Source organism: Tetrao urogallus (genome assembly GCF_951394365.1).
Source record: "Tetrao urogallus genome assembly, chromosome: 2".
NCBI lineage: Eukaryota > Metazoa > Chordata > Aves > Galliformes > Phasianidae > Tetrao > Tetrao urogallus.
The window spans coordinates 33,318,171-33,894,886 of record NC_136814.1 but is presented as its reverse complement, the minus strand read 5'-3'; the positions used below and the strand labels follow the sequence as shown (position 1 = coordinate 33,894,886).

Here is a 576,716-nt window from a genome sequence, read left to right as displayed (position 1 = left end):
CTGGTCAGCTGGAGTGTGAGAATAGCAGTAGTGATGTAAGTGGACATAGAATTTTGTACTCCAAGCAGTCTTGGCTTCCCTTTGTGCTGGTGGATGGACAGGCTTTTTTCTTCCACATGCCTTTGATCTATCCCTAAGTTGAAGAGTCTGTTGGAATTGCTCTCTTGACAAATGAAAGCTGATCACACAGCAACTTTGTATAATGCTATTCAGTGGAGAGCAAGGAAAGATTGCATCCATACGGGGGTGAGGAAAAAAAATGCTCTCACCTAATGAACCCATCTTTTTAAAAATTCTGCAATGTCTTCTGAGGAGATATGAAATTTCACTTCACCTTTCACACCCAACTAACCCTTCTAACTGACTTAGAACTGCTCCAAAGATCGAAGGGAAGGGAAAGTAATGAGTGTTCATCTTCCAAGACATTGGTCTGTGCTCACTTTGTCACTAGGAAATCTCAGTAGAACCATCTGTAGTTCTGCTTTCATGGGAGCACAGCAGTCACCATCACTCATTTCATTAAGGTACTTGAGGACTTTGGTTTTATACGTAAAAAAAAGATAACCTGACTGGTAAACAGGAACATCCAAAGACTGTTCTGCAACAATTGCAAGCTATTAGTAGCGTAGGTAGGGGTGCAAATGAGGTGTTCCTATTGTGATAGCTCTTTGAATCAAGTAAACGTCTGTCACAAGTGGGTTTCAAATTACTTGATTCTTTTTAAATTAGTGAAAATGGCATATAAGTGTGTTTGCTACATAGCTGGATAAATTTATGCACAGGCTTTTGACTAATTCGAAAGATGGAAAAAGAATTATGGGTTAGAACTATACTCAAGGACATTGCTTTTGTTCCTCTAGCTTCATGGTAGCTGCATTGATCTCCAGTGAGCGTGATTTGGTGTCTCACTGGATAGTTGTAATGCAGTCCTGTAATGTGAATTCTGCAATTCGTTGCATCTTTTACTGCTCTACCTACTGCTTTTTAAGAAGATCTATTGGCTATTAAAAATCAGCCTAAACTCTGCTTTTATTGAAAAAGGTTTTTTTTGTAATTGTGTACTGTGATATTTTCTTCCCTCTAAGGAAGATATGGCTAATAATTAAATATAAGCCAATTTGAGAATTAGATTTCTGTCACTGATTTATTTCATTCAGAATAAGAGAAAGAAAAGATTTTTAGTGAATGTTCTATTTTCATAAGATAACTGTTTTGCTTTTTGGCCTGAGATACTTTTGGTCGGGTCAGAATGTCCAGTTGTCAATACCTATGCAAACAGTTTGAAGGACTGAAGATAATATTCTCATGGAGTCAGAGGGAAATATAATGCCAGTAGAAGTACAGGAAAGGAATGATAATCACTATGAATTTTGCAGGTGGATTTATTTAAATCTTCCATCTTTGTAGTAGTTTCTAAAGATGTAAATAGTGTCAGGAAGAAAAATTGCAAGGCTTTATTACTTTTTTTTTTTCTTTTCCAATCCCGGCAAACTTTAGGCCACTGGAGATTGCTGTGTTTTAAATGTAATCTGTGCACACAATCATCTCTGTGCTTTGTTTCTGTGTATTTTCTCAATTGTGGTGAAATATAGAGAACAGAAAATAGTTCAGTCATTATTAAAGAAATTATACAGAACACATCTGAAGAAAATGTGAAGTAGTGAGATTTCATCAATTTTAAATTGATCAGTTTCTCTGATCCCTGTAGTTCACTGCCAACACACAGGAAGTAAGAAATGGAAACAACACAATTCTCAATTGTACCATGAAAATATATTGTGGCAGGTTACGTAGATTAGGAGATTTTCCAGGCTTAGAGATGTGGGTTTCTTTGCTTCCTCTTCCAACTGCATCATTTATTATGCTTTAATTATATATTAGGAGTGTTTGTCTCTTGCTGCCTCCTCAGTGGTTTGTTCCACTGGGATGATCTGCACTAGGACAAGGAGGCTGCTGGTTCTAGGGCCTCTAAAGATGACAAAGATTTCTAAATGTTTAGAAATGAGAGTGGCCAAAAATATCACAGTGCTGAGAAACTGGGGTTGATTGGTTTCAATCTTCAAATAAAACCTGGGTGGATTTTTTTATCATCTGTGCAGAGTTTGTGCGCTTCAGCATTTACATCAAGGTGTTCCTTTGTTTTCTGAAAAGGAAAGGGGAAAAAAAAAAAGGAAAGAAAGGCTTTGTTTTATAAAGAATTCACTTGAATGTATACTCTTGGGAAGATCAAGGTTTTGGAAGTTTTAAATTGACCTATGAAATGTTTAGATTTCAGCATTATTGAAACATTATTTCAACAAGCTTCTGAGTCCAGTGTATATCTCTCCCACTGTTTACTTAATTTAGCTCCTTATAAAAGGTTTTTTTTTGTTTTTGTTTTTGTTTTTTTTTTTTAGCTCACAACTCCTAATAAAAGTAGTTCCAGCAAATGCTACAATCCTGTCACCTTCAAATGATGCTCTGATTTCTCCTAGGGAGCATTCCGTAATGATAATCTGCTGAAAAAATCAAGAGCTGAAACTGTAAGCTTTTTTTCCCCTAACCTTTCATAATCACCTGTTGGGTAGGATTGGATGCTGTATGCATGAAATCCATTGTAGGTAGGGGTGATATGCAGGAGTGAGTATTTCAGTTCATACCATCTGGGTTAGTGAAAGGGTTACACTGCCTGTTTTCTACAGCTGCAAAGGCAGTGGTGAGCAGAGCAACTTAGTGGTGGAAAGTCTTCTAGAACTCTGTGATTAATTTTATTTAATGTATACATATATTGATTCTGCCTCTCATCTTTTGGGCATCCTTGGTTTGTTTTCTTTGTGTACGCACGTATTTCTGCTTATACAGACACAAGTATATCTTTTCTCTGAATTTCTTCTTAGTGAGACTCCTTTTCTGCTTCCAAAGGAAAAGAGAAACTTCAGGATAGATTCTGTTGTAAAATCAATGTGAAATCAAGTTTGCTTCTGCGTATTATAGAACAGCAATTATGCTTTTATGCTTTTAGTAATATTATGCCATCCTGCTGATGTTAAGAAGATCAAAGAGTCAGAGAGCAGTGAGATTTAAAAGTTAATATTATGTAATGGGGAATATTTCAGCCCCTCTTAAGAATACTTATTAAGCAGTGGTTCTAGAAAGTTTTTCAAGAGTGGTTCTTTATTATCCTGTGCATTGAATGGTCTTCTCCTGTATGGAGCTGATTCATGTCCGTCCTATATTCCCTTTGTCCTGGTGTCAAAATATAATTTGTCAAAATAATAATTGTGCAAAATAATTTACTGTTAAATATGTCTGCAGAATATTTTACAAAATGACAGAGACCTTTTTCCTCATGTATACAGATTACATCACTGCACTCCCACTGACCTTGAGTTGGTGATCTTGAGTGGCATGTCACTGTGGAGCAGAAAATCAGTTCATGATGGTCTATTAAAATTTAATTAAAAGAAAGGCTTCCTTTCAAAAACTGATTTTAAAGTAACTTCTGAAACTTTCATGTTACAAATTGAGTAAACAAGTTGAAGAGGAAAAATTCAGAACATTTCATGAGCAAATACAAATTCTCTGTGGGGTGCTGAAAGCCAAAATGAAAATGGAAGATAACCATAAGGCATTTATTACAGTTCAGCATGGTTTCCTATATTTCAGATGATTAGCTTGTTTGTTGTTGTTATATTTGGACTTCATTAAATGCATTTAATTAAATCTATTGTAAATCTGTTTTATTCCTAGTGGGCCAGTTAATGTAATCTCAGTGTTTGCTTATAAAAAATATCAACCAACATTTCCTGCACTAATTTTAATCAGTGTTTATCTTTAGGCCCTAGTGGAGTGTGCTTTGTCACTTTAGGTTATTGTGCAAGCTCCTTGGGGCCGTGACTTTTTGCTATGTAGAAGAAAGATACTCATTGCTGCTGTGAGTAAAAGGTAGAGAAATAACTTGTTGAAGATTATTTAGAGTGACTTTTATGAGGAAGAAATAAATGTAGCTATAAGACATGACTATACACTTTCAGATAATTTTCGTAAGCTGATATTTACTCTTAAGCTTCTGGGTTTTTATTGTTAAGTTTTCCATTAAATTTATTTGTTTAATTGTTTAAATGTTATTGTGTACTCCTGTCTCTTAGGCTGGCAATGGAAAAAGTGACCAGGGTATGTAAAGTATAAAGAATAAATGTTAGCAGATGTTAATGGTAAAAGTTAGGGAATGATAAGGCTGCAGTGAGGCAATAATTAATATCAAGAACTGGAAAAACAAGCTGTCTATGTACTGTGAGCTGCTTTAGCTATGAAAATGCACACCAACTGTGCCTATGAAAGAAAGAGTAAATAATTGGCAGTGAGTGTGAGCACTGCATTCTGAAGTTAAACACACTAACTAGGAAGATGCATAAGACTTTGCACATGAAAGTAATTTATTTGTCTTTTGTCCTTCTTCTAGATAGCAAGTGGCTGATATGAGATCAGCTTCATTCAAGCTGTATGGAAGCTACCCTTAGGTTGATCTGAATTCTGTTTTACTGAAAAATGATCCAGTAGGAATTAAGTGGTTATTATTTGTTCATCCAAGTTCTCATAACAGTTTATACTGACTGAATTTGAAAGAATATCTTCTTTGAGGGATTTTCAGTTTTAGTGTTGCAAGTTAAGAATGTTAAACTGTTTCTCCTCCTGCCTTTTCAGAAAGTGCTGCAGAGCACGGCCAAACTACAGCCAGTGGCCCCTTTCCTTCTATCATTTGCTTTTCAGGACCATGCAAGTTTGAAAATGTCTGTAGTTTGTATTTTCAAATTGATTACTGATTTTCTGAATGCTGTCTGAGGAAAGTAAAGGAGTTGCAACCTAAATCTTAAGTCTGTGGTGAGAAGAAAATTTTGTTAATCTGATATTATTTAACTAGTCAGGAGAGATGAAGAATGGTATCAATTGCCCAGTCTGCAAGTGAATGTGCACTAAATTCCACTTGAGAACCGATAGCATGCTTAAAGTTCTCAGATTAACAGGGACCTACAGGGAAAAGTGGGAGTGTGGTTTCCTTACTGTAAAGCTATCACAGTGAAGATAGATTATGATGGTTCCTGCAGACCAAAATGTACTGGGAAAAATATCATTGCATGGATTTGAATTAAATGTTAGGCCAGCTTTGGCTTATGTGATGTCCAGGTTGGTTCCCTTAAAAAAAAAAAAAAAAAAAAAAAAAGACTTGTGAATTGAAAATGGCTAACTGAAACAAACATGTTTGAAATTGTGACAGAAGTTGCATGCAACAACAGGTTGCAAAAACACAAGTAGCTTGGAACACAGAAGTAAACTAGAAGTGCATGTAAAAGCCTGACAATGCATTTGGTGTTGTGTAGGGAATATCCATTCTATTTGGTGGAATATCACTGCAAGTGCATAGCCTGAAGCTCACAAGTTGACCTCTCCAGAGCTGCTGAAAGGAGACCGGGACAGAAGGAGGCGCAGTCCCTGGCAGTTTACAGCACACACAGAGAGCTTAATTTGGTGTTGAGGATGTGTTCCTTCTTTTTGCTTTCATTAGCTGAGACAGCAGTAAATCTAGAGTAAACAGAAGAGAGTGACATAACTCAGCACCTAGTCATGCCTATAGAATTCACTGCAGGAAGAGGCCTCTAAGTCAAATACTTAGTTGAGTGATTTTTATGATAGCTAATAATAGCTGTAGTACTATGCAAACGAAGGTAATAAGGCAATCAAACCTATGCCTTAAGGCATTCATCTTCACGGCCAGGAAGGAGCTGTTTCTGTCTGGCTAGTGGTTTTGTTTGAAGGCTCTTCTGACACCTTTTGAATCCTTTTCATGTATTCCTGTTAAAACTGTTGGCTGCTGCTGTCATAAAATGATTTTAAGACCTCAGCAGGACATTTTTATTATTAACATGAAAGTAAGACAGGTGTTCAGGTATTGTGACAAAGATTAGAAGAACGAACCTTGTTAAATTGAGAGGTCACTCCTGCTGATGCATAGCTTTGTAGAGTTGACTTTTTAAATATCAACTGCATACTGACTCCTTCAGAAATGAGATAATTTCATGGCAGCTCCTATTAGCACCAATAACTGTGAAATTAACTATTGCTTCAACTCAGTTTTGACAACACAGAAGGGTGAGGTAGCTACACAAAGCCAAAGGGCAATGCGATTCAGCATGACTTATGCTTTGAGACAGTAGATTAGTCTGTGGTTTGTGCATCTACCAGAAAGTGGAATTTTTCAGCATGGAAGTTGAAGCTAAGTGCTATTTCCCTGTGGAGACAGAGGAACACAATATTGTTATGCTTTTTGACTTGAGAGGTTGGCTGGGATCAAGATCTTGCAAGGCAATTTGTACTGAAAGGATATGCTCTTGACTTCGAAAGATTGTATCAGCATCTCTGCATTTGGGAAGGAAATATAAATGTTTCCTAGGCAAACGCAAGCCTTTTCCAGATGGAATCTAGCCCCTAAGAGTGCCTCTCCTGCAACACCAGACTGTTGGTGCTTCTTGTTTCCACTTCTACACAATGTCTGTGCATTTTTTTTGACTAAGTAATACCCAGTTCCCTGTATTTACATTTTGACCCACTGAACCCTTCTGTACATAGGGTATAATTTTTGATCAGCTCTGTATGCAACCTCGAATAATGGCTCCTATTTGGGTGTCCAAGACTACATCAGAAAATAACAATTTTGAATGAAAAGTATATGTCACAACATCAGCTTCAAGTTAGTTCCATCCCAATGCCATTGTAATATTACTTTAATCCAGTTTTAGGGTTCTGACACACAAGTAGCTTAGTTTCTAGCAAGTTTGCTAATATGTAATAGATGTGAATGCCTGGTTTTAGCAAATTCAAGATGAGTAGACTTTGTTTCTTAACTCTAAAAAAAATGATTGCAAAATAAACCAGACTACCTTGCACTTGCCACAGGCTGTGTACAGCATGTGGGCAGCTGTCATGATGCAGTAAAAAAAAATTCCATGTTATAACCTTTTGATGAGATGGGAGGCTCTCAGAAAGCCAACTGGCTCCTTGGACAATATTACAAATGATAAGCTGAATGGGTCATGTGAATATGTGCAACTTCAGTGATGCTGATTTTATTTTGAGTACTTAGATGGATATAGAAGCATTTCAACAACTAAATCTCATGCAGGAGAGTGGCTGTCTTTCCTTTACAAATGCTTCATGTGGAACTGAGCTCAAACAAAAACAGTAAAATTGCTTTCTCCTTCAGGAATGAGACAAATTTCTCTTTTTAAGATGAGAGATCTTACTCCAATGCAGGTGCGCACTGGAAGACATGTTGCAGTATTGATCAAGCTAAATTGAAATGCTGAGAAGGAATATGTCAACATAATGGCCAGACAGCAAGGTTTCAACACAATATTTCAGTTTTTTATCCTCCTGTAGGTTTCAGTGTAGTTTTCTAAAAGAACTGAGAACATTCGGAACCTTAGATCTGTCCTGAAGTAAACATAGCATTGAAATATGCATTTTAATTTTTATTTTACTAAGTGCTGGAATAGAACATACAAGACTCTCCTTGGAATCCTTTCAAACAATGAGTGGTTAATTTTTCATAGCAGCAGTGAAAGAGAGAGCTGCATGAACAGTATTGATAATCAGTAGTGTCAGAGGTTAACTTTTATATAATCAGCTTTTAAAAATGTACTTCTACATAGAGATGATTTAGGAAAGTGCATGGAAAATGATACTACAAAGTGTATCTTCCAACTTAAAATCTTTGAATTGAGAAGGATTTTCAGTCTCTCAGCTTAGACTTCCTAAACACCTGTATTACTTTGTCCAAAATATACCTGGCTTCCAAGTGAGTTGACTCTTTACTTAAAAAAAATATTTACAAACTTGCTGCATTCTATGTCTTGGGCTGAAGTTTCTACAGACTTTGGGAGATAGGAGTCTCCTGGAAGGGTTTGAGTCTTCATAATACACTTCCCAAAATGATTTTTTTTTTTCATTTCTACAGAAATCCAGTCTGAACTTAGCATGCTCTTTTGTAGGGATAAGGTCTCTGCTGTTGAAATAAGGCAAAATACCTTTTAGGGCTGTAGCTTTCCATGGTAAGGGCAGTTTGATTTTTAAACTTTTCAGAGATTAATTAGTGAATTTATGGGAGTTGTATCTCTAAATTATTAACTACACAGGTTGCTCCAAAAGTAATGCCTCCTACTTACCTCCATAAAAACGACAACAAATACAAAGAGTGTAACAACACTATTTGATAAGGCAAAATCTCATCTATGAGATGCTGTTTTTCAAAACCGCTACCATCAGTAGCTATGCATTTTGGCCAGCAATGAACAAGAGCCTACATGACATGCTTGTAAGAATCTGTTCTAGTGGAAGTGACATGCTGTTTCACAGCTGCTATGACAATGTTGTTGCTGAAAAGCATCACCCACTGCCTCATTTTGCTTGTGTCCACTGTTTGGTCTTTATTAACATTCAGCAAGCATTGATGAATGTCAGCTGGTGCCACTTTTCTGCATGGAGGAATTCAGTCCCACATCTTTGCTTTATACACACTTCCATGCCAGATGCCATTTTGTCAGACTGCCCCTCTGCTGCCATCTGTCACACAGCAACAACACATAACTAAATACTGTTGGGAAGGTTCAACCTCTTCTGCCATACCACCAATATGATGGTATGTGTGATGTCATAGGCCAACATAATAAAAAAGGATACAAAATTCATATGAGCTGGGGAAAAATAGTAACTAAGGAAATTAATGTCACTGAGAAATTAGTTTATTTTTTGCTTGTGCAAAAGTATATGCCTTAGATGCAAGATTCAAGTCCTCTGGTTACTGTAAAGTACTTTATGAATAATCATATTAGTTAATGCACAGAGACATTGCGTATTACTGTGCTACTATCTGTAAGTACTGCTTTAGTTAAACCTTTGGCTGCAGTTTACAGAAAAACTGACATTTGTAATTCTTTGCAGTGGAGAATCCAAGTTTCAAACAAATTTAAGACATTTGCTAGAGCTAGGTCAAACTCGCTCAGTCTTCTGTGAGTAGCTGGATAAGAGGTGTGTCAGGCTTTCACTGATCCTATTCCCCCAAAATGTGAGCTTCTGTGGTGACTGTGTGTGTTGCCTTACTTTGCAATGCCACATTTTTATGAAGCAATCAGTATGGGAATCTCTGTGCCTGTCAGATTTTTTCTTTCCACATTGGAAATGAAGTATTTTTTTTCCCCACATTTTAATGGTAGAATTTATTATATATCTTTTAAATAAAGACTGATGATCTGATTCCCACATCTATCTGTGGGAAAAGTAATGGTGTTTTTTATTGCTTACTTCCTTGTTAGCTATAGAAAGAGGTTGCTTTCTGGGTCAATAATGCCATTTAAGTTAGGCCTGCATGCTGACGCACTCTGATAGCTTCTAGAGCTGCTCTTGTCAACTGATAGTGAAAGGTCAGTGTCTTACAGATTGCTGTTTGTGATAGAGAAACTTCTATGGTAAGATTTGAACTCCTTATAATGCGTTGACATTGCTGTCATGATAGTAACTGATCAGAGAAATGAAAGTTTGTTTTCGTAACAAATGTATTGCTCTTGCACACTGTGAACTTGAAAGGATTCTGCCTCAGCTGTGAGGGTACAGCCAGTTCACTTGACTGCTGTGTTATGTGTACAGGTGGAAGTCAGGTGTGGTCACTGTCCACACACGTGCTTCTGCCCTGGTTATTTTAGCACAATTAGACTGGCCACTGATGCCTTGAAAGGTAGCTGATGCAGAAAAGGTTTACAGTGTGACTGTGTGACCGCTCTATCTACATGTATGCATCAACTTTAAATGAGCCACACAAAGAGAGTCCTTTTATTATGTAAGATGCTTTCTTTTATGATATATTAGAAATCTGATAGCAAATAAAAGTCACAGTAGAAAAAAATCCAATTAATTTCCAGGTGTACATAAGGCAGCAGCCATATTAAAAAATTCTGAAAGCTAGGGGCAGCCTTTGCTTTCTCACAGATTGCCATGTTATCTCCTTGATGGGAAAGCAAGCAGATTTTATTGTGTATGTGCACAGTATTATTTTTTGCATTGCTGAAATGCCTAGCCACCCAAAACTGGGACTAGAACTCTCTTTATTAGTCTCTTGCTCCAATTTTTTTGTTGTTGTTTGCAGAGTGATTATGGGAATATGCTAGCTTGGAAGCCTTGTGTTGCTGTTCTGTTCACAGAGGCTTGACCTGTGGAGCTTAATGAATGAGGGGGATGTTTGGATATAGCTGTTAGTACTTTACTGCCTTACTTGTAAGGGACAGTTTGCAGTTTCCAAGTGTCTGTCCATGGGTAGTCTGCTTCTCTGCAGTTTAAAGAGTGAGAAGATCTGCACCTTGGGGCAGCTGTCCTTCCAATGGCTTCCTTTGAGGGTAACAATAGAGGCTGATGCAATCCTAAATGGATGTCATACAATGTAGAATACAGAGGAAGGTAAACTATGGTAACTGTTGTTAGTTTTTTTTTTTTTTTTTTTGTAACATGGTGGAGGCCTTACCTTTAACAAAAAATGTTGACAAGTAGGAACCAATACCAAGAAGTTCCTACCAAGAAGTAGGAACCAATAAATAAAATGTGCAGGATATGGCATGCATATTGTGCTATAGGAGTACTATAGGCTGGAGTCTGCAACTTCCATACAAGGATATATTCACTGTAGGTGGACATTTACTGTTCTGAATACTTAAAACCACACAATTTGCCTCCTATGATATTTTTACATTTTTGTTTTCCTTTTTACTCAATAAATGTATCAGTAAAAAATGAGAGAGCAAGAAGCAAGCTTGGCCAATATATTTTCATTTTCCGTACAGAGATTCCTTTTAACGTAGGTAGAATTCTAACCATTCTTTCCATGGTATAGTTAGCTTTGGAGAGCACTGGCAATCTGGGAGCACTGAGTTCATTGCTAAGCCAAATCAATTTAGTACCTCATGCCTCAGTGCTGGAGGTTGGTTGGGAATGTGCACTGATTTATATTTGCAGGGTTAAGTTCTGTATGGAAATTTGCTGATCAAGCAAACGAACTATTGCCATAGACTTAATAGAGCACTTGTTTTCAGAAAACAAAAACCCCCAAAACTTACCAGTAATGTTTACTAGGTATTGTTTTTGAAGAGACTGCACCACTGCTTTGTATGTTCTTGATTTTTTTTTTATCGTTTTACTTTTTTTCTTCTTTTTTCAGTACAAAAGTTAGGGCAAGAAAGTACACTGAAGGAGTAAGTGGAAATAAGGAGAGTACCAGGTGCTGTCATTATTTATTATGGAAAAAACAGGGTATAAATAAAACTTGAGAAATACTATTTCATGAGGCAGAACTCTTGGGGTGAGGAGTCAGAGGAATATGTCTTTCAGGAGGGATAAACCCAGGATTAGTGAGATCAGCTGGTAAGTAATTAACCTTAAGACATTCAGCGATTTGCTGCAATATACTTAATGTTATGGGCTCCTGAGTGTGAGATATAACTATATCATAAAAGTTTTGATGGGAGGATGTTTCGATGTCTGCAGAAACTGTGATTTTATCAGTGCTGAGGAGTGTATTAGATCTGTGTTAAATAGCAATGTTGTTTATAGAAGGACCTAAGAAGTGTCTGCCACAGTCAAAGGTCACCTTTCTTCTGGACAGTGGGAAGCTGGAGACTGCAGTTAAGCTCTAGGTGCTGTCATGGTTACTAAGTAGTAATATTTTAGTGAAAATAGTTTATGCTAGATGCAGTCTGACTCTTCTTTAGAAGCGAAGCAGAATAAAATCATAGAATCTTAGAATTGCTCAGATTGGAAAAGACCTTAAAGACTGAGTCCAACCACAACCTAACCATACCACCCTAACTCTTACAACCCTCTGCTAGATCATGTGCCTGAGCACCACATCCAAACAGTTTTTAAACGCATCCAGAGACGGTGACTCAACCACCTCCCTGAGGAGCCTATTCCAGTGCTTAATAACCCTTTCTGTAAAGAAGCGTTTCCTGATATCCAACCTAAATTTACCCTGGCAACTTGAGTCCATTTCCCCTTGTCCTGACACCTGTCTCCAGTGAGAAGAAATGAACCCCGCTCTCACTGTAAGCACCTTTCAGGTACTGGAAGAGAGCAATAAGGTCTCGCCTCAGCCTCCTCTTCCTCAGACTAAACAGCCCCAGTTTCTTCAGTCTCTCCTTGTAGGGCATATTCTCCAAGCCTTGTTGCCCTTCTTTGGACCTGCTCCACACCTCAGTTTTCTTTCTGTATTGAGGTGACCAAAACAGAACACAGTACGTGAGGATGGGCCTCACCAGTTCCATAATTAGCATTCTTGCTATCCCAGTGATTCCTAAAACTTTATTCTAAGTGTGCACTGTTTTGTCTTTCAATACAAAATATTGACATATTCAAAAATATTTCAGATCTTGTGTGAAAGTATTAATAAAGCAGGAGCAAAGCATGCCTGAGGACCTTCTCAGTTTCAGTTTTCACAGTGCCTTTGATAAGCAACATTTGGTATGTCTACATCACATACTGCAACTAAGATCATGAATGTAGCAGATATTGTGCGTGTCTTTTTTCGGTCTTTTTCTTATTCTTTTGATAGGAAAGGACTATCAAGAATTGCTATCTTGCTCTTGTTCTCTCAGTCTCTGTATCAGCAGTTAGTGATCTCCCACTGTAGCAGCTTAGTATTCTGCCATTTGAGAAAAAGGTCATAATAAAATGACAAGATGCTATGAGGCTGCATCAGTGCCCTTAGCTACAGGAATTTGTTGCTGTTCAAAAATGATTTCTTTTATAGGTGGATTTTGTCCTGAATGTTATCTGTTGTAGTGAGTGGTTTGTGGTAGATACAGAGCACGTCCCTCCTACTCCATAGTATGTTAAAGATGACTGACTTTGCAAATCACTGCAGCTTTCAGGTTGTTTTGATTGAATTATGCCATTGTTCCTTTTTGCCTTGTGTCAGATGTGTAAAAATTAATTTGTGAGTTGTGTAGGCAGTAAAAGATTGCTCTATTTCCCCACTCCCAAAGCTCCATTTCAGTTTCAGTAAACTATCAGATTTACCTCAGAGTGTTTGGATCTCTGTTCACTGGCGATCTGTAAAGCTGACTGATGCTAAAGTCAGCTATTTTCACATGATAACGTCCCAGTAACACACTAGAGTTAGAAAAATGAAATATATAAAATGTCAAATTATCCACTTTTCTCTTTGTGGCACTGAGCACAGTTGAACCTAGCTGTTACCTTCTTCCTTGAATACTATGATAAAGAACAAAAGAATGCAGCTGAAAATTATCATGCAGAACTTACTGTGTCTTTGTATGCAAACTTACGTGTTTGGTAAAACGTCAATATTTCAAGAAGGGCTCAGATAAAAAAAAAACATATTGTAGGAAGAGTACACACTGTTAATTTATTATTCTCTTGTTGAGAGATGTCTTTCTGCATTTACTTGATTTTTCTTGGACAAGTGAATGAGGTACTGTGAGATGCCTCTCCTATTGCCTGCTTTGTCGCTCCCACAGACCATCATCTAGAGTATTTGGGCCAAACAAGAATAAAAACTATATCTTGTTATGACTCAAAATTCTGATGAGCCAAATGGACTTGGACAGATAGTAAAAGCTGGACAGAAAAAGAGCTAGAATACTTGGTTGTGCATAATGGAAGACTTACAATTAAGCTAGTAAATTTGTGTTCTAAGCAGACATATAAGAATTGATGATGGTTTTGGAGTGTTGAAGCTTTTGGAGAGGTATTTTTTTTATAGCTTCCCTTCCATCTTATTAAGGGGAATCTTTCACAAGAATCTGTTTCTTGACATTTAGACATCCAGACATTTTCTTTCTAAAATAAATCTGGAAGTTATTTCTTCAAGATTTATCATGTGAAAAAATCAGAGTGCTGCTCTGAATCAAGAGCGGGCTGCCAAAGAAGTAATTCATGAGCCTGCTTTTTTATGAAAGTTGTCAGTTTCTTCTTGCTAATGGGCTTCTCTTCTGGGAGCACGATCTTCTACACGGTCTCCAATGTCACTGTGAAACACCTCTCAGATGTTTATCTTGAATTTGGCTTCAGATATGGATACGTTTCATACATTTCTGTACATTTAGTTCATTCAGCAATCACTGAAGTGTACTAGATTTCAAGAATGTTCAGGGTACTTCACATTCTCCAAAGCAAAGAATGTTTCACTTCTTTCATAAATGTTCAATTTCAATGGCACTTCCAGTTGGAGTCTTCAGTAAGGAGCTTTAGAAACATTAATGAGCTTGGCTGTTAAATGCCCTTAGATAAATATAATTAACCTCATACTGCAGATGGCAAGTTTTATTCACAGAATATCTCCTTAATTGGAATAGGAAGAGACTCTAGCCTGGCTAACCCCTGTCATTTAACTTTATTTCCTATGAAATTGAGAATTTAAATTGTGACTTATCTCCAGCTCTTGCTGTATGCTGTCAGAAAGCAGAGATAGAAGAGGTTAATGGCTGCCTCACTTTTATGAGACAGGAGAAAAAATGAGGCCTGAGGAGGGACATCTGTCTTGTTCCATGTGCACTTAAAAGGTTTTTATTAAGGCATGAAAGGTTGCGTTGTTCTGTGCTTTGTCCTTTTGTTGCTTATCTGTTCACTGATGTGCTGCCAATAATTCAATAAACGAATTTCTTAAAATATATCCTATTAATTTATCTTAAACCTCATGTATGTGGTATGTGGGTAATCAAAAAGCATGAAAAAGAGAGTTAAGGAATCTGTTTTTCTTTTCCCCCTTAAATCCAGAAACCGTATCTAGTGAGAGAGGCAGCGATGCTTAAGGGTCAGATTTGGGAAGCGTCCTCGCCAGGCGTGCGTTATTTACTCTTCACCACACCCCCCGCCTCAAGAATCAAGTAAACAGCTCCCGAAGAATTGTGTTTGCTAACAATCAAAACATGATTTTCAACTATGTCTTTTGAAGTAGGATAGAGAAAAAGAAATTTTCTGAGATCTAAAAAATTTTACTATTTTATTTTAGTCACATCTGTATATGCATGAACTTCTGCAAAGTGTCAGAGGAGAAAGGGATTTTTTGATACTACAGCTGGAGGACAAAAGAAGTGAGATGGAGAGACTCTTCACAAGCCCGCTCTTCAGTTTGGTACAACAGTTTAAATTACTTCCATACTCCCTGGCATATGAAGTAAAAGAAAGAAATGTAGTAGAATTAGTTGGTAGTCTCTGGATACTTGGGTATGAATGATCTGAACTTATTTCTGTCCACTGTCTTGTGTATATATATTGAATTCTTGGAAGATTTTACAGACATTGTGTATGTCTAGGTTTCAGGTGTAGTACTTAGTCTGTGTATTGACCCAGAGGTTGAAACTCCTGCAGTATAAGCAGTGCTGTAATGAGCACTGGACATCAAAAAGGCTCCCATTCTGGCCAAGGTTTGGCATCACACTTTGTGTTTCATCTCCACTGGCTGAGTTTCCAAAGGGACAATTCCTTAATAAGATGTCATAGTCTGTTCTCCTGTACTTGTCTTCATATAAGTAAAAGATAGCAACATGGTAACTTGAGAAGCTTATTCAAACAAAACCACTGTTCCATTTGAGGCTGGGTATTACTGTTTCACTAAGTACTTTCGGGTGTTTTGACTTGTATAGAAGAGAGTAGTGTTGCACACTTCCTAGATGAGAAGCAGTAAAATTTTTGAAATTTAGGGAAATATTTCAACTTTCATCACTTCTGGAGACTGTTGAAAATTCAGCTTTGGCAGGTAAAGGAAACTGGAAACCATTCTTAGTTTAGGAGATCCTGGACTATAGCTTACTCAAATTCTGTTGTCTTAATTTATCTACACCTTGTTTTAAGCAAAATAAAATACAGTTCCATTTTGGTATCTTTTAGTGTATACGTTTGGGAGTTTGCTTCTGTGAAAGCTCACACTGAGAAGTAGAGTTTTGCCCAGAAAGTATGTCACTGTGGGTAAGAAAGTCACACAATGGTGCCAGACCCCCAGGACCTAAGAAGTATTTAAGACCAATTTGCCCCATTGTGAATGTCCATCTAGTGCAGTTCTGGGAGGGCTCTCTATGCATAATTGTTTACACTGGAATGCTGTTTTTCATGATTGATGCATCACTGTCAACATCAACAATAGCTTTCTGCACCAAAGAAAGTTGTGCAAATGAAAAAGAGGGAGAGCTCCAAGGAATTGCTGCCTTTCCAATAGACTCTTGTGGTCAGTACCATACAGATGTTTCATAGCCTACAGTTTGAGCAACTTTGCCATCCTTGTATTTAGACTATTGTGTGATAAAAAATAGTAATACTACTAAAAATAGTAGTACTACTGACAGATCATAGAAACATCCCCACACGTGTTGAGAAATATGTTATTTCTCAAATGAGTATTATTCATACATTTTCTGTCCTACAGGTTGCATGGTACTCCACAAAAGCAGAATCTGTAAAGATATTTCCTGTTTCTTGTTCAGTTCTTTTGCATTTTTCAATATAAGAAAGTATGGCCTAAGTACAGTCTTTTTTTAAGACACTCAACCCCATTTATTAAAAGGCATAAGTGTATGTTTTCCTGGATAATATCTATTCCTGTTTGAGTGCATAGGTGAGAAGGAATGGTCTATGTATGTATTTTTCTGAAATAATCTCATGTCTCCTAGGTAAGACAATATTTGATTTTGGACTGTGTTAATGCATCTAATCAGCTTTTGAAGAAACTTGAGTATAGTAGTCTTCAGGAAATGTTCACACTCAGTTAGTGGCTCTTTATTTTTCATGTTTGTTCTGTGGTGTTCTTGGTAATAGCATTTGTGGATATGAGTTTGGATCATCTAAAATTCTCCAAAGCTATTTAATTATTCCTTTTATGACCATGGCATGGTATGTCTTGGATATCTCAAGTCCTTTCCTGTTATACAGTTGGCTGAAGTACCTCTTCCAAGCTTTGCCATCTTGCACTTTCAGGGAATCTGCTGACAGCAATAGAAATATGCTGCAGTGGCTGTGGAAATTTATATTTGGCAATAGATGGGGAAGTTATGATTGCAATTGAGACTGTCTATGACTGAACTATGACTGCAATTGAGATAAGACACCTCGTTAGCTTAATTGCTATCAGGTTCCTTTGGAGTGAGTGTCACTTCCTGTTAACGCTCAGCACTGTCTGAATTGAATAATGATCACAGAACGATAGAAGGATTCAGGTTGGAAGGGACCTTTAAACGTTTTCTAATTCCAGTGCCTCTGCCATGGCCCATATAATCATAGAATTGCTCCGGTTGGAAAAAACCTTAACGATCATCAAGTCCAACCACGACCATCCCTAGTTAATTCCCTGCAAATACAAATAATTGAGTTAACAAAAATTATGCAGGCTTTGGCAATTCATTGCTTAGTGAATTCAAGTGTATTGGATGCCTCAAGTGGGCTTACATAGGTTAGTATAGCATTGAAGAGTCTGGTTACCTGTGTGCTAGAAATAAGGGGAGGTATTGGCAGGTAGCCTAAATTCCTGAGTTTTGCCAGTAGTATGAGATGATTTTAAGTCCGCTGTCTTGGTAGCTTCTGAGAGCACTGCTCAATCATTATAGTGAACCTGTGAATCAGAAAGGGGCAGTGGGAAAGAAGCGTGATTAGGGCACTTTTAGCAATTTTACTGGTTCCTCATAAAATACAGTATCAAGTGTAGTACTCCATGAGGCATCACAGTTAATTGACCTCAAATATGTAAAATATGAATGAACTTTTAGACTATCTTCTGGCTGTAGTAAAATGGATAACAGCTAAACTAAAGCAAGCTTAACTGGAAAATGAGTTAACTACAGGGTGATCTCAAATAATTTTCTTGATGTGCCTCACAGAGATATCTTCTTGTTATTGTGGTGATATCACCTCCTTATTGTGGTGATAAAGATAGGCACAAGAAATGAAATAGAATGCAGAAGACTGGTTCTAGCAAACTCTTTGCTGGTGGAAGGAAGCTATATGCCTTGGAGTATTGCTAGCATTATCTGTTTTTCCCAGTCAGAGAAAGGCTGAGATGAGTTTTCGTAACAGAGACAAAACGCTGACTGGCCATCAGAAGTATGAAATCATGGGGTGTTTAAAACCTTTCAGGGAAGCCAATGAAAATGAATGCTAATGATAAATAATCTAGGTTCCCAAGGGACTCCTTCCTGTGCTATGCTGGCTTTCCTGAAGAAAGGTCAACAAAAATAGTTATGTGCTAGCACTGTTATTTTACAAAGGCAAATAAATTTGTGTTTTCTATTTCCTGAAGTCAAATATAAATATCTTACACATTTCAAGGCTCTTTTCGTTACCTTAACGTGAAACCTAAAAAAGATTATGGTTTACTCTTTCCATATGGATGGAAATCCATTGACATTATTGACATTTGTAATGATGGGATTAATTTATCCCATTAAAATTAATGCAAACAAGGTTAGGTCTGAGACAAAGTAATGTAGATTAGCATGACAGATGCAATAAACTTGTTCACAGAGATGCAGAGATTTAGTGAATGGAATTCCTTTCCCACTCCATCTGCAACCCAGAGGCACTTCTGGATGAGGAGGGGGTCAGCTAGTGAGCTTTAGCTGGTTACACTCACTGCTTTTTTTTCTGTCTTCAGATATCTCAGCTTATGACAGAGACTAGTCGAGAGGGCCTGACTGAAGCAGCATTGAACCGCTACAATGCAGATAAACCCTCCTTGTACAGCTTCCCTGCTTCCCAGAGCACATATGTTGCTGCTGATGTATCCACAGGCACCTCGGTGGCAGCATCTTTTTTTGCCAGGTAAGAAAGACCTCTCAGATTTTACTTCTCTGGAAATATGATTTATTTCAAAGAAAATTCTGTAGTGAAGACATGGGGTTGACTAACTACAGCACGTGTCAAGAGATGACAACTCTATCACAATCTTGCTGAATTACCATGAAAATATTTAATGCACTTGTGTGCATTTGTCTCTAAGATGGGGATGATGCTTCTACCCTTTTCTTTAAAATCACACTTAAACTCTTGATTTGGGTAAAAATGTGATTGCATTTGCAGAATACCAGATTTAGTGCGATTTTTTTTGGTGGGGATTCTCTGATAGAGAAGGGTGCATCAGAGTTAGTTTTTGAGACAGGCAATAAATTATATTGCTGTCTGGAGGGGGGTAGTTCTCTTTGGTAGACAGTCTTCTGATTTCTGTAGTGAATTTTATTTCCGTCTAGGCAAATTATCATGACTTATACTTACAGATGGATCATTTAATGTTTTTGTTTCAGTTTCTGTTTCTGCCATGCTTTTGAATTGACCTGACAGACTAAAACTCAGCCTCAGAATACCCTTTCTGTTGAGTACTGAGTCAGTGTTTCCAATTGAGGAATATTATGGTTATCTCTATTAATTTGTTGGTAAAATAATTTGTTAAATAGGCATAACAGGTGATAAGTGAAAAATTCACTTTCAGCAGTGGAAATATTTTTTTTCTGTGCAGAAATATGCTTTCTAAATAGCAATCTTTTCAGCCCACTTGAATTCTGATGTAACTGATGAAGTTGAAATAATCTTTGTCTTCTAATACTCTTCAATAATTAGAAGATTGACTTGGGAAGAGTTGTGGAAATAATGAAATAACAAGAAAATAAACTATTTTCAAATAATGAATTTCAAAACACTGAGTGAATTTATGAGTAACTGCCCCAGGCATATTCAAGTTAGCCTCTTTCCCTTTACAAGGCTAACTATTAGTAATTTCACACAATTCTATTTCATTATCAAGCTAAATGGAAAAATTACAAAGTTGCTGAATTTTGAAGATTGTAAGTCTGGAATGAAGGTATTCCTCTTCTTTTTTTTTTTTTTCTCATGTGAGGACTGCATGCATTCAACCAGTGTAGCGTGATAAATGTATCGTGTAAAAGGGTTAAGAGATGAATTTTCAGAGGAGCCAGTGAATGTTGTTCGGGACAGCTGTGATGTTTTTCTGTACAGGTGTGATGCTGCAGTAGCAAATATGAATGAGGACAGTAGTCATGATTTGCTATCATTTTCTGTTCAACTTCAGGCAGTTTAAATAAAAAGTGTTGAATATAATGTCTAGCTCACATGGTAATATCTAACTTGAGTGCAGTGTGGGATTAATGCAAATATTAGCATGAATTGGTTATGAAGATTGCTTAACTCATTTGCTCTTCATTGTTGCATTGTTTATGCTGATAGAATTCATTTTCTCTAAATATACACAGCCGGAATGCAGGAAACTAAACGTACTCAAAACCCATCATGAGAATCCCATCATTTTCAGTACTCTTAGTTTCTAGCTGATGATGTGAATTCTTGGCTATCATTGTCTCAGAAGTGAGATCTCACATTTAGGCTGTTTATTTTTTAACTGTACCTAGCAAGATGGAAGGGACTAATTTAGTTTGGATTATTATATTTAATTAGTATCATTTATATAAGTCTGTTTAGCTCTGGACTTCATATTATTCCATCTGCTGATAGTTCAAGAAGAAAATCTAAAGAAAATCTTTAGTGCATAACATTTTAACAAGAAAGTCCACAACTTGCTTTCAAAATGTGACCCCTCATGTTAATTTTTCTTTTTATCTCATGTGCCTGGCATTTTGGTGAAGTTTTGGTAGAAAGGATAAGAATCTGCATGTTATATGTGTTATAAAATATGAAGTAGAAGGCAATGATTAGGAGACTCTTTACAATGGTGCTGTGTTATAATAAAAAAAATGTCATTCATTCCAGATTATGAATCCTAAGCTTTTTTGGATGTGCCAAATGGAGTAGTGACTTCCTGTTTGTATGCATGTTGTATGTGACGTTATGGTCAATAAGTAAGAATTGATTACATACAAAGTTTGCTAATTTGTAGTTGAGGCTGGAAGTGGAAAAATGGAAAATATTCTTTTGGAATTTGAATCATGTAACACAGCATTTCATTCTGGTCCTTAACAGCAAAATGAACTTCAAATGAGCCTCAGATATAAGTCATCTATCATCTTGGAAAAAAAATCCAATTAACTAAAATGTTATAGTATGAAGGAAATGCCAAGGCATTCATGAGAACTTCTCATTGTAATTACTTGAGAAACATCAGGAGTGAAATAGACTGAGAACTAGGAGCTTACTGTTTTTCTGTTCTCAGGTACTGCTGGTCCAATAGTGCTACACACTGGCTAGTCTACAGCTGGCAATGAGCTATGGAAAAATTTCTGAAGGCCTTGGGAGACTTCTCATTTATCTCAATACTTAATTGCCATGTATCATGATTGATACCTAACAGATTGCCCAACCATTTAAAAAGATGGCAACTTCTGTAAATTGTCATTTGTTGGGATATTGCTGCAAAATAATCTATATATACACACACACGTATACTGTCCCATGGGAATTCTATGTTTTAACGGAACAGTGAGAACTGTCCAAAGTACTGTGCTGGCAGGTTTATGAATATTAGATGATACTGATATGAATAATTAACTTCTAATGGTGATTTGGGTGCAGATACTGAATCCAATCAACGGTCCTTTCAATGACAAGCGATAAATATACCTTCCTTTTAAGGGCTGTAGTTTATTTTAGTCTCAATTTAGTATTGTCTTCTAATAAGTACTATATTTGTGATAAAGATTAATTTAATGAGTGTGGTATATGTTAAGATTATTTACAATAAAAGAATAATTTAGGATATAGAGCATTTAGGATTGGTACATGAGTTAACTTTTGCTTCCGTTTTGAATCTTTGTTGTAAGAAGCACTGCATCTTTGAACAATTGCAGCTTGAAGTAAAGTAGCCTTGTATCTTCTGAGCAAATTGTAAGAGTGTGTCACCACCTGCTAAGGAAGAAGTGTGTTCTATTGTTAATGTTACTTTAGAAAGGACATTCTATTGCTGGTCTCTGTGGAGATCTAGCAGGACAAGGAGTTTTGTATGAAATCTTGCTCTTATCTCTGCTAGTTTCTGCATGGGGAAGACTTCTGGGACACGGACTTCAGCTTTGACCTGGCTATCCTGTAAATAAACTTGCCTTTCTGAATTAAAATTTCCTGTTGATCTAACCTGTGGAGTCTCTCAAAGCATGGTAACACAAAGCAGGACCTAGAAGTCATGTACATGATGCTACTCTTGCAGATGCCCCAAGGCATGTACGTGTTTTTGAAATCCAGTACAGAAGTATCTGGAATTTTGAGTTATGTCTTATTTTGAGAAGGAATAAGAATATAAATCTTTAACTTTGTATCTAGCTGACATGTAGCTGCTCAGCATGAGATAATCTACACTGAGATGACCCTCCATTCCTGAAAGAATGCTGGTGACCCTTTTTACACTCAATTCCCATCACTGTTAGTTTGGCAGCTGGGGGAGGTGAGGCAGTGCTGTATTAGAAAGGGATATTATGAGTGTTCCGTTCAAAATGCTGCTAATTGCTTCATGAATTTCCTTTCCATTCATGCAAATGCTTTTTAAATTAATTAATTGATTTATTACATTCTTTGACCTACCACTCCAGACACCCCAAAACATTGAGACTCATGCATACTGGATTTTTCACACATGTGAAAAGTTATCAGCTGGTCACATACCTTTTGATTTTCACTATATTTTTCTTATAGATGCAGTATTACAAGGCTTCTGTTGAAGTCTGAACGATCTTTCTTCCTATGGGGAAAAAAAAGCCTTTGAAGCCTGAAGGCTCTGAATTGAGGAACATCTGGGTTTACTCTTTTCATTGAAGGTTAGGAAGTGCTTTAAACAAATTCTTCCATTTGAAGTCCAGGCTTGAATTTTTCAGAGTCTAGTGAATATTCACAGAAATGACAGCATGGGCTTATATATATGCAGCAAAGTGTATGTAAGAAACAGAGACAGTGGCTATGCTGCTTTTCTGTATCTTTTCTGTAGAAAGCTCAGATAAGATTTTGAATATTTTAGAATGGTGTGACTGCAGATAACCCCAAAGAGTGGTGGACACAGCTGCTTTTTCAAGCCATGCAGCAAGCTAGGCAGTAATTCACTGGCTTAAACACTGCTTGAGAAGTTTTAGAGGTCAGCTAGTGCTGCCCTCAGTCTTCTTGAGAGAGTACTATTTTCTGAGACTTATGTGAAAACTTATTTTGGTTTCTTGCTGTTTAGACTCTTTCATTAACACAACAAGCAGGTTAAATGATTAAATTATGGTCACGCTCTCAGATATTTTTAAGGAGTATGTATTTGTCATGGTTTTAATAAATCTGATCAGAATTTCTATTCTTTTCTCTTATCCTCATAACATACTTGATAATAAATGAGTAAAGAGCATGTTGTTAAGGTTAAAGGTCCATGAGCTGTCAGCAGGAATTCTGGCAACAATTTTTAAAACATCAGTAAATAATTTTTACAAATATTGCTGCCTTTGAAGACTGTATTGGGCCTGACTAGTCAGGAAAATTTCAGTGTCAGTGATCTCAGTCAACCTGAAAGACCATGAAAAAATATTTTAAATAGGCATCTAAGTTAGGGCGTACCATTTTGGGGGCTGGTTTTTCACACTTGCTTGGTATTTATTAGTAATGTAGGATATCTATGTTTGTAAGCACTACTTTGCTGTGTTCCCCATTGGTGTAAGAGCCTTAACACATGCTGTTTCTTCCTTTTATTGGTGTTATTTCATGTGTATTAAGTAACTGCCAATCAGAAGGGAAACTTGACTCCTCCAAAGCCAAAGAAAGCTAGTAGTTGGGGCCTAAAGAATACACTGCCTCTTTTTCTCTGACTTGATGTAAACAAAAATGCCCCAGCAGAGAAGACTGTGCTGCCTGCAACAGTAGCCTAGTAGTTGAATCAGTGATCTCATATGTTGAAAAAAAAGAGTTAATTGTCACATCTGGATGAGGGAAAGCAGAGATATTTGAATAATGTCTGGTTTTGCATGGCTGCTTTATCTTACTGAAACAAAGATTTAAGAATCTATATTCATTTTAGCCTTGGGTTGGAGATCTGTTTGTGATATGTTTAATTTGGCATTGGCTATAAACAGAAATGGTTTGAAACTTCATGCTAATTAGACGTACTTTTTATTGGTGGCAGGTTAATAGATGTTATTCAGAGCTTAAAATTCAGCTAATGGACCTTGGATTTTAAACAGGATTTTGGGAATAACCCACGGAACCATGAAAAGAAATTAGCTGAAGTTACTCTTAAATTATCAGAACCCTATACTTGTGGAGTTACGTTCTCTCTTTGGCCTCAAAGCACATAACTGATAAAAGGACCTAATTCCTCCTTGTATTCTAGTATCGAAAGAAGACACTTCAGATTTACAGGGAGGTTTACTGTAACTTAACAAGTATAATTTTCTAGACTGTTTTATTAATAATTATTTAGAACTTGTACATAACGTAAAGTAAAAGATAACTATACAGAGAAATTGGAATTCCAATCCATGAAAGCTCTCTTACTTTGATGTTATGCCTGTATCAAAATATGCTGCACCTGCTTCTGTGCACTGCATGAGATGAGTGTTTTCTCATCCATACTTGCGCCAGATCTAGAATGCATTGTATTGATGGTGATGGCAATGAAGTCATCACTGAATAATGTTATTTACTGAATAATATTATTGAAGTGTCCATCAAGATTTGGAGTTTCTTATGTAACATGTCTTTCACAGTTTTTAGAAATCTTGATAATGTACTCAATAAAGCTCCCAATTCCCATCTTTTTCTTTTGAGACTGCTTCTCTGTGATGCAATCCCATTTCATTTAATGAATTTCTGGTTCTGCAAAGGAAAGAGCAAGTACCATGAAACTTTTTCTTGTTCTGAGATTGTTTTAAAACACTCTCTTAAGTGTACTTCGTTATATTCATTGATTCTGATATATATTGCCTGAAAACGAGAATATTAACATTTTTTCAGATCCCTGTAAGTATATGTGGTGCTTAGTAACATCTCTTTTTCCCTGTAAATGTGTGAGTGCCTTGCATTATTTTTTACATTTTTATGTATATAAGTTTGTGGATGCTTGTTCAGTATTCATTTGCCCTATTAACTTTATATGATCAATTTTGTTCATTTTAAAATTAAAACAAGCAAAAAAATAACTTGGGGAGACCAATATAATACATTTTTATATTTTCACTATATATATATATAGTGAAAATGCTAAGTCATGGCTTGAACCAGTGATTGAGCACCTGGTAGGAAGGCAGGGCCAACCCCGGGCGGCTCAGGTGCATGCAATGCACTTGAGTGACCAGAAGGAATGGAGCAACCCCTTCCCAGACCTCATTTAAAGTTTAGCAGTAGTGGAGGCGAGGGCATCTTGCTGGAGATCCCTGCCTACATGAGGCCTTTCAAGGGTAAGCAGATTCTTTCTTTTATTTCTCTGCCCTCATCTGCCACATTTGAGCATATCCTCACTTGTTGCAGCCTAGGACTTTCTACTACGCTGTCGGTGCTATGCTTTCCACCGTGTTACAGCATTAGAGTATGTACATAAATTTTGCCTCAATTTTATCTAAGTGTTTTGTAGCCCTTGTCAAAGCAGAAGACAACCAATACTTTCTCTCCTTGGTAGTTGGCAGTGGCCTTTGACTAATGTTTCTGTTATGGTGGCTTTCTCTGTTAGTGCTTCACTGAGTACTGCTGTTACAGATAAGAAGCTTCAGATCTGCAAATCACAGTGTGGGGCCACGTTCTTGTTTCAAGCCAAGTCTTATGTGATGTGAACTGATAAATGCTTTGTATTAGAGAGGAGAATTTTGGATACCATGATATGTCACTGAGGCACTGATTATCTTTGTGGCTTGATGAGGAAGGAAGCTGTTTTCATAGACTTGCATTCTTAATTCTCACGTGTGATTTTGAGCATTCAGTACTCAAGTGTATGAAGGCTAAATTAACTCTGCTTTCCATACCTTATGTTGGAACAGTGGTAATTCCTTTAGTTTAGTGATAACCAGTGTGAGTTCCTGCTGATTTCAATAAATTTCAAAGGGGGAGGATGACTAAAGATGGTTTGGCCTTCTAATTTCTAAGAGCTTTTGAGTACTAGGCTATTTGCAGTGTGAACATCTGTTCCCTGTTGATTTTAGGAAAACTTAGAAGAAAATGAAGCTATTTCCTTCTCTCACAACTCCTCAGCACTGCCTTTCGCTTCACCTGACATGAACATGGAGAATAATTGCTTTTAGCATATGCAGTAATCCTGCAGCACCTGTTACCAAAGACTCCTGGTGTTTAATCTTGGCTTTTTGCTTTTAGGGCATTGGAAATAAAAATGGACATCATTAATCTTCTGACTTCTACTGTAGCTGTGACTGCCAACTGTAGTAGATGCAGCTTCATTTTGATTTACTGTTTTGCATATTTCTTGCTAAATCAGGAGATCTGATTTATGGTGTCTCTGTCTTGGTTTGCAGAGAGAGAAAGATGAATGAATGTAGTTGCACTGTCTATAGAAGAAAATTATGGGTATTGCCAGTTATTTTCTCTCTGTTTTTTAACACACGAGACTAACCTTCTCTCAAAGAGATCATAAATCCTTAGTAACAAGACTTTTTCCTAAACACCTGGAAGTTCAGATCAGCAAACTTTTTATTCTACTTACTGATTTCCCGTTTCAAGAAGTACTGTTACAGTTCTGTCTGAGTAGCCTTGAAACTCCAGCTGTGATATACCCTGTCTGCAGAGTTCTCCACTCAGCTGCTCAAAGATTCAGTTGAAATGTTGATGTAATCTGCCTCTTCTATTCAGTTGCCTATTTTAAGGAGATGAGTAAATATTCAGTTTATTTAAAATCTCTGTTTTTCTGGTTAAATTTCTTCCATGGATATAAATGTCCATTTAGGGTATAGACAAAGAAATTCACTTAGACTGTGTATTAATCATCCTCATTTGAGTAACCAGACTAAAAACTGGTACTAGTAACTGGTAAGACAATTGTTTTTTTACTATCTCAGCAGTTATGAGAGAAAGAGACCAAGTTACTCTATTGTGCTAGTTACATCAATAGTCTCTTTGAATTTAATGAAGAATGATGATTAAGTGAAATCTGTAGAAATCTAGACAAAGAGAGAAAAAAAATAGTAGAAGTTACTTCCATTTCCTGTCAGAATATCTCTTCGTATGCAAATACAGGGTAAAATCAGACATAATTTCATTTCTTTCATCTTCCTTTCAGAAAGAAAAAAGTACATAGAAATTGAACAGCATTGTGTCTTTTGTTCAGGCTATCTGTAAGCAAGCTGAGTTGCTAATCTGTCCAGGACAGAGCATATCAACACTGTACAAAATTTCGAAGTTGCCTACTTCTGTGGTTTTTTTTTGTTTTTTGTTTTTTTTTTTTGTTTTTGTTTTGTTTTTTTTTTTTGTTTTTTTTTTTTTATTACTGAAGTGGAAACTATAAATCTAATCTTTTTCATTTCAAGAGCTGTTTCATTTCCAGTTCTTCTCTATTACCATGCTTTTGCCTTTCTGTGGTGATATTGTCATTTTATTATGACAAAACTACTTCAGTTCATCGATGTGATCTTGCTTGAGTTATGTCCAACTATGTGTAGGACAGCACTGTCAGGAGATTCCTAAGAGCACAATGACCTTTGGTTTAGAACAGTTAATTAGCTTTGGACTTAAGATTTGAATCTTGCTTATTTTGAGTCATCTTGGGTGTCTCCACAAGATACTGCATAGTAGAGAATGCAAGTAGGTGAGAATACTTGTAACAGGATACAATAACAAAAATAAATGAATAAATAAATGACAATGAGTTTAGGATTATGGAAAGTACATGTTGGTCATACTGTTTGGAAATGTTTCTCTTGAGGTTACTATGATGTTAGTTAAGCACAACAGGTACAATGCATGTGGATTTCACTGAGCTATTTGGATTAATACTCTATGGTCTCTTAATTAGAGTAAGCAAATGAAATTTGGAATGCATTTAATAGAAAAAGAATAGATGAAACTAAGTACTATGTTAAATTACTCATGTTGGAATTTTCTAGAGATAGAGGATGTTGCAGGATGTTAAATGGATAAATATTACACCTTTCAGGTGATGCTCAAAATGTGGTGTTGGGAAGATTGTTATCCGGGCCAGTGTTATATACCACTGTCAAATGTAATACCATAAACTCAGGAATAAAGAATATAGACTATATTTACAGATTAGGAGTCTGTGTACTGAGAAGCACTTACTGGAAAGGATTTGAACATTGTGGTTAATTAGTTGCATTATGAGTGCACAAAGGGCCACTGTGGCCAAGAAGGCTAATGTATCTTTTCAATATCTGCAAGAATAAGAAGATATGAAAAGAGATTGGGATGTTACTTTAACTCTGCTTTTTGAATAGATATTCTAGCACTGCTAGGATATTCTCTTTAATTCTGATGTGTGCAGCTCAAGAAAGATGCTGAAAAAATGAAGAGGTTGTAGAAAAGACACTGAAATTGTTTGAAATTTGGAAAACATGCCTTCCAGCAGCTTGACTTCTTTAGATTATCAAACAGACTTAGGGAGAGATGTTGGCAGTGCACAGGAAACCCCAGCATGGAACAGAAATATGATACTAAAGGACTTGAGTCCAGCAGACAAAAGCTTGTCAAGATGTAATAGCAGGAAGTTGAATCTAGACAAACTCAGTGTTGTAATGAGATGTGCTTAGTTAAGAAAGGGCAATGACCCATTGAAATGAACAAGAGTAGCAGTGCATTTGCTTTTAGTGTGTGTTTTTTCAATTAAAAAAGATATTTGAACAAGAAAAAAAAAAAAGACTGTTGTTAACCACAGTTTGTGGTTTTTAAGAGATTCAATGTTGGGAAGATCCATTGCTTTTTCTATGCAGGAAGTTACATTAAAGAATCATAATAACCTCATTTAACGATCTGGGAAGACGTATTCATCAGTGTTCAAGATACAGCACCAAAGAGTACTATTTCTGTTCCTCTATCAGCCAAAAATGCTGTAATGAAACTAAAGATATAATTGCCATGAAGAACGAGGTATTCTTTTTTTTTTCTTTTCAATTTAGCTAGGAGTGATTGGCAAATAGGTTATGGCAGATTTTTTTCTTTTTTGCAATTGAACTTCAGAGGGCTTGTTATGTTATTAGATATCAGTGTGTAGAATTTTAATTTTCACCTTATATGCAAGAAGATGTGGGAATCTGTTTTCTTTCAAATCTTCCTGGGCAAACATCTGACTTAGTAATGCATTGTTTTCCTCATCCTGCCATCTCTTGTCTGTTTCAGAAAGTGTATCAGTGTGTATCTTAAAATAAAAAACCTCAAAAACAAAATGAAAAAACTCTAAAAAATTATTAATTCTTTGCTTCTTTCTTTGCATTTGGATTAAGGATACAAGTCAGCAAAGATAAGCATATTAATCTAAATCATGTGAGTGAGAAAAGAACATCTTAATATTTTCTCATCAAAATTAAGATGAGGAGTTAGCAGACAAAGCTGAAATAAAAAATGTACTGTCTCTGAAGTCAAAGACTTTGGGTTGAATGTATGCACTTGAAAATTACTGGGATGAAATCAGTGTTTAAAAAAAAAAAGCAACACAAATCCAGCTGTTTTAGTTGATGGATCATAAAATCTGAATAAAGTCCTTCAAGGGCTTTTTTTTTTTTTTTTTTTTTTTTTTTTTTTTTTTTTTTAATAGTAAGAGACTTTTTTTGTGTATAGTTACAGCAGCATCTGTTTCCCATCTCTGGGAATTCAGAGAATCCACAGGCACCGACATGCTGTCTGCTGCAGAGGAGCTCTACAACATAGACAAGTGCTCGATATGTAATATAATTGTCTGCAAGCTGGAAAGATGTCATTGTTTGCTGGGAAGAGGTGAAATCTAAATCAGTGACATAAGCAATAAGAGCGGACCTTGCATAAAACTTCTTTTGTTCATCTGTAAGGAGGGGACTGATAAGCTAGCAACACCTGAGTCAGTAAGATTAATCAGCTGGAGAAGGTAGCAAGAGTTTGTTACATGTTATTGACATCTGGTGTCACATAAAGCAAAATCTTCAGGATGCCATGAATATGAGTATGGATACAGCACTCATTTTCTTGTCCATATTCGGTGTGTTTAGTGTGCTGTTGCTTAATTACTAATATGCTACAGGTAATGGAGAGACTGAATGTGTACAAGTCTATGGGGCCGGATGGCATGCATCCCAGGGCTCTGAAGTAGCTGGCTGAGGTGGCTGCTGAGCAGCTCTCCATCGTGTTTGAAAAGTGGCTGTCAGGTAAGGTCACGGAAGGAGGAAGGGTCACGTCCTTCCCATTTACAAGAAGGGGAGCAAGGAGGACCCTGGGAACTACAGGCTGGTGAGTCTCACCTCTGTGCGTGCGAAGATCATGGAACAGATCATTGTGGATGACATGCTTGATCACATGAGGAATGAGAGTGTGATCTGAGACAGCCAGCACAGCTTCACCAGGGGAAGGTCATGCTTGATCAATCTGGTGGCCTTCTATGATGGAGTGATGGCATTGGTGGACAAGGGAAAGGTGACTGATGTCATTTACCTGGACTTGAGCAAGGCCTTTGACATGGTCCCCCACCACATCCTTATCTCCAAATTGGAGGGATGTGATTTGATGGGTGGACCACTCGATGGATAAGGAACTGGTTGAAAGGCTGCAGGCAGAGGGTGGTCATCAATGGCTCTATGTCCAGGTGGAGGCCGGTAATGAGCAGCGTCCCCCAGGGGTCTCTCTTTGGACCAGTGCTCTTTAACATCTCTATCAATGACATCGATGAAGGAATCGAGTGCACCTTCAGCAGGTTTGCTGACGACACCAAGCTGAGTGGAGCGTTAATATGGTTGAAGGAAGGGATGAAATTCAGAGGGACCTCAACAGGCTGGAAAGGTGGGCCTGGGTGAACCTGATGAGGTTCAACATGGGAAAGTGCAGAGTTTTGCACTTCGGCCGGAGGAATCCAAAGCATCCATACATACTGGAAGGAGCGGTCCCTGAGGGCAGCCCTGCAGAGAAGGACCTGGGCATCCTGATCGATGAAAAGCTTAACATGACCCAGCAGTGTGCTCTCGTCGCTCGAAAGGCAAATGGTATCCTGGGCTCCATCAAAAGAGGGGTGGCCAACAGGGACAGGCAGGTGATTGTCCCCCTCCACTCTGCTCTTGTGAGGCCCAATCTGGAGTACTGTGTCCAGGTCTGGAGCCCCCAGTACAGGAAAGACAGAGAGCTGTTGGAGAGGGTCCAGAAAAGAGCCACAAGGATTATCAGGAGGCTGGAGCACCTCCCCTATGAAGACAGGCTGAGGGAGCTGGGCTTGTTCAGACTGCAGAAAAGAAGGTTGCGGGGCGACCTCATTGCAGCCTTTCAGTACCTAAAGGGAGCCTACAAACAGGAGGGGAATCAACTCTTTGAATGGGTAGATAACAGCAGGACAAGGGGAAATGGTTTGAAGTTGAGGAAGGAAAGATTTAGGTTGGATGTCAGGGGAATTCTTTACTGTGAGAATGGTGAGGTGCTGGAACAGGCTGCTCAGAGAGCTTGTGGATGCCCCATCCCTGGAAGTGTTCAAGGCCAGGTTGGATGGGGCCCTGGGCAGCCTGGTCTAGTATTAAAGGGGAGGTTGGTGGCCCTTCCAGTGGCAGAGGGGTTGAAGATTCATGATCCTTGAGGACCCTTCCAACCCTGGCTATTCTGTGAGAGGCCATGTAGATGTTATGCTTCGCTTATGGGTAGAGATGAACTCAACCCCAGTAAAAGTCAAATATGAATTGCATTTAAAAATACCTAAGTACTTGAACGAAGCACTACATTCATTCTAGGGCACCTGTTTATGCACATATATTAAGAAGAGATGATGGAAAATACCTTGTAATCCCCAGAGGGCCGCCATTGTGCTGTGTGAGCATTCTTTATTTTGTATAGTAACCTAGAGTTTTGTGCATTTGTCCAGGGAACTGCAGAACTGGATTCTAGTCTCCTTTGAACCTGAAATGTGTTGTTTTTCGTTTTTTGTTCTTTTAAAAGAAAACTCATGCTACCCAAAGGAATGCCTTACCATTGCTCCAGTAATGTAGAAAGGAGTGGCAGGATCTACAGGTCTGCTGACAAGGAGGGAGAGTCCTTTCACTAGGCTCAGAGAGCAAGATCAGGCAGGCTGTAGCTGCTGTTTGCCTCCTTCAGCTGTCACCTTTAAAAGAAAGAAGTGCCAGCCACTGTGTGTGAATTGTAACTCAGTCCCAAGAAGAAAGCTGGGGCTGTGACTCTATATTTCACGCAGGTCCCTAGCTGTGCTACAAAAATGCTGTGGTCAAGGAAAGAGGTGCTATTTCAGAAATGTCTTTCTTCAGTGTTAGTTATGGATCAGCTTGCGAAGCTGGACTGTTGCTGAGTGAAGTTCTTGACTCTTCCTATATCCTGTATGTAAAATTAGGTTCCTCAAATGAGTTCACGACTTTATCATTGTCTGAGCTGCTAGGAAATCCCTGTAATTAAGGCTTTTTATGGACTGAGGCTGAAGTTTAAATTTGAAGAATATGTTCAAACTAAAAGTTTCAGCTTTAATTTGTGTTACAAAAAACTACAGTATGAATACAAGAACTGCAAATTACTAGAGTAAAATGTTCAAAATTGCTGAAGAGATCAAGTTTACAAGAATACTGAAGTGAGAATGATTTGAAAATTTAGGTCTCAGCTTTAAAAATAGAGTGCTTGTGTGCTTAAGTAACAGTGACTATCACTAAAATCCAGACTCCTGAAATTATAGGTACCCTCTGAAAACTGTACCTGTGATGATTACAACTTTTTCATTCCTTCCACGAGACAGATTTTATAGTTGTGCTCTGATTCAGATCTATCTCTGGTTCTGTCATAAAATACCATTCCTGTATTTGAAAATTATTTTTAATTCCTAACAAATAAATACAGTAAAAAATATAGTAAAACTCCAAACACATTATAGAATATGTTCGCTCCAAAGGACAATATCTTAAATGGAAACAGATCCTTTTCTTTTTCTTCATGCCAACTCTTTGTTTAGTAGTATGGCAATTGCACACACTAATTCCAGATGTTCCTGGGAACAAAATTCCTCCTTAATTTACAGCAGAATCTGGTTTTATCCCTTGCTGGCTTTGCATTTGTCAAACATACAAATGTTTAAAGCCTTATACACAACTATGCTACAGTAGTCTTTTGTATGCCCCTTAAAAACTGATGTTTATAAAATTACAAAATAATTCAGGTTGGAAGAAACCCCTCCAGGTTTTCTAGTCCTACTCCCTGTTCAAAGCAGGCCCAGTTGCATCACATTGCTTACAGTTGTGTCTCATGAAGCTTTGAATGTGTCTGGATGAAGATTGGACAAATTCCCAGGGTCCCTATTCTGTTGGTTGCCCGTACATTTATGGTGAAAACAAGATCTTTATGTATGAGTGGCATTTCCCACATTGCAACTTGTCTTTTGCCTCTTCTTTTGTCTTGAGGCATCTTCAGGAATGCATCTGGCGTGATTTTCTTTAAATCCTTTCATCAGCTGTAGACAACTCTAAGATCTCCTATTTACCTGTTCAGGACTGAGTAAACCCAGATGTCTCAACATATTCTTGTACTTCACATGCTGCAGCCCACTAGATGTTTGTCTCTGTGGACAAAGAAATAATTTGCATTGGAGAGAAGGTAATGGAAATATACCTTCAGTTGAGATAATGTTCTAGAGATAGAAACTTATGTAGGAAACCTGTGGTACAACTCAATCAGTTTTTTCTGAGACTTGGCAAGATGTAAGATTTCAGATGTAGTCATTTCTACAGCTAGTATTTTCTCTGCTGTTCATGGCAGTTCGTTCATATTTGCAGAGTCTTTGGCTGAGAATCAAACAGCATTGACAGCCCCAGCCTCTGTTTCATAACCTCAGGAATCATTAAACATTGACATTCATGGAAAAAGCCATCAGCACAGATTGTGCTGATTTGGACATCAGATGACTTGTAGGCCACAACAGGATTTCTCCGCGGAAAGCTTATGCATGCTTGCTGGTGCTCTTGCTGCAGATTGGAGGGGTTAAAAGGCTCAGGCAGTGCTGGGGTCTTGTCAGGACATGGCAAGGGTGGGGGACTGTGGGGAGCTGGCCTTGGTGCGACCTTGCTAGCATAGAGTCCCAGAGGCTTAAATGGGCTCCTGAGCCTGGGCAGGTTTGGAGTCAGGTCCAGGAGACCAGAGAAGGATATGTAAGGTCTGTGAGAGCCTTCGAGGACTTTGTAGACTTGGAACCAGAACTAGGAGGAGCAGGGGCGAACCCTGGACTAGCAGTGGGTGTGAGGCTGGGAAAAGGGGTGCAGTGCAACAGTGCAAGCTGTGAAAAGATTTATTCTTTGACAGCTTGTTCATGCCGGGCATGGCTGTGGTGCTGAGGTGCTAATGTTTGGCTAAGGCCTAGGGTTAGGATGAGATGGGAAGAACACTGAGCTGCTTCTGGCATGAGGCTGACAAGAGATTGGAAAATGACAGAATAGGCTGCAAAACATTTCTTCCTCTGAATTTTTCCCTTGATGACCTACAAAGTAATTTGACTGAGTCAGTTAATACACTAGAGGGTGGAATTGCTGTGTTGTCTGCAAAATTGCTAGTGTAAGCATCTATCAATTTCTCAGTGCTGGTGTCAATCCTATGTCTGTAGCCTATGAAAGACTAATAACAAGACATGCATGCACTGTGATTTTCATTGGACTATTTAGTTTGCTTAGAAATCTTTATTTGTGCACTACAACCAGTGTGATTTCTTACTTATTTTGACTCCCACTGTGGAGAGTCATCAAAGATGTGTATAGTATTGGCATTTGTTTCCGTGAACCTTATTGTGTTAGTAGTAACTACTACAGAAGTAACTACTACAGCCCTCATTTTCTCATTGCTTCAGCTATTAGCAAAATAGGGGGTGGAGAAATTCAGCCCAGGTACTATTCATTTTTCACACAAGTCACAGAAAAAGAGCAGCAAGTGCTAACTACAGATTTCAAGTTGGAAAGTTTCTTCTTTGTGTCTGTTTCCAAACAGCAAATTCCCTCCACACCCACATGTTGGAGAGACAGAGAAGATACTGGAGCATGAAAATACATTTTTTTTCTATAAGCTTGTTTTCTCCTTTATATGACCATCAAAACAGGAGATTGTCTAGCTTGGTCAGGCGATCTGTCTTGACAAGGAGGATCTACCTAGATTTAACGAACACTTTCTGACCTGGCAAGCATAGGAATATAAATCTGAAGTGGTCAAGTGCTATATCCAACTTCTTCCCATGTGCTTTAATATGAAAATGATTTCTTTTTCCCTTGATGCTTCTGCACCACTTTAAGTTCATTGGCCTGAAGTTCGGTGTTTGTAATGATGTTGCCAACAGCACTTCATTGCAATGCAGTACAACTGTCTAATGATTTGATAATTTCAGATTTGAATGATACTCCCATTATATACATCTTCATCCTCTGAAAGTCTTTCTCACCTTTGAAGACTTCCTATGGCCTGCTGAGATTCTTTAGCCTTTTGTGGTTCCCAGTTCTCTCTCCTAAATTTTCTTACTACATCTTACTACATATTCCAAGCACTCTTATTGCCTTCTCTTGCCTCTTTCTCATATTGCATTTGATTTCCTGCTGCTCTTTGTTCATGAATGTTTGAACATTGTTGTTGTTGTTTAACCCTGGAAGTTAAGTACCACAGAGCTGTTTGCTCACTCTCCTGAGGTGGGATGGGAGAGAGAATCAGAAAGGTAAAAGTGTGAAAACTCATGGCTTGAGGTAAAAACAATAATTGGGTAAAGCAAAAGCAGCGCACGCAAGGAAAGCAAAACAAGAAATTCATTCGCTACTTTCCGTTGGAAGACATATTCTGACACTTACAGGAGGGAAAGCAGGGTTCATCTCACATAATGGTTTCTTGGAAAGACAAATGCTATCACTTATGAACATCCCCCTTCGTCCAGCTTTACCTCTGTCAATGGTTTACGGGTGGGTTTGGCCCAGTTCCGTGAACAGCAGGACGGAGGGGTCCATGGATCTGCGCCTCCAGAAAAGGGAAACAGGGGACCCCAAAATAATTGAAAACAGCGGCAACGATCTGAGGTGAAACAAACTAATATACTTAATATAGTATCAGCAAAAAAATAATGAGAGAGAGTGTGTCTGAAAGGTGGATAGGCCTCGCCACAATGCTGAGGTGAGAAGTGCAGGCCAGATAAAGAAAACCAGACGGAGAAGTGCAGGTGAAGAAGAGAGCATCAGGTGACCTTGCCAGGAGTTATATCTCCTCACTGATTGCAAAGCCCCCTGGGGAAATGTAGTTGTTCTCCTCTGGGCAGGCTCTTGGAACTTGTGCATCAGTAGTCAAACTCCCAGTGCATTACATGATGTTATGATGTGGAAGACTGATAACCAAAAATTATAAAACCATGACAACCTCAACTTTTATTGCTGGGCATGATGACATATGATATGGAATATATCCCTTCAGTCAGCCGTGCTCAGCTCTATTGGTGTATCCCCTCCAAAGCTTTACTGCTCCTCCGGCCTCTTGGCTGGCAGGGCAGCACGAGATGTAGAAAAGTCTTTCACACTATGTAAGTACTGCTCTACAATGAATAAAAATATCAGTGGATTAGCACCACTATTTTCACTGAATATTCAAAACACAGTATGATACAAGCTTTTATGAAGGAAACTGACTGTATCCCAGCCAAAACCATAGCTGACACTAAAAAGCAATATTGTGGGTGAAATAAAGTTAAAATATTCCTCTTCGTCTTCCACCAGATACCTCTTCTTTCCCTGGTTTGACTACATCTTCCTTTTGGTTGTGTTGATTCTGTTCCTGAAATGGGGCAACCTTGGATATATGTTCAGAGTGGGGGACAAGAGGCTGAATAGCTGCCCTATAAGAAAGGGACCAGGGTTTCTGGTTCATGGGAAGTTGAACTTGCCACCAAGTAGGGGGAGGGATTGTCCTACTCTGTGCTGTGCCACCTCACCTTGATTACAGGGTGCAGGTTTGGATGCCACAATAGAAAACTATGAGAGAGTGGCCAAAGGAGTGCAACAAAGATGTTGAAGGAGTATAAGGAACATCTCAGGTCATTTGGTGACCACAGTAATAGCAAAGCCTCATTATAAGGTGACGGAGACCATGTATATGGCAGCAGAATTCTTAGTATAAATTGTGAGTGCACAGTGGGATGATGGAGTTTCTTGCTGCAGGGTTACGACCAGGGGAACAGCAATTTAGGCTGGTGTCTCAAAGATTTTGGGGATGTCAGTGCACATCAGGTATTCTGCAGTGAGGCAGGTATTCATTCCTTTGTCCTGGTAATAGACATTCACCTGTTCCTTGTGTGTGAGGATTCCCAGTTTTCTACTGTGTCTTCCCTCAGCTCTGGCCATCCAGTAGCTTTTTCTGCAAGAAACTATCTGCTCTGCACTTTGCATTTCAGTTGCTTTTTTTAGGACTGAACTATGAACTTAAAGATACATTATATTTGGTTTTGAGCAGCTACCTAGCTGCTGTGATGTGATTAATTCTTTGCTGTTTTTTTCAACCTCCTTCAGCATTTTGAAAGCACCCTGTTGCTCATGCCAATCCAGATATGTACCCTGCAAAACAGAGCACCATATTCAAATTAATAAAGATTAATTAGTAAAGAATTAAAAGAATGAAAGATAATTAATGCCAATCAACATGAACTTACAGAAAATAGCTCTTGTCAAAATGACTTGTAATCTCATCAGAAAGAAATATCAAGTGGAGTTGATTAAATATAATTGCATTGATGTGAAATTTGGAAGTTGAGGACTCTTAAGTCTACTCGGTGTGTAAAAGGAGGGAATGGCTAAGAGATGAAGGAAGAAAAGCTCAGAGTTAAAGTAACATCTATGCTATAAGACAGTTTTAACTATTTCAGTTGAAAGAATAGTAACTCTTTTTGAGGATGATTTCTAAAAATTTAAAGCAGAGTTCTGTGGCCTGTAATGTAAGAAGGGAAACATGGTGATGGTGTAACTCTTTTCTTGTTGTATAAACCAACATATTTCAAAATGGAAGAGCTCTTAGAAGAGTGTGGCAGGTGTAGCTTTGAAAAAAGAAGTGGCAAGGAAATTGTAACCATGGCAGGGATAGGGATGAAAGAGACAAGCTCAGAAACAGTGTACTTCAAGGAATAGTGTGAAACATGGGAAGCAGCATGTGTGCTTTTTAAAGAATAAGTAATTATGTTACAGTTAATGAAATATTTAGTCTGCAAAAGTGTTTTCCTAAACGTCTATTAGTCAAGCAAATTCCCTGTTACTAAATTTTGAGTCTCTTCCACCTTTTGTTATGATGCACTGTGATTGGTATCTAATTTTTTTTCTTTTGTATAAAATTTTCTGTTGACATGAAGGTCATACAAGTTGCTGAAAAATAGAAAAATCTAAATGATTGGTTATTGCCACTTATTATTTACAGTAAGTAATACTGTGAAGGTACTATTTAAGTCTGTGGAAAGATATCCGTCTGAGCAGGATATGGGTATTTGAGAAGAGCCACAAGGAGTGTTTTACCTGAGGATTGAAACTTGAGTGAAATTGAGCTTAAAAGAGCTATGGAGCTCTTTTGTGCTTCAGGGCACAATTTCTTCTTTTCTATGTCTTTATTGTAGGTTAGATTTAAAAGCTTGTAATTTATTTCTAACTAACCTCTGTCATCATCGTGTTTTAATGTTCATTAAGCATTTCAATTGCACCTGCAAACACAAAAGGGATAAAAATTCAGGGAAACGGTCCCTTTCTTTCACCTTTCTGTCCAGTCCTAACCTTCTTGGTCTGGCACAAAATGGTCAATTCTGATTGAAATATTATTGTTAATTTTTTTATTGAAAGCTTTGCTAACAAAGTTCTCCTGCACAGAATTTTTTTGCACCAATCTACTATGATTGCCTGCCAAGAAGAAACTGGATTTGTAATGGTTGGAAACCAAGCATTGCAGACTGACTCATTTTCTTGAGACACAAAACTGCAATGAGTAAAAGTGCAAATGGATAGACTTGCTGTGGTTTTTGCTCGATGTGATTGCCTTTATGAAAGGTTCTGAGGGAGGAATGACAGCTAGGTGTGCCCTTTGCTTTCAGCAAGCTCAGCATCTCAGAGATGCATCTCTCAGGGTGATGGGGGGGAAGCTTTTGCTTGTGTTTTTTTCCTCTACTGTGATAGCAAATCTCTCTTCTAGCCAAGTGTAATGCTAACCTCATTCAAAGGTTCAGAGATAGAAGTGTATTTTTCTGTGGTTCTGTCAAGCAGCTTAAATAATTTAAAGCTATTTACAGTGCACAACTTTTTAAATTTTCTGGTTTTAATCTACGGGGTAAAGTATCTGGAAAGTATCAAGCCCACCTTTAGCAAGGCTCTCATACTCCTGCCATGTTCCCACATGTTGTCCCTCGCTTGCCCTGCCTCCGTTGCAGCTTCCATTACCCAGTTGTTAGAGTGCCTTCTACAAGAACCTCATCAGATAAGTGACAGCATCATAATGAGCTGTGTCAGACTATCGAAGCTATCCTCATTTCTTACTGAGAGTTGTAGTTAGAGTAGAGGCTGACGAAGATGCCGACTATGCATAATTAGGAATAATAATTATCAGTTAAAATGTTCCCCATTTTTAAATCAGTGGGAGTTTTTCCTATTAGCTTTGCTCATCAAGCTTTATCCTAATAAGGGGCCAGCCCTGCTTGCCTTCTCTTTCTTAAGCAGCAGCTCACAGTGGAAAGGTATAGTAAAATGCAGTTTATTGTTATGGCTCATTCACCATGTCATGGTCTCTTCTACTGGGATCAGTGAAAAGTTGGTGAAATGAGGAGTCCTTCCTTGGCACTACCTTAATTCACATGCCAAGTTACATGTCTCTCTTGCTGCTGAGCTTATATTAATCTTGCGTTGTTACCATTATTTCTTTATTTAGAGTTGTTCACGGTTCATAAGACCTCCTATAGATACGGGTTTTGTGAATTTAAAAATATGTGAGATACAGTAGTTGGTCAAAACAGTTCTGAGATGTTTTTGATTATTTTGCCAGCTCCTGGTTACCAGTATGGTATCTGTCTCTTCAACCGAATGGGTTAAAATATCTGTATTTGGCTCAAACTTTGAAATTAGTTGTACTGAAATCTTTAATCATCGTAAGTCTTCCTTAGTTTCCTAAGTAAAATCAGGAAGACAGGTATATGTGGTAAACAGATTTCTTTCTTTCAAATACAGAAATGGACAAAATCAAACTTCTGTAATAAATATACAGTTTGTCCAATAGTATTTTGTAGTTGTTTCCAAAAGAAAGGAGCAGAGATGTTGTATCTGGATTCTGCTCTATACTGTAAGAGTTGTAATTAAAAATTATTTTGAACTCAACCTGAAGAAAGAAATGTACCCTGTAGCCATTCTAAATATATTCCTTTAAACCTTTTAGTAGTATATACATATAGAGATAAACCTGACAGCTGATTTAGCTACACTGTACTAAAATATAAGAAAATGCTGAATGTTGTGTTTTTTTAAACGCACACTCTAGTTAGTATTCATAAACAATTGTTTAGCATAGGAATGTGTTTTATATTTTTCTATGGAAGAAAAAGGTATCACTGTGTTTTGTATTTTTTTTTATTTGAAAGTTTCTGAGTCACTCCACAAGTGTGGCTCTAGACGTCTGATGTTAGGATAATTAAATAACTAGGATTTCAGCCAACCCCTTGAGTCCTGTCACTGATGACATTGTTTTTATCATCAGCTTTACTACCACTTCATGTTCACGTATATCTGCATAATGTGTTTGTGCAAATGCAAGTATTAGATCTGAATCATCATCCTTGAGTTTCGGTCATCAGGATGAAGAGGCTGATTCAGTGTGGAAGTCCGCAAGTGTTTTCTGTGTTCAAGTATTTCTTCTGCTCTTTGGCCTGGATGAACATCACCTCATAAGCCTTTTATGTTAAACTTATGGCAATAAAATCTATTTGGGCATACGTGTTTATGTATGTGCATACACAGTGAGTGTAAACAAATGCGTTTTGCTTCTTTGGAAATTAATTGTTTCATTTAATAGAAGAAATTCAGAGCTTTTAATTGAACAAATATCACAAAATATTTTAGGCAGTACAGGTTGTAGAGACTGATCTAGTTCCCATTGATCAAACTAAAACTCTTTTATATTAAGGAAATTGGGTTCACGTTCTTCATAAGATATCATAAATCTGTTTGGTGGTATTTATTACGTTTAAAATAACACTAATAATAGATACTGCATTATTTTGGATTAAAATTTTATATATAATTTTTTCTTTTTTTAAATTCTAGTGGAAACAACTTTGATTTCCATAAATATTTATACAAACAGATCTTGTCAGAAAAACTTGAAGAAACAAGTGTCTGCTGATGTGTGTTTGCAACTGAAGTGGGTATTCTGAAAATATTCCTTGCTTGTCTGAGAGTCAGACAGGAGGCAAAATTTACATTATGTAATTTGTTTTGCCAATCGATTCCTTTTTTCTTGTTGAGAAAGAGCAATGATAAATTTTCAATTATCTATGTGTCTGCAAAAGCATGTTTTTAAGTAGGCTCAATTAAGGAAGATATTTGTAATAACCTAGTTATTTCAGAGGTTTGGCAAGTTTGGGTCATAGGATGAACTTTATATATAAACGTAACATTCAGATCTCCCTATCAAAACAACCCGGATCTGCACTAACAAGCTAGGTATGAAGAAATTCCCATTCCATCTTTGGGTTTTCTTGTAAGAGTCTTTCCAGTGTGATCAGCAAGAAGGGAAAGATGGAATTCCCATTCCATCTTTGGGTTTTCTTATAAGAGTCTTTCCAGTGTGATGAGCAAGAAGGAGTAGTTAACAAGTTCAAGGAATGAACCAAGGGAACAATCTGATCAGAAATAATGCAGCCATTGAGATTTGGTGTAAGTCTATGCTGAGTAGTTTTTGTCTACTGGATTTGTTTACTGTAGCTGGGATTGAAAGAGTGGAGTTTTTCTTATGCCAAGGGAGACTGAGATTGCAGTCTGTATGTATCACTTTTTGTGAGGTGAAGGCACAGACTAAGTCTACAGTGCTCTAGAGGAAAGTCTGTCTGGCTTTTAGCAGTGACAAACTGTTCCATAAACAGACAGTTTTCTATCATCTATCTATCATATATCTAAACTGTCTTTAAAGTTTTTGTTGATAAATTACAACCCCTGCATACACAACTTTGATCATGTCTTCCCATTTGCTGTCATCTGACTGCTTTATATAGCACTGCCAAATGGATCTGACCTCAAAGTCAGCGTATCTGGCTGGCCTCCAATTCAGGGGTGCTGCCGTGTCCCTTTCTGTCTCTGTCCCAGAGATAATTACACAAAGGGATCTTGACATGGCTCTCTTCTGCTTCTTCATTTCTCAGCCTTTCAGAACTTCTGTAACTTGGCATAAAAGGGCTGATTCTTCCATTCATATCAGAAAAAAGACAGTTTATGCTAGAAATTGTATGATTTTAATTAGTGTACCACAAATTCTCTAAACCGCTCGGTGTGAAGATCTTGTGGCCGTTTTAATCTCAGAGGTAACCTCTTAGTTGAGTGTTTTGTCTTCTTTCATTTTATATTCTAATCTACATGGAATAAGGTGGGTTTTTTTGTTTGTTTTTCATTTTTCTTTCTCTCTCTCTTTTTTTTTTTTTTTCCAGAGGAAAAAAGCTTTAACTTTTCAGAAACTTTGTACAGAAACTCTGTTTGAAGCTATAGCTGATAATTAACTGGGTGCCAGTCAAGGTAGTTTAGATAGTAACATAAGAAGAATGCATACTCATTAACTTCATATTCCTATTAAAATCAAATTTATTTTCTCTCTCTTTTCTTTTTGGCATTTGGATTATAAATTGTACACTGTGTCATGGGCCACTGGACAGTCATCTGAGTGTGGCTTGCTCTGAATAAATGATACTGAACAGTCCTAAGCAAGCCTCATTCCTTTACAGAGATAATTTTAATTAAATTTCAATTGACCCAAAAAAAGGAAGAAACTAATTAAAATTATAAAGAGGTATTTCAGTTGACGTAATCTGTCAGTAAGAAAAAGAGAAAATCAATCTGCCATGGAGTTTTCTGGCACCACTTGTACACAAAGCCGTTGCGTTACCTAAGATCACTGCTTCTGCACATGAAGCAGTTCTGAATAGCATCAGCGGAGAGGCTTTTCTCCATTAAATAAATGTTAGCTCAATGTTTTCTTAATGTGTGATTTTCATCACGTATATTTGCTTTCAGCACAATTCCCTTTACTGTTCTTATGTGTCTCCTAAATGTCCCTGAACCAGTGGCCATGGTAACCCTTGCTCACTGTATGTTAAGTTGCCTCCAAGATTGCTGGTTGTTAATGAGCATCATTTGCCCATTCATTTGTACAAGGACGTTCTTAATTTTCTTCTGGATTTGGCATTAGCTCAGCATTGAAGAATCTCAGCCCTAACATCTCTTAGATGTTTTACCTTTTAAAAAATAAACTAAAATATGTATTTATGTGTGTGTGTATTTACATATAATAGTGCTTTGGTTAGTATTGTTCTGATCTGGTGTGACTTTTTATCTATCTGCTATTGATTTACTCATCTTTTTATTGTTGAAATAAGGATTTTTACTAATTCATGTTTCTATCTTTTCACTATAAATTTTGGGGTCTTCCTGTGTGCTTTCTAGTTATGTGGATAAGATCTGAAAAATTCTGAGTATATTTATTGCCATGTGTCTGCCTATGGGCTCAGTGTGTGGTAAACGTGGAGTGATATTTGTATGCAATTATATAGTTGTACTCTTGTTGCTAATATATTAATTGTGCATCATTGCTCTACTAACTGACAGACTTCTACTTGACTTCTATGATGCACTCTGGAGACTTAGCTAGATAGCCCTATGTGTATCAGCTTTAGTGGAGCTTCCCTTGCACCGGGGACATGACTAACTGAGAGCAGCATGGCCAGAATAGTTGGACATGACTTGCTTTTTAAACAAGAGGTATCTTGGAATTAAGGCTAAAACTATTTGCATTTTTCTGCTGCATTGGAAATTCAGTTCCAGTTCCATGGGCCAGGCTTGTTTAGTAAGCTGAAACAGAAATAAAAGTGAAGCATGAGAACTTGGACCAGTACCTTGTTATTTTAAGTCATTTTTCTTCTCAGAATCAACAGGTTCACAGGTGGCCAAATAGGAGATCACTGCTGAAAAAGGCTTTTTGGCTCCTGTATCAACTTATAAATGCACAGAAAATTTTTGTAATTGTGAACCTTGAAGTTTATGATGCTCTTAAAAGATTGTAGCTTACACCAAATGTCAAATTTTAAACACAGGTTGAGACAGAGTACAATTGTTATATGTGATTATCACTTCTTTTTGGCTACCTTATAAATAAAGTCAACTGTGCTTTACATTTAAGTAACTTTATTCTTGTGGGTTTTTCCCCCTCTTCTTCAGTTTGCCCTTCACATTCCAAATTAGAATCCTTAGCTATAAAGATAAGTTTTAAAATTAGCAAAAGAATATAACTATTAGCATTACAGAACCCATAAAACCATGAGAAAAGAGGGTTTCTTTGCCTCATCCATTATTTTCCTTCAGGAGGCATGGGGTTGTATGTGCCTCCTCTGAGGCATGAAGGCAGGCAACCCAAGGCAACTCACCTATACCAGAGCTCCCATTGGAAGTGAACATGTGAACCAGAAATGGCACAATTTTCTTTTGATTTGAGTGTTTTGGGCTGGCAGTAGGAGAAGAAACATCTTGTGAATTTAAAGCCAGAGTTAATTTGCTGAGGATAATTGAAAGACAGTGGAAAAGGAACCTCATGCTGCCTCTTAGCAACATTTCGGAGTGGAAACAGCTGGAAGGTTCAGGGCTTACCAACCTGAATAATATGCTAAGAAAATTAAATGGTGCTTGAGACACTATGGTTAGCTTCTCTTTTTACTGTGCAGGATATTTGTTTGGAGGTTATTACTGAGCTTCCTTCTCCAGCTGTTTCAGTCCTCACTCAAAAATTACTTACATTAGTATTTCTTGAAGGGAACAAGAAATCCCTTTTGGAAATTAAATTCCTAAGCAGTGTTGCAGATGGTTGGGTAAAATTTACTGGATTCTCTAGTTCTGGCAAGGCTATTAAACTAATTAATAATTCTAGTGCAAATTACGTATCAGCTGGAAAGAAACAGCATCGAGAAGCTATTGGCAAATTAAACATTCCTTATCTCTAAACATGACAAAGCTTAACATGAAATAATCAGACTAGGGTGTTGCTACTTTGTGAGAAATAGAAATGTGGTTTCTGGAGAAGAGAAAAAGTTAGACGGAGGGTTACGTTAAGACCTATTCTATTGCATCTGAAGAGAATGCTGTACTTATAACAGAAACTGTGCAGTATCCTGGACTGCATCAAAAGAGAGGTGGCCAGCAGGGCAATGGAGGTGATTTTCCCCCTTACTCTGCCCTTGTGAGGCTCTGTGTGGAGTAATGTGTACAAGAATGGGGTGCCAGCACAGGAAAGGTATGGAACAGTTGAAGAGGGTTCAGAGAAGGGCCGCAAAGATGATCAAGAGTTATGAACACAGGTTGAGTAACTGGACTTATTTAGCTTGGAGATGAGAAGGTTCTGGGAAGACCTCATTGCAGCCTTCCTGTACTTGAAGGGAACTTACAGACAGGATGGGGACTGACTTTTTACACAACTTAATGGTGACAGGACAAAGGGGAGTGGCTTTAAAATAGAAGAAGGAATAGTTAGATGTTAGGAGGAAATTCTTTACTATGAAAGTGTTGAGGCACTGCCACTACTGCCCAGAGAAGCTGTGGGTGCCCCATCCCTGGACGTGTTCAATGGGGCCCTGGGCAGCCTGAGCTGGTGGGTGGCAGCCCTTATCAAGGCAGGGTGTTGGAACTGGGTGGATTTTAAGGTCCCATCCAAGACAAAACACTCTATGATTCTCCAGGGTCTTCACTGAATGTAATGCCTCCTGTTTGGTGGTATGGATGTTGGTGGTATGGCAGTAGTGGTTAAACTTTCCCACCAATGATCCATTACGTGTTGTTGCCATGTGACAGATGACCAGAAGTGCAGTCTGTCATGGCAGCACATGTAAAGCAAAGGAATGGGAGCGAGTTTTCCCATGTGGAAAAAAATGGTGCCAGTTGACATTCATCAGTACTTGCTGAATGTTGATGGAGACCAACGAGTGGATGTGAGCACAGTGAGGTGATGTGGAGTGTTTCAGCAGTGATGAAAGTGATGTGAAAGGCAAGCCACATTCCAAACAGACATCCATTCAGGCTGTGCAAAAATGCACAGCTAATGATGGTGATGATTTGGAAAATCATCAGTATTTTGTAATTGACATTTTGCTATATCAATGTTGTTGTACTTCTTGTGTCTAATGTTGTTTCCATGGAAATAAACAGGCGTTACTTTCAGAGCTAGATATGGTTTCGTTTCTAGCATCTTTCTTAATGCCAACTGTGTGTAAGATTCCCAAGACAGTTCAGCAGAAGCAATAAGTGATTGTCTTGATTATCTTGCCTGATGCAAAGTGGTACCTTTACACGTTTTGGTGGAATTGTATTCAAACTAAAGCACTTGCATTTCTGCATATGTGAGTGTGAGTTCATATTTTTAGTTTCCATTGAATAAATGAAACCACAGATATGTATGGACTGTATTTAGAATTTTCCTATTTTGGATCTCCTTATCAGTTTCATTCTGAAGCATCTGTGTTCCTGGTGTTCCCATTCTCTACTTAACATAAGCATGTATGAGAAATATAGGAATAAAACCCAGTTGCTTTTATAGTATTTTCTTACTGACGTAGTCTCTGCATGTCTGAGTAAGGCACCTTAGCCTACTAAGGCATTGTAGTGGAAATGCTGTCACGGCCTGAACCAGTGATTGAGCAACTGGTGGGAAGGCAGGGCTCAAGTACAAGCAGTGCGCTTGAGTGACTAGAAGGGGATGGAGCCAGGATCCTTCCCTTCCCGGACCTCGTTTAAGGGTTGGCAGTGGAGGTGAGAGCATCTTTTGCTGGAGATCCCTGCATATTTGAGGCCTTCCAAAGGTAAGCAGCTCTTTTTCTTCATTTCTGCATCCATGACTGCAGTATTTGAGCTTGTTCTCATTTGATGTAGCCAAAGACTTTGCCACCCTGTTGTTATCATCCCATTGTAGCATTACAGGCATGTACTTATTTTCACCACCTGTTGGAGTTTGTAGTGAAACTGCAAAATGTTGAGGATGTACGTCAGTGATTTTTAAACTGAGGTATTTCAATATCGTGGTGTTTCTTTCAAGGGGGAGTATTAACTAATAAAGATAGCCAGGTACTGATTTCATGAATGGGTAAATTCATCTTGAGGCCATCTGGAAATACATGAAAACTACACCAAAGTGGTACAAATCACTAAAACAGCAGTAAGATGCCCTACAAGTTGATGCTTATTTAAGGTATGTAAAAGGTTTATTTGCCCTTGCAAGCTTTTTTGGCTAGATAACATAATATCTATTCTCCTTCCATTCTCAGAAAACACAGCATGGAATGCTCCTTCTAATGATTTAGCTGGATCAAGAGAAATGTGATCGCATGTTTTTCTCCTAATCAGAGCAAGTTGTACTGCCAGGTAAATTGAGATTAAGCAGATGTGGAATTAACAGTTGTATAACCATGATGGTAATTTTTGAGGATTAGCGTAAGAAAGCATGGAGGCTCAATTATGACAGAAGTCATAAACAACATTAAATTGATGAGTTGATTCGAATGTGTCTGTTACTTATCATTTCCTAGCAGGGTCTGCATGCTGTTCTGGCAAAACCCACCCACATGGAGATGATAGGTATGTAGTGAAGTCCAGGCTGATAAATCAGCTGGTTGCATTAGTTGGGCTTTACATGGCACTGCAGGAAGCAGCAGGAAGGATGCAGGGGTAAAAGGATGCTGATGAATCAGTGGCATGACTCTTGTGGGATGAGGAAGTATCTGTAAAGCTTTTCTAGGGGAAAAAAAAAAGTGAGAAAACCAAGACTGTCATGGATATTTGCTGGTGTGATGAACTTTCATGTATTGTTTTGCTTTTCTCTGGTGTGGGTCATGGTCTGCTGCTATCACAGTAGGGGTGTTTAACAAGTCCCAGTAAAAGAGAAGTGTGTATGTATGTGGAGGCAGCTGTGCAGATTTGAATGGATGTTAGAACAGAGTAGCAGAACAGTCAATACACTGAAACGTACATTAAGTGAGACAAAAACTAACTTGCAGCTTACTTCCAGGATAATGTCTACTTTCAATCGTAATGGTTTCAGAACAATCTCCCCAACATGCTGTAACTGACAGTGACTACAAACACAGTATTAAGGAATTGTTAATCCTCTCTGAATTGTAGCCCTACTGTGTTGGTGGTTAGGGCCCTGCTCTTGGTTTACATTTTTTCCATTGTAACGTAACGCTTCACTGGATTTTGAACAACACAGCAAAACCTTTTGAAGATGGATAACAATTCTTTTTTTTTTTTTTTTTCTTCACAACTATACAACCCCGTATTGTGGATGCAAAGGGCAATGAAGTGTTCAGGCAGAAAAGACGTTTAGTGGATAAATGGACGAGATCTGTTCAAATGCATTTCTGAGAGTTGTCTAGAAGAATGAGAATAATACGATAGTACTAAGATTTGTATTGCCATCAGACCCATTTTACACAGTCCTCTACTTCTGGTGATTCACAGTGGCTGTTTGACTGGGGAGCCTCTTAATAAGTAAATTAATTCTGAATATGACCATGAGAAAGTGCCTGTACTGGCAGGTGGATTTTCTGGTACTCAGCACTGATGGTTTGTGTGGGCTAGGTCAGAAACTGACAAAGGTGGTTGAGTGTTATGTTAGCAGTGTTTTAAGCATCAGAACCAAAAGCACAAGATGATGCATTTTTTTCTTTTAAAGCTATTGTAAATAATTTTATTCACAGATTATTTAAAACATAAATAAAGAAGGCTGCAGCTTGAATTCCAAAGTCAAACTTGAATGAGAATGCTTAATAATTTTGTCAATTTACCTGAGCATGTCAATTATTAATATACATGGAACAGAGATTTAGACATAGGGAAATATACTTGTACGCTAACTGAACTATTTCCTTCTGAGTTCTTTTTGGTGGGAAATTATACAAGATATTATGAAATTTTAGAGTGGAAATCAGAGAAATGTCACCCTGTGTGATTGGGTGTAATGGCACCAAGGGAGCCTGAAAATATTGTCTCAATTTATCATTTCCAAGAGAAGCGACTTGCATTTTAAATGAAGCAAGAAAGCCTTCAGAAATGTTTGTTCAGAAAGCTCCACTTCTACATTTTTTTTTTTTTAGTATGTTTGAATTCTTGGCTTTTAAAATATCCTTTCAGTGTTGTTGACTTACTGCTGGTTTGTCATATATTTCTAGCTAAAAAAGGAAACTAAAAATTTCATTTCCTACTCCCTTCCACTGTCTGTCCAAAAAAAAAAAAAAGGAAAAAACAACCAACTAAGCATAACTGCTGATTTTTTTTTTTTTTGAAAGTTGTCTGACTGAGCCCATAGAATAAGAACCAGCATGCCTCTTGTTTTTGTTTGTTCTTGTTTTTCCCAGTTTAGTATTTTCTTATGCTAATATGCCTCATCTCTTATTGAGTCCTTTTCACTGATAGCTTTCCATCCTGTGCTCTATTATAACATTTTAAATTATTCTTTAATTTGCTTTGCATTTCACCATTTCCTGTCAGCTACTAAGATGTAAGAAGTGAGCTTTTGTGATTGTCTTTTCCTGTGTGCTGCCCTCCTGCCTTTACTTGCACTGCTGCTAATAGCAACATGCAATAGTAAGAAGCTTACTTGGAGGAAAGTGTAGAGGAAAGTTTTCAGACATTTTCCTTTTAGATTGCTCCTGATGAGAGCTAAGGTGTTTGTTTTATTAATTAAAAAGTCCAGAAGAACTTGGTAGAGGGCTATCTCCTACTGATAGACTTCTTAAAGCAGCTTATAGGATTTGAAAGAGTAATGCCACTGTGCTGTAGAACTCGATTAGTTACAAAAATATCTCTCTGAACTCTCCTATGACCCATATGTAGTTTGGAGTAATTTCTATAGAGTTTAATTTATTTCAGACTTTTATTGGTTTCTTCCTTATTATATTTGATAGGAATTTCCCATGAGACGAGGGTAAAAATCCAATGAAGTATGACTTGAAAAAAAAAATACCCTCTAGTTGTATACATTCTTTGTAGAAGAAATGTAGAACTGTGTTTTTAATTGTTAACATAATAAATTGATTTATCTGCCTGCATTCTCAATTTTCATTTGGGGAAAATATGTGAAATTACAAGCACTTTTGAATTATAAAAAGCTTACTATAAGGTTGAGTAAAACGTAAAAAAAAAATAAAAATCATAATGTAGCACAGATGTGCTTCACTAATTTCCTCTACCTCCTGAATGTCAAATTTACATTATGATATAAAATATGCAGTATTACATACAATATGTACTTTGTAAGGTAAAACATAGTGTCAGAGTAAATGAGAGGGAGAATAACAATACAGACTCTATCACTGGGACCTTAGTGAATCTTACTACTTCCTGTGCTTTTCAATATATATTGAAATATATACAACATAATTCGCAACTTGAAAAAAACACCACTGTTGTTATATATATATTTAGAAGAGTTGCTCTGTAAGTACTATCTTCTGTTTATTTCCATGGAAACTACAACAGATACAAAGAGCAGTCACACTATTTGATAGAGCAAATTCTTCACTACGTATAACTATTTTTTTTACGTAGTCAATGCCACTCACTACGCATTTTCCCTAGTGATTAACAAGAGCCTACATACTATGCTTGTACAAATCTATATGTCCATTCAGAATATGATTTATCACCACTGTTGAAATATACCTCCCACTGCATCACTGTGCTCATATCTGTTTGGGCTCCAGAAACATTCAGCAAGTGTCAGTGAATGTCAATGGGTGCTATTTTTGCCACCAAAATTCTATGACATATGCTTCATACATATTTCCATGTCAGACACCATTGTCAGAGTGTCTCTCTGCTGCTGTCTGTCTTGCAGCAAGAAAATGTAATGGAATATCGGTGGGAAGGTTCAGCCTCTACTTCCAAGCTGCCAACATCCGCCTTTGATGTCATGGGCCAACAAAATAAAATAGGAGGCATTACTTTTGGAACAGCCCTTGTAAATATAGTCAGTATGTGTTTTACAGGATTTGAATTTTGTTTTCTGTTGTACTTTATTCCAAAATTCTAAAAGGATAGCATGTGGTTTTCCATTCAGTTTTAAGCTATTATGTCTTTTTGCTGTCTTGTTAAGAGTACAATCTAGGGTTGCTGTAACTTCATTTGTGATCCGGACCTTTCCAGAGTCAGCTATCCAACTGTGCATAGGAGATGAATTAGCGATGAATATGCAGATACGATTTTAGCTCTAGGTCTCGCATTCCCATACAGGTTGAGAATTTCCAAGGTATTCTTGAGCTCTGCACTCCAGTGACTCAAGACAAAGTTTTTGATGCTGTATGGAAATGTACATGGACTACTTGATGATAAGAAAATTGGCTAGATGCTCACACTCAAAGAGTTGCTGTCAATGGCTTGATGTCCAAATGAAGAACAATGATGAATTGTGTTCCTGGGGGTTAATATTGGGGCTATCACTATTTAATTTCTTTGGTAACATGGACAGTGAGATTGAGTGCACCCTCATTAGTTTTGAAGGTGATACCAAGGTCTGTGGTCATGTCAATACACTGAAGGGAACCGGTGTCATCCAGAGGGACCTTGATGGGCTGGATTGGTGGGACAGTGCAAACCTTGTAAAGCTGTACAAGGCCAAAGTCCTGCACTTGGGCTGGAGCAATCTCAAGCACAAATACAAACTTGGTGGAGAATGGGCTGAGAGCACCCCTGGGGCTTAGAGCTTGGGAATGTTGGTCAATGAAAAAGTCAACGTGAGTTGATAATGTTCCCTTGCAGCCAGAAAGCCAGCCATATCCGCGGTTGCATCAGAAGAAGAGTGGCCAGTAAGTCAAGGAAAGTGATTGTCCAACTCTACTCTACTTTCGTGAGACCACACCTGCTGTACTGCATTCTGCTCTGGGGCCTGTTTTAAGAAAGACATGGATCTGTTGGAGTCCAGAGGGCAGTCATGGGGTGCTCCGGCCCTCTGATTATTCTCTCCTCAGAAGGCAGACTGAGGGAGTTGAAGTTGTTCAGCCTGGGAAGGAGGCACTGGGGGAGATCTCGTTGCAGCCTTTCAATACTAGAAGGGAGCTTATACAAAAGATGAAGAGAGACTTTTTACAAGGAATTATAGTGGCAGGAAAAGAGTTGATGTTTTTAAATTGTGTGCCAGTTAATTGAGATCAGATATAATAAATTCTTTACTCAGAAGGTGGTGAAGCAGTAAAAACAGGTTGCCTGGAAAAAACTGTGGATGCCCCATCCTTGGAAGTGTTCAAGACCACATTGGATGGCACTTTGGGCAGTTTGGTCTGTTGGAAGATGCATGTAGGTTGGAACTATGTGATCTTTGAGGCATCTTACAACTCAAATTGTTCTATTATTCTGTAGACAGAAAGGACACCAACTTTGTTTCTTCCTTGTGTTTTCTATTTATGTTGAGACTCCAAATCCTACCCTTCTGAATATACTTTTTGTATGATGTATAGATGCTATTTTCACATAATTTACGCTCCCATCAAATAACACTCTTGTACTTTATATCCAGTTAACCTGTAAGGGAAATGAACAAAATTAGAGAATATTTAACATGATTAAACTTCACAAAATCTACAGTTACAGGAGAATGTTTATATTTCTAAACATGTTGGATGCTAATTCAGTAAATATGTGGCAGTTTTGTTTAGATCCTACATGGATCAACCAAACAAAAATTAGCAGCTAAATTTAAACCACGTCTTTAATGGGAAACAAGGCCTCTAAACAAAGAGAAAGCAGTGATTGCAAGTCTACTCATACTTTGTCATGGGTTAAATAGAAAACTGAAATGAAAATTCATCTTTATTCTGTTGGTTGAAGTTCTGTGTTTCAGATTTTCTTACTCACAGGGATTTTGTTTCTGCCATCTAAGGCTTACAATCAGTATTACAGTACAACTCAGGGCGTTGGCCATATTGCACTACTTGCGCTTTCAACCTAATTATTTCTGTATGATTGAAGAAGCTAGAAATTGAATTGGAAACCTCAAGGGTCTCTAAAGTGAAAAGTCAGCCAGAGATACAAAGGTTATCACTATCAGCTTGGTATGCTTAATTAGAAGTTGAGTAGCAGATTATCATTTACTTTACTGGTGTCAAAACCTTCATTAGAAATGAAACTGTGATGAAGAGGAGTATGTGCTGAACAGAATCTATGAACCATAACTAAGGTCTGTTTATCTGGGCAATGACTGGAAAGAATGAGAAGAAAGAAATGCTGAGGCAGGCGTACTCTGGGTGAATAAAATAGTAAATTTAAGTTCATACTTCTGGGGAGCTGTTGAAACAACACTTTTATGGTGTGGGGGCTGGGAGAAGGGAGAGTTTGCAAGTCTTTATACCTATTGATTGCTGCCTTTTCCTTCATACTTAAACCAAATGATTTAAGGACAAACAAGAAGAGCCCAATGTAGACCAGTACCCAGATAAAAGTAGTGAGGTTAAGGGGAATAATGTTCTGGGTCTGTGAACCAACAGTGGATTTAGGTGTCTTTCCTCACTACAGCGATGCTATGTCATTTCTGAGCCCTTATTCAAAACTCCAGCTGCCAGTAACTCCCTGTATCTTATTCATACCTGGTAGATAGTGAGCTACAAATACCTGCTCAGGTAATTTCGAATTAGTTTAAAAAAAAAAAAAAGCACTTTAATTGCACACTTCACTGTTGTGTGAATGTTGGTGGGGTGTGTATTGGGCTTACCATGATGGAGCCTTTCCAAGCCTCAGTGAGCAAAGTCATTCCTATGTGCATGTGAAGTCTTGTACACAGGCTGGTTATGTTAACTCTGACAACCACTGCATTTGCATTTTCACCCTCAGCTGCTGATTTTCTCTAGTACTTTCACATCAGATAGCCTACTTAAACAGAGCTAACAGGCAGATGAGGAGCAGTCACTAAGAAATCTGCAATAGCTTAGGTGAGCAGAGTGAGATTTGTGGGTAAAGAAGTTCAACATTTCAGTTAAAATCATTAACCATTGGATGCAAAAGAGGTGTAATGCAAGAACAGTTTTCTCTGTGTTTTCTAGTGTTTCTTTATCTATGGTAGATAAGTGGTGTATCTACCTGTTGCTGGTGGCTGGTGTAGCAACAGCAAAAAGTTGTCATTTACCTTTAATGCAGACTATGCAATAGTGAAACAATTCTAAACAATGAGAGATGTCCTTTCAAATACTAAGAGGCAAGAGTTACATATCTGATTTGGATTTCTATTCTGCTCTTAACACTATTGCTGCTACCAGCTTCGGTGGGAACATCTTAGTATAAACTGAAATAGAGGTGCTAAGGTGTTTCTTCTGAATGGAGCAGTACAGGTGAACAAAGTCTTGCTGCAGTGTTCTTTGAGCAAATGCTGGATAGTTTTATTAGGCAGCAAGAAATAATGGCCTTACTCATTGTTGCTTGTTCTCAGAAGTCAGCCTTTCACCTGAGTACTACTGGGGTTACAATTAACAAAGGTTACCCCAAAGAGACAAATATATGTTGTCCAGCCCTATTTGGGGATTGCCTTTATTTATTCCCAAAACAGGAAAGTATTATCCTTGGCACTGCGGAGATCCAAGCTTCAACTTTTTCTTCCCATAACTAATTTGAGCAAGTAGACTTGATAGTTGTATGAAGAAGTCCTTCTTTGCCGTTTTCTGTTCCTAGGGAGAGCCATGATTACAAATGTATCGAGATAGCTTTGAACCAAGTAGTTCCTAAAGGCCTTTAGAAGAAAGCTAAAGTATCATATCACATTTTGCTCAATATGTTTATACCCCCTCCAAATCAGCCTGTAGGTTACACCTATCACTTCCCAGTGCTGACCTGTGTCTTGTTTGTGTAATGGATGTGCTTCGGGCCATGAATCAAGGAGAGGTAGCAAAGCAGCCAGGAGCTAGCTGATGATGCTAGAACAATTTGTCTTCCTACAGCTTGCTCCCAGCCCCTGGACAAAGACCAGACAGGAAGGTAAGAGTGTTGGGTAATCATTTGTAGGTGGATGAATTGCCTTGACAGAGGGTCTTCTCTGTGCTCTGTGAGTCAAGCATATGCTGATGCCTGGGGATCGTTCCCTTCTTAGGCTTTTTGAGCTTTCTGGATTGGTGGCAGTGATGTATTGCTGACAGTGATTATGATGCCAGTGAGTGGAGAGTATTTCTTGCTGGACTCCTAATGAAGTTAAACATAAGTTCAACAAAAACAATGTGTGTGGCACCTGGTCTGCTGCCTGCCAAGATCTTGAATGCCTCGGGCGTCTTGGTCGTACTTATAGGTACTATTGCCAGCAACTTGTCAAAACTGGCTTCATTTTCTTTTAGAACCCCTAGAAAAATCTCAAAGGGAATCTGGTGATCCTCTAAGCCTATCTAATAGAGACAGGCTCCTGTCCAGCCCTGAGACTATACTGAATGAGAAAAGCTAAGATGGAATATTCTCTGAGAGCTAGGAACAAGCATAAAGATGCTCTAGCTCCACGTGACAGTGAAGGCAATTCATGCTTTGTAAGAATCTCTCCAGTGGATGCCAGAGACATTAACTTTGCTTGCATACCTCTCCCTTTTTTTATTTGTTTACTTCTAATTTTATAGTTGTTACTGCACGCTGCCTAATATGTATACAGCAGCTGGGACTAATAGCCATTTACCTTTGACTTAGCCATGAAGGCAAGTTCTGGAATTAGACTTTGAATTGAAGTCTTCTCTGCCCATTGGCAAGTTTTTTCCAGTTTTTCCACTTAATGAAAAAGACTTCACGTAGAGAAAGAAAAACATTCCCTAGGTGAACATATTCAGTATGCTTTATTATGGACCATACATAGATGTCACAAATGGATTTTTGTTTGTTAGTACAATTATGATCTTTTGTCATGCAAACCATCTTAAGAAAGTGTTTGAATATGCTTAAATGAATGCATAGTGCATTTTATGGTTCATGCACAGTAGAATGGTTTTCCACAGTCATCTTCTGTATTGGACTATACAGTACCTGTGTTTGTTGGCAGTGTCATATTGTTACTGATTTGGTTTACATACTTAATGGTTAACTGCTTGGCCACAAATGTACCCCATCAGAATTTGCAGTAATGTATAGAGGAAAAAAAAAAAAAAAGCTTAAAACTGTTAGCCTGTGAAAACTGGAAGAGATTTATACAGTGAATGTTATTTCACTGTGTTGTTTATTTAATGTACTTAAACGATATGCAATACCTAAACAGAAGGTATAAGCTCCGTGCAGTACTTGCTAAGTGAGTTTCTGTGGCTTGTGTTATGTAGGTCAGGAAGGATTGTAGGACAATACTTATGACTTTAATACCAAAAAGTGTCTTCTATAATATAGCTTATCAGAAACTTGCTCTACTCTTCCCTTGTGCAGAATTTCACAAATTAAGCTGGTATTGTTGCATCCTGCTGTCTTCATAGAAGCTTTAAAAAGGCAGATTCACACAGAGGTTGTACACTGAAGAGTGTTTGTATGCATTTTATACGCTTGACTATTGCCATGGTAATTATTATCACTATTGTTCAGTTTATAACTTAATTAACTATTTTTGAGAAACTTCACTTGCTGCAGCACATGAGTAGGTGCATACAAGCTAATACACACACATGCATGCCAACACAATCATTTATACCTGTCCTTCTGTTCCAAATATCCAATTTCAAACATAAATTCAGTTAATTTGTCTGCTACTTTGTGCATGTGTAGTTTTAAAGGAATAAATTTTCTTGCATTTGGAAACTATCCCCATATTATGTCAAAAGTTATTGCCTGGCTCATGAAAACTTTTACCGGTATTTACCATAATTCCACATTACAGTTGATTGTCCCTTTTCAAGACAAGTGGGGAGCTGAAATAAGCTGAAAAACCCAGCTAATGCACTACTGAGGAGAGACAGCTGAGTGGCCACTATACAAAGCCAACATTTTGACAGTTTGGCTAGCAATGTGCTGGAGCTACTAATCTAATGCTGACTTCTGCTGATCAGACAGGAGTCCAGGATTATTTGCTCACCCAGTGCATCCATCTGTGCTGCTCTTCATTGCAGCTGATTTCCAAAAACCTACAGACTGAGGAAATGTTGCCTGAGTTGCTCGTGTTGGGGGGATGTCGGTTTGGGTCTGGCTTGTCTTGTTAGCTGCAGATGGATACTGCCCATGCAAAACCCAGCCTGGCCCCATGCAGAGCTATTCAAATGCATTTGCAGCACACATCAATGTGTCCCTCTGTGACTGGATTCAGCAGGAACTAATTTCTTGGCCTCTGCTTCAAGGGCTCTCGTGGTTGGTGTTGTGTGTTTAGTGGAGCACCAGGGCTTGTAGCTCTGGCAGGTCCTGGAGAGGCAGGACAGAGAAGGCTGAATTGTTTTGAAGTACAGGAAGACTGACTAAACTTATGAGAATTTGGTCTCAGCCTGTTTTGTTACTTGAGCTGAAGGAATCAGTTCTGTAACTGCATATAAGTAGCTTTTAATACTTTAATACTTTGTCAGTTCAGCCATAGGAAGAAGATAATCTGCATTAACGCAATGATTGCATGTAAAAGATCTCACTTTAAACTTTTGTAGCGTGTTTTTACTTACAAAGCAGTTGTGAATAGGGTTTATCTGGAATACAAAGTGTGTAGATACTTTTTATGGCAATTTAAAGTATTTTGTTGTTGTCTACATTTTATATTGCATTTTACGTTAAGCTTTTTATGGAAGAAGTAACCCTTCTCCTCTCCCTTAAAAAAAGCTGTTTGTGATTTTATGTGAGCTAAGTTTTCTATAAGACAAGGTGTTGCTGATGGCACAAAGCTGTGTGCGCCTTCTGTGAAGGAAAGATTGTCCAGTAAATACCCCAACTATTTCTATATTCTTAAATCAAAACTTTCTGTTATATCCCTTCTACAGTAATTGGTTTTAACCAGTCATGCTGCTAAGACACAGGAAGAAAAAATAAGTACTCTTGGGAAGAATTTCTCAAGCAGTCCCTGACTGCAAGGAGAGCTGAAAGCATCATATCAAGCAGCGCACAATTGCAGGGAAGGAGTAAAGAGCCTTATCTATGGATAGAGCCTCTTGAACACTTCAGAGGCTTGTAGATGTGGTGCCCTTGACAGTCCTTGACCCTATAGACATTCTCAGCACGCATGGCCTGTTCTGGAGAGCCTCTACTCTGTGATAACTGATAAGAATCCTGCCAGTGTTGCTCAGAGGAACAGGATCTGTAATGAGGAAGTTTGAGATCATTTTTCCATATGCCTGTTATGGATCATTCAACTGTATTGGTTAACTGTGGTCTAGTGATGTAATTGGAATTCTGGAAACATGAATTAGTGTCATCCTTAAAATGAATCAGAGCAGAATGACATTTTTAATTGGTTATTCCATTTAGATATAATGTAATTTCAGATACTTGTAGGATTATAACATTGAGTCCTGATATGATAGATTCTCTAAGTGACTAGATTGGCTGCTTGATAAAAATTAATAGTGAAGCAGGTCGGTCTTATTATATTCTGAAGCAGAAAAGATCTTCTCAGTTTTATGTCTGAAGATTCTCCCAAAAATCACTTCACCAATCATTTCAACATAAATCAGGATATTTTAAAATCTGAAAAATTAAGTAAAACAGATTAAATAAATGTTTAGTTGATTTTTTTTTTTTCCAGTCTTTCTGGTTTTATTATGGCATGTACTCTATGAGCTCTGAGTGTCTACTACAGTGGACTCCTTGTACTGAGTATAAGAAATAGAAGCTGTTGATCCTGCTTCAGAGATTCCAGCTCAAGTTAACAAAACAGATATTTGAAGAAAAAGATCAGAAGTGATCAAGTAGATGATGAGGTGCATTCCTCCAGTTGGTTCCCTTAGTTTTCTGTCTAAAATACATTTGGTTGTGCTGTTCATCAAGCACAATATGAGAAGAATAATTGGAAATGAAAGAAGAGGGAACCAGAGAGTACTACATGAGAAGATGACTGGGAAAGCCAAGGCTGGGGAGATGAGTACAGTATTTTCTTTGTGTGTGGTCTCTATCAAGTGGAGTTCTGCTTTGCACAGCCATACTAGTGGCAGCTCTCAGGATTCTGATCATTCTCATCCTAAATTGGTTTCTACAGTTACAAGTCCAGGAGGAAAAGTAAAGCTACAAACTGAATGTAAAGGCTTTCTGATTTGGCTCGCAACTTGCTTGAGGGCTGCTGAGTGTCTGCTTACAGGTCATAAGTAGGAATGAGTTTTCTGTTTACAAACAATGCATTTGACATGGCTGAGTCTGCCCATTTAAAGAAAAAAGTAGAAAATGTAGCATAACAACTTATTTGAAACATATATATGTATATATGTATATATATATATATATATATATATAAGTTATTTGAAACAAAATAGTTTGTAATCCAAGGAAGTTACACTGAGATTTTAATACTATAGGTCATGATACAGAATAAACTCACTAAGCATCATAGGCACATTTTCAAGGGAAAAGATGCAGATTTTTTTTTAGTTTTTTGAGGAGAAGATGTGTTCAGCTTCTATGATTCACTGCTTTAAAGCTCGGGATAGTGCAGGTAGTATTTACAGAGTGAAAGCTTCCAGACTGAAAGACTATAAGAGCATTTCAGAAGAGGGAATAAGAAGAAAAACAAAGGGGGAAAAAAAAAAAAGCACTGAAGAAAGACTTCAGAACTTTGCTTAGTTGCATGTGAAACGTAAGGGCTGATTATAGTCTTATGATTTCTCCTTCCTTCACTGAGTCTCCTTTGACAGTCCTTGCCTACGAGGACAGGGAGCAGGTGGGTGCTAGTGGTGAGGGACTGCGCCTGTCTTCTTCCTTCTTGTCCTTTCCAATTCCTTCCAGCAGGCGCAGCTTTCCTATTTCTGTCCCAAAAGCAGCAGCCTTCAGTGATTGTTTCAATACCCCAAGCTGAATTTTCTCTCTGAGTGACCAGCTGAGGCCATGCTGAACTGATATGAATAGATGAAAGTGGTATTTCCATGTGCTTACCCACTTGTCGGTCTTTCTATTTTTATGCATACCTTACCAAATCCTTAAAACCCGTTCTTGTCTCCATCTCTCACAGTCTGTTGGTCACTTATGGACTTGACTGTAATGTGGATGGGCATGAAATAAGCAATTGCTTGTGCTTTTTAAGAGTTATCATGGCTCTTTGAGACTCTGAGAAAAGATCAACAGATATAACATGGAGCAGAGGTTGTCCCCAGGAGCTGTGTTCACTTACAGAGACCCTGTTTTGAGGGCTAAGAGTTTATCTAAATTCCATACCAGCTGGTTTTCCTTGCCCATTTTGGGTGTGAGCATAGGTATAGCAATGGATTCAGTTAATACTGGTGGCACTGTAAGACTTATCCTGGTGCACCTTCCTCACACATGTTGCAGGAGGAAGCTTTTGCTCAGAACTAGCACCCTTGTCTGTTATGCTTATTACTAGAAGAGGGTTTTTTTTTGTTTTGTTTTGTTTTTTTTTTTTAAGTTCTAAAGGAGGGTTCTTCAGTAGTCACGTGCAGGAAACACATCTGAGTGTTGGTGGATGCTGTTGATCAGCAAAATGTCATTTGGCTGAGAGAATGCTTCACTTAATACTGAAAGAATGGATTTCTAAAGACCTGTTTTTAGGTACTTAAAGAAGCAAATTAAAGGTGCATACGAGTGTGCCTTGCCTGCTTAAACATTTCTTAAAAAACAAAAACAAAAACCATCTAGCCATGCAGCTTACCACTTCTTTTTAGTGCCAGGAACTTATCTCTTTTTAATTTAGTGATGAGGGTTGTGTTTCCTTTCTGTGTGTCTAGAGTGCCGTAAAGGAACAGAAACAAATAATAGTTACAATCAAACTTTTGGCTGTGGTGAGAAAGATTTTGTATCTAGGCCTTTTACTTCACATACAGGAAACACAATCTCAAAAGGTATGCTGAAAGAATCAGGGCTGTTTAAAATGAAGACTGGGAAGGTGAAAAAAGAAGAGAACATTTCCTGTGTTTGTGAAGGATGGGACAAATTACATAGCAAGGATGTTTCAGATTGGACATTTAGAAAAATTCTTAATAGGAGAACTGTAGTGAATTACTTAGGAAGATTGTGAAGCTGACACCATTAGATGTCTTTAAAATGGGAGTGGACAAACATCTTCCACAAATGGCACGGGCGTAGTCAGCTGTGATGAGAAGATTTGGGTCTATCAGAACGGTTCAAAATTTTTGAGACAAGTTTTCATGATACAGAGTAAATCAATTGTTTCTGTCCACAGAAACTGAAACTGTTATTTCTGTACAGAAATGAGTGGAATAGGAAGATATAGCTGGGGGAAACTTGTTTAAAAATAATATCACTGCAGTTTTTATTTGGCTTTGAGTGGTTTTACACTGTGGCTGTCGACAAAGAATGATTTAGATGGTGCAGATAATTGCAAATGGAATTTTCTGCGAACTTTGGGCAAATCTGTTCATTCACTGTGACTGAGTTCTGCTGCTGAATGGTTTTTCTGTGTGCAAAGGGAGTTTGTGATGAAAGATTTCTCTGTGAAGGACTTTATACAGAGGGGCTGCTCTATTTTTTCTGTTTTGGGACAACTCTGTACAGAAAGTATCTTCTGACAGTGCACTGACTGTGTTGACTGTGAATGCAAATATGCATTAGAATTGCAGCAGAGAAATCATTCTGGATCAGGCTGGTAACACCAGCTCCATTGGATTGCAGGGTGCTCAACTATATATTGCATTCTGACACATTTTCAGTGCTCCTTCGTGATTTCCAGTTGCTTCTGTTTGCCTGTACTGTGATTTATAATTCACAAAATTCTCTTCATGCATTGTTCTCTCCTTGCATTTATTTCTTTTCCTTGTCCCCTGTGTAGTAATCACTGACATACCAGGTGCCATGATGTCCCTTCTCTCCCCATGTTTTCTCTGAATACCGCTTGATTGATACTGCTTAAAGGAAGCATATAAACAGGAGGGGAAATGACTGTTTACGTGGGTTTTTAGCAATAGAACAAGGGAGAATGGTTATAAACTAAGACAGAGGAAGTTTAGATTAGATATTAGGAGGAAGTTTTCATGCAGAGGGTGGTGACACACTGGAACAGGTTGCCCAAGGAGGTTGTGGATGCCCCATCCCTGGAGGCGTTCAAGGCCAGCCTGGATGTGGCTCTGAGCAGCCTGGTCTGGTGGTTGGTGGGCCTGCACAGAGCAGGGGGGTTGAAACTAGATGATCATTGTGGTCCTTTTCAACCCAGGCCATTCTGTGATTCTATGATTGCAGTGCTAGCACCCACAGTTCTAACAGGATCAGGCTGCTGAAAACCATACCATGTGAAGACTACCTCTTGTTTTTTCTGACATTTTGAAATTATAGAGAGCTCTCAGTCAGGAATAGAAAGTAGTGATTGTATATGTTCCTGGTGGATACACTAATGTACTGCTTGTCTTATCGTGAAAACTGAGTAGTTTACTTCTTGAGATGTGGGCAGATGTTTGACTAAAGGAGCCGGTATGGAAGAAAAATTCATTCTGAGTCAGGAAAAGAAAACTGATTTCTTGGAAGACATATTTATGGAATATGATTATAAAGAACAGCAGACACATGGAGGTGCTTCTGAAGTTGAAGACATGAACACAAATTGCATGTGCAACTCAGGAAGGAAGGAATAGTTTTGTATTTTCTGCAACTCTCCTGAGAAGGCAGTATTAATTGCGTGTTGAAGTATTAAATTATACGTAATGGAGGATTAACCAGCTGATAAAAATCTCAATGTCTGGAGAAGTTGAATTCTGACAGGTTTTAACTTAGCATAAGAATCTCATAAAGGTGCTCTCAGTTGTCTTTTGGAGGAGTTGATCTCTCTCTGTAGACTGCATAGAGGTTAGAGGTACTACGTGAGAAGTTAAATAAGGTTCACATGCTTCAGCATTATGTATACACTCACTTCTTTTCTATGCTCTTTGTCTCAGTGGAGATGACATAAATGTGAATTTAAGTGCAGATCTAGGAAGAGGGAAGAAAGTTACTGATTCAGCGTTTGGCACTCCAATTATTTGTTACTGCTGTCAGAAAAACCTTTCTGAGAGGATCTTAGCTGTGACTTCTGCTCTTGGACACCTTTCTAATGTAGTCTGTACATAAGTACTGTCTGAGGGACACCCTAGCACTCTTCTAGTAATACGCAGGGCTCTTGCCAGAGAAGAACTTTCATGCTTTTAAGCTCTGACACTGTCGTAAACTTAATGGGTCTGGTGAATTCACTAGCGATGGGCTAACCAACAAGTAGTTGCTAAGCCCCATCTAGTCATACAGTATAGCTGCTGTTTTAAATCATAGACACTCCCAAATATTATCAATTTTAATGAAAGCTCTTAAATAATCTCTACAGTTGTAGTTAGACTAGTTGCCTCTAAACAGTGTTTTCACTGATTGCTGCTACATGGCTTACTGTAAGATTGCTTTCTTTTCCTGCATTCTATTCATAGTGTAAATTAATCTAGGTTATTATCATTTGCCTCAGATTTTGCCAATTAAAATGAGGAAAGGTGGAATAGTATTATTGCTTTGAAAGTGACAATTAGATATCTTGTACTGCCTTAGGTTGCATTTCTGTTTGTTTTCCTAATTTCCTTTGAATACTGCTTTGCATTTTTCTGTCTTTTTGCCTCTTTTATCTTTCATAGGGATTGTCAGCAGAAAATTCTAATGTAATTATTCGTGGATCCTGTTCTTGCCATGAAATTCCTTTCTTGCCACAAACCCCTGTGATAGATTCCCTGTGGTATTTCTCATTGACATCCTCCTAGCTCTGCAGTTTTCCTACCTGTGTCCTGGTCATGTCATTGAGGAGAAGGAATATAAAAACCTCTTTCTGTAAAAGATAAATATCCCTGCATGTTAACTTTAACTGACCTGACTGTTGAACATGAAATGCTGTCTGTTTCCCCATGCAACAACACCAGTGTCGTAGCTCCGCTATGAACTGTGGTTTAGAGCAGCAGGTCTGAGGAGTCAGGTGGTGGTGTCACTGTCATTGAGCAGATATTTCTGTGGCCGTGCCTGCCAAATAAGACTACACTCTTAAGAAACAAAAATGACATGTGCTAATGAAGCAAAGGCCAACCCATTGCAGTAGGCAGAGAGAAAGCAATATCAATTGTGTTCCCTTTCAAGTGGAAGACTGTGTAAGTCGGCACGTAACCGGGTGTTGAACTGGTGCATTAAGCAGCAGTTGTTGCAGTACAGAAATTACACAGAGAATATTCTCTAACAGGAGAAGTAAAGAAAAGAAATATCCTGGAGAAATGAGGGAAATACTGTGTATCCAAGTCCTCAGCTGGGTTACGGTGGCATTTACTCAGTGGTAGGGATTTGGTACAAAGGTCTGCTAGTTCAGTTGCTCAGCATTAGAGAACATATTAACAGGATCTAAAAGCCTTTCTTCTTGTTGTTTTTCTTTCATTTAGTTTTTTTTATGTCTTAGCCTTCATTATCCAAGATTCCAGTCTACATTAGATTTTCAGAAAAAAAAAAAAAAAAGAAACGTTTGGAGAAAAATAAGAGTAAACATTAGGTGGAATGAAGATTTTCCTTTTGGAAAAAGGAATTTCTTTTAGCAACAAAGAAGCCCAAGTCCTTTTGTCAGAAGGACTTCTGCAGCTGCATGCAGTTACAATAGAACAGCCTTCCTAATGAATGCTGGAATTTATCAGTGTTATATATTACAGTCTGACACCTCATACTTGTACAAAGCATTTGTAGACACAGCGAGAAGAATCTAAAAAAAGCCCTAGATTTATTTATTTTTTCTTTTTTTTTTTGCAGTAACAGACTAGTGTGAGCATGAAAGAAAGACATGAAAGACAAAGTGTGGCATAAATCTCAAGCGAAGTTTAGAGGTTTTTGACAGCGAGCACAGACACAGCATATGTAGCTAACATTTGGACTTTGTGGTCAGAACAGTCAGGTTTCTGCTAGAGAATTACATGTTATATCAGTAGATAATATTTGGTTAATATTTTGACCTCTTATTAAATAGTAATGAAAATATTACAAATGTCAGTAAAAAAGGTCCTTTGCTGGTGTAGTAATTAAGGCTTTTCCAAATTTTTTCATGTCTTTGGCATACTCTGACATGTGGCTGCACCTGAAAATCTCTTGATTTGACATTTGAATTTGGACTCGGTGAAGTTTATCCTTAGACACTGCTTCATAATGTCATCTTTGTCAGAGACTGTTATTTTAGTATCTGTGGACACCGGTGAACAAGGTACAACTCCTATACTCAAAGCTGCTCAGTAGGATTGGCAAATTGTTTTAGTGATAAATGTTTTCCATTAATCATTAGTGCTGTGTAGCTGTGCTGTGGTCATCTCGTCTTGCCAGGCTTGTACCTTTTCTTGTTACTTAAATTGTGTAGTAGTCTGCTCAGGCCTTATTTATGTAGGTGTGTTTAGAGGCTGTGAGAGTAATGAGACAGAGCATCCTTTGCCTCCATGCATTGGAAAGACAGAAGTTAGCTTGCCTTCCTCTCCTCTCTCTTTGCCTCTTCAAGGGGTACAAATTATCCAAGAGGTGGAAAAAGGGATAAAGGTAAGTTCTTTCACTCTCTTGACATATGCTGTCATTCACTGAGGAGAATTGATTCCGTGTGAGGTAAGATGTAACGCATAGGGATGTGCCGTACCTGCTCCTCAGTCTTGGTTTCTCTACCCAGCTCCCAAGAGGTTGAGAACTATCTCCTTAGTATTTCAGAGCTCTTAATGAACGTGCCCAATCTATGATACTGGCAGTGAATCCCCTTGTTTCACTGAGGCAGTGCCTCTGTAATTATATAATGCTTAAAATCACTATTTTTATTATTATCCTTGATGATTATTAGGATTATTACTTGCAGAAGCATATTGCTGCTGTTTTTCAGAAGTCAGTTTATTTTTACAACCAACATTTAAGGAAAGCATCTGTGGTGACAGAATAGTTGAATTGCTAAAAATAAAGTAGGATGGTAGTGGGAGATAATTACGCCTATCTTCATGTTAGAGCAGCACTGAAAATACAGTAATGGAAAGGAAATTGATTCGTAAATCACAATATGTGGTTAATAGTACGTAAGTCAGGTACTGTGTATTTGGACATTTAATATTCAGGCATTTTAGATGTTACTGAAATCGTGTAGAAAATCTTCAACATTTGGCCTTTTTATTATTGCAAACATTGTATTACATCTTGAAAGAGAGAGCAATGCATTTTTTTAAAAAAAAGGACTATGAGAAATGAACACAGTTTCAGATGATGGAGAAAGCCAACTCTTAATCCTGTTTGTGGGCTTGGCTCCAGTTGGGCTAGCCATGTGGGTAAGGGAAGCAGGATTTGGAAGCAACAATGCTGAGAAGGCATAGGCACAGAGAGATGGAGGATGCAACAGCTAAGCTCTGCATTTCTAGAAACACTGGGATGTAGAAAGGAGAGTTCCTCTCTCCAGTGGTGTGATACAGGAACATGGGGAATACTGACTGCATTGTTTTGAGAGCAACTGAAGAATTTGGGGAGTTCAGAGGAGGGGATTAAAAGTAATTAATGAGATCTAATAAAAAGAACTAAATATGTATAGTTGGGTTAAATGGTGACTAATGTGGCCTGAGGGGAAAGAACAGCCCACAGATACTTGAGGGATGGAACTCCTCTCGAAGAGGGAGAGAAGAATTATTATTTAGCATAAAGGATGAGTTCTAGTTATAAGTAAAATGAAGAAATAAAAAAAAACTTAATCTGAATATTGAGAACAATTTCCTGAATGAGAGCCCTGTTGTTGCTCCCTGGAACAATAAGCCCAAAGAAGCGTGGGAACCTGGCTTCTCCCTGTATTAAACACTTGGCTGAAAAATAACACAAATATTCAGTGGGAACTGTCTTAACTCTTGCAAGTGGGAAGAGAGAGGCTGGTATCACCATGGGCTTACTGCCCCTTGATTCTCTGAAGGAATGAAACATTCCTGGGCATATTTTTCTTCCAGATTTTTTTTTTTCTCCTGAGAAATCATTTCAAATTTCACAGTACATCAGCAGCTATAAATGTGAGCAGACATGGGTCACAGTGTGACCTGGCAGCAATGGAGAACACCCGCACCCTGGGCTGTGCTGACAGCTGTGGGTCAAGGGGAGCAGTTATCCCTTATGACTGTGTTTGGGCACTGTGTCCAACTTTGAGGCACACAGTACAAGATGCATGGAGAAGGTGGAGAAAGCTCAGTGGGGCACCACTGGGTTGAGCAGGGGGATAGACAGAGACCACCCTTCCTACTGAATTGTCCTGAGGTCTTACGCAGCATTAGTTTGGTTTTGCTGGGTGCCAGTAGTGTACATCAGAAAATCTTCAGAAGTTTTTCTTAGGATGATTCATTCCAGTTTGTCTTACGGTAAAGTATGAATTATTGTACGAGCTTAGGAAGAGAGTGAAGAAATTTACTGGTATAAGGCCCGCTCTGATGTTTTTTTTTCTTGTTAATGAGGTCTTCATGTTTTTACTTTGTACAGAACCCGTGCCATTGGGCTATACGATGATAAATGATTTTTCCTGGGAAAGAAAGAAAACTGATGCAGAAATAGTGTAAACAGCATCGAATCCTTGAGGCAGTTCTGTTTGTCTAAGCCATGCATGTGTCACTGGTGTGTGGTGTCCCCACTGTTCTGGTGTTCCCTTGATGACATATTCCTTCTTCTGTTCTCACTCACATCCCCTCTGTGCTGGGGATGCTGCTGGCAGTGCCTTTCTTCCAGGCGAGTTGCTGTGTGCTGGCTGTGCAGGCTGTATGAGATGCCATTCTGCTGGCAGCTTATGCAAATGCTGTCTCTCTGGGCTTCTGCACACATGTAGAGAGATGGTGCAGTGCTGCACAGAGCATCTCTTTGCTAGTAGGAGATTGTGCTTCGCTTGCTCTGACATTCTGCCTCTTGTGCTACCATTATACCCAGACCAGCTGAGGATAAATTGCTTTAACATCTGAATTTTACGCAGGTATAAACAATTAATGAGTTTGCAAGGCAGTGAAAAATCAGGCCTCAGATCCTCAGCCCTGCATGGTGTGTCATCAGCCCTGAGCAGACGCTGCTGGTATGTGAATGAGGAGACATGCAACAGTGATTTTTAAACTCTCAGTGGATTTTTTTTTTTTTTTTTTTTTTTTTTTGTGAACACTCTTAAATCAAACTGCATTTTGAAGACTGAAATTGAAAGATATGTCATGGCAACAGCTGGGAGCAAAGTAACAGGCTGGAGGGGGGTGGGTAGAGACAAAAGAAAGAGCCCCAGTGGCACAGAAGGAGCACAGGAACTCATCTCTCATGCTGCTTCTGGCTGCCCCTTGAGTTCATGCCACAGTGTGCTGACCCATCTCCCTTTTTCTTTCCCCTGCTGTACGGACATAACTCTGTGCAGGTCTGTGATGTGTGTGGGACGAACGGCAGCTGTCTGTGCTGTGCTCACTGCTCCTCTGCCCCACAGGGGTGTCCTGTCTGTGCTGCCAGCAGGGCAGCTGGGCACCTGTGGCTCAGTTTCACTGGGACCTGGGAGCGTTGGCTTTTGCACCCAAATGATTGGATTTGCCCTTCATAGCCACCTTTCTGACAGCCCAGATTTGAAAGCATATAAGATAAATATGTGCTGCAGCCAAGTATATTATGTATTCTTTGCTATGTAAATTATGCTTAGCTCATTTAGCTGCAGAGGTAGAAATTACATTATGCGTATGTGTGTATCAGAATCGTGTATATTTTAAAAATGTAACCTCTTGAGCTGTCTGCAAAGGAATTCTCGAGTTACAAGTTAAATGGAGTTCCAGCATGCCTTTCTTTCCCTGCTTCTCCAGTCACATGTTTTGTGCGCCTCGGTACTTCACATCCATGTTCACACATTAGATAGGTGGGAAGAGAGAAACAGATGCAGCTTCTTTTAAGAAGCTGAAGGGAGAAGTTTGCAAAGTGCTGTTCAAAACCTGCTTCCACATGAGAAATGTATAGCAGGAGCAGGTATCGGGTGAGTGATGGGAAGTTACTGTGAAATTCAGTGGGGCTGTGTTCTTGGATGAAGTCTTTTCATCACTGGCAGCGTGTGCCAAGGGAGTTTAAGCTCTTCCATTCCTTCTGGCTTTGCACCATCCCTGTGGATTTGGAGATCTATGCGGCTGTCTTTTGTTATCTCGGTACTATTGCCTTTGAGGAAAGCTGCAGGTCCAGCCAGGAACATCTGAACAAAATGTTTTATTATCACACATGAAGAAAAGTTACTTGCATTTGATTATCTAGCCATAATGTAGTAATGATAATGATGGATTGGAAAGCAATGTCAGTAATGCATTATAGTTATTTGGATGGTGAATCAAAGAAGTTCCAGTATGTTCTTTGCTATTTTTTTAATAACTTCCAGTAGGCCCATTTTAAAGTGTAATCAAAACAGCCTGCTTTCTTGGTTTATGCGTTAGTTATTATGAGAAGTTGCTAGCATGCAGCTATGCAGAAGTTTTTTGTGTGTAAAAGATGTGCCTACGTGAGTCATTCTCTTTTTGGTTCAGCATAGCAAGAACTGATTGGATCAAAATAGTTAAACATTACATTAGCCATTAATAATACTCATGGATATTTTAACTTGCTGTTTTTATTTTTATTAGTTGACCTAACTTTCATCCTTTGTTTTTTTCCCTCCTACTTTAACAGTCATTTATGAATTAGAAGGGTTTTAGTTTCACATCAGAAGAGGCAATTTCATAGTAATTCAGGATAAAGATTGGGACAAATTTTAAGGACACCATGAACCAGCTGCTATGAAATCATACAGAAGTATGCGAAGTGACAGCAACTTAGATTTCCTCAAAATTTGCCCCAGATGTACTGTGTATAGTTATGTTAGTGCATAAAATATTTGTTTCTTTTTTCCTGAGTTTTGTAAAGTTTCTTGGTGGCACTGCCTTTCTGTGTAAGTTAGTACTTCTGAGCTGTACACCTGAGCAGTCTGGGGAGAAGCAGCAGTGGTTTGCAGGAGGGAAGCTCCACAACCCTAGGTAGTATCCACAGAATGGGTTATTTTGTTTCACTTTTCATGTATGCTGAAGCTTAAAAGGTTATGCATATGTAGCTTTAAGGCACTGAGACGTTTCACAGAACTTTGCAAAGTTCCAGTACATCTCTTTTTCCTTCACATTTAATGGCCATAGTGGTGATGAGTTGATAGTTGCACTAGATGATCTTAGAGGTCTTTTCCAACCTTAATGAGTCTCTTCTTGTGACCAAAGCCATGTGCCAAATTGTGTTTTGCTTGGCTATTTGTCCAAAATATGAAGATATTTCAGCTTCTTTGGTAAATGCTAAAAGATGCCTTGTGCTCAAAAATGTCAGGTTTTAAGCTGTTGACTGAGTGTAAAAGAACCCCTAACCTAGAAGCTTAGGAAACTGAGCACCATATCCTGCCCTGTGTTGCTCCTCTGTATCAGTAGAGAGGGAGCATTAAGTCTCTCCACCAGCAACACTGGGCAGAACTGTAGCACTCACAGGCTAAGGTGATTCTTTACTTGTTAGCTTTTGGATGCGAAGGTCCTCCTTCACCAAGAATCAGCCACATACCTCATACCTCATTGAAAATGTTGTCTTTCTGTCCTAAGGAATTCAGACCAGTGTGTACAACACACTGACTGTTGCCCCTCTCCTGGCTTGTCATTTGAAGCACAGACCTGTCTGTCCCTCAGCTTTGGAATAATTCAGATATTGTGGAGGCTTAATCTCCTTGACTCTTTCCACTAATTCAGCCTACGAGGATTTATGTAACCAATATTATTACAGACTAATTAAAACTAACAATCTTCAAGTGGCCGCACGTAGTTATTTATTCTTCCTTAGCTTGTGGCAATGTGACAGACGGTGTTCAAGCATCCAGAATAACTGTGCCTGCTTCCTGTTACATAAGATGAATCCTTAAAATAGACTACTGAGACAATTTCTGTTTGAGCTTTTTTTACTACTCAGCGAGCTTCAGAATATCAGAAAATTGTCCTTATTTAATAAGCCATTGTGACTGCCCTTCTGCTGAAATCTTATTTAATCTTGATGAAAAAAACCATGAAAATAAGCTTTTTCTTTTTTGTAATTTGACTTTTTCTTGCATTATCAGAGAGAGAGATGGTGTAGTCATATGCCCTTCATACACCCTTGGTTCCCAAATCTGTTCAGCTAGCCTGTGTGTGCTTGCAAGCCACTTTTACTCCCATCCAGGTACTTAGGAGTTGATGTAATTCATTGCCCCGTTGTCTTCTCTTCTAGTCTTAGGGTTACTGTAATCTCCCCCTTCAGGCTACTGAGTGTTTTCTACTTCCTTCAGTAGCATCAGGGGTACACATCAGTGTGCGGGATGGGGCCCACAAAAAGGAATTTCGTAACTCAGAAAATGCCTGTTCCTGAAATGTGTTGCTCCTGAAATGTTGATCCCATTAGTCTCAGTGGGAGCTAAGCACATCGCAAGAGTTGAGGTCCTTGCAAAACTGAACTTGTGCAGCAGATTTATTGTACGTTCAGAAACAAGAGAATCTAAGATTGGCCTCAGTGAGCTTCAAAGCACACTGCTGTCTCCCAAGATTCATTGAAACTGCCCCTATTGGTATTGATTTGCATTTAACATGATGTGCACCTCCATGCAGCAGTAAAGATGTGAAATATAAAGGTACAAAAAGCCCCTGTGGATATACCGTTTCTCCTGGTACAACATGCTGTTTAATTATGTGTCACACAGTCCATAGTTTTTCTTTCTGTATCTTCATTTTCAGAGACTGTTATCTAGAACAATATTCAAATAAATCCAGAGGGGAGTATAAATGAGCTCTAGCCTGATGAAAATGGCAAATGAAAGTCTGACTTTATGTAGTAAGCAGAATCTGATAATAGAGTAAAGGACTGCAGCATCACTCTTGAGTGGCCACAGGTGTGTGTTAGTGATGGGCCAAGTGCATTTTATCCACCTGCCGAGTTTCCAGTATTATTTGATTAAATGACTTGATAGGACAATAATGGAAAAAGTAAAACAAAACAAAAAACAAACAACAACAAAAAAACCCCAAAAAACAAACAAAAACCTCCTAGCTTTTCAACAGAAAAGATCATCTAATCAAATGACAGAAAAAAGAAGCCACTGATATTGATGAGTCAGAATGATCTGTGGACTGTTAGCTTTGTCTGACATGGTGCTGTTCTATCCCAGCTTAAGTGTGAAGCAGGGAGGTGATGTTTGTACAAGCTAACAAGACCCATTGCCTGTACCGTGTTCTTCTGTGTTATTGCTCTTCAGTCTCTGCAAGCAGGACTGGCTTGGATGGAGATGTGTTCAGGGAAAAGTAAGATGGTTTCCATTGTGTTTGTGTGTTCAGACATAACCTAGTAAGGACATTTTTGTTGGGAGGTGTATTTCTTCCTGCCAAAGCAATTGTGTCAGTACAACATCCTCTTGCATAACTGCAATTTTATCATTAGTTGGTACTTTACATTATATTCTGCTATTCCACTTGCTGAATGAGAATAAACTGTGTGCCAGAATAAATACCTTCACACTAAGAGGCTTGTTTGCTATAACCATACTGCTGAAAGTGGTGTAACTTAAGTTTAGTTTTTAAACTCTGTGGCTTGTTGAGAGTGCTTTTTTTAGGTCGTGAGAAGGGAAAGTGTTGTAATATTCTGGTATCTGCTAATAGTTTTGGAAAGGGTTGATTGTAATCTCTGTTTGCTGGGTCTGAGGACATGGAAGAATCAAGGAGGGAGGATGAAGCGGGAGCCTGCCTGGAGCTCCTCAGGGTTCTGCGCTATTTTGTTCTGAGCCCAGGAAGCCTAAACTGATAAAGCTAGGCAGCCTAAATAAGTCTCAAATGGATACCTTACAGATGTAATGACTTTTTCATTTTGATCTTAAACTTCAACAGGAGAATGTTTTACTACAGAGGAGATGGAGAGTTTAATGCAAAGAGGAGACCCCAGATGTGTCAGATCACCACTGGGTTACATCATTTTAACTACACTGCCCATTCAATAAGGTTGCTGTCCTCTCTTGTTCAAATCGGATAAAAAAAATCAGTTGAGAGCAGAGTCTCATGACATTGGAAACTGAATTCTCTGTTTTAAATTCTGGCTAGCTATTGTGTATAGGGGTTTACATTTAGTTAAAATGACCAATATGCCAAGTGTAACAGGGATGATCAGATTTTCAGAATGGAAAAAAGGGGGTAAACACAGAGTGGAGAAGCATTTGGATTGCTTGTGCCTTGCTGTAGCTACAGTAGAACAAAAAGGAAGAATGTGACTCTCTGTTATCTTTTTGTTTGGAAATCAAAGAATACTCAGATCTTTCTGCATGCAGGATTTGATCTTCCAGCTTACCAATAACACAAGCTGCAAGGTATCAGTGTAAACAATCAATTTTTTCAAAAAGATGGGAAAAAAATCCACTGCATATATTTATCATCCAACATGTTTAATTTGCCATTATGAAGTGGGTTATCAAACAACTCTAATTCCAGCTGATGGATTTCAGGGTCCTTCCCCAGGACCAAACTGATACCTTGTAGTTCTCTGCGCACTGTATACTCTAGTCCTTCTTCCACAGAGCCCATATCCTGGAAAAACATACAAAGAAAATGAATCAGAATTCTTGTGAGAATTTGTGATAACAAGAAAGCCCTGTCTGTGGAAAGATGAGGCAACCAGCTTAGGAGATAGACAATTCTGGAAGATGATTGTATCCATATGCCTGTTGAAAATAGGAAGAGAATGCTTCAGTTTTAAAAATCAACAGTAAAACAAATTGTGCAAAAGTGTTTTTTTGGTGGTTTTTTTTTTTTTTTTTTTTTTTTTTTTTTTGGTAGCTGCATAAAATCATTTAAAATGTTTGAATAATCACCTCCTTGGTAGTGGATTTCTCATGCGTTCATGGTTGGAGAACGGGCTTTCATTCTGACTGTACTGCATGAAACATTCACACCTAGTTCTCATTAGAGCAAAATGCAACACTCCAGCATGTGGATGACAAAAATGTACCACAAAAGATTTGTCACAGAAGAAAGTAAATTTTTAGTTTTCATCTTGAGAGAAAAGATTTTTCTGGTGTGCGTTTGCCATGGGCCTATGGGACTTAGAGGCTGCAGTCCTTTAACAGTCTAGAAGAGCCAACAAGACCCTGGCTTAATTTGTCTGATTCCCTACCTCCAGAATCAGTTTTAGCTGTATTTTATAAATATTTAACATGACCTAGTGACAATAAATTCATGTAGAACAGAGGATTGCATGTGGGTATGAATTGATCAGTAGAGGCTGATGTTCAAATGAAATCAAACAAATTCTTCTTTATCTATGATAGGATGCATTTAGAAGATACCTTTTTTTGCCTAAAATTCTGAACCATTATAAATAATGTTTAAAAAGAGGTATTTTTATAAATACTTTTGCTAAGAAACAAAACAAAACAAAATGCCAAATGCTTGTTTGTGTAGCAGTTTGCATGAGAAGTACCTTCAGAACTGAAAATAAATTGGCTTTCACTGATATTTGTAAAGGTAATAAAAAGCTGCAGATGAAAGTCTTTCTCTTACTGGTCTAGTGGTTGGTGACCCTGCCTGTAGCAGGGGATTTGAAACTAGATGATTATGGTTCTTTTCAACCCAGGCCATTCTATGATTCTATGTCAGTACCACACCTCTCTACTGTTCACTTCTTCCTGGCAATGACTTACTACTTTGTGTTTAATTCCATGTTTTTCATTTCACTTGACTGGAAGTAGGAAAAGAGAAGTACAAAAGTGTTGCTTAAGTAGTAACAATAATTGCCAACTATTACTAGTGTTTTCCAGTTTCATAATTTTTTTTCATTCTGGAGCATGATTAAGGCTAAATGTTAAGGTCAGCTCACAGAGGAGCCAGCAGAATGCAGAGCAAGAGGCTGGGCATGGGTGCGTTGTAAGATGAGAACATTTGTTTCCTTGTAGTAATGATTTCTGAGGCTTCAGTAGTTAAAGAGCGAAGGTCTTAAAGCACTGGAAGTGGTGTGGGTGAACTTTTTACCAAACTTTTCCCCTCAGAAATGTAGATTTCAGTCAAATTATTTCATTGTCTTCTGATGATTTAGTTTACTTTTTTCCCCAGATCAAGAATCGAGACTTTTAAAAACATATTTTGGTTATACATTTGCGATTTTTTTTTCCATTTGTAGCTGGAAATCTGTTTCAGTTATATTTGAATTAATATTCTGAAAACAAAACCTTTCATTTTAGATTGAAAAAATTGCTGAGACTGATGCTGAATGATTTAATTGAAAACTTTCAGAAATAAGATATTTTGTAAGACAAAAGAGGCATAGTATTTTTATTATTCTGATCTCAGAAATGTGCTAATTTGTTTTAGAGTTCTGCTGGATGAAGTAAACTGGAAGGGACTTCAGGGTCTTTCAAGTCCCACTCCTTCAGAGTCTGCTCAGAGCAAGCTCATCTCTGAGATCAGATGGTTGCCTAGGGCTTGATTTGTTTGAGTTTTAACCCACCCCCTAGGACGGAGAATGGACAGCTTTGCTTGTCTGTCCACAAAATATAGCACCTTTTTCTTAAACCCCATCTTACTCTAATTTTTCAGCATATTCTTATTACCTTCTGTCCTCCCACAGTGCACCACTCTGAAGTGCCTGACTCCATCATCTTTATGCCCTTCTTGTAGGTACTTTGGGCATGCTCTCAGCCTCCCCAAAGGCAGAGCAAGCAGTTGTGTGATTCTGCTGAGGAGATCTAGATTAAATTACTATTTGCCATAGTTCATGAATTACGTTTCAGCAGAGTAAAGGTGGGGTCATAATATTTTGTTTTCTCTGCTTTGTGTATAAGTTACTGACAAGTGTGCAGCCTGTTAATAGCAGAACCTCAGTCTTGGACCTTAATGTATTATATATGGGCTCCAGTAGCTAAAGAACTAAATTACTTTAGGAAAAGATGAACAAGGTGACTTATTTAATAAGCTAGAGCTTCTTCAAAACATGCACAAAACAAATTATACATTGCAAAACCCATGTTGTGCTTTAAGCTCATGCCTTCTCAAATTGTGTGCTGTATGTGTCTTTCCAGTGTGCTTCTGTTGGGCTCGGTAGAAGAAAGGTGAATTTGGAAGGGCCAAGAGAAAGCTGAGAAGAAATGCAAGTCTTGGCTACATGCTAGAGATGGAAAAAAATATCACTCAGTAATTGAAATATGGATGTATTTCAAAACACTTCATTATAGTGGTGCTTGTTTTATGCCACTGCTGAGGAAGAAGAAAAAAAGCCTCTCTTGAAGAATTATTATTTCTAGGTAGTGACCTAAGTAAAAGACAGGACTTTAAGGAACTCTCAAACGAAATATTTCTGACTATAACAGAAGATTGATTGCTTGTCAGAGCTGGGCTTAAGTGTATTGAATTTCAGTGCATCAACATTGTCAGGATATTTTATCATTTGTATTCAGGTGTTACTTTAAATATACTGGCCTTGGAAATATTAACGAGGCAAAGAAAATGATAAAGCTTACCTGCCGTTTGGCCTTTTCATGTATCTCTTTAATTGTTCTGCCAACCAGAAAGTTAAACAATGACAAATTGGGCTGTGAATCTGTGTGCTGGCTGCTTTACTTCCTGGTATCATGAAAGGGTTTTGCTGGATGGGCCAGAAATAAAGCAGAATAGTTTCCCTCACAGTGTGTGTCCAGGTTTTAGCAATGAAGGTAATAAAATAACCTCAATCTTATAAGGCTCATAAAACTTAAAATTAAAAGAATGGCTTTATGTGATTTTAAGGACTGTTATTAAATGGCCAATGGTTTGTCGGCCTCTTGTTGCAAAGCCGCTCTTAGTCACGTTTCTGAGTTGCGGCAATAACTGTAATTATTTCTTGATGGTGAGGAGAGTCAGCTGGGGACTGGCTAACCAGAAGTTCTGTCCCAGGGGTTGAGGTTTGGTGGGTGATCTCAGACATGAGGGACAGCTGTTTGCCAGCCAACCCTGGTGGTACTTCCAGCAGAGAACAGTGTAACAGTACATCTGTGCCCCTAATATTTTCCAGCTAATGCTTGAAGACTGACAGATCTGCGTATGTTTCTCGTTTTACAAAATAACAGTGCAAATATAAAACAGTGCACATCAGTTTTAATACTTAGGGGCAATGGTAACATTTATTATCTAAATCTTACGTGTATACAGGCAAGAATGCTTAACACCCAAAACGTGAGCTGGAATAGAGCTTGTTTAGGGCCTTTCCTTGCAAGATACTACTGCCCTCTTCTTCAGCGATGTGGGATAGAAATTAGGGCTACTCTGGTCCGTGGCTATCAGCTCCTGCTTGTGCAGTTTTCCCATGCGGCTTGATAATGCATTGCCAACTAACCGTGACAGTAATTGATAACTACTTATATTTTAATTTCTTTGAGTTACAGTATATGTAGCTGTTTTTCTTCCTGTATTAAACTAGGGCTAAACATCTGATTTTATTTTATCTGAGTATAATGATCTGCCTCATGCATTAAGCGTGCAGTGGACACTTATTCAACTCATCCTTACGGTTTTCCAGGAATGGGATAATGCTGTGATTAGTTGTTTGTGTGACTACTATTTTTTATAAAAGTAGTTTTCAGATTAAAAAAAAATTAGATTAATCATAAAAACATCCTCTGTGTAGCCTTTAGAATAAATTAAGCAACTTGTGATTTTTTTCCTGTGTTTTGGTGCTGAGCATTTTCTTAAGAGTTGTTTCTTTCATTTGGTGTTTTTTTGGATCAAACAGTAATGGCATGACAAACAGTTTTAGTATCTTGTTGTGTCCTTGTATAAATGTGAGTTTCACCCAAATAATAGTAGTATTGAACAGAGTCCTCTGTCCAGCAGTATGTATTTGTGTAAGACTTGAGGTTCCTATTAAGCTATAGATCTTCAAGCATATTGATTTTTCTTCATCTTGTAGGAACTAAGAGCAGTTCTGATTTACACACATTTGAGCTTAATATAAGAGCAAGGCTGAGCTGTTAATTCCACTGAGATTACCTATGTACAACAAGCCTCACATTTTATAAGGCATGTTCTGAATAAGCCCTATTTTGAGTGAATTAAATAATAAGTTAAAAATAATGAATTTCTGGACAGTTTTAATACAGTTCTGGGGGAGAGCACAGTTGCTAAGGCATTCTGGTCAAAACATCTGAATTAACCACCCAAGAAGTAAAAGACAGCAGCCTGGGATAGCTTTATTGTTGCTATGAAATTGAAGGCATGCATACAAATAATGAGAACAATAAGGGGCAAGTGTTTACTGGGCATTAGAGAGATGTTTATTATACCTTCTACAGCATAAGCAGAAAGTGCGAATTATCTCCAGATTTTAAAGGCATTGTAAAATAATTAAACACAAATACTAAGGATCTTCCTGGAACTACAAATCTAGAAAATGTTCCTCTGAGGATTCTTATTTCATTCTTTACATTGCTCACTAAGCTGCAATGCCACAGCCCTGGATTTAGCCACACAGAGAATTACAGTGGTGTGAAGTTGCCCTGATTTTCATTCTTAGCTTATAATTCCTGTTGGAGGGCAGGGTCTGTGGGCTGGGACATGGCAAGTTGACTGCAAGTTTTGTAGCTCTGTCATTTTCCTTTCAGTTTGGATGAAAAAAACTCATGGAGGGATAGGAAAAAAGCCTTTGAGATCATTCTTTCTCTGCTCCTGTAGCAAGCTTCTCAGGCGATAACATCTGTTTGCAGCAGATGATGAATAGGCACCCTGCACCAAAACACCATTCACTTGTTAGTTAAACATCCTGTGAAGCATCTCCTGAAGAAGCTAGTACTGCCGGGTACAGGCTTGGATGGGTACAGTCTTTGCTGGATAAAGAACTGGCTGGATGGCCAGGCCCAGAGAGGGGTGGTGAATGGAGTTAAATCCAACTGGCGACCAGTCATGAATGGTGTGTTCCCCAAGGGTCGGTACTGGGGCCTATCCTGTTCAATATCTTTATTGATGACCTGGATGAAGGCATTGAGTGTACCCTCAGTAAGTTTGCAGATGACACCAAGTTTGCAGGAAGTGTTGATCTGATCCGCCTAGGGGTAGCAAGGCCCTACAGAGCAATCTGGACAGGCTGGATCACTGGGTTGAAGCCAGTGGGATGAAGTTCTGCAAGAACAAGTGCTGAATCCTGCACTTTGGCCACAACAACCCCAGGCAAAGTTACAGACTTGGGGTAGAGTGACTGGAAGACTGCGTAGAGAAAATGGACCTAGGGGCATTGGTTAACGCTTGGCTGAATGAGATGAGATTTTGCATGAGACCATATTTAGTATCACATGCCTTAGATTTTAAGGTTGGCAAAGTGCTTGCCATAGTAATTCAGATATATTAGCCAAGTCAAGTAGATATGATTTAGAGCACTCAGTAGCGTGAAGTAGTTCAGTAAGTTAAGTCAGTAGCAGCCAGCCTTAAATAAGTTTGAGGAAAGAAGAAAAGGAGGGGAAAGTATGATACAGACAGGACAGTGGAGCATATGGAACCTCCCATTTTCGCGATAGTACCTAGGTCATCTCAGCTGTAATGTCACCTCAGTGAGCCTGTATGTTCTATATAGATGACTGGGAGAACCAGAATCTCTTTGGGGTAGATTATGTCTCTGTAATTGGAAAATGTGCATATCACTATCAGTATCCAGTTTGTAAAGGCCATACGTAACTGATAAAATTAAGTATCTAAAGATCCTCAAGAGGCAGCTGTAGATTGACCCCGTGTAGCCAAAAATCAAGACTGTCATTTTTCATAGAAAAAGGCTTTGTATGATTGTAATTTTGCTATATCACGTTGGTTCTGATGATATAGCTACATGAGGACCTATATGATATGATGACTCATTTAAATAAATCTGTTTACTAGAAACAGAAAATACACCATGAACCCATGTTTGTAAACATGTCAGTTGGAAGTAGTAAAAAATACTGGCAGAGTTCCAGAATGTTCTTGTTTTACATTCCATCGGTTAGTTAGGATTCTAAGCAGACTACAATTTACTTAGTAGGTGGCAGTCAACAATTTCTACTTTTTCTCCAGGAAGAATTATGGCCAGGTTTTTTTGTTTACATGTCATCAGCAGGGCTTATGTGTTGAGGATGAGGTTGAGCAATGTTTTCTTTCACTGGTAGGTGACCAATCAGAGACCATAGAAATTGATATATATGAACATTTCACTCTGTGTAACCAGCAGCGTTGGTCACAGATTTGTTACCTCTAGTGGTGTATTCATACATATATGCCTAGGGACTTCATTCAGGAGACTGATTTCCAAAGTAAACTTATGTCTGTTTTTCAACTCAGCGGAAAGATACATAAGGAAAAATAGTTTTCCATTATTAAAGGGAAGGTTTTAATTATACTAGAGCAGACAATTAATCTCCTTTGAGGTTATAAAACCAGATCATCTTGAAGTAAGACATCCTTCCATATATGAAGTTCATGCCTTGCTTCTTCAGAACTGCACCTAGCAGAGAGTGTTCTGCTTATGAAATGAAATGCATGCCTCCAAACAAAAACAGAGAGAGAGAGAGAGAGAAAGAGACAGCTATAGTGCAAATGTTGAAATCAAAGTTAGCTAGTGCATGATTATTTAGCCTCCCTCAAGTGCCTTTTTCTCTGTGGAAAATAAAATATATAAGTGAACATAATTTCAATTTTTGTTTTGTCATAGAAAAACTGATATATCAGCTCACTGGACTCTGTTATCTCAAATTCTGTTTCCAAGAATAATAAATACTGGATGCAACATAGTATAATATAAAACTCCACTAATGAATAATTATACAGAGATATGCACCTAAGGAAATTTCACATGTCAGTGGTAAAGGGTTTGTCAGGCACTGAAGTATGAGTCAGTTTTACTTGTCTGTGATGATCTCCGCTGACACAAATGTGAATAGTATTTTAATTATTCACCTAGGTGTCTAATCTCCTCTGAATCTAACAAATCTGTTGGCCTGACTGACCTCCACTTTGACAGCGAGTTCCAGAGTTTTAATTTTGCCTTGGATGATGTGTAACTGAAAACTTGAAAAGTGTCTCTTGAATTTTATTAGCAGTACCTTCTTTCTTATTAAATGAGAGGAAACAAATATGCTATGAGCTGTCACAGCCAAGTCCCACAAAGTTCATATCTTACATGCAATTATGCCTGCAGTACTCTGTTCAAGCTGAATGTATGTGAGCATTATGTATTGCAGGGAGGCATTATTTTCTTTAAGCAGTGTAACAGAAATTTTTGTTCTCACTTTTTTTTTTCTCCCATGACTATTGCTTAGCAAAAAAATGGTATACGGAGTTGTCCTCAGCTTCTTGAAACTGCTTTTTGAGAGCAGCCAAAGTTAATTTAGAAACCATGAATGTTCAAGCTGCTACTTCCACCCTGTTTCCTTGTAAATGCTGTAGTGTATTACCCAGATGCCTTTCCAAACAATGTATTTACAATTTTCCACAATGCCTTTTATTTTGTCTGAAGAGTTTCATCATCTTCATAGTTCATTCATTTATTACTACAAGCAGTATGAATAATTTTCTTAGTAGAAATGCTTGAGTCTTCCATAGCAGTGCCTTTCTTCTATGTTAAAAATTGATTATTTAATGAATTTCTGTTAATTTATCTCTCTGTACTTGCTGAAAGGTATCTGAGAGCTTAGAGATAAAGTGTACTCTTTGGAAACTTATCTAGAGTACTTCCATTTCTTCTATAAATACCACAGATGATCTTCAGTTTTCAGAAAGTTTTCATCAATCTTGAATTGGCTTCCACCCTAAGGGAGATAGCTCTACAGTGTGTGTCTGACAATCCCAACACACCCGTGGAATTTTGAGAGAAAAAAATACGTCCCCATTTCTACATAGGTGGGAGGTGCAAAGAATTTTAACTGCCTCAAGGTATACCCTATTAAACTTGTATTTTGCAAGAAAAAAAAAGCAAAGAATGTTCCTTTGAGAAATAAACTCAGTCTTTTCAGTGAACCAGATGAACGTTGGAACCACTTCCCCTTACCTGTCAATTTGATTTGGAGTGAACTTTAATCAGGTTTCTAACATCCTCCTGCAATCTTAAATCTTGATCTTGTGATTTATTTTTATTTTTCCACAAATCTTCTAAGCTTTCAAAAAGTCTCCATCTGCTTGTTTATACAGAGACTTTCAGAAAAAACATTACAACTTAACTGAAGTAGTGACTACTTCAGTGACGCTGAAGGGCTTTAAATCAGTCTTCCTTTGGAAGACAGCTCAGTTAAATACATTAAAGACACTTCTGTTGTGAATGAGTGTGTCCACACCATGGTTGAATACTGTTTAAATTACCCACTTAAGAAGTTTAATTTGGATCAAGTTTCCTTGGTGTTTCTGCCGGCACTGTCCCTCTCCCTGTTGTACCCCACGTAGTATATCAGCCCACATCATACAAGAGCCCACTGTGCACCCCTGTGTAGTTCACAGCTGATATTTCTTGGCTCAAGTGAGATGTAAAGTAACTAAGAGTATAACCAGTTATTGCCAGTACATGAAGCCAGGCTGCCATCATCGCCATTACTGCAGCAGTATGCATAGTCTCAAGCAGAAATCAGAGTCCTATTATAATAGAGACTAAATGAAAACAAATTAGCTGGCTCTTGTACAGTGAGCAGAGTATTAACAGCTGCTAGCTAGGCTGGGCTGGCAGTGAGCTGCAGGAATATTGGCGCTCCCATGGTCCAGAGTGGGAGAGCCAGGCTTCTGACTTGCCTGGAAGAAAAAAATGTGACAATTTCTAATCTATGCTAGATCAAGTGGCCAAATCAGCTGCAGCTTGTGTGACCAGCAGCATTCAGAGTAATGCTAGCTGCCCAATCTGAATGCTTTTATTCATGGAAATATGCTTACAAGAAAGCCACACTGTGCTGCTTTGCAGTCTACATCTGGTTAAGTTATACTTTCCTTCCTAGTTAAATGCTCTGGGAATTACCTGAGGCTTATTGCCTTTTTGATCTCTTTCAAAATTCAGTGAAGTCTAATATGGCTTATAAATGATTTTCTTGCCCTCCATTCATTGATTTTTCTCTCCTTGGGGAAAAACAGAAAACCCTACAAAGTGGAGAGAGATAGTTCATTGCTTTTTTTCTCGTATGTTTTACCAGTTGAAGACCAAAAATATGAAGTAAAATGCAGGTTCTTCTATTTGAATGCAATCTCAAAGGTTGTAGATGTCAAACTAGAGCATAGCTTCAAGGTTTTGAATAGACTGGTATCTTTTCTTTAAGAAAAATGCTACCTATGGGCTTGATTGGTTCAATAAGTAGTTTGTATTAAACTATCAGCCTTGTAAAAGGAGCAGCATAATGTACAGAAGCATTTAGTGATGAAATAGAGGTAAGGCTCAGGCAACCTAGAAAATATTTTCTAGGAAATGCATATTCACCTGGGGTGAATCAGCAAGACCATAGTGGGTAGAGCCCTTATTCACACCTGAATTAATGAGCTTGACAATGTAAAAAACCATAGTAAATTTTTCACTGTGTTTTTTTAATACTTGTATGTTCAGTTGTTGCACATAGTAAAAGATTTTGCTTTAAATATTATAATGGAACCAAGGCACACGAAAGATCTTTATTCAGCATGGGCAGCTTTATAAATATGTGGAAGCTGAAATCACTGAACCCTTTCCAGTTATTTAAATATTACTAGGAAGAGGAACATTTTTTTTTTTCCATTTGGTTTTGACCTACTCATTCTGATTATACTTTAAAAAACAAAAAAAAAAACAAAACAAACAAAAAAAAAAAACAGGCAATCTTAACAGAGAATACCAAGTTATGAATACCAGTGTCTTAATAAAGCAGAAAGGGACAAGGGCAAAGACAAGGAGATAATAGAGAAAGTTCTGAGTTGTAATTCTTTGTCAAGTAAATTAAAATCCCCTACTTTTATTAAAACCTAATCTGTCTGGAACTGCTTTGCATTTGCCATTGGCTAAAAGAGTACACACTGGGAATGCATGCAGTGCACTCACGATCAGCTGACGTATGGCAGCTTCATGCCCAGAAGTAATTTGTTCATGTGTTTGAGACATCTGATACAAACACGAGGTATTTATGTACCAGAATGAAAGAAAAATTATATACACATACACACACATATGCACACACACACACACACACACATATATATATATATATACACACATATATTCAGTCTTTTTTCCCTATCTTCTTGAGACAAAATAATCACTTTTGGAAGTTCAGAGTTGGGTAACATATACTGGATATCACCATAATGAAGCAAAAGTTTCTTAAAACCTAGTAGGGTTTTATATTACTGGTCTTGACTGTCACACTTTAGCAGGGTAAGGAGAGCTACTGTCAATATAGACTTCTTTTATACCTGTCTCAAGTCATGATCTGTCTGCCAAAACAAGGCATGAAAGTAGCCTCATGAATTATTATATCCAGCTTTCCTTGGAAATTATGCTTTAGTTGATCTGCACTGTTTAAAGTGTCCATTTTGCAAAAGGGAAAACCTGGGGCAGCATTGTTAATATCAACACTATCTCTGGGTAATGCAGAATGAATTTGTGTTGGGACAAAACAGCTGCAACAAAGGCTGTGTTGAATTGTACTGAATGTTTCTGTTCCAGAAAATCTTAGCTTCTTAATCAAACAAACCTGTAATCTATACAAACTTCGGTTTTCCTATCTAATATTGTAGTTTAAAAACAGTCTTTGTTGTTTTCCCTATTTAGTGGTTAATGCAGTTGGTATGATTGCCTCAATCAATCTCAATCTCAATCTCATTGCAAAGAGTAATATTTTCATTGGTCACCATTTGTTCAGTGTTTAGATTGTCTTGTATTTTAAGAATTGCTATAAATTTAAAATTGTGTGCTTGTGCACTTCTTATGCCTCAGAAATCTACCTGAGCATTTAATACTAATTAGCATTAACAATGACTGCTTATATCCAAACACTGCACAGGTATTCAATTTTCAACTGGAGATTTATGAATGACAAACAGTTCTGTCTCAACCACTTGGTGACTGAAATGAATTTTATAATAGAAATTGACATATAGCTCATTGATTTAATTGGAGGTTCAGGAGCTTTCTTGCAGGCTGACTTATTTAAACAGACGAGACAGTGACAGAGGCCTGGTCCAGACCCTACTTAATGCAAATTATACCAGAATATAATCAGAATAATAAAAGTGTTGGAATCAGAGTGGTCAACATTGAGATATATCCTAAGTGGGTGGTAACCTGGTAATAACCTTTGTTTATTCTTGACTGCTTGTGTTGATGAGTTTTGGAATGATTTATCTTACTCTTGTCATTTTTCCCACAGAGCCGCTCAGAAATTGAACCTGTCCTCCAAAAAGAAGAAGCACAGGCCTTCTGCATCATCTGTTCCTGAGTCTCCTCTCTTCACTACCAGCTTCAGCAGTATCCTTCAGGCTTCCCCACCCCCTGCACCACCTTGTTTGTTGAGAGCAGTCAGCAAAGTGAAAGACACCCCTGGTGTGGGCAAGGTAGGCATCTCAAAACTCTTATTATCTATGGGAGATAATTTTCCTTTCTTCGGGTAAAACATCCAGTGAATTAGAGGAGCGTGTCCTTTCTTGCATGAAGTATACGATTGGTCCCTGCACATGGACAAAGAACTGGCAATATTAATTACTTAAATGTGTGAGCTAGTGATTGGGTTGAAGTTGGTCTTGAACACAGGCAGCCCTAATTGTGCAGCAGTAAATTTTGAGCTCCTAGTTACACAAAGTGCAGTTGCACTGGAGCCTCTATGTTACCTAGTGGTGATGATGTCCATTCTGTTAGCGTTTGTGGTGTGGGCTGGTCCCTGTGGCTGTGTTTTAACTGTGTAGAAGGTGCTTGCCATGGCATATTCCAGGTTGCTGATGCCCTTGTTGTTCAGGCTGGTATCTTCACTGAACAACTGTAATTTACTTCTGACTCATGTTTGACTCATCACTGGCTTTCTTCCAATACAGTCAGGACAAGGCTTGGTCACATACCTGAACAAAGCCTATGCTAATAATGATTAATTACTCCTTTTTTCCTTCTGTCATTTTACTTCCTTCCATTGTCTAGGGTTGTGTCCTCTTAAGATACTGTTTAGGTGCATACTTGTGATGGAAAATGGTTGAAACAATGGAGAAGGTGCCTATATATTTTGCTATTACTATCTAATTTGTCTGAATGGCCTTTATTCCCTGTCACAAATGGAGAGCTTGGTGCATTACATCTGGGAATGAGTGCGTATAGTTGCTGAGGACAGCAGTTTTTTTAATCAAGGGATTTTCTTATGCAAGCATCTGTGTACATGGCTTTTCCATATTCATTGGATACAAAGCAGAGACAATGAGTTTGTTGCGAATCTTTTTGTTTAGAAGAGAAACTGTAATGCATAATTTAGGAGTACTGAGCATAGGATGTGCTTCAGCATTTCTGTTGCTGATTCTGGACGTGAAATTGCACAGTTCTCATTTTTCATAGAACAGTGGTATTACTTTTATAGCTGCTCTGTTCCCATTTGAAAAGAGTATATAGGGTTCCCTTTCTGCAGGTTCCCTTTCTTTCCTCTGGCCTGCACAAAAGTACATATCTGTCACAATGTGATAAAAATAGTGATGGCTACTCTGATTTCAGCAGGAAGAGGGATAAGCTTGGACCTGTTGGTGTAAGAACCTGCAAAGGAAAATAGTTACAACAGAACATCTCCTCTGAGAATTCTTAAATTTCTGTGCTTGAGTCTTGCAATATCTGAATACAAATAAAATTTCGATTGAACAATCATGGAGGATATATTCAGCAAAACAAGGGACTAATTTTCCTTGTTGAAAAGCATGGATACGTTTCCAGTTGGTTTTCACCCTTCCTGAGAAAAGGGTTTATATTCCTGCACATATGGAAATTTGTGGAAGGACTATAAGCTTATCCTGGACTTTTCTTGCTCCTCTTATCTTTGATTTCTAGCAAACAAGTCTTAGAAACCAGTTTTACAGTATGCCCAATTTGTTCCTCCACCAATACCATATGCCAGAACAGGGTCCAGGCTTTTCAGATGTATAAGTAAAACAGAAATTTTGCATTCCAGCAAAATAAAGAGCTAAAAAAGTATTTAAGAAATAGTTAAGAGTTTAAAAAAATGTTTTAACATGACCTTATCCAAAGTAGGAAACCAAATTGGATTAGTTCATGTAACCATAATAGAGGAAGTTCCTTCTTTCACAGAATCACAGAATTGTAGGGGTTGGAAGGGACCTCTAGAGATCAGCAAGTCCAACTCCAAAATTTCCCCACAGTGTTCTCATTAGCAATAGTATGTCTAGCCTGCAGTGTAAGTTCTGTTCCATTTTTTACCTCTATGATTTCTTCTAGTAATTCTGTATTTATGTAATTCTGTAAGTATGATCTAAAGTTCATATAGTTTCATCAGTTCCCCATCATATGTAGCATAATTTACATTTTAATATGTCTGAGTTAGGTGTGAGACTTAGTAAGTGAGTAACTGCTGGATAGCAATGTAACATAACTGTCTGAATGGGAAAGCTTCAGATGAAGCAGCGGAATTCTTGGCTTGTTTGCTTTTAATTGCTTTAAATTTTTGTTGTTTGTTATGTATCTTATGTTCAACTTGGGCATATGTTTTGATATGAACGTGCAAAAATCTGTTAATTTTCTCAGCAATTCCTTTCATATAATGTTTTCTCTAAGTTTATAAGTCTGTCATTTGTGGACCCATGAGGAAGAACTGGGTTTAGGAAAGCTAATATTTATTTTCATTAACTTTTTTTTTTTTTTTTTTTTTTTAATTTCTATTGAAATAGCATGTTACCAACAGTCCCAGTGTGATAAAATTCTGGTTCACTTTGGGTTTGAACGGACTGGGAATTCTCTAGCAGGAAAGTTCGTTACTGGAAATCCTGGCTCAACAGAGTTGGAAGGCTAGGACTTGCCAAAGTCCTATGTTTCCAGTTCCCAGGAATGCCAGCATACAAAGAACCCCTGAACTGGCTTCCAGGAAGGCAGGGTCTTAGCTGTGGGACAGGGACCCCAGCACAGAAGTGATATGTTACTGACTTGCCTTCAGCTTGAGACCTCTCTGTTTGCCAGGGTTGGTGGATACCAAAGAAGCTGCACAACAGAAAGTTGGGAACTTTGAAGCATAGATCTTCAATTAGTAGAATTTACAAAGATTCTACTCTTGTTTCAAAATTGATGACAAAGATTCACATAAAGTTCTAAAGTTGCTTAGGAATGGATCAACTGTCTTGTACAGACATTTTTTTGAGCGGGAAGATTCTACTATCAACAAAATTTTTAAAAGTTAATTAGCCAGCTCAGTTAGTATGGATATGGATAAAACTGAAAAGTCTGAAGTGGCAAAGAGAATACAAGGGCTGCTCTGAAAGTAATGTCTACTGTTTTATTATGTTGGTACATGATGTCAGAGGCAGATGTTGGTGGTATGACAGTAGGTTTTGAACCTTTTACCAGTATTCCATTACGTGTTGTTGCTGTGTGACAAAGGGCAGTCTGACAGAATGGCGTCTGACATAGAAGTGCAAATGACGCAAAGGTGTGTCATTGAATTCCTCCATGGGGGAAAAAATGGTACCCAGTGACATTTATCAACACTTGCTGAATGTTTCTGGAGCTCAAACAGTGGATGTGAGCACAATGAGGTGGAAGGTTGTGCATTTCAGCAGTGGTGACTGCGGTCAGTTCTGCGAGTGCAGGTTTTTACAAGTATAGTATACGGACTTTTGTTATTTGCTGGCGGAAATGCATAGGGAATGCTAGCATTCAGCTTTGCAAGAGGAGGAGGAGGATGAAATAATGAAAATCGGCATCTCACTTTGATGTTAGATACACCTTTGACCCTAGTGGAAATACAGCATTGTCAAAGCAAAGTAGTAAAGGATCTAATTTCCAGAATCTCTCCCCAAAGTAAACATTTGTGACCATATTGCAAATAAATTAGCAGTGGTGCTTGTACAAGTTGTGACATACACATTTGCTTTGGCTTTGCATTTCCTGGCAAAGGGAGCTGATCCCCAGGGAAACAGTCTGTTGTTCCTTACAGGTTTTTTTTTCATAGCTCTGTTTTCTTTTGGGCTGAATGACGCTCCTGCTCTGTAAGCTACCACAGCCTAAGCATCACTTTTTCTTCTCTCTATGCTGCCTTTGAGTTATTGAATTCTGAGCTATTGTGTAAAGGAGAGTGGCAGATTTCTTTTGCTGGACTTAGACAGAGTGGCACTATTCTGGATGACTGTACATGCTATTTCCCCAAGTCCCCTCATTTTCTAGAACATACTCAAGCCTGTTTTGTTCTTTCTGACAATGGGCCAAGAAATAGAGGGGAGAAAAAGCAGGCTTTCCATGCAGGAAAAACAAATTATTCCATGACTCAAGTTTCCTTGGATTTGCTCCCCAAGCTGCTTCCCTCTTTCTCCCAACCCCCATGTTATGTTAAACAAAAAGTAAACTAAACCAGATTTTTTTTTTAATGAAAACCTGAAATGTTCTTTCTGTCTGAAACCATGTTTTGCTGACTCTCCCATTCCCTGTAAAAAACAGCTCAAATGAAGAATTTTGCTGCCAGCCTTAGTAAATGGGTTGTTTTCAGGTGGCACAGAGTTTAGGATGAATGGATGTGGTCTCTGTGCTTTCTTTCATTTATTATTTTCCTATGCATACTATTACGGAACTCTGCCACTGAAAGGTATTTGATATGTTTGGGCAGAGAATAACTGAACTTCAGTTACATATTATTCTTCTCTGTGAATTATTTGTTGGTGCTTGTTAATCAGAAAATAAAACAGCAGTGTTTGCCCATAAAAATCACCCCTCTGCAATGGACGTTAGGGGGAGAAGCAAGTCATCACTGAGGTTTCTTTGGCAAGTCACTTCCAACCTATTAGCAAAATGGACTGAAATTTGCAATACTGTGTTTACTTCTTATTTTTCTGTAGCAATGGGATTCATTTTTAAAGAGCCTAGTCCCATTGTGCTAGGTAATGTATAAATTCAGACAGGAAAAAACAAACAAACAAAGCCAACTGTGAAAAAAGAGTTTCTGCAGGGAGGAAGACCAGACAGACAGAGACGGAAGGCAAGAAGAAACAAAGAGATATTATTGTTCATCTTCATAGTGGTGTCCTCAACCCGTCAACAGTCTAATATTAGATACCTCTTGCTGAGTTTTGGTTGGCATTGTAGAAGAGAGATGATTAAAACCTTTGAAAGGGGGTAATAGGTTACACTGCAGATACTTCTGAGGAGCTCTTTCTGAGTGTGTAGGGCAGGGTTAGGAGGCAGCACAGACAGAGCTGTTTTGATAATCTACTGAGTGAGAGATGCAGGAGCCATTGTTCTGGCAGGGACTGAGCATGGAGACCGTCCTATCTAGGAAGGGCCGTGAGTGAGAGGTGAACAGCAACTGTGGCCAAATGCCAGGGATGCTTGCAAGATGCTGGCAGGTGAGCTGGCAATGTGATAGACACTCCTGAACTGTTCTTCTTTCTCTGATGTCTATTGATGACATACTAAAGAAGATCTAATTAAAAAAATATATATTTTTAGTGCTTGGCCTGTAAGAATTTAATCTTCCATTAAGTAGTATTGTGTTAAAAATCAAAAGATGGTCTTATGTCATACCATCCCACTTTGCATATTGAATAACATACTATTATTCTTTTGATCCAAGTGGCTAATGAAGAAGCAGTGCTTTGCAGTTACTCCATTTAAGGAAAGTGATTATAAAAGGAATGGATCAAGTATTTTTAATACTATTCAACTCCTTTACAAAGTAGTACAAATTCTTGCATGCAGATGGACAGAACCAACCAACGTTAGTTTTCTCTTTTACACCACCATGATCTTTCAGGCAGGACTTTGAATCCTTCATCTGTTTTAGGGCTTTTCTTGATTCTACAGTACCAAGCTTGCCCAGGTTTTTCTTTCTGCTTCTCCACTTGAATTTCTGTGCCTTTCTTTTGTCAGTGCCAAAGGTAACAGTGAACAAAGCTTCACTGCTCAAGCCATCCTGGTTTCTGAGTAGGTTCAGAACTGTCTTTGGAGGAACAGAAGTAAATGCCAATTCTCTGACTTTGCAAACTCTTTTTTTCTCAGCTAGCAACTGCTTTAAAATAATTTATTGGACTTTTCACTAAATAGGGCAACAATTATTGCACTGGCCTTGACATGCTTTAATCCAAGTTTTAACAGTACAGTACGTATGTTAATAGTAATTATTCTGTTGGCCATAGTCTGTATGAATCATAATTTGAACAATATTTGTCAAAATATGTTTTCATAGCTGTGTTCAATCTTTGTATCAGTTCAGTGAATCATGATTGCAAAGATGACTTGAAGGGAGCAAAATTGGTGCGTGTTTTGACTAAGCTCACAAGAGACAGGAGACATCCCTTTTTATTCTGAGAGTTTGCATTTTGACCATCTGATGCAGATGTTAGGATTATTTTTGCAACATTACTGTATACATTAAATAGATGTCTATGAAAACCTGTGTTGTGATCAGCAAAAAAGCCAATGCAACTTACTGCAAGATGCGTTCTGCAGCTCATTTTACTGCCATCCATCTTGAAGCTTTTTCAGAGAGAAGCAGTTCTCTTCCCTTTGCAAAGTAGTGGTTCTCTCTCCTTTATCACTCAGGTGTATAGGAAGAAAAAGTTAACTGTTACATGATAAACCCTTTATTACAAAAAGCAATTTCTGAGGTGGAAGCTGTTTTTGTCCAAAGTTACCATGGTTACTGAAAGGGGGAAAAAAAGAATGATCCCTTGAGGCGTTTAAAGGAGACATATGTGTTCATCATTCTTGTCAACATGATTGTTGTATAAATTAGTTAGTTAGTTCCACTTGGAATTAAATCCAGATAGCCTTTTGCCATTCAGACAGAGTTGCTCAGAACTGGGAATTTTCCTCTTCAAATGTTTCAGCAGATCCAGGCAGAGGCCTTTTTGCACTTCAATTAGATTTCCGCTAGGTATCCTTTTTTTCAAAGGAGTTTTAACACCTCAGGCTGCTGTAAAAGAAAGATGAGATTAATAGAACCTGCAGGAATTACTATAAAAAATAATTGTTTACCTCATATTTTTAATGCAGTTATTTTGTCTTTCTCTAATGTAAAGTCAGTTGTGGTTGTGCATGTGCCATTGCAGGAGTCTGTCAGATTACATTTAGGTTGGCTGCGAGGTTGAAAGAAAGGTTTTTTGAAGAAATTTCCACCCAGTCACGTTTTCACACTTTAGAGAGTAAATGCTGTTCCTTCTCTTTGCAAAGCATAGAAGCTGCTGCTTCATGGGAAACAAGGAGTACATATCAACCAAGCTTGGTATGGGAAAACCCATCCCTCTGTCCACAACAGACAGAAATCTTGTGTGGAAAAGCAGGGCTGCATTTCTGCCACATAGTCTGTCCTGTTTGGGAGGGGATTAGGTCTCAGCCCATTAATGAGCCAGCCTGTGGACAAGCAATTCATTTTGGCCCACCTACATGCAAGCTGTTGAAAGCTTGAGAAGTGGCCTGGCAACTTGTCACTCCAGGTAGCAGGACTGCCGAGGTTAGTTGGTGAGGAGCAGATCCTGTAAAGATGGAAGTGGTTTTCTAGAGCATTGCATGTGCATGGAAGGGAATGGAGCTGACACCAAGGAATATGCTTATATCTGCATTGGGGAAGTTGGAGGCAGGATCCACATGCTGTCCTTACATGTCAGTCCACAAGTGGAGCAGTTCTGTTATATGGTGGTATGGTTATACGCTCAACCAATTCAAGTACTGTACTTAGATTCTGCTATCTATTTCTTTCTTTGTTTCTTATCTTCCATAAAATAAACATTTCTCTTTTCGCTGGGAGAATTAAATGAGCAAGAAAGAAAGTTTTTTTCTTGAGAGAAACCTACAGCCCTTAAATGAAGCTCCTTATTGAAAAAAGCGTATCTATTTCCATATGTTATTGTAGCAGAACTAGTACTCTTATTTGAGCATCAACTGTCAGAGATAATGAATATGGGTAACAGTGTTGCTCAGTAAACTTATTTTTGCCTCAAAAAGTAATTAAAAAAATGTTATTTTTAGTGACAGCTTTCTATATCTGTTTAGAAATTGTAGTTATAGGTGAGCTTGTGAGCACAAGAGATGGCGGATGTTGCCAGATGGAATTGAAAGAGAAAATAATAGCAAAATGGGGTACAGCTTTTCTCTGATTTTATCTGCCTGTTAGAAGAATCAATCCTTTCTGTGGTTGCTTTATAGTACTTCACTATAGTACGCTTCACATGGGGAAAGAGCTGTAAAAACTTAATTGTGTAATGTTTGCATTGGCGTGTTTTGCTGAATTTTTTTGTAAACATTGAGTATCAAAAGAAAAAGAGATTGCTTAAATCAATTCAGGCTGGTGGCACAAAGTTTTGCACATTCCTGAGTGACTGTATGTATACAGTGCCCCCTGCATTGTCATGGATGTATGATTTTATGCACAACAGTACTTGACTTTTTGGCAACTTTGTTCTTATATCAAAGTCACTTGTTATGAATGATCACAATTTATTAGGAGCTTTGAAGCACGTTCAGATGGCTCAATTAGTTTTGGCTTTTCCATTGTTGTGAACCTTCATTAGCTGCAAAAATCTTTAACATTGATCACATGCTAAGTTGAAAAGTATCACAGCACAGTGGCCACACTTTAAAATCTCATAAACATTAGTGTTTATGCAATTGGAGTGAAAACTACTGGAATTTCTCTGGAATAAAAACTTTTTTTTTAAAGACTGATTTCTTCAATTGTTTTCGGAGGTATTGTATTTCCGTTTCCTCTGCTTTTCAATTTCACTTATACTGCTTGTTGATAATTTTGGGCTTCATTTCAAAGACTCAGTAATGCTTTCTGAAATGTCCTCTGCCCTTCCCCCCTCCAAAATATCTCACCCCATTAAATTGCTGTTTAAATCCATGAAGAAGAGGTTAATATAAATCAGGAAAGTCAAGGTGAAAGAAATTTAAAATTACAAAGGTGTTTCTCAGTCAGTGCTGAGCAGGGAAGCTAAGTGCTGAACAAATTGCTTAAATCTGGATCCCAGTTAAGTTTTCTTAGATCTTATGCAAACTGCAGGCAGTGTACTCTAAATTCTCAACTGTAGACCTTACTACATTTTTTTTTTTCTCTTAAAATTTCCTAAAACTCTTCTCCTCCCCACTTTTCCTTTTGTATTTGTCTCCTCTCAGCATGTGTCCAAAAGTAGAGCTCAGTGGGGACACTGCAGAGGCTCTGCTGCAGCACTGATGTAGCATCATGGATTAATGATTGGGCTGAGCCTCCTGATTCAGCTGCAAGGTTGTTCTGCTTTCCATTATCCTAAAAGGCTGGGTTTTATCTCATTTATCAGATAAGACATTGACTTAAATAGATAACCAGCCCAAGTGAGAAAGAGTCTAGTGTGAACTCTATTGTAATACTGGAAATACCATTAGATAGAGCTCTTTTAATTTACTGTCTTTTTCACCTCTTTGTTTAAGAATCAAACCAATTTGGGGAAATATCTCATTGGATACATTTACCTTATTTACCTCTTTATTATTATTATTTTTATTTTTTTATAGAAAGCTCTTTCTTCACGCTCTAAGTCATTATCTCTCTTTTTCCTCACTGTTTAGAGCCTCAATTATTCCACTTTCTTAGGCTGGGATTCATGGTGCTAGGTTAAGTAAATTGATTACTGCATTTCTGATCGAAGCCAGTCGTATAAACTCCTCCTATGGATGAATGGAGAAAAATGCTGCCTCTGTTAGGATGGGCAGACTTGCCTACAGGATGCTTGCTTTATTTTGCAATTGATTGCAAGGGTGACTTTAGACTAACTTTAGAATAACTATTTTTACTCCCTTAAATAAGGTGAAAAGAGTCACTATTATGAACGTGTCTTGTGTTCTGCTCTCAAGCTGTAACTTCAACATGAAAACAGATACCAGGAGAAGTAATAGGAAGGTACTTGCAGAAATTTATTTCTGCCAGGATGGACCTGTAAAACTGGTTGTCTGATTTTTGATATGTAACAGTATTTCAGTTATACATAATAAAGGCAAAACACAATTTGACCTAATCAAAAGGAGATTAGAACAATTTTTAAGGTCTCTGTCCCTTAAAACATCTGTGGATCTCAGAAGTGATAAATTGAGCAAGAGGGATGGACGGGGATGTTATGCGTGCAATACACACTATAGACACGGTGTGTATAGATGCATCTTCTAACATACATAAGTGTGCATATATGCATGTAGATATTCATCTCTACCTTCCCTCAGCACAATGGGAAAGCATTGCAAAGATCTCTGTGTGGTTAACAAGTTACCTTAAAAGTTGAGAGAATAACTAGCTATAGATTTGCATTTGTTTATTAGCTAGTGGATTGTTTTAAAAGGAAGAGTTTGGTGTTCTCTTTTAAGATATTCCCAGTAACTTCTCATGCATTTTAACCAAGAATGTTACCCTTCTTGCTTAGGTCAGTCCTCCTCTACATTGCATGATTTTTCTCTTATGTGGTGATTGAAAATTCTCATACAAATGGCAGCATTTTATATTACATTCTCTAGGTATCTGTGAGGCTCTATTACCCTTCTGTAGATTTCAGTTGGCCTCATCCATATTAATAGCTGCTGGATTTTTTCACAGATCAGCTCAATTTATAATATTTGTTCTGAAGGGCAGATGCTTAGTTAGAAAAAGATGTGGTGTTGAAATGCCGTGTGTATTAAAAGGCCAGGAGAAATTCTGTACATTCATAGCAGCACATATTCTGTTACAGAAACAGAGATGTGGGAAAACTTGAAAATTTTTGATCCTTTCTTTCTTATCTCCTTTTTTTCCCACAGAAAATATAACACAGGTATTTCCAACTGTACAATGTAAGCCTAACTATCTTTGCTGTAATTAACGTCTTGCCCCCTTCTTCGACCATTTTGTATTGCTGGGGGATTAGCCAAATACAGATCTTGATTTGCAGCAGAATTTTTTTTTTACTAGCTCAGCACCCCAGCCCAGATTCTAGAAGCAGCACGGCTAAAGTAGCTGCCTCCTTCTCTCTCTCCCCAGGAAAATACCTCAAAGATTGCATTTTTGTCTTTAAAATTCTGTCAGCTCTGAGGAGCAGTGCTAAGGTATGTGCTGGCAAGAGATCTGACAGAGGCACCGAGGCTGTGGGTTGCTTGGCCACACACAGAAGGAGAAGGCATGCACCCTGATTGATAACAGCATGTGCAGATGTGATAAATGTGAGGAGACCCAGACTGCTTTTTGGGAAGCTGAACAGCAACACAGACGAGGACGTGGGACTCCCCCAGGGCTCGTGCTCGGTGAGCAGTGGAAGTCATGAATCTCTTTGGATGGAAAGGCGTTATTCATCATAACGACTATTATGCCATGTGGGGCATTGCTGAAATGGAACACCATCGTGCGATTTCCTATCTTATCAGGGTGTATTAATAATGCAGCAGTAATAATAGAAGCACAAATTAAAAATAACTGGATGGGCAGATAAGCAGAATTCTTGTGATTAAGGGGATCGGGAATTGCTTCAAACAGTTAATTGCAGATCAACACAGAGGGAATTTGCATTAGCTATTTTGCCTTTATTTTTTTTCTTACTCTTCATTTTATCTCTGCAAGCATTATTTCAGGGGCTTTTACAAAGAGACAAATAGGCGCACTATTTCCTCCCAATTTTAGACTATCCTTTTTTTATCTCCAAAGAAATGAAGTATCTTTTGCTGATCCATCTAATTCAGCAGAGACTAATAATGCTGAATAAGAAGAGTATTCTGATTATTAGCCTTCCTCTACATAAACCGCTTATCATTTTCTCCTCCCACTTCCAGCCCACAACATAAAGGCAGACAAGACGTTACAAATGTGAAATATTCAGGCTTTGGAATGAATTGACTGTTCCCTGGAGGTCTGTAAGCTCCTTTTTAATCACAGCAGCATGAAATCCCTGGTGTCCTCAACTCTCTTGGGTTAGAATACTTGGGCTGAGAAGAGAGAAATGTGAGCAATCGGTTATCCAGCACCTGGTGACTGTGGTCTCCCTCTTTCCTTTCTTGTGCAGTGCATGTCTGTCTGCTGCTGGCCTGGTAGGGTTTTACCTGATTTTAGGACTCTGCAGCATACCTTTCAATATTATTAAAATAATGACTAGTAACCTTCCTTTGGTCACCTGCTGGGTACCAAAATGTGCTTTTTCTTAAGGCTTGAAACTACCATTGCTTTGATTTCAAGTCCTGTTTTCAATATACTCTAATTTTGCTTTACAATAGGATAGGTGATGGAGCAAGTGCAATGTACAGCTGCTTTGCACAGCTTCGTGCAAGCAATGCTGACCCAATGAGATAAGGCTAACAAGCCCATTTGATTAAGTGCCTGATGTGGTGATGGAGCAGAAGCTTAGCAAAGGACTGCAGCGCAAATGTTACTCCACCATTTTTCTGGAAATTTGTGAAACTAGCAATATTGAAGCTCAGTGTCAAAGAGTATACATCTTTTGTTGTCTTGCTTTTACCATGATTCTAGTGGTCCAAATCTTAAGGTGATGCAGTGCAAGGAGGTAAACTATACTGGCCAAATGAGAAGTGGGCAGACTCCATTCACCTGTGCTTACTCTTGAAAAAACGTGTGGAATGCTTTCTTATTGTTAACTAGATGACTGAAACACTGAGCATATGAATTAAGGTGGGTGGTAAAATTTTTAGGGATCATAGCCTACAAATAAGCTGAGTGTCTGTGTGAAGATAGCTGCTGACACAGTCCACCAATCCAAATCCAGACTCTCTTCCTTTCATTTCCTCCCCAGGAAGGGGGAATGATTCACAAATGTTTTCCATCTAGCTGTCCACTTGTCTGATGCACATCTTATTGCCACTAACTGCCTCTGATGTCGCTTGCTGATCTCAGTTTGGCTGTTGCAGCTCTACTGATGGACATTGTTCTGGCCATCACTGCATCCTCAGTGCTCTTTCTACCTGTGTCTGTTCCAGTCTGAGGAATGCATCTTAAATATTGATGCTCCTTATCATTTCAGCCTCTTCCCCTCCTTATTCCCCCTATGTGATTTACATATGCATCAATAAAAGTTTTCTTTTTTTCATGCATCTGGAGGGTGGAAAATGGAAATGCATAGTCAGTCACCAAAAACTGGAGATAAAGCATGCAAATTGAATCTGCTTTTCTCATATGCTCGGTCTGTAAATTCTCAGACAATCATCCCAAAACAACAGTTAATCAAACATTCCTTGTTGCAAGGTATTGACATCCTCTGCTGTCTCTTGAGGACAGACTGTGGAGATTCGGTCAGACCTGCAGACTGTACCAAAGAATGAGGTCATTAATATTTCTTTTTAAAAAATTTCCAGTTACTGTCTAGACAGCTAATGTGGGTGGGTGCCTAGCCTGCAGATATGTATATAGAAATATATATTGTTTTCTCATGCTGTTTTCTCTCAGTGAAGCTTTTGTCTCTCAGTGGGTTGTGGGTGGTTTCTGTTTGTTTGTTTGTTTGTTTTTGTTTTTGTGATTTTCCAGTTTTGCATGCCTGTTACACAATGATGTATATCAAATTGTCCTAGAGCATATGGCTAGAGAGGCTATGTCCTGTCTAAAAGATGAGGTACAAAGCTCAGATTTCCTTTCTCTGCAAGTTACACTTACATTTATCTCTCTCAAGCATCTTTCCACTTATGTTTAACTTTTTCCCTCATGGTCCAATTATTTTTTTTCCACTTTTATTTTCAGTTTACTACTGTAAGATAGAATATTCAACAAATTCCCTGCCCCCTGTTGGAAAACTTCTAAAAATATGCAACTAAGTAAACACGTCCGTTACTTAGTCCAGGATCAAATGACCTCAAAAGACAGATAAAGCTGAGATAACACGCTCTCTCCCTCCCTTCTCCCTCTGCCTTAATCCTAAAACACTGCTGCCCATCCATACCCTTCATTCATCTCCTTGGAGGAAGGTTAGCATTCTTCCTTAAACAGCAGGGTCAAAGTGCACACCTTACACTGCAGTGCACTTCCTTGTTTTGAAGCAAGTGAATCAAGTCCAACTGATAAGAAAATCAAGCCATGAATAGTTAAAAGCTGGCAACTGATTTTCATACTTTCAGGATACTAACCTTTCATACTTCATAGCAAGCAGTATTTTCAATAAATTGTGGAAATGCAACAAGTTTTGTTTCTGAACTGGAAGCTAAATTGAGTATTTGTCATGCAAGTGTTATCATTTGAAGTCACTTTCTTTTAAGATCAGATGTCAAAACAGTCTTCTGAGTGGAATATAAAGGCTTTTATACCTGTGTAAGGCTTTCTGAACCAATATGAACCCAATTCAACTGCAATTCTCACAAGTAGAAAGCAAATGTTGCAATGAGTGCTTCCTGATCACAGTGTGCTCCAGCTACTGAGACTTGAAGAATGGAAAGGTAAAATGTAGCTTGCTTTGCCTGGCTATGCAAGCCTTGCAGATTGCTGGCAGATCTGCTGCCCTCCACTCACGGTAGCATTGTGTGTGGTAACTGAATTTCAAGGAGTACATGGGACAGCAGTCACCCCATAGTGATCAAGGGACCCTCAATCAGCTGCCCTTTCCTGTGTGGCATTGTGCAGGAATTCTGTTCTTTGGATCCTCAGAGAGATGTTATGCTGGAAACAAATTTTTCAGGGAGACCATGGGAGCATTTTATTTCAATATTTTTTTTTCACATCCCCAGATGGAAACAGAATGGAAAGATACTTTCTCAAAAGAAAATGGTAGAGGAGAGTTTTAGACTCTGATATTTTTCAAAATTCTGGCAGCTCAAGATTGAGAGCAGTGGAGGGAAGGCTGTTGGTGGTCTTTCTCTGAATTGACAAATAGATCAGAAAAACCATAATATGAATAAGCAGTCTTGACTGAGAGCCTAAGATTAAACAGGCAGAGACACTAAACAATCCTCTTGCCCCTTGAAATGGCCCCGGCTAAATAGAGCTGAGGTATGTTAATCGGTAAATTGATCTTAATACAGATTATGCTCGGTACCTGGTCTGTTTAGAGAAACATTTTGGCCTCCAAAACTGTCAGCATGGCATCTTCTGTAGCATTTAATTTACTTCATTAAAAAATATTATAAAAATAAATCTTGCTTAGTGCATGTTGGGTGGGGTGTCCCAGCAATTGTGCCTTCAGCTCAAATCCTAACCTGTGCTTGCAGAAGTCGAACAAAAACACCTCTGTCATACTGTCGTACAGAGCTACCTTTTAATTTACATAACCCGAACAGCTGCCAGAGACCACATCAAGTTCAAGAGTAACAGGGAGGAGGAGGAAGGATGAAGGGATTATAGTCTGGCAGGAAGAGCTTCATGTTAATTGAGATGTTAATTTGCATTTGCTGATATTTAGTTGAGTTTGGAAATAAAGGCTTTTGTAACTCCATAATATACTTAGTTTTTACTTTTGCTTCTGCTTTTTTTCCCCCCTACTAGGAATCCAATTTGTCTTTGTTTTACTGATCTTAGGGGTAAGACAGATAGGGAAAGAATCAAACCTTCCTCTCAATTCAAACTGAAAAAAAGAACAGCCTTACCCTTAGCTCCAGTTAGACATGCCTTTGTCGTTGTGATTCAGACCTGATTCCTTTGAAGAATTTCTTTGAGTCACCATTAAAAATGTCACAATAGAAAGAAGGTAAAGAATGAACGGAAAATTCTTAGACCTTGCCTGGCTTAGTACTTTGCCTTAGCAGAAAGTATACAAGGTGACAGTTAAATCATTATCAGAGACTAAGGAATACTTTTTATGTTGTTGAGTAAATTGCTTCATTTCACTGCTGATGTTCATCAGACCTTTAATTTGTGGATTTTAACTTACAGTTCTTGGGTTTACTGTCATCTAAATTATCAGGGAGCAGAAGCAGATGAGACAATACAAAAAAAAAAAATCACAGATAATAGAAGGTAGTGTAATTGAATCTGAATTAGATACAGAGTACAGGTCAGAGATGAAAGCAGCAAAGTGTAATCATGAAGTGTTCCTTGGAAATAATTCTTCCTTTTGCCTGTCTGCTTTTTGTCTTTAAAAATAGTTGTAATTAGTGCAGATGATGAGATGCAGAAAAAAAGATGTCACGAGCAAAGGAGACAGACAACTAAAGTATCAAAAGTGTAAATGGAGGTGTCTTAAGGACTAAGGTCCTGTGCTCAAATGCTTTCTTCTGTTGTTGTTTTCAGCTGCTCCATATCACAAATATCCAAGGTTTTTTTTTGTTTGGTCCAACAGAAGTTACAAGGATATTTCTGATATATTTGCATTGATTCTGCTTTAAGCCCCTGAATATTGTTCTCAGAGGACATTCATTGCTCTGTGCCTTTGACAGACAAAGAAAAATAATTTTCAGCTGAGAAATTAGGTGCTTCTGTGGACAAGCCTTTTAGAATAGTGTCTGCCGTCAGAAAGGCTAATCGTCTAAATGATAGACATGCATGGTTGACTTTCCTCTTTATGCTGACTTGATTGAGACACGATGAGCATTCTGCTGGCCTTTACAGTGGATAATTTTGTTAGAACAATAACCTTCAGGAAAGGCTTTTATACAGCAAGGATGACAAGTGTGGCAAATTGCTTACAAACCCCAGACCTAGAGGCTTCTCTTTCTGAAAGCTGCCAGCCCACAGTGCAGCAATGCTCCAAAGCTGCTGTAGAAAGTGCTGTAGAAAGTATCCTCCCCCCCCCCCTTTTTATTTTCCCCTCAACTCTTTGTTTATTTTCTCAGAAGGCTTGTTTTCAGAGGGCCAAGAAGTTTGGGAGGCCCAGAGTACATGAAAACTGAACAGAACCAAGTGTTCCTGATGAGAAATGCTTGTTATTATACCAGCAGGGGCAGAAGTGATCAACTCTTGATTTACTAAAGTAGGGCACTATTGTCTCCCTTCCATTCAATTTCTGTTACAGAAATGTTGTCTGTGCAGCCTCCCGCCCTCTAGTTTGCTTGCTTTTTATATTTCTCGCTTTTGATGAAAGCAGAGTGCAGCTGCTGAAACCATCATATTTCATGGCATTTCTCATAGACTTTGTAGTAGCTGCAACAGAAGTATATAGCTTGTGGTGAGCTGTTCTTCTGATAATGGTTAGGGCTCTTGTTCTAATTGCTTATGGTATCATAAGCAGAATGGTCTCTGCAATAAAATGGAGAGACAGGGCAGCATGTCATTACCACAGTAGGTGACAGATCCCAAAGGATTTATAATCTAATTTCACTTCCTTAATGACTGTGATATTTAGGTCTTCCACCCTGCCCTTTTGCTGTCTGTGCCTAGTTTTCAGGATGCAGTATCGCTCTCTCTGTACATAACACATCCCCTGACCACATCTTGTTTTGTGCCTTATGCCTTGGCTTCCAGAAATACGGTCCATCCACAATATTTTTCTCAATGCCACTTTTTCCCTCTCCCCCATTCCCCTCAGAACTTCCATCTGTGTTGTCTTCCTTTTTTTTTTTTTTTTTTTTTTTAATCTGCCATTTCCTCTTACACCAATCAGTGTCTTTACTCCCATCCAGCTTTCCCAGTGCAACCTGCTGACATTACTCTGTTATGAGAGGAAGGTGTCTGAGCCATAGCTGAAAACTGTGATTGAGTAGATCAGGGTAGAGCTCTGTGAGAACGACTGCTCATCAATACCTACTTAGGTCTGGTAAAGATCTGGTACTAATATCTTAGATGCTTGAGTCTGGTTCACCATGTCTCATTTTCTTTATTGACTAGATAGGACAAACAAACAAATATTTGGTTTCACCCTTGTTATGTGAAAAGAGATATACAGAAGAATTGTAATTGGCTCAGATGCCATTGATGCAGTAACAAATGTCTGTATTATCTCCTACTTGAGATATGACTTGCTAGAAACAGTGTATTAATGGACTTATCAGAGACAGAAACTTCCCACCTGCTCAGCTAATGCTGCTGTTCTTTCTATGCAACCAGGGTGATGCTACCAGCTTCTCATTACCTCCCTTCCTGACCTCTCTATTGTCATCTTATGTGAGGATGGGCTACCATTTCTCCCATAACACTTTTTATTTCGGCTGGTGCCATGATCTTTACTGTACCTTTAGGATGATATTTATATGTTACAAATTACATTTAACTCCCACACTGGTTTCTCTTTTCATAAACAAGCCTTACAAAAATCTCTGTGTTAGGCAGCTACATATAAATTTAAACCTTTTGTTTTGTTCATTGAGGATTGGGTAAATGATGGATTGCAATAATAAAGTATACCAGTATATTGCTGTATATAAACTGGTCCCTTATGGTATAATATACCTCTTTTCAGCCTTATATCAACAAACTGTTCAACAAGGCATTCATTTAGAAAAAGGAAAAAATATCACCTAGTCTGAAAGTTAAAGCCTAGAATTAGTACACTGTCAGGGTTAGCGAAGTATACGGACACTTCTTTGTCTAAACAGTGTGCCAAGGAGAAAAAGGCCAGAAATAACCCACCTGGAATGTGGAGACTTTGAGACTACAAATGGAGAACCTCATTTTCACTTCTACAGAGAGTGTGCTGGTTTTTTCAGAAAGCAACAAAAGCTGAATAGGCTCTTCTGGCTTATATACACAGTGGGACACAGCAGAGTTCTCATGCTTTTCCAGTTGTACATAACTGTAGATGTTGTGTCAGGCTGTACGATAATAATTCTAGAGAATAATTCAGGCAAATCTTGACTTTTCCCAGCCTACCCTTCCACATCAAGAGAACTGTTGTCATGCAGAATTGAAGTAAATCATGGCTTCTATTGCAACTCTCCAGAGGTTATCAGCACAGTTAATTCATGTGTTGTGGATATTGTTGGAGTTGATATCACATCACAGACCAGAATTTATTTATAATATTGGTTTGGAAGTCAGATAGAAATTTATACATATTTGAAACAAAACCAGAAAACAACAACAAAAAAACAATCTTCATCGTTCCAAAGCCAAAAGAGTAGTAGTGGATTTTCTGTCATTAAACTGACAGGATGTTACAGCTACTGTAAGTAACAATACTGCTAAACTCTTTAGGTCTCTCTGATGTACGAACCAAACAAATATGGATTAACTATTTTCCTGTGATGTGGCTTGAACTAACCCAGTGTCCTCTGACAACAGGAGAAGGCCTTAATTAGAATATTTTGGTTTCTCCTCTGAATGTTCTTTGGTTTCTCAGAAATCACTTCTCAGCTTTATGGAGTTCAAAGTAATATTTAAATCTGTTACCTGAATAATGCCTGGGAACATCTGTGCAGAGTTTATGTTGGGATGTTGGAGTTGGATGCCTGTCCTTAGGGACAAGATTTGGACTGGAAGAATTTGGAAGGTACTAGGAACAATATTACTCCTTAGACTTGAAAGTCTGCAGACTTGAAAGTCTACTGTGCCACGATCTTAGGCCCTCATGTGCTTCACTTTATACAGGAATGATGTGAGGGATAACAGGGGCTCTAGGTGGATCCTGACCTTCCTCTTGCACGTGGTTTGTTCACAGTTGCAAGAGCAGTACAGATGTAGGACTGCTCTGGTGTTCTTTCAGTGCCCCTTCCTGCAGCCTTTGCTTTTTGCCTGAGAGAGCGGCACGTACTTTTTCAGCATTTTCTTTTCTCATGACATGCCTTTAACACAGTGATCCCATCTGGGGCTGGGCGTTCAGAACAGATTTCTCAGATATGCTGCTGTACCTTGGGAGACCCATACTTTGTGGCTATTATGTGAAGATTAGATTCAGCAGCTCAATGACTTTGTCAGGCTGCTGCAGTGAAATGGAGAAACTGAACTACTTTCTGAGGTTGACAGGCAGACAGACTGCTAGCAGCCATCTGAATTGAAAGGTTTCATCTTCACATTTTAACAAAAAAACTGGAAAGAAAGTATTAAAAGTGACAGTCTTGGAAGTCAGGCTTTCTCGTACTCTGTGCAATCATTCTTCCCCAGATATCATTATAATTTTCAACAACTAACCACTCCTCTGTCTGGTAATGTCACCTTTGCAATCTTCTGCCCCTTTTGGTCTTCAAATTTATAGCAAAATTGTTAGTGATTGGTGGGAAGAAGAGGGAGAGGAAGAAGAGATTGAACAGAAGAAGCAGTAGTAAGCTACTTTCATAGAATATAGGCAGGTTGGTAGCTGAATAACTTCACTGAAATCATCTTGTAACAAAGCAAAGGACTGCCTCTGAACTTAGATGCCTGAAAAGCCTCTATTCTAGCTGGGGCTGGGGTTAGCTAATGAGTTCTCAAGACCGTCTAGAGGTGTCTCCTAAGTACTAGGTGTTTGAACTTGTTAGGATTTTCAATGTGTATTTGAAAATTTGCAATGCTTTTAATCTTGGTGCTCTTCCCAGAAATCCATGTTTACAGTTCCAGAGACTTTCCACACTTTGGAAGAATCTACATCTGGTCACATAGCACCTAAATGTGGTTGCACTGCCAGAGATGTGCCAAACAATTTTAACACGGCTTAAGATCTAAGGAAGCTTGTCAAGTCTCAAAGAGTGTGTGAGACCAACTGCAGCTGAACCTCTTCTCAAGCTCCCCTGTGGCCAGGGCTTTATCTCCTGGTTCTGAAGCCTAGTGAAGCCTCCTTCCAGCTTTCTGTCCTGTAGACTGGAGTGCTAATTTGCAGTTCCCAGTGTGGTGGGCCAAGGTGTGAGAGATGGGGCTGAGACGTACACATTTCATGGTCTGACTCCGGGCTCTCGTATGAGTAGATGTTCATCCATGCTGTTCTGTGTGCACAGAGTGCCGGTATGTGACTTGAGATGTAGAACTACATGCATTGAGATGGAAGAAAGCAGAATTAACCAGACATCTGTTTTTTGACTCCCTCAACAGACATTTTATTCCTCCTGGATAGACCCATGTAGATTTTCTCTTAACTCTTTCAGCACTTATTTACTTTACAGTCTTTCACCAGTCTTCCATAGAATTTGTGAATTTGGCTCCGTCACAGAGCTGTGAGGTTTGGGCAGCACAGACTCAGAGGAAGGAAGAATAGAGAAGAGGGAAAAGGAAGTTACATATGTCTGTATGGAAATTCAAAAACTCTTTATTGGGTGAAGGGCAATATTTAATTGATGCACAGTAATTTCATAGTGTAAATGGTCATTTCAAATGAACTCACACTAGAAAACAAACTCCCCATTTCTTTTCCCCCTTTTTCATACATTTGAAACCATCTGAGAAGGGGCTGTATGTAAAAGTTTTGAAGATTCACAGCTTGGTAGAGTTAAGATTGATTTTATATTTTATGTAGACGTATACATCCACAGACAGAAGCTAACTCACTGTAACAGTCTATAATAAATGATTTTGATCCAGAGATTCAGTGTAATTAAATTAGCCTTTTGCCTCGCAAGCACTTCATAAAAGTTCTGTTAATACAATGTGAAAGACCTGGTATAATAAAAAGAGGAATTTATTGTGGACTGAAATTGTTAAAAAAAAAAAGAAAATCTATTATTTTTTAAAGTTCATGGCAATAAATCCACTCAATAAATTTATTTTCCAGCTGGTCACAATAAGAGTGGTAAACAAGAAGCACTCAACCAGTGGTCAGTCTCCATGTTTTTAGAGCAGTACTTCTCTACAGCTCTCAGATGAGACAGATTTCTGTTCCATTATGCACTGAAAAACTGATATTCAGTAGCAGTTATTGTTGTCATTTTTATCTTTGCCATCAATGTGTTCAGTGCTGATTCAATGATCCTGTTTTCTAAATCAGTCTAAGAAAACAGATTACATGTAGGACCAAGATATGGACGAGGTTCAAATAGAGGAAAAGAGTCTGAACTGTGGCATAACATATGGGTGAGAGAACAGAAGAGCATGGCAAGGGTCTACTTCTGCACCCATACTTGGCTTTAATATCAGCCTAATTTGTTCTCTGAAGACATTTGGAAAATCCTCCTTGATGTCTGATGACTGTTCCCTGTGGTTGATGTCTGATGACGTTCAGTCGTTCCCTGTGGTATCAGTGGAAGGTATGTTGTGCAAAAGACAGCCCAATGCGGAATGTTTATTTTGTTTTAAGTGTAATTTACTATTACAACGCTGCTTTTTTCACTGAAATGAAGTGCAGCCTAGTTGATACAGCATGAGTTTGTCTTGAAAGCAGACAAATAGCACAGTAAGTTAATGCCATAGTCTATCTCTAGACATCTGGGTTCACTACACGTGCTCAGACCTTGTGTAAAAATGAATCTGGGTTCCCAGCCGATGCTTTAGCACACCTCATTCACAGTACTCCTGTGTGTTTTGGCAGGTTTCCATCTCTGGCCAGAAGAGGCTAGGGATTGGAATAGCTATAGAGCTTTTTCAGGTGAGAAATGAAGAGTGCTGATAGAGAATTTCAAGAAAATTGTTCAGACTCTGGCAAATGTATAGCTATTCCACACATTAGGTGCAGCATTTCTGGTAATTGTACGGATACTTCATGCCATTTGGTCCAGACAGTTACAGTCCGTATTTTTATGTTTTCCTTGTGAACATGAATGAATCTGTAAAGAAGGTTCTGCAAGTTTATGAACTATCTAGCACTTATGCTCTTGGTAATTTAGATGCAGTTTTTGAAATTTCAGGCTGTGTATACTGCCTTACTTTTAAAAATTTCATTCTGCAGAATTAATCAGGAGAGAGTAGCACTTGGTCTGACTGAGAGTTGGATTTGTTGACTGCTAAATGTTCAAAGCAAAGAGCTGATCTTTCATCCTCAAAATATTAGTGTATCTTGTAAAGTAATTAAGAGCGTACAGCTAGTGAGTCATAGTAGTAAGGCCTGAACAATTGTTTTGTATATGACTATATAATGGAGTAGAGGGAATGAGGAGAACACCTATTCTAGAAGACAGCAGTGCTGAAGATGCAAGGACAGATTCTTTACTAACACCTGTGGACAATTAGGTGACATGATGTGGCAGGATGCTTGATTCTTCCTAACACCCTCTTGGAACCATAACTGAAGAGCAAATTCTGTTAAGGTCATACTATCATAACTGGATACTAAATCCAGTTACAGTGTTTATGTTATTAGCCTTATGCAGTAGGGAATACTGCACGCTGAAGAGAAATGCTTGGCATTATCACTCTTGGAGTTGCTTAAGAATTCAAAGTGAATTTCTTATTCCACCATTTATCCATGGGATATTAGGGGAAAAAAAAAAAAAAAAAAAAAAAAGACATCTTCATCACTGTCACTTGCAAAAACCTTTCCCTTACTGTAGTCCTCAGTCATGCAGAAGCAGAGTTCCCAATGAATGGAAACTAGCTGAGCTTAGGCATGGGGATTATTTCCCATTTTGGCGATTCATACTGGCCATACTGATGCAGAGGATGTTCCAAGTGTTTAGCAATGCATAGGCTTTCATCCTTGCTTTCTCCTAGGTCATCAGCAGGCTTACAGCAATTGGCTGTATTCAAGCCTTGGGGCATGATGATCTCTAGCTTACCTTCCTCTTTTTTTGTGAGGAAGAAAAGTGGTGGATGAGATGGAGGAGACTCAGGCCAAGTCCAGCCTTCAGTCCCCATCTCCAGATACTCTTTCTGAAGAGTTTGATTGGTCTTATATGCTTTTCTTCCATTGAGAGGAACCCATTTTTGAGGGAATATTCTGACCGTAATCTTCCTTTTTTTTTTTTTTTAATCATTATTTGTAGCGGAATCTCTTCTTCCTGGTCTGAAAAGATCCTGCTAGTCTTCAAGAGTTACATTAATGAGATCCAGTGATTATCTATCTTGCCTGTAGTTAAAATCAGTGTGGCAAGGATTTCATCTTGTGTATTTTGGCTTGTCTGTGCATAAATACTAACTGGTATTTTTAAAAGATTGTAAGTATCTATCTGTCATTTTTGTTTATAACAGTTCTGTATGCTCCTACATTTTTATTCTTATCATAGCATCATAGAATGGCTTGGGTTGGAAGAGACCTCAAGGACCATCAGGTTCCAAACCCCTGCCACAGGCAGGACTGCCAGCTGCTGGATCAAGTACTAGGTCAGACTGCCCAGTGCCCCCTTCAACCTGGCCTTAAACACCCCCAGGGATGGAGCATCTACAACCTTTCTGGGCAGCCTTTTCCAGCACCTCACCACTGTCTCAGTAAAGAATTTCCCCTGCCATCTAATTTAAATCTCCCTTCCTTTAATTAATCCTCCTTTCTACTTTGTCCTGTAAGTATTTACCCATGCAAAAAGTTGATTTCCCTCATGTTTATACTGGAAGGCTGCAAGGTGTTCTCCCCACAGTCTTTTCTTTTCCAGGCTGAACAACCTCAGTTCCTTTTTGTGCAGTCTTTGGAAAGGCTATATGATACAGATTTCAATATGCTTTTCTAGGTTTACATATGAAAAACATGCCTGTTTTCAGACCCCCTGGAAAATGTAGGTTTGGATTAATGTATCACGAATGCCAGTTCCTATTCAAAGTTTTCTGCACAAAAAAATATATTGGCTTTTAGACTGGATTTTGAGGATAGTTTTTATTTAGCTCATGTTGTTTCATCCAAAGATGATAAATTGGTTTTCTGAACGGGGAAATGTGTTAGATATATGTGCAGTTTGAATATGCATCTCCAGAGAGTGACAAAGTATAGATTAGCTCTACAAAACACGTGTAATATTACTTCAAAAAGACATAATTATGTGCGTAGTACTCTCTTTATGAACTTGCTCAGTCTTATTTTCCTCAATTTTTATTAAGTTTAATATAAAGTTTTAAAAACTAGTATTTTTTTTTTCCTGAGTTTTGCTTTACACTTCTGGTATTTATGTTTTTAATACATGTCCAGTTAATAGATCTAGTTCTACTAATTATTCTGCATCATCTTTTACATTAGTTGCAATATTTCTGAATAGCTCTTCACTGTCATTTCATGCTAGTCCTCAGTTATCATTAAATCAGATTATTTAAAAATGGATTGGATTGATTGAAATTTGGAGTAATGATTGAGCTAGGAATAGCAGATTAGTTTGTTGGTTTTTTTTAAACACATTTACAGGATTCTAAAGGTAAAGAGTACTTTTATTTCAAAATTATGCTTTATTTATGAAGATATATTCTGCATTATGATTTATAATGGAATATTAAATTCAGTAAGAGAAAAGTAATTTGTTTTATCATACCATTCATTTTAAATTTGTCCAAAATAATTTTAGCATTTCTCAAAAAATTTCAGTCATGGAGGCTTTTATTTCTGTGCAAAATAAAGCTGTATTTTGGTCAAAGCCTCTGCTCTGAAAAGAAAAGAAACAACAACAAAAAAGCCCAGAAGATCTGAGTTTCAGGAAAATAAATGCCACGTTGCAGAGGTTTGGCAAGATAGGCTTTGAGATCCATCCCTCCTACTAGGAGACAGCATACTGCATTTTAATGCCCTTTGTAATTATTTGCTACCAGGTCAGATGGCAGAGCTGAGTAGATTGAGTTTCATCTGTACTGGCAATAGGGGCTGAGCACCATGGAATCTGAAATACGTTTTCCCCTGCAGTGTTTCCTACATGATAAGCAGAGGTTTAATCCTTTCTACAGAGGCATTTTAAAGGTGATTAAAATATGTCTAGATATAAGAAGTTTGTGGACTCCAGTGTTTTTTTGAGATCTATGTTAATATAACATTTTAAATGTAATCTGCTAGGTACTTCTCCTGTATGAGGTCTATAGAATGTAATGACTTACTGAAATAGCAAATCATAGAATGATTTGGGTTGGAGGTTCTCACTGGAGAACCAAGGTAGTAGATGTGTAGAACAAATTCCATGTGTCATATTCTGGTGTTGGTATATCTTGTTAATGTTAGAAACCTTTCTGCCAGGTGAGCTATCGGGAGTGATACTGAGTTATCCTTATTTGGAATTTGTTGTAGATAAATGACTTCTTTCTCATGCTTTTGTCTCTTTGGTCACTTGCGATATTTTAGAATATATTCTAAAGTATATTATGGTCTATGGATGTTCATGCAGTAAGAGACATAGTAAATTAGACTTACTGTGTGTCAGTGAGCTGTGCAGAAAAGATTTGAACCAGAGACCAAAACAGTTTGGAGAGTTATTACAATTTGTCAAGTCAATAACTCACATTTTAGAAAAGCCCTCAGTATAAATTTACAGTTTGGCTTCATTTTACAACCTATCAGACCATTAATCAGGGCTTTGTGAGGTTTCCTAATGTAGTTTTATATAATCTCTATTTTTATGTTTTGACATGACAGACTATAACAGCTTAATTAAAATAATATTGAGAGGTTTACTGAATCCTACACTACACGGACATCCAGAATTAGTCAGTCCACTGAAATTTACCCTGTATTATACAGTGAATGGATGTCCTCCAGCATCTTGATGGAGAACACATTTCTTGCAACATCTAGGAAAACTGGTGAGAATTAATGACAGCGAGCTTCCTTTGGTTTGATGATGTTGCATGAGATATTCTTATCATAAATTGTACTCAATATTAGCTAATGAACAATCACATGCAGTCAAGTAAGACATGTAGCATTTAACAGAAATACAGTAAGAATAGTGGTATACACAAGATTGTATCAACCATGATAGATTACCATTTATTAGGATCTGTGTTAGTGAGCATCTGAATCCAATGCAGATATAATTATATCAAGAGTAGAGATGCCCTCTTTCCAAAATAAGATCTGCATGTGTCCTTATTTTACCTTGTATAGCAAAAATACTACATAAGAATAAAAAAGCATGGGACTATTAAAGAAAAAAGTACAGTGATGCATAGTTTGCCTCCCAGGTGAGTGCTGTGATGACAGTCTTTAAAAAAAAAAAAAGGACTGATGTACTGCTATAATGCTGTACATCAGCATTACAAGTGATACAGACAAGAGGCTCCAATTAAAAATTCAGATTGTTAATTTTTCATTATAACACTTGCCCTTGTGTCTGCGACAGTATCTCAGGCTTTCCAGCTGGACAAATATTTTGTCCATTCAGTCTAAATGTGGTATTGCCAATTCCAGGAACTATTTGGAAGGATTTTATGTAGTGAAAGAAATGAGGAAAATCTAAGTTGATCCAAGTTTTGGCTTTGGCACCACCAGTGAAAAATCTGAATATTGTTGTGGTTGGCATGACTCTCATTTGGATCTTGTCCCAAACCTGGCCATGCTCTCTTTCTGTGTTTCTCACACTCGATGCTGATGTATACGACCAGTCTGTATTCAGGCAATGTCACTTACTTCAAGACAGACCTTGTTCTGGCTTTGTGGTATAAAACTATCCTTCACCAGATGTGCGGGCAGTAGAGCTGTCTCACTGCCTACCATACAGAGCTGACTGAGGATCACATTTACATTTGGTGTGTGAATATTTCATCAAGATTCATTTTATGCTGTGCATTAGAAATCACTGTGTGATGTTACAATGTCTTCTCCCTTTTATCTTTCTGACGTATTTCACCTTGCTTGTTTGTTCTGTCTATCCCCTAATCTATTGTGGGAAGATGGCTCTTAAAAAAAAAAAAAAAAAAGCAAAAAAAAAAAAAAGCAACCTTTTTTTGTCTTCATTAATCTCTCTACTTTGTGCCGAATGACAAAATGTTACAAGGCATCAAAGATCATTTCTTCCTTGATACTAAGCTACAACAGTGACAGGCATGGAAGATGAATTATCTTAAAATGAAAGATCCTTTTATTGCTTGAGAGAAGACTAGTTGCTTCCATCATTTGTGAAACCTGTGCACTGACTGTTACTTTCATAGCCATTGTCTGGCATGCGGTGCCACCCATGACAAATAGCTGTGTTACCATAGAAGTTTTTATAGCTGGTGAAAAAGGGCTTTTTAAAGAGATGGATTTAGGAACAAATTCTTCTGTGTAATAGCTGGGATATCTCCACTACTATCAGTAGAGATGAGGTGTCTCTGCAGGAATTGTTACCCACCAAAGGCACCAAGGTCTCTAAATCAAGGGAACTCAATTCTGAGAATTGTGCGGCCTCATTGTTGTCTCATGGTGACATCACTGTGACTAGACTGGAATTGATAAGAGCACAGAGGAGATTAAGTAGCCAGCTCTGTCTCCCATCTCCAAGAAGGAGGAGGGAGTCATAGAAGTGCTGCCTGCCCAGTTTCACTGAGTTCTTGTACTTGTACCACCAGATAATTCTTTCTGTTTGCATCAGGAAGAAATAAATCGTAAGTGTAGTTCAGGCTAGCTAAAGATAAAGGCTTCCTGAGCGATTCCTAAGTGATCTTTAGAAACTATCCTTGGGTGATGCAGTCCCCATGCAGGCAATAGTTGCAATGTGGGGGACCTTGCTTGGGTTCGGTGAGTCCAGAGTGAGATTACAGTCTTAGCTATTCAAGTCAGTAAGATATCTAGGAAACTGATCAGACTAGTCTTAGGATTTGACAAGACAGAATCGCTTTGGCACCTATGACTACATTCTTTATGCTCTGCAGGACTGAAGCAAACTTCAGTGAACCTCTGCGTTCATCATCTTGCTCATGTTTATCAATGGTGGCTATGACCCTTAACTGTTGCTATTGCTGGATGTACATTATCAAAGAAAGTGAAGCTGCCATGTGCTTCTCTGTTAGATCATTTATTAGAAAAAACATAAGCTTTTCATAACAGTCAAAACTACTTACTCCATTGAGACACGTTTCACCTAGATATCAGGAAGAGGAAGCATTTTTACCATTCTCTTGGTTTGAAATGTTTGTCCAATTGCCTTATTAATCCAAGGTTTTGAAACCTGAATATGAGTGTGTTTTTGCATTTTTATTAAGCAGCTCAGTCTGTTGGCTACAGTGAGGACTGTTTTGAAGCTGCACCTGGAAACCAGGACAGATTGATCCTTTACGACTAGCAACTTAAGAGACAGAGTAGTGGTATGGCAAAGTTTTGCTTTAAAACCCTCTGATAATGACCACAGTGTTCACACTCAGTAAGTCCTTATTTTGTGTTTTGGTTATGGAAAAAGCTAATTATGCTCAATATAAAAAAAAACAAAAACATTTGCAGGTCTCAGCAAAATTATTTTTTTTACAGTTCTTGTGAACAGCAGCTGCAGGCTATCAGTCTGGGCCCTTGACAAATGGTTTTGACATTTTGTACAGACACCCCTCATGAAAAAGGGTTTTTATTTATTCTCAAATGTTGAATTCTGCATTATTGATCAAGTGCCATTCATTAAGAGCTGCTACTTGCTAGGAAGAATTACACAGTCCTTAACCTACACATAACAATGAATTACTCTGTTGGTGAACGTCAGCATTAAAGCAATGTTAAGGTTGCATGGTTAAGTGTGCGAGCATCAGGAAATAGCATTTAAGTTGAAAACAATGGAAGTTTTGCTTGAATTAAGGTTGCAGAATGTCTTCTAAGGGCACGTACAAAGACTGCAAACAAGCACTAGATATTCATAGTAGGGCAAGTGGTTATAGTTATCCAGTTCATTCACAAACACTACCATTATTTATTTGGCAATACATTTAACAAGGCAGAAAGCAGTGGATGAGATCATTAGTGGCAAGAGTCATCAGGCACACTGGTGCTTTGTTGGCTGTTTCTTGCTAGCCCTAATACCTTGGCTGTGTAATCAGATGGACTGGAATCAATGATGGGCATACTCCTTGACTCTGTACCTGGATTTCTTTTCTTGCACCTACCTGACTGTAGTCAGGTGCATGCCCAGGAACTGCATGCCAGGATCATTTGCACTGGCAGTGTAGACCTAGCTAACATGTCCTTGGATTTTTGTACCACCAGAAGATGTGTTTACTGATTCTCAGGTATTAGAAACTAATTTTCTCAGGCATTATTTTTCTGCTTTACTTCCCTTTAGGGATAAGAGTCAGGTTGTTGTGCCTTGTAGTGGCATGGAGAATTTCAACTCTTGTGTTTTCTACTGATCAGAAAGCAATTAAATGGTAGGACTAGTTAAAAAGGAATAAAGAACAAAGTAAAAAGGCTCTGTGTGCTGCTTTGTTATTAACAAATCTATTGAACATTTGTACCACAGAAGTTGTGTGCCATGCCAAAAAGAACAGAGTGGAGCTGAAAGAGATACAGAGCAGTAGAAATAATAACATATATGGAGGACTTTTTCATGAGAGCCTTTGATTACATCACAGATAGGTGAAGGGAAACATTATGGAGTGCTGTGCAGCTCATAGTGATCCAGACAGCCAAAGGCAGTTCTATTTCCCAATTGAAAGAACTGGGCAACATCAGAAAAAGTAAGCAGGTAGTAGACTAAACAAAAAGAGAGAGAGAAAGATGTAGATAAAGCATAGGAATCCTTGGCAGAAGATGCTGAGAGTGCTAGAAGCTGATGCAGACTCAAAAAAATAACAAGGAATTCAGGGAAGCGGAAGTCATTGAGAGTCACTAAAGGTGACGATTCCTGCTCACAAACTGCTGATGGCTAGGAGAGTTCTCTAACCCTAATATCAATTCAAGGTAGCTGTCTCTTTCATTATTTTCCTGAAATTTATCACTGGCTGCTGTTCTTATTGTTGTTCCCAATGCTTAAAGCTTCAAATGTGGATGGTGCTAGGCAAGAGGGAAAAGCAGTGATTATGAGGGCACCAAGTGGAAGAAGGGAGAGTGGGAAATTAAAGAGAAAAAACATGGAACAAAGAGAAACACTAAAAATAGAAGTCTGATGTTTTTCTGTTACTTCCTGAAGGTGTGAATGCTGCCTAAGGATGCACACTCATGGGTGTGATAAGATGAGGGACCACAAATAATCTCTCAGTCACTAGAATCTCTCCCTCAGACTTCCTCTTTCATATTCATGGCTAGCTTATCTAGCTGCAGACAGAAGGAAGATCATGGAGAAATCCCATGTCTGAGTGAGGCTTCAGCTGGTGAAGGTTTTTAAGAAAAATAGTTGAGGAAGAGAGCATCAAAAAGGGAATCTGGAGGAGCTGAGGAAAGCACCTTGATAAGTTGTATGTGCCCAGTGGAGACTTTTGGGGAGTATTCCTCGCTCCAGGCCTAAAAGAAATTGCAGCATCCCACAAATCACAGTAATGTCCCCAACAGACTGTAGATTTGGTGCAGAGCACAAGATCCACAGGGTGGGTCATCATGGCCTGTGGCTTTCCCCTGAAAGCATGAGTTCCCCCCAGTTTGTGTCTTCGTGTGGCACAGAATGAAGGAAGTGGAACAAGTAACATGGTGCTCCATGGGAGTATTGGCCTGGCACAGCCAGCAGAGGACCAGTGGGATGTCAACGCAGTCTGCAGCAGTGGGAGGCTCACAGAATTTATCCCTTTTGGAGATGGTATGTTACAAATTTACATAAGCCTTTAGCCTCAGCTTGTAGAGTCTTGTCTTTTGTTCTCTTGTCCCAGGCGCAGTAAATAATCCTTTTCATTTTGGAGGCATGCAGAATCAAGCCCAGCATAAAAATCTGTTCCACAGATTTCTTATAAGGTTCAATAAATGTATTTCTAATTATAGGTAATATATAATGTTACAAATGGATCTCATTAATTCTAAGTGCCTGGCTGTTTAGGCTCTGTAGCTATTGTGACTTCCTTTACCACTGCCAAAATGGAAGCAACGCAGGCAGAATTAAACAGGATATAATGTGGAAGAGAAGTTATATTTAATGTAATATTTACACCCTGGGAAACATTATAGCCTATGATTATGGCATAGGAAGAGGAAGAAATAGAGTTCATATAGTCATATAGGATGGGATCTTGGATGATTCCTTTATTCTTAAGCTTTATTTCTATAGTTGGAAAATGAGTGCAATTGTAAATAGGTCATAATTCTGTCAAAAGCCTTTGCAAAGCCCTGCAGGGTCTTCAGGTGGAAGGTTTACTAATAAGATAAATAATTTTCATTGCTTGATGTCAGAAATGTGGTTTTATTGTTTCCTCCTTTTTTGAGTTTTCCTTTTTTTTCATGCTTTTTCCTAACAAAGTTCAAATTCAGATCACATATAATTCCAGGTAAGTAAGGAATTATTGTTGAAATAAATGATGTTATACTGTAGTAATTCTTGCTAAAGTATCTAGTTCTAATCCTTGAAGTCTTGACTGGATGTTTCATGCCACAGGGCACTGCTGTATGGTTATACTCCCCTTCTAGAAACAAGGTTTCTACTTTGAATACTTAAGTGTATATTAGATATCTCATCTAATATGATAACTGTATCCATTTATGTGGACTCTCTTCAGTAATGTCAGCCCCTTGCTTTCCTTAGGTTTTTTTTTTTTTCTCCCCATGAATTCCCAAATATTTTTCCTAGTCAGTACCATAAACCATCCCTTCTGTATACTGGCTGTCAATACCAACTGCCACTCCCAAGCTCTCCACATCTTTTTCCACATTTATCTGCATTAAAGTCCAATTTGTCACCTCCTTCAGCTTGGCTTAAATAATGTAAATCCTTATTTGATTGCACTGTGACTCATTATTTATGGTGCTATGCCATATAGCATTATGCGCAGACTGGCAAATCTTTTGTATGCAGTCATGGGGATCATCTTTATAAATAATGAAAAAGCCTACAATTGTGGTTGTACATCTTCTGTGCAATACCTGTATATACTTTGTCCCTGTAGCACTGAAAAGACGTCTCAAAGGCATGTGGAAGAGAAACTTTGTCTTTTATCTGAGTTCTCACCACAGAAATTCTTGTTTCCTGAGACAAAAAACAGAGAGCCTTGTTCACCTGGGAGTTCTTATTCTCGTGAGAAAGCATATAATGTGAAGCCCTCAGTGCCACCCTCTCTCTAATTAGACATGAGATAGCCTACATGCTTAAAATTGCTGAGCCACATTCTTTCACCTTTTCCATAGCTTCACAGAAAGGAGAACTGGGTCTCTTAGAAGTAATGTAGCAAACCTAATTATCAGTGAGAATGGATGAGGTATGCTACTGTTGATGTTGCTGCTGTATTCTGTCCACACCAGTTGTTGTGGCAATGGAGTCAGCATAGTTCTAGTATGTTGGTAGATTTCTTACAGGAAACTCTGAGTGGTTGAAGCAAAAATCCCTATAGTCTTTCTGTACTGCAGCAGGATATGAACATTGCCTATAAGAAAAAGCCGAGTGACTTGCACTGCCTGCTCCTGTGTGCTCTGGGGGCCAATCATAGCCCTGTGTAGGCAGCAAGAACAATGCAGCCTTGTTTCTGATCAGGAGACAGAGGAAAGAAGTTGCTTTAGGAAGGTTTGTCTCACTGGTGCCATAGATGTGCTTTCTGGTTTTATTGATCATCTTGTAGAATCTGCAGATGCCAAACCAGGCTGGAATATGAACAGAACAACACTTGACAAATCACTTGCTTAGGAAATCAGTACTGTACCACCTGAGTTTCTTGTATTTAACTTAAAAGAAAGTATGGACAAGCTGGGCAGTGTGCTGGGAGTGTAATGTAAATTAAAAAGGAGCAGGAAGCATTCCTGTGCAACTGCATTCAGTCATCTTCAGTCATCTTTGTGCATTGATAACAAGGTCCCCGGCCACCAGATTGCTTTTTCAAGATCATCTTAATAGACCATTTGATATATTTTTACCATATCCGAGAATGAGAGTTACAGGAAAAGGTATTAGCCATTTTGTGCCAGAGAACACAAAATGCCTAAGGACAGTTATTGTCATGTTTAATTTGCTAGATAGGTACTCTGTACCTGAAGAGTCTTGTGAAATGGTTGTATTAAGTAGAGAGAAGGAGGCAGGAAGTTCTACTGTAAAAGGTTACTGAAGTAAAGCAAAATATCTGTTTGATTTTAATCTGTCTGATGCCAAGCACTTGAAATTCATGGCAGCCAGCTGTACTTGCTACTCAACTCACAAAAATAAATTCTTACCAGAGTGAGAGAAGCAGAGCAAATTTTTTTTCAGTAGTAGTATGTTAGAGGCGTAGGTAAAGCATTTGCTATCTTTACCGGGATGTTTATACTTACATATCTGCAGATCCACAGCAGAGAAGACAAGATTTGCCAGCAGATCCTGTGTTTTCATTTGGGATTGTTGAAAACTCTTTGGTGTTGTGTGTTTTGGTGGTAGACTTTTTTTTTTTTTTTTTTTTTTTTTTTTTTGGTTTGTTGTTGTTGTTCCTAAGAATGTACCAGTAACAGTGCCACTTAAGGATATTCTCCAAAAAAAGGTGACATTTACCCCCGTATATCATCTGAGTTAGGCTGTTGTTGACCCCATTGTAGTTGCAGATACAGTTCTCTGAATGCATGTGGAGAGCATTGGAAGCTGGGAAAACTCCTCCTGCTTGAGGCAAAACCTGAGGCAAAAAAGTCCTGATTGATGCACCATCCCTGGAGGCCTTCAAGGCCAGGCTGGATGTGGCTCTGGGCAGCCTGGTCTGGTGGTTGAAACTAGGTGATCATTGTGGTTCTTTTCAACCCAGCCTATTCTATGATTCTATGAAAACACAGATTGTTCCAGTTGTGCAGGTCTGAGGTGCAGACTTTCCTCAAATATATCAGAAACAAGGTAAAGGAAAACAAGGAACACACAGTGTCTGTGGCACATGGGGAAATTTAGGGAGATGTTGCTTCTGTGACAGGATGCTTCTTATGACTTCTTTTCAGGAACAGAACAAAATTGCAGTGCCTTATGGTAATTTGGTAATCTAACAAATGCTGAAGTAGCAATGTGACAGCTGAGCGACTGGGCTGATGGGACATAGACACTGGTTTCAGGCAGGGCACATAACTACATCGAATTACGGGATGAAAACTCAAAGCTACTGCTGACATAAACAAGACAGAGGTCACTGAGCCATGCCCTGTGACCTGAACATATTTCACACCAGATTTTACTGAGTTTATTAATAAAGATGCATCATGCATTTGATAAGGTTAAGTTCTCAAGATAAGAACAATATTATTGGTGTTTGGTTACAATACACTTAAACTACGTTCCATTATTGCTGGAAGTGCAAATCAGTTTTACTGCCATGCAGGATGGGGTTAATGAGCTAGTAAAGGAAATGTTTAATTGCTAGTTTCAGCAATCATGAGAAAAAAACAGAGGCACAATTGTTTAAAAAAAAAAAAGAAGAAAGAGAGAGACCTGTGAGCCTTAATGAATTTTTTTTTCAGTTGCTTCCACTGCTTTTCCAAGGCAATATTTTGCTGCTCACAGTAACAGTAACAGCCTTTCCATGCCAATTCCATGCCGAATGTAGCACTGAGAATGAGCCTTATGCACGTACATTTCTGATCAATTTACATTAGCATAATCTACCCTAAGCTTTTTTTTTTTTTTTTTGCCAGATGTGTCCAGAGGACTTTCATTAATACTGTGTCCACTCATGTAATCTATTTGTCTCATTCTTGCTTAGTCTTTTTTATCTCAAAGGTCCACATTTCATTTTAGCACAATCAGTTAATTGTCTCATGATCAGTAAGGCACACCCTTTAAAATACTTAACAGACCGTTTCTATATTCTCTGGACACTGTAGACAGATTTCTAGCTTTACATCCATCACACTAAAAATGTATGTGCTTAACCACTTGGGATGACATAGATTTTCTTGTGCTGTAGTATTTTGTGGCTGCTAAGACAAAAATGCATGCCTGCCACCATTATTTACAACTGTAACAGTGAGAAATTACAAAACCCACTCTTCATTAACCTCCAATAAGGCTGTTTTTGCAGCTAGTGATTGCTATTACATTGATGGAGTGCTAATAGAGCTCAATAGCCCCGGTTGGCCTGTCTCACCCGTGACTGTATCGCAGCTCCTGCCTCCCACCACTACCCAGCACACATCCAGCAGAAGTGGCTCAAATGATTGATGAGAAAAACAGCTCATAAAGGCAAGCACAGTGCCCAAAGCAACAGCTGTCTAGCCCTATCCCTGCAGTAATTAGATAAATGAACCCCAAATGAAATCTTACAGGCAAGAGTAGAAGGAAATGATAATATCCCCATTGCTTCTGTTGCCTCATTCCAGCCTCTGTTTGTAGTTATCCGTCTTTGGTACAGATTTGACACCTCTTACCTCTCCCCTCTTCCACATTCGCTTCACTGCTGGTCCTGCAGACAGACCCCTGCAGGCACTGGAGACACAGGAGTGTCAGTTGCTGAGGCTGGGCTCTGTTTCCTTCCTTCCTTCCTTCCTTCCTTCCTTCCTTCCTTCCTTCCTTCCTTCCTTCCTTCCTTCCTTCCTTCCTTCCTTCCTTCCTTCCTTCCTTCCTTCCTTCCTTCCTTCCTTCCTTCCTTCCTTCCTTCCTTCCTTCCTTCCTTCCTTCCTTCCTTCCTTCCTTCCTTCCTTCCTTCCTTCCTTCCTTCCTTCCTTCCTTCCTTCCTTCCTTCCTTCCTTCCTTCCTTCCTCCCTTCCTCCCTTCCTCCCTTCCTCCCTTCCTCCCTTCCTCCCTTCCTCCCTTCCTCCCTTCCTCCCTTCCTCCCTTCCTCCCTTCCTCCCTTCCTCCCTTCCTCCCTTCCTCCCTTCCTCCCTTCCTCCCTTCCTCCCTTCCTCCCTTCCTCCCTTCCTCCCTTCCTCCCTTCCTCCCTTCCCTCCCTTCCCTCCCTTCCCTCCCTCCCTCCCCCCCCACTTGTTCAAATTTGCAGAGCCTGCTGAACCTTTGTTCTCCTCAGAGAAGGAACATAGCAAAATGTACACGGTAGGTCACAAATTGTGTTTACCAAGAAAAAGTTTTGCAATTAGCAAATACCATCTTCAAGAAATAGTTGATGTGTTCATAGAGATGTGTGAGATATAAAAGGAGGAAGCAAACAAATACAGTTAATGCGTCAGAAATTGCAATAGAAGCAATTAAAAGCTCTGCATTTATTTTTATGGTAGAGAAGCACTGTGGTATCACGTCAGTGCTCCCTTGATGCTACTGAGGGATAGCCAGGAAGAAACAGTAATTTTGAATGCTAACAATTACCATATACAAAATAAAAGTGTGTATATAAACTTCCTTATACAGATACAGAAATTATCTGTGCATTTTTTGAAAAACAGTTTATGTAATTTAAATATGTACGTTATATATATATATGTTAATATGAAAAAACTCAGCTCAGGAGTAACACTGTGGAGTAAATGACTACAGATTTCAAGAACAGGACCATTCTTTGCAGGTAGAACCTGGTAGTCCACTGGAGGAAATGCAGGTACTGCTGGATTGAATAGCTGTCAAATCAGTCCCTGTGAACTCACAGGAGAAAATACAGTAATTTTTCAGCGTGAGCAGAATTAAGAAGTGAATTTATGTCCTAGAAGAGGCACAATAATGATGCAGAACAAGTGACCTTCTCTTTTATTCTCTCTCCACTCTTAAGCGAGGTTAATTCTAGCTGAGTTCAGCTAGATTTACAAGATTGTAAGCTTATATCAAAATTAGGCCCAGGTTGTTTGTTTTATCTTCAGCACATGTCTTGAGAGAGTGCTTTCATCTTTCCCTGCAGAAACAGTCAGAGGTGCATCTAAGGCTGGGCGCTGCCAAGGCCTGATCACTGGGATTCAAGTAAGAATTTCTGGCAGACAGAGTGGTCCCGTTAATCACAAGTGGTATCTCTTAAACCCTTCAATTACAAGAGATTAGTGGAGAACTGTAGCATTAGGCTAAAACAGTAATGACACATAGGAAGTGAAGCAGAAAACCTGCTTTCTTCTTAAGAAGAAGTTCAATTTACGGTTTATTTAAATATAAATTGCAAGCATAAAGTATTAGAGTTCTTAAACTTCACTGTTCAGTTAGCTTCAAATTAACCGTACTGTACTTCTGCCTTCCCCAGAGCAGCACTGTGATCTTCAACCTGCCTATTCCTTTAATTGAAGTCTTTTATAAAGTCCATTAGGTTCCTGTGCTATCTCCATACCTGACTGAACTCACATGCTCCCACACTTGCACTGCCTTCCCTATGGCAGGGATTGTGGTGGCCAGCATGGACTTCAAACCCCTCACCCCGCTACCCCCAGTCATAAATTGCATGAAAGACTATGTAATGGCTGAGCAGGAGCCTATCTTTTTCCATTGTTTCTAATGCTGTTGTTTAGTTGATTTACTGTCATCCTAGCCATTATTGGGAAATGTTTGCGTGAATCCTTGGGTGTAGGTAATGTGCATATTGGTATTTAATAATGAAGTGTCTAATTGCAACTGCATCTTCTTTGAGCCTGGGTGCACACCTCTTTGTACCAGCTGCATACAACTAGCTTCAGAACAAGTGATCCAGTGGTCAGGATACCCACGGATAGTCATTGTAGTATTCCTCTGCCATAGCAAACAGGAAAAATTAGATCTGAAAACAAAAATCCCCAATGCACAGGAAATAGAAAGGTTCATGCTAACAGAATATTTTTCTTCAGAAATGTCTCTATTTGCCAGAGTTGAAAAGCTGACTGGTCAGTTTATGCTGTTAGACATCTCCTGGGGCTTCTGAGATGAGTTCCTTTTTTTTATAGCGATTCATTCAGTTTATCTGATGCTAGTAAATTTTTAGGATTTCAGTTAAGTTGGTCTTTTACTCCAGGGAAAGTCAACTGTGATGCCTGAGCTTCTGTCACTATAGCTGCTGGAAGTTAGGAGGATTTTCAGTAATACAGGAGTTGTATGTGACAGCTATTACTCTGGTTTTGTGTGAAGAGGCTTAATTAGGACCTGAGTTGGTGATGCTATTGTGGTACAAGACTGATAGCTGAAGTTGAAATGAAACGCCTGTGCAGTTGGAGGCTAGGACTCTTAGACTGCCTCTGTATGAAATGTTGGTAAATTTTGCCTACTTTTCGTTGTATGAAGCCTGAAGAAACTTATCCTCAGTGTGTTCACTTATCTTTCTAATGCTGGTTTAGCATTAAACGTGGAGGTTTGTGGCCCTGCATGTGGCAGGGGGGTTGGAGATTCATGATCCTTGAGGTCCCTTCCAACCCTGGCCATTCTGTGATTCTGTGATTCTTTCACATAATGATCAAGGATCTGGAGGGCATGGATTCGTAGCAGCCAAAATGCATGTAAACTTATAAGTAAATGGATTTCTAAAGCAGAACAAGAATTTTATTTAAAGTAATTGGAGAATGACAGTTATTTTGGTTTTCAGCAGATCAGTGTAGTACTCTTAATAAGTGACATCTGTTTAAAAAAAGTAGTATATAGTAGGAAAATCCAGCTCATCAAAAATTGAAAATAGGAAATTCACATTCAAGGAGTATTCTTCTTTCCCCTCAAATAATCCTGTAAAACTGGAGTCACGTACACAGACTGTTCTTAACCATTTCACCATCTGATGACATCTTGTGACATCTTGTTTTTGTGGTTTAAAATAGGATTCAAATTATCACTGACTCATAGACATGTAAGGATGACGTCACAAAAGTACTGAACAAGATAGATTATTTTCTAGTCTCATTCCATTGTCTTCAGACGACTTGTGTAAAAAATACATGCTCAGATTTGACCTCTCCACATCGATGCTTTATTTAAATGTGGAATGAGCTCAGACAAGCAGTAAATGAGGTCTACATACAGAAAACATGAGGCCATCGGGAACTTCAGCTTTCTGTCTAGCTTTCAGAGCTATAGCCTCCTCCCAGTGTGCTTCTGCCATCTCAACAGTGGCTTTGTACCAAGTCTGTGTTGAAGTGTCTCTTTGTGGTCACTTGCATGCTGGCTGTTTGTGGATGTGATACAATTGACAGTTAAAGAACATTTATGTAAAAGTTCTGTCTGGCTTATGTGACAGTCTGCTATAGAGCAAAATAAATGCAGGTGTGAATAGAAGGCAAGGCCTGGCAGAGAGGTGATGTTTGCCTTGTAAAGTTCAGAAGCAGATTTGTCTGCAGGTAGTGAATTTATGAGAAGAACTAAAGCCAGACTGATAATCATCGATATTATTTACATCTAAATTGCTTACTAACTGGGCTAAGAATGCAGTATAATCTCATTAAATCCATGAAGAACTATTTTTGTCATAGAAATATCTTATTAGGTAGTCATTTAATGTTTTGTGAGCTAACATGTTTTAACAAATCTTTTATTGCGTATTACTTTCCACTCTCTTGACAATGATTTCAAAATCTGGCCATTAAAACAGGACTCTTTTCACAACTCTTTGATAATGACACTTAAAACTGATCAGTTCATCCTTTTTGAATTTGGGTAGAATTTGAAAGGTGTAAATTACAAATCTGGCTTTTATGTGCTTGTTTTATTAATCAAACTCCTTCAGAGCAATTCCAGTAGCTTAACAGTCTAGATTACTTTTCAGCCTTCTTAATTGGCCCATTAGGGTACAGTTACTTTTCAATTTATATTGAGAGTAAGACAAGGTGATGTAATACTTCTTCATTGTTCTTGAGTAATATGAGCACTAAAGCACCATGAGATTCCTCATAAATTCTGTATGCACAGGCTGCTTGTTGATTTAGATAGAGACAAGTTCTGGCTTTATGGAGTAGGCATTTTATACCAAATTCTGTGTGTAATCACTCTTGTGTCTTACACTGACTTCCATGGGGATACAGTAAAGTTAGTAAGATTTGGTTGAGTGTTATGGTAAATTCATTCAACACGTCAAGAGTCTAGCTCATCAAATGAGGTCATCTTCTTGTGTTTGCTAACAGGTCAAAGTCATGGTGCGCATTTCTTCCACGCTTGCCAGAGACACATCTGAGTCCAGCTCTTTCCTAAAAGTTGACCCCCGTAAGAAGCAAATCACGCTCTATGACCCAGTAACCTGTGGAGGTCAGAATGCTTTCCAGAAAAGGGGCAACCAGGTTCCACCCAAGATGTTTGCTTTTGATGCAGTTTTTCCCCAAGATGCATCACAGGTAGGCAAAATATGATCAAAAAAGTTATCTAAACAATAATGTGCACCAGAGCCAAACTGATTGCAGCTGTGATAGCCATACTTTCATTGGAGCTAGCTAGAGTTGAATTTTGTCAATGTCATTAATAATGAAATAAATTTATTAGATTATATCTAAATAATTGTTCGCTTTATTTCTTGCTATAAACAATTGCTCCTAAAAGCATATGTGCAATGAAAGTGCTAATTGTTGCCTAGAATGCAAATCCTGAATATTAGTAACTTGCATATTTTAAATTGATTATTTGGTGTATCCAGCAATCTGATCAGAACTGTGGTTCTTTGATGCAATGCTCTATTCATTATGAAGTCAAGGATTACCTGAACAGTTCACAGTAGAAGGATTGGAATTTTAGTCCACAAATCTCTAATCATGTATATATTGATTTCTTGTTTTTTATTAGACCTTGATTTGATGAACCATGTTACCCAAATGCCACAAGGAAGACAGTAAAAGAATAAAGTAACATTTCAGAGTATAATTAGAAAACAATATTGCAATGCTGCTTCTGTACCCATGAACTAAACAGAACTAGGACATAGGGCCAGCAGAAGAACCAGAGATGATCAGATCAGTAGTTCCATCCCAACCAAATGCTTCCCAGAGAACCCTAAACCACTATTTCTGATTTTGTTCAACCCTGTAATGATAGCTAGTTGCTGCAGAAGACTTTAGAGAGTACCTGAACCTTAAATCTAAGAATGCACAGTGTAAATTTATGTTTTACTTCTTAAAATACTGCTATAGTCTTTGGGATGGAATCTACTCCTGCTAAAGGCAACGAAGACTCATAAAAATGTAGAAAAAAACTAAGAAATGTCACCTAGCTAGTACCAGAGGCTGTTTTTTTCCCCTTATATTCCCTAACTACCTGCTAGTGAAAATGAAATCCATAACTGGGAAAGTAACAGAGCCTATTAATATTTCTCAGTATTTCCCTTTGAATTAAAAAAAAGAAAGCCTCTTAATAGGCAGTTCTAACAAACCAATTGCATCCCTCTGTCTCGTTACAGGATGTGTTTTTTGTTTAACTCCAGAAAGGATGTTGATGAAATGAAACTTCCTTGACAGAACAAAAGTCCTGTTTCATGTACTTACATAAGTAATGTCACTACATCAGAGCGTTGATCACATAAATGAAATTATCAGGATTAGACCTTTTGATACTTCAGAATGGTATCTGGGGCACGGATAAAATTATGATCATTTATATTGAAAACACTCTTGAATTTTCTTATTATTGTTGATAGTTTTCTTTCTTTCTCTCTCTTTTCTTTCTTTTTTTTTTTTTTGTTTTTGTTTTTGTTTTTTTCCTTTGTACCTATGACAGGCTGAAGTATGTGCTGGGACTGTGGCTGAGGTGATCCAGTCAGTGGTCAACGGTGCAGATGGCTGCGTGTTCTGCTTTGGCCATGCCAAACTTGGTTGGTATTGTTAAATGTCTCTATCTGAGCAGCAAAGTGAATATTTGTAACCCAAGATTGTTAATACTTTAGATTAGGGAAAGCAAACCTTCATTTATCTTTGCATTCCTGATAAATTGTATGCATGACCTTACACCACACCTTTGCTTCTCATTTACACGTCTATCAATTTGGCATAAATGTTGAACAACATGCTCTTTGAAGCAGAGATTGTCTTGAGTTGTTGCTTCATTCAGTCCTCTTAGTACTATAGCAATTCTTAGTATTCTAGTATCTTCTTAATTAAGTATCCAGCAGGGACCTATAATTTTACAGGTGTGCCTAGATTCAAGACCACTTATACAGCTATCCCCAGGATGCCTCTGGACCAAGCAAAAGTAGCAGTAGAATGAGCACTTGGATGTTTAATGTTTTTGACTTCCCAAAGTCTAGGTGGCAGGTGAGATGGAAAATAAGGCCACCAGATAGTGGTATCTCACAAGTGCTATGTGTCCAGAGAGGTGACCCAGCTAGGACTTTGCTGGAGCTTGAGTTGAGTCTCTGCAGTTGTTTTGTTGTCCTCACCAGTCCACCAACCTTGAACACACCCAGCTGTTGCCAGAAATGCATATATAAAATATCCTTTTCACTGGTCTTTTTCCACTTAGATTCAACGCATGAAATAAAACAAATCAAAGAAACCACAAATACTTGCCCAAAATTATGTATATCTTTATTATTTGTATTACAAATTTAGGACTGTTTTTGAACTTGTCTGTGTATACTGATATGTAGACAGCACAAGATAGAACTGTTTTTGTTCTCAGTGAACAAACATGTACAGCTGAGAAGCCAGAGCTAAGCTATACTTACAGAGTCAAATAATAATGAAACAGCGGAAACTTTACACCCTGACACAGTATTTCTTGTTGTGCACCCACTTGTGCACCAAATGATCACATGTGCCTGTAATTTTTGTGGTTTTTCTTCTTCTATATAAAGTTACATCTTCGTGTTGCTGGGACCAAGGTTTTATCAATCCCAGACGCAGTGTATAAAGGATAATGTAGAGCTCTGCAGTAAATTGGAGCAGGTTGCCTAGTGATGTGGTTGATGCCCCATTCCTGGAGACTTAAGGCGAGGGTGGATCAGGTCCTGGGCAACCTGATCTAGCTGTGGATGTCTCTGTTCATTGCAGAGAGGTTTGACTAGATGATCTTCAAAGGTCCCTTCCAACTCTAAGGATTCTATGATTTTAAAATGGAATTCAGGATACAGTGCACTCACAGTGTTGAAAACAGGGCATTTTAGAGACCATGGCATTCCTGCTCTGCTCAGTTTACATCACTGTTCAGCCACGGTAGTAGCTGCTGTGCTGAGTGGTAGGGACCTGCTGTACCCTGCGTAGGACATAGGGCATGTCATAGGAATATGTGAGATAACAGTTTGTTGAAAGAAACTCAAGGTTTCATCTGTCAGTTTGAAACGTTCTCCATTTTCCACAAATTATTTGTCTGTCTATTTCCCTTTTCTGAATGTCCTTTTTGTAATGAAGAAGTTGTTTTCATGAGGCTGTGTATGATAAGATCACTTTGCAGAAGGCTATGAAAGACTTTCTCTGACTTCCCATTCCTGACAGGGAAGTCGTACACCATGATTGGCAAGGATGATTCCATGCAAAACCTCGGCATAATCCCTTGTGCCATCTCCTGGCTCTTCAAGTTGATTAATGAACGCAAAGAGAAGACAGGAGCGCGCTTCTCAGTCCGAATTTCCGCAGTGGAAGTGTGGGGGAAAGAAGAAAATCTTAGAGACCTGTTATCTGAAGTGGCTACAGGAAGCCTGCAGGATGGCCAGTCCCCAGGTGTCTACCTTTGTGAGGACCCCATCTGTGGCATGCAGGTGAATCCAGTCTTCAATTTACATGAAAACAAGCATTATGATTTTTATTTTCATCTATTGAGATGGTTCAAATTCAAGAACTACCCAGAATGTAAAGTTTATAGAGTTGAAAGTGTTTACTTTAAAGCATGCAAGAACTTTATGACCTGCAGCTGCATGGCCATCTGCTCTCCTGGCCTAAATATTTGTACCTCTGGTATAACTGATGTTGAGCAGGGCCTTGTGTTTGCAATAAAATGTGAAAGCATTAGTGCAAGCAAAAATTCACCTCATTCTTAAAAAAAAAAAAGAAAAAGAAAAAGAAAAAAAAAAGAAAAAGTGTGATCTTTCTTTTGTAAAACAACAAGATAAAATATTTACAGAACTGCACAAATAGCTGGAGGCCATTAATATGGCTGTTTATCTCTTTATAAACATTATTTATAGCACTTGCATTAGCAGTGTTGTAGGAAGCATTAATCGCTACTTATTAATTGCTGCCAAGACATAAATTCCTGAGTTGGGCAAGCCAAGAATAACTCCAACTCTTCTCAGGTTTGGAGGTTTATCAGGAATGAGTAACTGGCTCGTGTATTTCCCGGGTAACCATAAGACAGGCTTAGCAGCCCTTTATGTTTAATTTTGATTTGGAAGACAAAAAAGTCCTGTGCTTTCAACTTGTTGTCTGTGATGGAGTGAATCTGATTTTTGTATGACCAGATGGACAGAAGGCAAAATAGCAGGATGGAACATGAGTGCATTATTTTAGCCTTAAATGTAATGGCTGCTTCCATCCAGAAACTGCAAAGCAATTCTCTCCAAGTATGGGAAAATCAAGGGAGGAAGGAACAGATTCTGTCTGCACCCTGTTTCTAGCAGCAGTCGTGATTCACATCCCTTAAGTTGTAGATTATGAGATTTTAAACATCAAGTAATAAAGTTTGTGTTTTATCTCTTTGTGGTGAAGCCACAGCAAAACTTCCCATTTTACTCAAGGACTGGAAAGTTTTTTGTCATTTTAAATGACAATTAGAATTCTCATCCTCACTTGACTCCTGGTTTTAGTGTGTTATGAAATGCTTACATTGTCACAAGAGATCTCTCACTCCCTGGTATCCCGTAATGGGTGCAGTACAGAGAGTATACAGAGGAATACTCAAGTTCTTCACATTTCCCATTGGGGTGACAGATGACTAATTTAGGTCTGAATTAGCATAGAATACTAATATGTTTCATAACTGTGTGACCCTTTCTTACAGCTAAATTCTTCACAAAGGTATTTAAGCACAATAACATTATTAATGAGAAATATTCCATTATATATAATTATATGATATTAGTAGCCTATTTTTGCATAGATATTTACAGAGGAGCCATAGACTAAGTTAATTATTTTACATCACTGGAGAAAAGGTAGCTTCATGAGAGGTCTTTGTTTCTCTGCAGCATAAAATACTGCATTAAAATAGGACCTATCTTTGTGTGTGTTTGTAAGACAAGTGATGTTCTGTAGTCATGTCCTACACCTGAATTTTCAAAATCCTGCAACAAAGGGAAGACGTTATAACCATACAGATATGCAAAATCAGCAGTGTGTATAGCAAATGAATAATCACCATATGTCATACTGTTTGTCATTGGGCCTTTCCAAGTATGCACATTCTCTTGTTGCGTACATAAGTGAGATCCATCCACAGAATGGCCTACCTTCTGCTTGCTATGTTAACTCCTTCTTGCCCTTCAGCCTGCAGCTGTGTTACTTCATCCTGTGCGAAGCTTTGGTATTATCCTGCCCCAGGTTGATTAATGACCACAAAGGGAGACAGAAGCACTGTCTTCCTTAGGGAGAACTTTTAGCACTATTAGCCAGTAGGGGGAAGAAAACCATGAGAATGGGAATTCATCACTGTATTTATGCCAGACAAAACATGTCTATCCTGTGGGCTGAGGGCCAATTCTGCGTACTGTTAAAAGTGATGCCATCAGTTTGCACTGTTACATGTGCCTTCCATAGGCAGGCAAATCTTAGTTGATGTGAAACACACACGCATTCCTTAACATCATGGTGGGTTAATTATATCTGCCATCCTATGCTGTCTATTGCTTCGGAGAGATACGAGCAGACTGGTGGCAGTGACTGAGGTCCAGCAAATGGGAACGTATGCACACTACTTGTCTTGCTCTGGTTAATGGTTTGTCCTGTCTTTTGTGCAGGTGCATAGGTGTGTGGTGTGAAGGGACATAAAAGTAGCCTCTCTTCACTTGCTGTGGGACTGAGCACGTGATTCAATCCTGTTATCTCACAGTTTTAGCTGCAGATTGCTCCCTTCTAGCACCTTCTGATGGGTAACATGCAGGCTGCCCCTGCTAATCTTCACCAACTCTTGGGTTTGATGTGTCATCCACAATAGCTTATTTTTCTTTTAACTGTCAGGAAGACACAGTGATTGCCAGTGCAGGAAAAAGGATGTAGCAAAAATAATAAACTTTAATAAATGGCCTAAAATTCAGGGAAAGTGATGGAACAAATTTATGTATCTATCCAGCCCATAGGACTGTTTCCTGCCAGTGCTGGGAGGGTCTCATTCAACAAGCCACTTCCTCCTTCCCAGTCCCATCAGAACGTGGCTTTTCTACAGTATGAGTTGACTGCACTGGGTGTCTGATAGCACTGACTCCTGTGGGAGCCTCTGGGTAATTTCTTCCCTGTGTTAACTCTTAGCTCCAGAACCAGAGCGAGCTCCGTGCCCCTACAGCAGAGAAGGCCGCCTTCTTCCTGGATGCCGCTATCGCCTCGCGGCGTGGCAGCCAGCGGGACTGCGACGAGGAGGATCACCGCAACTCCCACATGCTCTTCACCCTGCACATCTACCAGTACCGCATGGAGAAGAGCGGCAAAGGCGGAAGTAAGCTGCTCCCTCACTCCCTTCTCTTTCCTCCAAAATTGCCTACAGATGGGCTTTGAGTCGGCTTTTAAGCAGTGTTCTCTAGTGGTAAGGATTAGCAGTGGTCTGCAGCGGGGTGGGTCCAGCAGACTGCTTGCCCGCCTGGTGAAGATCTAGCAAAGGCTGTGAAAGGCCACTAGGGATCATTGCCATCAGTTGTCAGTTGTGCTGTCTTTCTGGAGATATTAAAAGTTAGTTTTCAGCACTGTGTTTACATGCAAAAGTGTTCTTCGGGTTAGCTCTTAGAATTATCTTTACTGATAGCTCCAGGGTTGAGATCACTGATAAAACATTGTAGCCATGGGGATTCCCTGCCACCCTCATATTGGCTATTCCAGTCCAGCACCTCAGTACAGAAGCATGTGGGAGCTGATTTAGGCAATACATGAACTGCAGCTTTTCCTTGAGATACAGCAGTATAGCAGAGAAGTAGTATTTGTTTGAAAGACACCTTTGCTTTTTGAATTGATGGGCTTAGGCAGTTCTGCAGATATGCATATTTCAGCTTCTGTCTCTGCATTGGTTATTTGTATTAAGGAGTAGATTGCATGCAATTATGTGTAACGGGTGAACATTGCTGAAGCATTAATGTCTAATGTATGAATGCAGAAAATTTATATTTACTGTACTTAAAATGTGAGAGCGAAAACCAGAAAGTTGCTCTAAATGGAAATACAGTTTGCATGAGTTTAAGTAATAACCCCAGTGGAACTGGCTGGCAGAAAACTCAATTAACTAAAGGTTTATTAATTAACCACCCTGCGGTGGAAAGGAAAACTGTGAATGCTCTAACGGACTGGTGTGCAGGAATAAAGATGGCTGATTTTAAGGGAATTATTATTAAAGTTATTTAATACTCCCTGCTTTTTACTACAGGCAAATACACCTACATGCAGTCCTTTGCTACTATTTTCAAATGCGATTAATAAAACGGGAAAGAATATTTTCCTGTGGCTATAATGACTCATTAAGAAAAAAAAAAAAAAGACAACACTATCCTTTAAAATTCCAATATAACATGTTTTGCCCACTGTCTGCACTTACATTTTCATCTTCTGGCCATACCAACTCCTGTCTTCAGGTTTCCATATCTGACTGGCCTCTCAAGCCAGGCAGGGTCAGATCTGGCTGATAATTGAATGAAGGGGAATTCCAGCTGCTCATAAACGGCACCTAGTGATTAGCAGTGTCTCCTGCTGTAATGAAGTACTTCTCAGAAAACAGCATGCAGACAGTGGAGATATACAGATTCCAGTAACAGGATTAAAAAGGCTAGGAGAAAAAGAAAAAGAAACATTGCATCTAAAGGATGAGATTAAAAAGCTGGCTGATGCTTGATTTTGACAAAACAATGACAGCTAGATTAATGCATAAGTACTGTACTTACCTCCTGGTTGGATTAATTACCAGGAATGTCATCAGCAGGCGTAGGCGTAGCACCATTGAAAGAATTGGAACTGTGGCAAAACTGGCCATCATTTTTCAGTTTCAGCTCTCCAAAGTCTCTATGGTCACGGATGAAAGCAAGTGCTAGGATGTTACACTTCTCTCTATAGTGCCAGGCACATTAGTGGAGAACTTGCCTAATAAATAACTTCATTTTCAGCAAGTGGACTGACTGTCCTAAACACAGGTCTTATTTTGATTTGTAAACTAAATAAGAGCAAAAGATCCTGTCGTTTCTCTTGTTCTGGGTTTCCTCAGCCTGTGCAGTAGGACTATGAGTGCAATCAGAGTAACTGAAGTTTAAAAGGCAGTGATTGCTTTCATTTATTTTTGTTTCCTCAATGCCTGGTAATCCTAGCAATGGAAGTATTTATTAAATATAATTCAGTAAAGTCATCTGCAGTCATTTTCATTTGCAACTGAACTTGTATTTCTAAGTAAAATCATTGGAGGTTTCTCACAAAAAGTAACATCAGCCTTCTGAAGGTAGTGGTCTTAGAGGAAGACACTTAAAGGAGAGACAAAGATTCAGAAGCAGTGAAGGTGCAGCTGCCTGCATGGCGGGGAAGCCTGACTTTCTTCAGTGAACTCAGGCATTTGGTGCATAAGTAGGTTAGGGTTACTTCCCCGTGAGAACCTTGGATAGCATGGTGATGAAATGCCAGCAGGCATCTTTAATAGATGCTAATGTGGTCTAGGGACAGCATTTCTAATGTTTGGCCACTAGTATTTGTTATAATCAGATACTTATTTGTCTCTTCTTTTTCATGATACTCTGCATGACTTTACCATTATTGCAGTCTGACGTATGGAGTCAGAAGTAAAAAAAAGTACTTTATTATGTCAGCTGTTGACAGATGCTGGCTACACTGTTGGAATATAATTCTCAAATTCCCCTGCATAAACCACCCTCACAGAAAAAAATCTTTCTTCCTTTTTCTTCTCTTCTCTTTCTTTTTTTCGCTCTTTTTTCATTACGTATCTCTTCTTTATTTTTTTCTCTTATTCTTCTGTTTTTCTTTTTTTTCCCTAGTTTATTTGTACTTCCCTCTCCTTGTTCATATTTCTTTTCATAAAACTCCACTTCTATTTGTTTATCTTAATTAGCTGTCACCTACAACTGAATGAGAATTATAGAATTTTGTAGAACACATTCCACAGAAAGGCTTTGTGTTTTTAAAGAGAGTACAAGGTAGTGCTAATAAGCAGTGAGCTTTGTGTTTTGCAGTATTTGTAAAACAAAATCTCTTTCTGTCCTCATTTTTTGGATGTAGGTTAACATCTTTGTTACAGCTAGTTGTTTCATATACTTTTAGGAGCAAATCTGCAAAATAATATTTTTTGTCAATAAAAACATATTTCTGATTGTTAAGGGATTACCAATGCAAAGAAATGTATCTGGAAACTTCTAAGGTCTCCATCATGGAGCATATAGTTGCTCCCAGTGTTGTATTTTCTTGATAACAGATCTCCCCCAATTCTAATTTATTTATTTATCTGGGGGCAAGGTGCATAAGTTAAGGTGCAGTGTTGAAATGGCTGAGAATTTATTTGTCTACAGATGTGAAAATATTTCTGCTTCTGTTTATATTCAGAATCTCAAACAGTGCTCTTATCATTTAAGTTTTTCCTATAGTTTGCTTCTGAATTAATTCTTGAGAATAGGGAGAACTGGTCATAGATCAGATTTGAAAAAAAAAAAAAAATTAAAAAACATCTAGGACATTTTCTTGAGAAAATAGGGAATTAGAAATGCTTCTGTAAAGTCTGCGTAGTCCCCATCCCTGAGTTCATAAAGTAACCATAGGTTTCTCACGAGAGCAAATCTCTGTTAAGCTTGCTGTTTCAAATTTAACATCCTTTCATTTTAAGTGTAGTGGTATTCATACAGAGTAAACAAGAGGGAAAACCAGGATTTGCTCCCAGTTTTATAGAAACTACTTTCAGATCAGAACAACTTTTTAACACTACACTGTGCATTAAAACAGCTTAAAGGAAAGTTAAATATCCTGCAGGTCTCATGGTTCCTCTGAATCTCTGTTACTCAAGTTGTGAAAGATAAGGGAAAAGCTGCTACAAAACCACTACTCGCCAAGCAATTCCCAACCTCTAGTTTTCCTGTCAGTACAGTAATCACAGAGATGGAAAGAGAGCCACCTCAGGTATAGGCGAATACAGCTAAGAATAAAGAATAAAAAAATAGAGAATAAAAAAAACAACAGTGGTGACTGCCTGTCCCAGAGTTAAACTTGCATGAGTTGTGAAAACCTCAGCAATTTTCAAATGAGTCAGCAGTGGACAGCAATACAGTCTGAAGGTGAACTAACAGGATCCTTATGGTTTGTTACTGCTGACATGAATTAAGAGGAGTTTCTGGGTTGTCTCCTCTTTGCGAGTCATGGCGAGTCTTTTGCTTTCCTGGGAAACTGCTGTTGGAGGCACATGCTAACCATCCACTTTCTTTGCTTATGGCAGTGTCTGGAGGTCGCAGCCGTTTGCACCTTATTGACCTGGGGAGCTGTGTGAAAGTGCTCAGCAAAAACCGGGAGGGAAGCTCTGGCCTCTGTCTCTCGTTGTCAGCTCTGGGCAATGTCATCCTTGCCCTCGTCAATGGAAGCAAACATATCCCATACAAGTAAGTGATATTCTGTGCACTTAATGAGTGAATGTTTGCAAGCAGTTGCTTGTCTGGCCCTGAGGCAAATCCGTGGTAAGCAGTGAGACTCCTGGGGTCAGCGCAGTCTTCTTGAGGCAGTTGACAAAACCTCCCGAAGGTTCAGTGAACCCTGATCTAACCTTAATCTGGTATCTACACTGTATTTCATGTTAGGGTTGTCTTAAAGATCTCAAGGATCAAAGTTCAACATATGAGAGTTTTGTTTTATAGGATTGTTCAAAAGCATTTTAATCATGGAATCACAGAATCGCTCAGGTTGGAAAAGACCTTAAAGATCATCAAGTCCAATCGTGACCTAACTATACCATCCTAACTCTTACAACCCTCTACTAAATCATGTCCCTGAGCACCAAATCCAAACAGTTTTTAAACACATCCAGGGATGGTGACTCAATCACCTCCCTGGGGAGCCTATTCCAGAGCTTAATAACCCCTTCTGTAAAGAAGTGTTTCCTGATATCCTAAACTTACCCAGGCACAACTTAAGGCCATTTCCCCTCGTCCTTCAAATGCTTCAAAGCATTTGAGATCCAGTTTTGTACTAGCTCTATGAAGACAAAATTTGCTCCTATGAAGGAGAGAAATAATTATAGGGGACATTATTTTACTGCTCCTGATGCAGATTTTAGTATCTCAAAAATATCACAATAAACATGCATCTTTGTGATGCAAAGATACTTTACACTTTACTTGTATGTGCTTTGAATCTATTAGCCTTTCACTTGAAAAAAAAGAATTAGGCCCTATATGTCACATTAGACAAGTGTCCTTTGCCACTATTGCAGATATTGCAGATATCTTCTGGGAAATCAGAAATACTCACTTGGTAGATAAATTTTGTACTCATTTCTCTCTATTGTTGTCTCGAACCATTTGTCATGTATATAGGACTGAAAGCAAGTTTGGACTACATTACCCAGTCTAGACAGTCACAGAGCTTTTCTTTCAGAGAGATGTCTGATATTGTGGAAGGTACTGCTCTTCTCTAGCCTAAATCTGAGGGAGTAACAGCCAGCCTTACAGGAATGGCTTGCAGTAGCCTCTTCTAATCAAACTGTCATTTAATGTCACCATTCATGGAAGATGTGTATCAGACCTGGAATTGGGAACAGTAGGATGACATGGAGAGTGAACCAAGAAAATCATTCACAGAATATATTTTTTCGTCAAATTTACCCTTTTTAACCATATTGAAGGCTGTAAATATGGTTATTTCTCAAATTCATTCAAAATCTTAAGATATTGACTAGTTTTACTTCTTTGGTTTTGTCTTTATTTTGGAAAACAAAGATGAAATGAGTTTGTTTGTAATTTTAATGTTTATTTTCCAAAATTATTTGGCAGTTTGGTCTCAAAACATGCTCTTCAGAAATATTCCTGTTTCTGGAATTTAGTCAGACTGAAATTTAGGGTCAACCAAATTTGTGCATATAAACATTCATAAAGTGTGTTGTGGTTCATTCACCTGTTTGTAGTGTGCAAATTGAGCTTGAACTCTACAATTCACAAAATGCAGTTCAGCCTATGCTTATCAAAAGTCTTCTTCTTGGTAGTTTGTATGGATAGAAGGGCAGGTGCAGGTGGAGAAGTGAGGAAGGAGGGGTGTGTGTGCTGCATTGTAGAAGCTGATCCCTTAGACTGGTGCAGTGCATGTTAAGTAGCACCCCTTGTTTACAGCAACAACTTGCCTATCTAGTTGAGATAATTTCCCTTCCTGTAGGAGCGTTCTCTTTCGTCACTGAGAATAAAATCAAAACTGTGTTGAATATTTGTGAATAATGCTGAAGGAAAACAAGGAAAGTGTTTCCTTATGTGAATGCACTGTGCATTGTGTGTGTGGTCTCAGCTAATTTCCACAGAATAGCTGAGAAAATGAAGCATCTTTTCTCTATTACAGCTATTAAACAGCCATTAAGAATTTTGTGGCAGCCTCTCAGTAGGCAGTGTATGGCTTCCTGGGAGCCCAGAAACAACATCTGAAAATACAGATAGTTTTTTTTTTTTTGTTTTTTTTTTTTTTCCCCTGGAGAAATGTGGTTTCCCGAGCTGCGTTCTCTTAAACTCTATTCTTTGCTGTATCTGGCCTTTCTCCACAGGTATCAGTTGTAGGGAAAAGCTTCTTCAGATTTATTGTTGGTATAAGCAGATGCTGCTACATTGCCTTCAGTGGGCAGTGTGTTTATACCAGGGATTAATTTGCCTCTTTGTTTGTAATCTCTCTGGAAAACATATGGTCTATATTTTGCACTTTTTTTTTTTCTTTTTTTTTTTTTTTCTTTTTTTTTCCCCGATTTGTTTCGAGGCTAGGGAGCCTGGAAAGCCACAGAGTTGGAATCTTTCTCCTTTCTCTTTTTCTCCCTTGGGAAAACATTTGGGAACATTGATACAGATTGACTCTAACTTGTCATTAAAGCTGCAAGAAAGTAACATAGAAATTCTCAAACATCAAATAATACAGGTTGAGATCTTGTCCTGCAATCAAGTTAAGTTCCACTTAGGTCCAAGGAATGGGCAAGAAGCCCTGTAACAGGCAACCACTAGTAAGTGACTGCCGTAGTTTATGGGAGATTGTATCTTTCATTTATGTAATTATAAGCCCTCTCTAATATATCAGTGGGCTACCTATTTGTCACTAATAATGTCAAGACCAGTTTTGAACCTTCCAAAGCACATCATTCTGTTGTAGTATGAGCCAGTGAGTTCTACTAGCGCAAGATACATCTTATAAAAATAGAATTATTTATTTGACCTACTACAACACCATTTCATGTCACCAGTTTCTATTGCTCTTGAGTTAGGAGCGAGTCTGTCAGGAGGCTGGGCAAAAATGATTTCCTCCACAGGAAATTAAAATAACTTCCCAATTTTTATAAAAATATTTGCAATCCCAAGGAAGAGCAAGGAACTTGGCCCTGAGCACTAGTCTGCTAAAGGAGATTTTGCTAAGCTGTAGTAATTACTGATGCCATTTTGTATTTTTTTTAATGTTTCTGCTTTATGTTAGTGCTGAATTTTCTGCCTCTGATTTCTAAGAAGAATGTGTTTTAAACCCTCAAATGAATACACATTTGCACAAACTCCAACTACTGGTTTATACAGCTCACTATTCAAAAATTACTCCAGTTGCTAGGCAACAGGAGTGGTGATAATTCATGGTAATGCTGTTTTGGAAATAATCATTTTTATACATTTTAATGGCTATGAGAATGAAAGAAAACTGTTTAGAAAACTGCAAGGTGTATGAATTCCTTTTTCAGAAATTGTTGCTTGTTCTACCTAATAGACTTTCCTCTTAATGTGCATTCACAATGTGTTTGTGTTTCTGGAGGCATCCTGTATTTTGAGGATGCTCAAGCTTATCCAGAGAGGAAGTCTTCTTCGTAAGGTAAATAGGAGTGAGCTGGAAGCATGATTTTTTATTCTGTATTTCTGCTTCTCTCTCAGATGTTTGCAGGTCCTCACATATCTAACATGGTGTGCCATGGTATTGGCGTGCTTTGCTTTTGCTTTTTTTTCTTTTCCTTCCCCTCATTCTGTCTGTAGAGAATGAAAGATATTAAGTGACTGATACAAGGTTACACAAGAGGCAGAACCACCAGTTTTAAAATCTAATGTGTTTCTTAAACAGTGGGCAAAGTTTGTTTTTTTGTTTGTTTTTCTGCCTAGCCTTTGGAAAACCATCTACTTATGCATTTATTTATTTATCCCCATTTATAACACAGAAAAAAAAAAAGTCAATCAGAACTTTGTAAAGAACCTTCAAATTCAGTGAAAAACACAGTTGACATTTTAAATGTTAGAACTCTGGATGTTTTGAGTTAAGGGCTCACACAGGTGGTTCTGATGGCATGGGAAATGGCTTTTTTATGCTCAAAGGAGGAGTGGTAGACTATTACTACTTTTAAGAGGAGAGGAGAAAGGGGAAAGTGCAGTATTTTTGAATAAAAAATGAGCTTAAAGAATATGCTTTATGTCAGGTATTTTCTTTAAATTGTTAGTTGATTACTGGGATAAAAACAAAATTGAAGTTTGGATGAATCTGAATCCAGAAAGATTACCTTATTGGTTAAATGTGTATTATCTACCTATCTGACATTGTTAAATCTTTCTGAAGAATTGCATGGAAAAAGAACTGAGGTATCTTTTGTTTACACATCTTGCTTTTACATGGATAGCATGAACTAAAATATTTTTCTCAGACAGAATGTCAGTGAAAACTTTTTCAGGAAGAGATAAGAAAAGCTAAAAACCTCTTCAAAATAAATTTGAAGAAAACTGAATGCAACACCTGGAATTAACTGATAATAGCACGTATGCTGTGCTTTTCAAACCCTACTTGCAGCTTTGACATTGTTTCCTCTGTTATACTAAAAAAAAGTGTGAACTAGGGTTTCTTTCATGGATGTGATGTCTACTGGGGAAAAGTGAAGTTGTAAAAATAGACCAAGTATTAAGCTGACGTGTAGAAAATGTTTGAAGAAGAGAGTCCATTACAGCAAGCAAACTCATACAGTAGTGGTAATTTTCTTATGCTTTCTTTCATCCCTGTGTGAATCAGGAATGGTTTCATTGGCATCAATGGAATTGAAGCACAAAAAAAAAAAAAAATGATGCTGGTGGGACATGACAATCAGACAGTATGCAGTGTACAGCAGTGGAAGATTCTGACAGTACTTCCAGTATGCCTGCTTCTAAGCATACTGTAGCGTCATGAGTTGCTCTCTGGGATTACCCTTGCCAGTAGTTGCTCCTACTAAAGCAATTCTTGAATAATTTCTCTGCAGAGCAAATTGAGCAGCTGCTGATGAAAGAACTGGCCGTAACAATATATGGAAGAGTATTCTGTGTATGTGAAATGATTTTTAGTGGCTAGCATTGCTGCCTATTGGAGTTCCTATTTCCGGGAAAACTCCTGGACAATTATTGGTATTAGTACTGAAGGTTTTATCCTTAGTTACAAGTTTATACTAGCTCTTAGTTTTATGGGATTCATACAACTGAGTCTGCTTACTGGCTGCAAGAAGTTAATGGCAAAATTGAACTATATGCTCAATGGAAAATCTATTTATTGGTTACTTCACCTGAGTTTACATCAAAAATTACATATGTTTCTATTTGAGTGATTCCGGTTACTTAAGCTTTCTACTGCTGCATTACTATTTTCTATTGCTTGTTTTTGCTTTTCCCAATAAGAACACGGCACAAAAGTCACAGAAAGCCTCAGAAAGAAAGAAAAAAAAAAAAAAGTTATTCTGTCTTTGGAATCTGCAATCTTTCTGTTTTAATAGTTAATGTATTAGAAGCAGGGGAAGAACATTTTTGCTGCTTTACTTCAAAAAAATGTGAAAGCAGACAAATGGAGGAATAAAAAGGGAAAATGAGGACATGAGTGACAACTGAAACAGAACCCCAGGGCTGGGAATTAGTCCAAAATAGATGGAAGAGCTCAAGAGGCACTGGGAGATAAGGCATAGAGGAGGCACCAATTTTCAGAGGAGAACTGGGGAGCAAAGGAGAAAATGAAATGAGCCCATTCAAAAAGAGGAATAAGCCTAAGAAGTACCCTCAAGTGATCCAGTTGTAGGAGAGCTGTCAATAGAGATTTTGTTTAATGTGAAATAGTTCCTAATTAGCTACCAAAACCGTGAGCTGCTCAGAAACAAAAGAAGTTTTCTGTGATGCTGGCAGCCAGATCATATGGGCCAGAGCCTTGGCTAAAAGGCAATGAAGCCACTGGAGCATTGCCATGTTACACCAGCTGAGGACCTAGCCTTAGGTGCATGCTCTTTGACACTAGCCAGAGTACCTTGGCAACTTGCAATAGCAATGCAGTTGCTAGTAAGAGGTGTGTGCTGAAACACTGTCAACACAGAGATAATGAGTATTTGGAGCATCTGGCAATTATTTTCACCTTAGGGGATTTTCTGTAGTTGATAGTTTTACTAGGCTGAATATCTGTCAGTTTTCTTCTATATTCTAGGGACCTGTGTAAAATAGATGGAATCAGAGATGTGCAGTCTGTGAATGTAGGAAAACTTTTTACATTTTATTAGACCAATTTAATCTACAGCTCTGGAGTAGGAGGGTAAAGGATTTTGCACGCTCCAGCAATCACTGTTGTAGTGTTGATCAGCAATGTACTTTACTGTAGGACAGTTTGTACAGCCAATAGTGTAGATTTGAGCTTCATCTGCACATGTCTTACAGTACTGTGATTCATCAACAGGTTAATGAGAGGCAAGAGACAAAATTCTCAAGGAAAGCTTCAGTGGATCACAAAGTCACAACATTCCATTCCCCAGCTTCATATTTTCAACTCAGTTCTCTCAGACTGGCAATGTGATAATTATTGGAGTAGAAGCATCTGTATGCGTGCGTGGAGGATGCAAGTGAGTGTGTAGCTTTCACTGATCCCCTGTTACACCAGTTTCACAGCAGACCTCAGTTAACATGGCTCCATTTTGCAGAAGTGTTCATGTGGGAAGAATCAGGCCTTACGAGTTAGCTCTTGTAATTCTCTTTCTGCTACTCTGTAAATTACTTCTTTACAAATACTGTAATAAGAAAATAATGATGGACTGCACAATGAAATGGAAAGGGAAGTGCTTTGGTTTATAGCAAGATTTAATAGCATTTACTAATTGTGTTAAATAGCCATTCCTATCAGCAGCAAATAGCTGTATCAGTGAAGGACACCATGTTGGTCCAGGGCCAGCAAAGCCCTGACTGGTAGTGAACAAGCAATCCAGGAGCACACAGTTATTGCTGAAATATAACTTGATTAGGACCCAAATAGGCAGTTGTGATGATTTCAGATACAAATGAATCTATACTTAATTCATTAAAATGCCATTTTGAACCTTGATATTGCTTCACTAAGGGTATCCAGCAGTTTATTCCCACCTGATCCATGACCGGTATAGGCTCAATTGAACACTAATACATTTTCTCCCATGGCAATGTGGTGCTAATTAATTTCATGTATAATTGAACAATTTTTAAATAGCCATATTCTTGGAATAACTAGATCCTTTGCAGTGTAGCAAATTATTAAAAAGCATGTAGTAGTAATTCTAATTAGTCCTAGTTCCCATTTTTTGTTTTGGTTATATCTGGTTCCATGAACAGTTACATACAAATATGATCTGTGAAATTAACTTTCATTTCCCTACTGATCCTTTCCCTACACAAAACTGGTATGACTTCTGGCAAGAAAGCATAGACATCTTCTACAGACAACCAAAGATAATATTTTTTCCCCTACAATGTCTTGTTCAGATTTGGGCAGCTCACCTATATAAAGAGGTTACAGGCCGGAGAGAATTTAAAGGAGAAGCAAGAAGGATTATGAAAGGCCTGAGAGTTGCTTACCTGGAAGAAACTGTAACAGAAATAAAGCTTAAGAGCTTGCAAGGGGAAGATTTCTGAGAGAGGAGATGACAATTGCCCTGTAGTATTTCAAGGGTATAAATAGACACAGGAGAAGAAAGCGGCTTCGTATGAGACAAAGTGGAAGAATCATTTCTTATCCTTAAATAATAGGACAGTAGGATATAAACTTGAATGCATGTTAATAGTGGTATCTGTGAGTCAATGGAATAAATTCCCAGAATTCCCAAGTGAATACTTCAATGGCAGAATGAACCTGCTTGCACATGGTGGGCAGTTATACAAATAATAGATATTAAAGCATTTTTGAGTCTGTCCTCCTGCTTGTAGGAGTCAAAAACTAGCAGTTGGCTGTTATGTGTGCATGACATCTAGAAATTTTCAGTGATTTCTTTCTCAAGACTTGTGCTCTACTGACATGAAATATCTAGATCATTTCTGTACTAGGTGATTTAACTCAACTGTTGTTTTTTTTTTTTCCCCTCAGTTGTTTAGTTATACTGTTATACTTTTATTAAGGTCTCTTTCTCTTTGACACTCTTGATCAAGTTCTCACAGCACTTAATCCAAAACAGGGTAAGTCAATGGAAGTCTTTCTACTGGGCTTTGACTTAAACCAGGAGATTAGAAAACATGCTTATATCTAATTAGATGAGATAATCCTCAAATCCTTGCTAGGGGATATTGTAGACAGTATTTCATGTTCAGTATTTTATGACTAATGGCTTACTTTTTGAGTGAGGTAGAGTGTAGACAAGTGTTGCCTAGTGATGAGATTGTTTGGGATTGCAAGGAATGAGTCCCACAGAGTGAATGGGTAAATATGAAGACTGGAAATGTAGTCATCTGATGACTTGTTGCAAATGAGCCTGCAACCGTGAATTTGGAACTCAAGCAGGTTATACAGGAACTTACCACATAAATTGGGAAAGTCAGAAATACATATAAATGGTATTTGTGACCTTAACTTACAAAATAAATAAAATGCCACTTGCATTCTCTAGGCAAATAGTTGAACAATGTTTCTTCAGACTGTTTTTTTTTTCCTCTGATACTTATTTCTCCATTATAAAGCTTAACTGAACCCCCTCAGTGGAGTGGCAGGCCTTAGAAGCTTTCAGAAGAATAATATAATGGCAAATGCTGAATACATCAACCAGTTTGTCAGATTGCTTCAGAAGCATTGGAACAGCATTGCACTCAAGTTTTTTTTTTTTCCCCTCCATACAAACTTATACTGATGTTCTTATTTTTGTAACATGTTTTAGAGGAAAGCATTGACAACAATCCCCTCACTGCCCTTCAGATACCAACCAGCTTCTGCTGGATGATCAAAGTTTTCTGGATAGTGGTTGCCTCTGGGCCTGTACACAGTGAACAGATGTGAAGTGAGTTTTTTAAAATATGCATTGACTTTTCAGAGTTAAGCAGGCTGGTTAGTTCTAACTTCTGAAATATTAAAATTAGTTCCCTCTCCTGCTGCAGAATCAAACTTGTTAGATTATTTTAATTTTTAATTTTTTGTTTGTTTGTACAGGCTATCAAACATGTTTTCCAGCAATGTGATGAGATTTGCTAGAATTAATTTCAGACAGCAGGTTTAACTATTTGAGATGCATTTTGTCTCATCCCGTTTTATACTACCAACAAAACAACTACCTGCTGTATTTATAATCATGGATTATTTCTAAGGAGACTGGAGATACTGAATGGTTTCTCTCCCTATTCCTTAGTTTGTTCTATCGTGCAGAAAAAGAGCTTTTCTCATTTTGCAAATCAGTGATAAAATGTATACCAGTACTGGCACAATTATCAGCTTTTCTGCCTCTCTTTGGTTTCTTGCTCTGCAGATCAGAGAGCTGGGCTAGTAGGACCATGTCAGCAGCTGTTTTGGATGTCGTTACAATCTGGGACCTATAGAGACACAGACTCCAATCTCTGTAATCAGAACAAAAGGAGAAATTGGGAGCTGTAGGAGATACAAAGGGATTCCAGGGCTCAGGAGAGAAAGTATGATGTATTCTATTCTCTGCAGCAGCAGGGGCTCTCCCTGATTGAGATTGTCCTACTGCCTGCACCACAGGCATATGTCACAGCTTATAGCACTCCCAGGTATCCCACCTGCCTAAAGCAGCAGCAGTACCAGAGGACAGGGATCTCTCACAGCTCCTTGTGCTGAGGGCAGTTCAGGCTGCAGTCGGCTCCTGTGCCTGGACAGCAAACAAGGACCACCACTTACAGCAGAAGCTACTAAAAGCACCTGATCATTTCTCTACCTGGGACCTCTAGCTCCCAGAACAGTCTTTTAAGGACAAAACACAATTTTCATGTCTGCCTCCAGATATAAACACAGTAGAAGAATCTTTTCTGTTCCTAGACCACATTTTCTCTCTATTGCAAACAAGGATTTTCATGGTTCCTTGTGATATGCTTTGAAGTTATACACCTGCACAAGAGGAATTAGATGCAGTGTCCAGGTCTGCTACCTAGGTAGTGTTACTACATGGGAAAAAAACAGGTTTTCTAAGGTATGGTGTTACAGAAATAACTGTACTTCTGCAGAAAGACAGTATGCTAGAAGCTCTTTGTATTTGCTCAGACCACACCAATATGCATCTCCTGAGTCCTGCTCACTCTCATGTGTGGGCATTTCTGGAGCAGTGGAAGATGGTTATTCCTGTGCCAAAGGGAACCCAGGGCAACTGTGCTATAGTTGCCACACACAGAATACCTTCACATAGTGTTTATTTTATTTATAGCATGTATTTTTCACTCAGGTGAAAGAGGGGCTGGTGGAGTACCAAAGCTGAACAGGATTTGACTCCAAAAATGCATGTCTCTGAAAGAGAGCCAGGCAATGGTGTTTTTTTTTTTGCTCCAGTGAGATTTGTGAAACGCTGCCCTGTTTTTTTAACCAAGAGTTGAGGTTGCTTACTGTGTGTTGCATTGCCTCCTACGCTACTAACCCTAACCAGGTCAGGACCAAATAACTGCACATATACACCAATATGATGAACAGCAAAATGGCGTTCATTACATGTGAACTCTAGCTTATATACCTTATGTGCCTCATCTACACCCCTAAGGGCACGTGCCACACATCAATCATAGAGCTGGGAGAAGGCCTATCGCATAACATCCCGTGGGGGGGTCCGGCATTTGCCTACAACATCTCCCCCTCTCCAAGCTCAATAAAGTCTACCCATACATCGCGATCTGCAAAATAATCCTACCCTAACAACTTAAGCTTCCTTACCAAGTTCCTTCCTTGGTAAGCCAAAGCGAGATTCATTCCCATTGGAGCAGGTGATAGGTCTTTAATCAGTGTGTAATTAGCCTGCAATAACTGATGTGATGTCACCAATGCTTAATAATTAAAGCCACATCCTACAATACTGGTAAAGTTATAGACAGAGAGATTAGAGATTACTGATTAGAGTGATTGCTGATAGCTCTAGTGGCACTATCTATGAGTATGAAGCTACAAAGGAATTACAAAGGATCCTTATACAAACGCATCCTTTCCCAATATATACCAACATTGTCTCAGGTACCTGTTGGAGTGTACCTCAAAAATGACAAACATTTTAATCAGTATCAAGGCAGATGTCTCGAGCTTTGAGAGCATTGCTCTCACAAACAAATCCTTGTTGCTTGTTCTCCAGGCCTCAATCTGGCCACCTGTCCCTGAAGGGAACCCATTCTGATGCCCACAATATATACTGCACTGGCTTAAGCACCGTGCACATCAGATTTGTTACATCATGAGGAAAGAGAAGACCTGATGCTGTCAGGGCTTCTAATGCATTTAAAGTGAGGAGTGATTTCAACCCCTGTTTCTCTGCACAATCTGTCAGGCATGTGATGTCTTTCAGATCAAGTGGTACCCTCACAACTGGGTTCCTCTCTGGTTCCTCACACGTGTAGGCTCTTCTCACACGTCTAGGTTCCTCACACGGGACACCATTTGTTGCATTGCCTCCTACACTACTAACCCTAACCAGGTCAGGACCAAATAACTGCACATATACACCAATATGATGAACAGCAAAATGGCGGTTTTTTTTTTTAAAACACGAGAACTCTAGCTTATATACCTTATATGCCTCATCTACGCCCTTAAGGGCACGTGCCACACATCAATCATAGAGCTGGGAGAGGGCCTATCACATAACATCCTGTGGGGGGGAGGGGGGGTGTCCCGCATTTGCCTACAACTGTGGAGTGTGTTTTACATACAAAGCGAAGATGTGCTTTGGTAACCCTTAAGATTTTTTCATCATACAGAATATAAAATGATAAGCTATCAGCTTAACAGGCTTTTCTTTTTTCTTGTTGGCTGACTGTTGCCATATTAGATGCCTAAATGTTGTGTAGCAACATTTGATGGTCTTAAGATGCATGTGGTTGCACTCCTTTATGAGTTCCTTCACCCAATATTATTTCTGTGTGCATCAGAATGTCCTAATGTCCTAAACATGAGTTCTACATAAAGCTATATATTGCATTCTTAGATGATTCAAGCAGGTTACACACAACTAGTCCTCAGTGGCTGTTTGTAGGTGCTATGTCAGGTCCTCTAACATACCTCTCAGCATAGCAAGCCCCATAGCATTGAAGGTGCTGCCTGGGGAAAGGCTGTTGCTTCTGTGGCTCTGAATGTGATGCTTTGGATCCTGGATACACTACCAGGGACTGTCACTTGTGTTCCCAGTAGGGTCACAACTTGTCCAGTTAGGGCCATGATGCTTCTGCAGCATAGCAGAACTTCCTTAGCCTCTTGACTGGCATCAAACACACTTGCTAGGCATACTGTAAAAAATTGAAATGGATTTTTTTCATCTTCCCAAGAAAATTCATACTTCAGCTCATACTATCTAACAAATGTCTTTTTTTTTTTCTTAAAGCAAAAAGAAAATGAAGACAAATTATAAGCACGACACTGTGTTTCTTTGACAATGCTTGCTACTGGAAACAGATATCACAATAAGGCTTTCTTTACAAACTGGCTCTTTTGATTAAAGAGGCTACATTGTTTGATAAGTAAGATTTTGAATTTTCTTTTATGATGTTATTATCTCACACCCATCTAAAACATAGTATAAGCCTTGAAAATATATTTTTAATTCCACTGTCCATGTTCTGTCCATTAGTGTTGCTCTTATGTAAAGTGATACCTGATTGTTTTAGGAACCTCAGCTACACACTAATAACCATCTAGATGCCTAATCAGAGAGCCACTGTCCTGTTGCTAAATATATCCCTCTAGCTAAAGACCAGAGAACAGCAGGTAACTAAGAGAACAAAAAAACTGCACATCCTTTTGATGTTTACTTGAGTGTTAGGAATGTTTCAGGCTGTGTCTGATGTTATAGTAAGGTAATCAATCTAACAGTAATGGCATGGATATGTGAGAATCGTTCTGACTGGCAATTATACATCTCTTTTAAGCATTGAACAGTTTTTTTAATTATCATATTTTATATTATTTTCTATATTGAAGCCTGCTCTAAGTTCAGAGCATAAAACTTTTTGTCATAGTTTTATGTTCCTAACCGTACAGATATAAAAATCAGTAACTGCACGTTTCATAATTATTACCAGTGTAGTTTTCTTTTACCTTAACGCATCTCCCAGAAATATAAAAATCAAAGTTCTTCATATTAAAATATAATTCTGTAATCTAATGAATTCTGTATTCTTCTCTGCATATTATTTATGCCACTAACTGGAGTGTCAGATCAGTTAGTTCCCTTCACAATTTGGAAGTAGAGTTCTGTTCTGCCAGAAGCTAACTAGTAGTGTTACTTTTTAATTTTATTTTATTATTTACTTATCAATAAAATATTGTAAATAGTACAATAAAAAGGGACTGAGTTTATGTCCTGTGCAGACATTATAGATGATATGCTGCAGATATCACATTTCATTGAATTTTGCAATACCTGACTGCAGGAATAAGTTCTTCTCATCTTCTGTTATTCCTCTTGCCTATTGTGAGATATGTACAGTGCTTTTTTCTTCCAGCTCCTCTTTTTATAGTAAATGAATATCTGTCTGCCCTGTGGTCTGATTATGTTCATATTGAGAAAATTTCTCGCTGTATAGAGACATTCTTTTCAGAAGTCTAGAAAAAAAATGGGAAGTGAACTGGAAGTTGTCATTCCTCTTACTGTGCAGAATCCATTAAATGAAGCCTTGAGAAGTGTTTTCTCTTTTAACCACAGTATGAAGAAAAGGTCTCTATTCAGAACCTAAAAGGATCACTATTCAGGAAAAAGGTCTGGCTTCTTCCAGATCAACTATTATGCTCTTATAATCTTGAAGTCAGGCCTAGATGAGTGTTGCCAGCTTCAAAAACTTGCTTACTGGCTGTCAGCCATTACCAAAGTTATGAATTGCACAAGTAGATATCTGCAGTGGAAGACTCTGAATGGTTGAATTAGACTTTTTTTCCAAGTATGTTGTGCATTACTATGCATTTTGACCATCTCTATATTTAACTTGTTTAGAATCCTATAAACACCGTCACAATATTGGTGTTGTTGGGTGAATCTCATTCTCTTTAGAAAATAAACTCCAACACAGCTAGAGTGGAATGAGATGCCTCTGAATGTAATCTTATGCTACTTCTCATTTTTCCTATCACTGCTCTCATCTATTTATATTATTAGATATAGAACATTTATATCCCATCATACCCTTAATTTACATAGGCTTTAGAGAATATGGATCAGACACTTTCTCCTACCCACATCTTACCATCCTTAAACTTTTGCACTCATTAAAAGTGGTAAGAATTACGAATAAGCCTGACTTATTTCCTTCTTTATCTCAAATATATTTCAGAAGTAATTCTAATTTATCATATAGTTTTTAAATAATTCTGGAATATAATTCTAGAAAATAACAATGAAGGATCACTGTCACTGCTGCAGCATCTGTAATCCATAGTTGTCCAGAATCCAAGTTCTAGATCCAGTTTCTCAAATACTTTTATAACCTCAAGAAGTATTGAGAGAGAAGGAAGCAGACAACCATGTTCCTGATTCAGGGCCATTCCAGAGGCCCAGTATCCCAATTAAAGCCTTCTGGAGGTTTAACTAGGAGCAGCAGATACTCCAGCATGTTTGTTGGGCCTCCCTCCCATCTGGTGTCTCTGTGGGACACAGTGCCACAAACTTATCTGACACGTTCCATCTGCTATCTGCAGTCATATCCTTGGCAATCTCCTATGCTAGACTTGCATGAGCATAGCAATTGGACAGATCAATACAATAGGAAAGGCATTACAACAAAGGTGCGATGATGAAAGAACTGGCACAATAGAGAGGTGCTATAAAGAAAGGGAAGAAGATTGCTCACCTGTACCAGAAGATTCCAGGTTCACAGAGAAAAGCTTCACCAAGGAGGAACCTCCAGGAAGATATCCATTCCCAGCAACAGTCAGCCCTTAAATGAGGTCTAACAGAGGTGCAGCTATGCTCCACCCATTCTAGTCACACAGCTGAATTGCCTTCACCTGTGCTCCCAGGGCTGACCGGGTCCTTTCCCCAGGTGCTCAATCAGTGGTTCAGGCCGTGACTCAGCAGTTACCATACAAGGAGACCTAATGTAAATAGTGTCTTGACTGCTGCCTCAGAGATTACACTCCTAAACATTCCCCGTTATATATGATGCTCTTTTACATGGTGGAGAAAGTCTAGAGATGTGTAAAGCTCTCATCCTTTTATGTTTTCTTTTACGTTTGCTAGGTTTGAAATGGGATGATGTGTACTGCTGTGCTAATTGATTAAATGGCATCTATCATAACGTAAGAGATCAAACAGAATTCTTTTTTCTCCTCTGTTACAGTGTAAAGCTCTCAATTCTTCTCAGATCATTAGCGTATAATTTTCAGATGAGCTAGTCAGAAGGTCCCTAAATAAAAATTAGTAGAAAAGATTAGCTCAGAAAGCTATACTGGTAATGAGCTGTTGCACTATAGTGCTAGGTTTATGGTTCATATCTAGCCCTAATCAGTGATAAGTGCAAGTTGTCAGCATTTGATAGCTAATTGGTGTTCCTTGGAATTACATTGCAACAAAAATATTGAAATTAAAATAAGGCTTCTCTTTATGTATGACAAGAGTTAATTATAAACACTTAGGTTAAATACACCTCTTAGCTAAACTGTATGCAAATCTGTTGCTCTAAGGAAGTATTCGTGGGTCATCAAAACATCTTTGGTCCCTTTTGTATCATAATTTACTTTTCTTTGAAAGTGATACAGTGTCATCTTTGCAAAAAACAGAATAGGACCTTTAAACCATTTACTGTTTTTAATGTGTCATAAATCACATGCACGCAAACCCTGAATCTGGGCTACTGGAAAATATTAACAAGGCAATAATGACTTAAACTCTTATAACAGCCCATTTGTTATTGACTGTATTTATTCCATGTTCATTTGAGAACTGCTATCCTCCCACAGAATTAATTGGACATAAAATCATAATATGGATCTGAAAAAATATAAAGCAGGAATAATTTAAGCCACAGGGCATGATGGACTTAAAAGCTTGGCTAACTTGACATCTGTGAGTTGAGATTTTTGTCACTGCACATCTATAATTAGGTGGCTCTAATCACTCCCATAATGCTAATATGGGAAATGTCCTGTCTGTCCTCAGTAGCTGGCGCTGGAAATTACTTCTCTGCACAATGCAATCTTTTAAAACTGTGGAGTCTGAGAAGCTCCAAGAGTGGGGCTGGCTCTGAAATACATGCTGCAGGGATTTTTATCCACTTTTTAAGTGACTGAAGCATAACATCATCGCACCATCTCTTTTCCAGTCATCCCAATAGATTTTTTAATTGGCTGTTTAATTGACCATTTCCAATCAAATTTAACATGGGGATAGACCTTCAGATCTTTGAAGCCTATGCTCCTGGGACTGGGCAAGGAACACTGCAGAAGCAGGTGCCCGCTCAGGCTGGGCCTTGAAGGCATGAGGCAGCATTTATGTGATGCATTGTGTGCAAGATCACACAAGGAGTTGAAATTGGAGGAGATGAGTCAGGCTGGAATGCAACAAGGAGAGGTCATAGGGAGTATGGAGAAAAGGGAACAGCGGAAGTGTAGGAAATGAAGAAACATAAGTCACAAACCCAGAAGAAACCATTCTTCTTTAATTCCTCTATTCACAGTATGACTTGTTCATTTATTCAGAGCCTCGCCATTGAAGTGCAATTAGATGAATGTATTTTCCTGCCGAAAATCCATACAGCCAGCAGACAAACCCCTCTCTAAATGATTTGCTCATCAGTGTGTATAGGAGGATAGAGAGAAGAGAGATGCTGAAATGAGTTCACTCTAGAATTGTCTGAATTAAATGATTGATTTTTGCTATTGCAATAGCTGCAAAAGTTAGCACTGAAACTTAAGAAAGTCCTGCTACCATACAAATTCAATATTAGCATTCACATGTTGGAGGAAGAAGTCCCGAAGGCCTGAATGAGTTGAAACTCACTGTGGAGTAAATACAGACGCCAGATATTGTCTTCTTGGAGAAGGAGCCTTGAAAAGACTGTTCCCAAGATACGGAAATATAGAATAGCCATTTATGCATTTGCATTCAGCACTCCTTTGTGACAACCCTGGATATGACTCTCACTCTCTTTTACGCATAATGATACCTAACGTTTGTTTTTCTAGGTGAAAGAGAGGTGGTAAATGTCATCTGTCTAGATCTGAGTAAATAACTGAATTGGTGTCCCATGAGAAATTATTTGTTAAGCTGAAGAAGACGGGGAGCTGTAAAATGTATCTGATAGTAAAGACTGATGAGACAGCAGTAGCTTGCATTGAAGTGGGAGCTATCAGTGGACTGCCAAGGAAGATCCACAAGGATCAGTTTTGGGAGAGATTTTATTTAGTGCTATTATCAGCAGCCTCAATGCATAAAGCAGAAGCATGCTAATCACCCTGGCTGGTTGCACAAAGCTAAAGCCATCCTCTGTACAAAAGAAGAGCATCAGATGGGAGCAGCTGTGGGACTTTAGGGTTGGAGAAGAGGCAATAATGGTCTGAGCAAGGGCTTGCCTTGACAGACTACTAACAATTTCTACTGAGATCTGGGAGCTCATCAGCTACTCACAAGAGTGGGATGTGCATGCCAATTTAAGTGTATTGGTTAAGAATGACAGATGTTCACAGGTGATGTAGCAGTGAGAATGTTGCAATGAAGTCTGCAGAGGCATTAGGAATGACAATATAAAAATATTAATTATTAAAGTATGAATTCAGTCTGAAACAAGTACAAGACAGACTAGCAAAGGAAGCAAGATAACTCTTCTTGTGAGAGAAGATTAAATGAATTTGTCTTGCATACTCAAATAGAATGAGGGAATAGAGAGTGAGCAGCAGCATGTCTGTAATTGCAGCAGGAACATTCCCATCCCTGGGGAGGGAGAGCACTGGAAAACAGTGACAGGAATCCATGCTCACAGAAACAAGCGATGCATTCCTCTTCCCTTCTTCTTCTTCTGTGGTTGTTGTCCATATGTTCTCTTTTAACAGAACGATTACAATTCCTCTTGGCTTCTTATGTCTCCAAATGCACTGACCAGGAATTGATGGGATTCTGAGGAACGCATTTGCTCATCCTTAGGAGAGCACAGCAGGCATGCAGAGAGGATGCAGAAGGGAGGCTGTAGAGCTATGCTGTAAACCACAATGGCACAGCACTAAGAATAAAATAAAGGCCATACTGATTCAGACCAAATGTCCCCTAGTATCCTGTCTGACTAAATTCAATAGCAGATGCCAAGGAGAGAGTGTAAAATTAGAAATTTGCCAAAATATTCTTGCAACATCAACTAGTTTCAGCTGCAGGAATTACTGAGCTTCAACAGCAGTTCTGTAAACAGGAGAGGGACCTTCCAGGCACAACGTAAATGAGTCCAGTTTGAGGCTTTCTGAAGAGCGTTGAAGGTTAAAAGGAGCTTTTTATGAAAGATTGATTTAGCTTGTGTTTGAAATTTTATTTTAATGCTTCTGGGGTTTTGAACTGCTAACTCTTCAATAGGTATCTTTTTCTTACCATTTAAAGCTAAATACATACAAACAGTAGTAGTTGAAATTTGCTGTCTGGCACTCACAACCCTGCTCTGACTGCCAATCTTGTTGAGAGGTAGCTATTAGCATGGAAATACTTGAATTCACAGTTGATTTTTTGGGTGTAATAGATGCCTATTGAATGCCAAAGCATGCTCTGGTTACCTCAAGTAAAACTGCAAGGTATTTAGCAGTTGCTACAAGGCAAGTTTAAAAGAATTCCTTTTCTGTCACAGGCTACTAAGAGATCTCTGAAGTGTTAGAGATATGAGAGTCTATGGAAGAGCTTGTCTAATTAATGGTATTATAGTGGGCAAAATAAATCCCACTAAAATAAAGAATTCATTTTAAAGGGGAGGAAAAAACTCTGTGATATGAAAAATGTATGTGCATCATTAATATTTTAAATTGTTGCATAGATGAAGATAAATGTGTTTGGTACAGATGATCTCCAAATGGTTTACATGATAAATCTATATACATTTAAAATCATTACATATTGATTTGTCCACTTTTAGAATAGGAAGTATTTGCATGGAGGCTGGGGCCCCTTGGGTTTTATTTGGAGTCCTCTCTGAATGAAGTATGATGAAGTATTAGGAGGCGTCTAAGAACCAAACACGTACTTTTCTTGTGCCCATGTTTATAGATGAGAAAATTCCCACTGCCTGCAGCAGCTGCTAGATTTTGCCCCATCCTGCCAAAACTTTCTAAACACATCATAAAACTGCCTGTGGTTCCATGGTTTAACTTCATTCTCATGTGTTTGACTTCAAGAAGGGATTACTCTATTAATCATCTCATGCATCCTGTCACTAAATCTGTAGAAGCCTGGTTTAAATCCTGCTGAAGCTTATGGGAGCCTTTCTGTTGACTTCAGTGACAGCTGGGTTTGGACCACACTGCCCGTGGCTTTCAGCTCATAAAATCTCAAAATTGGAGCTTGTTTTCAGACATCACCAAAACCAGGCAAGGGTAGAGATTTTTTTAAAAATCTGTGATCATTAGTTGAAGTTCATGATACCATCCTCACTGGTTGTTACACAGTCTGTTTCATCACATCTCTAAATCAGCCAATTATGAGAGTAGCTCAACCCATCTTGGGCAGAAGTTGCTGACTGACAGCCATTAATTTTTTTTTTAAATGAGTTTTTGGTCTCTCTCCAGTTCCTAAGAAGCTCACTCCATCCCAACTGGCTGTTGGCAGTACAAATATGGAAGTTGCAGGTTTCTAGGCCAGAGAAAGAATGTAAAGTAGACAACCAAGTCCACAGAATCACAGAATAGCCAGGGTTGGAAGGGACCTCAAGGATCATGAATCTTCAACCCCTCTGCCACAGGCAGGGCCAGCAACCTCCGTATTTAATACTGGACCAGGCTGCCCAGGGCCCCATCCAACCTGGCCTTGAACACTTCCAGGGATGGAGCTTTCACAACCTATGGGCAGCCTGTTCCAGCACCTCACCATTCTCACAGTAAAGAACTTTCCCCTGGCATCCAACCTAAATCTTTCCTTCCTCAACTTCAAACCATTTCCCCTTGTCCTGCTGTTATCTACCATTTCAAAGAGTTGATCCCCTTCCTGTTTGTAGGCTCCCTTTAGGTACTGAAAGGCTGCAATGAGGTCACCCCGCAGCCTTCTTTTCTCCAGTTTGAACAAGCCCAGCTCCCTCAGCCTGTCTTCATAGGGGAGGTGCTCCAGCCTCCTGATAATCCTTGTGGCTCTTTTCTGGACCCTCTCCAACAGCTCTCTGTCTTTCCTGTACTGGGGGCTCCAGACCTGGACACAATACTCCAGATCGGGCCTCACAAGAGCAGAGTAGAGGGGGACAATCACCTTCCTGTCCCTGCTGGCCACCCCTCTTCTGATGGAGCCCAGGATACCATTTGCTTTCTGAGCTGCAAGAGCACACTGCTGGCTCATGTTATGTTTTTCATCCATCAGGACGCCCAGGTCCTTCTTTGCAGGGCTGCTCTCAAGGACTGCTTCGTCCAGTCTGTATAGATTCCTGGGATTCCTCCGGCCCAAGTTCAAAACCTTGCACTTTGCTGAGTTGAACTTCATTAGGCTCACTTGGGCCCACCTTTCAATTCTGTTGAGGTCCCTAAGTCCAGACTTAGTCACCTTGTTATTTACCCAGATTTTTGGAAAATGGCACGCACAGACTGCTACCTTTGGTAGAATTTTGCAGGTGTCTAGTATCTGCACTTACTACTTGTACATGCCAATACAGTATTCCAAATTATCAATCCTGAACTCCTAGATGATTTGGAGTTGAGCAACTTGCATGCATTTTTCCCCAACTGAGAAATGGAAAATGGCACATAAAATTTCCTGTTTTGGAACTTGTTTCACCTTCTTTATTCCTATCCTAAGAGCGTCATTTGGCTGTAACAAAGTCCATCTTCCCTGCTAATGAAGACAGACTGCTTCTTTTAGCAGCGCTTAAAAGTTTCAGCCTTCTCTGTGGAATGTTTAGAGTTGTAGGTGAAGTGGAACTTTAAAGAGCTAATAAATTGATTACCAGGGATGATAGTAAGCCTTGAGGCCTCCGACTGTATATTTTGCTAATGTTGTTAATTCAATATTTTTACTACATTCTGCATTATTTCATGTTTTGAAAGTTTATAGCTAGGACCCGCTTTCACGAGAGTGCATATTTTCTAGTCTGTTGATCTAAATGAATGATTTTGAGATCATCAGCATCAAGTAAATCACATTTCTAACAATTTCTCTCTTAATTTTGAAATTCAAAAAGTTATAAATACTGGCTGAGTGGCCCTGTAGTTAGAAATTTTAGAAATTTATCTTACGTGTGTGCCCTCTCTGGTATGTTCAAGGCTAGATTTAAAGAGTCTCAGTCTTGTCACTGTGGAAGCACACGTAAGTTTACCCATCCACACAACCACCAATTCTTGCAGAGCTTACAGAGATGTAGTATCTTTGAAGCTTTTAAACTGCTTTCTCAGAGTTTCTTGAAATTGGCCAACAGGCTTAACATTTATTGCTATGAGGTAAGCTTATGTACAGAAACGTGGGCAGAATTAACTTTGCATTTAACTTTCTTCTGGAATATCTCTAGTGAGTAGCATAGGTGGATTGTGTAAATTTTATAGTATTAGTGACAGGTGAAACCTGCTGTTTGTTTTCTTTCTATTCTGTGCAGGAATGTGCACACTCTACAATAATGCTGTGGGTTGAAGGCTGCAGGAGGCTGGCATATAAAATCTTCCTAATCAAAATGAGAGATATTTTGGTAGGTGACCTTCCAGTTTCCTGGAGATGTCATCTGTTTATGCTATCAGTAGCTCCAAGTGGAATGGTTTCTAAAACTGAACAACAGTCAGTTTATTTTCAGGTACAACTCCATTTGGGATTGCAATTAAGATAACTAGAGCTGCTCTCCAGCACAGGAAACCAGGAAGCTTATGCTGCCAAATGGTGGCATCTTGATGAAGGAGTGTAAACTACTGCTGTCACTGCTGCAGATCAAATGAGCCTAACCAGAATGAAGTAATTATGAAATCCTCCTTAAAAGATCATGAATATTCATGGCTCAAGTACAAACATTTGAAGTTCGTTTTAGTGTGAGGAAATAACTCTGGTATTCCACTCACTACATATGAAATCATAATGCTTCTTGAAAGAAAAGGGCACAGTGCTGTAGCTTGCTCCTCAGGCTAACAGGTAGCGCTGTATGCAGCAGCAAGCAGCCTTTCTGACCCCTTTCAAATGGTCATGCTGTGTTGGCCAAAATGTTTCCCTAGCTGTGTGGGGCATGCATAACACAGGGTCGTGTCGGTTGGATGGGCACGTGCTTGTTGCTTGCACTGAGATGAGAGCTGAGGTGGCTGCTGCCCTGCCCTCTCTGCAGGGGCTGTCACCACTGGTAGCTCTTCAGCATATGTCACGTCTGCTGATGGCAGTGGCAGCAGCTGAGCTGCAGGATCTGAGGCTTTCTAAAAAACACCCCCCTTGTTTAGCCTCTTGAATACAGAGAGGAGAGCCTTGCATTAATTGGCCATGCATGAAAATTGCAGCCTTTGGCAAGGGCACATACTGCAAACCACTGCTCAATCCTGCAGGGCTGTGGGTGCTGGGAGGAAGCAGTGCTGATAGCAAAGATGCTGAGTGGTGGGAAGAGATCCCAGTGCACTTCCTGGATGTCTCCTTGCTGTGCTCAGGCCATCATCTGCCCAGTTGGTCCCCACTGGGACTGGTGTGAAGGTGGCTTCTGGATCCTGTCCTCAGAGGATGGAAATGAGGCAAGTCCTCACTATATTTTCTTGCTGTGGAAGAAAGGATCCCTATTCCTCTGTCACTTTCCTATACCACCAGATATTGGCCAGCCACACTCCATGCTGTCTGTACCCAGGACAAGCAGCCCAGGAGAGGCAGGCAGGCTCCTCAGCTCCCCCAGGGGCTATTCAGCAGTGGCTATGACTGTTGTTTTCTCATTGAAAGCAAACAAATGTCTTGGCTTATGACTTATCTCATTGGCTTCAATGAGATAAGTCAAGGCAAACTTGTACTTGCAATGCTTCCAGATAGGAGAGGCAAACAAGAAAGGGCACAGAAGAAGAAAGGCTTTTTCTTTCCCTTTGTGAGTGTACCTCGGTGCAGGTTAGAGCAGAGCCTTGTCACATGCAAAATCTTTAAATTATTTAAAATCTGTATCAATGCTGGTTTTTAACTGTGTGGATCTTTTTTTCTCCTGTAAATAACAGTCTGTTTACTGTTCAGGTTTTCCTAACCACTGGCATTGATGGTTTGGGGGGAATCTGGCTTTAACTTCAGCATAGAGTTGCAGAGCCTAATTAGCTCCCTAGATTAATTGAGCTTCGTTTTTCAGCTGAGAATTTATGAGGAGCTGGCACTGTAATGAGACAGAGCAGTAGGATCCTTTTTATCTTCGTGCTTTGTTTGCACGTTTTTAATGGTTCCTCGTGAATGAAGTTTGGCTCTGTGCTCGGAGTTGGAGATGGAGTCCATTTTAAGTGCTGTCCTCTCTCTGACACCGCCAGTGGTCTCTGCAGAGCTGCCTTGCAGGCCTTCCCCTACTGCCCACCCCTTAGATGTGCTCTGGTTGTGGTGTCAAAGACATTCGCATCTCTACGCTCTCATCTAATCTAAGAAGCGTGTTGACCTGTAAATAAGGGGTTATGTCTTTGTTCAGTATTCCCAAAGTGAGAAGTTCTTCTGTACCAAACCACAGACATTCATGTAGCTGTGGTGAAGACTGTGAGGAACTTCTTTCTCACATTGGATTAATTATTTAATTGAAGCCCGTGCTGGTTCAGCGCTACTGCTGGCACAAGGCAGAAATGAGAAGGCGGTGGGGCCATCTTTCTCTGTGCTTTCCTGGGGCTGATATAGAGATGTGCAGCTCAGACCTGGGCTGAAAGTATCAGAAACTGAGAGTTCTTTAATTCACACAGGTAAAAGAGGAGAAACTTTTGTGATAGTAACTGCTTTATTGTGAGATAGGTCTAGTGTAGGAGTAAAGTTGAACTGCTGAGAGTAGTCAGCAGAACCTCTAGACTGGGGCACTTCTATGTCATTTTTGGGTAACAAGCTAATCCTTGCCTGTTTCATGAAGCTCTGGGAGCAACTTCTATACAAGTCCATTTATGGTCAGAGGGACAGTCAGTTTAAGATGTTAGAGCAGCTGGAGCTGTTTGGATGATCTTTCTATTTTTCAGTTTTTGGTGAAAGGAACGAAAAGATGCTGTCTTGTGCATCTATCACATGCACAAAGATTGTTCTGCAACATGAAATTTCCACTGTGAGCTTTATTAGTCCCCTTGGCCTCACTCTGCTTGTGCCTACACACACTGCTCTAATTTCCTCATTCCTACTATCAAAATTATTAACAGAAAGGAAGGATTTAGCTAAGCAAACAATACTGGTTCTTCCTGAATTCAGCCATTAGTAACATACCGTTTTGGTTTTGTACCTTTTAAGCTGTGAACTGTCCTCTGTAGAGATTATTTCTGTGCAATAAGAGCCAAAACCAAATGGAGTATTTATGTGGTTCTCTCATTATGCAAGCATTTATTACTATGAACAAAGCACTGCATTAGCACAAGGGAGCAGAGTTAAGACATTATGATCAAAACTAACTGCCATACTTCCAGAGATTTTTCCTTTGACATACCTCTATAAATAATTAGATTACAAGACACCTGAGGGCATACATCGTCTTATTCTGTAACAATAACACCTTGAGAGAGTTGACAACATTTTTCTTTTGGCCAAGTGCCTAGGAAGACACCAAGGTGTATGATTAATAGAGAGCTCAAGCACACACCTTTGTATGTCCCAATGCTTATTTATAATATTGCATTCTACCTCTTGAGAGTGTTATTTTTATTCCTGATAGTTCTGCTTTTGTCATTAAATATCCAAAATCCTTATATAGTGGGGTGAGATGAAGGGGAAGATGAAGAAAATATTTTCTTTAAGGCAGTTGAAAAAGGAAAAAAAAAAAAAAGAAACTTGTGAAGTGTATAATAGGATTGGTTAAATAACTCCACAGCAAAATTGGGATTCCAAGACTTGAGCTGGATCTTCCTTTCCAGCAATCCCTCCATTTGTGGAAAAGCCCTGTACTTGTCACTCCCATGCTAAGAAAGAGATGCTGGGCAATGCAAATTCCTTCAAATTTGCTGAGCATAAAATTTTCTTCCTGATTCATTTCCATTCACGAATTCAATTTTGAAGCCTTAAACAAAAGCAATTATTGTTTGCCTCTGCTCTTTGTAACACATTTGGAACACGTTACCAGCACGGATTCTTCATGTCATTCAGTGGAAGTATGTCAGAAGGCTCTGTCCAAACTGTACCCCCTCATCCAGCCTGAACACATGCAGAGTAGTGCAGTGAGCATACCAAATTATGTGGGGGTTATAGGGTGCCTTCGATAGGTATCAGTGAGAAGCTAAGGGGATGTAAGTGGAGATAAAGGCCCTGATGGTTATACAGTACCAGTGAAGGACATTAATAGGAGCAAGAGTTGAGGAAAGAGAAGATCAGTACTGGGAGATGAGCTAGGAATGATGCTGGACACTGGCAAAGACAGGTGCAGGTAGTTAGGTCAAAGTAAGATAAAATGGAGCAGTGCTGGGCTACTTCAGTAGGGAGCTCATGGTGAGAATCATATTGTGGGACTTAGACTGAAGAAGAATGAATCAGGGAAGCTGCAAGAAAATGCTGATAGGAGGGAAAAGGATTGTCTGATAACAAAAAGGCAAAAAGGATGTGAGTACGTGAGAGCAAAATTCTGTAGCGCAGGAAAGGATTGCAGTACTCTGGAACTTCACCATCCCTCACCAGCAGCAAATGCTAGCAGTACCTCAAGGTAAATTGTGAGCCACTTCCTCCTGCTCTATTGCTTGTCTGTACAAAAGTGGCAGCTGGCTGCTGCTGCCAGCTGGTTGGCTAGTTCAGCACTTAAGGCTTTTTAATACACATAAAGGCTCTGAGCCTGTTGATATCTTAGTGAAGTGTAAACATAAATCCCCATAAAATTACATAAAATATATAAGAACATTGAGATTGTGAAATTAAGTACCTAAGACCTACTTTGGCCTCATGAGCTATGCGTATGGGTGTTTTTTTTTGCAGGACACTTATTCCTTGTAAAATTAGCATCTTATAAAGGCAAATGAAGGACCTGCTTTGGAGATGAATCAGGACCATACTGAGATGTGGTTGTCATCAATAAACTCCACCCTGACTTGTAACAGGAGCTGAAAGGCGTATGGAAGTGTGGAAGGAGGCATGGAAGAGAAGGGAGCGATATTACAATGGGAGCTGGTACTGCCATCAGAACTGGTTCTGCCAATGCATTCCTAGTGTTTGCAGGTGGACTGTTAACTGTGTTTTTGGTTTGCTAAGTGACCAGACTGAGAAACAGCTTTCCCATTTTCTCTGCACCAGAAGTCAAAGGAAGATGTACCTTGAATATGAAAGACTGTATAATGCTTAATACTCTGAAAGATCAGTGCTTCAAACCGAACACCTATACTTAGCGCAGCAGGTGTTAACAGGGGATTATATACCTCACCTCAGAGGCATTCATCAAAAACTGCATTGATGAGCTCCAAAAGAAAGAAAAAGGAAAGGCCTTTGAAGAAATAAGTCATTCTGGATGCAGAGCTGCGTTTGTTTAGTCCTAACAGTAGGCAGAGCACAAGTCCACACATTAAAAGAGAGAGATTAAATGAAAGACTGAATGACTTCTTGTTCAGTGAGCACTGTTTATCCTGTGCAGGGATTGAGGCAGGAGTCTAGTGGAAGATTGGTATCCAGTTGTGAAATTAAAAGACATAGTCTTAATGCACACAGTCAAGTGGGATTTAGGCATTGTCCACACAAACTTATCATGATCTTGAGTATTTCATTCTTCTGATATACAATTCTATTTTGTTTGAATCTGAGTATAATTAACCAATTGTGAAGAAGGAAAATACGAATATACTTATGAGGAGCATTGAGGTATATGTTTCTTTTTTCCCTCTTGCTGAGCAGATGAAAATACTAATTTACATTGATCCCAGTTTGCATGATTGTCTCAGAAGACAAGAAATAGAAAACACTGTGCATACTGCAGCGCATATCTCTTTTTAGGAGATTTAATATATTTTAGGGATCCTTAATAGTAGCTACTAAAAGACGCAGAAGACAGTAATATAGGTCTTCTAGGGTCAGCTGTAATGTGAGAGGCTGAGGATAAGAGAGTAGCCTGGAAAAGAGACAACTTTCCCTCTTGTCCTTTCAGCACAGACAGCTGCTACTTCATGGGATGAAGTGAACCTTTCTGCCTGGCATCTGCACAGTTCTTCCTTTCTTTCTTCTTTGTACCATAACTACTGACACTCTTTTTAGAGATGTGAGTTTAGCTTTCTTTCCCCAGGGTTCCTGGCTCTGGATTTTTCCAAAGATAGAGCTTTGTGTAGTTTATTTTGGAGTTTAGTCTGTGTGGAATATAGGAAATAGCAGTGTTTTAGTGTAGCCATGGTGATATAAGGACCATGGCTAGGAAGGGTTTACAAGTAGGGGCAATGTATTTTGTTTGGCCAAATGCTTCAGGTAGAAAAATCAAATAACCTTTAAGTACTGAAAAGGCTGCAGAATGGGTTTGCGGATATAAAGGCTTTGGCATCTGAAGTGTGGTACTTTTCTGTCCTCACCTTCATGCGCTGTTCTCTGTGTTTTTTATTCCTGAATTCACAAGGAGTTACAATAAATTTCCTAAACTATAAAAACATTAGTGGATGGGATAGAACTACATTTAAGAAGAAGAAAGATGTATAAAATGGGGTCGGTGTGCTGCTCTGACATACCACTTCATTTCTCTTAGAGCAGAACACAAATGGATCATTTCTATTTGTAATGCATCCCTGAAGATCTCCTATTTGCTATGAAGAAATTGGTGCATGAGCAACATGCACCCAGGAACAGCAGCTCTTCTGTTTCCTATGCCTAAGTTTGTTTTGCATGGGCAGAAGATACAAAAATGTTCTTTCCTCTCAAAGCTCTTTTTGTCCAGACCTTCCCTTTGTAAAGCTTGTGGCTCCACAGGAAATTCTGCTTTTTGCAAGTACCAGCTCACGAATCACCTAATGAAATAATTTTCTTTTTTCATGCAGAAATGCCATGTCAGCACTCACACAAGAGCAAGGCATTTAACTTCATGTCTCACACTGTATGACAAGCTAATTTCAGTGAGATATCCAAAATACCAATAATTTTATTTGCTGAGGCTAGCATGAGTTAAAAATTAATAGTTACTAAGCCGCACATCTGTGTTATTATGTTCCCTTTGATTTTCAGTCTTTCCTTAGGAGTCAGGAGGGGCTTTAGTGAGACATCAGTGAACCATGAGCAGGTGAATGTTTTAAGACAATGTCTAAAATTGTCAAAAATATATGATCATTAATTTTTTTCATCTTTGTTTTATTCCTCAATGTATAATACTGACAGGAGGCAAGTTATTTTGTCTATGTCCAAAGTTACATTGATAGTCCAGATACAGGCAGTATTGGAGGAAACTCTGACATTAGAAATCAGCATTGGCTGGACTTTTTTGCTGCTAATTTTCTTGCTTTAATTCTTAAAAAAAAAAATCCATCCTTTACTTTCTTTCTAATAGATGTCACAGCATTTGAATTACAGAATAAGAATTTTCTCGGTATCATCATTCTTCTTGCACGCATGTATTTCAGTGCAAGGCAGATGGGACAGATTATTTCATATTCATAATGCATATAGCTTTAGGAGAGCTGCACCGCAGTGTGTTGATGGGTTATGGCTGCATGGGTTATGTATTCTCAGGAGATCTACATGTTCGGAATGCATTCTTTTGCCCTTTCCCCCATCGACTCCTGTTTTGCTGTGATAGAAGCACTAGCAAATGAAAGGCTTGTTATTGATTTCTGTACAGATGTTTATAATTTCCATGTAACTCTGCATCGGAGTGTCAGTAACTGATGTACAAAATTTGACATCTTAATTATTCCTTGATGGAAAGGAGGGCCACTAACCTAAGGTACAGCAGCCTGTTAACTCGGGATCTGTGGATTCAAAGCAGCCTTAGGTCACAAGAGAAATGAGTGAGACTGTCTCACTGTAGTCTTTGTGGATGTTTGCTTGCTTCTCAAAGCTGCCAGATTGTCTTCAGTGTGTCTGGAGCAGAAGGAAGCAGAAATCGTGGAAGAGAAAATATTTTCCATCTAGTATTGCTAGCCTAGCTGAAATCACAAGTACTATAAAGCTCAGGATAGCACATTTTATGAGCCAGCATCAGCTCACTGTGGTGTGGCTTTCCTAGAGCTATATGCCCCACCTAAACGGTAAATGCAATAAAATATGCAATCCCGACTTCTGTGATTTACCCAATTAAAAAGAGAAATTCAAGAATTCTGATGTTTGTCTAGCAGTCCTATCCAGTGGATATAGTTTAATTTCCCACAGGTTGCAGCTTTATTCCCATGAGCTGGGAATGTTAAATGCAAGACTAAGGGCACATATGCACCATAAGTATTAGCAGAGATTGAACAGTGACCCACAAAAAAATAATCCCAAGCCATTGATAGTATTACTGACAGGAAACAATTGCTGTATGCAGTTTATCAAGCACAAGTAAATATCAGAATGTTGTCTTTGCTTTGAGCCATGTGTAACTATTATCCACAACCTATAGTACAGGAGACCTATAGTACAGGAGAGGCTCTCTTCAAGAAGATTTCCCAGCTGGTCAGCTATTTTGTGCTCCTCATGGTTAAAGATCCCTTAAAAGTATATATTGTGCATTTTTGACTGCAGGATTAGATGAATACCATACAAAAGTTACACATGCATCATCATGCTGTTAGAATTGTTGTGCTTGAGGATTCCAATTCTTAGTCTAGTCACAGACAGCCCCACAGTAAGGCATCTGCATTTCAAAAACTATCCTGTTCCAAACAATAGAGTAAACTGCAAGAACAGAAAATTTGATTCCCACTTCAGCAGAAAAAAAGCTCTAATATGAAAGAACAGTTGTGAGAAGTCTTAAGGCTTGACTGGCTTGTATTTCACCAATATCATCCAAAGTTACTTTAGTGATTTAAGTAGCAGCGTTATTGAATTACACAGTGCCCCAGCAGGCAAGAGAAACTTTGGGTCCTCTAATCTAATCCACTACACTCTTGTCTACTGGAGCTCGTTCAGAGTCTGCTTGTACACTGGAAAAAGGCAGCACTTTGCCATCTGCTGCAGTGACTCTTTAGTCTGCAACGCTGGTCTGCTGTTCTGTATTCACCAGTGGTAACAGTGCTGAAGGAATGAGACCAGATGAAGACGTAGAACGGGAACTGGGAACATAAAAGAAGTTTAAGTTGTAGTCCAGAGTCTTTCAGCATGCTCAGCTGCAGATACAGGATAGTGCAAACCTGAGGAACAGAACTAATTAGAATTCCATTAAAAAGAGGAGAAAAAATTTCGCCGAGACCCAAGTCACATCACAGTGGTCGAAGTGAAACCTCGCTGGCTAATGCAGCCTTAATTCATTTTATTTTGCAGAGACAGCAAGCTCACCATGTTGCTTCGAGAGTCCCTGGGGAATATGAACTGCCGCACCACAATGATAGCTCACATTTCAGCCACTGCGGGGAACTACGCTGAGACGCTGTCCACCATCCAGATTGCATCCAGAGTCCTCAGGATGAAGAAAAAGAAAACTAAGGTAAGACACATATAACTTCTTTCTTGTAGTGCTGGAAGAGGGAGCAGGAAGGACCCCAAAAGATCCTTGATGGGGCAGCGAGGCATATAGCAAAATCAGTAACCAATTCCAAAGTGCAAAGATTGTATGTTCCTTGTCCTAGGCGAGTGGCTCAGAGCACATAGCAGAGACAGGGGAATGTAAACGCTTCAGCATCAAATAGAGGAGCGCTTTCAAACATATCTGTCTCAACAGGTTTTTAAGCTGGCCTCATTTAATGATATAGCTGAGAGTGTAAATCTTCAGTTATGTTCTTAGTGCTAATGAAATAATAAGGAATGAAGCCACTGTACAGTAAATTGGGTTTAATGAAGAGTTAGATTCTCTTTGCTTCTCACAGAGTAGGAGCAAAATGAATGCAAAGCATTGTGTCCAATGCCTGCACTGATGCCTCGTTTATTCTGACTGCCTGTAAATATGAGTGATAGATTTTCCAAGAAGTAAAGTGATGGTGGGCTATATCTAATTCCATGCTTATGGAGTCCTGGTTCCTTCTGTATAGCTTGCAATGTGAACTGCGTACAACCAGTGAATGTTTGATTTAAACTGACAGTCTACGGATTGAAAAAAACTTTGGAGAGAGACAACTGAAGGGATTAATTCCACACACCATTACAGCAATGTGTCCCCGTGAAGGGATTCATTTCACACACCGTCCCTGCAGTGTGTACCCAAGGACTCCCTTAAACATATTATACAACTTCACACATTGGCATTACGACCAAAAGGGACCGTCTTTATTTTCTGCGCCTTATTTCTGTAATGAGTTTTCTTGTTCCTGTTCACACACAAAAATAGGAATGCCTTTGGCAAATAACCAGTTTATTTGGTTGGTCTAAATTAGGTGAGGGCTCCTGATCTATTTATTCAGTACATTATTTTTTTGGAAGCCTCATGACTGAGTGTGGAACATTTAGATTTGGGGCATTGGGTACTCTGTTGAACACTGCTGTATGTTTGCTGTAAGACTGGATATAAGGATCTTCAGAGTTCTGTGCCTTTGTTGAGAGATTTCCCAGTTTAGATATATCATTTTTTGTGTATGCATACGGTTTGTGCAAGGAGCTGTTTGCAATTCTGAAATGTCATGATCTCTGTCTCTCTGATGTTGCAGTACACATCGAGTTCTTCTGGAGGAGAGAGCTCTTGTGAGGAGGGTAGGATGCGTCGGCCGACCCAGCTGAGGCCCTTCCATTCTAGAAACACCGTTGACCCAGACTTCCCTATTTTGCATTTATCAAGTGATCCTGATTATTCATCCAGCAGTGAGCAGTCCTGTGACACAGTGATTTATGTTGGCCCCAATGGCACTGCACTTTCTGATAAGGAGCTGACAGATAATGAAGGTCCTCCTGACTTTGTTCCTATAGTTCCTGCACTGCAGAAGACCAAAAATGAGGGCAGGATGGAGGAAGGTAGTGAATCGGGGCCCAGCACATCTGAAAGAGATTGCCTGAAGTGCAACACCTTTGCAGAGCTCCAGGAGAGGCTGGATTGTATAGATGGCAGTGAAGAGACTAACAAATTCCCCTTTGAAGAGATGCCTGCTCAGTTTAGCTCAGACCAGATGTCTAAGTGCTCTGTCTCAAGCCAACTCGCAGAGCTTAGTCACTTACCAGAGTCAGATAAGGAAGATACGATGCCAGAATATCAGCATCTTGATAGAGAAGCCAAGGAAAATATAAATGCTACCCCCAGCAAAACTAAGAGAAATCACTCCCCCATTCCTTCTGGAGCTCTTACTAATATTTCTACCCCTCCTTCTCCCAGGAGCGTGACAGGCAGCTCTAGTAAAGAGCTTAGCTCTTGCCAGTTAGCACACAGCACCAGCTTGCAGAGCAGCAGAGAAGGTCTCAACACCTGTGGCTTTGTGGAAGGGAAACCAAGGCCAATGGGTTCACCCCGGCTTGGCATTGCGAGCCTCTCCAAGACATCTGAGTACAAGCCACCAACTTCTCCTTCCCAGAGGTGCAAAGTCTATACACAGAAAGGAGTTCTTCCCAGCACCACACCCCCACCAGCTTCCCTGAGTAAGGACAATGAGATGACATCTACTGAATCTTTGTTACAGCCAGAAATACGGACTCCACCTGCAGGAATGAGCCCTCAGATCATGAAGAAGTCAGTGTCTTCCAGCAATGGGGATTTTGAAGAGACCATTCTCAATGAAGACCAGCAACAAAACCATTCTCCTGAATCCAAGAAGGAGATTCTAAGCACTACTATGGTGACTGTGCAGCAGCCACTGGAACTGAATGGGGAGGACGAGCTGGTGTTCACCCTTGTAGAAGAGCTAACCATTAGTGGGGTCCTTGACAATGGGCGCCCAACCAGTATCATCAGTTTTAACAGTGACTGCTCTGTGCAGGCTTTGGCCTCTGGGTCTAGGCCAGTCAGTATTATCAGCAGCATATCTGAAGATCTTGAATGTTACTCCAGTGCAGCTCCTGTGTCTGAGGTCAGCATCACACAGTTCCTTCCACTTCCAAAGCTGGGCCTGGATGACAAGTCCCAGGATGATGGCAGCAGACGCTCATCTATCAGCTCATGGTTGAGTGAAATGAGCACAGGGAGTGACGGTGAGCAGTCATGCCACAGTTTCATTGCCCAGGCATGCTATGGGCATGGAGAAGCAATGGCAGAACCTCCTGTCTCTGACTTTGCAAGCACCATACAAAGCGCCAGCATGATTTGTGTAGGTGACAAACAGAAGCCAGTAACCGACAACATGCTTATATTGTCAGAAATGGGGGAACAAGCTTTCAGCAAAGTGCCACCCATCAAAGGCTGTAAAATATCAGCTTTAGGGAAAACTACTGTCACAATTAAAAACACTGCTAGCCTCAACAGCTGTGAGGGCTACTTCCCAATGAAGACAAACATTACTGTTTATCCATGTATTGCTGTTAATTCCTTCAAAGCACAAGACACTGATGATGCTGTATCGGTAAATGCAGACCCAAAGGTTGCTCATCCCCATGAAGGGAAAGAACCCAATGCTAAAAAAGATATCAAATTTGAAGATCCTTGGCTGAAGAGACAAGACGATGTAAAAAATGACAGCTCTGGGAGCAGTGATGGGTTGAGTTCTGACATGACCACGATTTCAGCCAAATCTGAGCAGAGCACAAAGCAGTCTCCAGCAGACAGGTTTAGCAGCAGCAGCAGCAGTGGGGATGCCTCTGTCTCCCCAGGATGTGATAGTCTGAAGAGAATTGTGGATGGGTGTGAGATGGCAGCATCTGGCTCTTCAACCCAGAGTCCCATTCATTCCAGTGATGGCTTGAAGGGTGGCAGCCTCCCTCGAGGGCTGCCTCCAAAGGCAAGCAAGCCAGAGGAGTCCGATAGTCACTTCCATTCTGCTGCCACTGACAGCAATGGAGTTGTTTCTCCTGCCCACACCCAATTTTTGAAGGCCAGCCTAGACAAAAAAGTGGCCTCTCCCAAACATTGTGTCCTCACTCGCCCCAAAGGGACACCTCCTCTGCCTCCAGTGAGAAAGTCAAGTTTGGATCAGAAGAACAGAGCCAGCCCCCAGCACAGTGCTACCAGCAGCACCACCAGCAGTCCCTCTGGCCAGCCTGTGCCTTTCCAGGCCAGCTTCCCCGAGGAGCTGAATGCCAAACCAAAAGGCTCTGGCATTGACAACAGCAGCAACAACAGCAGCAGCAAGCTGTTCAGTGCCAAGCTGGAGCAGCTTGCCAGCAGGACCAACTCCCTTGGAAGATCCACAGGAAGTCACTATGAGTGTCTGTCACTGGAGAGAGCAGAAAGCCTGTCCTCCGTGAACTCCAAAATGAACCCTAGCAAAGACACCACCATGCCTAGGACTGGAAGGAGCGTCAGCCGCAGTGTCATGTCCTCACCAACCAACTCAGCTCTCTCCCAGTCTGCAGGAGCATCACCAAAAGCTGGACAGTCAAAGATCTCAGCGGTCAGCAAGCTCCTGTTGGCAAGTCCCAAGGCCCGAAGCCTGTCTGCCTCTGCTACCAAAACACTCAGCTTTTCGACCAAGTCTCTGCCTCAGTCTGTTGGGCAGAGTTCCAGTCTGCCTCCAAGTGGGAAGAATATGTCCTGGTCAACACAGTCCCTCAGCAGAAACCGAGGCTCTAGCCTTGCTTCTAAATTGCCTCTTCGGGCTGTCAATGGACGGATTTCAGAGCTGCTCCAAGGCAGTGCCAGCTCCAGAGGCTTGCAGCTCCGAGGAAACGTGGAAGCAGATGAGCGTGGTGGCCTTCATGGAGAGGAGAAGCCAGCAGTTCATGTGCTGCCATCTCCTTACAGCAAGATCACTCCTCCTCGGAAGCCTCATCGCTGCAGCAGTGGTCATGGGAGCGACAACAGCAGTGTCCTGAGTGGGGAGCTGCCCCCCGCCATGGGGAAGACTGCCCTGTTCTACCACAGCGGAGGCAGCAGCGGCTATGAGAGCATGATGAGGGACAGCGAGGCAACAGGGAGCGCCTCTTCTGCACAAGATTCCATGAGCGAGAACAGCAGCTCAGCCAGCGGCAGGTGCCGGAGTCTCAAAACACCGAAGAAACGATCAACCACAGGTAAGCTTGAAGGGATGTGAAAGGAGAAAACAGACCAAAGCAGCTAACTTCTTCATGGTGGAGAGGCCTTTCCTGAAGATAGGCTAGTAGATCAGAGCCAGCTGTGTTTGCAGCAGAGATGAGAGGCCAGGGTAAGTGTCCCAGGCCCCAGGCTTCTTCCGAGCAACATGCACAAATGTCTGTGTTTGCACTGCATATGCAGTGGAGTCTCTCTCCCACCCATTTCACTTAGGTTTATTTCACATTAACAGAACGCTTATCTCTACAGTTATTTCATGTTGCTAGTTGCAATTAAGTATTTATTTATACAAATATTCTTCTGATTTGATTCCAAAAAGATGCCTTTATGAGGTGGTGAAATGTAATTTCAAGCACTTTGGACAAAGACTCCTCTCTTGGTACATGTGTGGTTCAGCAGCACAAGGCCAGAGTCCTGCTCAACAGCAGTAACTGCTGGGAGCTCCCTTTTGCTCCTTGCGCACTCTGAATGCCCAAAAGGTGCAAGATGCCTTGCTACTGGATCTGTCACTTCTTTCTTCCCACCTGTTTTAGAAGATGGAACAAAGTTATGCCCATGCTGTTGAAAGATCATATCCTGCCACTGAGTCTGTTGGATTTTAACTTTTGAGTTACAGTCCTTCCTCCCCAAGTAATTTTATTATTAATAAGGTATACTATTAATATTATAAATATGGGCACTGTTGCTTTAAAGTACTTGCAAGTCTGAGAGCAGTTAGTCATCACAGAGAGGATCAGAACGCCCAGTAGCTTTCTTACTACATTTTTTAATCAGATAGAAAGAGCCTGCTGGTCCATGCCAGGAGTCCATGGTGTTGCAGCTCGTACTTCTCACCAGGACAATAGTGCAGGAAAGGGATGAGGAACATCCATCAGCTGGTCACCTCACTTTTTTTCTGGGTTCTGTTTTCCCAACAAGAAGTGTAAGTCCTGCCCTAACCAACTTCCTTTTTTAAAAAATGTATATAGATACTGGGACTGGTATACACCAGTATTTAAAATATCAGTGGCTGCATATTCTGCAGTAGTTCTGGCTGCAGAAATGTGTAATTCTCATAGAGTTCCTAATTCACAAGCCATTCTCACTTGCTGGGTTACTTACCTCTGGGATTTGTTTAGAATGAATGAAATGAGTGAGGCATTACCCTCTCTTTTCTCAAGCTTTTGCTGCAGTAGCAGGAAGAACATGTGCAACACAGATGTGAACACAACGAATACCACAATTAAAACCATATTCAAAAGTACACATCTGATAATACCTGTTCTGAGGATATATCTGAAAGTCACTCTACATTGTGCAAGCAAAGGCCAAGTGATGAAATAATCTTCCTGATGTTAACTCTGCATCCTATGAGAAAGACTCTGTTCTATCCTTTCTGCATATGTGGCAGTAACTTAATTTTCCTCTTTCTAATGAGCTGCTCTTCTGATGGCTCTTTTCAAATATAAACTTCTTAGTGGTAACTTGCAAGAAAAAGAAGGATGATTTTGTATATTGTGGAAAAGGAATCCAAAGCTGACCACACAGAACGCTGGGAGTGTACTGTCAACTGACTGTGTGCTGTGGAGAAGCTGCCCATATGATATGCACTTTTTCCATAGGACATTTCCTTTTCTTTGGATTCTCTAGCAAAAATTGAATCTTTTGCTTTCCCATTGCTTTGATAGTGAGACAGTTAAAGGCATCCAGTAACCATTCTTGAGAGAAATCCATCTGCAATAGTCTCTGTCAGGGTGGGTCACTTTCCCTTTCTTTAGCTTATGCCACACATGGTGATTTTCAACAAAATTTGAACTAGGAATAGATGCAAAAAAGCAGAGCAGCTGTGCAGGTGAGGGAAAGCATAGAAAACTGAAGTGTAGATTCATCCGCATCAAAAACAAGAGATTATCCCCCCTCCCTTGGATCTAGCCAGCTTTGAACCTGGCCGAGCAGTGGTGGTGATTTGTCATGCAGTGCAGATATGCAAAGGTAGTCAAGCAGGAAGCTTTCCTTAGCAAGGAATGTGGACAGTCTCAGCTTTGCCATTGTTTTACTGCTAACTAAAATCTGACTTTTTTCATAATACAACTTTTTTCTCTTTTACTTTTTCAAAGTACAGCTTTCTCTCTAACTGACAAATGTATGCGTTCAGCCTAATTTCTATTGTGGCTTAGTTCCTCTCTCCCTTGTCAGCAATGTTGCAGGTGTTTACCACAGCTAGATTTTAACCTCTGTGATGGAGCATTTTCTGTGCATAGGCATCCCTGCAAGATGCCTGTTCTGTTAGGCACAGCAAAATGTGGCATGTTGACATCCCTCAAAGTATGTGCAAAGCTTCTCTCTTAATTAAGTCTGTCACCTGATTTGGAGAGTTTGTAAGCGTGTTTGTTTTTTTTTGTTATTTTGCTTTTGAGAGTGATTCCCTACATCTGCAATTAATTCCTATATTGAGAGAGTTGTGTTTCTAAGAGGAACCAGTTCTTTTAATGCAAATGAAAAAAAAAATATATCTTTATTACTTTCTATATCTGTAGCAGCAACCACTGCCCAGAAATTCATAATTCTTCACTTTCTTGTAACCCAGCTCCAGTTTGAATTTCATCCTGCAGCAGTAATATCATAATTCTGTTTTGATGTGTTTGATAATAGTATAATTTTTCACATGTCAGCAGATTTATGATGGCATAAAATTGGGATTATTACCTCAATGCAGGAGAACATGAAGGAGGATCTGAGATATACGGAAGAATAGAGTTGTTCGCAAACATATTTTTATTGCATAATAAACAAAAAAATATGCAAAGGTTTGCAATCTTTTATCCTCCGTAATTTCTCCTTCGTAATTTTTTTCTGTAAGTCTGTTCTCATCTGAATGAACTCTCACAAGGAACACTTTTTTAATGAAAACAATAGCATACAAAGGTTCTGAGGCTCTTGAAAGATGGATATTATTTTAATACATAGTGTCAAGAGCATTGGACCTTTCCTGATTTGCAGTCAGAGATCCACTGTGCTGTAATGGATATGGCACTATAGATATGCTCATTTCAGGTCAGGCAACCTTGTCCACTTTATTTATGATTATTATTAGCAGAAATGCTAGCTGTCAGACACGATCATCATGAATCAGCCCAAGGCCCCTTTAAGAGGAGCTATAAAGAGTCTTTAGCAGAATCACCAGCAGCCCTGTCAGATCTCACAATTACTTTTGAAGTTCTGACACATTGGGGAGACATCATTTTTTTCTTGAGATTAAGATCTTGTCTTTCAATGCTTTTAAGTGCATTATTTTTATGTGTAGGTGCTTCTGTGCTGATTGTCATACATGACGCATCAGACCTACATTGACAGCTTTTGAAAGATAAAGCTAGATTATATCCTTCAGTGTAGCCCTAGGTTAAATTTTGGGCTCTACGTGGGTATGCGTACAACTCACAGACAGCGCAGTGCTGTGTAAACAAAAGTAAAAAAACAAACAACAACAACAAAACAAAAAACAAAAAAACCCACCCCGATTATTAGCCCAATATATTCTGATATTTACTGAAAATCATATGTATATATCATGAACCACTTAAGCCTTCCCCCTGAAGTAACCTTTTATTTTCATAAACATTTCTGTCTTTGTAGCTTTTAACATTGGTCCTATAATGCAGCATCAGCATATACTGCCCTAAGTGACCACTTATAGTGAAAACAGAGCTATTTAGCCCTGATAGATCACTGTATATTTCAAAGATTTGTGTGGCCACCCTTTAATCCACCTTGTGTTGCACATATTACTCTAGACTCCATTTTACAGGTGCAGAAATCAAGGCAGAGGGCTTCACTGACTCACGCAATGCCTCCACTAAGTGACAACCAGATACAGGATTAAATTGCAGGCACCCTTGACTCCTAACCTCAACCCTGACTGACTTGGCTGCACATCCTCCCTTGCCCTTGCTGAACATCAGAGAGGAGGGCTTTATCTGTTATTTTTTGCGGCAGTCCCTCCCCCCTCTCCATTCACATGCATCTGTGCAACCGTGTTTGCTCCCATTTATTTGCTCACTCTGTTAGTGCTTTTTCTGTAGGAAACAATCCGCATTTCAGCCATTTTCTTGGCTCTGAGTCTCTCTCTCAGGGAGGCAGTGCTGTCTTGAGCAGAGCACTGAGGTATTACAGCACAGTCATCACTAGCACCAATTATGTATTATTTTTTAATACCTCAGAAATTTCAAGTGCAATGGCCTCATGCTGCTCCATGGAAAGGCAAATGACAAGGATGCTTTTATAGCACAGACTCTCTCGTGTCATCAGGAAGTGCATTCAGGCTTAACTCCATTTTAACCAAGCTGTATTTGTACCCTGGGAACACAACAGGGATGAGCAGGAGGCAGGCAGGGAGGCAGGGAAGGACTTGCAAGATCTGTACTGTGTTCCCAATGGTGCTGCTGGTTCGCTCTGTCACCTTGAGCAGCCTGTGTAATGTCTATTGTCTGTAACCAGCTCACAGAACTAGATCATGGCCTTGTGGAAAAGCTCTCAATGCAAAACAGGACTGGATGCTTTCAGCCATACAGCTTTGCTGCTGCTTCCAGGTGTGTGATCCCATCAGCTCTAAGCTAGCAGCTGTGCAAGAGCCCAGGCTTTAATTAGATTTACTCAGCATAGCCAGGCCATTTGCGTTCCCATGCAATGTGCTCAAATGCCTTGCTTGTGCTTTTTGCCCTGTCTTGCAGAGGATTCGGGACTGCCAGATCTGCCGGGAGGCATCCCCTGGGGATGACAGAAGGGGGGGGGGGGGCTCTGAGACAAGGTGGTAGAAAATAAAGCTTTCAGAGGAAAATATAGGGATGTTCCCGAGGTTGTTTGCTTTGTTGTTCCTTTTGGGAGCAGGCTCAGGTGCCTGAGAGAGCCCCAGTACATGTGACATGTGGTGAGGCACAGGGGCTCTTGTGTGTCATTGCCTGCAGCACTCTGCTGAGCCCAGAGCCTACTCTGCCTGGGAGATTCTCTCCTTTAATTTCTATGCCCTTCAGTTGAGGTTTGTCAGAGCTGAACCTGAGTCTGACTGATGGCAGCAGGGTAAAGCAGGGCTGTGCTCTGTGTCCAGGGAGGCTGGGGGAGCAGCCGACATGCAGTGCAACGTGGCAGTGAAGGTCAAAGACATGGGAGGAAGAGGTGGCTCACACAGGCATTGCCAAAAAAAGTCAAGGCCCAGAGGAGAGAGTTCTTGTAAAGGGCTTCTGTGTAGCATTGCTCTGGGCCACTTTAGCCTTCCTGAACACTGGAAGCAGAGCATTGGGAAACAAAAAATTAAGGGATGCTGTTGTTGGTAAGGCCAAGTCTGAACAAGACTGGGGAAAGCTAAGGGCTCCAAATGCTGGCTTCCTGATGTTTGAATGTGTGTCCTGAGCTGCAGTTGTATTTCCTGGCATCTGCAGGACCGTGCTCCTACCTGTCCTGGATAGGATTTGCCTCTGTGTGTGCGTGTGCGTCTGTGCTTTAATCTTCTTTGCACAGGTAACCTGTCTGCCTGTAGATAATTAAAGTTTCTTGCTGCAGCATTTTATTGCTTTTGCAGTAAAGTTTCATGACTCCTTGCGGCTCTTTTGCAGTTCTGAGTTTTGCTACCAAAGTAGAACAAATTGCTACATGATTTTAAACACTTTCATAAAAAGACAAACTGTTAAGACATGCCAATAATTATCTGCAATTAGAATGCCTGTTTTGGTCTTGCCTCTGTGCTCTGGATTTCTCTGCTGGATTGGTTTTAAAGATGGAGATTTCAGATTTCCTGGAAAGCCCTGATAACTCCATATTCACACATATTACCTCTCTGGTAGCACTTAACCCAGTCCATGAAAGCAGCAGAAAAAGCCAGAGGCTGAATCTGGGGACTGTACATTATGAAAGTCCATCTCCAACCAATATTACAAAGCAGTGTATTTTGAAAAACGGCCAAAATGATAATGCTGAAAGAAAACGCCACAAAAAGAATCTGAGCTTTTTTTTGCTGAATCCAAGTGAAAAGGAGTTTGGTTCATGTTTAGACTGCCGAAGGCACTGTGGGAAGCTGAAAATTGCTCTTTGTATCAAAAAGCTGTAGGGCTTCTCTAGCATTTCCACTTTAACTTGCTTACAATTGACGATAGCTAATTGATATCCTGCATTATTCCCTTACCAAGACAAAGGATGTTAGAGCCATACAGCAAGACGTTGTTTGCTTGCAGGTGACCCCTTTATGCATATGACTGCTGGCTGGGAGAGCAGAAGGAGGGGCACTGTGGGCTTCAGCTCCACTTTTTTTTTGTTCATTAAAACAACAGCATTGATTTTCCCAGGTCAATGCGAGGCCATTTCATGCAGCAAATCTGTGTTGAAAGGGATCAGAGTAATCATTTTTTACACGCTTGACTACTGCATGCCAGCACTGAGCTTTCAGCCACATGAACATAGGAGTGATTTAATAGAGGAAATGGCAGCAGGCTATTGTGCACAGTGAAGGCTCCATGTAACATGCATGACTGAGTCGCACGCCATTAGGCCGAGTGTAAATAAAACCTGCCCCTTATGCTGCCACAGAATTAGCTCATTGGAATGCCTCTACCGCTGTCTCACCATGATCTAACGCTGGGGCTGCAGAGCCCCTTCCTTCTCCATCCTCTGTCTTTGCTGGCCAAGCCACTAGCAGCACAGACATTTAGCACAGTATTGCAGTAATAGTAACCAGCTTCTTAAGTGACACCCCAACGCTGAGAAATGCATGACAAACCAAAATCCAGACCAAGGAGAGATAAAGATGTAGAAGAGACTCTAGTTGTTTTTTTTTCTCGCTAGGGATTGCAGGCACTGAAAGCGCAGCCCCTGTGATGTACATCTTCCCTGAAGCGTCTCCCAGATTACTTGTCAACCTGCCATGCTGCAGGAGGGCTGCTTCCTCATCTGGTTTCAGCAGTGCTCATTCACCAGCTCTAAACTGCCCTGAAAGGCTCCTTTTAAAGTGAGATGGTAATTCAAGAAATATGATTAAAAATGAACAGGATGGGTAGAAATAAAATTGACGTAGGCTGTACCTCGGTATGTTTATTATACATATAGAATTATACATATAGAGGTTCCTTAGATATATAGAAGCAACATGTCTAGTATAGCTATGAATGGAAAATTATAAATAAGGGTTGCTTTATTCCTGCATACAGCAAGCAGTTCTTTCGAGCCCCAAGTGTCCTTGTACTCCTTACTGATTTGCAATGGCAGGATTGCATACAAGCCAACTCAGAATAAGGGCTGAATTGTTTTACAGGGAGGTGGTCATAGAAGACTCTATTCTTAATGACAAGTCCCATTGGCGTTTCTTTCTCCAGCTCTTCAGGTGCAATCTGAGTTGCCAGGATGAGCAAATGCAGTTTAGATTTTCTGGCAATAAATGCCAGGATTCTTTATTGATTGTAGTACTAACCTCAAGCTGGGCACCCTAAATATTTCTGATGAAGCCTCCATGCTATCACAGCAACTTTCCACTGGAAGGCACTGGCATTGACTTGAGGAACCAGGAGAGGATCTTGGCATTGCACATATTGTGTGAAAATCCAAGCAATTGTGTGAAAATGAGTAGCTGTTCTCTTCTCTGAGGAAAGGGCACTGTAAAATAAACTAGGAGGAGGGAGGTCAAAGGAAATGGGAGGACTTGGTTCAGTCATGGATAATTGCCCATGAGGGCAGACCCTGTAGGAAATGGGAAAGAGAGAAGTCAGCATAGCATCTTCAGCTCAAACAAAGCAGCAGCCCCATTGTTGGACAGGGAAGAGCAGCAGGGGGAACAGACAAACAATCTTTGCCAGTCAGCAAACAATTTGATTGGAGGCTGGTGCTATTGTTCCTTGGAAATGAAGCCACAGAAGGAGTGATGTTGGCTTAGAGGTACTGCTCTCCTTAGCCAAGATTAGGTTTTTGTAATCACCTTCAGTTTGTATGGAGTTTCTGGTGAGAAAAAAAAAAAAACAACAACAAAAAAAACAACAACACAACAAAATGCTTACCAAGATCTGCACACAAAGGCAATTTTACCTCCAAAAGCTTTTAGTGCAGTGAGAATAGCTTTGGCTGTGCATCCTGCTTTTAAGATCACACTATACTCCTGGAATTATATGATATCAAATTATATTTTCATCTTCAACAACTTGAAATTCCAGGGGCAGCAATTGTTTTGCATCCAATGCAGATGCACTCTGCTTTGAAGAGATATACATCATGCTCCTTTTTGTGGGTATTTTGCATTTAGTGATTTAGCGGAGTGTTGTTAGGATAATGTGGTTAGGTTGCAGTTGGACCTGATGATCTTTAAGGTCAACCTGAGCAATTCTTAGATTCTATATACTTTTTGCTTTTACCTTTTCCACAGAAAAGATGCTCCAACTGGAATGCGTTCTTAGAAAGTAATAGAAAGGGAACACCACAAAATATACAGCAGGTAAACAAAACCAGCTTGCTTAGGGGTTCTGCCATGGTTAACAGATGCTTTTATGAGCACATACCCTTATGGAGTTGGGAGTTTTGCTGAGGTCAGTGAGTCATCTTATCCTTGAAGTTCTGTGTTTCTAATACTTTAAAGATGAAGGCTTCTCTGGACATATATGCGCTGCTGTGTCTTGTAGCTTCAGTGCCGCTCTTCAGCCAGATCCACTTTCACACTGTACACATTCACTCCACTGTTGCTCCTTTTATCTTAATTAAACCCTGTCTGGTCTTTGGCAGAGCTGAACCTGCCAGACCTTAACCAATTGCTCAAAGTAGAAAACCGATCTGCTGTATTCTATGCATTTTCAGGGCTGTTTCACAGTGTGGTTATTTGTGCTGAAGCTAAGCTTGAGACTTGGAAAACTGCATTCATTTTAGCAGTTGGTTGTCTCTGTGTGTTGATATGGATGAGGAAGCTGTCAGCTGCTTTGTGGCATTGCTTAGGTTGTATCTCCTGGCTGATCCCAAGTAATGCAAAGTCAGAAAAAGCAGGGACTGAATGGAGAAGTCAGTGGCAGGAGTCTCCTGTCAGACACTGTCAGTTACTGTACCTGGGCTAAAAAGCAGCCTATTGATCAGTGCATATTTCAAATAACTAGATTCAGTTTTGACTCCCAGCAAACACACAATGCTGTGCCTGATGGCTCAGCCCTGTCATACTGCCTGGCTGCAATGGGGGTGTAACCCACAGGCTGTGCAGACACAAAAAGCACAGTGAGTTTATGTTAGCATACGTCTTGCCACAGCTGTGGTCTCTGCCTCTTCACTGAAGGATATGGCCTATTAGACAGAGCCTTGTGCTGGAGTTCTCCTAGACCCCAGGCTTCTGTTTGTCGTTCAGCTAAATGGGTATGAATAGAAATGCAATGCAAAAATATTTACTGTAATTAATATTCCAGTGACATCTGTTTAGCTTTGCTCCAAGTAAGAGCCTGGTGGTGTCCTCGTGGCAAGGTGAATCAGATTCATTTGCATCTCCAGGGGAACTGCTGCCTCTAAAAGCTGAGGAGCAGCAAAGGTAGGAAGGAGATTGCTTTCACACTCAGACTACTCCTGTGAGAGGTCAAGACCAAAACCCTGAAAAAAAGTGCTTTTAGAAGTAGTTAGTGCCTAAATCCTTTTGGTCTCATCTCAGCTTGAGAATTCAGTGACATTTGCTGCAAAGCAGGCAGAGGGCTCATTTCCCAGGTGGGCTGAGCCCTTTGCAGGATCTCTTGCATGCAGCAAATAGTAATGGTCTGCCAGCCCATCTCATCTCCCTTCACATACACAGCTGCTCTTGCCCTTCAGTTGCCTCTCTCTGGCATCACTGATGACAGTCACCCTCAGTACAGCACTTTGTTGGTGCCTTCCCAAACTGCCTCTCTGTTGTTGCCAATTGTTAGCTATGCTGACATTGACTTCCAGTGGTGTTTCAAAAGGCCTAAAAAAACTTGTGCTTGCTAGTATTTGTAAGGCTTCATTTGTTCTGGCATGGGCTCATTTGCTGGGCTGCAGTTTGATTAGAAGCATGAGTATGATGGATGTGATGGGATGGGCAGGTTAGGGCTGAGGCCATTTGGTACAAAAGGTCTGCCTGTTTGCATGACTTGGCTTTGCCCTCCTTTTCTTGCAGGGAATTATTTTGGATGCACTGGAATAAAAGCTCTGTAGACTAAGTTTTTTGCAAATAGGCAAGACAGACCATTCTCCTTCATGTTAAAGTTAGCATTTACAGGTTAATTGCCGATTACTAGATGTTGGTTTCTAGCACAGACTGCTGCACTCGCAAAACAATGATAGCTCACAGAGTTGTCAGCTGAGAAAATGTCAGCTGACACCCAGGAATGAAACTGATGCTGGATAGTTGCAAATCCAAAAACTAAGCAACCAATGGATTATTATTTTTTTTAAGTTTTCATTGACGCGTGAAATTGGCAGACTTTTTGAAGCTATTTACATTCAAGTTTCAATGAATACAGTGCTAAGAATTCCTTTAGATGATTTTATCTTGTTTTTAAAATAAAATCTGCATGATCATTCTCATCTCCTCCCTTTTGGCATCAGTATTGTTCTTGCAGCTAAGAGAGTCAATCGATAGTCTCATTTGGACTTGCTGGCTTTGGCTTTTGTTTTTGTTTCTCCCATCCCCTGTATCCCTGGTGTCTCCTAGGAAAGGTGGTGCAGAACTTGTCAGCTACAAACCCTTTTATTTTGTCTGTAATCCAGCCACTGCTCTGATTTAACTAAACTGAGTAGGGAAATGTAACCAGTTGTTTTTCTTTTTTTGCACGTGTCTGTTCTTTCTCCCAACAAACCATATGCTCAACTTCCCTACTGCTGCCATCAGGCCAGTGGCGTGCTTTTCCTCCCTTGCTTTACCTGAGGCCCAGACTTGGCAACTCACATGGCAGATGCATTCCATATGGCTGGGCTTTATCAACCATGGTAAATATTCTGCTATTGCAGTGCTCCCATCCGCTGTGCTGGTATCATAAAGCAGAGCTATTGATGCAGACACAGTGACTAACCCTTCTGCCAGTCAGTTGTTACTGCTGCTGTCTTGCTCTTCACCATTGCTAGGCTATGCATGTAAGTGAGGAATGTTTTAGAAAAATACCGTACTGAGCAGGAACAAAGCTAATTCAATTCTGTGCAATTGCTGAGATTGGAAATACATACCACAGGCATTTTGTCCTTGCTAGTGATTTTATTGCCCTAGCCACTCCAGACTGGCGTTGTGCCAAGGACGAAGTGTTGCCATAGTAGTTCCTATGCAGTAGAGGAACTTGGGCATCAAAGTGTTTTTTCATGCTACTATAAAAACAACAACAACAACAACAACAACAACAAGGAAAGCAACACAACCATACCTCCCCCAGAATGGGCTGTGGAGAGGCTGGCTGATCCTTATTCATAGGCTGTAAAAGCCAGCACCAGTGAAGAGAGAGGATAGCAAAGCCAGACCAGATACCACCTGATGCTTTGCCCCTTCATCACTATGCCTGTACACACTGAGACCTGAGATCACGGAAGCAGATCCAACCTCCAGAAGTTGTAGGGTGCATGTGCCCTCTGAGGATCAAATCTTAACTGTGCTAACACAACATGGTGATTTCTGCAATTACAGGCTCCCAGAGACGGAGGCTGATTCCAGCTTTATCACTTGACACCGCTTCCCCAGCAAGGAAGCCTGCCAACAGCCCTGGGGTCCGCTGGGTGGATGGGCCCCTGCGAAGTGCACAGAGGGGGCTGGGGGAGCCCTTTGAGATCAAAGTCTATGAGATAGATGATGTGGAGAGACTCCAGCGGCGACGAGGTGGAGACAGCAAGGTGAGTGAGATCCTCGTGTGCTGTCTGTCTCCTCTTGGAGAGAGGAATCCAGGTTGGAAGCGCAGATTCATAGGAAAGCGGTCAGAACTGTGTAGTATTGTACATGGTCAATTCAACTGGCAGCAACACTTGTATCTCGTTTAAGACCAGTTATAACTCAAGTTATGCCTTCTTCAGGAACAGCTCACAGACATTGGTCTCTTGTATTTTGGTCCTTGCTAATAGTCTTGGTGACTCCTGTTCTCCAGCAGCACTTCACATCTATCTATCTTTCTACACAGCATTGGTACCTCAAGTGCTTTGATGACATTGTTTCCAGAATAGCGAAGCTTCTCCTGCCAACCTCACCCCTCAAAACTTAAAAATAAGTTGGAGAATTGTAAAGATCAGCTCTTGAGAAGTACAATCATGAAGAGTATCTGAAGTTAGTGTTTTTACAATAACTGTGTATATAAGCTTTATTATTATTTTAAGACATTTTTCCTTTCTAGGCTCCTGTCACTCAGGTTGTTCATGGTGGTGTCATCTGATACAGTTTTACATGGAGAAAAACATCACTTCTTGAGGTGGTGTTTTCTACCACACTTGATTAACGCAGCAGATTTGCCTACAGAACAGAAGATAGATCAGTGCTGAGCCTCTAGTACAGGCTTGTAGGAGTTAAATTTCAGTAGTGGGGCTGCCCCTAGAGTGCTAATGGTAGCCAGCCATCATCATGGCTTCACCTACTGCACATCTTGATGACTGTCACTCAGAAGTCACGTGAAGCCACGAGGAGTGCATCCAGACAGCATTGCAGCCTGTGCTGTTACTGTGCCCCTTGTCTTTAAAGAAGATGCATTTTCATTTTTAATGATTATGAATTGATAGAACTTTTCACACCAACATCATCCTTTTGTTTAAGAACGTTCAGAATTCGATATTGCTACCGGTTTTCTTATTTAATGATGTGACTGCTGAATTTCTTACACACCAAGGAGAGATATACTTAGCATTTTAATGCACCAAGCACTGGATTTTCTTTTTCCAAGAGTTTAGTTTTTTCTTAGCCAAACTTTTGTTGACAAAAAACAGAAATGTTTTGCTACAGTTAATCTCATTTCAAAATGCTGTGTGGTGCTAACTATTACTGTTTATTATTAAATATCATTGCAAAGACTCCAAAGCTCACTGATCAAAAGCATCAAAATTATCATAATAATTAAAGAAAAAAAATACAATAAAAATAAAACAGATGATAGATTATTTTGTGCAGTAATTCATATGCTTCTAGAGTAAGTTAGTAATATTGATTGGAAGATCATTTCGCTGAATGGATCTGGGTATTTCTTCTCCTCTTCACTTGTTCCTTCCCTGCTCATTTTTCCTGGTTGGCAGGAAGTGATATGTTTTAATGCCAAGCTGAAAATCCTGGAGCATCGCCAGCAGAGAATTGCTGAGGTCAAGGCCAAGTACGAGTGGTTAATGAGAGAACTGGAGGTGACCAAACAGTACCTGATGCTGGATCCTAACAAATGGCTCAGTGAATGTAAGAACATTTATTGCTTGAACTTATAGGTTTCCTTTGCTTTATTTCACTGTGAGGAAGAAGAAAGGTTTGCTAAGGGTGAGATGTGTGCTACTGTGTCTGTAAACTGAAATGAGCTGACATATGACCTAAGGACAAAATTTAGGTTGACTATATTTCTAGAACTAGTCCCAATAATTCTTACTAAATCTTGATGATAGAACTGAACAATCCTTTTTGCCTGAGAGCTTAAAATGGTACAGCATTGTAATAGTGAATATTGCCATTGGTAGATTATCATTCACACATTTCAGTCCACAGATTATAAAAATGAGATATTTATATTTTGTCCCCAGATCACTAAGACATATGAGCAATATTATAAATCTACTCTTATACCACAAAATAACACTGCAGATCAAACTTGTCCCTTGGCACCAGCAGGCTTACATGAAGAATGAATTTGGCCCATTTTTCATAACTGTCGATGTGTAAAGTTCAGACCTTAAAGGACATTCACATTGAGATGCTGAAGAACCTCAACACCTCAAAGGAAAAAGATTAAAAGCATACTGCAGTAACTGTACAGCATTTTTTAGTGTTAGTGAACAAATGAACTAATGTTAAAGAGTTCTCCAAAAAATATATTTGTAGTTTTTTCTCATGATAATTGCATGGGGTATAAGGAGGTTGGGTGCTGTGTCCTAACTCTTCCCTCAACAACTGTCATAAGTTAATACTAGATTTGTACAGCCTACAAAACAACCATAATATAAGGCAAAAGAGAAGGATTTAAAGACCAGTATGCCATCTGCATACTGATGTGTGATGCCTTTGCTTCTGATTCCAGTGTGATACATGCAGGAAGCCTCAAGGATAGCACAGACCACAGGGCTTAGATGAGATGTGAAGTGTTGGCTAAGATCATATAGTTCCCACACAACTTCCGTGGAAGCAGCTGCCAGCTGTCTCTGGCAGCAAAAGGGAACCTATGGTAGTGTGATGTACACACCTTCCGTTAGCACTCCTGAACAAGCTAGTGACAATTGCCCAGAACAGGGAGAGGTGTGACAAGCAAGGAAGTTGGAGGATGGTTTCTGAGTCTGAGTTATGAATTCAGAAGAGAACTTACATCAATCTCTTTTTTGGTCAGAAGAATGCGTGAGAGAGTCAATATATATCATATAAATGCATGATCTTGAAACAAAACCAGTGGAAATAATTAAAATCAACTCGGCCAGTTTTACACTTCACTGATGAATTTCTCCATCGCGTTCAACTTGCGGGTTCCCTGTTAACCTTAAACCCACAGGTGTTTTGTGCCCACCTGGTTTCCTTACAGTGAGCTGTGCGGTTGCTGGAGGAGCAGTTCTGTTGACTTTGCTTAGGGAAAGATGGAGTGTGGCAAAACTTATCTGCTGCTCTAGAGAGGATGGCAGAGCATATCACTCAAGAAAGTATTCCGTGCAATCTTAACAGTATTTTCACTGACAAGCCATTTTAATAGCCATTAAATAATAGACACAACTTTCAGTGACAGTGGGAAGCTAAAGATAACATTGTATACAGTACAGATGTTTTTGAAGGCTTGAATTGGATCTATATCCCTCAGCAACTAGTGCTGGGTTTTGTATGCTTTTTCTATCTGTGTATTTTCTTCTCTACAGTTGATCTGGAGCAGGTATTTGAGCTGGATTCTCTGGAGTACCTGGAAGCCCTGGAGTGTGTGACTGAACGTTTGGAAAACCGTGTCAACTTCTGCAAGGCTCATCTCATGATGATCACCTGTTTTGACATCACCTCCAGACGCAGATAAAGAGCGAATCTCAAGAGAATTTCAATGCACATCTCTGCCATCCTCCTTTTCCCTTCTGAATAGCATCCCAAAGACAGCAGAATGAGGATGAAGGTTGGAGTCAAGTCTCAACTGTGTGTATGAGAGATTTGCTTTACTATAGAAGAGTAATATTAAAAAATAACAGGACACGCATGAAAAAATGGAGATAGAAGGATGTTGATTCTCTTAGCCTAAAAGAGCACTTTGAGGAACCCTTAAGGACATGTCTGTAAATAAGAACTGCTGGCAGAAGAGACTTCTTTCCCTGCATTAGCTGAGGGAGGAGGGAAGGTGGTTGTAGGACTTCCACTTGAGAGGTTCATTAGAAGAAATCCTATCTAGAAAGACTGTTCAAGTGCCTTGCAAATCTTTATTATCCAAACATTTATGTTCATACTTTCTTGTGTACAGATGGTGCTAGTCAAAAGAAGAAAAAGGAAAAAAACAAAACACTTTTGAAATGTACTTACAGCTTGTTTTTCTCTTGGTGTTTTCTCCTGTTTCAGACTTGCTGTTTCTAAGTAACTTGTGTTTGTAGAGATATTTCCTAATCAGTACAACATATGAATAAATGTTAACTGTCTTTTATTGTTAACAGAGTAAGGCCACTCAAAGAGAAATTTAGCTTCCCAGATGACACATAAATATTTCTAACAATGAGCAAGGTTTGCTTATATGTTCTTCTGTACAATCTTAAGCGTTAGAGGGCACAGTAATTTTCCCAACTTACAGGTTCTGCAGTATGTGAGGGAGGATAGGTGACATTACGGTGAAGTAAGTATCTTTTCCATTTGAATTAACCTCCCCCTTTATTTTTCATGTCCTTTTAGCTTTTTACTGGCTAGAGCTATGGATGAGGAGGTATTTTTATCCCAATCCCTATTCCTGGGACTAATAACTCAATGGACAACTACTTTTCAGGGGAGGGCTCTCATACTTATCAGTCCAAAAATGAATGATTTCTTTTGTCCTTTCTTGATTCCATGACTGATAAAAATTTAACTTTGCCTTCTTCATGTCCCTGGTCCAGACATACCTGAAAAGTGCTGCAGTGTGCAGTCTCTGTTCAGCTCAGCTAGTCCACAAATAAGCAGGAGTCATGAGTAAGCAGATCTAGTAAGTAATTCAGGCATACTGATTATGATGTTTTCCTAATCAGCACTCCCTTATTTCAACTATGACTAAAGTCACATAGACATCAATGGATGACATCATCTAGTGGGTGGCAATCCTGCTCATGGCAGGGGGTTGGAATTGCATGATCTTTAAGGTCCTTTCCAACCCAAACCATTCTGTGATTCTGTGATTAAAAGGATGAGGGCCTGGGCCTCACTGCATAACCGGATATTCTACTTGTTTGCATCTTTATCTATAAAACAGTATGTGGGGAAGAACATCCTTTGTGTTACTTAAAAAAGTGTGTGAAATTTGCATGTTAATTATGTATGAGCATAAAGAATTTTTTCTTGTATAGGTTTCTTCTTCTTTTATATTGAAATAATTCCTTTCACAAAACAATCCTCTCACATACCCTTGTCTGACCTTCCTGTTGGTTATCAGAAAGTAAGATCAGCATTTGACATATACTCAGTATGCATCACTTCATCAGTTTACTGTTCCTACATGTAGCTCTTTCTTTACCTGCTTCATCATACTAATGCCATTTTACAGTATGCCAAGCACCATTTCCTGGTGGACAAAAAAAATCCACTAAAATACTGATAGCTTTTACTACTGATTACTTTAAAAAACAAACAAACAAACAAACAAACAAAAAACATTTATATATTTTCTTCAAATTCTCTATAATGTATATTAACAAACCTTATTCATTCTATGAGCTTTATCACTGTGTTTTGTAGAAAATCCTTCTTACATTTCATAGGCTTATTTGGGAGTGAAAAAAGGTCATACACGAAAGTTCTTTCCTGTTCTATTCCACAGCATATTCTTATTTGGTCTGATCTCTCTCCTTTTCTCAATAGAAAAAAAAAAAAAAAAAAGAAAAAAGTGCAATTTTCTCTGGTTTGTTTCTCTTTGTAATGATTTTAGTGGCGCTTGTTATGGGGGGTTCTGTTGGGGCATCTCTACTGCATAGATCTCCATGATTTCAGTACAGTTCTACCAAGCAATGGCAATTGCCTCTGCAGTTCTGTGCTGGGTGAAGATCTACTACCTTTGGGATATGGAGTATGTCTTCTTTTGTGGATTCAGTCTTGCAGAGTCCCAGAATTATGCTGTCAGGCTACATACACAGGAAATAGGCTTTCCCAGCTGCTCCCATCTCTCACTCACCTGTGTCCACAAATAGCCCTATAGACTTCCCAGGTGGTCACTTGTGTCTGTTTTACTTCAATTTCCCTCCCTAGTCACTCCTCCACATTAGATTCCTTACCTCAGTCATGCAGAAGGAAATTACGTGGGTGTTGCGTGCACTGGGGTGCTCCTGTGAGATGATAAATGGCAAGTGGTACAGGTAAAGTGAACAGATACTTGACAAAGAAGCATAATAGAAATGGTGTCTACCTAGCCATTATTTTAAATATTAATAGTACACGTTTGCCCTTATTATCAGGATGGATCAAAATTTCTCCCTGAAACCAATTGGAGTACACCAAGGATGAATTTGGCATACTGAAAATTATGTAGTTACTGAGCAGAATCACACTACTCACAAATATTTCATTTCTGAGGACTTAATTATAATGGCCATTAACACTTCTGTCACATTTGTATCCTAAAATCAATAGTCATCTCTTCTTTTTTGACTTTCTGTCACTGCATTTCAAAATTTATGACTATATTTTTGAGAATTGTGGTGGCTTTAGAATTTCTTTTATTGTGCTTAAAATACCTGCAAAACAGATAATTGAAAATATCATGACCTTACTAAAATTGCTGTTATTCTATAGTAGCCAGCATTTTACAGAAGACCCATACACTCCTACAAGTCACCCGGGAAGTCCCATTCTTTTAGCAATTGCCAGTATAATGCTGCTTTTTTCCTGATTTCTTTAAAAGTCATCTCAAGTTACCCAAAATATACAAGAGCAATGTGAACAGAGTCCTTAATTGTTTGCATATTCAGAAATCAATCTTATTTCTCGGGAACAGCTTTAGTGGGAAACAGCAATGTTAATGCAATTAGAAGTGAAGGTTAAATCTTTGTTCCCTCGTGTAACAGAGGACCACGTATCCTTATTATCATGTTCTGTAATGGCTGTAGAGCAGCAGCCATTAGTCTGCATTACCATAGCTATGTTCAGACCTACTGCTTGAGTAGTCTGGGCCTGACTGTGAAAGCTTTTCATCTTAATGTGCTTGAATGTTATTTCTAAAAGGGGCAGAACTTGTTCTATGACAACAGATTCAGTTGAGACCCTAGATTTGGGAGTTTGGCTGCAATCTGAATTCACCCATTCCACTGGTCCCCACAAATGCTGGGAGTAGGCAGAAAGCCTGGGTCATTCACCAGTTCTGCTTTCCTTCAGGGTGTAGAAGAACCCTAATTCCTATTGTCATAGTTATCTGTGGCTTTTCTCCCACCATCCATGCCTTGTATTTGCTACAGAATGCCTTATTGTCAATTCATTCAGACCTCAGCAATCAGAAGTATTATTTCACAGAAAGACAGGCACCAAACTGATACCCAAGCTGTCCTTCCTTTGCTCTTTATTAGAGCTGAATGCTCACAGGATAGACTTAGTCCTTTTTAAAAAAAAATAATTCTTTTTCATTTATCTCAATAATGTGGTTTATCTTAACATAGCATTATTATCCATAGCACAAGATTCAGATTTTATGACAGCTGAAGGAAATAGACTTTCTGACAAACACTGCCTTTTACAAACATTTGTGGCTTTTTTTTTTTTTTTTCCGTGATCTAAAACTAATGATAAAACCAAAGGGCAGGGCAGTATATACATACAAAGAAATGCATATGAGCATAGCCTGAGGGAGAAACCCTACACACATTACTGCGAGGAGATTGCTTAACTGTTCACAAATGGTAACAACACTGCTCCTCCGCTCCTCCAAGGTTTACCTTTAAAACCTTTCTCCTATCACTCACCAAGATGAAGTTGACTTATTCCACACTACAGGGAAAACTTATGCTTGAAACGCTTTTAAAGGCTTCCTTCAAACGGCCTTTATTCTTGCTGTTCTTCAGCCTATAAAGCTAGGTTACTGCAGTTCCCACACAGAGGCTGTCATTGACATGTTAAGGCCTGTCAAAGTAATCCAAAAGAATCGCTCTGTATTTCAGAGCGTCACAAGTTGAAGGCAAGATATCTCACAATCACCGCTGCTAAATACAACAATTTGTGCTTTACCATGGTGCATATACCCTGGTCACGTCAACTGAAAGCCAGGCCTCTTAGCCCCATATGAGATAAAGCTGCTGTCAAGTCCTCATTGTTCTAAAAATTTTAATGTGTAAGTTTCTGTGTTGCAGATGACTGCCTATAGCAAATACTCTCATAAACCAGAGGTGGAGCAACCCCCTGCTGCCCAGTCCTATGGGAGAATGGTCACACAGTATCAGGGATGCATCAACTCACATCAGAGATGAAAGAATTTATACCACTGCATAACGATAGGAGTAAGAGATTTCTCAAAACCATGGATAGATGACATACTTTGCCTAATCCTGATGTCCTTCTAGCCTTATTTATCTGTCCTTATTTTGTTACTCCATAGCCTTTTGTGTTGGCAACACCCAGCACTTTTTGGAGACACAAGGTTGGATGTTGCTAGCTATTACAAGATTTGAAATAGGTTTCCAAATAACTATGGCAAACAAAACTGTGAATGATTTGTCAATGCAGAGGTAATAATCTCTAGCTCTTGCATTTATTATGTGCTCATCACAGGGTTATCTAAACCTCCATACCTGCTCTTGGAAGTTATAAACCATTTTATTATTGGCTTTATCTTTTCTCCTTTTCAAGCAACTTTAAAAAAAAAGAAAAAGAAAAAGAAAAAAGAAAAATAATCATTTTCCCTTGAAAATGTAGCACTCTTATCTTGACCCTACTGAAGTCAATATGGATTTTACCAACAGCCTCACTAACAGCAGACTCAATCTCACTTATGCAACATTTTGAAGCTCATAAAAGGAGTGATTATTCTACAAAGAACAGAGGTGCTGAAAGTGAAATAGTAACATCCATGATATTTCAAACCACCTTCAAAACTCTCTCAGACAGGAAAAAAAAATCCCCAACCCAATCCATCTTACTTTGAGTGGTCCTACTTGAGTATTGAGCAAACTTTATAATAATGGTAATAAAATGGTGCTTGAGGCAGTTTCAGCTATATTACATATCTCTATATACTATCGATATGGATATGGATGTATTCACCCTCTATTGTATATGTATGTGTGAAAATTTACATATAGCACACATACATATATATATTTTATGTATGCATAGATGCTAACTTTTTTAAGTTTTACTTTTTTCCCCTCCCATAGCTGAAACTGCTGGTTACTAACAACCACATCATATTCTATGTATGAAGGATATAATTTATTTGTAAACTCAGGATGTTCTTGTTTTATAGAGTTGCTTGTATTTTATAATTTATTTACACATCATGGTTGGAAATGCTGATCTAAGTGCTATGCATTGAAGTGTATGTTTGCTGAATTCATTTCACTCTGTCTGTGGCTATGTTCTTTCTCATTATAACAATGGTATAAAATGGAGCTAAGGAAGAGACAAAATGATGGATACAGAACATATGCTGGCCTCACCAATGGGTGATTCCAGAAGAGGATGTATCAGTAGAAAATATATATATATATATATTTTATCAACTAAATTTTATGGGGAAAAAAAGAAAAAGAAAGAACAGCATGAGGACAGGTTTAAAATGTTGAACGTCACAGCCATTTCCAAGTTGGTCAACAAATGCATTGAGCCTTTTGCCATTAAAATTGTAAAGTTTATTGTTTGCTGGCTAAAAAAAAATATCCCTTTTGTGGTATCTGAGGTGTGAAACATTGTCAAAAAAATGATGTCTGGAAAAAAAAAAAAAAAATCAAACTATAGTGGCATTAAATGTTTACTTTTATCTTACCGATATATCTGCCTCCCCCTCCTATTTCGCTTTGGATAAGAACATTTACGAAATGGCAGAGAAGGTGCTTTTGACCTAACACAAGGTGATGTCTTGTTAGTAAAAGTGAATTAGATCAATCTTGAAACTGAAATACCCAAAAGGGTTCTACCAAACAGGTATTGCTGAGAAGCAGATTTGCCAGAAAATAACTAATAATAATAATAAATAAGGAATTGCAGAGTATGATAGCAATGACAGAAACACTGCAACCAAGCATAGCACCATTAGCTTCTCCCCTGCTGCTGTCTGGAAATAAAAAGAAAACACAGTCAGCAGGCCTGAACCGGTTATCTTTGTATATAAGGTGGTTGTGGATATGTGCTTTCTCATATTAGCAGGCATTGCTCAACCATTATCTATGAGCAAGGAAACAAAATTGAGACAAAAAATTATAAAAATGTGTTTATAATTATTTATCCACTTTCACATCTATGTCAGACTTCCCTTGGCCACTATGCAGGCATACTATACAAGGTGAATGTAATAAGGAGTTTGTGTCTGTTACTTCAGACGTGTTAGTCCCTCAGAGGGGCAATAGTATATTCAGGTTCAGCCCTTCCCTGAGCTTCCAGTAAGGTGTCTGCAATTTCTGCTTGCCTTGTATATGGTACTCCCTACTGATAATCAAGAGCGCCTCACTTGCGAGACAAGATGTGAATTAGCTCTTTGGGCAAACCTAAAATGCCTGTTAACCACTGGGTAAGTTCCAATAAGAAAATTCTCCTCTTCACATTATAAGAAAACAAGTCATACTTCTTGTGGGGAGGAGAAAAAAGGAAGCAACTAAACATCTCCTTTAAGACCTGTCAAATGCTGACAGATGATTCCCTCATATGCCCTGTGCTAGGAGGGACAAGTTAGCACTATATCAGCTCAGTGACAGAGATTACAGCCTCAGTGGCAGGGGATGTCATCACCTAGGGTGACTGCCACTTCTTAACTAAAAATCTCAAGGTGGCCACAGACGCAATGCCTGGCACATAACATGGGTTGGCAGAGGGGAGGAGGGGGTTTCTCCTCTCCTAGTGGCAAATCCTATGACTCTAGCACAACTTCAGCTGTTGCCCCTCGGCCAATGAATTTACATGCTGGTGCCTCTCCATGGTAGCTGTAAATGAAGATAAACAGCCATTCTTTCATCTGTGGGCTGTTCAGAGTAGCTTTGATTTGCTCTAAAGAGCTAAAAGGCTTATTGCCTATTTTTGAGGTAATTTATCTTCATTGCTGCTATCATGCAGCCATATCAGTATTAAAGAGCCCAACGTGCCTTACAGTGACAAAACCAGAGAAAAATGGGTTAGCACAAGTCCTAGACTTTGTCTAAGAGAACTGATGGTGATCTCTATACAAGCTGAAAAGAAAATCAATTCACTGCTAGCCAATTCTGAAGCGTTGGAGAGCTTGTTGCTACACAGCTCTGGTCTGAAGCAAGACTGTCAGGAAAGGTTTGGGACATGGAACAAGAGCAGAGGCATATGCCTGACAAAACATGGTGCCCTAATGAGGCATGGTTGAAATGGTTGGTACCTCTTGTAAAGTAACATCTCAGCCACAACCAAGTCTTTGAAGCCAACAACTTTCCAATCTGAAGATAAAAGCAGAAGAAGGTTTAGCAAGGAAACCTGACAGGACTCTGTCTCCTGATGGTGGTCGTGAGCGAACTTCCTCACTCCTGGAAAACCAGGGTGAGAACCAGAAGCTAAAGCTGGTTCCTCTCTCACACTGGCCCGTAACGCACCAGGGCCATGGAATCTCACCTCATTTTGGTTGGTAGCACTGACTGTCTTTAAGCCACTGAAATTGGAAGGAAAAAATTAATCTCACTGATTCTCATATGAACACGAAATTAGTGTTTATCTCCTCTAGAACAAGACCATCTGTGAGTGGATTTCATGTTTTATGATATCTGTTAGCATTCATGACAGTTGCCAATTTGGCAGTTTTGGAGGCTGACATCTGCTATTTAACTGAGCAACGCTATGCATGGCATGACCCGGCAAATGCTCTACAGAGCCCAAAGACCAAAAAACAAAAAAAACCGTGTAGGTAGCTTGGGGGTCCCATCTGCTTTCCCTTCAGGAGCAACTCTGGCAAATGGCAACCTTGTTGCAGTCCTAAATGGCCAAAAATAGTCGGTCCCCAATTGAACGCTTGTCAAGGGAAAAGATTTGCATTCACCTTCATGCAGGTTTATGTGTGCTTCTTTCATGGAACTTATTGCATGGGTTTGGCATCCATACTTTGCATTAGATTTCAGATTCCACGCCAGCCAACTGGCAACCAAAAGTATACAGCTGTGTGCATTTGGCACACATCCATATTCCCATTTCTAGCTCCAAGCAGCCCAAGTACAGCTGGATGCGTGAGTGAGGTGTGCGGGACTCCCGAGCTTGCTTTGGAGAGAAGGTCTCACACCTCCAAATTTGGAGGTCCTTTGTCATGTGTTTGAAAGGGACCAGGAAATGTCCTTGTCTCATCCCCGCCCCACTTCATTCTCTGCGTGACTGCAAACCAAGACAATGGGGAGAAAAGCAACATTTCTCTATATTTAGTTTTTCAAAAGATAAATTCCTCATCGCAGTTACAATAACGCAGAGAATGAAAGCATAAGTGCGGAAGCCAGGCTGCTCATGGCTGTGCTCCTTCACAGCAGTGCCTTCAGCAGCTCTGTGCTATCCACCCAGCACGCTGTTTTGCTAGCTTCCCTGGTGCTTGCTTGAAACAAGAGCACTAAGTCACTCACTTCTGTCTCTTAGCTGCGTGCCCAGGGATACAACTATGGAGAGTGGGGGCAGCTGCAGAAGATTCACAACCCTGTTTTTATTAAAGAGCAAGCTGCCTCCTCCTAGACTGGATGTTATGGCAACCCCACAATGCCCAGCAAGCTTCACCTCAGGAGCCAAGCAAAACACTGTAAACATAATTCTCTCCTAATTTCCAAGGACAATGGAAGGCAATGCAATTAGGCAAATAATTGAAAAATAACAGTTCATCTTCTCACCCTGCAGTTAGTGACTCGTGCTGCCCCAGGGGGCAATAGTTTGGACTCCTGCCTGCCATGAGTTTCCAAAGGCTTGGAGAACATTTCTGAAGGTTATATATAAAGCCACTAAGATGCTGTGAAATCCATAGAAAAGCTTCTGGAAAGCATCTAAGCTTGCACTTCACAGTCATCGGACTCTTTCTGCTGATCAGGATGAAACAATGGAAGCACCAGTTCTATCTAGTGTTTTTATGTGACAATTAGCATTGCAGTGCCATAAAGTGATCTGCAGAGCAGGAACAAATATGCATGATAAATAAAAACCCAGCTTAGCAAGAGGGCTTCTCACCTCTACTCTCTCTTAGGACTGCAGTTAATGCTAGAGTAATATAGTGTACTAAAATAGTTCAGCACAACAACTGTTCTAGGACTGACTCATTCTGTGAAATATTTATTTATTGCCATTATGAACAGTTCCTACCTTGCTTGTACATCTTGTTACTAGCTTCCTATCCAACTTTTTTCCCACATTTTTGCACAGACTGGTCCAAAAGGCAGGCTTCCCACGTGACATTAGCCAAAAAATCATCTGAGTTGGAAGGGAACTTAAAAGGCCATCTCGTCCAACTCTTCTGTAATAAACAGGGACACCTACAGCTAGATCAGATTGCTCAGACCCTGGTCCAACCTGACCTTGAATGTCTCCAGGGACAGGACAGCCACCACCTCTCTGGGCAGCCTCCTCCTGAAGGCTGGGCTTTGCAAAAGCCTCAGATACCCCATGGCACTGAACTGCCAAGGGCCTGCAGTGGGGACATCATCTCATTTTGGAATTAATCTCATCACACTGAGAGCAGAAAATTCACTGGGACTAAGAGCAGGGGAGAAACAAACAAACCAACCCTCTATCATCCAAAAGCAATGTCAAAACTAGCTACAAAGATTCACTGATTTATCTTTTTCCCTGCTCAAACAGGATCTTTGTGTAAGATTGACCCATGCACTAAGCCATGTTGATCTCTCCATAAGCTCCCACCATAAATCGTGGAGGCCATCACACTGCCTTATCTCGCTGGGCTTGTAAACCTTTGAGCTTCAAATTGCCTCCATGACCCCAGAAATTCTTCCCTGAGCAAGGCAGAGGATGCCTTGGGGGTTGTTTTTTGTTTTTTGTTTTTGTTTTTTTGTTTTTTGTTTTTCTGAGCACACCGATGTAACTTAACCCAAAATAACCAAAGTGTTTCAGATGGTCAAGCCACAAATCGATTTTTCTAAGAAACACAAACATGCACATCCTGATTTTACTCAGATGTGAGGCCAAATAGGTTGCTGAGGAGCTGGTCCAGATGCAGAGGGTTACCTCCTGCACAAGCTTCTGCTACAAGAAAATTCAGATGGCTCTGGTGTTGGGTGAGGAGTGGGCACGGGCATAGCTCAGCTGGTGCTATGTTCTGCCAGCTGATGGAGGAATCTCTTCCAGGGCAAGGGTGAGATTGTGGATCTCTTCTTGTCCCGAGCTGCTGCTCTGGAGGGGGCACTCACAATGGCTGCTTTGAGATGAGAGTGTTTATGGTGCCTAGCAGGACATGGAGACTGATTTCTGAGGAAGAATAAGCATCACTTGCCATCTCCTTCCCCTGCCAACAAATCTGTGCCTGGGATCATCTGCAGGCCCAAAGCAATCTGGGGTTTCCACCATTTCAGTTTGGCAGGGTGATTGAGGTTTTTCAAAGGAGCTGCAGATGGCATGTGGAATTTAAACCTAATGGCAGATGGCACTGCAGAACCATGGGTGCAGAGAAACAGCTGTGGTGCAAAGCCGGTACAGTTGCTGTGGCCTTCTGCCTTTTTCTCCTACACTTGCCAAGAGCAGATCAGCAAGCAAAACATTTCTGTGTCACCTCAAAAATGGTTACTGGCATGATGGCCCCAGTCAGTGTTTGCATGTCAGCCAGCACGCAGTCAGCAAGGCACCAGTTTCTTGCAGAAGCAGAGGCGGGAAGTTTCAGATAGCTCTCAAAACACTGGGTACAGCATCTATGAAAGGCTTGGGGCACCTTTCCTCTGGACTATGAGAAACACAGTATGTTCTGAAGCTGTCTTTGGTATGTTACTGCATTACCAAAAGTAAGGAAACATATTAGCAAAAGGCACCACATCAAGCAGGAGTAACAATATCCCCTCCTTTGCCCCTTTGGCTGCTCATCTGACTGGTCTGAAGGGAAGTAACTGCTCAGATGAAGGTTTGTCTGAGCTGTGGGCCAGGCTCAGCTAAGTCTGTACATCACCAGAGGCCTATGCCTACACTGTTTCTGCAGCTCTGCAAACATTAGCCAGGAGCTTGTTGGCAAACAGCCTTTTTCTGACACGCAGGACAAGTTCAGTGGTGTAACTGAGTCGGTGGACAAGGGAAGAGACACTAATGTCATCTATTTGGACTTCAGTAAGGACCTCATACATCCTTCTCTCCAAATTGGAAAGGTATGGATTTGATGTGTGGACCGTTTGGCGGATGTGATCATACCCAGAGAATGGAGATCAATGACTCCATGTCCAGATGAAGAATGGTAACAAGCAGCATCCCTCCGGGATCAGTACTGGAACTGGTGCTCTTTAACATCTTCACTAATGACATGGACAGTGGGATTGAGTGCACCCTCAAGTTTTAGGATGACACCAAGTTGAGTGGTGCAGTTGACACATCTGAGGGACAGGATGCCACTCAGAGAGACTAGGCAGGCTGAGCAGTGGGCACAAGTGAATCTCATGTGGTTCAACAAATCTAATTAAGTCTTGCACCTGTGTCATGGCAACTCCTGCTATCAGAACAAGCTGGGGGATGTAAGGATGGAGCACATCCCTGCCAAAGAGAACTCGGGTGTAATGGTGGATAGGAAGCTGGACATGAGCCAGCAACGTGCCCTTGCAGCACACAAAGTCAACATTATCCTAGGCTGCATCAAAAGAAGCATGGCCAGCTGATAGAGGGAGGTGATCCTGCTCCTCTGCTCTGCACTCATAAGACCTCCCCTGGAGTAATGTGTCCAGATCTGGCATCTTCAGTACAGGACAGATGTGGACCTGCTGGGATGCATCCAGAGGAGGGCCACAAAAGCAATCCAAGAAAAGGAGCACTTCTTCTGCAAGGACAGGCTGAGAAAGCTGGGGCTGAAGAAGAAAAGGCTCCAGGGAGAACTGATAGCAGCCTTTCAATACCTAAAGGGGGCTACAGGAAGGAAGAGGACAGACTCTTTAGCAGAGTCTGCTGTGACAAGACAAAGAAAATGGTTTCAAAATAAAGGAGGGGAGATTTAGGTTAAACAAAAGGGAAGATGGTTTTTTTACAATAAAAGTGCTGAGGCACAGGAACAGGCTGCCCAGAGAGGTGGTTGATACCCCTTCCCTAGAAACATTCAAGGTCAGGCCCATCTTCCATCTGCCAGCCATAAAGTAAGGCAGTATCCTTGTCTGGTGGCTGGCAGGCAGCCCTGTCCCAGATCTAGAACCAGCATTCCTCTTGTCTTTTTGATTTGCAGAGGCTTTCTACTGACAGATTAGTGTACCTTTCCCAGTTCACAAATTTTCTTGTTGCACTATGGGTTGCCATAACAAATAAACAAAAACCAGAAAGGCCAGCAATCAAGCACAGACCTACTTGCAGAAAATACAAAATCAGATTTGTTTTTTACAAGTTATGTCACAGTCTCCATTGAAAACACTTGGCAAGGGAAAATAATTATTTGTATACCCACATCACATTGACCTTTTAAAATATCAGTATTTACTGGTGCCTTCCACTGCAGATGTTAAATTAACATTCCTAGTTTGTAATAGGGAATCACCTTCAGTCAGCATTCCTGTCAGCATGATAAGAAGCATCACTCCACAGTAACAGGCACCTTGATTACCGTTCTATGTAGGGTTTAAGCTGGGTACAAGAGTTTTTTTTCAGAGCTGGAAGTGATTTTGAAAAAAAGACTAGGCAGGGAACCAAGTGAAAGAAACTGGATTGCCAAAGAGAAACCAAAGGCAAATTCCAATGGCCCATGGTCACTCACCTTTAGTCCCGATATCTCCAGGAACTCAGCTCACAGGCTGCCAGCAGCCTCTCAGTATCACAAAGGCTGGTTCATCCTCATGTGATCTGGTGACCACAGAAGCCCCTTCCATCCTCTGCGTGGCTGCTCTGTTGCTCAGCAAGTACTTTGCACGCACCACTGGGGTAATCTGCCGTAGTGCAAGGGACAACACCAAGCAGGAACAGGCCAGACCTCAGCCTATTCCATCATCTCAACACCACACTTAGCCCCTCCTACAGCAGGAAGGCAGTGCTCTAATAGCTTCATTAGAAACAGCTTCATTAGAAACAGCTTCATTAAATGTCAACAGGCAAGCACAGAAAAGAGCAGAGCAAAGACCCCGGGGGAGGGGAAGAGTGGAGATCTGCTAATTTTCTCATCAGACACCCTTCTCCATAACTGCCTTCTGGCTTCTGCTCTGAAAGTCAAGTGGAATTGTCAAGAGGAATCACCTGTGATTTAAAGAGAAGCTTTCCTCCAAGAGCTATGTAAAACTGCCACCTTCCTATTCACAGCCTCTGGGGACAGGGAATCAGAGGTACTGAATTGAAGGGATAGAGGCAGAAAACATTGCTCTTCTCTAAATCCTTATCAGCCCTTATCTGAAACACGGATGGGAAGCAGGCTCCTTAGCTGTGAACGAAGGAGACCACTGTGTGCTGCCTATCCAAGCTCAGGAGATGGAGGAGAAATTTAAGGAATGAAGTCATATAGCTATCCCCTTCCTCCTCCTCCAGAGGCAGGAGATACTATGGTTTTTTTTAGGTGTTGGCATCTATGGAGTTTAAAGGACTTGAGCAGGTTGCTTCAGCCTTGGCTTCTTGCTGGAAGCCCCATCAGAATTTGGTTAACAAGGAGCTGCAGCATCTGAGACTACTGGAAAGCTTGTGTATATGTGTGTTCCTCTGTGTGTGTGTGTCTGCAGCTATATAGACATATATTTAAAAGAAGGTTAATTGGTCTCCTGGGAGCAATAAAGAACTTGTTAGGTTCCTCTGTGTGAGCTGTGACTGTATGAAGCCTAATTACTGAGCCTAAGTTATTCTTTTTGGAGGGGGAGGGAATCTCTAAGGTCCTTATTAAAACCTACAAAAGTCTAAAGAATGATGGAATTAGAATTGATTGTCCATGTTGATCACAAGTGCAGAGCAAATAAAAATGTTGAACTCACCCCATGAAACACTAATGGGGGTCATATAGGTATGGTTTACACATCACTGTTATTGGAAAAAACAGAAATCACTGTGCTGAATGACAGGACTGGGAAATAGAGGATGGCAGATTTTCAGGTAACGTGTATTCATTATGCTTGTGGCAAGAAAAATACACTCAGTTGTTCTTGTAGGGACCATTTTGCAAAGCATTCATCTCAAGCGTATTTTCAGCACGATTAACCTTGTAAAATAAGAAATGAAAAGGCCAACGGGAAAGAGAAAAGAGGCTCTCTAACTTGAGTTTGGTCTGAAATGCCCAAAAGCATTTGGGATGTTTTTGCACCACTCTCTTGAAGCAGCAGAGGCACAAATTAGGCAAGGGCAGCTCACAGAGTGCTCCCTGTGTGCAGCAGCTTGGTTTTGGAGAAACTGTAATTGCAATGAGAAAAGCTGATGGTGCCTTTCCATGTTTCTTACTAGATTCTTTCCTTCCTACCATCTCCGCAATGCACTGCAAATTCTGTTCACTAAGGACCCAGAATTTTTTTTTTTTTTTACTTCTAACATCACTAGCACACCTTAAGGGCATATAAATACAAAGAATTGCACCATGCTTGAAGAGCACAGTTTAGGGAACTGATTTCATTTCTGACAGAAGTCTTTGTTTCACTGCTATCAATTATTCTCAGAAAAACTGTAACATTTCCTCTGTCTTTTCTGTTCTGTTGGTACCCTTTCTTCTAAACGCAAAATACAATGTAGTGCAGTTCCTTTAAGGGCAATCTGACATTGTTGCTCCTAGACTAGTTTAAGGGAAAGCGGCGAATCAAAAGTAACTCAAAATGTATTTCTGAACCTTCAGGCAAAACCAAATCACCATTGCTTTCCAAAAGTGCTGGAAAAGCCTCTGACCTGACCTGCTGGAAGCAAGCAGCAACCCTGCCAGCATTACTGATAATTTAGCCTCTTTCTGACTTTAGCATCTTTATCTTAGCAAGCTGATTCCACCTGAAAAATTTCCCAGATATTCTTGGGGGCCAAAACATGATGTCTGTATAAAGATAACTCAAACTACTTTGAGCTTGAGTTAAAAACCTTGTTTAGAAATGTCTGCTTGCTTAGCCAACATGCCTTCATCCCTGGCACACTTGCTTTCTACTGCACTTTCAATATCTTCCTGCACTCACAGGCCAGCTTTATCTGCAGAAGACAAGCTGGAGTGGGGAAGCTGTGAGAGAAAACCTGCTAGCAACATCTCCCCACAGCACTAGCAGCCCTGGTGGCAGTGCTGGGAGGCTCCAAATGAAACCACTCAATAATCAATTGAAACCAACCAGAACACCTGATTCTTTCCTTGACCAAGCTGAAAGAAATGAAAGTTTTGTATCAACAATAATGAAAGTGAAGCATTAATTACACCCCTGCACTAAGGAATCTGCAGAGCAGCCCAGAGAAGCAAGGCAGGCAACAAGACAGTGCTCTCAGGACCCTGACTCAAAATCATGAGCCTTGTACCAGCCTAAGGCCAACCAAGCTGCTTGCATTGTTGGGGCAATGCTGACTGATCAGACCTCATTGCGGCCGTCCAGTACTTGGAGGGAGCATATAAACTGGAAGGGGAATGGCTGTTTACAAGGGTGGGTAGTGATAGGACAAGGGGAATGGTCTTAAACTGAGACAGAGGAGGTTTAGGTTAGATATTAGGAGGAAGTTTTTCACCCAAAGGGTGGTGACACACTGGAACAGGTTGCCCAAGGATGTTGTGGATGCCCCATCTCTGGAGGCATTCAAGGCCAGGCTGGATGTGGCTCTGGGCAGCCTGGTCTGGCGTTTGGGACCTTACACATAGAAGGGGGTTGAAAACAGATGATCATTGTGGTCCTTTTCAACTCAGGCCATTCTACGATTCTGTCCCCTACAGTTCTACTCATAGTAGTACACATACCTTCAGGATCCTCTGTAGCCTTTCTCATCCGATGCCAGGTAAATCTGACCCTCTCCTAGTACCTGTCACTCCCCGCTGCTGTACTTGCACCGTTGTGGTGTCCTGTACCAAAAGATGGTGCTGCAATTCATATATACAGACTTGTCTGCATCCGTGAGCGCTAGTGGGTATCTCCTGCTGTATAAATCAATGCACCATCTTAGCTCACACACTGAAGTTCTTTTCATTTACAAGTCTTAGTAGTAAATATAGAATCGTAAGATAATGCAGGTATCATCTTTACACTAAGACATACATTTTCAAATATAATGTGTCCCTTTAAAATCAGAAAACAGCTCTTAAAGACTGAGCACCTCTCACATTTCCTCACTGTCCATCAATGATGCCATAGCTTTGTCAGAAATCCCAATAAATGCAAAGGTCTGAACTCTCTCCCAGACAATTTCCTTTTCATAATAGCAAGAAGACCCAACCAAGCAGTGAATTCCTGTCAGGATTATTGCACTTCTTGAGTGGCTGATATGACTCGGCCTCTGGCCTCAAGCCATGCTACACACTCCAGAAGTGCACTGCATTTCATACGTTATTGCTTGCATATTACTGCTGGGCAAGTGAACACTCCATACGCTGGAACAAATTCAAATGCCTTGAAAAGAGATATCTTCCTCAGTGTTGGCATTCTTGTGCTGGGGCTGTAAATTATGCCCAGAGTGTTCATTTTCTTTTTAAATGTGTTCCCGTCTCATAATAATTAATGGTGTCAAGTGACTGGTGTGAAGAAAGCCTGACTTTATAACAACTACAGATTAATGAAATAACAGTCATGGCTGGAGTAGCAGCAATAAATTGTTGAGAGGAGAGACACACCTGGAGCGATATTTCCAGGGGCCTTAAATTATCTAGGTTTCAATGTTCCTCATAAATATTTGGCTTTTGTTAACATTTGTTTCAGTGTTAAAAGTGGAAGTCAGCAGCTCTGGTAACAGCAACTCCCTTGTGAATGAGTGTGGACAAATGGAGCACATATGCTTTCCATGAAATGCTCCTCTTCCTCAGGGCTGATCTCCTGGTTCAACAGATGTCTGTAGGTCTTACAGCTTCAACACAAGGTCATGTGTGCTTGGTGAGAGGTAGAAGAAAGGAGATGGCAAAGAGAGAAAAAGACATATAGTTGGCCTGACAGAAACATGGAAGTGAATTTTCTTAGAAGTACAGTTAACCAGTATCATAGAATCATAGAATCCTTCGAGTTGAAAGGTACCTTTAAAAGTCATCTAGTCCAAACTCCTCTGCACTAAACAGGGACATGCACAGCTAGATCAGGTTGCTTTGAGCCTGGTCTGGTATGCTGGACTGTTCATATGCTTGAGCCCCAGTCTTCAGCCCGCTGCCTGTTCTGGATGGGGAAGAGGTGACCACACCTGGCTGCATCAATCAGTGTGAGCATTTCCCTGCTTGAGAAGAAAATCCTACTTAGAGTGTACTACAGTGTCTATAATCTTGAATTTGAAGTACAATTTGGGGAAAGTGGGCACAGTAAAACCAAACTCTGAAGGCTCAGAAAGGTCTACAAACCACATTATGAGCTTCCTGAGCATGTGCTCAGTGCACCTGTCTGCTACGCAGAAGCAAATGTGATGCCATACTTTTCTTTAGGTACGTGACTGAGTGTGTAGATGATGGAGGTTCAGAGGCAAGCAGCATTTCTGTGCACTAGCAAAAGGTTTGGCTTCAGCCCAAGAACTTCACAGTGACACAAGGATCCTTTCACAACCTAGTCACCCTAGAAACTAAGTCATCCTCATTGTTTATTGAATGCAGATACATACTGCATATATAAATTCACCTCTAAAAATTCAAGATGCAACTTAGAATATTGGGAATCTTTTAAAGAGAAGTGGATCTGGCTTTTGGAAACCACATCTAATGGGAAGTCAAAGGGAAAAACATGATCTCTCTACTTATTTCTATGACTACATCTTGAAGTGCTGGCATAAACTGGCACAAAGAATTGACTGGTCATCTCAATGAAATTATATCATTTTGTAGCAAATGAAGATGGTATGTGTTTCTCAGTATTTATTATCAATTAAATTACGTGTTGTAAATGGATAATCAAGTGTTACCATCTAAATAAGGTGTCTGATACAAAAAAATGTATAGCTGTGTTCTAGTCAACAAGCATAAGTTGTACCGTTAGACATTGTGATCATTCAGAGATAACAGAAAAGATACAGATATCAATACCTAGAAAGCACGTGGGAGAAGCTCAGCAGGAAGTTGTGGTGTGTATCACTGGGATTCCAATTTGATTCTCAATTCTTCCTACATTCACTGCTACTTGGATTTGAGGTTCTGGTTATTAAATAAAAACAAATTAAATTTATCCTTGCTTTATGTTTAAGTTTGTAGTTTTATCAGCATGTCTAAGAGCAAATATTAAGACTTACTCACTACCATTTTGACTTGTAGTCATGTTAATGTTAAAAACTTTCTGAAAACATCACATATTCCTCCAAACCTTAACTCAATCCAGAAGATAATAGAGAAAAACTAATAAACAATAAACATTTTCATAAAGAAAGTAGGACCTGATGAAAATATACCAAAACCACTTAGGAACACATTAGGAAGCTTCCTAATAACAAAAAGATTTCCGTATCCTTTCTCCTTGAATGTCTCATTTTCCAGATTGGGGTTTTATTCAGTGTACTTTCATGATGGCCTCACACTGTTCCTTTAAGTCCATCAAGGCTTGCATCAGGCTGTGATCTGTCCCATGGGTCACCTTCATAATATCATAGGCCTGGAGAAGAAAACAAGAAGGGGACAAGTTAGACATTGTGCAGACCACGTTCAGGGGTTGGTAACTGCAGTGGGGCATGGATGTAAGTGCCAGCTCTCAAGGTGCGGGCTTTAGTGCATGGCAGAGTATCTTAAGTATCTCAAAACCCATAGCAATTTGTCTCTGACAGAGAAGGAAGTACTGACACATTATTCTTAGATGTTAAATCTTCGCTAATGTATTGCACAGAAGGATGTACAGCATAGCAGAAGAAGGTGCTTTTGCACTGAGGCATGAAGGGAATTTTAAGATTGATCACCTATGGCTCCCAAAGTTTTGATACATTATTTCAAAAAAGACTGTGATATTTATGTGATATTTAGTAGCCGCAAAGACCTATAAGTGGAAATGAATTAGTGCTTAACAACTAGAATTAAGTGCTCAGACTATAAATGAAAAAATGATGCACAGCTTCAAACAAAAAGAGTCTTTGGAGGAACGAATGAAATTCAAACTTCTAGAGATGGGCAAGCACATGGAAATTCTGTCATCACTTATTTTTGTTTCCATTTAGCCACTTTTTTAGAAGAAGAGGTAGGTGGCAAAATGTTGAAAGAACTAGTTGAAATAGCAGTCAAAACAAATCAATGTGCAAAGAGCTCTACAGAGTTAACTTCTGAGCAGCACAATGCCTTACTACTACATGGTAAAACACTGTTAAATAGAACAAAAGAAATTCTCCACATTCACTTTCTTTAGAAATGCCTGAGAAATGTGAAACAAAATCTGAAATCCTCAATTTTTGCAAATTTTTGTTTTAGGAGAAATAAAAAACCCTTCATGTTTTGCAAAACATTTTCAAGACATAATTATATTCCCTGAAGATTTGCTGAAATGTTTTTAGTGTTTGTTTTCCCTAATTTAACATGTTAAGAAAATGCTGTAAACAGTAGGCCCTTATATATATTATAGTTGAGCATAAGGTATTAGGCTGCACAAGAACTTTATAAATATAAATAATGGAAGAAGTAGCATAAAAAGCAGTAGGAGCCAGTCCTTACCTGGTAGAGACAGTTTGCATAGAGAAAGATGAATGCTGGTATGGTGTAGGAATGTAGGATGGTGCAGAGCAGAATAGCTGAAGGTTGGAGCCTGTGCATGCTGCTATGCAGCACAATGTAGCCACACTCAGGCAAAGTATGGACTGGAGAACTCCAGCATAAAATGGCAAGGTGTATTGGCCACAGGTCCAGACACATTTGGTATTTGGATGGCCTGGTCAAGAAAGTTGATGGACCTATTGTGAATGGCCTGTGTTAACAAGCTGTGCATTTGGACATGTCTGGATACCAGGACAGGCATGCCAGGTCCCAGGGCAGCTGACCTTGATCTTCATCCCACTTACAAGACAAAAGCCTGGCAAGTAGTTATGGTCCTGAGCAGCCTGATGCACAGCTGGAGATGTCCATGATGATACGTCTCTATTGTAAGGCAAAATTCCCTAACTTCTGCCTAACCTTGAGATAACACTGCCATGGCTGACTTCTCTCTCATCCGCAACTGTTTGTTTCCATTTCCTTTCTTTCTTCAGTATGGCAGATAAATGTACCCAATCTTTGTTGTTCTGTCTCCTTCAGAGAGAAAATCATACTCATACAATATTCTATCTTATACACTGAACTACAAGTAAGAACCAGGCTGTACTGAAGTCAGAATAACAATGACTTCTGTAATCCCGAAGGTACACTGGCATGAAGTTATGTAGCTATTTTTTTGAAAAAATCAGCACAAAATTTAGAATAATTTCATCTCCAAAACAAAGATTTTGTTACTGAGAGTGTATAAAAAGTATGGAGAAATAAGCCAACTCTCTGACACCCCTTTACTCTTCTAAATCTTACAGCTAACCAGCAGAGCCAAGGCTGAGCAGAGTCTTGTTCTTGCATCTGAGAGGAAGACCACACACACCACAATTCTAATTATGAAAAACTATAGTGATTGCAAGGCAGCCACAGAGGCCGCGGCATCATCAACTATACAGTCTCCCTGAAGAATATAAAACCCATTAGAGTAGTGGTACGACTGTTGCTCCATGAATGCAAATGAAATGCAGCACAGTCATTTGCTCCTGATTTGCATTGGGATGGGATGGGATGCCCATTGTCACAGCTCCCTGCAGATGCAGGATGGCTCCACTCCATCACAGTGAAAGCAGAAAGCAAATGGCCATGAGCTGAGATGGCATAAAGTGAAGGCTGACACGTAAGAGGGAATGTTTCTCCTCGTCTCCCTGTTGAGGGGGGCCCTTATGAATGCAGGCAGAGCTACAACAAAGCCAATCAGTACTGGGCTGGTAAACATTTCAGCATTTGAAGCAAACATCTAGAAGAAGGAAATTTCCTTGCTGTGAAACCTGGGAGTGATTTTCCTCCTCTTCCTACGCTTCTTGCCCTCATGCCAGGAATTACAAGAAAGGGAACAATGTCATACCTCCTGCAGGCCTTCACAAGGCAAAAAAGCCATGCCCATCAGCTCACAGAAGGATAGAGACACTTGCTGCAAGGAGGCAGGGGTCAGAAATCAGATCCAAGCCTTCCCCTCTACCCTACTTGTCCCCACAAAGTCCAGCTGCACTCAGGTTATGGGCAATCAAAGTAGGGAGTTTGCAGTTCTATTATGGTATACAAAGACACATACCGAACGTTGGTGTTACTGAGCACACTTTGGGACAAAACCAAAGGGCTCTGCAATTATAGTGGCTGTACTAGTGCTTCACTTCCAGGCAGCAGAGAGAAGAGCAGTACAGGCTAGGCTGTACAGCCATGTGTGAAGGTGCATGGGTCCTGCGCATTTGCACATCTGATGCAGAGGGGCTGTCAAACCACAGTAGCTCTGCGGCTGTGCCTGATTAAACAGGATTTATATGAGTGAGGTGAATTTCACTCAGATCTCGATTCCTCTGCAACTTCCACATCCTTCTCCTTAATGCCACACTGAAATTAGTCTGACGAGGGCTCCAACAGGGTGCTATTCAATGTCAGAGTGTATTAAGAAGAGTAATGAAGCAGAGAAGGCAATCGAGTTTCTGCTCTGAGCGTGTGGCATGCTCTGTTGACACATCTAATCACAAAAGACCAAACTGTGTTGCGATATAACCCCAGGACATTATCTGAGTTGTATTAGGAATCACATCCTTTACTCACAACAAACTGGGAATTATATTTTGCTCTAATTTGTTTCAGTGTAGACAGCAATGAAGGGAATCAGTTTCAGATCCCACTCAAAGAAGCACTGTTACCCACGTGTACAGGTTGCACAGGGATGCAGGGTGACAGGGACCTTTCCCTTCTGCTCAGCTGTGGGAGTGGGAGGTAAGGCTCTCCCTGACTTACATGTAGGGGTGGAAAGGGGGAGATGGAAAGGGCAGCAGATGGAGATGCAATAGAATTAGTTTGTAAGTGGCTCTGCATCCCAGCTGCAAAGCCCTTACTGTATCCTTTTGGCTCGGAGACCAAGATTAGAGATGCACCAACCATGGCAAGAACAGTAAACAACATGTTCCTTTCCTTTTTTTTAGATAGAGGATATCAAAGCTTGAAAAAAGGTTTCTGTGTTAAATATCGCTCTGCACTTGAAGAATAATGCAGTAACAATCTGGATTGCAGTGGGCAACTTAGTAGATACATACAAAAAGCTATCACAACTTCTGCCTTCATTGACAGCAGCAAAGATGTAGATGTAGACAGAGATGGCTCTAGGAGACTTAATTCCATTTTCATTTAATGCTGTATCATATTAGAAAAGCTACTAGAAGTACATCTGTTGATGTATTGCAGAAATCTCTATGAAGATCTCTCCTCTGTCTGGGAGCCCACTGCTTGCTAAAAAGGAAGGTCTGAATGTTTGGAAATTATAAATATGACAGGGGAAATAGCACAGCAGATTACCTGGCACATGACAGATATATAGCTTATTGCTGAATAATGAATGGGAAATATAATTGATTACTGTCACTTCAGCTTCTTAATCATCAGAATTGGCCACAATTTAAGCTAAATATCTATCAAGTGAAGATTTAAGTTACTGGGATTTAGTAAAAAAAAAATCAAATTTATTATTTAAATAAGTGAAAATTATCAGTTATCCAGTTTGTATAAATGATCAGATGTTAAAACCTAATAGATATGGGGCTTAAAAAAGGCAAGCACAAAATACGAAGTTATCTATAAAGTCATGAATGTTATCTAAAGGAGATCCAGACAAGAGCAAAACATCAACTTAAAGCAAGGCACCAGCTTCATCCAACTGTCAGCCCTGGGGCCTGCTCCTGTCTGCAGCACTGAGCTAAAGCATTAGAGAGCCTCAATCAGGCACCAGAGGTGGGCAGGAAGATGAGCTGGAGAACCTCATAGAACTGGTATTGCCTTCAGGCTAACTTCAGCAAAAGGGAGTTGGTAACACACATGAATGAGCCTGGCACTTCTTGAAGCAGCATATTGTCCAGGAGGAGAAAAATACCCCAGCAGTGATGTAGGGTTTGAGATGGGAAGTGAATGAGCCCATGTTCTGACGACACATCACTCCTGAAAGGGGATTCTTCAATGTATTTAAGATGATAGTAACAGCAATATAATGGCAGGACAAATAGTCTAGGGTAGGAGGAGATGAATACAAAATCAGTTTAGGTCCAGCAGGGATAGCTTAAAACCAAAAAGCAACTTGTAAAACGACTGCAAAAACAGACTGAAGATGTGAATGATACAGAAATTGAAGGGATCGAGAAGCATGCCTGTTGATGGTGTTGCTCACGATAAAATACAAGCACTAAAAGGCAAAGTTCTTCTATCCAAAATCACAGATACCTATAGGGAAGAAAGAGGGTGGAAACCACAGCTCTGCTCCTGCTCTTTACTTTCATTGGTCCCGGATTCTCTACTCTATGGTAAGGAGAGCAGAAGGCACTGAGATATTTTTATCTCTCAGATCTAATAGTCATTTTTCACTCAGCCACCTCTGAGCTATCAAACTGTAATTAGCAGTGACTGATACCAAAGAAAAGCAGTCCCTGAAACACTGCAACAGTGACCCATCACTGCATTCAGCTGCAGCTTGAGGAAGCAGCACCAATGATAGAAAAAGTGGTGAGAAATATTCAAAGGCACAAATTACAATCAGGACAGGAGGGAAGGGAATCCACGGTGGGTTTGGGGTTAGCAAAGGAGTGGGGAAAGAAGAAGCAGTCCAAAGTACTGACCTGTTTCAAGGTCTCCAGTGCCTGAGGTAACATGCCTTTACTGTACTGCAGTTTGCCCACTCGCATCAGTTGCACAGCCCTCAGTGGATGGAAATCAGGATAATACAGCCTGCGGAGAAAAGGGAGGGAAATGCGTCACTGGGTCGGCTCTCACCTTCACAGTCACTGCCTCTGTGGAGAGTTATTAGGGTGGGACTGCAAGGTCCTTGTGAATGTTAATAAGGTACTCAGAGAAAATTAGCTGCTCTACCAAGAAGCATGAAATACTGAGGGGAATTAGAAAATTATTACTCTCTATCTCAAAGGAATGCCTTTAACATTATCCTGTTAGAAAGTGACTGGAGTGGGATTATTTCATTTGCTACTGTTGGATAGCACAATAGCATTTACTGTACTTAGTGTTGCAAACAGAGGTCGTTCACAATCCTACATCCCTGAAGAGGTATAATTTTTCCAAGGATGCTTCAGTAGGAAAACCTGTCCTAGATCCTATAAGATGAAGGAAAAGGACTGCACACGACACCAAGTGTGTCATCATTTCTGAAGGTTTGCTCCCTATTGCAGAAAGAACTGGCAATGCATGTACAAGGAAATATTTTGGACTCAGCTCGTGAATATAGGCAAGGTGTTTGCTAGCATGAGGAAAAACTCCTTTTCTCAATTTCACAGAAGCAGAAGTTTTCCATCAACCTCACTGGAGTTACTTTCAGAACAACATATGTTGAGATGAAAGCAGAACTGTGTTCTCTTTTCCTGAGGACGTAGATGGAGGGCAATGTCATCATTAATTCCCCTCAAGACACTCATGAAATGTCGTAAGTCTAAAATGTGAATAAGTAAGAATCATGGAAAATGCTTGCACACCCCAAATCCCTTTTTCTGCTGATTTCACACAACTTTGGTGAAGACACAGAAACACATGGGAAGCACGCCCAGTAGGATCTCTGTACCCTGATCTATGAAGGCCTCTCCAGAGGCAGCAGAAACCAGCTTCATGTGAAGAATTCATCCTAAATTCCCATGTGCACCCCCTGTTCAGACCGCAAAACTACAAGCAGTGCACAGCGGTGTTCTCAGCCCTCTTGGGGGTTGCATCCCAAAAAGGAGAGTCAGTAGGCTAAAGAAAAATGGCAGTACTTGTCTCAGTCCTAACTGGTCACTAAGGAATTTCAGTGATTCAGATGAATAGGCACTAGAAATTTATCAGAAGGGTTATTTTTAGATCTTTTTTTTTCTGATTACTGTATCAATTAACATGGTGCTATCTGCTACTAAAGAAAAAAATGCAACTAAGTCTGAGATTTTGATGTGGATTAGCAAAGAGTAAATGGGAATTGCAGAGACAGCATGTCACAAATGGGAATAGTGATGATGTGTGCAACTTTCTAAAACTTGCAAAACAATGATACCAATATGGGTGCATATTTCTGCCCTCACCTGTGACTGTGGCTATGAATGGAGTAAAAAGGTAATTCCCCCTTTAGTTCAGGGCTACTGAAATATTGGGAAGCCTTGGGCAACGATCATGGCCATAGAAGCAGCAGCAAAGAGTTTTGCGTGGATAACTTTCTGCAGTCCTTGGCAGACTTTGCTGCACCCTGCTCTGATTCTTTTCTGTCTGGTCCTTCATGAGATCACATGGACAAATCCAGGCTGCGCTTCAGTCTGGCAAGACGTGGCTTGCTGAACTTCACAAGGATCCACCAGAGTGCAGAATCCATCCCTGCATGCAGACGGGTCTCTCTTTATAGCTCGCACATTCACTTGCAGTCAGTAAAGATTTACCACTGTGGTATGGGCAATGCCCAGAGAAAACAGGAGGCTATTTAACAATGTCAGGTACTCTGTCCAGATTACCAACCATAAACTAAAGCAAGTGAAAATTTAAGATGAGGACATGGGAGGGCTAAGTGTGGAACAACGAGCTCTGAGTTCATAAATATTTACAAAGCTATTTTACTGCACTGATTTATGTGCAGATCTTATGCATGTATATAGTTACATTTGCAAGTCTTAAAACTGACATTTGAAACTACTATTTATTATCATATTCTGGAATAAATCTGTTAAACTACTGGAACACCTTTCATGAAAACATCTACATTAAGTGAGTTTATAAGAGAAATTTGGGCAGCTTGCGGCTCTTCTGGAAGACATGTAAGTGGGCAGAAAGTCATTCGCTTCTTCCAGGCATCCCCAGGATTCAATATTGTGTAAAGATGGCATGGCAAAAAGAGTTAAGAAGCAGTGTCAGGTACTTGAGAGCAAATCTGTTACCCTTGTATGTTGCTCTGAACAAAACAAATGGATATGTTTAATACTAAGGAAGACATTTACCAGCCAGAGAAACTGGTACCTAAAGACACCTAAAGACTGTCAGCAAGAAAATAACACAACTATAGAGGAATACATCCTGCAAAACATGGTGCAGCTTGGGAAGAGTAGGATTTCAATCTGAAAAGGATTTTATGAGATTTACCAAGGCTTGAGGGATGGGAAGGGAACAGCATCAAATTGAAAGACAAAATAAAGGAAGACAGTTCTGTGGTGTGATGTTTCCTGCCCCTTGGCACTGGTCAATGCACAGCAATTCACTTGCAAAGAAAGATTAAACAGACTGCAATAACTATCAAGTAAAGCTGCATTGTAAACAAGAGGACTAGAGGAGGCTTGGAGAAATCTTTAAATTTTAAAACCCAGACTTAATCTAAGACAGTACAACTTTGTTTCAGCCTCTGGCTAACAGCACCCAAGCCAGTCTGTCCCTTGCCTGTCTGCTGGTCGCCAGCTTGGTGTCACCTGCAAACAACAGCAAAGCAACTTCCAGTGCCTCCTCCAGGTTATTGGTGGAGGTGTTAGGACCAGTCCTGAACAAGTCCCATGCAGCACCAACTGGTACTGGCTGGCATTCAGTCAGCAACATGCTGGCCATAACCCTCTGACTTCCACCATCCAACCCTTTTGTTACCTATCAAGCAGTCTGCTCATCTGCACTGTAATATTCTAACCTGGATGACAACTCCTTGACCCTCATGGCCTTTCATATATAATAGTCAGTAACGTGGCCAGCTCTCTTAGTGCTTTTGCTGGAGGCAGCCATCAAGTCCCATGGGTTTGTATGGTTTATACTCTCTCAGAAAGTCCCTAGAGCAACTCTCTTTCTGGGTTGCGCCAGACAGACTGCACAGGCAAAGAAAGCACAGTCTAGCTGACTATTCAAAACCTCAAATGAAAACTATTTCTTAGTCTCCAGGTAGCTTACTTCAGTGTTTCACTATTCCAGGAACCATCAATTTCTGCATTTCATTCACTTAATAGAAAGATATCAATTTTCAGTAGACAAAGATAAGGCCAACACTCTGTAAAGCCATAGTAGTTTCTAATACACCACAAATTTGATAGCACCTATTTGCAGTTCAGCCCTGACATTTGCCTTGATTAACCTCCAGAGCAGTCACTGTTCATACACTTCATAAAGAAAAATTTTCTTCATTCTATATCTCTATTTCAGCTCTGAATCCCTTCAAGCAATCATCTGCATTCTTTTACATACAACAATGTAAAAAAAAAAAAAAAGTAACAGAAACAAACTTGACAAATTTTAGTCAACTCCTTCTACTTCTTAATACTATGATTCCTCTAATTTTACTCAAATTATCTCCCATTAGAGCATGAATAATCAGAAATTTTGTGATCTCCCAGAAGCTAAAGCCTACTATTAAAAAAAAAAGAATATGCAAAATCACTGTCATTTCTGATACCTCATATTTTAAAATAAATTCCTACCCTTTCCTCTGTCTCTGTAAATCTGTCTGCAAGGTTAACATTTGCACCTTTGTCTTTAGCCTGACGTAATTAGAAGCAGGCAGGATTTGTAAAACCTGAAATGAGGGTTTAAAATGGAAATGTTACAAGGCTCTTTAATATGGTGATACGTGAAAAGTGATGCCATACATGACTGCAAATTGCTTTGTAGTACCTTTTAGTGCAAGTAAATATGACAGCATAAAAGACATAAAGCAGTTTTAGGAGGCACAGCAACAGAGAAGGAATTAAGAACAGGCTTCTGGGCTTCAGGAAAGGTATGAGCCGAATGTAAAGAGGAAAGCATCAGCCTCCAGACAGAAATACACTAGCTATGCTGGATGGAAATGTTCACACAAATACATCACCTGATAAGTGTGACCCTCTTTTCTTCTTCTTCTTCCTCTTTTTTTTTTTTTTTTTTTTTTTTTACTTATTCTTTATTTCAGATTGAATCAATATTTGAGTACATTCATTAAAGCTGTTCACATGACTGCAGTCTAATAATTATTTTTATGGTGTCCAGCTATTTGCTTTTTTCATTATTTATTGATGCGACACTGGTCATTTAATTCACATGATAATTTTTCCACACAGTGACTGGGACGATTTTTAGGACAAATTTAAGACAAATTGTTAATTATGCTAAAAAGTACAAAATCTTTGGTATCTATCGACATTTCCAAGAATGATCCAGTTGCTTTATGAACAGTCAAAGAAATCATATTCCTCGGGAATACAGAACAGGTAAACTACCTGTGCTCATCTGGGAGCCCATAGATCTTAATACTTAAAAAAAGGGACTGTGCTACAGCTGCTCATTCTGATCTCTAAATTTCACCTATCCATTCCTATACCAAAAACAGGAATCTGAAGCTGAAATAGTGCTTCAGTGAAATATTATAGAAAATATCCTTTTTTATAAATAATTAGTTTAGTATTATAACAATCACTGGCCCTGCACAAGAGTTTCGTCTGAAATAAAACAAGGCTATAGGGTTACTTCTGGAGGAAATGAGAAGATGTTTTTGACACTGGAATAAATGACTTTGTTTTCCATGCGAAGTATTAGAAGTCAAATTGTAATTGTATAATTTCTCAGGGCAGTATACCTATATTAACTGATGTATAATCTTTAGAGTTCCCCCATGGAAGTCTGGCCCTGTTCTCATGTTATCACATGTTTTTTTCTTGGAATAAAAGCAGTTTAAACAGACATTCATTTTTCTATTTTTTTTCTATTTTTTTCCCCCTGATATTACCTCTGTCACTTGTGTGATCAATCCCTCAGCACTAGCATGGAGGATTTCCTGGAGGTAACTGCTAGTGCACATCCCTAGCTAACAACAGAAAGTCAGCCTTGTTCTTTGAGTCAGCCATGGTCAGCTATCAGTAGAGATACGTAGACATTGCACCTCTGTTCAAACCTCCTTTGGAAGTCTCTATACTCTTGACTATAATACATCTTGGCTGTAGATTTTTACACTTTAATTTACATGTGCTCTCTATCTGTATTACTGCTTTATCAACAAAATCCTCTGTTATCTTAAATATTGAAAGTTTCATCAAAGACCACAACTCATTTAAGTGTGCCATCATACTGAAAAGAATAGCATGACTGTACTTGCACTGCACAATTGAGAAACTGAGGCATGGGTCAGTGAAATGATTTCTTGAACATTACAAAAGAAAAACCCCTGGGAAAGCCAAGAATTGAACCTGGATCTCAAGAACTGTGTGCAGGTTCAGGCAATATGATCTTTTTCATAGTTCATGCAGGGCCTGGTTCTCAGAGTCATGCTGTCTTGTCTGTCTTTCTGTTTCTGCCAAGCCAAATGAAAGTAAATACAGTTTTTTAGGCTTAAAAGGCATGCTGTATTTCACAAACAAAATGTAGAAACAGTAGTATTAGTTTAGAAATTCTTGTGACAGACAGCCAATTTCTTGTTAATTTTTTTTTTTATTCTGTCCTCACTCCAGACATGTCCCTTTATCTCCGTGAAATAACTGCCTCTAAAAACAATTCAGAATTTAGATCTGTGAAATCATGGTTCAAAATCTTTTTCATCACATCTATGTCTTATGGTCTTCTACTAGTATTTGTTTCAATAATTTAACTGATGTGATCAAATAAGCAATCACACTTCTTACCTGACTGAATTCACAAGAAATGTTAGCTATCCATCTAAGAAATCATTTCTCTCTGGCTGCTGATCATTCTGCTGTATTCCTTATGGTGACAATCTATGCCACATCAAAATGGATTTCGTTCCAGATGTTGGCTTGTTGAATGATAACTTTAATAAAATGATGGAGTGGTATAAACCACTATTTTCTTCTTGGCTCTGGATCAAACTACTCAATTTAAAATGCTGATGCTGTCTGAGTGGTCCATGTGAAGTGTTCTGTCTTCTGATGTTAGGAAATGTTAGGTTAAGAAATAGTGTTTAGTTTGGAATGGAAGAAGGAAAGGACTTTACAAAAATTGTCCCTTTGTCCTGGCTGATCTCCAGAGTATCTTGAAGCTCTTGCTATTTTTGTCATGAGGTCACCATCTAAAGATAGTAGGATGTACTGTTACTTCAGAGAGAAATACACTGCCTAAGTCCTTGCATAGCCAGAGGAAGAAGAGGACAGGGTCAACAGTTTAGTTCAAATAACTTATTCAAAAAACAACTAGAAAGTGAAAGAGAGTATGTTTAAAGCCAGAAAACTCATGAAGTCTAAGAAAGACAGCAAAGGAAGAGTGGGAGAACAATAATTACTAAGAACATGCATGGGAAGAGATGTAAAATATGGAAGGGAAACGTGTACTAGAGAAATATTAATCTGTGACAAAGACCTTGGTGTTCACACTCTACTCTGAGCAATTAATCTACTGCAAGTCACTGATGTTAAGAAAAGTGGCCTACCCTTGGTATCTCATATGGCTAGAATACAGCTGCAAGACTGGATGCAGATACAAGCAATGCAAGTTTAAACTCCAGTGTTCTGCAAGATCATGAATCTACACGTCTGTGTGACATTTCCTTTTCAGCCACAGAATGAGAGCTCAACCTGGGAAAGAATGAGAAGCACTACCATAATTCCTATGCTCACTGCAGAAAACTTAACTCTAATTGGTTCCCTGTCCCCTTGTTATGAAAGGAGTCCCCCCAGTATTAGTGCAACCCACATCTAATTGTAACTACAATTAGTAAACCTCAGAGAGGTGATGTGAGTGTGCATGAGCATGTGCAGGTGCAAACTGCACACCAAAGGATGCAGCTGGCAGTGTCACCAGCATCAGTGCAAAAGGCCTTTTCTCCACTCATCAGTATCTCAGATCACCTCAGATGTGTGTTGTAATAGAGAAGGCTGATAATGTGAGTTAGATCAGTGGTTTAAGCAACAATTATCTTTTTTTTTTTTTTTTTTTTCTATCATACCTCCAGATAATTCTGTGGAGAAACTATCAGGTGTGGTGCAATAACTCCAGATAAAGGATTACAAACACTAATGTCAGACAGGATGGCTGGGGTTCGGAGAGACATTGTTCTCATGACAGCTGTGGGTCAGGAAAGAATTACAAGTCCTTTCACTGAGTTCCTGTTACTTTCCAATTCTGGAGATGAGAGAATTATTGTTGTTTTTATTATTATTATTATTTTTACCCATAAAGGTGTTCTTGTAAGCATTTACATACACAATTGTGGTTCTGAAGTAATGTCTATTACTTGAGGAAGAGATTTTGGAGTTAAAATATATACTTCTACAAAAGCATTTGTTCTGTGAATGTTGCGGTCAAAAAAATTCAAGCCAAACAGAACATTAAGATATTTTTTAGGAAAACATAAAAGTGTTGTAAAAATACACCATACCCCTACATCTTGAGTATTGCATGCAATTCTGATCCTGTCACTTCAAATGAGCTCAACAGATAGGTATTCATATATCTGGCTTTACTTCTTTTATGTCAAATTTTCCATCTTTAAGGTGGGAAAACAGTCTACTCATTGGGGGTTAAATTCAATGACTTTTGTGAAGAGCTTTGAGAGTTCAACAGGAAGCTACACGGTTAAAATGTGACAGCTAAACGAGATCATCTGTCTGTACTGGAGAACACTAACCTCTGTCTAGTCACTCAGCTGGCTAGAAAATTTCTTGCCCAAAAAAGCATGTAAATTGCTCTAGAGTTTCTTAGAAAATAAAACAATCTGCAAGAAAATGGAGGGGGAAAACAGCATTCTTTACAGGAATTAAAAAAAAAAAAAAAGAGAGACTGGCTATGAACTTTATGAATAGCAATCATGAGCAACAATCTCCAAGGCTCTAAAGGGCTGCCTGAAATCTAGTTGAATTTAAAGAACAGGTTTTTTCAAACAATGCCACATCACCTCTTCATAGGTGGAAAAAGTTGCAATCCTTCCAAGGCAGGAGCTTCCAAGTTTGGAAGCCTCCAGCTTCCAAGGCTAGACCAAGGATGCTTGAACTCTCTATTTGTAATAGAAAGCAGCATGTTCACTGAGCAAGTATTTTTCAAGTGAAGTCATGTTTGCTATACAACTTGATTAATGAGTACATTTGTATCTTGGAAGAACAGGCAGGGGGCAAGAAAATTTAAGAGAAGTTTGCTTGAGGAAGAAAAGGACCCATGAAACAAATATTTCAGTTCACAGAAATTTAAGCAATTTTCAAGCTTTCATGCTTTACATTGTATCTCATGTCAGTACCTGGTTTACTTTATGAGCTACTGTCTCCAATGACTAAATCCAACCTGTATGTTACAGATAGCAGAACATCTCAAGGAACCTTCCACTGATGTAAATTGGTATAATATCACTGATTTTAATGCTTGGTGCATTCACTGATGTGGTGACATCAGCTTTTGCTAGCACATGGAACACCATGCATGTAAGAGCTATAAAACAACATTAATGTCAGCATCGCAGAATCAAAATCAAATTTCCAAAACATTGCCCAAAATGTGTAGTATTTTGGATTAAAAGATGTTTGTTTCACTTTTTGTTCAAACGTTGCTTTCTTTCTTCAATGCTCACTGGGACAACCACTCTGTAATCATATATAATCATAGTTGTTCAAAGAGATTCTGAGGTTTTGCAACATTATACTGAGTTGCAGCTATGCAGCCTAGTAACCCAGAGCTTGTTTAGAGATGTGTGAGACAAGAGGATAAAATATACTTTCCAACAGAATAGAGTTTTGCAAAGAATTTCCTCACTACAAGGCTCTAGATTGTACATGCAGACTAGGGCATTAGTGTTTGCATCTTAACATGACAAAGTTACTTCAATAGGCAAGACAAGGCATGAACAATTCATTTAAGTGCAATGCATTTGGGTACACACTGAGTAAATCTCTCAACTTTAAACAGAAACAAATAGTTTGCAGGCTGCAAATATGGGGTACAATATGCCCAAAGTCAGCTCCCAAAGAATTAACTGTTTTATCTCTCACTTACTGGCTCCTACATAAACATCCATAATGGGTCTATTGAGAGAATAACATTTTCTCAAATTATGGGAACTCTAGTCAGTGAGAGGAGAGCCATAGAACACCAGCTGCCCCCTTGGGCCAGACCACAATTGCAGTGACCAAACATGACATGGAAGAAAATGGCCATGAGCCCATTAGACTTACAAAAACAACAAATATAATCAAAGAAAAAAGCTTTGATCTGCACAGGAAATTATGAGAAGATATATGACTGGGACAGGATCAACCCAGGCCCTATGACGGTACTTTCACAGGCCCAATTCTGACAAGAATCATCTGGAACAATCTGGTAAACATTAACCTTGCATTCCATTCACTGAGGGCAGCAGACACAAATAAAGAGCTTCAGTTGCAATACAGGCACATGAATAAGATGCTTATAACAGCCTAAAATTACGAAATGTTGAGCAACCACATTCTCTCTTCGTCAATTCTGTAGATGCAATTAACACACTGACATGGCATAGGAGAGGAAATGAGCAAAAGAAACAGATGTAGACTTTATCGAGTATATTCTTTCTATCAAATGTCAGTCGTGTCCCACTGAGCTAAAGACTGTGATACTTGGCCCATGGTTCCCTGACAATTTCTGCATTCCAAAACAAGGTTCATAGATCTAGCTCTGAACTAACAGCTAGCACATAGGGAAATGCTCCAGCAAGCTGTTGTGCAAGTGCAGCAAAGCTGCTAGGGTAACCTATCTAGATTAGACAGGTTATGGCCTACTACATCAACCTGCGCCACAGGTCATACTCCCTTGCCAGCAAAAACCTTTTAACACACAGTATTTACAATTGCCATTACACATCCCAGTCTTTCCTTAGGTAAGACCTCCAGTTTATCTCACAAATCATGCCTAACATTTCTAATTTCTGAATGACCTTTTCCCTCTTTTCCCAAATACTGTCTCCCATTTTCTTCTCAGTTTTCCTCCTGTATTTGCTGTATCATTCTTTCCTTGGCTATTTACCCTCTTCCTTACATTTCCTTCTTTCTCTATTCTTTATACCACCAGGTTGCTTTTTCCCCTCTTACCTCCTCTGTCATTTTTTCTTTCTTACAATTTTTCTTCCATTCCTAGGCCCTGTCCACCTACACATAACCAAAGTGACAGAAGGTGATTGCTCACTTGGCTGGGTTACATGCAAAATACGTACCTCTGAAGCAAGAGCAAACAGCTGTTTCAAACTCTCTGTATGCAATAAAAACTATAGCATGTTAAGACATGCAACAGTGCATAAGCCTCAGGAAACTACCCATTGATCTATGACATGTCCATAAATTTCTGTAGCCTAAAGGGCATCTTTCTAAAATGGTACAGGAGGCAGACATGAAAAAAATCTGTGAATACTCTTTTGTGACATATAGGAAAACCATATACTTAGTCTTCACTTTTAACTATGAATCCATGAGGGATGAAGCAGGCATCAAAAAAAAAATGGCATTTACTTGCCTCAAGCAAAACCAAAATGTTACAGGCTCAGCTTGTAGCACAATGGCATTTCACCATTTCATTGTCAATTTGTGATTTCTCTGAAATGTGACTTAGATATCTCTTGGCTTTCATGGCACCCAATCTCAAGACTTCTGTAGTGGTTTGTATCTTGTGCTGAACCAGATGCATCTCAACTGAGTGCAGCAAAAGACCTGCCTAGCGAAATGATGCTCTCCTGTCAGATGACAGTTTATTTCCTAGAAACACGGAGATCTTTCCTGAGGTCACCTTGCACCCATATATTAATGCCACTACATACTTTTTGAATACAGATTTATTGCTCTTCTTCTGAGATATGTTATTTCTTTTTCTGCTCATGGTGTTACACCAAGCAATGTTCTTGATCCATCCCCTCCCTGTTTCAACAAGACTCTGTGAAAGCAACTTTGATTGACAGGAAAGACTAGTACTTCAAAGGTTTCTGCTAATTATTTTCTGGCTTCCTGCAGGTTTTTGTGGATAAAACCTATGATTTATTCTATCATTGTTTTTGATATTTAGGGCAGTTCTTTACATTTCCCCTTATCAGATTAACAGCTGATGAGTTGTACCTTCATATGATAAGGTATATGTCTCAGTTCTAGCCTTTACTTAGCTGGTGCTATCATCAGCTGCTGTCCTTAGTCTTGAATAATCAGATCTGCTTTCACCCAGCTCTACTATGGATATGCAGCAAGATGAATATATAGTTGTGCTCCTGGTTTGATTTTTCTTGGCAGCTTTGCCACATGTCCAGTCCACCTTTTTCAGTCATGTTTAAGAGGCCGTCCTAAAGCTGAATGACCACTGCTTTGATGATTAGGTCACATTTTTGAGATTTAACTTCCAGTCTCCTCAGAAAGCACCTAGATTACTATGGTAATTTTCATACAAATCAAATTTTAAGTTAAAATATAAGTCCATGAAAAAAAACCCACCAAAACTATGCATTCCTAGATGTTACCGTTCTCTTTACCAGTGCATGTCCAGAACAGCAGTATGAATGATATCTACTTCCAAACACACAGTTTCTAAATCACAATTCAGTAGAAGGCTTGGATAATTTACCCATGTAATAAGACTTTATATGTTGCTATAAAGTACAAATAATGCTAACCATGCAAGTAAGTTATGCAAAATATGAATCTTTCCTTTTGTTGCTAGTTTGAGACATTATACAGTAGATGCTTAAAAAAACTGCGGAGTCTAATTTTTTGTGACACTTGTTTATGAATAGAGATGAGTCAAAAATGAAATTTTGCTGTGCAAGGAAGTACACTGATAGCACGAACACTACTGGATAGCAAAAGTATTTCCCCCGTGACATAAGTAGATTTAAAATGAAGGCATTCAGATATGCAGATTGCTTTGGCATTTTAAAATATGAGAAAAAGGATTAAATATAAACACACTACAGTTTTTTGATTCCTACATTATATAACATAGATTAAGTCATCTCATACAGTATGTCATACAATGTTATACAACATTTAAGACATAACATTTTAAGCCAGTTTCATGTGGACAAATATTTATACAAGAAAAAAACACAATGAAAATGGTTATCTGCTTCTCCTCTTAACAGAGAAGCACTAACTGGAGAGATTATTGGCTTAAAGAGTACAGGAATGTCTTGTTTTGTCTATACTCCAGGGGACTTACACTCATCTCATCCATTCCTTTTATCTCCTCTTCTAGCAGTTTTGTCTTTCTATTTCAACCCTCTTCCTCAGTCAGCCCTCCTCGAAACCCTTCACCAGCAAATCTTTAGCTTTCACTATGGCTTGACCACCTCCAAGGCTTCTTTCTCTGAATATCATTCTTCCATCTTTACCTGGAAAGTGCTCCTGACAAGATTACCAACCTCCACAGTCATCAGACCTGCCATCCACATCACAAGCCCTATGTACAGAGTAGGGTATCAAAATATCAGATGCTTTCATTGTCAGCACATCTGTAGCATGACCCTACAAGTAACAGTTTTATTTTTAAAAGCAGTGAATACCCATCTATGTGAAGAATATGTTCTGTAAATCAAAACAGTGAACAAACTGACAGCAGTGCAGACCTTCCATACTTGTAGAGCACTTTACGCAGTATCTTTGTCGCCCAGTAACCATTTTATGAGTACAACATTATTAATGACTACCCACCTTATGTGTTCTACTGTATCACATTTACTACTTTATTCAAAACTCAATGAGCTCTAACAAATAGCTAAATGAGTTAATAGGCTGAATAGACTGAAAGAGGATTTTACAAACACTTTTTAGGGTATTTGATCAAAAGTCAGTTCCACACTTGCCATCGTACAGTGCCTATCTGAATGTACCCTGAGTTGACTTGATTTGAAATTATGACTACATAGTGTGTGAATTTAAGGTGGAGTCTTTCTGCCATGGTGTAAATGCTCCCAGGGAAAACAAACATAAAGCTATTTCACATCTAATTTGAACCATTTCCAAAGTGAATTGGGCCATGCTGCATTAAATCAAGAGAAACATAAGTATCTGAAAAGATTTAATTAAAGTACTTTGAAGTCTATTTGGGTTATTTACCACTGAGGTGAAAGTACTGGACAAAAAAAAAAAAAAAAAGCACACATCTCAAGAAAAGCAAGTAAAGATAAAATCCAATGATAAAGATCACATATTGTCTCCCTCTTCAGAGTAATAATTGATGATTTCTTTCTCTAAGTGGATAGAAGGTAGCTAGAAAATTGGTTTGTGGGATCAGAAAAAAAGCTTTGCCTTTCAGATGCTACATAAAATGGAGTAAGGCACAAACCAGATACAAGAATATATTTTGTGTTATTGGGTTAATGCTCCTCTTGTGCTACCTTTTGATTCAAAATTCATGTTACAATAAGTGTAAATTATGAACTATTAATTAGAAGTGGAGATTATGCTCAATGTACAAGCAAATGCTAACCAGCAAGCACACAGTCAGTTGCTATAGTAATTCTGTACTCCTCCGAGGTCTTAAGAATCATTAAGGGCTATGACGAATTTAGTCCTTTACAAAATATGCTTTCTCATCACCTCATTTAGTGGATTTTCTGCACAATTCCCATGTGCACACTGCACACATCACACGGTGTCTAATCAAATTCAACTATATTTGAATTTTTATTAAATGCTGACCTTTCCAATATACGTTTCATTTCTGCTCATATCTAATATATACGTCGTGATCTCAAATATTCCTCAATGCTTATGTTAAAGTGAAGAAAGTGTTGAAAGCAGCTTACTAGGAAAAATGGAATCATGTCAAAAAAGAATAGAAGATTTTTAAAGAAAAGTACATTCGTTAATTATTGCAAACCTAAAATCTGAGAGAAATTGTCCCATGTATGGGGCCAGCACAGGTCCTATGCATCAATTAGGCTCTCTTAAAAGACATTTTAAAGGTTTAGATGGGATTTATGTGGTGCATAAGCTGTCTGCCTGCATGTGAATTTCATCCTCCATATTCACACCTGTAAAAATAGCTGAAATCTGAACATTAAGGAGGTTGTTAGCAAATCAAAATCTAAATTCTCAGACACTGTCCCCAGTATTCTATTTGTCATTTTCCCTTTCTTATAGCAAAACAAAATGCTTATAACACAAAGAAAGTGCCAGCAACTGCAGCTTCAGTACTAAACTTTCTCACTTAAGTTGCTTTAAACAGGAAGATGGATGGTACTCTCTGAAGAAAAAGACTGTTTCTCTCTTTTTCTCTTAAAGGAACAGGTTTTGGTGTTACTCAACTTACGCAAGGAAATGAAGCGCAAGACAAACAATGTACTGAGCTCCTGATATATACAAGGTTTCAATCATCTATTTTATTCCTGTAAATATGACGTTAAATGCATGATTAAATTGCACCTAAGGATCTAAGGAGCTCAAGTTTGAACCCTGATGAACAATTATTTAGGATTCATGAAAGGAAAAATTCTAAAATCCGAAATCTCTACTAAGTTCAACAACTGAACAGAAAGCAAACTTTCTATTCAAGACATGAAGCATTTTGACAAGTTGTCGATTTCTTGGACTCATATGAAATTGCAAACAAACAAAATCTACTGAAATAATTTTCCTTGTAATTTCTAGTGAAAAAAAAAAAAAAGATACTTTAGGCATGGAAGTTGTACTGACAGTGCTACAGAAATCACTTGGCATTCCACTAGGCTTTTCCCTGTTGGATCCTACCTGATCATCCGATGGTAACAGACCTGAGACACCTTTGAGACACCTTTTCCATTTATTTTAAACTTTATTTCTGTGCATTTTTCTTTGTATCTCTTTTTTTTCCTCTAATGCCAAATTGCCAAAATATCACTGTCGCCTCATTTAAATCCCTCTTCAGAATTCACATATTATGCAGTGCCTGAAGAAAGCATAGTCTGAAACTCCTCCAAGCTCCTACAACTTAGGCATCCTCTAGTCACTCTTGCCTCTTGAGTTTTTTGGGAGACAGTCTTCTGGCATCTATTTTCCAATCTGAGCTCTGCAGTCATTTCATGCCATTCTAGTATACATTACATTGCATCATCTAAACATTCGAGCTCTAACTCCACCTCTATTCAAGAAAGCATTTCAAAGAATTACTGAAATAACTCTTTAGTTTACCTATGCGAGCCTTATCCTCCTGTCTAAACCCTTCCTAGAATTACCTGCTGTTGGTTCTCCACAGTTACAAAATAATCAGTTCTGCTATTATACTTGAACATGACTTCAGAAAAATTTCACATGACAGTACGATTTATCCAATAGGATATTCACACAAACAGGTATCAAACTTTTGATATCCAAATGGGTAGCTTAATATTCACAGGTTCACAGGTCAAAGCAGAATCAAAGACTTCTTGAAAAGGAAATTCTGAAAATCTAACTCACTCTGCTGAATATTTAGAATAATGAATAGCATTAATAATTCAAGATGAGATTGAGAGCTGAGTTATCTGTCATGTCGACTCAGACTTCTCACTGTGGGGGTAATTTGCACCACAAACTGACTCTCCAACTTGAAATGGAGACAAAATGATTAATTTTGCTTGTAATTTACTGATCTTTGACACAGAAGCATGAGGACAGTGCCTTCATATAGGAACATCACACCTCCAAAAAGAGAAGCCAACTAGCCGCAAAATTCCTCCTTTAGTTATGCTGGGTGTTCCAACTTTGTAAGTGATTGCATTTAGTAAATGTTGTAGTAATAAATGCCTACAGACAATTCTCAGAGGGCTACAGCTTCTAATTTCTTTGAAACAGAGACACAATCTACACCATGAAAAATATAATTGCACTTTAATTATCAGTTAGCTGAATAGCATGAGATATGTATGCCTTCATTTTTTAATAGCTTCTGCCTTCTTCCAGGAAATTGTGGAAAGAAATGATAGAGTTTTATTTCTGTCTGATTCCACCAAAATTAAAAAAATAAAAAATAAAAAATCAAATGAAGATTCAAATTCTTCTGGATCAGTCATTACACAGAGGAACACTAGCAATAATGAATACTGATACATGAGCACAGCTGCAGTGTTCACATCAGTGGCAAGCGAAAACAAAAATTTGCCCTTTTGGTTGAGTTCTGCTACATTAAACTGATAAAAAGCCCTTGTCTGGCTGACTCAAGGTTACTTCTTTGTTTTGTAAGGTCAGAGTTTTAGCATTTGAAAAATATTTTGTATACTGCTGTAGATAGATACTACATATCCTTCTACAGAGAAGTTGTAATCATTCAGGAATAACACAGAATACGCCTTACATAAGGAAACCCTTAGTAATAAAAACATATCAGCATTTAGTAGGATTTTTTAAAACAGATTTATAGCCAGTGAAAAACCTTAAGCTGAATACATTGCAATCTAGCCTGGCTTTTTTAAAATACATCACATAGAGTGTCAATGGAACAGCATGCAAGATGGCAATATGTTGACAAAGTCTCTGTAGCATTTAAATTTTCCCACAACTAATTAAAAAAATACATTAAAAAGGGTTTCACTTTAGATTTAATGGAGAAATTGAGACAAGACAACAGGTCTTCATTTTGGCCCCAATGTCTTTTGTTCATGCTGACCTCAAGCACAGGAGAGCTTCTTAACTATAAGAGTATTGTTGAATTATTTAATCCAATGCACACTATGTCACATCTTTGGGGAATTTGAAAGAATAGAAAGTGTGTGATAGGGAGAAATAATTTCTCCATCCATTCTCAGGGAATGAGGATGGAAGGAAAGTGTATGTTTGAAGCTTTGTGCTTCTTACCATAATAGATTAGTTTGACCACAGGATACATGTATTTGTTACAAATGAACATTGCTTACAAATGTAAAAAGTGCACTCTGGGGATGGAGATATTTTAGAAAATACTTTAGAAAATATGTATCATTTTATATATTGAGTTTTCTCATTTTTAAAACAGAAGTTAACCAGTGAAATAGTCACACAGTAGCCATTATAAATTATTTGGAGATGAAGAAACAGTGGTGCTCATTGTGATAAATCTTCATCACTCCTTTGCTGAAAAGATACCTCCCACAGGAAAACATTTGGCCTCTGAAGACAGAGAACTGTCAAAGCTGAAATATTAAAGTGCTCCCACTTTAATATCACATCAGGAATCAATATTATACTGAAAGTGTAAATGAGACAGAACTAAATATTTTCATTTGAAAATTAAAGAAGAAAGATCTTGAAAGAAGACCGTATTTTCTCCATATTGCTTTTGCTATATTATCCTATGTAACACTTGAATGTCCTGTGGTTATTAAGATTAATAATAAAAACCAGGCAAAAGGCATATGCTTACCTATGTATAAAGCACCTATTAAAACACCATTATTGAGCTTGATCATTCAGTAGACAAGGGTCATTCACCAGAGGCAAGTAACTTTGAGCTGCATCTTACATATATAGGTATGTTTAAAGTCCCCAAGTTTCTGCTGTAATTATTCAATGAAAACAAATACATCAATGAAAGACAAGGCAAAATGAAAAAAATAACCAAAACTGCTATGTATCTCCTTTTTCTTCAGTTTTATTTTTACAGAATAACAGAATGGCTTGGGTTGGAAGGGACCTCAGGGATCATCAAGTTCCAACCTCCTTGTTTGCTTTCCTTTCTTTTTTTGAGAGGTATGAAATGTGGATTTCTTAATAGCAGAATATTATTGTTTAAAATGAGAACCTGGAAAGCTTCAATGTTTCTGTGGCATTTTAAAGACTAACTAGAGGTTACAGGGAGGTTAGTATTAGTCATCTTTTTCTTATTGTTGTGCTCCCTTATTCCCACAGGTTTTCTGTGCATAACATGAATTTGCATAGGCAATACAGCACAGAAATATGAGATTAAAACATGGATAACAGAAGAACAGTTACAAGAGAAATCAGAAACATTAGTTGCTTTAACACAAGTGTTTCTTAAAGGATTTGCATTAGAGAATAATACTCTTCCTGAGCACTTGCTCTATTTCCCCAGTCCAAGATGACTAATCACAAAAGCTGGTATTAAATCAGTTAGCAGAGCTGAAGCCTGGTGAAATGTGTCAAAAGTAGATGAATTTAACCTTGCAGTATTCAAGGAATGGATACAATACCCTGAGGCATATTAGAGAAGTACATGATAGTAATTATCTAAAGGGAGATAACCAATGTGGATTTAGAAAGGCAAGGACCTCCCTAACTAATCTACTTGACCTTTATCATGAGGCTAAAGACAAAGCTGATAATGGGCTTTGCAAATAGAAGACTGTGTTTGTATTTTCAGGAGGTCATGTAGACATACACAACAAATAGATGAAAGAAGTAAAAGGAAAACATCTTCATAAAAAAACCTCTGAAAACTCATAAGAAAGCACATGCCCCATGGGAACACCTTTAACACTCCACTGTCCGCTGAAGCACACAGAAAAGTGCTGTAATCCAACAGCAGCACTATGGCATGAGCATTTGTTACATCATCTACAGCCTAAGATTGCTTTGTAATATAGACCCAGAATTTGTAGCTCCATGAGAACTAATGGCTTGTTCGAACCTAAGTAAAAGGGAAAAATGCATACAATCTGCAGAGATTTCAACACAGGCCAAAACTTGATTTAACGGACTAGCAGTTATAGCATAAGAAACCTTTTTGCATGCTAAACTTCTCTTGCCTCCTGCCCCACCCCCCATTGAGACAGCAGTTGAGATGTGGATGCAGATAAGGGTACCTACTCTCCAAAACAGTGTCTTTCTTGAAACTGTTCTTCTAGCTTATGATAATCTGCAAACAATTTGGGTGTGGAATGCACAGGCCATAGTGAAGTTCAACTGTCTGTCAGCCATATTCAATGCCCACAGAAATTAATGAGTTTGGACCATGGATCACATCTTCACACAGTTTCATTTCACTGTAATGAAATTCCAAGATGCTCATCTGCCCATGTGGAATGAAGCAGACATACTCTAGCACAATTATTATTTTCCTCATTCCTACATTGTCTGGGCAGGGAAAGGAAGGAAGAATGCAGTAAAAGGAGAAGCAACTAGTGATGACAGATATGTATACACTCAGGTTGTGAGGTGACGGGGGATAAGGGATAGAAATTACAAAAATACAACCCATCCCTCTCCAGAATCTTCCTTTATCATGTTAAAGGAGTAAAAAAAAATGAAGATGGCTGGGGTCAGACAAGAAGGAGTGTAAGAATTTGAGAGAAGAAGGAGGCTAGTCCAAATGACCTCGCTGATGTGAGTTGCTGAGACAAAGAGAAAATGAAGAACTTTCACTGTGGAACTGTAGAAAAATCACACTGCCTTTACCAATAGCTTAAAAGTTTCTTAGTTAGGTCAGGGAAGTCAGTAATTCATGAATTGTAAAACTACAGAAGAAACATAAACCATCTCTGCAAATCAGACCATATAGTAAGCCAGAGCACAGTGACAAGAAAAAAAAATTATTCTACAGATAATGTGCACTTGTAGTCACAAAGTCTTGTACTAAACATTGAGAGTACTGGATCCAAAAAGCCATCTGGAGATGTACACATTGTTTCTTTTTTTTCCCCTAATTTCAGAAATGCGCTAGAAACAGCAAGAAATATTTTGTCCTTCATAATATTTTTGTCCTCCACAAGTGGAACATATTTCCCTGCATTTTTAATTGAATTATCAGATCTCTGATTTTGTTTCACAGTCCACAACAACTTGAATTCTTCTGGAATAAATATTCATAGCACGCATATTCCAGTCATATGTGTGAACTGCTTAAGCTTGGTTCTCATAATTAAAGCCATTAGCAGGGACTTCAAGATGGGTTTGTGCTTGCACAGAAACTTGCTGAAGTCTTATCTCCATTTTTTAATGCCAGCATTTGGCTGGCACTGCCTCAGTGTTAAGCTAGTATGGAAGGAAGCAGTTTATTCAAGAGAGAAAACCTGAGCTAAGGATTAAAAATGTTCACAAAACAGTCACAAAGTAAAATATTTTGAGATACATTTCCTTAAAGAATCCCAATAGAAATAAATCTGAGAAGTCTGTTTGGATATTCTGAGGGCAAAGCAGAAATGAAATATGGGAAACAAATTCATTGTTATTCCTTGCTTACTCAGCTCTAGTCATAATTTGCTTTGTTATGGCGCAGTTCTGGCATCAGTGATGGAGGCCCTTGACTTACTTAGGCTTAGTGCGGTCATGTTGTGAGGAGCTGGTGCACACTAAACTTCTGAAAAATGGTTACAGGGAACTACAAAATACAAGATGGTGATATATGCTAATGTAGAAAGTCCCAGGATGTGGTCCCTTGGGGGTGGTTTTGGGTTATGAAAGAGTCTTTCTCTTGAATCAAATACCTCAATTTTAAGAGTTGGGAAAGCAGATGAATATTGTCTGTAAAAAGGGCATAAGTTGGACTCGGGAAGTGGAGTCAGTATTTTTGAGTAAATTCAGAGGCTAGAAACTTGTCATTTGTAGCCTAACTTTTAAGAGAAAAGGCTCATATTTGAAAAAGAAAATGCAGGGAAGGAATGAGAAGTGTCTGAAAGACAGTGGGAAAATAGAAAGATTTCAGTTGGTACATGAGATAGAGAAATGAGTGTCCAAAGGTGGCAGAGTAAGTAACTGCTGGAGGTTTTTTCAGCAGCAAAACAATCTTTGCAAAAAAGAAGTTGATGCTACACTGCCATCAGTATACTGATAATCAGTATACTGATTAGCTAAAGCTATCTAAAGAGCACCAGGACACCTAACAAACTGTGACATCCAATAGTCATTGCCTGCCTACACTAATAGGAGAAGCAACCCTCCTGAGATTAAACTTTCCATTTTGACCTGCTATATTTCCTAATACTTGTGAAAAGCTTCCTATGAGAAGCCATAAAACTACTTCATTAGCTTTCAGCAAATCTCTCATTAAAACTCTTCCTTGTCACAGCTCCTGGATAAAATCTAGATCATATAGAAACTACTAAGAGATCACTCATGCCCACAACAGTCAGGCTGCCCAAGGCTGGAAGGGTCTGGTCATATTCCATCTTATTTTTGGCAGCTCCTTTCCTGACATGCTAATTTTATATTCTCCCATGACAGCTTAGGAAAAAAAAAGAACAAAAACTTTTTCAGCCTGATAACATGATTTATGGGGACATCACCTGTCTGTCAGTACTTCTCTAGTAAGTTCTGAGTTCACTGTCCATTTTCAACTAAATTTGGGAGTGCAGTACAATTCTCAAAAAAAGACACAGATACCAATACCACTTTCCTCAAGGTAAGGAATGTGGTGCAAGATTGCCTCAAGTTAGATTTGAGGGAATGAATGCAGGAAAAAAATGCTATAAATTCTCCAACCATATGAAACTTTAATTTGTGCATGATAAAAGTCACTATGTTTTCTCTGTGGTGTGAATTCTCTGACGTGTAATAAACAGTGCATGAAACACTGAAGCACAGATATCCTTCAGTCAATCAGCATAAAAAGTCAGTCAGAAACAAAAGTCTAATGGAAAAATAGCTCCCTTAGTTCCAGAGGCCAGGGAAAGACTTGCATAACATTTGTGCCTAGAGCTCTTTAGGGCTATGAATATACAAATGATGAACTCATAACAAGTCACTGGAGTTATTCTATAGTGACGTCAACATGTAGTAAAGTAGAATAAAGCTCATTTTCTATAGGAATTTGCTCAGAGAGTGAGTCTGCTAAGCACATCTGAATTTTTAGAGCATGTTGGTGATACTTTTCCTTTAGAGCTGGCAGGCCACTGCCCTAAGCTTCTATGGGCAGAACCTGTCCCGGTATTGCCTACAGCTAGTAAGAAAGACTGCTGCGTGTAGCAATGATAGGCTATGAAGAACGCAGTGGGCTACCCTAAGCTCTGGACTCTGATACCCTGTGATTTGAAGAGACCACAGACAGCAAGTTGCAATATGTGCACTGCATATGCCTGAAGCCAACTTTTCCATATGCTTGTACATTTATGGATAGCACTTCAGGGAAATCTGTTGCTTACAAAAGGCAAACATTTAAATGTAAAGAAGAAAAACAGATCTCCTGAGGGACAGTTGTTAGCAAGCTGTCTTCAAGAGAATAAACCAGACAACATTCTATGATGTCTATATAATTTTTTTTTTTCCCCGAGATAAGGTATTATTCTTATTAGACACTTAAAGGACTAAGTACATCTTATATAGGTATCATGTGACTGTGGTTGTGGTATGATTTATGTCAGTGGAGAGTTGAAGGTCAGTGATAGTTTGGCCAAAGGGCACGTGTAAAGTGTTGTCAGGAATGAAACAGGGCAACACAGAGTGATACAGAAGATAGATCATGTACAAAATTAGTGATATTTTCACACTAGAGAAGGAACAATGGTGGCAGCTATTAAAAACAAAGTAGTACATAAATCAAGTCTTGCTTCTTCAGACTGTGATGAGCCATTCTCAACCCTTTCATTACCAAATCCATCGCCCAGTGTCAGCCAGAGGTAGGATTTATTTTCACTATTTAGACCTATACTTAGAATACACACACACTTCACTTTTCTATCACAATGTTAGATGCCATCATTAACTCTAGTCTCTCTGATCCACCAGCATCTCTTCAGCTTCTCTTTTAAAATACTGTGAAAGCAATAGTCACTGCACTAAAGTCAGTGAAAGCTAAAAGCTAGAAAACAGTGAAGAAGAAGGCAAAAGTCACATAAGAACTATTCTTAACCAATTTTGACACACAACTTTATGATGGTTTTAGCCACATATAATCTCCCTGTAAAAAAGTTTCTGAAAAACGTTACTCAAGTATATATACAGATCATTTAATTAAAACAGCCATTTCAGTAAAGTCCAAAACCTAGGATAAACTCCTATACTGCACAGTATGCTCTTTAATATAGTCAGGCAGTTTCAAAATTGTTTATTGTAAGTTTTCTTTTTATTTCCCTGAGCTCTTCCTTAGTATTTTCTTCATGGTTACTAACTTAACGAGATAAATAAAACAGACTTGATAATGCATTTTTCTTTATCAAAAACTCTTTTACTTAACAGAAGAGAAGAGTGTGTAATACAGTGAAGAATACCGATACCCATGAAATCTTATCTTTGCATTCTAAATCCTAGCTTTGCCTGGGTTATATGATAAAATAATCTGTAACCTCTATGAAACTATGAAAAGTGGTTCTTTTCAACTATTGAGAACAAAGTAAAATTGCAAAACATGGACACACTAAAATTAAATAGCAGATGATGCTTCACGGAACTCAGGCAGAATTAGAAACATGTGTCAACATATCATAACAAAAACCTATACAGTGAACAAAAGTCAGATCCACAACGATCTCACTTCCAGAGAAGTTTGCTAGTTTAAAAATGATGAAAGAGAATCATAAAAGAGAACCAGGTCTTGATTTTATGTGAGCATCCTTAGCCTTAAAAGAAATCAGAGAAACACTACAGAATCCGCAGACACTAGAATCACGCAACAGATGATATAGGTACAAGTGTGTGATTGTGCTTTCAGGAGCATGAGAAGAGAGGGTCTATCACTGCATTACTGCTGTGCAGTGCATAATCTAGCAACAAATTCTTTCAGCTAACTTTTCCCAGGATTCTGACTGTTGAATGAGACAACCATGGAGTTGGAGACAAGCAATAGCCACTGCACCAGGGATAGAGAGCATGAGGGGGAAGTTAGATGAACGAGTTTTCTATCCACTTTATGAGACTTGACAGTTCTGAAGATACTGGGGGAACTTCCATATGACTCATCCACAAACTCTCCAGTTGACTGATCTAAGACCAACCAAATAGATCAAACTCTAGCTCTAATGAAGCCAAGAGAATTTTATCAATGAATACACCAGTGCCAAGGATTCTTCCTCATGACTTTGATTTTTTCCAAACACATAAACCAAAGAGTGCATTTACTTTGACATATAAAGGAATACAGACTTGACAAATTCTTTCAACTCCGTCCAAAAAGTGCAGTAAGGACTCCAGTGTAAGCAAGGACTCTTTTTCTCCTTATGTTCATGTTGCTTGGAAAAAAAATTGTCTGAAGACAGGATTCAAGATTTTCGTTACTTTTAAAATTTCCCCATTAGTTTTATCATAGTTATTTTTTTACTCCAGACATTAAAAATGAAACAAAACAAAGGAACAAAATCAACAGCAGTTCTGTAGCACAAAGCAGAAGGAAAAACAAACGTTTCCCACTGACACTGCAACTTCTGTTAATCTAAAGCATTCACTGAGATGTAAAATCATGAAGTACCATTGTAAAATGTAGATGTTAAACTCTGATGAAATCATTTCTAAGAGAAACATAGGCTTCAGATATAAACAGATCATTGGGAAAAATGGAGAACTCGGGGCATAGTTGTTGGTATTTGTTATTTGTTACATCTATACAGTTTTTGCATAGTCAAGATTCACTTATGTTTATAGAGAGATGGCATTTTTGAGCCTTTCAGAAGCATGCTGATGTGTCACTCTACAAACACACACAAACTAGCATGATCAGAATTAGATACTATACTCTCAATTATACATAAAACGTAGTTCTAAAAACAACTAAAGGCTATGGCACATACAATTCACATGAGTAAAATTCTATTTCCAGGGACACATTTTTATATTATTTCTTACTCCACTCACCACATGCAAAGTTCTTGAAATCAGCTGAAGGAAGATCTATGTTACGGGTACAGGAATACTATGCTACACAGACTTCAGAAATCCACAATTTTTTTTAATTGTTCATTTGTCTTGGAGACATATTGATTTGATAGCTTCCAAACAAACAAGATTAAAAATTTGAAAATCTAATCTTTTTTTAAAAATTCAGTTAATATATTGATTCAGTTCATTATAAAATAGAGAGATAAACATCAGTGCAGGCTTTATGCAAATTCCACCCCAAGGTTCAACTTGGTTCAGATTTTGGAACACCAATACTGAAACACTGCAATGACAACAATGGCATGTAACTCAAAATTCATAACGTGGTGACTTTGGTAGTGCTTAGTACAAATATAGGGGTCTTCCCTGATCTTGATATGATGCTCGTTATTTCTTTGGATTAGCAAGAGATGTTGCTCAGAAAGTGTCCTTTAGGGACACTAATGTTACGTTTTACACACATGCACATTTGCAGCTATATCCAGTGTCTGCAGAATTTTAGTGTGCTTCAGCAGATTGGAAGGATGCTTAATCTTTTTCTATTAAATGCTGAAGACTTGTATGGTCATCTCTGTAGAGTCCTACCTCATTTTTAGAGATGCTCATGAATGCTAGAATTTTAAGAGATGTCTGCTATAGAGTTAATTTTTCATTAAGCTGGAGTGAGATTCTAGCATCTTTTTCCTTTATGATATTGTAGAACCCTTAATCTTTTTTTCAATTTCTCTGGATAATTCCACAAAGATACCATACTGTTTACTCATCTCACTATTCTAGGAAATAAACATGCCTTTTCAGTAAAACTCCCTCCCTGATGAATTTCTGTGCATCCATTAATACTGGGTACCTCAATGTACTCTACAACTTCCTGAAGGGAGGTTGTGGTGAAGAGGGGTTTGGCCACTTCTCCCAGGTAACGAGCAGAACACAGCGAAATGGCGGCAAATTGTATCAGAGGAGGTTCAGGTTAGACATGAGGAAAAAATTTTTCTCTCAGGCACTGGAATGGCTGTCCAGGGAGGTGGTGGAGTCGCCATCCCTGGCAGTGTTCATGAGGCATCTGGATGAGGAGCTGTGAGATCTGGTTTACTTTGTGATAGCAATGGTAATGAGAAGATGGTTGGACTAGATGATCTTACAGATCGTTTCCAAACCTTGTGATTCTATGATTCTATGATTCTATATGCAGCTACAGGCACCTTACTGATAACACAAGCATATGGGAACTGTGTTTATTTAGGTTAAATCAAGGAAGCATCCAACAAATCTGATAGGAGCTGTACACTTTCATGAATCAGTCTATTTTACAGGTTCCATCTGCTCTTAAATGCTTCCCAGAGAACAACACCATGTCATTATACTGCATACTTCCATTGCACTATCCCAAACACACTTAAGCCGCTGATAGATTAATGCTTAGTTCACTTGTGGCATACATTCTTGGGTTCTTACACATGTTCTTATAAGGAAATGGAACTCACTAAGCACTTAATCACAAGTTGGGGCACTGTTATTGTATTAAATACAGTGTGCTAACTTTGTTTCAGAAACAGTCTAAGGTATTTCTCTGTAGCACTGCCAAGGACCCTGCAAATCAGATCACTTCTATAAACCTCAGTTAAACAAAAACAAGCAAAAATTTGCCAAAAGGTAGCCCTGTCAGCTAGGGATGAGCCACCTGAGACACATTCTGAAGTTGTCAAAGGCTTTTGCTAGAATGCACACTGTATAGCTTAAGTGCGCATATATTTGTTTGAAGTAAACCATTACAAAGAGTTTTTGATAAAACTGCTGTGAAAACAGGCAGATATAAAAATCGACTCCAATAAAATTGAAGTAAAATACCATTAATCTTGCTAAAGTCATCAGCAATCCTGTGAATTTACCTAGCTAGGTAGTAACAACAGTACGGAAAACTGACATATGGAAGGAGTATATGCAAACATGAATGTACATTCTGAGTACTCAGATCTGTGTCTGGGAGAAAGGCAGAATTTCACGCAAAATCCTTTACATCCTTACCTGGTAGAACAAGTTAGATCAGATCAGAACAGCCAAGAACCTGACCATGTTTTATTTTAAATGTAGGGGGGAAAAAAAGAAAGATTCACAATGAATATCAATAAAAATTTTAAGTATATTTTCTTCCACATTCAGATGGTTTTTCATCTGCTTGAAATCTGGCAAATATTAAACCCAGTTCTGACTTATGAAATACGTGGAACAGAAGAAAAAATAGTGTTTGATTCTCTTCCAAGACAAGCCCTGCCCTGCGATGTACAACACACCATTACTACTAATAGCAAAGGTCTTATGCCACTGAACTGTATATTGCTGAGATCTGTTAAATAAGGGTCTACAAACAAACACAGATTTCTATGGATCTTTGTCCTTTTTGTTCATCAGCAAATTTGATGTCACAGATTCATCATTTAATTTAGCAGGATCTGAGCACAGTTTGCTGCAGTTCCCCACAAGCATCACTAGATGCATTAGATAATTTGTCCCTTATGTTTTCAGAATGTTCAGGCACAGTGACAGTCCTTGTCACTGCAAACAGGAGGGGAAGAGTCATGCTCCACTGAAATATATGGAGTTGCTTTCTCACGGATGGGCACAGTTTAAAACAGCCCAGGTGTATAACCACTGTACTTTCGTATTCTCTTCAAGGTATCAGAAGATATATTTACCCTGGGACAATGCTGCTCTCAGAGCACAATGGGTTGAAACGGAGTACTTAGAAAAGTTAACTATTTTTACTGAGAAGCAATATATTTTTATTTGCTTCACAGCTTAACATTGGTGCTCTGTTATTGGAAAAATACCTTTTTTTTCTTTTTTTTTTTTAACACACACATACTCCTCCATTCCACTGGCATAAGCAACCTTGCACAATTTGATAGCATCTCTTGATAAATATTAAGTATTGGTAGAGCTCACCTGCACTGCAACATGCCAGTAAGACAATACACAGATGAACTGACTCCAGATGGGTAGTGGCAGATAAAGCTTGACTATGCATTCAGGATGTTATCTCACTGCAAGCATGTAAACCTGCTTGACATCTCAAAATTTTGAGATGCTGAATTGGCAGAGGTAATATTACCCAACTTGGTTACATGTTTTGAAATATCTTGAAAAATAAACAGGCTTACTCCGGCACAATACTGAGACAAATGTTTAAGATAGGCTATCTATAGCTATTGTCATGAGAGCAAATAACTAACTAGTAAAACATCTCCTTACCATATCTTATTTTGTCTGAACTTTGAAAGATTTGAGAAGTTATGCTGTGTTCAATCAGACAAAACGCCTGTGCTTCAGAACACCTCAGGCAGTACAATGTACAACAATTTTCCCTTCTTTCCAAGCAAGACCTCCAGCTGTATCTACATAAACATTTTTAAAACGTGTATTTTGAACCACTGTCTAAAGTAAAGTTTCCCAGAAAACTCTACGGTAAATCTTGCAAATTCCCTCTATGACAATAAAATTAATCTCCTAAATGTTTTCACTATTTATGACTGCATATACCAAGCCTTTTGTATTGTAGCAATGTAGGTTCTAATTAAATTTTTCCAAGTCTTCCAAAAACACTGCCATATGAAAATATTTTCTTTTCCTCTTTTCTAGTTTATCAACAATTAATCATGTAGAAAAGCTGGTTTAGAATGCTTCTACTTATTGGCTGTCACTTCTCCTGTTTTAAAAAGACTTCTGAAATGCTGACCAGCCCTAAAAGCACATTAAATCCTTGGTGCCCATTATTCAACATACCTGAATTAATATGGAAATGTATTCATGACGAGGTTGTAATGAACACACTTTGATTCCAGAATCTTCACTTCTGGCAGTCCATCAACCATATGATCCAAGAGCATATGGTACTGCTGAAGAAAGTTGATTTTCCTCCTAAGGAAACTATTAGCAAACACGGCAATATCCATTTTATCCATCCTTTCTGTTATCTTATGTGATTATGGGAGATGTTAAAAGGAAGGGTTTTCCTCTCAAATTTTGATATTTATATGCTTCTTCTAATTATGCTTTGGTTGCCTGTACTCTTTCCTTTCTCCCTTTATTGGTCAAGCTTGCTGAGCATTCCTCAATTTTCCTTCAAGATGATCTTTGTTCATAAAATATTTTTTCACTATTCTCTAGTAGACTTGCATAGTTTTCTCAAGGTGATTTTTCACTCGCTGATATATTTATTTTCCTCTCACTTTTGACAGTTCAGATGGTCCTTTGGGCAACCTAATTTCTATTTCTTGAAGCCTTTTTTCTTAGCAGTGCTACATCCTTTGTTATCCTTCCAACATTTACAATTAGTTACTGTCTTAGTTCAGCTTTCTACCATTAGTCATTTGCTTTCCATTTCTTATGTCTTACTTTCGTTTTCAAAGTCACACCACTAAAGGTGGTTCAGGCTTCTGTGTCTTGCATGATAATGAAATGATGAACTGAATCTGAGAGAAGAGCTCCCAGGATACTCAAGGGAAGAGTAGGGCACCTGCAGGAGGAGGTTGGAAAGAGGAAGCTGGGAGAAGTGAATCACCAAATCATCTGTTTAACCTGGAATTGATAATCTATTGCTCAGCAGACATCTCAGGGTTAGATACTAGCATTGTTGGGGATTCTAGCCAAAAGCAAATACATTTTTCTGTACAAAAGATGAAGAGGAAAGGAAGAAAGCAGCAGCTTTAGTGGCAATCAAGGGAATACATACAAAAGAGTTTTGCAAGTAACCATAAGGTCACGTCATATCACTGTCATCTCTTTCACTCTAAATTGCATAATCCAGGTTTTAGATGTGCAGAGCAGTAAGGAGAAGATTAGTCACTGATTCTTCCTAATTTTCTCCCTAGAGAATGCTTTGTTCCTTATAATTTCTCTACTGCCCTTTTCTGTGTGCCCTCTCTCTTTTAACTTTTTAATCAAAGATAGTATTGTAAGTTTATCTTTGTTTTCATTTTTCACCACGAGTTTCAAAATAACACTCAGCTACTGTCAAAACAATCCAAAACTGCATGTGTCCTATGCATATATATTTTTACCTATTAATTACTCCCTTCCCAATCCCACTCCAGCTCAGGTTCTAACCAAACCTTTGCTTAGAATCTGTATGCTATCAGCTTCCCCTTTTCCTCTTGCCAAAGTTCACACAGACATTGTGAATTCCCAAACAGCTTTCTCCAAATTGTTTCAGGTGAAAAAATAAGCTGCATTTTTCTCACAGCAATCAGATTCCTCGTAACACCTGCTCGTGCATTTGTAGGTCAGTATAGTAGACATTTGTACCCGCTCAGTGCTTTTACAATGCCTAATATTCACATCTACTTTTGCCACCTGTTTACTTTACTTGTGTAGCAGCAAGCAGTCTAATGAAAGGAGTTCAAGGAAGGACCGCATAAATTATACTGCAAGTACAAAAAAAAAGGGGGGGAGAAGAGGGGAGGGGAATCTTCTGATTACAAGACAAAGATATCAAGCATTCCCACTTAAGGGCTACAAAAGCAATCTGAATCTTTCAGTTCTGGGAAGCAGAATTCTTCATCTGAAAGTGACTGAGTAGTGCCAAAAGAAAATCTCCACAGATGAAGTTGTCATTGGAAAAGAACATAGTTCTTTCAAGAAATGTCTCAAAACACTTTGGAAATGCCAGGTGGGAGATGAAGAAAAACACTTGAGTTAGAGAAAAATGAAACTGGAAATCTCTGTGATTCACTAACCTCAGTAGGAGATCACTGCTAGTAACATCCAGGTTCACATAACTCTTGTGCAAATGAAAGGTGAAACAAGAAACTAAAACAGAAACCAGAATCATAAACTGAAAGGATCAGTATGTGTATATAAAGCTACTGGCTGAGCACTGTTAGAAACAACTTGTAGCAATGAAGCTGTTTAGGAAATGCTCTTAAGTCAGACTACCTGATTAGAAAAGTTAAACATACTAGGGAGCAAAGTGATGGTTTGATGGTTGGACTAGATGATCTTAGTGATCTTTCCAACCCTAATGATTCTATGATTACATGAATTAGCAGGAATGTTGCTGTACGTCTTATGTGTGATATAGTATATTGGACAGCTTAAAAATACATAAATTATGTCTGGAAAAATAGACTGTATGACTGGAGAGAATAGCAAAGAAATGTTAAATCATGCACATATGTGAAAATAGAGAAAAGTAGACAGCAAAGCACTAACTGGAACTTGTGTTTGCAGAAGTCAGTTAAGTTTATGTACCTTATTTTCACTTTGGGGAAAACAAATGGTTGTAATAGAAGGATACAAGACAGCTAGAAAAGAATCAAAGCATAAGGGTGGTGGCGCTGTGCAGATATCAAGCAAGCAGCAAACCAGAAAATCCGTTTCCTAAGAAGGAAATGAGTTGATTGAGACATAGATAGCTTAGGCACCAGACCTCAGACATAAAACATTTCTTTCATTTTTGGAGAAGGCTATTGGGATTGGAGGGGATGAAAGCTCTGATGGGGAAGAAGTTGGGAGGAAGAAAGGGTAGGAGTGAGTGGCTGAAGTCTCTTCAGGGATCTCGAAAGATGTTGACCAGGGACAAGCATGCTCCCTATTTATCTCTTATATAGGTATAAAATGCCAGAAACTGTGCAAACATAGCTGCAAAAAAATTGTCATTTGGAGGAATTATGTAGATCACCCCAAAGGTAAAGTCCAAATATCAAATATGCAACATTAAATTTTACTGTGAACCCTTTGTTACCTCCTTTTTTAGGGTTTAAAATAGGAACAAAGACAATGATCATACACATGATGTAAATGTTCATATATACTCTATGGTTTTGGAAATTTATGTAAGATGGCAATATATGTTGCGTTGTGCATTTGGGAGGCTTAAGTTACACTAGGAGACACTTCATATTTGTGTAAGTGAAAGGTGAAACTAGCAACTAAAAGTGATTCTAGAAGCTGAAGATGATCAGTATGCATATATAGAACTACTAGCTGGCCATCAGTTGGAAAACTTTGCAGCAGTGATAATTGGACTAGATGATCTTAGAAGCCTTTTCCAACCTTAATGATTCTGACATGATTCAATGGAGATGTATAAGAAAGTATAAAGAAACGGTCACTAAGGTGAAGAATGTTTTTTAGACTATGAAGGTAACTCACAATGGTCTCTCCTGAGGATACCTAATTGCTTCTTGAGCTTTTAAAGATAGTTTGGCTTCCACTGATTTATGCTAATACTGCCAACTAATGTTGTATAACCCACCAAACACTATCTCCATAATCTGTGGTCTGCTATCAATAACCTGGAAGGAAAGGAAAGTGGAGAAGTACTCCCAGTGCTGCCCACCATCTCTCCAGCTTTAGCAATTTGTCACTACCAAAATCTCTCTTCCCTCTGTTCATTTCCCTACCTTGAAGGGAAATGCATGGTGCTCATCACTTGGTTTCTCGCAATAGCTCCTTATGGGGCTGTGGTGCCCCCAGCTTTACACCTTTGCACAAATATTTTGTAAATGTACTTCATTCCTTCTTACTCAAATTCTTTATGATTACTTGGCCTTTTAGTATCTCTAGATGACAAAACAATGGAACCACTGATGAACCACAAATCAATTCATGGTTGTTTTTAGACATCACAAAGTAAGGCCACCTCATCTATTCTGACGATTCCATAAGCTGTAGTTCTTCATGTCTTGCAGTTGTCTTTTCTTCCCACACATACTTCTCTGATTTTCAGAGACAAACACCACTTTCTAAAACTGTTCAAAAGAAAGCAGGACTAGCTGTTGTTCTTTCTGTTCTTTGTTCCATTTTTTCTCTAAATCGTTTCTCCACCTTCACATTTTCGTCTCCCTCTCAGGTAATCCCACAGGTAAGAGGTATGTTTACTACTGATCTTTTATGATTAAGACACTGAACTTTGGTCACTGAATGACTCCTATCTATAGGTTCAGATATCTGCCAGCCATACACTAGTCCCTAGGGGATCTCCCATAACTAAGGTGCCAATTGGTGCTGAGTCTAGACCTTAACCCTTAAGCATCAGCATCCCCCAGTGGTTCCATGTATCACTGCAGCTCATTTGAGTACGTGTGTCTGTACGTTTTTTTTTCTAGGTACCCCAACATTCAACATACATGTAAATTCAAGAAAAGTGCCTCAGACTAACCAGTACTTAAGAGTCCTCTCAACTCAGTAAATGAATTACATACCACAGATAAACTTGGATGTGTCTATTAGAAAACAGACCCGTAAGATCAGGGATTTTTAAAAAGGGGGAATTTAGACAACAAAAATCAGGTTCATTATTGCACTGCATTTGAAGAATTAAAAAGAGGTTGAGAGCCTCTTTGTAGAATATTAGGTTCTATACCTACTTTTGGCTTTTTTTTATTACAAAATCATGACTCATGGAAAAGTTACTATAGCAACCATTAATTTTTAATCTGCCTTCTGGTAGAAGTTCATAGATTTAGAAACTATTGTCCATCATATCTACTGAAATAAAATTCTAAATCAAAAATTCCTGACTGACACTTCATTCACACAATGAGAAATCAACTATGTTCTTAAATATATCCTGAACCCTGTTGTGACCTGCCATATTACAGTAGTCATTCTGGGAAGTACAAAATAGTCTGCAGTAAGCATATCCTGGTCACAGCCCTTTGCAAAATAATCTGAATTTGTGCTGATTGGGACTGCTTTCCCTGTTTCCTGAAACACGTCAATCACTGAAAAAAGGTCAGATAAGGGAATACTGTAGAATGCTGCTGGAAGGGATGGAGCATAGTAGAAGTGAGAAAAGCAGACAAATGATGCACACCCACTATGATGCTCGCATCTCCCCAGCTTCCTCCTGCCATGAATCAAAACAGCCACATCAGCACAAGCCCTGCATTGCTGCTGATTCAGCAGAGGGAGAATGGAGAGGTGGAAGCATGAAGGGAAACAGAGGTGCATCAGAATCTCACCAGACCTGATGCCACAAGCGCCCAGAGAAGCAGCAGAGCTTCATCTCATCTGCTCTGTTTTCTAAACAAAAAAGCCCTACAGTGTCACCTAGACATTTCTTCTGTCTCTGGTTCACATACTACAACAGCTGAGGACATCTAGCAGAGTTTTATAACAGATGCTTACTGCCACTGTTTCCATTGCAAACACTGAGTACTTGATGCAAAGGGACGAGAAAAGCAATAAAAACCCCAAGCCAAATGCCCAGAACACATGTGCCTTCTCTGCAATCGGAGGATCAAACACCAGGCTCCTTCCCCAGAGGTAAGAAAAGTGTGATGAGGGCAGTATCTCTGAAGCAGGGCCTTCATGAGCAGCAGTCAGCCCAGAGTGCAAACGTGCTGAGACATGACAAACCCATGCAGTACCTCTTGCTGATACTCTTGTTATTCTGTGTTCGGAGGATTTTTGAAAGGAAGTTTATTTTTACAAGCTGCTGAGTGCTGACTCTGATGTGGGGCAGCTTTTACTTACACAAATGCCTCAGTTTTTGTTAAGGCTCTTACAGACAGCAATTACTGTGACATTTACAAGAAAAGCTGTGTAGATACACTTGGCTTAGGCTATTCAGTGAAAGTACATCTTGTAACAATGGACAGTTACGGTTCAGCACAAGAAGAGGAGGCATCTTTTCATTTTGAGAGCAACCATTCTCCCTTCCTTTGGAAGTTCTAAAAATATTTGAGAAGTCTTGAACAATGTTCCTTGGCAAATGTCATTGATGCTACCTAAAACTCAGGGGTTGTTATTCACTGTGACAAATCAGTTTTATGCAGTTCAGCCATCCATTTAGCCACCAGTTGCATGAAGTGATGATTCATAAAAGGTCAGAGACTAGCAAAATAAAAACATGCATTGCAATTCAGTGCATCACATAGCACTGAAAATTAATCCTGCTGCTAAAGAAATGGAAAATGCACAATAAATAGATTACCAGAAATTAAAATTGTTTTAGACCAATTCTCCTGAGCCTTTAAGGTTGTAACAATGATTTCCTATTTATATGGACTGCTAGAAATCTCAGGTGATTCCCTGTGGAGAGAACCATGAATATGTTTTCCAGAGCTGAGGAAAGGAAAATAGATAGCTGTAATGGAAGTGTAGGAGCAGCCAAGCAGTAGATTGATTCAACAGGAAAAATTCAATGCATCCCAAAAGATTTCCTAGGATTTGCTCTCCTGCTGCTTAGGGTGCAATTTGTTGTAATGAGAAACTGAGGATTTTGTTTCAGGTGTGTCAGAGCTTATCGTGATGACTTTAAGGTATATATATATAAAAAATACAAGTGAAAATCACTCTTAAATAAGCTTCTGGATGAAGGGAGAATAAGGATGAGTTCTTTAAGTTACATAAAAAGGTCAAGTACCTTGTGCAAACGGCATTTCCTAAGAGATACTAATTGAACAAAGTCAAACCCTTTCCTTCATATCCAATCTCCTGCATTAAACCGCATGAAAACTGCAGTATGATTCAGTAAGCAAAACACAGAAAGCTTTGTTACATGATCTGGTACAATCGCTCTCGGTCTCCCTGTAATCTTTGCTCACTGTAAAAAAATCCTCAATGTTCAGTTGTGAAGAACCGAGTTAACGAGTTATAAAACAAAACCCAAGAGAGAGCACTGAAAACGGGAGGCTGCTCTGCTCAGACAGAGCTGGCACAGGGAGAAGACCAGCAGGAAATGTGTCCTGCTGCAGTAATGCACCTGTTCAGAAGGCTAAATGGGACATGTGTGACGTGAACTTCACCCCAAAGAAACACGAGAACTTGTTGGCACTCCTGCTCACCTGTATGAGAGGTAACAGTGACTACAAACACATCACTACTCTGCAGTACTGGTTTAGCACAGACCACACAGATTTCTCACTAACTACATTACAGCGAAAGCTCTGAAATGCTGCATTGTTTCTCAGCTGCTGCCCAGAATTTTATGCAGAAACAGGTTTCCAGATGAAATTGCCTCAGGCAAATACTGCTGATGGCAGCCTGGTTTGATTACAGAATCTGAAAAATCTGAAATGCTGATATTCACAGCAGCATATATTGATGTACATGGAGCAGTAGAACCCAAGTGAAGAAAGGGATGCTCTAACAAATACCTTCCCCAAAAGGAACATTCATGTATGAACAACACTATACCCAGACACCCAGCTCAAGGTTATAAACAACCCAGATATTCAGAACCAAAGGCTTTCAAAACAGACCTTTTAAAAAAGGGCAAACACAGACTAGAGAAGGCAATACCTGCTCATCTCCACTAGAAGACCAAAGCTGCATTACAGCTCCAGGCTCCAATCAATTTCAAGGTCTATTGCATGAAGTAGAATCTTCTACAGCATCCTTGAATTCCAAAGAAAGGCCATCGGACTCAGAAACTCTGCCAGCACACAGTATAGGATCAAGTACTGACAAGTTATCAAAATAACAGAGTGTCTTTTTCACTTTGAGCTGAAATTTCAGTTTACAAGATTAAACTTTTTTTTTTTTCTGCAAACTCTCTGTACAGAGCACGGTGAGAATATACATTTCAGCCAGCACTACCCGCCCAGCCTTAACACAGCTCAGCATAAAATACTGATAGCCTCACAAAACATGGTCTGAACCAGAAAGTCAGCTTCTGATCAGAGTGGCGGGGTAACATCTCAAGGAGTTGATAATCAGTTATCATACTTTCTATTATCATTTTATTTACTCTTAGCCTGACTATGCAAACAGAATGGAAATTCTGCCTCATCCATTTATCTGGAAAGCAAAGCAAGATTTACAGCAAGAAGTAAAAACCACTAAACAGCATCTAGTCAGCAACCTTACCCTGTAATGAGACACAATATGCACACTCATAGCCAAAAACAGCTGAACCTGCTGCAGCTCTTACCTGTATGGTCCAAGTGTCCTGCTGCCATAAGACAAAGCTTGTTCCCAGGCTTCAAGGTTAATACAGGCATCCATGGCACAGTCCAGCAGTTTCAGCTGATAGATGTTTGTATCTGGAAGACGACTGGTATGGCTACTCAGGAGATGCTGGCATTTTGTGAGAACCTTCTCCCACTCTATTATTGACCATAGTCAAGGAAATATCCTTAAAGCAAAAACTCAGGTCCTAAATGTTGTTAAAAAGGAGTGGGAGCTACAGGATATTAAGATAAAAAAGCTGCCATCACTTCAGACTGCTTCCATTCCTGAAAACATACTTGTGAGTGGCAGCTTAGGTAACTGTGCTTTGTGTACACTTAGCAAAACAACTCATAAGGAGGGCAGAATTTCAGCAATAAGAGGTAAATGAAAAAAAAAAAAACAACAAAATTGCAAGATACTTTAAAAGATAACAAACTAAAATTCTGTTACTTTTCTTTTAGCTGTTGAAGAATCTTTACTGAAGTTAATCCTTTAAATCAATAGCAGGAATCCTTGGAAATATGCCTTCAAAAAACGGTTCAGGAACTAAAAAAAGAAAATTAATTTTATATGTACTAAAATAATGACACACACTTTCAAGCTGCACAGGGTTTTTTTCAAATTCTCATAAATTAGAACCTTTTTTGCAATTAATCTTTTTTCTTTCTTAAAATAGTTGCAAGAAGCACTGCTTTTTTTCCATGTATTGCTGCATGCTTCCTGCATTGGAAAAAGAAGCATCACAGTTCTGATGCCTGAGCATGGGTTGTGTTTAGGGATCTTGGCAGAGAAGACGATTTTTACCTCCAATGCTACAAGAAGATTTTTGTGTTTGGCAGGGAGGAAAAGTAAGCTGGGAACTGCATTCACATCAGTTGGATGTGCCTTATCAGAAATCACTTATTTTTATTATACTCTAAACTGGTTTAGCCTCTCAGTTGACCAGCTTCTTCACTCTTTGACCACAGCTAAACTGAAAACTGATCTTCCAAGATTTTAAATGAGTACTATCATCTGGGACCTTATGGGAGTCCCAGAATGCAAGCAGTCTGAACACTAAAAACTGTTACCGTAATAAGTGTAACAAATTAAACAAACAAGCAAGAGTTACAGTAAGAGAAGTAACAGCACTGCTTGCATCAGAGTCCGTTCTACACAATCAACTCAAGGACGTTCAGCAATTATCTTCATGACATTACTGCAAATGTTATTCGTGCCAATTCAGCAATGGATGTAAGTGCACAATGATAACCCTATGACAAAGTAATTAGTCCTTCCTGAACATGGGAATATTTACATACTTAAATTTAAGAATGTGACCAGTATGTGTCTGGGCCAGATTTATAGCATGGTTGTTACAAGACTAAACTAATTATTTGTGAATTGCTCTCATGTCCTTGGATTGAAGGAACTATAAGGGAAGGAATGTGTTATTATAAAATTCCATGTCAACCTTTATATCTCTGAACAACATTAATGTATTCTCCACAACTGATTAGGGACAGACAATCAGAAGAATTGAGGGATATTATTTCTACTTGATACAATTTTTTTTAAAAGGTGGGAAGCACTGACATTCCTGAAAGATTACCATTTTAGCTGATATGTAGTATTGCTTTGCTTTTATTTCTCATTATGTTGCTTCGTTCATTCACTTGTATCTAATAGCAGAAGCGTTATACCACAAAACCTGTAGAGAACAAATTTTCAGGTACATAAATTGCAAATTAGAAAATTCACTATCAACTGCCCTGGGACAAAAGGGGAAGCTGGCTATCTTAGATCTAGTCCAAGACTGGAGAAGCAGCTTTCAAGCAACTCTGCTGCTGTTGAGCAGCACACAATACTGTGTACAAGTACCCTGTACTTGGCTTTAATATCCCAATTTTTGTGCTTAAACTGGATTTTTTGAGACAATTTTAAACATGTAGGTTGTTTCCTGTTCTCTTAACTGCAGATTAAGCATTGCAACACTCCATCAGTAGCTCTGGTTTTGGAAATCACTGCCTTTCTAAACTGTACAAACTATTCATTTAATTTGCTTTAAAAAAAATACATTTGCAGAAAGGAATCACAATGTGGCTCAATCAGCAAAGAAGGATTCTGTCCATTCTTGGCAACTGAACCGATGTCAAGCCCCTTCCTCATGCACTGTGCTCACTAATTCATGACAATTAGCAGTGGAACAGCACTGTGCTGCAGTGGAATAGTTCCCATTATCTGAGAACAGAAACTGAACCAACAACAGTGGCATAATTTTTCAACCAGACCTGATAGCTTTTTACTATGGTGTGTTTAATTTGTAAATATTAGCAAAATGAGCAATATTAAAGATCCTAACAAAATTCAGTAGGTGCAATTTCTGCTGCAACTAAATATAAGGGCATTAAATTCTAAGGTATTTTGGCTCCTTATCAGTTGGTACCAAAATTATTTCAGTCTCACGTTGTATATTTATTATTTGAAGTCCAGGTTAAAACACGGGCCCTAAATTACAGTTGAAGATCTTGTTCACTATTGCCCATCTCAAGTCAGTGACTACAGAGAAACTCAAACCGGTTTACAGACTGTATGAGTGTAGCTTAGATGATCATTTCCCTTAGCAACAGTCCATTTGCTAGAAGACTGAGTATGTTTGGAATGGAGAGAAAATCTATTTATTTATTTATGGTTAGAGAAAAGAAATTTCGTTTCCAGTTTGGAGTACCACTGCACAAAATTGCTCTTTAAGCTGATGAAACAGAGTACTCAAAGATGTCATTCTCTCTGGCTCCAGAGATAGGCCAGGTTTCAGAAAACAGCAAGATACCTTACTACAGCATAGAGAAATTCACGATCAGCAAAATTCCATTGAATAGATGAAGATGAGAAATGGATCAATATGGACAAATTCTTCCAGAAAAAAATCTCCACTTCTCTTTTACTTATCTTTTTTGGTCTTTGCTGTTCACTGGAGTTTTAATCGAAATGAATGTATACGTGATGGCCATTAGGCTCCAATCCTGTTATTACATTTAATTTGCTTAATTATCACCTACTGTTATGTAAGTTATTACAATGATTCAATAATTTTTTGCAGTTACCTTGACTATGATTATGCCTTTGTTACTGTCATTGCTATGCAAGGAATGAGAATCTGAATTGTTCACCATAGGCATAATGGGACAAACAACATTTCAGTTTGAGTTTTATTCCATTTAGAAATGGATTTATATGAACACTGTGAAGGCAGATGTCTAAGTTTGAGCCAAATTATACCTTCTCCACCCTACATACCTGCTACTCCTGCCATGAAGCAGTTCCATTCCAAGAAATCAGAGACTATTATCACTTGCACAACTGGGAATATTACATGGTTTGTGTGTACTCACATCAAGCGAATTAAAATTCTTTTTAAAACAACGTAAAAGAAAAAAAATGTAGGGGAGAAATCTCAAAAGATTAACTGCTTTACCTCATGATTGTGTTCACAACAGAATGACAGACTGTCGCACATCACTGAAAGGATACCTTCTTTTGATTTTGGATATTTCACCTCATTTACAGCATCTTTGACTTCCTTCCAGGCAGGCTCTTCACCTGCCAATTTCTTGGCATCCTGGTTAAAGAAAAGTAAGCATTTGATTAGAAAAGCAGTAAATGAGAGGATACAATAATGATGAAAAGTAATCTAAAAAAAAAAACAACAAAAACACACACTGACAAAAGCAAATTTGGAGAATTTGATCACTTTTTTTCTGGAAGAATACAAAAAATTAATTTTATTTTATGTTCATATTTAGCCAGTGTTTGTAAGCAAAGGAGAAGATGCGAAGGGAAGTGAATGCAGACATGGAAACATCAAATACTCAAACCAGACACCAGGTTTACAACAAGAGCTACGATCACACAGGAAACAGAACCAGTGGCATGTGATTTTTTCTACAAAACACATTGAGAAGATCAATTTCTCTCAAAAACCCAATACCTAATACTTCACAGACTCTTAACCACACTGTAGAAGGTATTCAGCAAATAATTTTGTTTAACCACATGCTGATTATTGAGACTTCACAAGCAGAGGAAGACTATGATTGCAGGCATGAGCTTCCAGGAAATGTCTACAACTCAGAAAAAGCTGAACTTTGGTTTTGTTTCATAATTCATTGTTATTTCTTTTTTATTCCACCCGATTATATAAACAGTTACATTTTCCTATCACTTTGTTATAAAAAAGGCAAAAATGATTAATGGTTACAGCAGAAAGGGAAATGGTTTCTCTTCCAGCTCTCTAGCCGGGACTAACTGCACCTCAGGCAAACCACTCGGAACAAATTTATTAAAGCATCCCACAGACACAGCTAAGCATCTTGAGGGATTTCCAAAAGCATCTAGCTATTCAATTTCCATTGCTATAAGCACTTAAATACCTTTAAAAATCTGGCCTTTAAGACATTGCAGTTCATTATCTCTCTCTCCTTACAAAAGGCTCTGCTACTCTCAAAAGACTTTTTTAAGTGTAAATTCAGGACTATTTTAAATACAGTTCTGAAAGATCAGCCTTCAGCAGGGATGGAGGCCTGGAGATTAATAGAGAACATGCGTTAGAACCTAACCAACTGCTCTGTAACCAACAGATGCTCACTGTTCATGAGAGGACTGCCTCTATTTATTAAAAAGCTTGCAATCTGTCTAGAAAAGCATAATTTTCGTACTCCACTGCTCCTTATTTACCTTGAATTCAAAGCAGAAAATATTTATAGTAAGAATCAGCACTCACTTTCCCATTCAAGTTTTGCAGTTTTGTTCTTCCATGTACTCCATAAGACCCCAGACCTCTGTGTATTCCTGCTATCAGCTGTCCCACATATCTGTAGAACACAAATTACAAGCAGGGAAGCCTTACTTCAATGCCTTTGGCATGTGTACTTCCCACGCAATCAATTCTCTGATAAAAAAGCTCATCTGGAAGTAATTCTGCATGTAGCTGAATTTGCCACCAGAAGAACATAAGGTGAACGTTAGGAGAAGCAATCATATGTTGTAGAAATGTCAGTACAGTTAATGGACATAACAAGCTCTGTTCCTGCTTTGCAAGAAACCTACACTGATCTGTTATCTTTAGCATAACCTCTCCCAGTTTTTGAGGGAATATGTCCATTTCTGAGCTCAACCTGCTAACACGTAGCAATCTAATTTTAAAACACCTTTATAGATAAGTGCTGTTCACTGTTGGGATTTAAAAGATAAATCTAGATATTAATAACAATGTCTGCAAAATATAGAGTTTAAGGAGCTACATGGAAAACAAAAATTCATTGAAGTCCAAATACAATTCTCAGTGTTTCTGTAGCATGTAGTAAGCCTCACAAATAAAAACTCGGAAACAAGGGAAATGAGATGGATTTGTAAACCAAAGAAAGAAACCTATGCAACAAGTCTCAGGCAAATGACTGATGCGAAGCACCAGCAGGATTTAATTTGCTCGCTGTGGGACTGATGGATGAATCAAGTTAAAACATTCATTGACAACTTTTTCAGTTGCTTTGTTTTGTCTTCTAGAATTTCATTTACAACACAAAGCAGTCCAAGGTTGGAGTTTCCTCTAACCTTTACACTAGAGCATAGGGAAAAGTAATCACAGGCTTTAAAAATATCAGGTAGAGAATAAGGAGTGACTGTTGGTCAAATAATCTCAAAACCCTCTCTGGATTCATGGGGCTTTATCCCTTTTGTAAGACACTTCAGGATGGAAGGAGCTGGGCACCCAGCCCAGCCCTGGGAAGGATTTAAGTCACAAGTTTCAAAGAGATATTTTCTTTGTTTTCAAGAAGAGGATTTTTGGGACTGGCTTATGTAAGAAAAAGCAAAGACCCGGTCTTGCCTATTCTTCATCAGATATTCATATACCAAAGAAAACCTGCCCTCTCCTGAACACTCTTGTTCAAGGCACAGTGGCTGCTTCCAAACTGGCAGTCAAGTAAGAGCTGCAAGGCCACCAAAAATGACTGTCACTTCTGCCGTCCACACTAAATGACAATGGTTTCTTCTGGACACAAAATCTCTGACTAAATAATTATAGTCCACCGAGGCAGCAGCATGTAATTCTGCTCCTGGTCTCTTTTCATGATAGCTTTTAAAATATCTTTATAAGGAAACTTTATGAAACTTAATATTTTAACAGTTTAAAAGCTACGTACACCTCAAATATCTGAGCATTTCACAATAGAGAGCAGACCGCAACTTTATGATTTGCTTAATTTCTAAAAAATTTAAGTGTCAAGTACAGATGTGAATCTGAAAGAACAATTCTGACCAACTTAAAAACCAACGAGGTTTTCTCAGGTTTTGTTTGGAGAAGGTTTCTGAAGAGCTCAGACATTTAAATATTGGCATGACATTTTAAAGTTATACTCTGAAAGCACAAATAATAACTTTCTAATTCTATTCAATAGTGCAGCAACCACTGACAGCATGTTTGTAGTAAACACATCAACTCAGAGTTTTAGACCTGGTGTCAAGACAAAAGCATTACATGATTCATGTGGACTGCATTTTACAGAATCCTAAATTTTCACCCACTTTCAGTCTTGAAAATGACTTTGTTAAGAGCTATGCGAATGTGAAAGGGTCAGTGCACAGTGCTGGCCCTAATGAACTGTCACAACCAAGATCTACCTGTGACATAAGTCTCAAAAGCTCCCCTGTTCTGCCCCATGGGGAAAAAAAAAAAAGCCAGATGCACAAATGCCAGTTCAACTATCCTGCTCAACTTGTACAAGGCTGTCCTCACCAAAAGCTGAGCTGGCAAAAGAGAAGGCCTCATATTCTTTGCCATACAGCTCTGAATAGCGTGGCTGTGATATATAGTGATTCCAAGGTTACTCCACAGAATAAAAGGTGTTCTGCTCCCAGTAAGACTGTCAAGAAGGGGTGAGCCCTAATTCAGAACAAAATGGATTTGTACATTTTATTTTTAGAATTCTGAAAGTAAAATAAGACACATTGTGGCTGCATGCCATATTGCAACTGTGAAGTACACTGTTCAGTATTAGGCAGGTTGCATTACCTCACATCATTGATAATGGCTGCTCATATGGCACTTATCTGCATGCATTACAGATTCTGGTGTCTGGAATGTCAAAAGAACTGAGGCTAGTAATACTCCAAATTGTACTGGAATATTTAACAGTCCTTCACACCATTCACATTTAAGGACTCCACTTAGGCAAACAGATCAAGATGAAAGTTTCCCCACACCCTGCATACAATCAATGGAAAAAAAACAAGTACATTCAGATAGTTGCATGAATATCCTTTCACTAACATTGTGTAACTTAGCTACACATTACGTTTCCCTAGTAACTTAAAATGAAGCATCAAAAACTACAGTAGGAAATTTATTACAATGACATGCTTTTAAGAAAGAGAAAATTAAGATCAACATCCATCTCAAGAAGTTTAATCTAACAAAATGAAATGGGGCTAAGATAAATTTATCCCAGCAACACCTTAGAGTTAATCAAATTTTAAAGTGCAAATTTGAGAAACAAATAGAGAAACAGCTCACAACTTCTTCTAGTTCCAAATCCAGTGTGTCAGACTCACAATTCTGCACACACACAAAAAATAGCATTTCTTTACGAATCATATTCCACTCTTATTCACTGCAACCCATTTCTACTCATTTCTGTGATTTTTTTTAAACACGCACTTTTTAAAATTGCACTTTCAAAGACCACTGTATCTACATATTTTGTGCTACAGGGGAAGTAAAACATCTCCTCCTACTGAATACCCTGCTTGTAAATCCAATCTTAGCCTTCTCGGATAGAGCAGAATACAACATTTTTCACTTCTGTTCAGATACCCATGCTGATTCATGTGACCAAAAGTAGATATTTGGACTACTTTTCTATTCAACAGAGAAAGAGAGGCACTCTCAAGGGTGTTGTTCTAAAGCAAAGTGCTATAATAGATAGGTCACTTTGAAAGTAAGGTCTCCCATTTATTTCCATGGAAACAAAAACAGATACAAAGAGCACAATAACACTATGTGGTAGAGCAAATTCTCAGCTGCAAAACACTATTTCTCAACATAGTCACCACCATTAACTAGCCTGCATGCTGTGCCCATAAAAAGCGGCACCAGCAGAGGTGATCGACTGTTGCTGTTCACCACTGCTGAAATGCACTGCCCACCTCCTCACTATGCCCACATCAACCATTTGGGCTCTATAAGCATTCAGTAAGTGTAGATGAATGGCAGTGGGTGTCATTTTTTTCCACACGGAAGAATTCAGTGGTACCCTTTTGCTTCATATGTCCTTCCATGTCAGACGCTATTCTGTCAAACTGCCCATCTGCTGCCATCTGTCACATGGCAACAAAATGTAATGAAATATTGGTGGGAAGGTTCAACCTCTACTGCCATACCACCAACCTCTGCCTCTGACATGTGCCAACATAATAAAATAGGAGGCACAACTTTCAGAGCAGCCATCACACATCAGATGAATAGCAGCCAAAGAGAATCCTTTCTTCTCCATTTTACCCACAGCAGAAAGCAAGAGTAACTAGCTCAGATGCTCTCTAGCTATCCAAGATTTGGTGAAATAAATCATAGTTTTAGAACTCCATTTCAGATGTGGGACTTGTTTCCTACCTTTACAGTGGTGACATAATTTCTTTCAAGGTCTAATTTACTAAGCAATTTCAGTTACTCTGTATGATTTACCTGTCCTCATATATGTTTATTACTCTCTCAGTCTTTGTCAACCACAAATATAACTGGCAACGATTTTGCAATTTCTTTCAATTCATTCATGAAAATGCTGGGTACTGTAGGAACAGAGTCATTATGGACACATACTTGTTACCTGGTAAGCATTATATATAACTGATGATTATGGTGATCTGATGTTTAAGAGTGGTGTCAGAACAATCATTAGGGTGCATATGTATAAAATCCTGTAATAAGAAAAGAAAAAAAAACACCAAAAAAGCTGAAAGCTTTTCAGTAGTCTTGAATCTCACAGCCCACCTCATTTTTTTCAATACTGATGACACTCACAAGTGTTACTATGAAATATTTTCTGTTTTATACGCACTCTTTGTGACAAAAATCTAAGCTGCACTGCAGGCAGTATTTCTTTTCACAAAAAGCAGCATACTTGTAGGATATTGGGTTACTCAGTCATGATTGCACAAGGGCTGTCCCAGTTCTTTTCATTGCTCTTTCTCCAAACTGTTTTACAAAACCCTTGTGGGACATCCAACTTAGTAGGTCCCCACCACTGTGGGATGACTGGCTCTTTGCAGGCCCAAGACCCTAGCACCTGTGATGGAAGTTGTTCATTTCATGAGCAACAGGACCAAGCTTTGTTGTTTGTGACACCACTGTCATTATAAACTTCCTAATTGCAGATGCTTAAAGCTTCTCACCAAAAAATTCCCACCCAAACTGCGTAAGTTACATGCAGAAATAAAAATACATTAGACCATGAGAAGAGTAATAAATGGAAGTTCACTAGTTATCAACTTACAAAAGCCAGAGGATGGCAGGAAGGGAGGAAAATGAAAGTATTAACGCTTTTGCACTGGAGAAACAGGGTTTAATGCTAGACCACCCAAAAATTCTTGGCACATTTGTAATTCCACTGTAATTTCTATTATCAGACCAAAAATTCTCATGGGTAATTTGGTTACCTGAGGAAGGATACTGTTCATCCCAATCCATAGCAACTGTGGGGTTGGGATTTCAGACTTAGAAATTGCACATTTGTTATGGCAATCTCTAGGCCTATCAACAATTCAACTGACAAGTGTCAGGCAAATCTACATTGTTTCTTGAGTCTACAAATGAAGACGCAACAGGTACATCAGCTTGAGACACACAGGTCCAAAATTCTCAGAATATGTAGTTATTCAGACACATAATCCACAATCACAAGTACACTTAAGTTTCAGTGACGCTTAAACTCCATCGAAGTTAGTATTTGTGCAGATGACTAAACATTTTGCTGAGTTCAGTTATTCCTGCATCGAAGTTGCATTTATGCTTCAGTGATTTGAAGAATTTATGCCCACTGAATAATTGATTCTACCTGAAGACATATATACTGATATGAAGTTACATATTTATTTTGAACATTCATAGGAAAACAATTTAATATTTTAACGCATGATATATCACTTGATAAAACGGTAGCTTTAGTAATTAGGTTTTTTAAAAATGAACTGCAATGTAAAATGACAGTATTCACTGGAGCATAAATTCACTGTTTTCTGAATGAATGGATATGAAATACACAGAATTTAGGGTTCAGAAAAACACATGCAAGGTGATCAAGATCATATACAGTTACCCGTTTACCCTATACCTTAAAATATTAGACAGATTTCAAAAGTGAAAGCGTAAATTCCTGGACGGCTATTGACTGCCTAGATCACTATCATGCTGCTTGTCTATTCAATGTCAATGCACAAATCCACATTGACTAGTCTACCAGTTATTTGAAGATCATTAATAAAAAGATTGAATTTATTTTGTACAATTACATCTCTTATGAGTGGATAGTACCTGGAGTTTCCTCGTGTAGAATTTTTTGCCAACAAATTTCATTGCTTCGTAGCCAAGTATCAGTTTCACAGCATCAAAGGAGAGGTATATGAATACCCTTAAAAGATGTCATACAGCATTTTAGTCATTTAAAGCACTCCTGCTCTGGAGAATTGTTAATGACTATCTAAGTTAAACTGGAGAAGCTATCCAAAGTCTTTAACAGAAGCAGCTAAAAATGCTCTGTAAAGCAAGCAATTGCTTGACACAACCTGTTGTCAGCACCTTTCTACTTGTCTGTTATCCGGATTCAATAATACTTTTTTTTTTTTTTTTTTTTTTTTTTGTAATTGTCGTGAAAAATAGGAAAATGGTCATATTCCAAAGTGTGAACAGGACATCATCTAATATGACATAATGTTATGGAAACTACTATAACACCTTTGAATTATTTTCAGGGTCTTTATTTACTGCTTGAAAATCTATTGTGCAGTTGGCTCCTAGCAGCAGCTGGCTGCCATTATTACAAGTTTATCTGTCTCAGCAATCTGTGGTGATCAGCCACAGTGATCCAAAGCAAGGAGAGGTAGCCTAGTTTCTAAAATACATACAGAACATTAGACGTCTTGACTCACATGTAAGGAACCTGCTGGAAAAATATTATTCGGTGATACTTCATTATTGGACTTTCAATTGTCTAAAACAGTCCATAGTATCAGTAATGTATTTCTCTGTTGCCTGATAAGTACTCTGCACTATTTCACTCAGAGCTTAGAAAAGAGATGTACTGTTCTCCTAACATATTTTTCCCATTCAAATGGATGGGTTTTGTCCCTCAGAAATGCCTGGTATCTCAGCACCTCATTTTTTAATATTTCTTTTGCAGGTAAGGGTTTGGGTTGGGGAGAAAAAGCTTACTTTGCATTCTGAACATGTAACCCTACCTTCATTAATGAAATACAATGTCCTAAGTAACACAGCTTCACAGCATATTTCTTCCCTATAACAAATGTCTATGTTCAAACTACCCTGTTATTTAGGCAGAAGCAGGAATCACATCAAAAGCTTTCAAAGCTCAGAAAGACTCTTTGTGCCTGAGAATGATTCAACCCTAATATACAGAGGCATTTTAAGAGTAAAAATCTAGTTGTCCAGACATTGTCAAAGAAACAGCAGAAACTTTAGTCTATGACCAACACTTGTCAGCCCTGAAACATTTTCTTATCATTTCTAAAGCAACGTGATGCAGCAGCACTTTTTACTTAATGTTTGTGGTTAGGTAATCTTGTGAGTTGTGATGCACTATTCTACCACACTCCTCAGTTCAAATCACTGTTTGCTATGTAATCAACAGCTGAGTAATATAATTTACTGAGCAATCTTGTGGAAAATAACAGGAGAACTTGCAGCAGGTCAACAATTTACACATTCCTCTGCTGTAACTCACATGGCCAGAGTGAATTCAGCCTTTTCAAGCTTGCTGCCTTTTACACACACAAACACAGAGTTCTGATTCATGTCTAAACTGAACTTACAAATGCAAACATTTATAATTACAGCTTCAATTATCACACTATTGTGATGTAAATTAAATTATTGGCAAGAAATTGATCCAGCACATTGCTTACCACAGCAATTTTTCACTCCAAAGCAGCCTGTCTGTATCTTTACAATCTCAAAAGTTATAGACTTCCTTGCTATTCACATGAGCTCATTGCTCTTGCTTTAATAGACCTTAGAGGATATTAATTAAGGACTGGAATTGATTTAGGCACTGAAAGGACTGTTTTTGCCTTTGTCTATCTACAGGTAAAATATCTGATATAAACAACAACAATTTAGCATTGTTTTAATTAGTGCTAAGTATAGCTAGCCAATGACTAACAAATACCTCATGATTCAAAAATAACTTTTTACCTACATTTCATTTTCATTGCAATGTTCGCTACATACTTATAGCAAAAAGAAAAAAAAATCAGCGAACCATAAAACCATATGCTATTAGAAATTAACTTAGAAAATTGTTGATAAAGAACCTGTTTCTACCTTGGTTTTTATCTACATTGGTGTGATTCAAAATGTTTGTTACCTTTACTGTTGATGTCTTGGTTTGGTGCTTAAAAAGTAATGTTTCCTGCATGTCTATGTGTTTAGTCATTCATTCCTTCACAGAAAAGGATTTGGAGTACATCCATATAACTGAAGAAAAAGAAGTATTTTCACTCACTTTCCCTTCCTTTCCTTTCTTTTTTAAATTCATATCCCAGTACTTACATGACATGCTTAGGAAATTAAAACCTACTGCATACCAATTATTAAAAACTACTGTATTTTTTGAACTAAAAACTATTGTTTTTCAATTATAACATCTACTTCATGGGACTTATGAAGATCAGCATCAATATTTTTCTGCTAAATGTGACCAATGCTTTTCATTGTCGTTTAAAATTATCTAAATGCAAAATGATTCATGGAGATAATTGATTTGCTAAGTGTTCCAGCAAATGACTGACTCAGATTCCTTTTTGTTCTGTCCAGAAACTCGAAAGAAAAAATCTCTGAAACCATCTCTAAGCACCCCCAACTTCTATTTGTCACAGGAAATTGGAAATTTTATCCTCTTTATGGGAACACTGAGAGATTAAGAGTTCAGAGGCTCTTGACTCCAACATCTTGTGAGGACAAAATGTCTTGGGTTTCTTGCCCTCTGCCAGAGGGTCCACAGAAACATGAACAAATAAATAGTAAGAATATCAAATTGAAAGAGGAGATGTGCTGATTTTTAACAAATACAAGGAAAGAAAACATTGGAGAGTCATTTCAGTTGTGTAAAAAGCAACAAAACACTCCAGAGAAAACACCTTGAACAGTTCTACAGATCTAAGATGAAAGGAATTGATACACAGATCAAGAGAAAAAACATCCCCTAGGTCCTACTGATATTAGAAATCACCTTTACAGGTGCACATACAAAAGGTATTATAGCATCCTCATTGAAAGAGAACTCCAGGTTTGTCTCACAGTGAGATCTTAGGAATCCCAATGAGATAAAAAAGTTTTCAGGCTGCTCCCTTCAGGGCACAACAACGTCTCTTCACCATATTTCTGGGCAGTAATACATTGTCCAGTGACATTACAGTACATTAACCATATATTTAACTTCCCAGAGCAAAGTTAACTTCCCATGTCAAGTATCATATGCAGAAACTTTAGATGTATTAATTTGACGGAAAAGGTGTTTGGAATATGAATTGTCTGATTTCATAGAATCATAGAATGGTTTGGGTTGGGAGAGACCTTTAACATCATCTAGTTTCTACCCCCTGCTATAGGCAGGGACACCTCCATTTAGACCAGGTTGCTCAAAGCTCCACCCAGCCTGGCCTTGAATGCTTCCAGTGAGGGGGCATTCATAACCTCACTGGGCAACCTGTTCCAGTGTCTCACCACCCACACAGTAAAGAATTTCTTTCTAATATCTAGTCTAAATCTACCCTCTTCCAGTTTAAAGCCATTTCTCCTTCTCTTCTTTACATGCCTTTATAAAAAGTCCCTCCCCAGCCTTCCTGCAGGCCCCCTTCAGGTACTGGAAGGCTGCTGTCAGGTCCTCCCAGAGCCTTTTCTTCTCCAGACTGAAGAGCCTGAGCTCTCTCATACTGTCCTTGCAGAGGAGGTGCTCCAGCCCTCTGATCTAATTTGTGGCCCTTGTCTGATCTAGTTTTAAGTTATAAATTACTGCTGTTTCTCTCAGCATATTCTATCTTCTTTGAGCTTATTTTGAAGTGCTTATCCAGAATGAGACATTTCTTATTTCTATTTATCTTACAAGCAGAATTGAAAAAGTGAATGCTAGATGAATGATACCACTGGAAAAAGAGAAAACAAATAAACATAACAAAAATTAGTTCTAATGACAGTTCCAAATAAGCTGGACCTTTGGAAAGGAGAATACTAGTTGAGCACTGAAATGTGGATGCTGTAATGAGTAGCAGCAATGGAAGCAGATTCCCTTCCCTTAGAGATAAAATATTTCTGCTTAAGACATCTGCCAAAAGATTTATATTTCCACTTAGATGGCTGTGCTTGAAAAGAAGAGGTTCTGCTCCCCTCAGATGAGCAGAAAGCTGGACTACTTGGCCCCCCAAGTCTCTAACTCTTATGTTGGCTCCAAACACAAAACTGTTGGCCCAAATTTATTCTGGTTTCTCTATTGAGGGTGCCCCCCCAAAAAAAAGGAGACTGCAGACAGCTCTGAGCTCCAGTTTATTTCTATGAACAGCAGTATCTTTTCCATGACCTTTGACAATCTAAGCAAGCTCCAGCTGACTGCTGCCAAGTCATGACCAGAGCACAGTCCTGAAGCAACCAGGAGAGGTAAGTTGTCAAGGAAAAATGATCACAGACCATTTGTCACTGTCTGACATTGTTTGTGGGACTGCCTTTTGATGGGGAAACAATTAAAATTTTGAAAGATGGAAGAAGCCTCAGAAGTCGGGTATGAAATGTTAAGAGGCTGGAGGTTAACAAAGGCTGGATGCCTTTGTTAACAAACAAGAGAGTCCAGAAACAGTTGCCTTGGTTTTTAGTGGCATTTTGGGCACTAGAAAAAAACCAAATCATTTGTCCTTGGCTGTTATGAAGCATGAAGAAAGTAAGATCCCTGAAAGGGAACAGAAGACTCTAAGGCTGATGGATTTCAGGATCTGATCCAGGATTTACTTCATTACCAAATGTCTTGCCAGAAGGAAGGAACAGTTAATCAGCCAACTACGTATGGAAAGAATTAACATTGTGTCTTAGTGGGCAGCTAATTACTGCCACTGGCAATACTAATGTTCAGCAGAAAGGATGGGTGGGTGAAATATGGTAGAGCTGATTTGACTTCCAGATGTAGTTTGCTTTAAAGGCAGTTCTAGTGGGAAACAAACAAAAAGATGAGGAATGAACAGAGTATTTGCAAAATAAGGTATCCTATTTTGTAAGATAACCCTATCTTTTGCTAGCAAGTCTATTAAACGAGCTTTTTGTTGGAACAAAGTCCTGATCTGTTGCTTTTTGTTTTTTTTATTCAACATACCTTAAATAGGAAGTGCCTTAGAACAATCATTAGAGATACAGATGCTCCCTCTTTACTCTGTTTTGATCAAAGGGTTTTATGTTCAGTTATCTGAACAAGCAGACTCGTTTTCAACAATCTTGCTTACTCTTTGCTTCCCAGACTTTATTTTGCAAATCAATCTGGAGATCTCATCTTTCATATTATACTTGGAAAAGTGAAAATGTAAACACCTGAAAATAAATGAATGTTGCAGAAGATGAGAAACAAACTTCTGTAACTTGGCAACACAGCCAATTAAAATGGCAATTCTTATCACACTATTTTATATTTCCTGTGTCCTAAATATAAATTCTAAGAGGGAAGGGAGTAGAAATCTCAAATGAAGCCTTCATATGCTAATTCACAACAGCCAATACTGCTGTTTTTCATAGGACCTTAGAATTACTCAGGTTGGAAAAGACCTTAAAAATCACCAAGTTCAACCACAACCTAACCATACTACCCTAAGTCTGACAACCCCCCACTAAATCATGTCCCTGAGCACCACATCCAAATGGTTTTTAAACACATCCAGGGATGGTGATTCAACCACCTCCCTGGGGAGCCTTATTCCAGTGCTTAACAACCCTTTCTGTAAAGAAGTTTTTCCTGATATCCAACCTAAACCTCCCCTGGCACATCTTGAGGACATTTCCCCTCATCCTGTCACCTGCCACCAGTGAGAAGAGACAAGCCCCATTCTTGCTTCAATCATTTTTCAGATATTTCAAGAGAGAAATATGGTCTCCATTCTGCCTCCTCTTTCCCATGCAACAATTCCCCTGTGATTTAAGCACATGTTCTTCAACATGATTGTTGACATGAAACATAAAGGTAAAAAACCATATTCAAATTACTCTCAGAAACCTCTGAGACGAGTCAACCATGGGTATATGTTCTACAACAAATTCGATTGAGTGAGTTAAGGGACCACTTACATTTAATGACAATCATAAACTACAGTTTCATTATTTCTCAGGATATTAAAAAAAAAGTCAAAAATCTAGTAGCTTCAGGAGCTTGTTCAGTGCTTTTATAAAAAAGTTGGTGAGTGCATGGAAGAGTAATACCAGCTAAAGAATTGCAGATGACATTTTCGTATGGAAGCAGATGGTTTGGCTACTGTTCAGATGACCTAATTCTGAGAATCTTCAAGTTGGAAAGTAGACTTGTGATGTTCTGTACCAAAACTCAGTGTGCAATACGACTGAATGCTAAGCAGAGCAATAAACTGATTAAAGGAATAAAGTACTTACTGGCATTATGTTATTATTAGCTTTGGCAAGTATCAAACACTGGCCAAACGTAAAAATGATTCAAATTCATTGCTTTTGACCTTGTAATAAATAAAAGCATTCCAAAAACCAAGCTAGACTAAAATATTAAATCCTGGCTCCCAAGGAGAAAGACAGCTCATAGTGAAGTGATTCTATAAGCACAAATCTCCTGTAAATCCTTGGCTGAAAAGGTGAACAATAATCTGGCTCATGACTCTGGAAAAAAACATTCTCCTTTTAAAATAGTTGTCATCAGTATAATCCCATCTTTAATTATAATTAATGTAAGGGGCTTTTATGTACCAGGAGTTCAGCTTTTAGGAAGTAATACACTTCAGAATTACAGTGGAGATTGTTCTAAAAATGTCTAGAGTAAATAATAATAATGTATAAATATGTCAGAGATACAATGAAGACATTACAGCAGCGAAATCTTGAAATATCAAGAGCCAGCAAACATTCTGAGAGTGACTTAAAAAGAGGTCTTCTTTCTCCCTCTCTAAGTTACTGAATTGTTTTTCATTTCAAATCACAATTAATTAAAAATATTGGATAGATTTACAGTTAGTACTTTTTAATGGGGCAGTAGCTGTACTGTAAAAAGAATCACCTCAATCTTAACCTATTTACACCGGTTTGTTAACCAGTGCTTTTCTTCCCACATTAAATCGGTAGCCAGGCCACTTGACTAGTTGCTGAAATAAAATGGCTAGCATTATGGTATGATGTTCTAGAATTAAAGTGAAGCCGACACTGGGATCCAGGCATCAAAAATTATTTAAGATCCACAGCTAAAGCTAGTCGCCACTGTTCACCTTCCATGTTTTCTCATCCTTGATGACAGCTATGAACCTGGATTTGCTTATGGCTGTCCTGGTGGTGAGACAGCCAAACAGAAAAATGCTCAGCAAGCAGAGACTCACCACGAATTCCTTTGAAGAGCAGTGACCAAAGAAGAATACTAGCTCATACAATACACAGTGCCAGGCCATTTGCACAGACACGGTCCTCTTCACTTGTCCTAGAACCATGTGTCTGCGTACACTGGGTGAGTCATTGTGTCTCAACAGCAGTTGAGTAGGGTCCCTGTGATTGGGATGTGGACAAGAATACTTGAAAATGCAGACTTTGACATATAACAGTCTGAGATACAAACAATTGTGCAAAAGAACTGTAATTGGGAAGCAAATAGAGACAAGAGCTACACTGTATAAAGCCTCCATACCATAAAGACAAAGTGACTATGAATGTTGAAGCCACTGATGGTGTCAGAGGGAATTTTGCTATTTTATATAGCTATTGTATAAAATATTACATGTATCCACATTAAACTAAAAAAAACTGGAAACTGGAAAAAGCCCTGGTAGAATCACATAAACTAGAACAGCAATGGAGCACCTTGGTATGCTACTCTTCTTTGTATACATAGTTAAACTAAAGTAAAGAAGTACTATGCAACCACCATCCTAGTTTAATCAATTTTAGCTCAAATTACAGTGAAGAAGCAGCTACACTGGCTATATTATAAATGTATCTATAGTAGCAACCAGAGACAAATATTTGAAGTGTAACCTATGTAGCTGAAACTGCACTTCTGTCATCTAGAAGTACAGAGACATGTAATCATAAGATTCTTGTTTTTGTGGAGTAATGTAATCCATCTCATCTAACTTTATCCGTTTAAAGAGTGGGTTTTTGCTCTAAGATTTTGCTTAACCTCTCAAACCCATTCCAGTACATGCCTATTGCAAGACAGAATGAATGATTTACCTGTCTTTTCTTTGGATATGGAGAAGAACTCTTTAGAAATTATACCAAAAGAGATGCTGCAAAGTATCTTGAAAAATATGCATAAATAAGCAGATGTGTAAGCACGTATAACTATATATAAGCTTTACATGCTCTTCAATATATATTTCCCCCAGGATTCTTGAGACCACTTTTAAATAATTATAAAAGATGTAGAAAAAAAGGTACAGTGAAAAGGATTTGACTTTACTGTAAATAAATCTGTGCATCTCAAGAGCGATTTGTCAGCTTCCACTGGTCTCTAGTAAAAACTCAGCAGCTGGCAGAGATACTCCGCAAGACTAGGACTTGGGAGCAGCAAGAAAATACAATCTAAGTGTTAAAATTGGAAATGTAGTGAGTTTTGAGAAGTACAACTGGAGAAGGGAAGAAGGGAGAAGAAAAAAGAAAAGAAGAAAAAAGAAGAAAGCCAAACAAGAACTTGAAGGTACGAGGCATTTCCAGGCAAACTAGAACTTGCATTGTTACCCATAATGAAGATTTATGAACTGGATTGCTGTTTAACTAAGCCCATTGCATTAACCATGCAATGTTGTAATACAGAAATTTACTATTAGCTGATTATTACTTATTGAATAACAATATTAAAGCTTCCATCCTAAATCACACAGAGCTTCAGCCATTGCCTGCTTTGTTGACTAAAAGTTTGCCTTTAAAATTTTTTTTCCAAGGTTCTGTAAATTTTGGCCAGTACCAGGGGTATTTCAGAAGTGATGCTATTGAAAAGTTTTAGGCATGTCAATCCAGCTATTCTGTAATGTCAAAAACCAGAATTTCCCAAAAATTCTCTCTTCCATTGTACCTACAATGCTGCATGTCTCCCAGCTTATCATCAGAGGCTGAGATCAAACGCAGGGAATTCTCCCAAAAGATAAAAAAGATGTATCTATTGAAGATGAATTCAAAACACATTTAAAAAACATTCAAAGAAAAAAAAAACCAAACCTTAATTTTAACTTATTTATGAGGTTATTACTTTTCTAAATGTGCATATATATAACATCAATACAGTATTTGTAGATGTGGTATATTGAGTATTAGTGACTGCAAGTGTACTCCAATCTGTGGATCTTATTCCTTAAACCATTTGACATACTGAATGGTCTTTATTTCACTTGTCTCCCCTTCCACAGACTGTTAAGTGATCCATAAAAACTCTTCAGCATGTTTATGTTTCTTAATCATCACTACATCTGCATTGGGATGCCATTCCCCAGAGCTAATCATTTCATGGCAGGCACTTGAATGAGCATCTTTAAATAAAGATAGAGTTTTTTTCTTCTCTTCATTCTATCCAAATAGCATTGCAGCAATCTTTGTTAGGCACAAAATGCCAGCAACTTTGCACACGGACAGGAAGTCATTTAGTACTATGTCATATACCTGAAACTTTACTGTTATTTCTTTTCTGAACTGGTTATCTATGATTCAAATGATACCTTACGCGTTTAACGAGCATACTCTGACTTCAACAAAATTACACAGCTGTCCTGCCCCAAACACTTTTAAAATGCTGTTGCTGGACTAATTTTTAATCTTTTAGCCATACAGCGATGACTTCATGAATCAAACCATGCTCCTCAGAATCATAATTTCACTAAAATCTTCCACATTTGACCTTCTGTGAACACACGAAGCTGTGGCATGTGACTTACCAAAAATATTCATTTCTGAAAATTAGAATGAGTGTATCTATAACTAGAGAGACAAAGTGGACGAATTGCTATGAATAAATTTTACAGCCTCATTTTACATATTCCATTTGATCTCACCTCAGGCTTGCAGCCAGAATTATTCTGCTTGGGCTGTCTAAATGTGAAGCAAACCAAAAAGGATTAAACAAGGCCAGCTTGAACCCTAATGGGTTCAATTACATCCTATTGAACAAAATTTTATCTACAACAGCATCTGCTCCAAGAACTTCCAAAAGAGAGCATAAAAGCTATGAGTAGTTGTACAAGGAGATTCACCAGCATGGGTGTCACTTAGCTCTGACATTTGCTAAATGTATGTGGTAATTCTTGAAAATTTACTGATGCAAGTGTTTGTCAGAATTTAACATTATTATGAAGATAAGCAAAGCCTTCCTCTAACATTAGGCAATTTCTGTTCCAATATTTTTTTTTTTAATAGACAAAAAATCAACCTTTCCTTTTAGCTGAAAATCATACCAACTCATTTTCACAGTTCCTTGAATTTCGAAATAACTGAACCACACCTTAGAACTGAAAGAGGCTCCCAGCTTTGTGGACAGTGCCCATTTTAGCAAGAAATTCTGATCATGTGGTCAGTATTTCCTGCTTTCCTTCATGGCTGTTATTGCGTGGCAACATAAACATAACTAAGGTCAGGGGTTACTTCCTTCTATATACTGGTGATTCAATTAATAGCAAAATATAAGTATCACATAAAGGTAGGGAAGGTGCTGAATGCCCCTGGAAAATTCTGCTGCACTGGAAAACAGATTTCTTTGCTCAACCTACCTTTTCTTGATCTTGGCAGAGACAACAGTCACATTCAAAGCAATACTGGCGCTTCAGCTGTTTCTGTCGTTCACTGGTGGGCATCAGCGATTCAATATAGCTGACGGTGAGCTGTGTGCAGCAGATACAGAAACCAAGTTGGTATGTTTTACAGAAATTTTACGTGTAGCTAAAGTAACATTTTTTTGACACAACTTTTTCTTATAGAAAAAAAAGACAAATTTTACAAATATAAATTAAATGGTTCAATGGAACACTTTTTCACGTTTCCAGATTAATAATGTTTGAAATTTTTAATCCTGAAAAAAAAAAAATCATCCTTATTCCAGATTTTCATCCAACCTCGGAGGAAAAAGAAAAAAAAAAAAAGAAAAGAAAAGAAAAAAAGAATGGAATTTCAGCAGCTGAAATCTCTGTGCATGAAATCTAATTTTTTTGTCTAGCTCTAAAGCTGAAGTGTGCATGTAACATCTGTGTTATACAAGATCTGATTATCTCAAAAAAATGTATTGGAAACAGTCACTTTCTTGCAAATATATGTTTTATGCTATACATGAGCCTGCGCTAAGCTTCTCTTACGTCATCCCTGTCTCCAGTCCCTCTGTGATGTTTCTTTCATGACAAAAAAAGCCATAAAAGTATTGCAGTCAAAATTGTTGAAACTATTGAAAAGTATTAAAATGAAAAATAGAATAAAATGCTTAAATTTGTGCTATTTTAAACTCCTTGTGCTCCATAACATATTCCAGTGAATTACAGAGAACACTTGTTTGTTGACTTTGACATCTGCCAGAAGGAATTTTTCAAGGCTAACCATCTGTAGAGTTCTTCAAATGTTTAAAGTGCTGTGTGGGCACAAACTAATGATAAGGGAACGAATATAAAGAAATAACAGCCCATCTCAGACCAGCATTCAGAAATAAATGCTACAGAGTGATTACACTGTACACCTAACCCAACATGCTTTGAAACACTCCAGAGAGGTCAGAGCTAAAAAATCAGGTCATATTATTTCATCCTGAGCCTACCCACTTCAACTAATTGGGAGAATTTTCACATGGTTCTCAGTTTAACCATGAGAGTCCACTCAAAGTACTCACAGGAAAACCTGACCAATTTCTACTAATCACTATGAAATCCACTGTAAGAACCTGCATTTTTCAAATTAGCGAGTACTCTAATTAAACAAGCAATTAGCAAGCAACTAAAATAACGCATGCATTTCTGTTTCGTTTATTATTACAATGCACTCTGATTACTTACTGAAGGAAGACTGTATTAAAACAAGATTACTGAGATAGTCAAGTCAAGCACTTAAAACAACCATAAGCAGAAAACCTGTGTAAAAAATATACGGTAATGTAATTGAAGATTGACAGTGTAGTTTAGTAAAGAGACAAATTAAGTTCCACACATTATCAGAAGTTAGAAAGTTTAAGAATTTTGTTCAATTTTGCTTTCTAAATAATGTTCTGCCAAAGCTTGTTCGCTTCTTAGCTGAGAGAAGAATTGTTTCATGCTGCAGGTGGAAAGCAGAACAGTCTGTACTAATCCTTTACACAGAAACAGTGGGCTTCCTCTTGATCTCTCTGTGGGGAATGGGTGGAAATTGCTTTGCCTATTTCTTTTCCACTCTTCTCTGCCAAGTTTGATCTCTTCTGTCCCATTCTCTCCAATCTCTTCTTCTTTTCATTCTCTCTTCTCTGCCCTTGGACATGAGCACTGTTCTCCAGTCTTATTCTTCATACCTAGAAATCTAAGCTTGGCTTCCAGCCCACGGTTCTAGCTCCTTACATAGCTCTTATTGGTACAAATGACTGCCTTAAGTCATCCAGTCAGTCTCAGATGTGCCCTTCTCCTTTCCCTGCATGCATCTTACACATTTTCCCCACATTTAATCACTGTTACTATGCCAAATTCACAATCCTTGTTCCCCTACTCTGGCCTTTTAAGCAACTTCAGTGAACCAATGATGATATGTCTTCATTTCTTCCTCTAGAGGGTCCTCCTCTGAATCCCCCTTGGTGTGGTAAGAAAGACCAGTCTCTTCTTTCTTACAAAGCAGTTTCCAGTCAAGCTGTAGGCCTAACCTCATCCTTCAACCATTCCAAGCCCAACTGTTCTCTCCCAGCACAAGCCCCTGATCTTCATGCTTTCTTGCAATTCACAATTGGTTTCCCTCAAAATCGTTCTCCATAATGGCTCATTGTCTCTTATCCACTTTGCACAAATATCATTGGTTCTGACCTATGCCATATGGGGCTGGGATTAGGTGGCATACAGGAGAGAAAAAAAAAGAAGCATTTAATCAACATCAGTCACAGTGTAAGATCAGAAATCTTCTGGGAAAAAAAATCATGTGAGATTAGTGTATTTTTTGCTTCAGGGAGTGGCTTAAACACTTTAGTTACTGCTGATGCCATTATTAGGCAGAGTTCAGTTTTAATGCTGCACAGCAAACCCACAGCTAGCATCAGACATGTTGTATCTTCAACCTCAAGGCTTCAAAGCTTCATCATTTCTCCCTTTCTATTTCTGAATCTTTTTTTTTTTCTTTTTTCTTTTTCTCTTGCCACATGTGTTGCAGAAAGTTGGAAAGCAGCAACAAGTCTGAAACCAGTAATTTCTTTTCTCAAAGGCTACTGAAGAAAAGAAGATATGAACCACTTGACAATCTGCTCTGGATTAGAACATCTGACTAGGCAGGAGGAGGAGGACAAAAAGCTTCATCACATTGATATCTCATTTTAACAATTTAATTATTTAGGACTTCTCTTGCCATTAGAAGCCCAAGTCCAAATTCCCACTCCTGCTATAAGTGAAAAGAATGTTTGTAGCTGGTGAGTGGAAAAATGCAGTTAGAATATTTAAAAACATGACCAACCTAACGGTGGCTAAGTCTATACTAATCATTTAACTGTTCAAACATAAAAATTCTGTATTCAGGTCTCATTCCTACACTTGCTTAAATTTTGGATCTCTTCATTAGATACAAGCTTTTTCATTTAACTTGTACATATTTATGATATGTGCCCATTTATCAAAGGTTGCCTTAGTGGTATTTGCATGTGGAATGTGTGGCATTAATTAAAACATTATTTCAGCAGACCAAAGCTTGCCTCTTTATTGAAGTGATTATGAAGAATGTAGTAAGTCTTTTTCCCCAAGCTGAAGAATACATATTAAATTGCATTTATGAAAGCAGGGAATTGCTTAACAGCCTTAAGACGTATTGACTCTCAAGACCTTCTCTTTCGAAATGCAATACCATCTAAGCCATACTTCTTGCTCCAACAGAGAAATTCTTTAACCATGGGTATGGTGGATAGTTTCTCATGTTCCTCATGCCAAATTACATGAACAAGACTTTTCAGTACTACCATGCAGTGGACTTAATTTATGGCATAATTTTTGTTGTTGTTTTTGTTTCATATAAGCCACAGAATTTTTAGACTGAGGATTCTGTAAGAATTTAAACTCCATTATAACTAATGCAAATGGCAGAGGAAAAAGAAGTAAGTCATCTTGGTTTTGCAATGAGTCTCAGGGTCTTAAGGTTGTGTAGAACCATCTGTTCTTAAGACAGAGTTACGTAGGTCATGAGGAGGCTGTGATTTTTCTGTTTTGGCATTTATGATCAACATGACTCGAATTCCAGGAAAATCTTATACATCTCTGTTGAAAATCCATCAAGAATATATTTACTGCTGGTCATAGGAAATTACAAATTTTATTTAGTACGCATTTAAAAATTAAGAGGACTGTATATTATGTGGCTTTCAACAGAAAATACACAAATTTGCTCTTACTGAACTCTGAAGTAGACATGAAGCCACGCACACATTTTGGAGCAGAACTCAACATCATCTCATACATCCTGTCTCTCGAGTATGACTAATTGATTGGAGCTATGCACCAAACTAACCATGGCTTTGCAACTTCTGATCGGAGAGTAGGCAAAGTGAATTAACAAAAAAAATTGATAAAAATTACTTGTGGAAGCCAATGGGAACACAGTGTGTTTTTGTTTAAAACAGTAACTTTCTGCCTTCAAAAAGCATGCAATTTAATAGAACCATAGTACAAAATCTGAACAATATACCCAATGATAAATCTGAACTTTTGTCTTGCAAAGTAAAACCTAAGGAACAGACAATTCTCCATCTTCCCAGCTCTCTGTATTTATGATGATCCCTGAAGCACATTTTGCTTTCTTAAAGCGTTAGCTCTGGAAACCAAGTGATTATACATGAATCACATATTTAAATTCCCATAAAAACTAATAGCTATGATTTGCAATTTCTTAGTGCTTCAGGTAGTACTGGTAACACTACCTTTGCCACAAAAGAGGACCAAAGAGGCTAGAATTTCTGCATGTGATTTTAGAAATGATTGGTTTTCCAAATACACATCATCAGATTTAGCACCTTTATTCCACAGGGATTCAGGCCAAAATTTTCTTCTGCCTTATGAGTCCTAATTTCCTACTGCCTATTTTTTGGCCCTAAATAAATTTGAAATCCCACACATAAATCAAATTAAAACCCATTAAATGCTACATGTCCTCCTCTGAAAAACATGCAAGGCCAACATCTGCCCAGACACAAGACTAAAACAAGAAAACTTCCATCAGGAAATTATTATTTTTTCAGGTTCTTACGGTCTTGCATACATTTTATCAGCGGTGATCAGTATAATTACTGTTTATAGCATGAACCCTCTAAAGTATGACTGAGGCATAAATCTGATTCCAAAATAAGTCTGCAACACACCACAGCAGACACATTCAGTATAATAGCATGTATCCTACTGGTGCACAATTAAAGTAACATCTCCTGTGCCTTCTTTATAATTGTGAGATGACCACAACAACCAGTTGCTTCAAGTTACTCTGTCTCTGATTTCTAATTCTGCGATTATAGGTGATTAACAACTGATAAATATGAGTAAATTGTTGCAGCGTTCTTTTACAGAAAGAACTAAAACACACAAAAACATTTTTGACTTTTCACTGCCATAGTGAATACATCATATTCCAGAGTTTGATACCTTTCTGGCAAGTGCTCAGAAGCCCTATCAAGTTTGCCCTCTATGAATAGTAATGCCCCAGTGCTCTTCTAATCTCATGCTGACTTGCTACTAAGCTCCTTGTTTCTAATGAATCTTAGTGATTATTCACTTTCTACTAATTATTATGGGATCTCATTCTAAATCTTTATGCTTGAACAGCATCAGGCAAGTTTTCTACTGCTCACAATTACTTGAGATTTCTTGTTGACTTGACGCAACGTCTATCATACCATCTCAGAGCTTTTGACATTATACAGTATAATACCATAGACAATATAATCTACAGTTTCCAACAAGATTCATCCCAGAGTTCTGATGGAATTGGCTGATGTAATTGCCATGACACTCTCAACAGTATTTGAAAAGTCATGGCAGATAGGTGAAACCCTGGTGACTGGAAAAATGCAATGTTGGCTCCATTTTAAAGACTAGTAGAAAGGATGACCCAGGGAACTACCAACCTGCCACCCTCACTTCAGTGCTAGGGAACATCACAAAGCGAATCCTCCTGGAAGCTATGCTAAGGCACACGGAAGGCAGGGAATTGATATGTGATAATCAGCATGGCTTCACTAAGGGCAGGTCCTGCCTGACCAACCTAGTAGCCTTCTATGATGATGTAACTGGGTCAATGGAAAGGGAAGAGCCACTGATACCATCTATTTGGACTTCAATAAGGCCTTTGACACAGTCCCCCACAACATCCTTCTCTCCAAATTGGAAAGGCATGGATTTGATGGGTGGACTGTTCGATGGATATGAAACTGGTTGCTCTGGAGCATGTCCAGAGAAGGGAAACGAAACTGGTGAGGGGTCCGGAGCACAAGTCCTATGAGGTGTGGCTGAGGGAGCTGGGATTGTTCAGTCTGGAGAAGAGGAGGCTCAGGGGAGACCTCATTGCGCTCTACAACTTCCTCAAGGGAGGCTGTGGTGAAGAGGGGTTTGGCCTCTTCTCCCAGGCAACGAGCAGGACACAGGGCAATGGCCGCAAGTTGCACCAGAGGAGGTTCAGGTTAGACATGAGGAAAAACTTTTTCTCTCAGAGAGTGGTCAGGCACTGGAATGGCTGCCCAGGGAGGTGGTGGAGTCGCCGTCCCTGGCGGTGTTCAAGAGGTGTCTGGATGAGGAGCTACGAGATCTGATTTAGTTTGTGGTAGCAATGGTAATGAGAAGACAGTAGGACTAGATGATCTTACAGGTCATTTCCAACCTTGTGATTCTATGATTCTATGATTCTAATTATATTGTTTTATATGATATTATTATATACACTGTCTTACATGTCCATTAAAACAAGCTTTTCTTTAAGAACCAAAACTAGGAGCCATTAAAGTATCAAAGAAAACAGAACTTAAGCTTTCCAGAAAATTCTGACTTTCTGAGGCAAAGTTTCTTAGAAAACATGATATCCACAAGGAGTAATCATTTTGAAGTCCATATTCACACAACTATCCATCCAATTCACTGCTAAGAAATTAGTTCAAACTGTTCTACTTTATCATTTATATTTATTTCCTTGATTACCTTACAAATGACTTATAATTTGCACCATAACTACTTCACCACTGATTTTGACCTGGAGACTTCTGTGTTTTAGAGATCCATAAAAGTCTAAAATTTGTGTCACAGAGTCACTGCTGGAAAAATAGACTCATGTACATAAAAATAAGAATGTAGAGCTCTAATGATTAACACACTTATACCCTGGGAAGACACTACAGTCTGCTTGTACTTCTAAATAAATAACCCATCTTTGTGAATCAAGAAGTCAAGATAAATGAACAGTGTGTATAAGTACATATAACTTGACTTGAACAAGAATGCCAGACAATAATGGCTACACTTACTGGCTCCACAGAAGCATATTGCATCCTATAAGATTTCTCTTGTCAGAAAAATTAAACATGCAAAAGCTTTGGTGTTGGTTCTCCTCAGCATTTTGCCTAACCATATATTTTACCATTTACAGATTCTGATCGTAGAAAAAGGATGCATTAAAAAATAAAAGCACAACAACAATTTAAAGGGAGGAAGAGATACTGCTCCCGAATTATAATGTGTACGCCCTTGATCTTCCTAGACATTGAATTACTGATGTGAACCATATTTACATGAGGTCATGATTATGAAATAACCAAGAGCTAGAACTGCACAGGTCATTGTTACATACCAAATTACTTATGCATTTCTCTTCGCAGATTTTACTAAGCAAATTCTGCACCGCGTTTCTCTGACAGACATTTACATCTAAATGCTTACCTAGCTACAGATGAATTGTTTTCAAAATAAATACGAATGCTGTCTTAAAAAGAAAGCTGTGAATAATTTAGAATCTGAAATCTCTTATGAGTGATATTTTGAAGTCTTTCCTAGTGAAAGGACAAAAAACCAAACCTGGCATTGCTACTTTCACTACCAATTAAGGGTTTACTACTATAGCATAGCTGCAGCCTGACAAATGCTTATTGTTGCAGCGACTTGGTGAACACTGCATTCCACCCAGAAATATTCTAAGTGTTTCCATCAGGGTAAAGACATTCAAACACAAACAAAATGAAGTGCCCAGAGGAGGAAAGGAGGAACAAGAATTTATCAAGACCGCTAGTGATTTATGGGAAGTAATGATTATGGGGCCCAGGCAGTGTGAAGAGATGATTCTATTAATCATTTTCTCCCTGATAGCTACGTGCTAAAAATTGGCATCAATATATCATCAAAATATTAAGCTGGTGGCCCTGCAGTCTGGAATTTATTTAGGGAGATGTCATTGTTGCAGGTGTTTGTGATGGAAGGGAGGACAAGTTAATTACCTCTTCGCCAATCTGGATCTCTCGGATGGAGCGAAGTAAAAGCTGGTATCCTTCAAAAATGATCACACAGTTTGGGTCACAGCTGTGATTCAGCAAAGACATGCTGTGAGGGGATGTAGAGGAAGAGAAAGAAAAAATCTTTAGTACACTGTCATTACTGTGAACATAATTTAGAAGTATATAATATAATAACTATATTGCATCTTACATATCAAGCAATTAAGTTATCATTTATTATTATTATTATTATTATTAGTTATTAATAAATAAAATCCTTTGAAGATGGGCTGCTCATGCTTATGGGAGAAAAAATATCACTTAGCTATGTCTGTCTTCAAGTAGAAGCCATGCCTGAATTTGCTCTCTTTAAAATCTGCATGGGAGGAAGAGGATGGAAGGGCATTTGCCTAGGATTTGGGAACTACAGATTTAAATTCACAATTTTCCCAGCTCAGAGTGATTTGAAATAGCAAAATTAAAGCTGCTTTGAATTGAACTGGGAAAAAATCTTTTTTTGCAGGGCACCATCAAAGAACACAGCTACCTTTTGCCAGTCAGGGGCTTTTTTCAATGGAAAGAAAACTTTTAACTAATAATAATGCTCCAGAATACTGTTCCATTTTTCCCAAAGTACGTGAAAAAATTTATTTCCATTCTACTCTGAAATCAGATGACTGTCCTGTGTTTCTCATAATATTAATTTCCCTGTCCTCATAACAGTCTTTCCCTTATCTTTCTTTATCACAAAGCAGGCCTCAAGACTGTGTCCTCGGTCAAATTGCGTATGTATGACATTAGTAGGAAAAGAAACAACAGCAACAGGCCCCTTTAGATCCTGACAATACAATTCAACCCTACATTCACACAAATAAATTAATATAGTAAGATAAAACGTTCAATTATTCATGTTCAACATTGACAGGTACTGTAACAAAATTCTATGAATGCACACCCTTACCTGGTACATCTTTCCTAACTAATGCAAACAAGAATTCAAATATCATCTTTCAAGGGGTTTACCTTTTTACCTTTCTTTCTTAGTTATGGTAATTTACTAATAAACATATTCAATTTTTTTTTCTTTTAATTGACAAATTAGAAGGCTCCTGGTTGCAAAATATTTATCCTTCAAAGCAACACAGAACATATTTCCTTTCAATTTTTTAGGAAGCCTTAGTCACACATTTCTAATGTTAGCATTTATTCTTACTTCAAAATGACTACAATCCCCATAAAAATAGAGACACATCCTATTTAGCCTGCTTTAACTCTGTAATCAGAACTTCTAAGAATGCTTTCAATTTGATGACTGTTTTTTATTCTTTTCTAATTTATTTGCATTTCCCAGTTTCTTGTTTGAACATGTTACCTGCTACTTTGATGGTGCTTATAGCAACCTAGGAAAAGAGGAAAAAAAAACCTAACAGATTTTGCCTGTGAATGAAACAGTGTCCGTGGTACCTGGGATATAGGCCAACACCAACATCCTGCATCTCTCCATTACTGATGGTGAAACAGTTACAGGTCACCTGAAAAAACAAGGGAAAAAATCCAGGATTACCAGATTCACTTGGAAACCCCATACTCAAGTGAAAAAACTTTCAAAATAAAATGAAGGGGCAACTGGTAATTGGATGGGAAACGAGTCCAACACTAGCGCTCTTTCATTTAGGAGTAATCACATCTGGGACACACTCTCCTGTAAAACTGCAGTCAATTAAAAGCAGAAATAATAGTATCCTGCAAAAATGTGGGGTTAAACACATGCAGAGGCCTTACTTTCCTGTCCAGAGGGAAAAAAAATACCCTACACAGAGACTGAAAAGCTCAGCCCAGAGACTACAGAGCAGATGACAGTGACAGCAGATGAAAAGAAGTGGCTGCTTCCATGCTGATGTTCTCCTGATGCTAGGCTGTCACAGACATTATAATGAGTGCTACTGGAGCCCAACAAATATAGCTGGGTCAGTTTTAAAGTAGACAGCAGCCTTGACTGTTGGCAATGTAATAAAGGCAAAAATACATACAAAAATGGTACAATTGCCCATTTTTTGCTCTCTGGATATTTTGGTTTGCATATACAAGATCACATAAAATAATTTTGAAACTATAATTAAAGATAAATATAAACTTTCACCTCAAATATTCCACTAGATATTGCATTCTTCCCTCTCACTCATACAAAATTAAAGTAGCTTTACAAAACAGTAGAAAAGAATGAAAGAATGAAAGTTCTGTGCAAGGAGATAAACTCCAAAATATCAAACAGGATAGTGATGTTCAACTCTAAGATCAGCAATTTGTAAATGATTAGCCACTGTCACTTTCATGGGTCTAAGGAAGAACCAGAACAAACTCCTAATGGACCTTTAATATATCAGATTGCTCTTCTGGGGGCAAAACAGATTTATTTTTTTTACTGTTATTTATTTATATTTTTGATTACTTGTTGGTCAGTTATCAATGATACACATATAATACTTTATGCAGAAAAAGACTGCACGATACTTGCATATACAAGAGAAGTCTCAGGTCTGTTCTATATAGCATTAGGTTATTAATGGCATTTATTCTCTTCAGAACTAAAAGATAAGTTAGAGTATGATTTGGCAGTTCTAAAAATGAGATCTGAAAGTTGCAGTTTTATCCATAGAGTAATTGCACAGAACATTAAATGCACACCTCTATTTCAAAGAGGTGCACTGAACAACTTAATAGTACATATTGTCTTACAGAATTGACAAATTATTATTTATGAGAGCATTAACCATAAGGTAAGAATGAAATCCTCTTTCAAGATTTCTCATAAATTCTGACAGGAACATTAATTCAAATAAAAGTATATGCAGCAGAGTTTATGTTATTTTAAATGGTTAGACAATTCTATGATTAGTCTATTGTTTATGTAACCCATTCAAATGTTCCAGTTAAATTACCAAATACATCTTAATTATTTCTTTCTAACTGGCACTGGATACAAAGTATCAGACAACTTCAGTGCAAAGATTAGACCATTTCAAGTGGTAATTACACTAGCTCTAAAAATATTGACTTGATTTAGGTATTCATTGAAAAAATAACGCCTTCCAGGTAAAAGAGAAAGAATGCCAGCTTATGTGGACCTTAGCTCTCTCTAATGGGTTGTGAAGTAGCAGAGGTCAGACATTTCTTAGAAGTAAATGAATCTCTCTTCCTTGCAAATCTCCTATTATTACCATAAAACTGTTTATATTTAACAATATGGAATTTTTATCACTATAGAGTTATAGAGACAATTCCATCATTTTCTAGTAAAGGTATGTACTCTACTATCTGTGTGAAAAGTTTAACACACAGAAGTCACAACGTTTTTACTTTTTGCTTTCTATAGGGCATACTTAAAGAAAAATGTGAAATGAATGGATGCTTTGAGATTCAGATACCAAGAGTGTCTTTTCAATAGTAGCTTTCTGTGAGGCACTTATCCTGTTTCATATGTTTTCATGGTATGCAGTTGCATCTCAATATCCTAATAAATTAGTTGAATATCATCTAATTTCTAATTATTTATGGTTTCCAATATGAAACTGGGAGTCAGAAGCATTCAGAGTCACATCGAAAGAGGTATGAAGGTACCTAAACACGGGCAGAAGTCTAACTGCTCCTATGAATTTTAGGCTACGTGATTTTGCTCATAGTTTGACCAGATTAGCTTCCTAACAGACAATCTTTCCCCACTGTTAATTTCAGGTATGGAAAAAAATTAGCCAGTGATGCCCATGCAAAATGTAATACAGATGCTGTCTTTTGTTATGGTTGCTCTGTCTGCAAGTGGAGAGAGAGGATGAGAGATAGTGGTGATAAATAATATCACCTATGACACGAGAAATTCTGATATACTGACAGTCCGCCACTGACAGTCTGCAAATGGTAACAGACATAATAAACAAAATGTCTATCATAGTTCATCAACTGAGAGTGGGGTTGTTGGTTTCCTTTTATGTTTGTTACAAAGTTTCTAAAAATCTTCTGAATATCCCCTACATTTCTGTTCACATACACTTTTAAGAGGTTTCCAATCTCCCAAAGTTAAAAATGAATCCTACCAAGGGGACTGCTGGAGTTCCAGTCCACCAGAGGAGTTAAGGCCATAGGCAGTGCCTTGCATGGAACAAGAGCAAGAAGGAATTTCTGTTACAAAAGACCTGAAGAAAAATCCATTTTCCTAGATTCCTGGGGGTCAGTGTCGCTCAGACAGATGAACTGCATTATCCTACACTGCTCAGAAGAGCAGTGGAGAAGAGCACAGGTACACTGCCTGTTCCAAGATAAGGTGAAGAAATAAGTTATGGATCAAAACCTGTTGTGCCTGAAAGTTAATTGACTCTATTTCCAAGGGGGAAAAAAAAAATAAAAAATCAAGCAAACAATGCCTTTCTCATGTGTATTTCTATCAGGTTTCATGGTCATCTTAACAGACGCGTCTCAGTCCCAGTACAATGATCTTCAAGGTTCTGATTCTCTGTGAACCCAGATTTAAAACTAAGGAAGAATAAACAATTCAGGGCAATCTGCTGCTTGAAGACATGATTTCTTCCCTACAGACACATGGCCTTTGTCATCTTAACTCCTGCAGCATCATTTATCTCTGTTATTTAATTTGTGTTGTAGTTCAACTTGTCCTTTTTGATTCCTCTAAACATTCTTTTCTGTACAGTGCTATAGCACTGTAAGTGCATATCCACACACAGAGACAGAACAGAGTGTTCAGAGTTTGTCATGCTCACAAATAAGGAAAAATGTTCACATGCTTCAGAACTTCAAAGATGAAAAGTCAAATTCCTCTGTCACTTCTAAATTTTCTGAAATAACACATTTCCCAGCATCAGAATTGAGGGAAAATTCTCACAGCAGATTCACAGACTTTTCAAGTCTCCACAGGGCAACATTTTTTTAGGACTCTCCTGGAGTTCTCAAGGCTTCACATCACAGACTGATTGGCCATACAATTCAATGACAATTTAAAATATCATTCCCTCAGTTTGCACTGTGGCAATAAATCTTGCCAGTTTATTTAAAAGGAACTGCTATGACAAACAACAAACAATACCACATATACTGGTGGATTTAAATAAAAGGATTTGCTCTTTTAAGAGACTGTGCATGTTTTAGAGAGGCATTCTGTACTCATAAGGTAACCCAGGAAGAAGACAATTTTTCCCAAACTAGCAAAGACACAGGGTAGTCCAACTGGCTACTATTCCCAAATATACTTAATCAGCAGCAAATAAAAATTGCTTCAATTTGTTACATTCTATTTCTTCTCTGAATGGAATATGAGAACTCTAACTTACTTCAAAGGAGGTCTCTGTTCTCAGGGCGTCTGGAGCTACTGTCTGAGCAATCCCTGTGCCAAACCCACAGTCCAGCAGAGAGACATGAAGATTTATTCTGGTGTTTCCATTTGACAGCGTATGAAGGATTCAGTTTGGCAACATATTCCACTATGTTTGTGTTCATTATTAGGCCTATCCTAATCTGAAGCTCTCCTGCTGACTGTGGGTGACCAGGGCCCCAGTTCAGTCTTCATTAATATCACTTTACACTACATCTTCGTACTTGGGTTAAACAAAGCAGACTCAGATCTGATAGCATGACCATCTCGATTTGGAATTTCAGAACTAAGAACATGGAAAATTGGAAATTAGTACTGGTTAATGCCTGCTGCACAAATCAAATTACAAATATCAGGACTAATAATTATTTTGTCTCTACATGTTTCCATATATTACTAGAACATAGTGAGATAGTTCTTATAATATACACAAGTAACCTGCACAAGAAGAATTAATAAAGGGTACTTTGCACAAATTTGGTCAATATCATCTTCAGCTTTGCTGCAGAATGAATCCACCTCTGTAAATGTTGTGTCAAAGCTAGTATAGTCTAACCTACCACCAGGAAGGAAGCCATAACTTCTTTCCCTAATTCATGAACCCAATGTAATGTAAATTAAAAATACAAAAAGCCCAAGTTCACGGATTAGTAAATTTCTCATTTACATGAAAGCTGTCTGGATATTCCTGACCATTGGCAAATATTTAAGAAACGATGTTTTAACCAGTTGTCACACTGTGACATTCATTATTCTCAGGAGACTCAAACATTAGTCAGGTAGAAGGATTGGACAGTAAATGCAAGGGACACAATAACTCAAATGACAAGCCCCAGAGACCTCCTAGAACCACCATCCCCCACTGTAGCTCTGTACTGATATCTTCCCCATTTGAGGATGAACAAATACCAGGCACAGATGGTTGACAGATCTCAGATCTCCTAATGACTGTATTTGGCACACAGAGTGCTAGAGAAACAGTACCAAACACTGCAACATGGCTCAACAGCAAATGCATGGCATGCCACAGTAATGACAGACCAGTTAAGCTTGTTTTTGATGTCTTTCATTCAGCTGCTCATAGCCAAAGTTCATGGCACCCAGACAGGCACAGAACTCCCTTGCTCTGAAACTTCAGCTGTGTCCAGCAGACAGGGTACTGGAGGGGATGAGAGACATTAGAAAGGCTTCCAGAACACTTTATCTTATTTAGATTTTCAGACTAAGAAAATGGGACAAGTAGTTAACTGTTTGTGACACATGCTTAGAATCCAAATTTTCCTGTAAGACTATGAAATTCAGAGAAGTTATGCTTCTTTTACATCAGGATGGAATTTGCAATTATTTCATTTTTCTTTAAAAACAATACCTTTTTGCCTCTTGTACCAAATCATTAAGGTTTTGGTTGAATTTGAGATGACTACATCAGAGCTACTAAGGGCAAAGATGTGTATTTCCACCTGTTTTCTTAGTTTTTCAACTTAAGTCTTTCTCCTCATTAACCGTCAAAATATCAGCTCTTGTTGCTGTTGTTGTCCTAGCACATAAAAGTTTCTGATGAGTGTGCAGAACACCAATTTCCCTTGCAGAAGGATGTCACCACCTACAAGCAGGTAGATGAGATAAATTTGTCCTGACATTAACAGATGATTTAATGCAAGAGTGCTTCAGGCATCCCTTTTTAGAACTCAGCTAAATGGTGCAATTTCAATTGGAATGGAATGAAAATAGGTCATGGCAAATTACCTTCTCTCTTCTTACCCGACACATACTTCTCCAATTCTTCAAATAAAAACATTTAGCTAGCTAGCTAAATATATTTATATATTTGACTACTAAGAATTTCAAAGGTATCATTAGTAAGATAAATGTTATGTTTGCTACGGGCACTTTTTTTTTTTTTTTTTTTTTTTTTTTTTTTTGTAGAGTGTGTAGAAGATGCAGTTAGTAACTCAAGAAGTGAAGATTGAGCCTGAAACATGGAAAAACATTGCACCTTTTGGGTAAAATTAAGTAACTTGAAGCACTGTAGAACTTCGATTAAAAATTCTATGTTCTCTGTCCCGTCTTTTCACAAATCTCTACTCTGAAAACAATCAGCAATCTCATGTTCCTTTTGTTGAAATTCTACCTTCCACTCACCTCTGCAAATATTACTATTTCTTGAGACAAAACCAAGGTTTTGCTGACCATGCTCTTACAGTTCTCAAACTATTGCTTTTCCTTCTGGAGGTGTTTGATAAGCAAGACCTTCAATTATATTTCTATCTTAAAGTTCATTAACCAAAAGTTCATTTGATCTGTTGAGCTTGGTGGATTTTTGCCTCTATTTCCTCTTGCAGTTTTCATCTATTTCCCAAATAATGTATTTTGAACTGGGAAAAAAAGAAGTGGGAAGAAGATAAAGCCTGGGGATAAAGCTTTTCATATAATTTCTTTAAAATTACTTGCAACAGGAAATTTCTGAAGGCACAAAAGCTTGAGAATTCTTTAAGAGGGAGAAAATTCAAAATGAGAAGAAAACCAAATTAAAACCTCTCTTCCAAAATGCGACCACATAAAATTAAATATTTAAATTCTTTTAAAACATTAAAAAAAAACACATACATTTAAAATTTGATTTTTTTTTCCCAAAAAGGGCAATAAATAAATGAATCCATTTAGAAATGTAGTAAGCACTTTTTCGAGAAATTCCCACAATTTTTTTGAATTCTTTACTTCTTCACCATGTGTTTTTTTAAGCAGATCTATTTCCACTTTGCTACTTCAGTTAGACGTCAAAACAGACACAAACTGGGGAGTTTTAGAATTGAATTTTTTATTTTTTTATTTTTTTTAAATCAGGGTGAAATATGCATGAAAGCAACTAACAACTTACAGTTCCACTATATGGCACTGTAAACTTGTATGTGTCCACAGTCACAGAAAGTAAGGCTTACTACAACTTGCTCTGTTTCATATTAAGCAAATGAAATCTCAGTTTTATGCAAAGTTTGGATACCTAGGCCCAAAAGAATACTCATATAACTGCCAGTTCATTCAGTTCCTTCCATTATCCTTCCATGCTTTCCCAACAGGTTAGCAACTACTTTTGTGTTGATGTACAGTTCTATAAAATGGAGTACTGCTGTTATTAGAATCATAGAATTACTCAGGTTGGAAGGGACCTCAAGAATCATCAAGTCCAACCACAGCCTAACCATAGTACCCTAACTCTAGCAATCCTCTGCTAAATCATATCTCCGAGCACCACATCCAAACAGCTCTTAAACCCATCCAGGGACGGTGACTCAACCACCTTCCTGAGGAGCCTATTCCAATGTTTAACTACCCTTTCTGTAGGGTAGTTAGAAGTGTTTCCTAATGTCCAGTCTAAACTTCCTTTGGCGCAACTTGAGGCCATTTCCCCTCGTCTTGTCACCTGTCACCAGCGAGAAGAGACCTACCCTGCTCTCACTGTAAGCACCTTTCAGGTACTGGAAGAGAGTAATAAGTCTCCCCTCAGCCGCCTCTTCCCCAGACTAAACAGCCCCAGCTCCCTCAGCCTCTCCTTATAGGGCTGATTTTCCAAGCCCTTCACAAGCCTCGTTGCCCTTCTCTGGACCTGCTCCAGTACCTCCATGTCCTTTCTGTACTGAGGTGCCCAAAACTGAACACAGTACTCGAGGTGAGGTGTCACCAATGCCGAGTACAGAGGCAGGATGACTTCCCTAGTCCTGCTCGCCACACCATTCCTGAAATAAGCCAGGATGCCATTGGCCTTCTTGGCCACCAGGGCACACTGCTGGCTCATGTTCAGCCGACCAAGGTCCCTTTCCACCAGGCAGCTTTCCAGCCACACCTCCCCAAGCCTGTAGTGTTGCCTGGGGTTGTTGTGACCAAAATGCAGGATCTGACACTTGGCCCTATTGAAATTCATGCCGTTAACCTTGGCCAATGGATCCAGTCTGTCTAGGTGTCCCTCTGCAGCGCCCTTCTCCCCTCTAGCAGATCAACACTCCCTCCCACTTGGTGTCATCTGCAAACTTGCTGAGGGTGCACTCAATCCCCTCATCAAGATCATCAATGAAGATGTTAAACAGAAGCGGCCCCAGTACTGAGCCTTGGGGCACAACGCTCATAACCGGCTGCCAACTAGATCCAACTCTATTGACCACAACTGTTTGGGCCTGGCCATCCAGCCAGTGCTTCACCCAGCGGAGCTGGGCCAGCTTCTCCACGAGAATGTTATGGGGGACAGTGTCAATGGCCTTACTGAAGTCCAGATAGACCACATCGACAGCCTGACCCTCATCCACTAAGCAGGTCACCTTGTCACAGAATGAAATCAGGTTTGTCAGACAGGATCTACCATTTGTAAACCCATACTGACGGGACCTGATCCCCTGGTTGACCTTTAATTGGTCCATGATGGTTCCTCAGATTATTCGTTCCATAACCTTCCTGGGTATGGAGGTGATACTGATAGACCTGTAGCTACCAGAAAACTTACCAAACATACCAAAACATAAATATATACATAATTTACTTTGTAACCTAGTCCTGCCTATCAAAGTATTAATATTACTTCTTTTAAAAACTGGTTGGCTAGATATAACTCTATGTAAACTCATCTCTGACAGATACCTAGGCTCTTTTTCCTGACTAAAGACTTACAAATCAAGTACATAAGGCAATTGCAAATATCTTCCTTCCAGATAGCTAGTAGATCAATCATCTGCTGAGAACGGCATTTTGAATTACACAAAAAACAATAATTTGAAAATTGTATAAGCTGCTCATGAAATCCTGAAGTAGAATTTCATAAAACACTTGCAACATTTGTAACTTTGCTAGCAATTTATTAGTAAAAAATTAGTAAATTCTCCCTGCAAAATGCTAGTAAGCTCGATCTTACTCATTTCTTCCAAAAAGTATGTATGAATGGGTTATCATATATAGTGAATTGATGATAACATACCATAGAAGGTGTTCTGCATGAGACAGGCTAGAGTTACCTGTGGCCAGTGAAAAGGCCTTGAGTGCCAAATTATATTGATTGAATGTATTAGACCAGGTGGCAATGAGAAGTTTAACAGGACAAAAAAAAAACTGAAACAAAACGCTCACTATGTTCTTAACCCTGAAATGATGAAATACCCAGCTGATTGCCTTAGTCAGACGTTTTTTTGGGGGGAAAAAAAGGTAGCTGCCTGTTAGAGATTATTTTAAGAAATCCAGGCACTCAAGAGATGGTTAAATCCAGACCACAGTTCTAGAGATCTATCTGATTGAAAGGGAAGACTGATTGCACTCTGAGTGTGTGTGCTGACATAGAAACCATATCAGAGACTAGCAGGATACAGAAAGGCAGAAAATGTAAGTCAAACTCAATTTCCTTCTTGGGTCAAAAGAGAGTACTGTTACATTTAAGGTAAAGATTTAATGCATACACAGCAAATTAAAACTCATGTAGTAACACAAAGGCCTGCATATCTGAAGTACTCATCATTCAAAGTATTCACAGGTTTTCATAGGACACATGAACTCTTTGTTAGTATATAAAAAAAATCAATTCCACAAGGGTTTCCAGACAGACTTTTTGTTGTATTTATCTTACAACGCTATTCTGTTGGGCTATTTCAAACACAGCTCTACTCAGGAAACAGTTTAAATAATTTAATTTTTGGAATTCCACAACACTGGACATGTTTAGTCTCAACAGAGGACATACGCTTCTAGTTACTGTGAGGATAGCTTTCATGCTTATGCCACTAGTTTCCTCATTCCCATAATAATGTTAGTCCAGCATTCTTGGACAATTCTATGTGATGATAAAATATAGGCACCCAATGACATTTAACATTACTGAAGACAATTTGCTAGCACTGTGCGCTACATGTGACCATATTGGGAAGTGACAGAGTAAGCCAGGAAAAAAATGCATTACTTCTTTGGACCTGAGAGTGAACTTGACACCAAGGATCTAATCCAGACCAACAGAGAGCTTCTTTTCCTATTAGTTGGCCAGGGCAGGGGATTTTGCTTAAAGAAGCCCTAGACGCTAAAATCTCTTCCATACCTGGATAACTGCTATAGAGCAAGGGCTACAGAGGAAGCTCCATTTCACATTTTCTTTGGGGCCATTTGTTCCTTTTGAAAGTACTGGGAGAAGATAACTCTTCAATTTCCCCAACAGGAAGAACCATGGCCGTATTTTGGGTGAACAAGACTTGAAATACTCACAATATCTGTGCCCCAAAAACTAGTAGGAGGAAATATTTATGTCCAATTCATCTGGACTCCTTATTAGAAATGCTATTGCTTCAACAGAAGAGAAAAAACCTCCAATATACTATTCTACCTATATCTGAATACAATAGATTTTTCCTTTAAAACAGTATTTTTTTCTTTACTGTATCAAATTAGTACTGCAGATTTTCTGCACTGTTACTATATGCTATTACTAGCTGGGAAGAAAGATAACACTTGAAAACAGCATTAAGCTACATTCATTAAAGTAGTAATTAGATTAAAGAAATTATAATGACTTACTGCAAAATAAGCTTATACATTAAGTCCAAACACAGAACTCGTAGTCAGTGTGACATCAAACAATGAGCTGATTAATGGCAAAATAGTTACACATACAGTAACTTATAACAGCAGCACTTGCAGAAGGAAAAATGCCACAGTCCGATACATAATTTCTACATAATGAACTCATAGTAACTTCAACTAGTGAGAAAATGATCTGTATTTCTACTTCCAGATAGAGAGATGCTGCTTGAAATGCACAACCAGTTGCCTGCTTCCCAGGAATGCAAGGTCAACTTGAAATTTACTGGAAGACATTTAACTGGCAAAAAATTAGTTTTTCAGAAGTCCTTAGGGTTTTAGGTACACTGGGAATTAGCAATTTTCAGGACCTGACCAGACAAAACTGTAAGCAACCTGCTCTGAATTCAGTGTTGGCCCATCTTTAAGCAGGACATAATGAGTTGACCTCCCCAGATTCCTTCCAACCTGTAACTCCATCTCCACTGACTTCTCACACATTCATATTTCAGGCTCTTTGTATGTAAACATAAATATCATATCTATCTAATTTAAAGAAATGTATGGTCTTCATTAGAACATTAAAAGCCCAATTTAGAAGGAAAAAATGGAAGCAGTTTATTTACCCTTACTGATTTACCATTTTCTGTGAGTTTTTCTTCATAAAGTTTGTAACTAAACAATCTGTTGGTAGAGAATATTTCTTCTTGGGAAAATAAAAAAATAGAAGGTATCAGGAAACTTTCAGATTGTCTATGGTTTCTGCAAGTTCAAAGTTCTTACCTATATTCACAATAGTATCAGCCAACAATTTACTGATTTTCTATTGCTCCTGGCATCCTTCTTTTGGCAGGCTATGTATCACAGTGCAATGAAAGCTGAAAACCATTCCAGCATGTCTTTCTTTTGGTTCTTGGAAATCAACTAGAGAACAATAATTTTGAAGTACAAAGCAAGAGTACAAATAACAGATAGAAAGATACCTGAAAGTAATGTGCAAATACAAACTATGTTCCCGTAATTCAAAGAAATAACATGAGATTCTAATTCACTTGCTACCCAATGTGATATGCATGAGTACTTGAAACAATAAAACTTAAATTAGGCTTTGTAAATAATAACAGTGATGCTGAAAAAAGACTTTCCACCTCTACAATTACATTAATTGCTCTTTCACTCTAAAGAGGGAAAAGAAAAAAAAGTATTTAATTTTGAAGCATCTTTACCACATGCCTTTGAAATAGAGAATTAAAGGAAGGTTAGACAAACACTATGTTGAGCTCATCATTCAAATGCTTGTGGGTAGCTAACTAAAGTTCACAGACCTGTATGTAATTGCTGTCTACAGGAAATACTTATGCCAAAGAGAATTTTCTCCTCACTCCTTCACCTTTGCCCTTCCACAAACTCACTAGCAAAGAAGCATTTCATCTCCTGAGAGCATTTCTGTGATGAACAGAACTGGGTCTGTGTGAGATGAACTAAATCTAACAGCCAGGAACAGAATCTGTCATCTATTCAGAAACATGACTTTAGCAAGTATTAATAGGTAAGAATACATTTTTATACAAATAAGCTAGAAACAGAATGATCCATCTACTAGACAAATGTCCATTTGTCCTTTTTTGAAGCTTTTAACACAATGTTTGCACTTACATTTGTGTAAATGGATAGTAACTTTAGTGGCATTAGATGAATTACAGTAAACAATAATTAGACAGTAAGTTTACAAGTCAAACTAGATTTAGAACTTCTCTGAGCACTGAAACTGGGTGATCTAACTCAGTATGATTAACACTTTGTGCATTTCCAACAAAACAAATCCTTGCCATTAAACAGCTGCAAACTTTAGGTTCCTTAATTCTTAACCTAAGCTCTTCACCAATAATGCCTCAAGTTCACACGTAATACAAAATGAAACTGAAGTTGTTTTTTGTTGTTGGATTTTTTTTTTTTAATAGTCATGAGCTGTGATGATATTGTAAAGTGCCTAGCCAAACTTGAAGTCTGAGCACACATTTTTAAAAGTAACATTGGGATACCTTGAAAGGCACTGAAACTACGCTTACCAAAAATGCCCGAGTTCTCACAAAGTGACTTCCAAAACTTTGTACTCTTTCACGTTAAATTGAGACTTTTGCCTACCAAAAAGTATGGACATTTCTTTGCAGGCAAAGTTGTTTCAATCTCCATCTCACACACAGACAAGAAAAATGAATACCACTAGTAAATTCTAGAAAGATGTTGAATGCCACTATGCTTCCACTTCATTCTCTTTATCTTGTGATTTTTAAAGCCAATTTAACTGTTTTCATAATCTGGATCAATTTGGAAACTCTGAGAACAGACACAATATTTATACCTCAAAGTCCTAATATTCACTACAATCTGAGCAAATTACAGTGGTGCAGCATTTCATATTTCAAGCAAGAAATATGACTGTGTTGGTCTTTAAATACTAATTACAGATTTATAAAATATCCCTCTAATTCACAACACCATTAGTGTTTCACAGTGTTTTTTTCTACTGATATAGATTCACACACAGCAAATCTTTATTTACTTTTTACATATCCCTTCCTTTCAGTTTTTCTTTTATTTTGGGCAAAGCAGATCTTTAGATACACCTAAGAAAAGTAAATCAGCTAGAGGAATTGTGATTTCAGCAAGCAAAGAAAAGTAGCTGGTGTTTCTACCTCAGCTGATGAAACCAGGGTGACAGGAAAGAATATACTAATTGTTAGTCAGTATTACATTAGTGGAGCCTAAGAAATGCCCCACCACCACATCCAATAGTCTAAGTTTATACATCACAGCTCTCTTAAAAATAATATAAACCAGAGAAAGAGCAAAACTAGGTTAGAAATATGAGCCACAAGGCATGATATTATTCAGACTGACTGTTACGTTACTCCACACAGTTGGCATTTTGGCTCAGGTTGGTTTTTATATTCATACAGTTTCTGTACACAAGCACAATGCCAGAAAGTCACATGCCAAAATATATTCTTACTTGATTAATTGAATTCTTTAAAATTCAATATTCTCATTATGATAATTCAAGAACTTACTATTAGGAACACATTTTGCTTTCATCTAGGATTGCCTCTGATTTGATTTGACTGCCTATGAAAATTTTATCTTTAAATTGTTATATTTTCATGAATAGAATGAAGTAAAACCCTAAAGTAATTCCTAAAATCCAGAATTTTCATTCATGTTCCAAAATGCGGTTGAAACAAAAAGCAAATCACACTAGGTAAGGTTTCATTTACCATTACTCTTGTGATATGTGCCATATGAAAACAAGGTAAATTTCTACTTTTTTACTTTTCTTCTCCAACAAATGTAGAAATACTTTTTTTTTTTAACATTCTGACAGAAAGCAGTAATTTGCTCGATTAATTCCTATTTTGTTGTTGTTCTTTTTAAATATATTGAGCTCACCCCAATAGAAACGTAAGATATTTACAAAGTCTGACTCATGACCCAGGTTTTCTGACCAGTCTTTCCACGCTGAGTTCAAGTCCCATAGAGAGTCAGTAGGATCACTTATGTAGTGACCGTGAAAGATACCCCTTTTCACTGGTGGAGCTTTCTCCTATCCACAAATGAAGCAACCCACTTTTCTTTAACTTCATTGTTATTACATCTTTACATTTCCTTCTCATTGTGAAGAGCACCATATAAAGCAGTCTATTGAGTTTTTATCATTTGTTGAATCATATAAATCAACCATTCAATGTGTGTACAATATTAAAAAAAAACCAAAAACACAAAAATTATCCGTTAGGGGAAAATTCATACTCCCGATCCCTTTCCACAAATTGCATTTCCAACCCTCCAGTTACACGTTTGTTATTTTAAACAAAAGAGACAGAACCATAGAAGATAATACTTTCAAAATATAAGCTCAAGTAGATAATAGTCTGGAGAAGAGGAGGTTCAGGGAGACCTCATTGCACTCTGCAACTTCCTGAAGGGAGGTTGTGGTGCAAAAGGGTCTGGCCTCTTCTCCCAGGCAAATAGTAGGACCCGAGGAAACGGCCAGAAGTTATACCGGAGGAGATTTAGGTTGGATATTAGGAGAAACTTTTTCTCTCAAAGGGTGGTCAGGCACTGGAATGGCTGCCCAGGGAGGTGGTGAAGTCACCGTCCCTGGTAGTGTTCAAGAGGCGCCTGGATGAGGAGCTACGAGAGATGGTTTAGTGCTTGTGGTACTAATAGGAATGGGAGGGTGGTTGGACTAGATGATCTTGCAGGTCGTTTCCAACCTTGTGATTCTGTGATAATAAAATAAATAATAAAATAAGACCATTTACCAACAGTTCAGTTATGGGAGGAGTATAGAAGACCTGATAAAATGGCAACTGGGGTCTATGGCACTGAACTTCCATGATCTAATCATTTTTAAAAATTACTATACATCTTAATTTGCTCAGCAGTTCCAGGCATTAAGCCAGCTCTGACATGTTATTTGCCCACACTGTCATGCTCTCAAAGGTGCCAGCATGACAACAAAAGGGCTAAGTTGTGCTCTGTGAAGCTCTGTGAAGCTTCACCCACCTCTGGTTCTCAAGGTCCTAGACTGCAAGCCATGTTCAACAATTCAGAAAAATGGCCTCTTATTAACAAAGGATTTTTTCTATCAGCCAGAAAGCTGACAGCATTTTACCATACGTCCTACAAAAAGTTCATTCATTCACTTGGGTATTGAAGTTCTGGTTGAGATGAACTGTATCTAGAGATCGTGTATTGTGATGACTCTAATAAAAGTAACATTAACTAAATTTAGTTTTTAATTGAACAATCAGTTCATTTTCATGCTGAATCTGTCCACTGGGAAGATTCCCAATCCATAAGAGTCCCAGGACCTGTGCAAGAAATGGGGAATGAAATAACAATAACTATGTGAGATGGCGAGATGAACACACTGCTCATTGAAAAATGAATCACTGAGTAATATCAGGCAACATTTAATGAAATGAATGTATAAGTTATTTACCAGAGGAAGTATGTTAAAGTGAGAAATCAAGCATAGCACACTCAGTTTTGGCATCTAAAGGATAATCTCTTTATATTGCAATACTCCCACGAGACCATGCAGCAATAGCAAAGGGCTAGAAAGCTGTCAGGCCTTTAGGAAAGCTGCATTAGCACTGGCTAACGTGGGAAGATGGAAGTAAGGAAAATTCTGTGAAAACAAAATTGGTGACTGAACCTCTACGTAAAGGCCTTATTAAAAAAACAAACAAAAACAATTCGCACAAATCTGTTCCAAGAAGATGCACTAAAATAAAGCTCAGTTACATTTACCAACACTTTTCTCTGCCATATCTCTGTGTACAACTCCAAACATATTATCACATCATTCCGTGTGTTTGCCTAAAAAGTCATTATTTAGCCACAATGCCACACATTTTGCAAACCAAGAATCCATAGTAACTGCACAACACAACATTAGTATTTATCCATTTCAAAATTATTCACAAATGAATTTGCTACATATTTGAATTAATAAACATATGAATCTATACATTTCCTTCATTTCCATGAAAAAAAAATATATTCTAATTAAAGCTGAGCAGATCATTTCCAGCATTCATTGCCCAAAAGCAGCTTCTGCCTCTACTTTTGGATGCCTGAAATTAGATGATAAACCTGTCAAAATTTATTCAGAATCAGCTCAAATCTTTCTTTCTTGTTACTACTTTTGAACTCAATAAATCAATTGTGAACAAAGTAATAAAAATACACTCAGACACCAGCAATTGCTAAGTCTGCAAACACAATGGGTGACTTAAAAGCTAGAAATATGGTGGTTTATTATTGTAACAGTTACTGTGCAGCACAGATGCTGGATGTAGATCACAATTCCAAAGGTAAGACTGAAGAAATCCCTGGAGGATAGCTTCACTCTAAAATAGTATCAGTTAATGGACCAATAAATGTTGGAAAAAGTTAATTCTTCATTTTTTAGCTCACACAAATTGTTACTCAAGAATCCTGAGAACTACGATTTCAAGTATTTTTGGGGAATATTTTTCTCCCATCATTTTCACATTACTGGAATAACAACTTCTTAAATGCTTTCTGAGTAGGACTGGAATAAAAAATTAATAATGCATCCAATCCATAAAAGCCAAATAACAGAATATTGCATTATATAGGGAGGGAAAAAAAGAATCTTCTTGGAAAGCCTTTTCTCATTATGGCTTCTCTCAAATCTTCTCTTTCCTGCTTCTCTTTATGGCACTTCAACTGTGTAATTACAAGTTGAAAACAGAGTTCAGCAGGCATAAAACATTATTTGCATGTATATTTGTAGCTTTGTATTTCTATTTTCTTGAGGACATCAAGCAATATATAGGCATTAATTAGTTAAGCATCATAACAGGCCAGTGAAGAAGTACAGGGCTGAGTCATGGAGGGGCTGAATGTAACACCACAGCCACACAGCAAACCAACGGCACTTTGCTGTACAAAAGAATTTTGTTCAGTGTCTTTGACTGTATTCAAATGGTTTGCAGATAAAAGGAGAAAACAAACAAATGAGCTCAACGTTCTTTGGAAAGTAACAGAAGCATAAAATCCGCAATTGAAATTGGATTTCTGGCTTTACATTTCTCTGTGGCAGATGCTGATGCTGTCGTGCTGCAGGCACTGTGTTGGTAATGTTATGCCAGTTAGGGGGCTGCGTAATATTTCATGTCCTCAGTCTTAACTGTATAACACTGTGAAATCAGCTGGTAGCTCCAATGCACTTCTTTAGTACATATTCAGCGTGCATTTGCTTTTATTCATGCTGATTACAGCCTAGTTGTTAGTTGTCACTGCTAAGAGTACATTCACCATGTAGCAAAAATTAAATTAATACAAAAAGGGTAGTGGAAGAAATCTGTTCAGCAGCCAAAATTTATAAAGCGCCAGATTTCTTTGTAAATCTTAACCATAAATCCATGAGAGAAAACCCTGTAGAATCAGGGATGACAGCAATCAAACTACCACAGGTTGTCTCCCCACCCACATTGCCCTCTTCCTATGGGGCATCAGCCACCCTAACTGGCAGCCTGCTTTGGCACGGGGAGATCAGCACCTGCAGCTCTGAGGATGAATGGACGCCCGCTGTGAGGAACAACCCACATTGGCCACACTGGGCAAGGGAGACACAGTGGTAGGGTCTGCCCAGCCTATATCCTCCAACACAAACAGCTCTGTCTGGACAGGAAGGCTTCCAGCATTGAACTTATCAGGGCTACAATTTCATGCTGAAGCCAACACAGCTAGAATGTCTTTTGCATGTCCTGCTAGAACTCGGGTTCTCAGAACAATCTAACTGGCAACTGAAAAGCTTTGTGTCCACTTCTGTCTTCCACAGAGCTGACAAATGCATCTGTTCCCAGGAGCAAAGACTTCCTGGGAAGGGCTCTCACCATAATGGGCATCAGGAGACCCTGAGGCAGTCTCTATAGCAGTATATAAAATGAAATTTAAAAGAAATTAAGTACTTCTCAGCCTAGAAAGCAAGAGAAGTATATCAAATATGTGTAGAGCATATAATAGCTATGCAAGAAAATAACACACGTGGGAAAATAATGCATGTAAGAAAACATTCAGTATTACTCATTTTCAGTGGACAAATAATATGAGCTGTTTTTCTTGGAGTCACTGAAAGTGCACTATGAAATCAATGCTGTTTGCCACTCTCAAAGGACCAGGTTGGGACAAATGATATAACTTACTTCTATGTGTTGCTTTGCCATGAATTTGAAAGAGTACAAAAGCACTTACATTAGCAGAACAGAACCTTAATTATTAAAAAAGTGCAATTTTAATGAAAAGATAGTGTTTTGAGTTAGATGGCACTAATGTAGCCATATGTGCAAAGTTTTGGCATATCCAACCTCCGAAATGCTTGCTGTACATGACCAGTTCCTCAGCTGAGGTATATCAGTATATTTGAAGCAGATTTCAGATGATTCTGTTACAATTTATAACAGAGAAGTATCTTCCAGACAGCAACAAAAATTTAACATAATTAGGGAGGAAGCTGGTTGCTTTATTGGTAATATTCAATATTCTACATAGACTCAGCTCATTTGTTGAATTCTTTTTGTCTGAGACTCACTCTCATTTTGACAGGAATCTCTGTTAAGGTTGGAATGAATTAAACATTTTCACAAGAAAGAAACTGGCAATAAGAACATTACTTCATAATGATTCATGATGGCATCTTTTTTTAATATGCAGTAGCACATTTCTCAACATGTGAACTCTCTGCTCTGAGAAAACTAAAAAATAAACCTAGGCAGATCTTATGTGGTCTTTAAGAAATGTCATCAAAACAATCAAATAAAAAAATGTAGAGGGCCCATGACTTCCATAATAGCTTTTACAACCAGCTAACTTGCTGTCTTGAAACTTAAGAATGATGTTCTTATGCTTATCTCAGTCTGCGCGGGTGGATAAATGCAATCAAATGCCTATGAACCTCTCAGTAAGATACATCGCTGTTCTCAGGCACTAACACATCTATTGGTTTTTAAATCAACATGCCTGATGAATGACAGAGTTTTCACCACCAGTTTAAATATTCTAAAGAATGTGCATAATTATTTTCTAGACACAAGCCAGATATAATCTCTGTCTAGGTTTTTAAAACGTCTAGCTGGAGTCCCACTTCGGCAGCTCTTGCTGTAGTGTCTGAGCACTGACTGAATGTCAGACTGCACTCTGTACCCTGGAAGACCATCTTGACCCAAAAGCTGGCCCATCCAGTACATTTCCATGTCCCCTTCAGCAGATCTCTTTCTTCTGTTGAGAGCTCTGTGGCTATGTACTATGTTCACTGTTTTCCAAGAAAACACAGTGCCTATGTTGAATAGTATGTATCACATTGGGTAAATGAATACTACACGAGCATTCCGGCTCATTCCTTGCTCTTCTAAGGTGTATCAATATTACATAGATCAATTTAACAAAGAAATATTAATTATGAATATTTAATAAGAAAATTCCCCTGTTCTTTGGCTGTTTGCCTTTTTTATCATGTTCCCCACAAGAATATAAACATGTCAACCTCTACCACTTCACTGACTTTAGCAAATAGAACATTCACAGGTAGTAGAGAGGGTGCAGAGGCCACACTGCTCCCACGGGCAGAGTGCTCAGTGCCTGTGCCAGAGCCACTGGCCTGGCTGCTGTATTGCCATGCACTTGCACTAGAAACAGAAGAAAACAACATCTGCATGCAGTGCCATAAACACCTTCCAAACAAAATTTGTTTTCAGAAACAGATTCTAAGAGTCAAGTACACACCCCTGCATTGACAGTTTCAGACAGTTTGTAACAACTTCAGAAAGGAAAAAAAAAAAAAAAAAAGAAAAAAAAAAGAAAAAAAAAAAGAAAATTACCTAGATATTAAAAAAATAATAATTGTATGGTAAGATCAGACAATCATGCACCACACAGTGATTTAAATTAGCCAACATTCACCTGTCATGAAATAGGAGCATGCAGCAGTCAGTTATTGCATCTCAGCTCAAGGGTGGTAACTTCTTAAGACATGCTAACTTAATCACTTACAATCATCTACTCATAATTCTAATTTACACGACATTGCTTCAGCAAATAGATTACGCAGGTTGTAAATGACCTGCAGGGATATTACCGTATTAGTTAAAATTTTAACAATGCAAATTAGGACAGGCCCTTGGCTATACATTCAATCACAAATCACTATTCTGGTGGAATAGAATGAAGAATATAAAACATGCAAATAGGACTTACAGAGACAGTGGCTCATCATTAAAAAATACCAGTTACTGCTTTCCCAAAATTATTTTTCTCTTTTGCAGTGTTACAAAACAAACCAAACTATAATTCACAGGAAAAAAAAAATCTCAGTTGTTATGAGAAAAAAAAAATGCAAAAAATAAATAAATTCAAATATTGTCTTTCAGAAGAGAATGAGAAATGAGCTGTATTTCTCTGAGCATTAATCTTGTTTCCTACACCTTGCCCTGCCACACTCTGTTTTCTGCAGCAAGTAAGCTCTGAGTCAAGCCACTTGGAATGCAAAAGTGTTCATCTGGAACAAACACAAGCAAACTAAATGTTAGTGCCTGAAAAGCATCTCAGCTGCAAAGCAGAATTTATTGACTTTGATTAGACTGCCTTGTGTGTTTGATACACAGCTGCCAATTTCTCAAACACTGTTCCATAAAAATCTAAGTCTATGTGAAAAAGATATCAACTGTTTTGGATAATTCTATCTCCCATTGCTTATTTGCAAGAACACTGACCTTCTGTAATGCTTCATAACCAATTGTTATTTTCAATTAGCAAAGAAAACAGCAGGCTTTCCTAAGTGCAGCTTTACAAGCTAGCAGCGTCTTGAGTGACAGTAAAATTACTACAGTTGTGCCTATTATAAATGAAGTATTCATCAGTGAACAACTGTTTTAACTCAATTATACTTCCATCCATGAGGAAAAAAAAAGTATAAACATCAAACATTAAGTGCTTAAAGAAGCTCTCGGTGGTTTACGGGAAGAATGGTAAGAGGGGTAGTGCTCTCTGAAGAGGCCCTAAATCCTTGCTACATCTTTACATGCTTGAAACCTACTAAAATAAGGAGTTCCCTTGCCTTTAAGTAGATCATAGAGATGTATTCACGAAATCACGAATACCAAGCAGCTTCACATGTTTTTAGTGTATCGTAATGTGTGGGTAATAAGCATCAAATTTTCATTCCTGCAAGCAATTGCTTACTAATTTGTGCTAAGCATCCCTGAGCAAAATCAGTTCAAGTACTGAGAAGTAAATCCTGTCTCTAAGGCCCATTTTGTCCTTTCATATATGAAGTGCAATGCCACCCAAAGAAGTAGGGAAGAATATAATAGCTGCTGCTGCAGGCAGATGCCCATTTCTGCTGTGACTAAACTTTCTGTCTTCAGTATTTAGGCTATAACATTCAAAACCATCATGCGCTGGAGGTAGAATAACAAACGTCAGACTTCATTTCTTCACAAATTGAAAGAAGACATCATGAAACTATTAGCTTGCTCATCAGCATAAAATGTGCTATTTTCCATCCTGCATCCTATGCTAAAGAAAAACAATAATATTTTTCCACTTTTCAGCATTAAAATAGCGGAGAAACACATCTCCCATCCCCAGCAGGTCAGCACAAACTGTAAATCAGAAGTGACAGACACAAAGCTCATGGCAGTCAATGGAAAAGTCTCATGGTCTTAAAAGTCCATTAATCCAGTGTTTTCAAATACAAGTCTGAGAGCTGACGTTTTGCCGAAAATGAAGTGAATACATTTTCTTAGTATTATCTATAGAGATCTTTGGCAGAGAAACATCTATGCTTTGAAAAGGAGATAGCTGTTCCATTGTTAGAGACTTTTCCTCTAAACTATCCATGTTTGGATAGGAGGGACTGAAGGTCCACTTCTACCACCACTTGCCACAAACTACTGAGACCAACACAACTGCATTTCACACGTTTGCTCTCCTTAAACGTCGCATCCAGACTGGTGCCAAATGGTGCTACTTGTTCATTAATACAGGAAAAAAATAGTTCTAGAATTGGCCATGACTGATGAAGTTCAGACCTACTTTATTAGGGTGGTGATTTCAAGTTTCAGACCCTTTCTAACTGAATGTATACAGCAAAACAGTCATCAAACAAATACAAGAAAACTCAGTCAAATGAAGAAAAGTTTGCTAAACTGCAAACTGGAGATGAAATCTCACTGATCTTATGAATTATGCTGCAAGGTCTTCTCTGCCTCACTAACTGTGCTCAGTTTGTTATCCATTTGCTTCTAAATTGCTCTGTCATCACGTCAGGACTCCACAGACTCTTCTTACACAAAGAATAACCCTTCAGTACAACCTCTGCTAATCTTAGATGTGGCACCAAGTGCCTTTGCTCTTTCTGCTTTACCTTAGAGCACACATTTATGACTATTTATTCCTGTGGAGAATAGTTCCTCAAAGATTAAATTGCACTTCACGGTTCCATGGGTACATTGAGCCAAATAATCTGAAGGACAGAGATTCACTTACGATGTCATCCTGAAAGTAAATTCTAAGTGCTACAAGCAGATATAACAGAAGGGTGTAATTATTGAACAGTTACGAAATTAGTCTTTCTGCTAAAAGGCAAAAACAAAACCAAACAGAAACAACAAACAAACAAGCACACACACATACACACACACACTTCTGACTGTGTCCTATTCAACTCCATGGGAAGAAAATCTGATTGGACTGTGCAAACATATATTTTGAAACATAAGGCAGAACTTGTACACTGGCATTTAACTGCACAGTATTTTAACAGCAGTAACTTCAACAGCATCACAATAGAGTCACGAAAAGTTAATAATTGATTATATGAAAATAGATGCATTTATTGAATACCTCTTTCTACCCATACAGATACTTTTAAAAATGAAGAATCTGATTCTTTATTTGTTTACTTTGTATAAAGTGAATTTTCCTGGGGTACCATATTGGCAAAACCAATCCCGAATATAATTCCTTTTGAAATCAGAAGAGTGACAGAAGACAAGTTTGGCCCAATATTTTATAATACTGGTTAAATCAAGGCAACCAATCATTAGGATTTTATTTTGCATTCTGTGCATAGAATTACTGGCGTCTAATGTTACTGCTTGTCTCCTTTTCAAAACATGAAAGACTTCCTCTTTTCCTCTGGCTGTGTCTATCTTCTCTACCATTTCCTATCTTTCCTTCTCTCAGCACTAAAAATTTATTTCCAACTTTCAAAATCAGAATAAGTCTTCTTTACAGACTTATTCTGGTTTTGCTATATTTTTATGTCACTCTTCCCAACTGTCAAGGACCACCTGATCATTTTCTATTTAAATTGTCTCATTAACACATTTCTTCCTCAAAGCTTTCAAATGATGACCTGCTTATTCCTGTTTCTTACAATTTTAATAGATTAGCTATGGTCTTAAATTAATTTTGATGGAAAACAGGAGATGAATCTGCTCAACTTCACTCAGCAAGCAAACAAGTCATTCAGCTGAGCTGTGAAAGCTTCAGATTTCAGATCTTTCATTTTATCCTTAAAAGGCCAAAAACTCATATTTTTCAGTTATTGTTTCACACAATGGAAAGCACCAAAATTAACAAGAGTCCAAGCCAGTGATCCAGGACACAGCATGCTTGAAATCCAACATTTTCAGATATTTCTAGCTCCCATTTAGTTGGCATTACATAAGGACAAGAGTTGCTCAAAACGTGTGTAGGGCAACAAGACTAACATCAGGAGTATGAAAGTATATTCTTGGGAGCTTATTGCTGGAATTGCAAGTACACGTTGAAGTCATTAAGAATAATGAGCTAAATTCTAGCTACACAAAGAACAGAAATTTTAAGGCATTGCTTCAAACCTGTTTTATAAAAAATCATTATCAGAAAGCTCTCAACTGCAGGGGAAAAGATGCAGATGGTTTAAAGTTCAAGTTAGCAGAGTCAATACTGGAAAAGTTCTGCGGGATGTGGATAAGTTCTCATGCATTTGCACTCTTAGATCTAGACAATGTATCTTTCCAAAATAGGGCTGTTTTATTTCAGCCTTAAATAATCATTCTTGATGAAGGATTTGGAAAAAAAAGTTGCAGTGTGTTTCACAGAAAGAAGAACTGAAAAATCACTCTGAGTATTCTGATTTTCAGAACGTGTAAAACAATATTTTGACCTCTTTTCCAGCTTTGACAACTAATTCAAAATAAAATCTGAAAAATTCACTTTAAATCTTTTAAAACGTAGCTTCATATCACTGCATAATTCAGTTCTAGCTACTTCACTGCAGTCTGTGCACATCAGGGATCTGTGCTGTATAACACACAGCCTGGAGAGCCTGCAAGTTTTAAACTTCTACCAAAGCTCCTTTCTTCATTTCTTTTACCTTTGTTATATCCAAGGTCCCAAGTAATCAATATTAAAAAGTTCATATATAGCATGACAATATATTTCCCTTACACTTAGCAACAGAATAGCAAAGGTTCGTAGGAAGAAGGTATTATTTTTCAAAGGGGGATTGACTTTAGATGGAAAATTGATAAGTTTTTGATATTTTTTCCCATTAAATGATCTAGCAAAAGACATTACCTCAGCCTACGAGCATCAATGCTTTCAACATTTCTACATACATTCAACATGCCTATGACACAGTTCCTAAATACAGAATCTCAGGTCTTTTCCAACCTTGGTGATTCTATGAATCTCTCATAATGCTGTATGGTAAGCACAGCTCAAAACTACAATGCCTATTCCTATTTTCCTGCTCATACAAACACACAATTTGTAACTGAGTTGCAGAAGTAACATGGGCAAAATTCTACCTTTAAGAACATACCCATGACTTTGTTACAACCTGTGCAGTACTATTTTACAGTGAAACTATACCATTTTGAATGTATTTTATGCGAGTAATACATGTATCTTAAAAAGTAAAATCACAGATTAACTTCTTTTTCAAAAACATTCCACCACTCTGAGAAGTAATCCAGTTTTCTGATTTGCTAATTCACGTACAGAGACTTCAGAGACTTTATTAGAACCTCTTCATAATCCTTACATATCATTTAAAGAAGTAAAAATCCATCTACCATTTGTACAGTCTTCTATTTAAAGTATTTTAAAATTCACTAAAGAGGGTATTTCACATGCCCATTGCTCAATGCTGAAATTTCTTGAAGGAGAACTTCTTAGGGCAGCAGCGCATCTAACCAACGTTGAACATATTTCTTTATCACGAGCTGTTACACTGTTCTCAAATGAAAAAACACCACTACGTTCATTTTCCTACCTTCTATTTCTCAAGTTATATTACTGCTTGTAGACTTTTAATTGGCTTCATCATAACTCCCCTTACTCAAGACAAATTCCACCTTTAAGAAGTGGTGACATTCCCTACCGAAGAACATGTTTAAGATGCAGTTTCTTCAGAACTCTGAGGAGCATGTCATCTGGTCCCTCAGACTCATTCAGATTCAGCCTCATGAGGTGGTCATGGACTTGCTCTGCTCTTACACCACAAAGGATTTGGTTCCCTCAATCCCCATTTAAAATTCAGGGACATTAGAAGTGTGAGAAACCTGATGCCTCTGGAGACCGAGGCAAGGAACTCACTAAGTACCTCATCCTTCTCCATGTCTGAGCAGAGCAGCTTTCCCTTTTCATTTATTGGAGGGTGTACACTCTTGTTGCCTGTCTCCCTGCTTCTATTGCTTATACCTTTTTTTTATTGCTTATACATTTTTTTCCCTCAGCCTGGCCAGCAACCTAGGCACAATGAGCACTTCTCATTAAATGTGTGATTTATAAAGTTGAGTAGCAATGAAGAGATGCTGTAAACAGGAAAAAGCCAGCCAAGCCAGAAGGAATATGCTAATTAAAGAACACAAGTGAAATGCTACTTTTAAAAAGGCAGATATGGAGAAGGGAGAACGCTGGCTCCAAAGAGGAAGGAAGGAGGGAGTGTACCCTCAGCAAGATATGCATATTATATCCCAAGGCCCAGTTGCAGCTATCAGGGGAGGGAAACACTGATCCTTCACATCTCTATTTAGTGCAAGTCCCCAGGCAGCCTTCCTATTGAAAAAGATCTAGGAAGGAAGTTGAAAAGAAGGATGGCAAAAGGAACAAAAGAGAAAGAAAGGGAGCGAAGCTCTGAGTAGAAACTGCTCTGAGGCAGGGAGGTAACTGCGCAGCTCACTCAGAAGCTTCAATCCAAGGACAAACAAAGTCATTCCAGCCAAAATTAAGACACAGTCAATACGGAAAAGGGTAAGTCCAGAGACCAAGGAGTAGCGTTCCCTCTATTCTCGCTGGATAAGGTATTTTAGTGAGACAAAAACTGTAAAAGAAGCTACTGCCTTTCATCAGAACAACTGATACACACTGAAGGGAAAGAGTAAAGACTCATTTGTTGTAAATTAAGCAAGCGTTTTGTTATTCCCAGATGATATCTATACTCTTAAATGGTCTCCAAACAACATAAAAGAATATTTTTAACTGTTGAGGATCATCAGAGTGAACCTGTGCAGCAGTTTTTCAAAGTTTCACTTTAATTAGTTTAATGCTAAGAACATACTTCAAAAATTAATACCAAAGACTTAGTCAAACTTTTCACATTTTTACCATTAATTATTTCTGTTATGCCACTGGAAACACAGAGATACAGGCCCTAATCAGAGCTCCTAAGTGTTTCTTAATGAACTCCAAGGGGACCAAGCAATCATAATTATGTCTTACATAACTGGGACCCTTCCTTGTAACATGTTGTTTTGTCTGCATATCACATCTTTGTACAGCTTAATATTGCCTTTATCTCTTTATCTTCTCTGTTATTTCTTCATATAGGAAATGTTTTGATAAGATAGAATACACCTTCAGAGAATTGTCCTTATCTTTGACAATAGCTAGTTCTGCACTTACAGCAATAATCCTGAATTTGTTGAATTTGCTAATTATCATAGTATTATTAATCACAGTATCAGCTATCACTGTCTAAGTACACAGCTGGCTTAGCAACTCTAATATTCATACTTTCTAATAGTAAGTCATAACATTTGTTCCTAAAATGGAAAACTCAACTAGAATCCCAATTTCAGTAACAGATTGCACTGTTGTAATGACACTGAGGGCACTCTTCAGTGACTTTCAGCATTTTGTCTCTATCTGTGACTGAAACATGGTGTTTAGGGATAGAGATTTTGAGTTAACTGTTTTACAAGATTGCTCCAAGCAAGTAAAGAGGCAGCCTTACTGTAACTGTTGCCTAACACATCTGCCCTCAGCTCCTTTCATGGTGTATTGACAAAGTAATTGGATTGCAATTCACGCAGGTGCATCTAAGCAAGTCAGATTAACTTCAAAAATCAACATTCAGTTCAATTCCAGAAGAAGCCAAAGCAGCTGAACTGTGATGCTGGCCAGCTAGGCATGGCCAGATAAGGCTTTACTGCCTATAGTGGAGAATATACTATGACAGTTACATGGCTCAAGTCCACCCGGGCACGTTTACAGGTGCAATGCATACATCTGAGCTACACAGAGATACATTATAAAGAGTGCTTTGTGTTATACATGCACAGGATGGGATGCTTACTCAGTGACCTTGGTTGACAGGAAGGGGCTTGTAGGATTCTCACAAAGCAGATAGAATATAAATAGGATCTCGTAAAACACTTGTTTCTCTTTCCTGAAAAGAAATACCAGCATAGCATATATTGTGACTGTCAGCTGGATCTGAACACCTGTGCAGACCCGCTTGTCACATAAAAACATTCTTTCACTTGGATACTAGCTCCCAAATGATATATGTTGCTTGCTCTTTCCCCATCTGGGCGAGTGAATTAGATTGTTCTGAATTTCCACCACCACAGCTCATGAATGCTGAAAATAACAGCCATTATCCTGAGTTCAGTTCCACATGCATCTTATATGTTGTTTGTATAAACACAAGCACTATCTCTAAGCTTACTGAGGAGTAAAGTAGAAGAAACGTAGGTCAAAACAAGTTGCCCTGAAGTAGGAAAAACAGATCTCTATTAGAGGAAACGAATTTCAGAAAAGACTAAGAACACAACCCAAAACATTCCAGAAAGCAGCTAAACAGCTCAGTCTATTCAAGTTAAAGTACCTGTCAAATGGTAATCATTAATCCACACCTCAACATTATCTAGAAACATTATAGGATACCAAGCTTTCAATTTCAGTTACTGTGGAAAGCAAATGAGGACATACATAAAGATCTGTTTTGATATCTTGTGATGAAACTGTGGCTCCATTTAATTCAGTGGGTGATTCATCATTGACTTACGTACTCAACAATATCACCAGGCAGTTCTTCCCCATAAGAGACTAAACTTTCAGAACAAAGGCAAAGGGACTGGCTTTGAACCTAAATTCAGAATTTCTCATTCTTTCGTCTCTCTCCCTCAAAAACAAAAACAAAAGAGAGAGAAACTAGTGTTAGTTAACACAGTGTTTATAGAACTGTAGATCACGATTAGACACAGGAAAAGTGAAACTCTACAGGGAAACTGAAAAATATTTGAAGTATTTTTTCATCATCTTTAAACACATGGAGTTCATTGCACAGATTTATTGCCATTAATTTATGATGTATGTATTCACACATTTTTTCTTTTTTGTGTTCTGTTCTTTATTATTGCAACTCTATCAATCTCGTTCTTTCAGTGAACTCCACCTCACATCAGCTCTCTCTAGTTAATCAACATACACATCAGTCCAAAAGGTAGGGCAATGACAGAGACTTCAGGAAACAGCTTGCTAGGTATAAATTACATTCACCCAGTTAATGATATCTTTCTCTGCTGGACAACATCATTTGATGAGTCAATTCAACGTACATGTTGCCAAGAGATGTGCCTTGTGAGTGCTTTGAGGATGGATACATAGGAGAGGAGGCAGGAGTGATCTCGTTTTGCCTGCACACAATATTCTCAAAATTCCCCAACTTGTTCTTAGGAATAATGAGGATAATAGAATCAAGATTAATCACAAAAATCATATAATGGCCCGGGTTGGAAGGGACCTCAAGGATCATGAATCTCTCTGTCGCAGGCAGGGCCACCAACCTCCATACCTAATTCTAAACCAGGCTGCCCAGGGCCCCATTCAATCTGGCTTTTAACTTCAGGGATGGGGCATCCACAACCTCTCTGGGCAGCCTGTTCCAGCCCCTCATCACTCTCATTGTAAAGAACTTCCCCAATATCCAACCTAAATCTTCTCTCCTTCAGCTTAAAACCATTTTCCCATGTCCTGCTGTTATCTATCCTTATAAAAAGTTGACTCCCCTCCTATTTATAGGCTCCCTTTAGGTATTGGAAGGCTGCAATGAGGTCTTCTTTTCTCCAGGCTGAACAAGCCCAGCTCCCTCAGCCTGTCTTCGTAGGGAAGGTTCTCCAGCCCTCTACTCATTTTTGGGGCCCTCCTCTGGACCCTCTCCAACAGCTCCGTCTTTCTTGCAAGCCAACAGGGTACAATGAAAAACAAGCGGAGGTGACGACAGTTCCTTTTTCTTTCCTTTGGTTTTAATGCTTTCTCAAAGCCTTCACAAAAGCCAGAGGCTTCTGAGCAGTATCCTCTGCACAAACCTATTTTATGATAAGCTTGTCACTGTTTGAAAGTGATAGAACCCTCAGCAGAAGGAATTCCCAACAAAGCTGATGTCTTTGTGTCCATAGCATGGCTTCAGCATCCTGCTTTCACTGCTCTAATAAATCCAGAGGCAGCTTGAGGAACTAATAGAGAATTACAGTTTTGAAGAATCCAAAACATTTTGACAGTAGATCAAAATGCACAGGAGTGCAATTTACCCCTAAAGAAATTAGGCCTCGAACTAACCCACACCAAAGTCTGAATTAAATTACAGCACAGGTCATACATAAAGTACAAATGCTTCCAGTGGCAGCTGAACACTACTGTGGCCTTATTTCCTTATTTCAATCATCTTTTTGTCTTTGTTTTTTTTTAATTTATATTACATTTTAACATATTTAGTATATTAATGCATTCCCAAAGCCATTCGGCATTATATTACTGATAATTACCACTAATAGATAAAATAAGCTATACATCCACGCACGTAAGCTTCCTTTTCTATTGTCCCCTTTCACCCAGCTTGTCTGCTGCTGCACAGCAAGCACTCAACTTTACTGATTGAGTAACACAAGGATAATTTATACCAGCTGGGGATTTAACCTATCTTGTTGCTATGAAGTCAAACATTATCTCTTAGAGCTGTACGGATCTTTTATACAGTTATGTAACAAAAAATGTAGAAAAGTCTAATATGGCTGAACATTTCCTCAGAGTGCTGACACTTCCTTCCTGCTCACTTCACTTGTAACACAGAAATAACTCTTGGATGACTTGACCTCTTTGAAAAGACAAGCTTTTCTGTACCTAAATCTGTTAATCAGATCAAATTGCAGAAGAAAATTTATAGCTATGTTCCTTTGAAAACTGAAAATGATTAATAATTCCTTACCCAAATGCCTGAGGAAAAATTGTGGAACAAACACTCCCCGCTTTACATCAGAAAATCACCCAATCTGCTTGATTTAATGCTGCTGGGTACATATCACTGCCTAGTGAAAAAGCAGAATGCAATCCATATGTTACACCTACAAATCGTAAAATTATCTGTAAAGATATAAATCATCAGTTTTAGAAGTGTTTCTGTCGATGGTATTGGTAGGCTCCAATTCCTCTCTATGGCCACTAAGATGAGTATGCAGGAACAGTCAGCATTTAAAAAAATATTAAGTCAATTTCTTGCTAAGTGAGATGAGACATTGCATGGACATGCAGACATACGGAGACTTGAAGAGATAGCATCAATATTTTCAGCATGTTGCCAATGAGTTTTCAAACCATCCCTGAAATGGATTTTCTTCTTGCGAAAGAACAAGAGGGTTTTCAGGGAAAAAGAGAAGTGCACACCACTGTCTTGGCTGGGCAGCAGGAATAAAAAATATTTTTTTCTGGTAAAAAAGTAATTATATATCATGAAAGAGTACTACTTTACAAGATGTTGCAAATCATGTCACACTCAAACACCAATTTTTGCACAGAGCTTAGCTATGTCAGGTTGATACTTTGACCCTTGAAACATGATTTATAGGAGATGCTGGCTTTGACAGGCTGTTATAACATGTCATGGTGCTGCTTAATGCAAGTGAGAAGTTCTGTGTAATTCATTAGCATTCTTTCTTGATTGGAAACTACCCAGCCACCTGCCCCTGCTATTTAAAAATAAAAATAAAAATAAAAATAAAAATAAAAATAAAAATAAAAATAAAAATAAAAATAAAAATAAAAATAAAAATATAAATATAAATATAAATATAAATATAAAGGAAAATAAAACAAGAGAGTAATAAAAAAAGCAGTGAAACTTATGAAGACTTTGTGGTCAAACTGTTGGTGCGGATGGGCAGGACTTGCAGAAACATCATTTGGGCAAATCACTTGTTCCTTGGACACACTGACTTGGGCAGCAATTTTGCAATAGCTCAATCAGTCTAACATTAACATTGCTGTACTAGTTGCTACAACTCTCACACAAATTACAGAAGTACAGGAGCTACCACAGAAGTATCCTAAGCATTAAAAACAAATCACTACCTACAGTAACATGTACTTTGCATATTTAATAATTCACACAATTAGCAGCATTAGTATGCAAGGATTCAACTTCCACATTTCTCAGTCATAATTCTAGCAAAAAATACATGCAGTCTGACTTCAGTAATAACACATCCTCCTGCACAAAATTTCCATTTCTATCAGCAAGCAACAAAGAATCAAATTCTTCTTTGATACGCAGACACATTAGGGAAGACACCTACACCAGGTTGATCTAGACACACGGTTTGTACTGCAGAAAGGACAATGCGACCATCTCCTCCTTATTAATTTCTTCACATTTAAAACTATGTATCTAAATAGTGAAATGCTGAATCTATACAAAATGTTACAATACCGATGGCAGTTTAAGATTGGACACTGTTTCTTGCAAAACAAACTGCCAAAGCTTATCACTGTCAGTACAGACATTTCACATACTTCACCAGGTCAAAAGACGGCTTGTGACAGTCAGATAAGTCCATTTGCTACTCGGTGCTCCTTAAATACATACATTAAAAACACATGTATCTGTAAAGTGTAGCAAACTTAGCTGTAATATACTTTTCGACTAACTTTGAAGAGATACAGAACCAATATTTAACTCCAGTAAGCCCAGCTCCCAGCCCATAAAAAAACCCTGTTCTAACTGAGCCACTTACGTGCTTAAAATATATACACATGAACCTTCTAAAAAGTGGATTTGTTGACAGAAACCAGTCAGCAACAGTAAGTAAAGCATAATATGGCAAAACTGTTTCTAATACACATTATGCCATGTGTATGGCAGGTCAGTTTTCCACCCAGAATTTGCACAAGTAGCCAAAAAAAAAGTGGGATATAACCACTCCCTGAGGTCCTTCCATTTTTAAAACCAGAGCTTTCAAAATCTGTATGCATTCATTTAAAAGGATTATATGCCAAATTCACAGGAATAGTCTTTATTTCTAAAAAAAAAGAGGCACAGGAAGAAAGAAACTTCTAGTGAACTCTTAGCTGAAGCCTTAACTATGAATCACATCTATAATACCTATAACTAGTTTATCTCACATTCATTCTCTATCACTTGTGTAGCAACTGCTTGCTTCTATACATGCAATATATGATACACCTTCAACAGATTGTTTAATATTGTATTAGTGACAATTTCAAAGCTCACCGTTGTTCTTTTCCAATGTTCTTTTCCAATCTCTTTGCAGAGGATTGGCAAAAAGCAACTCAAAAAAACCTCACACGAGGAAAGTGAAAAGGAAATAACAGTGAATGGGGCCTCCCGTTATCAGAGAGGAGACCAGATAAGCTAGGATTGCAATTTTCTAGCCTGCAAAAAGCTCAGCATCATCACTATGTGCACAATTCTGTCAATCTTCAAGAAATTATTTAATGGCCTTCATTACATCTCCCCTCCACCAAGCAGTGAGAAAGCAGAGCATCTCGGGCAGGTTCTACTTCTTAATTACTTTTTGTAAAAATCTTTTCAGAGGGTCAGAGCAGAACAAATTCTTCCAATATCACACTAAAAACCTGAGTATCCACCGTATGAAGCTTGGTACAGCAGAAGTTCTCTAAAGATGAATATTTACACATAACAAAGATTGCTGAATGAAAGTTTCAATGTTCTCTCTTTCATCAGCAGTTATGCAGATCACCCTCTGCTCTACCACAAATACTGATTTATATTCATCATGGAAATTTCATGGTTTTCAGGCCTGAGAGAAAATCAATGCAGTAATGTTCATGTTGGGTTTTCCGTTAGCCAGCACATAGGCGTGAAGGAAGAGGGCACACAATGAGGCCCTTTGCTGACTCTGTAGGTAAACAGATGAAAAATGTGAGAGCAAAAACGCTGGTAGTGAATGGAAAGTAAATCTTTTAACAACCCTAATACTAATATTCTTTGAAAGCGGATTTAATGCTTCCATCTCAGAAGACTATATTTAGCACTCCAGGAAACACATTTCTACTAGGAATTTGGCAGGTTTGGGGATTATTATTCAAGGTGTTGCAGAAAGACAAATCCCCTCTCATACTCCTCATACATACTCCTCATACATAAAAATTGCTACAGCGATGCTTTCTTATTCAATGCTAACAGTGTATTTCATTCATAAATATTTCTCTGTAAAATAATAGATGCTATATTGCTGTGTAACTTCATGACTAATGCAACAACGTGCTCTTTGAAACAGAGCCTGCCATGACTCCATTCATACCTGTGCCGGAAAAGTCAAGATACTGGAGGAATTGGAGGGTACATACATGTCAATGGAAGTGATATACTACTATTACATAGTGAAGGTATTACATAGTGAAAGAACAGAGTACATACACTAGCTAAATCATTTATCTAATCTAATGAGTTTAACTCAAATTATACATCATTGGTGTGACTGATTTCTTGAACTGTTGACTGCTTGAACTCCTGAAATGCACAACACCACTGGAGTCAATAGAGAGAATCCTATTTATCTTTGCAATTAACTGTTATGTATAACATTTCCCACTAAACTGTGGTTCACTGCTCTATGAGTGTAACCTACTTCTAGGAAAAATACTAATATGTCTAGAAAAAATACTACAATTCTGCATAATTCTGGAATGGAGAATATAATAAAGACTATAAAAAGCCACTGAATTCACTCCATTAGAGTATCTAAAATTCCCTTTACTTGTAAGAAATATTTGAGGAAATCAGATTTCTGTATTGCACCAGAGTGGAAAAAAAAATAAAAATGTGGCAACTGAACTGCAGTTCTACATGCTAGGAACTGAACAACACAATCAGTAGTTTGCATTTGTAATGAATGAAATGAATTTTCACAACCAGAAAATAATGGAACAAAAGTAACAGCATTCATTAGAAGCATTTTAAGATGTATCACTATGTTTGAAGCTTTCCAAAATTAACTTCCAATATTAATGAACACACATGGATTTCAGCCATCAGAGTTTACTGCAGGGCTAAATTTCATTTTCCTGATTATCAGCTTGCCTCTAAACACAACAATCCAAAAGGGGAACCAAAACTAAAATCACATAAAGAAAACCTGTTTGAATACTTCTCTAAAGTAGAACCTACCCTACAAATGATCTATTTTTATTAGTGCTTTCATCTCTGGATAAAATTTTAAGATTTACAAGGGAACAGATACAAATCTCTAGTTCCCTTTCAGAAACACACTACTTTGTTTGCCTTCTCTCAATGAAGCTGAAGTGACTCTCTGGAGTATACCTATACTACAGAGAAAAATGAGTCAGTGAGCACCCCAAATTTTGCCCACAAAGCAAGGAATACCAGTACTCACTACGCTCAGTACTCATGGCCAGGCTATATCTAGCTTGTGACCAGCTGGCTGATAACCTCCTGAAATTAACTGATGCAACTCTTCATGGCAAATCAATGCTTTTTCAAAATTCTTTTGCTTTTAAGCAAAGCTAGAAGTAAGATGAAAAGACATTACATGATTTTTTTTTTTTTCCAGTGAAACAGCAAGTGTAAACAGGCTAACTCCAATGGGGCATACAGCTGATACCTTCTAACTTCAGAAAAGGCACACGGGAACAGATATGAGAAAAGCTAGATGTTATCAACCTGCAAGAACTTCAGCCCCACACTTCAGCAGTAATTCCTTCTTCACAAACTAAATTCTGTGCCAATGTAATTCAATCCAGTTTTACCAAGGGTAATAAAGCCGTATACATTTACAGCAGTAGGTAATTTGGCCCAGAAAAAAAATGAACTGCTAATTAGTGAGATCAAGGGTTGGCACGACAGTCTCAGCCAGCTTCAGTCTTGGGATTAAATAAAGATTATCTCTATTTATCTCATTTGTTTTTGTCATAAACGTATTTAGGAGGGTTCTACCTGATGCATAAGAATTTATTTCCTCAAATTACCGCATTGTGCACTAGAGTAATTTAAACACTTATTTCAATAGTTCAGATAATTACGTTTAAGTACTTAGAACAAGCTTATATAAAGTAGTTTTACTGTTTTATTATGTGACAGATACTGTATTACTCATGAGTAGCCAGAGCCTGTCATATTGAAAAATTTCATGAATAAGTCATATATTATGCATGCATGTATCGTTCAGCATAGTCAAACATAACCAAACAATTAATAAAACAAACGAAGAATGCATAATTGAAGTGCTAAATCTGAGAGCTCAAAAGTGAATTGACTAGCAGAGAATTATTCATCTCTCAGAAAAATACCCACTGTAATTTGAGTGCGCTCAACCAACCAACCTACAGCCTTTAAAAAAATATTGCTATTACAAATTGATTATACTTTTTAATAGTGATAAATCCTCATGAAATTAGTTATTGCTTACCATAGTTATAGCATCAAGCTTTTGAAACAAAGAAAGTAATTGCTAGCAAAAGTTAATGACCAATTTCAAAAGGGATCACCCCTTAACTAAATCACATCATATACAGTGGTAATCATAAGATAGGATCATTTTGATTCCCTCTGCATCTTAAGGTGAACAGTCTGTATTGGAATGAGTTATATTAATCCAGCATCAGCAGTTAATGCAATTAGGAGGGGCGCTGAAAGATCAGAAGAAAAAAAAAAAATTGTTCTACATTAAAAAGATGATGCTCTAAAAAAAAAAACACAAAAAAACTGTAACCCATGAACCATTCCTCACAAGCAGCTACTGTCAGACTTGTGCTTGCCCGACTGTCTGTTAAGTGTGACCTAATCACCAGAACATGAGGGAACGTGAGACCATAGTATTCTTAAAATAGAGAACATACATCATTTACACAGACCTACATGATTTTTTTTTTACAAAGAAAAGTGACTAGATATTTTTTTTATTACAAAAACAAGAACAAAGTAAACTATACCTTTAAAATCTGCTCAATGCTATATTTCATGAATCACTGTAGCTATTATTTAAACGCAACTTTTGGTCTGATCAATAACTACAAGTGAATTTAAATAAATCATCGGTAGTTTTATCAGCAAGTCAAATGGAATGAAATGAAAAACAATGGCCAGTTCCAGCATCTTTAACTTTATCCCTCATCTTATTCATCCTCTTCAATTCTTTTGTTTACCATTTTGAAGAACTATTCAGAAAAAAAGAAGAGAAACAACAACAACAAAAAAAACACTGAATGATTATGTTCACCTGGTAAACCTGGGGACTAAAAGTGCTTCTTTAATAAGTTTCCTCCTGTTTGCAAATAAAGACAAAAGGACTTTTTAAAGACTTCTCTTATCAAACTGCCAATATGTGTATCTGCTGTTATACATCATTTCTGGCTCAATGGCCTCAGCAATAGATTCCAGCTTTCAAGACATTTGTATCTCCACCTGTTTCTGTATTGGACTTCTCTCAGCCTTAATGAACACCATTTACTAAAACAATCTCGGCTTGGATCTGAAATGCAGTGCTATGCAGGTGAGACATGCAGCACAGTTAGGATAGGTAGACTGTATTGGGATAAAGTACTGAAAAACTTGAATATGAATTCAGCCCCTCTCTCACCCCTCTCTCATCTCTGTCGTCTGGAGTGGTCAGCTTGACCTGACCTTGTTAAAATTCGTATGATGGTCCACGGTTGAACATACTTGGGAACTCAAATCAGGCAGAACTCCAGTGTGCTGTCGATTTTTTTCTCTAGGATTTCAGGTAAGCTCTGGCAAAAGCAAGTATCCTTTACAAGAAACAGAGCATCTCTAGAACCTCTAAGAACCAAGCAGTTTCTACCTTAACAGAAGTGCAAGATAGAAGACCATAGGCAGCTGCCACACCAACTCCAGCAACCAAAGCCTCAAGCTCAAGTAAATAAATAAAGCAATCTTCAGCATCTTCTGCCAACTTCATTTAGTCAAGTCAGGAAGACAGAGTTCCCAGAAATACGGTAGAAATCAGGCAGAAAGAGGGCAGTGATACTCCACAACACACTGCTCCTCAGTGTAGCCATCTCAGCCCACAACATAACAAAGCTTGGTTTGAAGGGCCAGTGGCTGCCCCACTACTGCTAGCATAGAGGCTCCTGGCCAGTCTCTGCTTCGTTAGCTAGGCTTTAAGAGACTGCTTTAGTGTAAGACAGGAGCTCTTCTGCTGATAACAAGGTGCTCCCTAAAGCTCATAATCAAATGTGGAGGTACAAGAGGTGCTTACTCAAAATCTTATTTCAGGCTTATTTGAAGCTGAAATGTGATACAAATGAGCAAGTATTTGGCATACAATAAAGGAAAATTGTTTAAAAAACAACAACAACAATGGAATTGTTTAAAAAACAAAACAAAATGCGCTTATGCAACTCCCTGGTTAATCAAAACTTCTAAGGCACTTGCACTATTGCAGATGCAATGTGAAAACAATCTTTGTTACTTACTTTTGTGCATAGTTGAGAAAAATTGCAAACCAGAGGAACAACTACTCCACTGAACTCTGTGGTTGGCCTTGCCTCTCTAATGGCTGGGACCTAAGCCTCTGTTACGAAGCACCCCAAACTGCGATATGGGCGACAGCATGTCTGGGAAACTTTGAACTAATACAAATATAAGTTCACAGTTGTCATCACCCCCAGTTGTCATCACAGTCTTGGTTGCAAATCTGAATGAAGTCCAGTGATGCCACAGTCCTTTCCTCCCTACTTTCATATGTCTTTTTCTCCCTACCTCTAAATATTTTTGAATGCACTGCCAACTGAAAGCCCTCAAAGCTGGAATGCTTACCGTCATTTAGAATTTGCAAGGGAGTCAGTTTTAATGAAAACATTACTCCCTTCTTTTTCAGTTCTGCTGCTCCCACGCTATTGTTGGCAGCTTAAGATCCATATCAGAAGGAAAGCACGTAAAATTCACCCAGCCATGCAGTGATCCTGTAGGACATTTAATGTGCACAAGTATCTGCAGCTGTGCACTGCTTCTGATCCATTGAAGACTACATATGGGTATTGAAATCAGAACACATGACGTCCTTGTTATTAGATGCACATGTCTTTAAAGCAAACAAGTCCAATAATATAAAAACAAAAACACACACACACACAAATCCAAGATACTTGCTCCTAGCAGAATTATTTCACTCTCTCAGCTCAGATCACAGAAATGCAGCAAGGTAAAAAGTTAATTACATCTATAGTGCGAAGTCTTAAAATTCTAAAGCACCATTAACATTCATATCACTTATGTTTTTCACTCTCTATAGCCTAAATTCTTGTATGATTTCAAACTCTTGCTAGAACACAATTGAGTGTTCAGCTAGAGCTGTATGGCCACTCAGTGGTCATAAACCAGGTCCACTCAGATATCTAAATCACGCCTATTTTTTACAGGAATGTTGAGGAGCAGGGAACAAATGATCAGACAGGTTTTTCATCTCCAAACACTTTCATACTGAGTTCAGGCATCTTACTCAAAGCAATCCTTTTGTCAAACACATATTAAGGAACAAAATAAAGGATAACTGAGAAATTAAGGGCTTGTTACATGCAAGTGAGACAAGCTGATATAATACTCTCCTTTGGCTTTACATTCTGAAAACTTATGCTGTAAATGAACTAAATATAAGAAATGGATACACAGAAAAGACAACAGAAAACAACACTTTCTTGCAGTTATTTTTCTTATATATGAACTGAGACAAAACTCCATGCTGACCTTTGATATAGAAGCCTAAAAAGTCTAGCATTTTTGCCATGAATTTAGGAAACGTAAATGTAAGGCAAGAGACTTAGGAAGGCTTTAACTAATAATTCATAGCAGAGACTACATTTAGGTCAAAAAACTTTGCAACCATCATAAATTCTAAAGGGTACACAGTTCATCTGGCCTATGGAGAGAAATCTTCACAGACTTAAGCAGTGATATATCTCAAAAGGTATAGACATTTGTAAACCATATCTTGCAGTCCTTACTCACACAGAAATCCATCCCTACGGATATCTAGAGAAATTTTACTGGTACAAATATACTAGGACTTAACAAACAAGCTGGCCTTATGCTGAACAAAGGCCTTCTTTTTTGGCCTCTGCATACCAGGATACCAATACAAACAAGCCTTTATGCATGTCTGTGGTTTTGCCCAGTTTGAATTTCAGATTTGCACTACACTTATGAATTTAGTAAATTAGCTCTTCTGTTTTTGGATAGCACTGGGGCAAGTCGCCCCTGAGCTGGTTCAGGACAGCTCTCCAGCCAGAGCACTACTGGCAAAAGAGCTGGTCATGCTTACGAGCTTCATGACTCACTGAGGTCCTCAGGAAGGGGCATGCCTTTTGACTGACATTTTGAGAAGTCAACTCAATCTGACAAAGACTCACCATATTCTGACCTAAGGTGAGTCACCCATGACTGTTCCTTTTCCTTGTTCCTCCTGGATTGTTTATATACAAGCACCCCTGACCACAGTGTCCACCTCAGTGTTGGGAAAGGGCAGATTCACCTCTAATTAAATTGTTCTGGTCATTCAGGAGCAGCAGACCTTTGACCAGTACTTTATGGGATATTCAAGACAATCCAATCCACTGGCATATGTGACCAGGGTTTCCTTTTTACAAGCCTAGACATGTTTTTGTCTTCTCAGCTGTGTAATAGCAAAGCACTATCCTCATCAAGAAGGCAACTTGGAAGACTTTACTCTTGTACTCTGCCTCCTGTACACTGAAAGAAACAATATATTTCTTTGAACTAGTCTTTCACCTATATTAGTCATTCAATTTTTTTTAAAAAACCTACTTAAATCTTGTAAGTTTCATTAAAATAGCTAATACAAAGGTAGCTTATATTGGCCAGCAGGTACCCTGCCTTACTTTACAATTGGTTTTTGTCTCACAGAGGGATATGAAGGGAACAGGTACCAAGAGTCTTTGTTTCTGTTTTAACAGTCAAATGCCTCTATCAGTCGGTGAAATCCATGAGCATCTTTTACATTATGTCCACAATCTCATTAAGTTAAGAAGACGTGAGGTATGAGGATTTAATGGATACACTCGAGTTAATTGTATCACTTAAACAGCTATCATCTACAAGGAATATTCAATGATATAAAACAATGTTTTATATGTTTTATATTTATAATTTTACTACACCTTATAGTAGAAAGAAATCTTGACTGTAAGATTTAACAGGGAAATGTACTTAATTTGTAATGATTTTTGAAATAATTATGTATATATAATGGGTAATTGAATTGTTCTAAGCAACAGTTCATTTGATAAGACTGCAAGATTTTTTCTGGTTTGCTTTTTTGGCGCTTCTCTCTTTTCTTCTATTTTGTTTTATCTGCTAACATGGTAAGATGGAAAAATTATACATCTGGGGATTCTGACATAGCATTACACCAACCCCAATTTATTACATTTTCATTTTTATTTTTCCAGTCAGCAGATGACCACTTTCTGGGTGTAAACTTAGGCTTCTGTACTGGGGCGCACAGTGTGGCTTGGCACCCTTTAGTGACTTTCCTGCGGTATGAGTCTACCACTGAGATTTCCATTTTCTTCTCTATGCTATAGAATGCTGTCTTAGCGAGCTTGTATCAACACTACTGCAGTTCTCCTACAAGTCTGATGACAATTTCAGTTGATGACATGTCAAAGGGTTCTCACAAGGATGTTTTCAGCCAATTCACAGACAGCATAATAGAAATGTCTCTTTTTTAACACTGATGTCAAAAATATTTTGTCAAGCTGAAGTGAGGTGGAGGCGGGCTTCAAAATCACACTGATCACCTCCGCTCCAGAGCAGTGACATTTTAATTCCTGTATCTCTCTGGTGTGCAACTGATAGGCCTGGGCAATTTGTCTCTGCTTTCCTTCATTCCCAATCTGCTATTGCCAGCTGTTCGCACACCAAAAACCAGCTCTTGTTTGCAGCTAGTCATGTAAAATATGACCTAAAAAACCACCAGTATCACAACAGTGGAGATGATAATATGAAAATGTTAAATGTCAGACTTTGATATTTTGTATGTGATGAACAAGCAGAAATTCCCAATTTGATGAAGTGGTAATTAGCATGCTGGCTACCTCAAACACACAACCATTCCTGTCAACAGGTTGGTCTTGCTATCTGTCAAGAGGTACTAATAGACTGCATTCTTCATCCTTACATAAACATATAAAGCCATATTCTGAAGATACAACATGTACACTAGAGACAAATCTACTAACCCCAGAGTTCTCCTGGTGGGAAGAGCCTCATTCACATCAAATGAATGTTTATTTTTTAATTAAGAAAACAGATGATGACTTCACTGCATGTTAGCAAAATTATCTGCAGGTAGTAAGAGAGTGGTGAATGGAACACAAGCTTAGGAGATATCTTGAAAACATCACAATGAGCAACGTAGAACCACTGCTATTTGGCATATCTGCCTGTATTTTCTACTAAAAAGCAATATAGTAATTCTATATTCCTTCAGCAGCTCTCTTAAGGAATAAAAATATGGAATAATGTTCACGAATCTCTTGTATTTCTCTGCCACCTTTACACAAAGCATCAATACTCTGCTTTTACCTCCATGTTTAACAGTCATTGATGTTGTAATAAAGTAACAGTAAAGTTTACTGTTAGAGCAGTAAGAAAAGTTTCACTGGGGAATTATGAATTCAATAGTTAAATTAAGCATTTGGCGTCAGTTTCAATCAGTTTCTTGAGACCTGTTTATTCAGTCATTAAATTTTCAAAAACAAAAACAAAATCCACGACAAAAAAATCAAGCCTCTTAATCTTATAATACCCTTGTTACCCTTGTAGTTCCTTGAATCTGCGATACTTTTTTTTTGTTTTAATCAGTTAAGTCAGCAGATGGATGCAATTGTGCATTTTCATGTCATGATGATTTTGCCTGGGCAGTAGAAATCAGACTGTTCTCACAATGATATTCTATTATGAATTTCCCAGTCTTGACAAAAGAACTAGGGGTAAAGGAAATAAACATTATGATGAAACGAAGCTGTTTTTGTTTACAACTGAGCAACTTATTATTTAAATCTTATTTCTACTAAATTTTTGATGCAGTTTTGCATCCAAAATCTGTCACCATGTACTGCTTTCCCCTGCTTTTGCAGAAACAATTGAAAAAAAACACAGCGCCTGCTTTGATTGAGAAGGTGACACACATCAAAGGAAAACGTATGGTAAATGAAAATAGAGTTTTATAATAGAACGCATTAGCATACAAACTACATTAAAATAACAGGAAGCAAAACTTGCTAAAAGCAAATTTCATAGTCTTTACTGTGGCATCTCTGTACAACTGAAGCCAGTGTTTGCATGCTTCTCATCAGCACTCCTCAACATTCTGGCTTACGTACTTTTGCACAAACACAGTAACATACCACTAGGAGACAAGAAAGCAACAATTATCTGCCTGCTTTTCTGCCATTGCTAGCTCATGTCTTATCATAACACATCAAGCCATTGCTGACATTCTGCCCTGCTTTGTGCCTTCATTTCAAATACAACCTCAAAAGTCACTACAAGAAAATACCCATGGTAACCTGATAATAAGTTGAAATCAGTGACAGTTAATAAGTGGCACTGTCTACTCACAGCCCCGTCGGATAATACTCTGCAGCTTGTAACATGAACTCTACATAAGGAAGAAAAGGCTCCAGACAATGTCCTTCTTCCCTATTGCCCACCAGCCCACTATGGCTAGGCTCAGGCTGGAAGTTCCAGGCTTGCAGCAGACCCTTCAGCTCCCACACACCTGGGCTGTGGGAACAGACCCACTTCAGCCTTCTGGAAGCACCTTAACTGACTAACAGCCTCATTCACCAACTCCTCCAAGCATTATAACAATTGAAAATTCAGTTGGATTTAGTATTATCTTAGTTTCAGCTGGGATGGAATTCTGCTTTTTGGAGTGCCTGGTATGATGCTATGTTTTGGTTTTAGGGGAAAAGCAATGTTGATAAGCAATGCTGTACAGAGCCAAAGCCATTCACAGTGAAGGGCCCAAGGAGCTAGGAGGAAAAAGAATTAGGACTGGTTGCACATCATCAGGGGGTGGTGAGCAATTGCCTTGTTATATATCATTCTGTGTGTGTGTGTGTGTATAGGCATAACTATCATCCTTTTCTGTATTTTAGTAAATAGTCTTATTTCAACCCACAAGCCCTACTTTTTTTCCCCATGTTCTCTCCCCCACCCCACTGAGAAGGGCAGAGTGAGCAACCACTGCGTGGTGCTGAGCCACCTGCCTGGTTAAACCACAACAGGCATGCATATGATACACTCTAATACAAAAATCCCATCTGCAAACATATGTATTTGAAGCATTTCTTTTTCCACTACTTAATCCCTCCCTAATTTGTGCTTATGCTTTGTCAAGCACAGAAAGATCTGCTGTTCATTTTAAAGTCTAAAATCATACCTTGTTTTCATAACTAAAACCAAAACACTGCTGTATTCAGGCAAGATCCGGTGCACAAAACACAATTACCCTACCAATTGACTACACATCAATAGGACAGCACATGATTAGACAGCAGCGGGGAATCCTAATGATACCCTGTGAGAATTGGGTTAGTGCATGTCTCTCATTTTCTGCTTCATGATGTGTAGATGAAAAGTACACTGGAAAGAATACAAAATGAATGGCAGTATTTCTGTACACATCCTAGCTTCGTTTTCACAAGGGTGTGAAATGTGGAAAGACTACAACTATCAGGTGGAAGACAAAAATCATTACTGGCACTGCCTTACTTAGGAGCACAATGACTTGGTCAGTTTAGCCATGGTATTTTCAAAGGGCTGATATTTTCAAAGCAGCTGTTAGGAACACAACCTCACCCCCAACAATGTGGGGACCAGTGTTTGTGGGCAGATGAAAGAAAACTTGTATCACAGCTCTACACACACTGACCTAGCCCCACTTGGAGCCTTACTCCGCAGCAATGTCCCCATTCCCACCGGGTGCTACAGCTGAGTTCAAGCAGCCCTCCCAGGACCACACATTGTCCCACCCCGTGCTACACAGACATTGACCCATTTTGATTTGTGTTTGTCCCTTTCCTCATCATCCGCATAGTGGAGATCCCAAACCATGTACAGATTTTCTTTAATTGCCAAAGAAGAAAATTATTTAAAAACAAGCTCTAAACTATGCTTAAACACACTATTCATTTCAGCCCAAGACATATTAACATCCCAAGAGAGATGTGAATGTTACTGGAGGCTGTCAAATTAACAGAAACACATTCACAAAGAGAGTTTGTTCAGGCAATGTTAGTGCAGCAATAATGGTGCTAAGTGATGGCAAAGCATCATTTTGCTTAAAGCAAAATTTCATTTTTGCCTGCTCATGAAAATAAATGCAATTTCTGTCACCTGATTCTTGTCCTTGCTTGATTTGTTTAGCATATTTTAAAGGATTTTCTTTCTCTTTCATGTTATTTTCTGGCGGTTTCTAAGAATCAGTCTTTTATAATCTGCAATGCTTAGATACTCACCAGCAGATTTCAGCACTGCAGTATAAGGAGGTTCTCACAAAAAAAATATAGGTTGGTTATCTTGTTATCTTTTCTGCACTTCTTGGCAATCTCACTGCTCAACTGCTATGTGATTAGGAAGCTCCTTTCTTCCCTTTCTTAATCCTAGAATTTATTTAGTTCCACAACTTCTGGTAGTCCGTACCCAGAGAGTTGCAGAAGGTGCGTTGGGCATCTTTAACTCTTTAACATCAGCTCAAAGCTGATGTAGTCAGTCAGAAACTGGAAGGGAAGACTGGGACATTTCTGTATTTCCAACATGTTTGAACATCTACTGTTGCTGCAAACAGCTGAGACTCGCAGTTCTGGTGCAATGCCATCTTTTCCTCCATTGCCTGGATTTGCTGGTGAAAAAGCTCAGGTGATCAGAGGGATCTGAAACATCTCTATCTTTCTGGTGTTTGCACCTGCCAATGTAGGCTTTGAGCACTTAATGAAAGTAAGCAGTTTGCCAAAACACACTGGTTTGGGTGCACATCATTTAGGACACTTCTGCTGCAAGCTTTACATACGTAAAGTGAATATTTCACTTCTGCTTTGAGGAAGTAGTGAAGCTTTGGATCATGGACGTTTAAACTACTCATACATGGAGATATTTATGAGCAGAAATAAAAAGGCTGCTATCCCATATTTTGAATGACCTTATCAACCCTAAAGTGCCCATGACAACGTGATGTTGTTTGCTCCCTATCCCAAGTCATTCCCCTGCAAATTCAATTAGCAAAAATAATTACTTCACTGTAAAGTGTCTGAAAATGCCAAGACCTATTTAGAAACAACAGCAATCATTAAACAAAACCCATTTGCAAAAGAGCTAAAGGCATTTCCCATACTCATATAAAATTTAAAAACAAGAAGACACTTCAGAGTGCTTAAACTGCAGACAAAATCCTGCTTAATTTAAAAGGTGACAGGGTTACTAATGCACCAGGTAATTCAAAGAGGGCAAAACAAATTGCATTTTTAAAATATTGGAGGCTCCATCCACCATGATGGGAAACATATAAGGCTTACCAAATATGAAATTTAATGTGCACAGGTTGTTCAAAAGTTGCCATAATTCACATGAGTGAGCATAGCTAAAAAGGCAAGATTTATCACAATAAGGCACAGCTCTGGAAATTACTATGCAGTCATGAACCTCAAATAGTCAAACCACAAGGCCAACTCTCCCTGTTTTATTCCATAATTCTGGAAAAATAAGGTGTTGTTTACATAACTGGAAGGCTTTGCTTTATTAGAGAACACAGCAGGAGAGTAATTTATGCAATATCATTATTTAGCATGTGCACAACCACAGATAAATAATGATCCACTCAAAAATGTAAGGCCTACCCAGAAATACTTCTTGCCAGTTCTCTCAAAATCAACAAACTTTTGACTCAAGATTACATTCTCTTTTCAATAATTATTTTCCTAAATCTATTAGAAAACTCTGATTATACTTAAGAAAAGAAACAATGCCATGCACACAGGAAGGGCGTACATGATTACTGGGACACTCATTATCAGGCTGAGCCGAAATTGTTATGAACTGCTGACATGATGTTGACAAACACTGCAAATCATCCAAAATGATTATTTGAATGCTTCATATTTGATTTTTGATGGCTATTCATCCAGTTACTGAATATGTTTTGCTGGGAATTTAAGTATTTCCAAAACAAACAAACAAACAAACAAAAAAAAACGAGAACACCAAAAACAACAAAATACAACAAAAAACCCAAAACAGCCTGATATTATTTAGGAACAAATAGGGCTCCTACAGCCTCTTTCAACTACACTCATGCGATATAATACTTACTAAGTATAAATATGTATATTATATATATATATATATGCAACATATAATACTTAGGTTAGTGTCTTCAGTTTTTGTCCACAAAAGAAACATCAGAGTAGTAGCATCAACTTTTTTCTATTAATAAAACAAGAAGATGCTCTCAACTTTTAAGAGAGGGAGGGCCTCATCATGTTCTGCCTTTCACTCCAAACTCACTGAACAGTAAATATTTCAAAGGGTTCAAGCTTGCTCATTCATTCTCTTTTCCCAGCTTTGCATAGTTGCTTTGAAGCAGCTGTCCTCAAAGGATCAGATACTGAGTTTTCTAATCCTGTTTCAACTTCTCAGCAAGACTTCTGAGTTCTATTAAAGATTAGGCAACATTTTTCTGTGCTGAGGCCTTCTAGGCATCTGAACAAGGAGCTCGCTCCAAATTACTAACTGAAGGTGACATTGCTGCTGGCCACGAAACTCCTTAAAGTAGATAATTTCCATTAACAAAAAAATTGCAAAAAATATATTATTTAAATCAGCCCTTATTATCTCATTTAAATAAAAAAAACATATGTACATAATGAACTTCTGTAATAGAGTAAATAGGAAACAACCGGGATTTTGGAAAATGCATCATATACGAAAAATGTTCCAATAAAGGATCAACATAAGCTGTGTGAAAGAAAACCAAGTATCCTACATATGCCTTTCCTAGGATACCACTAGGTTTAGAAAAGGTTGCAGATGCCACACTCTCAGGTGGAAATTGTGGGGAGCAAATATTGGTACGGTCTTTCTGCAGGCAGATATTCACTGCATATTCACGCTATGCCATGCAGTTTGAAGTATGTGTGGGCAAGTGTGTGTGTGCACATGAGCAAACAATGGGAATGAGAATACAACATTATAAAATGGCACATCTCACAGGTTTACTGTTTCAAATTTCAGCCAAGCTGCCAGGGCTTGTCAGTGAAATTATTCTTTACCTGCTTCTGTGGAACGTTTGATGATATAAAAGATGGAGATTTATTTTCTGAAATGAAGTAGAATGAATCTTATGCAGCTGCCTAGATTACTAATGCCACCCATATGTGGTCATTTTTTTTTCTAAACTAACGACTGACTCCTGCTGTAGTTCAGGGATTTTACAGGTGAACTGACAACTCAAACTTTTGCATTCATACCCACACAAAGGCTTCTGCACAGAAATGGTCTGGATGCTGCTCTGGAAGTAAAGGTAGGTGCCAAGGTAAAAAGACATGCTGCTGACTGTTAAAAGTTCTTTTCAGATGTGCTGTCACATGCAGTTCCCACACAGGGCATGTATCTGGCACCTGGAGGGATTCTGTCCCAGCTGCATGTGCAGAGAGTAGATGACAAGATGTAATGAGAGAGGCAGAGGGGACCCTTCCTCTCAGGCAGAGGACTTGGAGATCAGATCATACTTTTCAACAAGGGAGCTTGAACATGTAGAAAGACTGCAGATGCACACGGCACATTTCAAAACAGAAGAGACACAAGCAAGTATCCCAGCCTTTTCTTCTGAATGTCTGTCTGTATGGGCAACCATTCTGTGAACAGCATCACCCAGGATCCTGCAAGTTGCGCCATGGAGTCCATGGGGATTAGTAAAGCTATGCTGTGAACAAAATAAAAAAGTGATGCATTTGAAGAAACTAAGGGCTTGCCTGATATTCCTAATGTAGACACAAAAAGGTGAACAGTCCTCCAAAGGGTTCTGTTCCATCAGTACAGAAACACACATTTAACAGCGACATTTCATTTTCAGAGGTAACTACTTCTGCAAATAAAACAGACTGTTTAGGGAAAAAGACCTGAAAAAACAATGGGGCACTCTTCCAGAAGCAGGAAGCCATTATAAGCTTCTTAACATGTGCAACCTGACAGTGTGTGACAAGAAAAAAATTTCTAATGCACAAGTAAGCTTTCTCAAGTGAGCTCTTTTTAGATCAATCAAGAAGAGAGCTCTGAATGCAAATGACCAAAGACAGAACAGTTGGACACTGGATGTGTTTATCTCTATTTTTCCAGTGTTAAAATCCTCTGTTTTTATGAAGGTTAGATTCCATGGTCTCCCAGGAATCTCTTTTTAAAGTGAAGATAAAAGCAACAGGAGAAAGCAAAAGAGACAGGCACATTGGGTCCTGGATGTCTAGAAACAAGTCTAGATTACCTAAGCAGGTGTAGGGCTCTGTGAGTACCGGACCAGAGAGAAGTGAACTAATTCTCAGGCAACAACTAGAAGTACACTTCAGGCTAGGTGATGGCACAAATTATGGTGAGTACATATTCTCCATCTTCTCGGTTCTCCAGAAGAGGAGGAGTATACTCCTGTATACCACCTATAAAGCTGTTCTGATGTTAACAAGTTACTCATCATGACCTGATTTGACCAATTTTCAAATTGAATTGAGAGCACAAGTTTCTGCATCCCCCCAGATGGCAAACCAGGAATCAACAGTGGTTTCATAACTAGGTCTTTCATCAGAACTGATCCTAGGAAGTGGACATGGGACATGTGGTATACTCCTTTGTAGGCAAACCTATAAAGCAGCTAGGGATATCTCTTCCCATCTCTTTTTAGCCCTGGGTGTAAATGCCAAGCAAGTATTTAATTGTAACGCTTTCCTCCTCCAGAAGGCAAAGATCACTGAATTAGAGAATGAATTAGGTGAATTGGAGACCCGATATTCCCTACCACAGTTCTTTATGCTAGGTAAGATCATAACTGAAAACTTTCTGGGCCAAAGCTAGAACGTACAGAATGAAATTAATGAGATTGGCAAAACCATGTCCAAAGTTACACAGAGAATAAAATACTAAAAGCCCTCAAGGTAACAAAGTAGAACCTAAAGTAAATTAAAAAAATTAAAGACTTGAGATGCATTTAAAATGGTGGGAAAAGACAGAAATTGCAATACAGACTACTGTCTGGGAGGAAATTGAAGTAGGAATGAGCTGCAATTCTCTTACTGTCATATGAACCACATCTACTGGAGAGTCCAGATTGTCTGCTACAGATAATGCAGAGATTAAAAAACCCCACATATACCAATCAAAAAAAACCCACAGGACTTCTGAACACTTGGTAATGGAAATATTGTCTTGTTTCTTACTTTTCAGTGCCTGTTTGCAAGCTGCAGACCATGGAACTGCCAAAAATGGTAACATCAGAACTTTCACAAAAGACAACAGGGTTTTATAGTATTTACAAACTGGCTATGAGACACAAAGAGATCAAAGCCAGATTTACAGACCAAAGACAAAAGAATACCTCTAAATGTTGGGGTTTTTTTCTTCACAAAGTCACATTATCTCAGAAAATTAGCATGAGTAACTAAAAATAAAAGGGTAGCCAAGCCAACTCTAGATGTACACCTCAGAGAGGTGTTCAACCTTACCTTTTGTTATGGAACTATAGAATGGCCTGGGTTGAAAAGGGCCACAAAGATCACCTAGTTCCAATCCCCTGATACGTGTAGGGTCACCAACCAACAGACCAGGCTGCCCAGAGCCACATCCAAGGCTGGCATTGAATGCCTCCAGGGATGGGGTATCCACAACCTCCTTGGGCAACCTGTTCCAAAATGTGTCACCACCCTGTGCGTGAAAAACCTCCCATCTCAGTTTAAAATCATTCCCCCTTGTCCTATCACTACAGAAAAATCATCTTTTCTATATTGACAGGAACAGGATGTTCTGGAATACATTGCACATACTTGCCTTGGTTTTGCAAAGCAGGCACAGATCATTATTTCAGGTCCTTATTCATTTTTAACCTTTTCTTATGCATTTGATTGACAGAATTGATAAAAACAGCTTGTGAACCTGAAGATTACTAGTTGCCACCGTGTAAACTGACTTCTAGCAGTGACAGCAGGGGTCACAGTGCTGGGTTTTCTGTCTGCTCTAGTAATAAACAAAACTATATAAAGGTCTAAGAACAGATTTAAGGAGTCATTTTATTAGTATTGGGGAAATTTAACCAGAATTTGTCCCAATGGTATAATTATACGCTTTAATATGCATCTGTCTCAGTGAGATTGTAATATATTATTGATTTCATTCACATTCAATTGAATTATTACATGCTAAACTGAAATGCTAGTACCTCAGCTTATCTGTTGTGCCTCGGTATCAAATTGCATATAGTGAATCCATCAAATTGCTGTAAAGCTTTTCTACACAACACCCAAAGTACTTCATGCTGTTTTGAGCCAACATCACAATTCTTAGAATGAACACCGAACTCCAGAATAAAGAGTAGGAATGAGAGGGAAGACAATGTAATGGACTGAGTAATGGACTGAGCACTGAATTACAGTGCTAGGGCAGCAGAGTACTAAATCTGACTCAAAGCCTCTAGATGCTACAGCAGAATTAATTAGAATATAATAACAAAAGCTTAAGAATTTCACCGTTTCTGTCCTGATATATTTGATATACTGAATGCTATTGTCCTATACATCACTCTGATAATGATAACCTATATTGAAATGATGAAATATTGTAAATTTCTTAATTGATTTCTTTTTCAATTTATTAACATGATATTTATACGAAAAGCAATTTTATTATATATAAAGAGTTGCTTAATTACTACAATCATATGAAGTATGAGAAATGAACGGTGTAGGTTGAATTGCTGATACAAACATTTTAAAGATGTTTCTGGATCTGTTTTTTTTTTTTTTTCTTTTTAATTCAACAGTATCAGTATTTCTTTGTGACAGGAGCAGGAGAAAATAGCATTTGCTTAGGTAAATCTGCTCATCTAATTATCTCTTCTTCTGAATCACTTGTCAGAGAATAATATTTTAAATATAAAAATGGTCCTTTCTTAAGCAAGAAACATTCCCATGAAAGTAAGACCTAGGATCCATGTATTTGTCTCATTTTCTGTCTTTCTGGTCTTTAATCAAAAAACACTGTTACTGCTGAAAAAAGATATTCTTGTGAATACTGTGGAACTGGGAGAATATAATGTTTAACAGTAGAAAAGAGGCACGTTAGAGGCTAACATCCTGCTCATCTGAGTCCTTATCAGTCAATGGATCAGCTTCACATGATCTTCATGGGATATTACATACATAGAGGTCATTGAATGACAAGTTCTCTACACCGTTCCCAAAAGTATCTTATTATACACAAATTTGGCTCTATACAATACTCCTAAACACCATCAAATCAAATCAAATCTGCAAAATGTTTAAATATTGCTGGTGCTATAATCCCCATAAAAACTAGCATAGAGTTCAGGGCTTAGTTGAAGCAGGACTAGAGTGCTATCCACCTGAAAAAGTCTTAAGGCCACTGAATTGCAAACATGCCTCATATACATACATATCCACACATACACAGAAAGAGGAAATATATTTCCCTCTTTTAATTACAAATACGAAATACAATTTCTGATATTTTGCATCATACTTTCTCCAAAACACTTTTAAACAGCAAGTAACAAGTACTTAATATGAGCAGTCCTAATTAAAACCTATTTTATGACTCCCAAAGTGATAACAGTTCATATTTATTTCTTAAGCCAATCCGAAATATTTTATCTCAAGTCAGCATTAATGTTTCCTGTTACCCTGTCTGTATGTGGGAAGCACAGAACTACAATAAAATCCCAAGTCAGACACAAATGTACGTGCTGTAGGAGACAATCTCATACAACAGCACTCTGAGGGTAGAATGTTGGAGCCCTTTCCATGTCTTTGTTTCACGAGATGTAATGTTTGCTGGATTACATGTAATATTAAAGTTACAAGGTTTGACGTAATATTCCCATTGACTTGTACCTAAGAATACTGCACAAGTACTGCTCTTCTGTTGTGATGCACAGCTTTCACGGGAGTGACAGTTTGAGCACATGACATTCTCAATTTTCCAAACGAGTTGGGCTTCCAAGCAAGAAAGCATATTTCCTGCATCAGTGCCCCTCCAGGGAAGCCTCCAGGCAAGGGGTTTCCCATAACACCCTCAGAAAGATTAGTCATGTACATTTAAAATAAAGTCATTCTATACCAGAGAGAATGTAAGAAAGAGAGAAAGAGAGAAAGAGAGAAAGAGAGAAAGAGAGAAAGAGAGAAAGAGAGAAAGAGAGAAAGAGAGAAAGAGAGAAAGAGAGAAAGAGAGAAAGAGAGAAAGAAAGAAAGAAAGAAAGAAAGAAAGAAAGAAAGAAAGAAAGAAAGAAAGAAAGAAAGAAAGAAAGAAAGAAAGAAAGAAAGAAAGAAAGAAAGAAAGAAAGAAAGAAAGAAAAGAAAAAACAACCACATTATGCAAAACAACATACTTCAATTTTTTTTACACTGATATGAAACATAGTCTTTGTGTCATCCACATTCTATTCTACAAGTTCCATGTAATGGATAAATCTTCATGTAAGAAAATACAGATATAAATACTGAGTTGAACCACCCACTCATATGATAAGAAAAAGCATGCCTTTCTTTAGTAACATAATACATAAACATCTGTATCTCCAAAAGTAATAAATTATGAAAATAATGTATAATATGCATGTTATGGATAATTTGTATTGCATTTTCCAATTTCAATTTATAATTATAGTCATAACATTGCAAGAATTTAACTTTTTATATTTAACATTCCTTTGGCATCCACCACTCTGGCCCTGGCTATTTCATAGCAGTCCCCTTTTAGTCCATGAGGCCATGCAGGGTCAGTTTTCAAGATATTGGACAGCTTCCACCTGAAGTTTTTCTAACTGTTGGAGAGTATTCCCACCACAAACATCTCCTTCATTTATCAGAATACTTTTTCTACCTCCCAATTTTCACTGAATAAATGAAAGTTATATGTACATCTAGACTTATAAGAAAAAAATATATCTTGTTTCAGAGACCCATAAATCAAGAAAGACCCTTCTCTCTTCCATTTATTTTAAATACTTATTTCTCTTTTCCCATATCCATTAAAACATCCTGTTTCAATCCTGTAATAGGGAGTGAAATCTCTTATGAAATATGCAATTCTATAAAAATCAGCTACAAAGAACTTCTGCTATTTAATTTGCCCATCTTTAGAACAAATCATTTAAGATACAGAGATGCTGTTTGGATATCAGCTTTCCTAATGACTGGAACTTAGTTATTAGATAAGCCATCAGAAAGAATACTCATCGAGGCTAATTTAAATCCATGTGGCTAATGTATCTACAACCAGCCTCAACAGCCAAAGGAGAGAAAAAGCATTTGTGACTGAAGCTTCATTTAAGTATTCTGAGTCCCTCTGCCGAGGAAAAATGGCCCTCCCTCCACTATTTATAGATGGAGCTGATGGAGATCATTCTTACTGTGTTCACATCAGTGCTCACAAAGGGCTCCTTTCAGAACCAGTAGGAATCATGAGAGTATTCTTGTTCTGTATTCAAACACAAGTCAGAATTTAAAAAGTGTTAAAATTTGAAATACATTCAAGTTTATCTTACTCTCCACTTTCCTTCGTGGAGGCTAGATTGTCAGAGGACAAAACTGCTGCGAAATCTCAGAATTCAGAGATCTAAGAAGTCTTAAATACAGGCCAAATCTATAAGCTGTATAGATTTTATCAGTTCTATCTGAAATAATTATGAAATATAATACATATAAAATACAGTTATAAATAATATATATATATGAAATATAATACTGCAGACATCAAAATCTCATTACAGTGGAGTGGCACAGGGGGTCAGGATAGATCGGTAACAAAAAGCTCAGATATAAACACAGAATTTTCAGACTAAATCAAAATCTGATTATCTGGGGGGAAAAAAAAATTTCATATGCACATTTTTTCTGCTGTGCAAGTAATGAATAGGACTTTTAGAAATAAACAGAGTTCCACCCTGTAGGAAATTTGTGTGTATGTTGTAATGCCAGTTATGCCAGTAAAAATGAAAGGGTGCATCTACTGACATGCATACGAGCTCAGAAACACATCTGAGGAGATACAGCAAGAAAGGAAGTTGTTTCCATGATGCTGACTGTAGCACCATAGTAATGGGTGTCAAAATGAGTGGAAAGAGGCAGGTTCTCAATAACAAGCAGTCGCATCACTTATTTTGAGCACACAGTCTTAGGGAGGCATAGCAAGTTACTTTGGATATATATCAAGAAGACAGGCATAGAAGGAGGGAGTGATACAACTTGGGAGAGCACTCTGAGAAGCTTGACTAATTGACTGACCTGAGATGAGGACTTAGAAGACAGAATATATCTGTTAACTCAGTTCCTGAGAAGAGAAAAAGGACTCTTTTCCACAAAGTCAGGGAGCAAGACCCAAACCTTCATTTGCTTTGTGAAGAAAGATTGTGAAATACAGGAGACCACCTGGATTTTTGAAATAGGATGAAAGCACTCCCTGCACAAGAAGCAGGCAACATTATTTCATCATTCCAAGGTTTCATTATTCCACTGGAATTAGGGATGGACTCTTTCCATCCAGAAAGAGTACAATGGAGGTTACTTCCAATTCTAGGTGTAGACTTTAGTTAAAAACTAAGACCATTTCATGAGTTTCTTGGGTAAATTATGGTCATAGCTGCATTGTGTCTGTATCTACTAGGGTGATACAGTGCCCTAGAGGTGGTGAAGAGAAACTACATGCTTTAAAAGCGATAATATCCTTTAGGCAGGAAGAGGCTGAAGCTGGAAGCACCAAGAGAAAGCACTGCACATCACTAAACTCTAAATGAATCACAGCCTGATTTTATACCTACTTATTTTTAAGGAGATAACAATCAACTAATGTAGATTTTCCTATAGCACAGGGGAGGCGATTTTCCATAGTTCAGAAGAATACATAACATTTAGTTTCTTAGTTTGAAAATAAACAACTAAATTCCTTATTGCAGTGTGTCACGTAACTATTTTCAGAAACACCAAAATAAGAAAACATATCGGTCATAAACTGCTCTTTTCAAAACACATCACCTGCCAAAGCAGTGACTTTAAAGTTAACTTTAATGTCATCTGAAATGGGATCAGAATAAGGGTCTCATTCACCATTTTGCATCTATTTCCAGCCTCAATATTCTCAAAACTAAAATGCTTATTTTTTTTCCTGAATTTAAAAGAAGCTCATATGGAAAACTACATTCTGGCCAACACTACTCATCAATCAAATATTCACAATTTTCCTGGACATACAGAGCTCTCACTGCAATAGCTGAGACACATCTGAATATAAAATTTTACCCTCAGTCAGAGGACTTTATATTAAGAATATGAGGGTTGTTTTCAATTTTTTTCTTTTGACTCATTCCCCATTTTAAGCCCTGTTTTCTCTGAACTTTCACAGTGAATGTAGGATACTTGGTCTCACTGAAAACGGCCAGATAAATCAGCTTCATGGATTAAGTACTGATCCATTAAGAGTTATTTTTGAAGGTTTTTACAATAACAAACTGTTACCTGTGGAATTTTCTCGCTCAACCATCTATACCTACACAAACTGAAGTAAAATTAATTGATTTTATAATTTGGTCTCTCCTTAATCTGTGAAATGTCTTCAGAAAAAAACACACAAAAGATCATTTGATTACTTTGCGGTTAGGAACTCTAAAATAAAAATTTGTCCTTCTAAAATACGCATACTTCCACAATCACTGATAAAACAATATACAATTTTATTAATTATGTTTGTCTTAGTTTTCAGGAAAACCACAGTCCAGAGTGCAGAAATTTGGAAATAACAATCCCACCACAAATTTAAGGATCTGATTTTCCAAGAAAATCAAGACAACTTTAAGCTTGATCTTTAATTTCCATTACTGATTTCAAGGAGAATTTAAAGTGCACCAAACTTTTTGTGGTATTCCTTTCCATGTTATATATTGTGCTGCACTACGTGTATTAGTACTATGCACCTGAATTCGAAGCACATTTCTCTATGCATCATTTAAAAATGTTCAAAAGGATGAAATCCAGAACTTAGATTCTGTGCCAGCAGCAATTCTTGGCCACTTTATATCTAGTTTGCTGCTACACAAAATACAAAGCAATGAGGAACTTCAGAAGATGGTTCTAGGGTAATATGTATATACCAAAATCTTATTGGTGGATGGGAGTGGGTTGCTCATCACTTTCAATGCTCCTCCTTGATTCTATCCTTCTGAGAAAAATAGGCAAATCAGTAACATATGTTCATTTTCATTAATGTGGGTAGAAGAGTTGCTTTTCTTTGTGAAGAATTGATTCTGCAAAGATCTTTTACTCCTCTCTACTCTCCCAAATAAACACAATTCAATTAAGCTTGGAGAACACAACGGTCTTGAACAGAGACTCCATGCTCATTCAGTGCCAAAACAAGTACAAAGAGTTTGCACAAATCTAAGACAGAATTTGGTTTTTGTTTAAGAACTGATGCTTTGTTGATGCTTTTAAACATGAGTGGTGCCCATAATGCTGTCTGTACATTAAATTATCTGTTTTGCTTTCAAGCAAAGTCTTCTGTCACAAGAATATTCTTCCTCCCATATGTTCAAAACTTCAAAGATTTTTCAAATCTCTGTTTTGGTCCCAGTCCTATTCTATTGAGAACAGGCACAAATAAAAGTTGTGGAACACAAAGGTAATGAAATTACAGAATCTGTCACTTTGATCTGAGCCATAAAAACCAGACACAAAAAATGCAAATCTAAAGATAAACAGTTCATAAGCTGTCAAAGCACTGTGCATTTACAGAATTTCCTTTGCTGAGACTCAGGCAGGAGTGAGCTATGCCGAGAAACAAAAGCTGTGAAAAGCACAGAGAGATCTGCTTGCAACAGCCTGTGGGATAAACATCCATAAAAACCAAGATTCCACTGTGTATATATAAATTAAATATATCATTTGGAAATATGATAAACAAAGATGTTTCACAAACTTACAGCTGATCTTAGCAAGTACATATCCAGGAGGGTACAATCTATTTATACTCCAGAATTTATTGACACTGCAGAATTTCCTGCAGACAGCAAATTTTAACAGATGTCCGTGAATATCTATGCCACATACGTTATTCCACACATTGTACAAAGAGACTGAGGTTCCACTTAACAAACACAACCGGATGAAAATATACATAGAAGTAGAATGCAATGACAACCCACCCAGATGAACCAACATGGAAGAGCCACTTCTTCCTTTCCACGAGTGGCTGCAAGGAAGTGATACGGCCCCTCCAAAAAAATCCATTAATCCACCCAAAGAACAAGTGCACTAATCCACACTTGGGCCACTACAAGGACCTGCAAGAAAAGCAGACAGCTACATGTTCTCCATCAAGCCAACTGACAGGTGAGAGGAAAGATCACTCACTCCCTGCATCTCTACCCTTTATGTCAGCTTCAGCAGATTAGTTTCTCTTCTTCCTTGTGTGAGGTTAGACTAGATAAATTTACCTGTGACTGCAGGATACACATGACAGATGATTCAGATAAAATCATTGTGACCTCCAAACCCATCATACCTCAGAAGTTCAAAAGCAGTCTAAGCTTTCATAGATCTGCAAACTGACTGTGACGTATTACCCTTTCAGTATGAACAGTGGAATGTACTGAGAAATTGGCATGTTTTTCAAGCATCACATAAAAATGTAAAAAATTCTTTCCTTGCAGAAAAAATATAATTCCTTTATTTGCTCCTTGGTCATAGGTAAAAGCTGGTAAAATCTGTAAGAACCATCTCTTGAATATTTAATGTCAGCTAAATCAGATAAAGACTAAACAGGAAATAGCTAAATAGTCATTTGTTTTTTTTTTTGCAGTATGTCCTCACTGATATTTGTAGATCTGCTTATGGGATAAGTATTCCCTAGGATGTGAGCCTGGACCACAAAGGATGTATCATCCTCTTGGCTCTACAAACACAAAAGAGCAGGATTTCACAGCAGATTAGAAGTAGAATTGATAAAGTTTTGGAAGGAATTAGATCAGAAAGAAAACTGAAAAATAAATACTTGACCCAGAAGGGGTCATGAGAGTAATATCAACTTCGGTAAACATTCAGGAAGAAAATGTTTGTATCTTTAAGTCTTATGCTTTCCAAGTGTCAGAAGACTGAGACTTGCAGTATTAGTGTACCATACTTTGCTGAGAAGAGCTGCTGATGTCTCCAGCAACAGAAAATATTTAGGAAAAAGAGCCATTTTGAGAAGCTCCTTTCCCTTTTCCACAGGTTTAGGGACCATTAATTCACACCTGCAAATCTGAGGGCATTCTTTGTCTATGCCAATGAGTCCCAACAACTGAGACTCAAGTTATATGTGCTTTCCAATTACCATCAACAAGCAGTGACTTCTGGAAGTGATTCTTTGCTTTTTCCTCTGACAAACTCACAACAATTCACGTAAGTGGAAGCAGAAGCCAAACAAAATTGAGCTGCTGCAACAACACACTTTAATGCAGAGGTTCTATCACTACCTGATGGTGTCTTTAAAAAAAAGCAGGTAATCTTTTCAGCGATGTTTTATAACTCAGACACTCAACCATGAGCCTGACATAGCAAATACTTCTGTGATTTACTGTCCAATATTATAAAAGGTATCACTGAAATTCTTTACTGTACCTCTGGCTACAGAACATTTTAATCTATGGTACTTTTAATATTATCTTCACAATTAGAAGTAAACCTAATCAGTCTGGTTGTCGACTTAAATCACTAGTCAAGAGATAAAGCAAGGACTAAGATCACATAAACTCTTCATTTTATTAGATTTTTGTCAGGATATTTTGACATCTATTTTCACAACTTGAATGCATTCTTTAAGAGGAGAATGACTCAGTTTTTATTATCCATTTGGATTATTAAAAAGCAGATGATTCAAATAAAACAAGTGACTGACATGATACTCACTACAGGTTCTCTTGCCTGTTTATCACAAACTGGGAAAACGTGGCATCCTTGGGAAGAAAGGGTGGGGAATAACCAACAAAATGTTTTTTAAATGATTCCAGATAAATCAAAGTGTGTGCCTTTTAGGATAGCTCAGTCTACAAGACAAATACATAGCAAAATAACTCCTAAAAAAAATCTTAAGTCAAATTAAGACGATAGAAATGGTAAATAAATACATTAACTATCATCGCAGTGACCAGATCATAGTATTTGGGAACATGAAATCAATAGTAAGCAGCCCACAGGGTGTAACAATTCCAGTTTTACTTATTCAGCTACTTCCAATATAATTCTGCCATAATATAAACTGAAATTAAGGTGTAGTTTTTTGGATTTTTTGTTTGTTTGCTTGTTTTTGCATGGTCAAACTAGCTTTGAAAATGCTTAGAATACTTCAAAAATACTCTAAGTGTAATTATCCCTTGCAAAGTCTATTTGTTTGATTTTATATTGAGGGCAAGACTGTGGCAAGTATACGAGCAAGAAATGAGTAAGTATACTTGTGGGAGGAAAGGAGTGTCAAGAGCCCTTGAGCCCTATTGTGTCTTGGCTTTCCTCTTCTATTCTGAATGTAAAAATAATTGCTGCTCTTGTATTCTTCTTATTAAACTTTTCTTCTCTAAAATACTTGTAGATAGCAGGTCTCCCAAACTCTTACTTATTTCCTGCAATACTTCATCTAGAAAAGAGATTCTGAAATTATCATATTTAAACAAACAAAGAAAAAAAAACATAGTCATCTGCTCACGACTAGAAATCATTGGATGCACAAAACTAAAAGCAAATATCTACAGAATTAAGTTTGTGAGAAATCCAGCAGGTAAGGCATTTAATGGGAGCACAAGAATAGCTATATTATTCTTCATGATTGTAAGAGAAAACCCAAGGAAGAGCTATACATAACGAGGATGAACTATACTTCTGCCAAATGTTCTCCAAACATTTACAACTAGAGCTTTTCTTAAGCCAAGTACGTTTTTCTGCATTTATTGGTTTTCAAGAGAATAATCTTGAATAATCAATTTGCCACATCTCACCTTGACTTCATGTAATCTTTAAATATTCAGTGTCCCATGGCAGCAATTTCCATCACGTAATATGCTCTGCAGATCAAGTGCAGAACTACTTTATTTTGTTTGTTTTGTCACCTGCAAATTTCATTTACTATCGCTTACCATCATTCAATACCTACAACTCTTCAAAGGATAAATAACATTGAAACCTAACCTCCTCATCTTTCTTCACCTAGTTTTGGGTGAATAGTGAATAGAATTTGGGTGAACTAGCAGCGAAGCAGCCTCAACCAATCATTCAACCCAAATTTGCTTCCCACAGGACCCCTGAAGTACCTTGCCCAGGAATTCCCACCCAATCTCAGGGCAGGTTCCACAAATTCCTTCATCTGCAGGGAATCATCAGGATTCAGATGGATTTTTCAGGGACACTTTTAGTCATCTATGAAGGAACTGGCAGCCTGCCCATGGCATCACAATACATTTCTCAGAGCCTATGGAATAGGTACTATGAATAACTTGCCTTGCTCTAACACAACAGCTGCATTATAAGTAGTTATTCTCACATCATGAGGAAGGCAAAATCTGGTCCAAGCAACATACCTCGCCTTGGTTTTTCCCAAGTTTGCCTGCTGTGCTGTTATTTATTTGACTTTGGCATTTGCAGTGTACACATGCAGACAATTCTGGTTACATATATCTTTAATTGGGTTAGAGAAAACCAGAAGCAGATCCTCGCAATACCAAGTGTAGTTTTAAAAAGCAAGCACACTTTGCTCTAATTGACTGGTCCAATGCTTTCTCAAATCAAGAGCGGAGCTTTCACCAGTCTGAACAAGTACTGTAGTCTGCTGTGAACTCTTGGTGACACTGTTCAAAGCAGCAGGACATAGATGAATGGCCTGGCCATCCCCTCCACGCACTCTGCCAATACACTCTTGGAAAGAAGCAAGCACAAGCCTCTGTACCCCTCCGCCATTTGGATGGGTGAGGCACATTTCCTCCTTGGGAGGGACCCTGCTGGCAAGTTGAGCAACAGCAAACTGTAGACAGCATTCTTCATCCTTCAGAGAAATCAGCATCACCTCAGATTGGGAGCTGGATAACCATTTTGCAAATTCATACATGGAGAAAAAAGCACAGAAGCTGGGTTCTCACCTATGAGTGCTACTGACAAACTTCCACAGTTACACAGCCCAAAATAAACAGGCTCCAGCAACTATCCTGGTAGCACCTCAGCAGGAGTCTCTATAAGGCCTGTACTGATCCTGCTAACACAAACCACTTTGTCAGCCTTGCTCCATTCACCAGTTGCGCCCAATTCCCCACTTTCAAACAGCCAAGAAGCAAGGCAAACCTTTACACAATAGAGATATTCACAAAGAGCTGCATTTATGTCTATGAGAAAGCATAAGCACAGATAAAGATAAATCAAAACCTGCAATGAAGTGTGCAGATATGTCCGTGCTCTGAAGTTGTGTTATACATACACAGCCAACTTATCCAGCTTGTCATCTCGTTCAGACCATTATATATTTCAGAGAATTTGCTGAATAACTTCATTATGCCATCTCCTCAATTATTTCCATTAGAAATCATTAATAGGTCATATTATACAGAACTCGATATTTTAAAATAAATTTTCCAGCTAATCATCAAATAAAAAATATTTTTCTGAGCCAATATTTTTTGCTTGTAAACAACTTAAAACATTTTAATGTTTTAGAACATTTTAATTGCATCTTGAACGATTCCAGAAATTGATTTGGAAATACTTCTCTCGGTTGCATACTGCCTTTATGTTTTTGCTAGAAGTTACAATTAATTTGAATTAGCTTTTATACTTAAAATTACATGTCCCATAATCCAGTATAATTCTTCTAAAACATTACAATTACTGAGAACAGACAAACTGCTTTTTTTTTTTCCTTCATCAGAGATTTTTTTTCTATTCGATAGTAGTATAGATATATATGTTGTCCATTCATAGATGAGAAAATTGATGGGAAGTAGTTAATTAACAGCACGAATTAAGCTTTGCTATCACCCAGAAATGAAATTACTATCCCATGACGCTAATTAGCTGGCAAAGCATCAGGAAAGAGTGTGCAGCAAAAGCATTCAGAAAAATAGTACCAAGTTTTATTTATTATAGTCATTCAATTTTACATGCTGCATGCCTCTGGCTCCCCTGTTCAAGATCTCTGTTCAAGGTAGCTGTTTCTTTCTTCCTCATCAGAAGATAAAAAAGGGCCAAGAATACACATAACGTCAATCAATTACTAAGTCAAATTCAGCCAGCTACGAGAATAATTCACAACACAATGTAGTGAGGGTGCAAATCATAGAGTCTGGGCTTTGCTTTTTCCTCCCATATTTCTGACTGTACATCCCATAGGCTGGCAGGAGGAGTGGTTCTGATTATTTCTATGTGTGATTTTGGCACAGCACCAAGGTGGGTGATGGATGTCCTCAGGACTCCAATAAGAAGGGAACAAAAGAAGAGCACCTATTCAGTTGTGTTTCAGAGCTTCCTAATCCTCACCAGAAAATGAGAGACGCAGCCTGAACAGGCAGCCATGTCTATGGGAAGGTGAAAGAATTGACTTGCTATGGCTTTTGTTTGCATTCACCACAAGCACTTTTCAGTACATATGGTTACTTAGGGCAAGTCCATACATGCCTACTTTCCTTGATAATTTACTGACAATAGCTAATAGGTATAAATGCTAAAAGAAAAGAAAAAAAAGTTTGATTTACTTTTCCACCAAGTATTTCCCCCTATAATTAGCCATTTTTCCCAAATGTTCAGGATGCAAATGCAGCCACTGCAGCTGCCAGGACACAACTGAGCAGTGATGGCATCCTGCTGGTCTTCGAAAGCAAAAAGGCAAGAGCAAACACATGTAAGGCCTCCTCAAATCTCCTATACTGACATGAGAGGAAAAGCCACATTTCCTCCGGGTCTCTTCTTTGTTTATATCTAGAAGTTCGCTTGGGAATAAAACCTACTTTTGTTCATTTTCAAAATGTACAGCATATCTCTCTTCTTCCATTCATATATATTTTTTTCAATATATTACATATGTCAGTAATAGAAAATACATAACACAATGTGGATTCTCAAATCCTTAAATTTAATTAGTACTTCACTGAAGGGTCGTTTAAGAAAAATGGGCACTTATTCCTGTGCCTAATCATAGCAATGCTGTTTACAGTAAGGATATAGTGTAGATGCTCCTAGATGGCGTTTGCAATATAGAAGAAAAATTGGCAGCAAATGGCATATTTTGGCCTGCTTCCACAGTGTTCCAGGTTTGTTATATTTACACTACTCTGTAGAAAGCAGGCCCCCATGGATATGTGGAAAATATGTCAACTTATCAGTGCAGCAGCTACGGTTTTCTCTAAGAAGGAAGGAACAGATCTTGAGCCAAGAGAAGGATAGATGATAACTGACACCAAATAATCAGAGAGCTGGGGCCAGGGCACAAAACAAAGTGAGCCAAAATGACACCATCAACATAATCTGGAGATGCGTGTCACACGCTCACGTGTGTAAATAGCTTTAAAAGGATACTGAGAACCTCAAGAATCATTCATGCTCACATCACTGTGAGGACACTGCAGCACGCGGCACCACAGATCATGGTACGGGAAATAAAGAAACACATTTTTTCCACATTTTGCTCATTCTGTACACCAATATTCTTGTGCACACTATGCTTCTGCAGTTCTGTGGGTCTTTCATCCAGAGTTAGAAAAGAAAAACAATAGAAATTGTTGACACAGTAATTCACAGAAGTAATACAAATGGCATACTTGGTGGATGAAGCTATTGCTTATTGTTTGTTCAGTTTTAAATCAGCAGTATTGCCCTTTGTTTATTTTTATTTCTATTTTTTCTTGACAAACTTCATTTGTTGTGATTTAAGTAATTTACTTCTTCACAATAGCTAAGGCATTTTATATCAATATAAAAGTAATGTTCATCAGCTTTCCTACAGCATCTGGTCCTTCATTTTCCTCTCTGGATCCCTGCACTCCATTTAAGTTCGACCAATGAGACAGTCTGGCAGTCAGCACTGCTGAGTAAACCAGCAAGAACCTGTTCTCACTGGACCACTATTCAGACTGATGTTTATTTTGGCACCAGTAGTTATGGTACGTCTCTGCTAACATAAACTACTAACTGCAATCAATAAATGGACAACAAAGTTCTTTCACAGAAGCCTTCCATCTGTTACTTGCTGTTGAGGTATTGATTTGTATTCTGTACATGTAGTCACATTATCACACAACATACATAATAAAACTATGCAATTACTGAAAGTAAGAGCTAAATCTTCATTTGTCTCATAGGCTGGGCAAATAAAAATGACACACTCGTGACATTCATATCCAAGTGATATTTTCACTTCTCTCATTTTGAGGCAAAGCAAAACATATCCACATAAAACATACACAGTAGTATTTTGAGACCAAGAAAAGGTTTCAAAATCTATAGTATTGTAATAACTCCTCTTTCAGAAAGCTAATTAGCTAACCTAAATGAGAGGTTCACAATTTCAACAACAACAAAAAATCCCATGCCTAGTTTAATGAGATCCTTGGAATGAAGAGTGCTCAGTTACAGTTTTGTGAAGGCTTCCCCAAGTCCCTTTAATTGCTCTTTCCCACTCTAATTAACCTCTTGGACGCCAGCATTTCTTTCTGGCGTGTCCATTACTATGTCTTTTAAATCTGATTGAGTCAGTTACAGTAATAACATGATGTACAGCACACACTGTCTCAACCTGAGGAACAGATCATGAACAGCATGCTGCAGGCACCTTCACCTACCCTGTGTCTATGACATATCACATGTAAAGACAGATTTGTCAAAAACTGTATGCTTTAGTTCCTGGTCTTGGAAGATGTTGTGTTATTTTATCCAACTATTAAATGGAGGCAAGTCCAATTCATCATTTCAATTACTATATTTCATAGATCATCTAGTGATAGAAAGATCTACCAAACATTATTCACTTACCTTTTTCTGTAATGAACTTAAAGTTCTCCTAAACTGAATGCAAGTAAATTCTGCAGCATGCTGTCAGTGCTGCTATGAAGCACACCTTTATTCCAAAATTCCTTTCAGGGACAAGCTTTTGTCTAATATTTCTGAAAAAGTAGTGCAAGTGACTCTATAGCTGGTAGACAAAGATTTTAGCTGAAGATCTTATTCTCAACAGTATGCAACTCCAATGTTGATATAGATGCCAACAATCTGCATCGTTTACAGGATAATGTTAAGAATAAAGCTTTTGTTGATCTTTACTTCCCTCTTTCCTATATAAACTGCTATAAGACTAAACTACTACTTCAGGACAGAAGTGGAACAGAAGACTATTGCGGGCAGAAAGGAAAATTATGAGGGTTGCTCAAAAAATAATGCCTCCTATTTTATTATGCTGTTCCATGATGTCAGAAGCAGATGATGGTGATTCAGGAGCAGTGGTTGAACCTTCCCAGCAATATTCTGTTACATGTTGTCGCCTTGTGACAGACAGCAGCAGAGGGGCAGTCTGGCAAAATCATGCCTGACATGGAAGTGTGTATGAAGCAAAAGTGTGTCATTGAATTCCTCCACGTAGAAAAAAATGGCACTTGTTGACATTTACTGACACTTGCTGAATATTTATGGAAATCAAACAGTGGACATGAGCACAGTGAGGAGGTGGGTGATGCATGTCAATAGTGGCAAGAGCAGGTCACCACCACTGTTGCAGATTTTTAGAAGTGTGGCATGCAGGCTCTCATTCATTACTGGCAAAAATGCACAGCTAATGGTGGTGTTCTTTGTTGTAATTTCTGTGGAAATAAACAGGAGGCACTACTTTTGGAGGAAGCTACATATATACGGTAGATCTGCTCCTTAGTTCCCATTTTAGGTAGGACAAAGGCTGCACAGAGGTAGGAAAATAATTCAGTAAGGGAAACTCCTGTCACATCAAATAGGTACTAAAATTTTTACACTATAAAGGCACAGCAAATCACTATAAGAAATCCTAAATTAAGCTACTTAAAATCAAGGAGATGAATAAAGGTGGAAAATTTAAAGATTTCAGCTTAGGCAGAAAAGTGTTCATAGAGATATAAACAATCTTGCAGTGTTTGGTTCTTCACATGCCTTCTCTGGTTATTGTCAAGTGCTCCTGTAGCAGGAAGATCTCTGTACTCATAAATACACCCCTGACTATGACTTGTTTCCATTCAGACTTTGTTGAACAGAGATTTATATTTCTCCAGACAAAAGTTTGCAGGCTGCTTTATCTTTCTTACTCTATCTACTACCAACGGACACCTATTCTTTGTAAAAGCACAAAAAAAAAAAAAAAAAAAAAAAAAAAAAAGGAAAACAATAGCTGCAGAACACAGTAACTTCATGAAATCCCAAGAAAAAAAAAAAAGCTCAATATTCCTTAAGTATATGTTACAAAATAGGGTGAAATCTTAGCTGTAAGACAACCAAGTACAGTTGTCAGAGATCCCTTGGAAAAATAGCTTTCTCAAATACTGCTTGTGTCCCAACACAATTTTTAATTGTCATGATTAATCAATAAACCACTTTCCTGAAACAACATCAGCCTGGCTGTTTATCTTGTTCTTTTCCCTTGAGAAGGATATTTCTTAAATGAACGCCTCACTGAGCACCTCCCCACTGAGCAGGTGTGCTTTGAAAGACAACCTCAATCAGATACTGTTCTTACACCTCTTAAGACCAAATAAAGAGGCCAGCAGTGTCCTTGTCCAATGTCCACCTCCATATCTTCTTACAAACACACTTTTTTCAGACAGCACTTTGATAGTCACTAGTGTTTCCAAGCACCACTGTCACTCAAAGCAGCACCAGCCAAATCTGACAAGCTGGGGACACAGATTCTGGGTTAGAATGAACAGCAGCTTTTTGACATCCCTGAGTTTCTGAGTTGTTTGAGGGCCAGAGCCAGGTGAAAAGCAATCCTAAATGCAGCATGGAGTCTACAGAGAGCTGCAGTATCTGTACAATAGAAGGATAAAGGCAGAGCAAATAGAATTGTATGAAGACAGCATGTTTCAACATACCTGCATCTCAAACTTTAAAAGAAAGTATATCTGCAAAAACATGCTGCTCTTCAGACTGACACAAACTGTAAACCAGAGAGCTCTGAGCTAGTCAGCCATCTTATAACCACTATCAAAAGCAGGTACGTTGTACAAGCAAATAACATTTTTCATCTCGTAATATTTTCAGCATGATTTATGGAATATTCTAGTGTTTCGACTATAAATTGATCTCATTAAAATTCTGACCAGATCACTATTTATGAGTCTTTCCCATGACTTCTGGTATTTCAAAGGGTTCATGACTGGCTTCTTTAAATACCTTTAATTTTGAAAATTCATTCTTTTTATAGAATCACTGTATTATATAATATTAAATAACTAGTTTTTGTATCATGAATTTGCTCCTGAACACTGAATCAAGGCTTTCTTCCCTCTAAAATAAGAGGACTTAAATCAACCACAGATTTACTGTAACAGGTTATTATTCTAATACTTTTAATACTCTGAAATTCTTAATCAGAGATGTGTATTTTTTACTTCTCCTATCATTAATGAATATAACACGGAAACTATTTTTTTAACATATAAGTTAACAGGCTGACCACAATACACTGAAAAATCACCTGCAATTAACACTTTGATTAAGCAGTAAATATGTCATGAGTACTGATTCCAAAAGAAATACAGTTTTTAGAGCACATTTTTCAAGTGCTGAAGCTGTCTGCATGTACACATATACAGTCTTGAATCAAATATTTCCAGAGATTTCAGAAAAAGCATCTACTTTAAGAATTATTAGCTATAAAAAATTCTATCTTGTCCAAAGTTTGATATGGCATATGTTTAACTCCAGTTCATGTACAGCTCCACATAAAGTCAGGAAAAGATTTTAAGTAGGCAACTTTATAACTAGTTTATTCTGCTCCTAGTGGTGACAGACAGAAGAGAGCAATGGGTAAGTTGTCATATCATATGAAAAACTCTCGGGATTCAGTATTAAGATAGTAACCTATCAAGTTCTAAACTATTTTGGACCAATCCACATACAGATTTCAAGAAGGAAATAAGGAAAAACAGTATTAAACAGGGCAAATTGTACATAAAACCAAAAATTTCCATGCCAAAATATTGAAGATAACGGGCTTTGTGCATCAATTCCATACTGCAGAGGTATATAGACTGGAATGAAAAAAACATCACCAGCCTTTCTGAAGTAGGTTTCTAAAAATGCAGCCAAAACCCAAGCTATGGCAAAGATAATCAATAACATATATATGTTTACTTCCGGAGGATTATCACTATTATACAAAAGGAAACACCAGAAGCAGTCTTGTGGAAACAAAGTTTCTTTACATACTTGCTTAAATTTTAACTACCACTCACACACTCTGAAATCTAAATAAATTACACAGTTGAGTGCAAATGAATGTTCGCCCATATGCCATGTACCACAACCATGAAATTGAGTACAGGACGTGGGAAAAATTAAAGAAATGTCAGTAGAGCTTCTTAAAACGTCTTCTGAGACAGTATATAAAACCTCCAACCATGAGACCAGCTGCCTATCACAAGCAGTGGAAAATCACAACACAGTGGAAATCACAACACAGTGGAAAAGCATCTCTAGAAGGCATGCAAACCACACCAGAAAATCTGGACACTCAATCCCACTATACTTCTAAGATCAGAAGGACATATTATTGAAAGCTGTTTTCTTTTGTTTGTTTGTTTTTAATTTTGTTCATGTTGTTTTCCATTTCCAGTCCTATGAATGTCGAGAGATTTTCTGTGGGAAGCATTACTTCACAAAAGAAGGCTTGCTTCTTTTCAAGTATGTATGAAGATGAGATTGCAAAACACATGCAGCATCCAACCATGAACAATGAGTTCAAAGTCAAATAGAGATAGTGTATGCCAAAATTTGTACTTACAAAGCATAAAATCATAGAATTGTTTGATTTGGAAGGGACCCTAAAAGGCTACCTAGTCCAGCTCCCCTGCAGTGAACAGGGACACCTACAGCTACATCAGGTCGCTCAGAGTCCTGTCCAGACTGACCTTGAAAGTCTCCAAGATGGGTCATTCACCACCTCTTTGGGCAACCTGTGCCAGTGCCTCACCACCCTTATTGTAAAAAACAAACAAACAAACTTCTTCCTTATACACAATCTAAATCTCCCCTCCTTTACATTGAAACCATTTCTCCTTGCCCTGTCACAGAAGATCCTGCTATAGAGTCCATTCTCTTCTTTGTTACAACCCCTCTTTAGATACTGAAAGGTTGTTAACAGGTTTCTCCATAGCCTTTTCTTCTCCAGACTAAACAATCCCATCTCTCTGAGCCTGTCCTCACAGGGAGATGTTCCATCCCTTAGATCTTTTCTGTGGCCCTCCTCGGGCCACTGGATGCACTCTAACAGGTCTACATCTCTTTTGCACTAAGGGCTCCACATCTGGATGCTGTACTACAGGTGAGGCCTCACCAGGACAGAACAGAGGGACAGGATTATCTCCTTTACTTGCTGGCCACACTTCTTTCGATGCATACTGAGATAAAGTTTGCTTCTGGGTTATGAGGGCACACTACTGGCCCATGTCCAGCTTCCCATCCACCAGTACCCCTAGTCTTTTTTAAGTGGACTGTTCTCTATCCTTACATTCCCCAGCTTGTATGGATAGTAGGAGCTGCCATGACCCAGGTGCAAGACCTTGCACTTGGCTTTGTTGAACCTCTTGAGGTTCACCTGGGCACACTGCTCAAACCTGTCCAGGTCTCTCTGAATAGCACCTCAACCACAGCATATAGCTTAGAATCATGCTAGGGTGCACTCAATCCCACTGTTAATATCACTGATGAGGACGTTAAAGAGCAGCGGTCCAAGTACTGTCCCTTGAGGGATAGTACTCACTGCTGATCCCCATCAGGTCATTGAGCCATTGACCACTATGAATATTTCAAGTTCTTCCAGACCAGGACTGCAGGGAAAGAGCATAACTTGATATCGTTTCTGTCATTTCAGAAACTAATCCAAGTTCTGAAAGCAATCCACTGGTGTACAGATATGATCTGAGTTACCTTGGCAAGAAGTTTTTAACAGCCCAGTGAACTGGTGATGACTGGCGGTGACTGACTGAAAATGGGGCAGCAGCTGTGTCCTCTGCAAAAAACCTCTGAAGGCCACAACCTTCAGTAATCTCCCGTTGTCTGTAAGCCCCCTGCAAAACCACAGTACTTAAATGGCAAACACAGGAGAGACTCAAGCAACAATGATGCCACATTTCTTCCCTTGAGATTCTGCTCTGTTCTCAGAAAATGCAGTTTACATATTGCCCAAATACAGTCTGAGATTCTCAGTTAAAGTGCTTGTTTCCAGACAGACCAGCCTTGTCAAAATGCATCTGACACAGCTTTGACATGAATAGGATGCATCAAACCTATCCCACTCGTTGTTAAAAGATGCTGTTAACAACTGAGATTCTTATTTATAAATGACCTGACTGAAACAGAGGCAATTTTGTTTAGATTTGTCCAAAGTAAAATATTTCAGAAAAAAGGATTCATTTGCATGTGAAAATTCAGTTTTAACAGAATTCCCCTTTTCATTGTAGATACATCGACAGACAGTTCCCAGTAAAATATAAATTTCACAATGACCAGAAATGAACGCGCGCACTGCATAACCCACTTTGCTAATCTTACTTTAAAAAATAATACTTGAAATAGGATCTCAAGTCTAAAATGTGCATGTAAGAAAACAACAAAAACACTGCTCTTTTTCACTAATACAAACATAACTTAAAATAACACATGACTAAAAGTAATAGAAACATCTACCTGAGTGACCCATGACCTATGTGGGAGGGATAGCCTAACTTTGGCTTGTTTCCACAAGTCTGCTCTGACCTGATCCCATATGAGGAACAAGAGCCAGACAGAAACAAGCAATGTCACTCCTCCTAAATCATCTGCAAAAAGCTCACACTTAGGGCAGCAGTCCCAGCCCCGATCTTCCCAAGGGGTACTTTAAGGACTCTTGCAGCAATTGAGGGTTTCTCTAATCCTCCCATGAAAAGAAAATCAAGTGAAGAAGCAGCAGCATGGCTAGTGTCAACTTAAGAGCTAGTCATCTTCACATCTGCAAAAGAGGCACTGATACTTTGGGTAAAACTGGTGTTTTAGTACTCTGGTTGTCTTCTGGCATATGCTCTTTTTCACTATCATTTATTGCCTAAAGTAAACCCCATTTAATCTTGTAAAAGAAATAACAGTAATTTTAAGCACGTTTATTTAAGTATTTTTCATAGCTCTAGCTTTCAAAGGCTTCTCTCTGGGACACAATGATTTTTCTTAGTGGCACCTGTAAGTATAAGGGAAAAAAATGGCAAGCACACCTGCAGGCCCTTTATATGAGGTACTGGTAGGCATTCCTCTACCAGTCTGGTTGATTACAGTATTTCCTAAGACTAAATGCATCTTTTTTTTGCAGCACTTGAAATTTTGTTCCCCTGCCAACTTGTTTAAAAACATCCAGAGCTAATCAAACTTTTTTGTTTGTTTTTGGCTGCTTCCTTATCAAAACTTTACAAAACTTTAATTTCAGCCTCATGAGCCCTGCAGCTGTAAATTAATTGAATAAAATTTACAAACATTATGCACCGATAAAGCACTTTCAAGGCTTTTCCCTTTGCAGTTGACTTAGCTGCTTGGCATGACAGTTTTGCTTGACATGAGTTCAGAGCCTCTGGAAACCTTCCTAATCCCACTCTCCAGGCCTTGTGCCTATTCATGGAACCATATTAACTCAAATCCAGAAAATTAATAAATCTCAAATGGTTTTAAGCAGTCAGAAACAACCCTTGGTGCACATTCCACCTTCTTTACATTGCAGGCATCTTTTTACACAGAGTAACTTCTACTTGAAAGACCTAAGTAAAAACCAGTGAAGTCCCCAAAGTTATTAACATTTAATAAAATATCTAATTTAAGATTATTATGGATTGAAGTATTATTGCATTTACCTAATTCATTCTGATGTCATTTGTTTTTGTTCCCAGCACAATATCTCAGTGTCAGTGTTTGAAGTAAATTTTTTTTACCAGTATTGTTGGATGAATTCTTTTATACTAAAGTGCAAAAGAAACAAAAAAGTAAAAAAAAACATGTTTCTACCTGTATACAAATCCTTGAAATCCCTGATTTCAATTTTTGACTGATCACTCTGATTAAACCAGGAAGCACTATTCTGATGAGGCACATTACACTAGTACTGGTAGCAATCTCATGATGATTTCTTTTGTTCTGTGCTGAAGTAGAAGGACAAGCAATATATACCTAGAATCGATCAAATCTCGGTTGGAAAAGAACTTCAAGATCATCAAGTCCTGCCAGCAACCTGACCTACCAAGTGCCATTATTAAACCATAGAATCACAGAATCATAGAATAGCTTGGGTTGGAAGGGACCTCAAGGATCATGAAGTTCCAAGTCCCCTGCCACAGGCAGGGCCACCAACCTCCACATTTCATAGGGCCCCATCCAACCTGGCCTTGAACACCTCCAGGGATGGGGCATCCATAACCTCTCTGGGCAGCCTGTTCCAGCACCTCACCACTCTCATACTAAAGAACTTCCCCCTGATATCCAACCTAAATCTTCCCTCCTTCAACTTAAACCATTTCCCCGTCCTGCTATTATCTACCTTTTCAAAGAATTGAACCCATGTCCATTAGTGCCATGAAAAACTTGACTATTGTAAAGGGGTATTCTTACACCTTTTATCTGTGTAGTGTTTTGAAAACAATTGTCAAGCAATAATCTTCAGGGACTGTTCTAGCAACAATCTTTAGGGACTACTCTTAAAATGAAATCCATGTAACTTCTCTGAGTCATTCCTGGAGAAGCACATGGCAGTAAATACGCAGGGTGTAAAGAAATGATTTGTTACATGTAGACATGAAGAAAACTGGGGGGCTATATTGATATATAACATATATATAATACATATATATAGGTAAAAGAAGTTCCAACAGGAATTAATTTCTCACAATAACTTTATCTCACCTCAAGCTTCTCTTCATTTGTATTTGCGTAACTACAAATGACATGACACTGAAATAATGTCCAGGCACAGAAACATTATTCAAAGTTAACAAAAGATTTCCAAAAGTACCAGACACAGCAAAAGGACCAGCTGTTCTCAGTGGTGATATGCCAGTGCAAAGTTTAACAGAGCCTTCAAGGATGCAGCAAAATAATATAATTCAAAACAAAGTCCATAAGATAAATAAAATGCTGGAATGAATTTGAGCATATAGCAGACAGACAAAATACAAAACATTACTGTTTTAGCAGACTAATCGTTTTAAAGGAATCAGATCTTTGTTTGCATCAGAACATTTAGACGTACAAATGTGATGCCATAAAACTCCAAGAAGAACTTGAAAATACATTTCAAAAGTCAGTTCTGAGCTATCAGCTGAGATAAAGAAACAATAAAGAACTATGCTTTCTTAGCTTACCCAATCCGTAATTTAATCAAAAACTATAATTGTCAGATATTACACAGGCAATATTTAAGCAATAAAAAAAAAAAAAGAAATTGAGAACTCAGAGGAAGAGGACTTTCAAAGGCACAGAGTCCTTTCAGTACCCTATTCCTGTAGAAGATCAACAGAATTTAGTCACATTACCATTTTTGCTTCAAAAATCTTGTACAAATCAACTGTGCCCTTGAGACTAAGTTTTTGAAATGCCTTGGATTCAATTCAGGAAAGAAAAAAGTAATTTATATAAACTCAGAACAACTGGTACAATAACACTCTTAGCCAGACTGACCACATGGGACACACAATGTTGCAGAACAATGGACACCAAAACTGGAGCTCTCATGGGGAATTCTGCACCAGTGTTTCTCAGCCAACACCTGGTAAACTAAAGCAAGCCTCACCAAAGAAGGAGAAAAGAATAAAAAAATAATTGAATGTGGGCAAGATTTATAATCCAGTACTGTAAGTCAATCTGATGTACAAACCCCAACATTTTAGCTTTTGCTTCTAGTTACAGTAAACTGCCTTGCTGTTTCCTTGGGGGGAAAAAAAAACACATTAATGATATGCCTGTACTTAAATCATACAGTTAAAATTTCAATATATCAAGATAATGCTGTAGCTAATTCTACCTTAACCAACACTTACTACGAAGGCTGGAAAATAAGTTTATTCCATTTGACATTTATAGCAGAAAATTGGAAGGAAGTGCCAGAAATCTTTGCCTTTAATACTATTCATTTAATTTATTGCCATTTCTAGAAGAATAAGCTTGAGTGGCTCTAAACATTTTATAAAAAGACTGTAATATGGCATAGATGGAAGCCTTAGTAGCCTAATTCCTGAAGCCTTGATCTGAATTATATCTGATTTAGGGGTCACCAGACTATCAAATAAAATCCTTCATGCAAGCAGCATAACATGCTTTTAAAAGTTAATGCCTTTAAGTTTGTTTTTAGCCTTGACTCAAATCATTAACAAGTATGGTCCACTGCATACTATCTCAGCATCATCAGTCCATTTTACGCTATCATCATGCTGGCACCCAATTTTAATTCCTCATGCTGGTTTTGTGATAGTAGAAAAGTAGGCAAGTTTCCAAAACTCCTAAACTGAAGAGCAAGGACTATACTGTGAGAAATAACTGAGGTAGGTAATATATTTCATGGACCAACTGCTTACAAGACACTTGATTTATATTTCAGAGCTACAAAACCAGGTCTTTACACCTAATATCACAGTCTACATATCATGTTATGTTAGCTGCTTGGTACATTCTGCAGTTCATTCTGCAGTTCATTTTTCATTAGCGTATAGGAAATAAAAGTTGAATTTCATTCAACTCTTCCGCAAGTGATGCTGCAGAGCTCTCAGGATGCTGGAGTTGCTATGGACCAGATAAATTCTTACATATATCAATGATATGGTCACTTCCATCCATGTGACACTACAACCTGACATGAAGTTCAGTACAATACTAAAGTTGAATAGACAAATATAAGTAATAATAAGAAGATACATCTCTTCAATCGGAATAATCAATGTCAAATGAGATGTGATTAAAAAACTGAAACACTGAAATTTTAAATCACATGGTTTTACACACTATGAAATCTCTCAGACCGTAATAACTGTAGTACTTTTTTTCAATGTATAGGCCTTACCTAAGTGGTGGCGTTATTACTGTGTGTTATGTACAATATATGGTTGCCCCTTCACAGAAAAGTAGTGTTTTGAGGGAATCAGTCATAGGTTACAAGTTTTTCTGGAAAAGAAAATACCCATTCTGGTTTATTTTTTATTCACAACAGGTACAAAACCTGAAATAAGTTAAAGAGGATGTTACAAATAGTTGCACACACAGGGACAATTCCAGTAGCAGAAATCCCAGATGAAATCACTTTGTCTAAACAGGTGGTCACTTTCAGCCTGTGATCTGTCTTTGCAACCTCAACAAGTGCCTTCCTCATAGTGGTTCTCTTCCTTTCTCCTTCCTCCCATTTAGTTCTCTTGTTCCGGGGACAGAATGTATGATATAGTGCTAAAATGGTATACTTTTGAAAAATTTCACATGATAATGAGGCAGGTATAAAGCTCTGACCTCGCTCTCCAAGATGTAATCTAAATGGTTAGAAAGAAAGATAACCACCCCGTATTGCTCTGAGAGAAGATTAAGAGGAGAGCTGAGTAGCTACGGCAGGTGGCACACATGGACCAGAGATGCTGCTGCCAACTCTTCTCTGATGGCAACAGGACTCATGGATGAGTGTCTGAAAGATTTTAGCAAGAGAGCCTCTGCACTGATACCATGTACAAAATGTATCTAATGAAGCTAAATTCGCTTTAAATTATTTAGAGAGCAATGCACTGAAATATTGCATTTAGAGTTTATAGAGGGATTTCTTGCAAGAAATACCAACATAAAGCATTTAAATCACAGAAGTGTTAAAGAAAAGGTAAAATTACACTAAAATTGAAGGTCAACTAAAAAAAAAAAAAAAAAAGACTAACGAAAATATAAGAGAAAGAGCAACCAGGTGAGTGCACTTGGAGCAGCTTTGTAAGCCCTGAGTAATTCCAGTCCCACAGCTCAATCTGCACTCTGACCTTCAGAGGGCGAGCACCAATCTCCAAGCTTCACCTCTGCAACTGTAGAAGTTATGTTGTGGGGACACAGAATCACAGAATGGCCAGTAAGAAATGCAACATACCATTCTATAGCTGTAAATACTGCCAGAAGCATTGCAAACATAAAGATTGAAGTCTTCTGCAATTCTGCAGACAGATTATCAACCATTTAATTATTGAGGTCAGTACAAATTATGGGAAGACACGCAAACATAATTAGGAAGGCAAGCTTTTTAATGAACTAACAAAAAGTGCTACAGGTAGTCACACACTTTCTGATTGCTACCAGCAATGCCAGAAGCTTTCTCATTAAGGAGTTAGTTAGCATAAAATCATGGCTCCATCTCAGGAGCAAGAAGAAAGAGTACAGTGCTACTCGAGTTCTAATTCAAGTCAAGCAATGACTTTCTTCATCATTTTTTGCCTCAGCAAAATACCATGTTCACATAAACAAAGCTGAATGGCATTTCCAAAATGTAATTCTTACAAATGAGGATTTCTACCTTTGAGGCTATCTCAGCTGGGCAAATCACTGGCCGACCCGATCTCCTTGATGCTGCTTTGAGAGGGGATATGACCTCATGTTCTCTGGATGAGAGATCTACTCTAATCCAGAGGTTCCCTGCAATCCTGAAGTACTCTGTGATTGATACTGTCAAATGTATTTACACATTCAATGCTTTTTACAACACTATCAGCACAGCACACTTGGGCATATATTTCTATTCACAGAATGAAATACACAATGCAACTTGTATTATGTTAATAGAGAAAGTAAAGAAAACAATGGAATAATATTTGTCACCAGGTTTAGCATGGTACAGATGTTATAAACAAAATACATTTTCATAAAAGTTCTTAAGCTTATAAATGTTATTTTCTATAACATTTTGACTTTAACATGGATAAAGCTTACTGAGATTTAATTTAGCAAGAATTCATCATCCTATTCTCCAATTAGGGCCATGTGAGACTTACAAGCAATACTGACAACTTTCATTCTTCAGTATCATCAGTGGTTGTTAATACCAGCATCCTTTCAAAACAAGATCAATTCTAACTCTATTGTGTCAAGTTAAAAAAAAAAAACAACTGATGTATGGAAATGAAAAAAACAAAAACAAAAATCCCAAAACTCTGTTATCTCAATTTGAATTAATTATGAAGGGGCAAATAAGCAATTATTGATCGAGTTTCATAATACTGAGCACTTGCCAGAATTACTGGTGATCCAGGGATATAAGCACAAATGTTCATAATAAAAGCAAATCAATATTCAGCCTTCTGGTTTCCTAGAAAACCGCAGTTTTTCTTTTCATGTTGCAAATGTTATGATGCCGAGGTAGCTATGAATTTTCCCAATATATTATGCATACTTTAGCTCAGAATCCTTAAAAATCATTCCACTTCCTATGCACCCTCATTTATAGTACTATTTTTAGCAGCCACCTAATAATCACTTTACAAGTCCTGAACCTTATAAACAGGTGATGGCAGGCAAACTTTTGCAACTGGTGTGACTAAGACTGCCTCAGCAGGAGCTTCAATAACTAATTTTCCCTTCCTCATCTGCATCCTCCAATTTACTTTTTGTAAATGATTACCAAAAAAGTAGTAGTAAAGCACTAGAGACATGTCAAGCAGAAGGAACCATCAAGCAGAAACTGAAATTCCTCTGCTGCCATTCCTCTCACCAACACATGCAATGTTGTTTCTGGATACGTCACAAAACCATGTTCATCAGTTGGAATCAGTTCAACAATTTAAGCACACCTGTGCTTAAGTCACTACAAAGCTCTTTTTGATGAGTGTAGCGTGCACTAATTGTTTGAGTCCCTCAGTTAAGATAACCCCAAAACTAAATGATAAGCAGTATATATTTGGGGGATTTGAACATTTAGGCACCATTTGTAGCGCAGAGCAGATTTGTTGCTTGTTCAGTTTGCTAGGCAATGGATGAACAAAAGGCCATTGTAAATGCTGAGACTGTTGAGATCCAACAACTGCAGAACGACAGCTCTTATAATAACTTTTTAATAAAATTCACAGTATTTAAAAAAAAAAAACAATATACACACATTATACATACCACTTGTAAGAGATGAGGAAACGGTAGGTGCCAAAACATATTCCAAATCTACACTGTGCCTACCAGAATTTGAAATTTCTAAGATGCTAAATCAAATTATCTTATTTGATAGCAACCTATAAATCCACTAATGAAAAGTCATATGCCTTATGTAATTTCCAGTACAAATCTTGCATTATCATAGAATCATAGAATTGATTGAGTTAGAAGGGACCCTGAAAGATCATAAGTCTAACTCTTCCGCAATTATCAGAATTGATCAGGTTGCTCAGAGTCACATTCAGTCTGACCCTGAATGTCTCCAGGGTCAGGGCAGCCACCACCTCTCTGGGCAACCTCTTCCAGCGCCTCATCAACCTTATTATAAAAACATTCTTCCTTATATCCAATCTAAATCTCCTCTCCTTTAGTTTGAAATCATTTCCACATGTCTTATCACAGAAGATCTTGCTAAAGAGTCTGTCCCCTTACTTCTTATAGCCTCCCTTCAGATACTGAAAGACTACTACCAAGCCTTCCCTTCCCCAGGCTTAACTCCTCCATCTCCCTCAGCATGTCCTCATAGGAGAGGATCATTTTTGCACATTATCACGAACTTGTGCTGGTATATTAACTACCTCCAAATAAACAAGTAAATCCAAATTAAATTCTATCGTTACTTAAGTTAATGATATTACCCATTGAATTTAACAGCATCGAGGTTTCAGTATTTTCCTGAATCTAGAAATACTGAACGTAATAGAAAATTCTGAGACTCTGGATGACTCCACAACCAACATTAAAGCAAAGTAAAATACAGTTTTCAGGATCAAATTCAAATCAGACTATCTTTGGAACATTAAAGAGAATGAAGAGTATATCTTCATCTTCTTTTATAAAAATAAAAGCTATAGAATTCACTGAATTGAAAATGGAAGCTGAAAATAAAGGCAGTGATTAAATATTCACTGCATGCAGAGAGCAGTCCTTTTAATAACATTTTCATAGTCCAGCTGAGCTGATTTCCTCCACTAAATTACGCTGCTGTTTGGAAATGGTTCTGGCAAGAGCCAAAAAATAAAGTAACACAAGCAAATCAGAGGGAAAAAAAAAAAGAAATATAAGCCATTAATTAATATGGCTCCACAGAAATCAAAGCAAATAATACTAGAAAAACCTTTGTTACCACTGTGAAGAGGTTTGAAACCACAAGACTTGCAACTTTCCACACTGGCATAGAGACGCAATTACAATATGTGAGCGCTGTGTTATCCTTAAGTATTATTCATAGCGGTAAGCACCAGCTCGTCTCTCTGGCAAAGTAAGACAAATGCAATCTGGGAAAAGAGAATCCCAACGTAACCACCTCCTGAGAATCCAGAGGGTAACTATATCTTGGAAGCTGCACAAATTACTCCAAACACATGGGTAAACCTAAACCAAAAGACAAGCTACAGTTCCACTTGTGACCTCTCACAGAGGACACGGGAAATTGCCCACATCCTTCTAAGAAAAGTACCATTTCTCTAACTTCAACAATAATACTTCTCTTTTCCAGACTCACCAGTTCTTCCTTTGAACTATTTCATTTGCTGAGCAGTAACTGATGTCTTGCAAATACATTAGACGTCTCTAATCAGCTGATAAAATCATTGTACCTTTTCTACTAATAGTGCCTCGGATCAAACTCTTATATTATCTCAAAAAGATAAGGAAATAAAAGGGAAGTTGTTGCTAGGGAATACGGGATTAGCTCAGAGCTGCTTAAGCATACATGACTACATTAGTTCTCACAGAAAGAAAAAAAGGAGGTTCAAACTGGAAGTATCTTTTGGAAGAGGAATCAGATTAATTCCACCATAAAGAAGACTTCAGGAAAAAAGCTGGATTCATTTTCCTATAATAACTGCAGTAACATACATACAACCGCTGCTAGTAGAGTATATTATTAAAAAAATAAATAAATAAATCATTTCCAAAGTGGAAATATTGTCAAGAGATATAGAAATACTAGCTCGGAATCAAACAGAAAGATCTTTTCCAGTTGCATAAAAAAGCAAAATTGAGCAATCATGATTATGAAGATGGCTTTTATTGTTCATTTCCAGGCAGCAAAATCTGTGGCTAATGTGCCGGCTGCACACCAGTTGCTAATTCTCAAGAGACTTTTTGCCATCCTGATTTTAAGCTTTGCATGACAATCCCAAGGGAAGCATGGATAAACACAAGACACCAGTGATTCATTAGGCAAAAATACCTTCCTGCAAAACTCCTGTAAACTATCCAATGCAAGCACATTGTATGGACATTTAGCTTTGAAATTAATAAAACATGTCTCATGTGACACTGCAATACAGAAAAGCAAATGTCTACCACTATTAACATTAAAAATGGACAGCCTTTTGTACTTAGTAATAGTTCTTACAGCTAGATACAGTGATAAGAATTTAATATACCTTAAAGAGAATTTTAATGATCTTTATAATCAGCCATGTACCAGAAGGAAAGATGCAAGTTTCAAAGGGCATCCAGTACTAGTCATATGTATACATAACAGTCATTACGCCAGTTTTTGTTTCCCCAAGTTTCTCAAGGTTTGAAAATTCAAGATAATCATAGAGCAGCATGGACTTGAAGCCCACCCAGCTTGTTAGAGCTGTTAGAGATTTCTTTACTTAAAAGTCCATCTGCCAGGAGGGGCAGATAGTAAGTAGGTTGCTCTGAAAGTAATACCTCCTATCTATTGCCATCAAAACTACAACAAATGCAAAGTTAAAAATGTGTATACCTTTACCTTGTCAGGGCCGCAGGGAGGTTGGGAAGGTGCAGGATAAGAGAGGAGGTGGAGGAAGAAGCATCACAAAGAAGCAGAGAGGTGCACGTGAAGCATTGCTGCTGGGCTCAGGCTTCAGGCCTAGAAGCAATTTGCACGTGTGGGGGCACGGGAGCGGAGCAAACACTTGCCATGCTTCAAACACACACATGCTGCTACTGTGTCCTCCAGGTAATCCCTGAAACAAGCACTGCATCTTCAGTACCTTAAGCCTTTCCTGGCAAATCAGACCCATTGGTGCCTGCGTGGGCAGAGCTGCCCCAAGGAGAGCCTTTCACTCCTACCAAGAGCTGATCTGGGTCTCAGTGTCTTGTGCTGTGTTCAAAGCAGTACAGCGATGCAGCAGATGCTACCCAGAGAGCTTGGATACCTTCTGGTCAGCACACTCTCTGGGGCTATGTTGATGACCTTAAAGCACTCACTGCTGCTGGGCCAGCACAAGGCTGCCAGCAGGATGCAGGGCTGGTGCTACCTGCCTGCACGTGGCTGTGGCCCAGATGGAGCCTTGCTCTGAAGCACAGTGACAGCAGCACTGGCTCTAACAAGGATCCCTGCAGCTGTGACAAGGATCATTGCAGCATCCTGCTGCAGGGCTGCTGGAAGAAACCATAGTGGAACACAGCTGTGCTTGTTCTGTAATCCCTGAGAAAGACCTGCTTACATAACAAGCCCAGAAATCTCAGAAGAGCAGGCACATCCCCTCAAGGTTTGTGGCTAACACTCCTACGCTGGTTCCACTTCCACCACACTCAAATGGCTGACATAAATCTGCAGCAGTGCATTAACAAAAACATTGATAAGGTCAAATTTAAACTGATGGAAGAAGGGCAGAGGGATTTATTTCCAAACTTCAGAAAGACATGTTGCCATCAGCCTAAGGCTGCTCTAGGGCTATTGCCATTGATCAAGCTCACCAGCAGACAAATGTTCCAAAGGCTATTTTAGCATCTCAACTAGAAAGGATTGCAGTGTCCAGAATCAGCAGAGAAAACTGCCTGATATACAGAGAGAGGCTGGTAAGGCAGATGTCATCCTGAGATGCTCCAAGGGAAATGGATGCCTTGGTCTTGATCAGCACTGTGCAGGATGGAGTCATCTGTTGCCAGTCATGCCCCTGATCTGCAGAGACTAACACAGCCCTGGGATGCCAAATTTTGCTGCAGAGGTTCTTCTGCTTCCTCCGTATAGATGTCAGCTACACCTGTACAAGTTTCCACAACATGGTGAATGTCAGCTCCTGCTGAGCTCTGTGTCTGAAGCCTTCTTCTGTATCTAGAGCACATGGATAAGTGTAATCTACAGTCTGCAAGCTGAAGTTGTTACTATAAGTAACAAAAAGCAACACATACAGCATGCTAATTAAATTTACATTCTTCTATAGACACACTTGAGAATAACATCTGCTTGTCCTCAAGTAAGATATCTTTGAGAAAGTAAAAGACGACTTTCTCATTTCTGTGAGAACTACCCAGAACTGCCTCTTGCAAAAACGCTTCACTTTTCTTCCCATCCACACTTCAACACAATGGCATGTGTTGTTTTTTTTCTAGTGTTCTTGAGACTATTCAGTCTTAATTGAGAATAAAATTAAATTAATTTATTCTAAGTGCTGTTATGGAAGGGTATTTTAAAGGGAAGTTTTATTCTGCTATGTTTAGAAAATATTGTCTTAGTGTTTTGAGTTCAGTGAATGGAAAAATTAGAGGATAGAATTTAATCTTATGAAAGGACATGCATATATTCATCCAAAAAAATACCACAGTTAATTCCAAGGTATCTCAGTACTTTCCACAAGGTATGAAGTTAATATTTGTTAGGACTCATGTCTTGCCTACTTATACTGGTATAAAGCAATGGCAGTCATTGGTCTTTTCTGGAGATTCTCTGACAAAGACAAAAAATTTGCTTTTTACTTTAGAACATGGCTTCCAATTGTTAGTAGTGCTTATAGTGGCTTATCATAAGACGCTAGAGTTTGAAAAAACTGAAACATGAAACACAAAGGATGAATTTGCAAAAGAAACCAATTTGGTTTTGCATTTTCCTACAGGGAATCAGCAAACTTACAGTTATATAAGTTAGCCTGTGTTTAATTATAAATGCATAAAACAAAATATTTTACCAAGCTCAAATATTTTATTAACTTTATTTAATTAAAAATTATTTCAATTTAAGAATATTAATCTAAACAGCAAATCTACAAAGTAAGTCCTTTCTTACTGAATAAAATAAAAAATTCTTCTGAATTAAAATAAAAAATAAATTGCAGTGGCACTACCAGCAGTGTCACAAAGCAGTGAATATGACTACAGCATATCACAGACTGCCAACAAGCAGCCAGCAGCCAACATGCTGTTTTCATGGCCAGGAAAGTGCGTTAGCCTGTACAGGAAAAGGGAAACCACCTGGATATCTTACCCTAGCACTCAGGACAGCAGGTGTGACCGCACTGACTTTCAGGTGAAAGAGTACTGAACTCCAAGCATGTTGCCTATGCAGTGTTACCAGAGCATATTACCTGTTATGTTTCCTCCTGCTTGCCTACTTAAACTTCATTTGAAGCCTTGGTGTCAACAATCTGTTACCATCAGAGCCTGTTTGCCATTATTTTCTCAATAATTTTGTGTATCTCAATAAGTAGCTGAAGGCAAAAGAATCACTGTGAGAAATAGCCTAGATTGAATAATGCTTTCCTCTTCAAATAACAGCCCGTGCTACCATTTTCTCTACAGTAGGGTGGAAGGTTACGTTTGCTGGAAATAAACAACGTACAATCTCAGCTAATAGTAATGGTTGTTTTTGTTGATTTTGCTAGCCAGGAAGGACACAATATGTTCATCAGGTGGTTTGGGCTTTTACAACTTTGTTGTATACGATGAAACTAGACTCCAAAGGATAATTACTGCCATCTGCTTCAACTTGCCATCTTCCACCATAATAAAACTCCTACATTAGGTTTTTCTTTAATGCACACATACACATAAATACCCACACTGGGTATTTAAATCATGCGGATATACATTATATTACAGTTCTTAATGTGGTCCTGTAGGATATGTAATGTATTTGTAGTTCTGGGAAGTATACTGAGCTGCAGTTTTCTTCATTTTATTTAACATTACTGGACAGACTTAAACAGTCTCCACTATTATGGCTTGATATATTGGCAGAAAACAAGAACTTACACAGTGTAATATATTTCTTGGAAGGTCTTTTATGAATGCATTTCTTGCTCTGGTGGTAATTTGTATGTTGAGCATATGAGTCTAGATGTAAATTAAGTGTTACTGATGAATTAACCTGAAATTATGATCTCTAACTGAAGTAAAAGTAGAATCCCATCACAGAAATTCCATTCCTGCCCAAAAGATACCCTTCAGCCCCTTTACAACTATGCATCTTCTACACAAGACCAGAAGCCCCCTTAGCCATTCAGATGAACCTGGCAGTCGCTAGGAAGAGTAAGCAAGGGGCCATCACTGGGCTCAGTTCCTAGATATCCTCTGTAGGGTCCTGAAAGGCTCCCTCTAGGTTTCTACAAAACTTCATCTTCCCTCCAGCTCCATGAACACTGAATGATGTATAACCAGTATTTTTCAGTCAAAAAGTATCAGTTCTTAACTTGTAAAAAGCAACACTTTCTTTCAGAATAATGGTTATAATACAAGAATATCCATCATCTATCTTAAAACAGGGAGTTAGAAGCACTTAGCCATTTGGTTAACGGGTTCAAATAATGAGAGTTAAACAACAAAAAAACTCTGTAACAAACAAATACATTAGATTAAAGCAGCTTTTCATGTTTTGCCAGAGTTTTCTTCCCCAGCTTAAATTAAAATTTGCAAATATAAAGAATTTAATAAATGTGTCTGGCTTGGGGCTAGCATCTGTGATAAACAATATCTCACAAAAAATAAAAAAGAAAGATGCATTCCTTTGCCTCAGACAAGATTTTGTATTGTATTGCCAAGTAAGAATATATGCTGCAAATTGGAACTAAGCCAATTCAATCAAGCATTAGTATGTGGGACCCTGCATATTTTATACACACTTCTTGTAAAAATACGTTATGTAGGGAGTACTTTTTTCAAAAAAATTGTTGCATGCTTAACTAGAAATAACTATTTTGTTTAACTTTCTCCTTAGATCTAGCCTTTGCAAATTCATGCCATATAAAGACTCAGTAGGTGGAACAGACAATAGATTAGAGGTTTGTACCCTTCGTGTTGCATAGTGGAAATATCTAAAATTTCAAAGTTTTGCAGGATCAGACTGAGTTTTCTAAGGTTACCTTGTGACCCTTCTAAGATTATCTCTAAGGTCAGATTCCAAGGAACACTCTTCCAAGCAGTATTAAATTATATTCTGGTATGATGTTGCGTGAATGCGAATATTCATCTGTGTAATGTTCCTTCCTTTTGAACAGGGGAGTACAAAAAATTTCAGAGCAATCAGCTACAGTAAAATAGATTTTGAAGTTCTTCATGATTCCAGAAAACTGATAAGTTGCATGAAATAAAAAAGCAACTGAATAAATGCAGGGCTGGAGAACAAGACAAAGGTATATAAAACCTATTTTTATTACAAACATTTTTAAGATGGAACAGAATTCAAGCAGTTTCCCTTGTTCAGACTACAACTGCCCACTACTGCCGGAAGCAATGCAAAGTTCTACATATATGTTGAAACTAGATGTCTTCTATCTCTAAAAGAGGGTCTAACCTGAAGATGCCTTCTCAATATGCAACTCACTGCTTTGTCACACAAAGCAATCACTCATGTTAAAAAATAAAATAAAATATTCCTAAATGTAGGGACAAGACTGTTTAAACAGACAGTGAATTAATGACAAAAAGAAAATGCTTTGGTGGAGAAAAAAAAAAAACAACAAACCATACGCATATGTGAATTTAAAAATGTCATACACTCACTTAAATATATCTATCTCATTTCTGCATAAGAAATGAAATACCTCTGCTTTACTCATGAGTTCCTCCTCATTTTTAGGTAAACAGGAGTGTAATCTTGAAGATAATGGAAATTTTTCCTCCTAAAGCCATGGCTGAAAATCTTGGGAAGCTATGACAATAAAAATGAACCTAATCAGTAGGCTTTTACAGACTGACCTCCATTCAGATAGGAAGGTAACACAGTTTTTCAGACAGAGCTGTGGGGAATAGATGAGCCAGTGAGTGTCAGAGACTCAGTCCAGGAGGAAGTCAACACAGGCTGGAAACCACAGGGCAATTTAATAACTGCCTACAACTAATTAAAGGGCTGTTTTCAGAACAGCAGCACCAAACTCCCCTTAGCAGTACCAGACATTACAATTGGGAGAACAACCACACCTTATAGCTTCAGAGGTCCAGAACAGCTAGAAAATATTACTCCTTTAAAGTTACTCCTTTACTCTAAGAAATTCAAATACAATCTCATTATTACTGATCTACCTTCTGTAGTGGCTCCTCCTGACAGTCTCACAATGTGACTAGCACACTTGTAGTGAGGTATCACAGGTAGGAAAAGGGAAGAGATTCTAATAAATGTTGTGCAAGAAAAGAAGGTTATGTTGATCAGCAAACACCCAAGCTTTGAAATGGAAACTAACAAATTGAGAAATCAACCAACTCTCTTCAAAATTGTTGCACTAGAGGAAATGAAGAAAATCAACAATGAAAATAACAATGAAAGAAATCCAACAGAGAAGAAATCTGAATCACTGAGGAAGCCCTGGATTCTTTCCAACAGGCAAGCATGCTTCATGCCACTGTAACTGGGTAAAGGTGCTTGCTTGCAAATTCAGAAAGTATGTTGCCATCAATAAACTGAAGTTTGAATAATAAGCTTTAATGCAAATGCTATGCTTGGATCCTTAATTAGTGAAAGGAAAAGGTAAACAGCAGCAAAGGAGGTGTCCAACAGATCACAGGATTTGTTATGCAATACATGGATGTCAACCCTTTGCCCACTTTCAAATACTTCTTTGCCCTTTAAAACTCTCAGCACTTGTTACTCAAACATTAGTAATAACAAAACTAGTCCTGCACTGAGATCAAAATAAATAGCTGACTTCACATGAAAATCACATCATGACATCTTTTTTTGTATAATTCAAGCAAAATGGATAATTTAAACTCAATAAATTGCTATGGTTTTGTGGAAATTATTAATGGAAAACTATTCAAAAACTCTTTGCAAATTGTTTGTCTAAATTCCTGAAATATTGTTCAGTATGAGCCTTTGGTTTTTGGGAGTTTTTTTGAAGACAACAAAAAAACAACAAAGGGAAATCTTCATTTGATGTCTCTTGAAGTTTTAAGTATTTTCAAATAACAGAGTGGGAGTTCTAAAACTCATTTGAAAAGTTGAGGCCAATTTCTTTGGAATTTCTGAGTTTCTGAAAGGAGAATTAAAAAGCATGAACTATTGATTAACTGGGTTTAAACGTTCTGGGAACGTTAGAGCAAATAAAGGGAAATGAAAGAAAAATTAAAAATGGGAGGGAAAGAGTTATTTTGCTCTTTAGCCCCTTAAAAGACTTTGAAATTATTGTTTCTCAGACTACTGATCCCTTTTGACAGCTTTTTTTTAAATGATTCATTTATAGTATTATTAAAAATGGCTCTGTATAAGAAATTGAGCATGTCAGAAGATAAATCTTCAGAGACACAAGGTGCTCAGCCAGTGAATCACACTACTTAAAAACATCCAGAAAAAATGCCTGGCATTTTATAGGGCTCCAATGTTACCACTGAGACACACTGCTGAGTAAGTGCCAGGTACTTGGTGCTTGTACCAACAGTGACCCCTTCAGGAAGAGGAAGAGGCAAAATCTTGCTAGTAACGGAACATACAACCTAATTTCAGCACTGTCTAGTTTGCACCAGGGCAGCCTGGGGAACTGCAGCATCCCCAGGAACACAGCAAGCCCAGCAATCAGCCAGCACAGTTATTGACAGTGCACAGCCACCAGCTTCTCCTGGTCTCCACAAGCACAAGAGCACTCCGCTATTTTACCACAAATTGGAAGTAATGAGAACAGAAGGCCAGGTGGCAGAGTTAAATATGTTTCACTGTGGGACCACAATTACTTCACATGGCCCAATGCCTGAATATAGTATTTTCTGTGGACTTGGAATGAGTCCCATGTTACCACTCAACTGGCAGAACCACTGTTTAGGAGCGTTTCTGGTCTATATTAACCTGAAGTTGTGGGTTGCTATAACAACTTTTAAATCTTTCTCATGTAATGTTTCCAAAGAGCTCTCCATTTCTCTTTGCCTGATTTCCTCATTGTAAGTCAGGTCCTTGCACATTTATGAGATTAAGATTCTAGGATAGTAAGGAGGCAGAAAAAAATCTAAGGCATTAGGTTCCCAAAATATCCCTTCTCTTTGGTTTATCAAACTATGCATTGAGGATTTGTTCAGAGTTCAGAGGGATACGCAGACTCCTCTGACAGACAGATTAGATAGCAGCTTGATTCATTTCCTAATTGACACAACTGTGCTCACAACTAATCCTGTTGGGAAGAAATTATTTCTACCAAACAGGTAAAGAATTGAGAATTCAATACCATAAATTCCATCCAAAGTCGTCATGTATGAAATACTGAATGAAAATGAGTGCATGAAACAAGTCTTTCCGAAATCCCAAAAAGCCCAGAACATGATGCACTTATTATTAGCACTATTATAAAACTGTTGTAAATGCTACTGCAGCAATTTTCTACAGTATTTTGTAATCATTGCAAGAATCAAAATTCATTTAGAAGATTATGGGGAAATCATAGAATCATAGAATCACAAGGTTGGAAACGACCTACAAGATCACCTAGTCCAACCGTGAAATGTTGGAGATCCTGCAAATAAACTAGTCCAAACATTATCATGGATGCCCTATAATACATAAACACAATTACAGTTTGAAAGCTGAAGAACTAAATTCAGAGTCCTATCTGATTAGAAAAAAACTGACCAGAAAGACAGTGGAGATGTAAAGTGAAATTATATTGTTGAACTACGTTTGACAAAAAACGATTCAAAATCCTTTACCTTCAAAAATCAAACTCTGCATTCCTTTTTTGGAAAGAAACATGACTGGAATGGAGGAAGTTAAAATGGAGAACAGTTTACAGAAACTCTCACACGAGAGTTATCTTAAGTGTGTAATATCTCAGACTTATGTTAAAATCTGAAGGACTATGGCAAACTACAACATCTTGAGGAGATAATTTTACACAGAAAGCAAACAACAATATACACACATTTTACAGAGATCCTGGGGCACTTCAAGGAAATGAGACAAAGAGGTCAGAGTCAGCTGGCAAGTATCAGAGCTGAGTCTAAGATAAGCGTCTCCCAAGCTCCAGTTCAGAATTGGGTTCCCAAGTTTAGTTATACACATCTATGCATAGCTGGAAATTCAGTTTCCAACTACTTTTTTTATTAGAAATCATAAGCAGGTTTATTACTGACATCTGCAGAGTTAACATATATGAAAACCCAAGTTCTTTTTCTAACCATAGAATGAGTTTCTAAATTACAAATATTGTAGATGCTAGTAGATGAGACACACAGGTCCTGATACCATTAGAAGAGTATCAACTATAAACATTGGAAATAACATTAGAGAAGTCTATAGGATTGTTTATTTTGTTAAATATATTGGTAGAAAATAATTTATTGGGAAGCTTCAACTTCTCATTGATGAAGACTCATAAAGAATATCTCCATACTTTCATGGAAAGACCAGTCAATACTACTTTCCATTAGGCCAGAATAGCAGTGTCAGTTTAAGGAAAAATTAAGAAGAAAAAGGGAGTTAAGAAAAAAAGACTTTTTTTTTTTTTCAAAAGCAAAATTGCTACCTTCCTATTTTCTTGAAGTTTCATATTTTTTTGTCAGTGTTTTACTGAACAGTGTCATTCACTACCAAACACAATTTCTTCCTAAGAATAATAATTTTCATTAACATGTACACCTGAGAAAGTACATCAGAGACATTTCTGGAGAATAAATCACTAGAAGAATATATATGTTTCTTGTACAGAAAGAAAACAAGTCCCTTTGACTCCACCAACAGAACAACTAAGATTTTTAAAGATTCACAAAATCTGTTCCTTACGGACACCATTTATAAGGATATCTCGTAGCAACAGTCAATTTAACATAAGCTGCACTGAGACCAAAAATTAATAGCAACACACAACCTTCACACAAATAGCTGTTATCACCAAGTTTAGGTCACACCGTATAGCTACAGTTGTGTTCGCAACATAACACACAAAGAGCTCACTTGTGAAGCTTTAACAGGCCTCAGGCTGAGTATTGTGGTTTTCAAACATCCTGTTTAAAATTAAAAATAATCTTCACCTCTTCTTTTTCAGATATTTATACTTTTCATAGATGCACAATTTAGAGTCTTTTAGCTCCCTTGTTCTTACACATAAATAGACCAGAAGGTTAGACAGATGTATATGTACATATATAAACATGTATATGATTTATATATATACACATACAGACATGTCCCTGGGTGCATGGGAATCATCTACACACATACACATTGCATAAGCAATGCAAACATAAATCTGCAAATGTGCATATTGTATGTTAATAATCATCTTTCCATCAATTTACTTGAATATAAATTAATAGTAAGTACTTAAAATATTTGATACACAAAGTGACAGTCTCCAGGCTTAACCTCCAATCTCAGTGTAAGATAACAGTCATAACAACTCCCACTAGCAGTAACCTCCTTCTGTCGTTTTTAACATTGAAAGCGTAAGAAAAAAATGATCTGAGCCTGCTTTCCTTCCTGTGTTCTACGGATAGTCATCTCTAGCATCAGCAGACAGAGACTGGGCTTCACATTGATTTTCTTTTCTTCCAGATGTATACAGTGAAATTGAAGTCCTATGCATTTCTGCTCTGGCAGCAGATAAGGCTCTGCCTTAGCTAATAGCAAGCTATGACAACAGTCTGCAAAGAGATGGAGAAAGGAAAGAAGTCTAAAAAAAAAACCAGTGGCAGCTGTGAATTTATAACTGTCAATAAAATTGCTGAGGTTTTTATATGCACATTAACAGCATGCTTCAGTATAAAATGCAATTCTTAATTCTTTTCACAGAGCATTAAATCATATTTAAGATTAAAAAAATAAATCCTTGTTCAGCAACTGACAGGTTCCCTCCCAGTCAAGAACACTCTGCTCCCCTTGTTCAACAGTTTTGGAATTTAGTGACAGCTAATTGCTACAAATTCATGAAGTAAAATATAAAATGTTGGGGTGTGTCTACACAACATGTGTTGTTCTTCATTTATTGCAAATATTACTTCAGGTGTTTAATGTGTTTTCTTGTAATGCCATTGAAATATGTTTCAAAAGAAAGGTAACTCAGAAGTAAAAGATGGTGCAGGATGAGGCTTTAAGTTCCATTAGATACATGGGAAAACATCTTTCATTTACTGCTTACTTCATGAGAGACCGTGGTATTACCTGTGAGGATCATATGATGATACTTTCAAAGCAATGTACAATGTTTTGTTAGGCTTCCCTCAGGCAACCTGCAATAGCTGAGCCACTGAGCACTGTCAAAGTTCCCAAGTCCTAGTGAACACTACAGTCACTTTCTTGCCCTTATTCACACTTCACATTTCATTCCACCTCTTGGCAGTAACATGGAATTTATTAGCGTCTCACTCCTTGAGGGAGTGATAATAGTGAGCAACCACTAGTTCTCTCCAATACAATGCGCAGGTAGGGCTGTATATTTTACAATTGTTGCTAAAATAAATGTTACAGCCAAAAAAATTGAATAAGAGCTATAGATTACCTGCATCTATTTTAAATTATTAGCAGGTTTGGTGTTTATTTATTTATTTTTACATAATAGCAGACATTCTTCTGGTACGAATTTGACTGTGACATGCAGTCTCTTTTTCAAATACCTATGAAAGGCAAGACCATAATAATTTTGTGGCACAGCCAACACACAGCTAGGTCAATTCAGCAGCCTAATTTGGTGTTCTGGTATAGGAAACTGACTGAATTCAGCATCTAGTTGCACAAGAATGAACAAGTATCATCAAGCAGCTCCAGTGATTGTTCTTCCATCACCATTTGACAGCAGTGCCCAATGGGGATGGCTGGGACCCTGACAGGAGCACAAGGGAACCTGGCCTAGCTTGGCCCAGCTGCAGCACTGCATGTTTGCCATTCCACTGTCCTAACCTCATCCCACCACTCCTGGGGCTCCCACCAACACTCGTGTTTGGGCTGGGGAATTTCCAAATAGGCCATGAACTCCAGGCTCTCACCACCCTCCTCCTCCCACCTCAGCAAGCGGGTACAACAACATGAGGGAGAAATGCACTTTCAGTTTCCAGGCCTTCCTCAGAGAAAGCATCAGCTTAAGTGACCCTTTGTTACTAAACTCACTTCTGATAAAGTGCTACCACTGCACACCATTATACAAAGAGCATGTGTGGCTGCAAGTGATTAATTGCGCTCTGGAAGAACCTAATAACAGACTCTCATATTTAAAATATTTTATGGCAAGTATTAATTTTTTTTCCCCCTCTAATTAGTAGAGTAGCAATGGAATAATGCACCCTCGACCTCAAATCTGCTTATTTCTGTTTTTTCCATCCCTCCATCCTAAAGCTTTGTTAACCTAAGACCACCTTGTCCCTTCCCTAATGCTGATTTGTAATCTCTGTGCTTTGCAACATGCACTATTTTTCACAGGGCTAATGTTAATTGCTGGCTCTGCACAACAGTTGAACTTATTTTCATTTTCAATTCATAAAAGATAAAGTATGTCCAGAGTAAAATCAATGCAAAAATACCTGCAATTTTGTCGACAATTTCAAAAATATATACTTCAGCCTTACCTTTTTCCTGTTCTCTTTTTTTCCTTCCCCAAAATAGCTGTCTTAGGAAATTTGTATCATCTTATCTCCATCTAAAACAAGATGGGTTTTAGTAGCAGACTATCTCAGGAGCCCATTTCCAGATGCCCAAAATGCTAAGCAGAACTACTTCACTTTTGAGACATGACGAGCACTGCTGAGCACTGAAAAACAGTGGTAGTTGTACAGATACAACAGCACTGCAAACTCAGACCTATGTTGACTAACTTCAGGAAACTACATCCCAATATCCCAAACAGAAATAAGATATTTTTTTTTTGCCCTGCCAACAAGTTTGAAAAGTGTGGATAGCCACCTATTTTAAATTTGAATAAGTGTTTAAGAGTAAGCCTTGCTTTTCTGTGCTTGATCAGGAGCAAGTCCAGAGAGAGTTCTCAGCCTCCTGAAATATCCCAACCTGCAAGCATCGGCCAGCAGTAGAATTTCAGTAGCGGCTCCTAGCTGCTGAAAGAATATCATTCATATAAAAGAAAGTCTCATCCTGATCAAATGAAACAGAAGCCCACTTGATTTTTCACTAATTTTAACACACTGCAAAAGACTCCAAGGACCACTGCATCTTGCCACTACCATAGAACAGAATTGTGTAAAGAAATAAAAAAGGCGTCTACTTCTGACTACTCCTTTATGGTCTGACTTAACGCTACTTTCCAAAGCTAAACTATTCTCAACCCTTATTTTACACTAATGAAAACTGGTCAAACTGGTATTGAAGAAAAGGAACTTTGAGGATTCTAATCCATGTGTCACTAAATGTACTTACTCTTAGCCCAAGTGAGAGAAAAAATCTATTAACATATATAATTAATATTCATAAAGTATAACCAATTTCAGGAAAATAGAATTATTAGGAGTTCTTAAAATTATTTTTAAGATTACAGCAGGTCATGGATCAGCAGCTGATGTGCAGCCACAACTGGCTTCACAGACAGCTGTGTACGCATTGCAGGGTTACAGACACTGTGCTGTCTTGTTAATTTACGCACGAGGGAGAGGACAGTCTGCTCAAGAACAATTACTTTGTCTTCTCCCATGCCTGTTGGTAGTGGCTGCATCCAATGCACTTAAACACCATCAATTTGCTGCCATCTAAAACTGTATATCAGCACAAAACTAGATAAGCACAAAGACCTATTGTAAAAATGCCTGCCTTTGCAAGCCTGATGGGAAGGTGCAGCCCTCATTTTTTGCTGGAAAAGAGCATAGTGAGTTCTGCTATTTCATCCCTTGAAATACACTATCTTCAGGAATTAGGAGTGTAATGATACTTTATTGTTTGAGAAAGCCACATGCCCCCAGAGAATGTGTCACAAGCCACAAGCAAGGCTGGTGGAGCTGGCTTTATTTAGGCTTTAACAAAAGAGATGGAAAAGAGAAGATGAAAAAACACCAGAACAAAAGATGCTTTTGTTAGAAAATGAGATAAATCTGAATCAAAAATGTGTTCACAGTTATGTCTTCTAGAACTGGGAAAACTGCCAGTAGGAATAGCATGATTCTACTTCACAGCACCACTGTAATTCTTATTCCTATCAAAGGAAGCTGAAAAAAATTGCCAAGTTATTTCATTAGGAAATGCAGTTAATTTACAGGCATGGTAATTTTCACCCTACAAAATTGTATAATGAGCTTTAAACTCACTAAATAAAGGGTTTCTTCTCCTAGTGATTATGTTTAATTTACACAGGAATTAATAATGGTGACTGGACCTGTTTTCAGAATGGCTTTAAAAGAGCCACATTACAAAAACAACTTCAACAGCTTTGTAAGAATACTAGCAGTCAGTGGAATCAAAAATACTTATCTTCGTAACACTGCATATATGTGTGTCTACATAAATATCTTCTACAGCAGAAGAACATGACCATTGAAACAGACAGAGTCCAGCAAACCTATAATGCTGATTTTATATTAAATGACTTGGAGATTATGCTTTTAGACAGTTTGGAGAAGCCTAAATAATAAACATATGGACAGACATTTCAGGGAGATATTATTTCTAGCTTATTTCTACTTTTAAATTCGCTCTCAATGTATTCAGTGCTATTAGTTTTTGTCTGCTTTGTTTTCATTTTTATTAGTTAATATTTGTAAAGAATGGAAAGAATGGTTTATAGAGAAGCCTTGCAAAATGTAGTCTCATTTTCATGTGGTTAAACAGTACATGGAAAATCCTAACATTTGCAAAATCCTGGTATTTTTGAATACTTATATAAAAGCTAGATGTCAGAAGCTATTCCCAAGAGCAGCTCGTTTGTGGCTTCACTAAGGTGATGGACATGCCTTGTAAATAATATAGAGCTTGTCTCTAGCAAGCAGTTACCAAAATTTGTTGACTCCAAGGATGTGAAATCAGGAGTCATACATCTGCAAGTTACAGTTCTGTGAAAAAAGGAGACATACATTTGCAAGTTTTAGTTGAGAAAATCTTCTTTTCTTCCTTTGTAGTGTAGGAAGAGCTGGTTTTCTCTTCAAGATATCATAAAAGGAAGATTTGTAAAGTCTGAAATGGACTACTAAATCACGTAGCTCATCCTCCTTTATCATAATATTTTGTAAGAGGTTTGCAGATAATACAGAATCAGTGGCACCTGTGAAAGCAATTAACAAAATCTAAGCCAAAAAATTCTGAAAGAACAATACCTTACTACCATAGCAGCTCGATTAATTCATAAGAGTCATAAGAAAAAAGTTTAAAACTAAGAACAATTTCTAAAGAAAAGTAAAAATGAATCAGTTATATATAATGTCTGGAACCTAGTACATCATGGTTATGAAAACAGTATTTCCTCCAAACAAAATATGGATGATGTGGTGTTTTTAAACATGTCATCACCATCTACTGGACACGAAGGAAAATGCAGATGAGAAACAAGACCCAGCAATGGTCACCCGGACTGAAAAAAAGAGTTGTCAGATCTGTCAGGAAATCCTGTAAAGCTGCCTTCTTATATCCAAACTTCACCTTCACACTCCACACACCTATCTGAACAAAGTGACCTACCTCTCAACTTTACAAAATAACCAGACTAAAGGTGTAAACGTGGATCTGGTAGCTGGCATATAGCCCACCATCAAGTCATGAGTATAGTTTCAGTTGTAAGATGACCACAAACAGTGATGTAAAGCCTGACACTTCCTTGGTAAGCTACACACACATTATTCAGTTTCCACTAACTTTGACAAAAGGAAATCTTTGGATCATGTTCCTGATGCAAAGTTACAAGGGCTTCCTGGAGATGTTTATCACCTCCTTCCACATCTGGAAGTCATTTGTTCACTTTGGAATCAAATTTAAAGGTTAGAGAAGATGAAGGAGAGCTACAAAAATAAAGAATTTGACAGTGACAATGCCTTTGTCTCTGATAGAGAAGATTCTACTTCATCTTGCAGAAATCCATCAGTACGCAGATGGAAACATGTGCTTCTGAAAATAACTGCACATCCATATAGTTCACACATGTGATTGGATCCAATGGATTCAGAATATATTCCTCTTGGATGCAAATGTAGCAAAGCACCTGTGAATATACTTTTAAATCAGAATGACTATTTACTGAGTTGACCAACCATTTAAAATAACTTAAATGAGGCATTATCAAAGAACATAAAATTTACTTATTAATACCCACAAAGTAATGAGGGACAACTTGCTAACAATACTGCCACTCATCAAACTTTGAACATCCTGGTAACTCAAGTAAAACAGCTGACTGTTTATGTATGAATTTTGCATGACTACACATAACTTCCAGTAGCACACCTCGACTGCAGTAGGCACCTATCAGAGAAGGAGAAGGAAGAATCCAACCCTAGTTTTCCTCCTCCCTGTCACAAACCAGTTATATGCAGCCTACACAGGCTGAAGTCACCAGAACAGCCATAGCTCCCAGAATCTTGGTGAGAAGACCCTTGTAGACCTGTCCTACTTTGCAGAGTCATAAGCTGGTGCTTGTTGTTTTTTTCTAGATACTGTGAGCACCGAGCACTGGTCTGGGATGGGAACTATTGCTCAACATGGATGATCTGCTGAGCGACTGCTGAGCCTAGCCATTTCATCCCTTCATCCTCTCATCTCTTCACACAAATGAATGGGGTAGTGGCAGCAACCTCCTCTGCGTAGCAGTTTGTTATTTATAAGAGAAAATAATTATTGCTGTAATTAAATTCTCATCATCTTCATTGCTTATGTGAATAACAATTGTTTAGGGACAAGTTTTTAATTTGTCTGTAGCATTACTAATTAAAAAAAAAACTTTGTTATGGGTTATATGTATACACACACACACACGTTGTTTGTTGTTGGGGTTTTTGTTGTTGTTGTTGTGTTTTTTTACAGTGCATTTATCTCCTCTGCTTTTTTACTTATGATTTTTTCAGTTTTTCATTCACCAGCGGCTGAACACTACCACACTGGGTTACATTTGTCACACTGGCAATTTCATGACATCCTTCCCCAATATTCAGTAATGCTCAACTTCATTCAAGAATGTCATGAGTTCAGTCATTGCACTGTCAGTCAGCATACACTCAGCTGGTATATGGAAAGGTGTTGAAGCTTTGCACAGTGCCTAGAAAAGGCTATCACTAAAAACCTACAGCAGCCTCATTTAATTCTCCAAAGTACTAAAACAAACAAAGAAAAAAAATAATCCAAAGAAACAGCAACAATGATGTAACACAATCAGCTACTCCATTTTTTCTGAATATTAATGACACCTGTGAGGAAACAGAGGCAAGGGTTGACCCATCAGCCATGAACTCCATAGAGTCATTCTCACTTTGGACTTATACTTTACAACATGTAAACAAGGTACAGACCACTCCCTGGGAGTACCCAACACACAGCACTCATCGTGCAACTGAAGAAAGACGTTTGTTTATCTCTGTTGTTAGTACAAGGATCCTGACTAATCTTTGCAGACAAAATGTACAAGGGGGCTTTTCAATGGAAATATGTCTGAATCCATTTAAACACTGGTCAGAAACATTCATTTCTTAATCCTCAGATTTGACACATTTTAACAGGCATCTTCCCCATCTGAAGATTGATGCACATTTCCATGGTATTGCATCGGTATCAAGCAATGAAAAGTGTTTAGACATTACACAGGAACTGTGTTAGTATAAATCATAAAAGTAGACTCAGTATCTTTGTCCAAAACAGACATGCTTCTAATCGACAATGTAATAAGGGCCCTTAAGACATGTGGTCATACTGGCTAGATATAAATATCAGGTATTACAGACAAATAACGACAGCTCCATAGAGAAAAAATACTGCTGAGAATACATTATCCCTACTGTACATATTTTGTGTATTTATCTTTCTTCAGTTAACCTTCATACTAATTCTGCTCCAGTGCCCTGGCCCGAAGATACCTTGCATCTGGACTGCATTCGGGACTCCAAGAGCACATCTTCCAGTTGAGTTTCATCAAAAACACATCACGATCATGCATTTCATGACTCCTGCTCAACCAAAATCAACCAAAGGGGAATTCACTTGAGAAGTGCTCTCCTAGTCTAAATTAGAACATGAATTCAGATGCACTTGATAAGACACTCCAATTTTTTGCAGCCCATTAGATTTTGACAAATGAGTATATCTCAGTAATAACCACATGGAAACTCACCATAGTGAAAGGTTTTGTATTTTTTGTTGCCAGAAAAGATCACGACTAAAACCCCTAAAATGTAAAGCATATATATGCTGAATTCTTTCCTTCCACATAAAATTGAATTGTCAAACTTTGTTTCACCACAGCTTACCATATTGCCAGGTACATTGATGCTGCAATTCGCTTATCCTCTTTCCAAGACCCTTCTTATTTTTATTGTCAAAAAGATGGCCAAATTTTGCACATTAATTACTCTCAGGCATGGAGTAAAGGGCACAGGATATCAGGTACAAGCTGAGTACCACAGACACCAGCATCCCCGCTCACATCCAGTCTACAGTGCTCTCATGCAATACTGATGCAGAAGAGAGAACTTGAGCAGCGCCAGAATCCAGGCAACCCTAGAGCTCTAACTGTTGCAGACACCACACCAGTTGGTTCTAGTTTGCAACTTGTAGCTTTCAGCCTTAAAGTGAAGTTATTAAAATGGCTGCTGTTTCAAAAGCATTAGAAATTACACAGAAAACAAATAAATAAATAAATGAGAAAAAAAAAAAAAAGAAAAGGGAACGGAATTTCAAAATGTCATCTGTAAGGTACTAGTGTGAATCTGGCCCAATGAGCCATTTTAATCACCTCTACAATTCCAAAATACCTGACTGCTCATTAAATGCACCTTGGCAGTATCAATCCAGCCTGTAGACAAGTACCCAGCATCAAAGTCACTACTGAAGTTAGCATGTTAGCATTAATCTGCAACCTTCTGGAAAGGTTTTGCAGACAGTCAGATGGGTGAATGACATAAAATGGGAACATCCTCTCACGCACCCTCATGTGAACCCTCAGACCTGCTTCCTAAGACATAATGACGATACAGAGCAGAGAAATTGCCACTAGCACCGTCCTTTAAATGGCACATCGTCCTTTAATCTGGTGACTGGGAACTTTAAAAATATCAGATTGAGACCCTGCCACTCTCAGGAAACCAATCATGCTTATCTCTGCTAGTCAAAACCGTGTAAGCTTTAAAGGCTGCCAAATGAAATACTTGGAACAACTAAAACAACATTAGTAATTTATTACATTTCCACAGTTACTGAACAACAAAACCTCTGATTGTTTTCTTCCATTCTGTCAATAACAGAAGCACAGAATCAAAGGGGTTGGAAGGCTCCTCAAGAGATCGAGTCCAACCCCACCCCCCTTTAGATATTTACAAACATTTATCAGATCAATCTTTCCAAAAGTTACTCTCTTATATGAAAGAAGGATTTTTAATTTTTGGATGTTAGAAATTAGCACCTTGTCTTCTTGCTACATAAAATATCTTTTCTGCTCTCGTATCTTTTCCCAAACTTTTCAGAAAGCCTAGTGAAAGTGGGGGCTTGAGAGAGATTCATCCCTAGTGACTGTCCAGACTATAAGCAAACTCATAGTTCCTTTTGAAAGTTTTGAATAACCATGAAGTTTCAAAAAGAATCACAAAGCACACAAAGATGTCATATGAACACTAAGGTTGAAATACAGTCTCGATCCCACCAAACTATGTTAAGAAAGACAGGTTATTTACCTTTGCTGTTAGCACCTTTCACACTTCCAAGATTGCATATGAATTCTCATGTAAATTCATCAAGGCAGCTAGCAAAAAATGTTGAGAAAAACCCCAAGACTATTACAGATATTTTTTCAGTTTGATGGTATTAGTAAAAGTCTGCCAAGAAAAGCTTAGCAGTAGAGAAGGTGGGCTACAAAAAAACTGCATTTAAACACTGAAGGTCAAGAGAGAAAATGTCAGTATATTTTAAGTTATTATAAATGAGTTCAAATGTCCTTCACAGTTTACATGAGTTTTACGTAAACTCTAATGAAATGCTGTGTTTTCTCCCAGAAAAAAGAAAAACACAAAACCAAAAAACAGATGTACCATGGATTCAATAATACAATTTATTTAATACATTAGTGCTAGCAAAAGTCTTGTGGCCGCATACACTGAAGTTCATGTTTTAATGTCAGTTAACACTATGGTTTCCAAACATAAATGTAACAGTGTAACTCATCAAGAACATAGAGTCATGGATATGTAAGTCAGACAGCCACCATTTTTATTCTTTCCTTCACTGAAGAAACTAGAGTAATGAAAGAATTACATAACAATGGATGTGTATTAAAAGGGAGTTACACAGAGATGAACTGGCATTTTATGGTTATTTTAATATATTAATAATCTAGCTGCTTTACTTAGATAAGATGTGAAATGGAATGTGTTGGATTCAGTTTAATTATTTCTATTGAAACAACCTGGTTATGGTTTTTGCTACTATATTGGAGTAAATCCCTGCCAAATAAAGCCAGTAGGAGATATAATCTTGACTGCATAGAAAAGTATTGTAAAACTACTGGGACAAAAGAAACAGGACCATTATTTCCATTAATGTTCAATCTCACTGTATTAAGAGTAATGGTGACAGTATTTTGGGGGAAACGTGAAGCCAAATGTCTGACCAGAATTCATACTGTTCCATAGCAAAAAATACAACAGCAAAATAGATATTAAAGAAAAACGGGAAAGATAAACAGTGCGCAAAATTTTGCAGTGAAAGGACAGGTGATTGTGGCTGCTTCCTGCTGCCAGCAGAAATTAGAATAGACTGGTCTTCCTCTCCCACACTGTCACAGCCAGAAAGCCTGTCCAAGGAAGATGCATAACAGTGCCCAATATCAGGCCACAGTACAGAGAAGCTCTTGATTAATATGCCTGTCCTTAATTAATATGCTTATCCAGAATAGAAAGTAAAAGACACTTTCAGAGCTGACAATGCTTTATGAGTATGTTTGAAGAAGTAATTTTTAGCAGCTTCAGCATAGAAGCTCCTAGTTAAAAGGAAATAAGAGTACCTCTAGAAATATTTTCATTAACTATTCACTAGTTACTTTTCTGGGAATTTTTATGCACGTAAGGCATTCTCTTTGGCTGAGATCATTTGCAACAACAAAAAGCAGCTCAAGATGCAAGAAATTTCTTGAAAATTTTTAAGCATTATTTTTATCTCATTTCAAATGATAAGTATTTTGGAAAACCTGCAGAAACATATTCAGCAACAGTAAGGAATATTATTTTGAAGAGCTACAGCATATTTTTCACAACTAATCACCTGATACATCTGAATACTTTAAAACTCATTGTAAATGTAGAGACACTATGGCTGAGGCATCACATCTAGGAAATCACCTCTTGAAGCCTTTCCCTGCAGCTGGACCATGAGCCAAGACTCTGACAAGATAAGCTCCGATAGGGCTGCCCACCCCAGAGTGGGTAGAACAAAGGAGAAACCAAATGAAAAGCAACCGTTTTGCCACCTTATTTGACCACCCCAGCACTGTAACATGCAGTCAAAACTTGAAATTACAGAAATACAACAATCCAGACAACTTTGCACAGAACAGAGAGAAAAGGGACGCAATATGATAATGATGTCTCAAGGGGCAGAAGGAATTCAGATTTGTCCTCTAAATATGCAGCTCTGCATCCAGGTCTGCTATATCCGTCCAGACACAAACATCTTATATCCCTGTTGGTTTAGATACAACCACTTTGCTTTTGCATGCACATGCACAAGTATGCACTAGAAAAATCTTTAGAAAGAAAATGATAGTTGACATAGAGTAATAAACCTCTGGCAACACGCTTTACAAAAGATGACAGAAAACAACAGAAGCAAAAGAAACCTCTAGAGAAGATGCTGTGGCAAAACAAGAAAATATATTCAAGCAAAATCATCTAAATCAGCCATGGTATTAGAAACACCTTTGAAGGAGCAGAGTTTAAAATAAACACAGACTGGATCATAAACTTACAGGTGTTGTCACGGTATGGTAAGGAAAAAGCCTCTGTGACTAAGGAGGACTGCATTGTTCATCAGTTGAAGATAATAATATGAATTCAAAATAAATATGCTCCAGGACAAGAAACAGGACCTACAAAGAGAAGATAGATGTTGAAAAGAAAAAAAAAGTAAGAATTGCATGCAGTCTAGAAATAATAACAACAACAACCTGCTACAAAATTAAAAGTATGAGGAGGAAAAACACAAACATTTTTTAAGACTGTTTTTTTTAAATGCTCGAACAGCAACTGTGCCTAATGCTGAGAGTCTGTCAGTCCTCCCACAAGAACAAACACCCCTTGTACACTTATTAAATTTCAAACATTGCAGCACTAAGCTGTTATGCACCTCACAGTACAACAGTATAACAGCTGACTCTTGGAGAGGCTGGAAAGTGAAAAAAAAAAAAAAAAAAAAAAGCTATGAATGGACAAATTAAATATCAAAATCTGCATGGACAAAAAGTAAATACATTAAGACTTAAAACTAATGGGACAAATGATGTATGTTAGAAAAATCAGTTTTATTTTAGAGTGTATGTGCTCCCACAGAGGATACTAAGCCCTGTCAGAGACTTGCTAGTGATCTGGGACAAGTTTCTTCACTGTACTTGTTCCCCAACAGGACAATAAGGATGATGACACTAGCATCTTTCAGGAGGCACAATGACATCTATTAATTAAATGAGGTAGGTAAGAAGTAAGCATTAATGTTATCTTCATCAAGGCACAGACACAGGATAAGTAGGAGAGTCTAGGAAATGTCCTGCAACAAGGCTTCAAAAAGTTACAAGGACACCAAGATTTATGTAATGCATTTGCTGGTGAGGTTCTTATTTATTCTAGTTACAAATATCTCCAACATTAGTATAGTTGAGAGGAGTTGAAAATAAAACAGAAACGTTTGTTTTGTTTGAAGTAAACATCCCTTCATCAACTTCCTTAAATACTGCTTTGAGTATTTATTTATATTTATTTCTTCCCACAATAGATGAGTAATACCATGAGGAGAAAAACATTGTAAACCCACATCTGTGAGGATTCAGGGCATGGGCTAGCACCTGAAACAAATCTTACTGCATGACTAACTTCCATATTATCCCCTCCCTTACAGAACAAAACACAAATTTAACCTCAGTCATTCCTAAATATAAAATACACTTACCATAAACTGTTGATAAATAGCTTGCAAGCACTACTTACCTGAAAAACAAATAAAACAAACAGTTACTTAAAAGCACAGAGTGGCTATCAGTTAGTTGGTTTGGTAATCATTCCTATTTTTAAAACAAAATACTAGAGTTAGATGGAATAATGGAGCAAAACAAATATTTAGTTAAAAAAAAAAAAAAAAAAAAAAAAAAAAAAGGAACACAAATTACAAGTTTCAGTTTGAATACTCAGATGGGCTATGCAAAGATCAGTCTCAGAAAAAAAAAAAAAAAAGCCATATATGTTGAATTGTCCCCAAGGTGATGGTGAGACTGCTGAGATCAAGATCTTGCACAAGAAGCTGTTTGCTCTGCCTCAACATTGTTTCTGCTCACACATCCTCTGTAACACAGGATGCAAGCTTCAGATATACAGTCTCTAGCGTGTTCCTTTTCAGGACTAAATGTGTTTTCAAAAAGTTAAAGAAATTCTCGTGCTTGGTGTTATTTGACATATAACCACAAAGAAGAAGTTAAATAAAAAGACAACCCATGTTTTATTGATACAATCCTGTAATTAAGCTGTTCTAAATATGGACTACAGTCAGACATCACAGCCTATTACAACAAGCAATCTGTAGTACTTGGTGTACAATGGATTGAGCTTAATGATGGTAACGGGTTCTTCATGAAAACACAAAGTTCACAGAAAATTATCTGAATACTCTGACCTCTTTAGCACTGCTATGTCAAATATAGCTTATTTCTTTTCAAACATAGCATGAATATGACACAAATCTTTGGAATATATCTACAAGCCACACACGTACCAAATCCACATTTCTACAACATACACACAATGTTCTAAGACTAAATTCACAAACCCATTCTGCTTTCATATTGAGGTCCTTTCATAACATGGGCCAGTGGGCCAGAAAAACATCTGGGAATATAATCTGTCACAATCTCCTATTGGCATATTTCACTTTTAACATTTAAAATAGAAGAATTGTTTAAAGAAAAAAATAAGAAAAAAAAAAAGGCTTGTCAGAAACCAAAGTTATATTCTGGGAAGAAATATAAATTGGAAAAAACCCTACTGGGGTGAAGATAGAATCAGCAATGCAGACTTAAAAGTAGAAAGACATTCACCCCAGTGGTGTTGCCATTCATTATTCCAGGATTCTTGTTGATTAACTTAGACTGATTCTTATTCATTGCATTTCAACTCTGCTCATAATTTAAAACAGGCCCACATAGGTCTATGCATGTTCTTTTTTAAAGTCAAATTTGTTTATCAATCATGACAAAAAGTCCTAAAAGAAAGGCAGTCTTTAGATTTCTAACTATAAACCCACATTCAGAATTCCCTTGGTGACGTAAGGAGATTAATGCACTATAAAGTTTAAAATGTTCTGATACACTGCAAATATCTCCATGGATGCGAAAAAGAAAAAAAAAAACCACAACAACCAACCCATAATTTTTACCACTGTAATAGACTGGGTACAATCCAAAGGAAACAAAACCAGTATAGATTTAAAATACATATATTCAGTATTTATATGGTGCACTATAAGGAGATTGCACTGACAAAAACTTGAAGAAAGCCAAGGACAGCTGGAGCTGGAGAAAGGATGATGCCAATTTAATCTTTAAGATTGACAGCTCTGCTTGGGACAAGGAAACCTGAGTGGTTGCTATACAGAAAGGAGAAATCACTGTTGAGTATGAAAAGCTGCAGAAGGAATATGTTAAAAATAAATATGGAACTTGAGGGCATGTTTAATGTAAAACAAGCCAACTGCTTTGCTAAAAATGCGGCCTTTGTACTCTTTTCAAACTGTTATCATAATCATTTTGCTCCCCTTGAGCTAAGTCCCTCAGCAGACATTAAAACAGTTGGTGATTAGCATTCAGAAAGACATCTCACCATGAAAAACAGAAATACGCCCCAAAGGGTTCAGCCTCACTCTGTGAAGAGCTCTGCCACAACACCAGTTCTGGGCAAACAGCATGCATCCCAATGCCCAACACCCCTGTGGCTCCAGGGGCTACTTATAACATTCAATCCAGCACTTCGGAAAGCTTGGGAAGACTGGGTAAGTAGCCAGCAAGTGATGCTAAAGGGTGGCATAGCGGGCTGCAGCTCATGTCATAGGGTGAGATAAGAGTCTTCAGGGAACAGGAAAACTTTGAATTTGTTGAATTCACAACGCATCTGGAGGACAGGAAAACCTGCTAGAAAAAGCCAGGAGTCTTCCTGATCTGACTTAACACAACAGGCTGGAAAGTCGAGCAGAGATGAACCTTACAAAGTTCAAAAGGGGCAAGCATAGAGCTCTACACACAGGGAGGAATAATCACACTGATTTTATTATACCAAAGAACAGCTTTCATATTGTTCTATCCACCTACAAACTGTCAGCAACTGTTATCCACATACTGACACTGAGTAAAAACTTAGATATCGAGCCTAATGAGTTTCTTGATCAACAGTGTATACTCCTTATCAGAACATTTATCATAACAGTGAGCTTCCTTTTTCTTTTTACTAAAAAGCCTTGCATCTCTTTAACTTATAGGGCAAAGTCCTATAATGCTTTGTCAAAGACAAAAAAAATCATGCATTTAGCTTTACCGGATCAAGGACTTCAGATTTGGGCCACAAATTCAGAAGGAAAGCTGGTTAAGGAAATTCCTCCTGCCAACAGATCTTTAAGTAACATATTGCATTATGCATCTGGCTTAATCTGGATAAGTTCTCATGTGTATTGCTGAATTATTTCTGATTATACAAACTCAGTCAATTAGTTTTAGAAAACGTGCATCTCTTCCCTATAAACAGGTTCCCTTCCCTTGTGTCAAAAGTCGTCAGTGTGAAGATGAAAGCAGGTACATGAAAGCTGCAGCGCTGTTGATCTCCTTGCTTCCACCTTTTCCCAGTACAACAATGCTACAGCTCCAGATTTCATTTTCAAAAGCACTCCTTTCTCCAAACATCAAACACTTGTTTGTAGGTGTTACCAGCTGAAAAAGCAATTAGAAACATTTCAGTAGTAGCTGTGATCATATGCACAACTACATTAAATAAAAATGAGGAAAGTTTTGTTCGGGAAGTTGGCAAATATGTACGGATTTATCCAGTATGTTCTTTGGACAACATCATGCATCCCAACACATAATTCCAGAAGCAAAATCATTGACTGGGTTTTGGAAGTCAGTGTTTAAGCTGAAAGATCAGATGAAATGCAGCAGGTATCCCATTATTTTTACCTTTGCACATTAGAAATTCTTCCAGTGATGCAAAATACAATAATGCTGTGCTTTGCTAGGCAAAATCTGATCTAAATCAAAACAACAGGGGCTCATTCAACCCAGGGTGCAGTTCCATTAATTCAGTAAAAATACACCTAAGGATCAATCTAGGGGGAAAGACTTTTTATCTAAAAACTTAGACACTGCAGTCACTGCCAGTGACTGACCTTGATGTAAACATCAGTTGATTCTCTGTCAGACATCCTCTTTATGAGCAGGCAGCTTCTGTTTCTCTTTTAGCAGCATATGCCTCTCCAAATCATTCCTCATACAACTTCTCACTAGCACTACTATTTTCTGTCCACTTTTGATTTTTAAATGATAGAAGTAACTATTCTATTGATAACCACCTTAATGCTCTCTTATTCAAAAACAAAAAACCACTCATAAATATCCCTTTAATATTTCCATGTTTTGCTTAATTTGAGCTTCAATGTCACCTGCTGCCACTCATCCATTTGCTTATTGATATTTCTGTGCTCTATCTAATCCCACTCTGTTACTCCTGATACATTTATCACTAACCTGTTATTTTACACCAGAATATCTTTCTTTTTCAGCATGTTCTCACTGCGCTATATCCAATTTTTCACCTCTATTCAGAGTTTCTAAATTAGATATAAAATACAAAAATGCTGTAACAACTGAGAACTTCAAATCATGACTTCAGAAATAGAAACATCAGAACTGACTCTCAGCTGGAATTCAATTTAATTTGAGCTTGTTTTAGAACCAGGGTGTCTAAAGCAAAAGTCTTACGGGGATTAACAAGCACTAATTCAACTTACAGTTTCATCATGCGGTTTAAATTGCTTGTAAGGGCATAGAATGTTGCTAAATTAAACAACTTATTGAGGAAAAAAAAAAAACCCAATAATTTACATTCTATGAAAATGGTTATTTTTATTTAGTCATGATACTGCAACTGCTTAAGGATAAGACAGACCTGGCTTGGAAAGCACAAAGTCCCAGGATAACTAAGTAAATGTTACACAATTTCTTTCACAGATGTTTCTTGCTGTGGGCTACTAGGCTACTATATTTTTATCTTGCACTCTCTCCATAGAAATTCATGAGCAAGCTTGCCTTGCAACCAAGTGTCCTGAAATGCCAGGCTAACTCCTCCTGAACAAAATGTCTACCCAGAAAAAACAAGTAGTGTATTCAGAAAAAGGCTACCGCTGTAGAGTTCCCATGCCACAATGAGGATTGGTTCTTCTTTCACATATTTTTACAACTGCTTTTACCCACGCCTGCTCAAAAGCCTCACTTAGAAAAATGTTTTCAACATGAAAGTAAGTCTTCATTTATCCTTTCCCATTTATACTAATGGTGCTAAAGCACTTAGAGAAGAAAGGTTAGATGCCTTTCAAAGTCTTCATTTCACCTATCTGGACAAAAAAGAGAGAAAAAAAAGCTGTCTTACTCCTCTCTATTCCCCACAATCTTTTCCATGTCCCTTCTTTGTTCTTGTTCCATTCTAATTTCATCTACCTTTAGTACGATTTAAATCACGCTTCAGGAGAATCCCTGGAAATTCCTGTGCCAGTACATTACAAGAATACATTTTCCTTCTTACGGGGGCATCTCACCAGTGATTGATGTAGGTAATTCATATTACGGCTGAGCAGTATATACCTACTGAGCAGTCACTTCCAGATTGTTGGAAATCCCCAGAGCTGATGACTTTCACTCCACTTGTTATCTCTGTCCCTGGACACTGCAAAACAACTTGAACTGTTTCCTCTCCTAAGCCACAAAGTAGCCAGAGCCGGACTCTTCTCAGAGGTGCACAACAGTAGGAGAATAGGCCATGGACAAGTCAGAACACATAAAATTCCAATTAGATCTAAGAATTTTTTTTCTTTACCAAAAGATGATTAAATATTGAAACAGTTTGTCTAGACTGGTTGTATAATCCATCCTTGGAGCTGTTCAAGACCAGACTGGACACAACCTTGGGTAACCTGATCTAATTAGATGGACTCCAGGAGATGCCTTTCAACGTAAATTATTGTGACATTCTTCTATTCCAGTGACTTGATCAGCAAGTTTCTTCAGACGGGTGAACAATGCCATCTCTTGCTGGTAACTTTTAATTTTGCCACTCCCTTTCCTGAAACCACTGCTAACAAATAATTAAGAACACACAAATCAGTATTTTATTAAATATATTTGCAGCCAATAGTCATGTGCTAGCCTGTTCAGAATGAAGGGGTGGACATCATCTACTGTTCTACATGCTTCCCCCTCTGAAGTTACTGTGATCATTTCCATCCTGGGAAATATACTAACTCTATTCCCACATTAAGCATCGCAGAATTTGCCAATTCCAACAATTCAATATTATCCTTCATTGCTTTTATTATAAGCCGAAACCTAATCCTAATCCACTTCTTGATACAGTAGGTCCATGTCTGCTTGAGTTGTTAATTTACTGTTGATGCTGTCATACGTAAGATACTCCTTACATTTCTTTTGCAGGATTTAAACTGCTCGAGTAACTTCATTTTTTTCTTGTATTTCCTGCCTTCGACAACAAAACTGTGTTTTCCATTTGCTGTAGGCTTCTTGTCAACACCTAAATGTCTGGCTTGGAAATGGTCATTCATTCAGTGGCAAAAATACATAGCTAATGGTAACTATGATAAAAAAACAGCTATCTATAGGTTTTGCTCTGTCAAACTATGTTACTGTACTCTTTGTATCTGTTGTAGTTTCCATGGAATCCTACCTATCTATAGAATACATCCTGTTTCTTTAAGTACCATCTTTAACTTGGAAGCTGTAGAATACTCTCTTTGATGTGCTCTAGTTACAGAAGAAGGCTTCAGACACAGAGCTCAGCAGGAGCTGACATTCACCATGTTGTGGAAACTTGTACACGTGTAGCTGACATCTATACGGAGGAAGCAGAAGAACCTCTGCAGCGAAATTTGGCATCCCAGGGCTGTGTTAGTCTCTGCAGATCAGGGGCATGACTGGCAACAGATGACTCCATCCTGCATAGTGCTGATCAAGACCAAGGCATCCATTTCCCTTGGAGCATCTCAGGATGACATCTGCCTTACCAGCCTCTCTCTGTATATCAGGCAGTTTTCTCTGCTGATTCTGGACACTGCAATCCTTTCTAGTTGAGATGCTAAAATAGCCTTTGGAACATTTGTCTGCTGGTGAGCTTGATCAATGGCAATAGCCCTAGAGCAGCCTTAGGCTGATGGCAACATGTCTTTCTGAAGTTTGGAAATAAATCCCTCTGCCCTTCTTCCATCAGTTTAAATTTGACCTTATCAATGTTTTTGTTAATGCATTGCTGCAGATTTACCTGGGCTTGTTATAGAACTCCTTTATGTAAACAGGTCTTCCTCAGGAATTAAAGAACACGTGTAGCTGTGCTCCACTGTGGTTTCTGCCAGCAACTCTGCAGCAGGGTTCTGTTGCAGTGCTGCTGTCACTGTGCTTCAGAGCAAGGCTGCAGCCCCTGCTGGCTCCATCTGGACCACAGCCAGATACAGGCAGGCAGCACCAGCCCTGCATCCTGCTAGCAGCCTTGTGCTGGCCCAGCAGCAGCAAGTGCTGTAAAGTCATCAGCACAACCCCAGAGAGTATGCTCATCAGAAAGCATCCAAGCTCCCTGGGTAGCATCTGCTGCATCGCTGTGCTGCTTTGAACACAGCACAAGACACTGAGACCCAGATCAGCTCTTGGTAGGAGAGAAAGGCTCTCCTTGGGGCAGTGGGGCAGCTCTGCCCACGCATGCACCAATGGGTCTGACTTGCCAGGAAAAGCTTAAGGTACTGAAGATGCAGTGCTTGTTTCAGGGATTACCTGGAGAACACAGTAGCAGCATGTGTGTGTTTGAAGCATGGCAAGTGTTTGCTCCACTCCCCATGCCCCCACATGTGCAAATTGCTTCTAGGCCTTCAGGTGCACCTGTCTGCTTCTTTGTGATGCTTTCTCCACTTCCTCTCCTATTCTGTGCCTTCCCAAGCTACCTGCAGCCTTGACAAAGTAAAGGTATCCAAAAGGATGACCATCAGTTTTATACTGTTATGCAGGGTCCCTGTTTTCAATTCTAAGATCTGGTTCTTTATGTATCTGTCATAGTTTTCATAGAAATAAATAGAAGGCATTACTTTCAGAGTATCCTACATACTATCTACATTTTCTATCTATTAAGTAAAGAAATCTCTCATATACAGGAATAGTTGGGTTCAGCCATCATTCCCCTAAACATGGCAACTAATACAATATGGCTGTCATGCACGTCATTGTGCGGTTGTGAGTCAGAGTCATATTCAAGGAATATAAGATTACATATTCATTTTGCAGTATTTATGATGCAATGTCTGAACACAGGTGCTCACTGAGCAATGATGAACAATCAGACTAACAGCCAGACATCTGCACTCCGTAACGTAAATAATTCAACTCCCATTTGCTTGTCAGAAGCGTTGAGGATCCACACCTTTAAGCTGCGAACGTTTATCAGCTGTCAGGCACACGTCTCCCCTCAAGAAACTGTAGGGTGAAAGCTTAAATTATTTCTGTTCAATTCATCACTTTTAGCCAATAAAGAAATCTGTAGTCTCTTAGCAGTAAAATAAATTGACAATTCCCTACCTTAGTTTGCAGTAGTAGGCAAAGCAGCAGGAGATTTTTTCTTCTTGCAGCTGTCTATAAGGACACTGTCAACAACTGGAAGAACTGGCACTCACTCTGCACTCTCTGCTCTAACCCAAACCTGACTCGAGTCCTTCAGTATTTTGCTGTCTTTGTTCCAATCTGCTAATTTCACATTCGCTTGCTCCTGGTCCTTGCAAGTCCTGAAAGCACACACTTTTTAACATCTGAAATACCACTGTTTGAAGTCATGCTGTCAAAATAAATGCTCACAATTTTAACTCAAGGCAAAAGGATCATTTTAGCATTTTGAAAGTAAAGCAAGCACAAGACAGACAGCATTTTGCATGCAAGACAATTTAGCAGGCCTGCACTTTGGAAATGCAGGTGGGTTTTTATGTCTTCCGGTGCAATGCCAGTGGTAGTTCCAGATGTGCAGAAACTACCACTCCTGTCCCCTGCTCTATCCAGCAAATGCTGCAATGAAACAGCACCAGAGGAAGCCTGGAACAAACTGGCACCACTGAGTAACTTGGAAGCCAGCCAGCCAAATTATGGCCTGAGCTTTTTGGAGCTCTGTCTAAAATCAAAGCTGTTCTCCCTTTTCATAGGAAAGCCACAGGAAATGGATGAATTGGAAAGGGTAAATGCTGGGTGCAGCCTTCATTACACATGCAGAAGGATATAAATTACAATCCCTTGAGTATACAAAGGTGAAGCAAGGTTCACAATACTGTATTATATTAAGCTACATTATGAAAATGACTGTTTATGCTGGTTCATTAATGTTTGTACAAGGCTGTGAACAAGCAAAGTGCTAAGTATCACACAAGCATCAACAATCTCTCTCCACTTTGACGTGTTCACAAGCATTGTAACAAAATAAAACACATTTTAATCATAATAATTAATGCCCATGGAAGACAGCGTTTAGCATATTGTCTCTCTACATCATTTGTGGCCACTGAAAACAGGAAAGAAATGGATACCAGCAGCAGATACTGTAATGCTGAGCTATTCATTTCTTCTAAAAGACAAAGTGTCTGCCATCACCTACAAGCTGACAAATTCAACCTACAAAACCTGTACATTTGGAGCTGCCCAGCTAAGTAGGTGCTGTGCTGTTAAAGTATCTTCAGTCATTTTCAGGTGCCTTATATTGTATAACTGGTGACAGGGAGGTTATTCCTCATTTATCTACTTTTTTCTTTTTCTTTTTCTTTCTTTTTTTTTTTTCTTTTTTTTTTTTTTTTAAATTTATTTGATTAAAAGACCACAGTTCAGAATAATTCTTTTCAAAACTGCAGACCTGATCTCAACACAAGGATTTAGGGAGGCACACTGAGATATGTTGTCCCCAATAAATACTCCAGCATCTCAGAAAGCAAGCTGTGTTTGAACAGCAGCTAGAACATTAAACGATATCAACAAAAGAAATATATATCCTCAGCTCTGTCAAATGGAAGAGAAAAAGCAAGTGGCATTACAACTAAGTCTCTCCTGAATCACCATGGCAGGTCATTTTCTCCAGTCCAGCTCTCAGCTGACCAATATCTAGCTATTTTTTGGATCAAAACAAATTCTGTAACAACTTTCTTGATGCCTAGTGCAAATGTCTCTGCCTTCAGTATCTGAAGGCTGAGTGGCTGCATCCCTTTACATGTCCTAGAAGCAAACTCCACCTTGCTTTGTCTGTACTGCTCACCATGTGCTCTAACCAGTGGCAGCCAGTGTGCCTCCTCCACTGGCTGGGGTGCTTGGAATGGGATGGGGCAGCCTGCTGTGGTACCACTGAAAGCATCCACTGAAACAGAAGCACAAGGGCTGGGCAGGTTTCCCCTCTGCATGCCAGCCATAGCCTTTTGAAGGAGCACAGGGTCTGCAAGTGGAGGGAAACTGGTGCAGGCCAGGCTGGTTAATGACAAGTGTTGGGACCAGTCTCATTTAATACTTGTATTAATGACATTGGGAAAAAAAAAGAAGTATAAAAGCTAACAAGTTTCCCTAAGTCTAAATGATTGGATGCCTTGTCAATACCAGGAAGATTGGAGTCTCACTCAGAAAGAGCTGGATGATTGGGAGGGGTAATAGAAATTGGATGAAATTTAATAGTAGTGCGCAAGGTCATAAGCTTTGGAACTAATAATGAGACTTTTTGCTATAATTACAAAGCTGTCAGCTAGATGAGCGACATAGAAGGCTCATTTGTGGAATACAGGATGTCTGCATGTCATCAGTATGATAAAGCCATGAAAAAAGTAAACCCATCAGGTGATACATTCTCAGAAGAGCAAAGAAAGATTATTTTCCATGGTGAAGGCTCCTTTGGAAGCTCCTCCTCTGAAGCTGTATGCACAGTACCAGCCATGTTCTATAATAAGTCCTGCAAATGAAAATGAGGCCAGAAATAGGCTTCAAAATTATCTGGTGGGGTTTATAAAGTTCATAGAAAGGCTTTGAGAGTAAACCTGATGAAACAGGGCTGGATTTACAGTAAGAAAATTACACTATATATACCACATATTAGCATCAGATTATTATCCAGTTTTTTTTGTCTGCAGCAAATATCCATCAAAAATAATCTCCCTTCTGAAGAGCAGTAGAAAGTTTTTCCCCTATGTTTCCTGCAAAAGTGAAATAGCTTCTCAAGTCACACACTAACACTGTAATGGCATATTGCTCCAACATCTGAAGGTACTACTGACAGCTCATCTCATGCTGTGTCCCACATAAGGTTTCTGCAACACAGGAAACCAGATGTGCCCATTCTGCTTTTTTCCAGCTGCATCCTCTCAGCTGACTACTATTATTTTTGTAATTTATAAAACAGTATGGTGTATTCCTTCATATCTGTGCTGCCTGTCACACTTCTCTAGCCTACAAATAATGCAGTGTGCCACATAGAAGAAATACATAATTTGCACCACAACTTCCACCTTGATACCATGGTAGATAAATCCTTTCTCATTACAAGGGAGCAAAAGATGTAAGGCAATCCTGCCCTTAGCCTTGCACCACAGTAATTGCTGAAGGACTGTTCCTCACATTCAGAGAGAAGAAGCGTGTGAAATACAAATCACGCAGTCAAAAACCTCAACCTGTGATAGACAAGGCCAGAAACAAGTAATGGAGGCTTAACAAGTGATATAATGAGGCAGTAGCAATTATTTTAGAGAAAGAGTTAAAGCAAGTGAATGAAAAGTAGAGTAGAAGTGAACATTCCTCATCTCAAGTCCTAAAAGCATCAAAGACGCACATGATTCAGCAGAGGTCTCCTCATGTCTTACTTTCAGGATGCTAGAAACAACTCATTAATAGGTGCTAAGGGAAGTGGAAATTTATTCCACCATTTTCCTTGACAAGAACCTTGCACTTCAGAAAAAGCTGCCTAAGAAGGAGAGCTGGATGGCTTAGAGCTCAACCACAGCCCAGCACGCACAGCTTGCAGAAAGGATAGAAAGTAAAATTCAAAGAGCAGAAGATCAAGGCCTTTTCTCACAGGAGGCATGCCATCAGTTCACAGAATATCAAATAGTGAAGGTGCTTCTGAAGAGAGCTGTTTTGCTGCTGAAAAATTTAATCATAGTAAGCTTGGTAAACATTTAAACAGAAATAGCGTTCTAATTTCTTCAGAAAATACTAAAGCTGAAAGGCTTCCTTCACCCTAAACCAAAGAAATCCTAAATCATATAGTTTTCTTGCTAGGCTTGGTCTTAAGCTGTAACAATACAAGATTTCCAAATGTACAGATTTCCTGGGGAAGAGTAATTCTCATTTTCTCATGCTCCCTGAGGCACCACCAAAAGAAACTCCTCAATTTGGTATCTACAGTCAAAACAGCACACTGACACGGAATCAGTATTTTGCTCTCAAGACTCAAATTATACATGGGTGAGACCGACCAACACCCTGGATTCTCCCAGCACCTAAGGTTTTTGTATTTTTTTTTTTAAGTGGGCTCACAGCTTTTCTTCTGTCTTTGACAGAGAAAATTTATGCATTTATTGTATAACAAAATTCAGTCACTGAGCTCTTCTGCTGCTGCATGTTAACACAACATCTTTATTTTGCAGTCTGGAAACAAAATCTTAAAATCCAGGTGAGACCTGCTAAGGCTTGGATTTAAATGAACAAAAGAACATTCGCAGAACGCAACCCATAAGCAGGATCAATTTCTCTTAACACTGTACCTACTATTCAGACTCCCCTTCACATTTCTAGCTTAATCTAGTTCATAATTAAAGCAATCAAACCTTTGATTTCTCATGTTCCCTCCAGTAAAGCAACAAAGGTCTATCTTTTTTACCTGTTGTAGGAAAATCACTTAAAAATTTCAAATCCCTTAAACATTTCTGTATAAAATATCTTCCAAAAAAAGTGCAAAAGAAACTATTTCCCCAATTCTTCAAGGTTTCCATATTAAAATTGATCTTTGACAATGACTGTGCATTAGAAAAATGAAATTGTTGCCAACATGAACAGCACACTTAGATCACAATATGAATTAATGAGCTTGCTTTTCATCTTCATCTCCCCCTTCCTCAGTGCTTTACTCCTGCTCCCAAATAAATGAGCATGTTCCTAATAAAGTGCTTGAAAGGAAGGCTGGGAAATTTAATAATAAAAAGCTCTCTGAAATTAAGTTTCTGGCACTGCTTTAAAAAAGAAAATGTTATTACTTGGTCCTTTGCTTTTCCCCAAAGCAAATTTCAGTCCTTTGAGGACAGCACAAATATAAAGCAGATAATTTACAAACCTTTTATTCGGCAATTTGCCTGGTCCAAATAAGCAACTGTAATAGGAATTGTCGACTGAGTATTTTAAACATTCTGGTATAGGAAGAGAAACTGCATTCTGCAGGAGAAGAAGGTCAGAAAGTCTCCATCTAAACTATCAAATACTAGAATTTCAATAGGGAACAAATTGTTGAACATGTTAATTTTCAAAGGAAATAAAAGAAAGCATTAAGAACAGAAAATCCAACCATAATTGTTGGACTTGTTCATGTAATAAGTTTCCTTATCTCAGTTCTTTTGCATTTGCTGAATTGAAGGTGACAAAGGGTAAAATACTAAGAGTTCGCATTAGATTATTCAAGTCCAGAAATACAAATGAGTAGTTATTTTGCTAAGTGAACCCAGCCTTTTGCTTCTGCCCTATTCTTATCAAAAAGAACCATCAAAATACTCATGACTATTTAGAAAACTTTAAAAAAAAAAAAAAAAAAAAAAAAGGCAACTAAATTGTGAAAATTTCATCAGAAAAAAACAGGAAGGTTAATTCTCTAATTCTGTAAAAGTATGGAGACTGATTCTTACATAGCTCTCAACAGAGTGTGGAAGATACGCTCTACTGAATTCTCCAGAATTTTTTCTGTTGCAACCATTGGGTCAGGATTACACTATAATGCAATAAAGGATTCTGTAGGAAGATTTATCAACAGAACTACTTACGTTCTTCCTTGTAAGTAAGAGTCTTACCATTTTACATCATCATAAACGCATATCATATCTGCAAGATTCATATTTGATTCCTTAATCACTTCCCATGACTATGTGAAACTATTTTATACTCACCACCAAAACAAGAAACAATTTCCTGCTCTGTCCCTTTACACTTCACATGCCTCAGACAAGAGGTCAGTTCCACTACCGAAGTCAAAAGAAATAAAAGGCTCGAGTGTGTGAGAAAGAATCTGTGTTAAATACTAAGATTTTAAGCTGTTTTGTTTTCAATAACATCATAAAACATCTTTAGAGGATGGATGGTTTTTACTTCAGATTACTTTCACACTTCAGATGCATCAGGTCAAGCTGAAACATGCCTACTCCTCTTTTCTGAAACAGTACCATTTGCAGCAATGAAGATCAGCTGATTTCAGTGTTTGCATTATATCCTGTCCTCTTCCTCTCCATTGGTTACAACAATCCTCTTTCTGCTAAAATGTATCACGATACTTCAGAAAAATATACAGAAAAGATGTTTTTGATAAATTAAAAACCAAAACCAAACACAGACAGGTGCCCCCAGTTTGGAGATATTTAGAACTAGCACTTTGGTTCATTACAGTCTACATCACGTGGATCCAAAAGATTTCAGATATTTGGACACTGGCCTTTCACTAGAGTAAAACCCGCCAAACACATGCTCTGGTCTGTTATGTTCAAGGTACACAAGTTCTGTTGCACTTCATTAATGCTGATATTTTTATTTTTTTTTTTTATTATTTTATTTTTTTTTATTATTTTTTTTTAAATTTTAAGGCTCCACAGTCAACAACCCAACACATTCAACAAGCAAAGAGCTTCCCAACCAGAAGCTAAGGAACAGGATGTCAGCTCAAATATGTGGAAATAAGTGCAATCTGGTAAGATAACAAGCTGAAATCACACAGCTGGCATGTAGAAGTACAAATGGATGCCAACAGGTAGCTGTGTGATTTAACATTGATTTCAGGATTATTCTTCTTCTTCCACTAAATCAAATACTACTACAACAGATGGGAGTAGATGACTCCTCTGAACTGTAAAGCCATTTGTTTTTTGTTTTTTCTTTCAGCAGCAGTCCTCCATGATACTGAAGGATGGTTGCAGGACATATGAAGAGTTAGTAACTCCCTAACTGATGTCATACTGTGAAAGATTGGAAGCTTTTTAACCATAGTACAATTTCTAGCAGGAACATACAAGAAACATGTAGTACAGAATTTATTATGAATAAAAATTCAACCCCCTTCTCATGGAGTTCCACAGTAAATTCAACAAGCCATTTCTAGCCTGAAAAACTTGTCTATGTGATTTCCATGAGAATTCATTAGCCACTGCAGTCAGTGGAACCAGCTGATTGTCTGAGCAGCAGCTGACACAGAGCTGGCTTCAGCTGTCATTCCTGCTCTGTCACAATTTGGCCATCACAGAGCCAAAGGCTTGTGATATCCAGAACCACTTGCCCCAATGCTTCCCATCAACAAGAGGCCACTGCAAGATCTTTCACTCTCTAGACTATCAGCTGCGCACACACAAGCAAGTATAAATTCAGGAAAAGGAGGAATTAAATCTCATTTCATGACTTGGTAAAAACTATTTTCCCTTCTGAACACGGAGTGTGGGAACTTAAGAAACCCTCTCCTCCCCATTACCTTGAGGTAGCATGATATAAAGCTGTGCTTCGCTCCTCTATAGATCAGTGTTCTGTAATCGCACCTAAATTGAAAGCTGGTCCACTGCATTACTATGACATTTATTTTGCAGCAGCCCTATTATTAATCAACCACTTTACATATACAAGGAATTTAAGGTCCCAAGCAAACGTCTCCATAACCCAGTTAAGTCACAGGGCATTCAGAAAAGTCATAGAGATAGGTCCAGAGATTATGTCACTCTTAGCAGAGCACTGATTCAGGAAAATACTTTCAATATTAAGTGGATATATTTAGTGACACCTTCTGGAATAAGTTAGTGTTCCTGACCTGATGCCTGTGGCAAAATTCCACAGTTTGGTAAAATAAAAATGGGCTGAGAAATTTCAGAATTAGACTTAGGTTCGATATCTGGTTTGGAAACCAATAAGATCTTGCACAAGTTTAAATTTGGACAGATCAAGATTTTGAAATTTATGCTAATGACACCTTGATATCTGTAGGCAGAGAGCCTTTCACACTTTCATTTTTGACTGAGAAAAGTTATATAGGCAGCAGAACAAGAGAACTGGCTCTGACAGCTATTTTGCAATATATACGTCACTTAACTGGCAACAACAGAACATTCAGATGAGATCAAAGGTACAAATTCTGACTCATTTTTCACACACTGAAGAAACTGTATTAGAAATTGTTTTTAAATCACCAGAATTTTTGAAAGTCACTGAATAATTCCTTAACACATTTAGCAGAAGAAATGATGGATGACTAGTTTTTCTTCAAAAACCACTCCACATAAATATCAAGGTAGAGACTACACAAGTGAAAATACAGAATATAGATTTTCAAAAGAACTTGTATATGGAAAAACTTTTGGCTTTGGATTCAAGCATTGCTTCTAGCTGAACTACCACATCACTCATTTGCTGTAATCATTAAAGCAAAACAATATCTTTTCTATTCCATGTTAGCTCAAAATCTTCTAATCATATTCTGTACACAAAGCTTAGCAATAAAACACATGTAAGTAGTGTTACTGAAATATTCCATAGAATCAATTTCCATCTCACATATAGAGTTGCAAAAAAAGTACATAAAGGATTATATTTGTGAAGCTGACTCCAATAGGAATGTTAAATGAGGAAATGAAGTGAAGCCTTATAAAGACCTTTTCAACCCTAGGAAATGCTGGAGGGTCTGCAGGAAGACCCCTAAGTAAATTTTTGCACGCAGATTTCTGACTTAAATGAAAATAAATTGTGACAACAAACTGCCAGATAGTTCTTGGTGCTCTGAAAACTAGAAGAGGCTTCAAACAAATCTCTTCCCCGTGCTTAGTGCATAAGTGTAGAATGGTTGAAAAGCACTGTCCTCTCCCTCATGAGGGCTACAAAAAAGATCCTTCTGTGCTAGTACCCTGGCACACTTATAGGCTGTGATGGGGCCAGAGGTACCCAGGCCTGGCTTGCCTGCAAAAGCACCTCATTTAGATGTAGAACCATAGAATGATTTGGATTGGAAGAGACCTTTGAAGTTGTCTAGTTCCAACCCCTGCTATAGGCAGGGACACCTCCTTGTAGACCAGGTTGCTCAAAGTCCCAGCTGGCCTTGAATGCTTCCAGGGAGGGGACAACCTTGCTAGGCAACCTGTTCCAGTGTCTCACCACCCTCCCAGTAAAGAATTTCTTCTTAATATCTAGTCTAAATCTACCTTCTTTCAGTTTAAAGCCATTTCTCCTTGTCCTGTTGCTACACGCCCTTATAAAAAGTCCCTCCCCACCTTTCCCATAGGCCTCCCTCAGGAACTGGAAGGCCATTGTAAGGTCCCCCCCCCCTTCTTCTCTCCAGGCTGAATGGCCCCAGCTCTCTCAGCCTGTCTTTGTAGGGCAGGTGCCCCAGCCTTCTGATCATCTTCATGGCCCTCCTTGTGACCTGCTCCAACAGCTCCATGCCCTTCATGTGTTGGAGGCTGCAGAACTGGATGTACTGCTGCAGGTGGGGTCCCACAAGAGTAGAGGGGAAGAATCACCTCCCTCAGCCTGCTAGTCACGCTTCTATGTTAGCATAGACTGTCAGCTGTCTTCTACACCTAAGTATAACACAAAGCACTTTCAAAATCTTTTGCCTCTTAATCAGACTAGAAGACATGCACTTTTCTGGCTTAGCTAAACCAAAGCAGCTACCTCTTACTAAAGGCAGCATTGTAACTTTAGAAGGTTAAATTTTTCCACATAATAAAATCAGTCTGTACCCTGGATAGATGTACCTCAAGCTATTTTGTTGTTGCTTTTTTTTTTTTTTCCTCATGAATGGGATTTGGATCAAAAAAGCTCCATGAAAACTGACAATGTGTGTAATCCTTGGATGAACCAGAAAAGCCAAATTCCTTAAGCAACCCTGCGTAAGAAGGATTCCTTAGTGGAGAATCTCATCTTGAATGATACTACTTTTCAGAGATCAAAGGAAAGCACACAGATTACCCCTCAACATCTTATTCTTGCCTCATATAAAATGAAGCTGCCTTTTAAAAAACAGCCCCCACATATGTAGCCTATTGATCCATTACTAAGCTGAGCAGATCCATTGGAAGAAAAAAATGTCTCGACATTTGAAGCAGCAAAATTAGCACTCCAAGTCTTCTGGGAGGAGAGCTGCTCAGCTTGCAAGTAGGAATCATGCACAGCTTTTAGCACCGGGAGGAAACACATAAATTTTATGCCACCTTCCTGAGTAGTAATTAATTAGAACCTTCAGCTTTACTCAGCTGTTTTATCTCTCTCCTTAAAATGCCAGCAATTGGCCTGCTCTAGCTCCACAGTGAGTTGTGAGGTCAGGGACAAAACACAAATCCAGTCATTATACATCATTATTCCTGGAGGCTTTTCTGGTCATGCAGCACAGGGCTTTGGCTGAGGAAGAGGAGCAAGGCTGCATCTCATTCAAACAAGAAATGTCATTCTACCATACATCATTTGCTTTGACAACAGAGAGAAGTGTAGGAGAAGTAGTTCTTGTACTGCATTGAGCTGTCAACAGCAGGCAAGCATGGCAGCCCACTGATGGCATGGAACAACAGAGTGGAGCCAATGTGTCTAAACAAAGGGGAAAGGGAAGACAGAGGTGATGAAAGCCCTGTTATTATTTTTATTCTGTCTGTTCACTTCTATCTCTCTTCTGACTTGTGGCCTTGCATTGCTTATGATGCCTGAGGCTTCTCATGCAACTCTGGGAGCTGCAACACCTGGGGGCCTTCCTATCACACTCCTTGGGCTCTAAGGGGAAAAACACTACTTACAGGCAAACAGGTGATGAATGAGACAGGATCTCCTGCTCTGGACAGATTGCTTTGCAATGTCTACAACTGTTTTTAAATGTAGGTTATTGACAAAGAATCTTGTTCTCCAATTTTAAAGCAACCTACTTAACTCTTAAATGTAACTGAATTCCCCATTCACTCCAGCACTCAGAAAACTTGTGTCCTAACAGACACAACTGCACAGTAATAAATGCAGTCTATGTATTAGATTTTTAAAATACATTTAATACATGTTAACATGTTTAATACATCTTAACTTCTCCCTACCTCTCAATGACTGTATTTTCTTGATAATTATGTGAACATTTACATTATGGAGCAGCTGGGTGTAAGTTATTTTGTTCCCAATAGGTAAATTGCATAAATAAGAATAACAACCTTATTTTTGAAAAGATTACTACAAAGACTTTGACTCTTTAACTTTTTGTTTAAATATCATGTAAGCTACCAAAAATCTGATTCTTCAGCTCAGTTAAAAAAAAAAAAAAAAAACACTTTTCTATTCATTCTTTCCTTACGTGTAACCAAAGATGGCATTCTGTCAGACAGAGACAGCTGGCAGCAGCGTTGCCTGTCTCTGCTTTGCAGATAGCTGTAGTTGCCAGCTATTTGGAACAGCTCCCAATCTTATCTCACAGCAAGGCAGGTTGTGCATCCACCTGGCAGCAAACCACAGCCATCACTGCAAACTACAAAAGGCACTGAAGAAGCAACAGATTTTCAAAGAAATAAATTTAAAATAATATATATGCACACTAGACTGTGAAGCACAAAAATATAATAGTAAGTACAAGGTATTCGTAACAAAAACCTCTTCGAGAAGTTCTTTCTCTTCCTATGGATTTCAGAATATCATCTGGTTTTGATCAATTTTCCTCACAGTGCAAGCACTACCAGCCTGCAGGCAGATCAATGCCATCCTCCTCAATACATTAAGAGAATTTACACGGGGTCCTTCAAGTGTTACCTGCAGCTGGACAGATAACTTAAAAAAAAAAAAAAAAAAAAAAAAACACCTCTTTAGGACACTTAGAAGTGCACGGGATCCTGATGAAGATAAGTTTGAGGCAATGCGATTTGGAGGGGGAAGTTTCAACTAAGATTGAACTACTTAGCTTTTATACACCTGTAAGGAGATGGAGAAATTACTATAGGCACAATGATTGATCAGCCTACTTAGCAACAGCTGAGTGATAAAAAATACAAGCAGATGAAAGTGCATGTTCTGCACCCAGTCAGCACACACAGGGGGAGCCCAAAGCAAGGATGCAGTAGCAGCACCTTACTTCACCACGGCCAGGTCAGACTCTTCACAAAGTCTGCAAAGACAGTCATAGTAGTCTTCGGTGTCCATCATGTGCACAGGAGCAGTCAGTAGGAAAAGGAGCTCTGTGCTATCATTGCACTGAGCATCGTGGTTTTAATAACCACTGTGCATTAGTGACAAAGCCACGGACAATTTGAACAGCCCTCCACCAAAGTGTTATTATCAAAGTGGAGACAGCAATTACAAAGCCATCGAAGAACATTTAGAAATCATAGGAAAAACGGCAGAGAGTCAATGAGAATTGAGAGCTAGCGGATAACAAACAGGGAACCGAATGTGAAAACAAAATGCAAATTCTTGTCCTCAGATTTGGCCAAGCTGCAGACACTCAGCAACACAGGGGCAGGTTGTTCTCAAACATGAAACTTCTAGACTATGCAACTGTTCTTAAGAACTTCTACTATTTTGCAATGCATAAATCAGAATTGCAAACCAGATTTGCTGTTAGCACTGTGGGTAATTGTTTCTATAGGCTGCAAAACCATCTGCATCTCTGTCTTTACTTACTGATGCTACACACATAACCTGTCTCAGAAGAGACAATGTCAGAACATTTAGAGAGCAAAAGGAAATATAAAACAACAAATCGGGAAAACGTCTAATAAAATGTTGGTTATACACTCTTTTGTTAGTATCTGTCAGTATTTGCATTTGTTGGTATTTTACTATCGCATCACTTTTAGTTTGCAGACACTAGATCTTTTACTATAAGTAGTAATAGTAAATTTCACCCCATTTCAACGCCCATCTTTCAGGCAACACATTTCCAGTATAATAATCAGAAATCTCCCTGTATTGGTGCCTGGAGATGAGGAGAATTTCTTCTGACCAGACAGACACATTCCATAAATCTCCCTTTGCCCTCCCATCTCAAACAGTGCTGCACATTCCCTCTGCCATTTCTTTCCAAACATTCAGTCCAAATTTCAGTGAACTGTCAGCCATACGTAGCATTAAAGTCAGACTATTCAACATGCCCCATGATTTTACTTTTTTAATTATTTCTTCCACTCCTCAGCTGAACAATAGACAGGACTAAAAGATTTTAGATTTTTTTTATTTTTATTTTTTACAGGAACTACTACCAGTGTTTAAATTGCACATGATATTCTCTCTATCACACGCAACGTTTTAGCTGCTGTCATTGTTTCCTGATCACGCTTCTTCAGAACAGAATGTCCCTGTGCTACCTCACAAGAGGCTCTGCAGTTCCGGCTCAGTTTTGCATGTACATCACGCACAGGCAGTCACAGGCAGCGTATGCAGTGTGTACAGGTCTGTAAGCAGAGAGCTGTGAGTTCACGTTCATTCACTGTGCAAAGATTTCTTCCCCTGCAGGATGAATTCTATGGAGGAACACTGAGACTAGGCCAAAGTAAAACTGTATGGCAACACTTCTGCATAGCAAGAGAAGGAAAAACCCATCTGTAAGTTCCGATGTGTGACTGAAGTATTCTGTTTAACCCAGAGTTTCACATCATTTTCACTATATTGTGTGTCCTTAAATGTTATGGGATCCTAAAACTATTCTGGCCCCAAGATACGATCTTATTTAATAAAAGATAAAAAATGAGTGATTCGTTATTTCTATACTGCCTAACATTCACAAACTTGGCCAGATGTTAAAAAGAAAAAAAGAAAAAAAAAAAAAGACCTTGAAGGTAATTAAGCCCAGAGAGTTTAGACTGGTTCTCAATGAAGAATGTTAATACAGCCATTATTTATAATACCAGAGAATAGTTGATGAGCAGAATGCAGTTCCCACATCCTCTGCAGCCTGTTTCTACTTAAAAATACTTAGTGTTTCTGAGCTGCTGTTCTGTCCAACCTTCCACAGACTGCTTGCTTCAATACTCAGAAGGGGATGGGGACAGGAGGCATCTTAACCTCAGCCTGGCCTGGCTGGAAGCTGCACCAGGAACAGTCTTGTTTTTGACTAATTCCCAGAAAAGATCCAGGAAACATCTTGGGTTCATGTCAAAGAGCAGACAGCAGATAGGAGGGCAGCCCTCACAAAGCACTTCTCAGCTGTTGTATGTCTGTGTCTGCATTTTTGAGGCCAGTCCAGGACCTAACCTGCCCAGTTCCCTAAAGGTTATGAGGAAACCACAGTTGCAGTATCAGACCACTTAAGCAATCAAAAATTTCAGATTTTTTTTCCATTTTCCTTTATAAGGAAACCAGTAATGAAGCCCATTAAAAATCACAAGGATTTTTCTATGAGTAATAAAGCTGAAATTCCTGTTATCTGGCTATTGATTTACAGTGGTTCACTTGGACAATATTTTGAGGCTTTTCTCTGAATCATAAAACCCAAACGTTTGCACAAAACAAGAGAAAAAGAAAGTTAGCCAAACTTGCCAGTCATTGGCTCTGTCTTTTATTACCACCATGCAGGGATCAGTTACACGCATTTCCTTCTCAGCTCTCAAGCATGTGTGCCATACACCCTCTGCACAAGACAGAGGTCCAAGAAACTGGGCACATAATATCTGAGAATCCTCAATAAAGTGAGATTAGGCAGCAATGACAGCCCATTGCAGTTGAGAGTGGGATGCTACAGACAGAGCAAATTGTTGAAAACACACAAGTGATAAGCAGAGCATGCTGAAGGTGTTTTATATAGCTAGTCTAAGCAGAAGGGCAAAAAGAAATCAATACATAGAAAAACGTCCCTGATAAGCTCTCTCCTGGCCCTGCACCAGCCCACAAGCCAGTCTAGCTCTTATTGCACAGCTACAAAAAACACGTAGCAAATGGGCTGATAACAGTTTGCTTCTCATTTTGGCAGGATACTGAAAATAGCATCAGATCATGCTCTCTGCCCTGTATTCATTACTGTCTTACCTGTAAAAATAGAATAGGCAGACGTGGCAATGATCCTCAAAGGGATCTCACCAAACTGAAGCAATGGAGCCCTCTCCTTCACTAGCCGTAGACTAGAGGTGATGGCCTCAAGTTGCACCAGCAGAAATTCAGTTGGACATCAGGAAAACATTCTTCTCAGAAAGAGTGGTCAGGCACTGGAAGGGGCTACCCAGGGAGGTGATGGAATCACCATCCTGGTGGCATTCAAGAAATGTTTAGATGCAATACTGAGGGACAAGTTTTAGTGGGGAAATATTGGTGGTAGGTGCACAGTTGGACTGGATGATCTCAGAGGTCTTTCCCAACCTTGGTGATTCTATGATTCTATAAATTTCTGCTGCTGCAACAAAACCCGCGGCCATTTTGTTCACCATGGCAGCAGGACACTTTCCAGGGTACAAAGATAACTTTCAATGGGTGTTCTTTCCATGTGAGTTAAGCAGTACCCTACCAATCACTTAAATGTAGTGGCAGGGTAAAACCCAATTCTGAAAATTTTTAAATAGAATTAAATCATGCAGCAAATCTGTTCTCTGCATGTTCACAGGTAGATCTGCTGACTGAGAGAAAACAAAGCTTTTACTTCCATCAGCAAAGCTGAACTGGCTCTCCTAACCACTTTCCATGACAACAGCTTAATTAGGTGGTGGATGAGTCCACCTTCTGCAGCCACAACAGATGTGTGTGATGCCGAAGCGATGTGCTTCACACTCAGCAGGTCTTCAGCAGCAGCCAGCAGCTCCATGTACATGCCTAATTTTGTTCTGGATCAGTCATACAGCAGCTCTTTGGAAAGCACAGATATCAAAACTTTGTATGAAAATTTTGGCTGGTCATCAAAGCAGCACATCGCATAGAACAGAGTTTCTATTTGTGACTTCAAAGCAGCCCAGGTTGTTTGCTGGTTTTGGTCTGTTCCCAGATCAACATGCACATGCAGTATCTCAATATGGGAGAGATGGTGTAGTGAAAAGTCATACTTACACCTGATACTTCTTAGCATAAGAATAACAGCTAAACAATACGAACCAAAGCAAAAGCATACAGTGAACCAAGAAACAATGTGTTGTTTTTTCCCCCAAAAGAAATTACCCTTATTTGATTCTAAAAATGAGGAAAGCAATTTTCAGTACTCCACAAAAGATACAAGAGAAAAAAAAAAAAAAGAAAAAAAAAAAAAGTATTTGTGGCTCCTTCTAGTTCTTTCATGGATGGATAGAAGACAGTTAGAAAGTCAAAGCTGTTAAGACCAGACGTGACTTTAGCTGATTTAAAGAACTTGTATTTTGCTCTTGCAAATGTGTTACTTATTACCATCTAGTGCTTTTCTTTTTGTTGTTTCTTTTGTTGTTTTTTTTTTTTTTTTTAATGTACATCTTGGCTTGAAGTATAAAGATCAATAAAACAAACAAATATGAAGCAAATACACTTACATGCAATTGTTTTTATTTTAAGCCCATAGAAAATATCCTTTCTGTATTTCTAATTACTCAAGGATGAATATGCTCTGGATACCACCACAGACCAGTAAAAACTGGTTTGCCACAACTGAAATCCACCCCCTTGCAAAAAAAAAAAAAAAAAAGGAAAAAAAAGAAAAAGAAATTTCTTCTGTCTTGTGCAGATTATGTACAGTGCAAAGCTTTTCAAGGATCCCTAAGTTTTTTCATACTCAAATTTGAAACACAGGCTCTTTGATTAAAGTGGCTGAACAAATCAAATGGAGTATATAAAGCCTCCTATTCCAACTGGGTCTATATTTGAAGACAAGCTGTGCTAGAGCTGGAAAACTCAGATACGGAGCTGGAAAACTTGGATATTACACAAGGAACTTGCCATGGTTGTACAACAGCACACAGGGAAGTGTACAGATAAGTAACACAGTTTCTCAGAGATGTGGCACATGGCCAGTATTCCACAGCTTCCACTGAAATGCCCAATCAGAATGACACAAAATAGTTTAATGCCATCTTCTCCTTTCTTGACCAAGACTATATTCCCCACCCTCCATCCCCCCAAAAAGATTATATGATCTTATTTCAGGAGTCCTATGAGATTTTCTACATGAATTACCACTGATTAAGGGATGATTAAGCATACGCACTTTCAGAAGCATTTGAGAAGCTCTGCTAACACATGATACAGCATTTCTGTCAATATTCAAAACAAAATTAAGCAAGTTCAGCAAAGTTTATTTCTTCAGATGCAGAAATCTGTTAACTTTTTCTTTCCCTTGTATTAGTGCTTCCTAGAATTTCTCACAAACCTGTATGTAATTTGATTGTCTAAGTATATCCAGAGGTGGTCCTCACCTCTCCTCTTCTCCCTTTCATTTTTCTGTCCCTGTATTTCCTAGGCATCCACCTTTCAAATGGAAACTATCCCAGCACCTCACTAATCTCCTTTTAGCTAAAAGTCACCAGCTGCTTCATGACTTCTCCAGAATCAGTTCTAGTGTCCTGTCTCACATTCCTGGCCTGTGCTCAATGCACAAGCAGCCCAAAACCACATGCGGCCAACAAGGCTGTGCAGCTGCAAGGCTGTGTGGAGCACACAGGGCAACTCTTGGCCTTTCTTGGATACTTGGAATATGGATGAAAACACCTTAAGAGCTAATGTGATCATGAGGGAAAACAACACTCAGAAATAGCCAGGACACAGGAAAAATACCACATCTTATATTGAATACTTGAAACATTTTCCATTGGTAGAAGAAGAGAAGACTTCTGGTGCTACACGGAGGAAACAACCATAGAATCATTAAGATTGGAAAAAATCTCCAAGATCATCATCAAGTTCAACCATCAACCCACCACCACAATGCCCACTGCAAAACTGCCTCCACAAAATTATATTGTTACATAATGGTAAGACAGGACAGTTGACATCAGCCTGTGGAGCATACCACAATGCCACACAAGTGTGGCCTGAGAGGCATTAGTGGGAGCATGCTTGGGTAGTGGCTGCAAAATGGGGGGTGCTAGACTACAGAAGCAAGGGGCAGGATTTCATCTGGAGTGGTCATACCTCTTTGTCACCAAAGCCAGGGGTTAGTGAGCTTTCCATAGTAAATGTTCCCATTTTGTATTGGGGGAAAGAAAAGATTATGTAAATTTGAATTACTGTACATACTGCTCATGTAAGGATAAAATAAAAAAATAGCTCAGCAAACAATCTGTCAAATAATACTGCAGAGATGTGTTTTCTATAGATTATCCTCATCAAAACACACGACAGCTCTAAAATCTTTAGTAGCAGAAATTCAGGTTAATAAATCCTCCTAAAACGCTTGTCACTGCTTGCTGTTTATCATTAGGTTGGCTTTTGGCTGCTGCAGACTCAAAACACAGCAGACTGATTTCATTTCTAAAAACCACATTGTTACAGTAACCATATTTCAGTCATATCAGCATATTGTAATATACCTTGATTCCCACATTCCTCAAAATCATTGATAGTGGGATATTAGGCCTTTGTGAAAAAGGCCAACCATTTGAGAAATTTCTCCTTCCCCCAACTAATACATTTGCTCAAAAGAGATGCTGTAGCAGAACAAATAAATACAGCTCTTCCCCACGTCTACTGAAAGGCTAAAAGGGATCCTATTATTTTATACCACTAATGCTGTACACATTCACATCAGCCAAGGCAGCCACCTGTGATTATTTTTTGGTCACTATTATTTTGAGCGTAGAAGAAATAGGAACGTCTAAAACTAAGCTATAGCTTTTTGCTATGAAACCAAATATTTCAGTCTATCATTAATCACTTTCACTGTATTTAAAACTTTACATTAACATCTCTATCCCCCTCTGTTACAAGAAACCAGGATCCAGCAGGTCTCACAACAACTAAAGAACTGTGTATGGATTGTGCTTAGACTTATATTAACATAGTTTTTTCCTAGCATGAATCACACTCACACAAAGCATTTGGTCTCACACACTGGGATTAACAAATAGCTAATTCCAATCTTCAGCAGTAATTATGAAAGAAAAGCCATTTGTTGAATCAGACATCTCCTTCAGCACTAGGAATTCAAGGTTTCCTGCTCACACAGATGTTCCTGGCCTGCATCCCTATCCAAGGATGGCATTTGTAGAAGCAGTCAGCAGCTGCTCGCCTATCTGGAGCACATTGCTTTCAACACAACCACTAGTGAATTATACACCCTAAATCTGACATAAATAGAGTTTCGAGATATAAGGAGTCATAAAGGAGATTTGATGGGATTTAACTGCAGTTGAATACTACAGGAAGAACATGTTCAGCAATAGCATGCACATCGTATGGATGCTATTTGCTTCCTCGTGATAAAGTGGCAAGTTAAGCTGCGAAAATTACTGTCATCCATCTCACTGCATGCATTCGCACACTTGGGAAGTGTAAGCGAATATGCAACTACGTGTTTGGCAACCACAATATTTCTCCTATATTTAAAAAAAGAAAGAGATTTTGATGCATTCCACAAGAAATGATCAAGCCTGTGTGCATCCAGCCTATCAAAATGGAGCACGTCAACCTGCCTTAAGCTAGCTCAACTCCTCTGCTTTGCAGCAGATCCACAACACAAAGGTCCAACATTTCCAGTCAGAAGGACAGAATTTATTCCTTTAGCTGAAAATCTCCTCATCTCTACTACTCCAGTATTTCCTTGCTATTTTTATAGGCACGGACAGAATTTCTTCCCAGTCCTTTCACCTGATCTCATGGCTCTTATAATACATTTGTACAGAGCTAGATGTGCAAAGGGGCACATGGGAATATGTTCCATGAGACAGTTTTCTAAGTATAAGTACTTAGCTTACTTATACTTAAATGAACTCTACTCCCCTGAGATCAGAGCATACCATGAGACATTTATGTGTTGTATAAAACAATGGGATAGGACAAGGACAAATGGTTTCAAAGTGAAAGAGGGGAGATTTAGATTGGATATAAGGAAGAAGATTTTTACAATAAGAGTGATGAGGCACTGGCACAGGTTGCCCAGAGAGATGGATGCCCCATTCCTGAAGATACTCTGGGTCGGGCTGGACGGGACTCTGAGGAACCTGATCCAGCTGTAGGTGTCCCTGTTCACTGCAGAGGAGTTGAACAAGATGGTCTTAAGGGATCCCTTCCAACTCAAATGATTTTATGACTCTATAAAAACAACTTATAAATCTTAAAGAATATTTAAAATTTTCTTTTTATTTCTGCCTTTGCATCATATCTATCTCATTCTTTATTCTACATTACCAGTTCCTGGTACACTTGTATCAGTTTTCTATTTAGCTGCTAACTGCAAACGTAACACTTCCTTCACCTGTTTGCTTGTTGTATCTTTAATGTTATCAGCCAGTTTTCATTTTCTGCCTCTGGATCTTTTCTTTTTCTACTTTGTCAGACAGAGATCATAATCTAGTATTATTCATTATCTCATAGTGAAACTGGAGAATTTATTGTTGGTGATGTACTATGGAAAAACGAATTGATTTTAATAAAGATACGCTGAATCCATCAGCTGAAATTTTGGTCTGTGTATAATCAATGAATATACAGATGTTATAAATATGAAATACACAAGAGAGTCTGGCTAAGCAGGTTATTATACCAAAAAGAGAATAGATAGAGTGCTTACCCACATCCTGGGCTCACTGTAAAACTCCAAAGGAGGGATCTCCAGAAGAGATCCTTCCTCACTAGCAGTCAGCTCTTCAATGGGTCTAGGTGAGGTGCAGCCAGGCTCCACCCCTTCCAGCAGCACAGGTGAATTGCCTTCACCTGTGCTCCCTTGGCTGACTCATGGCTCACCTCAGGTGATCCATCAGAGGTTCAGGCAATGATTCAGCAGTTCCCATACAGTCTGATTTTTATACAGGACGTGAACTCACCAAAACATCTCTATGCTTACCTTTAATACAGAAGTGCAACCTATTGCTTTAAATTTACAAGCAGGAACTGATTCCAAATTTTACTCTAACAGCCAAATACAACAGACTCTGCATATTGCTTTGTAAAGTGGAATTGGAAAACTCAAACACACATAGCTTCAGAGGTCAGGGGACTGGCAGCAGTGTTTGCTTTTGTCACTTGAGATAGAAATGCAAAGATGGTTTTGTCTAGAGCAAATTACGTGATATTTGCAAAATTAAAGACATAAAAGACTTGAAGCAACATACAATTCCTCACTCTAATGGCTAGTCCATGCTCACTTTGCTTTCAAAATTAAAAGAATGCAGCATAACATTTATTTCTTACTTAATCCCCCATCGATTTTTTTTTTCATGAATTAGATGAATAAAGCACTTCAGTTGCTGACAAAGAAAAACTGAAGTGCCTAAACCATTAGCACAAGTGAGACCTGATGCAGTGCACATAACTTTTATAAGGTTCAGGGCCTGGGCACAGTATCAGAAACTAGAAAAGCAAATAAAAGCAGTGAAGGAGAAATTATTTACTGCTTTTCTTTCCACTGTAAATGCAGAGACACACGAAGCCAAGAAATTTACATTAAAAAACAAGGCTAAATAATGTGATCGGAAGGAAAAGAATGAGTCTTCAGCACTTTGCCAGCCTATACATTGATATGCATGGAAAAACTTGGCAGACAGAGTGACCACAGTTTCCTCAAAAATGACAAGGGCAAGACAGCAAGAGGTCACCAGAGCACCCTGTCTCTGCCAGCAGGTATGGGCAGCCAATTAAAACCTTCACACACATTTACCAACATCATACCAGCAGGCTAGAGCTGATCTTCACCAGTTACAAAAATAAATAAATAAATATTGAGAGTGAACTGAGAAGTACTGTTTATTTAAAAAAAAAAAAAAAAAAAAAAGTTTAACAGTTTCAATCAGAAACTCAGATGAGAAGGGAAGAAAATGGAGTTTTTCAACTCTGACACATCTAGTGCCTTTTCTTTTTATGAAATATATACCACATAATATGGAAGTCACACGCCCCAAAATAATGTCTCCTATTTATTTCCACAGAATCTAAAACAGACACAAAAAGTACATTAATACTATTTAATAGAGCAAATTTTCAGCTACAAGACACCATTTTTCAACAGTTACCATCATTAGCTGAGCATTTTTGCCAGCAATGAACAAGAGTCTATCTGGGCTCATCAAAATCTGCACCAGCAGGGGTGATCCACTGTCACTGTCATCACTGCTGAATGTGGTGGCACCAGCCACTACATCATTGTGCTTGCATCCACTGTTTGGTCTCCAGAAATGGGCAGCAAGCAAATGAGCGTGAATGGGTGTAATTTTGGAATAATTTGATTCCATCTCTTTGCTCCATACAACTTCCACGTCAGACACCATTCTTGCCATCTGTCACACAGCAACAACATGTAACAGAATATTGGCGGGAAGGTTCAGCCTCTACCTCCACACCACCAACATCCCCCCCTGTTGTCACAGACAAACAGAACAAAATAGGAAGCATTATTATACAACTACATGAGTACATTCTAGTAGGCTGCTCCGCTAAGCAGATAGTACATTTAATACATCTAGGGAACCAGTTACCATCAGTCATGTTTCTCTCTGAGGATACTGTGGGTATCTCCACCACTGGAGGGGCCAAGAGATTAGGAGCTCTGTACCCCCCACGGGCACTTTGTCCCAAAGGCCCAGTTCCTAAGCCTGCTGCTTGGTCAGCCCTGGCCCAGGTATGGACACTGTTAAACGTCTATAGCATACAGCTGGAGGAAAGAAGGGGCATAGTGACTGCCAGAACTCACTGGGTAGGGCTGTCAAGGTGTTGTAAATTGCTTAAACTGCATTACCAGTTACACAGTTCCCTGTCACAACACACTGGGAAAAGCTAGTAGAATAGCACTTTTATGCATGTTTGAGCTGTAAGAAAAGGTAATACAAGAGGGATTGATGTTAATGTGAAGAAAATCAAGCAAAATGAAAGAAAAAGCCATGAAGCATGATGCGGACAGTTAGGGAAGACGAGTTTTACAGTGGATGACTGCACAGAATAGCAAGGTGAGTTACAGCCAAACAAAACATCCAGCGTTGATTGTACCCAACTGATATAAATATCCAGAAAGAACAATGCAGATTAATTGCAACATAATATATATTGTAAAGAACTAGAGCAAAATTATTTTTGATGACATTAAAAAAATATATTCAGATACTGGAAGAAACAAAAGGCTCCTGTGTCTTCCCAGGTATTGCCTTATAGCTCACATCTTTTAGGTTGTCATGAAACTACAAAGTTTTTAGGAAGCATCACTGATTACTTTGAAAGTCACAACTGGAAGAACAAAAGCTATGTAGCAAAAAAGGAAGGAAAAGTCTTCATTCACTTTGTAGAATTCATCTCTGACTAGAACTGAGAAAAGAACTCCAAAAGTATCTTCGTTTTAGAAAAATCAGAATTTTCCCACTTTCTATTATTTTCTTGTTTTACATATTAATGGGAAGAAAAAATACCAAGAAAGCGAGCTTACATTTCCTATACACTCCAGACTCAGTTCAGAAAGCAAACTGAAATACAGATGTACATGGAGTAATATCCAAGAAAGCAGACCAAATGAGACTGACGACACAAAATTGAAGTTTTGTAATGCCAACACCTCCCCAGTACTAAGTTTAAGGCTCTAGAAAGAAAACAGTCTCCAATTTTACAAAAGCCACCCAATTTACTGCACCAAACGTTGAATAAAATATTTAATAGAAATGTTTAACAGAAGCAGGAAGAAGTATGAGTAGAGAGTGTGAGAGCACTCTTCATGCTTTATCTTCTGAGACAACCAGCTTAAAGCAGGGGGAAATAAGTACTGCAACAAGTTACTGGTAACCACTTACAGAAGTGCAATAAATCTAGCTCATTTCTACTCACATATCATTATAGAATACTTTATAGAAAATTGAAGGTAAGCAATGCAGCGTACAAAATGTAAATGAAATCTCAAACGACACACAAAAAGGGACATAGACAAAACATGCAAGGTTTCTTAAGTCTTTAAAAACGTATTTTTTTAATATTTTGTAGCCTATTCAGAATTTCACCCAGTTAACAGTCCTTTAGCATTTGGGTCTTCAATGGTATGTGTTATTTTAAACGTGTTAGCACTACTGGTATTAAAAAAAAAAAAAAAAAAAAAAAATCACTCTACATGCTTAAGTTTTACCACATCTTTCACAACTCCTCATTCCTTGCACAACAAGTAGAGCTGTGTTTTTGAAAACTCTCTAGGCACACACTGTGCTTTTTCCAATCTGTTTTCTGCACAGGTTTGCTCTTAAGCAGGCAGGCCTCTCTCTTAACCACACAATAAATAAGAAATGTTAGAAAATACTCAGAAGCTATTTATGCCCAGTACCATTTTTTTTTTCCTGGTAAACTATTCTTCACCTGAAAGTATATAAAGACAATTATATTTGCTTATGCTGAAAGAAGAAAACTAACACAGAAATTAATAAATACCAGAAAAGAGGTAGGCATGTGAAATGCCATATACATTAATGAACATAAGAGAAACATTATACCATTTTAGCAGAACCTACGGAACAGCAGGGCAACATTGGGTGGTCTGCTCAGAAACCTAGAATTATATACCTGCCAAATAAACTGAAATAGTAGATTTTGGGTGAAATAATAGATTTTCAGCTATACAGTTAAATAAAGATATGGCAGTCAAGATAATATCAGAAACTGTACATCAAAAACAGCAGCTCTTTAAAGAAGAAAAAGATGATTAAGTTAAAGCCTCAGAGGTAAACTCAGAGGTATGACCAGACAGTGTTGTCCTTCATCAAGCATCATTTCAGATAAACTCTACTGACCACAGTCCATTAGTCAATAGGGATATTCCAGTTTTATTACACAATAAAAGATTTCTGACTGACCACTTCAACCAAGAAACCTAGCACTGTTCAGTGCAAATCAGTGGGAAAAGCAGAGCTGCACAATGAGTGAGCAATATTAGCTTCTTGATCCACAAACACTTCTTGGGCTGCCCACCCAAACAGCGGGGAAATAAGAAAAGCAAAACTGCTGAGTTTGCAAAGGCCTCCTTCTGCAAACTAAGGAACACGCTCATGGCTCATCGTGTTTGTTCTGAACTTCCCTCAGAGGATCCCATGAATAACTGGCTCTTTCCAGGTGCCTAAGCCAGGAGAGAGCTCTCACAACTGGACCGTGGTGCACAGCAGACTGAGGCACAGGGATGCTGCAGGCAGCAGGCTCAATGTGCCACATGGCAGCCCCTGCAGAAAGGTAATCCCACAGCAATGCCTGGGCTTTGCAGCACACAAACATGGTCCAGAAATCTGGTGTACAGCTGGGACAGCTTTGTCCCATAGTGGCTGACCAGGGATTACTCTGCAATCTTTTTTTTTTTTTTTTTTTTTTTTTAAAATCAATGTAGCATTTATATATCAGTCTTGCTTACATTGCTTTTAACTAGGATTTTCTGAAAACAGTTTTCTCTTTTTCTACCTATACAGCTTTGCTACATTATTAACACTAGGAAACAAGCGCAGCATAGCATTGGATAGGCAGTCTATCAGAAAGACCTAAAAACCTTTCAATAACACACTGAAAATCAGGCTTATAATAGGTGTGCTAAGACAATTATAACTACAGCAGCACTGACTATGATGCTGCAATGTAAAAGTAACTGTGCCATTACAGTAATTTGAAAGATAGCAAGAGAGGGAAGAAGTGGGGGAGAAAGCTTTCAAGATTTATAAGATGTTGGTACTGCAGTGCTCTTTCTTTGAAAAAATACCATGCAGTACCATTCCCTGCTGATTCCAAAGCACAGCGACTGAGAGCACAGCTCACAATTATGACAAACTCCGAAACCTGTCAGTCAAACAGCTGAGCTGGTAATGCCAAACAAAACAGCAGATTTACACCTGGGAAAAGAAACTATAATGGAAGAAATACATTTTCTTTGCTCTCATTTATAACGGTAGTGGGGGAACTAACTACAGGGGGTGCTTAGCATATTTACAAGACACTACAGGAGGCGTTTAGCATATTTACAAGCAACAGTGGCACAATTTTACATGCAGAAGTTTAAATATTATAAAATCTGCTCTGCATTTAGTTTCTGTTATTTAAGGTATCTGCATCTACACCTCAGGATGAAACTTTCACATCAAATAATTTCTGTAATGGAAACTCCACGCTCTGCTAGCTCACCAGACTCACAGTGGTCCTGCTACAAATTCTCTAATAGCAATAGGTCATTTTGGTTCGGTTTCTTTATTTTATGCTTTATTTAAATAGAAAATGCAAAAAAGGGTTTGCTAATGCTTCAGAATAACGTAGGGATTTATTTTTAGAAGATATTTTTGTTTGTAACAATAAAATCAGTTGAACTAAATATGCACACAGTATCTTCACGCAGACGTGTCCTGCTAAGCACTGTATAACAGTAGCGTACCAGGCCTTGCCTCTTTTACACACTAAGAATAAGAAATCAGTTCAGTTTCCATTCTGCCCTTTGTTCTCAGGAAAGGATTCCATGAAATGGATAGAAGAATGGAAGTATACAACAGAAATGGTCTGTCACAAATCAGTTGGATGAAACAAACAGACTTCTGTCTGGACCAGCTATGAATCAAAGAGATTTATATATATATTTCTCTAGAACTGGGGTGCCCAGGGGAGGCAAAGACCTCATTCATTTTATATTTCACTGCTTGAAAAATAAAACCAAGATCAAGCAAGTACAGATTGCACCAGTCCTAATCTTGTGCTTGCTTTAAGAAACCTGATGATCTAAGCATCACGTGCTTGACCAAATAAAGAAACAATTTGTATAATGCATAAGATTCTTATCTATACTTAAAATTCCCCTCTGTTCTTTAATTGTCTAATAAAAATCCTTTAAAGATGTATACAAAGTCATGGAAATTTCTTAATTACGTATGGCTGGAAATAGATTGCAACTTATAACACTGAAAATATGTTTGTTAAGGAACTTAGGTAAACTGCTGAAAGAAAACCTAATTTTTTTTTATATTTGAGCTTCTTTCATAGTACGCCGTGAGACACATCTCGGATGCAGTGAGACACCACAGAAGACAAAACCAGAAGCAGCTTTGTTATCTGTAGCTTAAGTATGGCTCACCTCCAAAGGAATGATTAATTTAGGATCATGGACCCATACAGCAACACTCAGAGGAAGCTGATCAAAAAGAAGGGAGAGGTTCAGAGGTTAGAAACAGCTGAGCTAAACAGAAACCCACTTCTAGCCTCTGTTCCAGAGCCTTCCAAAGCCTGATTGAACAAGACACAGCATGTGACCAAACCACGGGACAGCACACACCAGCTCACCCACTGTGTGCCACTGCTCTACTCTCTTCTGCCTACATGACTGGCTGCGTGCAAACTGAAGAATCTCACAAGTGATGAAAAATCACCACTACTTGGTGACTGAACTACGTTCAGACAAAACAGGCATTTCAACCCAGCTACAAAGCAGCAAAATTGTCAAGTATTGCACCAATAATTAATTGTGCAAAAATCAACTGAATTTAAAAGTAGTCATTCTTCTACATCATAGATTTTAACTGATGGTAAACAGCGTTTACCTCCAATGAGAGAAAGATTACACTGCTGTATCTGTAACTGTTTGATACAGCTCTAAGTGTGATAGATATGCATACCTGAGTAGATAAACTCAGCTATCTGGATTATTTACTACTATAGTATGCATCAATTTGGGACCGTTCACAGTCCTTGTCTTTACTGTGCATATATTTCATCTTCAATGACAACACGTGTTTTCAAAATGATTAAGTGATACAGACTCTTTAAGGCCCCTTACGCAGAATAATACTTTCAAGGCATATGGTCTGACATATAATTATTTTAGTGTATGATTTGTTTGTATGCTGTAAACTAAAAATATTTAGCAAGCTGTTTTCTGAATTGTGAATAATGGACTATGAGAATCTGTCAGGGTTGCTATTTCATTCAGGGAGCTGCATTTATACACAGCCCTTTAAAGTACTGTTTCACTTTTATGTCTTTATGATTTTGTATTACTACATTTGGGGCAGTTTAAAGAACTACTTCAACAAATACAGTATGCCAGGCTGAGCCTCAGGGGGAGATCTCTTTACTTCAAAAACGTTTAAGTTTTCAGAAAACTATATATATGACACAATAAACAGCTGTGGGATGCAGAATGCCTCTCAGCTGACCCCTCATCTTTATAAAACAGAGAACCTGGCAGAAGCCCTACATGGATTTTTGAGAGCCAGCAATACAAAGGAAACCAATCCAAACTGAACCTGCCTCCTTGCTATCCCCAGGAAGCAATTGCTCAACATATGCTGCAGCACTGAAGATAGTGCACTGGCATGCAAAATATCAAGAATTGTATTTGTAACGAATAAAACTTTTTATACCAATATTCTAAGAGACTGTACAATGACCTCTGAAAGTCATTTCTTAAGTTTTCTTTATGATTGTTGAAAGAAAGCTGCAGACTACTAGTACATACAAAATACTTTAACTTAGTGCAAAAATGACTACTGATACCTTTTGGCAAAGAATGCTGCCTTTTAAGATTAATTTTAATGCATTCAGATTATATTCAAATTTCTGCAGGAAAGAGAATTGAATTTTACTAACAGTTTTCTTGTCCTGGGGGAATATGTCTAAAATCATCTTCATTTTACATCAGAACTGCATAAAGAAGAAAGATAACAGAAAACAATAGACAGAATACTGAATAGAGGCCTAACGCATATGCATTATTTACGAGGCAGAACCTTTCAGTTCTTTACAGGACTGAATTACAGAAGTTGAAACCAGCTACCATATTACAGGAAGGGATATTTAAGATAAGATATTACATGATTCCAATACTAATAGTTTAGGACATTTTGAATTCAAAAATCTATTCAGCGAGAAAACACTGTAGATTGGGTATGTTTATGAACAGTAATCACAAACAACTGTTCAACTTTTAAAATAGCTGGAATGAAGGAAAAATCTACTTAAATTGACAAGGTTGAATAATAGAGTAAAGCCCCAAAGAACCAAATCCTTTCATTCTTAAAACCTTATTGCCAAAATATTTAACAAAAAGTGACTATACCTACAGAGTCTGGAACACAAATGAAAAGTATCTTTATATCTTTTGAAAAAGGTCGTCATTGCATAGAAACATCTGAACTCCCAATATTGTTATCTGAGCAAGCGCTCCTGAACCAGTGTGAGAGCTCCAGTGGGCAGGAGAGAATTTCAATTTCTATGCAAAAAAAAAAATCACCATGGTGCTGCAGAAGATCTCTACTTTGGTCTCTCAAAATGTTTGATCAACTCTCTCTCCTACAGCAGTCACACAGTAGATGAGACCTTAGGCAGCTTTAAGGAAAGAGGCAAAACCTTTCTTTAGTTAAGCTGCTAAAAATGAGGTTACCCACGGGAAGTGGGGCATGGCTCTTTTTCAGATGAAGACAATGCAAAAGGCTTTCATAACTCTTCCCAAGAGTACAGGGGAAAACAGAGAAACAAAGTGGGGACACTGAGAAGGAGCTACTAAAGGTGACTGCCTTCCTCAGCTGGATCCGTTAATGAGGCAGCTCAGTGCCCTCTTTCCTCTGTTGACAGATGCTCCTCTGAAAGCCTGCTTAACAAAACATTGCCTTCTCAAGAGAGAAGCTACTGATGGCTTCACACTACAGACCTAGCTTAGACCCTTAGCTCCTACCTCTACAATGCTGTTGCATGTTCTGCCTCTTCACTCAACCTCCTATATTGGTGAAGATTGGCTTCAAGAAATCCAATGCTGAACAGTGCTGCAGGTGATACTATCTGCTTTTTACCCATTAAGCCCTCACAAAATACCTTTACAAAGTTTACACCACATGACACACTGCTGCTCACCTTCCCTGGGTGAGTAAAACCTCTTAGGTACTATGGGGCAGTGCTGCAAAGAGCAGAGTGCAAAGGAGCAGCACCAACAAAATGACTCTTCTTTCTTAGTCCCCAAGGCCACAGTTTTTGAGGATTTTCCATGTCACAAAAGCAGCCATGATGAAACTCTTCAAGTCAAAGTATTCATGGGCTTGAGCCTTGATTCCATGCCCCTGAAGGGCTAACAGCTTAAGCTCCACAGAGTTTCAAGTACCATGATGCTTTCTACAACAAGCATAACTTCAGAAAAATGTTCTGTCTTATGCAGCAAGCTTTTCGTTCTGGAATGAATAGAATAACTTACGCCACCAACTCAACACAGTAGAGATTATAAAACACATTGTAACTTTAAGCTGCAATGCTACTGTATTTACAAATATCACCCTCCACCTTCTTGCCAGATTACTTAAAGCACCATTTTGTAATGTATTTCTAGCAGCAACAGAACATCTCCTACCAAGAGAATTATAAGATTTTTTTGCTGCTCAAAATGGGGACAACTCTTCTTGTTCTAAATGAATTTAAAACACAGCAAAAATCAAAAATCAGTATTCCATGACTGTTTTTTAAATTCAGAATCCACAGTATACTGTGTTGTTGTTGTTTTTTTTTCCTGCAGACAGAAGCTGTGCTAAAAAGAGGTCTAATCCTCATTTTCGTAACTCAGAAAATGTAAGAAATTCTTTGCCGCAAGGATCTGTGGTAGCACACAAATGAGAACAATTTCATATTTTTGTAAAAAATCCATGGATGAAGGAAAATAAAGGCTATTTATATTGTGCTATGGTACGTGGTGCATAATGGCTAGCTACTTACATAGAAAACATTCTGGTCTCTTTTCAGTCTACAGGATTAAAAAGATTTTCCTAATTAGTAAGTAAAACCATAGCACTCTTCTGAGGAATTTTCTGCCATGCTAATATGGAAATACTTCATTCCCTAAAGAGGAAATTTTTAAATAGGAAATAAACATATGTTATATTAACGCAATAAGTGAAAAGGCCCAAGATGCAAAGAGTTCTGTCCTAGCACGCACATTAGCAAGTTGTTTGAAGGCAGAAAGCATTTCATCCTTCCCTCCCCTTTTAGTGCATACTGTACAGTGTAAACACTGTTCCATATCAAATTAGGTAGAAGTTTTGGGTTGTTGCTTGCTTTAACCAAAATCTTCTGGAAACTTTATTTTGGAGAACAAACAGCATGATAGGATGCAAGAACATTTACCAAACTAGGGAAAAACAAACAAACAAACCAGACCCTGTAAAAAAAATCCCCAAGGCTACCTACAGCTTCAAGCTGGCTGCAAATTCCACATTTGGTCCACAGATTAAAATACTTGACAAACATGCAATGCTCACATGATTGTTCAATATATATATGCTTAGACAGCTCAACCATATTTAACAGATGTGTTGAACATGATTACATAGATAAAGACTGATTTTGGCATGTTCCAAGCCCATACCATACACATACATACATTTATGCAGTGTTTGTCTTAGTTGGACACCATGACTTCTGAGATGTTTTTCTACTGCAAAAACAAAATCATCCATTGCCATTTAGGATGCTGGAGCTCGTGCAATCTGGAATCTACTGTTCCTGAGGCTACAAGCACTATATTAAGGCCTTATCTATCAATACCATTTAGAATATCTGAAATAATAATTAAGATTACTTTTTTTTTTTTGCAATCATACAGAATCCCTTACACAGAATTTTTGCATTTGCCTGTCATGAATTTTCTGCTTTCCCTTACTTCACCTTCTTCATTTTAGATTTTACTCTAGAATCTCTTCCTGAGGCAGTCTTCATGTAACTGGGTGTCTCGTTTAACATTTGTTAGAGGGTGTCAGGAAAATGCAAGGAGAGACAATAACCTTTTCTTTTATTTACAACACAATACAACCATTATCCACAGCACTTTTTCCATTTCTTTTTCTTTCTTCTCCTTATTTTATCCTCAATGTTTCATTTTGTATTTGGTGATATTTTTCTGGGTTTGTTTTGTTTTTGTTCCACTTGTGCTTAAAGACAAAAAAAAAAAAAAAAAAAAAAAAGCCCAGCAAAAGACTTCAAAGATCTCCTTTTCCTATTGTCACCCAGCCTGAATCATCTGTAGCTGCCTTGACCTCCTTCTATTTGTACTCATCTTTTTACTCACTTCCACTTTCTATTATCTTTTTTTTCTTTTCATAGAACCATTACATGGCTTGGATTGTAAGGGCCCTCAAACCCCACCCAGCCCCAACACCCCACCATGGGCAGGGCTGCTGCCCCCCAGCTCAGGCTGTCCTGGGCCCTATCCAACCCGGCTCTGTGTGCCTCCAGGGATGGGGCACCGACAGCTCCTCTGGGCAGCTGTGGCAGAGCTTCATCGCCCTCTGATTAAAAAACTTCCTGCTGACATCTAATCTAAGTCTCCCTTCCCTTAGTTTAAAACCATTCACCCCCGTCCTGGAACCTTCTCGCAACTGGAAAAGCCCAGCTCCTCCTTGTTTTCCTTGCTGGTTTCCAGCAACTATCTCATTTCATTCAGTACAATATTCCATTCAAAGTATTAACAACAACTGAGGTAAACAAAAAGTCTTCCCCTCTTAAAAACTTGGCGCTATTTGCAAGTGTTCTAATGGACAATTTAGAGACGTTGCATGAGCAATGATTAGTGACCTTCCCTCTTCCATGCAATCAGTCTACAGAAATGAATTGCACAGAAAAACATTTTGTGTCGTATCAGGACCATTTATAACAGCTAAGTGAAGTGCATTATATTCAGATCAGCAACTAGCTTTTAAGTTTGCTGCAGAATGCCTGTTTTTAAGTGTTCATTATTCAGACACAATACTGCAGACCACATAGCAGAACCTGAAAAACCAAATTAATATCCACATTACAAATCCTGCTTAGTATGAAATATATAGTTATTCTGAAGGAACAAAAAGATATTCCTCATGCTTTTAGCATGTGTGGTTTTGGTAGAAGACCATCTCCATCAGTAGACTACCTTTTTTTTCTGGGTTTGCCACAGGAATCCTATATTCTTTAGCCAATGCAGAACAATGTCAAAAATAACTGAATTTGCTTTCTTGGCATCAAGACACTTTATCAGATACACCAAAATCACCATCTGATGACAGCAGATGACACCTGAATATACCATCTCCAGTTCTGAGATAGAAAAAAAGATTTTACGTGAATGCTTCTCAGTCAGACTTAGCTGGATGTTCAGCACATCAAAGTTTAAAAAACGTACAAAAGCCTCATTACTATTTCACTCATCAAACTCTGGTCTGTCGGGTTGGATATGCACAAACTGACCTCTACAATGTCATGACTTTCAGGTTACTCATTGATTTCAAAAATGTGATGCAAATAAGGAATTGCTAGTCAATTAGTTCTTATCACAAGCTTGCAGTCTGTGGTAATGGGATGACACACTGTTCTGCATAACAATTACAAACAAGTCTTTTATAGCCAGGTAGCTGTCCTCAAAGGAAAGACATGTCCTCTTTCCAAAGAACAGATGTAGTCAGCAACATGATTAATGCTTTTGCACATGTTACAAGACTGATTTTAACAGCTGTCAGCAATTTCAGATGGTATGGACAGCCTCTTCCCACTTATCATACACACATGATACTGATACAATCACTATTTCAAATCTGCATACAAAAGGAAAACTTTTCTTTTTCTCATCATTATTTTTTTATTCCATCACTGCCAAATATAATGGAAGTATCTGGGGCTCCTTTAAAATGCCTATGGTTTACCATATGTTCATTTAATTTTTAAGAGACAGCTACATCATGCAAGTTGCAATCCTTCGCCTTCCGATGTATGTCATTAAAATGAATATTCATGTGGCACTTCCAGTGGCTTTGCTTAATATCACATCTACCAGAGTCATTAAAAGCCTTGTCATCGTAACCCACCAGTGCCTCTGGCACATGTAAATTATTAACTTTAACTCTGTCTGCAAGTGCTAATCTCAACGCAAAATAGAAAAATAAATTACTGACATCAATTATCAAAGGTTAGAATTTCCACAAGTCAATCGGGATTTCCACAGTACCTCCAGCACACACTTACCTTTGTTAGAAGTCACTAATAACATATTCTTGACCAGACCAAACAAACAGAAAAAACACTTGAAACGTTTTCAGTTGTTATTACTAGCAAGCAGATATTCCAGTAATATTAACATTTATTATCTTAAATCAGGTGAGGCACTGCAGAAATGTAATAAAGGCTCTGTTGTTTTTCCTTTCTGTGGAAATCCCACAGCAGAAAAGCTGAGTAAATACCAGTTTGTATGAGAAAAGTGAAAATCGATGGCTAATTATAGATCACTTGATCCGGAGCAGTCCCCCATGATAAGTCCTACCAGGATCAGCATGCAGGATAGCATGCTTTAGAATCAGTGCATGCCTCATTGCTAGCCAAAAATCTTTTGGCATTCCACACCCACTGCATTTGGGGTGTTGGGGTGGCCAAGAAGAGCAACAGGAAGAGGTTGATGCATGTGGGAAGGAGATTTTGTACCTGCCCCGTACCAGCGCTCAGTTGGGAAGAATGTAAATGGCACAACCAACCACAGAGACTCTACTGCATTCTAAATTCTTCCCTTCACAATTGTGCTTTATTAGCCCATTACTACTGAAAAGAACAGAACTGCTGATACTAAAAGACTTAATTTACTAAGTATTCAGAGAACAGACTCCTTGATGCTCCAAATGGATGCATGAAGCCCTTTAGGATGACATTGTGGGGAAGTGCCAAAAAGCAATCTAAGAGAAAAAGAGCTGCTAAAGATCAATCTACAACACAAGGAGATGCTAAAGAGCAACCTGTATACCTTAATATCAAGGCCCTATGTGGGCAAATTGAAAGATCCGTGTAAGAATCCCTTGATTGACAGATACAAGTGCAGTGTTAGATTTAGTATGTATGACAAGCACGGGGATAGGTAGGAACTTTGTGGAAATTGTATGATTCATATGTTAAAAATATATAATGAGGGTGATTTAGCTTTGAGGCGTGCATGCTTCATGGAGAGATTTCCATGTACCCAGCTCTGCAATAAACTACTGCCAACTTACTAAACTATCTTTTTGTTTGGAGAGTTTTCTGGGTTACCATTTTTGGCAACACTGTCATAGGGCAAACTGAAAACAGACAGACCTGGTCTCTAAAAGGAGAACTGGGCCTGCACAGAATCAAGGGTAACATTCTGTAAAGGCAGAGCACATTTCCTCCTAGTGCTCTCCCAAGTACACATCTGTCCAGGCACTTTCTGAGCTTCACGTGATAAGTATGAGCAAACAGAGAGCCATGGGTTTTTTTCTTTCAGGTACTGCACTTGGACTGGCCTCTTACTGAACCTATGTAAACTGATCCTCTGCAAAGCTAGATGCGATTCAAGTTAGACAATGGTGCACAGGCTCATATCCACACCACCATTAAACATTTCCAAGAACGAAGATCCCATAATACAATTGCACACAAATACAAACATTTCAAATATATAAGTGTGTGTATATATATGTACATATTACTGACTGAACCACATTTAACAATTACATTTTTAAATAAACTGGTATTATTAAACTGAAACCAAGATACAAAATTAAAACACTATCAGTTCAATTCATTTGTTACATATACTGCTCACTTTAACCTCTGCAGTTTTATAACCATGTCTTAATGTCCAGACACACTTACAGAGGAATGCGCACAGCTCTTAAGAAACTATATGTTATCTCCTCAAAGGGAAATTCAGAAATAAACCTCCTGGGTAGTTTCTCCTCCTCCTAAGCAATGTCTTAAGCATGCTCCAGAGATCTTCTGCTCCCATTCTATCACTCAGCATGCAGAAAGATCAGCACAGAAAGCTTTTGGGAAGGTTTGTGAAAAGATCAGGGATGCTGCCTAAATTACTGCCAGTAACTTCTAATTTCTCTCTGCTATATTCGTCTGTACTGGAAGAATAGATTAGAGCAAATAATCCAGCAACAGAAGCCATGCGGTCCTGGTTCAACTCAAACAAAGTTGAGGTAAAATGTCATGGTTGTGGCTGCTAAGTCCTTCAGTCCTCTGTTCATGCATGCAGACCTTCTAAAAAGCACAAGCATAACTCAAGAAGCCAGAACATGTAAATGTTCTGTAAACTTAACTTTAGCACTGGCTGACAACTTCAGCCATGCATGACGTCTGCATGCAGTTTTCTCTTAACACTTTGCATGTGTTAAGAGAAAACAAATCTCCTGGTTTTAGAGGAAGATTGACTTTGCTTCTAGGAAGACAAGCTCTGCATTTGTCTAAACAATACAAAGAACATGTAATATTTGACTCATCCTTAAAAACATGAGTTTTACACTTTTTTCACGTCAGATTGTCATCACTGTATGTGCAATAGGCCACATTAGGAGGTCATCACTCCTGAACAGACTGAGGCTCGTTCAAGTGCACGTACTTTAAATGAGCAACCAGCAGCTGCCTATCCCCTCTCACCCTGGCCACAACTCTCCCAGTCTCTGCAGACACTGTCAAGAAGCAAATTCTAGATTTGTTCTATTTTAGAGAGCAAAAAGAATTCATTAAGAGTAGCCAGGTTTGTTTATTAAAGGCATAAGTTCTCACTGATCCTCAGCAACTTGGAAATGTGACCTTGGCTTTCACAAAAGTTTTTAGCTAAGAAGTACTGAAATCCTGACAGTGCCAGACACATAATGTGAGTGTGTACATGTCTACTGAATGTTCAGCACCAAAAACCTGTGTACACAGCCCTCCACAACTCTCTAGGACAGTAATTTATCAGAACAAGAGATTTGATTCCAGGTGGGAGCTAGGAAGGGGTCTGTTTCCTGTAGTCGTTTTATACAATGCTGGTGCAAATGCCTTGTTTCTCATTTTGACCATTTTATCACAAAAATGACGGTACACGAGGCTTACAAAAAATAATTAACTAGGCTAGCTGTCCTAGCCTGCTGATCTTGGTGGAGCTCAGGTAACACTAAAGAAAGTGACACTGTAGTCCCACTGTGCCCTTCCGAGTCCACCTTTGCTCTGGTAGCTGCCAAACAGAAGCCAAAAGTAGGGAACGAGTCTAATATGCTGCCTCCCAAACTTTATTGCCCTTTCAAGGTCTATGGCCAAATCTCACTATACTGCATTAATTCTGACAAGAATTTGGCTACAGACAATTACATAAGATGAAAATACCAACAAATTATCACAAACAATCCTCCTTAGTTAAACCATGGGTGATGCACTGGTAGCAGCACTGGAATACCCACATCCTCACTTGCCTTATGGGCTGTCTGCAAAGCCAAGCAAAGAGCTGCGGTCCCTGAGTGGAAGGGAAGCCGCAGCACAGGATGCTGCTTTGCCACCCGTGAGCATCCCAGGAGAGGCTGAGAGCAGGCAGAGCCCTTGGGACAGGCTTTACAACATTGAACTTGAAGCTAATATGGAAACAAGTGAGAGTTACAAATATTCTCCCCTCCTACACCAGTTTAAGACTATCCATTTAACTGTAAATTTCCTGAAGATATGTAGTTTTCCTAAAATGTTTTCTCCTAGACAATACAAGTCAGAAACAACAAAAACTTGTAAGCACTAAGAGCTGATAAGAACAGTACGAAATTACAAGACAAGACATCTCTTTATAATGAACACAATGCAGCACAGAACCAGATTTAGCAAAGCACTCACAGTGAACAGTAGAGAAAAAATTTTGCAAGGCCAAATCGTATGGCCATTAGTGAACGATGCTTTCCTTGAGAAAATTTTATGAAATCTCCCATTCCTGGATTTCAGTTGTTTTTTAAAAAGAACCAACAAAGGGTGCTCCTGAAATTCCCCTTAGCTGAAGCACTCCCTTTCTGAGCCAATAAACCTTCAATAAGCTATCTGAATTACTCTTTAAATTAAGAGAGCACACATGTTCCTGCATACTAGAACAATGAGAGGCTCTTGGCAACAATCCTGCTCAAGTAATTACAATATTTCACTTCTTTATGCTGCCTTTCATCTTGCCAGGACCCAGAGTGCTGCACTAAACCCAGGGCTGCTTCCCTTTCTCAATGTAGGATGTGCACAGGTCTCACAAATTCCACACGTGCTTGCCTCACACACAAGCAAGAATGTCACCACTAAGAGTATTGTGGATTAGTGTCATTAACATAGAAAGCACAGGAGTTATAAATTCAGGCCAAGGAATCTGACACGATCATATGAAAAACTGTTTGAAACAGGGAAAATATTTCAAACAGGCAAACAGACGGAGCCTTAAATGCAAGGCACAGGCTGATGCATGCATCTCCTTCAAAAGCTGCAAAAGCAAAACTGCTATTTAATAATGTTTCTTTCCCTGCTGTTTATCGCTACAGCACTAAAAATTACAGCACTAAAAATTCTGCCACAGCTTTAGGTATTCACTGTGCATAACTTGTGACAGCCACATTCAGTTATAAAGGTATTACTCCAAACCAAAGACAGTTCCCTTAATGACCACGCAGTCCCTACTCTACACATGCTAGTAGAGCTACAAAGTGTACCAAAAAGCATCACCAAAATTAAGGATGGGAATCTACTCCCCCAGACAAGAGACTCGGAATCATCAAGAATCAAAGCATGGTTTGGGTTGGAAGGGACCTTAAAGCCCACCCAGCCCCAACACCCTGCTATGGGCAGGGCTGCCACCCACCAGCTCAGGCTGCCCAGAGCCCCATCCAACCTGGCCTTGAGTGCCTCCAGGGATGGGGCAGCCACAGCTTCTCTGGGCAGCTGTGCCAGCACCTCACTGCTATCTGAATAAACAATTTATTCCTAATATCCAACCTGCACGTTCCCTCTTTTAGTTTAAAACCATTAAAAAGAAACACCATGTCTGGGCTCCCCCTGTCACAGCACAGCACCACGTCATACAGCCCTGCTGCTGCTCTCTGATTCTGCTTAAGAAGAGCAGGAAGGATGGAAGAACAATCATCGAGGCCTTGACAGAACACTGCCCATGGCATCCCAAAGGCATGCAGCTCATAGCTGGGCAAGGCACAGGGCTACTTTCTCTCCAGCTTTTTTCTGTTATACAGAAGAGATTGTTATTAATTTAGTGCTAATAACCACAATGTGCACCTTTTTCCCTGTGAAGCATTCCAAAACCTCGTGTGAGTTCAGGGGACTACAGTCTGACAGAGAAACCTGCGATTTTTCCCATTGTACCGCTCCATCATCACAAGGGCTGAGATGAGAGCCCTGAAGACACTGAACTGCTTTGTTCATTTCCAGTGGAAGAGAAGGAAAAATGCCAGCAGCACTTCCGCCATTACCTGTGCACCATTTGCAGGAGCAATGTACCTGCAGCAAATCAGAGTTATGGGGGCTTGCAGTCCTCTGGTCATCAAACTTCGGCTTGATTGAAATAAAAATCCACCATTTTCTGCTCATTGTAAACATACAAGAAAGCCCATCCCCAAATCAAAGCCCCTAAACCTTTGGGGGGAGGTAATAAATGTGGATCTTCCACACGGTCTTTTTCTTGAAATTATCACCAGTTGGTTTTGCATTACTCATTCAGAAGTCCTCTTTCCAAGCAACTATGAAATTAAAAGAAACGTGGCAAAAAGTGTGACAAGACAGAGCAAATTACATTTCTACTCGTGAAAAGCATGAAACAATTACAGCAAGAGGACTCGCACGCCGCCGAGAGCCATCTCACATGTGCTGCTCAGCGAGCTAGCTGGCAAACACCATCTGCATACTGTTAAATCAGCAGCGTAAATGTGTGTTCATCACACCCAGCTGCTGGCACCTTGCTTTTTCTCATATTCAGAACAATGAGGTGGTATTCTCTAGAAGATAAACTTGTGAAGTAAAATATAAAAGCAAATTTCCTCAAAGCTGAGGATTCACGTCAGCTTCAGACTAGGGATGGGAAGGGTCATAGTGAGCAGACCCTTACTGCGCAGTCTTCTCCCACCTACCCATACACAGCCCCACCTCTGTTCAGACCTGCTGGGTTTACTGCTCCACCTCGCAGCCTGGACACCATCTCTCATCAAGCTCCAGATCAACACACGTGGCTCTGGCAGCTCCCTTGAAAGTTGATTTAAGCCTAAACTGCCCCCATCAGATGCTAAGGTAAGCACAGCAGAGCACCTGACCTGGCCCCGGAGATCCCATCACCATCAACGAAAGAAAAAAAAATGGTATTCTAAACGAATTTTCACAAAAGGCACAATTACTCATGACTACAGTCTGGGTTACAGCCAGTCGACATATTATGAGAATACAGAAATATATTGACTGCTGACCAAAATAAATGCTTTCTGCTTAGTTACTTCACAGATATTTAGAAAACAGTTATTTCAACAACAGGTAAAACAACTATATAGTATTCATTTCTGGTGTTTTATTGAGGGAAAATAACCTACCCATAAAACTCTGCATTAGCAGAACTGGACCATTTGCAGAGGCACCTACCACTCCAGCCTCAGCATGAAGAAAACAAATCATATGTAACTGAGAGTAGGAAGTTGAGATTCAGATCTTACGCCAGAAGATAATTACTTTAGTGATGGGCTCAGCAAATCTAAGATGCAGTTTTAGAGTCTGTGGATGATGAATAAAATCCTAACAACAATAAAGGAATGCTATTTTGTTTTCTAGACCAAATTAAATGAGGATTTAATGGTATATACTTGAAAATGAGAGATCCTTATTTTTTTGCATACATGAATTCAAATATATAAGAAAGTTTATAAGGTAACAAAGATTTTTGGTATGAGTATTGCACACGTGTTTGTTGAAACATGCACAAAACAGATTAAGAAAATCAATACTCAATTCTTTTTCTAGATTTTCATCCACTGTAGTATACAAAAGCAATTTTGGTACTGGCTACAGTAAATCCTTACTTCAGCATCTCTCAGACAAGTATATTTGTCATTCCCTCTGACAAATAATAGATAACAGGTGGCAAATCAAAACTGTTTTGTATTTAACGCATTATAAAAATGTAAGCAAAATACAGAAGTCAGTTTCCAAGAAAAATAACTTTTCTTGAAAAAATGTATTTTGTCTCTGATCTTTAAAGGTGCAAAAATCAGGAATAGCATCAGTCACGAGCTACCAAAAACATCCACAAGCCAGGAGACCGTAGGCTTTGTCTTTGCAAAGAAGCCAAAATGACCACACCTTCGGCTAAAAAGATATATATTCTTTTCTGAAGATTAAAATTGTATCCACTTTAAATTTTGCCTCCCTTCTCTCTTTTGAAAGCTGTCAACCACATCAACTGTGCACATCATACTCACGACCGATGGTTGAAGTCAGCTTTACCCTTCTACATACCTGAAACTCTAAGAAGGAATTCACCTTACAAACACTGAATGTCTTTCGAAAATATCCCAACCATAATCTGCGCGCACATCTGAAGGAAGGGAGACCATACACCTTGAGACCAAAAATTGCATTGCTCCATTAAACTAAAAAGGAAGTTATTCCTATCCATACCAGGCAGCTGAAGTATGAGCATTTATTTTATATTATACCACCTTGATATTAAAGCACACTTCAGAGCTGCTGTTTTCTTGAGGGCATTATGACAGTTCTTTTCATAGAGTTTTAATAGTTGGGATGACGGGAAATGAGCTCTGAAAGATCCTCTTAGACAGAATGGAATTATTCTTTTCAGCTTTATAATTGAAATATATTCAATTCCAATTTGAAAAAAAAAGATGGTTCATAAGTTTAAGTGTATGGTTATTTTCTAATTTACATTATGGAGAACATTAGTTAATTTTCATTCCTGATTAATACAACACTTAAACCACACCTCACAAACTGTCTCACTGAAAACAGAAAAGGCAGACGTGCAACACAGAGGAAACAAAAAGAATTACTGGACAAAAAACAAGGTCAGGATTATTAACTGCAGAAATAAAATGCAAGTCCTGCTTACTAAATACTTTTCATTTTTCTTCATAAAAATATCCACTCAGTCAGTTCTGCTGAGTATATGATAATGACCTGGTGAACAAGTTAATATTCAGCGTGCACTGGCCCTCACGTGAGTCCTTAGCAAACCATGCTCCCTGCTTGCAAAGCTGCAGCTGTATTCATTTTTCCTTACCATACATACAGTATACAGATGCTATTGCTGCATAAACTTAAAGAGGTCAAATCTTTTCCTCTGGATCTGAATAAGCTTTAAAAATACCCATCACCAGACATAATCTCCACTTCAAAATACTTTAATTCCCAGACAGAACCATTTTTTTCTTTAATCGCATACATTGCTACTAACTTTTTTAAAAAGTCCCAGTAACAAAGATCTTCAGAAACAAATGGTTTTATATACACCTGGCCTTCCAAGACTGGAGAAACCCATCCCATTCTAACACACTGAACAACTAATTTAGAAAGACTGCTCTCTTTCTGCATAATAAAATAAATTTTAAATTAAATTCTAAGAGTAGAAAAACTTACGCAAGCACATTCTGCTACTTATGTACAAATGACAAAACCGTATGTTACATTGGGGTTTATACGGAACCATAAAACACATTTCCATAAACACTCCAGTTATCTTTTTTCCAAGCACTGGTAAAATCCTTTGAGACTGAATAACATTGCCTGCATGAGAAAAGCCATAAACTGACCTTATGTAGCTGCCAAGGCTAAAGCACTCTGAGAACCAAGGCCTTGAAAATGCTACCAACTACTGAGCATGGGGCCATGAAGAGCTGGGCACCTCTCTCAGCCCCAGCAAGCAGAAACATTAGCTTTTCATTGACTAGTCCAAGTTTTTCTGTGCATCATTTCCACGCACGTGCAGAATGCTAAAAATGACATTTTTTTACTCAAAGGACTTTGCAATCAACAGGTAGAAATGCATGCATAGCCAATACAAGTTTATCTTATACAGGGTGCTGTGCTTTCTCCATGCAACCCATAAATTATTATTAATTCCTACAGAATGCGATATAGGGATGCTTTAACAGCGTGGCTCTGAACTAGTGTTCTTGGTCACTGCTCCTGCTGCCCTGCAGATGGGGCTCTTAAGCACAGACAGGTTGCATGGCAACTGGAAGCAAAGCAAGTTTTATCATTCCACTGGAAATTAACAGGAATATCCCCATGATCTCCTACTGCTTTCTGCATTCACTGCTGTATACGTATTTTTATTTATTCACTTATTTCATATCTAACATGCTGCATTTCATGGCCTGCCCTAGTTGAAAAAAATGGAGCAGCCAAGAAAGGTCAAATTATGCAGCACAAAAAGGTTCAGAGACTTCTTTGATGCAGAAATATTCACTGATAGCTGATTGAGTTTATTTACTATATCCTTTTATGCTGTCACTTCAGAATCTATTTCAGCAGCCCTATGGGAGCTGAAGCCATTAGCTTGAATTATCATTCTGAATGCAAAATAACACCAAATTGTAAAGGTTCTGATTCCTGTAGTTATTGTGATGCTTCTTCTTTAGAGAGGTTACAGGTCTGTTACTTGCTTCGATATTAACAGCCATGATTTTCACTGTCCCTGACATCAGTGTTCTTTCATCATATGTGTAATGGCTGAACATCAGAATATGTACTGTAAAGTGCACAATGACATGGAAAAAAGAAATGAGCATCTGAGATATTAAACAGCTTGAACAGTGAGGGAACAAATCAATCAAAAGTGGAGTAGAGAAAGCTGGGAGAGTCTTATTGTTTTATTAGGTTTTAACAAGTCCCAGTACAATTGTTTGTACTGGAAACAGGAGCAAAATTTGGCTTTCAAGGCTCTTACCAAAGATCTCAAAAAGGCTGGGACTTGCTAGCGACAAATAATGGATATTAAAGGTCTCATTCTCCTCTTATTGCAAAAACAACTATCTTTGCAGCAAATTTAGGCAACAGCTACTGAAGAAAAGTCAAAGAAGAAAAAGAAGAAACAGAAAGTGAGATGAAGAGATTTATAGATATAGTTCACCACTTCTGAATCCAGGATCATCTTAAGTCTGCAGTCTTGATCCCTGTGCAGTGAGTTGACAAAGGTAAATGTATATGTTCCACGTTATATAATCCCCGATTGGTGTGAGACCACCCTTCAGGGCAGCAACCCAATTGTGTCAAGATTTGTGAGTTTGTGATGGGAGTCTCTGGTCATCATGAACACCCTCCTCCCTTTTCTGATCTTTATCAGCCATGAGGGGGCGTGTGAGGAAGTGAAGGCAAACATCCATCATTCCACCTCCACAGAATGAGGGCCCATAGATTTTACAAGCTTCCAATTTGGATCCTTAAGGTTCCATTCGTCCATTCTCACCGTTGTTAAGCTTAGTGATTGTTCAAGTCAACAAGTTCCTTGTACAGCCCTTCAGGCTCCATTCTGTGAAGCCCCATTCTGTCTCAGAGGCAGAGCCAAGCATTCCACCTGACAGCAGCAAGTGGTTAAACAAGTAGTGAGAGAGCAAAGCCAAGCATAGAAAAGCCACAAATAGAAGACCGTACTTAAACAGCCCTCACATCCCTACAGATCCATTATTTCCAGCCTCTGCCTAGACCATTACAGTTTGTTTTAAGTGTAACTGCAGAAGCACAAGGAAGCAGCAGTGCTTTGCTCTGCAGAGCCCTTCCTAGGTTACTGCCCTACACTCTGCTTGCTCTAAGATCAAACACAGCTCCAACAAAAGCAGCTCCTGGATTTTTCTGTGTGCACTTGCTTAAAGAGTAAACTAAGGTAACACAGCATTTATCCCAGGTCAGGAATTTGCATAAAACCAGTAACCCAGTAGGATAGAAGATGGATTTTTGATCCCTCCAAAAGCTGCTGGAGACTTCACTTCGGTTTAACATGGACTTTATACCAATTATCATACTCCTAAAATATGCACTATTTGCGAAGCTCCTCTGGCAGTACTGGGGAACACTCCAGCCCAAATAAAACTCCTTAACACCAGTGCAGTATTAAGAAACAAGCACTACTTTTTATTACAGCATTAGATACATGGGGGAATATTTCCAACTAACGTGTACTTCAACGGAACAAAGGTACATCCTTTACATTTGGGCAAACTACGTCTATGTCTTTGTTGAGAGGTTTGCAGTCATATTCAGATCTCAACTCCACCTCTCCCATTCACACAGATTTAGTTAGTTAACAAAAGTTAATTTTCCTTCCAGCAGGCTAACTAGACATGCTAATTTTTAAGATGCTCCTAAAAGATAATATTAGCCATATTGACAATTTCAAGACCTCATTTTGAGGTTTTGTTTTCCCTCCCCAGCACATCATTTGAGATTCTTCACCACCGTATTTGATTTACTATTTTATGAGCCAATTACTTAATTACTACAGTACACGCACTTCTTTCTGTATCATTTACAAGTACGTATGCTGCGCCGCATGTACCCAACCTCAGAACTCAGTGATGCCCCCTCTCCTTGGACAGAACTGACTGCTCCACCTGCTGGTTTTTATCGTTCAACCAATGGTTCATTCTCTTGTTTTATGGGAATTTAATTTCTGTGAGACCTTTTAAAACGAGAGACTTCCCTTGTGCACACTTACTGACACCACTGTGGAATCCACTACCTTCTGAAGCATGACTTTGCTTTACAAATGCTCTGTTGGCTCCTCTTCCATCTGGCATTGGCCTCTGGAAATTGCCAGGGAACAAAGCAGTTTAAAACAAGTGGTTGCACAATGAGTGATGCTGGTAATTCTTCCTGTTAATTTTACTTATCTGATTCACAACTTTTTCTATCATCTCTTCAAACTGAAACAGATCTTTTTTGTGACCAAGAATGTCTGGCACCTAATGCTTTCTACCATGTTTTCCAAAATGCTAAGGAAATTTTTGCATAGAACAGCCCTGCAGCAGCTAGCCATTCATCATATATATGTACTTTCCATAAAAAGCCATACACATAAACATATGTAAGTCATAAATGCCCTGAGCTGGTAGAAAGTTCTCTACTGAGATACAAACTGATGACAGGGTACACACAGGGGTACACAGGGTAGCATTCGTATCTCAAGACATTTTCTGTCCTTTGATCTAATGTAGGAGAAAAGCAGACACACTTCTGTGGCAGGCAAGCTGCCTAACACTAAAAGTTATTAATCTAGAAAAAGAAGTCAGCAAATATTTACTTGTCTCTGTACCCAGCCTTTACCACATTCCTGTCTCCTGCCTGAGGATGGATTGTGATGTAGGAGTGAGAGCCCCAAGGGTGCTGAGGCTTTGCCCTAAAAACGGCAAAGGGCAGACAGACAGTGGTCTTCACCCTTCCAAAAGAGCCAAGACAGCTGGGGTGGTTGAGGAGAGATCGTAGCATGGGGACTGCTGTAGGCCAAGAGAAATCTGCTGCACAAGTAGGCAGAAAATGGGACCGGGTCATACTTGTAAGAAGAACCTCAGTGGCAACACTGCTGTTGCAAGCTTTGTTTGGCTTAGTGATGGCTCAGAGCGGTACTGACTGGCAGCTACGTTCAGAAATGAAATCTAGTCCAAAGTCCAAAGCTTCACAAGAAATAAGTTTGAAGACCTAAGTTTGTTTAATGAGTATTAATCTGTTTACAAAACTGACAGTCGAATTCCATCTTAATCTACATTATATTGCATGTCACTTTTGTTGGTTTCTGGGGACAACAGCAAAAAGAGAGTAACGCTTATTCAAAAACAAAAGACAACTCAAGATGAGATTGACATGAAAGAAAGTTGTTTTTCATCAGTAATTACTTCCCCTTGGGCTTCCCAGTGTTCACAAATGAAAGCTTTTTCTTCATATATGAGTTGACCTATCACAGATTATAGCTGCTGCTCCCACTTCCACTCCTCCCTGCATGCAGAAAAAGAGAACCGCTGCCTCAATTTTGTACTGTAATTAAATATTTTCAGATGGCAAATTACTTATTCTTCCTCACCTGCAGCTCTCCTGGCATTTATAAATCTCCAAATATTAGCAGGCAATTAAAAATCTGTTATTAACAGCATTAATATCCTAAGAGCTTGTCTGATGCAAGCAAGACACAGCAGTGAACTGCTTAAGTGCATAGATTTATTTTACTTTGTGTTTTTCCATTGTCAAGCACCTTGCATTCTGTCTATATTCAAGGCTCTTGAGGATTCTAGAAAGAAAGACCCTTAAAAAAAGGAAAAAAAAAAAGACCTAGATTGATCACTAATCTAGTTCCAGCCACCATAAGAATACCAAAAAGTAAAGCCCAGTTGTTAAAAAATAGTGAATATAATCAATATTCTACAGTTTCAGAAATGTTTTACTCAAAAAAAAAAAATCAAATAAGCTGGTTTTATTTAAAAAAAAAAAAAAAAAAAAAAAAAAAAAAAAAAAAAAAAACAACTTGGCAAGTAGGACCTGTTGCGCTGTTGGGACAACGTAAGATCAAACAAACCCAGATCTCCGGATTTTCAGACATTCAAATCAAATTGCCAGTATGACTCAAAGCCTCTAGCTTTTCTCTCTCTTTTTGCTCTAAGCATTGCATACCCCTTTTCTACGTGAGCAGAACTCAGCACAGCCTCCAGAAAGCACCATGGGGGCCAAGGAGAGCACCCACATGCCTGCTCTCTGCTCCCCAGAGAGGCTGGAATGCAGGACAGTGTGTGGGAAGGAAGGGGGCAAGAATCAAGCAACCCTACAGCACTGCTCAGCTAGGAAAGAGAGAGGTTTCAACCTGATGAGCGACAAATAGAGAAGAAATAATGGTGACAGCAGCTTCTGATCTGCAGAACACCTTATTCTTCCTGTAACGTTAATTTCAACCTAACTAATTTTGTGTAAAGACTTGATCACAGCCCTCTAATAAATGCTGAAAACCACAAATTTTGGTGTCACGAAAATTTGGTGACACAAAAGCATCATCTTCCATTACAATATATAAAAGAAAATTTACACATCTAGACCAACATTTAAATTAATGTAGTTCATGCAGAGTAATGTTGTTAAGACTTTTTAATTAGCACCCCTCACAACTGGTATGTTTTCATCAAAGTTAAGGCACTGAACATATTCTCCTGTATTTCCTACTGCTGCTACTCTTCTTTCAGAAATAAAGCTCCACACACGCACACACACACACATATATATACATATGTATATTTTTCCCTTCAACAGAAGAAATAAATTAACAGCATCAGGAAAATGGAATTTTACAATGACTTGGTGTTTATCACACTGAGCCACTAGGACTTCTTGCTCAGCTGGAACCATGCACACTCCCAGATGGTGTATTGGATTATAATTTCACAAAACGAGTTTACTTTCACAACAGTTACTCTTGCAATTTCCACCAAAAAGTCATCTAAATATTTCCACAGTATCCCCCCGTGGAGTCTCCTCCATCTTTTCTATATGACATTATTTTATTTTGCAATCAGGGAATAACTATATCTAGGAAAAACACTACTGAGCTATTTCTACAAGCATTATCTTCCTTTGTTTCATTGCAGTACTTATCGTAAACTATTAAGCTGTTTATGAACCGTGTTTTTTTATTTTGTATGTTCATTCCCCCTAAATCCGATTTCTTTAACAACTGAACCATGACCCAGCATGTTCTCTCACAGCCCTTTATGAAGGGCAATTAAAATTTGAAAAAATTTAGATGCTGACACCTAAGTGATGCAAGATTTAATCTATTAGCAAAAATTAAATTGCAGGCTCTTCAGCATGTATAAATGCACCAGCTGTGAAGGAAACAACAGCTCCTGTGCAAGAAAGCCATACAAAACCCAGAAGGGCAGCACATTCTGGGCTTTGAGAGCACAGCCTCATACAAAGACAACACGAAGTGGGGTGTGGAAGAAGCTTCTCGCTGGTGGCCCCTACAGCTGTCTGTTATGACAGAAAGGCAACATCAAGACAGGTGTCCTCCCACACCAACTGGTTCTCAGCTGTGCATATAAAGGCTAGAGAGCTCATGCATCAGCAGTGTGCTCTCCAATGGTGGCCCTGATGGGAACGTGCAGGAGAAACAAACATAAGAATGGGAACACTCTGCCCTTCAGGCATATCATATTCAAAATCAGACAGTGAAGCGTAGCTCCTGAAGCAGGATAAGGGCCTGCTCCAGGAAGCATTGAAAAGGGAGGTTCAGTGCTGCAGGTCCTGGGAAGTGGGGCTGGGCACAGTGAGCCTCGATGAGGAAGTGCACACAGCCCAGCACAAGGCTTGCAGTAGCACCTACAGTGCTTCTGAAAGGCAGCAGCAACAGGTTGGAGATGGTCCAGGATTCACCTCCAATCACCTGAGAAACCTGGCATCCAAATGGGTTTGAGAATAAATCTCTTCACAGAAGGATAACCCAGAGAAGTCCCCAAATGAAGTTTCTAATGCTGAGAGAAAGACGCTGACGTATACATTTTCGGAGATAAAATGTATCATCTGGTTCCTGAACATAACTGGACAAAGGTAAAAATTTCAAAAAACCCACTTCTGTATCTAAAATTGGCAGGTTACACTGCTCTGGTTACAACATTACAGAAAGACATTATTTGGCTTTAGTCGGTGGCATTACACAATCTGGCATCTGAGGGCTTATATTATAAACTCACTTTGTTTGAAAACAAAAGCTTCTTCATGATTTATTAATTTTGTTTGTGCAAGTGGAAGGCAGCTTGTGGGTAGTCTATGGTAGTGGATGCTACAGCTCTAATCAGGTCATCATTGCTTGGAAAACTGGAATGTGGCTTGTTTGATCAAAACCCAACCAGCTTTGTACATTTAAGAAGTTTAAAAATGACCTGGTTCACCGTGCACATTGCTGTGAAGTAACCACTGATGCAGCTAACATCTCACGCAGCATCCCACTGCTGCTGCAGGCATCTTAAAATACTGAAAAGCAACTCATTCTTGTAACTTGAATAGGTGGTAAAGAGAAGACAGCTTAGAGAACCAGAGTTTCTGGAAAACATCACTCTTGCTGAGATGAGTAACAAAGCAAACAGTTGTATACTCTCAGTTCTGCTAAATGAAGGCAAGCAAATTTCATAGCAAGCTAAGCCTGAGGTTGTAATCACTGTGAGACTGCCTACTGCTTCTATCCACCTAGGGTACTGTCTAGGCTGCTCTGTCAAACATCACTGCTGGTAAGAAACAGAACTTCTCAAAGTTTGCTTGGCTTTCAATGTCAAACCCGTGCAGTACCCAGATGGAATAGTACACACACACCACATTTTAAGGAATAGGGAAGAAGTATCAGAAAAAGCTACTAAAAATAATGCAGATCTGTTGTCTTCTCCAGTCCCATGTATTCAGTGGATCATGAAAAAATTACCTATGCACATTATTCTTCAAACCACTTTTTAAGAATCTACTATCTTTAAAAATGACAGTAATTATTGCTCCACTGTAATCTCTATTGTCCACAACTTATCTTCCTGGGCATGAAAATGAGAAAATCAGGTAGCAGTGTTTAAATTAATACATTACACACCTATTCACTATGTGCTCTTCTTGCAAAATTTTGCATGCAGTCAAGCTATTTAAGTTGCCAATGGAATTGACATACTGTTCAAAGCATCCAGAATGCAGTAATGGTTTGAAGCAGGGCAGTGTTTTCTCCTGTCTTATCAGAGCTCTGGTGACTCATCTGTAACATGTACTCATTCACTTCTCCACCGTTTACTCATTTTGACATTTCCCTCTGATTACTTCATGCAACAGGTTAATCTTCATAAAAGGGCTAATGAGAAATAGATTAAACAGTGGGAAAAGTTGTTTGACATTCAGAAATTTAGGGCTTAGTAAAAATGGGTAAATTTACTAACCTGTAAACAGATAAAGTTACTTTTCAGTTAATAAGTGCATTAACTTCTTTGGGTTTTTGTTTTTTTAACATACAAAATGGATTTGATTTCTTGTGTCTTACATGAAAGAATTTACCAGCAGCAGTGGTTCAGTTCATGGAGGCTCCTGGCTGGCACTAGCATATATGTATGTATATGTACATACAAGATAAAGATGTGTGTGTAGGAGCCAGAATATAAACAGATTTGCAGATCCGAAGATCAGTCACTGGCCCAGCAAGTAACTCCGTTTTCTTTGGCTGTTTGTGAACATACACTCTTCTTGGATGCAAGTCCTATGTGGGGCTATATCACATACACACACGTGCAAAGTAATGAGTCATTCACATTACAGATGTTTCATATCTAAGCAATTCAGGAACCGGACTGAATGCAAAACATTAATCTAGAATAAAATTTACTGGAGAGGCAATTTAGCATTCTAAAAGATATCTTTCCTAGGATACTTTTCTAAAATTATTCTGCATTATTTGCAAAATAGACAAAGCAATCACTTGCGATCCCAGCCAATTTTTTGTTAAGACAAAGAGGTGAGAACTGGGAACACTCCAGCTATGGCTATACCATCATTACAGAAGCAGGCACAGCTCCACACTGGCAATTCTAGCCCTACCTCGATTTCAGAGATGTATAGCAGAGATGATTAGAAAACAAAATAATTTTCAAATAAAACAAAAATCACAGTGGGAACAGAGGAAACAAGATAATCAGTGGTGACACAGGTGAAATTTTTGGACTGAAGAATTTTCAATCACTCTGAAGTACTCTAATGTGGAGCTGGAACATATACCTGGGTAGCTTTGGAGCTAGAACAGTGGGCAGGCAGGGACACACAGATGGTCACCCCCACTGCTCTGTCTTTAGCCATGTCTGTTTCCCTAGTGACCATCTTACCTGAAAATACATCAGGTTATGATAGGAAGAAAATCATTAAGGTAAAAGAGTCTTGCTTTCTGTAAGACAGAAGCTCCTGTCTCATCCACCCACTTGCAGTGCATGAGGATGCTGCACGCAGCAGTGGCTGTGCCAGACACAAGCTGGTAGGTTTTTTTGTACATCCTGAATGGAGCAGAGTAAACAGGTGACATTCTGAAATGCAGCCACAGAAGGCATCTGTAACAGGACATCGACATTCCTCTAAGTAGCAGGGAAAGAGTTCACAAAAAAAGCTTTGGCATGATTTCCCCTAATCACTGCACAGAAATGATGGTTGTTTATCAGAAAGCTTTGGCTGCCTACGGGTAACAAGCTCAGTACCACCAAGCACACTTTTCCTTTCACACAGATATTTTTTGTGCTGGATTTTGCTTTTTTACCAGTACAGCTCTGCTAGGAAATGTTTGGTTACATCTGTCTTTAATGTGCAGTTTTCTTTCAATTCCATCTGGATTTTTTTTGGCTCTTGATTATTAAATTTGCCATTTCTATGAATCTTGAATTCAGATCCATTAACATCCTTGCTTGATAAGGTACTGGATTGTATTCCCTCCCATTTTCCTCTCTTATCTTACATATTGTCAAGCTTATTTCACATTATGTCACAGCTTCTATATCCAAATGGTTAATGTCTCACTGAAAATTACACAGATGGACAATTATTTTAAGGCTTGAATACCTGCCAAACATTGTAGTGGCATAAAGTTGATATCCAAAGCCTACACAACCAAAAATAGAAGGCGAAACTGAATATAATTATATCAATTTTTACAGATGGCAGAATTAAAATGAAAAATGCCCACACTTAAAAAAAAAAAAAAATTCACTGACCACAAGTACATGCTTTCGTAAAAATACACATGCAAAATTTCACATTCTAAATTCCAAAGCAATAACATAAAGGGAACCAAATCAACCCAAAGAACAAAGAGGTTTTATTTATGTCCTTTAAGATAAGCATATCACTCATGGGAGGAGTAGAGAAATCCACCGAAGTCCTACATGTATTTATCTATAAAAACAAATAAAACGTAAGCACCACTTTTGAAAAAGAAATGCCATCTAGGGAAGTGACAAGCATCTCACTTTCAAAGTCCACGAGCCTGACAGCAGAATGACCTATGATATTCTGCTTTTAACTGTTATCTCATACACTGAAATTTGATCTAGAAAAATGGAGCATTTCACATTAGCTATTAGAGCACTGCACAGTACCATGGCTGTGGATAAGATAACACACAAGACATAAGAATAAGAAGTCATACAACAGCCAGTCAAGCCTGGCACTGATAAAAATCACATGCTGTCTTCTCTCTATGCTAAAAGCCCCACAAACTTTTTAATTTTCTAAAGATTCATAAACAGTCCTCCACAGGCACTGAAAAACATGCGTTGTGACTTATAGGTTCAAATGCAATAAAACAAAACAGCGTTTTGAATAAAACGAGGCAGCAATCTAACCCAGACAGCTTTCAACAGTAAGCACTGTCATAAAGTAGTCCATGATTCAAGGTCCTCAGGTACAAGTAAATGATTCCCGGAGGAATCATTTACAAAGAGACATGAACTTTTGATTCTGAAATCAGAAGAAATTAAGAAAGAAAGTACGTTTTGCTGTCTTTGTCTTAAAAGAAATGCAGGACTGCTGCAAGCACTTCTACAGTGACACTGAATTTCTTCAGAATAATATAGACTCTTCTCTCTTAATTCCTGCTTCAAAAGGACCAATGCTAAATAGTGCAAAATGAAACGTGCGATGTTCCACAGTGCTCCCAGTAGAGGCAAGGCACTGAGCTACAGGTTTCATGAGGACTTCTCACCTTACCAAGACTCTGATGCATTCCTTAGCAGTCAATATCACTGCCATCTACCTAAAAAGCATACTGAGTAAAATAAAATGGGAATATAATTCAGGCAAACTAAGTAATTCTGAGCAGAACCCTGGTTCTGCTCTGGTATTATTTGAATCCCATAAAATTAATAATTTGTCTGATTGAAATTAATTTTATTTGATCCTTTTTTAAAAAAAAAACAAACAAGTAATACTCTTTCCTATTCCCCACTTCTTTACTATCAAAGATAAGGTCAGTGAAATGCTTTGTTGTTTTCTGTTCACAAAACAGTATTAACACTTTTGAGTTTAAACCTTAATTGTATGCATTTGTGATATAATGTTTTGTTAAATGAATAGCTGTATTTTAGATAATTAGTTCATCTCAATGTAGAAAATGTCTAATCTACAGTCTCCACCTGCTGTGTTTCCCTATAAAAGTGAAATTCAGTCACAGACTTTTCAGTAACATTTAAACATTCAAAGTGGGCTACTCAGAATGAAGAGGGAAGAAAATCTATGAAAGACTGCTTTAATTTTCATTCATTTAAATGTTCCTTTTATCTTTGGGGTTAAAAAAAAAAAATATATATATATATATATACACACACACACACACACAAACACCTGAGAGAGGTTATCTCATGCTTTCTTTTGCTGTGTTTATAGAAAATCAACTAACGAATGTTGAGGAAATCCCAAAACTGACTTGGGATTTTCTGTCCACGCACGAACAGTCCCAGAGATCTGTAAGAATCCTTCATTGCAGGAGAGTCCTGGCAACCAGTTACGGGCTTTGAGCAAAGAAAGGAATGAACACACACACTGGAACACGTCAGTTACCCGTTTACGATTAACAGCTTCAGCTACAACAATGTGCTGCAAAGCTAAATTTTAAATTTTCATTTCAATAAACTAATTAAAATAGAAACTGCTGCAGGAGAGCTGACTTCATAAAACAGCAAAGCCACACATGGTTCTGATTTAAGAAAGTGCCATAATTAAAGGTATTTCTGGTAGCCGTTGTGGAGACTTTTATTTCCAATATGAATGGAGTTAATTAGCTTTTGGCTTTCCAAAAGCATTAAGAATTAGGAGGAGTCTTCCCAGATGGTGGTGAGTTGGCCACGTACTAAATTTATTTATTAAAGCTTATTAGTTTGCCTTTGTGAAGTACCAAAAACACACTGGACATATCACAGAAAGACAGGCATGCAGACAGGCTGTTCTTCCTACTCACAGCTACTCGACCCAAATGCAGTCCACAGACTCAGTGGCTGTGTTAAGGGTGGAGCATATATGTAAGCACCACAAAGATGGGGAAGAGACCATACATCATGCTGAACTATGAGCTCTGTGAATGAACATACTCAATGATGAGTAATAAAATAAGCTGTTGCAGTAGAGCAGAAAGAAATGCCACGAGGAAAAAAAAAAAAAAAAAAAAAAAAAAAAAAACAGTGTACTACAGGGGAAATCATGCATATGGCAAAAAACCACAAAAATCTCATCAGGAAACAATGGGAATCTTTCTTCTAGCAACAGCCTGCTCCCATTCGCATGAAAGCGGAAGGGCTTGCTGAGCAGACCATTAACAGGGTTATGTCAGCCTTGTGACTAGGTGACTGCTAATTGCTACCCGGACTGAGACAGATTCTCCATGATTTAGTACTATAAAAGGAACTGCAATAGCGACCTTGGTATAATTAGTTTCCTAACACAAGAAAGGATTTCCAACAAGGATGCCTGAGGAGGAGGGATACAGGAGGGCTCACTATGTCTTTCTTGTTCACTTGTTTGCTCTCTTTTCTTTCTGGTGACTTCTGATTTACTTTTCCATGCTGTAAGGTAGAAATGATCATTAACAGCACAATACATATAATTATTCATTATCATTGTTTTTCTAATGCTAACCTACCACATCTTGACTTCCACAATTCTGTCAAAGAGACTCACTATGTATATGTATATGCCATGAGAACATTCCTGAAGAAGAACTACTACTACTACTACTGCTATAGTAGACTGAAAAATTTCCTTTAAAACAATTTTCTACTCTAGTATATCTTTGAGGGCATTGTGCTTTTGCTAAACATCACTGATTGATTTAAAATTACATTCAAAGTACTTTCTCTTGAATCAAAATATTATATTTCTAAGCAAATTCTATCATGTGTATTTTACTTTACTTATTCATGAACGTTCCAAATATTTTGTTACTGACAGTAAATGAATCACTGATATGCTCCTACTGATGAGCCCAGAATGACAAGACAGCTACTACTTTCATCACACTAACAGATATACAAACTAAAATGTCAAAATAACTCTGATTTGGTAGCAAAAAGATTTATCAAGTTAATTCCTTGTTAGTTTATTTCCAGTTTGCAGGGAGTTTTGAAAATATTTCCACTTTCCACAGATGAAATGAACGTGACTGCATTCTCCCTTTGTCCTCACTGTGCTGCTTCAGCTTCTCTTCTCCCTAGAGCAGGACCCTCCTTGGCTCAAGCAGTGCTTATCCCACCTCACACGCACCTGCCCTCTGCAGAAAAACCAAAGCAACAGCCGCACAGCAAACCTTCCTCTCTCTGTGTGTGACAAGAATAGGACCTACATAAACTCAACATCTCCATCTACATACAGACACACAAAGCAAGTGCCTTTAAGTGGGAAGTAACACCAATCCTGAATTCCCAGGCTTCTCCATCAAAACAGCAAAAATATTTCACAGCATACTTTAAGTGAGAAACTAATTCCACTCAGTCACATCACTCCTCTTACAGAATTCTAAAGAGGTAAAAAGTTAGAATAAGATTTGGGATAAACAGCCATTTATCATGGCTTATAGGCAATTGTTTCTAAGCTCCTCTAGTCTGCTGGACATTTCAGTATTTTTTCAGCTCTCTAAAGTCCTCCAAGATTTCAAATCACAATCCCTAAAATATAGCCCAAGAGTTGTTACATTTAGTAGCACAGAGTGAGATCACATGAGTCAGACAGTAAGGTAGATAGAGAAAAATAAACCTTCATAGGAAAAGCAAACAAGAAAATCTCATTGCACTCAAAGAACTCACAATATTACATTGCTAGCAGACTGAAATTTCGGAACGAATCAAAGATTGATGAAATCAGAATGGCAGGGGGAAGAAGGGCTAGCTGACCAACATTATGCTGTCTTCTTCATCTCCCTCACGGCAAATAGCCTCTAGTCTACTGTGTTGAAGTTTGAATGTAAAAATTATTTCTGCCAATTCCAATGTCTGTAAAAACTAACAAAGTAGAAGAACAGGAATCTAATTTTCTACTGGTTGAGAACATATTTTCTACTGGTCTTAGACATATACAGCATATATTTCTAAGCTCCTCAGCCTAAGAAAGTAACTACTGTAGTGTTCCTCCATATGTAGTGCTTATGAGTGTTCCCAGTAAGCTTTGGCAAGCGTTTCCTGCATAACATATGTGGATCATCACATAAAGATCTTGAATTAATGACATGAAAACTTTTAATAAAGGAGAAAAAATCCATTTCAGCTTCCATTTTTCTTGGCAAAACTTGCCTCTCCTGACTTAAGCTCCTCATTCAGTTATCAAGCACTACACTGCGTTAGCCAAATTTCACATAAGTGCAGACAGATCAGCAAGACAGATACATTTTACCTTTATTGTCAGAAATTCCCACCACTGAATATTCTTTCTCCAGACCAGTTAGGAAAAAAAAAAAAAAAAAAGCTCTAGTTTTCATTCTTTTTCTGTCTTACAGAATCAGAACATTGCTACAAATCATTCACTCATGCAATGAATGACATAACAAATGCAGAAAGGCACTGCCAATTTGAAGTGTATTTGTGAAAGAAATAGCATTTCTTTCCCTAGCAGCATAACAGTTCTTTCTAAATGTTATCTAAAAATCTGTCTTTTAGGCTCCTTACATTTTTATAAGAAAGTATTCTGTGAAAACGTGATCCCCATAAGCAGCAATCCTAATTAATATAGCAGAAGGCTTTAAACGGCTGTCTACATTTAAAGCAGCGTTCATGTAATGGCCAGTCAGCTAATTTCTCCTCCTTTGGCTATCTCTAGAGGGCAAAATGGATTCTCATTACCAATTCCCAGGCTAGGAGAAGACTGACCTATGCACAGGGTTTAGCAACGTTTGCTTTCTCTGTAAGAGTTGCAGATGGGGAAATGCTCAAGAGCTTTGCTGCTACTGTTCTCTTTCGAGGAACTGATTGTACCTCTGCATTTTATCACCCAACTTTCATCCATAACCAAAGGAAACTAACATTTATGTTTGAGTTTTCCTTCCAAACACAAGGACAGAATATGAAGACTGAATCCTCATAATCCTCTTACCTGTGAAGACAACACCATGTAACCTCTAAACTAGGAAGCTACCAAAAGAGACAAGAAAATTCTTGGTTTCCTTGTGGGTTTTTTTTTTGGAGGGACTACTTTATCTTTAAAGTACAATTTGAAACATGAAGATAAACAGAAATCTTTAATAGTAAACACATTCCTCATCAACATCACCACCATGTACTCAAGTGAATGCTGAAATTTTGCAGATGATTCTGATCTAGTAACAGCCTGGTACAACACTGATGTAAAAGGTGCTCCTCCAATTACTCTAATATTATGGAAACATAGACTGCAAATTATAAAGAAGTAGTAGATACTAAGCTGTTTCTGTAAGACATATGAGTTGTTTGGGGAATATGACTTTATTCTCCTTTTATCTCTTTTGGGAAAAAAAAATGATAATCTTGCCTTCTCATGTGGTAGAATCTGGAAAGGTTTCCCTTTAATGGCTGAGATTGAACTGTCTCCTATAAATATTGTTTCTACTGCAGCTACATGAACTAAGGTAATAGCAGCATTAGAAAAGACAACAACAAAAAAAAATAATAAATGCGCTTATTTTAAACACAGAAGGCTTTGTCTTATCAGTTGTAGTCAAAGGATGCTATAAAATAAAATTATCCCTTAAAAGCTCCATTCCAGAAAAGCAGTCAATAGACATCACAATAAACTCTTGCTAATCAATAGCGATAAAGTCAGCACAATTTAGCTATCAGATGTTTCTTCAGCAACTGTTTCTGTAATACCTAACTCACTATTATTACAAAATCCGTTTAATCCTGTAAATAAGAAAGTTACTTAGTGGATTACAAGGCAGTGATATAAAGGAATGGGACAGTGCTATACAATGGGCTTCTCAGGTTTTGTAGAACTATGTTTTGCAGAAGACAGACCTGCTGTGACGCTAGAGCAATACAGTCATTTTAGAAATCACAGAACTCACTTATTTTAGAATTACAGTTGCTCGTTCAAAACAAGCTTTCCTCCAAGGCAGAAATTTCAGGACTTCCTTTCTTCCTTTTGTAATTGAAAAACAAGTGGCAGGAAAAAGAAATCCACAAAATTGAAAATCATAGCTTGTAAAGAGAAAACATGAAACGTGTTCTCTTATGAAATCACTATGCTGTACAAGAAAGAAAGGCAGATTATTTACAGGCCATCATCAGGTGTACCTGGAAAGCAAACACTGTATCGTACCCTGTATTTTATTGCATGTGCTTAACTGTAATAGTAAGTCTCAGCTTCATTCAATGTACACTGCAGATAACAAGCATTTTATCTGGACAAGACCTCCCTAAGGACAGCCTTAACTAATTCAGCCTTATTTTTATATAAGGGAGGAGGACATGTAGAGAACTCCAACTGCTTTAAAAAAAAAAAAAAAAAAAAACAACCTGAACACTTCAGCACAGTAATGTTCTTTCAGAGAATGCAGAACACGGCACCTGCAAAAAGGGGACATCTGAGCAGACACAGCTTTGATTTCTCTAACAAAGAGAAGAAAAAAAAAAAGAAAGTCTTATTTACCTGACATTAGCTTCAAATAAATTGAACTGAAATGGAAATAAACTCTGGTTGACCATTTTTCTAAGCATATTCAAATTCTTTCACTTCAGAGACCTTATCTATGCATGCAGACTTCAGCAATAAGAAAATTCTTTCTTTCGTCAGATATAAACTCAGGCTGTAAGAGAAAGTCTTTTTTCTTCTTTTTTTTGGCTTTCACAAATACAGTTGTTTATTCCTCATATCCATTCCCATCTGGTGCTACAGAAAAAATCAGCTGGCTCCCTGACACAGCCAAACCTTCAGCAGTAACAGAGAAGCCTGCCTGCACAATATAGTCAGAAGGGAAACAATTCCTTGACAAATTTAAGACAGCATCAGCCTTCCTGCCTTTTGTGGGCGAGAAGCAATTATCTAATTTACCTACTTCCCTGAAGCCACACACAAAATAAACACAAGAATCCCCCAAATAACGTAAAGCCATTAGAAGTAAATAGAACATAATAGAACAAGGCAAAAGGGCTTCAAGCTCAAAGAGGGTAGATGTAGGTTGGATATAAGGAAAAAGTCTTTGCAGTAAGGGTGGTGAGGCACTGGAACAGGTTGCCCAGAGATGTGGATGATGTCCCTGGAGGCTTTCAGGGTGATGCTGGTTCAGGCTCTGGGCAGTCTGATCTAACTGTGGCGTCCCTGTTAATTGTAGGGGTGTTGGACTAGATGGCCTTCAGAAGTCCCTTCCGACTCTAAGGATTCCATGATTCTATAAAGGTCTCTCAGAAAAAGCTGACAGTCCAAATTGCATTAGTGAGGTTACTGGCAGTCTGCAGAATGATTAATTACCTGAGTATCATGCAGGATGCTCCAAGCATCTGAAACAACCTCAGGATCTTGCAGATGCAACAGACATAGGACTTATCAGAAACCAGCAACCAAAGGCCAAGTAGGAAACTCAAGATCAACTCACGTGGCAGCAGATGCTTAGGTTCGCACTGCAGTATCTAACTCAAAGTTTTCAAGTGCTACAACAAGAGGAAATTAAGAATCTCTAATGCAAAACAAGGGCCATGAAACAAGGCTGCCATCCTTCTGCTATGTAGCAGGAAAACACACGGATGAGTTTCTGCACTTTTGTGCTGGGTGTTCCAGTCACAAGAATTCATTCAGCTTCTTGGTTTTTTTTATTTCTTCATGAACAACATAGCATCACTGCAGACTGACTGTACTGCAACTCTTAACAGAGCTCCTGAACCATAATAATTAAAACAATACAAAAAATTACTTTTTTTCTTCTACTTCATAGCAACACGCTCCTGAAAGTCTGCCTGAAGTTAGACCAGAACATGTGATGCTACCTATCTCAGACCCAAATATGTGTATGTCAGGTACAGTAGAGAGGGAAATAACGCAGTTCTTCAGATGCAGTCTAAATTACTCAAGAGGAACAAAGAAAAAGTAGGCAAAGATGAAAGTAAATTCCTCCAAAACTACAAAAGATGTGCAAAGATACCATTTATAATTCTAGTAATATCTTCTTAATACTTTTCAGAATTTTAGAATTATAGAATACCCTGAGTTGGAACGGACCCACAAAGACCAATGAGTTGAATCCCTGGCTGTAAAAAGGACCACCCAAAATTCAAACCCCGTATCTGAGAACACTGTCCAAATGCTGCTTGAACTCCAACAGTTCGGGGCCATGCTCACAGCCTGTTCCATGCCCATCGCTTTCTGGTGCAGAATCTGTCCCTAACCCCCACTGCCCCTCCTCTGTCATAGCTCCATTTCGTTCCCTCAGGCCCTGTCACTGTCACAGAGATCAGAGCTCAGTACTGCCCCTCTGCTCCCTGTGAGAAGCTGGAGACTCCCTGTGAGAAGCTTTTCCCTCAGCTCCTTGGCAAACCCACGGACTCCAGCCCCTCCTCACACACCTTGCCCTGCAGATATTCATCTCTGTATCCCTCTTTTGGAGGTTCTCTAATAGGTTTACGCCCTTCTTGTATCATGACACCCAAATTGCACCCAGTGCTTGATATGAGGCCACACAGCTCAGAGCACAGTGGGACAGCCCCCCTCCCTTGACCATTAAAGAGGACCTCTTATCATACAGTTGATAATGAAGGGGTTCATGAATGACAAGTCTTAGAAAAATGTAAATTACATTTGTAACACAACATATCTTAAATCCCAGAACCATTCACTGACTTTCCAGTGCTGGCAATCATATATATATATGTTATTTATTTTTAAAGGACAGAGACAGTTGTAAACTGGAGTTCCTACACTTCCCTACTACAGGGGAGGGAAACAAAATCATTCAGAAGTGTTTATCCTTCTGGGTTTGTTTACTGGGTGGAGGGGCCTGCTTTGGCTTGGCTTTACTTCTGTGGTTTTTTGGTTTTTTGATTTTTTTCTTTGTGAGAACTGGCTTTTAGTCAAATTAATGTAAGTTTACTATGGCAACAGTTGCATCCTTTCATATCGTGCAGTCTTGGATGAACAGATAAAACCAACACCTCTTCCTCATAACCCAGCAGTTTGATCTTAGAGGCTGACTTAAAAGCCCCTGCTTCCAAGATTTCCAGGCCAGTAAGTCTATGCATACAAGATTTCTAGCTGATTCAGAAAATTTTTCCATTCACAGTTAATCTAGCAAAAGCATTTTGCTATGAAAGCTCCTTTGTGCAGCTTGGTATATTCAGTAGTTAGGGGGTTAATGAGTGAAATGGATCACTGGGCTGAAAGTAAAAATCACTGTTAAAAAATGTGATACCAAGAGAATTAGGCACAACATAATTTTGTAACCACCGAGAATTCTCAACAGTAAAATAAAGCCTTGCACTCCCAGCATTTTCATTAGTTTTCCAGTAGTGCTGGATGCAGTGTGAATTACAATGAGCTAGAAAGCAGTGGTTGCTCTTTTTAAAGAACATGCACTGTATAGGGGGAAGTCATTTCTTCAAATCACACTGTGCTGGTTATTGGTTTGTATATGCTAGTACACATTTCAGCACTTAGAAATTCTATTTCTCTCCATTACTGAATGCTGCATATGGCCTGCAAAACAGTAAACGTTTAGCAGCTCTCAAAACGGGCTTCGTTGTAAGCTAAATATTTGTTTAGGACCGTACACAGCAATATAAATCTGCAGAAAGATCATTCTGCAGCAAATATTTCACTGAGAGGATATTTTTAAGTCTGGTTGAAGCGCCGTGTTTTTATTATAACAACTGCGGAACATAACGTTAGGGGCATAAATAAAGACCGAAGCTGAACAACAATGTAGGCTAATATAAACATCTAATATAGAATGTCGATCTATTGATATCTAGCTATTCATCAGAAGGACAAAAAAAAAAAAATCAAACTGATTTAGACAAGTGGATTATATATCAAAATATAACAATTTTGAAAATGAGACAGTCTTACACAGAGAACTACTCATTTAACTGAAAATGCTACTTCCATAGCTTTTTAAGAATTAAATACATCATTCACAATTGAAGGAAGACTTGAGTTGATCCAGACCTCAGCCTAATCTTCCAAAAAAATTCATTTGGGGAATCTACAGGTTGACTCAAAACAACAAACAAGTAAATAAAACAAACCAAAGATACATCACTCCTTGTCTGCTTACTATGCATTGATTTTTATTTTCTCTCATCATCTCTGTCTAAGGTTCCACTGCCTTGCCCTCAGTACAGAGAGGTACTCACCTTTCTTGCACCAACTCTGTCTGGAGGGTTGCTTGCTTTTTAAGAAAAGAAAACTATACGATATTTTCTAGCAAAACTTAAAAAAAAAGACTTGTCTTCAAACAGATATGCAAATAACATTAGACTCTAAAACATGTAATTAACAAGCATTAAAGCTTTTTTTCCCTCCCTGACAAATGATCTGATATTGTTCTCTTGAGAATTGTTTTTTTTTCCTAAAAGCTATTTACAAACTCATTAAAATGAAATATTTACTGAAGAAAAAGAAATATACTTCAGAAAGTAAGAATCAGTTTTTAACATGCTGTTTTCTGTTTTTGGGTATATACATTTAATTATTAAAACTCCACTGACCTTTAATGGCAGAGAAGGAACCTGAAGGTAGGGTGCAGAACATGCCCACATTGGGTATTTCTGCATGGATGACCAAAGTCATGGAGTTGCTCTGACAAAGGAACAAGCAGGGATGCACAAGCAATGGACTACTACAGGGTTGTACAGCCTTTTGGCTTGCCTGGGCCATTCTGAGTGAAGAGGAATTGTCTTGGACCACATATACGTAGATCATTCAGAAAGTAATACCTTCTATTGTTTCCATGGAAACAAAAGCAGATACAAAGAGTATAACAACACTGTTTAATAAACGTTCAGCTACAAAACACTATTTTTCAACATAGTCACCACCATTAGCTTTGCACTTTTGTCAGTGATGAACAAGAGCCCACAAACATAACCCACCATCACTGTCACTACTGCTGAAATGCACCACCTACCACCTCAGTGCACCCACACCCATTGTTTGGTCTCCAGAAACACTCGGCAAGCATCAGTGAGTCCCATTTTTGCCACACAAAGGAATGCAGTCACACACCTTTGCTTCATACACACTCCCATGCCATTCTGTCAGACTGCCCCTCTGCTGCCATCTGTTGTATGACAACAACGTGTAACAGGATATGGATGAGAAGGTTCAACTCTACTGCCATACCACTGTCATCTACCTCTGACATCATGGGCCAACCTAATAAGATAGGAGGTGTTACTTTCAACGAAGCACTTGTGAATTATATAACAATTAACGCATAAGTAACAAAACTTGCTTTAAGTTTTAATATTTTTTATTAAAACATAAAAAAGAGCAACAAAACCTTAAAACTAGCAGGATACTTTATTTTGCTTTTGTTAAGTTGATGCATCAGTCTGGTTCAGTGGCAGTGGTTCTTAGTGAGTTCTCAAGGTGTTTGTCAGAGACTTTTGAAGAAATTTTACTTGTGAATAACTATTTTCAAAGATGAAGCACAGGACAAGTATGTGCCCATCAAAAAGTGATTGCAAGACAAGGGATAATGCTCTCTAGTAGGAGAGGGCTTGTAGAAGTCTGGTAAAGAGACATGATCATCTTTGAGTTGGATATCTGACTGCAGCTCTACATATTCCACTTGAAAATGCACAGGTCATGTGTTTATGCTGACTGAAAATGGAGTCACAAATACGCAAAACAATTGGTGATATTTTTCAGCAGTCTTGAAACCTCTTAAGTTCCTTTATCAAAATAGAAAGCACAACTGCATAATTTTTGCTGTTCACAGGACTACGTTAAGCCAATATAAAATTATTCGCCATAACTTCATTTAGAACTGCACTGTACTCCTCTTGTTTTGGTTTCAGCACAGACAGCATTAATAGCACACCAATGTTGGGTTGTTGCCAAGCAATGAGTGTGCATCAGGGGCCATGCTGGGCTGCTTAGTGGGGAATTGGGCGGCCACATTGTGAGCTGGGCTGCTTGGCCACATGCAGCCTGAGCTTTTGACATGCCTGGTCTGTTTTGTCTATTCCCGCCCCCTTTTACAGAATGGCAAAGGATAAGACCACCAATTAAACCACTGTAGCAAAGCTTTATTTCATGATGGAGACCCTTGTGAATGAAGCTAACACTCATACATTAACTGGGTGGACTGAACAAGAGAAGACGACCCATCCAGAAAATCTGTCCTACTCCTCAGAAGATAGAAAGCCTAAGGCACTCTCTGCCCTACAGGTACAAAGTTTAGTTTTGAGGCCGTTGCCAGCATTGATTCACTGTATCTCTAGTGCAACAGGCAGCTCAGGCAATGGACTCCTACTCCAATAGTTGCTACCTCACCGAACTTCTATCACTGGAAGTGTGCACAAATGTGGGAATTGTGGGACCTCCACCCTCCTGTCAAAGTCATTCAGAACACACCAATGGTTGTAAAAGCTACCAAAGAGGACAGAAACGCAGAAAGATTACAAAGCTTTGTCTCTCTAATAAACCTGATTAATATCAGCCAAACAGCTATGGCAAAAGAAGGACAAAGGAGGTACCCATACTTGGCATAATAACAAAAATTCACTATTTTTGAAAATACAGAAATTCAGCTCACAAAAAAAAGCAATCTTGATGAACTAGCAATCCACTATATTTTACTTCTGTTTCTCTCCACAGCTCAGGGAAATGCTTTTAAGTCCTTGCCCTATAGCTCTGGATGGAAACAAAGCAGTGCATCTGCCCTTCACTGCAGTAGCACTTCGCCCTGGCACGTCACAAAAACAGCATTTTCTTGAAATACATGATGACCTTAAGGCAGAAATACAATAGTGCAGCAACTTTATATTTTAAACGCACATTAAAAAGTTTATACCAGAATTTTCTTTTGGCTACCCAGGGACAACAAATGGTAGGAAGGCATGGAACCTTTCGGGACAGGGTGCTGAACACTCTACATTTGCATACAGAATGACAGTAGGAATTTGTAGCATGGGAACATACTGTGCAGTGTTGCTGTTGGGCATACCTTCCAACTCAAAACAAGTTTGCAGTACTTTTGGTTATGATTAATAATGAGGAGTTAGGACTCGATCATTGCCCCACCTGAAAGCCCAATCAGTTCAACATTGGAAGATCAAGCCCAGTCTTGGTAAACCTAGAGATTGACTTTTACTTGTGCTACTATTGATTATTACTTTTTCCTGCTCATGGGCAATAGATTAATGTGCTGCATTTAGTGAACCATTCAAAAATGTCAGTTCTGTCAAAAAAAGGTACAAAATTCATTAGCTACATAATACATAGAAAACTTCCCAGTTAAAAAAAAAAAAATTGCCTAGGACTTCCTTCCTTCTTCAACAACTGTTACAAATAAAGTGCATATCAAGGTAACCTGTTAAGAGTACTTATTCTGTTTTTCCAGGTGTTTTGTGTGATTAGAGTATTCCGTATTTGCATAAATTTTGGATTTTCCAGACTTTGAGAAGCAAATGTAAAGAGAAGCTTGTAATTTATCAAGTGGCTTTCAGGAAGGAAGAGTAATTTTCCTTTACAAGACATCTGTATGGTTCATCATATAAATAATTCTTTTTTCAAGACAACAGAGACATATTTTACTTGTGGGTTGAACAAACACAGCGCCTTCCCGCCTCAATTCTGCTCCACCACCAGAGGAACTCATTAAGAACCAGCAATGAACACAAGTATACTAGCAGGCAAAGTAACGAAAGAGCATTTACACCTAAAAATGAAAGGAGGAAAGAAAAATCTTCATTTTTAATTTCAGGGCGGAGGGAACAACAGTTAGAATACAGTTTATGGACATTGCTACCACAAAGCTTTTAGTCAAGACAAATTGTGATCACCTTCCTCCAGCACCTTACTAAATCTCCGAGTCTTTATTTATTTATAGAGAATCCATCACTGCAAAGTCTAGGAACAGGAACAGATTAAATACAGATTTAAACACATGTAAACTCTATTTGCATGTATTCAGGTGGCTTTCATTGACATTGCCCAGGAAAGCAACCACCAAGTCTATTTTCTCTTTCACTGCTTCAAACCTGAGCACAGCTAGTACCAATCAACTGAGTCTTCCTTTCTGAGACTAACTTGTGCTATGTAAACACACATCTAAGCATCTCATTTACTGCAGTTTCCTCAGTATGTGTGCCTTCCACCTAAATTTTGGTAATTCTTGCATTTCAATTCAATTGCAACTTGGAGCTGTGCGGTGCGGTGCCAACCCAGCATTACTGTGCCATAAACAGAGCAGTCCAGGAAACTTTAAATCCATGAAATACAAAAAAAGGAAAAAAGACAACATCCTCTGGAATTCTTACGCCTGAAATATGAATTTGTATAATGATAAAACAGTGGGGTCGCAGATTGCTCCATCATATTCTTCTGTAACAGAGAAATTAAGTGATCCACCCATATATGATAAGTAGACTTTCATCAGAATTTATTTTTCACAGATAAACTTGTGAAAACCAGACAAGAAACTGCCTAATAATTAGGTTTTGCAATTTATAGTTTAATAGCCTATGGGATTTAGGGCTGCTGCCTTCTCTGAGACTGTCACACCTGTGCCCTTTTAGTATTACATAGTAGCTCAGCTCCTCATTAGAGTCCAGAGATTAATATTAATGACACAGATTCTCACTCAAGGCACGCTAACTTGCATTACACTTTAATTTAAATTTTTGAATGAAACTTAGAATAAGAAATTACCTTTTCCTTATTACTTTTAAGATCTTCTAGCTTCTTTTGCATATCAAATGATATCAGGAAAAATGCAACCTTGATTAATGCCAGGAAAACAGTAATCGGCTCCATACAACAGCAGAATCAATATTAAAAAGATTTCAGTGTCTGTAACCCTCTATAAGAAAAAATGAGTTGCTCTTGTTTTTGACTCACCTAGGCAAGCCTTGAATAAGTAAATCATTTGTAAATATTGTGGTTGAGGAAAGACACCACTTCGGATTGTCAGAATTGCTAGTTCTGGTAGCCTTACAAAAGGACTGTGACTGCACAGTAAAAGTATTTTTCCTGTTATCCATGGAAAAGATCTAGGTCTGTAGCATGGGCTTGTTGACTCTCTCACAAGGAAGAAATTATGATGCAATGCAAGATACAAAATTTTTTACTCATCTTTGAAGGTTTCTCCAGGACTCAATAAAATACAGCAAAATTTGCTCTGCAGAGAAGAAAAATCCACTGCAGAATACTAGCACTTCAATAACACAGGTGCTGTTATCTACTGTAATACTTTGATCGTTGAAGCTACACGCATAGATCAGACACATAGAAACAACTAGATATCACCTTTATGGCAAAGTTAGAGCTTTTTATTTCCTTCTGTTTGGGGGCTGGGTTTTTGTAGCCAGGGTATGTGAAAATATGCTTATACAATCGCACGGCTTCCATCTATTTCTTGAGTTTTCAGGCCAATTTCAGCTTAATTTAACAATGGAACAGCAATCTCAACACTTCAAGTCCCATGACAATAACAGGCTGAGAGACAAGAGGAATATAAGAAATCATCTCTCAATAGGAACAGCAGCAGAATGCCCACACCAGCTCTCTTGCTGGACACAGCGCCTGCTGCCTCTTACCCTTGTATTTAGGTGACCTGGAAGAGACACAAAACACAATAGAGGAAACTATTGTGGAATAGGAAAAAGAAGCTTAGGATCTAATTTATTATTTTTAGGAAGAAAAATAAATTAAGCTTTGTCAAAGTACTGATGCTTCTGAACACCAGAGGCTCACTGCACTGTACGAAGTTGCCCTAAGCTAGATTCTTCTAAATGTATTTATCACATGGTGCTGACAACCTAAAAGAGTCGGCATTTCCCAGCTCTTTTATATGTACTACAATTTATTATAAGAATGGCAGGAAAAAAAATAAAAAAGGTCTCAGGAAGCTTCTTTTTCTGTCCAGAACACAGAATTGGCTCCTCAACATAACCAAAGCTTCTAGATCTGGGGAAGACACTGACTAACAATAGTTTGCATTTTTACTCATTCTTTTCTTCCTAAGATCAATTTTTTTCTTTCTGCATAAGCTTACATAATTTGTAAAAAGCAGAATATGTCAAATATGTTTAAAAGCCTAACATAATTTTGCAAATAGCTTCATTATCAGCCAAAGGTGAGAGGAGACAGCAACTGACACAGTGCCTGTTCTGAATTCAGGTTATTGCTCTACCACTGCAGCTATACCAGATTGTTTTGCACTGTGCCCCAGTGGAACCACAGTGAAAAATTAGCTGCTTCACATTACAAATTACCTTGTTCTCAGCTACAGCAGGTAATGGCATTTCAAGGTGCACTCACAGCATAGGATGAGAGTAATAAAAAAAAAAAAAAAAAAAAGGTTTAGCTTGTAAGTCTCATAAGCCTCCTCTTTTCTCTCAATTCCATGTTAGTATTCGTAAGCAACTGAAATTTGTTTTCTTATGTTACAAAATAGCAAAGCTACATAAAACATAAGCAGTTTGATTTCAAGGAACACGGGTGACTGCAGCCCTTCCCTTGAGACTGTGCAGGGGAACAACAAGGCCCAGCCGGCCATGCTGACCATACGCTGCCTGCAGGACGGGGCCATCGAGCTCCTTTACCCTCCAAAGGCCTCCCAGGACTGCATGGGAGCCTGCATCTTCTCCCAGCAGCTCAGGGTTGCATGTATATGCTCAGTACCAGGATGCAGATGCTGCTTTCTGTGACCTGCCTTGGTATGACACCGCAGCATCCTAATGACAACGTGCAGCTGCTACCGAAGGCCAAATGAATTTAATTCGTTTAAATGCTCATTCACAACCAACTCCTGTTTGCTGTATATCACTTTTATTATGACTGCTGTTAACAGCATCCTGCTATCGACTTTGCTACAGACCATTTGAGTTTGAAGACCCCTCCAAGAGAAACCCTCAGTGCGCCATGCGCTCACTCAACTCCTCCATCTCACAAGACAAATCAGTGTAAAAGCCTCTCAAAACTGAACTGATGTGCTCCTACCCCACTTCCATTAAAGCTGAACATCCACATTCCAGTCACACTCTGCCATTACCTTCAGCTCTTTTTCTTTTTCCATAAATAAGATTCATACGTACGCCGGTAAGTACTTATCCCAGGTTATGTAGAGAAGTGCAAAATTAACATTAATGTTCATCATATTATCTCTGCTTTTGTTTATTAAAATGACTTCAGGCAGTTTAACTTCAGTCCTCACCTATCTCACAATCCACAGCAGCATGGAATTATTTTACATGACATGCTGTTCAACCACACACTTTAAAATCTATTTCTCCTTATTAGAAAAAAAATTTCTAACCAGTTCTATTTCATTTTTTATTCTGTTACAGAAAAACCCATTGCTCATTTGAACATATCAGTTACTTATTTCTTATTCTGATTTAGACTTTGACTGAGATGACTTTAAGGAAACTTGAGAGATGAAATAAAAATACAAGGAAGGTTATATACAAGCAAATTCTTCCCATTATCAACACAAACTTTTACATATTCAAGAAGATTTATCCTAAATTCAGTTTTTCTTGGTTTAACTCCCGGTTTGAAAGCCCTTCAAATAAAACAAAACTAAAAACAATGAATACAAATTTGATGCTCCAAAGGTAACCCTATGAAGTGTATCTTCCTTTCATGGTTGTTACACCCAAACTTCTATTAAATCTCTCGCTAAAAGTAAGAGACATATAGCTGTCCAGCACCCTGGTCACACAGCGTGAGGTGCAGTTGCTAAATTTGTGCAAATGCAGCAGCGCCAGCCAGCGGGGCATGAGGAAACATAGCTGGGAGTGTAGGGTGCAGTGAGGTGTGGTGGGAGCACAGTGAGGAACAGCCAGACAGCAAAGACAGTCACACTGCTGAGTGAGCTCTGACAGGACATAAACCATAGGAAAAAATGAACAAAATTCCAAAGACAGAATTAGGGGATGAAAAACTAGCTAGATAAAGCAAAGAACACATGGCCAATACACTGAATTTGCATTTGAAAAGGGAAATGGGGAGAACAGGACAGAAGTGAGATGAAGTGCATTAAGATGCAGAGAAACAGGGGCAACTGAAGAGAAGAAAAAGCACTGCAGCACAGTGAGGAATAAACAGGTTTTAATGATCACAGCTAGTAAAGTTTAAAAAAAATCCAGGAGATGACTTCAATGTGCAAAGGAACTGGCTGGGAATGAGGCAAGGAGGGAAACACGCTTAGACACCAAAAGACCCATCTGCCTGGTCAATACGTAGACTGGTGATGAGCAGAAAGTAATCAACACTAAATAAGTACATCTACATTCACTGTATTCTTTATATGCATACACTACTGGGGAAACACAGCCCTAACTCTGACTGGAAGTGAGGCTACAAGGAGAAAAGCAACAACAACCAACCAGCCAAAAGCAACATTAAAAAAGTCGCTGTAATCTAATGTACATTCAACAGAAACAAATTGACTGCAACAGTCTTTTTTTTAATTACATAAAAATCACTAGAAATCCAAGTGAAGGTATTCAGAGGTTTTATATCTACCCAGTTTTTCTAATGTTGCAATTAAATTTCTGTGACTCCAAGGTTCCCAATTTCCAATTGTAATATACATTCAGAGTACTGCTCTGGTATCACTTTTTAATATATTGGTTAAATACACATCAGCTTCACAGATACTCTGAAGTATATTTCTCTGGGGGGAACTTTGAATACTCTTTCCCTTCCCCAGCCTTTAAAAAAAAAAAAGCAATCAAAAGAAATAAAGCATAATTCACTTAAACTTGCAAAAGAAAAAATGCTGGGAGTTTCTACTTCCTGTTTGTTTTTATGCCTGCAGGTCTAAATCATTTTAAAAATTAAATGTAGATGTATTATTTAGCACTCGTGTTTATCTGAAACCATTAGTTTACATTAATCTTGCTCAGCTGCTCTGCAGAGAATCAACCCTTAAACTTCATTTCAATTTAACTTTGCAGAAGAGTAGAGTTCAGGAACACAACAGAACTAAACAAGATTGTATCTCTTTGCCATAAACACAGTAAAGACTGGAAACACAAACCGTAACTCACAGTGGCTGATAGATGTCTTTTGGCATCACTGAAAACATTAAGCTTTCTTAACTCCTGACTTGTATTGCCCACCCATAATTAAGAATGATGTTAATAGAGCTTCATTAAAACATATCGGAACTCACCAAGGCATAGCAGCTGGTGCAGCATTACACTAACTAAATTTAGACAGCAGTTCTGCAATAAAAGAGAAAATAAAAGACTTACTGGAACACTTTGCAAGGGCAGCCTCACTTATGATTATGGATTACAGAAAGGGCTGCTCAGCAAGGTTGTACGGTCTCGCCATCCCATAGTTTCAGAACCAGAGTAAAGCCCTTAGCAACGCAGTCTGACCTCAGAGTAGATCCTGCTTTTGATTTGGGCATCCGTTACCCTATCATGTTATTTTTATCTTTTCTAATTTACCTGTTTAAAACATTGAACTAATTCTGATGTTTGTCTTCCAATGGTGATGGTGTCAAAACAAAGAAGGGAAAAAACCCAAAACAACTAAAATCCCTGCCAACACAAGAGCACCACAAAAGCCTGCAAAACTTAAGAAGACTTATCAGGTTTCCTGTACAACATTAGCTGTTAATCAGCCATGTAGTAGTATACATACATTTTGTTTCTCCCACCCAGCAGAGGACTCTCCAATCAAACTAAGACTCTTCTATTTCTGTGCTCATGTCCACGTCAGTGCACAACAAAAGACTGAGCTTTTCATGTTATGGTAATACTTAGACTTTGTCATCTTTAGTAGGACCCATAGCACACTGAGGCAGCAATCAAATCTCAGTAACACCAAAGTTTTAAGGAGAAGCAGATGACAAAAGTCCTAGAGTGCCACCTGGATGCATTAGCACCATCAGCATAGAACCAGTGGTCAGTTAGATGGAGATACTGTTAGAACACAGTACAGAGCAGACTGGACTCTACAACATACCAGTACAAGGGAATAGTGAGTGTTCTCCACCAGAAAGCAGGAGAGGCCTTTTGACCACGAGTCTTGTAGTAACAGCTCATCCAAAGTCTCTAGTCTAAGGCTAAACATGAAATACCATTTCAAACTTAGCTGTTCATATTTTATGCACAATATCATCCACCAGATGCTCCACAGATTTTTGCTTACACTGCAAGGAGAGAATCCCACCTTGTAGCTGTCAATCGGATCTGGTAATTCCTGTAAAAACCACCCTGCATTTTGCAGCAGGCAGCAAGTTATATGCAGTTGACTGGCGTGCAGGCTGAAGTTCAGCACAAGAACCAGCTTCACAGCATCCAGCTTCACACAAATAATACACTGCAGCTATAGGAAATCTATCACCACCCAGGGAACCTAAAAGTAAGCAGTATCGATCCTGAGCCAACCAACTTGGGGGGGTCAGCCCTTGAATGAGCAGCATCAGTTAAGAAGGTCTTATTGACATGGAGGCAGTCCCCACTCCCAGAACCACTTCAGGATTTGACCTGGGGATGTTAGAGCAGCATGGATTTACTCTGGTTTGCCAGATGCCAGAGCTCAGTAGGATATTTTACAGCATTCTTGAAGACTCATAACTTTTTATAACCCTGACAGTGAATATTCGGGCTATTGTTAAAAATAGTTAATAAATGATAAACGTTATAATTTATTAGTAACTATCATTTCTTAGTGTAGCTTTTCATAGTATTCTTTGGCTAGGTGTAAAATGCACTGTTTACCCTCCTTCATAAATTGATTCTTTTCATACTAAGCACTCGATAGACTACAGCTCATACAAGCTTTCATTTGACAATACAGACTTTGACAGCAATAGCTTTTTATGAACTCTTTTCCCTTCTCCCCTGTTCCCAGTTGTAATCTTCAGTCACACAGCATAGACATTAACCATTATAAACCAGAAAGGAGAAAGACTCAAGTGCAAAATAACTTCAGAGAGGAAGAAATTTTGAAGTGGAACACTTCATTGGACAGTTGATAACAGTTATTAGCGGTACAACCCCAGTAGAGCAGGTGCAGATACCCCAGTAGAGCAGGTGCAGATACCCCAGTAGAGCAGGTGCAGATACCCCAGTAGAGCAGGTGCAGATACCCCAGTAGAGCAGGTGCAGATAGACAGAGGCAAAGCAGGAGAAAGGTGCTGGCAAAACCCCGGTATCACTGAGATACCATCTCAGCATCCACGGTGCAGAGAGATCAGCAGCCAAGGCACTCCTGCTAACAGCTGTTGTTCAGGGAACACACAAGTCACTTCTGCTTACAGAAATGACACACATGCACGAAACAGCAAGGACACTGAAGAGATAGATCTAATACTTGTTTTAACATCAGAAAATTGAAAAGTGAAATGAATGGTGCAAAATATTAAGCCAGTATTTATAAACACTTCAAAGGGCACTCATGAAATTAACATCTACAAGTGCTTGCTTCTAGGCTATGCAAATAATGGTAGAGGGGGGAAAAAAAAAGAGAACAGAATGAATATAGAGTTGAATATGACAAGAATGAACATAGGCCTGCTGGAAAGAAATGACACCTCACAAATCTACAAGACATCTTCAAAGAAATCATTTAACTTATGGAGTGAATGAATGATTTCATTGACAGTCTGTCTGAATTTCCGGGAAAGGTTTTTCCAAAGTTCTTCATCAAAATCTCTTAGAAGTTGAGACTTCATCAAGAAGGAGGAAAGGACTTCTTGGGAATTATTAAGTGGTTGCAAGACAACACTCCTGGAGAAATAGTTTTCATAACATGAGAAAGGGTCTGTGGAGCCGCACAGGAATCTGCACCAGAACCTAAACTGCTGAAAAGGAGGTGAGCTGGCAATGTCTACTGACAATATACAATTATTCAAGATAATCAAGCCCCAAACAGACCGTGAAGAGTTGAAGTTTTATAATGATTTACTAGAAAATAAACTGGCAGGTGAATTCTACTTTGACAAAAAAATAACCTTCACAAGGCACACACAGCTGTAGGCATCAGAGTTTAAATTCTAACACCAATTGAAAAACAGATTTTTGTGTCTTTATTTCAAGTTGTCTGACATCAGTGGTGAAAATGCCAAATTCAATCTTAAGTATTTCTAGAAATGGGACAACATATAGAACAGAAAAAAGGTTAATATGATAAACACATGCAGCTGCGGTCACTCTGCTTCAAAGGGAACGCAGCAAAACTGAAATCATCACAGAGAAGAGCAATGCTGCAGATGGAAGGTGTGAAATGACTTCTACAGGGAGACAAGATCAGTGGACTCACTTCAGAAAAAGCACAGCGTGCTATGATGCAAAATGACTCATGGAATGAAGATAATGAACAAAGAACACACACTTATTTTCTTGCATTAGAAAAACTATAGGCAGATGTTTGTCATGGATAACACTCATTCCAAATTAAACTTCACATTAAGTGCAGTTGAAGACTGCATTGCTGTAGGATGCTGTAAAAAAAAAAAAAAAAAAATCCTTTTTTTCAAAGGCAATTAAGGGGAAGTGTCAGTTGAGTCCTAGTAAACAAAACACTCCAGAAACAACACTGCTTGAAAAGACCTGAACTACAGCATACTGCATCCTGGAAATGTACATCAGAGGAAATAGTTTTGTATTTGCCTTGAAATTTGTATTTTCAGACTAAAGAGTGGTCTAGATAGATTTTGCTTCACCCAAGCACAGCAGTTCCTACACTGGGCATGGAAAGAATAAAAGCTCATCAGCTTATCTGTAGTCACCAGGGAAAGCCCCACGTAAATTATAAATCACAGAGGTGAGCACTAAGGATGAAGTGCTGTTGTTTCAGATGTTTCGTACACCAATAAACTACTGCTCTCAGCTATCTTCACAACATACCTGCTATCACTCCTAGCATTAACTACCACCTCTGTTGATACTTGTAGACAGCCCCACCAATTCATGAACATAAACAGTAATCTCTTTCACAAGCAAGTTCATAAAATTGCGCTCATCTCTGTGCATGTCTTGAGATGTGCATGCAGGCAACTTAAGATGTTGGAGAATTAATTCTCCCAATGAAAGCAGCACTCCTGTCACCTCATTTTCACAAGTCATTCATTGTGGCATATATAATTTCAAGCAGTCAAATAACTGGATACCAACTTCTCTTTGACAAAAGCTAACATAGCCATATGATATGAATGATATTTGAAAATTATACCGTCTGCCATCTTCAGTGACATACAAAGAGCACGTCCACTGCAGAACTGGTAGACAATTATGAATTTTTAAAAAATGGAAAAAAGGCTACCAAAAAAAAAAAAGAGAGAGAAACTCCACTCATCTTTGCCTACATTATCTAGATGTATGAGGGGAAAAAGGTACTTAATAAAAGCTCTTCAGTGATATTTTATGATTTATTCTGTCAAGAACTACCAAGTTCTGTTTCTTTTCCTTGAAACAGAGCCTCCCTCTGTGCTACTCTGGGCAATATTACCATTCTCCCAATTACTCAAATCTGCAATCCAAGCACGAACTTCTGTTAAAACAATGTAGAACATATCCCAATCATAACTCAGATCCTCCAGCACTCCCATAAAAAAAAGCAAAAAGCGAAAAACAATGAAAAAAATCATTTTGTAGAGTTCCATTGTATCTACGCAAGTTTTACTTATTAAAAACCTAATATAGCATGATGGCATCAGTGGAGGAGATGCACTTGAATCCTCCTCCAAAAGAAGACTGCCATTCTACACCCTAATGTTATTTGCTATAATTGCTCGACTGGAAAAAAAAAATAAAAACAAGAGGACACCAGGAAAAGCAATAAACTAAACATAAAATGAACTGTAAGTTTCCTCAACAATATCACTAGAAATGCCAGTAGAATCTGTATTGATGACTGGAACCAGAGAATTCCTATCTTTGAAGATCATTAGGTAAAGGCAAGTCTTTAGCGATTTAACAAATTAAGTTTAAATCAACCATATGAAAAAATGATTATTTGGTAACTACCCTGAAATAGCTAACATGCAGTTAACAACATCACATTAAAAATAAGGAAAAATTGTAAGAAATATAATTTCAAAATGCTGGATCAGTTTGATAGAGGCAGTATTTAATCAATTTTCATACTAATATCATCAAACTTTGGAAAAAAATCAATAATATTTTTCATCTCAGTGTATTATAGCATGTTTTAATTTATGATAGATTCTTAAGTAAACGGACTAAAGAAGTAGCTCTAACGTAAGTTTTTAAATCACATTCTGCCAGAAATCTACATAAGATCTCAATAGGACCAACAAAGCTACTTAAGAAATAGTTTGTCTTTTCTCCCATCAAAGCTACATCAGCTTCAAAGAAAGACATTCACTAAACTAGGGAAGATTATCAATCTGTAAATTTTAGCAAATACTTATCAGATTCTCTATGAAGTGATAAACAGTAGGAGAAAAATAATGAATCAGAAACACAGATAACGTGAAGGAGAAAAGATAGTGGAAAAAAAAAAGAGTGCTAGCGGGGTATGGGTTGACCTTAGGTAATATCTTTTCCTCCTCACAATTTGCATACCAGCTTCCTTCTCTGGAAAATATAGCACAGATCTCTAAAATAATCTAATTAATGATAAAAAGAGCAGCAATATTCCCTACAGCTATCACTTAAAAGGAAGCTCATTGGATGTGGATACCTGCCTCCAATCTAGACAGTTAATGGGGCAAAACACACAGCATAGAGCTGTACTTCAAATCACTGCTAACACACCTGGACATTTGTGCATATCTAGCTTTGTCCTTGGTTGCAGATTGATCTACAATTTACAAATATTATTTCCCAAGTGCAATAAATACTAGAACAGAGAGATGAAATGTAACAAAACTATGAAATGGCTGCAAACAACACACAGAAACCCCTGAAAATCATCGCACTTTCAGATAGTCAGGCTGAGAGTTTCTGGTTTTTTAGTTGTTTTGTTTTGTTTTACTTTTCTTTCTCCCCGCCCCAAACAAGAAATATCAGCAAGAAAACAATCTTGATTGTTGCTTCACATATCTTCTATCCTGGCAGTTTATTTCTCATCTAAATTCACAAATGTAATTTGGGATATCACCATTAATTGCTTCAGAAACGGTGACATGTCAAAAAGTAGGTGGTTTTGAATTGATGCATGAAATTAAGCGTAGTAAACAGAACAATTCCTCAAGTTCAAATTCATTAACTGACATTGTTTAAAGCAATTCTCACTCTCCTGTTTTCTTTCTTTAACTGAGCTTTAACAAATTATTCTGCAACAGAGCAATTACTTACAGAGAATTATAATCTTTAAGCTTCAGTTTTCAATTACCTACTTTGTGCTCTTAAAATAGGAAGGAAGAAGCTGAGTTCTTTATTCTTTTTCAGCTTTTAGCTTTCCGACACATTTCATCATTGAAACATCCCAATAAGTATGGTGCATGGTGAATTCTGTTGGGTTTTAAATTTTGATTTGACATAGGTAATATGAAACCTACGAAAAATATACATTGGCTGTAGAAAGAACCACAGTGATACCTTTATAATTCAGATGATGCAGACAGGATTTAGATCTCCATCAGCAGTATACTTAACAATGATCTTGAACAGCAAAGAAAGAAAGAAAGGGGAGTAAAAATGGCAGTAATAGTTGCAGATGAGGAAGTTATTACAGTGCACAGAACCTGACAATACAGTGAAGCACTTCAGAGCACACTAAAAGAACTGGCAAAGCAATAGCACAGTATACTCAATGTTGATGAATGCAAAATAAGGGAGAAAAAGTGACCATCCAAACTATCAGTTTAAGGAGGCTACACAACAGGCAGAAATGGCAGAGAAAAATCTCTATTCAGCAGGAGCTGCGGTTAGAAACAACAATGCTTAAAGACTACTATAGCAAAACATGTACAGTAAAACTTGGAGGATATTCCTGAGTCAGTGGATGAAGGATGAGAGGGAAGAAAACTACTTCAAAGTTATATCCTTGACAAAAATCATTACTGTTACCTTCAGAGGGGAAAACTTAAAAAGCACGTAACACCAAGGATGGTCTAGAAATTAGTCATGGACTTCTCCTAATGAAACAAATGAATTCTCAATTTCAGAGAACACTCAATTTCAGAGTGTAGTTTCAAAATGCATAAAACAAATAATTTACCCAAATAATGTGACCTAATTGGACTTTCTCCAAAAAGTAAGGGAAAACTCAACATTTCAAAGCAGGAGCAGATATTCATGCATTCATCAATAATACCCATATGATTGAGTTAATTTGCAGAAGAGATATTCATCCTCCTTAAATCAATTGCTTGTGAAAGTAAGTCCAAATAACTGTCTATTAAGACAAAACTCACACGTTCTTACAGCAATGTAGCTAGAGTTAATCACTCTTGAAATTTGGTGACCGCTGCAGATGGTTACCAGACATAAATTAATTAATTTGCTCTTGCTATGATTCAAACAGACATCCATTCTCATGCTCTTTGCAGCACCTCCAGAGGTAGAAAAGGAAGGAAAAGATGTCAAGAAGCCATTTTCTCAACTTCAAGAGAAGTAACAGAAAATGTTTCTTCAAACCGCCTTCATAAATTTCAGAACAGCTAGGTATTTTTTACAATTTTCATGCCTTTAAAGCACAAAAGCTTTTTTAAAAGTTTCTTTGAGATGGCATTACAAAGATAATGCTCATAGATGAAGTTGAAAGAGCATCACCCAGTGCAGTCTGTGCAGCCTCACTATTCTAGGAGTTCAGGAGTAGGAACTTGCTACAAATGTTTTATCCCAGATCACCAGTGGTAGAGGACTTATGGGCATACACTTTTTAATTTCCTTGCCTTTTTTTTTTTTTTTCTTAATGAATCACAACTTGATAATCCAACTTGAAAAACATCATGAAAAAACATTAGGATAGTTCTATTACCTGATGTATCTCTCCACTAAGTTCAACTGCAATAAAAAGTTGAATCTGGGCTACGTACATCACCATCATTCAAGTGCACCTGTCTGACTGAAATTAGTTTTAAAATGATTCATTAAGCTGAAGAAAAACAATTTGGTCTGAATTAAAGGAGTGTAATGTAGTTCATATTGATTTAGCTAATGTCAACTGTAAACAAATCTAAATGTGTTCAAGTAAGATTTCTTCACTAGTTTAACTAACCCAAACAAATTCTGTGTTGTTCTAAAATGACCAGATAGGCAGAAGCTGGTACTTTCAGATTTGACACTGCCAGGAAGGCTATCTTAATGTAGTATTTCACTCTTGTTCTGAAAGAATTCAAAAAGGAAAAAAAAAAAAAAAAAAAAAAAAAAAAAATCAAATTTTTCTGCTGCCTACACTTAGGAAACATGTGAAAATAGGTATAACACAGAAGGGATAAGAAAGAGCTACAAAGACTTCGCAGATGACACCAAATCGGCTGGAAGCGTGGATCTGCCTGGGGGTAGCGAGGCCCTACAGAGGGATCTGGACAGGCTGGAGAGCTGGGCTGGAGCCAATGGGATGAGTTTCAACAAGGCCAAATGCCGGGTCCCGCACTTCGGCTACAACAACCCCAGGCGACGCTACAGGCTTGGGGCGGTGTGGCTGGAGGACTGCGTAGAGGAAACGGACCTGGGGGTATTGATTGATGCTCGGCTGAACATGAGCCCACAGTGTGCCCAGGTGGCCAAGAAGGCCAATGGCATCCTGGCTTGCATCAGAAACAGCGTTGCAAGCAGGAGCAGAGAGGTGATTGTTCCCCTGTATTCAGCACTAGTGAGGCCGCACCTCGAGTACTGTGTCCAGTTTTGGGCCCCTCACTGCAAGAAAGATATTGAGGCCCTGGAACGTGTTCAGAGGAGGGCAACAAAGCTGGTGAGGGGTCTGGAACACAGGCCATATGAGGAGAGGCTGAAGGAGCTGGGAATGTTCAGCCTGGAGAAGAGGAGGCTCAGGGGAGACCTCATTGCTCTCTATAACTTCCTGAAGGGAGGTTGTAGTGAGCTGGGGGTCGGCCTCTTCTCTCGTGTCATTAGTGATAGGACCAGAGGGAATGGCTTCAAGCTACGGCAGGGGAGATTCAGGCTGGACATTAGGAAGTATTACTTTTCAGAAAGGGTGGTCAGGCACTGGAATGGACTGCCAAGGGAGGTGGTGGAGTCACCGAGCCTGGGGGTGTTCAAGGAAAGACTGGATGTTGCGTTGAGGGACATGGTTTAGTTGGAGCTATTGGGAATAGGTGAACGGTTGGACTGGATGATCTTTCAGGTCTTTTCCAACCTTGGTGATTCTATGATTCTATGACTTCTGTCTACAGGATTAATAATGCTTTAGTGTGTTCTCTTATTAACTAGCATACAAATCATTATTTCTAGCAATACCTTTGATTTGCCTCTGGCCTGCAAAAGCTGCTGCCTAGAGAATGTTAGATTATGCTTATATTGATAATTATTAATCACTTTTTTATTTAATTTTTATTGCCGCATAAAATATTAACCAAACCAGTAGATTTCTCCTATGAATTTACACCAATTTGAGAAATAACTAAGCTACATGATCAATGTAACAAAGGTCCCCTAAGAAAGATTCGATTTTGCCTCGTTTAGTTTGACAATATGAAAAAATGTTCAAAACAAGGTTGTTCTAATTTCTGCCTGTAATAACGCAGTGTCCTATTGATTCTCTTCTGAAAGCCTCCTGTAATACAATTTAGACTACTCCTCCATCACAAAGAAATGTGTTTTGTTTTGGCCATAAAGCCTTTATCTGTGTAAACATCACACAACACACCTTCTACATACACAGAAACAACTTCTAATGCTTTGTTCTTGCCTTGGAAATGAAACTGTTATAAACTAGTTGTTGAACAACCATCCTGGTATCAGAGATAATACAGATCTGATTCTCTATGAACAGCAAAACATGGCTTTGGCAAGACATTTGGCAATATTTTGATCTGAATGCAGCAGAAACACTTGGAAAAAATGACAAGGTTTCCTAATCCAACATTCCTACCAACATCCAGATAAACTGCCTTTGCTTTAATGGAGTTTCAGAATGAATTAGTAGCATTCTAGATAAAACTGTAAATGCACCTTTCTAAAATGCTTTATTCATCCACAATTTCATGAATATTTAAGGATTCTTGCCAGAAAAAGTAATTCCACCTTGTTCCTTTCACTGTCCTTCCTTTGCCCTGCTGTAGGCACTTCAACAGGTATGGAACGAACTGGATTAGAGAGCCACATTAAGTTTAAACTAATCTAGCAAAAGGAAATAACTAGTTGAACATGAAAAAAGGTTGTCTCAGAAGTGTTTTTCAGAAGTGTTGGTCAACACTATTCTTTCTCACCATTTATTACTATTACTCTCATGTTACTCCTAGCACTTATTTTTTTTTAATTAATTATCTTGATTCATTTCTTGTACCAGAATTTTTTTTTTTTTTTAATAGGACTACCTTGAATTTCATTAAGTCCCCTACTCTGAAATCAATCCCGAACTGTTGATTAGTTCAGCTATTTTTCCTGCATGCAGCTGCTACAGAAAGTAATCCAGCCACATTACCTTTTACTTGTACTGATTTTGAAATTGAACTGATAAGATTTGTACATAAAAATAACCTCTCTTGCTGGATTAACAAATAAATGGAGAAATATAACAGGCCTTGGGCACTTAAACCTTTCTGCTCACCAGGGTCAAAACATGTAGATGCTTACAGTAATATCCTTAAAAAAAAATCTAAATATACTGTCAAGAACATGTACTAAACGCCTCCAGCTACTTGATTATCTTTCTGATTAACCATTCTTGTCCACCATTGGTTTGACCTTAATGAAAGTACAAGCTCCTCTGACCTGGATCACAGCAGGACCTCAATTCCTAGCACTTCTGGAGGCCTTGTTTTATGGCCCGCAGTTAAGGTGGATTCTTTGGCCCAAAAATAACTGATGAAGATCGAGAAATGAATTTACAATAGTCATAAAGGTTACATATTGTTACTGTTCCCTTGCAGTTCCTCTGATTTACAAAACCATACTCAGCTCCTGCCTCAGTCGTTGGAAGATGCTGAAATCAGCCACTTGAAATGAACCATCTTACAGCTGCAATGGTGTAAGCAAACGGCCTAAGAGCTGCTATGGCCAGGAGGTTTCTTTGGTTTTGACGTGCAGAGTATCATCTTCTGTTTTCCAGTGGAAAATTTATTTCACCTAGCAGTATAAATTCTGGGACAACATCACTATCCCAAAGGCTCTTTCACATAAGAATTCTTCCTTTTCAAGATTTTCACTGAAACACCAAACTCCTGAGAATCTTTTGACCTTCAGGATCCCTTGCAAATTGCTTCTCAGACCACCTACCTCATTAGAGTCCATTTCAAAACAAATAGAACGAAAAGTTCCCACATACCACCTCCATCCTGTGGAGTATTTTACGCACTAAGGGCTTACGTTTATTTTAAAGAAACACACACTTACAAGCATAGAGGTTTCCTGCTCTTTGTTACAGTATGTTCTTAGCCTCAAAGTACACAATTATCAAGTGATTGCTACAGAAAACTTGCCGATTATAGTAAATTACTTCCATATCACTGAGAGTTTTGCCAATTTTGCAATATACTCTTGAACCATTTTCTGCATCTCTGCATCTTGCAAGCACCACACTATACATCTGCATAGCAACAGAGCACTGAGTGGAACATCCTGGATTTGTACTCCTTGTGCAAGATGCTGAAAGTAATAGCATGGGTTAGAATAGGAATTTGATAGTCTCAATAATTTTGATTCTCTGGGGTATTGCATACTCCTTCCTACTTCCCCTCCACAGAAGACATAACAGCCCTCCACTGACACCTTAACATCAAATGCTGGCAAACCTTAGCCCATTTAGACTCAAACACAGAAGACATTGTCCAGAAGTCTTGTTACTAGAATTATTTAAATCCAAGCTATTACAATACTCTGTCATGTCACAAGATGAAAAGAAAATAATCCTAATTGGATAAGCTTTACTCACTTAAAAGCACATCAACAGTCAGTTAAGAAAGATTTTTGTCCTTTGCAAAAGAGGTGAACCAGAAACATTTCAGAGCAAGCAATGCTGTTGCTAAGATTTCAGCAATGATGAAGACACAGCACGTAAGTCAGGTACTGTAGAACTCCCAGTGGTCTGATCTTAACTCAGTGAAAGCGCATAATAGAGCAGGCGGCTAATGAGATAGTGAGTGAGAGAGGAAGTCAGCTCTAATCTTTTGGTCAAGGGCTTTACAAACTGGAAAGAATAATGACCTATGTCCAAGAAACGTAAACCCATCCCCATCAAACTAATTGACAAAATCATATTCCTTTATTATCCATCCAAAGGTTAAAAGAACCACAAAAACCCACAGGTGCTAATGCAAACAGGTAAACAGAATTAGGTGAAGGCAAAGAAGTCTGCCTTGTGGCAGCTCAAAATAGACAAGCATGAGATGCAACATTCACCAGTTGCTTTTCAGGCTAACTTCATTTTATTTTAAGATCAGGACACCATCTTTAAACTCAAAATAAAGAAAACGCATTCAACACTCACAAAATACTGCAAGCGTTAGGAATCCACCAACCAGTGTTTTTTCTCTCATAAATTTGAAAAAGTTAACATTCTGTCACAAAGTCCATCAAGAGGCAGAAAACTGACAATGTACTTTTTAAAAAGCAACACAACCAGTCTCAAAATAGCCAAGATTACTATGCTTCATTTTTGCATCAAACAAAACATCAACACAAAATCACTTTAAGCAGTATTATATTTTACTCAGAAAATGCTTAAAGTAATTTAAGAGGTAGCAGTGAGTAAAATGCTGTTCTAGTACATGGCCTCTTTCCAGAAACGTATGTATGAAATAACTTTTGTCCCTGAAGTCTCAATGTACAGAGAATCTTACACTAGCTTTAGACACCACACAAGGTCAAATTCATTGCAACAAATTTCTGACAGGTGAAAGCAAATAGAAACAGAAACTAGGATCAGGAGTTCTTGGGTTATTTAAATAGATATATTTCAGTAATACCAGCTTTAGTTACATGATCTGGAGCATAGAAGCAGAAGGACACAGCTTACAAAAAAAAAAAAAAAAAAAGGGGTAGACCTAAAGCTGTTACACTTGATGCTGGTGCAAACACAGTTATAACACTTTCCACTACTGCACTGTCATTTCAATTTGTGACCTGATTTCAACTGGGATAGAGTTAATTTTTCACCACAAGATGGGAGGGGACAGAACTAGGACAGCTGACTCAGACTGACAAAAGGGATGTCTTGTACTGTACAGGCATCACACTTAACAAAAAAATGAATAATAAAACTACAAAGAGCTCTAGCCAGGTGGGTGCTGCTGCTCAAGGACTGGCTGGGCAGGTAGTACGCAATTGCGTTGTGCATCACTCATTTTGCACATTTTTTATCATCATTATTATAAATATACTATTGTAATAAGTTTAAGTTAGCAATTCTACAGGCCTCCGATGATATGATTATTAATTTCCACTCAGGGTTTCTAAACTTCCCAAGAGGAAAAACTGTTCATAAGTGCACTATGTAAAAGTAATCAAATGCAAGCTAGGAATATCTACAGATGTCACTACTGAACTAACAAGGAAGTTAAAGAATTCTACAAGATAAATGCTACCATTTACTTTTCTGTGGAATAAAATAGTTTCAAAATCGATGCATTTACGCAGTTATTCCAGCATTCCACGCAGCATGTATCAAAGAGGCAAGGAATACAAGCAGAAGGAAAAGCAAGATACCTGCAGAAAAAGGAACCACATAAAAACAAAGCCAACAGAGAATATCTTGATGTTAATGAAACACATATGTATTGTTTTTCCTATTTCATCTTCCTCCTGCCTTTTGATTTTGTATTTTAGGTGTATTTATCCTCATGAATGGCTACGGTTGCTCACAATCTCAGGCAAAACAACAGAAATTCAAAATCTCACTAGTAGTCCTAATGAAGGCAGTAGTGATTTCTTTATGCACATAACAGTGCTTCTGCCTTTGAAAATTTGACCTAAAAACTTACCTATGTCTATGTCAGACTTCATTTTTACAATTTTAAATGTCAGTCATCACAGAATTTTTTTCTTTTCTCTACTCTGTTGTTTCTATGCTTTTTTAATAAATATGCACTTGACTTGTAAAGCAACATGATTCACTCACATATTGTGACAGCAAAGTACCAAAAATATTGTGGGAAATACAAAGAAACTTCACAACAAAGGTTAGTTTTCCATTCATATCCAAATCCAGTAAGAATAGCAGAGATGGTTTTAACAGGTACCAAGTTACATACAGTCTATGCAGTCTGATTATACGAATTTCCATTTGCTCCAGTTCCTCATGTGTACAGTCCTGAAGTCCCAGCTTCCACTGGTGCTAAACTGACCCCTGCTGGTGTGACTTGTAGTTGTTGAAAACATCTGGATTTTTTCAAAAGGTTTGTAAGGATGGAAACAATTTTTTTTAATGGCACCCAAAAGCATGCTAATACACCTCCTTGTACAAATCCTTGCAACCAAAGGAACTCACAAAATTAGTTTCTGACATGACCCAGAAAGGAGTAATCAGAGAACGGAGATGAAAAATGGAAGCAGACACAAAAGATTAAGTGGCTGAGCAAGTTTATATGTAAGGGTCAGCACTTTCTCCCCAATTTTAAAAGGGCACAGCTCTTCATAACTGTCTCACATGAAATAAAAAAAACACAGACACAGCCCCACATTTTTGAAGTTGTATTACTCAAGGGTTAAGAGAATTGACATTTGTGGTCTTACAGTGCTAACAAAAAGCACTTAAACCAACAGATTTTTTTGGAGATTTTTGCCTCCAATTAATTTTTTTTTTTTCCATAGATTGCCCACATAAGGATGCTACAAAGTAATAAAGTCCCCCCACATGAATTCCATTACAAACTTTTATCAGAAATAGATACTTGAAGGGAAACATGATTTTTGTAGGCCTGGCTCAGGCTTCAGTGTCCCATGGAAACAAAACAGTTCACGATGGGAAGTCATGTAAAAATTGAGAAAACGCTGGCATGTTTTCCTACAAGACTCAAAAGTGCTTTTTGAGATAGGTCTGAATGAGTTTCTCCCTCCGTTAATTTATGCTGACATTCCTATATTACTATTCCTGGCCCCTTAAATTATAGTTTGTGGGAAGCACAGAAAGGAGAATCCAAAAAGAATCAAAATAGATGGCATCTAATCCTTTCCACAATTCCAGAATGTGCAAGGTCACTATTAAGGAAAAAAAAAAAAAAAAATGAAGATATGCACATGCATTGTGTTTGTTTTGGTGCTAAACACTGCACGTTAGATAAAATAAATCCACTAACAGGAGAACTCACAGTGCCTTGTCTCCTTGGTGCTCAATAACATCTCAGCTGCAACAACCCCAGGCAACACTACAGGCTTGAGGCAGAGTGTCTGGAAGACTGTAGAGAAAATGGACCTGGAGGTGCTGGACTATGCTCAGCTAAACACAAGCCGGCAGAGTGCCCAAGAAGCCAGGAAGGCCAGTAGCATCGTGGCTTGTATAAGAACTAGCGCTGCCAGCAGGAGCAGGGAAATGATCATACTCTGCACCAGTGAGGCCATTTGAGTACTGCGTTCAGTTTTTGGCCTCTCACTACGTGAGAAACATCGAGGCCCTGAAGTGTGTCCAGAGAAGGGAAACAAAGTTGTTGAGGGATTTGGAACACAAGACTTGTGAGGAGCGGCTGAGGGAGCTGGGATTGTTCAGTCTGAAGGAGAGGAGACTCAGCGGAGACCTCCTCTCCCTACAACTGCCTGAAAATAGGTTGTGGTGAGGAGGGGGCAGCCTCTCCCTGCAGTGTGACCAGTGATAGGACTATAGGGAATGGCCTGAAGTTGTGCCAGGGGAAGTTTAGGTTAGATATTAGGAAAAATTAATTCCCAGAATGTGTTTAAGGTGCTTAAAAGGGATGACCTGGGAGGTGGTTGAAGAGTCACCAGCCCTGGTGAGTTCAATAAACGTTTAGATGTGCTACTGAGGGACATGGTTTAGTGGGGGAAATACTGGTGGCAGGAAGATAGTTGGACTGGATGATACTGGAGATTTTTTCCAACCTTGGAACCTTGATTCTGTGATCTCTATTTGAATTACCTTGTGTCTAATGGTATATTACCGATGGCTGTTAATGAAAACACTAAGGCATCTCTTTTCCATTCACCCATGCATGTATTTTCAATGAAACTGATAGGAATAGCTTTGAAAACTGCCCCTCTAAGCATGATGACAATTAGCAGGTGTATAATCAATAGATATCAAGATGTTATAATCACAATATAATCAAGAGAGTTAAGCAAAGTAGACAACGATAACAAAAGAGAATAAGTGGAAGAGCTTACCCTTCGGCTGAGCTCACCACAAAACACCAAGAGAGGTGATCTCCAGAAGAGATCCTTCCCCTCTGGTAGCCAGCTCTTAAATAGGTCTAGGAGGGGTGGAGCCTGGCTCCACCCCTTCCGGCAGCACAGGTGAATTGCCTTCACCTGTGCTCCTCTGGCTGACTCATGGCTGGCCTCAGGTGATCAATCAGAGGTTCAGGCCATGACTCAGCAGTTCCCATACAGCAGGGAAGGAGAAATGATTATCTGACAGTCAGTGTGGAGCAGAATCAACTAAATCACTTATTTCTTCAGAAAACACAGTACAAAAAAGACAAGGATCTCTTGGAAAGAGTCCAGCGGAGGGCCACGAAGATGGTGAAGGGCCTGGAGCATCTCTCCTATGAGGAAAGGCTGAGTGAACTGGGTCTGTTCAGCCTTGGGAAGAGAAGACTGAGAGGGGACCTGATCCAGGTCTATAAATATCTAAGGCGTGGGGGGCAGAATGGCGAGGCCAGACTGTTTTCAGTGGTGAGTGGAGATAGGACAAGGGGAAACGGCCGGAAACTGCAGCATAGGAAGTTCTGCACAAATGTGTGCAAGAACTTCTTTACAGTGAGGGTGACGGAGCACTGGAACAGGCTGCCCAGGGAGGTGGTGGAGTCTCCTTCTCTGGAGATGTTCAAGACCTGCCTGGATGCCTACCTGTGCGACCTGGTGTAGGGAACCTGCTTTGGCAGGGGGGTTGGACTCGATGATCTCTGGAGGTCCCTTCCAACCCCTACAATTCTGTGATTCTGTGAAGAACGGATGGGAACTGAAAATAGATAGAGAAAGAAGGAGAAAGAAGGAAAGCAGAAGTAAATCAGAGAGGAGTTAGAAAGTAATGCTTCTTCATAAGGTATAATAATTAAAAAGAGTAGCATGAACTCATTAAGCAATTCTGCAACACAGCAGTAGAATAACGGCGTTAGGAAAATAGTGTTAAGAACCATCCCGCCTTTCAGAGTGCATAGCTTTTCTACATTTTGGATGGCCAAAAAAAAAAAAAAATTACCCTCTATACTCACAGAATATTTCTAATCCTTTCAAGTAATTGCCATTATAATATGCAAAGTTATATAAGCTTAGAAAGAAAATATTGAGAACAGCAATATGAAGTTTTAATTTAATAGGCCACACGAACTAACACTTTTTGATGACATTTTTAGGAAAAGCAGAAGCAGCAGCAGCAATTGTGTGAAGAAGGCTTTTACTCTGCTCTGGTTTATCCTACCAGGCTCAGAGCAGATTATCACAGACACATGCACACTCTCCCCAGTAACCTATGGACAAGGCATTATATATGCATTTGAGCGTCATGTGAACATGTGCACAAAAGTGTAATTATAAAATGCTTCAAGAATATATTTGAAACACTTGGATAGATGGGATTGATGAAGTGTCACTGTCAACATGCACATATTTTATATAATGCAAAGCAGATACTAAGTCCTGATAACCAATGATTGCTCCAGGAACTGGTAACACTCACAGAAACAGGATACAAAACATGACCTGAACTTTTTTTAATAAGTCTTAAAGAGAATATTTAGCCAGGCTTTGTACTTGTTACATGACAATTATACATATTTCAATGTCCAAAAACATTTCCTGCCTTTATTTAGCATTTAAGAGCATTAGAGTTGACAGTACAAGATTATCACACTCAAGGAAATGTTGAAATGAGATTACCTGAATGACCTAAAAAGAAATCTTACCTTAAATTAGGATTTTCTTTCGATATTTCATTCTTATTTTTATATCATAAAGCCTTTCAAAAAAAGTTTTGAAATGCCTTATTTTATTAAAAGGGAACAGAGTCTTCTCAAAAGAACTGTATTTCTTGCAACAAAAATTCAAGTTATAAGGATAAACAGAGAAGCAACCGTACAAAGTTCAGTGCCTTACATGGTTTATATAAACAGAATAGATAGACAGCAGCCACTCCTGTCATTAGAAGTCCACATATTTTTAACTCAGTACACAGTTTCACCATGCAAGACAAAGTGATCTAGCAGACAGAAATGGTAGAGTGAAAGCCTTTGACATGTAACAACTATACTTGCATACGCCTGTTCACGATACCCTTTTTTCTCCTGGGGGAAGTAAAGAGGAGGTGATGAAATTAACTGCATCTTAGCAGACAGCTAGTAATGCATTCTTCAACTAACCCTATTATCAATTTCCATATAACCAATTCTAGCTTATCTCATTATCAAATATCTTAGTGACCTCTCAAAATGAAAGTCAGATCTCGAAAGCCAGGCATCTCTTGCAGGTACATACATTCAAGTGTATTTATTCTCTTTGAGAGATATAATCATCATCTAGGCTTTTTACTACTGCATAAACAGGAGTGGAAAAAAACACCACAACACTACACCTTTTAGAAGAGAAACATCTTTAAAGAAAAAAATACATCAGGTCAGGTACGGAATAGTAGTGCTCCTTGTTACCTATGGGGCATGACTGACACCAGTTATGTACCTTCATCCTGACTCTATCTTCAGCACTGGAATGAAAGCAAAGCTTAAAACATAACTTAAAAATAATGTTTCTGTTTAAATATTGGCATCCACCATTTTGCAAGTTGTCCAAGCACATACACAAGATAGTTATTATTTCTTGGATTTTTCAACTGGTAACACATTTTGCTTCAAGACTGGAAGCCACTCCTGCACATCAAAAATCTTCAATAAAAGCCAGTTTATTAAATTGTCAAGTCATATTTCTTTAGAAAAGTTTGATTTTAAGTCATAATTTACTTTAAATATGCAGTACACAGTTTTATAGCTGAGTCCTATAATTAACAAGCAACTCCAGCTGAATATACTGAGTTACTCAGGCAGTCAGTAACAAACAGTACATTTTTCCTTTTTCGAAAGATTTTCTACTCCAAATTTTGGAACTAGCATGATGCTCCACTACATATGTATATAGCTCAGTCCAAAAGTTATGCCTCCTATTTATTTCCATGGAAACTAAAACATATATAAAGAGCACAATTACACTGTCTAATAGAGAAATTCCTCAGCAACAAAATGCTATTTTTCAACACAGCCACCACCATTTCCTATTCCAGCGATGAAAAAGAGCCTACATGTTGTGCTTGTAAAAGCCTACACCAGGCAAGGTGACCCACTGTTGCTGTCACCACTGCTGGAAAACACCACCCATCACCTCACCATGCTCACATCTATTGTTTGCTCTCCATAAACATACAACAAGTGTCAATGAACATCAGTGGGTGCAGTTTTCCTGCATGGAGAAATTCAGTTCTGCTCCTTTGCTTCATAGGCACTTTCATGTCAGACATTGTTTTATCAGAATGCCTTTCTGCCATCATCTGTCACACAACAACATAATGCAAGAGAACACTGGTGGGAAGGTTCAACCTCTACTGCCATACAACCACCATCTACTTCTGATGCCACAGGCCAACATAAAATAGGTGGCATTACTTTCAGATCAGCCCTCATAAACTCAGCACCACATACAATACTGTGTGATTCTTCAGGTCATAGTGCTACAGGACTATGTAGTGTTGCTGGATATACGTATATCCAGAAGTACATACAGTTTGAATAAACATATACTGCTGTATAACTACAGCAAACCAGCAAAATTTGTCACTTGTTGGCAAAGCGCGCAGAAGCAAAAGATCAGACAGCAGTTCTGCCTTGATGGACAGGTACTACCTTTAGTACACTGAGTTGCCTAAAAGAATTCTTCCAGAGACTATATAAAGAAGCAATCTCCTTTTGTGAGACTATATACTCTGAAGTTTTTGCAATACCTAAGACCAAACTAATTGAGCACAAGCAACAAAACCTATAAGCCTTCAATTTCACAATACAAGTTCGCTGCTTTTACCAGCTTTATATTTCTTTGGCTGTGTCAATCTCACTGCTATCAGGAAAAAGTTTTATATTTCTAAGCATTCAAGTGGAACAGTGTGTAGTATACTATACAGAAATGAGTTAAGGAAATTGAAGTTAACTACTGTAGTTCAAAGAAAAAGCCGAGACAGGGAAAGCATAGTGCAAGATGAACTACTGGAAAAAAAAAATAAAATCTTGAACAAGCAGAGAATTAAAGAGTGACCCAACAAGTAAAAGATGGGTTAAGAAGAATTATAGCTTGCATTATTGATTTCTTAATATACTCATCAAATTCCTGGCTCTGTTTCTCCCTCTGAATGAGGAAAACACTGAAGGGCTTAACACTAATAGCAGTAAGTTAAACATTTTGAATATACAAATAACTTTTTAAAATCCTTTCACAGTAGAAACATAAGCTTAATTTCTTTTATTCTAGCTTTGTCATCTTAGGTCTTCTGTTAAGCACAGACTCATGTAAATAGATAGGCTTATATAATAATTACCAACCTCGTGAATTGCATAAACAGATTAATTCTGCTTATGACATGAAACACTACTTCAGCCAGCTAGCTAGGAAAGCAAGTCCATTTGACTATTCACATCGTTGAATTAAGGCACAGGCTTAAGCATATCACTGGTGCTTAAACCTTAGTCCTTAAAAGGATAATGCCAAATTACATTGCCAATACTCCAACTCAGGATCCAAGATTAGCATAGCATGGCACTGAGCCTTAGTTAACCATCTCTGCCCAGAGAACTGCTCTGGTTCGTTGCCATGCCAATAGGGCTGGTCACAACCTCCTATCTGGGTAGGACTAGCTGAGATCTCTACAAGAGTGCATTCAAAAACTGCTTGCAAAGCACTGTACCAAATCACTCAAAGGCATTTCTTCAGAAAGCTTATTTTTGCTCAGGATATCAAGCAAACTTGAGTTAATTATGGCTATTTTAAAAATTAAAAATATATATATATTTTATAAATATATATATATGAAGCAGACACATCAAAACAGGCAAGCACCTGGTTGAACCATTTTGAAACATTTAAAAAGAGACACTTAGGACTGGGTCAGTACTTTTCAGAAATTAGCAGAAGTAATACTACAGTTTCAATGTTTTTGACCAACTGTGAGTATTAAGCAAACAGAGCATTTGGAGTAGTACCATTTGCAACCTGTATGTTATGTATAAACTATGTCTCTTCGTACTTTTCACTACATATAAAATACTGTGAAATAGGATTTGCAACTCAAATTTGATGTCCTGTAAATTTTATTTATGTGTGCAGAGCAGTGGTATATAATGACAGAACTTGTACTGAAAGCCTAATTTGTGACGTCCGTTTAGCCAGAAGTACCAGACCACATGTTTGGAGGCCATAAGGAATGTGAGAGGCCCTCTGCATCTGGTTCTCTTTATGATCGAGTTCTTGCTGGTTATTTATATGTAGACTTCAGCTCAGTTTCAGATAAAGTAACTTCCTAAATTAAGATGAATTAGATAATGATTAAATTAAAAAAAAAAAAAAAAAGCAATCGCCTTTACAGATGGTAAGAAATGTAGGATGCTGAGAAACTTTGAATATCACCACATTAAAAATGTGAGCTTTTGCTGACAGAGTTGAGACAATAGCTTAGTCAACACAAATGCCCATATGTCTAGACCATTGAGCAGAACCACAATTTGCACATACAGCATAAGTAATCTATCTTATTCCAAACTGAGCAGACACAAAAACATTTTTGACCAGAAATAATTCATCTTATCCTCATAAATACATCATACTTTTTAAGTCAACACAGCTTCTCCACTGAATATGGCAGCAGGATTTGTATTCTCACAGATGCCTACAGATTCTATTTTTAAAGATCTTTTTCAGCTTTCTCAGAAGTATAGTATCCAGTGTTCATTTGGCATGGTGACTGCCACATCTACTTTCAATATGAAAGATTATGTCTGCAAGAGACTACAACCAACAAAACTTCAATGACTTTAAGCAAATAGTCTTATCAGTTTAAAAAACTCTAATTTTTTTTAAGCACCTATCTTTTGCTGTGCCACCAAGTCACTGAAAACAGTTAAAAAGGTGTAAGATATTTAGTGTGAATCCTGGCATTTGCTTTGATATACCAGTTATCTGGTATATCTTTTCACCTAATCTTAAGCTAAAAAGTTTTTATTAGGGTTCTTTTTGCTTTCTCACTAATGGAAAAAGCTCATCCGCAGGTCCACATTTGCCTCCTCTGGTTTGTTTAGCTTCCACAAGTGCAGCGGTTTGTTATTTGCAAGACTATCCATAAGACATCAGCATATGCAAATCTGATTGACCTTTCAAAATATTCACTCAACTGGAACATATAAATGCCTAATGGAGATTTTCACCTGCATGCAATGAATAAACTGCTTTTCTCCAGCTCAAACTGCGTATCAACCAGAAAACTATGTATGTAAACAATTGTAAGAAATCTGTAGGTTTTCTTCATCTGTTACCAAGTAATAGCAAAGGAGAAGCAAAAGTTCTTAGCAAATACAGATCTGAGGCCACTGAAACTATGAGCTGATCTCAGCAGCTTATAATTCTACATCATCCATCTGTTTTGGCTGAAGTTTTCTATGCAAAATGTCAAATTCATGCATTCTTTTGGAGGGAAAGTACGAGGAGATCAGGGTTAAGGGTGATGGAGTGCAAGATTTCGGCAATAATGTCTCAAACATTTTTGAGGTTACAAGAAATACTTTATTCTTCCCATTAAAAAACAAAAATCTTAATTATTTTGCTGGGTTACCATAACAATTGACTACAAGAAGTCTTAATTTCTTGCTAAAATTCCTAACCCTGTAAACACAAAAATATTTAGAATTCTCCCCTTTTGCAATATCTTATATACATTTACATGCTTGGATAAGTCATCCTCAGCATAACTAATGTTTCCAATGTCAGCTGAAGAAATTTTAAAGACACTGTAGAAAAAAGAGAACAACTAGCTTCCTAAAGGAGGCAGGGCAAACTAATCTCTGTTGCATTGCCAGTATTATGTTGCTTTTACTTTCTGTAAATATACTCTCCCATTTGAAGACCATACCAAGAATGTTGTTAGGCTCATTTTACTTAGCTTTAAGTTCTTAATGCCACCAGCTTTACTAATTAACAAATAAATACTAGTACCTAATCTATCACAATGTTTACTGCTTCCTCATGTTATGATTTTGTCAAGAATAATTAGACAAAACACAACCGAAGAGCTCAAAAAAGAAGCTGACAGGCAGAAACCCAAGACACTGTCATTTGGAGAACACTGATGGAATTTAAACATACAGCAGCAGATCCTGGGGTCATGCTACCCACCCTACCTGCAAAATTAAAAAATTTTGACCTTGACACAAAAGCAGCACGAAGCCACAAGCCCCAAATAGTTGTGTTCTCTGGGCAGCAAAGATAAACAGTGAAATGATGGAGAGAGCCAGAAAGGGGAGGAGGAGGAAATGACAGGAGATCCTAATTCAGAAAGGTGGAACAAAAGACAGTGTGCTCAAAGGAAGCGCATGGACTTTAAAAAGTCTTAAAATTTTGCAACAAAAGTTAATTTTTTGTTAAGATGTGCTTTTTAGCTTTAAGATCTTCCCAGCTTTTTTTTTTCTTTTTTTTTTTTTTTTTAAGTATTTGTAACAGCACTTATGTGCACTAATGCATTTGAGTTTCCATAATTCAAACCATGTTTACAGAATTGGCACTATAGAGCACATACACTGAGTAAGTGGTTTAGAAGATAATGACCTAACAGAGCAATCTGCTAAGCAATCCCACCACTTCCATGTGAAACCAGCAAAGAGCAACCCTTGCACTTTCACCACTTTGTCACTGGAACTATTTAGTTTTTCTCCTAAGCTTGTTTGCTGTTTCATCACTTCACCCAGTTTCTCATTTTCTGTCTTCTTTAACCAGCTATTCTTTCTCCACATTTCTTACATGCCACACATTCTTTTCTCTTTGGAACCCATTTGCTAATTTAAGCTTCTCCTGCAAGTACTACCTGTATTTCAGACTGCCTCTTTTGTCCTGGGAAGCAATCACGTAACTTTCAAATACTTACTCAAATCCCATGTTCTTTGGCTGGATCTCTATTTTAGTTCTCTTGTTTTGCTGAAATTAAAAGTAAGTAAAAATCTTGCAGCTAAACAAATATATACAAATTATTACACTCAAACAGTTTGTTTAAAGACCAAGCCAGACTGCACAATCTTGGTAAATATCTACTATCTACTACTACTACAATCTACTATCTTCCTTCGTACTGAAAATGGTTGGCTGCACAAATCTTCAGTTTCAACTTATTATAGATAGCCATTTCTTATTTTCTTTCAACTTCACCTTCTGAAGTATGGACACAAGCCCTGGGACATGGTGAATATACAGACTCATTTTTAACCATTAGAATACAGAGAGGGAAAGAAGAGAAGAGGTGGGAAAACCCAACCAGGAAAGATATGACACCAATGTATCAATTTTGATCAGATCCTACAGTGATCTACTGTTAAGGCTTTGCAACCTCTTACACAGACCTTCACCACTGTCTAAATATCCCAAGAATTAACTACTACACATGAATCACACTATAGTTTCGTTTCTTGTAAATGGTTACCCCACCATACATCACAAGTGAGGAGACCACGATAGCTTCAGCTAGCACAATCTTTTAATTGGAGAGCACCTGTGATTTCAAACAAAATTATGTTTGAACACACAGTGAAAATTTCAATGTGAAAAATATAGTCAGAAAATCCTGAGAAGGGATTATGCAGAAGGAAAATGCTATTCTGTTGGAACAGGAAGCTTGGAATCATTTCCTCAAGCTGGAAGAAAACATAGCACAAATGGGGCAAGGGTTTATTCAGTTCTAGCAATTAACAGCCCACAAGAACTTCTTCTTTTGCCTAATACATACAGACATTTACAATGCCAGGAAGGTGGGCTTAATCATAATGATGTGAGAAGAGATGATGTTACCGCAGAATCACTCCAGCAAGTCAAAGATGCTGAGCCAGAAACCACTCAGGAATACAGCCATTGATATAATCTTGATTACTTATTTAAACGTCTTGATAACTATTAGTCTTTATAGCTCATTTCAAGATAATTGACAGTTTTTCAGCAATGAGGATAACCCTCAAGAATTTGGGAAAAAGAAAACAAACAACTTTTTACCATTCACTAAAGCTACGTATGCAAATACCATCTTCAAAAGTCACAGACAACAAACAAGCATTATCCTAGTTATTCTAAGGAAAAAATTCAAGTAAAAATCTTTATCTCAAGACACCTATATAATGAAATAAGCCATCAGTGTCTCAAACTGCTGGCCCAGTAACTTTACAACTGACACATAAATTGACATAATTCCAGAAAGACAGAGGTTATAAAGAGTGACTTTATGAAGGACAACCCCTTGCTGTCAGGCCAATTAAAAGAAAGCTGAACCAGTAGCATGAGAATAGCTAAGGTGTTGAACCATGGCAAGCCACAAACCCCTTTTCTTTGCTGGAGAAATGCAACTAAGGCTCATTAACAGCTGATAGAACAAAGAATCATCAAATAAAAGAACTCTGACTTCAGCACAAAGAATTGTTTCTCTTAAAATGGAGTTGATTGTGTTATTCAGATGGTTCACAGAAAACAGTGTAGTTTCAAAATGTAAAGATTGTTTTGCAACATTAATATATTATTTTCAAAATATGTGTTTTAATAACATAACTTTTAGCATGATGCTACATATAAACACTGGTTTGTGAACCTGCTGCCGTTCACAAGAACTGTGGCATATAACATTACGGAAAATTCTTGAGACAGATTTTATCAACCAAGACAGTCTGTAAAAGAAAAATACTTACCCTCAGCTTTTCAGCAAGAGAGGCAAAGGTTTACACTGCCTATTTTGTGTTTGCCAGCAAACTGACATTTAATATTTTGTTAATTTTTCTCCATCAGATAAGTTTCTTGGAGGAAAAAAAAAAAAAGTGATACTTTCATCTTTAAATGTCAAAATTTCCCTTACTTTTTGGCTTGGAAACAATGCAGGTCTATAAAATCCAACTGTAGAGGACTACAGAATCTCTCCAGCATTAATTATGCTTTTAATTAAATTAAAAAGTCTTCCCTACGTGACCTCCATATCAGTCCCATATGTATACAATCTATTCTCAGGCTCATCTCACAGGACAACAGACTCTCCATTACAGAACCAGAGCATTTTCTCTTTTGATGCATCTGCCAGGAGGCTGTTTGGAATTTAATTGCTGCCATTATTTCTGAATTATAACTACAGGAACAGTTGTTTGTGTGACAAATATTCTGCAAACTTCAATTTTAATTGCAGTGATTATTGTAGGAAAAGAAGAGAAATACAGTATAGGTTTTTGTTTAGCTCTCCGTCTTTAAAACACGCACTGCTTCATAATTAATTTTTACACATTCAAAGTCAACTATTGTATCTGAATGCTAAATACTGTACACACCTAATTTAAAATTTACATAAACATCCGCACATGCATTTTATGTATAAACAAACAAGCACGCAAACTTTTTGAAAGACTAAATATTCCTGGGAGACATCAATGAGCTTATGAAGATTTATATTGGTGGAGAAGGGAGGGAAAAAAGGCGGTTATCTGGAGGAAGCAAAAAGAAGAGAGAAACTGCAGTGGCATGCAGCATCGCATACACAGCAGGCGAAGAAAAAAAAAAAAGAAAAAACCCGCCACAAATATTGCTCATTAATCTTCTTCTCCAGACTGAATAAAGCAAACGGATCTCCAAAACTGAATTGGACAAGGTGCGATTAAAAGGCAAAACGCATAGCAGAAGATAAAAGCTGTAAACAACATAATGGAGTCCTTATGTGAAATTACATTTGCAAAACAACTCTAGATAACGTTCCTTTCTTTTGTTCTTTCTGAGCAGTCATGGCAGCACAGTCTGCTGCAGAGCATGAGGGACTGGAAATCAACCACTGCACACTGATGAAACAGATGATAGATAGATAGAACAGAAGATAGATTCCTGACAAGCAGCAATCTTTCAGACCCTAGGACATTTCTTAAAAGAACTCAAATGGGAATAGGTCAGCTCTGTCCCTTTGCGCAAGCTTTCCTCAGTACAACTTGATTCATATCTAATCTTGGCTTGGTACATTTAATTCCATCAGTAGAAACAGTGGGATAGTTACATTCATCTCTCACTAAAAACCCCAGAGAACCTTGCAGAAGCCCCCTGTGTAGAGGTCAGCGAGACTGGCTCACGAGAAGACAACTGCTGGGAATGGTACTAAGTGCCATGGATAGGAAGAGCTCCTCAGGGCCAACCATCACTCCCATTTCTCTGGGAGGGCATCCCAAGCCACAGGAAATCTCCTTCTACAGGTCCAATTCTGCCATCAGCATCAACAAGGCTTCCATACACGACAATCAGTAGCTGAATGGTGCAGCTTGTTCCACCACAGGCAATCAAGAAGACAAGCATCAAATTTGATCATCAAGATTACACAAGTGTTAGTTAAAAATAAGGCTGGTACAGGGAAAGAGACAAATCACAGACTGGCTGAGGGTGGCAGTACCCTCTGGGGGCCATCTGGTCCAACCACTGCTCAAGTAGAGCCACCTGGAGGAAGTTGCTGGGGACCACATCCAGATGCCTTCTGATAATCTCTGAAGAAGAGACCTCACCCTCTCTGGGCATCTGGTGAAATGATCAAGTATCTCATCCATTTTTAAAATAGTCAGGCAAGAGCTATTAATGACAAGAGCCTTACAGAAGCAGTAAGGTCATACAAGTTACTACAAATGAAGCCTCACTGTAAAATCTCTGGTCCCTGTATCTCTCAATACACTTCCCAGGAGAAATACACAAAGGGGCTGCATTTCAGGTACCATTCACTTGGAGACAGACAAATTCAACTGGCATTCATCACAGAATGGTGGTTTCCTACCAAGCAAGGAATAAGGGTATAAACAACTAATGAGCAGAATGGATTCATCCTTAAAAGCGAAATTTTAACTTAATTTCTTTCCTCTTTTCAAAATTAATTTTAAGCTGGGATACAAAGCATCTCAATCCACTAACAAGGTATTTTGACAACGTATCCAGTATTCCTCATTTTGAATTCTTACTCAGAACTTTTAACAGCCTAACTCATCTAAGCTGTCAAAGCCCAACAGCTTCCTCTGCAATGACTATTTCTGTCCTACTCAGTGACTCATGTTTTAATCTAACATGCTGAGCAGCTGTCTAATAGACAGGCGTTTGCACCTCTTCTGCCTTTAATTACCTGTGCATTACTGAAAAAGGGCCAAAGCCCATTCAAGTTTTTTTTTTTTTGTACTGTGCTTATTATTCCAGCATGCAAATGTCACCTCTGTTACTGAAAATCAACTTGACCAAGCACCAATAAGCCACATATCTCCTTCCTCCTCTTAATTGATTTGTTCTACTCTGCAGGAACAAGCATTTAATCAGGTGTCTTCCAGGAGACTCATCTGCAGTTCTATTTCTGGAAAAGATTATCATTAAAAATTTAGACTGTAACATGTCCTGGAACCACTGGGACCTCAGTAACTCAGTGCCTAAGGACTATCTTGGACTTCCAGTGACTTTTTGGCACCGGAAAGCGTTCATGCTAGATCCAGTCCATATTTACTCCTCAGTATCATCAAACAAGATGAGAATTAAAGAAACATTATTTCAACCTTCTACACATTTTTAATTCAGGATTACTGATTTAAGTCAGATCTTTTCATGGACCAATATTTGATGTAAACAGATTCCTAATAGTTCAATTTTCAAAGCTAAGAGCAAGACAGAAAATTCTTCTGTAAAAATTTATTTTCTGATTCAAAGGTCATTTCTATACTGAAGTGCCATCTGCTCATGTTGCAATGAAACTTCTTATTTTACGTATTTTAAGTCAATGTCATTATAAAGGAAATCAAAACATGAAAAATAGTTAAAAATGTAACTTGCGAATGCGGAGATACATTTTCAAAGATCATTTTAAAGGGTTGTTTTGTAGACCATTATAAACTAATTTTAAATTGGAATTAAAGTCTTATTTCAGTTCATGAAAAATCAGAAACTTAACCATTTCTGAACTTGACAAACAAACTTTAGTGTCTGATTCTGGCTGACAAGATGATCTCAGACTGCAGTAGTGCACTGTGGAAGGGACAAACATGGAATACTCCATAAGTAAATACATAAAAGAGACAACAACAGGAAGAATATTACTTTTTAGACAAGAAAAAAAAAAGTACAAGAAAACCACTGTGACTTCTTACGACCACCTGAATACCTGGGAGCAACAGCTGAGACTCAATGACACATTCCCTGAAGTTTCACATTAGCTACAAGATCAAATACATCACTTTTTAAACATAACAAGGTATAAGAGATCAGCACTAGAAATGGTAAAAATATTAAGGATTACTGGTTCAGGTGATTTTTTGTCTTGTTGTTTTTTCCTTATTGTATTTGAAAGTCTCCTGCTAACTGAATAATTCCAGTAACCTACTGTATAAATCTCAACAGTTTATCATAATTTGCCTGTAAATACTTTTCTTAATATCTTCATTTACACATTTTCCTCCAAATCTATTTGACAAGGAAGTGTCAACTCTTAAACGCTACAGAAAAGATAGAAAAAAATTGCTGAAATGAAATGCAAATACTTATTCTCATATATCTGTCTATAGATTTATCCAACTTTCATTTCTAGGGCAGTACTACTGTTTGTAAAACCACCTCTGCTTGCTAAGACAGAACAGGCTGAAGATGCCTGTTCGTTCTTAACTTGCTCATGAAATTTCACCAAGCAGCAGCATTCAACCATAGCAGAGCCGTATTACTGAAGTTCTCATTACATTCAAGCTGGTGCAGAGTCATAGTTGATCTATGAGCCTGTCACTCTCAGCATTGATTTGCAGAGCTCTCTGAATGTCTCTGAACAGTACAGTACCCTTAAAGCATTTTTTCCTTTTCTCTGCTGCACATCATAACTCAAATTGTCAAGCCTTATTTACATTTCTTCGTTACATTAAAAATATTCATCATGTAGGTCATTATGCGTAGTTATGCATCTTCTTTCCTTTTAAGAAACAGCAAAGAAAAAACAGCTGAGGCAGGAACATAAATCTCTCGTGACTGACATAACGAGAAATATTAAACGAAATACTGCAGATATATGTTTTGCTGCTATATTGGTTAAGAAAAGACTTTCCTGTATCCCATTGTGGACATTGCTCATGTAAGCAGTACGAGGATCAAGGTCAACAAATCTTTCAGTAAAACTTCATGCTCTATAGCTCTCTTCTCTCTGTAGATTCTTACGCAGAGTAATTGTCACATCTGCAGGTAAAACACACACCAAGTGTACACTCCTCCTATTTCTTTTAACATAGCATCTCATAAAAACATGCATGACTGTATATACTCATAAGCATGACACTAATATGAGACAATAAAAACATTTTCCAGCAAAAGAACAGCATACAAATCCCCGTGAATAATTAATCATTTGGTAAAATCCTTCACTGACAGAACCCACAGTTTTATTCTCTATCAAACAAGTTATTAAGCAGCATACTCTTCATGGGAGGTAAGGAAACTGCCCATGCAGCACTCAGCAAACTTATGTGTGCCTGCATTACATCTTCACTAAGTAATCAAACACAAGTATATCTTGTCAAAGGCCAGATGTGTTCAATTGACAAAAAACACTCTACTCAAGAAGGAACACAAAGCTAGTGGTTTTTAACTACTAGTATAAATTTTTGCCTGCATTAATTACTATACTTGGCATGGGAGGGTGCACTAGCAAACAAGGCCCAAGGCAAATAAAGAAATTAAGCTATGGGGTCTCCAGATGTATTATTGTTTATCGCCATTCCCACATATGATTTTGCTTACAAGGATTTGTCTTCCTTACAAATTTTAGTTACTGTAAAGAGTAGGGATGGCGAACAGAAAGAAAAATTTACCTACTATTGTTACTCCACAAAAAGAACCAGCCAACAGTAATGTGGAAGTACCTTATCTAAATGTTTGCCACTAACTTTAGTGTGACTAAATCTAACTTCCTCTTCATAAATGGAAGTACTTGCATTTCAAATTCTCTCTCTAAAGCAAGTTCAGGATAGTACCAGCCACTTGCTTTAGCAAAGTTCTACTTCATCAGCCCCATCTTAAATAGTTGTTAAAAACTTTAAAAGCGTTCCCTTCATTTAAACAGCATCAAGATTAATGTTTTTCCTTTGCATTCAAATACCCCTAGATGCATTCTGCAGCGAAGAATCACCTCAAATCCTAGGTCCTCGTTAGCAAGTTTCAGTTTTTCCTGGTACTTCACAATTGATGATTAGTATGTCTTGCTTAAAAGCAAGCAGATTTTACAAGAATGGATTCCCAATACCTGGATTACTATGTTTTACTCAGGAGTATCAGCACACTCAATGAGACTTTTAACAATAGTCATTTAGAACTGTATTTGAAATTTTAAAGTTTGTAGGATTTTTGATAAAGAATTTCAAAAGCAGAATGGTCTATTATTTGAACCACAGGAAGACATACTAAACCAGTCAGCCTACTGAAAGCTCACCTACAAGTTAATTACAGCAGAAAGCACTGGAAAACAAAATAAAAACAAACACAATGGTAATTCAGAACCATCAAGATACAGCTATTCCTGAACTTATCATCATGATGCTACCTCACTCTTCTTTTCAATATATTGCCTATTCTTTTTAATTCATCACTTTCACACCTACTGAGACAGTCAAACTCTGTGACTTGCTTTTCCACATTTTGCAGACGAGGATTTCTTCCTCTGAACTAGTTTTTAGCTGGCAAAGCTTCTGAATCACCTTCTCTTCCAGTTGGTTGAACACCAGCGCTGTAGCAAAGAGGAACTCCGTGGCTAAAGACAGCAAGAAAGCAAAACCACATGCATCCCCACTTCAGTATGGTTTACAGAGTCATGCTCTCAGGTATAACTTGTCCCTACGGATGGGCTTTATCAGCAGAAGAGGTGAATGCCTCCAGTTCAGTCTTGGCTGTGTTTTTATAGATCCTCAATAGAATCTTACAGACCCATAAGCAGAGAATAAGACGCTTCCACTGCCTCACAACAGCAGAGTATCGGTTTAGCAGTAAAGATGACAACGCCAGCACACTTTCATTTCCACTTGGCATTGGCAGATGGTTAAAGAAAAAAAAAGTCACCAAGTAATGCCTCACCCCTCATTAGTATGGCCCTTCAAAAAATATGACTCAACAGCACACAAATAATAGGAATTCAGATAGAAAAATGCTGCAAGGCTATCTGAGATAGCCAACAGCCAAGCCAGATGCTTCATTTACACTGCACAAACCCAGTAGCAAGGAATAATTAAATAACGAACTATGAAGGTCCTTAGAAGTTAGGATTGCCAGCAGAACAAAGCTTAAGCAGTTTTTCCACAGCAGAATTCATCAGCATTTTTGCTTCATGATTTCAGAATCACCTACGAAGAAAACTAGACTTAAAACCAAAATCTTGAAGTGACATCATAGTAGTGATTGAAGTACACACTCATTTGGAAATACACTGATAATTAATCTCATGAGCAAAATTGTTTTATGACAAGATAATTGAAAACTGTCAGTTTCACTCTGATATAGTCAAACAACATTAGAGCAGTATCTAAAAATAATATTCATTTGGTAGCTGATTGGCACTTTCTACAATCTACCTTCACCTAAAATCTCTCAAGATTTTTTCATTTTCATGAAATGTAATTGAAAATACACTTTTCAACTTCGTTGTCTGAAATTTAGAAATAAGCTTCTAAGTGCAGGCCGTCATTTATATCTTTGATATGTAATGTCATTGATTGCATTTGCTAGATACACACAAATCAATACAATATAGATCATAATAGACTAAAAAAAATCTGAATACACATTTTACCCATAAAAGGAAGTAAAGCTAATTCAGGTAACTTAAGACCACTGTGTGGTCTGTGTGTTGGTTTTTTTGTTTGTTTTCAATAAAAGAATTTTAATGTGAAGGGAGGACAACACTTAATTGTTCGCCAAGGGCAGATTTGAACACTTTTCTCTTACGTATCTGTTTTTCCTTTTTTTTTTTTTTGTACAACAGACTGCACTGCATGCTTCAGAATATCCAAGTGTGGGAACAACTCATCTTCTGAAGCACAGCCAAGTAAGAATAGCTGGAGCATCTAGAGAAGCAGCGCTTGCAAAAAGGGACCTAGGAGTGCTAATGACAGCCAAGAGGGCAAACATCATTCTGGGGATGCACTGAATACATCATAACCAGTTGGGCAGGAGATAACTATTACATTTCACACAGTAGTAATAACAGATAATGGTGCTTTTCTGTTTTGAATAAATTCATCAGGAAGAATTTTCTATGCAATATGTGACCTGTGACTAAATATTGCCTTCCTTTGCAAACATATACACAGAAGATTGAAGGAATGAAGCTTTTCTTTTTTTAATAAAAGGAGTTAATGATTAAGTGTTTTCCATGAGATATCATTGCCTCCAGAAATCACTTTGTAGCAGAAGGCAGAGCCTTGCCAACTTTGCATTTTTGCCCTTACACAGGAGGCCATGGCAAACTCCAGGATTATTGAGGAAGCAGGGATCAAAATGAGCCTATCAAAGTTTTCCTAAGGATATGACATCAAGATGCAGTATTTTTAAGCTATATAGATACAAATATTTATCTAGAATTTCTACCTTCCAGGTTTTAAAAAGGAATAATCTCAAACATACATTCCTCAGTGAGACTCCCCTCTTGCTTTTAAAAAAATATTTCCATTTCCACCAGGTCAAAAAGCTACTTTATTAAATTGCTTTCATAATAAGACTGTAAAGACATGAATTTATGATAATGCACAATTTTCCCACACAATTTGATTTTCGGGAAGAACATCAAAAGATTACTTATCTCTAAATATGATCTCAGCACGTATTTAGTCAGTCAACCACAAGAAATAAGGATAGTGTATTTTTGAACCACTCTTTCTGACAGTCTCAAGTCTACCAAGAAATTCTGAAGTTTTTTTTACGCAGTCAGAATTTTGAGGCTTAAAATAAGCTTTTACATATTTATTCAATATCCTTTTATTAGTAGATTTTTTACTTCCTAATACGGCTTGCAGTTTCACAGCCCCATGATTGCCTATCAAAATAGCTGGAAAAAAAAACTTAAATATTTTTGAGAAGCCTTAACTGTTTTCATTTGTGAATGAACATTTGACTTCATTCCAAATAAAACATTTTAGGCAACATCTTTATCTAGTTATGCAAGTAAAGAGCAGCTTGCATTATTTGAAAGTTTACAAAGAAGTCACTTAATATTATTACAATTTTAATGCTGTTTTTGAAGCAATTACTAGATCAAGACCATTCACTGTATTGATATATCGATTCCTATGAATCAATAAATCCACAAAAATCCTTTATAAATATGCATGAATTAGATTATTTCTTTCTCAAATTGGGCAATTAAAATTCTCTCAACCTAACAGTACAAACTACTGTAATTCTTTCTAATTTACTTGGCAGCAAAAAAAGAAAAAAATAATAAATACATGGAAAGAAGCTAAAGAGGTCCCATCACTTTTCTCCTTGCAGATATACCAGAGTTTCCTCACAAAGGACTCAGATTATACAATTATACAGAGAAGCATACATTCTCTTACTCAAACTCAAAAAGAAACAGCAGAACAGACAGCAACCAGAGTTGGGTCATCTTGCCATTAAGCACAAGGATGTGAATTTGCATTCACAGGCACACCATATCGAAAGATCTGCTCTGCAGCATTAAAGAACTAAGTTCTTAATTCCCCAAGAAGCTATAATACCAGAACAAGGACTTCGTCCAAACAATTTGAAAGTCTGATGAACTTACCCACACGTAAAGTAAGAATGCTTCAAACATTCTTAAATACAAATCACAGAGGTAGTGGAATGGTGCACTTCACCCTCAGTAGTCCATATTGGGCCCATTCATTATTATCTGCATTGCCTTCCAGTGACACAGCTTTGCCAAGATGTTTTGATGCTTCTTGCACCACAACAGTAAGATAAAGAAAAAAGCACAAACAGCAGCTAAGTGAAATGCACATTTCACATGGACTCAGCAACTCTGAGAAGACGGCTCCCTAAAATATTTGCCCATGCAGAACTGCAGCTTGTTCACACGGTCAAAGGAAATGTACAAGAAGGAATCATAGTACTCATCAGTAGAACTATAACCAGAAAATATTTGCTAGTCTCTTCACAGACAGGTTAAGAACTACCTCTCCTGCAGGATCACTGTGAGGAAGCCGTGTGACACAGCCCCTCAGGGATACTATTCTCTTTGTTTTGGTTGTCTGTTATGTTTTAGAGACAGTGAGGTTGAAGATACAATTGTTTACTCATACACATACTCCCTACCTGCGTAATTTCACTCCTGAATTACTGGAGAAGGGAACTAGTGTTGCACCCTGCACCAACAACTATACGCACAATCATATGCACCATAAAGCAGTACCACCTACCCAAAAACAATCCTCTGCTCTGAGGTACCACCATTGGCATGCTCTCCACCTAAATGTAAGGATGAGGAAAAAAAGGTTATGTGCACACACAATCAGCTAACAAAGAGCCTTTGCTTTTCATGAACACTTCCCGCTGCTTCACAAGAGACCAGCAAGAATGCTTTCATCTTGCCTAGAACACTTCTGAAAGCAAGCTCATCAAAACTCTGCTCAAGTTTGCAAGCTCTGCTCACAATAAATCCATCATATCAGTCTGTATTGCTTATACTATCCACTGAAACCTAGGAAGCTTAGCCTTAGACAAAAAAGGTAAGGCAATCCAAAGTTTCTGAATAGAATTTGGAATGCACACTGAGTATTAGGGTACCTCAGATTAGCTATAAAAAAAAAAGTCACAATTTAACTCTGCAGCCTTCTTACAGACTTCAATTTACCTTGAAATTAAGCCATCATTCTATCATCACGTCAGCTTCTTAGAAAAGACTCTTCATGCTCAGTCTGAACTGTTTTCCTGTGGTAATCCACCACAAATATAAAATTCTCTTTAAAAAGAAAAAAGATTAGTACCAAGCATTTCAAAGGATGAATAAAAGAAACTGACCTAAAAAGACAGAATACACATTTAAACGCAGAAATGAAACTGTTATTTCCCTTATCTTCCTTAGTTTTCACAGCTTCAGAATACAGAGAACAAAAACTAAATTTCTGCCAAATTGAGATTTTGGAAGGACCAGAACTTTCATCCATCTGATTAAAAAAAAAAAAAAAAAAAAAAGAAAAAAAAAATCAGCAAAGAATCAGAGTAAGTGATCCTATTGCTTCCCAAGTAGCAATTAAAACTTCAGTTTCAGGGTGAGTAACATACATCCTCTGACCTCCCTGTCTTTGTTATACAGTAACAAAAACATTGTTGAGCTCCAATAAAGACAGTAGCATGGAAGGTCCTCCAAAAATTATGAAAACACTCAGCCGTACTAAGATACAGCAAGGCATTCATCTGTTCACTGGGGGGAGAAAATTATTTCCTAATATATATTAAAACAGAAGACATTGTTTACCATGTACTCCTTCCCCCAAAATTCTTTTGCTTTCTTCAACTTCTTATTTACAGGAAATGAAGGAAATTGAAAAATTAAAAAACAGTAAATGAAAACATTTCACCTTCAGTTTCTCCCTCTCACCACAGAGGTAGAATCGTAGAATCTTAGAATGGATTGGGTTAGAAGGGACATTTAAGATCTTCTTGTTCCTACCTCCCCGACATAGAGAAATCATATTCACTTAAAAACATATACATATTCTTTTGTAATTCCCTTGTTTATAAATACAATATCAACTAATATTTTAGACACCAGCTGAGTATTGTCAGCCACAGGAAGCTCACTGCATCAGGCAGGCAATGGATTCCCAGGAAACTACAAAAGTAAAGGAAGTTAATCTATTCACTTTCTCTCATAAAAATGAAATGCAGATCATTTCCACCCGCTGACCATAAAATCTAGGTTATTAACCTTTGCTAAGAACCATTATACCCAGTTTCTGAAATAAAAAAAATACACAGAAGTAGCTAATGCAAACTATTGCAGTAAAACGCTGAAATCAGTTGAGCTATCAAGATGTATATCTATTAAAGATTTTTCATACGAATGTAGATAGCATAGAGCCCACTTAAATTATGATAATGAAGATTTACAGTGGTCGCTACAACTCCATTCCTTCAGAACATATCCATCATGCACGTGACACTTCAACCCTTTGAAATGCAAAAAGTTTAAATCCAACCAAAGAGTTTTAATTCTCACCTTCATCAACATAAATTCCAACATTAATATCTCATAATTCTCACTTTAAGCTACCTCTCCCCCTAAGGCCAGAGACTGAGTTAAATATTTGAGAGCTGATCAACTTTTTCCAGAACAGTAGTGAAACGTAACATAAGGAACCTTACGCAGAAATGATCATTTAAAGTAAAAGTATCTGTTGACTCCTAATATATGGCTTTTATTGATCACTGGAGGAAAATACACAGCTAACAGTAATGGCTATGCTGGAAAAGTGTTCTGCAGCTGAGAATTTGCTCTATCAAATGGTGTTATTGTGCTCTTTGTATCTGTTACAGTTTCCATGGAAATAAATAGAAGGCATTACTTTCAGAAAGTGAAATACGTATTTCACTTTCTACACCAAGAGTTGCAAAGAGAAGCGAAAAAGAAAGAAAAGGAAGTAGCTCAATCTAGGTGTGCACCACTAGAAATTAAGCTAGTGCCTTGTAAGCAAAGAAGGGTCTGGGTCGAGAATCAATCAGTGGAACAAACTAAACATTTAAAGTCAGATCTCATTGCTGTGTTCACTAATAAAGGGGGAGGAGGAAGGAAATAATTCTTCTTTGCTAGTATGCCTTTAAAATACATGAGGAATTTCTGAAGGCAGAAATACTAGGTTTCTATTTTGAATATGTCACAGATTAGCAAATCATTTTAGGATGACTGTTTCAGATGGAACCACAGGTCCATATGCAGCACAGAATCTCATTTCTGTCTGACTCAAGTTAGATTCTTTGCAAAAACTATGGCACAGATGTAATAATTCTACTGTTACAGGAACACAGAAACAAGAGATTTGGATTTGACTCTGTAACATGCAAGCTGAAATATTCTGCAGCATCTCAGAATGCCATAAACCTCTTACTTTTTGGTATAGTTACCAAGACAGGGAAGATGTCCGTATACAGAACATCAAACTTGAAGTGAAAATTTTACTCCTTTTTTTAAACAAATTTTGCTAATAGGATTGTGATAAGATACAAAGTCTGTTTACTGCCCAGCTGCAGCTCTCATGGTCAGCACAGGACAGTTCCTCCCCACTTCCATTCCCAGTTTTCTGGTAGTCCAGTAACAACACTTCAAGAAGAGAAGAATGCTGTAGTGAAGTTTCTTCTTCTTCTTCTCATTTATTTTAAACTATATACATCTCATTTATAACCTTGCTCAGATAACCTTTAGATTGCTGCTTCTGTCCTTTCCAATTCCTTCTAACCCATAGTAGATAATCTCAACTATAGATCCATTTTGCTTGCAACAATGCTTTCCCATGGGCACAATTCCCACATGAAGCATCCCTGTAGAAGTGATATTACCTGGCTAAATTCAGACAGACTCAGAATATAAGTCATTAGGATCCAACAAAAAAAAAAAAAAAAAAAAAGCTTTCTTCAGCAAGTACAATAATACTAAAGCTGTTCCTCAGGTTTCAAGTACTGCAATGGCCCTTTTTCTGTTATGTGATGATGGCATCTTCCAGGAAAGAAAAAAAAAAAAAAAAAACCACCAAAAAAACTATTAAAAGCCCTTTTTCCTGTTGGTAAAAAGTGTTGAAGCTTAAAACATGAGACATCAGGCAAGAAATTTGCCTCATATTAGAATATATAAAAGCTGACAACTTCTTTTGTCTTGCCAGCTACTAGAAATGCAACTGATTTCCCCCATCCCCCCCCTCCCCCCAAACAGGAAGAGTCCATTACTGCAAAGAAATACATAACCATATTCTGTTTAACAAGTGTCTTAGACCACATGATAGTTGTACATAGTTGGAACCTAGCTCAACACTTAAATAGTGTAGTTCTATCCTTTACACTTCTGCACAAAAGCCTTCAAACTTATTTCTCAAGTACACGCTGCATCACACACACCAGTCCTGATTCAAACAGTTAAACAAGGACAGATGCCCCAAGATATCAGAGCTTCCTTTGCATTTCCAAACATCTTACATTACTACAAATAAAAACATCCCCATACCTAGGAAAAATTCAGTGGTATTCCACAAGCAAAGACAGTGTGACATTTTCCTATGTTCTAATTACTGGTTCCTCTAAGTTTGCAAAAATAAGATAAATGTTTACTGCAGTCATGTAAAAACAATAGAGAGCAAGTGTGTTTTCACAGGAGATATTCTTAAGAGTAGTTTTCATCCCAAAGTCCAAAATATGCAAGCAGTTTGCTAAGATGCTGAGTACCCTAACTCAACTAACATGCAAATATTTTCAGTGATGTCAGAGTGTTCTGGTGTGAGATTCATGCCAGTTATGAAATTGTGAAGGTTCAAAGTTCACAGGTTCACATACACGCTTTCTGGGTAACCTATGTATACAAAGTCACATGTGACCTATAAGATTCCATTTCCACTTCAGCTAGAAATTGTACCCTAATAAATTTTAAGGCTGAAAAACCTCAATCCATCCTAATTTTTATTTACCTTTCTTCTGCATGACAACATATTCCAGAAGCACATGTGAAACAGTGATTATTGAAAGTTTTTTATAGCATAAGATTAGTGTAAAATTAACTATTATACTATAATATATTATAATATATTATACTATATATTATATTATATATAAAATTAACTATAATAATAGCAGTACTAATACATCCTAACCTATAGCAAAACAGTCTGAACAATCCCACTAACATGCTCAGAGTAAGATGTACAGCTTGAAACATTCTTGCATGATGTTAAATGTAGTTGAAATATCACATCTCTCAGATACAGAGGGAGATCTTCTCAACAAGGCAGAACAACAACAACAAAAAAAGGATAGTAGTTGAAGTTTAAGGTCAGTTTCCTGTTTGAGCAGCAAAAAAAAAAAAAAAGTATGCATATCTTGCCCATGATTCCAATAAATCAATGATGAGACTCCCAGTAATAGAATCTCAAGTTACTGGAACCTAAACACAGAAGGCCAGATAGCGGGAATGGATACTCAAGTCAAACAGCACATGCGTCAGGACGCAGAGTCCTGAGACATGGGAGCATGCAGCAGGGCAAGGTCCCTGGAGCAGCTGTGGCTGAAGCTGTGTCTCCCATCAGAACAGCCTCCAGCTGCATGCGGCATCAGGACCACATGGAAGACATCCATGGATTCCCCATCCGTGTGGAGACCTGATGAGGAAAAAAAATCTATATTGGTATATTCCAGTCTGCTGAGGTCAGTCTTCCTCAAGTAAATTTTTGAATGCATAGGCAAAAACAAAAGTTGCAGAGATCACTCCTACCCCTTCCAGTTCAGAAGAAATAAGCCAACTGCAATCGCAGGCTTGCCTGCGAACTGAACCAGAATAGTAGATAAAGATCATTAAACAAAGTTATCTTGGAGCTTTAAAATATTTTAGGCATTGTGGAAAGATACATAGTTTTGCTTTTCATGAATATCTAGATATGAAATTAGCATTACTGGGAAACAAGCAAGATTGACTATTTAAACAAACCCAGTTGTAGTTTTTAAAGATCAGATGAACTCCATAAAACCCCATGGTCAGATCTTTTTTTCCAAGATCTCAGCTTTGCTTGGAAAAATAAATCAAAATTATTGAACCATTGTTCTAAATTCCACTGAATTAATTAATTAATTTAAATGAATTTAATCAATGTCATTTGCTTGCATGAGCTAGAACAGCCATCTGCCATTTCTCTCAAACTTCCTCCAAGTGCTCCATGCAATTTTGATTCTAGAGGAGCAACAGCATTTCTACACTCAGGGCTTCTCACCATTTGAGTATAGCTCTGTTAGTTGCATTGTAATGATGGGCTAAGGAGGATGGAGAAAAAAATTACGGGGCTGAGTAGTTCCTTTTCCTGTTGTAAAAGAGTATGACAATTAACAACTCCCTGCTGAAATGGCAGGAGATGTACAACAAATAACCACTCTAAATACTAGACACCAGGAAAACACATGCCAAACTTCACCTACATGCCTTATTACATAGTACTACATGAAAATAAATCATTAAATGAAACCCAAGGAGATAAAAACAATTCTAACTACAGAACTATCTTCAGACAATCCAGCATTCCCCACTTAACTGAAATAAATACCAACTGCAACAGGACTTCGTAGGACTCTACAAAGCTTTCATCCCTCAGAAAGCTGACTGTAAAAGGCATGGAGTTAAACAGTTTGGAACTAGATAAATACAAATTACTGGATCAAGCAAACTAGCATTAACAATGAGCTTGATTTTATTTCTGCCTATCGATCATCCTGGTAAAGCAAAACTTTAGCTAAAGGAAATCTTTCTACTTCAAAATGACAACAGCACACCCATCAAACCTGTATCATCACCATAGAGTGATGATATTGATGGCATATTCAGCTTGTCAGTTCTCCTTATACACAGAATAACGCAAATTAGTAGAATACCTAATACAGTACAACACGATAATAAACTAGATAACTAAGAAACCAACCAGCCCACCCGCCCCTGATCCATTTCTGCTTTTAGTCAAATTCAGTTAAATTTCTTCAAACATAGAATCATGGAATTGCTTGAGTCAGCAGGGATCCTTAAAGGTCACCTAGTCTAACTCCTGAAATATCTTGTATTCTTCTCCCAGAAAATCAAGAGATGCTCTAGCAGCAAACACCAGTGCTCAAATGTTTTCTCAATGTCAAATGACACATTTTCTCCCCTAATCACTGGATTTATTTTCCCTTTCAGTACCTTTCTCGTGAGACTCCACATTCCCCTCATCCCTCTCGTCTTGAAATGGAGTGACAAGAAAATTGAATCTGCAAATGTAATTTCTTGCGAAGCTACAAGATTTAGGTGGTACTAAAAATAGTTACAGAGCACTTCTTTTATTTTTATCACGGGCAGGTTTGCCAGCATAATTTATATTCATTTTGTTGTTTGTGATGCAGTTTTTTTTATTAGCAGATAAAGACTTTCAAAAACATACACATGCTTGGAAAGCAGACGTCCATGCTTACATTTTTTTCTGTTTCATTGCCTTACACTTCAGGCTGTTTCACTGCTGAAAAATATCTCACTGAAAACATGCAACTCACAGTTCCAGACACTACCAGCTCTTATGATGCTCCCAGGAAAGCCATTCCAGTGGATCACAGCAGAGGAGTGTCAGCCATGCTTGACTTTTTGGGGGCAGACATGAGCCACCGAACCCATCTGAATTTGGCAAGGATAGTCTACATTAACACAGTTTGTGGGGTTTTGGAGAAGCTCCCACTCTGATCTTACAGCCATGCACAGCAGTTGCTGTTGATTCATGTATATCATTTTACAGGAGGTAGTTAAATACGTTGTTTCACATTTTATCCTACAGCTACAAGGGCATTAAGACATTGGGCTGAATTCCTTTCTTGGGAACTCCTGCCACGAGGCAGGAATTGCTCCTGTGGTGTCAGCCTATTTGCATCACCCAAGTAATGGTACAAGTGTTGGTCCAGAGTGTCACTGTCAGCAAACTGGCAGAACAGGAACAACCTGAAGTGCTGTGTTAGGCTTTGCCACCAGAGCTTATTTTCAGAGCCATTGATTTTCAAACAAACCGCATCAAAAATGACTGATTGTCCAACATGTGTGAAAAGTCAGTTCAATTAAAATATATTTAAGTTGCTATAAGAAACATAACAATCTTATATGAAATATCAGCAAATGCTGTCAAATTTGCATCTGGCATTTGTCTAAATCAACTACCAAAAAAGAAAATGCAGCATTTATTTTATCCTCAAGATAAAATTACTTCTTCAGCCAACAGAAACTCGTTTAAGATCAACACTGACAGAACATTCATTTATACAAAACTAAGCTTCCAACGTTTACTTGAGAAGAGCATTGGACAAGAACTTCCAGGCTGTGTATGCAGGAAGATACAAAGAGAAAAGCAGTGACAACTCATTAGCCTTTTGACTGCCCAGTTCTTGCATCTCCCTTCCAAGAACCTGGTGCCAACTGCTGAAGTTCACCTATACCCACTACTATGCCTAAGAGCTGTCTAAATTAGCCTCGTCAGATTCAAGCTGCAATGGTACAAGTGATCTCAAGCCAGGTCAGTGTTACCAGTTCTACAACCACTTTGTGACTGCAGTTCAACCATACTAAAATACACAATAAGAGAGCAATTACATACCAGTCATGACTACAGTACAACTACTGCTCCTTTCTCCATCTTCATACTACTCAAAATTTCAACTCCATTAATAACACGGTGCTTTCAAAAATCGTAATGTAATATCCTCACAGCTTGATGAAATAGCAAGCATAAAAAAGCTCATCATAACTACAGAGCTAAGAAAACAATGTGTGTCTAATTTTTTTGTGCATACTGGAAGAGATGGGGAGAGAGCAGATTTATTAGGACTGGATTTCACCTCTGTAGCTGTAACATGAAGGAAAGCACAGCAATGACAGCATAGTAGCAAAGTGGTAGGCTACAGCAGGTGAGGATATGCTTAAACATGGTAGCTGTGGACACAGAAACAAAGGAAAGAAGCTGCTTACCCTTGGAAGGCCCCAGGTAGGTGAGGATCTCCAGCAAGATACCCCTTACCTTCACTGCCAATCCTTAAATCTGGGGAAGGTCTGGGAAGGGGCGGATCCTGGCTCCACCCCCTTCTGGTTAACCTGGTTGGTCCTGCCTTCCTACCAGGTGTTCAATCAGTGTTTCAGGTCATGACTTAATAGCTACTGTAGTGGGACTGTTATTCAATTGTCACCCATTGAAACAGCTGCATGAAACAGCATGTCTCACCTTCTGTTGGTGCTTAAGGGTATAGCAGCCATTTAATTCTATGGGATACCATTTGGGCTAAGTTAAACTCATTTTTCACAGAAACTCTGAAGTAGCTGAGATAACAGTAAGTCAATAGCAACACCACAAATTCTTGGCTCCCCACCTTACATTCAAAGATCCAAGTACTCTTCAGACCAACCACCTACTCCAATGTCTTTATGTAAGGAAATCAATTTTTAGCCTTTTCATCTATTAAAGATGTTAAACAAGTCTCAGAGCTGATTAATAATCCCACCACACAGAATTCCAGCATTGCTCACAGCCAAAACAAACAAGCAAAAAAGCTTTAAGCAACCCCACTGCGGGTCATCCTAAAGACAAGGATAGAACAGCTTGCTGCCAACAGCTTTACAAGCAGTTATCAGGCTTATCCTCCTCAATTAAAGGCTTTTAAAATTGCTGATAGAGAACGTAAATGTTTTTCATTTAGTAATCAAATCTTTACTAAATGTGCCCATGACCTCATCCATGCTGACTTTTCCTAAACATAGAAGGTGCCTCACCCAACATACTTTGTACATGTACTCCAGTGCACAACCACTGAAGCACGCTTTTTGTTGTTGGGTTTTTTTTTGTTTTTCGTTTTAAATCTTTACTGCTTCCAGTTCACTTCCATAAGAACACCAGGAAAGAGACCAATGTATACCACATGTCAGGAACAATCAACTTCTCAAATACTATGTTTTGTGAATATTCTCTAAGCAGAATTAGGCAAAGGAATGGTAATTAAATCCCTGGCCACCTGGATCCTTTCTCATTTGTGAAGAGAATTATCACAGCTCTAAAACTAAACCAGAGAGAGGAAAACAAAACTTAGATGCAAAAAACATTATACTACCCTGCCATTTTGCTCTCTAGACTCTTTTCTCCCAATACTTCCAATCTCAGCTTAAGAGAAAATAGTCAACTGAATAAGATGCATACACACTCTCCCCATCGCATTCTCAGTCTCCCCTCAGTGTCTACTCAAGTCAGTAACTCTTATAGAAGCATTTGCTTTATAGTCTGAACTGAAAAAATCTCCTTAAAAAGTATTTTTCTCTTCCCTACCAGTTTTCTCTTCTACAATACAAAACCAAGTCATTACAAATTTCACCCCCACAGTATACGCTTCTAACTCTTCTACCATATTTTCTTCACCTGGCGTTTGCCATACTAGACATAACATGTAAAACAGAAGATGCAATCAACAATTAGATAAGAGAACACACATTACACCACGATCTCAGTCAGAAGTATCGTAATTCTATGGTTTCACAGCACCAAGCTTTGTTAGTGAAAGTTAATACTTTAATTGTAACCATGTTGCTCTAACTTCAAATTGGATGGGATGGCTAAAGCTTCGTTTCATGTTTTGCTACAATATCCAATTGCTCTCAGATGCAACTATTGTTACATAAAAATTGAGATAATTGCTATGGAGAAATATCTCCTCCAATCATAACTCAATGGGAAAATAACAGGAAATAATTAAACTCAAAAAGGCATGTTAGACGAAAATCACTTCCCATGAAGATGTGATTTTTATTTGGTGAAGTAGAGAGGAATGTTCTCAGGCTGTTTATCACCCTCATTCTGAAGTATTGCTGCTACATTTCTTCTCATTTTACTCACATTTTTACTGTTTTTTGTTTCTTTTTCCCTTAATTTTTATTTTCATCATTGCTTCTGAAGCTGATGCACAGCAGTTTATACTTCCTTTGCAGTCTTCAGCTAGAGAAAGAATACCTATTGTAACCAAACTGATGATACGAGCAGCTGTACGAAACTATTTCTGTAACAGAGTGATACAGCCCAGGATGGAGACTCCTACTTGTAGCTGTTGCTGCTACTGCTGTCCCTATGTTTATGCAGCACTACACTATTAAAGCAGGCAGCACAGCCTGCTACAGCCTGTGGCTGGTAGGACAGGATTTAGCTCTCATTGTTCTATAAGTCTCTTCTGAAAAGACAGACCTTTCACAGAATGGTCCAGGTTGAAAGGAACCTCAAGGACCACGAATCTCCAACCCTCCTTCCACAGGCAGGGCCACCAAACTCCCCATTTAATACTAGACCTGGCTGCCCAGGGCCCCATCCAACCCGGCCTTGAACACCTCCAGGGATGGGGCATCCAAAACCTCTCTGGGCAGCCTATTCCAGCACCTCACCACTCTCATACTAAAGAACTTCCCCCTGATACCCAACCTAAATCTTCCCTCTCTCAACTTGAAACCATTTCCCCTTCTCCTGCTGTTATCAACCCTTTCAAACAGTTGGCTCTCCTCCTGTTTATAGGCTCCCTTTAAGTATTGAAAGGCTGCAGTCAGGTCACCCTGCAGCCTTCTTTTCTCCAGGCTCCCTCAGCCTGTCTTCGTAGGGGAGGCGCTCCAGTCCCCTGATCATCTTTGTGGCTCTCCTCTGGACCCTCTCCAACAGCTCCCTGTCTTTTTTGTACTGGGGGCTCCAGACCTGGTCACAGTACTCTAGATGGGGCCTTACAAGAGCAGAGTAGAGGTGGACAATCACCTCCCTGTCCCTGCTGGCCACCCCTCTTTTGATGGAGCCCAGGATACCATTTGCCTTCCGAGCTGCAAGAGCACACTGCTGACTGATGTTACATTTCTCATCCATCAAGACCCCCAGGTCCTTCTCTGCAGGGCTGCTCTCAAGGACCGCTCCTTCCAGTCTGTATGGATGCCTGGGATTCCTCCATCCCAAGTGCAAAACTCTGCACTTCGCTGTGCTGAACCTCATCAGGTTCACCCGGGCCCACCTTTCCAGCCTGTCAAGGTCCCTCTGAATGGCATCCCTTCCTTCCACCGTGTCAACCACACCTTCTTCCTTCAAAAGACTGCTAGTCTGCTACTCAAGAAAACCATGAAGACTCACTGCTAGATCATTTGAGAATTCTTCTTGAGTATTACTGGAAGCACTATGCAAGCATGAAGCATTATTGCCTTCTAATAGACATACCAAAATCACGGGCAAAGACAAAGGAAAAGCAGTAAAGTCAGTATCAAATTTTCTATTTACTCCTATATTTCAGTAGTAGCTGAATTGATGGGAGAACAAGGGATACCAAGCAGACAACCCTGTGACCTAGCAGACCAAATTAAGTAATGCTTAAATAGCCCCAAGAACCTCCCTACATTTCTTCACCATTGAATAACTTTCTTCCCCCTCTATACAAAATGAGACATAATCTTCCCCCATTTGAGTTAAGATACACAGAGAAAACTGTGCCAGAAATGAGCCTACATCATGGACTTCTGTAGTCCTGTCTTCACGTCAGCTTTGTAGTCTGGGAGTTGAATAGCTTTGCCATCATCTGATGGAGCCTGGGCAAGCTCCATCAGCAGCTTGTCCAGGCTCCTACAGGACAGCCCAAATACCAAAGGGGATCAGCATGTCTCAGTTTCTGAATCATCACAAAAAGTGAGTTTAAAACACTGAAGTTTGTAAACAATAAAATCCAATGTTCAAATAAAACTTGGCTATTAGTTATGCTGCATTAACTAGTGCTTAGCTTCCTCGAATATATTTAGAATTCTCCATTTCCTTTGGTTTCTTGTACTACAAAAGTAGACAGTTACCTTAGATTATTCCGTTTCCTAGATAAAACAGCTCCTAAGAAACAACAGTATACATTAGGAAAGTGATAATTAATGCCCTCTGAAAACAAATACAAGGTTTGTCAGAATGAGTTTTGTTATGCCCTGGTGGAAAACGCTGGAAAAAGATTACAGAAAAGTTCTCCTGAAATTATTTGGGCAGTAACTGAGCACAACTTTTCTGGTGATCAAAAGGTAGCTCGTAGCAGCTGTAAACACTTTCAATACCTTAAAACCACACACACAGAGCAGGGGAGAGAAGACACACCATGCTCATATTCCCACCAAACAAAACTTTACCAGCAAAAAAAGTGAATCCACAGTATCTAAGACAAGAAGCTAATCACAAGTCTCTTGTAACAGACTTAAAGATGACAACAGTCAGAGAAAGAAGTTCTGATACAGTTCAGTGAGCTGGAACACACTGCTCCAACTCTGAAAAACTGAAAATAGAAAGAGCCAAGAAGATTGAAGTAAATGTAATTGCCTGTTGAGTGTCTAAGCTTAAACACTGTTTCAGGTATAATGATTTTTGGAGATTACATTACATTCAAAATTATAATAAAAAATGAACTAACAAAATGAAAAGGCTTTTGCAAAACAGTTTCCTGTGCCACATCTAAAAATAAATGTGCTAGCACTGGCCTGGACTTCAATTTTAACATTAGCCCACAGTTTCACATGAAACAGTAGGAATGCACAATAGATGTGAGCTACACAAAGAGCAAAAGGTGGACAAACATGCATTTGCTTTTACCATCTCCAGAGAAAGAACTCTGTGACCTCCTAAACATATGAAAGCTGAACAAATGCACCTAACACTACTTAGATTAGCAAACATGGCATCAGAAAGCAATCCATCTACACCTGTGCGCCTTCAATAACTCCTCACTTACTCATAGCTTTACTCTTAACTTTATCCCAGTATTTCCTTTCTTGATACAAATAACTTTCATTTCTCTGTTGACATATTACTAACACAGTTAATCCTAATAAAGAGTAAGATACTGAAAGTAAGAAACTTGATTGGGCAGATGCATCTTGTTTGCAAAGGTCTGCTCAGAAAACTAATGCACCTGATACCTATAAGATCTCAGAAAGCAATGCAAAGATCCAGCATATTTTTTGCAGTTGTATCACTGTGAGACAATTATCATAAACTAGATGAAGGCTTTATAAAGATCAAGTGACACAAGTAAATTCCCAGTTCTCTTTTGCCTACACAGCTGCAATACCAAAATCCCCTTAAATAGTACTAATAGCCTCTATGCTGAAAAAAACTTTCAAAAAATGAAATAAAAACCAAGTACTGAAAACTTAAGCATGCAAGTAAAATAAGTTTAAATTTTGATAGGATGACTGAACAACAGATTTTGAAGAGATAGACCTGTTGTTGCTTCATCACCGATTTGTATCAATTCCACACAAATCTAAAAATGAAATAACAGAACAACACTTGAGAAAAGGGTAAGGGCAGCACATCGTGTGCATAAAGAGGCATGCTCAGCTGATCTGCATGAAGGCATACAACCTCTCCAATGAGCTAGATGGAAGGAGCTTTTTGGATCACGCAAGAACATTAGCGGTCACAATTCAGTAATAACAAAGGAATAGCTTACCCTTTCTGAGCATCAGGACTCCCTTGAAACTCGAAAAGGAGACAATCTCCAAGTAGAGATCCTTCCCCTTTGGTAGCCAGCCCTTAAATGAGGTAAGGGAAAGGGGGACCCTGGGTCCACACAGGTGGTCACACAAGTGAATTGCTCACACCTGTGCTCCCAAGGCTGGTCACACCCCTTCACCAGGTGTTCAATCACTGGTTCAGGCTTTGAGCTAACAGTTCCCATACAGAGCTCATTTACTTTAAAAACAGAATCTGTTTGTAAGAAAAAATAATTAGCAAGATTAGAACCACTAGAAAATAATTTCAGAAAGACAGAATTTCTCCCTCTAATTGCTATCAACCCATATGCTGTAAAGACAAAGCCCAGAAAGCTGCTTATGCATAAAAACTTTTGTACAACAGAAAGATGAGGGAGATTGCTTTGTGAGGTTTGTGAGGATCTTAAGCACAGCTGACTCCTTCTCAAAAGTTTATCAACTCACTCACCAAAACACAGAAACCTTTTTTTCCAGCAACATTCTGTTCTACAATTACTGAACTGCTCTACAAGTTTGTCACATTATAGTTCATTAAACGTGGCTGGATTTTGTCGTACTTTTATTTCACAAAAGTGGTTGCACATATACTGTTTATATACATGCGAGGATCCAAAATTATAAAACCTTTAAAATGGCTACCCATTGTATCCAACACCAAAATCTCACCTTTTTCTTTTTTACTTGATAAAAGTTTTCACCCACATTCAAAATGTTCATAAAGAGCCAACTGTGACATAGCATTATAAGATGTTATTTTGTGCAAAACACCAAATCTGCACATGGTCCGAAAAATAAAAAGCTTCTCTCAGGTTTGATTTCACTCAGTGAAGTCACTGTTTTACAGTCTACGTGCTAGGGACAGATTTCATTCAGCATTTTAAAAAGTTTGTGTAGTTCTGTCCATTATTATGAAAAGAACTATAAACACATTAAAAAAAAAAAAAAAAAAAAAAAAAAGAATTCTTTATCCATTAAGTGTCTCATAGGATTCCAAGCCACCTCCTCACACATGTGTAACCGAAGGCTGAAGAACTAACAAAAACAAGGACTGATTTTATCTCAAGGTTATGGAAACACCATTAGACTATAAAACCATGGTGTCAAAAATTTATCTTGACGTTTGAAAGAGTCTCAGTGGAGTTAAAAGCTTATCATGTAATTAACTGTAGATAAGTCTGTTTAATATTGAGGATCAGAATTTAAAAACAGCCACAGCCTTGATAAACAGCACATTAAATACACTGGAGCTTCCAAAGAGTGATCAGATAGCAAGAATGAAAAAAAAAAAAAGAAAAAAAAAAAAAAAAAAATCTATCTCCAACAACAGTTGCTACAAGAGCAAATTGTCTAGTAAGAACAGTGCAAAGCTCTAAAAAGGAAAGGTACATTACCCTTCTGAAACCCATTCCCATCCAGTTCACTTGATATTTTCCACATGAACTAAAAATACACTGGGCTGAAATTCTGTCCCCACTTAAAGCAATAGCAGAATTTTCTTTGATTTTTCACAAGATTGCACTCAAGGGGACTCGGCCTTCTGAACATCACAAGTAAATAAAACTATAATTAATTTTCCACAAAGACAATAGCAATGGACAGCAGAAACTGAGGATTATTTAAAAGAGGTTCCAAAAAACTCCTTTGACCTAAAACAGGTTGGAGAGCTTCCAATAACTATCTGGAATTTTGTCATCTCACTGCAGGACGGATTTTCTCTCTTGTCTTGAGGTCTGTTTATTTTCTTTCTTGAGGATCCAGCACCAAATAGAATAAAAATGACCTCTGATGGGGGTTATTTTGTGGCATGCAATGAAAAAAGTAATCCAAAAAAGTTCAGTAATAGGCACCTACTGAACTTGAAAGGAATGTTGGAAGAGGTTGGGAAAACAAGATTACATCTTGAAATCATGTGTATGCAGTATTTCTTTATTCTACGACCACACAGAGTAGTCATCACAGCTGGTCTTTTCTGAGAGTTACACTACAGAGAAGAGACCACATCAGTCTTTTATCAGAGACCTTACAATTCCAAACCCTATTTAGCTTGGAGGTAAAAGGAGGGAAGGAAATAAGGAAGAAAAAAAGAGGATTTTTTTAACTGACACTCAGCTTATCTCCCAAGAAACATTCTATAAAGTGGGATAAATATAATGCAACACTCATCTGACAATCAAATTGGGACAGCTGTAGATTACCACACTGAAAATTAGACAGTGACATCAGAGGTCTCGAAAGGCATTGTGCCTGACAGGAATTGAAGCAAGATGCTCGCTTTACTTGCAGGTATAGAATATGGTTATATTTAGTCAACAGCTCCTTCCTCCCAACAAATTCACCTGTGTAGTCAGATTCTTCCTTTCCCTTTGCCACTTTTTTTAAATTTTAAATTAGCAATATGAAGTAACTGTGGCCATGGTAGGTCTGTGTCATTTGCCCAACCTTTTTCCTTTTTGGCTGACTGTTAAATGAGCCAAGGAAGAAGGAAAGAAAAAGACTTCAATCACTTGATCACCTCTGAACTTACAGAATATAAAAAGAAAAAAGCAACAACTTGAAAACTTGGTACTTTACAGTGCATTCAATAAGTTCCAGTGAAAATACATTGAGTTAAAAACGTCTTTGTTTTCACATAATGGGGCAAATGTTGTCTACATTAATTAATCATTCTTCATTCTCCAGTTAACAGGATTTGGAGCTATGAAGTCCTACCTTTCATTCTGCCCTTGATCCTCTCTTGCATCACTTGAGTAAAATACACGGGAGGGAAGAGGATGTGCACAGAGGCAGATGATTGTGTATACATGCACATCAAAAATTCTAAAAGCTTACATATTTTTTCCACCAGTGCTCCAACATACTGAGCAATCCTCACACTGCTTCTACAAAGTCACCACATTGTCCAAATTCAAATGTCTCTCCTATGGTTGAGAATGTGTGTGTGAAACTGTGAGCTAATAGTTCGTTAAAAGGAAGAGTTATAAAACTTCCTCCCCCATTGTGCAGCCCTGTCTCTTCTCTGCATTTGCCAGAAACAGTTTTGCTGAGTTTGCCCTGTCCCAGAGAACAAATCTGCAACTTCTTTTGATGGGAAAAATTCTTGTAGCTGGGCTGGTGGGCAGATTAAATGTGGGGAGAGGTCAAGCATGGTCCAGAGCCAGAACACAGACAAACAACTCACAGGTGGGTTGAGGGAAAGTGCAGAACTCATACTTTCTTCCCACTGCATCTTGGTTGGCTCACTTCAATCTAACATAATTTCACTGAGAAAAAATAAATTTCTATCAATTTCTAAGTAAAAATAGCTTAACAATGAGCTGAAATACCACTGCTTATCACAGGTCTAACAATGTGATAACAATGTGATTAACATCTTCATGAGAGTCTACCAAAGCATCATTCATTGCATTTCATCTCACACATTCAATAACAATCTAAAAGAAATCAATGAAAGAACCGTGGCCAGTATCCTAAGCTTATTGTTAAATGGAGGGCAACAACATCTGTAAACAAATTCTTACAAGCTATAACTCAGCTTGAACCAGTTAAGCAATGATCATTATCTGATATCCAGCCTTATCTTCATCTGTACAAATACTCTAAACCAGTTAACACAGAGCTCACGTTCCATATGAAATTCATCTGGCAAATCAGATATGCCGGGCTAAGACAGTAAAAGAGTCTGACTAGAGACTACTTCTGGCATGTTGTCTTTTCCCCTGTAAGTATAGTTCAGCCTGCGCATTTTTTCAAGGAAAATCAAAACCTTAAATCATAGCAGTCCAATCACTAATAAAAATTCCAGATAAACAACACTGTTGACTGTATCACTCCTATTACCCACAGCAAAAACAGATTCCACTAGCGTGCAAACAGATCAAAAAAACCTGCATTTTTTAATTTCAGTAGAAGAGGCTCTCTTATTTGAACTAGAAGTAAAACATAAAGAGAGTTTGCTCCTTTCATAACAAAACACTACGTAAAACTACTGAAGTGTGCATGAGTTAAATCTTATGCTAGAATTTAACAATAAGAAATTTTTAAAAATTACTCGAGTTAAAACTATGAGCATTCTCCACATGACATACTTCTATTTGTACTGCTCAAGTTAAACTTTCTAAAGTGAAAGCAGTAAGAGAAAAACAATTATATTTATTTAGTAATGAAACAAACATATTGCATACTGTGCAAATGAATTTCAAATACTTTATCATGTAGCATTTGAGATGGACGTGACCCATATCCCATGTGGGATACACCACTGCCATAAACACCCATTAGCACATATTACTAAATGACAAAACAAACTGAAGCCCATCTAGAAACATAAGACGAAGGATTTTGCAGAAAATTTGTAGAACAATGAGTGATGCTATATGCTCTTCATTACCATTAGAAAAACTACATAGGTTGATTTATTCAATTGTGTGGGGTTTTTTTAAGTTTATTAGTTCAATGTACTTGTTGTTTTTTTTCCCAAGAACATTAACGTGATAATTTGAAAAGGGAAAAGGAAAAAAGCCACTGGATGCTACTTTCACTTTTAAGTGTTATAATTATGCAAACCTACGCTTTTTTGTAAGCAGTGACTGAAAAAAAAAAAAAAAAAAAAAAAAAAAAAAAAAAGTTTGATTTTCCTAGGTTAAATATCATTCTGGATGCATCCGCTGAACTTCTGCTCAAAAATAAATCAAGAACACAAAGAAAGGATAATTTATGAGTTGTCAAGTAACTACATTTTAATACTTACTTTTGTGAAGATCTGAAAAAAGTCAATTGCAGGTGGTAAGTGAGATGCATCCTGGATCCCTGCTCTCAGATACAGTTGCAAGGTATGTGCAAGGTGCCTGAGGCCCTCTTTCATTTCTTCACTTAGTTGTTCAGCATCTTAAAGGGAAAGGAAAAGTACACCAAGGTGTAAACAGAATCTTTCACCAACATCTTGAAAATGTACAGTGGCAGTTATACAGTCTAGACATTTCCAGTTTTAGAATTGATCTTGGCAGAGGGCAATTTTGACAGAGGGTAAACATTTATCTTTTTTGTTTTTTTTCCCTGACAACTATCTATCAACACAAAGAAGAGTTTATCACTTTGCTACTACCAAACGGTATAAAGAAAATGGTGAGTTAAACATCAAAAGCCAATAAAGTAGATACATAAACAGATATAAGTCATTAGTACAAAAAATAGGCATCTAGGTTTGTAACATATTCTCCATATATGCATCAGAAACTTTTATTCTAGCAGACAAGAAATATTTTAGAGACAGAGGGAGTTTTGTACGCAGCAGCTGCTAAACAGAATGGATAAGAAGGAGTATTAAGCAAATATCACTCCTACATTAAATAATAAGGCACCATTATTCATGCTTTGCAATACGAATCCTGAAAGAAATACAGCAATGTGTTTTCTAATGAAGAGACCACCCATGAATCAGGTCAGTGATAACATGGAAAGTGAAACTCAGCTGCCCTATTAAGTTCAGTGTCGTCTTACTAACTTGTTCACATTTCTCTTTTCCTGCCAGTTAGCACAAAGCAAACGCCTAAGTGGAGAATGTGAAGATGGACAAGTTCAAGAATCAGCCATAACAAAAGGCTAAGAGGATAACTGTGCACTATGAACTAACTTCATCTCTGCACAACAGTGAATTGTTATTACATTTTAAATATTTATCTTTATTGAGAACAGAAATAACCTTTCACTAAGAAAAGCTCTTCCCCATACTTTAGATCCATGACTGCTGATCTCATGGAAGGAGGATTTAAAGCTACCTCTTATGACTCACTTAACAAGAGAATACAGTTAAAGCAGATGCCACTGGGTTTGATTAAATAGCCAGCTAATGGTACAGTTCTCAAGCTTCTGTGTTCTATCACATCCAGCATCCCTGAACTTGAAGGTTCAGGCTGTTCTGTAGATACAAATCCAAGCAATGCACAGAGTTTCTTCACATACAGTCTTCTTCATGTTTTGCACTGCCTGGTCCCAAAGCAGTCAGGCAGTCCTTGAAGATGCTTCTTACAGCAGGGTCACTGCAAAGACCTGTAGCAAACATCTTAATGTACACAGCAACTTTATGAAAAGTTTTGAATGCGCTTGTCTGGTACAGTAAAGGTACTGAGAAGCAGTTACTGCAAGAAGTTCAGCCTCAAGTGCACCACAGTTCTGCAAGACAGCTGCTAGAGGGAAAGGTCAGACCTTCAAGCAAAAAGAAAACTGGGACAAGTTTGATAGAGACCTTTAGCAGAAAGTTCAGTGCAAGAGTTGGTGAAGGATGAAGGCCACATCAGTGTGAGTGTCCTGAATCCATATTCCTAGGTTCCTAGGATTGCAGAGTTTCAGATAAGTAAATGGTGGACGCATTTATTTTTTTTAATGGAGCCAAGGGCTCTGAATTCCACACTGAAAGCCACACTGGGAGTTGATAGTTTTATCATAGGATTCATTGGGCCATAAGCCTGGGAAACACACACAGTATCACCATCCTGATCTGGCAAACCCACAGCTGAGGTCTCGAGCCAGAATTCAACCTCATGAGCTGTGCCAGCTGAAAATAAGCAGAACCCCTAAAGCAGCACTGAGTAGATGCACCCAGTGAGAGCCACGTTTCTACAATGCAACAATGATCCAAATTTATCTTAAAATGTAAAACACCAGGTGCCTTGAAGATACATTTATTCACTCTACACTGGCGTTCAGTAACTGAATTTACAAGGGCTGGCAGAATGGTGCAGTCCTCAGTAGATGACACGAGTGTCATGACCTGATGCCAGAGTACAGTGAAAGTGACTATGATGGAGCTTCCACTTTACACACAACACACTAGTGAGCTGCTTTCATTATCTCCCATGAATCCCCTCTGGCAGAGCACTGTGTGCTGACTTGATTACTAGAATGAGCCATGGCTATCTACCAACTAGATGCCTTGCAGCAGAAACAGCTGGCAAGCAAAGGCAACTGTTTCCTTCCAGTTTGGAATGGGACTCCTTACCTGAACACTCATTTGGAGCCACTGAGGACCATTCTAGTTAGCTGGAAGATGCAATCCTACCAACACACCATATTAGAGCAAAAGTACACATCTTCCTGCTATGCACGGCTATTGTAATATATTTGTTTTCCATTCCAGTAAGAGTTAGCCCTTTCTTCAAGATCTGCTCTCATTCCAGGGTTTAGGCACTGCTATCTAAAAGCCATACCTGGGCTTAGTCAGCCACGTGCTGAGCAGGCAGGGGCCCCAGATATTATGGGTGGCCTAAGACTGATCTCCACCAGGGTCAGGAAGGACAGGCAAGCTCTCCCACAGCACTCAGATTCAGCTCCTCAGAAAGTCTGCGTCACTCATCCAAAGGAACACAGAGATAAAGCTCCATGTTAAGTGGCACAAAAACTAGGTAACTGAGGAATTTGCTTTTTTTCATAACTACTTCTCAGCATCTTAACAGCGTGGACATTTGAGGGTGATCTTGCAAACCTGAATGAACGTACAAGGACAGAAATGCAGACGTACTTACTGTTCTTTCCAACACACAAAACCTCCAGTATAGAAAAGCTTGAAGACTGAGTCTTCAAGCAAAGTAGCAAGCTTTTGGATGACTGGAAAACTCAAGTTTAAAAAAAAAGTCATACATTTGTGCTTGCTGTGTAATGTTCCTTTGACACTGAAGAGGCTTTTTCTTTCAAATGTGTTATTTCAAGGGAGCAGGGAGTTTTGAACTTTCGTTATTTATTTCAAACTAACGTACACTGCAAAATGGATTATGATAAAGAGGCAGGCACGATCTGCTTTACTATTAGCAAATATTAGTACCTCTAGAATAGGGAACAATAATAATCTAAGCAACACAGCTTAAATGGACACTGTGGCATAGGACAGATATGAAAAAGAATACCAAATCTAACTGGAATACCAGGGAGAGACAGGAACAGAATGCAAATTATTCAAGCTGGACTCTGTTCAGGGCATTAGAGCTAATGATCTCTGCAAAAAATCCCACGGGATCCAAACAACCAAGACCTGGTTTTCACAACTCCTCATGAAATCAAGGCAAAAAAAACAAAGTGAAATAAAAATGCACGAATGTTTTAATTGTGTTTTTATAAAAAACATTTTTAATGGTAAAAACTGAGGTGTGGGAGAGAAAATGCCACAAAAGGCTTATGGAAAGTTTTCTAAATCAAGCATTGGGATTTAATTATGCAGCCTGACAGCTCTGATACAAATATGAGTAAAGTAGCAAAAAATCATCCAATTGTACCACACACAAACACTTGTATGCATGCTGAGTCTTGTTAAGTGTAAGCAAAGTTGATGTCTACATCATTTGAATTATCTTAATACACAGCAAGATAGGAAAGCCTTGGAAGTAACAAACTGTTTGATAAACCAGAACTAGTGAAAGTCACCAAATACACAGACACACCTCCTACTTAATCAGATGTGAAAATAAAATGAATAAAAGCATACAGGTCATCCACACTGAAAATCATCCAACTATACCAAGTAACACTGAAATAGTAATACTTTAAAGAAACAGGGACAGGGTAGTGACAATAACAACTTTCAGACCTTCTTGACTGAAAAGATTACAGTGTTGAAATAATACTGTGTTGTACAGACACTTCCTGAGAAGTTGTTTGCCTCAGAGGATCAAATCAAATTCTTCTCCCTATAAACTTAGAGCTTTAATGAAAAAAAAAAGATTTTCAAATACATTCTACCAATATTGAAGGAAAGTATATCTCAACACTTTATCAACATGATCTGTAAAATGTTCAGTAAATAGGAAGAAGTGTCATGAAACAACAGAAGTAACTTAAAAGTATGACAGTGACTACAAGTTGCCCCATCATACCACAGCCCTCTTTTGGACCATTCTAAATGAAAAACAGTAGAGACGGTTCAAGCTGTATTAAATCCAAGCCTCTGAATAACATTTAAAAAAATTGAGATAATAAATACTTTTATGCTATTTTCTACAAAATCCCTTCAAACAAGACACAGGATTCAACCAAGGATGCATTTCTTATTCTGCAAGTCTTCATACTTCAAAGTACTGCAAAATCTAGGAAAAAAAAGCTTCCTGTCTCAATTATCAGCTCTTCTGAGAGATTGTAATGAACCTCCTTTCCTACCCAAGCCACTGAAACTTATGGGAGCACAAAACTATTTTTTCCTCCATTGAGAAGTCATGTTCAAAGCAAACATGTATCACATCCAAATTTAGATGTATTTACTTTTTCTGGAAGTTATTTTGAATCTTTAAGCAATAATACTATTGAAAAAAAAAATACAACCACTAATGAAATTTTTCTGTATTGAAACGGTATATAAAAAGGAAGATATTCAGTTCACTTTAAAAGCTGCATCAGCAAAACGTATACTGCAAAACGAGGAAAAATATACAGACTAAATAAGGTGAAAATTTTGCTTGAACGATACATGTTGTTTTTTTTCCCCATCAATCCTTGAACATTGAATCCTTTCCCACAGAGGTTTAAACACAGTCAGTTTTGCCTTTAGTTTAGACTTTCCTGCCATATTCTATTACTCTACGTTAGCAGACTTTCAGAAGGCAAGCTGCAGTAGGGTAGGATGGCCGTTCTGTAAAACAGAAAATGGAAGCATTACCTGCAATACAGCTGGCAATTACTTACTTGACTGAAGATCTGAAAAAGAGTAGAGTCTCTCAGAAAGGCATGCTGATTGCCTAAGCTGTAGAGAAAAACAGATAATTAATACTTACACGGCATGTTTTATCTTGAAAACACTCTACGAAATTGAATATTCAATGTGATATGCCTGTAAGATAATTAGGTACGGGTAACTGCATCAACATAAATCTGGTCAATCTATACTTTCTGTAAACTATCATGAAATACTACTTAATTTCTGATGTTATGACACTTTCTACTAGTATATTTTCTCGACTTTGGCAGTTTGCCCTTAGTAATTTACTGTGGCCCTTCATACTGTAATTGAAAGCAATTTATGAGGTTAGTAGTCTCAGATTTCATGAGACTATAATTAATGTACTGCATTTCTAGGTACATATTTGCCCTTTAAAAACCATCACGCACACACTGTTCCCAACAATGTATAAATTAAGATATTAAATTACATTCTATCATTCAGACCCCAATAAATGAATACATTTTTATTCAAGAAAGACAGTATCATGGCAGGGTCAGGAAAAAAAAAAAAAAAAAAAAAAGCATTTATAATCTCAGTCATCAGCCTATTGATTTAACAGAAAATTTAGTCTGTGTAAATTAATCAAGCTGTGGGAATGTCAAAACCCAGGACTTTCAAGAAAAATTTAGGAAAAAAATATCCAATTGAGATTAAGAGAACCCAACATTAAAAGGAAGGGTTAATAGTGCATGCTTCTCTTTACCACTCATATATATTAAAAAAAAATAAAAATTAAAAAAAAAAAGAAAAAAAAAAAGTTCCCAGTGAACTTGATGGATGCACCAATAACTTTGATAGTATCAAACAAAAAACAGTGTGTTCTGTGCTTTCCCTCTAGGCAGAAATAAGTTTAGGATGCTGTGACAGCCATAGGAATAAAAACTTCATAAACAGACCTCTTGAGCTTAATTATGTCCATTTCAGTCCTCTTGAATCTTTTCACACTTCTGCAAATTAATCAGTAATATTTTAATGCAGTGCGCAGTCCAATTTTATTCAGCGATCCCAGTCACTTCAGGTTTCTAGCTCTTAATTACATTAAAAATGTAGAGTGAAAAAGTATTAACCTGAAACTATTACACTGAATATATCTAAAAGTATGTCACTTACTAGCTTAAAAACAATCCTGCCAGCAAGTCTGACAGAATCTGGAGGAAAATTAGGCTTGACGTTCTGAAGGCACTTGCACTCCCGCTTGTGGTCCAGCCAAGCTTCTTTCTGTCAATTTAAAAATAAATAAATAAATGGAAGAGAAAGAAAAACTTCATGTTATTGTTATTATTATTCTAGATATATTATATACATATATACACACACACTCCTTTATACATACATTGTTTCACTGTGGGAAGAAGATAGGGAGCTACCTACCCTCGAGATTAGAAAGGGTGCTACAATACGCTTTTTTTCCTTTTTTCCTTTTTTTTTTTTTTTTTTCTTTTCCAAGCTAGTATGAAAGACAGACAACAACAAATCTTCAGCAAAGAGAAACTCATGCTGGAAGACAGAGGCAATGTCTGACCACCTTTTTTTTTTTTCCTAACTTCCAGCTTTCTAAGCGCAAAATTCTGTTCATGCTTAACAAAATCTCCAAGCTCATCTCATTAATACAGTACATCTTTACATTGTTAATATATACATATATTCACAGTATAGATCTGAAGACAATGAGCGATTTTTCAGACATTTTTATAAGCAAATTGAAAACAACAGAACACTAAACAGCTGTTACAGTGATAAGAACTGAGAATAACCAAAAGCTTCTGAAGGTGACTTCTCTCACAGATTAATGCACTGAGGAAAACAAAAAATGAAACTCAAGAAAACCAGCTTCTACAAGGTAAATGCCACATAGGAAATGATAACATGTCCAATACAAAGCAATTATACATTCAGCAATAAAAAAAAAAGAGGGAACATCTGTGATACGTACAAGTGCACATCACAGCTACACACACTGACATTTGAGTTATAAAGATTACAGAGGTCATTATGCAATTTTATTTTTTTTAAAGCTGTGTTTATATGGGAAAACATTTCAGGTGGCCAGGCTTCAGCATCAGTGACACTCATTCTGTTTCACTGTGAGTTTTCCCCCACCTTTGGCTTACATATACTAAATAAATGGTATTTTTTATTTCTTTCAGTTGCACGGGAGATTTGTGGTTTCTTTTGCTATACCCATAGCTCGAGAAAGGGAAAAAAAATGACACCAAGAAGGCATTAATCCAAATATAGTTAGTGTCACATGCTGTCTGACAAATAAAAGGCAAGAATCTACTGCTCAATAGAAATATTCTTCTCTAGAAGAAACAAGGTCACACTTGTAAATGTCCTGATGTCATTCCCTGCAATATAATTACATGAGCATTTTTCTACTGCTTGAACTAAAATTGTTCTTCGGAGCAAGCCTTTATCTGTCGATTTTCATTCCTTACATAAATTCTGCACAGAATTTCAAGTATGCTGAATGTGACACCAAAATGATTAATAGCTTACCCAACCAATAAAGCCCTAATGAGACAAAACATACAGCACCACCCAGCCTAATATGCCACACTCCTCAGGGATGCATTTCCCTATGAGAATAACACTGAGAGCAGATGCTCTCTTCTAAGCAGTGCCTGGCAAAAGCTGATGCCAAGAAGGAATCTGTGGGATCGTTCTGCAGGAGGGATGCTGGAACAGAGACCGCTGCTCACTTCCTCCCAGCTGACCAGGGGAGAAGCAGAGTTCCAAATACATCAAGTATGATAAGATCAGAAGTATTCTTCCTATTCAGACAACAAACAGAAATTACAGAACTACATGTAACTGTTAAGTCCTGTAACCCTACTTTTAAAGGCAGTCTCTAATGACACTTATTGGTGGGCTTATCTTGGTGCCACAGCTCTGAACTCCAAATGTCCTGGCTTTCAGACAGGGTCTTTATACCCTCTAAATGGCATGAGTACAGACATTGCCATGGAGAGGCATGGTCACCTGGTCCGACCCTTTTCCCTCCTTGTCAGGGAAGTGCTTCCAGTTTTTCCAACAGATTTTTTCCCTGTTAGAAATGAACACTCCCAAAAAGAAGCAAGGGAAGACAAATAAATACTACAGAGCAGTGCCCACTGCTCCTCTTCCAGACTTCACTGCGTTTAGGATCTCAAAAACAGAATCTTTCCTTTTACCTCCTCCCAAACCAGTGGCTAAGAAGGGAAGCAATTGAAGACTAGAGCTCAAAAATAAAAAAAATCAAAAGTGGGATTTTTATTTATTTATTTTAAATTAAATCACAGAATCACAGAATTGTAGAGGTTGGAAGGGAGTACAGGTTGGACTCATGGAGTCCAACCCCCCTGCCAAAGCAGGCTCCCTGCAGCAGGTTGCACAGGTAGGCATTAAATAGTCATTTCAATAGTTTTTCATGATACATTCTGAATTCTGCCTAAAGGTCCCACTTGTCAGGGATTATCATCTACATCACTTGTCCCCAAACTGTAGGATGCACCAAATTAATTAACAGAACTAGGAGATCACAACAGCAATTATGAGGAGAAGCAAACATGGTCACTCCATACATTTGGAGATACCCAGACTAACACTGCTAGAAAACAGCACTGGGAAATTAGGCAAATTAAGCATAAGCAGGTGAGAAAGGAGTTCTAGCAGAGAAGTGCTGAGAAGGGACAAAAGTAAATGAGGTCCAGCTCAAAAACACATTTCAAATCAAAAGGCCTACATACAACATACGTATAATAGGCCTTCTGACTATTGTATGATCCCAAAATGAGAATTCAATCATAAAGATCAGCCCAAAGGATCTTTTCCAGCCCTACATTTCTAATATCTCCTTTTTTCTAAGTGTTAAAAGTGAAAGCAAGCAGCTTCAACTGGCCTAAGAGATAACAGAGAATTCTGAAATTTGACACAGTACACTTGAAATTTTTCATCTTTAACATTTTCTACAAGCTAGAAATTCCAACTCCTCTTCTGTTTTGTCAGAATTTCTTGCTCTGCCCACATATCTTCTTGAAGGATAACATTTTTCAAGCTAAGTTCCAAGAGGCTAAATATCTTTTTCAAGGGTATTTCCTCCCCTACAGGTTAACACAAAGACACTTTTTATTAACCACTTGACACCTGAAACCAAGTGAGGATTTCTACAAGACATTTTCAGCTTTAAAAATGGCTCATTTTAGAATCACAGAATCCTTAGAATTGGAAGAGACCTCTGAATGCCATGTAGCTCAACTCCCCTGCAATGAATTTTGGTCCATCCTATAACAGAAATTCCCTGCTGAGTGTACTTCAAAGTTTCATTCACAAAGTCTACTTTTATCCCAAATCCAGTTCAGCCATTCAGTTAATATGGGGTTTCAGTGTGTTTCATTGTGGTTCATTTTTGAAAGTCAGATTTTTACTTCAATTCTGATTTCATTAACTGTATTAATTGGAAAACTCCATAAAGCTAACAGACTTAAGCCTCAGTTAAGTGTTTTGTATGGTGGGATTTATTTAATACATGTGAAAAATTAATCAAATCATTCTGCAGCTAAGTGTAAATTGTAAATCCAACAGCACAACCAATATTTCCAAGCTGGTCTGTTATTTACAAGAATAAAATAATGCTGTTTTGCCAATATTCACTTTTTAAATGTGCGAACTCCAATTTGAGTCAATACCCTGCTGTTTATTTTGTTCAGCAATTATTTCAATTGTAAGGGCACATATTAATGAATTGCACTGCAGCTACAAAGCCTAAGTAGAGCACAAAGCCCTCGCCTTGGCCAAGGAGAGCTCCACTAACAGCTGTTGTAAAAAGAGCTACACAGTAGTTTAGACAGCTTATTGAAAGAAAAATGAACTAGGGGACAGAACTCAACAGAAAACAGATCTGCTTTGTCTCAGTTTTATCCGGATCATTTGCACAGAATTGTCAGTCTCAATAAATTCACTGTTTTGTCCAGATAATTGAAATTTTTTTCAGTTGTTCTCAATTGCTATCTACTACCAAAAGAGACTGGGTGACATTAATTACACATTAATTCTGTATAACATTAACAGCACAAGATGCTGTGAGACAATAAATACACAGCATGTTCAGTGCTGATTACTTAAAGCAGAACCAGCCCTGTCTCCCCAAAATCAATACCTATAACAGTGGAGGTAGGGAAACTGGAGATGGCTTAAAGCATAAGAACCCTAGAGCTGGAAGCAAAAAAAAAAGAATATTCAAGATAACCTGAGGCTATCCAGTGTGAATCCTCAAAGCAAATTCACCTAATTGCTTTCCCAAAGGCTAAAACTCCGTTTCCTAGTTTTGTTGCTATTACACATAGGTGAGAAGAGGCTATTGCATTACACCTTGTAAATTTGCTTGTGCAGGTTGGTGCCAGCATAGGGGCCATGGTGTCTCATTTCACATTAGAGAGTCATCAACAGAGGCTTTACCAATTACTCTCCTGACACACATTTGTTTTAAAGTTACCTTACAAATAACTCTGGTCTTCTATATTCTTCAGTTATATTTTCCTTGTGATTTCCTATAATAAATCTCTTTGTGGCACTATTATTGATGCTACAGCAAGCACCTAATGTACGTTGCACACATTTGCTGTACAATGAATCAAAATGTCTTATCTCCCTCCTTTCCCCCTCCATATGTTTTAATCCCCAAAAGAATGGGTTTTGGCATGTTGAGAGCATTGCAAATCATAGTAAGGCAGAACTGCTTCTAGTATCACGTTGTAAAGGATCAACGAAAAACACATTGTGTGAGGGGACATGGCACACCTAAAGTGTGAAAGGACCACTTGAAGGTCAAAGAATTAAAAAGTTAGATTTCTATATCTGTAATAGAATATCACTACTAGTCTTTATTAACAATTAATTGTCTTCCTTAGACAAGCAAACAAAAAATAACCATGCAAACCTAAGAGAAATTATGCAGAAATTAAATGGTTTTTTTTTGTTGTTGTTTGTTTGTTTTTGTTGTTGTTGCTGTTGTTGTTTTTTAAGGCAATCTTCATGCTTTGAATTTCAGGTGTCCGGTTTTCTGCCAAATCACACCTTATGCAGTCATCTATCCATGTGTGACTATTCAATACCAAGGCCTGCCAACTTATGTGCACAAGTTTCAGTTACAATATAAAACAGTAAAGCTAAGCTTCTAGGGTTGAACACTTTTCCAAGCTGTTTCATACAACAGAATAATAGGATAATTCAAATTGGAAGGGATCTCTGGAGTTCTCAAGTTGCAAAGTAGGGTTAATTCTGTGGTCAGATCTCACTCAGCAGTTTATCCAGTAGGATCTGAAGACCTGCAAGGATGCAAATGGCACAATCACCCTAGTCAGCCTGTTTCAATTCTTGGTTGTGCTCAGGGTCGAGAAGTTTTTCCTTACACATCTGAATCTCTTTTCTTTCAACTTATTTCCATTGTCCCTCATCTTCCTGCCATGCATTTTGCAAAGTGCCTGGCTCCATCTTCTTGATACCATCCTTCAAGATACCGTTTTGTCCAATAATGCCTCTTACCTGCAAATACTCAAATCTTTCTTCCTCTTAAAACAAATGGGATATATACTTTTCCACAATAAAAATTACTCTTGAAATACAAATGGTTTTACTGCAGAATAGGCTTAGAACCTCCAGTCTGCAACCAGCAAGCTGCAGAATTCTCCCTCTCCCTCTAAGCACAGCCAAACACCACACATTTCATCTTAGCTCTGTCTCAGGAAATATAATCTTATATTTGTAACTGTAAGAATAATCAAAATAAAACAAGGCCATACACTCTCTATCCATAAACGCAAACCAAAAAATATAGAGACGTGCCAATGTGGAAAATTCATGGAGACCCTGTAAATTAAGTATTTAAATGATTGTTTTTCTTCAGTACTTTATAGCTGTAATTCTTCATCTTACCTGACATGATTTACCACAGTATTTAGCAACTTTGCACTGAGAGCATCTGTGCAGATGTTCATTCCTGTTAAGAAAAAAAAAAAAAATCTGTTAAAAATATGAATAGAGCCTTATATTTATCCTTCTTACATAACTGGCAGTTTTCAAATATTGGAGGAAAAAAAAAAAAAAGTACCTGGAGGAAATTAAAAAAAAATACCTATAATGCATTGTAGCCCAAGAAGAAATCGTGCATTACATACAAAGCTGTTTTCACATTCCATTACTCGTATGACTTAATATATGTGGGGCCACCCTGAATTAACAGCAGAGATATCAAATGTGACTTTTTTGTGTGTGTCATACAGCTACAATTCTAATGAGTTTGGGTTTTTAGATACCATTACATCTGCATACTTATTAAGCATCTTGAGGATTGTTTTCAGCATCAGCACATCTTAAGCAAGACCTGATTGTCAAATTGCAGTTATGACATCAGATTATAACTTTATTATTATAGAGCCTCAACGTGACAAGTCACAATAGAATTGGTGGTCAGTAAGACCAAACTAAAATGCATTTAGAGGTGAAACAATGAAAATCTAATGAAAGTTAGGAGGATAATTTACAGAGATGCACAGCACAATCCAAGGGTAAAAAGTGTCTCCATCATTTTCTGATGTTGTCATAGTTTACAGTTATCCAAATTAAAAATATCACTATAGTTTTATAAATTTTCAGACATTAAATGTGAAAACATACACAGAGAACATCTTACACCTCAAATACGTGAATTCAAGAAGAAAGATTTACTCTAGAGCAGTAGAAAGGAGACAAAGATTTTGATGTTCCTCTCCCCTTGATTTTCTGTAGAAAGTACTACATACAGATTTACAAAGAAGTAACATTCTTTGAATAGCTACTGTATGAAAACCACTATTTTGCTGCACAATATTTCGTAGGCATTCCTGCTGACTACCAAGAGAATCATATCATAGAATCATAGAATGGCTTGGGTTGGAAGGAATCTCAAGGATCATGAATCTCCAACCCCCCTGCCACAGGCAGGGCCACCAACCTCCCCATTTAATACTAGACCAGGCTGCCCAGGGCCCCATCCAACCTGCCCTTAAACACCCCAGGGATGGGGCATCCACAACCTCTGGGCAGCCTGTTCCAGCACCTCACCACTCTGTCTGTAAAGAATTTCCCCCTGACATCCAACCTAAATCTCCTCTCCCTCAACTTAAAACCATTTCCCCTTGCCCTGCTATTATAAACCCTTGTAAAAAGTTGATTCCCCTCCTGTTTGTAGGCTCTCTTTCGCTACTGGAAGGCTGCAATGAGACCACCCCACAGCCTTCTCTTCTCCAGGCTGAACAAGCCCAGCTCATGTTAAGTTTTTCATCCACCAGGACCCCCAGGTCCTTCTCTGCAGGGCAATGCTCAAGGACTGCTCCTCCCAGTCTGTATACACGCCCAGGCCCAAGAGAATTACAAATTAGAAGTATTTCAGATACAAGCACATGTTCTGCTATTACATGCCATGCTAAGCAGCATGTTCCGTCAAGGACATGAAAGACTCATTTTTAATAAATGACCCACAAATTCTTCCTAGATGTTTTGCAATTAACAGCACAGATGAACACTTTGCTGAAGCTAGACATTTCAAATTACTGAAAGATGACACGACAAGAATTTCAACTTCTTTACTCACTGCTTTGTTCTTCCTATAAGTCTGCCAGTGAACTTTTCATAACATATTAATCATAGGCAATGCTATCAACAAAAAATCTGCCCACCAAACTGTGAAATAAAAATGAAAGAAAAAGAGATAGAGCTCTGGTATGCTGCTTAGCTGTTCACCTGCACAGCTGTAGTCCTCAAGTCTGCCACTCCGCAGTGTGCCTATGCTCTTTGCCATAGTTCTGCTCTATTCGGCTTCACAGAATCACAGACAACATGAGGGATCTTTCAGCCTCTCCTTTTCCAGAAAACTTTTGTTCCACAATTCTACATCTAGTGAACTCCATCAAACTTCTCTTTATCACCTCTTCCTGTAGAATGACTTGGCAAAACATTTTCAAAACCAGACTTTTTTTTGTTCTAAATGCTATCCACCTAAACAAAGTGAGTTAGGGCTTGGCTAATACAGCATTAGCAATTTCAGTGACACGCGCATTAAAGTACCAAAAAGGCCAAGCACGAGCACGCAGAAGACAGATTCTAAAAGCAGAGTAATTATAACTTTCTAGAGACAGATTTTAAAGGAATGGATGCCCATAAGTACTGGAGAACTCTCTCATACAGATTCCACATCCTTCCATCAGTCTAGATCTGACAACCTCAATAAACTACAAACACACCTTGTCAGGGTCTGTTTTTCCCAAAAGATGCCATGATTTACTGTAACCACTGATGAAGTCACCAACACTGGCTTATTCATTTTATAAAAAAGAAAAAAAGAAATAGACCATACACCACAAAGCACCAAGCTTCTTCTGCACCCTCTGAAGTTTCAGTACTTCACAGGATTAGATTCCTTCCATCTTTCACCACAAAAGGTAAACAATGCTGTAGTGACAAACAAATACACATAGAAATCGAAGGACTATTACTCTAAATCTGTTTTTTTTCCAGACTGACACTACCAGTCAGATTACTTGAATAAGATGATCCTTGCTGTCACTGTATAACAAATTAACAATCTATTCATCTTTTGGGGTTGTTCTCAGTGACAAGTAGATGTAGGACACCACTTACAGACCTGAACAGCACAGCTACAATGAAACAGAATCACAGAATCACAAGGTTGGAAACGACCTGCAAGATCATCCAGTCCAACCACCCTCCCATTCCTATCAGTATCACAAGCTACTAAACCATCTCTTGTAGGTCCTCATCCTGGCGCCTCTTGAACACTACCAGGGACGGCGACTCCACCACCTCCCTGGGCAGCCATTCCAGTGCCTGACCACCCTTAGGTGGTTTCTCCTAACATCCAACCTAAACCTCCTCCGGTATAACTTCTGGCCATTTCCTCGGGTCCTACTATTTGCCTGGGAGAAGAGGCCAGACCCTTTTGCACCACAGCCTCCCTTCAGGAAGTTGAAACGGTTGTTTTGAATTCCAGACCTCTCCCTCCTGGATGAAAAAAATTCCTTTAGACTTATAGTATCCATGAATCTTGCAACGTGGCATTTTAAATGTAAAAAAAGCATGATTCAACACACTTTCTCTGAATATAAAGAATTCAAAAATAAGATTCATGTATTTGTGTATATATGATTGATGCATTTTAGGACATTTTTTAAAAATGAGACTATTTGCCTATTTTATTCCAGTCCTGCACATTTTATTAACATTACAGATTACTGAAACAAAGTCACTGTCAAATGCAGTATCTACTGCATCCCACCAGTGTGACCCACCTGAGTCACAGACTGCAAAGGCTGCCCAGGCAGTGTCAGCACAGTCGGATGCTACCAGCACCACACCTGCACCCATACAATATGCAAAACCTTGCCCTTTTGAAAGCATCAGATGAGCAGTTAGTAAGTACAACCCAACAACAACAACCCCAGTGAATGAAAGCACTTTTGCCTGCTGGGGAAGAGCCTAATACAATTATAAAACACAAAGAAACCCAAGCAAACACAATTAGGCTACTTAATTTATAATGGAAATGCATCCACACTTCTCTGGTGATTGCAGGCACTTGACTTTCAGCCACTGCACACCAGATGAGCACAAGATGTAACACAGTATTTGATTACCAGGCTGTGCTCACCTCTCCTTGCTGTACAGTTTATTCACACTTCTGATGCTGCCACAGATTGCAGGATGAAAGGGCAATCTCACATGAATTCCCTATTGCATTTTGTAGTTGATACTGCTTTTCAGTTAATAATCCAGCTCTATAATACGTGTCACAGAAGAGGTGCTCTTTCACATGCACATCATGTAGAACTAATTTCCTGAACAAATTCTTAGGCCTTTTATTCAGTCGAACACATCAAGTGCATGATGCTTACTTGGATTTTTCTGAGTGCATGCATATCAGACCCATCACACAGTGAAAGAAATCAATACCCACAGCAAGCAAACATGCCACTCATCATTTTGCTAACACAGCTTGGTCTTCCAATAATAAAAGTAAAGATGCTTATAACAAACTGCATTTTTAACTTGGTTGATCTGTGAGCAGTGGGTTACATGTGGCGCAGTGACCACCTTCCTTCCCATCCCTCAGCAGATGGAGAACAACACATAGCAGCAGAGCTGCTCATGTATGTGGGCACTAGCTATGCAGAAGGGCATCTGCAGCACACCGAAAGTGACAGCACAGCTCTGGGGATAAAGGCAAAAGATACCAAAGGAGGACTTGTGCAGGGGATAACATGCCCAAGGCCTGCCAAGCACCTGCACATCCCAAATCCAAGTCCTTGGCAAGCAACAAGAGCATCTACCCAAGGCCCAGGTACCAGTATCACATGGCTCAGTCTACTGTAGGGCAGCTTCCTTCCCCCTTCTCCCCTGGCCCCAGACATCTTCTGTCATTACAAGCAAGTTTTGCAGGCAAGGAGCTGCTAGTTCCCCTGTCATCTGATCCTCTTCATACACAGGTGTAGGGTCCCACTTCACCCTTTGAGCTTACACAAGAATGATGTTCGAAATCCATGTTCTACAAAGTCATATAAAAATGCCCCATATTTTCCACTTGCATGCTTTACTGTGTTGAGAAAGCACATAAATTACTTTTCTAATGTAAAAGTAGCACTTGGGAGAAGTGGCATTTCAAGGGGTAGTTAGAACAGCCAATATTTAGAATTAAAAGGCAGTAACCACAGCTAACCATCAGACTGACTTATTCAAGTGAAAACTAAGAGAGATCTTGTATATGAGAAAAAAAAATTATTTCCAAATACAAGCATACTCTCCTTTACACCCGAAAACACTTCAGAAGTGGTACTGCAGGAAAGAAAGAAAACTCATGGCAAGAGTTCAGACATTTGTGCTCTCACATGAACCACCCAGTAACACAAATGTACAGTTTGTTTGGCATACCCACAGCTTTAGTCTTGACTTCTGAAGTCTCATGTGTCATCCTGAATGCAGCAATTTGCAGTAATTCTTGCTACATTCAACCTTGTATTTAACACCTCAAAATGTTTCTGGATACGTTCTGCAAGCAAAAACTCAATTCAGACAGATGAAGGAAGAGAGGATCCTTCTGCTTAGAATGAGCCTCAGTTCTGTTCAGATCTTAGCAACTACCATCTTTACAACTTTACATGTGTACTACCTTTTTTTTGTTTGTTTGTTTAAAAATACACACTAAGTAGGTGATAAATGTGCCATGTCATATTACTTCAGTTAACTGAGAGTTCTGTGGTTTGGTTATTATCTCCCATAATTGGACTCTTCTGAAGAACCACTAGTCCAAATAAATTTCCAAATAAAATTTTGTTGTAGTCAACAGTCATTTCTTTGTTCCACTATGATGTTTTCCCATAAAATTTATGTTAGATTTTGTTTTTTCTTCTTTGGCAGCTTGAAGGAATCAAGGCTGAAGCAAGACTGGGAAAACAATAAAACAAAAGCCATCCATTGGATAGATTTTCATTTATTTTCATGTAGAAACTAGTCTTTCTGTTCATGCAACATTAGCAGCATCACTAAATCGTGATGAGAAAACATTTACTTTTCAAAAACTTCATTGTATTTTGTGAAGATATAATCTGTTAAAATACCACACTCACAGAATGGTGCAAGAGCACTTGTTGAAATTGAAAAGTTATCTAAAGCCATAAGTATAAGATTCTCCCTCAGAGAAAATTCTCCCACTAGAAAAAAAAATATATATATTTTTTTTTTTTTAAATATATATATAAATATATATTTTTTTTTCTGAAATTACAGCTGCTGAAATAAGCAGAATAAGCAATAATTCGCTGTAACCAAGAAGAGAAACTCATAAATGAACAATGAGCTGATAACTGACGAAAAGCTTCAAATGCAATCCTTTCCAACAAAATGAATGAAGGAACTTTTAAGAACAAACACCTAACAATATGAACCACAGCACAAAAGACATTTACTTTTGAATTTTATCTCTTTATTCAACGCTTACTCTGACCCTAATCAATGCAAGAATGTACAAGAAAAAGTATAGAAAACCCAGAGAAGGCTTCAAAAGTAATTTCAGTAGTATAGGGCCACATTCTGTCCCCTTTACCCAAAACTATAATTCAAGAGAAGCATTTAGCATCTCCCATAAGAGTCCTTATTTATTCTAGAGTACAAACTAGCTTTAATGTAAAATACCTTCCATATTTTATACATGCATACACGCATGCCACCACTTTATCAACGAGGCTGATGAATAAAATAAATGCTACCACAAACAAAATCAATAGTTGCATGCAAATACTGTGGTTATCACCAAGTAAGAGCAATGATGCAAAACTACAGGAAAGTTTGGATCTGAAAGTAGGCAACTACTTAGGGTTGCCTCCTAAACTTACTTGCTCTGCAAAGCTACTTGGACACTTTCCCTCAAATGTCCAAAGGATTCTTGTAATGAACTGCACTGCTCATAAAATGTCACTACAGACTTTTCTAGTAAAATAATATAAAAATAGCTGCTGACATCAGTAACTCCACTCCCACTTCCAGTCAACCCTTTAGGACAGAATGGCTTTCTACAGCGGAACTGGCCAAAATGCTGCAATGACTGATTCCAGAAAACCTCTGCACATTTGGATTGTTTATACTCAAAACAAATTATCAGAGAGCCTGAAATCAGCTCCATATCGCTTTATCACACAGACTACTCTATGTACTCTGGTGACATCCTATGGTTAAAAGTGTAATAGATGTTTCTTCAGTTGCAATGATTAGTCACTCCAGTTTCCCTTTTCCATTTAATCAAGATTATAAAAAGTCAAAAGAAATGTCTGTACCTATAATGAGGTTGAGATATTTTCAGAAAAAAAAAAAAGGAACCATAATTTGACAGACGAGCACTACGGCTAAGATGCCCAAATGCACTTCCCACCCATCCCACGTACCAATTTGACAGTAGGGAAAAGCTGTATATTTTTCACTTTTTCCAAATTTGTTGATCTTCAAGATAAAAGCTTTAAAAAAAAAAACCAAAAACCTATCAAATTCAGAAGCATACTTTAGTGTATTTTAGAAGACAAAGTAATCACTAGCTTCAAGATAAGCCATCCTTGTTAAGAATTAACAGTTAGACCAGGAAGGCATGTAACACTGGTATTCAATCCAAGAACCTCAGCAGCACTAAACGATACGCTTTAAGATGTGTACACACTTAGGTATTTCTGGAGAATGGCAAGCCTCCCTCACAAACTATGTCTTTGATTAGTACTGGTACATTTCTGACAGTAGTCAACACCTACACAATAGATACTTATTCCAGTTAAGGAAGTTTCAGAATAATTTAGTATCCCTCAGAAATTACTCAATTTTTTGAAGACTGACCATGAATTTTACTTGGAGAGGAAGAATCAAGGGCTTTTTTCTGAAGCTATTACTTCCATATATACTTCCATTCATTTTTAAAGACGACATGGGAATTCCAATATACAACATGCTTCCATACACATAGCCATTGGTTTCCCTCTTTTTCCTTACTTATTTTATAGTGAACAATGAAAAAAGAAGGAGCTGGAAAGCCATAATATCTGTCATGAGAGATTGTCATCTACTTGCTTACTGAGTTGGCCCAGCCACAACACATCAGCACACACATTGTCATTTCAAAAATTGCTACTGGTATGGGAGAAATTTCAAAGAGGAATAGATACTTCAAGGAGGTTTGACCTAATATGAAGAATTATAAATTGATGTGCACTGACTGTTGGCTCAGCAGGATTATCCAGCTAAAACTGCTGGGGGTTTTTTTTGTGCGTGTGTTTTTGTTTTTTTTTTTAAAGCTCCAGAAAACATTATGTTTACATCACTATAAATCTTCAGTTAAATCTCATTTTCTCCATGGCCAAGAAATGTGAGCCTTTAATCATCGTACTGTAGCTTTAGCAACGGGTCATGAGTGAAATCAGATTACTTGTTTCAGTTCAACAAGCATGGAACGAGACTTTGTAGAGTAGGGTACAAGAAAATGAGAAATAGTTTTTCCCTGTTAGTAAAAGGAGAGACTGAAGGTTTATTGTGACACACAAAAGCTAGAAGAACAGTACAGGTTATGTTAACACAGAGCAGAACTGATACGGCTTGCAAACAATAGTGTTAAAATTAACAGCAATACTGTGTTGTGCAGAGTAAGAGAAATGCCAGCAGCACCTGTGTGAAAAACATGAGCCTTCAGTAATTTCTAAAGTGAACCATGTCCCAAACCAATGAAATGAGAATGTCTCTTCTTCTATGGGAGAAGGAGAACTGAGCCTGACCCCCCCCATTCATTACAAATAATAATAATTTGGAGGAAAAAGAAAGTGTGATAGGCCAAGGACTGAAGAATCAATCCCTGCCCCAACACATACACTTTTTAAATGATTTTTCTGCATCCCCATTCTAAACCCTGGCTTAGGTGACAATCAGCAGAGATTCATCCCAAAAGAGACAGCTACCTAACTAGGAAACTGGAAAGCTTATGTTCACGAAGCCTCCATAAACCTAGGATAGAAGCCTGGATTATTCCATTAGTTCAGTATTAATCATTCTCGTAGAACTCAGGAACTTTGAAAATGCCTGGTAACTGAGCTACAAATACTAATTTGTGTTGGCAATGCTCAAGACAGAATTACAAACAGATGCTCTAGGTTTGCCTGAAAAACTAAGTCTTCTTCTGAACAATTAATGATATTGCCAGAATAAATAAATATGCAGTCATCTGCTAACATTAAGTATATATAAGCTCAAAACCCTAAACCAAAGTATACATTCTATGAAAACATTAAACAGATAATAAGCTAGGCATTGCCAAGCCAATTGTTTTATGTCATACACTATGGCTATTTTACAGCAAAGAGATGATATGCTCAATAGTACCATCACATACCAAAAAACTACATGTGGGAAGAGTACCACTGAGACATGAACTCAGTAAAATACTCAAGGAAGAATGATCTCATTATCAACACATTTTCATACTACAGAAGGTGTCAGAGACATTGACTTTGAAAATAAAATGAAAATTTAAAAAAAAAAACAAGAAATGCAAACATTTTCTAAAACTGGAAAGAAAAAATATATTTAGTACACCATTATATTTAATTTGTGGAGCATTAGAGTAACATTAAACGCACCCCAAACTAATCTCAAAAAGACAAATTGGTCATATTATGCTTAACTAGAACTCTTTTGAAGAAATAAACCAAAAAAGCAGCTGATGTGCATTCCTCTATGGGATCTGCATATTTTTATAAAGAAGTAACTCGTTCTTGTATCTCTTCAACTCTTCGAATTTGCTCATCATATGAAATGCAACAACTCAGCTTTGTCTTGAGGAAATCAATTAAGTTCCCAAACATTTACTTATTTTAGTTGAACTGTTTAGGTTTCTAAGATAACAAAAACTTTATTTATGAAAGCATAGTTAGGGTGCATATATCTAGGTATTTGCACATTTATAGAGGAAAATATTTATTGGGTTAGTCAACAGCTGCAGTAAAAGCACCAACTACAGAAATTATGTAAATGAAAGGAGGAAAACCTTAAATTTCTGGGAACTAAACTGTTGTGTTCTCAAACATAGCACTGAAGACAAAACTTACAGTGCCATCCTCTTGCTCAGCAATGGATTTCTTTTGTACCACTGAAGTCTTTGACATTTCTGCCAACAGTGACAGCATAGGGTGAAGGCAGTAATGGAGAAGATGATACACCTGGGTGAGTTTCTTCCAGTGAAGAAACTGCAACATCCTGTGCTCACCACTGCACTGAGAGAACTAACCCCAGCAGAAATATTTGCATGTTGCAGTACTAAAGCACACATGCAGGTAGCCGTTTTAGGCTTTTCATCTCATCTCATTTGTATGTTATCCCATAATAACAAAATTTGGCAAGACAGGCTTCCATCAAAATAACACTTGCGCTGTGTTTGCACGCCCTGTAGGAGCGGCACAAAACCAGTGCCCTCACTAATGTATACAAATGACTGCCTGATGGCTGCACAGATGTTCCACTGTGTATTTGTATGGGCACTGTGGTCATTTTGGAAAGCCCTTCTCCAATCTGTCACAAAGTACCTGTTCCTAGTTTCCTGACCTGGGGAATAAGATTCACCATCACACGGCTTACTGATAATTGCCACATGCTCAATCTGTTGTGAACAAAATGCACGTTATCACTGCCTCACTTTGAGGAACAGCCGTACATTAAGCAATTGGAGAAGCGATGGTAGTATTTATGCTGCTGATAAGCACTGCAATTTAATACACCTTAGAGCTTGCACTTAGGTCCTTCTGTACAAGTCATGTGGCCTTTAACAAGTGATATATATTTTCTCCTCTAATGCAGCTTCAACCATATACTGCCCGTGAGCACTAATTACAGAGTAATCACTGACAGTCCAAACTCACCCTCTAAATGGTTTACAGAGAATAAATAACAAAAGGCTATGGCAAATAGAAACAGATTCCCTTAGAATCACAGTTTCTGGTTTTGCATATCACTGCTTTCTAACAAAGATGACAAGACATAATCCACTTCAGCATTATTTTCTCTCTTTAATCAGATAGAAGAACTGGGCATTTAACGTTCACATATAAAGGGGTTAAATGCCAAGGTTGCTAAAGGTAACCTTGATGTAGCAGCCAGATGATGGATGATCATGAACAATAAAAAGACATTTCAAAATTTAAGATCACAAGGACAGACAATTGTTGTACATCATTGCTATTTAGACATTACTCCTTTTGTGTACAGTGACGTACTGTGACGCAGGAGTCAGCAGGTCAACAGCACCAACTATAACACACAAAGCTGTTCTGTGTCACTCCAGTATCACATAAAACCATAACAGCAACCACATCCAGGAAATTATTCAGTATTTTGTTTTAAGACATCCTTTTGCTTAGTTTCAAAATCGTAAAAGCTGTTAAAAATATACCTTGAGCTGTTAGCAGTGGAAAAAGGATGTGACAGTCTCACTGGTATAAAAAGAGAACTAATTTTGAATATGAATTTAAAATACAGTAACATTAGGAAACACTATAAAGTGTCTCATGGTATATTTTGAAGATCAGAAATATTCATGGTAAAATTCAGTTCTGTGATGGCACTCATTGCTGAAAAATATTGTTTAGCTTCTCTGCTTTTTAAATATCTTCATTATAACTTTTCAAACTTCGTACATTCAGGAGTTTCTGAAAACAAAAATCCATGCACAATAAACATTTTTCAGAATATTTCACCATTTAATTGTTAAAGTATCGACAACTTAATTTTTGGTTCATTCAACTGTTAAAGCAAAAAATGTCCTGAATACAACAATCTCAAAAATAGAAAATGGTATGAACAATAAAATGACATTACAGCCATTTCCAGTTCTAGCAGCATCATCTATCTGCTCTACCCCCACTCCACTATGACCTCAACTAGAGCTGCTGAATGCATTACAGCCATGGGGCAGCTTACCTCATAGCAAGCATAAATCCATCACTTGTCCGCCTCTGCTATGTTTCTGTGAAGCCCCACTTGCTGTCCCGCATCCAGGTCTGGGTCCCCCCAGCACAAGAAAGATATGCTGAAGTGGGTCCAAAGGAGGGCCACAAGGATGATCAAAGGGCTGGAGCACCTATCCTATAAAGTTAGGTTGAGGGAGTTGGGACTGTTTAGTTTGGAGAAGAGAAGGCTCTGGAGAGACCTCATTATAGTCTTCCAGTAGTTGAAGGGAGCTCATAAAAAAGGTGTAGACTGAGTTCTTACATCATTTGATGCTAACAGGACAAGGGGAATGGTTTTAAACTAGAAGACAGAAGATTCGGGTTAGATGTCAGAAGGAAATTGCTTACTCAGAGGGCTTGGCACTGCTGCCCAGAGAAGCTGTGGTGCCCCATCCCTGGAGGTGTTTAAGGCCAGATTGCATAGGGCCCTGGGCAGCCTGAGCTGGTGGGTGGCAGAGCTGCCCATGGCAGGGTGTTGGGGCTGGGTGGGCTTTGAGATCCCTTGCAACTGAAACCATACTATGATTCTATACTTGAAGTTAACTAAAGCACAAAGGGTTGCAGTGATACTGAGAAAAGCCAGAAATCCCAGTGCATGCTTTACCAGGATTTGCCCAGCAGCTATGGCCTGGGCAGCAGGATGTTGACTTGCCAAAAGGAGCCCCGCTCTGAAAAATTTAGAGGCATCAGCCCTGGTGAGCTGAATGGTAGCTCATGGAGGTGCAACCCCTGCTATTGTGGGATTGCAGTGATGCCTGCTGTGTGTTACCAACAGCAATTGCCAACTGCAAATTGAAGTGGCTGAACTTCATCTCTCCATCAGTTTCAGGAGTCGCAAAACCTTGACCCAAGGCAAGGACCAGGCTTTTAATCCTGTTTGTGAAGCAGATGGCCACACAAACTTGTTTTGAAGGAAAACTAGATTACATCATGCATTTCACAGGCTATTACACTACACCTCCCTCATCATTTAATTTTTCAGATGCTCTGTCATTTCATTAGCAAAAAATTGGAGAGGAGAAAAAAAGAAATGAAAGTCTCATCAAGCAATCCTGACAGCTACAGTTTCCTACACCACTTATTTCAATGATGTGTTCATTACCATGTCACTGTGTCCAGCAATATCATTTAAATAGCAGTGGGCATCAAAGAACTTTTAAATAAGACAGTGGAGAAGGGTAGGCAAGTCAGCCCCAAAGCAGGTCAGTGAAGAGGTGAGGGAAGGAGCAGGGGCAGCAGACTGCAGGCAAGTCACAGCTCAGAGCCGTGGGCACTACAGTAGCAAAAGAGATGGGAACACACAGACAGGAAAGGGAGAGGGAGGGAGTAGCAGCATCTTGGCACAGCAAAACACCAGCAGCCCTCCTATGTCCAAATGATGAACGAGGAGAAACTAGTCTCAGATGAAGCACCCAGCTGTCCTCCTGGTTATTTTTCCTTCAAATCTATATGAAGATTTGGATTTCACAGAAACTGACAATGAATCAGCTGCATGTAGCAGAGCCCAAACTTTTGTCAGAAAAAATAGGTTGATGATGTCACTATCTGTCCAAGCACTGAAATGACCTACAATTAAACCGAGTTTTCAATGCAATTAAAATAAGTACTCAAATACGATACAGAAACTGTCTCAGAACGATTTTAAAAAGAGACAAAGATTATTTACGTATATCCAGATCTGGAAGTGATCTTGTGGCACTGAGAATTTTTTCACATTTAATATTTTAACTCACTGGCATGTAAGAGTCTCTCTACCATTCAACCATAGTTAGCCAGAAATAGTGTATGTGTAAAAGCTATAAAAACAATTTCAAAGGCAGTCCTTTAAAACTACCATTGAAAATGATGCACAATTTGATGCCCTCTGCTTCTTTATTCACCTAAACAGAAGACTAACGAGATAAAATTGGCTCAAAACCCAAACACCAAATGATATGACCATTATCATCACACCCGTAAACTTATAGTTAATGAGTTCTGCATGAGTTATATGGTACAGAATAAAAACTATGTTATATTCCCTTTTTGCTACAGAGATTGCTACTACGATAATCTTCTAGTCATACAGTATTAATCAGCTGTAAATATCAGCTGCAGGCACAAGACACTCTGGCCAGTAGCCTCAAAATAAATCAGCAGCTTTTATTTTAACTCTCAAACCATTTTTCAAGGGGAAAATGCTGTGCCTTTAGACTATAACTTGTACCCTTTTTTTGTTGTTTTTTTTTTTGTTTGTTTGTTTTGGTTTCGGTTTTTGCACTGGTACCAAAACAAGTAGTCATTAATAGTCTAGTTTTCATTTAAAAAAAAAAAAATCACAGCTATCTCAACATTAATATACCTGTTTTATTTCTTCTCAAAGGATTTTCCTCCGTTTTTTGGGAGATCGTTTGGCAGCAGCTCAGCCAACCCACTAAAGCAAAGATTCAATACGCTGTCTCATCTCACCCAGAAGGTTGCGATTAAGGTGGGATTCCAAAGACTCACCAAATAGAGCACTCACTACTTAAGAGTCACCAGAGCAGGTCGTCAGACAGCCATGGCCCAGAAGAACAATACAAGGCAATTTATTGAGCTTTCTAACAACAACTGATCAGCTACTTTGAGGCAAAACTAGGCAAGTTTCTAACAATTAGTAAGCACCATGGATAAGGGTACTTGGCACAGATGTTATTTCCCCCTTAACTAGTTATTTCACAGCAAATTTAGGCAGCAGCTACTGAAGAAAAGCAAGTAAAAGAACAAAGAGAAGAAATAAAAACAGCGAAAGAGATTTAAAGACAGGTATAGCTCACCACTCTTGGATCAAGTGCTGTCCGGAGTTTGTGGTCTTGATCTGGGTATAAACACGTGTGGTTCCGCATTATATAGCCTGATTGTCTGGGACCACCCTTCAGGGCAGCACCCTATTTGTGTCAAAAAGACTCAGGAATTTCTGATGAGTCTCTGGCCATCATGGACACCCTCCTCCATTTTCTGATCTTTATAAGCCATGAGGGGACATGAGAGGAAATGAAGGTAAACGTAAGCCCATCACTCCACCTCTGCAGAGAGAGGTTCCATAGACCTTACAAGCTTTCAACTTGGATCCTTAAGGCTCCATTCTTTCATTCTCACTGTTGTTAAGCTTACTTACTGTTTGTGTCAACAAGCTCCCTGTACAGCCCTTAAGGCTCCATTGTCCAAAGCCCCATTCTGTCTCAGACCTATGGCATGCAGAAAACACATAACTGTCTTTGTTGTTGTTTTATTGAATTATTGAATATTTATTGTATTATTGAGCGGTGATAGTATTAAGAAAGAGTCCATTGAGTAGAAAGCATCACTGATACCCAATTAGGTTTTTGGAGGAATTACTTGTGAACTTAAAATCACCTTGAAGCTTATAAATGTCTTATAAGATTGTACAATCAAAGCTTTCTAAAAGGGCAAAGTGTATGGTGACCACTGTCAAATTAATTGTTCAATCAAGAAGCAGTAAGTAAAAGGAGTTAGTTCTGTTCTGCTCCATTGCATACAGTTACATCTTTGATAACTGCCTCATGGGAGTTTATGGATCCTCCGTGACCCCTGTAGAAACTCAATTGACTTCTTCCCTGCAAATTCTATTAGAATCGGTCCCTGCATCGCTGCTCACAATAATCAAGAACAGAGAGCCTGATTTATGGATAAGTATTTCGTTTTAGTCTAACTCAATAGAATATAAAATAGATAAGGTTATGAGATGGCTGTTTAGAAAAAAATAGAAAAAGGAAAAAAAAAGTCAGCTACATCCCATTCTATACCATATGCTACAAAAGAAGTTTTAAATTTAAAAAAAAAAAACACAAAAAAAAGCCTATACTGGAAGTCCTTCAGGAACATGGGGAAGATGAAAGAGGAAAGTGTTTTGCCTATATATTGGCCTTTTCGAAAGTACCAAGATTTGTACACAAAAGAAATCATAAATGACTAACAGTCACACTGTTATGGCATCCAAATGTTCTAAAGTTCACTTACAGCAAGAAGCATCTCTTTTACAGAATGTAAAGGTTCCCAGTAGGAGCAAAACTGATGAATTTAAGAAGATGGCTCATGCTGTTCACTAGTAAATTTAACAAGCTTCATGGGCTAATTCTTCTTCAGAGATCTAGCAGCCCCTAACAAAGATACAATAGTTATTTTTCATTTCCTTAAAGTTATAGGCTATACTCAGCTATAAATATTTAGCACTATTCAACTACTTAGTTCAGCTTGTAATTTCAAGATATTTGAACTGACCAAAGAACATAAAATATTTATAAGAATAATAAGACATCTCATAACAGAGAACACTGGCACAGCAAAGGCATTAAGTAAACTTCAGGTATTTCTTTTTTTTATTATCACTTTGCTCCAAAATTTCTATAGTTTGGATCCTCCCACCAAGAAGGATCCAAGTAGTTTCAGGTATAGAAACCATTTCCATCATTATAAAAGCTGGAACAAAATCTGCTGGAAATAATTATCAAATGATGAGCAGAACAAGCTTATAGAAAATTAGCAGATTAAATTACTTAGCCTAATGTCATACTTATGGCACGTGGGACAAAGAGGGAAAAAAAATACTTTTTTTTTTTTTTTTTTTTTTTTTTGTGGTCATGAAAGAGTGACTGAAAGCAAACTACTAGAATATTAAAAGTTTGAGAAGTTACAATAAAGGTTTAGACCCGAGGATGGGTCAGCTTACGAATACTTATGCTTAGGGAAAAATTCCTCTTTCAGCGCACTTTGGAAACGATTTAAGGCCATACACACATAATCAGATTACAAAATGAAGATAAACACATGAAACAACAGTGATTCCAACACAGAAACTCTGGAGGAGTTCAGAAGCCAACACAGAACCTGAAGGGAATTTTGAAAAGTCAATGCGCCTGCAACGCAAATCTACCTGAGCTGAAGGGAAGAGCCTTCCTAACTCCCCTCTCTGATGGCAGAACACCTGTGCTGATTTGTTTTGAATCCATAAAGCCTCCCTCTCCCAGCATGTGCATTAGCTACATTGTAATTATGTCCAGAGCAACCTATCTCCCCGCTGTTACAGAAAAACCCACATACTTCATTGAGCTGGTAATTATCTTTACTGCCACTAACTTGGCCACTCAGCCAAGATGAGTCTCTTGCAACAAAGGCTTTCTTCACTGCAGCTTTATGAATCCGAAGTTCATTTCTTGGGGTTTATCAGACAGATCTAGAACTTGGATTAAAGATGTCAAAAATGAGATTCAGATAAACACAGACTGATGGTCAGAGTTTATTACCAAAATTTGCAGTTCTCATAGAAACGTAAGCACACCCATCTCAAGAATTTGACATTTAGCCTTCTCATGGTGATACAAAAAAGAAACAGACAGACAAACCCCATACTAGGACATCTGACCAGGGCACTACAGCTCATTCCTTCCTTTGGCAACACAAAGACACTGCTCTTTGTGAAAAGCTTTTCTTGGATGAAACACTTCTCACCCTTTGCTCCCACTCAGTATATGATCTGTACAGGCATTCGTATCGTGCCCACCCAAACTACACCCACCACAGCAGAGCTGCAGCACATACAGCCAGCAACCCATCCCACCCCATTCCAAGAAGCCTCCAGGGCTGATTTCTCCACCTAAAGCTACTTCTCAGCAATTTCAAGTTGTGCATCTCAGCAGCTGTGTGGAACACAGAGGGGCTTTACACACCCTGATCTGGCAGAACACATCTCCATGTCACAGCACTGGACCTGCTTGTGCAAACCAAGCGATTAACAAAGCTCACGTGTGCATTCCAAAAAGCAAGCCACATGCTGAGAAGAAAAAAATAGCTGGAAGAAAATCTATGAAAGCAATTAAAGTATGCAGCCCCTAACGTAGGGAAGAACTTATGGAAGTTCTGACATCAGCATGTTTTTCAGTCCATGCAAGGTACATTTAGTGAGACTGACTGCGAGTGAGATTAGAATGGGAAAACAAGAAAACCTTATATATTTTGACACCTTCATGCATCTTCACTGCATTAAGCACTCGGGTTGGATCATTCTAAGCAATACTCACAGCAAGTAAACACAAGGCTGCCATAGACTGGGGGTAGGGGAAATCAACTCATATTTATTTTAAATCTGTCTTGTAGAGAATACTTATGGGAGCTTATTATTAACCGCACTTAGGAAATACACAGCTGCCAAGCCCATAGCATAGAAAATATGTAACATATTTGCAAAGCTTATCATTTTAATCAGGAGAAAAAACACATCCCCTAAAAATAAGCTGAGATCATTTCATAAAAAAACTGCCCAGTGCCTATAGCACTATCATTATTATAATCTTTAAAAGAATATAAAATTGTTCTAGTTCTAAGTCTTCCTGGTGCTCTATCTCAATTTATTTCGGACAGTTTATACGATGGCAGTAACAGCAGCTGAATTTCTAAAAAGAGTCTGTCATAATTTGTCACTTATTGTCACTGCCACATTTTAAATAATCGTTAGAGTGATTACAAGGTTAAACCTGCCTTGTAAGGAAAAAATCTTGCTTTGGTGAACGAGCTCTAGATTACACTGATTATAAAGTCAGTCATTATGTTCTCACAAAAATAGTTTTCTTAATGAAAGGAATTAAAGGAATACTAGATCTGAATAATTTTATTACCCCGGATTAACACACTTCACTCAAAACATGGTGATTTTTTTTTTCCTACTATGATGAGTGCTCCCTTGAAAATTTCTCCATTTGTAATGACAGATGGCTTTTCATCAGAAACTACAGATTCTCAGGTCTCTTTTTTTATTGCAGAACTGTATTTGAAGTGACAGTTCCATAGCAAAAGAAATTCTAATCCTTCGATATCAAAGTTTAAATTTCACTCTTTCAAACTAAATATATCTTAATGAACCAAAAGCTACTCATGGGACTCCAAATCCATCTCTTTCCTTTAGTGGAACAACTCCCATAGTTCAGCCTAGTAAAATCATAGCATGGAGCAGCAGGGCTGCCTGTAATCTCTGAATAAATTTGCATATATTTTTTGATTGGTTTCATAGAATGGCTCAGGTTGGAAGGGACCCCAAAGATCATCAAGTTCCAACCACCCTGCCACAGGCAGGGCCACCAACCTCCAGAGGTTTGGATTATTCTACAGGAGACAAAAACATAATAGTTCTACTAGGTTTAAAACAAGACACACCTAAAAACACCTTAAAAATATCATAACCACTTCTTGGAAAGAAGGAACCATACAGCATCAGATACAGCTACGGTAGTTGTAAAAGGAAACACCAATCACAGGATCAGGATCATTTGTACTTCAAGAAGCACAGGTCCAACGTTTGACTGATCGAAACACCATGGTTTAAGCTCTAACAAAATAAAACAGGGTTTCTTTTATGTTTCTTGTTTGCCATTAGCTACACCTGCAGTTTCTGGATAAAAAGGGGAAAGCTTTGGCTTTTTAACCACACTATATCTGAACAAAACAAGAATTCATCTTAGCTTGCCTCTGGGCTGCCAACTGTTTCTGGGTAATGACTCACATTACAGTTCTTTAGCTGAAGGTTCTAACCCAGTCAATAAAAAAAGTCTCCTTAGACCTCCCTACAGTTACATCCTTCATGTAATTTCTTAATTCCTCTAATGCAGTACATATTTTGAGTGTTATCATTGAAGGCCAGCAGAAACTTGCAGTTGTTTCACAGAATCACAAGAGTTGGAAAGAACCTCAAGAGACCATCGAGTCCAACTTCCCTGCTAAAGCAGGCTCCCTATAATAGGTCACATAGTTAGGCATCCAGATGGGTCTTGAATATCACCATAGAAAGAGACTCCACAACAACTTTGAGCAATCTGTTCCAGTGCTCCATCACCTTTACCATAAAGAAGTTCATCCCCATGTTAGTACAGAATTTCCTACGTTCAAGTTACAGGCCATCACTCCTTGTCCTATTTCTACACACCACCAAGAAGAGCTTGGGCATATCTCAGGATGATGCAACCTGGCTGCAGAGGGACACGCATTGGTGTGTGCAGTCCATCTTCATTTTGAGTGCTCTGCCTGCTAAATGTTCCCGAATGCTCTTTCAGACAACTGGAAATCAGTGCAGTGAGCAGAGACTGACGCAACATTCATGCTGTTCTTCTGAAACACAAGCTGCAGAATTGGACTTCATCTGACTTTCATACGATTTTAAAATAATGTTGCAGGCTGGAACAAAAAAGCTGGAGTGCTAGCTGCCCTCCTAGAACTTGCAATGCCCAGCACTTGCTGAAATCAGCCAGCTCCCTTAGTTATCATCAGCAAGCAAGCACACCTGCCTCACATAGCCCTCAGCACTCAGGTCTTCTGCATACCTGCTCTGGAGCCACACTACTTTTGAAAAATTAATATTAGCAAATAATTGCCATGCAGCAACAAAATGTAAGAGAATACTGGCTGGAAGGTTCAACCTCTACTGCCTTACCAACAACATCCACCTCTGACATTGTGAGCCAACATCATAAAATAGAAGGCAATACTTTTGGATCAGCCCGTCTATATTTCATTTGCTTCATGAACAAGATTGGCTTTTGTGTTATTTTAACCTAGTTTCTCCTGCACTTACAGCATACAGATATTAGAAGGAGAACAACGCTCTCCCCCTTCTGGTCAGCTGTACATATACCACACCTGTACTCTTACCGCACGTTGCTGCTTGCTCTGCTCAACAGAGCAGGATTTGTTGCCTGTCACCACAGAACATACGATGCTGTATCTTATTTCTTGACGCAAAACAGTCAAGGAGAATGTCACTGAGGTGTAAAAAATATCCCCGAAATTCAAAACAGAAGCTCAGTGGAAGCTCTACCCTTCTCTGTGGCATCCTACCAATATTTTTTCATCTGGTTTGTATGACAACCGTGAAGAGAAAATAGCTAGAAATGATACTGAACTGACTTTGGCAGAAGTTAAGACGGAACTGTTGTAAAGTTCAACTCCCTTAAAATACATATATACACAAGAGAGCTGTCAACAGACAGAAAAACAGCTGATAGACTTTTTTTAAAATCACTTTCTTTCTGCAAGTGTACATCACACAACCAGATAACTGTCCCACTGTTGTACTCTATAAACTTTAATCCTGAGCCATCAAAACCTTTTCACAAAAATCCGTTATCTCAGAAATGCTCACACTGACATGAACAACATAAAACATTCAGTTATTCACAGCAACTACAGCTGATATCTATAGATTCCAAGCACCACCTGTTACAACTGAATGGAGAAGACTGCAATTCTGCCAAATATTTTTTCTTTAATAAGATCCACAATTTAGGTATTTTTGACGTCATATTAAAGGAGTACATGTAAGTTTTATGTTCCATACTACATTTTCCAAATGAAGCAGGCTTTGGTTTAATTAAAGTGGAATCTGCACAGCTTTTTCAGAGCCAAACTCAATGTTCATGTTGTCAGTTCATCATCATCATTCCGTCTGTCATTAGCAATTTCATTTCTTGGCTGGTAAGGTAATCACCAAAAGCATCAAGCCCCAGTAGCGATACAAAGCAAATACAGATTTCTTATATATACATACACACACACACACACACACACACACACACACACACACACACAGCTTCAGACTATAGCTAGCTTCTAAAGCACTGTTGAAGAAAGCACTGTAACCAAGGACAAAATTAACAACTGCTCCACACTCATGCTAACCCACAAAGGAACCAGTGGACCTGGTCCAACCTCAACCACTGCTGGCTGTGGGCCAACATCCTACCTGCAGTCCCTGGAAGTGAGCCAGCAGGAATTGAATACTTTTTTCATATTCTGTATGAGAAGATCATAGCAGCACTTCCATACAATCAGAAAGTTATCATCTGAACAAAACTTCAGCTAAAATGTGATTGAAAAAGTTTCAAGAGAAAATTATTGAGAGCATGATGGAGGATATGCAGAGGATATCTGACGATCGTAGCTTATCTTTTCCATTACTGAAACCCTCACAACACTTGGGTAGTCAGAAAAACACTCTTATGTCTTCTGTTACCAAAAGTGCTCTAAATCTCTCTTGCATCACAAAATGTTCTACAGAAAAACTCGTAAGAACAAAAAATGAAAAAAAATGAAAAAAAAGCCAAGAAAAATTAACATGCCTTGAAAGCATGCTGTACATAAATCAGGCTGTAACATTAAAACTTAATTTTCTAAGCATCAAAATTCAACTCCCAAGTCCAAACTTTAACCAGAAGTAATTTCAGCAAAGAAATTGTATAATACTCCTGTGATTCTGAAAAATGCTGCAGGCTTAGTGCTTCAGATCTTCTGCAAATAAGAATTTACCAGGGAGCAGCAAACAGGCAAAGGAGTTAAATAAAAATGTAATAGCACAATAGATGGAGATCTAAATTATTTATTACCCTTGTGCTGGGAATGCAGATTTCACATAATTTCACCAGTGCTGTAAGAGATGTTCTGAATTCTCAGATACTCTTAAAGTATGGTTTTCTAATTGCCCACATTTGTTGGAAATGAAGCAGCAAGTGTATGCATTCATTTCCTGAAATCTGAGATCAAATCCTGTCACAAATAAAGAGAAATCCAATGAAATGAGGCATATATTCCACCTTATGTCCAATTCCCATTCACTCCAACAGGCATGTATACACCTCCCTACCTTCTAAGATCAGACCTTGTGTTCACAGGAAAAGAGCTACAAACATAAAACTCACTACGCAACTGCAAGCATTACTGAAATAAAGTATAACTTCAAATTTCAGATTAGCTGATGTACATGGAAGACATCAATCAAACTTACAATTGTGTGCAGAACCAGCCCCTATTTTTCACATTCCTGCTGCCTAAAAAAAGTAAAGCTAAAGACAGTTTAATTTTGATAGTTTTCACTCTTGCTGCTGCTACCAGGTATTTTTTAACTGAGCACATAGACTTCATTGATTATTTTGTCTTCTTCCTCTCTTTTTAAAACTCACCTATCTATACTCACTGAGAGAAGCTTAACACCCATCAAGAAAGATGGTGCTGTGTGCATCTTGTGTCTTACAATCCTATGTAATAGATCAGATGAGGAAAAAAACCCATAAGGTTTATTATAATAAAAACTCTATTTATATACATAGAAGCAGCAATTGAGGTAATAGATTAAAATGTTTGCAATTATGAGAATGTTAGGCTTTACATCAAGAACAGCACTACCATAAATGTAACAGCTTCTCCTTAAACTCTACTAGTGTCTAAAGATCTGTTTACTAATTGGACTTTACTACACACACTATACCTTAAGCACATACAATGTACAACATGCAGCAACAACATACTGACACTTGTGTAATGCTCTTCTCTTCCCAAATACAGTCCATTAGCAGATCCCTAGATTTCTGATACGATCAAAAATATCCAAGTAATTTAACACCACAAAAGTGAGTGCCATACATAAATATTCAGTGTCACCAACACAAAGGGAAAAAGGATTGCTTCCATACCACATTTCAACATCATGTAAGATTCATGCACTAGTTAAGCAAAAGTAAACTTGGTGGATTTGGTGTAAACCAGGCAGAAAAGTGAGAACTATTTAACAGAATTTTCTCTATTGATTTACCATTCGCATCCTTGAGTTAGCTTCTAGCTCATTATCTATGTTTACAATATGTTGTTACAACCCATCTGAATACTGTTTTTCCTATCTGGCATTGATCTTTGCAGTCAGCACTGGTGAAACTGAAAATGCAAATAAGAAAATCCAAGCTCCCTATTACGACTTTTAAGGTCTATCTGCTTTCTTAATGTTGAGTATCGAATGCAAGTTTAGGGGGAAAAGGAACATACAGCAACTACAGACAACACTAAAGTGGGAGAAGCTGTTGACTCTTCCCTGTCAGGGATAGAGAGAACTTGCAGAGATCCTGACAGACTGGAGGGCTGGGCAGCCACCAACCACATGAAGTTTCACACGAGCAAGTGTGGGATTCTGCACTTGAGACAGGACAACCTGGACTGACATTCCTATAGGAAGGTTTCCCCCAGAAGCCTGATACTGAAAACGTATTATCACAGAGTTGATAAATATCATTATATTATATAAATATCATTAAGTTCCAAACTGCTTAGAGGGCCTACTACCAACATATTGTATTGTAGTACATGTTGCCAGCAGTAACTTTATCATCGTATACAAACGCACACCATATTTACTTGTTAGTTAAACCATCAGTAACTGTAAAATAAAAAATCAAGAAGAAATAATTGTAAGGTTGTTTGTTTTCTAAGCTGTCTGGAAACAACTTCTCAAAAATAAGAACCAAATTATTTAGAGGATATTAAAACAATTTTCTCTTTATTTCAGCTACAAAGTTTACAAGAACATACTGTTCTTCCAATGCAGTTTTTTATTACATAAGAAGCACACGCATAAAAATGGAACAGAAATGAACAAAAAAAACACACTTTCTTGGAAATCAGTAATTCTACTAATTCTAATAATTACTAATTCTAGGAGACATAAGAGAGCGTTGTTTTGTCTTCATTAAAAGCCCTGAGAGCAGATAACTGCAGTAGTAAATGCAGAGATTTTATTCCTCCCAATTGGGAACTCGCACCCTCAGCAGCTCTAAACACAACATGTACATGTGAAGGACAAACTTGACTTCATAGGAACAAGCCTGAGAGAAACCAGAGGTCATTTATTTCCACCAGCCAGAACAATTAATAAAGATCTCATTGCGAGATGAAGTCAAAAATATCTGCTCACCTAAAAGCTACTGAATGTTGGAGACAAAACTGGAAATATTTATCAACTGTGAAAAGTTTCTAATCCCATCTGCTTCCAGAATGAGGCAGGATGGCAGTGAAGGAAGCTTCTGTGGCAAAGACTTGCAGAGTCTAGGATTACATTGCTAAGTCTGCAACGACTGATTAAGTATTGTTTTAATGGCAAAAATTCTACACAGTGAGCCTACATGTGCATTACAGTTTGTAGTTACGTTATTATCTGCAATAAACGGGTAAGCATTCATTAGGTTCTGTGTGGAACAAACAACTGGCAAGCTATTTCATACCTCAAAGAATTTATTGCATAAGAGAGAGGTAAACACACAGTGCAGGTGACTTTGTAGCTGGAAAATAAAATGAATACTTAACGATGCTGCTCCCTTCCAGCTGTACAGCTGCTTGATATTGAGATGTCCCAACAAATGCAGTTCTGAAAACGGATGCCAAATCCCCACGTGTCATCAAGCAGAAAAGCAAGTATAATCTTTTGATTAATAAAAAACAGATATTACTCTTCAGTACAAATTAATTTTTTAATTAAAACTGAGATGAACATAGGAGAACAAGCACCAACAGCATGCTTCTCAAGCAGTCCTGACTATAAGGGTCATAAACTAGTGTGTGCACAGACGGTTAGAGCTTGCAAGGCTCCATGGGGGGAGGTTAAAAAGAAGATAAGGAAATTAAAAATTAATAACTCCACAGTACAGTTGTTCTGAACAGACATACTGCCCAAGTCACAACTCCCACGGCAATCTCTAAGGACAATGCATTTGGCTCCATAATTATTTCTGAAGCACTTGGGAGTTCTGTAAATTATTTCATCTGTTCCAAAGCAGACAAATAGAAAAAAAGAAAGCCGGGGGAAGAAGTGACCAGACTCTTACAACAGTTCTCTCAAAAGAAAAAGTCAAATAGCTGTGTATTTTGCATACACAACACTGACACTGCTGCGAGGTACCCGTTCAAAGGCAGAATGTGTCTTTTAATAATTCAACTCCTCCTGGCAGTCAGAAAGAATAGGCTAAAAAAATCAACTCTGAAGGTGGATATTCAGTATCATTGCTAACACTGACATCCATTGCTATTGACCACTATACCCACACGTCTTACGCCAACAGGAGGCATAACATGATGCTCCTCGCAATCAGCCCCAGCTCTGTGTCCCCAGCTTCACATCCAATTCTCATGCTCCCAGCCCACAGCTTCCTGCTTCCCACGCAATACCTATGTCAAGCTGCACACAAGTTCTCAGAGATCTTTCCTAGTAAGAAACCATGTTCATTTTATATGCCTTTTTCCTTTCCAAAAGAAGCTTCTCAGCTTAGGAAAATTCAAGCAGAAAGTAGGAATCTCTTTCCAGAGCTGTATTTTCCACTTCCCTTTTGTTTTTGCAGATGCTCCCGTAAGCTACATACAGGGTCTGAGCACAGTCTTGTCAACTTCTTAACTCCCCATGGGAAATGCAGATTGTACAGGACACCTCAGTTTTACACATTGAGGCAAAAATCAGATAGCACGTTTCATAACCCTTCACACCACACATATGTTGTTACTTTAGCTTCCAGCCACTGACGTTTGATTTGGTAAGCACTTTGTATCATCAGTGGCAGACCAGTATGTTTAAAAGCTTCCAGGTTCTTCTCTTTTGATCAGTTTTTCCCTGAGGCATTTCAGATCCTATCAGCAGCTCCCAGTTTGTGCCTATTGAGCCCATCCCAGGTAAACACTTCTTCACACTGACATTTCCTTCAGTCATTCTTATTCAGGTCTCTGCCCCCTCCTCTGTTCTTCCATAGAATCAGTTAAACCTCTTTCCATTCCACACATGCCATTTTTCCTTGGCTTAAGGACAAGTAAGTTTCACAGCTTTTGAAACTGGAAGGAACCCTCATATGATCTAGCACAATAACGTTCTAATCTGGCAAATTGCACACGCCATAAAATTTCACACAGCAAAGCTTTCAGCTCTGGCAGAAGTAGGACACATTTTAGCAATTTTTAAAAGCTCCATTAATTCTAAATGTATGAATAAACCTGTTGGTGTTTGGACTTTTTCCTACTGGTATCAGGAAATTTACAGCAGATTTGCCTTCTGTTGCCTATAATCACTGTTTAAGATGCTCACGTGGGCTACAGATTACATATTGCCCGTATGGTGATATAATATACATTTGCACAGTTTCAATATTTTCTATTTCATGTATGAATCATCAGCAGTTTCTGAGCATATCGGTGAAAGTCATAAACATCAAACATCTCTCTCAAATCCATAAGCCACAAAACACCTCATTCAAATTCACAGATGAAGCCTGGGACATAACAAAGACTAAATCTCCAGACATATTTCTGAATACAAGGTCATCCCTCATCTGTTGCATTCCTCCTGCATCCATTAAAACATACCTATCAGCTGAAAATATCTTCAGCTTTACACAAGAATAAGATCAATTAAGAAGAAGATGAGCACTACCACTTATCGCTTCCTCCAAGCTCTGTTCAAAAACTGTCTATAAAGGCTTTGTCTGGTGGCAGGAAGGGAAGAAAACGACATCAACCCTTACAAGAGGGAAATCTTACAATGGCCTCCCCAGATAAAAAAGTACAAAACCAAGCACAAGGGCACTGAACGTTGCAACATGAATTTCCATACGGGCGGTAAACAAAAACAAGAAGGGTAAGCCTTCCCTGAAACGCAGCATAAAATAAACATCATAAAAATAAAACTTGTCTTAATAATCCCAGTAATTTCTTACTCCCAGCAATGAAATGTTAGTTGAACATGTATTTCAGCACAGATACACATACACACAACATCTTCAATGCATTTATTTAATTTTAAAATGAATTGTTAGTCCAGAATCCTGTAAGGTGGCATTCACTGAGCCTGTGTTACACTTCATACACGTACAACAGGATTTTCCAGTCATATTTTCAGGAAAAAAGTAAGTCCAATAAAACAACCCTACCTAAATTTCCACAGTGTCTTCAGAGGATTCCAATTATCTCACATATAATGCTCAGCCCATCGCATTCCTTTGAACGTTTCACCTAAAATCTAATTGAAGTAATTTTGGCTTATTGGAACCTGCCAAACTACCTGAGCTACCAACCACATCAAACAGGGTAGTTCCACGAAAATGACTGCCAAAGCAGCAAAGGCCATTAAAGGGCAGCAAAACACACATTTGAGCAGTATGCATACTGACTGCCTGTCTAACAAAATGACAGGTCTCTATTAAACATGGCACGATTAACTTCTTCCAATAATGGGGATGCTAAGGGCCATTATAACTGTCTTCCTACTATTATGCCTGACAATAACTTTATCTAAATCTGTCATCACGTGTTTAATTTTACATAATATTAAAAAAAAAGTTTCCACACCTATTCTTCCATCTGTTGTAAATTAACAGTAATTAATAAGACAATATTAACATGACAAGTGGATACCAAGTAGTCAGTCTCACTTTTTAAAACACTGTCATTTAGGAACTTAAATCACAGAAGACAAAGTGGTCTGTGCCATTTCCACCTGTGCCATTTCAATTCTTCTTCTTCATCTTTAGTCTGGTTTTGCTCCTGCAGAAATCTGGACTAAGATAATTCCAGCAGTTGGAAGGACTTGCAGTCAGTGCATCACAGAAGTCAAAGCAAGCTACACAAAAGTACACAGACTCATGGCAACATTCAACCAATCCTTTCAATACCTGGACCAGAATTTAATCCCAAAAAATCTCACTTTTTTTCAAAGAAAATTACACTGCAGTGCAGGAGTCTGGCACAAACCTCTCTCATCCCATGAGATGGTCAGTAAAGGTTCCTAGCACAATGACCTGCAAAACAGCACCTGAATTTACTCCCGATACAAGAATATTTTAGGTCCCTAAGAACATTGAGGACAATGTGAGGAAGGGGAAATTGCAAGGAAATGGGGAGGGTAAAATTTATCTCTCAAAATTTGTCTAAACACTGGTAGTCTGCATCCTTCTGACCTTCATTTCTAGCAGCATGCCTCCAAGGGTGAAGTTTCACCCTGCTGTAATATCTGGAAAACAACTGAGATTGACATACACACTGCTGTTGCTTTTTGTTTGTCTTCAAAAAAAGAGTGGCACTACAGCTTGAACACGTGTGTTAAGGAGAGCTGCTTTCAAACTTTTCCTGATGAGGAAATAAAAACAGGTTTCTGGCCACTGAACAACTTTACAGAGGAAGCATACATAGTTTATTTCACACTCAGCTTTAACCAAGACACAAATGTTTCCTCCTTCAGGGCAATGCTTCTTCAAAAATCTCATTTGAATTACACTTCCATTATTCTGCTGGGATCCTTCCCACCAGCAAGAATGCTCCCACCACAGAAATCATCTCTTCAGGTCACTTAGCAACATGTTCCCAGCAGTTACATAGGCCAGACATTACTCATTTGAACTTCTGAATTATAACAACAGGCGTAACAATCATGTTTGTACTATCTCTTCCTTCCCAATGACTCTTGTGTTCTCTTCTGTATATCACCCTCACCTAAAGGGTCCTTGTGGACACACTTGCAGCTCCTTCATCCACTCACTGGCACCAAGTGACACAGGCAGAGCACAGCCCCACATGAGCACACCGAGCCTTACCCAGCAAAGCCAGTTTTATCCTACCTTATGATGGCAGGATCAGCTACTCTAATGCACAAACATCAAAGGAGATAGATTATCTACTTCCAAAAAAAAAATCAGTCTTTAATTTCATTTAAGCTTGAGCAACCAAGCTAGTAACAGAACTGAGCTGAAGGTGGGCAACGGTTAAGGTAATAAACAGAAAAGCTCAGTATTTTGTGATCAGGGCATTACTGCTTGAGTTAGGATAGGAATTATGCACCGGTTTTCAACAACTGCGCCATTTGGCACCAGCCCTGACGTCAACAGGATGCTCTTGGGCAAGAGACAAGATTTCATCTTGATCTCTAAGATCTCTCTCTGTTCAGCAGAGACACACTAAGAATTACAACCACGGGGATTAGCATGGGCTCTGAAATCATTAAAGCCAATGGCAAAAAAGAATTATCTCAGAAAAGAAACTCCCATATAGCCAAGATATTAATCAAAAATAATAATTTCCTTGGTAATAAGAAACAACACAAAATGTCTGCATTGTTTCTTCCACTAAACTGACGCTAATGATAAGAAATAGTTCTGGAGTAGCAAAACACACAACAGAACACAATACAATAGAAAAAAGCACAATACAATAGAAGGAATAAATCTCTGGGTTAGCCAGGGCTGATCTAGACTAGAAAGCAGAAGAATCCTCCCCACAGTAAAAACCCAGCTGGTCCTGCACTCCTCAAAGCCCACCTTCTCCTGCAGACAACCATAAGAACTCAGAAATTCCCCTTCTGCCCCTTTTAAGGTTTCATTTTCATTTCTAGCTACAGCAGACTAAAGGTAAGCCACCACCACAAGGAGCAGCCCTGACTGCCTGACCTTCCCCTTTCCCTTCCGCAATCCCTTCAGCTCCTTCCCCCACATGCAATACTTTGATTAAAGGACACAGAAATGTGTTTATATATGTTTGGTAAGCTACGGCTTATGTCAGTTCAGTTCTCTGTACTAGTGTTCTCTGTATCAGACAAAAGCAAAGCTGACAAATGAGAAGCAAAAGGATGATTTTTCTAGCCATCAGGGAGACCGCCCGTGCAGTCCCATAACCACATCCTGCTTTAAACCCCGAACAGCAGAAGTGCAGTCATGTCAAAATTCTGTAACCCTCACCTATGTAATTTTGAATAACCCAAAACAACCGCTGCAGCTGGTTATGAACATGACTGCAAGTGCTTCAAGGAAGAACAGCATCACGCCATTCACTTCACAGCCACAAGCACACAGTGGCTTTGGAGTACAGTCACAATGGATGCAACCGTCAGCTATTAATAAAATCCAGTGGCTACAGGCAAGGTATCATTAAGAGTTCTTAAAGAATTTAAATAAGTTCCCCAATGCAGTGTAAAACTTCCAGCAACTTTTGCAAAATGAAAAAAAAAAAAAAAATCTCCTCCTCAGGAGATACGTAGTAACAAAATTAGTCTCAGATATTACCTTCACCTGAAGTTATCCTTATTGTAATCAGGTATCCTCTTATAGCACTGGTTTTAACTATGTGCTTGCACTTCTTTAACATAACAAAATGAGTACTAAAGATAATTCAGTTCATAAACTCATTTTGGTGGCTCTCATTTACTACCGGCAGAGAACAGTCCTGTGGAGGCTATTTAAGAAACTAATATTATAGGCTGAACTGTGCAGAAAAGAAATATAACATCAGATGTCCATAGCAGACACATGGTGAATTCAGAAGAATTTACAAGACTGCAACTTAAACTGTCAGCCATTGCTTGACAAAACAATTGTTATACAGCTCTGAAGTTACAGATCTGTATAAGCACGAAAACTATACTTGCAGAATCACAACATTAAGATCTTTATGGACTTTTAAAGCACATCTAAGCTTGAATTGTGATATTCCATAAATGAAAGACACAGCAATAAATATTTGATCTAGTCAAACGTTTTTAGTAACACCTCTCTGTTTTCCATTTCTACACTTCTATTATGGCCAGGATCCAAGCCAGGTTGGCAGCAGAAGGCAATCACAGCAGCCTTGGGACTGGGGGTGAAGGGAGGGACGTGGGCAGTGAATACTGAAACACTGCCAACAAGAAAGGAAGGTTTACAGCAAACAGAACACAAATGACATTCCCAAACCACATCTCTAAGAGGTGGAAAAACAAACCAAACAAAAAACTGTAAGACAAGAAAAAAGGCAGCCCACAGGATACGTTTAACAGGAGCATGAGAAACTCCCTGGCCACCCTGACGGTTGCTGAGGGAGGCAAGCAAAATCACAAAGTGAGCCAAGAGTTTGTTTTCAAGAAGCTAACAGAGTCTTGAAGCTATCTCTACATTAAACAGTGAAGAAAGTAGTTTTTGGAAAGAAATCAGTAAGCAGCTCAGGTGCTATGGCTTCATGCATCAGTGAAAGTCTCACATGTGCTAAACTTCTATCTTCTTCTAGCTTTGAATGCTTCCAAGGAGGAGGTATCCACAACCTCACTGGGCAACCTGTTCCAGCTTCTCGCCACTCTCACAGTAAAGAATTTCTTCCTAAAACCTAAATTTAGTCTAAATCGACCCTCTTCCAGTTTAAAGCCATTTCCCCTCATCCCGTCACTACACTCTGCTATAAAAAGTCCCTCCTCACCAGTAGGTCCCGTCAGGTACTGGAAGGTCTCCTGGGAGCCTTCTCTTCTCCAGGCTGAAGAGCTCCACCTCTCTCAGCCTGTCCTCATAGGGGAGGTGCTCCAACCCTCAGATCATCTTCATGGCTCTCTCACACTGGATGGTTGTGATAATACTACACATCACAGGAGCATTTTTTTGCCTTCTCAATTGACTGCTATAACAGACTGAGTATAGATTTAATACAAAATCTGAAGGTCAGACTACACAGTGCCATGGGTACCACACATCTCCGAGAGAAGTCAATCGGCAAGGATTAATTAAATACACAGAGGAAGGAAATTTTGCCAAGCACAGACATGCCACTTCTGATTCACTTCTCAGATAAGGGAAATCTTTGAAACCAATGTGAAGATTTAACAACCTGAGCAAACTAACACCATCAAACCAAACGTATTAAACTCAGGGATGATAAATCAGTGCATGCAAGCAAACTTGGCAATGTTATGTCTTCCCACATTAAAAGCCAGTACTGACTTGTGATTATTTTGTTAAATCAAGAAGTAATATGCAATACCCAGACTTTAACAGAATCTCTAGTCCGATCAGCTAAATAAAGCTGATTCTAATAAGCCATAAGATTAAACAAAAGGGAATATTAAAAATAATAGCAACTAATGAAAGAAAAATAGGCCAAATTAGTGTTTGCCATTAAACTTAAAAAATTGGGTAGATAGTTGAAAACATTGGTGTTTTTTGATACAATCTATAATCTCATGGGACATTAAAAGCAGAACTCTCAATATACACATAAAGCATTCCAGTGCTTGCAGTGCTTCCATTTTTTAAGGAAATTAAAAATTACCATCATCACACCCACTTGACTATAGTAAATGTAAGCCTGACTTCTAATCCCAGTAAGACAATAGACTATAATAAAGAATAAGATTATTAATCAATTGGATGAATAAAGCCTGCAAGGGAAAAGCAAGCACAGCTCCTGTGAAGGAACAGCTTGCTCAAGTTTCATGAGGACATCCATGCACAGATGAGTACATAATTGTGCAAATGCTGGTAGCCAGGTATAGGACACAAAGGGGAAAATCTTAACAGTCAGTTTCCAGAAGAAAGAGAAGTTACAAGAGTTTCCAGGCATCACTGGCAACTAGCTTTACTCAACATCTCTATCAGTGTCCAACAGAACAGAAATCCCAGTGAAATCCCAGTGGGTTTTTTTAGATGAAACTGAGCTTTCTTTACATAACTCCGTGTATATAAATCTGTACTGAGCAGTAATGTCACAGAATCCACCTTAGAGAGACATGGAAGTAGCCATACAGAAAATCTTGGATTAACAGGAGAGAATGAATCTTTTCTGTTGCTTTCCTCAGCAAGATGTTGGAAAAAAGATGCTGGCCAACCAAACCTTTCCAGACTTCTATAATGGCACAAAATGGCATATCTGCAGCAAGGCATCACCCCATCATGCCACAGATATCCTTTGGCAAAAAGCTATGGCCATGCAACACTATGTCATTTGTTCTCCTAGGACCCATCCTGGATGAACATGCCCTGCTCAGCACCTCAGCTATAAGGACCAAGACAAGCCCACAAAGCATGTCAGGGAAGTAACACAAGTCTGTGACCCTGTGTCCAGGGCAGACCATGCTGCCTCCCCCCACACACTGCAGAAATTAGACACTGCATATCAGTATCAATCTTCAGCACTTCACACAGCCAAAAGGTGCAATGCTGTATATATAATTTATATTTAACAGTACACATAATAATAATACAAACTGGGACAGAACTGTTTTCTTCAGAGCATCTGGTATGATGTTATGCTTTGGTTCTAGGAGAAAAACAATACTGGTAACACACTGATGTTTATAATTGTTGCTAAGCAGAGCTCATTAGAGCCATGGCCAATCTCAGCGAATGGCCCAAGGATCTGGGAGGGAAAAGAATTAGAACAGTTGACTTAAACTGGTTATCCCATACCATATGAGATCACCTGGAAGGAGTTTTGAAGGGGTGGGAGTTCACTTTGCTCTCTTCTACTGCTCAGGGGGTCAGCTGGGCATCAGTTGGGGGTGGTAAGCAATTACTTGTGCACAATTTGTTAAATACATTTATATACATATACATTTATATATATACACACACATATATTTATTTATATATATATACACACATATTTACATAAAATGTTATATAAATGTAACATTTTAAATATTTATTTTATTATTTTAAAGTGTTTTAAAATATTTTAATATATTTTATATCTATATCTATCTATCTATATACATATAAATGAAGCATCATAACTATTATCTTTTTCCTTCTCTCTACCTTAGTAGATGGTTTTGTCTCAACCCAGGAGTTCTACTTTGGCTTTTTTTGGTTATTCTCTTCCCAGTCCTACTAGGAAGGGCAGGGAATGAGTGAATGCTCAGCCACCTTCCAAGTTAAACCACAACAGAGACAGAAATCAGCATAGAATTACTCTTCATAGTATAAGGATTGTATTGTATGAGATCAATAAATGCTAAATCATTTTTAAGAGAAAAAAAAAAAGTTGTTGGTTTGTGTTTTTTTTCCAAATCGTGTTCCTGTACTGCCACCTAGAGATCAGAATAAAAAGTGTAAGTTGTACCCAAGGTGAGCTATCTGCAAGGAGCGTAGAATGGCCTGGGTTGAAAAGGACCACAACCATCATCTAGTTTCAACCCCCCTGCTACATGCAGGATCACCAACCAGCAGACCAGGCTGCCCAGAGCCACATCCAGCCTGGCCTTGAAATCCTCCAGAGATGGGGCATCCACAGCCTCCTTGGGCAACCTGTTCCAGTGTATCATCACACTGTGTGTGGAAAAACTTCCTCCTAATAGCTAACCTAAACCTCCCCTGTATCAGTTTAAAACCATTCCCCCTTGTCCTATCACTATCCACCCTCATAAACAGCCGTTCCCCCTCTTGTTTATATGTTCTCTTCAAGTACTGGAAGGCTGCAATGAGGTCTCCCTGGAGCCTTCTCTTCTACTAGCTAAGCAAACCCAGTTCCCTCAACCTTTCCTCACAGGAAAGGAGCAGTTAACTGCTTTTCTCATATCTACCTTTCGTAAGATCTCACTGCTTGTTCAATGCAAACCAGACCCATGAAGCACTTCAATTCTACTTCACAGTTCAGCAGGTACCATCGTTTCTCTGACTTACATATATTTAAAAAAAAAAATTAAAAGGACCACCTATGTGTGGATATATGTATCAGTAACTGAGTAACTTGCTATTGCCTGGACAAACAGGAAGAAAGTCAGCTTGCACAGTTACGACCCACAGACTCTTTCCAGCCACTACACACTTTGAGTGGATGCAAGAAGAGTAAGAAAATACTTTTTACTATTATTAACTTTTAGCTAACCTCTTAATTTGAACTGATACCACTCTTTCATAAATAAATATATACATATATATATATATATATATATATATATTTTTTTTTTTAAAGACAAACGTGTAATGGCACAGCCGCCCACTGTACCTCAGCCGGCGCAACGACCGCTCCTCCCCACAGCCCTGAAAGCACGTGCCGGGCGTCACCGAAACACTGGCTGCACTTTCGTATTCTTAATGCACTGAGCTCAGATGCGAGCGTGCCCGGGAGCACGCGAGCAAGCGATTCTCTGGGAGAAGGGGGCTCTCATCGTTATCGCTTTAAATTGCAGCTGGGATGCACTGTAAGGACGGGAAGCGAGGTTCTGGGAATGCGTAAGCACGACGAGAACCAAACAGTTGTTAAAACGAAAAGATTACTGAGGTTAAATTCCTTCTTTTCTTTCCAAAAGCCTCCTCTGACCTTAGGTAAAGACCTGCGGGAACGGCACTTACGCACACCCGCCCCGCGCCCCCGCCCACGTGCCCCCACCGTAGGCGGTACCGGCGCACGCGACACGCACGCACGCGACTCCTCCGTCCCGCCTCCATAAGGCGGGACCGCACACGATGGCGGTGTCGCGTTCTCGTGCCTGTTCGTACCTCTGGAAGCATTGCTCGCACACGCCGCCCAGCTGCTCCTTGGTCACCACGTAGGCGAAGGGCTCGGCTCGGTAAAGCAGCTCTCCGGGCCGCACCCGCCGGCGGGAGCGGAGTCCGCTGCCCTTGCCCGGGCTGAGGAAGCGCTCCAGCGCAGCCAGCTCCATGCTGCCGCAGCGCCGCTACCGAGAGGAGGGGGAAATCCTGCCCCCACCACGTGACCCGGCGCTGCCGCCGCCATTTTAACTGAGGGCAGGGGCGCCCCCTGGCTGCTTCCTCGTCGGGCTGCTGATGTTGGCAGCGCGCGGTTCTGAGGAGCTCTCGGGGACAGCGGGCAGCGCTTTCTCTTGGTCGATGTAGCTTTCAGTACATTGCGCAGGTGAAATGCGCCGAATGCAGAGGCTTCACCTGCTCTTCCTCGTTGTGCCTATAGAGGGAGTGAGTGCTTCTGTTTTGGAAACGAGCATCTCGCCAAAGAACTGAGAAATAGGCCTAGCAGTTCTGCTTTTCAATTCTAAAATGTACTCTTTTGTTCTCAGTAACAGTTGTTTTATTCTGCAGATGTTTTAATTCAAGCTACAGCAGGGTGCTCAAAGGTGATATGCATACACAAAACACTGCTACTGTGAAGAACCACAGTAGAGTAAACCACAGGATTGCCACAGAAAAACCTCTCTCTTTAGACTAATTCGCTTAGGTGCTGCAGTGGTGTAATTCATTACCAAAAGAACTGACAGCAAACTGTGATGTACTGAATGGGAATTACTACTGTACCTTTTAGTTTCCCAAGCAAAGCTGGAAAGAAAAAAAATACTTCTCAACAATTATTACAATATTAAGTCATCACCTCTGCTTGTATGCATTACTCCTTCCTCTATTTCAAGTTCTATGTTCCCTTGTATATGCTGTTTTATGGAGTTTCTAAACAGGTATTACCCAAACCCATAGCAAACAATAACAGTAGTAACAGAGGTGAATTTCTACCTCTTGGATGGATAAACTTAAGAGATGAATGGTCAAAGTAAAAAATGAACTTCAAGTCTTACAAACTGAGGAAGCACTCAGGAAAGAGCTAATTTGAATATACAAGATGTATTTTCCATTATTTCCCTGTTTTCCAATTCAGGTTTTCTCACTCAAACATCCTGTAATACAACACAGCTACTGTAGCAGAAACCCAGGGATGAGTAACTGAAGAACAGGACTCTCATTAGTTTGGCACAAGCCATACACTAAAATAAACTACAGCAGCCAAAGAACTCCTTTGATCTGCATTTCAATTGATAGGACAATGAGAGAATAGTAACTGACATTTTGTAGTATGGGTAAGTTCTGAAACACAGCATGAATTATTTTACTGATGTAGTGATGGATACATCAACATCTGTAGGAATAGGCTGAAAAGCTGTTTTTGGATATCTGTATCTACAGTTTACGCATAGGTTACCTGTGCAGGGCCACTCAACGCTCTTAGAAGAACTGACTGTTCAACTTGGATGCTTCTGGAAATGACAGTGAATATTTTCTAAAATGCATAATGATACTGTGGCTATAAATGGTAATTTAGCACTTGACTATATTTAATTGAATTAATCCCTGTTATTATTATAGCTTTTTCTTTTTTTTTTTTTTCCCCGCAGGACTAAGTCATCCAACTGAGCTAGACAGGTCAGACATCCCAACAGCTGTATGAAATGCATGACACATTCTGCACAGTTGCTGCTGCCAAGGCACGTACTGGAGACACTGCTGTGGGACATACCACTGAATTGTGGCTGATGCTTCTGAATGAGTCATACTTCCTTAGCACCTGTAGATGAGACTTTGTACTAGAAGTTCGTTATTGCCTCTCAAGACAGTATATTTGATAACATGAATTTACAAGAAGAATTGCAGTAATGAAGTGATATAAGCAGCATTCAAAATCCATATCAACTGGAAAGGAAAACTGGATTTTCTTTGAGCCAAATAATAAAGTATTAAGTTATAACAATACAGAAATTGTTATCCCTAAAGGTATGGAGTAAATATCAGATTAGTTGAAAGCCTGTAAGCACAGACAGGTCTCTTATGAACACAAGAATCTCCTGCTGATGTCTCTTCTCTGTTTAATGCTGTCAAACTAGTTAAAAATTTATTCTGAAGTGTAATATTAAAAAAAAAAAAAAACCCTCATTGCAAAAGCACTTTAAGCACAAATTCATAATAAATTCTACTTACAGGCAGATTGATTATCTGTTAATTCTCTACTATGAACTTCACAATGTTGCTACTTTTATTTGAACATTCCCTGCCTCAAACGTATTCACTTCCCTCAGATGAAATAAGCTTCTGAAGCTCATCTCCATATAATTTCCTAGCAAAAAGACAAAAGTTATAAGTGTACTTTATATGAAAAATATTACACAGCATAGTTACACAAAAAAAACCCTGTAATCTCCCATTTTTACAGAGAAGAATGAGTTAAACGGTCCTTAAAAATGTTTTGTCCTGCAATTTGTGGCAGGAATCATGGAATATTATTAGTAAAGTCTTCCAAAAACCCTACATGCAGCATGGCAAGCCTTTGAAACCTGATCTTTGTAATTTAAGCTGTTCTAGTACAAATGGCTGAATATTCCTGATCTGATTTATGGGTCACTTGTTGGAGACCTACACAAAATCAAGCAAAATCACTGCCAAGTCAAACTGGCTGATGGCTTCCTCTTATCTTCAGAGTGTGATTCTGCAGCAGAAAAGTCAGTCTTTGCATGTGTCAGCAACACTGCAGCTGAAAACAGGGAAACGCTAGTGCTAATGGTGACATCAGATGTTTGCCATCACTATAATAATGCCCAGTAAACGAAGACCAAGACAATACATTTCTGCAGGACTGTTACCAGGAGCAGCCATCCTGGGAAGATAACTTCCAACATTCAAGTTTATGAATCATTCCAAACACTGCACAGAAGTTTTAAGTAAGCAGATAATGCTGAAGGTCTTCTTAGTGCTTTATCACTGAGACTGAGTGTTAAAGTCTTGATTACTTTGGCTGTTCCATTTGCTGTATTTCAGCTACTCCTAATTTCACCTAGCTTTCCTATGGCTGCTGTACCCTGTGATCTATCAGCTGAGGATAGCGTGCGTGTATTTTTATCAATGACCTGACCTGTAAAACAGCAAACAAGGAAAGATGCAATAGCTATTGAACCAGGATACAACACGAGTGAATAAGCACCCCCCTCTGACTTGCTGTCCTTCTCGGACAAGTCACTTGTTATTCCCATTCTCTCATTATTTCTTTCAGAAGAAAGGGACAGCTTTGTTAATTAAAGGCTTGCAAAACTTAAAAGGAGTTTTCAGTCTACAGCCCCATAGAGTGTGTTTAGAGTGCCAGAATAATTAATTCAGCATCCTTCTCAGGAAACTTCAGGTTCTTCCTATCACATGTACACTTCTTAAATTACATCAGCAACCTATTTCTGGAATGTTGATGCTTTCTATCACTATAGTCATTATCACCTGTAAGTCTAAGCTGTAATTAGAATATCCAGTGCTGAACTAGCCTAGTAGCTAGTATATACACATTCCACCTTACCGACTCCTTATCACATCACCTTCTGTGTTAACCAGAACAAGGTCAGAAACCCTTCTCCTCGATCAGAAGTGAGCTACTGTCAAATCCAACTTGACTGATCTCTTAAGTCCAAATGTCAGCATTTGTCATTAACTGGGTGGCATTAGAACTAAGCTTCTTTCTGAATTTGTGTGCACTGAGATTTTAATATAGCTAAGTACTAAAACTTTAAGCGATTACAATTCTGAGATTTTCTCTACTGGTAGGTGGGCAGCACAAGTGGGGGTCGGTAGGAAGGACTTACTGCCCTTGAAGTTACAATCAGTACAAAAACAGATACATTGATGCCTTACTGCGGTATGCCAAAAGCCTCCTGTCTCCTCCTCTAATAACTGGTAGTTGAAGAGCAGGGGCAATACTTAAATGGTTGCACTTGATAGATGTCTCATGTTTTAGAAGTTCAAGAATTAAATCAGTCAACAACAAAAAATAATAAAGAAAATTCACACAACACAGGAAATAACTGACTTTCAATTACATACTGTACGTATGTTGTAACCATCGACTCAAAGATCACAAATTCAGAGACAGCAAGATGTAGGAAGAAATAAATCTTCCCCAAAAGCTAACAGTTAACTACTGTGACTTTTAAATCTATTATTTTGTATTTATATAAATTGTGTCGTAACACAAAACTATATAAAACAGAACAGAATTGTGCAACATCTCCCAATGTTAGTGCAAATTTCAAAATACTTTTTATTAGTCATGTATCAGGCATGTGAACTCACAAAGTAAAGCACTTTCAGAGATGGGAAACTTTGCCATCCCATCACAATAGGAAAGCTATGCTCCCATTCGAAATCTAAACAGCAATGCTCATTGAAGATTCTGAATCCAACTAGTACTTGAATACCTCCCTACCCTGCACCATTTCCCTTGATCAGTTTCTGTATTCTTAGCCCACCTATGCTATAAGAGTATAAATGTTTATCAAGCAAAATATGAAAAATACCCACAAAGCAAAGGATGCAGCCTGGGCTGTCTAAAAAAAATGCTAGAATAACCCTCATTACGTATTAAATTTAGAGTCGTAACTGCATGATCCCTCTACAAGTTCATTAGAAGCTCAATGAGAAAACCATTCACCACTGTCTTTACAGACACTAGAAGTGAAATTTCATCTTCACACAGAAGAATATAGATAACAATAAATCCAAAACTATTGAGTACACTGAAAAGCTCAAAAACATTATTTAACTTATTGATATGAAAAAGTAGTTTAAACTTTTAAGATATCGAATCAGAAATCTAAAAAAAAAAAAAAAAAATAGTGAAAATATTGCCTATAAATTGTTAAACGGTCAAGGGGATTTGTGACCAAATCACTGAAAACTCTTGCTTCGTTACTGAACGTGAAAGGAACACAAGTAGTACAGGCTGAGTTAAAAGTTGTAACAAAATGAGAAGCTTTCATGCACAGGTAAAAATTTCAGCAGAACTGTGCATTCAGTACTCTTCTACAGAAACTATAAACCTCACACACTAGGAATCGCTAAGCACATAGCATCAAAAACCAAATCCATTGACATCCCCATATTCGGTCATAATTCACCAATATTTCTCACTTTTTCTACTTCTTTGACCCACTTTTGTAATGACAGCCATTGCTCTCCATTTCCCATTTGCGATCAAGATAACACAGGTTCCCAGTTACACACTACTGCATATACTTACAGACTCCTACTGTTATCCTGGGAGTCTCTGCATTGGCTCTGTAAAGGCCTACAGCACTTTAAAAAAAAAAAAAATCACAGTGAATCATTTTCTTTTTTTCAGTTAACATTCAAGACATTAAATAAATTTAGATAGATAGCAGTGGTCTTCTATTTTATGTATTGAATATTTTCCCTGGTATGTTGCTGCAGTAAGATACAAACATTTTATTCAAGGAAACAAAAATAAAAATCAGGCCAGGAGACACTGCATTCCTGTTAACCAGTAGATAAGACAGTTACCATCTACTGAACTGATAACAGGTAGAATTGCTTCTGTTTAAGTCAATTCATAATGCAAATTATCTCAACTACACACTAAGATATCTAACCACAAAAAAAAGCCATAGATCTTCAAGATCTACATCATAACAGCAATGTTGCTCTAAAACAGAATGCAAATTAAGCTTTAGCCTTTCCATTAGTTTCATCATACGAACATGACACAAGACAGCAACTTAAAACACATACCTGAAATTGTAGTAGTGCAATAGTGACTAGCAGCCTAGCTAGGAGAATGAACTAAAGCTCCTTGAAATCAGTTTTCCTTCTGTGTCAGGAGCTACAGGAGGAAAAGACTTTCAGAGCTCTAAAAAGAGGTGAATGCCTGTCACATATGCTTCCAACTATACTGAAGAAATACAATTCTCTGTTAGCATTGCTTTGGTTGTTGTTTTCCAAATCCTGTAGACAGCACCCTGAAAAAGCATTTTATTCACTCAGCCTCCCAAAGGAGACAATGGAGAAAACAGAGCCAGTACAGCCTGTCAACACCATCAGAAAAGAACAGAATAATCATGTGTCAAAACAATCAAGGGAAAAAGAAACAAATTGCAGTATGGAAGAGTGTGGCTAAAAAGACAATTTTAATAGCATGCCATCTTAAGGTAAGGTTTTATATACACATAATACATATTAAACAAATTTATATTGCAAAGGTTGCAGTTAAGAAAATTCCTTTTTCCCAACTGTTTATACAACACTGAATGAACTGGTGACTTGGATTTCAGACCAAAAATAAGGTAAAGCCCATCTTTATGCAGGCACTTGCATTAATGGTAAACTACAACAGACTGCCCAGTGTTCAGCCATTTCAAGTTTTCAAAAGAAAAAAAATGCTATTTTGTTTTACCCAACCATAAATAGAACAATTTTATTCAAAACTCTGCTGATGTTTTACCATGCTGTCATTACCTTGCATTTATTAACCCACCACTCACCATTTATCGTATTATATTATTTTGGACTGCAAGATTTTCAGAGCAGACAATAAAAGAGATTCAGTGGTTATACAGACCTGCACATTTTGGGAATCTGTGAAAGAGCATTCCAATCACACGCACTAGAACACAAACCACACACATCACTGCTTGGTCTGTTATTTTTTTCAAGTGCTGTAAATACACAGTAGCATAATACTAAGTTCAGTTTAAGTGGCACATCCAAAAGCAGCAGGTCACCAATATGCTCCCGGAGAAGATGCAAAGTTTGTCCATTCTAGATAGGATTGTGACCAAGTTAACTGTAAATCTCATCGTTTCATCACATATAGAAGGGCTCTTCTCACTTGTTAAGTTTATTTTCCTGTTTGGACAGGAAGCCATCTAGCTAATAATACCTCGATTTTATTCAAATCATTTCTTATCACAGTAATCTTCCAGAAGCAATGATGATCTTCCAAAAGACAGCAGCTTGAGATTCACAAGTTTATGTTCCTTATACTTTCCAAGACCTCATCATGGAACCAGCTTTCAGTGAACACACTAGAGTTTTGCAAAGCACAAAACAGACGCTTGTAGTCTTCTGGGTATACATTCCCAGTTTCAATGTATTTGGGAATTTCTAGAGCTTTCAATAATTTGTCAGCATTGTCCAAGCTCCATGAACTGAAACAAACAAAGCAGAAGACGATCACAAAGAAGCACTTATTCCTGTGAAAAATTAAAGAGCAAGAAGCAGTATCTGAAGATCAATTTCATCCTTCCACAGCTTCGAGAAGTTAACAATTTCTTCCCATAAAACATGTTATTACACAAGATTCTTTCAATCCATACTGCAAACAGAAAGAAACTCCTACTAAGACGGCATGCAAATAACAAATAAAGCACCCAGCAGACAGAGAATAACAAACAACATAATCCACCTCTATCTCAAGCTGCCTAAATCAGCAACAGGCATTACAGGAAAAAAGGGGTTACTCTTCCATGTCCAGGAAATGAAAGCCGAGGTCATTTTCAAGGAAGTGCTTTGGAATAGCATGATTTAGTGTGGCTTACACCTCCCAGGTATTTTTCTTTTACATATAAACAAATCTATAAACTGTTTCCACATCATTTAAATGAAAACCAGACCTTTACAAAAACATGCATACACATTAATTATTTCCCTGACAATAAAAGGTATCTAAATATACAGAAGGTGCACATTAAAAGCCTTCAAGGTTAGCTTCATTTCCTGGCTGAAAGACAGAGGAGAGAGCAGGTGCATCATTGAGCTTTAAGAAGGAAATCCATTAAGGCTTTTTGCACTTGTCTTTGCTAAATGAGTTACTGGAATTTATTAACTTTTTTTGTTTATCCCCACAACACCTATCTAGAAACTTACATCCATAAAACCCTACCAACAAGTGAGACATGTTATTTTCAAAAACAAATGAACTCAATACTTTAGAGAGTGCAAACATGTCTCACTTATGGGAACAGAAATCTAGTGAACATGAAGCAAAGCTCCAATGTTGTATCAAAGAGAATAATTAGAGAGCTGCGTAATTGGTAAATAACTCTAAAAACTGATTTTTTAATTCAATGACAGAAAGCCATTTGAGGACATCCCTACTCAACCTTCGATAACCTTCAGCTGATTTCATTATAAGAAATATCAAAGCAATGCTAATCTAAACGTATTCTTCAGCTTTTTAATTTTTATACTTGCAAAAATCTTGGTATTTTTTAATGTTTAAACAGAATGAAAGTTTCCTGCACATCTATGAGCTCAATGACATTTGAAGACCAGATGCTTAATGCAAATCTGTACTCTATATAACTTGTCTACCTTCCTGCCAAGCCTCAAAATTGTGAGCAAAGACCAGGAAAAGACCCAAAATAGTGCATTTGGGCCTGGAAAGACAAAATTTTCTATTATGTGCATAGATAATTAATAAGGGGGTTCTATTTCAGCCACAAACAAAAAACAACAGAACGCATATAGAAACTGTATTTTTTTTACATACTTACTTTAATCTATCAATAAGTTTAGACCTGGGTTTAGTAAGACACTGCTTCACCATGAAAATAAAAGTAGCTGAATTAGCAGGCTTCAAGCCCCCTGTAAATAGGTTTCGCTGGGGAGTCAGTCGTACCAAACATAAATGGTCATTTGGCAGCCTCTGCAAGAAAAATGAAACAAGTCACTGAAAATAACTCACTTTCAAGGCGTCTGTCTTTATCTTAGATAAAGTGCTTCATCTCTACCAGCAGTAACATTTCTGAAAGGCTTTTACAAGTCATAACAAGGTAATTCCATTGGGTGCCAAGGCCTTAAAATTTCATTCTGTAACTAAAACGGCTTCACAAGAAAAGAAATGAGAAATCAAACAGATACGCTACGACTACTTAAGAAATAAAGATTTAATTTTCTTAGTGGAAACAGACAACACTTCTGATGCACCTACATGCCACCTGTGACTTTTAACTAGAACACTTGTTAAAAAAATACAGTTTGCAATCAAAAGAGATCTGCGTGATCTGTCATGAAGTTATTTTTAACTTATATCAAAGTGGTTTAGCTGGGTCTCTACAAGAAGAAAAAGCAATACAATGCTCTCACCGTGCTCTTTGGAATTGCCAGTCGCCCATTTTTCAGATTAGTTAGAAATGATGACCAAGGTTCCTTAGAGAGGGAGCAAATACATTACAGAATTAAAGTGCTTTGTGACAATTTAGAAAAACATTTATCATCAATACTATCAAATTAGAAATTTACTCCATTTTAAACTTTATTCAACAACTTCACTCCAGAATCAGCTTTAAGCACCTAAGACAGTGTAAGAGCAGTGCGTGCCTATACGATAGGTCCTTAAGCTCCCCAACACATTTGATAAGGCACGGTACTTCTCAACACACAGGAGAGGCAGGCCTTCATTTCATGAGAAGCACAGAAAATATTATTTCTACTGAAAACTGCATGAAGTAAAAAACAGAGGACATGAAAAGCAGACTGTGAGACTGGAAAAGCAGCCTGAGTCTCACACAACACCCAGCAAAGCTCTTCTATATCCCAGTCTTCAATAGTCTTCTCAGACTAATCTAAAAGCCAAATTAGCTTTCAGTTAGTTTACAATAGCAAGAATGGTATAAATTCCTTTCTGTATACATAATTGCAGCATTAAAACATGTTCAGTCAGTACAAAAAGTTTACCATGTGCAGTAGCTGAATGTCACATCCCGCTTGCCAAAGCACAGAAAGTGCTTGGTAAATTCTCAATTCCCCAGGCTTTGCTGTTAATACCTAACAAAACAACAAAGCAAGAGCATTTTAATTTCAAAAAAGAGGTTTGCTTTTTCATCTAAGAAAAATCCTTATAATTTTAATAAGTGGCAACAACTTCAGAGTTAAATCTAAAATTTCAAAGTGAAGTCACATCAGGCCTCAAATCTGTGCTATTTTAGTATGTCTTACTAGAAAGCACAATTAGAAAACATTCTGGCAGTCTAAGTATTTCTTTGCAGTAATTATTTGGATAACTGAACAGTGTAGGAATTTCCAGCTTGTACTCTACAAGCACAGACAAGTTTCAAACAAAGGAGAAACAGGGATCACATTTTGTTTTAAAACTGCAGCAGAGCTGAAGTTTACAGCCTGAGTTCTTTCACACTGGTAGGAGAATTTTCCCAATAGGATACACAGTAAGCCAAGCCGACCATTAAGCAGCTGGCAGTCATCCTCCCCATACTACAGCAGCACAGATTTGACAACTCTTAGTGTTAAAAAAACAAAACAAAAAACAAAAAAAAACCAAAACAAAACAAAAAAAAAAAAACAACCACAAAATCAAAATAAAACTCTCATGGTTATGTTCAAATAGGCCAAAGAAAGAAGTCATAACAAAGAGATTTAACTTCTCATAAAATATTTAGAGAGCTCTGACACCTACTCAACCAAAAAAAAAAAAAAAGAACCAGAGGAGGCCACTAAAAGAAGGTTCTCACTGCTCTGACTTCAGTTCTCAAAACTCCTTTAAGAAAACTCAAAATTCTTTGCTCAGAAGTCTGGCCATTAGAAAGATAACAGGTTGGTGTTTCAGCAGTATCCAATCTGTCGTTTTGCAGATAAATATACTCAAGACCTTAATTTTTTTTCCAGTAGGGTGTTACACAGAGTACAGCCTGTGCAGGCACACCTCAAAGTCTTTCCTTACCTCAAGTAATCAAAGTTTAGTGCTTTATGAAGCTGTTTCATAAAAAGAAAAAAGTAGCCTTGAACTAGAAAGTACAGTTCTGAAAGACTGGGACAGCACAAATTATGAACATGTAACCCAGAAAGCTACTCTCTATTCTAGAGTACACAACTTTAATATAAAGCTGTGCAAATCATTCACATTTTGCCTCAATTTTTCCTCAGAACTGCATGCAAAGCTGGCTCAAGAGGACATGAAATTCGGCTTGCTATTTAGCAATTCTGTAGCCTCTTCAAGAGGTCTTTTGAATTCCCTCTTCTTTGTTAGCTGCTACTTGCAAAAAATTTTGTTGCAAAAGCACCACAGACTGTCAGCACCTCAGAAGTTATAACAAAAAGCAACTTTGTTGCTGCTGCATATCCTTCACAAGGACCAATCTTCACATTTGAAGGATTTATGGTTTTTTTTGCGTGTGTGTTATAAATTCATAAAGATAACAAGCAGGAAACAGACAAGATTTTAAAAACTCTGGCAGAAAAAAGAATTCCCTAGCAGAAAAGTTGACTACGCAATGTTCTGGTGTCCTCTGAAGCATCACTTATTCTCTACTACCTTTAAAATCTCTTGCACATACCTTGTATTCTTTTTCACTTATAAAGATGTTGAGTTCTACTCTTCCATATCTGTATATGGAACTGCATTCATACAGGATAAAAAGTAGCCTCCAAAGTGTGTTCCTCTCCTTTCTTTGTGGAAAGATTCCAAAAATTTTCACAGGTACATCTGTTTCAATAGTGTGTAAAAGTGTCTTTAAAATTTTACAATAGGTACCAGACAATCTCATTTATACTAATGTGTAAGTTACGACACAACTAGGGAAAGATCTGTCTGCTCATTTCATTCAAGAACGAATAAAATTCAAGCTTTTTTTAAAGCTAAGCCCTGTGGGCATTAGACTAAATCTTTATTATGACAAATAAGTGAGACTTCATTTTGCCATTTCTTGAAACTACGAAAAACCTGACTAAATAAAACTGAAAATTAGGAAATAAGCAAACAACATCCACAAATCCAACAAGTACGTAAAACTGGACAGGTACCTCAAGCAAGTCCCAAAGATCTTGCCAAAATTCCTATGCACC

At 38.4% G+C, this 576,716-nt stretch overlaps 3 protein-coding genes across 3 annotated transcripts in view; 1 reads left to right on the top strand and 2 right to left on the bottom strand.

The window, feature by feature from the left end:
* The window catches only part of KIF26B (kinesin family member 26B), a gene marked incomplete at both ends in the record, with an annotated part of 191,690 nt that extends 4,638 nt beyond the window's left edge, over nt 1–187,052 (top strand). Inside the window, 12 exons of the mRNA XM_079550307.1 lie at nt 18,671–18,837; nt 85,720–85,903; nt 126,005–126,211; nt 127,581–127,674; nt 129,293–129,555; nt 132,257–132,440; nt 136,401–136,560; nt 167,157–167,319; nt 168,473–171,911; nt 183,527–183,729; nt 185,107–185,257; nt 186,904–187,052. Of these exons, the coding sequence (XP_079406433.1) occupies nt 18,671–18,837; nt 85,720–85,903; nt 126,005–126,211; nt 127,581–127,674; nt 129,293–129,555; nt 132,257–132,440; nt 136,401–136,560; nt 167,157–167,319; nt 168,473–171,911; nt 183,527–183,729; nt 185,107–185,257; nt 186,904–187,052 (5,364 nt within the window). The remainder of the gene's footprint in view (nt 1–18,670; nt 18,838–85,719; nt 85,904–126,004; nt 126,212–127,580; nt 127,675–129,292; nt 129,556–132,256; nt 132,441–136,400; nt 136,561–167,156; nt 167,320–168,472; nt 171,912–183,526; nt 183,730–185,106; nt 185,258–186,903) is intronic.
* A 19,015-nt stretch (nt 187,053–206,067) lies between these two features.
* Nucleotides 206,068–565,015, bottom strand: SMYD3 (SET and MYND domain containing 3; the record flags this gene model as incomplete). The annotated part of the gene is made up of 12 exons (XM_079550900.1): nt 206,068–206,169; nt 211,403–211,511; nt 248,187–248,361; nt 251,717–251,804; nt 269,414–269,524; nt 277,294–277,396; nt 278,755–278,822; nt 517,316–517,452; nt 522,229–522,286; nt 523,376–523,483; nt 529,178–529,241; nt 564,852–565,015. The coding sequence occupies 12 exons, from the start codon at nt 565,013–565,015 to the stop codon at nt 206,068–206,070; spliced, it is 1,287 nt and encodes a 428-aa protein (XP_079407026.1).
* Nucleotides 565,016–571,878: 6,863 nt separating this feature from the next.
* Nucleotides 571,879–576,716, bottom strand: part of TFB2M (transcription factor B2, mitochondrial) — a gene marked incomplete at both ends in the record, with an annotated part of 7,135 nt that continues 2,297 nt past the window's right edge. The window contains 5 exons of the mRNA XM_079549958.1: nt 571,879–572,065; nt 573,413–573,564; nt 574,005–574,067; nt 574,596–574,685; nt 576,209–576,357. Of these exons, the coding sequence (XP_079406084.1) occupies nt 571,879–572,065; nt 573,413–573,564; nt 574,005–574,067; nt 574,596–574,685; nt 576,209–576,357 (641 nt within the window). The remainder of the gene's footprint in view (nt 572,066–573,412; nt 573,565–574,004; nt 574,068–574,595; nt 574,686–576,208; nt 576,358–576,716) is intronic.